General features: G+C 37.7%; 35 protein-coding genes and 3 long non-coding RNA genes across 99 annotated transcripts in view; 19 read left to right on the forward strand and 19 right to left on the reverse strand.

Moving 5' to 3' along the window:
- The first annotated feature begins 14,613 nt into the window (after positions 1-14,613).
- On the forward strand, positions 14,614-17,518 carry scxb (scleraxis bHLH transcription factor b). The gene is made up of 2 exons (XM_083553912.1): positions 14,614-15,570; positions 17,050-17,518. The coding sequence occupies exons 1-2, from the start codon at positions 15,016-15,018 to the stop codon at positions 17,086-17,088; spliced, it is 594 nt and encodes a 197-aa protein (XP_083410038.1). The 5' UTR covers positions 14,614-15,015; the 3' UTR covers positions 17,089-17,518.
- Positions 17,519-26,685: 9,167 nt separating this feature from the next.
- LOC310735260 (uncharacterized protein) lies at positions 26,686-30,402 on the reverse strand. The gene is made up of 12 exons (XM_083557867.1): positions 30,338-30,402; positions 30,059-30,091; positions 29,858-29,899; positions 29,167-29,211; positions 28,970-29,005; positions 28,835-28,858; positions 28,701-28,751; positions 28,492-28,536; positions 28,212-28,241; positions 28,029-28,106; positions 27,279-27,822; positions 26,686-27,145 (listed from the first exon to the last, which is right to left on the reverse strand). The coding sequence occupies exons 1-12, from the start codon at positions 30,378-30,380 to the stop codon at positions 27,124-27,126; spliced, it is 993 nt and encodes a 330-aa protein (XP_083413993.1). The 5' UTR covers positions 30,381-30,402; the 3' UTR covers positions 26,686-27,123.
- Positions 30,403-40,169: 9,767 nt separating this feature from the next.
- Positions 40,170-49,372, reverse strand: csnk2a1 (casein kinase 2, alpha 1 polypeptide). 3 transcript variants are annotated; one of them, XM_083555903.1, is made up of 15 exons: positions 49,222-49,372; positions 47,979-48,076; positions 47,559-47,637; positions 47,044-47,172; positions 44,782-44,893; positions 44,559-44,660; positions 44,348-44,398; positions 43,994-44,053; positions 43,770-43,853; positions 43,529-43,639; positions 43,321-43,422; positions 42,501-42,601; positions 42,234-42,382; positions 40,663-40,752; positions 40,170-40,353 (listed from the first exon to the last, which is right to left on the reverse strand). In XM_083555903.1, exons 4-15 carry the CDS (start codon positions 47,142-47,144, stop codon positions 40,232-40,234), a joined length of 1,185 nt encoding a protein of 394 aa, XP_083412029.1. In that variant the 5' UTR covers positions 47,145-47,172; positions 47,559-47,637; positions 47,979-48,076; positions 49,222-49,372; the 3' UTR covers positions 40,170-40,231. The 3 variants fall into 3 exon arrangements, with proteins under 3 accessions (XP_083412029.1, XP_083412031.1, XP_083412030.1); XM_083555905.1 differs by lacking the exon at positions 49,222-49,372 and adding an exon at positions 48,975-49,186; XM_083555904.1 differs by lacking the exon at positions 49,222-49,372 and adding an exon at positions 48,945-48,966.
- A 1,678-nt stretch (positions 49,373-51,050) lies between these two features.
- ptp4a3b (protein tyrosine phosphatase 4A3b) lies at positions 51,051-78,585 on the reverse strand. 6 transcript variants are annotated; one of them, XM_083555929.1, is made up of 7 exons: positions 60,903-61,344; positions 60,584-60,715; positions 59,647-60,190; positions 58,727-58,819; positions 53,988-54,118; positions 52,586-52,660; positions 51,051-52,474 (listed from the first exon to the last, which is right to left on the reverse strand). In XM_083555929.1, exons 3-7 carry the CDS (start codon positions 59,749-59,751, stop codon positions 52,357-52,359), a joined length of 522 nt encoding a protein of 173 aa, XP_083412055.1. In that variant the 5' UTR covers positions 59,752-60,190; positions 60,584-60,715; positions 60,903-61,344; the 3' UTR covers positions 51,051-52,356. The 6 variants fall into 6 exon arrangements, with proteins under 6 accessions (XP_083412055.1, XP_083412053.1, XP_083412054.1 ...); XM_083555927.1 differs by having other exon boundaries at positions 60,584-60,733; XM_083555928.1 differs by lacking the exons at positions 60,584-60,715; positions 60,903-61,344 and adding an exon at positions 78,466-78,585.
- On the forward strand, positions 54,820-56,044 carry LOC310734225. Its single transcript, XR_014535999.1, has 2 exons — positions 54,820-55,318; positions 55,392-56,044. It is a non-coding gene; the product is annotated as an uncharacterized lncRNA (long non-coding RNA).
- Positions 78,586-79,417: 832 nt separating the features above from the next.
- ndrg1b (N-myc downstream regulated 1b) lies at positions 79,418-87,165 on the forward strand. 4 transcript variants are annotated; one of them, XM_083556308.1, is made up of 14 exons: positions 79,418-79,516; positions 82,574-82,679; positions 82,807-82,927; positions 83,408-83,470; positions 83,570-83,630; positions 84,235-84,321; positions 84,497-84,553; positions 85,114-85,217; positions 85,321-85,383; positions 85,510-85,561; positions 85,658-85,705; positions 85,925-85,960; positions 86,051-86,102; positions 86,343-87,165. In XM_083556308.1, the coding sequence occupies exons 1-14, from the start codon at positions 79,439-79,441 to the stop codon at positions 86,549-86,551; spliced, it is 1,137 nt and encodes a 378-aa protein (XP_083412434.1). In that variant the 5' UTR covers positions 79,418-79,438; the 3' UTR covers positions 86,552-87,165. The 4 variants fall into 4 exon arrangements, with proteins under 4 accessions (XP_083412434.1, XP_083412436.1, XP_083412437.1 ...); XM_083556310.1 differs by lacking the exon at positions 79,418-79,516 and adding an exon at positions 79,840-80,003; XM_083556311.1 differs by lacking the exon at positions 79,418-79,516 and adding an exon at positions 80,450-80,948.
- A 1,331-nt stretch (positions 87,166-88,496) lies between these two features.
- ccn4b (cellular communication network factor 4b) lies at positions 88,497-93,076 on the reverse strand. The gene is made up of 5 exons (XM_083557935.1): positions 92,859-93,076; positions 90,789-91,065; positions 90,125-90,379; positions 89,741-89,934; positions 88,497-89,581 (listed from the first exon to the last, which is right to left on the reverse strand). The coding sequence occupies exons 1-5, from the start codon at positions 92,946-92,948 to the stop codon at positions 89,282-89,284; spliced, it is 1,116 nt and encodes a 371-aa protein (XP_083414061.1). The 5' UTR covers positions 92,949-93,076; the 3' UTR covers positions 88,497-89,281.
- A 3,287-nt stretch (positions 93,077-96,363) lies between these two features.
- tg (thyroglobulin) lies at positions 96,364-130,179 on the reverse strand (the record flags this gene model as incomplete). Its single annotated transcript, XM_083556501.1, is given in 48 exon segments — positions 96,364-96,645; positions 96,806-96,999; positions 97,091-97,231; positions 97,537-97,644; positions 99,790-99,977; positions 100,759-100,926; positions 101,026-101,190; positions 105,629-105,825; positions 106,135-106,273; positions 106,710-106,797; positions 107,580-107,784; positions 107,915-108,079; positions 108,225-108,359; positions 109,192-109,257; positions 109,973-110,110; positions 110,237-110,316; positions 110,511-110,622; positions 112,853-113,026; positions 113,364-113,501; positions 113,685-113,768; positions 113,910-113,996; positions 114,234-114,402; positions 115,813-116,015; positions 116,906-117,014; positions 117,614-117,729; positions 118,332-118,454; positions 118,555-118,719; positions 118,873-119,022; positions 119,255-119,410; positions 119,881-120,028; positions 120,118-120,263; positions 120,371-120,577; positions 120,698-120,898; positions 121,738-121,858; positions 122,071-122,171; positions 122,366-122,443; positions 122,756-122,893; positions 123,133-123,366; positions 123,460-124,056; positions 124,603-125,649; positions 126,104-126,286; positions 126,444-126,587; positions 126,749-126,855; positions 127,467-127,626; positions 128,791-128,979; positions 129,135-129,229; positions 129,349-129,457; positions 130,026-130,179. Coding segments are annotated over 48 exon segments (8,253 nt in total). The 3' UTR covers positions 96,364-96,514.
- Positions 101,482-106,112, forward strand: sla1b (Src like adaptor 1b). The gene is made up of 7 exons (XM_083556357.1): positions 101,482-101,774; positions 102,377-102,476; positions 103,889-103,975; positions 104,504-104,601; positions 104,691-104,822; positions 104,925-105,045; positions 105,288-106,112. Exons 1-7 carry the CDS (start codon positions 101,696-101,698, stop codon positions 105,508-105,510), a joined length of 840 nt encoding a protein of 279 aa, XP_083412483.1. The 5' UTR covers positions 101,482-101,695; the 3' UTR covers positions 105,511-106,112.
- Positions 130,180-133,289: 3,110 nt separating the features above from the next.
- phf20l1 (PHD finger protein 20 like 1) lies at positions 133,290-147,609 on the reverse strand. 17 transcript variants are annotated; one of them, XM_083554680.1, is made up of 24 exons: positions 147,449-147,609; positions 146,359-146,492; positions 146,095-146,266; positions 145,595-145,690; positions 143,917-144,007; positions 143,744-143,832; positions 142,428-142,590; positions 142,212-142,337; positions 142,015-142,067; positions 141,657-141,879; positions 141,205-141,339; positions 140,681-140,866; positions 140,445-140,504; positions 140,036-140,326; positions 139,568-139,780; positions 139,244-139,300; positions 139,026-139,127; positions 138,461-138,604; positions 138,176-138,360; positions 137,487-137,586; positions 137,116-137,311; positions 136,202-136,451; positions 135,775-135,940; positions 133,290-134,608 (listed from the first exon to the last, which is right to left on the reverse strand). In XM_083554680.1, exons 2-24 carry the CDS (start codon positions 146,439-146,441, stop codon positions 134,466-134,468), a joined length of 3,324 nt encoding a protein of 1,107 aa, XP_083410806.1. In that variant the 5' UTR covers positions 146,442-146,492; positions 147,449-147,609; the 3' UTR covers positions 133,290-134,465. The 17 variants fall into 17 exon arrangements, with proteins under 17 accessions (XP_083410806.1, XP_083410804.1, XP_083410805.1 ...); XM_083554678.1 differs by having other exon boundaries at positions 140,021-140,326; XM_083554679.1 differs by having other exon boundaries at positions 142,428-142,593.
- A 7,410-nt stretch (positions 147,610-155,019) lies between these two features.
- On the forward strand, positions 155,020-157,952 carry LOC310734459. The gene is made up of 2 exons (XR_014536043.1): positions 155,020-155,272; positions 156,364-157,952. It is a non-coding gene; the product is annotated as an uncharacterized lncRNA (long non-coding RNA).
- Positions 157,953-159,029: 1,077 nt separating this feature from the next.
- tmem79b (transmembrane protein 79b) lies at positions 159,030-167,059 on the forward strand. Of its 4 annotated transcripts, none has more exons than XM_083556281.1 (6): positions 159,030-159,210; positions 163,175-163,907; positions 164,142-164,336; positions 164,419-164,635; positions 165,279-165,479; positions 165,795-167,059. In XM_083556281.1, coding segments are annotated over exons 2-6 (1,242 nt in total). In that variant the 5' UTR covers positions 159,030-159,210; positions 163,175-163,279; the 3' UTR covers positions 165,796-167,059. The 4 variants fall into 4 exon arrangements, with proteins under 4 accessions (XP_083412407.1, XP_083412405.1, XP_083412406.1 ...); XM_083556280.1 differs by having other exon boundaries at positions 159,053-159,216; positions 163,180-163,907; XM_083556279.1 differs by having other exon boundaries at positions 165,279-167,059.
- A 1,630-nt stretch (positions 167,060-168,689) lies between these two features.
- On the reverse strand, positions 168,690-174,425 carry cct3 (chaperonin containing TCP1, subunit 3 (gamma)). The gene is made up of 14 exons (XM_083556216.1): positions 174,283-174,425; positions 173,252-173,313; positions 173,094-173,144; positions 172,667-172,729; positions 172,476-172,572; positions 172,206-172,323; positions 171,797-171,983; positions 171,108-171,257; positions 170,871-171,003; positions 170,672-170,753; positions 170,409-170,589; positions 169,879-170,124; positions 169,608-169,739; positions 168,690-168,979 (listed from the first exon to the last, which is right to left on the reverse strand). The coding sequence occupies exons 1-14, from the start codon at positions 174,308-174,310 to the stop codon at positions 168,887-168,889; spliced, it is 1,623 nt and encodes a 540-aa protein (XP_083412342.1). The 5' UTR covers positions 174,311-174,425; the 3' UTR covers positions 168,690-168,886.
- Positions 174,426-174,940: 515 nt separating this feature from the next.
- pdia7 (protein disulfide isomerase family A, member 7) lies at positions 174,941-181,893 on the reverse strand. Its single transcript, XM_083556228.1, has 13 exons — positions 181,569-181,893; positions 181,075-181,153; positions 178,773-178,890; positions 178,560-178,667; positions 178,016-178,145; positions 177,234-177,347; positions 176,994-177,119; positions 176,724-176,906; positions 176,289-176,397; positions 176,056-176,184; positions 175,895-175,974; positions 175,735-175,792; positions 174,941-175,619 (listed from the first exon to the last, which is right to left on the reverse strand). The coding sequence occupies exons 1-13, from the start codon at positions 181,721-181,723 to the stop codon at positions 175,530-175,532; spliced, it is 1,479 nt and encodes a 492-aa protein (XP_083412354.1). The 5' UTR covers positions 181,724-181,893; the 3' UTR covers positions 174,941-175,529.
- A 1,285-nt stretch (positions 181,894-183,178) lies between these two features.
- On the reverse strand, positions 183,179-201,444 carry gon4lb (gon-4 like b). 3 transcript variants are annotated; one of them, XM_083556000.1, is made up of 31 exons: positions 201,286-201,444; positions 199,735-199,946; positions 199,271-199,375; positions 197,530-197,756; positions 197,281-197,355; positions 197,115-197,165; positions 196,966-197,016; positions 195,968-196,066; positions 195,727-195,849; positions 195,469-195,636; positions 194,904-195,117; positions 194,583-194,684; positions 194,421-194,461; positions 194,225-194,337; positions 191,840-192,044; positions 191,526-191,612; positions 191,117-191,264; positions 190,158-190,308; positions 189,813-189,963; positions 189,520-189,636; positions 187,100-189,277; positions 186,662-186,938; positions 186,420-186,583; positions 186,084-186,281; positions 185,786-185,929; positions 185,290-185,586; positions 185,105-185,215; positions 184,625-184,799; positions 184,218-184,527; positions 183,899-184,001; positions 183,179-183,746 (listed from the first exon to the last, which is right to left on the reverse strand). In XM_083556000.1, exons 2-31 carry the CDS (start codon positions 199,937-199,939, stop codon positions 183,633-183,635), a joined length of 6,504 nt encoding a protein of 2,167 aa, XP_083412126.1. In that variant the 5' UTR covers positions 199,940-199,946; positions 201,286-201,444; the 3' UTR covers positions 183,179-183,632. The 3 variants fall into 3 exon arrangements, with proteins under 3 accessions (XP_083412126.1, XP_083412124.1, XP_083412125.1); XM_083555998.1 differs by having other exon boundaries at positions 185,105-185,218; XM_083555999.1 differs by having other exon boundaries at positions 185,105-185,218; positions 199,735-199,943; positions 201,286-201,390.
- A 15,920-nt stretch (positions 201,445-217,364) lies between these two features.
- Positions 217,365-258,639, reverse strand: npr1b (natriuretic peptide receptor 1b). 4 transcript variants are annotated; one of them, XM_083556051.1, is made up of 23 exons: positions 258,201-258,639; positions 257,841-257,933; positions 253,478-254,283; positions 244,745-244,932; positions 243,465-243,578; positions 240,530-240,665; positions 233,679-233,773; positions 231,920-232,055; positions 231,596-231,680; positions 231,347-231,467; positions 231,172-231,246; positions 230,875-230,952; positions 230,232-230,336; positions 228,295-228,366; positions 227,945-228,104; positions 226,938-227,093; positions 224,224-224,392; positions 221,860-222,006; positions 220,746-220,869; positions 220,438-220,506; positions 220,042-220,216; positions 219,737-219,835; positions 217,365-218,346 (listed from the first exon to the last, which is right to left on the reverse strand). In XM_083556051.1, the coding sequence occupies exons 3-23, from the start codon at positions 254,241-254,243 to the stop codon at positions 218,198-218,200; spliced, it is 3,219 nt and encodes a 1,072-aa protein (XP_083412177.1). In that variant the 5' UTR covers positions 254,244-254,283; positions 257,841-257,933; positions 258,201-258,639; the 3' UTR covers positions 217,365-218,197. The 4 variants fall into 4 exon arrangements, with proteins under 4 accessions (XP_083412177.1, XP_083412178.1, XP_083412179.1 ...); XM_083556052.1 differs by having other exon boundaries at positions 257,693-257,933; XM_083556053.1 differs by having other exon boundaries at positions 257,686-257,933.
- A 10,772-nt stretch (positions 258,640-269,411) lies between these two features.
- Positions 269,412-273,179, reverse strand: LOC310738581 (chromatin target of PRMT1 protein-like). The gene is made up of 6 exons (XM_083563657.1): positions 273,047-273,179; positions 272,372-272,448; positions 272,093-272,240; positions 271,613-271,757; positions 271,120-271,218; positions 269,412-270,857 (listed from the first exon to the last, which is right to left on the reverse strand). Exons 2-6 carry the CDS (start codon positions 272,431-272,433, stop codon positions 270,673-270,675), a joined length of 639 nt encoding a protein of 212 aa, XP_083419783.1. The 5' UTR covers positions 272,434-272,448; positions 273,047-273,179; the 3' UTR covers positions 269,412-270,672.
- A 1,838-nt stretch (positions 273,180-275,017) lies between these two features.
- On the forward strand, positions 275,018-284,001 carry smad10b (SMAD family member 10b). The gene is made up of 12 exons (XM_083556203.1): positions 275,018-275,146; positions 275,652-275,897; positions 277,486-277,660; positions 277,962-277,985; positions 278,174-278,368; positions 279,387-279,617; positions 279,817-279,921; positions 280,021-280,074; positions 280,165-280,348; positions 280,465-280,633; positions 282,357-282,495; positions 282,652-284,001. Exons 2-12 carry the CDS (start codon positions 275,661-275,663, stop codon positions 282,861-282,863), a joined length of 1,725 nt encoding a protein of 574 aa, XP_083412329.1. The 5' UTR covers positions 275,018-275,146; positions 275,652-275,660; the 3' UTR covers positions 282,864-284,001.
- A 641-nt stretch (positions 284,002-284,642) lies between these two features.
- Positions 284,643-295,717, forward strand: syt11b (synaptotagmin XIb). Its single transcript, XM_083556265.1, has 5 exons — positions 284,643-286,232; positions 286,317-286,698; positions 292,151-293,052; positions 293,426-293,546; positions 293,813-295,717. The coding sequence occupies exons 2-5, from the start codon at positions 286,665-286,667 to the stop codon at positions 294,121-294,123; spliced, it is 1,368 nt and encodes a 455-aa protein (XP_083412391.1). The 5' UTR covers positions 284,643-286,232; positions 286,317-286,664; the 3' UTR covers positions 294,124-295,717.
- Positions 295,718-306,099: 10,382 nt separating this feature from the next.
- On the reverse strand, positions 306,100-307,727 carry LOC310734432 (ras-related and estrogen-regulated growth inhibitor-like protein). Its single transcript, XM_083556451.1, has 4 exons — positions 307,550-307,727; positions 307,381-307,434; positions 307,190-307,266; positions 306,100-307,094 (listed from the first exon to the last, which is right to left on the reverse strand). The coding sequence occupies exons 1-4, from the start codon at positions 307,662-307,664 to the stop codon at positions 306,681-306,683; spliced, it is 660 nt and encodes a 219-aa protein (XP_083412577.1). The 5' UTR covers positions 307,665-307,727; the 3' UTR covers positions 306,100-306,680.
- Positions 307,728-308,006: 279 nt separating this feature from the next.
- On the reverse strand, positions 308,007-322,051 carry trim33l (tripartite motif containing 33, like). Of its 2 annotated transcripts, none has more exons than XM_083556033.1 (17): positions 321,566-322,051; positions 319,475-319,551; positions 318,217-318,355; positions 317,231-317,348; positions 314,679-314,795; positions 314,371-314,485; positions 313,745-313,888; positions 313,406-313,517; positions 311,571-313,165; positions 311,403-311,466; positions 311,232-311,262; positions 311,004-311,121; positions 310,628-310,806; positions 310,300-310,402; positions 310,126-310,194; positions 309,880-310,014; positions 308,007-308,573 (listed from the first exon to the last, which is right to left on the reverse strand). In XM_083556033.1, the coding sequence occupies exons 1-17, from the start codon at positions 321,720-321,722 to the stop codon at positions 308,418-308,420; spliced, it is 3,429 nt and encodes a 1,142-aa protein (XP_083412159.1). In that variant the 5' UTR covers positions 321,723-322,051; the 3' UTR covers positions 308,007-308,417. The 2 variants fall into 2 exon arrangements, with proteins under 2 accessions (XP_083412159.1, XP_083412158.1); XM_083556032.1 differs by having other exon boundaries at positions 311,403-311,469.
- Positions 322,052-330,111: 8,060 nt separating this feature from the next.
- On the reverse strand, positions 330,112-332,960 carry s100v1 (S100 calcium binding protein V1). Of its 2 annotated transcripts, none has more exons than XM_083556486.1 (3): positions 332,812-332,960; positions 330,965-331,090; positions 330,112-330,792 (listed from the first exon to the last, which is right to left on the reverse strand). In XM_083556486.1, the coding sequence occupies exons 1-3, from the start codon at positions 332,821-332,823 to the stop codon at positions 330,622-330,624; spliced, it is 309 nt and encodes a 102-aa protein (XP_083412612.1). In that variant the 5' UTR covers positions 332,824-332,960; the 3' UTR covers positions 330,112-330,621. The 2 variants fall into 2 exon arrangements, with proteins under 2 accessions (XP_083412612.1, XP_083412611.1); XM_083556485.1 differs by having other exon boundaries at positions 330,965-331,102; positions 332,812-332,959.
- A 140-nt stretch (positions 332,961-333,100) lies between these two features.
- dcst2 (DC-STAMP domain containing 2) lies at positions 333,101-346,954 on the reverse strand. 3 transcript variants are annotated; one of them, XM_083556159.1, is made up of 16 exons: positions 346,851-346,954; positions 346,501-346,757; positions 345,967-346,137; positions 345,679-345,780; positions 345,365-345,559; positions 341,286-341,351; positions 340,959-341,172; positions 340,466-340,623; positions 340,137-340,202; positions 338,004-338,171; positions 337,251-337,351; positions 335,572-335,705; positions 335,162-335,289; positions 334,838-334,931; positions 333,713-333,867; positions 333,101-333,624 (listed from the first exon to the last, which is right to left on the reverse strand). In XM_083556159.1, exons 1-15 carry the CDS (start codon positions 346,892-346,894, stop codon positions 333,744-333,746), a joined length of 2,022 nt encoding a protein of 673 aa, XP_083412285.1. In that variant the 5' UTR covers positions 346,895-346,954; the 3' UTR covers positions 333,101-333,624; positions 333,713-333,743. The 3 variants fall into 3 exon arrangements, with proteins under 3 accessions (XP_083412285.1, XP_083412284.1, XP_083412286.1); XM_083556158.1 differs by having other exon boundaries at positions 340,137-340,301; XM_083556160.1 differs by lacking the exons at positions 333,101-333,624; positions 335,162-335,289 and having other exon boundaries at positions 333,733-333,867; positions 340,137-340,301.
- Positions 346,955-347,019: 65 nt separating this feature from the next.
- dcst1 (DC-STAMP domain containing 1) lies at positions 347,020-355,902 on the forward strand. Of its 2 annotated transcripts, XM_083556178.1 has the most exons (16): positions 347,020-347,135; positions 347,227-347,352; positions 347,451-347,525; positions 347,639-347,767; positions 348,060-348,199; positions 348,439-348,613; positions 349,633-349,776; positions 349,957-350,078; positions 350,240-350,394; positions 350,665-350,764; positions 350,844-350,939; positions 351,181-351,307; positions 351,407-351,523; positions 353,542-353,684; positions 355,144-355,254; positions 355,488-355,902. In XM_083556178.1, the coding sequence occupies exons 1-16, from the start codon at positions 347,090-347,092 to the stop codon at positions 355,722-355,724; spliced, it is 2,043 nt and encodes a 680-aa protein (XP_083412304.1). In that variant the 5' UTR covers positions 347,020-347,089; the 3' UTR covers positions 355,725-355,902. The 2 variants fall into 2 exon arrangements, with proteins under 2 accessions (XP_083412304.1, XP_083412305.1); XM_083556179.1 differs by lacking the exon at positions 347,451-347,525.
- Positions 355,903-357,025: 1,123 nt separating this feature from the next.
- adam15 (ADAM metallopeptidase domain 15) lies at positions 357,026-389,311 on the forward strand. Of its 7 annotated transcripts, XM_083556092.1 has the most exons (25): positions 357,028-357,718; positions 360,886-360,980; positions 369,478-369,554; positions 369,678-369,756; positions 369,965-370,041; positions 371,338-371,542; positions 371,737-371,802; positions 372,051-372,122; positions 372,432-372,601; positions 372,707-372,791; positions 373,081-373,229; positions 374,522-374,699; positions 374,841-374,933; positions 375,061-375,256; positions 379,400-379,505; positions 379,707-379,902; positions 380,248-380,325; positions 380,736-380,847; positions 380,955-381,105; positions 381,660-381,768; positions 384,052-384,120; positions 384,428-384,508; positions 385,274-385,342; positions 385,453-385,622; positions 388,482-389,311. In XM_083556092.1, exons 1-25 carry the CDS (start codon positions 357,472-357,474, stop codon positions 388,549-388,551), a joined length of 3,000 nt encoding a protein of 999 aa, XP_083412218.1. In that variant the 5' UTR covers positions 357,028-357,471; the 3' UTR covers positions 388,552-389,311. The 7 variants fall into 7 exon arrangements, 6 of the variants coding, with proteins under 6 accessions (XP_083412220.1, XP_083412218.1, XP_083412222.1 ...); XR_014536003.1 differs by lacking the exon at positions 388,482-389,311 and having other exon boundaries at positions 384,052-384,143; positions 385,453-385,521; XM_083556093.1 differs by lacking the exons at positions 384,052-384,120; positions 384,428-384,508 and having other exon boundaries at positions 357,031-357,718.
- Positions 389,312-391,977: 2,666 nt separating this feature from the next.
- On the forward strand, positions 391,978-396,582 carry LOC310734420 (membrane-spanning 4-domains subfamily A member 4A). Its single transcript, XM_083556370.1, has 7 exons — positions 391,978-392,134; positions 392,763-392,941; positions 393,266-393,367; positions 395,178-395,234; positions 395,434-395,592; positions 395,690-395,809; positions 396,253-396,582. The coding sequence occupies exons 2-7, from the start codon at positions 392,765-392,767 to the stop codon at positions 396,337-396,339; spliced, it is 702 nt and encodes a 233-aa protein (XP_083412496.1). The 5' UTR covers positions 391,978-392,134; positions 392,763-392,764; the 3' UTR covers positions 396,340-396,582.
- Positions 396,583-396,669: 87 nt separating this feature from the next.
- LOC310734426 (uncharacterized protein) lies at positions 396,670-402,939 on the forward strand. Of its 6 annotated transcripts, none has more exons than XM_083556428.1 (8): positions 396,678-397,086; positions 397,288-397,411; positions 398,007-398,117; positions 398,651-398,707; positions 399,551-399,667; positions 400,253-400,321; positions 401,256-401,369; positions 401,674-402,939. In XM_083556428.1, the coding sequence occupies exons 2-8, from the start codon at positions 397,352-397,354 to the stop codon at positions 401,758-401,760; spliced, it is 615 nt and encodes a 204-aa protein (XP_083412554.1). In that variant the 5' UTR covers positions 396,678-397,086; positions 397,288-397,351; the 3' UTR covers positions 401,761-402,939. The 6 variants fall into 6 exon arrangements, with proteins under 6 accessions (XP_083412555.1, XP_083412554.1, XP_083412553.1 ...); XM_083556427.1 differs by having other exon boundaries at positions 397,346-397,411; XM_083556429.1 differs by lacking the exon at positions 400,253-400,321 and having other exon boundaries at positions 396,670-397,086; positions 397,346-397,411.
- Positions 402,940-404,326: 1,387 nt separating this feature from the next.
- Positions 404,327-407,664, forward strand: nudt17 (nudix (nucleoside diphosphate linked moiety X)-type motif 17). The gene is made up of 8 exons (XM_083556346.1): positions 404,327-404,556; positions 404,646-404,762; positions 404,994-405,177; positions 405,480-405,505; positions 406,279-406,374; positions 406,597-406,695; positions 406,805-406,941; positions 407,295-407,664. Exons 1-8 carry the CDS (start codon positions 404,479-404,481, stop codon positions 407,464-407,466), a joined length of 909 nt encoding a protein of 302 aa, XP_083412472.1. The 5' UTR covers positions 404,327-404,478; the 3' UTR covers positions 407,467-407,664.
- Positions 406,336-416,732, reverse strand: LOC310734336 (uncharacterized protein; the record flags this gene model as incomplete). Of its 3 annotated transcripts, none has more annotated exons than XM_083556240.1 (7): positions 406,336-406,395; positions 414,204-414,341; positions 414,636-415,393; positions 415,583-415,722; positions 415,850-415,914; positions 416,073-416,245; positions 416,690-416,732. In XM_083556240.1, 7 exons carry the CDS (start codon positions 416,730-416,732, stop codon positions 406,381-406,383), a joined length of 1,332 nt encoding a protein of 443 aa, XP_083412366.1. In that variant the 3' UTR covers positions 406,336-406,380. The 3 variants fall into 3 exon arrangements, with proteins under 3 accessions (XP_083412366.1, XP_083412365.1, XP_083412367.1); XM_083556239.1 differs by lacking the exon at positions 406,336-406,395 and adding an exon at positions 411,669-412,503; XM_083556241.1 differs by lacking the exon at positions 406,336-406,395 and adding an exon at positions 411,669-412,518.
- Positions 407,447-408,279, reverse strand: LOC310734463. Its single transcript, XR_014536045.1, has 2 exons — positions 408,170-408,279; positions 407,447-408,097 (listed from the first exon to the last, which is right to left on the reverse strand). It is a non-coding gene; the product is annotated as an uncharacterized lncRNA (long non-coding RNA).
- A 706-nt stretch (positions 416,733-417,438) lies between the features above and the next one.
- Positions 417,439-420,004, forward strand: LOC310734441 (uncharacterized protein). Its single transcript, XM_083556467.1, has 6 exons — positions 417,439-417,531; positions 417,641-417,943; positions 418,044-418,103; positions 418,380-418,478; positions 418,689-418,738; positions 418,993-420,004. Exons 1-6 carry the CDS (start codon positions 417,483-417,485, stop codon positions 419,062-419,064), a joined length of 633 nt encoding a protein of 210 aa, XP_083412593.1. The 5' UTR covers positions 417,439-417,482; the 3' UTR covers positions 419,065-420,004.
- A 988-nt stretch (positions 420,005-420,992) lies between these two features.
- Positions 420,993-437,561, forward strand: mtx1a (metaxin 1a). The gene is made up of 8 exons (XM_083558960.1): positions 420,993-421,131; positions 430,817-430,886; positions 431,310-431,389; positions 432,598-432,690; positions 433,208-433,390; positions 433,751-433,827; positions 436,526-436,683; positions 436,910-437,561. Exons 1-8 carry the CDS (start codon positions 421,051-421,053, stop codon positions 437,122-437,124), a joined length of 957 nt encoding a protein of 318 aa, XP_083415086.1. The 5' UTR covers positions 420,993-421,050; the 3' UTR covers positions 437,125-437,561.
- A 288-nt stretch (positions 437,562-437,849) lies between these two features.
- thbs3a (thrombospondin 3a) lies at positions 437,850-457,303 on the forward strand. Its single transcript, XM_083558959.1, has 24 exons — positions 437,850-440,925; positions 441,036-442,422; positions 444,244-444,450; positions 444,855-445,108; positions 445,324-445,426; positions 445,593-445,619; positions 445,706-445,788; positions 445,887-445,938; positions 446,019-446,167; positions 446,261-446,401; positions 448,628-448,702; positions 448,849-449,001; positions 449,120-449,230; positions 449,909-450,016; positions 450,157-450,316; positions 450,530-450,648; positions 451,947-451,999; positions 453,376-453,578; positions 453,905-454,083; positions 454,313-454,361; positions 454,529-454,725; positions 454,931-455,103; positions 456,634-456,773; positions 456,907-457,303. The coding sequence occupies exons 2-24, from the start codon at positions 442,338-442,340 to the stop codon at positions 456,966-456,968; spliced, it is 2,883 nt and encodes a 960-aa protein (XP_083415085.1). The 5' UTR covers positions 437,850-440,925; positions 441,036-442,337; the 3' UTR covers positions 456,969-457,303.
- An 11,309-nt stretch (positions 457,304-468,612) lies between these two features.
- On the forward strand, positions 468,613-473,760 carry hjv (hemojuvelin BMP co-receptor). Its single transcript, XM_083540873.1, has 5 exons — positions 468,613-468,836; positions 471,150-471,247; positions 471,507-471,680; positions 471,787-472,304; positions 472,567-473,760. Coding segments are annotated over exons 2-5 (1,284 nt in total). The 5' UTR covers positions 468,613-468,836; positions 471,150-471,246; the 3' UTR covers positions 473,158-473,760.
- A 3,697-nt stretch (positions 473,761-477,457) lies between these two features.
- txnipb (thioredoxin interacting protein b) lies at positions 477,458-480,136 on the forward strand. Its single transcript, XM_083553497.1, has 6 exons — positions 477,458-477,898; positions 478,086-478,161; positions 478,247-478,394; positions 478,517-478,876; positions 478,981-479,283; positions 479,386-480,136. The coding sequence occupies exons 1-6, from the start codon at positions 477,643-477,645 to the stop codon at positions 479,425-479,427; spliced, it is 1,185 nt and encodes a 394-aa protein (XP_083409623.1). The 5' UTR covers positions 477,458-477,642; the 3' UTR covers positions 479,428-480,136.
- A 13,829-nt stretch (positions 480,137-493,965) lies between these two features.
- polr3glb (RNA polymerase III subunit GL b) lies at positions 493,966-503,716 on the reverse strand. Its single transcript, XM_083554837.1, has 8 exons — positions 503,311-503,716; positions 501,899-502,053; positions 497,684-497,813; positions 497,283-497,351; positions 495,984-496,040; positions 495,092-495,159; positions 494,783-494,899; positions 493,966-494,684 (listed from the first exon to the last, which is right to left on the reverse strand). Exons 2-8 carry the CDS (start codon positions 502,016-502,018, stop codon positions 494,598-494,600), a joined length of 648 nt encoding a protein of 215 aa, XP_083410963.1. The 5' UTR covers positions 502,019-502,053; positions 503,311-503,716; the 3' UTR covers positions 493,966-494,597.
- Positions 503,717-506,306: 2,590 nt separating this feature from the next.
- ankrd34a (ankyrin repeat domain 34A) lies at positions 506,307-517,585 on the forward strand. 4 transcript variants are annotated; one of them, XM_083548137.1, is made up of 3 exons: positions 506,307-506,886; positions 513,413-513,466; positions 513,670-517,585. In XM_083548137.1, the coding sequence occupies exon 3, from the start codon at positions 513,735-513,737 to the stop codon at positions 515,295-515,297; it is 1,563 nt and encodes a 520-aa protein (XP_083404263.1). In that variant the 5' UTR covers positions 506,307-506,886; positions 513,413-513,466; positions 513,670-513,734; the 3' UTR covers positions 515,298-517,585. The 4 variants fall into 4 exon arrangements, with proteins under 4 accessions (XP_083404263.1, XP_083404264.1, XP_083404261.1 ...); XM_083548138.1 differs by having other exon boundaries at positions 506,307-506,719; XM_083548135.1 differs by lacking the exon at positions 513,413-513,466.
- A 4,146-nt stretch (positions 517,586-521,731) lies between these two features.
- The window catches only part of LOC310734573 (transcriptional repressor p66-beta-like), a 22,635-nt gene continuing 18,820 nt past the window's right edge, over positions 521,732-525,546 (reverse strand). For all 7 annotated transcript variants that reach the window (XM_083556718.1, XM_083556720.1, XM_083556715.1 and 4 more), the window contains 2 exons: positions 524,613-524,826; positions 521,732-523,981 (listed from right to left, as the gene is read on the reverse strand). In XM_083556718.1, the coding sequence (XP_083412844.1) occupies positions 523,845-523,981; positions 524,613-524,826 (351 nt within the window). In that variant the 3' untranslated portion in view covers positions 521,732-523,844. The remainder of the gene's footprint in view (positions 523,982-524,612; positions 524,827-525,546) is intronic.

The raw sequence follows: 525,546 nt of genomic DNA on the forward strand, positions 1-525,546 counted from the left end.
AAGAAATAAATCTCGACAGAGAGGGCCAGTAAAATATGTTTTACAGTTGCACTTTTCTGGCTGCAAGACATGTAAGAATCCCTGGTCTATATGACTCAATTTTATGGACATAATACAAAATTAGAGACATTTTAAAAGGTCTAAAAGTGTATTAAATAAATAAACAAGTGAGGTTTAAAAGCAATCGCCTTTAGATTTGTGCTTCACATATGGTTATTTGGAATGGAAATATTATACGACTCCATGAAATATGGAGGTGTGTTTGTTTTTTGCTCCGGCCAGGTTTGTGCTACTCCTTGCTACTTACTTTGGACAATTTGCTCTTATTTTCAAAGCACATTAAAATGTGCATAAATACTTACTGTATGACTCCTTTATTTAAAGCTGCAATAAGAAACTTGCTTTTTTTAAATGGAAATACCTATATTGAGCTATACTGTACTTTATCAGATCCTCTATGTGATATTCGAGACTAAAACCTTGTAAGAAATTTCATGATAAGAAAATTTCATCTGGAACCCCTGGAACAGATAAGAGAAATTTGATGTTCTAATACTGTATATCTACTACATAAAATGATTTTGGAGACATGCTGTTTGGACAATGCTAGAATTTCCCACCATGTTTTTTTACAAGGCAATAGAAACTTCACCTTCTGTATTGCTTGTGTTTTACACTCTGTCCAAGACATAAATTAAGGCTTAACTGCAAGACAAAAGCATTCCAGCTGTTTTAAACAAAGATGGAAGTCAGCAGCCTGTGCAGCACATCTTACATTTTTAATACAGAAACTCAACAATGTTAATACTATGTGCAGGCTTGTGTTTGCAATTGTATAAATGTGAAGGATTGGCAACCATAAAAGGCAGTCGGTTTGCAATGTTTTTGATGTGAATTTTCAACTGGAATCCCATTTTTAAAATGGACCAGTCAAACTGAAACTAAATAATTATGCCCCATAAAATGTAGTCACTCAGACAGTGAGTCAGTGGAAGCTTACAGACACTTGAATCTTTTTAATGGCATGACAAATCGCTAGCTCCAGCACAAACCTCAACCACATATAACAAAACACGTTCCGAGTTGAAGTCATAAAAAGCTACTGCCGAGCTGAAGGAAACAGGGAAAACAAGGGCCATATATACAAAATAGTCCAGTTTGGTATGTGGATCAATTTTGCTTAGCGTAACAAAGGCTAACACACATGGAGGGAGTTTCGGAGCCCAGATCAGCATCCAACCTGCAAATACAAGCTTGTGTCTGTTTGTACAGCTGAATGAGCTGAGACATTTTTCACATAGACACCTTGTCCCTGAGGACTAGCACAGCAGTCTGTGAGGTACAGCAGATATCTATAAGGAATTGTTCTGTTTGTTTTTGTTATATGTCTCGGGTGAGATCTCGAAAAGTATCATGTCACAAACTAGATTATTTTTTCTGTTTAAAAAATAAACGAGTGGAATTAAGTATTGATTACAAAAGACAAAGGATTATTTTATTTGTATCAGGTGGAAACCAGAGCATTGTAAATGTTATGAATGTACAATCTCTCAATGAGATTTAAACATCAAGGTGTGGTTAATTTGGAATGGTGAGTTAAACCTAAGCCATGAAAAAAAAACGTGTACAAGTGTTTATGACGACCACAAACAAAGGAAACTGAAATAAATTGTAGCAGCAGGCATTTTTGTTACTTCATTATTTTGCTGAGAATTTATGGTTTAAACCTATAACAAGATCTTGGTCCAAGAAACGATAAGCCGTAATGCCAAACTGAAAATATGACTATAGAGCTGCTTGTAATTTCCCACTATGTAATATTTCCAGTGGAATTTGTTTTCGTAGGGGAAAAAATTAGATCAGAAAGTGATTTATACTGAACAACACATGACTTAACCCCCACCCACCCCACCACCAACACCACACTCTCACTCTCTCTCTCTCTCTTCCTCTTCCTCTCTATCTCTCACTCCTTCTAAATATAGAAAACTATAGTTAACCTAGGGAGTCAGATGTTTGTATTCACAATCATAATTAATGCTGAACATTGTCTCGGACAGTCACAACTTCATTTAACCAATTTTAAAACATTTCATTTAACACAAAAGATTGATTTTTTCCACTTCTGAAAAACATGTTTACATTTTTTTTTTGTATTAAAAAGAAATCATTTAAAAAAATACATTTTGACAATGAAAACACTCTAAAGGAAATTCAATGCATTATAGGATTTTTTTTTCCTTACAATTTGTCTTTTTTTTTTTTTGTCCTATTTCATATTTAAGTAGAATTGTGACATTCAGAAAACTTACCAGATGTAATAAAGGTCCATAACTGACTTATTCGTCTGACATGTGGAAGTACATGTGACTGGTCACTTTGATTGATTATGTGGCAGTAGGAAACATGGTTAGAGCTAAAATAAACATTTGTGGAGTTTTTTTACCACATTCTCATAAACAAGCCCACTGTGCACTAATTTTTCTTCTTTAGTTTGACAGAAATCACTTCAAATGTAAAGGCATATGCTGGACGAATAACATGATATACAATATGCTACTGTTGTACAATAGAAAGTGTAATCACAGATGAATTATAGCTGCTATGGGGAGCCCTGTGGGCTTTTTGGTGCCTGGTGTGTGACAGCATGTACTTACTAAAGCTATGGTTAGCATGTAATACCCAGTAAATAGGGACTATAACAAAACAATACTACTTGTATATAAATCTGTATTGATCAAGTGCTCCAGTTATTCACATCTGAATTTGTATTCGGATTTAAACCTGAAGTAGGCATAGGAATGAGAATTTTGTATCTGACAATTCACCAAACTCATCTACCTCATTTATGTTCACTTGTGTGAGAAATGTTCATGAGATTCAATCATGATATGCAGTCGTACCTTGCCTTTAATTTTCTGACAATTTATTTTTTCTCTTTCCCAAATTAAAATGAAAAGCTTTTTTCTAATGTTAACCTCCACAACCCAGACTGGGCAGTTAATAGTGCACCATGCAGGGCCGCACATCCTGTCACATTATGTTTGGGCATTGATCTTCATATACTACAATTTTTTTAAAATTGCATGGTTTTACATGACTGACATGGTGTGCATCAGTATGCTTTTTTTTAAAGTTTATTTAAGGTATTAGTTTTTTTAGCATTTCTGCTTAAAAATCATCATATGGTGTCAGTTTATTTATTTTGATAGATTTAGCATTTTCGACATTGATCTATCAAAATATGATCTTGCTGCACATACAAGAACCACTGGTTTTTATTATAAGATGTTTTATGACCATTGTGACCCTATTCTTATTAACCACACTAAAATGGTTTTGTATTTGAACAGCTGTTCCCTACTACTATTAGACCTCTCCTGAGGACACTTAGCACTTGCAAAATATGAGCCCACCCCTTCTTTTACAGTTTCAAGCCAAATTTCTCAGTTAGTAAATTTCAAAAATATGCAATTTTCAAAAATTTTGTCCATGAGTGATCATCCACTGCTTGAACCTTGTCTAATTTCGCACTGCTATGCGATTTCTTTTGTATTCAAGGTTCTTTTGTTTCAGGTTATTGGTATCACCCTGTCATATGTATAGGCTCTACATATCACATTCATTGTACTTTATGTTGTTAGTTACACAGACATACATAAAATATAATCACTAATGCACTGCTATAAATTCCTTAAAAGTAGTACCATTTATACTCACTTCTCACTATCCCATGTAGTAATGAATAAGGGAATTGTAACCCAATTGAACCTTATAGAATATGTGGCTTTGCTTTATTGTTTTCTATAAGATATACAGTATATTTTCCTTCTGGAGTCACAATAACATGTGCACAATACAGGAAAACCTGGAGGAGGGATTGACTTTTCTCTGTCATCAAATGCTATTTACTGACATGTCATTCACAGGATAAGGTAAGAGCTGATGTACATGAGAGAAAGTGTGTTAGCATAAATCTCACCACATCTTCCCAAAGGCTACATTCGGTATAATGCGCAATAGTCATAAAATATGTGGGTTTACAACAGAACTCTGAGCAAAACCAGTAACAAAATTGGAAAGACTTGGTTCACATGGTCTCTTATCACATGGATCAAATCATAGGAAAGGAGAACGGTCCGTTAAAAAGCTATCCTCCATCAGGTGTTTGATGAAGTGTTTTATGGCTTTTGTGAGTGCATTGTTGGTTTATAAAACTGCCATAATTTACATTGCCACAGTTTTTATGAGAGTTTAAAGTCAACAAATGAAAGGACCTTATGGAAACACAGTACACCATATGATTCAGAATTCTGCTTTGATTACCGTGCACACCATATGATCCATACGACAGCTATTTCATCTTACTCATAATGTTACTCCAGAGCCCCAATTCATTGTTAACAATAGGTTGGAGCAGTATTGAAACCTCAGGGTTTTTGTTTTGATTATATGGACACATGTCTGCTTCTGGCTCTATAAATGCACCTGAAATTGATGCATTGTATTTAAAAGCCCTACACTTCTTTAAAGACCTGGCAGAAGAAAATGCACATGTGTCCCTATTCACCTCTAGGTACTCTCAATTCCAGTTCACCACTGTGCATGAATGTAGGAAAAAAACACTGCAATGGTAAATCTGTACTCTAGCATTCCAGCCAGCTTGCCCATTCTTTTCCCATGATTTTCTGACCTCTGTCATCAACAACTACTGCTCACTGGATGACTTTTCCCCAAAACATTAGAATTTATTGTGCATGAAAATCCCAAAAGATCAGCAGTATTTGTCAAACCAGCCTATTGGTTACCAAGAACCATGCCACAGATGCTGAAATCACATTTTACTTCCCAATTTTCTATTTATTATGATGCAATTGTTGCGAACCGTTTTCATAGTAGACACATTAGCTGTGATAGTTTTCTGGTAGCAGTCCAGTTACCAAACAGCTGGCCCATAAGGATTTTGAAGAAATAAATCAATGGATAATTGTGAAAGAAAGAAACCACAGAAGAGCTGAAGTGGATATCTTACCAGAATTGCAGCAACAAAAGTTCAGTGTGTCAGGAAAGTATTTTTCTGATCAGCATGTGGTGTCCATACAACAAAATGGTCACTTGCTGTTTTTAAGGATGTACTTATTGTGCCTTAACTTGTAATTATTACCATTGTAAATGATACATCTAGACTTTAGGAGTGTGGGCTATAATAAAAAGGAATTAAATATCCTTTTATAAATCACTGTGACTATATGTGGTGTCATTTAGATATTTTATGAGAAGACACTGCATACCAAATTATCTCAATTCGTGTGAGCAGGACTCACAAATCCCAAGAATTTATTAGATTGGCCTTTTTAGCTTTGTACATACATGAGCCACTAAAGGGGACCTCATACTCCATTGACAGTTTTGGCAGAGAGAGCCAACAGTATTTTATTTCATGGTTATAGGGCTCTACTAAACAATAAAGGTCATGGGTGAGTTGCACAAAAGTCCTTTGGAAAGCATTTAAAATAATATTTTTTTAGAATGTAGTACTCCATCTATAGCCTACGAAGCCGCTGATGTTAGGTGTGTTTTATCTGGAAAAATCGTGTCAATGCAAATGAATGCAAATTTAAACTCATTTGGACCTCAGCAACAAAAGGTAATAACTAGGAATAATTTCAATAATAAAATGTAAACTATTTTAACAGTAAATACAATTATTGTATGGGGATGCATTTGTGAACATAGAAAGCAAGTGTTTAGGTCTTATATTGTCTTCTTTTTACTTACTGCTATTTTAATACAATTGTTCTCAATTTGTTTTCATCCTATATTTCAACAGGATCAGCAGAAGAGCAAGAGTATGAATCTTATTTGGTAAAAACTGTCCTACATCAAGAATCTGTGTTTGGCTTTCTTGTCTTACATGTCTTCTTACGGCATACCAACCTATTAAAAGCATGCTTGAATCTAATCACATGGAAGGAAAAAGTACAAAATGATGCTACCATCAACATGCTTCAGTGTAGGGAGATTGTTCTCAAGGTGATGATTTTTGTTGGGTGTCCACCCTTGTTGCACTTTGGGCCACAAAATTCATTTCAGCTCAGTGGGATTTTAGCCTCTGAGGATTTTTATATGACTTGCCACTTTTCCATAAGTGCTGTTTCTTTCTCTGACGAATGTCCTTCTCAACTGCTCACTGACTTTTGTGTTCTTTTTATAAATTAAATAAATTAGGCTCCACATCATGTTAAATCTTTGGGATTTTTTCAAGTGAACCTTGATTGAGAAACTTGTTTTGTTAACTCCTGTGTCTTCATGATTGTTTGTTTAGACATGTCCTTTACTAAACTCTGGAGTCTTTCAGCGACGTGTATTTATGGTGTGATCGCATAACACTTTAATTGCGTACAGGTGGACTCCATTTACTAATCATGTGATTTCTGATGGCAACTGGCTGCACCAGAGCTAATTTAGGGATGTCACTACACAAATGTGCAAATATTTATACAGTCATAACTGTTAAGTTGCAGTTTATGATATAAAGTCCCATTTAAGTACCAGGTTGAAATACAAAATGTGGAAAGATTTAACATGGGTAAATACTTGTGCAAGCCATTGTAAGTTTTGTAACTGGTAAAAGAAAATAAGATCATTATTGATGATGCTAAAACCATGCACAAGAGGTTTGCCAGACAAGCACCATATCAAGTGGGTAGAAAAAGACCATATCGAGTTTTGAGACAGGGGAAAAGGTTAAACAAATTTCCAAAACCCCAAAGCATTATCATATGCCATAATACATTGTTGACACAACCCATGTAGAACTTAGTAAATGATGGATTTGCCATGAACAGAAGAATGGCTTCCAGACCCACTCATGGTTTTCTGTCTACTTATGTTTCCATTGGCAAGACTCTGTATGAACATCTTACTTTTCACAAGGAGCCTCATTGTCCATGCATGTGTGGTTGCGCTTTATGAGCACTGTAGACAAAAGAGGCAGTAGCACATTTCATGTGCTGGAGTGGACCCCCATCTCCTCCTACTTCACGGTGTACAAAACTAGGCATCCCTTCACACACATGCCAGATGCACTGAGGCTTGGAGACCACTTAGTTCATGACTCCTTAGTGATGCTGATTGTAGGAAATGAACACCAATCACTCAATCATCAAATGTTGCTCTTTTCACTTGAATGTGAATTATTATTTTTCATGTTAAAGTGGTATGATTAAGGAATGGTTCAGTAGCTGGACCTGTGTTTCTAGGAGCACATTTGCAAAACCCTAAAGCTGAACACACCCTACAGAGAATGTGTTATATGATTATATAGAATAATGATAGATAGATAGATAGATAGATAGATAGATAGATAGATAGATAGATAGATAGATAGATAGATAGATAGATAGATAGATAGATAGATAGATAGATAGATAGATAGATAGATGAAAATAAAGTAAAAATAAAATATGAAACATTCCTTATTCTGCCAAGTCCTTCCTTTGGGTAACATTTAAAAACTTGGATCTATATGAACACATCAATACAAATACAGATGGGAGGAAAAGTATCATAGTATCATACCACCTAGACATTATGAACCAAATATCTATAGGCTATTCGAGATGTTTTTTACTGTATCATAGAGTTCATATGGTCACTATATGTATGCCTTAAAGCTGTATCCCACTCCACTTAGAACTTGACAGCCACATAGCAGTGCGATATAAATCATGAGTCTCACCTCTGGAAAGAATAAAAATATTTCTCAAGTTCCAGTGAAGAAAAAAGAAAATCCAGGTTTTTGGGGAGTAATTTATTGCATTTCATCAAGCGTGCAAAGGATTTGAGCTGTAAACTGTTCATTCTGTGTGTTTATTTTCAGTTTTACAGCCATTACAAGCAGAATAGTATGATTTGTGAAGTCTGCAAGTTAACGTGAGGACGTTTCAGCCAAGATCGTTCTCAATCTACTTGGGAGACAGAATGAGAGCGAAGGTCAAAACAACATGATGTCACTGTATGTGTCATTTTGTATCAAGAAAAAAAACACTACTGATTAAGTAAAATGTCACTGCAGCAATTTCAGGTAAGACAGGGCAACCGTGAAACACACTGTCGAAGTCGCTGAATAGGTGTCTTAAAAATGGATGGATAGGATACGTTAGATGAATAGACTGCATTAGTAATTTGTTATTTCGTGTAGATAAAGCATAAGGTCCTTCTGGGTCAGGACTGTAAGACAACCCAGTGAGGCAATGCTTGTCAGTCTGGAAGCTATTCAGCAAATAAAGATAATCAGATGACAAGCATGAGGAGAGGAAATCATTGGCAAATAAACTCAGGACTTTAGGGGACTGTATGCAACCAGTCACAATAACTGTTTCAAATAGCAGTTTATATAGGCTCTGCCTGTTGGATTTCCTCCATGCTCACTCAAACATTTTGCTTTACTTTTAATGACAATCATATGCAGCCAATCTGTTCATTTAAACCTTACTGAAATACCTTCCCCACACCCACACTCATTTGCACACACACCACCACCCACCCACACACATGCATGCTCTCTATGTCTCTCTTTACACACACACACACACAAACATACAAATAAATTTTGCCTTATATGACAATTTGATCATTTACTGTTGACAATTCATTGTAATTCAAATTCACATCAAATTCTTATTTAAACCATTTGAATATTTTATAGTTTGCATCAAGGATTTTCTGATTATTTATAGGCCTGGCAACCGCACCATAACCTGTTTGCCAGAAACCATAAAGAAAATCAACTATAAAGCCAAAGTTTGAGCGGGACATTCACAACAGCACATTATATGACTGAATGGTGAAAAGTGCCAGCAAATATTTGCTCCAAAACTACATGTGCATGCACAACCCCCACACACAAAATGGATGACTGTTTTTTTGGGTCCTAATCTCTAGTAACAGCCTCACAGCCAAAAACATGAGCTCATAGTGCTTGCTGTGTGGATGATATAAGCCACGAGTTAGCTACTGCTTACATTACAAATGACCACAAGCATCAAACAGCAGAGCTTTAGTAGATGAATCAGCACTAGTAAGAGGGAAGGATGTAAGTCGTCATTTATATCTATTCACATTCTTCTATGATTTGACAGCCAATGCATTTTTAATGTTTGACTTGTGATAATACCTACAGCTTTTATTAGTGTTCTTTACTTAAGATAAAGTGCACTGTGAGCTTTGTGCAAAGTTTCTCTGGAGGATTAATATTAAATTTTATTCTTTTTTTAAAGCTCTACAAAGACTTGCTAAGGAATAGGTACATACTGTCAAGCAGTTTTATTAAACTTTATTAAACTTTATAAAACAGCCATGTGCCTTCCAGAGCATTGAATTAATCACAATGCATCACTCATCACAAAGCAGGAATTTTACTACCCTTAACTAATACATTCCAAACCATGAAGCTGAATGTAATAAGGAAAACGTATGTTACCCCCTGACCTCTCCCTTTTTGGCCTAAAGTGGAAACCGGCCAAGCCTGCACATATCTATTAATAAAAACAATCACTACAAATTTGAAATTTCCTGTTGCCCAGCAATACCACTGACAAGGAAATCTGACCCTAAATATGTCATTTCTTCTGGAAGTTTATTGAATTTAGTGCCCCTGTTTCTTTATACAACATCCCCAAATTGACAGCACCGAAACCTAAAGAAGTGCTGCTAACTAAAACATCCTATGAAGAAATAAGCACATTGTCCATATGTGTGAATGACAAATAAAATATCAGTGTAGTATTAAAAAGTAAATTAAAACCAGATGCTTTACTGAGAAGTGCTGTTCGAAATTTGACTGATATTCTGCAAAAAAATAAAAAATGTAAATTAAAAAAATATATTTTATAAGAAATTTGTGCTTGGAGTAGATTTATGTTTTAGGCAATCTTCAAAACTCGAGTTGATTTTAGTGGTTCTAACTCTTTGAGTGTAAGAGAAGTTTGTCTGGATTTGGTGTGATTATGCAGCATGGCACCTGGAACAGGAATAAATAAGGGAGAGCGGATAGAGAGGAGAATGCTTTGAATTTAAAGATCTGTTAAATTAGCAGAAAGGCATTGTTAGCAGAGCAGCGGGCTGGTCCCAAGGCTCTACTTGAGAAGGCTTGAAATGGACTTTACAAGGCCAGTCTGAAAGGCCCCATCCATTTTGCCCTCACAGCTGCCTCTTTTACAAGGCACACTTCAAAGATAAGGTCTTGACTTAGACCACACCTAGCACTGGTTAAGGATATTTAGCAAAGAAACAAGGTTCATGGGTCAGTACTGATGACTCCTTTTGTATGGTATGAGAACCCTCTAACCTTTATGTAAAAAAATAGAGAAAATATTTAAATTTAGACTTTTCAAGAATCATTCCGTGCTACTTAACCCTGTTTAGCCTTACCAATTCCTAAACCAATTTACATTTAAAGGTGTTACAGCCTTATTCCAAAATGGATTAAATTAATTATTTTCCACAAAATTCTATAGACAACACACAATAATGACAATGTGATGATTAATAAAAATAAAAAACAAAAACATAAGCATTCACAGCCTTTGCCATTACATTCAAAATTGAGCTCAGGTGCATTCTGTTTCCACTAAACATTCTTAAGATGTTTCTACAACTTGAATGAAGTCTACATATGGTAAATTAAGTTGATTGGACATGATTTGGAAAGGCACACACCTGTCTATTCATCTTTTAACAGGACAACGGCCCTAAGCACACAGCCAAGATAACAAAAGAGTGGTTACAGGACAACTCTGTGAATGTCCTTGAGTGGCCCAGCCAGAGCCCAGATTTAAACCTGAGAGACCTGATGGAGTACGAGAGGTTCTGCAAAAAAAAAAAAATGAGAGAAACTGCCATAAATAGGTGTGCCAAGCTTGTAACATCATACTCAAAAAGGCTTGAGGCTGTAATTTCTTTAGTTTTTTATTTTCAATATATTTGCAAAGATCTTAATCACAATGTATAATACAAATAGTATAGAATTGCCTGTAGCATTCACACTCTGCAACCATTTGTATTATCAACCCTTAAACTCTTAGTGTGCTACTCATCAAAAATCATATCACTTAGTAATTACTATGAATTATTTAGTAACTACAGTAAAACCATCTAGAAACAAATCTATTTTATGTTAGGAAATTCATTGAAAGCTCATAGGAGATTAAGAGATATCCAGAACTTTAGTGATTTCTGTTTATTTTAAATGTATGTCTTTAGGTGAAAAAGACTCAAGGGTAGTTGAAAATAAACATTTGTACAAAACATTTTGTAATACATTTTTTTAATCAGGCTTCAATTTCTATTTATGCTAAATAAGAAGACACTTTTTTTATTTTCAATATATTTGCAAAGATCTTAATCACACCTTTTTCACATTGTGTGTGTGTGTGTATATATATATATATATATATATATATATATATATATATATATATATATATATATATATATATATATATATATATATATATATATTTATATATATATATATATATATATATATATATTTATATATATATATATATATATATATATATATATATATATATATATATATATATATATATGTACAGTACAGACCAAAAGTATGGACACACCTTCTCAGTTTTCTTTATTTTCATGACTATGAAAATTGTAGAGTCACACTGAAGGCATCAAGGGCTATTTGACCAAGAAGGAGAGTGATGGGGTGCTGCGCCAGATGACCTGGCCTCCACAGTCACCGGACCTGAACCCAATCGAGATGGTTTAGGGGTGAGCTGGACCGCAGAGTGAAGGCAAAAGGGCCAACAAGTGCCAAGCATCTCTCGGGAAACTCCTTCAAGACTGTTGGAAGACCATTTCAGGTGACTACCTCTTGAAGCTCATCAAGAGAATGCCAAGAGTGTGCAAAGCAGTAATCAAAGCAAAAGGTGGCTACTTTGAAGAACCCAGAATATGACATATTTTCAGTTGTTTCACACTTTTTTGTTATGTATATAATTCCATATATAATTCCACATGTTAATTCATAGTTTTGATGCCTTCAGTGTGAATCTACAATTTTCATAGTCATGAAAATAAAGAAAACTCTTTGAATGAGAAGGTGTGTCCAAACTTTTGGTCTGTACTGTATATATACTGTATATATCATAGGAATGTTAAGTAGATACAAGAGTGGTTCACAATTCCTCCTGACTCATTTGCCCTCAGTAAGTAGCATATTTGTAAACTGGACTGTTCAGTTATGAGTTATGAGAGTTCCATAAAGCTAAAAACCTAAAGAACTAAAGAACCTGAGCATTTAAAAATGTGGTTCATCTGTTTTGCTTAATATATAATATAGTCAGTATAAAAAGTATATCCTAGCATTTGTAAAAACAAAGGGTAATCTAAACCTATGAGGACTGTCAGAGTGACTTTGATGGGCACTGGATTCAACAAGGTTCTGAGCAGTTAACTTTTTCCATCTCTCAGGCACACTGACCTGCTTACTGTCTGAATTCTTTGGCTTCTAAAGAACAGGACAATTACAGCATGGAATTTAAGGAAGGGTTGACTTCATTTGTGCTCCTGAAATAACGGAACTGGTAGTAAAAAAAAAATCAAGCCACAGTTATTATTATTATTATTATTATTATTATTATTATTATTATTATTATTATTATTATTATTATTATTATTAACAGAGGGCACCAAAGTTGTGAAGTTTGGTTTGCCAAATTATTCAAGCGAAAAAAAAGACCCTATAATTGCTTATTTCCCATTGCTATACTAAATCTGCTCTGTTCTAGACATATATCTAATAAGATATAACATTTATAAGTATTTATGCCACTTTTGTGACATGTACAATCATTCCCTTTTTCTCAGGCCCACTCTTTAAATGGGGCAGATTTAGAGATTGTGTCCCATTAGGGTCGGGTGCCTGTGAGCTTGGCATGTCCCCAGCATTCTGGCTGTACACCCGTCCATTCGGCTGACTCCATAATGAGCCAGTCGGTCTGTCTGCGGTGCTGTGCAAAGGATTAGTTCCGAGTTTTGACAGCTCCATAACCTATGCCAAAAGGGAGAGGGAGGGGAAGGTTCTTGGTGAATAGTTTTTAGATTTTAACAGTGGAAGGAAAAGAGGAAGTTGGAGCGTCAGCGGGAGTAATAGCAATCAGATGCTGACAGCATGGCTCTGCTACTGAACTCATTCAGAGATATTAAATATCACTTGTGACATTGAGAATGGATAATGAAGAAAATCGGGTTTAGAGTGACAAAGTCATGAGGGCAGGTGATGTCAGTTAAGCAGAAAAAAGTTTTTCTGAATTCCTAAAACGTTTAAAAATAAAGAACTGCACAGAACACTGTAGCGAAATGGAGAATTTAAAAGACTCTCTGATTATTAGCTAGATGCTTAGATGCTGCTAAGGCATTGTCATTCACTGAACAGCACCAAGTTGTCACTTCCTTCCACACCTTTATGCCTTTTTCTGATACTGATTTTATGTTGCATTAGTTTAAGCTCATTGGGCTCTGTTCCCTGTCACTTATCAGGACCTACCTGGGGCCTGAAGCAGTCTCTCGCATTCATTACCCACATATCATAATAATCACAGTTTAGCTGTTTGGAACACTAATAGTTAGGCAGGAATACATCTTGAATGGGATTCCAGTCCAGTCCACACACATAACACAATTTAGTAGGTGGGAGAAAACCAAAGGAACCAGAAGAATCGCAAATGGGCAGAAAGAGAACATGCTAAGAAATTCTACACAGAGAGTAACTTGAGCTCAGTACTAAACCAGAGACCCTGGAGCTTTGAAGCAAAACTAGCCACTGTACCACTGTGCCATACTGTCCTGAAGCACTTCCTTTTCAATCAGCGGTGGTAACCAGACTACACATTCAAGCCAATGTTTTAAATGTATAATACAAATAGTATAGAATTGCCTGTAGCATTCACACTCTGCAACCATTTGTTTATCAACCCTTAAACTCTTAGTGTGCTACTCATCAAAAATCATATCACTTAGTAATTACTATGAATTATTTAGTAACTACAGTAAAACCATCTAGAAACAAAACTATTTTATGTTAGGAAATTTCCTAAATTTCTGTTTATTTTAAATGTATGTCTTTAGGTGAAATGACTTAAGGGTAGTTGACAGAAAAATAAACATTTGTACAAAACATTTTGTAATTAATTTTTTTAATCAGGCTTCAATTTCTATTTATGCTAAATAAGAAGACACTTTTTAACCAATAAGTAAGTGTGTGTGTGTGTGTGTGTGTGTGTGTGTGTGTGTGTGTGTGTGTGTGTGTGTGTGTGTGTGTGAGAGAGAGAGAGAGAGAGAGAGAGAGAGAGAGAGAGAGAGAGAGAGAGAGAGAGAGAGAGAGAGAGAGAGCTCCACTGCATTCTCACACTGGATTTGCGTTTACAGTGAAAAAGGGGGAGCAGTCCCTAGCCACTCCCCCACCACTACTATACTCTCTCTTACACACACACACACACACACACACACACACACACACACACACACACACACACACACACACACACACACACACACACTATAAAGCCAAGGCATAAGGAAACACTCAGCCATAATAACGTGGAACTGTTGAGGGATGAATGCTAGTGCAAAACACTATATACTTTTCCACTTATTCACCCACTCAGGCTGGTGCTTGACATTCTGGTTCTTGAAAGAGCAATCTGCAGAAGGAATATGAACTTATAATGACTGAATCACCATGAAGCGACTGAGTCGATCATCACAGGATTGGTTTGATACACCGCTGGATTTTCGCAAACTGAGTGCTGCTGTTCACTAAGTGAAGGACTACGGTTTGTCTTGTGTGTGTGTTGGTAAATAGGACTAAAAGCAAAAAGTTGTGTTAAGGAGTTTCCTTGTGTCTGTGTAAAGACTGGGTAAAAACAGAGAGCCCAGTCCCTCCTGGTGAAAGGCTACAAGTGTGAGACAGAGCAGGTGAAGATGTCCTTTGCCATGGTTCACCCGTCTCCTGCCCGTTTCCTTTACTCTGACATTACCCCTCTGTCAGAGGATGATGAGAACGGCAGTGAAAGCTCAGGATCCGATGACAAATCCTTTCATCTTTCCACTCCTGGGTACAACGCTATCAAAGCAGACTCTCGCAAACGGAAGTTTGGCTGCAGGCCATCGGTTGAAACCACAGAGCTTCACTTGCCAATCTCGGAGACCCGACAGCGTAACTCAGCGAACGCTCGAGAGCGGGACCGAACAAATAGTGTGAACATGGCTTTCACTGCTCTGAGGACACTCATACCCACTGAACCAGCTGACAGGAAGCTGTCCAAGATTGAGACATTACGGCTGGCCTCTAGCTACATCTCTCACCTGGAAAACGTACTATTGGTGGGAGAAGCATGTGGAGACGGCCAGCCCTGCCACAAAAACACAGGGGCTCTGCATAACCATCTCCTTAAGACCATAGATGCAAGCCCAGACTCAGAGAACTCTCAGCCAAAACAGATCTGCACCTTTTGCCTCAGTAACCAGAGGAGACTGGTGAGTAACACACCGTACACCTGTGAAATCTACTGATCTTATCTTTTTTAATAAAATGTTCTATGTTTTGTAACTATCCATATCGCAGACTCTGTTTATATCACTTGCCTCATTTGCATGCTACAAATAGTCTTATACAGGATATGTTTATGTATAAAACATTTGCCTTTAATTAACATCAATTTCAATCCACCAAACGTGACTCTTTTAGCTTCTAAAACTTGTCACAAGTGAGACTGAACACAGCATCAGAGTTTTGTTCACTTGTGTGATTGATGTGTCACCAAATAATTTTTTCTAGTGCATTTCCTATGTAACAGAATTAGCCTGAGAAACAGCCAATAAAAGTGAGGAATATGGCAATGAGTGTGTGAAGTGATGTCATTGCACACAAAAAGCTGTAGACAAATTATTGTGCATCCCACATGCCTGTGTGCTGCTCTGGAAACATCTGGCTCGCAAAATTCCCAAAATTCCAAATAGATCACTGGTCTAAGATCAGTGGATGCCTCACAGACCCAAATGAATGCCAGCATCCCTGCTGAAGCTCTTAAATCATCACTTACCTGAAAAATCCAACCATATAACCAAAGTCTAGTGAAGCTTTTACAACTCTACAAGAAAGACATGCAGGGAAAATTGAAAATGGCTTAAAAAAATGCACTATAAATTAAGTTCTCTGACATCGTTTATATAATAATTAATGGGGTTTATATATATATATATATATATATATATATATATATATATATATATATATATATATATATATATATATATATATATATATATATATATAAAACACTATTCAATATAATATATATATATATATATAATATTACACACACATTCACACACAATAACCATACTGGTCCTTTTGCATTGAGCTTTAGTAAGTTTGGTAATTAAATAATTTTCTGCTCAAACACACGGATTTAATGATGTACATCATTATTATTCATATTCAACCATCAAGAGGAGTTTGTTTACTAGAGTAATCCACACTCATATATCATTAAGATATACATAATATAAATACCCATAATAATTTAGATATAAACGCATAGTTTGGGTGCACCAATAGCACTGACCTCAGGTCAACAAACAGTGTGAACATGATTAATTTGTGCCAGCTGCCTCTCACAGCACACGAGAGCGATTGGAAAAATTGAGGCATGCTGCCCCCTCAGCTGACGCTATGGCCAGGCACTCTGTACCTTAACGAGATTGGGTTCTCCAAAATTAATTGCTTTCAGATAAACCCCTAATTGATGCTCATGGCACTAAAGAAAAACTGGTGAGCTGGTGGCTCATTTATGGTTAGTTATGCAGTTCACAGTTTAAACGTATTGAAATGTCTGTATTTAATGTGTTTAGATCTATTAAAGTAAAATTCAAATGCCTGAGTTAACACTTGAAACTGATGATTTTACTTGTGCTACTTGTAAAACTGACATTGTTATTGCTCTGGTGTTTCAGAACAAAGAAAGAGAAAGAAAAACAGCTATAAGAAGATAATGATGAAGAAGAACATACCATTCAATTCACCTGAACTCTAACTCTATGTTTTTCCTAATGTATTGTAAGTATGCTACTGCAGAATCATACATGAACCTTTATTTATCCTGTAATTGTACATTTATTAGTGGACTGCATCACTGTGGATTGAAGCAATCACTCTGCTACAATGGCTTCATGCATCGGAGCTTTGAGGACTTTACTTTCAATCAACAGCACACAATGTTTGTGCTGAACATGGCACATTAAGACTCTATATAAATTTTAGCATCATGAAGACAAAGGACTACATGGACTATAGGTTTCATGATATCAGGCAGCACTGATTTGCTAAATGCTATACTATAATGGAGATGAATCAGTTCACTGGTTTTGACCTGCTCCAGCTTTAACAGCAAGAGTGGAATAAAGTTATTTTGGATTCGTAAAACATCAACCCCATACCTGTGTCTGCTTTGTTCAAATGTGCAAATGTCAGTTATAATGTGAAGTAAGACATCAGAATAACAAATTCCAAATATTAATGTGTGTGTGTGTGTGTGTGTGTGTGTGTGTGTGTGTGTGTGTGTGTGTGTGTGAGAGAGAGAGAGAGAGAGAGAGAGAGAGAGAGAGAGAGAGAGAGAGAGAGAGAGAGAGAGAGAGAGAGAGAGAGAGAGAAAAGAGAGACCACTGGAGTTTTGTGTGTTCATGGAGATGAGATCTGCAGGTTGAGATCTGGCAGACTGTCAGTCACAAACTGTCCTCTACTTTACCTTTAGATTCTACACACACACACACACACACACACACACACACACAAACATTTCCTTCTATTTATCCATCCAGTTTCATTCTTAATGCTGCATTTTTTTTTATCATTTCTGCCTGAAACTATTAATTTTAATTGTATTGCTTTTAATACTTCAAGTAGTTCAGCATGGCACAATAATCCTTTAGTCCCTAAAGTAATCATTTCAACCAGGCAGCCAGCCAACAAAATACAATAATGATCAATGATTTCTATATGCAGAAAAATATATTTTAACATGTATTTGATCTTGAAAACAAGCTAAAACTAAATGTGATGTATATATGTATAGTATATGGTATATATGGTATGCTGTAGTTATGCTGATTTTTGTACCCTTGTCAAAAGTTTACTTCCTGTGCATTAGGCTGATTGTAATTCAATTGCAATTTTGCCTAATTGCTCAGATCTGCCACCTCACAGCATCAAGGTCCACATATCAATCATGTGCTCAGGTTACTGCATGCACTTTTCTTGTGTGTCCATGTGGGATATTTCTGGTGTCTTCCCAAAAACATGTCAGGTGTTAGAATGACCCTAAATGTGTAAATACATTGGAGAGTGTGTGTATTCATGGTGCCTTGTGATGGACAAGCATCTCATCCAGGTTTTTTACTTTGGCGCTAACCAGATTGATGCAATTATTGATGACTGAATGAATGATTGAAGAATGAACGAATGAATACATAATTTATAACCACTTTACCATAGAAAACTCATATCGAACAGATATCTTACTGCTGTTTTCTTCAAGGGATCTCCACGGAGCTCCACAAGATAATTCAGCCAGCATTAATTTAACTCTAAGTTGCCAAGATGACACTCTGTGAACTCTGAACTCTGTGACAGTGTGGACATATAATTTACTCTACTTGATCCCTTTTCTCTGTCTCAGTCCATTATCCAACAGCAACACAACCCTATTCTCAGAGCTGCAGAGCCATCCAAATACTTTGCTGTGCAGACAGAAAGTCACTTAAGGCAGGAGATTTTTGCAGCATTTTTTTTATTTCAAAATATACTGCTCTGTTGTAGGGATATACTGTACACTGGTCTGTGCACTATGCACTCTGTCATCTTTGCATTATTTTAATCCTCCACCATTGCCCTGTGTGCTAGAAGAACCCTTTGTTAATATCAAGATGAGAAGCCATAAGTCACTCTCAACAGACAGTTGAAAAACGAAAAAAAAAAGAAAAACGTTTCACAGATTAACAGATATCTGAAGCAATCGGTTGGATGCAGGTGATTCTCTGCTTGTTGTTTTAGCAGATCTTCAAATATCTCTTGTAACATATATAAAGATTACAGTAACAATTAATAAAAAAAAAGTGTCTGATTATTATTTTGTATATTTTTGTATGTCGAATATATCAGTACTGCATGACTGTTTTCAAACTATGCACACCTTCACCTCTAAATGTGATCTAGAACTAAAACTTAGAACATGTTTACGTGTGCATAATTAACACCATTGGGTTAATGAACATTTCCCAGGGATCATTAATAAATAAAATGCCACAAAAAATCATATTTCCAATGATTAATTAACAGTCAATTTACTCAATAGCTACAATGGGTTATGATATACAGCCACAGGTTTTACGTTGCTATTAAGGAAATGTGTATTCAGTCCTGAAAATTATCAGTAGAAGATGAAAATATACTGAAAAAAAACTGAAAAATATATTCACAAAAAAAAGTATTAGACCCAAACCTCTTACAGCATTTAAACCTTCTCTAAGAAGATATGATTTACATGGGCTGGAGTGGAAAATTGAGTGGCCTTCTATAGAGCTCAGACCTCAACCATTTTTAACACCTTTGGGATAAATTGGAATGCTGACTGCACCTGGTACTACATCAGCACTACATTGGTACCTGACTTTACAAATGTCCTTACAGATGAATGATCATAAATATACACAACCACATTCTAAAATCTAGTGGAACTTCTTAGACTGTAAACTGTTTTATACCTGCAACACTGCCACAGTCTGAAATTCTGTCCTCAAAACAACGTAAATTGTATTGTTATGATTTTCATGGTACATTCATTAAGACTGCAGAATCCTTTTATGTAAAGGTAGTTCTTGCAAATCTTGCAAATACCCTCACTAAGCACTCTAATAGAAACATAATGCTAATAGGTTAAGCTCTCAAAGCAACTTCGGGTGTTCTGGATTCCCCAAGATGGACTGTTAATGCAAGGCAGGTTGAGTCGATGGATTCATGCTGTAGTCTGGACAGACTTCAGCTGCTGTAATACCATCTTCATTAATGGTCAACATACTATTCCACTAACCACAATTGTACAGAATGTTATCTGATTTTCTGTAGTCTTTCTGTTTGTTTGAAACTGTCTGAGTAAACTGTTGTATGTAAAAATTCATTAATAATAATAGAAATACCCCAAGTATGCGTTTACTGCCGCCAACAGTGATGCAACTATCAAAATAACTGGCATCCCATTTTTGCTGTGGTGGAGAGTAACGAAGTAAATGTAATTCTTTACTGTACTTAAGTAGTTTTTTCACGTATCTGTACTTTACTCAAGTATTTCAGTTTGGGGAGACTTTTTTTTTAACTCTACTACATTTTAAAGTGAAATATCTTCGTCATTCCTTTTGATTTACGAGTGAATAAAAACATAACTGGACTTAACTGCGCTCTGTTTTAAACTTGTTTTGATTGTCGAATTTAGGCGACATGGGCAGTCACCTAGGGCAGCATCTTGCCGGTTAGGCGGCACGGAGCGTTTTTTTTTTTTGGTTTGTTTTATATAACGCTCATTTGCACGGTCGCGTCCATTATTAAATCATGTCACGGTCGATTAACCTTTTTATCTATTTTTCGATAAAAATCATAAGACATTATCGCCTTAATTAATTATAATACTTGGATACTTAAGTACATTTGAAGACAGATACTTTTGTACTTGTACTTAGGTAAAAAATTAAAGGGATTACTTTTACTGAAGTAATAATTTACCTACTGTATCTCTACTTTTACTCAAGTACATGCTTTATGTACTTCGTCCACCACTGCATTTTTACTATTCTTATTGTTGATATAAACATAGCAAAATCCAGCAACAGCAGCTTTGTGTAGCCACACTATATGCTGATTAGATAACTGTATGTATTATAGGGTCCATGGTTGTTACTAATAAAGTGCTCGGTTAATGTAGAGTAATAACAGTGGCACTACAGGTGGCAAATTCACATTCTCTATAGCGTCTTCTCTTTCTCGTGAACACACATACATACACACACACACACACACACACACACACACACACACACACACACACACACACACACACACACACACTCAACTCCCTCTGGTTGCATGATCATTGTCTGGTGTTTGATTTGCTGCCAACTGACCCTGTCATCATCCCAGCAGTCAGAAAACAACTCTTCTCCATTTTTACTAGACTTTGGGGCTTTTGGACTAATTGTTTCCTGCTGGTACTGCAGTTCAGCAAAATCCCTGCTCAATAGCTAATCTGGCTATTTTCTCCCCTCTCCCATTTAAAAGATTAAAACTTGCAATATAACACTAAAATATATTATGCAATAATTTGCATAATGCAATACTTTATTAATTGTTTTGTTCAATTTGTGTGTAAACACAAACCTTAAATTGGGTTTAGCATTGCATTACATTTTATGTGGAAAAAAAATGAACGAATGAGATGACACGTGTCTTGGGAGGGATTATAATCCCGTTTAAAGTAAGAATCAGAAGAAGTTAAATGTGCCTGGGGAGTATTCCCCAGTTAGTCATCTTTTTAAAGTTTTTCCTACCATCAGGTTATGTCAGCAAAATGCTCTTCCAATTTATTCTAATTAAATCCAGCCCTGGCCGGTGTCTAACCTTTCCCATCACAGGCTTTATAGGTTTTAACTCTCACTGATCGTACACAGATCGTATTTTTTTATGAATAAAAGAATTATTGTATTATACTTAATCATTTTGTATGGCAATGCAGATAGAGTTAAGAAAACTGGCCCCAGTCTAGCAAGTCAATTCACTCTCAGTATTCTCAGTATTTGTTTTGTCAACAATGTGTATAGATATTTAAATAGCTAGTTTACAGTTATTATTGAATAACTCAATGGATCATAGTGGATCAAGTCTTAACAGGTGCTTAATTCTTCCTAAATTAGATTTAGGAAATGTTAATGCAATTCCAGCTTCACTGAGCCTTCAGAAGGATCACACTTGTCGGTCCAACTTATTTAAATATTAAATATAAATAGGCAGGGTTAACACATTTTGACTGTAAAAGAATTCTCAGAGTGCTATAGGGCAGACTGTCAGCTTTTAGTGTCTTACTGCAGGGAGAGAGAGAGAGAGAGAGAGAGAGAGAGAGAGAGAGAGAGAGAGAGAGAGAGAGAGAGAGAGAGAGAGAGAGAGAGAGAGTGAGATGCTACTGGAGAGCCAGGAGCAGCAGCTGAGAGCCAGATCCCAATGCACTATATTCCATCCAATTGGGCCTGGGTTTTAATACTGGAAAAATCTTCTTTAGCTGTCAATCACCTGCTTTAATAAAAACATAGTATAACATTGCGGTCTCGCTTGCTCTCCCTTTGCCTCTTGGAGAGGCCCGAATACAAGGGGTATCTGCAAGACTCCAGCCTTTTATTAGCCACAGCTTGCACTGGAAAATTAGGATTGTGGCAGCACTCATCTGGTGGACATTAACTAAGCACCTGGAGCTTTAGTCAATCATGAAATTAAACTTGGGAATTAAAGACAAATGAAAAAGCTCCATTCCCAGACAAATGTGGTCACCATATCTTTGACATGTGTTAATGAAATTTCCTACAGACTGGGGTAACACACAGGGTATCAACCAACACCCCTCTGGCAAGATGTGTTTGTTTTCTTTTGTGATAGGGGGCACAAGTGGGATTTTATACTTTTTATTTTTAGAACTGAAGTAGCTTTTAAAGAGGCTGTGCATCATTGCATTCTCCAGCAAGAACATATACACCTGAAAGATAGCAAATGAGTATTGTCCTTTTGTTTTATAAATTATTCTTTATTTGTTTAATATATAACTATTAGGTGGCAAACTTCCTGTCTGTGTTATTTAATAATATAATATTATATTATATTATATTCTTTTCTCATTGTTGCACTGGAAAATTACACTGGAAAAAGGAAGAATAGTTTTTTTTTTATTGTTAATCAACATAGACATGTTTTATTCCTTACATTGGCACTGGCGACTCCAAAGCTTCATAGCATATCAGTAACAAGGCAAACTATAAACCTGAGGGCTCATAAAATCACACAGTCCTAAGCAGTGACTTATAGTTATTAGGAAATGTTTTCATCCTTAGCCATGAGTGACAAAATGTAGCTGCCATTGCATCATGGTACAGAAATTGCTGGCAGAAAAGAAACGTGTTGGAATGAGCAACAAAATCATCAAGCTATGTTTGAAAAATATCGTCTGCACTTAGCACAGAGGGGAAAAAGGTGAGAAAAAGTGGAACAGCAAGATTCTGGCTTTAGGTTTCAACACATTATGGCTGTTTGCTCGCTGTCAAGGAGGAGGCCTGCACAGTGACTCAAATCTCAGATCACTCCATTACTGGGCCTCATCTAAATGCAGACACCTTTTAAATGCCAAGATGAAGTTCAGATGCTCAGTAGTTAAACTCACAAGCTTGGCCTGTGATTCATTATATCAGAAAAATTAATCATAAGCATGTCCACACACTCACCAGCTCCTGTTTTTAGGAGTGAAATTGACGTATGAGATGGCACATTGACGCAGGCCTCCATCAATGAGAGCGCACACATGCACAAACAACTATTCCTCCTGAATGAACCTCTTATAAGAAGTGGGTGGAGGCCTGTTCATGTTGAGGAAGCTGGTCCTCAACAGAAGCCAAAGCCACTTCACCCCTCATTCTCTCCATTAGATTTAACCCCACACATGGAAAAGCTATTGGGTTCTGAAATCTCCTTAGACAATGACTCGACAGAGTGGTCACAAGTGGTTGAACATTCTTGGTACACAGAGCTGGGAAAACTCTATTATCAGACACAGAAAGAAAAGTGGGCTGGTTTGGTGCATTGGCTGGATTGTTTTTCATTCATCAACAGGGCTTCCATATTCTAAATTATCCAATTTACATAATAATGCCAAGGCAAGACTAAATTCAATTCAATTCATTTTTATTTGTATAGTGCTTTTAACAATGAACATTGTCTCAAAGCAGCTTTACACAAATAATGTGGTGATAAAAAATTAATATGTTCTTTATAAGTACGTTTGTCCCTGATGAGCAAGCCGGTGGCGACTGTGGCAAGAAAAATTCCCAGAGATGGCAACTAAACTACTAAAATATTGAAGATCCGAGAGCCAAGATTTTTTGTGGATAAATCAACAACATGAGAATGCAGGACTGAGGTATAAGAAGGTGCAGTCCTAGTGAAGACTTTGACAAGGCTTGATTGGCATCGTACAGTTCGGTATGTTTTTTAAAGCTCTCTACAAATTTGCTTTTTGATCTTGATTATATTTAACAATGACTACAACTCGTATAATTTCATTGTATTTATATTAGGTCACTTTCTCCATTTAGACTTTGGGGGTTGGTCTTGGTTAAGTAACTGTATGAAAATAATATCATGTGAGAAAGAAGAAGAGAGAATAAGTACATTGTCTAGTATCACACAAATGAAATGGGAGTTTCTTGAGATATAGTAGACTATAAATTGCTCCAAATATCCTCAAGCTATAAGGGAAAATGAAGTGTGCCTGATGCTGGTCATGTTTCAGTGAAGCATAAAGGCAATCTTTTTTATACACATTGTTAAACAGCTAAATCTGAGGCTCCAATGCTATATCCATTTATGTAAGAATTTTTCTCAAGGATCAATTCTGCCTGTAGAGCATTAAATGTTTTAAATGTGTGCTTTTTAAACATTTTATATCACACAGATTGATATATTATCACCATAATGGTCTTGACATCACATTTAAACATAGTTTCCCAAATAAAATAAAAAGTTTTAAGAATCACTGCGATCATTGTCCAGACATTTGTCTTGATTTTTGTGTGAGAAGATTGTGTTTGGTGTGGAACAGTACGAAAAAACAGCCACACATTTACAGCATTTGGCAGATGCCCTTATCCAGAGCGACTATCCTATTTATACCACTTGAGTAGTTGAGGATTAAGGGCCTTGCCCTAGGGCCCAGCAGTTGCAGCTGTGTGGTGCTGGGATTTAAACTCACAACCTTCCAATCAGAAGTCCAACACTAACCACAATTCTACACCTTCCGTTACCACACCAGTAGATTAAATGATGACCAGAGGTATCAAATGATTAAAACTTATCACTTACCAGCACTTCCTACCCATCTCCTTTGTTTGAGTGGACATATTTTGCCTCTTGTGTTATTAAAAATTTAGTATCCATCCAGAATTTCAGAACAATATTAGTAAATAATATAAGTAAATACAGTAAGTATATAAGTAAATACAGTAAGTATAGTAAAGTATAGTAAAAATAGTAAACCACGTTTGCTGTGCTCTACCAATTAAAAGAGAAACAGTCTCGCGCTAAAGATAGCAAATAAATCAAAGTAAAAATACAAATAAGAGATTAAGATACACAATAAGACCCACAAGGTGGTTACGAGGTCAATTCTATTGTAATGTGACATAAATCTTCAGGTGCTGGTTATTGGAGTTATTAGAGGGTTTTTTAATTTTTGAATTTTTATAATGATTAACTTAAACTTAAAATTTATTGAATTGGAATTTGTATCTTATTTGCACATACTTTTCTTTACATATAAATGAGGTCAATGACTGTCTAAAAGCTGTTGCTTTATTTATTGAATTAATTTGCAGATGACATTGTTGAATTTGTACATTTAATGCATGCAGACTAATAAAATATTTATATGCCAGTTATTAACTGTTTATATTAATATTCTAATATATAAATTAGAATAAAATCTAATGTTTGTAAGCCAATATTATTTCATTACTGTACACTATATTTACATTAGAAACTGATTTGTGGACCTTTTAGCTCAGTTTCTCATTTGTAATGATGCTAAACTGATAATCTTTAATAATCTAAACAGCTGGCATGTATACCTTTTACAGAGGGTATTTGTTAGGTCAATACCAATTTCACTATGGCATCTAACGAAAAATGTATCAAAGCATGGCATTTAATACATGCCAGCAATTCAAACATCTTTTGGAAGACTAATCTTTTTGCACTTGTTGAACTGATTCCTCATTACCAAAACATGATTGCTGCAAAATGCTTAGGCAATGTCAACAAGTAAACAAAAGCATTTTTTGAGAATATCTAAAGTTTCTTCAGAAGCAGCTATACAGAAGGAATGACCTTTGTCCCCTGGTCAACAAGAATCAAGTTTTTTTTAAAAGAGTTCATCTTTACTCGGATATTCATGGTACTTGCAGTACTAACAAAGCTTTACAGGCTTGATAACAGTTGTATTGGTGGATCTGATGTAAGTTCATACCTTTCCCTTATAGGCTTTCTCTTAAATATAGAAAACATCAGTATCAAGGCAGCAAACAAATCCTGAATTGGATCATTAAATTGCAGAGAAACATGTTTGAGTGTTATTATTTGTTCATTTATTTTTGTACTTTTCATAGTGAGTTGAATGTTTATATATATATATATATATATATATATATATATATATATATATATATATATATATATATATATATATATATATATATATATATATATATATATGAATGTTTTATATATATATATTTTTTTTTTTTATCTCCAGTGGGTTATTTTGATTACGTCATGCAGTCCAGCCTGTTTAGGTGAGTTTCTTTTTTCCCCCGTAGTATCAGTGTGATAGGAATGATAACCATGCAGCCCAGCTGCGAGCACAAAGCACATTTCACAATCTCTATGAGTGTGAATCGGTTGTAAATCTTCTCTAACACGCTGACATCTCTGTCATGATTACGATATGCTGAAAGACTCTCTGAGGTCCATTAGAGCAGATGAAGCCTGCAGTAGACGAGATGAGCAAAGTAGTTTATGGTCCCAAGCTGACAAGTAGGAGCCAGCTGTACCTGGAAGGCCTGCATGATGCCGCTTTGCTGTTGGACGACCCAAAAGGCAACATCTGATGATGAAAAAGTGGCAGCCACTATGCAGGTTGTGTGACTAATAAGTTAGCAGGGGGTCTGGCTAAGTATTCAAACACAATCCTCATTATATCTGCAGAGAGAGTTGTCAAGGGGAGATGAAAGAATAAGACACAGTCATAGGAACAAAAGTTTGTACAGTAACAATTCACACATTGGAACATAATTATGAAAAATAAAGATGGTTATACAATGAAAATCCTCACATGGCTTGAACAAGCATTCTCTCGCTGCTGTTATCTCTATCTGTGTCTAGAAGCTCACTATTCACTCTTTCTTCACTATCTGTGTCCAGCTGCTCTCTCGGAGGTCTTTGTTTGTGCAATCTCTTTGTAGCAGAACACAGTTTTCTTGGCTGGTGCTCATCATTTGTGATTCCCTCTTCACTCTGTGGATCTATACCTTCACCACCTACACTTGTGTTTTCCCCATATGGATATCTCATCACCCAACTGGACACCTCCATACACTCCTGACTCTGATCAATGATATTCTGACTATCACTCAGTGGGGGAGAGTCACTGTTTTCTCTCATCTGCTTGATCTTGTCCTTTATTTTCCTCTCTTTAACCTGGGATTGGTCAGCTAAGTAACTGTTCATTTTATTAATGGCATCAGTCTGAGTGGTTGGAGTCTCTCTGCGTTCCTCCCCTCCTCTCTCATGGTCCATCCTCCTTTTCCTCTCTTGGTCTTTCACAGAATCCCAAGGTTCATACAACTCCTGGCTGCTCCTGTTCTCTGTACTTAGACCTTAAAATTGAAAGAAAAAATAAGATTAAAGTTATACAACCCCAATGTCAATAAATCCGGAATAGATATATTTACAATAGAACATATTAAATATTTAAACTGAGAAAATGTACAAGGCAATTTTGAACCCATGAACCCATGCATCTATTTACATTACAGAATCCTGCCTGTTTTTAATGCAGTGCCATAAGTAGAATGCATTGTACCTTGTGTTTTAACAGGTTGCTTCTTAATCTCTGTCTCAACATATTTGTCCATGTGTGTCCTTTCTGTGCTTTTACTCTCTGCAGCAATAGGAAGTCACAAATGTATTTTAAATTACAAAATGTGTCATAGTTATTTCTTAATTTTTCCATAATTAATAAATATATGTCAGCAGCATGCTTTACCAGTAGAATCGTTGTCTAATCCCAAGGTTTCTGTAAAATAACAGAGACAGTTTTTCATGTTAAACATTTATGAAATATGAACTAATATATATATATATATATATATATATATATATATATATATATATATATATATATATATTATATATATATATATATATATATATATATATATATATATATATATATATATATATATATATGTGTGTGTGTGTGTGTGTGTGTGTGTATAGCAGAAATATATATTTTTTTAGATTTTAATAGGAAAAAAATAGCATACCAGTTACTTTGTTTTTTTTATTTGAGCTTCGGTGGTCATAATCCTCTGTAATAATTGTGCATGCAATACATAACAAAACAATTATTTAATAATTGTCATGAATGTAAATTCAGCTTATGGATGATGGTGTCTTTAAGGACACTATCAACTGAATAGCGTAGAACAAATTCATAATTTAAGAAATACCCAGTGTAGCACAGTGTATTCACCTGTGCGATCAGCAGAGTTGCTGTTCTCTTTAGATTTTTCGTTAGCTGTGTCTGAGAGGACAGAGACATGGAGAAAGTATTTTTTTTTTAATACTTTAATTAATATTAATTGACTTCAATCTTCTATAACAGACCTGCATGCTCCACTGAATCAAGCTCTGGAATCACAATGAATAATTTTAATGAGAAAGTGCAATGGATGCTACATTAGTAGAAATGTGAGTTTAAAAAACAAAACAATATTTAGACTGAACACAATACAAACCCACCAGCAGTATTATGCCCTGGAGTGGAAGTTGAGCACACTGTAGAAAGGGAGAAAAGGAGGGCATTAAAAAACTGAAAATTCAGCAATTACAGAGCTCATTCAAACATCAGAACTAATCAAATATAACAACTCTGACTTTGGCTTGTATATTTTATTTCTTTGCACCGCTTCAACCCACTCCACTGCCTTGACACTCACCTGCTACTGAGTCTGGAACACCAGCAGGATTTGATGGATCTGAGACTAAACAACAGAAGCAGAACAACTCAATGTCAAACATTGCAAAATATCTGATCTGTAAACATTTCAGATATTCACTATATGTCAAAGACCTTCAGAACAAACATGTGTCTAAACCAGAGGTGTCTTGTAGGTCTGGACTGCCCCAATAAAGGTTGCAATCTAGCTGACCAAATGAAGTAACAATCCATGTTCTGGCTTGAAATCATTTTGTGGACTGTAATTAAATTGAAAAATTTAAAATAACTAAATACATTTTTGATATTTCTTTAGGGAACTTTTACATTTTGCATACATTTACATACAAACTCTATCCCCGCTTCAATGTTTTTTATGATTAATTTGTGTAGACTTATAACAATCTAGTTCAAAGTTGTTGAGCTACTAAATGTGTGAAAAAGTGTAATATAACTGTATAAATAGATAGACGTGTACTGGTCTATAATGTGGTTGGTTATGATAACTGTAAATATTTTTGTCATTTAGGTGGACAAGCCGGTCCAATAAATTTAACTTTATTGAGTTTGTCACCACAGTTGAAACAATCTAGCAGGAAAATTGTATGAGGGCCATTGTGGTGTCCTATGTATTATATATAACTTTTACACTCGGTTTTAATTTGGAGAACTTGTGCATTAGAGTTACATACCAGGTACAACTGCTGGCCCAGGGCTGGCCCTATTAAAGGCTTCTGGAAAAAGATAAGAATACTTTATCCATCCATCCATCCATCTATCACACTGATTATTGGAATTTTTTTTAATTAATATCTTTCTTTGTGTATAAACGCATGTCTAGATACAGACAATAATTGTTTTTAAAAAAAAGAGAGAAGGAAGGAGAGACCTACCATTTAAAAAGTTTACAAAGTCTTCATTCTGGCCTAGACAAAAACCAAAACAACCCACTGGCATGAGTACAACAGTAACAACAGTTACTGTTTTCTATATTTAAGAGAAACAACGATCGATCGATCGATCGATCGATCGATCGATCGATCGATCGATCGATCGATCGATCGATCGATCGATCGATAGATAGATAGATAGATAGATAGATAGATAGATAGATAGATAGATAGATAGATGAAATGTATTGAACCAAACACTACTGAAGACTGACTACTTACCTCTCATAGCTGCTGAATACACAACTGTTATAAACACCAGCATCGACAGAGCAGACCTGACACAAGAGCCAAATTTGAAATTGTATAGACGTAGATATTTTTAAAAAAGAGATTAAAGCACGAATTTAAAATAAGCATGATTCCACTAAGATGCTATAAACAGTAGTGTAACATAAACACACAAACACACACAACACAATGACACACAATGGTCATTTCCCAGCACTGTCAAGATGTTGTTTTTTGCAGTGAAAAACTATGAATGGATTAAAATAGCTGTTTGTTTTTGTTAGTTATTTATTATACTGATCTAGAATTCTGCCTGTGTGAAATAAGATTATGATAACTTGAATTTTAAGAAATATGAACACACAGAGAGAGAGAGATTGTTTGCTTGTGAATTAGGCATGACTGTGGTGCATCTGTTCTATTAATGAAGCTGTTGGTGTTAACTCCGTTTTTGTTATATATTTCACACTTTAATTATTATCGTCCCTAGTGCAACAAATTCTTCTTGTGCTTTATCCAATTTGCAGTTTTCAACAATGACACAATATTTATTTATTGCACTATTTTCCATCACATGACACAAATGTCAACAGTATGCAAGTATCATCAGTTAAATAAGGCCATTCAGAAATGCTGATAATATCTGCCTCATTCTGTATGCGCTGTTAATATAGAACAGTGATTTAACTGACCGGAAATAACTGCATTCAATGCTTTAAAGGCATGCCTACCAGTCAATCAAATGTGCATGTTTATAAATACATATACAGTATACACCATATTAAACACATATAAAGCTGATGGAAAAAAAAGTGGTCTTTACTCACTGTCTCATCTTGAACTGCAGGATCCACCAACAGCTAATCATCAGAACTCTTGCTTCCCATGTGCTTTTATACCTGCATACATCACTGGTTTCTAAACAGCACTGAATGGAACAATGTGGCCACAGGTGACCTGCTCTGCACTGAGGGCATTCATTTACCGGTAATTTACATTTTTTTGCTTAGACTAACAAAAAGAAGTTTGATCAATGAGCTAGTGTTAGCCACACTATGGAAAGGGCTCCATTGTATAGCCACACAGGAAAACAAGTCTACAGATTTGACGGGTAAAATTTGGTAGGCTGTTGAAATATTGTACTAAATATGATACTATTTGACTTACAGCTATTATTATGGGCAACTATTCAGTAGTAACTATTTACTACTTGTGCAAGGAAAATAATTTTAATCTAGGTACCAGAATACATATGAATAATATTAGTAATTTTGCACCCAATTACATAGCTGGGTGGGATTCTTCATTCTCCACAAAAATATTTATGACACCATGGTCCAAGACAGGAAACCAACTCATTCAGTTGGACTTATTAAATCTAACTTTAATTTAACTGCGTTTTTCTTTTCCTTTTTCAACACCTGGTGTAATAAAATACCACAGGAAAGGTTCGTTTGATCTCGAGCTAGATTCAGGAGATCCTCTGGGACAAAAGCCTGCATTCACTCTGGTTAAAATGCTATTGTATTAGCTGTGGGGACTGATGCATGGGAACACTTGCCCTGTAGCACTTCCTGCCTGGGTGGAAAATGCTATGCCTTTTTGTTGCAGGACTTAGAAACAAAGAAAGCACACAAGTAGAAACCAACAGTGGTGGATGAAGCATGTACTTAAATAAAAGTAGAGATGCACAAGGTAAAATATTACTCCATTAAAGGTCAAAGTGCTCCCTTAAAGCTTTTACTTGAGTAAAAGTACAATAATATTTGCCTTCAAATGTTCTTAAGTATCCGGGTATTATGATTTTTGTGGCTATAATATGCTATTATCATTTTTATCAAAAGACTCTTGCTCAATTAACTTAGTTTAGCACACCAATCTATTCATAGAATTATATCAATATTACTTATAAATTATTAATTAATATAAAATTATCATGAATCATCAAAATTATTCTTTTTGCATAAAATCAACCAGGAGTTTCTTTCATCATTTATTCCTCTCAAAAGGTTCTGCTTGATGTTGAGCTGATGCTGAACTGTATGTTCGTGCTAAGTAGATACCACCAACCAGCAATGGTGGTTTTTAGCTTGAATGACGCCCTGAGTAAACCATGCCATGACCCAACATCTCTTCATTGATTAGTTTTAGAATTACAAATCTCCTCTCTGCGTCAGCTACCGTCACTGGATAAGTAAAAACATATTCCAAGAGCAGTCCACAAATTTTGATACATTTCTGCGAGCTCACTTTCATGAGAAATATCACCTTAAATGTATTTATTGCACAATTATATACACGTCATTGTGCACAATTGATCATAGAACCAAGAACGATACAACTTTTTGGATAAATGCAGCCATAAGATACATACAACATCTATATCCTTATAATATACTATGTCTTTCAAATTACTCTTTTAAGCTGCACTGAAGCAGCAGTACAATCACAGAAAACCTTTCTGACATCACCTTAATTAAAGGTAACCAATCAATAAGTGCTGTTTAACTACGATCCAACAACTAGACTAGTTATGCTGTAAATGTTTTGTTGCTACACACATTGTGATAAACACCATACTTTAAATTATAATGTTATGCAGCTAAAAGAAATATTGTTGCTCCATGTGTAAAAGCATAGCAGACATCACAGCATAAGTGCTATACAGTTATTAATCTATTTCATTCAATGCATTTCACCTATCCTAATAACTAGATGAGAGATAGAGCTGCAAACACAACCTTAATCTTTTGCACGTTTCTCCCTATTTTTTTCTTTTTTTTTCTAAATTTAGCTCCTGTGTGTTTAGACCTTTTTTGTCATCCATAATTTTCATTTGGATTCACTTCACCTTACTGACGTGACGTCACTCCAGGTCTTGTCAGTTCTTTCACTGGAAACCCTGAAGACTGAGGTGACGTCACCCAGCCCCCCGCCTCTCCTTTGTGAGGGTATAAGGAACTTTTCCGGGCGGTGGACGCGCACTCCGAGTCCTGACTAGGTTCATTCACCGTGACATGATTTAATAATTGGTGCGACCGCGTAAAATAAACGTGTCGACGCCCCGTGTCGCCCCCCACCAGCCGCCCATGTCGCCTCTGCCTTAATCCGCCACTGATACAGACATGCGAAAAAAATACTAAAGTACAGTAACGAATTACATTTACTTCGTTACTTTCCACTGCTGGAAACAAAGTACTTGTGCAGATTAGTGCTTATTGAATATGTGTCTGTACTTTCCACAAGCAAATAAAAACAATGGTGTAGCAAAAAAAAGACTGAAAAGAAGAAAGACTGCATAACTTTTTATGTATCATTAAATGATCTAAATGCTTACTTTATGCTGTGATTGACAATGCTATTAAAAACTTGTAACTTCTACACTTTCAGTACACTAATCAGTTGTTAGTTTACATGAATTAATGGCTGACTACTGTTGAGTGTGAACATGTTCCCACCTTTAGAACTAAATGAAAACTATAGAGATGATTTTGTTGGGCTTCAATGAACTTTCCTTCTTATCAGAAGATGCAAATTATAAAAAAAAAGTGCACAGAAAATTATATCTATTGATGTGTATGCCCATTCCACCCCTTTTTTTTTGTACAGATCACCAACCACACTTATATTTTCCAAGCAGGACAGAATTTACTTCAGAGTGTAAAGTCTGGAATATTTATGGGGAAAAAACTATGACATCTTTCTTCTATTTTGTTTCTCAGTATTTCTCTGTGGAAAAATAATTTATTTTGCACTGTTGACCTCTGATCTTATGCCCTATATGAACTACAACCTAAAATCAACTTCACACTTAAACAGCAGGAAAGAAGTAAAAAAATAAATTATTAATTTTGCAGTCAGGCAACATAGACCATATGCAAAGAGCAACAATAAATCAGATTTCAATTAAAAAGAAAATGTGTGTTTAAACTAAAGGCATACATTTGCAGTTAATCAGAAAAACAAATTCTTATTGTATGAGAAGCCAAATCTTGAATATCCCCTTAAACTCACAGACCCACTAATGTAGAATCAGTTCTCTATCTTAAGTCCTTTTTTTCTAATGAAAAATGCCTCATGGACACCTCACATCACTTTCAGCTGAATGATGCTCCTCAAGGGAGAGATATTACTCAAGCATGTGCATTCTTGTTATCTTCGTCATATGTACTGCACATGACATATAAGGCGTGATACATACCATATACAAATGCAGACTACAAATGCTTTATTCTGCACCACTGAATTCAGCCCAGATTCACCATTTGTTGCTTGTTTAGACTATTGTTCATTTATGAATTTGAGAACAACTCACACTTGGTAAGCCACCACACTGCAAACTGATCCATAATACAGCTGCATGGCTTGTTCTTAAATCTCCCTGAACAATGATGAGGCATAATCTTTATTCCTGAGTCAATCTAAATCCTATTTAAAACAAATACCCTGCAATAATGAAATATCCTTATGAAACATGATTTATACAAATATATTCTACAAATTATACCCATGAAAAACAATCAATTGAAGGTTGCTTAATACTTTATTAACACTATCAATCTTTTGTACCTGTTCAATAAGTTTCTATGCATTTTGAACTCTGGTGTAAAGATTTCTCAACCCACATGACTTCTTATTTGAACAAACAAACATTCAGCAGCTCTCTTTATTGCAACCCTTTAACACATGAAATATATGCTTGTTAATATATATATATATATATATATATATATATATATATATATATATATATATAATAGCAATAATAATAATAATAACAGGCAATTATTGATTAGAAAATGAGAAACACTCCTGTGCCACCTGTGCCTTTTGGTGCATTGAACTGTTTGGGGAACAGCAAGAAACATTGTTGTTAAACATTATTATTGTAAACAAAGGTAAAATCATGAAATGCTTGATTCAAATTAAAAACACAAAACTGAACAAGTCTGGGGTACAGTATGTTTAAAACATCTTTTGGGATGTTTTTTTTTATTATTTATTCCTTGAAATATTTGTCATTTTTGGGTCATCTATAAGAAAGGCCTTACAGCAAGTTCATAAATAGAAAAGGATTGATAAAGCATTGATTTATCTACAGGATTTATTTCATTGTTTTTTGTTTACAAAAACAACCGGAAGACAATTAAAAACTGAATATTATCCCATTTCATATTTGGCCCGGAAGTGTAAATATATGGCTTAGAAACATTTTTATTAAACTTACCTAATTTTCACACATTTATAAATATAGAGTTGTGTCAATTTAGCCATTAGGTGGCAGTAGAGGACAATAAAGAACAGCTTGTTTTTAGACCAATGATAGTTTTCTCTTATAATTGGAGATTCCTATAGTTTTAGTTGTACAGATACATTTTAATCTCCTTTTCATATTTTTTTTCTAACACTTATTACATCTTAAGCACACGTAATATTTCTTATGATAAAAAAAAGAGATTTGTATTCTCCACCTGGTATCAAATTTACATGTAGTCAACTAAAACCATTCCCAGGAACAAGAGTGAAACAGATTTTTCTTACAGTTTGCAGTGATCCCCATTTTCCCATCTGCTGTAATATAATGAGGTTAGACTAATGAGCAGCCACCTCACTAATTAAATCAAGTAAATATGCAGCTGGTCTCTGCAAAACCAGAGACTACAGTCATGACAAATTGCACCTGATCAACAGAAACTGAGCCATGATCCCAGCAATGAGTCCGTCAACAACTGCTAAATTGCTTTGCTAATAGGTCATGAACCCCATGGTGCAGGACAAAGGGGTCTATTTGACTGCTGTGCAGCAAACTGCAAATTTCCATTTGGTTCTAGTTTTTCAAAACTCGATCACTTCATTATGTTTAAGTTGCTACAGAACTAGTTTTTTATTAATAAATCTGCACAATTCATATAAAGTTTATTTCTATAACACTTTGCACAACAGACATTGTCTCAAAGCAGCTTTACAGAATTTTAAGGTGAATGATGTGCATTTATCCCTGATGAGCAGCCGTGGCGACTGTGGCAAAGAAAAACCCTCCAGATGTTATGAGGAAGAAACCTTGAGGGGAACCAGACTCAAAAGGGGAACCCATCCTCATTTGGGTGACATCACGAGTTTGATCATAAATCTTTCAACAGTACAGAACACTGGAGAGAGAGAACTAACATGAGCACTGGAGTATAAGATTATAAGTAATGTTCTTTCTACAGTCAAATTAAAGATAAGGCTCCTTATCCAAGAAAACATTTTCACAATTCTTATTTCCATTTTCCCATCATGCTTTTGGAGTTTGTCATCCGAGTACATGCATTTCTATTAAATGCCCTGCCCTTTGTCATATCCCTGGCATTATGGTTGTTTTTGAGATGTATGCAGGCAGATACTGCCGTATTTGAATAACAAATAGATAAAGGTCGCTGTTTGCGGCATCAGTTCCTCCTGTGGATGCACGGATTGCTGAGCGCAGCCACAGTTGTAGTTTCTGTGACCCTGCTAGACTGAATGACGTTTTAGAATAGTGTAGGTTATCAGCCCACTACAAGCAGAGACATGGCCTCATATCAAAGAAAAGGTACACATTCTAGCTTAATAGCAGCACAATACCGCCCTAAAACGAAAGGTGTCCATGATAGCAGCAGTGCCCTATCTGAGAGACCATAGACACCTCACTCATGGTCTGCTGGCAGTGTGGCTCCTAAGTGTGAGAAGAAATTGAGCAGCTAGAATTTAGGGCAGTGAATATGGCCTTGAAATAGAATTTAGTTTTTCCAGTTCGGAGACATCAGCATTTGTTACTTTGTTTAGGTGACATTGAGACAGTAAGATGTAGGAATGATCACAATAGGAGATTCATGTGGCTCTTTTTTGCAGGTGGGCCCACCCAGGGTGTTAGACACTCAACACACCTCTCAGCATTGTATGAAGGTAAGTTTGGCAAGGTACCTGTACCTTTTCACGACTGCCAAGTCAATTCTCTGCAGAATGTGGTTAGTGAAGCTGGAGAACTCACTTGGTCTGGATTCTTTTGCCACAATGTCTTTCCATATTACACATTACTACTACAAGTCTACTAGACTGCCTTTACATGCAGTCCAAACACCTTGGTTGTTTCCTCACCTAAATGGGTCCGACAGTGCAAAAGAAAGATTTGGCACCTATAGCCAAGCTACCTGTAGATGGGGGGTTTTTTTCAGCCTGAGGATGAAGCAGAGACTGTGGGCTATGCGTTTCCAGTCCAGGAAATACTCTTGAACACAAAAGCCTATAGTATACAAGTCTTTAAAGCCCTTTTTGCACTAAAGGTGTGTCACTAGAAGCTCATAAAAACACTTAATACTAGATTTCTAAAAGAAGAAGGGCAATTCTGTGTGTATTTCACACAAGTCCAGTGTGGGGTCTCCCTTACACGCTGTACTAAAACTGGTTCTAAGAAGTCCCTTTATGATTCCAGGCAGTGAGATCATGAAACCATTCTGCAGTGTGCCCATTGCATCCACCGTATTACTACTAGACCAACTACTCTCAGTCATGGGGGGAAAACACAAGACCCCTTGTCTAAACAGAACTTGCATTCAGAAACAATGGTAGCAGGAAGGTTCCAAGAAAAGCTGGCTATATGATAGTATTTGCAAATACAGCACAGACACAATGTGTCCAGGTGATTTCTGTCCCCTGGAGATCCTGGAATTTTAATTAGAAACTTCACAGTGCATCATCGTTACAGTTCTTTTTACTAGGTATATCTCAATGCAGGACAAAATAATTAAAACGACAATTTTTTTAAAAAAACATTTAATGCAGTAATTAATCACTAATTATCCTACACTTTTACTTACCCCATCTAATAACATGCCTGGGCTTGTGCATCACACCTGCATGCAATGCAGCTCAAAGCCTGGCTTTGATCTCAGCTGTTACATCCCAACTCACTCAGTTTCTCACAAATATGAAAAAACAAAAACAACAGGCAGGTTTGTTACCTACTACATTTTATGCAATTTATCTATGTACAGGTCATTTAAGCCCTAAGGAAAGCCTTTTAAATGTGGTATGTGCCTCACAACACAGACCATCAGAGTATTATTATTAGCTCTATGCTCTGTGGCAGAATGTGCAGGCCGTGCTGTTTATAGCAAAATACATTTAAATGGAAATATCCCACACCCGTTATATTTGAAGGGTTTTAAGCTTCAAACTACAGAAAAGATGTGTGTGCACCTCCCCAGTGTAACTTTAACTGGTACCATTGAGGTCTGGTATAAATAGGCTTAAGCGGTGTTCCAGCTTAAACACCCTACAAAAGTTTGAATGTGCTGAAAAAACATGAGGTACTTAATTTTAAAAATTCACTTATCACATTTCATAATAAAGGGTCGGTAAAAAAAAAAAAAAAAGAAAAAGAAATAGAACCTGCCACCCGCACCGGTTTCTTTTCTGAACAATGCATATTCCATATATGAGCTTAAAAATAGCACAAAGCTTTGAGATTGTTTAATTTACAATACACAATGCTACTTTAATAGATTTGAACTATCCACACTTAATACAGACAGTGGATGTTTTCAGTCTCTTCACACCTTTAACATAAGTACGTCACTAAGGAACAAAGTCAGCCTGTCTAAGCAAACATTTCAGGGGGAAAATAGGAAGCGAACTAAAAACTTAAAGGTTTGTCTCTGCCGTCAAGCCATATCAGAGTAAAAAACAACATGCATTGCTAAAGAGATATTTAGCCTCTTTTAATCATTTTAATCATGGAGTTGAGACATTTCACTGGATAATTAATCAAGGAGGGAAAAAAAAAAAAAAAACTTACAAAATTCTTCATGGTATTAAACAAATGTGTCAGAAGCTTCATTTAAAATAAAAAAAAAAAAAAAAAGACAATTTCAGTTCTGTGAGTAACACACATTGGCATACTATGGAATCTGTGGTACTCAGCATTGGCCACTTGTCCTAAAAGTAACTATTAAGTATCTATCAAGTCCATGGCCAAATCCAATCAACCTGCTACCAAATTCCCAAGTAATCAATAAAGTAACATGTAACAATAGCATCTACATACTGATCAGTAAAATCTGTATACACACATTGAATACACACCGCCAGTCATGTTTGTTTTAGCAGATTTGATTGAATTTGGCTCCCGGTCCGAGAATATAAAAGTCCACATGAACAGCACAACTGAAGCTCCAGCACGGTACAGCAGAACGGGTGCAACCATGAACCCAGCAAACACCGAACACGAGTCTGCATTCTGCTCAAGTTTGTAATCAAGTTTCACAGTGTAAGAGCACCCAAAGGTGAAGGAAATTAAATGTGTTGTCCCCACCCCACAAAAGCACAACTGAATGGGAACATTGTCAAAGAACTGGTATTCAAAAACAAGAATACTTGAGGGACATATAAAATAAATTTTATTTTCCTTCTTCAGTTCTACATGTGTATTTGTGTTTCGAGACAGCCACGGTGAGAAGAGAGAAAAACGCACCCGCATGCCTAACTTAGCTTTCCCGGGCAGGTGCTAAAAGATAATGAGAGTCCATATCCCTACAGAACAGAACTGAAGAGGAGAGGAAAAGGTAACTGTGTATTAGTTCTGCGTTACTTTTCAACATAATGACAACAAAAAGTTGATGGCTGTCACTGTCCACACTGCCAAGAGAACAATTACAGGAGGGAGGAAATGAAGGGTAGGAAGGGAGGGGGGGGGGGGGGGGGGGAGAGAGAGAGAGAGAGAGAGAGAGAGAGAGAGAGAGAGAGAGAGAGAGAGAGAGAGAGAGAGAGAGAGAGAGAGAGAGAGAGAGAGAGAGAGAGAGAGAGAGAGAGAGAGAGAGAGAGAGAGAGAGAGAGAGAGAGAGAGAGAGAGAGAGAGAGATTGATTTAAGGTTGGGCTCCCGTGGCGGCGGGTACTTGTGTAGCCAGCGTGTTGGAGGCAGAGATGACAGGAGAACCAGCTGCAATGCTGCCTAAGGGCTGTGTGCTGGCTGTCAGGGAGGGGATCCCTGCAGGAAAACGACAGAGCTGTCACATGCATCAACGCCAACGTTGTCTCACAGTAGGCTTGGGCATTTCTCTAGCTTATTGTAGCACTTGCTGAGGCCAAACATATTCAGGGAACCATCTACCACCTTCATGATACTGACCACATCTGTATAGACATGCACTGCTTGTGCCTGTTATATGAAAATATTTTATTTATTTTAAATGGCCCAAATGTATAAAGTATACATCTTGAAATGTTCAATAAAGATTTCTCTTCCCAAAACCTTCGAATTAGCACTTCCAGAAATCCTGAATGCCAAGTATTTTACCTGCCATCATGCTAGAGGAGCTGACTGGAGTGGAGCTAGAAGCCATTCCAGTAGCAGTAGCTCCTCTACCCTGGTCCTTCACAATAGGGTCTGAAAGAACACACAAGCATGCACAATTGTAGTAACAGAAGAAAAGAAAATCTGTAATATTAGATAAGTAGGGATGCAAACAGAATTAATTTGCTAAAAAGTTAAAACATTTAGGATAATATTAAAGCCATTTGCATAAAATGGTATTGCCTTCATGTTGAATGAATACCATGTCACACCAATAAAATCTATTTTCTTGGGGAATCTCAACAGTCAAACATAAGTGACAAAAGATGCAACCGGAACTAAAGTGACTCATTACAAAAGCAAGGAATTTTTTTAAAAATTTAGAGCTGCACTGACGATGAGCACAATAAACAGTAAAGTATACGTCAGTGAGCAACACGTTCACAATTCCTCGTGTACGCATGAACTCTCATTCATTTATTACTCTTTAATAGTGCAGCTATTCTTATTTGCTCTTTTTTTTAAATATGCGTTTGAAATTGGATTTTGAAAGGGAATTTAGACAAAACATTGTCCTGTCCTGGTTTCCCAAAACACAAATTAACACAAAAATGCATTCAGGCATTTATGCAAACCAATATGCCTGAAACTTGAACACAAAATATCATCCAATTAAAGATGTAAACTTTTATCAAAGTATAATGTTACATAACCTGTATCAACAAAATGGGGCTGCTGGGGGCAAAGCTTCAGTCAGGCATGTCAATTTAAAACAAGATGTGAGAAGAACAGCCCACATCCGAAATGTTCAGTCCAGCAATAAAAGCACACAGTGAGCCTGGTCTTGGCACATTCAGTACACGCAAAGAACACAAGCGCACACGGTTCACATTAAAGAAGCAGATTATGATCCAATCTCACTAAAAGACAAACAAATACCTGACAAATGACCAATTCATAAGTTAACAAAAGCATAGTAAAATAGTCCAGGCCCGAATTATTATTCTACATAACTTTTTTTTAAATTATGAATTCCAGAAAAAGATTTTAGAGGACAAAAGTTTTTGTTTTTTTAAATCTCTAATGTTTAACATGGATTCTTTTTGAGAATTCATGTTAAAGAAACTGCAGAAAACGCAAGATATTTTTGCTAACAAGCAGCAATGTTTGAAAGTTTCCCAGTCAAAATTATTTCCTCCCACAAACATGAATCAATAAAGCACAATCTGTGTGTCCATCTATTTCATTTGACCTTGTGTTCATCAGCGCAAGACCAGTTCCTATTTAGTGTCTATCAGTTTCATTGCAGGTCAATGTGAGGAACCGGGACATCTAAATGCTAAATCACATGTTTAAGAAATTAAACAGACCACACATTCTGGATCACTATAGCATTCCTGAAGAAAGAGCCACAGATGTCCGAGTTGCCCTTTTTAAAAAACTCTTAGGGAAACTCAGTGTCCGCTTTATAGAACGCTTTACAGGCTTGAAAACTTGGAGTGGTTTAGAAATAAAAGGTTTATAACCAGTTCATTTGTTATTTTGAGCGATTAGTGAACGTGTTACATGCTTACAGAAGTAAGGGTGATCCATGGCCTCACGTGCAGTCAGACGGGCCTGGTGGTCATAACGCAGCAGCTTGTCCAGAAAGTCCAGAGCCTCGGTGCTCACAAGGTGCTGGTTCTCACTATGCACAAAGCGCTCCCATCGCTTACGCGAATGCCTGCTCGCACAAACACACAGCGCTCATTAATGTACTACACAAATAGCACCAACCACCATTTTGTTTATACAAAGAAACAAAGAAACATTTTTGTTACATTTTTTAAAATCACACTTACCTTCCCAAAATGTCATTAAAGCGTGGATCCAGTTCAATGTTGTACTTATCGATGTAATCATACAGGTCTTCTGTGCCAAGGACCTTTGCAATCCGTACAAGCTGGAAAGCGTAAATAGAACTTAAGTATAACCAGTACATAAAAACAACAACATACTGCAGTCCATGACATTTTACAGCGTACATTCTACATAAAAGAATAACACCAAAAGAGGAAAAAAAAAGCTCGAGTATAAACTACTAATACTCTTAAAACTGTTTATTTAACTGGCTTTAAAAGAAGAGATTAGTGAATTACAATACTCAAACTGCTTATATTCTCTCTGGTTACGACAATATGCACAATATTAACAGACAGAAATGTAGAATTAAATTATAAAGTCCTAAATGTATTAGTGGGCCTATCAGGCAACTGAGCTATAATGTTCTGTCCATTGCTAAAAGCAGAACCAAGTATGATATCCAGGTTTCCCTGGAAATGTACTTTCCTTAGATAACATACAACAGCAATTTATGGCATGCTATTAATATGAAATGCTTTCATACAGATTAAGGGAAACAAATAAGTGCATGACTTCCAAAGGTGAGGACAACTGCATATCAGTGGTGCTATCCTTCTGAAAGAATAAAGGATAAGTGACACAATATTGATGAAATGGGTTTCTTTTTTTTATCTTCTATATGCAATCCAGCATATTTTGTAATATCAGCATGATACTAATACCAGATATAAGATCAGTCCTCTCGCTAACATTGATACACTTATTTCCTTTTTGGTTTTATTTTTATTTTTTTAGTTTGTTTAAGTGTAGAACTATTACCTGGTCATAGTTGTCATGTCCATGGAAAAAAGGTTCCTTCCTGAAAATCATACTGGCCAGCATGCAACCCAAACTCCACATGTCCAAACTATAGTCATACATCTAGAAATTATAAAAAAAATAACCACTAAATCATTTGCTTAAACAGTCCACTGAAGTACAAGGCATTTATAACAGGATACTTAATAGATGTTAAAAATAAAAGTACCTGGTAGTCAACAAGCAGCTCAGGACCTTTGAAGTACCTGGAAGCAACTCGCACATTGTACTCCTGGTTAGGATGGTAAAACTCAGCCAAGCCCCAGTCTATCAGACGAAGCTGCATTGGAAAGAAGTTATTTGTTAAAACATTAAGAACAATTATCTAAAGAGATCTCAAATAAAAAGCAACTTATTTTAAAATAGTGTGTATACTAAAAGCTAACTGAGGCTGAGTGTCATTGGGTTACCTTTCTGTGCTCATGGTCAATCATGACATTATGTGGTTTGACATCCCTGTGCATAATTCCCATGCTGTGACAGTAGTCTAGAGCCTAGTAAAGAAGATAAAAAAATAAATACAAATTTAGAACTGAAGCAGATCCTTAGTTTAAAAGCAGGACAGCTACTGAAGCAGGACTTTAGGTACTTGGCTGCAAAAAAATAAAAAAAAATAAAAAAATAAAATTCTTACCCTCAAGATTTCATACATGTAGAAGCGAATGTCAAAATCCGATAATGTCTGATACAATTGCTGCATGAGAGACACAAATACCTCATTACTTAAGGATGAGCGCCAAGAATCGAATGTGTCTACAGTGATTTGTATTATTAAGTACAAGCTACAGTCATCAAATGATAATGTTGCTGACAATTACTTAGTTATATCAATCTTTTTAGCAACAATAAAGTCTACAAAAAAAAATCGAAAGAACCGCCTCAAAAAAAAAATACAAATAAAAATGGTCAACAATTTTACCGATTACACCCTGATGTATCTCTAACCAATGCATGTCAAAAAATTCCCCCTTTCCACTGCAAATCTTACCTTGAAATCTGTGTTGTTTACATGCTCAAAAACCAGTGCTGGTGTCCGAGACTGCAGGAAAACAAGATTAGACACGTTTTAATGTTTGAAATATGTAGTCGCTCTCTTTTTAAAAACACACTCAAATTTATGTAACAGTCATTACATTATACAGCAAATAAATAATCCTTACAGAATATGAAACATGATGAATTAGCATAGAAACACTCACCACAGGATCCTTGACGATGTCTAAAAGAGTTATGATGTTGGGGCCTCCCCTCAGGTTCTCAAGAATTTTAATTTCTCGCTTGATTTTCTTCTTTTTAACGGGCTGTTTTAAAACACGACACGCATTCAATGATCACGCGTTATCAGATAACGACCGATATTTCTACACGTCGTCACATCTTGCATTTGAACATAAAGTAAAATCGCAAACATAGGAAACGTACCTTCAGTATTTTCACCACGACTTTCTCGTTGTTTGTGATGTTTATGGCTTCAAACACTTCACTGTACTTTCCTCGACCCAGCTTTCGCACAAGCTGGTAGTCATCCTGATTTCTGAAGCACGAAAATAAAACCATTTACATTAATTTTTACAGATTTAAAGCACATGTTCACGTTTATGAGTATCTTTTCTAGTTAAAGAATTAAAAGTGTAAATATTACACTGGCCATAAGAATATTTGAACAATATTCATGAGCTACATGCCTTTGACTGTTGCAGTAAAGCATGCAATCAGTGAGGTGGTGTGTGGGTGTGTGTGTGTGTGGGTGTGTGTGTTTGCCTGCATGTTATGAGCATTTTGCTGTTTGCACTGAATCATTATGTGCTCATAATGGATTAACTGCATTTTGTTTGTTGTTCTGCTTGCACACATCACCATGTGGTATTATAACCCAGTGTCACGCGTAAAGAAGCGTAAATCAATCAGTGCTGCAAAACAAAGACTTTTTCCCATAATGCCTGTACAAACTGAAATGTTTCTGGCCTTATCTCATATATGTTTGTCTCTGTGGTTAAGCTATAAAAAAAAAATAAGCAGCAAACAAAGACCCTCAGGGTTTGACTGAATGTTAAATACAGCTGCACAGCATAAAATTCCAAAGCAGGACCGCACGATCCCTCCACATGAAAACCGTGGTCTTAGCCCGTAGCAAGCAAAGTGTATGCAGTCATTTTAGTAAGAAGATAGTTAACTTAGCCAAAATTGTTTATCATGTTGCAAGTCAAGTCATTAACTTGCAAAGATATTGTGAAATTGACATTATGCAATATTAATTTCTCCTTGCTCATGATTTACTATTAAAAAAAATCCTGATAAACAATTTCAACTGTACTATTGTTTAATGCAGTATATTTTAATATAATTCTATTGTAAATTGCTTTTTTAATTCCCTCGTGGACATTTTCCGTTGGTCCACTGCTTAAACACTTCCGCATGTTGACGGGCATTCATGAGTCCAAAAAGCTCGAACAGTCTCAATTTAGCTTGACTAAAGGCAAGTTTAGACAAGAGCCCATGAGATGAGATGAAGGGGAGGGGCTTCCTGTAGCATCCATTAATAAAAGTATTCTAAACACTTTAAAACTGTCAATCTGCCAGCTCCCAATTTACCGAGAGACACTTTGGGTATATTTATGAGCGATAAATAATACAACTCAGCTGTGCAAATTAAAATGTCAGGTCTGATAATATATTAGGAGTAAACACCACTGTAGATCAAGGCAGTGTGGAAGCATAGATTCACATTATGCCTGTACGATTAGGGCTGAAACAATTCCTTGAGTAACTTGAATACCAAAAAATAAACACGTGTGTTTATCATTAAACTACACAGAGAACTGTGTTTCTCCACAGACCATTATTGCTGCCCACCACTACGCACCACCCGCTAAACTCTGGACCGCTCCAGGGTCTCATTAATAAACGTGTCCACTTACTAGGCAAAGGCTTCCCCTTCTCACCCTTTGTGTTTCCATGTTGTGTGTACACGGGGATCAGAGTTTACTTACAGGTGCGCACTCTCTGCCGGCAAGCTTTTTTAATAACCACAACCTTTGTTTGGAAATGGTTTAGTGTGAAAATTGTTTAGTTTTCACAGATATTGTTGTCTGCAATTCCAGCAATAAAAATGTAAATCTTTCCAAAATAGGGAAAGAAAAAAAAAGACGTTCATTTTAAGACCCCCGTCTTATTTTCTCTCGTATATTTAGTATTGCTCTTTAACAAAAAAAAAAGTACTTATCCGATTACTCAATTATTCGATGGACTAATCAATAGAATACACAATTACTAAAATAATCAATAGCTGCAGCCCTATGTACAACACCGTTATATTAACTTAACCTTAATGTGACATACTGTATGCTGTAATGATTCGTTGGCATGCAGCAGTTCTCATATCTTGAAGCATCAAGCATATTGCACATAAACAGTGCAGTCAATAAAAGCTTGATGTTTTGTGCATGTTTGAAGGTGGAATATTTAAAATAATACCCTGATAAATTCAAGTAGTAATCGCCAAAAAATAAATAAAAATAGAAGCATACTGTAGATGACTGTACCGAGATAAATAACTGCAAAAGTATGTGCAAAGGAAAGTAAGTAATCAGCAAATTAAAATGTAATAAAAAATGTGTATTATATACATAAAACATTCACATTTAAATCCAGTTTAATGCTTACTGAGAGAAGACTTTCACTCACCCCCACTCTACCACATGGGACTCATAATCCCAGTACTCTCTGGGTCTCTGTGTGTTTACATCAGGGTAAACTCGAGAGCGGCTTGAAACAGGACCGGACATATTCTACTCGGGATATTCCCAGAAGCACCTGGGAAACAGGAAGAGGCAGATACAGGACAGCTGTTGTGCAATGTCAACCAAAACACTGGAAGCTGAATTCACATAGGATGGAAAAAAAATTTTTTTTCTTGAATACAAATAATTTAAGGACTGGACTTAATTGAAGTGGAACACTTCACACTGCATTAGCTGAAATAAGCACACGAAGAAATCTATTCAATAACATTATGATTTAAATAGTGCATTCTTCAAAATACAATAAAAATAAAAACTAACATGGTCTGGAGAATGCTTTTTCGGAGAACACTTCGTTTGCATTCCGTCCCTTTAGAGTGAATTAACTCCCTAAACACTGCAGAAAGCAAAATCTCTATGCAAAAGCTGCTAAGACTGTCCTATTTGATTCAATCTTACCTTGGAGGTTTCCTCCAAGCAGAAGATGAGAGGTGGAGCTGATGAAAGCAGGTGCGATTGCTTTATGGAGGAGCATATGCTGCAAGGAAATCAAGCCACATTAAGAAAAACAAGCAATGGTAAAAAAAACAAAAAAAAAAACAATAGTATTTGTACAACTTGTGAAATATTAGTCGTTTGAAAAGATTTGCTCTTTAAACTGGAAACTCGTGAAACTCAAGCTGATCGTATATCATTATTACAAACATTCTGAATCTGTTAAGGTGTAAAGCCATGCGAGTGTTAACTAAACGCTATAATTAACAACTTTATTAATGTGAACTTTACTCCTTCAGCCATATCAATAACCTAGTGCACTATTAGGGAAACTCTAGAGTGAGTGAGGGTTCTGGGAAGCTCAGAACAGCAGGATCCACTCACCTGGTTGTAAATGCTATGAGAGGACATCCAGCATTTTATTTAGGGGGCACGCCACACCAAAATGTCATTCCTGAAGGCTTTCTGGATACTGAAATGTCCTGAGAAAAAACAAGCAGGTGTTAAGCAACGCAGTGATGCCTGTAAGGAGCCTGGTTATCAACAAGTCAACAGATATTCCCCAGTGGAGCCTTTACTGCGTTTTATGCAATAATCACTGCCCGAACACAGCTAGTCACATTTAACTAGCCCTGGATCAGCTTTCACTAGCACTCCAATGGGAGGACAAGAGATTTACTTGTATACATTTTATAGCTTGGTATTGTGGTTCTCATTATATATATATATATATATATATATATATATATAGGGGAAGGGGGACTGAACTAGTGGACATCACCCCCCTAACTCACACACACAGGCCTAGTAGACCAGCCATGCTAGCTTCCAGGTTAGGACCTGAACCTTGCTTAAACCGAATTACCTCCCTATTTAAAACAAAATGTTACTTTAATAGACCCAACAACATATAGGACAAAAAAGAAACGCTTACAAAACATAACCAGTCGTCTGAATACACAAATAGACCGTGGACATGGTATACAGCTAGCGAGCTAACACCAGAACTATGTTGGCGTTAACATTTGCCACGCCTAAAATTATATAGGCTGCTAGCCGCCGTTCAATCCTTCTACCTTGGTTATTATACTATAGATTATCAAATGTCTATCTTTTTACAAAATGTATTTCCACAGCGTACGAGATGTGGGTACAGCCCGCCTGTAGCTAACATAAAACAGCTAGCGCTGGGTTAGTTATCTGTCGCTAGCTAGCGAGGCACGCCACATCAAAGCCGGGTGGGTGATGGAGGATAGTTAGCAAGCAAGCGGAGAATACGCTATCCAAAGACCGCAATGGGGTATTAAAAAACCGTCTCATTAATTATACATATATATATACACAAAATACCCGTTTGGTCCTCGACCCAATCATACGTACATGGCTGAAGGAACAATGCTGCACGGACCATTAGAAGGGCAGCAATAAACAACACTAGAAGGGGCAGCTAGTAAGCTAAAATAGATCACTTTGCCCTCGATAATTAGCAGCATTGGACCCTCTCGGAGATTGAACCGAATATATTTCCAAAATGCAAACGATTATAATGATGTGTGTACGCTACAATATGGGGGGGAAATTGGACGATTCACGGCTCGCTACCTGAAGCTTTTTTGTTTTATATTACCTCTCGGAGTCTCCTAGTGGAAAATATGGCGGCTTCAGCAAACCTAGAAATCGACGCTAGCAGTAGCAGCGGCAGCAGTCACGCTAGCTATAGCTAGACACAGAGAGGAGCGCCTCGCTCGGGGAGGGAGGGAGGGGGGGACACTTCCGGTGTGGTGCACAGCGCCGGGTACAGTCCGGGATCCCACAGCACCAATCACACTCACTCTCCCATTCATTTGTCTATAGATATTAACCCCCTCTTACATACACACACACAATTTATGTTCACAACTAAACTAAAAAAACAGAATATATACTTTATTTGAAGGTTTACGTGGGCAAACGTTATGAGGCAAAACGTGTTTCCTCTCATGAGGGCAAGGAACGATTTGCCCAAATAGCATTTCGCTGTCATCCAATCCGACTTGTGTGTAAGATGATCCCCACCCGTTCACGTTTGCTTTAATTAGACCTTTCTATTTCGGATGCTGATGTGATTTACATCTGATAACACCGGCCTTGGGAATTCACAATTTGATCGCTCACTAGTCCATAGCAGCGCCTTTGTAGATTTTCCCTTTTTTTGGAGGAAACCAGAGAACCCATAGAAAACCCACCTAATGTAAACAAATTTAGTATCAAAAGCCTGGAGCTGTGAGTCTGCGAAACTAGTCACTGCTACAACATGCCCACAGAGAAATTTAAATAGAAGTCTACAGCTGATGGATCTTGTGTAAATAGATTATTTCTTTAAATGGAAATAGTTTTATATTCATCTATGGGAACCTTTGTTTTTTTTATCCTGTTTAGGGTCATGGTGGATCTCGTGCTCAACCAAGATTGCAGGAAGTCACTTGCAGGGCACTGTGCACACACCCATACCTATATATGTTTTGGACAATAATAGTAACCCCACTGGAGATGGAGACAGAAAAAACATGTAAAACATCCATTTTAAGACCAAGAGCTGTGAGCCTGCACTGCTACCTGCTGCACCACTTTAGTTCTTTCTTTTCTAGAATTATTCTGCATTTTGTTTGCTTGATAAAGACAGAACTAAATGACCTTAATGTATACAGACTGTAAGCTATGCATGGTTATTCAGACATACTATAGATTATTTTGTTAATATGCACAACTCCCCCATTTTAGGAAAACAAAGGTTAATTGACAAATTGCTGCCGAGTTACTTCTTGGTCACCTGGGTTTTGCTGCATCACTTCATCATCATTAGGTTGCATCATACACAAGAGAGGTAACAACAGTTCAAGGTCTCATAGTTAATGTTCGATATGGCATTTGCATCTGGGGTGGTATTTGCATCTCAACAAGAAGACCAAAAATGTGCCAATCCTTGTTCACTATTTAGCTAAAAAGTAGTAGAAACATAAAGCATACAAACATAACATCAAATCAAGCAAATAAACAACTTGGTGCATTTTTAGAAATCAAGAACATGTGTCAACCTTTTTCCAAGTTTAATCATTACAAAGATTAGGGTATACTAATGCTCCCAACACAATGGGACATTAGTTATGGTGAGTCTGTGGCCATGATTGCATCGAACTCGAACAGTTACCTTACCGTTTTGGGCATGTTTTTCCTTCCTTTATCCTTCTTGCCAACTTAACCAATCTGGCAATTTTCTACCCAAGGTGTTTCTACCCACAAAAAAATAATTTATTGTTGTCTTGTACCATTCTGTGTACATACTTTAGACAAACATTGCCAGGAGATCAGCAAGGTCTAAAATAGTCAAACATGCGCACCTGGTACAACATTCCATGCCATGATCAAATTCACAAAAATTACCCTATCTCTGATGTTCTGATGCAAACAGACACACAATTCATGATTCTTAATTTTTTTATTTGCACTTTGTTGCCACATGAGTAGATATTTGCATGAATGTATGTGTTTTTTTTTTTTTATTAAAGTGGACAGTAGAGTGCACATTAAATGTGGCATCCTCGGCTTTGTCATTCTACTAAATATGCCTGTATGTAAAGCATATAAACACATTTCCTCCTTTCCAAACATGTAACACATTCAACATGAATGTCTACTTTAACTTCTTATTACGTGTGTTGATGTAGATCAAGATCCACAAATATTAACAAGCAGAATAAATCACAATTTTTTAAAAATTACTTTATTACTTCAATAGCAATGACCATGAACAAAATTGGATGTGCCTCTGATTTAGAAGGCAGAAAAATATTAAATCACATTTTTAACTCGTATTCCAGAATGTGAAGTACCTCAGTACTGAGATCATTAAGACCCAAAAGATTTTTGTCCTAATACACATTTCTGGTTTGACTTGTTTCCTATTTCCATGGTAGCACAATTTTTCAAACAGTGAGTTGCAAAGACACTTGCAGTACATCACCCTTACATAATAAACAAAATAGGAAGCCACAAGCAGGGCTGAAATTGAGCTTTTAACTGGTGTCCTATTGAAAACTAGCCAATAAAGTGTGCTTCTTACCATCTATCCAGCGTACTCTTATACAAAGTTCTAATGGTGCAGTGTTCTAATCCCAAAGTAGTTCACATCACAATGTAAAATATAGCTCTAGTAAAAAAAAAAAAAAAAAAAACACAGCCACTAGCCACCACAAATAAATCATTCTTTGCCAAAATCAGGTTCAGAAAAGTGGGACTAGAAACCCAAGTCTGGAAATAAAATTACATAAAAGAAAAGAAAAGAGAAATGCTGTGCTTTAATTCAACCTATACATGATTAATAAGATACAATATAAACAAGCAATTTTGGTAGCAGTCTTCCATAAATTAAATCATGTTTGTCCAAAGGAAGCAAAGATTATCTTTGGATTGTGTGCTGAAGATCTTGCTGGTTGTTTACATACTGCATGTATTTGTGTTTGCGTGTTTGTGTGTGTGTGTGTGCGCACGAATATACATGTAATACCGTCTGTGAGACACTTAGGATCAATATCAAAAGGCTTGTCTTTCACAGCCCTGAGTTCACGAAGCCCTTACACTTAGGGGTCTCACATAGATTAAAGCGGGGTCAAGTCCATCCAAATAGTAAAAGTGAAACAATTAAAATGCATGAGGTTTGTGGAATTAGTCCTGTTTCACCCACAAATTAATTCATTCCTTCAGTGGCAGATGGGCTGAGACTCGTTCACATGAGGCAGCACTTGTTCTTGTGGTTGTGTGGGTCTTTGAAGCGCAGTCTCTGCTTAGGCCTGTACTTCTCTAGGTAGGTCAGCTGCTTGCTGTTTATGGCACCCCGACGTTTTCTATTATAAAAAACAATCAATATGTAATAATTCTGTACTTGTATTTTAGGCTGTACTTCCAATGGCAAAGTAAATTACAATCCTGTCATGCAGTGTCTAGTGTGCACTCACTGTCTGATGAACTGAATGGCATCCTCATACTTCATTCCACACTCGATCAGTGCCAGGGCCACAAGAACTGGAGCTCTGGAACACAGAAATATATAAGAAAATGCTTGATGAACTGCTAAAGAGACACAAGACAATGAATGGTCTCAGGCGCAGCTATCACCTGGTGAATATGAGAAATGAGTTCTTCAGTCTGACACAACACTTAAGCAAGTGGACAGACTCCATCGTACAAAAGTCAAATTCACGTTTACAAGGAGACAAAGCCTGCTCACGAATTAAAGTAAGAAATCTGATAAATATGCTTAAAATAGCTTGGTCAGGGCCGGAGTAGTCTTACTAGGGCTAGGGTTTTTGTGAGAGGGTGCTAAAAATTACAGAGATTTCTTAGAAAACAAAGTCATTCTAGTCTGAGAAATCTACTTTTACCACTTGGCTCAAAGCTCTGACTTTCCAGTGTATCCAGTGAATACCAACCCAAACAGGCCTTCTACAGATCAACAGCATAACAAACTTGCCCAAGTAAAGCAAACATTGGCTCTATGTCAAGATGTGCAGAGGGCTCCCACAGGGCCATCAAACTACGTCAGAAAGCCTGGTGCCTCAGAGAGTCACAGTAAAGCAAGAGAGACCGACAAAGAGAGAGAGAGAGAGAGAGAGAGAGAGAGAGAGAGAGAGAGAGAGAGAGAAAGAGAGAGAGAAAGTGAGAGAGAGAGAGAGAGAGAGAGAGAGACATATAAAGGGGTAGACAGGTGCCATGAACTTGAGTTATTTTCATGGTTTAAGACGATTGTCACCTGTACTCATAGTTATATTATAGTTTTCTTGCTTCAAAATCATAATGACTTCACAATTTCCTTTCTGTAATTAAAAGAGGTACTTAACAACAAATTCCCATTTCATGATCAGATGTCAATCCCGGTGCCTCCAATAATAAATTGGAATTAGTATCAGTTGAGTGAATCTGAGCAAGCAGTTTATCTTGGCATGGTTTAATGAAGCACATTAAACGAACCTGAACTAATCCTTGGCAGGATGGCCACTATGCTCCTTAGACAGATGCTTTGGGGTATTTTGTTAGAAACAAAAAAATATTTTTTTCTGATAATTAGTCCCAGTATAAAAGTCAAAGAGTTTGACCTGGAACTCTGGATCTCCAAACACACCAGGCTTTCTTCTGAATAGAATGGCTTTTAGGGTTGACCCCTTTCAGGATGAGAATTTTGAGTTCCACCTATATGCTGCTGATATTTAAATTTAAAATTAGAATGAATCTCCTGTGCTAATGCTATAGTTACAATGATGTCTTAACAATACTTCCATCATCTCAACTCTCAAAATGCACAGTTCTGGCTTGTATTTACTTCCATGAAACAAAAGATTTTGTTCACCAGTTTTTACTAACCGGCCAAGTCCAGCCACACAGTGAACAGCCACACAGCTCCCGGGGTCCTCACAAAACTTATTCTTTAGCAGCGATAGCCAGTCATCCACAATCTTTGTGGGAGGAGGAGCTCCATCATCAAATGGCCAGTCCTGCACAGAGGGAAAAATTGCCCTGTCAAACAATCATTACTTACAATAAACAACTGACAAGATCTGGCTTTTGTTTTTAGTGAATGTAATGTAATAAGGCATTTAAGCAGATCAACAGGAAGAATGTTGAAAATAGGGGAGGGCTTGACAGCTATAACCATAGTCTGTGCTTTGGGAACATGTTATCTGCAGAAAGAGGTCTATCACAAACCTCTGAGTGAACAGACTCTCTACTGTATCTAAATCACACCAACCAGTGAAAAGTCTTTGATGAGTCCAGTGCGATTCTCACAAGCTGTGCCATGGCAAATATGGCATGTACTGTACCAAACACGCATGCTGCTGTCTCTCCCACTTCAGTCAGCACCAGCAGGAACAAGGACACCACAGTGTTTAGCAGCAAATCTGAGAACTGAATCAGATATGGCAGGATAATGCCATGCTAAAGAGAAAAATCTAACTCAATGAGATATGTGATTGTGAATATTATAATACCTGCATAAACCTATCAAATGAGCATAGATGAATTCTAATCACATTCTTTATGTAACCAACACACTTTCTTACAGGGGGTTTTTGATGTGGAAAGGGAATGAAAACACAACAGAACATTAGAATTATTGTGCATTTCTATGGCTGAGCCTTCCTTAGAATGTCAAGCTGCATTGCATCCCTATTTTCCTATTTATTCCTATTCATTTACCAGTTAAAACACTTTTGTCTGGTGTAATTTAACTAAATAATGAACAATATATTTTGTTAAAATTATAAAAACGTGATTATTACCCCGTCTTGGGGTAAAAGCACTTTTAATGTGATTTCTCAGAGTTGCCGTGAGTTGTACCGACAATCCTTTAGGTGCAAGCATACATCATATGCCAGTTTAGATAATCTAAAGATCATCATGCCCTGGCAGTCATAAAAGAGGTCAGGAAACACAGCCAACCAAGAGTGAGAAATTGACAAACAGGAGTAGAAGAGTAAAGGTGTCTTGTATTATAGTAATTTTGGATTGTATTTGCTTCATTAATTTGTTCTCTTATTTTGTGGGGAATTAAATGACTGAAAGGTGACAGTCTAGACAATTTCTTTTATTATTATCGATTTTAGCTACAGAATGTACAAATGTTTGCATTTAAAGCAGTATATATATTTATCCATATTTTTTATGTTATATTCAGTTATATTGAGCAAAGGTGAGTGATTCAAGTCATCTGCTTTTTGGCTTTCTAACCTACTTTCTGGCTTATGACAAACATCTGACAGGTTGGAGAACAAAATATACAAATGCAATTTAAAAAAGGGAAATAAACTGAAGTAGGACAAAATATTACTAAATAACATTCCTCAAAAGATTTTTATGTAATATGACAGGTACATCGTACATTGTCTGGGACACAGGATCGAATTTAATTCTTAATGTGTGCACTTGCATTTATGATATTAGTGAAAGTTGTTCTTCCACAAGTATTTTCTAAAGGCTCTTTTCTACCAGTAGAGAATAAAATGACAAAATGTGACAATGTAGTTTTGAACAAAGTCATATTTCAGACTTGTGGGAGAAAACCTCCTTATGTAATAAATGTAAACAGTTACCAGTAACTACCCACTCAGCTCTTGAGTTAAAAATAACAGTTAAATCCTGTAAGTGTTTAATATCTCCCCCTACTTGTCTGGTGTGTCACAGTAAGCTATTAATTCCAAGAGGCCATGTTGTGCTTGGTATATGCTCAGGGAAAGCAGGTCGGTCTCCAGTCCCAACCCTGCAGGCTAATTGTAGCAAATGCTTTGACATTTTCCCTGAATCACATACCTGCTATTTCTCCAGCAGCTGGACTCTCCTGTTACAAGAAAGGGAGAAGCCTTGGGCACCTGTTTCCCATCAGTAAACATTTCCATTTTCAAACATGCAGAGTCTCAGTGCTACACATCCCTTCAAAAAAAATCTTTTTTCAGACTGGAATACAAAGAAATGCTATCTAAAGATCTCAGGTAATAGTTAGTAATAGTTAACAGTACTGCCTATTGCAGTCATAATCATTACTTATAATTTAACTTGGGAAAGGTGAGATAGGCTAACGTGCTACCATGTAACAAACACTTCTACTCAACAACTAAATCTCAGGAACTATTTTTATCCCTACACTAAGAGATTAACTTTGACATATTTTCAAGGGTTCCTCTGTTTACTAAGACCTGCTGTAGTGTTTCCAGTCTCTAGTAACTGTGCGTAAATAGGAGCTGGCAGACAGTCAGACACAAACCCAAAGATCATAGGGCTATTCAGAGAACACTATGCCTCTTTTTAAACCAAGACAGTATGCCAACACGTGTGACCCAGGTAACCTCAGTTCAAACACAACTATAAAAACTATGATGAACTCAACAATACTACAACCCTAGTTCCAAAAAACTAAGACAATAAGTAAAATGTAAATAAAAATAGAATGCAATGATTTTTAAATGTCATAAATCCATATTTCATGCACAACCAAACATAGAAAACTTGTTGAATGTTTAAAAAAAAAGATATGTACCATTTTACAGAAAAAATAAGGTAATTTAGAATTTGATTGCAACATTGTATATAACTATATATATGTATATATACACACACACGTGTGTGTGTGTGTGTGTGTGTGTGTGTGTGTGTGTGTGTGTGTGTGTGTGTGTGTGTGTGAACTAAGGAGAGCAGGTGGTGAAGTTTTGGGAGAGGAATGTTTCATTCTCTGATACAGGAATCCCCCCTGCTCAACAATACAGGTCTTCTTTGTAGCATTGTTCATTTCATGATGCACCAAACTAACCCTAACCCAAGGCAAGCCAGTTCACCACCCAGACCACTCGAGGTATCCAATATAAATTTATGCTCATATATTTTGCTCTTGTTCCTTGTGCACAGAGGTTTTATCAGATTCTCGAAATCTTTTGGTGATATATAATGTAGATGATGAAATTTCTGCAATTTTATGTTATGAAGATTTGTTGCCAATTAACCCAATTAGTTGCTGTGAATAAGATATGAGTTTATGAGATTTGCAAATGAATGCATTCTGTTTTTATTTACATTTTACACAGCACACACATTTTTGGAAATGGGGTTGTAAATTAACAAAATTATAATATATACTGTATATATATATATATATATATATATATATATATATATATATATATATATATATATATATATATATATATATATATGTATAAAATTTTCAAAGGGACATGCTCAAAAGAATCTTTAAACCAAAGTTTTAAGCTATATAGCATTACAAAGTAATATCATGTGCTATGTCACATTGAACATACTAAATATTCTAAATAAATACAGTAAAATGTTTTTCTTACTGTATTAAAATTAACTTATTTATTTACTCTATTTAAGAAATACATTAAAACTTGTGCAATATTATATTATAAAATGATCACCTATAGGCTGCAACACGATGAACCTTTACTGATGGCACCAGCGTTAAGAGGACCAAAAATGAAACCCTACTCTTTTTTGTCATATTTATTTCTGTTTTGAATATTTATGACATTCAGTAACATGACAAACACCTAGTCTTCTACCTAAGCCATGATCAGTTGAGCATTTCTTAGTATATAAATATTCCAAGTGAATTTATCTTGATTTTGGTGTTCTCCTAACAGCACTGTGGAGTCGGTTTTATATAACGTTGCTCTGTTGTGTGCCTCACATGCACTGTTTTTTTTTTTTTTTTTTTTTTTTTTTACATAGTTACAGTAAAGCCTGGCGCATGACCAAACTGTAAAAATCCATCCAGACCGAAGTTAACTGCAGCTGTGTAATCCGCATCCAGGAATGGAAGGAATGGGTAGCAAGAGATTGTGAATAGATTGTGTAAGGTAGTAAAAAGCAAGGAGAGGAGGGTGTAAGAGACAGTTCTGACGTTAACAGGAAGAGCACAGAGGGAATCCCGCTTCTGAACAGCTGAGAGACATACTTTCTTCAGATAAAAGTTTATACTTTCTTTTAACATTGCGTATGCAAAATGGAAAGATGACTGCCATGTGTGTCCTGTGTTCATTAATCATATTGATTTTGCGTGTCAGAAAATGCTTAGTGTCTACATTGTATAGTACCCGAGTAAATAGTGGTTATCATAAACACACAGTGTCCACAACAAGCGGAATCCACTACAGCTTGAAATCTCCCCCCTGGTTATTATTATGGAACGATAATACTGAACGCTACGAATAAAAAATGAATAACTGATCTCCCTAGTTATTTCCCTAGTTATAATGCAGATCACTACTGAAGTTCTTCCACACCAACCATGTGCTGAAGCTTTGTTTACATGATTGGTCCTTGTAGTTTCAGCGATGGCAAATCTTAATGATTTAGTGAACAATAAAGACAGTTGGCTGCTTTAATATTTGTGGTAAAGGTTTTGAGAAGAAAATATGGGACTGATGGTCAGATATCCACAAACCACCATATATTTAGCTATATAATGTAGGTAGCAGTTTCAGCAGTGAGGTTAATGGAGTAGATACTTAGAACATGCATAGTGAATGGTGAAAATCAGAATGGAGCAGCTTTCTACAGCACAGAATTATACAGCACAGAATAGCACTCACCATGACCGTGATGCCATCCTTCTCCAGTGGTGTCTTGTCATATGTTACTTCACACACTCGCACCACTGTAGTTGCACCATACTTCTTTAGATCCTACAAAATTAAGAAGCAAACGAAGGTGAAAATACATACTAGAATAATCAAATCATAATTTCTTCATTCATTCATTTTCTCCCGCTTATCCGTAATTCGGGTCACGGGGGCAGCAGTCTAAGCAGGCCCCCGCCTTCGACTGCTGCCCAATCCTCACAGCACCGTCCCTTACGGCCCCTCCTGCAGGTGGTGAGCCCACAGGAAGGCGGCCCCACATCACTCCGACGTCACGGACCTTGATATTTCCCTCGTAAGGGACCCCCGGAGCATAGAGGGTTAAGGGCCTTGCTCAAGGGCCCAAGAGTGGCAGCTTGGCAATACCGGGGCTTGAACCCCAGACCTTCCGAGCGGCAACCCAGCGCCTTAACCGCTGGAGCCACCACTCCCCCTCATAATTTCTTCATAAGGAGTAATTTCATTAAAATAGTATTACAACTAACAATTGTTTGAATTTCATTAAAATAGTATTAGTTTTATTCAAACAAATGTTAGTTGTAATACGTTTGTTTAATATGGGTGATACAAAAATCATTATAAAAAATATATTACAACACACTTCTTTGAGGTCAACATTGTTTCGCTAAAGTTTTTTTTTATTATAAATTGAACTCTCTGAGGCAAGATTTGATGTTAGAATTTGAATTGTGTATACTTCATTCTATACTGTTCCTTGTCTTGTTTAGTTGGAAAATTGTTCACAAACCTATATATATCATAATAATTGTAGAAATGCTTTTGTGAATTATGTTATGATTTTTTTCATCTTATCACCCATCACTATATATTTCATCTTATCACCCATCACTATATACGTAACCATCTCTCACCTCTATAAAGGAGCTCAGAGTGGCATTGGTGGGGTTGTGTGTGATCAGAAAGCGCATGTTTTTGAAGCAGACTTCAACAGGGGCCGGTCGATTCATCCTGGCCATGTCTGAGATCAAGCCACACTGTGACCTGAGCCAGTGTCCTGTGGGTAACACACCCACTAGCAGCCCCACTCTATCAGTCTGATAGTGCAATGCTCGATCTTCTATCACAAAGGAACACCTCAGGCAGCTCCTGCTATCCAACAGTATGAATAAAAACAGTTGCCTGTTTCTCTGAAACGCTAGTAGGATGAGACATGGGCTGGAGCAGGGTGGAGCACTGTCCAGTAGCCCTGATTCACAGACTCCCTTAACCCATCTGGTGTTTGGTGCGATCAGGAGTCGATAGGGCCAGAGAGCGGCAGGCAGTGAAGGTGTTTCTGTTCGGCGGGTAGAGACAGGACAGTGTCACCTGGGTTCAGGCTTTACAATGTTGGGCGTGGCAGTAGTCACCGCTGCCCTGCAAGAACTCCATCAACATTCAAGTGGATGAGGAAAAGAGCTGCAGAAGACAGAAAAAAAAACAGAGGGCTCCTTGTCAGTTTTCATTTTATTCACTAGGAATCAGCATAAATAAGCAGCAAATTTCCTGCACACACACTAACCCCAAACAAACAGCACCCAAGAGTCTAGTCCAGCTACAACATCAAGCTTTTCATTTGCTTGGAGTTTTAAATGTTTTCTGCCATGCTCAGAGCAACACAAAATTCACTTCACTTTTTAAAAGGCATTTTAGTCGTTGTTTTTCTACACAAATGAAATGATAGAATAGTGCCAGCAGTTTAGACACTGGTTTCTTCCATCCAGAGGGGGTATGTTGTCTGAATGTATATGCACACTCCTGTTTGACCTCTGTCCTGTGTATTTACTGTACAAATGTCTGCACTTTTCTCACACTGCTGTGTATTTGCTCTTTCTGCAGTCTTCTTGTAGTCTTTCTGTGGTCCTTCTGCAGTCTTCCTGTAGTCTTTCTGTGATTTTTCTGACGTCCCGTGCGGTGTGCTGCTGCACTAAGAGTTACACCTTCCTGATGAAACATTCCCTTCTAATAAGATACAGAATATGCAGAATGACTTAGAAGACAAACCCCACTTGAAGTGACTTGGGTACAATTTCTTTGTATAATTTCTGAAAAAAAGGGTCATCAAAACTACCAAACAAAAGACACAAAACTTCACAACTTCTAGAGAAAGAAATTAACAGATCCCTCTCACCTGTATTAGCTTCCTGATACAAAAAAAACCCCAGAGAACAAGAACTCGCTCCAAACGACTCGCACTGCGCCGACACATGTGTCTGTATAAGGTATTAGCGCGTTAAAGCGAAGCAGTAAGCCGAAATGTCATCGAGAAATATCGGCTCGTGTTTCCCCTTCGGCGGCGGCGCGCACCTTCTTGCCAGCGTGCAGTGCGCAGAGCGATCGCGCGCGTCTGCCCTGAACCGGTCCGAGCTGCCCTGCTCGCGCGTGTGACGCTGACAGCACGCGCTGCTATAATGTCACCACCACCACCTGCGCTCTAATGCTCTTAGTCCGAGTGGCAGGTCTCCATCGCCCCCCTTCACCTCACTCCCCTTCACCTCTTCGCACTGACGCACAAGCTCCGGCTATGGTCGTCGAAATAAAGTTCTGTCAACAAACCACACTTTCGTTCTCTTCTCTTCCTCCTCCCCTGTGTCTCTCTCTCACACACTCACACACTTTGTTAAGGATCTAAAACATTTTAGTCAGGAACTGCCCTTTAACCTAACCCCTTTTTTTATTTTTAAGTATATCTAACAAACCAGCTAAAGAATGTCCACACATAAATCTGATGCTTTATTTCTGAACTTTTTAGTCATACAACCCATTTCCACCAGTGGAATAACAGAAAAAAATCACAGACCCCCTGGCTACGATTCACAGACCCCTGGGGACCCATCCAGCCCACTCTGAAAATTAAATCTCTATAAATAATAAGGAATAGAGAGACTGTATTTGAATATTTATCATGTTCAGATGCACCAGGTCTATTACTAATATCGTGTTAACTTGCTTTCAAATCTTTCTTCTCCAAAACCTTAGAAAATAGAAATAATGCAATACATAGAAGTAACGGATAGTGATCAATTAAATAGTTTAATAGTAATAACTGTATTTTCAACAGAAACACCTCCAATTAAAGCAAAACAAAACTAATGCTACATTTTTGTAACCTTAACCCTAGTCCTGATTCCAACTGTTATAAGTTTCACAAGGATGTTGGATTTGGGACAATTTGCAAGTAAGTAGAATGACAATGTGATTCGATTTCCCCTGACTTTCTTCAGTTCTGCACTTATTTAATGTTCTAAAAGAGTTTTTTTTTACTCTCATTCCATTACTATATTTATATATAAACAGTATATATAAAATCTTTATCTTAATCATATTCTGGAGCTCCTGTTCTTAACAGTAGGGAAGTAAAGGAAAAAAGCATTTGGTACAGAAGACCCAGAGGACACACCTGTGAATCATGAAAACCTTCTTTGTGAATCATTTCACATCGTTAAAGTGATCCTGCTGTGAAGCTCCTCTTGATGTAAACAAGTTAATATACAAGGTTACCTGCAACGCTTTTTCCCAGAAGCCACGGATGGGGTACAAGCAACAATATTTAAGTGGAAGCTTGCATGCCAGTGGCATTATGAAGGGTAAGCGGTTTATGTAACTTTGGCACAAGTGATAATATTTTGGTTTAACATCAACCATCTGCCTCAGAGAAGCAACGAAATGTGGCATTTTACAAGTGTGATACAATTCACTCTCACTCACTCACTCACTCACTCACTCACTCACTCACTCACTCACACACACTCACTCACTCTCACACACACTCACTCACTCTCTCTCACACAGTCTCTCACACACTCTCTCACTCACTCACACTCACTCACTCACTCATTTACTCACTCTCTCTCTCTCTCTCTCTCTCTCTCTCTCTCTCTCTCACACACACACACACACACACACACACACACACACACACACACACACACACTCACGCTCACTTACTCTCACTTACTCTCACTCACTCTCACTCACTCTCACTCACTCTCACTCTTACTCACTCACTCACTCACTCACTCACTCACTCACTCACTCACTCACTCACTCACTCACTCACTCACTCACTCACTCACTCACTCACTCACTCACTCTCTCTCTCTCTCTCTCTCTCTCTGTCTTACACACTCACTCTCGCGCTCTCTCTGTCTCACACACTCACTCACTCACACACACACACACACACACACACACTCAAACAGAGCATAACTTTACATTTATATGATTGCCAGGTGCAATTATCTAGAGACATATAAGTAAGGCACTATATAATTTAACTGTCTAACAACTGAAAGTTATCTTACATTTTAATTAATCTAACAATTAGAAAAAAAGTAACTATGCACAGGTAAACTGACACTAAAAACAAACCTACAGAAGCTATGTGAGACATGGCATTGAAGAGGCTTTCAGAGATAAGTGGGACAGAAGCATGGAGAAGGTCTTAATCAGGAACACGAGGCAGATAAGAAGCTTCCAGAGGCAGACTAACCATGTCAACCACACTTGAAGAGATGAAAAAAGGTTCTAAACATATATAAAATTACTTGTTTACAATAGAGGGTTCACACAAGACACACCAGCATATAAAACCAGCATTTTTTAAGTGTGAAAAGAGTTTTCTTTTTCACAATTTAGATCACATAACATTTATTTAAGTGTTCACTCATGCCATTTTTAATATCAAAGCCAGCACATGCCATCAAATCACACTTAATAAATAGCACATAATTGAAATGCATGCCAGCTCTTCCAAAAATACCAAAACCACACGCTTCATTATACACAGCATTAGAATACATAGCAGCTTCCAACAGCATTCACTGAAAGCAAAACAAAAGACTACAAACAACTGAAAGACACTCAAAGAAAGAGATCAAGCTGCTGGGCTGTAGGTGTGAACCTGTGTTTGACAGAAAAAGGGCTGAGGCCTAGGCCTGCATTGTTCGTTCATGTTTCTCCAGGCCTCTTGATTGTGGAGCTTGATCTACAGGCCACCATGGCTTTCATGGCCACCTGTGTTCTAAATTTAACCCCACCAGCTGCCACCTAATAAATTTAGCTAAGGCTGAAATGAAGAAAGCCACTATGTTTAAGATAACCCAGAGACATGGGGACGACTTGTTTTGAAATAGGAGTATCCTTTAACATGTAGAAGTTGCCCTGGATGACTGCCATTTTCATGACAGGATTAAATAATTGCCTGTGTGAAAATGTAGATGTAGTCTATGTCAGTGTAACTCAGTATGGTCTGGCATTTGAAAATTTATTCCCACAAAGTTCCCAGAGACTCCTTCTCCGAAAAGAGCGTCCTCATGTTTGAAAGGCCCCTTTATGCTTGGAGGCATTTCAAATAACTTGCAACTGTGTTTATTTAAATAAGTTTTTAACACATCTAAAAATGTGTATATTCAGTATATATATATATATATATATATATATATATATATATATATATATATATATATATATATATATATATATTCAGTATATATATATATATATATATATATATATATATATATATATATATATATATATATATATATATATATATATATATATGTGTGTGTGTGTGTGTGTGTGTGTGTGTGTGTACACCCACACCCACACATACATAAAAAACTTATGTCTGGAAAAACACACACATACACACAAGAAATCAAAGAGTTAACAGGCTTATCTGCTATAATGGTCCTGTGATAACTCTTACAGGCATGTCTAACTGCCATTTTCATGTTTCATGTGGCTACTGTTGTTGCTGAAAACCTGATTTTAATGATGATTGACAAGAATAACCTTTACATATTTGCATATTGCACAAGAACATGGTGGCATAAAATAAAAATTCCAGAGCACAAGATGTGAGAACATGATTCCAAATCTGTTGACTCACTGAAAATTGTTTGTATACATGCTGAGTTATGTACAGTTAAAAGTGAGTTAGATGAAGTTTGTTGACAAACTTCAAAATCAGTTTTAATTGTCTTCACATTTCTTAAAAGATTTTAGGGATTGTTACACACACACACACACACACACACACACACTCACTCACTCACTCACTCACTCACTCACTCACTCACTCACTCACTCACTCACTCACTCACTCACTCACTCACTCACTCACTCACTCACTCACTCACTCACTCAAACAAAATAGCACATGCAGTATAATGCAGGTAACCTGGGGATGATTTAGTATAGATTTAAATGGCTTTATTTTTTATCACTTTTGACCTGCTGTACCTGAGGGCGCACAAAGAACAGAAGTTTGACTAATGCAAACCACTTGGAAACAGTGAGATCATTCTGTCAGTCCTGTTATAATCTAACACAACTAAATGCCGAACGTCATGTTCAGCAGATTACAAAGCATGAACTTCCCGTACCAGTTGATATAAATCTAAGATGATCTGACATACAATCTCATCGTACAGGTGAGCAAGATTAAAACGGCTGTGTAAAAATTAGTTACAACCATATTTCAAATTTGTGTTCGCATATGCAAAATCTGTGTAGTAGCCTGGAAAAACCAGTCAGATGTCACTGAATTCTGCCAGATAGCCAAAGCAGAAAAACATTTTTTTCTCTAAAATATAAACCATGTAACTTAGGTTGCATTCCACTAAAGACTGCAACAGATACATTTGCTTGGTAATTTAAAATGCCAAGTACACTGTTTGTAAGAAACTTTAAGAAACAATACATGTATTTCACTGAAAGAACATAGTGTAGAGGTTTTGATTTGCTTTCTGATGTTGCCTAGGTTATGTTTCTGTAAACATCATGGTAAAAACAGTAGGTAAAAACAGTCTCCCTTACTGAACACATCTAAATCTTAGCAAATGTGATTTCTTTAAACAGTAAATGTCAGACTTTTATCAAGATGTTTAAATGACTTAACTAAATGGATATATGCTTAATCAATTCAGTATACTACACATCAGAAAGTTTCAATGAGGCCCCTGAATAAAAAAAGCAATTTTTTAGGGCAATTTTATCTCTTTATCTCTTTTTAATTTAAAAATGTTATACATTTATATACAAAATTATATATATATGATATAGTCCTCTACTTACAATGGAGATACAGTACGACGACCCCATCGTAAGTCAAAAGTATCGTAAGTCTGAGATGCTACTGTGACAGTTTTATTTTGCTTCATGCTAATTTATAATTTTCATTTTCTGTTCTAAACTCTTCAAGCAGGAGACAAACTTGGGCACTTGGAAGACATGCTTCTATTACTAAAATCGCTGTTTGAAACAGAAAAAAATACACATTGAAACAACTTTACTCCATACGCTCATCCCAGCTGCGCGTCAAACTATCGTAACTTTGGGATCCACTTGGGAATGACCCACATGAATACATAATAATGCCGTACATGGCCCAAGTTTAATGAGAGAAAGATGTAAAAGAAAGTGAAAAGGATACTGAAATTAAAATCAACATCATTTCTGTATTCTATTTCAAGTTGACAAAAAAGTAGACACTTTTCTCATTCATTTTTCAAAAAGACAGACACTGGAGAAAAAAGGCTATAATGTTTATCACAATGATTATTAACAGCCTACAAAAGTAATATGTTTAAAATGTAAAAATTAATGACCACCTGCTGCAACACTATAGATCATGAACTTCTCCTAGATTGCTTACAAAATTACATCGGCATTCAGGGACAGGAATTAAGGTGGTTTAAATCCTACCTGTCTGATCATTACCATTTTGTAGTCTTAAATGGAGAGCTACCCAGGTTAATCCAAGTAAATTACACGGTGCCACAAGGTTCAGTTCTAGGACCCCTGCTTTTCACAATATACATGCTTCCCTTGGGAAGTATTATTAGAAGGCATAGGATTAGCTTCCACTGTTATGCTGATGAAACCCAACTATATATCTCATCGAAACCAGACGATACAGCTCAACTGGCTCAGATAACTGAGTGTGTCAAAGAATTAAAAGATTGGATGACTCATAACTTTCTAATGTTAAATTCTGATAAGACAGAGATTTGGTCCAAAAACCAGTACACTGAAGCTCCAGCATTTTAACCTGCATTTAGAAGGATTTACTGTAACTACTAGTTCAACAGCAAAAGACCTGGGAGTTATTTTAAACCGCAACTTGTCTTTTGAATATCATATCAACCATATTACAAATACAGCCTTCTTCCACCTTAGAAATATTGCTAAGCTAAGAAACATATTGTCTATATCTGATGCAGAGAAGCTCGTCTATGCATTCATGACCTCCAGATTGGACTATTGTAATGCATTACTTGGTGGTTGTCCTGCACCATTAATAAACAAGCTACAGTTAGTCCAGAATGCAGCAGCCAGAGCTCTCACAAGGTTGAGAAAATATGACCATATAACCGAAATCATCCCTACACTGGCTACCTGTTAAGTTTCGAATTGACAACAAACTACTGCTACTTACTTACAAAACAAGAAATGGTTTGGCTCCCATGTATCTTTCCAGTCTTCTAACACGATACAATCCGTCATGCTCCCTGAGATCTCAAAACTCCAGACTTCTAGTAGTAGAACATTCTCACATTTAGCTCCTAAACTTTGGAATAGTCTTTCTGACAGTGTTCTCTCCCAGTTTAAGTGCAGTTTAAAAACGCATCTTTTTAGCAAGGCCTACACATAACACATATAACATATCATAACCTTGTGCTCCAGTACATCTGATCAAATGCACATTATCAACTTGTGCTGTTAATATCATGAATAGCAGCTACGCTAATTCCTCTCCACTGCATCTCTTTCTCTAACCATCCCGAGGCATCCTGAGGTTGCGCCAGCTCCAGTCACTTCAAACCTCATGAAGATTATGGACCTTTAAAAAAGTAGATGCCGACCCCGCAAACATCCCGAACCATCTAGAGACATACCAGAGCCATTTTGATCCCACTTCTTGTGGAGTTTTGACATTGGACCTCTTTGAGTGGCATGGAGAAACTGGTGTTGGATCTATGATGAACGAAAAAATGTAACTATTTTATGAATTGCTCCTGATTCTATAAGTTCAAATGACTGTACAAGACCGCAGTAACACTGGAACACTCTCCAGTGTTCTGTATTGTTTAAAGACTTCAATCCCACTCTTGATTTCACCCAAATGATGGGTTCCCGTTTTGAGTCTGGTTCCTCTGAAGGTTTCTTCCTCATTTCATCTAAGGGAGTTTTTCCTTGCCACAGTCGCCATGGCTGCTCATCAAGGATCAATACACATCGTTCACCTTAACTGTTAAATCCTGTAAAGCTGCTTTGAGACAATGTCTGTTGTGAAAAGCGCTATGCAAATAAACTTGACTTGACTCGACAAACGTCCCGGCACGTTTTGTGGCTTTTTTCCCCTCATAACGCAGAGACAAACAAGTATTTTATTATTATACAGATAAGAGCAATACATTGTTTAAATATGTAAAGAGTCTACTTTTATTTGTATACACTCATAATAACAAAATAACACTCATAATACCATTCACACACAAACAAATATTTTCTGATTATGCAATCCGTATGAAAGTTATGAGGTACAGTTTTTCCGGTATCACCTCATTAACTGTCCATGTGGAAACAGCAAAGGTTCAGTTTGGTGTCCTGATGATGATTTACGTAATTAATTACATTTGATAAATAATATTTTGTCTTTATGCTCTATGTTGAGTATTCGGTTTCATTAATAATAAACATACATTTGCATAAAGCATCAATATTTGTCCATGCCCATGTTGATTATAGTATTAAAAACTTGTGTTCATTTAAGGTACATTAAGAACAGATAAAAATGTGCAATTGAGATGAAAAGGTTAACTCATGACAATCATTTGCCTAATCACGATTAAATATTTTAATCGATTGACAGCCCTTTTATTGATATGTGGTGAGTTCCAGTTACCAGCGTGACACTAAAACAGGTAGTAGTAATGGCTCTTTACTTAAGTACTTGTCACAGCCCAAACTTCTTTACTTTAACTTGAGTAAAAAAGTATAGTCAGTACTTTAACTTTTACCAGAGTATTTTAGAACATGAGTATCTATACGTCTACTTAAATTAAGGATGTGCGTACTTTTGCCACCTCTCCACCATGCAGATACACATTCACACCTGTGGGCATTTCAGCTTATCCAGTCCAGCTATCTTCGTATTTTTGGGCAGCTAGAGGAAACCAGAGGACCCAAAATTTTATACAAAATGATCATTAAACTCAGCACATATTTCAAACATGAGCTTAAGAATAATACGGGGACCCTGAGGCCGTGAGGTGGCAGTGCTACTGGTTTGTGACATTGTGCCACCCATTAATTTGGCAGTTAAAGCTGTTTGTAAATTAAGCTAAAAGTCAGTATAATTCTTCTCTTTTAGAAACACTCTTCGTGTGTTTGTAAGTTGCCAGAACATCTCACAGTAAACCCAAATGCACTTCAAATACCATAAAGGTATGAAACTGCTACAGGTATAGTGGATAAATCTAAAACCGTTTCGAACAATCAATTATTCTGACAAAGCATCATTTAAACTTTACATAGCCTTGACTGAATGAAAATAAAAGTTTCTTTATTCTGTATTCATACACGACAAAATCATTTCCTATCTCAGAAATTCCTCTGATAAGTAAATTAAGCAGAATAACCTGTCAATCATGATTTTGTTATAAAATAATGCAATATATTAAAACAAAATAATCAACACTTTATCTGGTGTAGATAAAAACTGACCTATAAAAATAACCTATATGCATAATAATAAACTGAATATTCTTGTACATATGTTAAAGAATTGCTGTATCCAAATAAATAAACACCCTGCAAAACAATATGATCATGTAAAACATGCCCCTCGACCACAAAACCCAAGAAGACTTCTTTCCCACCCCCTGGCTGTCAATAGTGTTGCGCAGCACTCGGAGAACTCATATTAGCAGAGAGGAAATGGAATGACGCAGACGTCGCATATTACTGTGTACTCCTGACCAAATTTTCTTCGGATGTGACTTCTGCTAAAACTGCCTTCTACAAGGAAAAGCTTGAGGCCTCCCTCAAGATCCTCGTAAGCTTTACAACATCTTCTCTTCACTTCTCAACACCACTGCTCCACCTGCTCCATCCTCCCTGCCTGCTGAAGACTTTGCCTTCTTCTATGATAAGAAGATTAATGAAATATGCCAGACCTTCACTTCCTCCTCAACAATGACTACACAACACAGCCAGGAGTCCCTTACTCCTTCATTTTCAAGCTTCTTAAACGTAACAGAATATGAGCCCTGCCCTCTGGATCCAATCCCTTAAACTCTGCTTCAGACCATCTTACAAGACCTCCTGCCTTCATCTCCACGATCACCAATAGGTCCTTAACATCTGGCCAGGTGCCATCTACCTTCAAGTAAGCGAGGGTTATTACCAATTTGAAGAAACCTGCTCTGGATCCATCAGACATCAACAACTACAGACTGGTATCACTTCTCTCCTTTCTTTCTAAATCTCTGGAACGCACTGTTTTTAGCCAACTGTCTGTCTACCTCTCACAGAACAACCTTAATGATCCAAACCAGTCTGGCTTTAAACTGGTACATTCCACATGAGAGCCAAGCTGTCATCTTTACTCATCCTCCTTGACCTTTTAGCAGCATTCAACACAGTCACATTCAATCACAAGACTCTCTTGTCTATCCTCAGAAGCCTCAGTATCCGTGAAGCAGCATGGAAATGGTTTGCTTCTTACCTGAAAGGTCACTAATACCAGGTAACATGGAGTGGGTCCACATCTGCCCCACACAGACTTTCCACTGGTGTCCCACAAGGCTCAGTACTTGGTCCCCTCCTCTTCTCCCTCTATACCCACTCTATTGGTGAAGTCATATCCTCATATGGGTTTCCTTACCACTGCTATGCTGATGACACTCAACTCATATTTTCTTTCCCTCGCTCAGATACCACAGCTTCTGCTGGGATCTCAGCATGCTTGGCGGACATAGCTTCATAGTTGATAGTTGATGTGCTCATCAACTAAAGCTCAACTCTAGCAAAACAGAACTGCTGATCATCCCAGGTGTTTCTGATAGCTGCATGCTTCAGATTCAAAACACTGATGCTTGCCTACAAGGCCAAAAATGAACCAGCACCCTCTTACCTCAGAGACCTCATCACACCTCGCACTGCACCATGCTGTCTGAGATCCTGTAACACTGCTCGACTGCTCACACCTTCTCTTTGGGTCCAAGTTTGCTTTGTTAAAATAAAAAACCCTCAACAGAGTTGTAGGATAATTTATATTAAGTTTCTAATCTGCCAGTGTAGATTTACTCATTGCTAGAGACTCAACTTTTGTACATTGCTCTGGAGAAGGGTGTCTGCTAAATGCAGCAAAAGTAAAATGTAAATGTAAACCATGTTTTTTTTTTTTATATATATATTTTAAACTTTTTTCCGATTTGAATTCTTTATTAAACATTATCAATGTCTACAACTTCCCAGTCACCTGTATATTAGTATTACTATATCTATGACCATGACTACATTCTTCCTCTTAGCAACCCAAGAATTAGAAGCATCCCACACTCATTCATGGGAGATGTCTACGTGCATCTCCACACACTATCTGCATAAAAATAAACAGCCTTTTCAGGAGTCCCCCCCAGTGAGTCTTTTTGGACCCTCAATTTTGGTGCGCATTTGAAAGCTATTTGTTTTTACTTCAAACTGATTCATAAACTGTTTGTACATAAGGGCAGGCATGCAGAAATGGCAGTTGCTTTCTGCATATTAATCTGAAGTCAAGCCTTGCCCGTGAGGACAACCTTATCCTATCCCAGGGAGATGAAAAATAACAAGGAATAAAAACCACACACCTAATAAGACGTTTTAGTGGTTCCTATAAGTAGTAATAGATCTAATGTGAGCTGGGGCTTTGGGGCTTCTCATTGACCCCGTGAATCCCTGTGTTTATCTTTAGGACAGAGCTTGGAGTTCTACTCTAAGATAAATGCAAATGATGCTTAGAGAAAGCAATTCCCACAATAAGACTGGCCCGCTGGTGGCGGAACTTGGCAGAATCCCGACAGAAAGCATTTCCTTTCATTGTGTATCTGTGTGCTGGCCTGAGAGATCACTGAGGAGCGTGTTGACACCGCGATCACTCCACTTTCTATCACTCGCTCTCATGTAGCGGAACTACACAGAACTATCTTCTGTATCTATTACTTTGCTGTTCACAAAAAAAGACGTTTGGGCTTGTCATACCAACTGTAATTCCTTCTTATGAATATGGTGAACTGCTTCTTTTAGTGTGGTAGTGTGTTTACACTTTTGACAGACACGTACTCCCAGGCAAATAAATGCAAAAACAGCTTTTACTGCTGTAGAAACATTACCTGTTACCTAAATTACCACAAGACAGGTTTCTTCAATAAAGGATTGAAAACAATTCCCAAAAACAAAATATTCCAAATGTTACAAAGCTTTTAGTTTGCTATTAAAATTTCTACCTTGTTCTTCCAGCTTTGGAAGTAATGTGTTACAGGAAACTACAACCTTAACAAGAACAACACAGTAAACATATAATACTATGAGAAAGAACATTAATGTCCATTCTCCAAGCAATATAAATGTACCCAAGCTCAAACAAAAAAAACTGTAGCCTTACCCTGCATACGATCCATTAAACACTCTTTGCTAATTATTCTTTAAAAATGTCAGATGTTTCCTGAAGCAGACAAGCACTCGGTAAAGCAGATGCAGCTAAACAGAGGCAACTACCTCATCATACCCCAGTAATAAACCTCCTGTTCAAAACAATATGCTTCCTGCCTCTTGTGTGTGTGAAAATGTGTGTACGTGTGTGTGCACCAGCATGGGTATATTTATACTGTAGTTTATCTGCTGTCACAGACAATTTTACACTTCCAAACAGGGGGTGCAAGAACCAGGGAAAAAATGGCAGCCTGGGCTGCACACATAAGCATTTAAATTGAAAGGCATCAATAGCACTGATGACACATCACACAATAGACACATGCATTAAACATTTTATATTTATAGCGTAATTAAATTAATAATTTTGCACAATTATGGAATAATTTAAAGCCGAATCATTTTAACCCAGTAAAAAAAAACTATATAAAAAGCCTGCATTGTGGTAACTCACTAGGGAGCATCCAATAGAATAATCTGCACAATCTCAAACAAACACAGGAAAAAATTAAATCACACCTCTACACAATTTTTATATTATCACAGTAACAGGTTTTTGTGCACCTTGGCCATTGAATTGTGTGGAGACAGTTTTCTCAGAGCTTTTCAGACAGGTGCTGAGATACAAAGTGCAACAAAAAAGGTTTTAGGAAAGGTCAAATTAAAAGGTGGATAAGCGATGTGCCTAACATCCTGCAGCTCTGTGAATATTATGGCTCTGGTGAATTTCATGCCCAGGAGGATTAAAGCAGTGCTAAATAACAATAGTGCTCACACAAAATATTGACACTTTGGACACAGTTTTGATATGTTCACTTAGGATGTACTCACTTGTTGTTGCCAGCTATTTAGACAATAATGACTGTATGTTGAGTTATTTTTAGAGGACAGTAACCCTCTCCTGCTATACAGGCTGCACATTAACTAAAGTATATACAAGTTTCATTTTTAGTATTGTCCTTTGAGAAGTTCTACTGAAATGGTTGCTGAAATGTTAGGGTTGTACTCACTTTCGTGAGATACTGTACGGGTGGCGGTAATACGTTTGGCCATATAATGCATCACAGGCAGGTACAAACTAAATAAATATGGAATAGGCGAGGTTAGAAATTATAAAAACCATGTTGCACACCTCTACACCCTTCAAGTGTAATTGTGCAAGATGGCTGGATTGTGTGTTTTACTTGCATCAATTCTTTAAAAAATAGGAATTCAATATTTTAAGCAGTGATGGCAGTTCAGCAATTGAACAAGCTACAAAACTTACAACAATCTGTATTTCGAATTGAAGTACGGCTTTCAAACCCACTGGAAAGTCTGTTTCCTTTACCAAACTTCTGCATCATCCAAATTTGTAAGTACTTTTAGATGTCTGTCAATTTTATATTTGAAAATAGCACATCATGGAACGACCACAACATGGAATCCTGCCAGACAAAGACGTTTTGTCCCTGGTGTGCCATTTAGTGGATGCTGTTTTTAATTCTCCAGACGTACATAAGGTATGCAGGGGGTTTGTAAACAAGGTCACTTGTGTAGTCACTGCTCAGCACACTCACATAGTCACTGCCTTACGTGCACATTCTTCTCTTCTCTCCAAAGCAGTTCTACATTTTATACAAATAAAACAAACAGGACCTACCTGGCAAGTTGAAATCTACAGCGCAGTCTGACTGACAACTAGAATTATATGTTCTTACTCTTGCTTCTGGTATGAAGCACATGTTATTATTTGGTACATACTCACAGTGTTACACCCTCCAGCATGGCTTTGTTGCTACGAGTTACAATATTCAACTCTGATATTTAAAAAATATACCAATATACTACATAATCCTGATGAACCTTAAGGTTACAAAGTATGCAAAATATATTGAATTATGTAACATACACTGTCAAAAGGACAAGCAGGAAGTATTTTTTTATAAAATGCTTAAACAGTTCCTACTTGCTTTAAAAGACTTCAAACAGCATTTGTTATTGTTTTTTTATCTTTCTTGTAGCCTGTGACACAGCAAGAGTCTGTAATGGAAAAAGGTCCACAATAATATTGTGTGCCAGCATGCAATGCTACACCTCCTCCAATACATATTCTCTGTTTATGTCCAAATGTTCTAGCTGCCCTGCTCGTGTTTTCCTAATAAAGGTGGAGTTTTCTGCCTATCAATGGAGGAAGCCACCCCTTTTCCCATGGTGGCAGCTAACGTCATGGGTTATGCTTTTCCATCATGTGCCAAGAGTAACGCTTTCCAACATTCCAATGCTCGGGGACCACAAAACGCCAGTGGCAGGTAGGAGGAAACCTGTCCTTTTCCTGCTTGGCCTAAGCAGAAGCTGTGTGAGAAACCACACACCTTCCTGGCTCGAAGCTGAGAGCTAATCAGCTGGGGCACTGCCATTTAACAAAGGTGCTAGATGTTCCACGGGAGAAACGCTCATGAGCTAAATGCAGAATCACCATCAACAGATTAGCACTTGTGTCATGACATTGGCTGGACTTGCATGGCAAGTTTTTGCTTTTGAAAGGTGAACATGCTGGCATCATCTTATTACTGACATATCATGGCCTTACAAAACCCTTAAAAAGGGCAAATCATTCAGCAAATTGGGCCAGTCTATGCAACTGAGCACACAAAGGTATTTTATGGTCTTTTTACAAAGTGAATGAATATTACATGATAAACAGAAAATGATGAATGGATATTGGCTCAGAAATTTACAATCAAAGCTGTTGTGTTTAAACTAGACATTTGTGCCAGACTAAAAATACTACAGTGAGGGATATCAAAGAGGGATATATATATAAAGTTTTAATTAAAGAAGTGTTAACTTTATAGCACATTAACTCTAAATAATATTTGACTTAATATCTGGTATCAAAACCAACATTTTTATTTTATACATAAACATTATCATAACATTAAAAATTCATTATTTTACTCAAGAAATATTTTTCTAATTTAATTTCATACTAAAGTTTGCAACGTATCTCTTGGCTGCTAAACAAGAGTTATTCTATAAAACAGAAGAATGCCGACAAAACAAGTACCACGTACATAAATGTTGGTTGGTCTACCTTACCAGCCTCAGTGTATGGGTTTAATGGGTTAACACCATAATGTTCGTTGTAAACACACACCATATAATTTTTTTGTATTGTCTAACTAAATCTACTGTCTAAAACTATCACAATCACCAGTGTAAAGAAATTATCCTCTAATTAACCTGATCCGCATTCACAAGTCAAAGTAGATACACAATAGAAGATACAGACCAAAAAACAAAAGCTAACCTGTTGTGCTCAGCTCACAGGGATGGTGTTTACTGGAAAGTGACACAACATGAACTCGATAATCTAGCAATTATTGGAAAACCAGTTCAACACAATGCTTGAAACATCCAGGTGGTTGCCACCCTAAAATATTTACTCACACTCAGGTTACAAGAAAAATTAACACTAATTTGGCATCTAAACATTAACCAAATGCTTATATTAGTGACTATTTGTCCTGATACCACCACCCCAACTATTACTGCTGTTGACAGTTAATAGAAATCAGCGAGGCATTAGTTAAAACTCAGCCAAATAATACGAACTATAACTGACTACTATCTCTTCTTGTTTCAATGATATTTAAAAGCTTATATTATTGAATGGTGACAGAAATTCTCTTAAAAGCATTATCTATAAGATGAGATGTATTCGAATACTCCACTGTGATCGACTCAGGCATCACCGTGGGCAAAGAGTGCATATAAGCACAGCTCAAAATGAGCTAGAAGCTTTACCTGAGCTAAAACTAGCTGCTATTCATAAATGTATAGCAAGTAGAAGACCAAAGTAATTAGCATTAAATGGCTGCTAATACACTACATTTTCTTATTTAAACTTGTAATATAATCTTTATGAGACTTAAGTGGAATTAGATCATTCAGGTGATCATACAATTTCTTTTTAAATCTTTTTGAAGCCCAATTACTAACGACGGTTACGTTTTATCCCAATGATCAGGATATTCTGTGCTTGTTTACCGTTAACATGATAGCTATAAATGTGCACAAACACAACAGGATAGAGTTACTTCAGGAGCAGTAAACAGTCGACTTAATGACCCGAAATAAAACAGCATTATACAAAAATTCACAATGCCACCCAAATGCGAAGCAATACAGCAGTTACACGTTTAACAAAATTATTAGCACCCTGCAATGTAAGCGCACGCATTGGAGTTCATTTCGCAATCGAAAAATATAATTGTAATTTAATAAATGGATTTATTTGTAAATAATTCATACAAACATTTAGACAAGACATTCATGGAAATCCTAAATGCTCCTATCTTATGTCCTAAAGAGTGTGAAATAAAAATAAAAATAAAAAGTGAAAGTAATATCTCATCTGTGTGAATTGTTGCATTTTCATATCTGGAATATACTATTGAATTTAAATGGATTATTCTCTTCAATGTCACAATGTCTAACAGACGCCTTTATCAAGAGCAATCTATAGAAGTGTTTGTAATCTCTATCACATGTTTTCTGTAAAGCTGCTTTGAGACAATGTCTGTTGTGAAAAGCGCTATACAAATAAACTTGACTTGACATGTAGTCTCACATCCTAATCGTGGTTTTCCCGGTCGGAGACTAAGAATTCCATCGAGAGACTTTTGTCAAAATGTTTTATTTTATTGACATTAATTAAAGTGTATGATCACTTAAGTATTAACACATCACGTAAGAATATACAAGTAGTAATTCAACTGTGACAAAAAAAGAAATGCCAGAATGTAAACAGAGGGAAGACTGGTCGCTCTGTGCAGAGCTGACAAAAGCATATTATAAGTTGTATTAGTATTAGTGTTATTATTATATATTATAAAATATTTGGCATGGAAGTGGGTCAAAATACAATTCTTACGATTCTATTTTTAGGCTTTTCCCCTGATGAGTCATTTCTTGCTCCCAGCTATTTCTTGCACTTGAACTATGAGGGAGTTTTGTGGGCGTAACTGCGTGCAAATGAGGCGTGTCAGGAACACGCTTTGCATTTTGCGTGTGATCGACGTGTGCACACGAGTGCGTAGAAAATCAGCATTTCGCTAAAGTGCACGGGAAATAAAACCTTCGCTAAATATTCACATTAAAACTTTCATTTAAAAAAACGATCAATTTATTTAGACATAGAAGAAATTATTATTGCATAATTGGATATATGGCTTAGGACGTTCCTATTACCAGATAAAGGCAAATATGTAAAAAAAATAAATAAATAAATAAAAAAAAATAAAACTGATTATGATTATTATTTTTTTATTCGTCTATTATGTCCATGTAAAACAAATGATGCACATCTCATCTGGCTGCATAAATTAACAAATGCACTGCTTTTAGAAAGACAAAAATCACTTGTTTTTCTATTCCGTGGACACCGCGCCCTCAAAGTTATATATTCAAAACACTACGAAAATCCACGTGTGCGCGTGCGTGCGCGCGTACGTGGGTGTGCGCTTGCGTGCGTGCGTGCGCGCGTTAAAGCAGCAAGGATTTAAAGCAGCTCTCCTGCTCTGTGTGAACGCGGTGCTGACTTGGCGCGAGCTGCTTCGCCTGCTTTGTCTGCAAAAAACAAAAATGGCCCGAATATCCACACTGTGTAAAAACACACAGCGGACCCGCTCTGCCCTGTGCACCAAACCCTGCACATGTACAGGGTTTTATTACACTCTCCATACAGTCAGAGTCAGGATTTCATCCAACCGATTAGCGCTGACATTCAGCTCTATGTAAACTGTACTGAACTCCACACACACACACACACACACACACACACACACACACACACACACACACCACCGACCTCCGCCGGATTTACACAAAGCGCTGCTGCAAATAAATGCACGATTACCTCCCTTGCTATACACTGCATCATATTAACACTTTGCACAGTAGTAAGTTATAGTTGAAACACTTTTTTTCCGCCTCATACTCACATCTCCGCGTTACCGAACTCGCTCCATGTGATTCACAAGCGGTGTCATTTTCTCCCTCCTACTGTAACCATAGCGACGCAGCGTCACGCCGAGCCGCAGCTCGGACGTAAGAGTGGGAGGGGCCGACGTGCGCGTAACCCCACGGAGTAGAGAGGTTTGGGGAGAGGAGCGTTTCATTCAATATTTCTTTCACTATATATCATTTGAATGTTCGTTTTTTCTGAAGGTTTGAGCTGAAATTATATTTTTTGTAATTGACAACGTGTTGCATTCATTCCCTAGATTCAGGGATTCATGCTATGAACACACATCAATTCAATATAGCGTTCTGCTAACAGATAATTTCATATCTGTTATACTAATATTTTATTTATTTGAATCTATTTTAGAAAGGAAAAGAGATGAGTTTTTTGGGTTTTTTTTTAAAGAGCGAGCGAGAAAGAGAGTAAATACAAAAGTTGTAGTTTGGCGCCATCTAGTGTGGAAAAGTGGTATTGTTTTAAAACGCTGTGTTATTTTAATTGCAATTCAAAGCATTCTTGTCTGGATACAAATGTAATATTACATTACATATTCATTCACAAAGGATTTTTAATCTTTTAGAATTTTAAGTGACTTTTTAATGTAATCCCCAAATTAAAATAATAGATAATAATCTACTACCAACCTCAAATATATAATTGTTGATGTTTTTTTTTTCTTTTTTGGTCTGATCTTTCTTTGTTAAGTTTGAATATTCCAGTTAACAGTTGATTGTATCGTAAATCATGAATGTTGCTTAGTCTAGATCTAATACACCATAATTAATCACATTTTTAGCTTTGAAACAATTAGAAATTTATATATTTTAATAAAGAAATGCAGATTTATATTGGTATATGGCTCCGAAATGCAAGCCAGACAAACAAACAAACAAAAATTTCCAGTTCTTTGAATTTCTAACCGCACTCTTTTTGGGGGCTTCTGCAGAAGGATGACGTGTGAACTGGAGCTTCGCCATTTGCCTTTCCTGCTTCACCACATGCAGCACGTAGAGCTCGTTCTCCATCAGGTAAACCCCCATCCTGCTTATCAGTGATGGAATTAAGCTGATCACTATCGACCAACACAATACTGTCGGACTAGTGAATAGCTAAGATCTCACCTTTCCAGTCACGTGTGAAATGCACGTTTCCGTTTTGCAACAAAAGAAGGATCTCCAGAAGAGTATTCACGTCACAGAGATGGTTACAACAAATGACACATGTTGAGTACTGTAGCTACTTTTATGCATATTTTCTTTTCTTTTTGTTTACATCAGTTAATATTTTTCTTAAAAAGAAAGTCTATACATTTACAGCTTTGTCTTAGTACCTACCCTAAATTAAATAGATTTACATGAGAATTGCCCTAGTGTCTTTTGGTCAACATGCAAAGCATGCTGGGAGCAGGGACCACACTGTATACAAAGGGGATATAAAATCCAGCTCAGTACACATTCAACCAGAGCAGAGTGACTAATGCATGATTGATCTGATACTAGAGCAGAAGCAAGCATGGTGTGTATTCATTTTTTTTGTTGTAAAGAGAAATATATATATATACACACATATATATACACACACACACACACACACACACACTGTGTAGCATACCCATCTGAACAGATACACTTTACTCTCTTGAAACTGGTGCTTTATTCTGGACATTAAAATCCTTAAACATCAGTTTCAAGAGAGTAAAGTGTATCTGTTCAGCTGGGTATGCTACACAGTGGAACCCGGTTATGTCACCGGCCTAGGGGACGCCAAAAAACGTCGAGATAACCGATGATCGAGATAAACGTAAACCAATATGGCGGCAGTATATTACCGTGCTTGAAATTTCTTTATGTACATGATGTGCGTTATTAAATGAGAATGTACATGCACGTGTTTTTGGAGGTTTTTTACACAACAGCATTGCCAAAATTTGTTTGATTGGTCATGCGGATCGAGATAATCTTTAATGCGGATGAGGAGGCGGAGGCCGAAGTAAACGCAAACTAAGTTTATTGAGAATACTCAGGAGATAATCCACCAATACTTGTAGCGAAGCAGTAATATCCAGTGGTGCGCTCCGGGAGCGCGGGCCACGAAGTTCTGTGAAAGCAGAGACAGTTCGTGTAGAGAATCCACGGATCCGCGCTATGGAAAGTGCAGCGCTGGGCAGCAACGGATAAACATGGTGCAGACAGCGTGAACATGAAAAACAGCAGGATCGGGGTAATCCGGGGGGCCGTTGAGAGAATGCGGAGTCCGAGAAGAAGGGTACGTAGCGGGATACGTATACGCGATTACACAGACCGCCATGAACCAACATATACGATCATGCACAAACAATAACGGACCGCGAGTGTGTGGAGGTGAGGGGCTTAACTAGGAGATGGGATGAGTGAGTGAATGAGAGTCAGGTGTGTGTGATCAGCATGACTGCGACGAGCTCCGTGCGGGAGAAGAAGCAGGGTGCTTCGGGGAATGCCAGAAGGGGGCGTGGCAGGGGGATTCCGTAAATTTGTCCCCCTCACTTTTTAGTAGAGAGTGTGTGTTAACGACATGTTGAGGTTTTAATGGATCAATGTATACAAATGCAGAGTGATCCAAGTAAAATCCAAAGAGACAAGATGGTCTATACATGACGTTCACGTAGCCATGGCAATCAGTCACTCACTTGTCACGTCATCATCACGCGCAACAGTACTGTAGCTCGAGTCGCATCCGCGGTCTCGCGCGCGATCCAACATTCGGTTGCGATGAGCTCAAAGTGGCAAAAACCGCTTCAGTACTTTTTTACAAAAAAGTCACGCAGTGTAAGTTGCATATGGCATCCGAATTGTGTTGCACAATGTTTAGTAGCTCTGCCTGTTGCTCTTGTTGAATAATTAGCAAGTTTTAAAGGATTATAAGGAAAAATAGCTGCTTGAACAAACGTTCACTTTTTTCCTGTGTATTTTCCTTAAACTCTTTTATAACGTCTTTTGTTTTAACAAGCGTGTTATCAAAACCCTTCCAATAAGAATAAAGATAATGTTGAAATGAGATTTTACAGCATGTTTAACTCTGCCAATTCTACATAATATCAAGTATGTGTCACAGTATGTACACGTAAGGACGAGGACGACGAATGGTAACATTAAAGATGTAATTTTAATAATAAGGAGCAGGTAAATCACACATACATACAATGTAGTAAAGACGATAACCGACAATAAGTGAAGACAGTGGTGATGAGTATAAATAGAGTCCAGGTGAACAGACAGGTGAAGTCGGGAAACAAACATGGTGGATGACGGGGTGCAAAGGATGATGGGTAATGTAGTCCGGTGGAATGAGGGTGGCTCACAGGGGAAACGTTACAGTATGTTGATAGGAACTGATCTTTATTTTATGGGCTGCTCTTTCATTATTGCACTAATTTTACGTTTTGGCAGTTTTAAGTAGCTTTATATATTGAGATATATGTTCGCTTTAACACTGTGTGAAAAGCTACTACTTTTAAACAAACCAGCCAGGAAGCTTAAAAGAAATGTCACTAAATGTTTATTTCATCTCATTGTATAATTGATATCGTGTCTTGACATGTTTGTCAGTTGAGTTCAATACATATTTTCTTTTAATAGTTTGTTTTGAATGACTTGTTTTATTCCTGAAACATGGACTAGAAGAGAACAAAATGAAGTATTATTTGAATGTGCAAGTCTCCATTACTGTGTGCCATGTACTGTGCATACACACAATACTATTTGAAATATGTAAAAAAATATACTCTTATTACCATTATAAGGACATTTTTATACTTTATACTCAAAAAGGTACACATTACTACCTTAGAGTACCAATGTGAACCTTAATGTACCCATTTTTGGGGTAAATGGGGTACAAAGATATCCTTTTAAGGGCACTGTCCCAGTGGCAAGCTGTTGTATTTCTTTTTTTCTCTCTGTTTTATAATCATATATAATCATAAAGCATATAAAGCAAAAACATTATGATTAAAAATAAAACCTGTCAATTATGCAAGGGTTTTTAAAGAAGTTTTATAACAAACCTTAATATGAGAGTACTGATTATTACTAGCTTTACTCCAACAGGAAGCCAGTGTGGAGACCCCTTTTGGCATAGTGCACTGCAATATGAAAGGTGTTGCTACGGGCAACCGACCTGTCATCCTGACTTACCATGACATCGGACTAAACTGTAAGATTCTGCTCTTCTGCTTTCTCTTTCTTATCTGTTCATTTATGTTTTTTTTTTTTTTTTTTAGCATTGTGCAGATTTCCTAATATACTGTATAATGATGTATTGATTGTGTAAACCTGTGCAGATAAGACCTGCTTCAGCAATCTGTTCGAACATAAGGACATGCAGGAAATCACACGATATTTCTCTGTGTGCCACGTCAATGCGCCTGGGCAAGAGGAAGATGCTAGCACTATCCCCACAGGGTGACTAAACACAACCTTTAAACTTAAACCTAATTTATACCACTGACCTAAACTGCAGTAAAATGACTACAAGCAAAAATGTTTGAATTATAAAGTATTTTTTAGATATAAAGAAAATTTAAATTCAATTTCTAGACACCTGTCAGTTGTATGCATATTAAAAGCCCTCATATAAGGGAATCTACAAAGAAACAATCTATTAGCTTGCGATCATTTTCAGTACTTATTGGTAGCCAGTCTGAGCTTTATAGTCAAAGCACAACACAGTGATGTCTCTTCCCATAAAGAATTTCAAATTTACTGCTCATGTTAGAAGTTATTTAGGAAAAATTAACCTTTTGTGTCACCAGTGTATTTGCAATAAATGATTTACCTTCTTGAACAGGATAAGATCAGAGTTTGCTCTGATATAACATTCTGGTTATACCTTTGCTCTTGTGTCACTTCGTATTTTAAACCGGTACATTTCTCCTTTTGTAGATTCACCTATCCATCAATGGACCAGCTCTCTGAGACCATCCCTTTTGTACTTCAGCATTTTAAGTAAGTAAAAAAAAAACACAGATTTCAAGATATGGAATTCACTGTCTAATTAATAACATCGTCTGATGTTTTAAATTGAGCTGCATTTTCTCTCTTTAGCATTAAAAGCATTATTGGAATGGCGGTCGGGGCTGGAGCCTACATCCTTGCACAGTTTGCTGTAAGTTGTAGTTATTTTCTTTTTTTTTTCTTACAAAAATCTTACCACACAAGTCAAGTAAGCTTTTATAGTCATTCTCACCATATGCAATGCAGTACAAAGTGAAATGAAACAACATTCCCCCAGGACCAAGGTGCTACATAAGACAATATAAATTAGCAGTAAGTAAGACAGAACTATACAAAATCTGGAATCTATTTGAAGTGCAAGTTTGCTAAATTTAGTGGAAAAAAAAAAAAAAACACAAGACACTGAGGCAGTAGACACAGTGACACTGCAGCACCAACACATAAAAGAAGATTTTAAATAGTGCCATGATTAAACCAGAATTATAACCCAGTCAGGATTTTTTTCCCCCAGTCAAGTATGTTGATATAGGCAATATAATCCTATTGATAACAAGAGGCGTGCTGGGAAAAATCCACAAGAATGTTGCTCTTAGTACAAATACCTTAGTCATTTCAGACCCACTCATACAATCATACACTAAGTTTGTTAAGAGAAATAATCAAATGTTGAAAATCTTTGATTGAAAATGGCCCCTCTGAATATTTTAAATGATTAATAGATTGATTTCTGGGGTGTTGTTTACTATTTTTCACAGCTGATCCACCCTGAACTGGTCGAGGGTCTTGTTTTGATTAACATTAATGCTCAGGCAGAGGACTGGATGGACTGGGCATCTCATAAGGTACCACAGCTTTGCATGGAAAAATCAGTCATAAAACCAGTACCTAATCTTTTAAAACAGTCCAAAGTATATAAGCAATCATTGTTAATAATAGAAAACACACATTTAAAAAATAAAATGTTACTTTTTTAAATTCTACAAGTCTGATTTTAAAGCAAGCTGCTGCTTCCCACAGATCTCTGGCTGGACACATCATGTTCCTGATATGATCATCTCCCACCTGTTTGGAAATGTAAGACGGAACCCTAAATGTCATTAAAATGTCCATAACTCCTTTTTTTTTTAATAAATATGCTCTTCAAAGTAATCATGCAAACAATAGAAGAGCTGCAATTTTTCAGCATAATCACGTACATTATATGGACAAAAGTATTGGGACACCTGAACTTATCCTGCCATATGTGGTACTTCTTCAAACTGTCACCACAAAGCTGGAGGCACTTAATTGTATAGGACCTCTTTGAATGCGGAATAATCCAATTTTGCATTCACTTGAGTTTGGAAACCCAAACCTGTTCTAGCATGGCAATGCCTCTGTGCACAAAGCGAGCTTCTTTATTGAACTCAAATGTACACAAGCACACACCAAAATCTTGTGGAACATTTTTCCAGAAGAGAGGAAGGAATTATAAAAGCAAATTGGGGCTAAATGTGGAATGCTTTGTTAAAAAAGCGCATACCATGACCGGGTGTCTGCAAACTTTTGCCAATATAGTATATATATATATTGTAATTTGACATATTTACACTGATTATATTTATTTGATTGACTACTATATGGAAATATAACAGGAGGAGATTCACAAAAACCATGACCGGATTGCAGCTTTTCGACATCACATCCTGAAACGCATTAACCAGAGAAACCTTGAGTTGTTTGTCAAGTCCTACAACAGGTAAAACTATTTGCTATTTATATGCATGTCTGTTTTCTCTTCTCTGGGACCAGGGTACTGTATGAAAACAAAAGTTCTCAGTTTATTCTGATGTTCCCTTTAGTCGAAGGAATCTGCATGTTGAAAGACCACCTCCTGGTGCAAACCTCAATGTGAAGACCCTGAAGTAAGTCAAATGTTTAAAGTGTTTCTGTTTGATCTTTAATAAAATGCTATTTTTACTTTCTTTCTTTTCTTTTTTTTTTTTTTTTTTTGTTTGCTCCTTTCACTGAAAAATTCTTTGTTCCTCCAGGTGCCCGAGTCTTCTGGTGGTAGGAGACAGTTCTCCTGCAGTTGCGGCTGTGGTACATGTTCGCTTTCTCTTATATACACATTTTCTATTTCGATCAGAAATTTTTCATATCCATTTTTGTTTCTCATATTTTCATTTTTTGATGCAGGTTGACTTTAATTCAAGAATGAATCCTACAAAAACCACCCTACTTAAGGTTAGGAATTGTTTTCACATCTTCTTCATTTGCAAAAAAAAAAAAAAAGTGTATATATAAACTAAGCATTTAGTTCCTGTCTGACTCCTTTAGAATATAAACTGACCATTTCCTTACCTACTCTTTGGCATTGCAAACATATAGCATTAAATATTAGCATTAAAATCATATTTTGTATATATACTTTTTCTTCTTATATTTTCATACGTTCTCTTGTAGATGGCTGACTGTGGAGGCCTTCCTCAGGATGATCAGGTTTGTATCCCCTTATGGAAATGTTCTGTTTCCATTTAGATTGATGGATACCTGTATTTACTTTCCACACTGTTTCCTTTTTCCTTCTAGCCTGCCAAACTGGCAGAGGCCTTTAAGTACTTCATTCAAGGATTGGGATATAGTAAGTAAGGTTTGCTTCTATGAATAGACTTTTAAAAGTTTAAAGTTATTAATGAACCTTTACAGAATGTACTTTAATGTTGTCTAGTCCTGTTCTTATGCTTATTTGTAAGCATGTTATTTAAATGGCAGGACTTGAATGTCTGGATATAAACTATGTATGTGTGTTTAAATGGTTCATCTATGCAAGAACATTCAACAAACCATTTCATTACAGTGTCAAATTTTTATTCTGTCTCAGTGCCTGCAGTTAGCATGACCCGCCTTTCCCGCTCCCGCACTGTCTCTGGCAGCAGCAGCTTGTCTCAGGATGCTGTTCAGGGAAACAATTCCCCCGTAGAGAAGCAGCACAGACACTCTCACAGCAACGTCTCCATGGACAATCACTCTGACAGCAGCACAGAACTGAGCCTGTTGAGAACGACACACCCCGATCAGGTGTCCTGCTGAAGGCCCTGATTTTAGTGTTGTTATTTACACACATCATTAATGAAGAACCAGAAGCTGCCAGCTGCTTCATAGCTGATTCTATAGTCTTAGTTCTTTTCTGTGTTTTTTTTTTTTAAATGATGCTTCCAATTTTGTGTTGAAAGAAGAGTGTGTGTATAAACGGTTATGGATTATGACTGGGGAAAGTTAATGTTCAGTTATACAGAGGTACTCATTTCTTGTACAATTAAGTACAAGCAAACAATGTGGTGTTTTAGAAACGCAATTACATTTGTAACCAATTTATCAACATTGGCAATTAATGAGAATTGACATACACAGGCAACATAAAGCCCAGTAACATGTTTAAGTAAAGATGCTTTAGTGTTTTATGAAGATTTTTTCACTCAGCCTTTTAATTCAAATAATTGTTTTAATTTTAGTTAAAAGATTAGCTATAGGATGTACTGGGGGAAGCAATACATATATTTTTACACCTTGTTACAGCTGAGGTTGATGCTGTATTGCTCTTATTTAGTTTTTGTATACAGTTTAGCCTGACAATGACTTTCTACTTTGTATATTAGTGGTGTCTGTGAAAAAGGTTCCCCAGTAATAAAAGAGATAAGTACACACAGTACAGACCAAAAGTTTGGACACACCTTCTCATTCAAAGAGTTTTCTTTATTTTCATGACTATGAAAATTGTAGATTCACACTGAAGGCATCAAAACTATGAATTAACACATGTGGAATTATATACATAACAAAAAAGTGTGAAACAACTGAAAAATGTCATTCTAGGTCAGGGGTCGGCAACCCGCGGCTCTTTCATCCCTCTTCTGCGGCTCCCTGTGGCTTTGGAAAATAAATAATGAGTATTTAATTAAAATGTATTTTATTTTAGTTTGTTAGTTTTTAAAATGTAATTCTAAATTGGAAGATTTTGGTGATCTTGTAAAATCTAAATAAAACGTGTTAAGGTTTTTGTCGCTCTTCATATGCGTCACAACCGCTAATGTGCGACACCCACCGGCACGCGACTCCTTAAACTTTGGTTGACGGCACACAGAAGAGGACGGCATTTTTGGTTTGCTGCCGGTGGATAATTTATGGTCGGCGTTCTTTTCATAAATACAAGAAGGACTCAAATAGACATTGAGTATTTTACTTGAAAGTAACCTTCAACCCAATGTCTTTTTTTAAGGAGTTCAAAAATTTTTTGTTGCATGCAGAAATGTAATTTCATTCTCTCCGCAGTTCATTGATTTCATAAATGCAACACATTATGGTTTGATTATACATAGCATAAAGGCAAAAAAAAAAAAAAAACACGTTACATGTAGTGTTATTTCAATTTAAATGTCAAAAGGGTTTTGTGGCTCCCAGTGTTTTCTTTTCTGTGGGAAACAGGTCCAAATGGCTCTTTGTGTAGTGAAGGTTGCCGACCCCTGTTCTAGGTTCTTCAAAGTAGCCACCTTTTGCATTGATTACTGCTTTGCACACTCTTGGCATTCTCTTGATGAGCTTCAAGAGGTAGTCACCTGAAATGGTCTTCCAACAGTCTTGAAGGAGTTCCCAGAGAGATGCTTGACACTTGTTGGCCCTTTTGCCTTCACTCTGCGGTCCAGCTCACCCCTAAACCATCTCGATTGGGTTCAGGTCCGGTGACTGTGGAGGCCAGGTCATCTGGCGCAGCACCCCATCACTCTCCTTCTTGGTCAAATAGCCCTTGATGCCTTCAGTGTGACTCTACAATTTTCATAGTCATGAAAATAAAGAAAACTCTTTGAATGAGAAGGTGTGTCTAAACTTTTGGTCTGTACTGTACGTTTATACCAGTTAAAAAAATAATAAGATTCTCCACAATCTAATCTGTTTTACATCAGTATAATTTTTTTAAATATAACTATACCCGTATTGTCATGTAGTGGACAAGTCAAGTCAAGTCAAGTCAACTCAAATGTTTTTACTTTTCTGTCTCTTTATTCAGCGGATATTAAAACACATTTGTCGCACATAATTCCTGATTTAAATATAGTAAATAGCTGAGTTGCATATCTAGCTGTATAAATAACAATGTGATACAGCAAGAGGAAAAAAAATTATACTTGGCCTTGTTGAAAAACATACAAATATGAAAGACATTTTAGATCTAAACACTTTTAAATATCTTTCTTTAGAAAGTGCTACTAAATATAAACAATATAGTAAGCAAGGATAATTTGCCAATGTTGTAAAATGACAAAAAAAACTTTTATCATTACAAAAAGTGTTCTTAAATTCTGTGACTGGTAAAAAAAAAATTATATCATAATTTAAAGAATATAAAAATCTCACTTAAATTCATTTTAATATAGCATTTCCATGACATAAGCCCTTTGGCTCCTGTGTGACTCTGGAAAATGTCAAAGTGTTTTCCAACCAAACTACATTCCAAAAGAGTGGGATAAAATCCTCCTTTAGTGGAAACGAACCTCTTAAAATTTTGGAAATTTTAAATACCGCCTTATGATAGAATGTGGTTTTCTGACACAAAATCAAATATTGTGTGTACCAGGTGCTTATTTACTCCACCACAAATATATTTAATGCACAGTTATACCCACTTAAAATGTGGATTAACTCTCCATATGTACACATTGAACACACAAGTGAAAGATTTTGGCTTTGACATGTTCAACTAACATATCAGCAGTTATTCAAATTGAGCACATGGTTATTATAAAGTGGAAATGGCTCCTTTCAGTCTCAGTTCATGATCTCATTGTGCTTATAATAAGGCTGCAGGTCAGCAAATATATCATTGGGGTTTCTGCAGGAGAGGTTGCAGAAACATGCATTGATCCACATGTACTTCCAGGTGAACACTGCTCCACTGGGACACTCAAACTCCACTTCGATAGTCTTCGACTTGTATGGGATGCAGCATCGTTCATCTGAACACACTCCGCAGTATTTTGGCCAATAGGGCTTCTTACTGATGCAGCCAGAGATAGTGAAGTTTTGGAACTCGCGCTCACGATAGATGTTCAGACATTTCTTTCCTGGCTGTATGAGAAACATTGTTAAGCAAAGAAGTATGTGAGTGCTTTTTGATATTGTATAAAGTCATATCAATCAATGAAGTAATGTGAATAATAATATAAAGACTTAACTATTCTATTAGGCTAGAACTTGACATTAAAAATAACATGGATGGATGTATACCCGAAAATGTTTGGTTATGTCCACGTCACAGGGCCTGAGGTTACACAGCCTGCTTTCTGTCTCCATTGCGCACTGTGTGTTGTCATTGGAGAATCGCATGGATACGCCCCGCCCACAGGTCTTTGAGCATGGACTCCAAGGTGTAGTCTGGGTAATGCAGTTGTTGTGCCAGATCTCATTGGTGCTTAAAGCCTCTGGAAGCAATATGAAATGCTTTAGTTGTTTTAAGTCTGTAGACTTCTAAAGCAAGACAGCATTTACGGACAATAAACCAGAACATTTACAACCCCAATGCAGATGTCTAACAATTTCAACAACAAAGTGTTGTAATGCTTGAAATGATTTAAGTCTGGGCCTACTGTAGATCATTAGAGCAACCCTCACCCTCCACAGCATGTCTTGGGCTCGTCCTTCGTGTTTTTTGAGGCTCATTACAGATCCAATGCTCACAGCAACGGCCTGGAATTTTCACCAGCTTGGGTAACTGACACCATCCCCGAGGCGGCAGGGAGTCGGTGCACAAAGGCACACACCCGATTGCTCCATTCACACACAAACAGCGATACTTACAGCTAGGCTGAAAGCTCTGCCCATTACGGTAGATCACGCCATTATACTCACACCCTGTTCCGGCTAGATCTGAAGCACAAATACACAAATAACAGCACAGATTTATTTAACATGACCATTCGAAACAGCAAAAGTGGCCAGAATGTGGGTGTCTTAAGGAGCGATCTAATGTGCTTTGAATAAGCTACATATTTACATCTTACATTTAACTCTCAAAGCCACCAACTGGCTTTTTAACACCTGAACATTGACTTCAACAGTGAACAGAGATTAAAGTCTGATGCTCTACCAACTGAGCTCTTTTTTATTATGCAATTTTTAAATAAAATGTAGTTTATGTTTCATAAATTTTGAAATAGCTATGTAAATAAAAATATTTTGGTGTATATAATCTAATAAGACATCTGTTTGTTTGTTAATTTAACAAAAAAACATCTAAAGGAAAAATAAAAAAATATCAGTACTTGATGTCACTTACATGCACACACGCCTTTTTCGTACCTAGGCTTGTCAGCGCTGTAGTCGCAGTACAGCCCCTTATGATAGTCACACGTATCTCTCTCGTTACAGGTTTCTCCCAGTTGTTTAGCACAGGCCTTGCAGCAGTCACAGCCATCTGTGAGCAGACTGACCCCCACAGGGCATGTGGGGGCCACCTTAGGACATTTACAGGGCCACTTACAGTACTGGGTCCTGTTGTACAGGTCGAGGTCTGTGTTCACAACCGAAATGTCTGTTGGACTTTGGGATAAGACCTTTATATTAGAGAGAGAGAGAGAGAGAGAGAGAGAGAGAGAGAGAGAGAGAGAGAGAGAGAGAGAGAGAGAGAGAGAGAGAGAGAGAGAGAGAGAGAGAGAGAGAGAATCATGATTAATTTCACTCTGTTCCACTTGATGGCACTATTGGGCAGAACATTTAAATCTTCAGTTGTATACGTATTTTAGGCAGCCCGATTATTTAATTAATTGTACCTTGATTAATCCTTTATATCAGCAAAACTCAGGCAATTTTATCATCTGATAAACAGATTATTTACAGTTATTTACATTTTACAATAATGCATTATATTATCTACACATTCCTTTAGATTTAGTATAATTAGATCTTTATTTAAAATGCCATTAAACATCATTTAGCATTTCTTTTTACATTCAAGATATCACTTATTATGTTACATGTCAGTGCAATGTTCTAGACCTTGCAGAATTGTATATAAAGTAAATTCCTTTCCTTTTAAAATGTATAACACAGCCTTTCTGAACACTATGACTAACCCTAATGTGGGAACTTTTATAACTTCAGGAGTATGAACATTCACTTGTCAGGGTCCGATGCATGGTTTAAGGCATTACTGTAAGTGTATGTGGCATTGTAATAAAATAAAATACACTATCATTAAAACTGTTTCTTCTATTAGATTGGGGTTCTTAGCTTCCACATGATGTAATACATTTAGTAATAAAATGCAATAAGGTGTCGTATTAGTAATATATTACATATACTATATATCTAGTAAGGTGCTTTTTTGGTTGTTTCTTTGAATATTTGTTTTGCATAGCCATGGACATCAGTGAAATTTCAAGAGGAGAGAACCTGCCTTTGAAAACATAGATATCCAGATATCACCCTGGAGTCTTCCAATCGCCTTACCATAGAAACATTATCTCAACTTATACGTTAACACAAGCATTCAGACCCTGTGCAATTAAGCATAGCCAATCCGCCTACAAGTGGTTTCCTTTTTTGGTGGAATCCTGTAAAAAAAAAAAACACAAAGAGGGAGGGCAGATAAACCTCAGGATCAAATCCAGGACCCTAGAGCTGTGAGGTGGCAAAGTTACACACTGCACCACCATGTTACCCTAAAACCTTTAAAACAACTTCCTGTTTTTAATTTGCTTCTCCAGTAGCCACTGAATAACTCTTTCACTGCCAGCTAAGAAGAAAAGTCTGTCTTTTCTGACATGACAAGTTTCCAGGTACGATCCTGGACACATGGGCGACAGTGTACAGATGTAAGGTCTGTATAATAACCACGGGGTGCACACACTTTCCATTCAACATCTAGCAAAACGATTTGTTAGTTACTTATATTGTTTAATCTAGGCCACAGGCAATGCTGAAATAAACCAACAGCAAAAAAGATTCCACAGGCAAGAAACCCCAAGCTTGTTTTAGTCAAATTTATTACAAGTTAAATCTGCATGATTTAAACTAGGTTTTATGTTTAGTACAGTTTGTGGTCAATTCAGAAAAAAACAAACCAACCAACATTTCTTTAATAGGCTGCTCTCACTGTTTTGACTTCCACCCTAAATATTTGAAACATTTCCAGATTATAACATGTTCCCAGACATCACTGTGCCTTTATCAGAAACAGAGATTAATTTCACTGATGATCACCCAAATTCTTCATTGTACATTTAAACCAGGGTTCAGTATCAGGGTTAAGTTGTATACTATATAGTAGTGAAGCACATTTGTGCATTTAAATATTCGGTCTAAGCTGAAGCTGGCTGAGGAAGCATTTGCTAAACAAATTTCTCACCTGATGAAGTCCACCGGTTACCAACAGGATCCAGGACAGGAGCCACCTCATCACTGAAATATCCCGAGAGACGCATCGAGACAACAACATTCATTCTGTGCTGTAATTAAACTCCATGCTGCTCTGCGCACCGCACGGGTCTTTCGTTCTTCCATCAGCAGCGTGCCACACACACACACACACACACACACACACACACACACACAGAGAGAGAGCTGTGTCAGCGGTGCTGACGTGAGCTCTCAGACCTGGTCATCCATTTGGCTCAGTGTTTATGGCTTTTTTTATCCCCTGTAAAAAAGAGTGTAATGAATAAACTCCGCCTGTAACATTTGAAGGAAAAAACGTCAACAATTTGCATATTTAGTTTCATAAGTAACATGTGAAGGTTACTTTTTGTATCAAATGTTCACTTCAAAATAACTTACTATTATCACAATTATATCTTAATTAAGTAGGTAGGATGTGAAGGATGAACTTGTACAGTGTATTAGAGTACACCATTCGTGTACTTGAATAAAAATACAAATCCCCAATTTAGATAAGTAAAAGTACAACCCACCTTCTCCTTCAGTGTCTTTTCTTTATTTGTATTTTTTTTCTCAACATTGTATGTTAATACATCCAAACTAGGAAAGAACATGTATGGAATTATGTAGTAAAAACGATTCATATTTATGTTAAATGTAATATTTTGGAGGCCAGGTCTGATGCAGCACTCCATCACTTTCCTTCTTGTACAAATAGCTTTTACATAACCTAGAGGTGTGTTTGGAGTCATAGTCCTGTTGGGAAACGATGACGGTCCCAAGTGCAAACCGGATTGGATGGCATGTGTCTGCAAAATACAGTAGTGGCCAAGCTGGTTAAGTGTGCCCTCAATTGTTGATTAAATCACCAACAGTGTTATCAGCAAAGCACCCCTACATCATCACACCTGGGAACTTCACAGTGAAAACTACACATTCAGAAACCACCTGTTCACTCTGTGTGTCTAACAAAGACATGGTAGTTAAAAACAAAATAATAACTAATCAGACTAAAGGTTAGTTTTCCACTGATCTAATGTATATTCTGTGTGTTTCTTGGTCTCTTCTGCTTGTTGTTCTTACATTACAGAAAGTAATGGTTCCTTTGCCACAATTCAGCCATGAAGGCCAGACTCACACCGTTTCCTCAGAACAATGAATGTTGAAATATGTCTGCCACTTGACCTTGGAGAAACATTTATGTAAATTGCTGGTTAAAACTGGAAATTCTAATAAACTCATCCTCTGCAACAGAGGTAGCTCTTGGCCTTTCTTTCCTGGGATTTCCCTAATGTTTCGAGCTTGTTTTATCATAGTACTTGATAGTTTGAAATGAATTGAAATTAAATGTCTTTTCGCTTTATTTAAGTGAATGTTTATTGCTATAATATGGATTTGTTCAGTAGTTGTAGTAGCATAAATAGGGCTATTGACTCTGTACTCACCCTTTCCTCTGCACAAGACAACTGATGGTCTAAAGCACATTAAAAAGGCAAGAAATGTCTGAAATTAACTATTGGCAACACCCTCCTGTGAATTAAAAACCATTCCAGGAGACTACTTTGTGAATATGATGAGAGCCTTGGGTTTGCCAAGCTGCCATTAAAGCTAAATGTTGCTGCTTTGGACAGTCTAAAATATAAAACATATTCTAGGTTGTTTAACATTTTTTTGTTTACCACACAATTCCATGCATGTTATTTCATAGTTTGGATGTCTTTAGTATTAATGTACAAAGTTGACAATTATAAAAATAAAGAAAAACAACTAAACTTTTGACTGTTACTATAAAAGAATACTACATCTACATCTTTACTGTTTTTTTTAGCTAACAGCTAAATTGGATGGTTGTTACTTATTTTTAAGATAACACAAACCATATATAGTATTGCATCTGACCTAAATCTCAGAGCTGTTAAAACTAACTATATAAATACACACTATTAACTATAGGTAAAACTGTAACTAGCTTTTCTTTTGAATTTTATTCAGAAGGAGGGTTCCTTGTTTTTCTTAATTACTTTTCGTTCTTTTTTTTTTTTGTTGAAAAGAGAGTTTGTCCCTGTCAGGTTCATTTTGTTTATATGACAAAATGCTGACAAAGAATTTACCCCCAGGTAGACAAAATTTTATAGAATCTGGAAACAATTAACCCTTTGAAGACTATTCAGCTATTTGTTTTCCATAAGTTTACAGTAGGATTCTAATAACTTTATTGTTCCAATTAACATATACCAGGTTTTTAGTAAAAGGTAGGGGGCATATTTTTGGTATTTCTGCCACCAGTCTAGTACTTTTCAGTCCAGTGACATAAATGAGTGTGGGAAATCAGGATAAGCAGTGGTTAGAGAGGATCTACAATTTTATTACACCCAGGGGTTATAGAGTACCCCCTTAAAACAGACTACATTTTTGTTTGACTTCAGTTTTGTTTAACAAATAATGTAAAAAAAAAAAAAGCCTATTATATGTTGGAATCTGTATGCCCAAACCATCGCACACTGCCACTTTGCTATTCAATTTCAGAAAACTTAAATGATGTAATTTCTGGCAATTTATAAGCTACTGTTTTATATGCAAATAAGTAAAACCATGTAACATAGCTAAAAAAAAATATTAGCTACAATCTTGAATTCAGAATCATATTTAATTCATTTATCACAGCATACAAACCTCAAACATGTGTTGGAGGTATGTCTAGTAGCATGAATTGGTTGAGCACTGGCTGTGAATGGGAGGAGGAGTGGCAGAGATGGGCCCAGTGGGCACTTTATGAACACAGACACCTGTCTGTGATAAACAATGGCTTACGTCCTGTATATGCAACGTGTCATCGTGCTGCGCGAAAAGCCTGAACAAGAGCTTTGTCAATGAGAACTTCTTTGACGATTTTCTTGTCAGGTATATAAATGAAATTTAAAAAAAATAATAAAAAAAGACATTTCTTATGCCTACTTTCTCCTCAGTTGCCTGACATTTATAGGGTTATGACAGTGATATAGTCATATCTTTACAATCTAATTTTCATGACTGATTTGTGGGTAGTGTTTCTGAATCACTTTTGCAGGATAAAGCATTCTGCATGAAATCTGGTAGCTTAGACAACCTGTACTGGGAAACTCTATAAGCATTAATTTGCGGCATTAAACTGTCATATCCTAACATTTTATGATATAAAGAATTGCATGGTCTGGTTTCTACGTTAAAGGCAAATGATAGTGTGCAGATGGTTGAACCAGAAAACCCAGCAGACGAAGTTCTGAAGCAATAATGTATAGCTTGGAAAAGCTTTTGTTCATTTGCCATGGAATGGAAACTTTAATACCCCCCTGTACAAAGTGACAAAGTAATGAATACAATTGTTTGTATGTTTTTTAGCATCTTTTAATTAAATGTACTTTACAGCTACTCTTAATTGATAAAGCTGAGACTATGAATGCATCTGTAAGAGCAGTAAAAGGAAACAATGAGATCGATTTGTTTTTATAACGTATCTTTATTTTTTAAATCAATAATAATGGAACACTATGACATCACTCAAATATACACAGAACTCCAGAAAAAAATACGATTGTGGCTAAAAATGAAATAGTCTTGAACAAATGCTCAAATCAAATTTTAGACAGTTCAACTATAAGCATCCTTCTCAGACTTGGGTTTGGTTTGATTCACCAAAGAGCTAAAATCTGAAAAAGGCTCTGGCTTTGGAGCTTCAGATGGTTTATTCATTCCATCCAAATTCTTGGACAAGAGTCTTCCTGAAAGTGAAAGAGTCATAAAGGTGATGAAACACCATAAAAAATTTAAATCAAGATAATCTGACATTTGAATGCAACAAGGCTTTATGTGCCCTGCTGGTATTTAAGGTCAAGTGAAGACACCCTGTACAGCTCACCCACAGTACAGATTATCACTGACCTGTAGAGGAGCTCAGAACTGGCACGTATTGGGACCAGAAAGAGCACTGGAGTGCCTGAAGGCTCTTGTGGTTACTAAGGGTTGGAGACAGCTCCTTATAGTTCTGTCCATTCGGGTGGGGCAGGAACTGTGGCCAGGGAGGCAAAAGCTCACTGAAAGATACTCCAGACACGGAGAGAGGAACGTTGGGGTTTCTGCACAGAGAAAGAGAGGCACAAGTAATATAAATAGGCACAAGCCACATGGTCAAGAATAAGGCACATAAATAGAAGCAATGAAATGTACCCAGATTTAATAAAGTTAGCCATGTAGCTCATGATCTGCAGTGAAAGAGTTCTCTCTGTCGAAGTGAAGAGTTCTCGTGTTTCTGGAACATGTGGCAATCCAAACACATACTGCACATCCAGAGGAGATGAAATATCAACACTGTTTTAGAAGGAAAAGTGTAAAATAAGCCTGTGGGTTCACCAATACTGTAAACCTTGAGTCTGTGAACAAAATAACTGGCACAAAATCTTTAGTACATCTAGCATGAAAGATTTTAAATATTAGTGATATCTAATTGTCCATAAAATATCCCCATCTTTCCATTTCTCGCTTAAGCTTCTGCTTCCAGTCCCAAACACATCTTTCTTATACTACTTACTGATCATTGTTGTTCCTTTCCGAGAATAGTAAGCAATCTCTACTAAGATTTATAAAGGCCAATACCAGATGGTATTATACAGTACCTTGTGTGTGACATGTCTTGGGGCAGGTGGTACATGTAAACTGCAGAGCGAGTGCTGGAGGCCCAGAAGTTGGCCATCTCAACAGAAGGGCAGGTGATGAATAAATCTCTGTGGTAGAAAAACAATAGTCAAGAGCATACAAACATATTCAAGTCTCAGATTCCTATCCTTCCTGTGATAAACAGGCAACATACAAAATAAATCGTACATGGTAATGCTCAAATAAGACAACGCTGGTTGACTGAGGTTGTCATTTCAGTTTTTGGTTTTCTCCAGTCCTGGTGTCCTTGACGTGCATGAAAGTACACGAGTGGTGGTAACTATTTAGCATGAACATACAGTGTCAGCATCAGTTCAACAGCATGCAGAACATTTTTAGAGGAATAAATGATGGAGGAAACTTCTGACTCTAACTTGCCACAGCACCTGTAGCCTCATTTGTAGTTGAAAAGAAGTTTTTGGGCTAATGATAATTTTAATAGATATCAATCAGTCTTAAATATCACTCTAATAAGAGATTGGTGTGCTAAGAGTAACATTAGAGTCTTCTCACATAAACTGAGTTGATTCGATTTCTCACATAAACTGACCATCATGTATTTATGCTTGTCTCTGTTTTCCCATTCTGTCTGCCAGTGTGTGTTTGCGTGTGCACACAAATAAGACCAAAGAAGAATGTAGGGTGAGTGGAAAAGACATGATTTGTTGGTTAATGATATTAAGTTAGCATCCTGTTTGTGCAAGCACGCAAGGGAGAGGGACTAAAACAACTTAATAAAGATTCAGGTTCACAGCCTGTATCTGCTGTGTTTCTTAAAGCAAATTTGTGAGTGTAAAAAAAATATATATCTAATAGATTGCACTATATATATATATATATATATATATATATATATATATATATATATATATATATATATATATATATATATATATATTTTTTTTTTTATATACAGTACACTTCACTTATTTATTCCAGTGAACAGTGGCACTGGCTTATTTAACATGTAATAATGGCCAAAAAAGGGATCTAAAGGATTAAATAAGTGCTCAGTCTGATCTATATTTTGCACCACATTTGGTAAAAAAGGAATGATAAAATAGTGATTTTTAAAAACAGTTTTCAAAAGTTCAAAATTGTGTGTTCTGACTCAACAAAGAACAATGATCAAGAAAGAAGATATAAATATTTATTCGGTTCCGGTTTAAAATTAAGGTTCTGCCAAATATTTGACATAATCTGTGTCAAAGACATGGACACTCTTTACGTGAGTTAAAATACCACAGTTAACTAGAGTACAAATTATAATATCACCTCATAGCTATATGCAGTACCTGTTAGAATAACAAGAACAAACACTGTGGTGCTGCTGGTTGCTACACTGTGCACTTCAGTATGTGTGGTTCAGTCGTAGTTCATGCTACATCCAACACTAGTTATTATGTAGGCGGAATAGGGCAACAAAGTCACACCCTGACTTTCCATCTTTCACATAACAATAGCTTTCAGTTGACTGATTCAAAATAAAAAATGTAATGTATGAGCAGTTACTAAAATTCACAGGGTGTCCCAAAAGTCACACAGGCACACAGTCACGCAATAAAAAAACACAAAACCCAACTTTATAAACATATCTGTCTCTATTAATAGCTGAATAACCTCACAAATGATGAAGTCAAACTTCACTCACACTTAGTTTATTTCAGTCAGACTCAGCGTGGCAAGTTCCTTCCGTTAGACCAGAAAAATACACCCTTCTCACCAAAGTGTTGAAGTGTTGGCATCTCACAAGTATCACAAAAAGTTGTTTAGGGAGCTTCATGTTCTCCAGAAAGCCAACAACACACAGCTTTAACTGCATAGATTGTTTTGGATTATTTTTGGATGCATACTTCATGTCATCTGAGACACAATTTTAGTAATACTGGGGAAATGAATACATCTTTAGCTGATAACAACCCTTGTATGTGTCCCGAACCCCCAAACCAGATACTACTACTACTAGTACACCAGTGGCTTCACTGATATTTTGGGCATGTAATGCACATGACATGACTGTCAATCCTCTTGTGTCATCCTCTGAATGTGCATTGAATCTAATAGACACCAGCTTTAAAATAGAATAAGTAAGTCTCTGTTATAAGTATCTGTTATAAAGTCTATAATGTATATAATATTCACTGAACTTCCCCATTTCATGATACAACTGAATTCTATTCTGATATCACTGTGAGACTTGTCTGAATTCTCACCTCGTTGCATTCTCCAGAGCACGGGAGAAGACACTGTAGCCAGAGGGAGTTGGAAAGTGTTGCAGAGAATAGAACCAAGTAGCTGCTTCTTTCACAAACTTGTTGGCTTCATCTCCTCCCAGTGAATTGGACAATGCTTCATAGAAAGCAGTTTTACTGTCTGCTCTCCCCTGAAGCTGCTCAAAGTTCTAGTCATGCGATAGACAGAGGAAGGTATAGTTTTTCACAATATAATGTAAATACATAAAAGCATCACATGGTACTTTCAGTGGTATACAAAGTACATAATTTATGTACTTGAGTAAAATTACAAATCTCCCCTTAAATAATAAAACCAGCAAAGCCTTCTCTGGCCTAAACAATATCAGAAGCACTGACCTACATTTACAACCTAAATTCTAATATTTGTTCCATGAAAATGTATTAATTTATTCCCAACAGTTTATTCATTTTGTAGCGTTTCTCTTGGCAGATTTCATCCTCAATGTGCTGCCATGTCAATCTAATCTGCCCAGGGCCTTCAAAGTCTGTTCTGCTGGCCCATTTCCCATAGAGAATATTACCAATGGGTCTGTTTCTTTAACCAATCAGATTCATATTTGCCTCACAGAGATACCAAATGCACGGCCCGCCACTGATATATATATATATATATATATATATATATATATATATATATATATATATATATATATATATATATATATATATATATATATATATACAGTAAGAAACTGCAGCTTATTTAATTTCATGTATTTAGTCCTTAGTAAAAAGGAAGCATGCTTTTCTGAGCTCTTGTGAAGTAAACAGAAATTATGCATTCAAATGTAATAAAGTAAAAGTTTCCCAAAATGCAAATACTCTATAAATTACAGATGCTTTAAAGTACAGTAATGCAATAAAAATACTACATTCTGTACACCACTGGGTACTGCACTGATGTGATCAAATCCTGCTTGCTCTGACCTTGATGTTTTTAGCTCGGCTGATCAGACCATCCTCTACAGAAGAGCCCAGCATTAGTGGCACTCTATGGAAGCGTCCAGAGCTCAGGGCTGCTGATGGCTGTTCCCTAACCACCACACCATCCACCACTGGAGACCAGGCCTGCAGGGGTCCACTCACTGCCAATAACTACACACACACACAAATGTCAATTATTAAATTTAATTATTAGCTAGGACATTAAGATTAGTAAGTACTGTATTTAAAGTGTTAGAACAGGTAAGTGACCTTGGTCTGTGCTGCGTTGATGCTCTCAGCAGATTTTTGTCTCAAGCAGATTAGTAGTTGTGCAGGATCTAATGACAAGCAATCAAGCTCGAAACCCAGAGATACAGCCTGCTCCTGAGCTTTCTGCTTGCTCATAACTGTAGCTGGGGAAAATGCTGAGCCACCCTAAAAGAATACATACACAGAGATGCCATTTTACTACACCAAATTTCGATTATACATATGTTTTAAAGCAATGTTCGGAGGTTTGGATGGGTCATTTCATTATATATTAAAACATTTATCAAACCATTGATTTTATATTTATGCTAAATAAAGGCAGAAATGTTCACAGAAGGGTTTGGTTATTTCTAATTATTTTATCACCTATTTATAGTTATTTTTTTACCAGCAATGCATGTGTGAATTTGCATACTTCTGACAGCTTTATCAACACTTCCTATTTTGTACATTGCTAGAGTGGAAAATGTGGTGAGCAGCTTCCCCATTCTAATCGACTACAGTCACAGTCAACTCTTCTTTTAGCTGTACAAATAGCCAAGCAGCCGCACCGAGTGCTGGACTATAGACATGTTAGTAAAACCTATTTTCAAAGGTTGAATAAAAGATAGCAACTGCATGGATATTCTGAATCTTGGTTAACTGCCACATTTGGAAATCAGTTCGATTAATGGGTAATGTGCAGGCGATACTGAAGTCTAGAGAGGACTTCATACAAACTACAACTTCTGCCAATCTCCCATCAAGAGGTAAGATGATTATTGAGTGTTATAATGTTTATGAAAAAAGTTATTAAAAATAATATATAATAACTTTCATTTAATGCAATTTAATGAATTCAGTCTTTCAAACGTGAGAAAAACAGCATGTTTTCCTGAACTGCTGTGGAGTAAAAAGTTATATATTATGCATTCAAATGTAGTAAAGTAAATAAAAATACTTAAAAAAAAATACTTAATACTGTCTATTACTGTACTACACTTATGTCCATCACAAGGTTAGACAATTAGTAAATTATAATTAAAACTATAATACAAATGGAATTACGGACAGAAAATACATATACACATAAAAGTGTTTTGTATGACAAATTATATTTCTACAATAAATAAGGCCAAAATGTAATTATGTTTAACTTAAACAAACATACTGCATTCTGATACTACCCAATAAGTAATTAAACTATCAAATTACATTCAAAACAAAAAAAATGAAAACAAAATAACAGATCCCTCAACAAAGCATCATAACACAACACCTAACATAACAATGCATTCAACACACAAGTTTTTTATATAATTTAAAATGCTTTTCTCACTGATGTGCTTAAAGTATGTTTCTTGTCTAACAGTATGTGATAAGGAGCCAGCAGTGGTGTTGAATGACTATCCTCCCCCTACAATTTGCGAGCCCCTGTTCAGGACAGGAGACTGGCTAAGACTCGTATCAGAGTGAGTACTCTCACAACTATCTTTAGCATCTTTCACAACTGTTCATGTGTAAAAGAACGCTCTGAAAAATGGAGTGAATTTCTTTAACATGTTCTTATTAAAGTGCGATCATAACAAAATGGTCGTAACACAAATGCAGACTGATGATCTATTTTTTGTCATTTTATGCTTTTTTTTTTTAGATTTCCTGGCATCAAATAATAATTAAATAATATATATTACACAAATAATACAATATATATTTTCTTTAACATACTGCATATTGTTAAGATAAAGTAAGCCGCTACACTGATAGAGTCTGGATAAAATAATGTTTAGTTAATATGGTCTACTGACTCTTATTTGCATAATCTTTTCAGATTTAGATTTTCCATGCATAATGGGCCACCTTTTACGTCAGTCCATCCAAATCCATCCAAATATCTTTGACGCAGTCTGTTTTAGTTTTTTTCTTTCTTTATAAAAGTGTAAAAGCTGTTTTTTAACAAGCTGTTATCTCTAAAGCGCTTTTTAATTGAACACAAGTAGCATGAAATTGACCTGCTGATGGTTCAACTTATATTTTTTATTGCAGTCGATTTTAATTTGATGCGGCAGGCCAAGTGTTTGTACAATAGTCTACATCTCCTTTTATAATTAAAACAAAAATTAGTGACTAAATTTAGCAGTGTTTAAATTAGGCTAAATGATAAATATTTTTTATTGATTTTATTATTATTATTTCTTTTATATGATGTATTTTATATACTTTATTTACTTATTTTATTATTATTTATTTTAAGTATTATTTATTTTTTATTAATTAATAATTATACTAACCCATGGTAATACTAAACAATATTAAAGGCTTGTGTTATGTCGATTGCTCAGCTAAAGCTAAGGCTTAACACTGCTTACCACAACACTTTTGCAGGAAGTTTATGCAGCTCACGTGACAGCTGATTTCACTTCATTTTTATTTTTACTTTTGCACATGATTGTTTTCAGACCTTAAATTTGGCAATTTTATTCAGTTTTCCTTAATTTTTGCATTACTTTTCACCAGCCATTTAATTGTTGTATTTTTTATAACATTTACTTTATAACCCCATAAAGCCCTTCTGTGGATATATTATTTTAAATATTTCCCAATTTCCAAAGCTGAAATTTGTAGAAGCTGCTTTAAATGTGGCCTTTATTGTTTATTGTAGTAACCAGTCATCGGTGGGTTCTATAAGTGGTTATTACAATTGAGTTTTACAAAAACATGAAGCATTATAAGCCAACTCTTTGTTATTTTCATATGACCCTTTAGAGGACCCTTTTAAAGGTTTTTAGTATTTGTGTTGCCAAAAAGCCTTAAAATATACATTTTAAGTGTTTATTCCGAAGGCCATGACATTTATTCACCCTTTCTGTTCTTCTTCTCCCAGTGAGGGTTACTGGGTGAAGGTTTACTCTCTTCAGACTAAAGCGGAAAACTACATCCCACGCTGCCATGTAGCTAAGGTTTACCATGGGTGAGTGAAATTTAATGAATGGTGATGATGACTAATTAAGAAGTGAGTTTATGTTATAATATGTAAGATCACTGCATCCAGGAGCCATTTTACTATTAAACAAATTTCTATTAATAATATGAAAAATAAAATATAGAAAATGTGGAAACTTTAGTATGGTGCCAGTTAATCATTTAATTTACTCTCATATCATTTTTTTTGTTTACTTTGTTATTGCTCTCACTTTAGATTTTATGAGTTGGTTTTTTAACCATAACTTTTAAAATTTTTTATAGGAACCTAATTTTAAATTATTGGCTCTAGGATAATTTTGTTTCAATGTATATAAGCATTACACTATCTTTACAGCAATGCATTATTTTCCTTTTTAATGTTTCTGCTGCTATTTCTGTTTTCTTATCACACTTTCTATTCAGTATAAAGGACTATATATATATATATATATATATATATATATATATATATATATATATATATATATATATATATATATATAAAATACTAACACTTCCTCCCTATTGTATTCAGGTGGCTGTTTGAAGGTGTTGCAAGACAAAAAGCAGAGGAGCTGCTTCAGCTGCCTGGAAATCGTGTCGGGTCTTTCATGATTAGAGAGAGCCGAAGAGGTGAAACGATTTTATGTGGTAAAGTGTCTGCAGCTTGCTAATTTCGGCTTTAGAGCATGTAAAGTGAATACTTTGCCTTGGTCCTGCAGGTGTGTATAGCTTGTCTGTGCGCCACAGATCTATAATGCATTACCGGATTCTCCGTCTGCCAAACAACTGGTACTTCATCTCTCCACGTCTAACATTCCAATGCCTAGAGGACCTGGTCAACCACTATTCTGGTAATGCTGACAAAATGATACAATCATGAACAAAAACTAAAGTAAAAATCGTGTAGTTGCATTTCAATAAATGGATGTCTTTTTTTTCTTCCTCATACATAGACATAGCAGATGGTTTGTGTTGTATTCTTACTGGCCCTTGCCTGGTAGCCCCTGAACCAGTACGCATCTCTCAGTCTTCTATAGTGAGATCTCACAACGTTAACCAGACAGCAGTGCGCAGGTACAAGACTCTCTTAACTTGATCATTAGCTAAGATGGGCTGTTGTTGGAAAATTAGTCTATTACGTCTATTACTCATTTGAGCTTTAGACAATTTATTGTCTGAATTGTAGTGCAATCATCTACGAATCATTGTTTGGCCACTTGATTACTCAGTGAACCCATCGTATCACAACCAATCTTCAATTAAATACATGCCAGTGAGTTTATGCCAAATGTACAAATTTATTAATCTCTTTTAAGAATGGAGCTTGACCAGCAGAACATCACCACCTCCTCTGCACAACGGGAATCTTACTTCAGTGCCGGAGTGCAAGACAGTGTATCATCCTATCTCTCTCTGGCGGGAGTGCAAGAGAAAAAAAGGCATAGTTGGAGGGGGAAGAAGTGGAAATCCATCAATACATTTCCAAGGCAACAAGAGTACAGTATGGTTACAGAGGAAGATGAAGAGGAGGAATACTAAAAAAAAATTATAACTTAAAACCTATAAACCCAGAGGCACAGATGATAAGGAATAAGTTTATTTTCTATTTTCAAAGCTTTATCTTTATTCTTGTGCACTATCCTCTAATGACTCTTACCATAAGCAAAGCCTGGTGGAACAGAGATGAGGATAATGATGAAGACAGATGAAGGCTGGCAATGTCTGCACCGTTCCTATCTGCTCCCACTGTCACTCTGGAGGGGTCTCCTCCAAAGAGTGCAATGTTCGCCTGTACCCATCTTAGTACCGCTGCCTGGTCCTGCAGCCCATAGTTCTCAGGAAGACTACTGGAACCTGTAATCATGCAACCATGTTTTTATAATCCACAATCCTGTAATCTGTAACTAGATAGATACCATATTTAACGTTCATTCGTTAACATTCAGATTTGTTTATATATTGGTTATCATTATATTGTCAGTATTGTAGTATTACATAATAATCCACACTAAAATTTGCACTTAAAACATTGCATTCTTGAAAAGACAGAAAGTTAGTGTTGTCTGGAACAGACTAGCTTCTTACTATGTAATAAAACACAAATAATAAAAAATAAAGCTATATAATAAAAATAAAAAAAAGTGTTGCTGGAGTGTACAGTACCTGTGCTAAGGAATCCGAAAGCAGCCACTCTAAAGTTTGCCGTCACAACGATGATGTTTCCTACAGCAGCAAGATAAGAGCCATCTAGGAAAGTAGAGCCATCATTATGGAAGAACACTAGGACTGGAGCTGGCTGCTTCTGTAGCACACACATATATATACACACACACACACACACACACACACACACACACACACACACACACACACACACACACACACACAGATTTGTAGCTCAGTCAGATCGAAACTCCTTCAGGTTAACATCTTAATTCATCTGAGATTTTGTGCAAAATAAATGTATGAATAAATATCAGAAATGGATTGCAAGGTTTAGGGGACATATAAACAGTTCTTCAATTTGTATATATATTCGTTAAAATTGATGGAAACGGGTGCATGTAAATATACCTCTGTGTGTGTGTGTGTGTGTGTGTGTGTGTGTGTGTGTGTGTGTTTGTGTGTGTGTGTGTGTGTGTGTGTGTGTGTGTGTGTGTGTGTGTGTGTGTGTGTGTGTGTGTGTGTTGTGTGTGTCTGTGTGTGTGTGTAAAGGGGGGGGTGGCATCAGAACCTACCACACTGCTGGGTACAAATACATTGAGGTAGAGGCAGTCCTCACTGGAGCTGGATTTATCAGTGTCACCAGGCTGAAGGCAAGTGGGCCTGAAACATTTACAACAATTACACCCACATAAAAAGTGCAAACAAGAAACTGCAAAACAACACATCCAGGGCCATATACACAGTGCAGCAGCTTAAGTAAAAAAAGAGCTCAGAATGATTTTCAAGATGCACATTCAGATTATGCAAATCACATAGTTCATGCCTCAGAGACAGTCAGATTTTTCTTGAGGGAAGGAGAGACTGCCACACTTAAACATAAGCCTTTTTCTTGCCTTTAAGCATGAAAATTCGGGAAAAGAAAAGATTATGATGAAAAGAGCATTTTTACTTTTGCTGCCTAAAGGTATCTGATATATAAAAACAGGAAGGAATTCACAAAAAAAAACAAAAAAACAAAGATAACGATCTATCAATGAGGAGATGCAAAGTACTGCAGTCTAAAGAGAAGTCTGGCATATTGCTAGTTAAATATTTCTAGCTTCATTGTTTGAATAGTTTTTATATTGTTTGCTGACATTAATGAAATCAAATTATGCACATGGAATGTATCCTTTTTCACCCCATGCTTGTACACTATGCCGACAGTTTGCTTGTTAAATCTAACAAAGCTCTGATCTGTTATTGTCATAATTCACATTAAGTATAATATAGTCTTTGTGATGCACAGTGTCTCCTAAATGTGCGCAAGCTGATCCTCCTTTCACCTATTTGAATATTGCATAACTGTGGGGTTGCGTTTTTCAGTTTCAGTATTAAATTCCCACTATGTGAATGCAACTCAAATTAAAATACAGCATGAAGAAACAGGAGAAAACACACACCGAGCAAATGTGGCATTCCAGGTGACTGTCCAATCAGCTGGCTTTGGTGGCGTGAAACGCATTTCACCAGTTGGTGGACTCGCGTAAGGAACACCCAGAAAATAAGTCACGCTCTTGCTGTCAGTCCCAATCAACTTGATCTCATTTTTACCAAGGAGTGTTCCATGGCCAGGGATAGACACCGAGGTTAACTGTTTCCTTAGGACTTAAACATAACATTGTACTGTAAAGGATGTTTCTATAAAGATTTCTCAGAATATATCCATTCTTTGATATCTGTAGAGTTGTATATTGTCAACTGTTATTAGCCATATTTCCCAGAACATTATACTCACCAGTTCTAAAGTATACATACTGGGCAGGCTCCTTAGTGAGCAGGACACAGTGCTGACCACTGGAGGCTGGTAGACAGGTATGAGTGTCTGGGTACATCACACACCTCACTGCTGACTCTTTACTGGCCAAAGACACAGCTGAACAGGATTCTTTTTCCTCACATGCTGCAGAGATAACACACACACACACACACACACACACACACACACACACACACACACACACACACACACACACACACACATATTTGTGTTTGCTGATTACCGGAGTTGTTTGTATGTTTTTGTATTTAATTTAAGGAAGTCTCACCAGCCAGACACCAGTCACGGACTCTCTCCAGGTCATCAGCAATATCTCTGCTAAAATGAATGATGTCGAATGCAGACATCGACGGGTCCACCACAACATTCAAGTCATCCAGCAGTCTCCAGTTTTTCAAATTAACTGTGAATAATAATATACATTAACATATTTCCATACTATTTATAACATGGATTATAGTAGAATATCTGAATGTGCTACGAGTACACATGTATTTTAGTACAGATAGGCTATTGGTCATCATTTGCATAAATTGCTAGTTTACTATTGTATGAGAGTGTACGTAGTTATCTACATTATGAAGTTACTTTTACTGCAAAAAGGCAAAAAATTGTATAACTCAAAAGAAATGTCAAACATTCCATAATTTTTGAATACTGCAGACTATTTATTTAGAAAATGTACACTTATTTTAAAGGTAACTACAATATAATGTATAATACTTTGACAGTGAACAAAATGAGCTTAAATAACAGTGTTAAAATGAATGCAATATACTTGTAAATACCTACAATGTAATGGCACAGGTAATCATAATTCTTATGGACAGATCTTGTGAATGTTGAATAAGTACTATTAGTTATTTGATTACGTACTAAGATTGATTAATGTGTATATTTAAATAAGACATATTGTATATAAGCTACAAATACTCCAGTGATCTCTCTGCAATACTCATATTAACTGTAGTTATATTATAATTGCGTGTATAGTTTATGCGTAACATAAACTATGCACAGAAATTTTATATATATTGGGACTTTGTTGAGGGTCAAATGCAGCTGCAGTGTGTGATTGAGAAAGATGTTATATATAAAATCTCAAAACAAAAAATCGTCATAAAAATGCTGCTACTGGTGAGTAATACTGAAGTGAAACTAACACACAGTGCAATTCTGATTTGTACCAATCTCATGCTGTGCTTTTAAACTATTGAAAAAATGGCGATTCTTACCGACTTTTGAGGGAGAGTGAAGTTTAAAGGAAGGACAAATCCCAGGACTTTCTGTCCACTGATTGACTAAAAACACGGGAGTTTGAAAATATACACAGTGTTAGTAGAGTGCAGAATGACCTTGTCTGTACTACAGGTAAATGTCACAACAATAATAATATAAATGTTTTGAGGAAACATAACATTTCAAAAGCTTTTATATACTTGTCTACACATTCTCACTCCCAACTCATCACATATGAACACTATCATCAGGATCCCTTGGCGTCACTTTTTGACACACTGGGTACCCCTTTGGCGTAATTTTTCAACGTGCAGGGTTAGGTTTAGGATTATGGTTAGTGAGAACGGGTTAGGGTTAGGATTATTTGGGAGTGAGATTGTGTTGCTGAAAGCTGTTTCACAGACGGCACTTTGATATCAGACAGCAAGAGAATTTGAAAATCAAAAATCAGTTGGACAGCTAAATAAATATGACCTCAGGGCCGTCTGTTACCTAACAGGTCAAATTTTAACGCCACAGGCTCCGGTTCAGAGTTCTAGAGAAGCCTATGGGAACCCCTGCACGTTAAAAGATGACACCAAAGCAGTCAAAATCTGTGGGAATCCTCGCACGTTAAAAAATTACATCAACCATTACGTACCCAGTTTGTCAAAAAGTTACGCAAAGGGATCCTGAAGAACGTGTCTATATGTGACAAGATGGGAGTGAGATACTACTTGTATGAATAAATCAAACAAAAGCAAAAACACACAGTTTTGCCTGCATACATTCACATACCTGGCTTCTCATACCAACCAAAGGGGTGGACCTCAGTCTTAACTTTAGATGGAGAGCAATCCTGCACTCTCCATTTAGTTCTTCCATTTTCCCCACATGTCTGAATCCCCAAACTATTCAAAGTCAGACACTGAGCATCTAAACCAAGAAATAACGAGAGACAAAGAAAGAAAAAGAGTGATGTGCTTAATTGTATTCTGTCTATTCAAAACACACTGTATGCATTCATTAACTTAGACAAAACACTGAAAAATCTGCTTATACCAGATGCGCCAGTGTCTTGAACATAACCGATTCCTCTACAGCAAGGATCCTCATCACAACGCCTCTCACATTCAAAAAACCTGTTCATATCAGTGACATTAAAAATAAAACATTATTTATTAGAAATTGATTTTCATCACTGGTGTTGATTATAAGTAATGTAATGAAAATCTATTTTAGAATTATTAGACACGTGTGGTTTCGAGGGGACAATAATCCTGATTGTCATCTTCATAAACAGATTTGTAGTTATATCCATTTATCGCTTACTTACCCTTCAGTGATGGACTTGTTGATCATCTCAACGCGGTAACGGACAGAATAAGACACCATCTTTCTAAAAGGCACACGGCTGTAGAAGCTTTTCACACTGCCAGTTAGATTGACTAGAAAGAGAGGAAGCTAGAATCAGTTTCATGTGTATTTGTCAAAATCAACATAATAGTGTGATTAAAATATCAGCATGCAAGTTCTTTTACATACAATAGGCAATGTCTTCCGATTAATTCAATTCAATAAACAGTGCTTGTATAAATAAAATACTGTTCTTTCGAAAACCTTAGATAGAGTGAAGTTTAAAAAGGTTGCACATCAGAATGACACATACTGTAAAATATGTTATACAGTATTATGAGGTAAGTGTGTGTATGTATGTGAGCAGCATGAGAATGCTTGTACTGTTGATGGAATAGAGTTTAGGACTGGAAGCTATTTTAAGTAACATTTAAACTCAGTAAACTGAGGCTCCAGGGTTCTGTGTCAATAGAAACAAAAAAGAACACATATGACAAAATAATATCTCTATGTAATCTGTATTATTCCAATGGAAAAAAGACAACATCCCAACATGGCCCAATTAAAAATATATATATATAGCTTTCTGTCCTAGCAACTCTCAATCCTCTCCAAATCAAATCTTTAAACATAAAGTCCCATGTTCTAAAAAAAAAAAAAAAATGTCTATGTTTATATTCTTGATATTTAGACATAGCATGACATAGAGACTTTAGAGATACCAGACAGCACAGCCTAAAGAAGTCCAGTGCAGATGCCAGAAATCAGGTCTGCTACCACATGTCATCAATATGCTTGGTGTCCGAAAGAACTCAGCATGTTAAGGAAAACTCTACTATTGTGGGGCTGCCAGTAATACATTCCATAATATTACAGATTTTTCTCCTTGGAGACAAAATAAAGACATCCCACAAATGCAAAGGAAGAATTATTTACCCAGAAGAACATCTCATATTATGTAGTATATACAGTATATACAGTATATATATATATATATATATATATATATATATATATATATATATATATATATATATATATATATATATATATATATATACACAGTCAACATTATATCAGTACAACATTTAATATAATTATAAAACTAAACTTAAACCACAAACAAACCGAAACTACACAATACGCAACATTGAATATACTGGTAATGAATTACTGTATGCTTAAAAAATTCCTACAGAGAAGGATGGCCTTTACATTGTGATTTTGTTTATATAATTACATTCAAACAACCAAGGAATTTCTTTGCACTTTGGATTTTTTATTCAGTGTTTTGATGTCTGTAAATGACATACAGGAAATGAGGTCTACCATGACTTAGCTCCAAACTAAAAGCTAAAGGGGGGTGTTAATTTATCAGGTTAATAATTAATCATACTCTGATTTAAATTTTAAAAGGAACCAAACTTAACTTTTCAACATCCAACTTGCAGCATCAGTTCTTCAATTGGTGAAGTACTTTACAAGTTTACTTTTGAATGCTTTTCATGAGCACATCTGATCAATTTGTATTCATTTTATGAATTTGTATATACATTTTGAATTCTGTTCAATTTGATATGCAGGTTATATATCTAATGAGAAAAATATTGTGTGTGTAAAACAGGGTTATAACTAAGGAACTGAGGAATACATGTGGTGTGGTCTAAGTTTGTGTAAGTTAGTGATCTGGTTTTGCCAAGATAAAGTAGAACAGAAGATTTTTTTTCACATTTCACACAGAAACATAAGGACTTTTGTTTCTGTGTGAAATGTGAAAATTTTCTTCTGTTCTACTTTATCTTCGCAAAACCAAATTGAACCACATGTATACACTAGATTTCACCAGATTCTTTAGCTACTTGCATTCACTGGGGCTTATTAGTACAGACTGCCCATGCATTTATAACTCAAAAATTATATCACATGATCAGCTCTCTCAGTTTTATCACTCATTGCTGAGGCCAGGAGCAAAACAGACACAGCTGTATAAACTAAGGAGTATTTGAATGCTGGGACAGTTGCTAAAATTAACAGGCACCAAAACAAACTAATCAGTATACAGAAAAGAAAAAGACCTCCTATGACCTCTGCCAAAACAGAGTTGTGGGAAGAGCTTATTTTAGAACCATGTAAAATTATTACAATTCAGATTCTAAACTAAATCTAAACAGATTGGGAAAGGTTTTTTTTCAAAGGGCACAGTTAATATACCATACATCCGATTCTCTCTCTCATTTCTGCACAAAGGAGCAGCACTCATGAAATGTAGCTTACTGATAAAATGTGGCTCAGTGTAGCAGGTCAGAATATGTTTTAGCTCACCATTCTTTAGGTAGGCTGTCTGAGGGTCCTGTGGCAATATCAGACTGCAGGCCTGCCTCAGATGTTTATCATAAGCTCCACAGACTCTTGTGTCAGGATACAGCAGGCATGTAAAATACACAGTATCTTCATCTCGCAGATCTGTTACATGACAAAACTCCTCCTTCATACAGCCTGCAATGTATATGAACATTGAAAACACAACACACAGCACAATCTCAGAAACAAAGGTACCACATTCTTTCTTGTCACTGTAGTAGTAACACATTTTGTACCTTTAGTAATATCTTTCCTCTCTCAAACTGTTTAGTAAATTTGACATGTACTTATTTTACAATAAATAATTGAAAATTGTTTATTCCAAATATAATCTAAGGTACACCATATGCATATAAAATAGCTTGGATGGAACCACATCAATGGCAAGGAAATGTTTGGTTCTTTAATTTAAAAGTGTATCACATCACAGCTTTCAACAGTGTTTACGTGTTAAACAAGATTTCAAGCTTACGTTTAAGACACCAGAGCTGAGCCTCTTCAGCAGTGTACTGGTGTTTAAAGACCCAGTACCTTTGGCTTGGTGATTCTTTCATCGAGTCAGTCTTAATTTCATTGGTATTAAGCACCTCAAAACTCTCCTTCACTGAGTCTAGAAGGTCATAATGTGTTAATCAAAGACTAGAAAAAACAGCACATTGACAAATTCCTTTTTATAATACAACATTTATGCCCTCCAGAATGGGAGAAGCCGAAAGAAGAAGAAGAAGAGGAGACCCAGTCAGCCATCTAATCAACAGTTTAGCTAAAGTACAAATGTTAGAAAATTTCATACCAGACAGAGTGGGACTAAAAACCTCTAGAAGTGCTGATCCTCCACAGGCTTCATCAGTCTTTGGTCTTGTGCTCATATCTGACTCTGCAGACAAAAGTATGGCTGTTAAGGCAAATAAGACAGAAGTCTGTGGTGTTCAAGCTGTACATTATACTGTCAGCTCAATACTCTTTAGTAGGTACTTTGTGATATTGTAAGTATGCTGTAGGAAGGTTGGTTCTGTACCTGTCCAGAGGTAGACCCGCTGAAAGCTGATGATACTGGCTTGGTAATCAGTTTTGTTTTTGCTTGATGCTGGCAAAGCTGAATCAGCTGGAAGAAAGACAGCAATTCTACTCAACTAAATGCAACACAGGATTTTCCAACACAGGCACAATATCTATACCATTATAGCCTGTAAATGACAAACTGTAATATTAAAGAAGTGATAATAAATTAACCTATATTTTTGTATAAACTACACAATTAACCATGCAGAAAACTAAATGCTAAAAAGCACTCAAACCCAAAAGCTTGTACATAGATTCCACAGTGAACTTCATGTCTTACTGATTATAAAATTCTGTCCACCAAATTCAAAGGTAAACCGCTTCTGCTGTTTGTTATATTGGAGTCCAGCCCCACAGGTTCGGCTAGCTGAAGCTATGCTGCTTACGTCCCAGTCTTCATCATAGCACTGCAGCACACCAGGAAAACTCAGCAGACCGCACATCACTGATCCTGCCAATCCCAACACAGAACGACACACTCCTTCAACGCTTTACCTGTATTAGAGTGTTTCTACTTGTTTCAAATGACGGGCACATCTTTGTGCAAATTATAACAACTGCTGTCTGTATCAGCTAATGCATGTGTGTACAATGTGTCTAAGGCAGTGGCGGGCGGTCAGGCCAGCAAAGCCTTCTCTGCTGGCCTAAACACCATCAGAAGCACTGACCTACATTTACAACCTGAATTTTAATATTTGTTCTATTAAATTGTATTAATTAAATTCCAACAGTTTATTATCTTAATTTTGTGGTGTTTCTCTTGGCTGCACTGCTTCCAGTATGTGTATGTGGATGTTAGATTTTTTTTTTTTGTCCAATCAGATTTCAGCCTCTATGTGCTGCCATGTCAATCTAATCTGCCCAGAACCTTCAAAGTCAGTACTGCTGGCATTTTTTTTTTTTTTTTTTTTTTTTTTACCATAGTCTCCTTAAGGAATAGGTCTGTTTCTTTAACCAATCATATTTGCCTCACAGGGCCCATAATAGCGTCAGCATTTTTCCGTCCCCTGATTAGTTGGTCGGAGGGAAACTGTTATAGCCAAGTTCGACTGGCAAAACACATCTGTAGTGCTCTGCACACATTAACACATCTGAGTTAGACTTTTTTATGCCTATGGAGGAAGAGAAATTGATTTGGTCTCAGACATACCAAAAAATCCCCCAAAAAAAAGCTAGACGGCTAGGAGCGGTCGGCAAACCCCGAACATAGCTAGCTTGTCTTAGCCCCGGAAAGGGTTTGTTCACCACCTCCAGACCAGTGAATACGAGCGGTACCACTGGCTTACAGCCTCTGAGGAGCGGTTCAAATTATAAGTCTGCATCTCTGGTGAGTAGATTGTATTTTATTTAAATGTTTTGGTAATTTTATTAGACAAATATTGATTCTGAACTGCTCCAGATGATGTAGGTGGCACAGGTGCGGTGGTAGTGTAGAGGTTTGGAGTTGTCTTAACTGGGTTTCTTGCTTTAGTAAAATGATTTTCACCCTTCATATGTGAAATGCCTCTCTCTGTGTAATGCCACACGTTGTTATATTGCGTTTTTGTATTGTATTGATGGTTTCTATAATTGCAACGTGATAGTGGTGGGTTTAAGAGGTGGATTAAGTCGGGTAAGTCCCCACTGAAGGCCCAGGTACCAAATGCACAGCCCGCCACTGGTCTAAGCTGACTAGAAATAAGCAGATTAACATTTAGAACTTCTCAAATGTGAAATAATTTAACAAAATGTGAATTTGTAATATTTTTAAATAAAAATCTTCTCTGTAAACTGAAAACATTTTAAAAGACTTTGTTAAGAGTCTAATAGAGACTAGTATTAGTATTAGTATTTTTTTTAAAGTTACAGTTAAAATCACAACTGACCTCCACTGAGAACATTTTGGTTAAGACGAAGCCATCACAGCAGCTCTCCTCACTGCAAGTCTTTGCACAGAAGTAATGCACATCATCTATAGATGCTCTTGGTGCATCAAATACAAGAGTATGATATACACCAGAATTCACTTTGTGAAAACCCAGTCTCTTAAAGCTCTTCCTTCCGGTGGTGCTGAATTTATATCCTTTGGTATGGAAAAAAGTAGAAATAGGGCAAGCAAGAGAAAAAGAATATTCTTGATACACTTCACATTGTACATCAAGTTAATCAAGAAGAATGTACCTTTTTGTTTTATATTCAGAAATATGTTAGCATATAAATATGTGAGCTAGTGAATTCTCGAGATTTACTTTTGCAAGTGTTTAAATTTCAAAGAATAAACAGTACACTGAGAATGACAAAGCAAACTTAATATAACTGTAAGCAATGTTACAAAGCACAGAGCATAGATATGTTCTTATACTGCCTCATGCCATAAAGAATATGCTCTATATATAAAGTTTGAGGCAATTGACTTTTCCATATACATGTGATCCAAATGTGGTTCTTCCCCAAACTGTTACCACAAAATTGGAGGCACACAACTGTATAGAATGTCTTTGAATGCAGTAGCATAACATTTTCCATTCACTTTAAGTTGAAGACTCAAACCTGTTTCAGCATGACAATGCCCCTGTGTACAAAACCAAATCAATAAAGATATGGTTTACATTGGTTGCATTGAAAGTTGTTGAGTGGCCTGCAATAGAGCTCTGACCTTGCCCCTATTGAATATCTCACCCTGTATCAGTACCCTACTTTACTAACTCTTTACTAGTGCTTATATAATGAGCACAAATTTCCCCAACCACATTACAAAATCTAGTAGAACATCTTCCCAGAGGAGTGGCCATTATTATAAATGCAAATGAAGACTAAATGTGGAATGGGATGTTCAAAAAGCATGTACGAATCTTATGGTGTGTCACAAAACCTTTGTCCTTATAGTGTATAGGTTATCTTATTATATTTATTAAGCAAATAATAAGAATAAGAATAATTATCTAGAACAATTATCCATGTACAATATCATACCTTTCTTTCTAAGCACTATGAGATTGGGATTCTCCCCAACTTTGACTTTCAACATGCAGCTCAGGGCTTGGAATGTATCAGATGCTTCATTTCCCAGAAAGCCTTTTCTCTGCAATGCCAAATACAACAAAGTCAATGTGGATTACAGAACTTGCATTTGATGTTGTCCATCACAGTTATAGAATCACCATTTAAGAAAGAACAAAGAAAGAACGTTATATATATATATATATATATATATATATATATATATATATATATATATATATATATATATATATATATATATATATATATAAATTTGACCATTTCTTTGTGAATATTCGCTACATGATTAGCCATTTTATTTGTTTCAATATGTTTCCTTTAAAGCTGCTTAAAGTAACTATTTGGTTAAAAATAAACAAGTAGCATGGAATACTTTTAAACATAACAACCTGAAAGCTTAGAGAAATGTTTCCTAAAAAAAGACTTAAGAGGAAAATGTCCTGACCATGAAATTAGGAAAGATCCATTTGGCTTTAATAGTTTTTCCAGTGGAAGCAGTTAAAATACAGGCACTGAAAATATTTAAGTTGAAGTGCAGAGTAAATGCTTTCTGTGTGCTCAGTGTGGAGATATGTTTGACTCGAGTGCCCTTGTGTAAAATAGCTTGATATTATACTGAAAAATGCAGTGCTGTTAGTGAGAAAAATGTGAACGTATTACTTCCTGAGAGATCTTGCATTCAACATTAGTTGTGTGTGTGCTGTAGAGGTCACAGTAGGTTTGAGTTCCTTCGTCGTAAACAGCAACGTACTGGCACGAGTCATCTTTAGCACAGTCTAAAAAGAGGAAAGTAAAAAATAATAATAATAAAATTGGAGTTGCCTTGATAGATATAAATTGTTAAGAATGTTAGTGGGTGGAATTAAGAGTTAGAGTTTCTGGAATTAATTAAAATGGCAATACACAGGCAGTTAGAGTGTGTAATTGGGCTTATAATAACAGAACTTGAACATTCCACTGTTGTAATAAAAAAAAAATAATAATAATAATAAAATTGTTATGATTGAAAAACTTATGTATTTGTATGTATTACCTTTTCTCTCTCTCTCTCTCTCTCTCTCTCTCTCTCTCTCTCTCTCTCTCTCTCTCTCTCTCTCTCATTCTCTCTCTCTCTCTTTCTCTCTTTCTCTCTCTCTCTCTCTCTCTCTCTCTCTCTCTCTCTCTCTTTCTCTCTCTCTCTCTCTCTCTCTCTCTCTCTCTCTCTCTCTCTTTCTGGCTGTCTGTCTCTCTTTCTCTCTCTCTTTCTCTCTCTCTCTCTCTCTCTTTCTCTCTCTCTCTCTCTCTCTCTCTCTCTCTCTCTCTCTCTCTCTCTCTCTCTCTCTCAATCTCTCATTCTTACTGTCTCAGTCTCACTCACACGCACAAGACACACACTTACCAAGCACACATTTTCTAATCTGAGTTTCCAGTGGCTGTGAGGAGGGAATAGATTGCAGCACCACAGCATCCACAGAATCCAGCAACACCGATGATATTGTAACAACCTTGAATTTCTCCAAAACTGTTCATTAACACAGACACACACATATACACATGCAATTTATTTAATGATATTTCCAAATTCAAGGAAATGCATCATTATCCAAGCTTCGGTATATTACCTTTGCATTGCTCTGCACTGATTGGCTCATCTGCCGATGTCCAGGACAGTTCCTTCCCTTCTACAGTGACACAAAGCCACTTGCCAGACATGAAATCCTTTTGGGCTGGAAGGAAGTCCCCCTTTTCAGTACAGTTAAGCTTACTCTGCTGACATTCTGAAACACCTTGACACCAAAGATAAAAAATAAATAAATGCAATGTCTGAACATTTATATACAATCAAATGTATATCACTAAGAGAAATGTTTGAATTATTGACTGAGTTTAATCAAATACACTTTACCTGGTCACAATGAATATGTCTAACTTTTACTTACAATGTGAGGGGCTGAAGGCTCCCAGTGTTGCTGTGGTGGTTCCTAAAGTACAGGAAATGCATAGGTCCTTTCCTTCTTTGGGCTGATATGAGCCCTGTGGACATGCAATACATCGACCTCCACTGGAGAACGAACCAACAGGACATACCACTACAAAAAGACAGGGGTTGTGTACAATTTTAAAAGGACACACTAAAAAGTAGTAAGCATGGACTGCATTATAAATCCAGCTAGAAAGGACTTTCAGGGCATTTACACCACCATACAAAAATACCCAGATAAATATAAGAACTGGCAGTTTTGGACCAGATCACTCATTTCCCATTCATTATCCAGAGTAGGCCTATGATTAGCAAAAAAACTGGCAGAAAAGTCAACTTACCACACCCAGAGTCTGGGAGCAGCTGAAAGCCTGCAGAGCAGCTGAATGTGGCAGGCGAGGAGATGGCTGTAGTATGCTCCAAGATGAAGAGTGACTGGTATGACTTATCTCTGATCAATGCCAAAAATCCATCCATCTGACTGCTGAGCACAGAGTCTAAACAGAAACACACATTAATGGTAGCCTAATGGTTTTATAAGGGCTTAAAATATGTATAGGTTTAATTTTACTCTTTAATTCGTTGAACAGGAACAGGGGTGCCAATGAGATGCATTACAATTGTACTGAAAACAGTTTGAAATCCCTTTACCCCAAAACTGACCCCATTACCTCTGTTAAAGGTACATATGCCTGATGGATTCAACTTTTGAGTAACATAAGCAGAGTTAAGCTGTGTCTGGGATAAAGAGTTTAGCTAACCATGTTTGAATAATGCAATGTAATCTAGAGACTATCTAAAAATCTATATATCTATATAACAAGAAAATAACTGCCATCATTTACTAAATGTAAAGATTTTTGAAATATATTATTACAAAATGGAATATTCACATCTAAATTTTAAAATCTCCATTTGAAATATAAAAAGATATATATTAATGATACATATGTATCATTGTTTTTACCAATGTCATGGAGATCAGGCAGGATGCTGACTGGCAGATCAGAGATGCGAGCTTTAAAAGTGATGTAAGCAGTGAGGTTTTGCGGGCTCAAACACTCCAAGGAGACAGATGACTCATCACAAATTGAGATGTATAGATCGGAAGATAACTAAACCACAATCAAACACAAAAAATATATATATTTTAAAAGCTGAACAATTGCAGCAGAGCCTAAAGTGTGTGAAGAGAAGTGAGCACCTGTAAGCTGCAGAGTCCTGCTGCTCTCATGTTAAACAGAAGGGATGCTTGGAGCAGAGAACTCTGAACACTGCAGCTTTGCTGATCCTCTGCCAGAGACAACTGCAACACTGTGGATACCTCTACAGTCTGCAGAGGCTGAGCTCCTAAAAAACAACATGCAAGTTTTTGAAGCAATGCATTCTGGGTAAAAAAAAATGTGGCAATCGAATCTTTACAATAATTATGTTTTATGACTGTGTGCAAATTTTACTTTGGCAGGAGTAGGCCAGAGGAGCTTCATATAACCAGGACTTGGTTACAGGATCACAAAAGAATGTTTTGGCAGGGAGGGCATTTATATAACCTTGGTCACAGAAAACTTCACAGCGCTGCCTCTGTTTCTCAGCCACACTGTCATTACCACAGAGAATAGCTCCATGGGATATAAAGACCCTGAAGATAAGAGGGCACTGAGGAGCTAACACAAAACAAAAGAAAAGGGCCATTTTACAGATTCCTTTAAATAGCAACTGTGATGTAAATGCTTTGCTAATATTTAAAGTAGAACTTAAAAAAAAGAGAAGTGGAAACTGCATACTGTCGCAAGAAGGTGTTTTCACTAAGCGAGGACTGCGTGTGAAGGGGAACTCCCGGCCACTTTCAGAAACACACCAGCAATAATCCTCATCGCACTGCTGAGGGGTGAACATCTTATCATCTTCCACACACTCTGGTTTATAGCCAATACCTGTCTCACGTTCAGATGACAGCTTCCCCTGAAGAGAACACCAACTGGGGCCTGTATTGCACAACAAATAGCCCAAAAATAGACCTTGTAAAAATGTAATATGTCATACTTTAATTCAATTAAATTCCTTTTTTTTTTATAGCACTTTTAACAATGGACATTGTCTCATAGCAGCTTAAAACAGATAAAGCAGTAGCAAAAGAATGTATACGTTTACTGTCTATAAGTTTGTTCCCGTATAATTGTAAGTTTGGCCCTAATGAGCGATCCCATCCTCATCTGGGAGGCACAGAATGTCTATTAATTATTGTTAATCATTGTTAATGTGGGTCATGATTTGTGATATTAATTACAGTCCAACTACAGTATAAACGTTTTAGCAGTAAATAACAAAAAACACAGACATACATAATTTGACGAGCCTGAATTAATCCTGACTCAACCCCCCCACCACCACCATCCCCCCTCCTACTCTGACATTTACAGTGTTGGGCAGACATCCGGAAGTACAGTGGTTGAAATGTTCTGTAGCTTGTTTTTCTTTCATTATAAAGTTTTTTTGTCTTTCACAATCACCTATTAGCTTTATGATATTATGAGCACGGACTTGCTGTCCTTTTACTAACTGTCAGCTCACCAGGCTTCATTTGTGTCTAAAGCTAGAGCATGATAACATCCAACTTATAGCTAGAATATGAATCATATTTCTTTTTTTTCCTTTTTTTTTGTCTGCACAGGAACTTTATATTTCAGTGTGTTTATTTTAAATCTAAAATTCATTTTAAAAAAGATATTTAATGTAGCTTTGATTATTAGCAGAACATATATTTAGTGTTTATCAATTCAGCAGTAAACTAAAAAATGTGTTAAGAACAACTAAATGATGTTACATTGCAGCTCTCCTGTAGGGCTAAGTGTGGCTGGTTGGATGGCCTCTCCAGTAGCAGGACTGACACATAAGGCAACACTGCTGCTGGGGTCATACTTCTGGAGCACAGAAAAATCACCGTCCTACACACAAACACACAAACACACACACACACACACACACACACACACACACACACACACACACACACACACACACCCACACACACACACACACACACACACACACACACACACACACACACACACACACACAGGTGTAACCCTGAATTATAATAATAACTGGATGACTTTTACATGTTGGAATAAACATGTCTGGGTAAAAATAAACACACCTCCTCACAAGATGGGCTGTAGGAAACAGACATGTTGGAGGATGCCTTACTCCAGACAGACATACTGAACTGAGCTTGTGCTCTCTGGCATGTACTTTGGCCTAAAAACACATATGACATAATAACATCCATTGTTGTGATTTTAACACCCCTATGGATTAATGGTATCTATAAACATTGCTCATGTGCAATGGCAAGTCAAACCAAGTAAGTTTACAGCTGTACATCCGCAGCACAAAATAGTACAGAAAACTGTAGCTTTAAACACAAAGGAAATAATATGTATATTACTTACATTGTGGGGGCTGTATGGACCGACTTGTAAGAGATCCAATAATGTAACCTCCGTCATCATCCACACACCAACAATGACCTGCAGAGAAACGATGACAATGTAGATGACTTTTAAACATATGTCTATATCTGATACAAACAAAATATCCAGCCAGAAATATTATAGGAATTTGAAACATTTATAACTCTGGCCTATTTATTTTGGTATGTTTTTTTTTTTTTTTAGTATCACATGCTCTATGCATCTTAATAGCAGGTGATAAGAACACTGTATTCTCATTAAAAGAAGATTACAAATGACATAAAAGAACCAAACCAATAAATATAATTTTGTAAACAATAACAGCTTTTACATGGATAATAACTGCTAGAGATTAGAAACTTGTCTTACCAGTGCTTGGATGACATTGACTAGGCAGCCACTGGCCAAATGCATCACACTGTGGGATATATGGCTGGTAACCAAACTGCAGACTTTGACTGTCTTTTCCACTGGCCAATTGGATGCTCTGCCAGTAAAACTGAAGGGCTGGAGCAAAGAGAAATCATTCAAAACTACCATATGTCATGGACATTATTTTTTATCTTGATTCAGTTCAAACAGTGTTATGATTCAGTGTTATGAAGTTAACTATTAAATAGTTCTGGAGAAAAAATGAGCAAATTCACATATATTTTATTTTTATATAATAGAAAGCCATACAGTATCATCAGTAAAAATAGATGTAAAGGTAAAATATAAATGGAATCAAACCAAAAGTTACATACTAGAGTATGCTGCAAGGTGCAGGGCAGAGTTTGTATTACTTAAGAGAGTGTCTGAAATCTGAAAGCCATGACTGGCTGCCTGCTGCAGCTCATCATAGCTCAGATTTACACTCTTTGCCAGGAGGAAGCTATAACCCACAGGTATATGAGAGCTATTGGATAAAGAGATCAGTCTCTCTGCATCTGCCAAGAACCTATTGCTCTGATCCCACGACAGAGTGCATGGCCCTGGACCTGCAAAACCGTGGACACATAGAAATTGTAGTTATACTTGTAAAAACTTAGTGAATTTATATTTGGTTGAACGTACCTATGGTTGATACTCACATTTTGGGATTTGGTTGACTGGAGCCTTGGAGCTAAGTATCATGGCTCCGTTCTGGTCACCACACCAGCAATGGCGCAAGTCAAAGTGACCTAGAGGAGCGCTGAAATCTGACAGTGGACCTGGATACTGGTTGGTGTCCCCTCTGAGAAGTCTCCATAGGGACAGTGGGTTCAGGAAAACAGATGGTCCAAAAACATTTTCAGCATTGCCTTCTAGGACTTCAGATGGAACTTCTGAAAATGTGTCAAACCTGGCCAAAGAAGGAAACACTTTCTGATGTCTTGCCTGGAATAATGCAAGGATGAAGCCCTCGAATGATTTCATTGCTTCTGAATTTCTTTTGTATTCTTGCAGAATTTTAATGAGTTCAGATACAGGCATCTGCTTCCCAGCATTGTTGACTTGGCTCCACTCATGATGGAACATAAAGACTTGTTCGGGAGGGCCATCACACTGGATCTGGTGCCAGCTGCCATCCGGAGTACAGCGAGGGATGTAGACATCAGATATATTTGCTACTGAAGCAGGACTGGACAGAATGGAAGTGACTGTGTTTAGAAAATACTGGGCTGCAGTAACCTGGCAATCCGTTGGACCTGAAAAAAATAAAAATAATAATTAGCTTACAGCAGTTCTAACAATACACTGAGTATCTTTAGGATCTTGCTACTTAAAAGAGCATCTACATAGTATATGCAAACCTTTCTGGTTGAAAAACACTTTTAGAGGGTTTAAATAGGATTTGCAAAGAAAGACAAACTAAAGCTATGTATAGTTACATATCCAGAAGGACAAACCAAAAAAAACTATGGGTGTTATTAATTGTCTAAATGATCCTGACAAATCAAATAATCTTTTCTTTAAGCATCATTATCTTTAGCACATCACTATTTAAGTAGCTGTTTAGTAATAGTTTCATTTGAGCAAGAGTGCTATTTGACGTTAATAATAATTTTACCACCTAATAGCAGTCTGTGAAAAGAGTTCCTTTGTGCACACCTTTGTGCACAGATGTCTACAATGTCCATGGAAGCTTCTCTTAGGGGTTTACCCTCCATGTTACCTCACATGAACTGCCCTGTTCTGTTATGCCTGCCCTATAATCAAACATGTCATGGCCTTTATTCAGAGTAACTACTCACACTGCAGAGAGATGCCAGAGCTCAGTGTGTTGTGTCTAGCTCCAGTGTGGTCCATGCAAAAGCAGTTCTTTCCAAGGCACTGCAAGGGCACGTATTCTCCGTCTTGTTCACATTTAGGAATGAACACCTCAGAGCCTGCTGACCGGCTGGATTTTACTCCTATGGCCATCCTGCGCTCCTTTTCACACTTGGATGGGCATCTTGGTCTGGAACCAGTAGACCGTGACTCCATAACCTCCAGGCCATTACCATCAACACACCAGCATTCAGAGCCCTGGCACTGAATCTCTTGATACTGGCCATCTTCAGTGCACTGGGGCACATACAGAGATGTAGGGGTAGCAGCTGAATTGCAAATGTCATTTTGAAACACTGCCCGGAAAATTGGTTCTAGCTGGGTGTTATCTTCTGCTTTGAGCAAGGTAATCGTCTGTTGTAGTGTAATAAAGAATTGCTCATTTTCTAGGATGGTCCCAATAAGCTTGATCAAGTCTCTGTTGCGCTTAAGGTTTACGGAGCGTCCATAAGAATCTGAGATTTCTTGATCGAGGTTTAATCGTTCAGAGTCATCTGAAAAGAACATGGCTAGCTGCAGAAGGTCCTCACCATTTTGGATCAAACCAACCTGACTAAAAATCTGACTAAATCTCAAAGTCCCTCTAGCACCAACAGTACCAGTAAAGTTAAAACTGCCTGCATTCTTCAAGATCTTGCCCCCAAAAAGGTTCTCCTGGAGTCTCTTAGGGTTAGTAGTGAGGGTCAGGGCCTTTAATGCAAGAGCTCCTGTGGGGAACAATCCATGGATAATCTCAGCAAGGATGTCCCCAACATCCAACTGCTCTGACTCAGGCAAAGATCTGGATAGACCTGATTTGGCCAAAAGCTCTTGGAATTCTAGGCTGCATGGCAAAAGAGGAGAGAAGGTTTTCTGTGTGTTGGCCAGAAAGGCTGAAAATACATTATTCTGGCTGAGGAATTTAGATGGACCATAAAAAAGCCTGGAGAGTGCTTGTCTCCTTTCAGAGAGGCAGTCTTTTGCTCCTGCGCCTAAATAAACAAGAAAGAAAACAGCTCAGATCCAAAAGACACCATGTGGGAAGAATAAAGCTTTTTGGACATACTATGATCACAAGAGTTTTGGCAAGCAAAAACTCCTGGGGCATCCTAATGTGAGTACAATTGTTGTTTCTTGATCAATAACCCGGCCTATAATTTGAACATCTGTGCCATGGCTAAAAACCAAAAGAAATAAGTATTTTTGCTGGCCAAGTTTTTACTGCTCCATTTAGCACCATGGTTATCAAATTCTACAATTCATAACCACTATTACAATTTCATGATGCCTTTAAAGAGAGAGATCTGAAAAACATCAACATGAAACACTGCCAATGATTTAACAACAAGTAAAGTCTGAATTATTTATGCCTTGCTACAGGTAAAAATCAACAACTCCAAAAATATCTGTGTTGTCATAACTGGCTATGTTTTATTTAAAACTCACGACAGTTGGAAAGTCCATGCTGTCGAGTCCCAAAGATCTCTTTGCCATCTGAGTCCACACACCAGCACTGTCCATTAGTCTGGCATTGGGTTGGTAAGTAGTTTCCACGAGCATCACATGAAGGCACAAAGACATTAGCAGCCTGCAAGCTTGAAGAGCGCTCAGTCTCACAGGGGGTTGGACCTACAATATAAGACATAATGGTTATTCAATAACTTTTCAACAGATATTGTAATTTATTTAGCAGATACACCAAAATTGCTTTGTTACAATCTCCAGAGTCCAGCCACACTTTGTAATTTTGATTGACTTATATACTGATTAATTTATTTAAACTCACATCTAAAGTGCCCGGTCAAGGCCAGCTGGACAGCAAGGTATCTCCTCTGTAGGACTCGATAGATGTTTGATTGAGAGAAGGAGCGTCCTACATCCTGGCCTGAGAAAGCTGTATCATATACATCACTCAAGAGCAGCTCGAGTCCTGCAGTAAATAGATAAGAATTAGGAAACTATACGAAATGCTTGATAAAACGAAATAACCAAATACTGGGAAATATGTCACATTTGCATAAAAGTACAGTGGCAAATTTTCAGCTAAATTAGATTTGTGTTACTGAGTTAATATAAACTGTTTCGTCTCACCAGAGCTGGGAAGTTCTCTTCCTCGAGTGTCAACGCAGTAACAGTAGCTTGACAGTTCAGGGAAAGCCTTTCTAAAACCACTAAATGTCTGGAAGATCTCTGGAAATCTAAGACATGCAGGTACCACATTAATGCTCAGTGGAAATAAAATGTTAAAGAATTCACACCAACACTACAGTACAAGGAGGTACTGATGTTTCATTGACATATATTTACAGTTGTTTATGATGAATAATATGGAAATATTAAATGTGGTTTTCTTTTCTCTTAAGTGGCTCTGTATTTTTTATTTACTTGATAGTGGGAGCAAACTGTGTTAATACTGAGTCCATAATTGAAGGTTGAATTTATGAATAGAATTTTTTGTTTAACACCACAGGTGTCATTTGATAGCCTGCTGCAATATTCTACTCAAATGCAATTCATTGTATTGGAGCTTTATGCTAATATTTTGGTGAATTGCTTTTTTTATAATGTGGTTACATTTTGGTTTATCCTGGTCACTTTGGGAAACTGTTTGGACACCCTGTTCTTCACAGTCTCAAACAAATAGGTCTTCTTTTTAAGAAGATGTGTCTAGACACTGCACTATGCTTGGAATACCTGAGTAAAAAAATGCTTAATTGAACTGGACTGTACTTCAGACAGCTCTTAGGAAGAAAACTTTCTGATATGCTCTATCACTGCTGACACATTCCAGTGCATCACAGTGTCGCACCTGTTGAAGGTATGTAACAGATCAAAAACCATCATGGTGGTGGTGTTAATCAACTTGCACTGCACAGGAAGGAAAGACCCATCATCCGAGCACTGTGGAGGAGATGGCTCTCCAACACCATGAATAATACGACGCTCCCTCACCTGGCACGCACCTGGGCCTGAGAGTAAAGGTCAAACACAATATTATACTAATGTAGTGTAGTGAATAGATCACCAGTGCAGGAAGGGGCACCAGGACCTTCCTAGTGGTGCCTGCATATGAAATATGAATAATTTTAATCATTTAATTTAAATGGTACATATATCAGTAAAATAAATTAAGGAAATGTATAATTAGAACAATAGAAACAGAATACAGCCCTATGAAAGAGGGAAGATCAAACAGGAGTCTCCATGGGCTATGATGTTTGCGGGTGATATTGTTATTTGTGGTGAGAGTAGGGAGCAGGTGTAGAAGAGCCTGGAGAGGTGGAGGTACTTGCTGAGTAATAGGAGTACTAATAGTAGGAGTAATAACAGAGTACATGTGTGTAAATGAGAGGGAGGGCAGTGAAGTGGTGCGGTTGCAGGAGAAAGAGGTGGAGAAGGTGGAGAAGATCAGGTACCTGGGGTCAACAATGCAAAGTAATGGAGAGTGTGTTAGAGAAGTGAAGAAAAGAGTGCAGGCAGGGTGGAGTGGGTGAAGAAGAGTGATAGCAGGAGTGATTTGTAATAGAAGGGTATCTGCAAGAGTTTATAGGACTGTGGTGAGACCTGCGATGTTGTACGGATTAGAGACAGTGGCATTGAGTAAAAGACAGGAGGTGGAGCTGGAGGTAGCAGAGCTGAAGATGTTGAGGTTTTCGTTGGGAGTGACGAGGATGGACAAGATTAGAAATGAGTTTATTAGAGGGACAGCGTATGTAGGTCAATTTGGAGACAAGGTGAGGGAGGGGAGATTGAGATGGCTTGGACATGTGCAGAGGAGGGACATGGGGTATATCGGTAGGAGAATGCTGAGGATGGAGCTACCAGAAAGGAGGAAAAAAGGAAGGCCAAGGAGAAGGTTTATAGCTGTGATGAGGGAAGACATGCAGGTAGTTGGGTTGAAAGAGGCAGATGTAGAGGACAGGGGGGGTATGAAGACAAATGATCCGCTGTGGCGACCCCTAATGGGAGAAGCCGAAAGAAGAAGAAGAAGAAGAAGAAGAAGAAGAAGAAGAAGAAGAAGAAGAAGAAGAAGTCTGCAAATGCATCTTGTACATTCTTTTCAGTTAGGGCAGTCACACTGTGAAATGCAGCTGCATACAAATAAACTGTAACTGAATTAACAATCCACTCACACTGTGATGGCCTGCCATTCTGCCGAGTGCCATAGATCTCCATGCCCTCCAGGTCCACACACCAGCACTGGCCAAGAGCGCCATCACACTGAACAGGCTGGTACTCACCAGATTTTGTGCACTGAGGTGTCAGGACAGTGTATTTGTTCAGCAATGCACTCTGTCTCTGTAGCTGGCATGAAGTCAGACCTGAGGCACAATTTTATTGTGTGGTTATGTTCATGTGTAAACAATGCCAGTGTGCAATGAAAATCAGGAATAGCAAAGCCTAGATGATGATCCACATTTTATTTGAGGTTTAATAAGGGTTAGATTTAAGCACATTTATGACGTTGACCACTTACAATGCACCACGGATGAGTTCTGTCGACTCCCAGGAATTTCACTTCCATCTCCATTAACACACCAACACTCTCCAAGACGATTACACTGCACATGTCTAGAGAACACATATGTTCTTCAGGTCATGTCTAATACACCGCATTTCTAATCGGTTTTCATCACTGATAAGCATTGGTTTTAATAAATAAATAAATAAGTCCAATTCATTTAGTGCACCTGTAGCGACCATCCTCTGAGCACTGGGGAACGTCGTCCTGCTGCTGTGCCCCTCCAACTGCTCTCAGCTGTTCACACTGACTCCGAAGCTCTGACTCCAACTGGTACTCTAGAGCAAAGATATTCACAGTGTTCATCCAAGAATCAACTTATACCACTACTAATGTCCTGATATACAATATATGGAGAGAACATTTCATCATCACACTTGTATGTCTTCCCTAAACTATTGGCACAAAGTCAGCAGCATACAAGTGTAAAGAATGTCATTGTACTTGTTAGAATTTGCCTTCATTGGAACCAAGGTGGTCTTCAGCACAAAATTGCCAAGGTTAATATGGAAGAAAACAAGTGTCCTGCACAGACCCCTGATCTCACGAATGCTCTTGAGACTAACAAGTTTTCACAAATTCTTAAAGGCATGTTACAAAATCTAATGAAAAGCCTGCCCAAAAGAGTAGAGGCTACGGCAAAAAGGGACTCAATCTGGAATGGGAGGTTCAGCAAGCACATGACTGATGCAGGTTCCCAAAAACAGAATATTGATACAGAATAACAGGCATAGTGGAGTCCATCATTAAACACTTTCTTTCAGCATTATGCCATAGCTCAGGGTTTCCGAGTCACTGAAAATCCTAGAAACGATCAAAGAATAGGTAAGTAGGTATATGGTTTACCTGAGATTTTGCAGTGAATAAAACAAAAGCTGCTAAGCAAAACCAAAAAGCAATTGAGGTACATCTTGCAACTGCTCCTTTTCCAATGCAAATACATACCTGCTGAGAGCAGCCACATCATAGCTTTATATACAGTGTGGATCTGCACTGTCATCGCTGAATAGCACTTCAGAAGTCTCTGACCTGTTCACTCTTTAAACATAAAGCTCGCTTGGCTGCTTTAAGCACTTTAGGATCATACACCATGATAAAGTAAGAAGTCAAGTTTGAAATTTAGAGTGTTTACTTTCTTTACTTTTTTTTTTTTTTTAATGAAAGTAGACACTTCAGAACAAGGGTTTAGTCAGGTAGATGTTCTCATATACCACCAGGTATGTTCATCTTCATGCAGTTTATCCATGTGTCAATTTTTATTCATGCATGTTGTGCTATTTCTCACCTCAAAAGAATTTCATATTAACTGTGTGTGCTGTGTGACTTTATTTTTTCCACCTAAATCTATTTATCTGTATCTAAATGTTTTTTTTTTCTTTTTTTGGGATGATTAACATTTTATCAGATGCGTTTTCATTTTGTTTATATTTTCCCTCTTTTTTTTTATTCATTACATTTATTTCATGATTTTTTTCCCCCTATCACCTAATATTTTGCAGTATATTTGCTCTAAGTCATGGACCCAGGCTGTTTTCACATCAGTATAATCACTAGACATCACATTTGATAGTCTCTTCTTTATTTGTATTTGTGTGTGTTACTCTAAGAATTTTAGGATGTTTTACTTTGTAATTATTTAAATTATGTAAGGTCTACTCATTCATTTTTTACCACATTTTTATGTTAGATGCACAAAAAGCACCACATACCAGTGGTGGACAGTAACGAAGTAAAAGTAATTTGTTACTGTATTTAAATAGTTTTTTCTGTACATTCTGTACATTACTCAAATATTTTCGTTTTGGGAGACTTTTACTTCACTACATTTCAAAGTCAGATATCTTACTATATTTTGTGAAATAAGTCATAATTAATAGTGTAGGGAGTGAAGTTTTAAGTCATCGTGGTTGTACTGCGGCAAAGCCTGGGAAAGGAGAGTCGGGGCGGTGGGAGATTGTTTGTGTGTGTGTGTGTGTGTGTGTGTGTGTGTGTGTGTGTGTGTGTGTGTGTGTGTGAGAGAGAGAGAGAGAGAGAGAGAGAGAGAGAGAGAGAGAGAGAGAGAGAGAGAGATTGAAATGTGGGGTGAGACGGGGCTGCTGTTCAAGTCCCACACTCTTCAAAACCTACATTAACGAATTGGCCTCCATGTTAGCGCAGTCTGCAGGACCCGGTCTCACTCTACACCAATCAGAATTTAAACTCCTGCTGTATGCAGATGACCTGGTCTTACTGTCCCCCACTGCTCAGGGTTTACAGTAGAACCTGGACCTGCTGCAGCAGCGCTGTCAGACCTGGGCCAAAAAAGATCCAGCTCTCAGGGAACTAAACACACATTTAGGTTAGGAACTCATGAGATAAAGCGTGCCAAAATCTACACCTACCTCAGACTAAACATGAGTTCATCTGGAAAGTTCAACCTGGCAGTGAATGAACTGAGAGTAAAAGCACACTGTCTACACCATAAAATTACAGTTAGAATCGGGCTCAAAATATTCGAATCAGTGATCAAACCGATTGCCCTGTGTGGCAGTGAAGTGTGGGGATCGCTTGCACGACAATAATTTGACAAATGGGACAAACATCCAATTGAGGTCCTGCATGCGGAGTTCTGCGAAATGAAAATGCTGAAGGTGCACAGAAACACCAGTAACAACGCATGCAGGGCAGAATTAGACCGATGTCTGCTTCTCCTAAACATCATAAAAAGGGCTATCAAATTCTGGAAATGTCTAAAAGAGAGCAACCCGCAATCATATCATTATAAAGCTCTGCAATACCAAGAGATGAGCAACAGCAAGTCCCCTCATCCAACTAGTCTTAAGCCACTGCTCTACTACCACACCAGCACACACAATACCAACACACACTCACCTACCACCAGCACACACTACCCACAGTTCGAATAAACCAAATGACACAAACCCTGAGAGTGAAGTATCTGAGCTACTGGGAAACTCAAACCCAACTCCAGAGGATTATCTGGCTCTAAACAGACACTACATTGTGACAGAGAAGCTGAGCACAGTAACTGATCCAAAACTAGGGTTACAGACGCAGTGGACACGGTCTGGCCATGGAGACAAGGCAACACAGACAGTCCTGTCTGCCCCGCAAGCAAAGAATGTGCCAGCAGTGTTTACTGTATACAGTAGAGACAAAGCTGCAGTTCCTCACTGAATGCACCCAATATAAACACATTCAAACCCAATTTTTTACCAAAATGAATCAAATTGTTCCTAATTTTAACTCCATCTTAGCCCCCGATAAACTGCGCCATCTACTGGGGGGAGCACAGCGAGAGCTGCACACTTGCAGCCCAATACATACACACCTGCCACCAGGTGAGGGACAGTGTGTGACCAGGTCATCTTGTATATGCAGCGCGCACACACACACACACACACACACACACACACACACACACACACACACACATTATGTACATCTTTTTTCTTTAATTGTTTTATTCTTATTTATTCTAACTATTCATTTTTTTAACTCTATATATTTTATATTTTATTCTAGTTATATCATGGCATATTGTACATTTTATTCTATATTATATACAGTATTATTATAGTATATTGTTATTCCTGAGTTATATGTCTGTATGTTCTATGCTTTGGCAACACGAATGTCTAAATTTGTCATGACAATAAAGCAACCTTTGAATCATGTGTGTGTGTGTGTGTGTGTGTGTGTGTGTGTGTGTGTGAGCCATAATAAATCATAGTAATTAGAAAATTTAAGTACATTTAAAGGCAAATACTTTTGTACTTTTATTCAAGAGAAAGTTTAAATGGAGCACTTTAATGGGAGTAGTGTTTTTACCTAGTGTACCTCTACTTTTACTCAAGTGCACGCCTTGTCCATCCCTGAGATATTCTTCGTATGTGGCAAAGAATAATAGTTAACCAAATAAAAATAAAAAAATAATTTATTTATATATATTACAGAATATGCCCTTTCTGAATGTGCATTTGTATGCATGGTCTGGGTAATATAGGATAAGAATCATCACAAAATACAAAATATACAAGGGCGATTCAAAGGCAGTCCATAAAACTAGAGCACATAAAATGCAAATAATAATGATGTCATAACAGCAAATAGTCAGAATATCTTTTATTGAAGTACATAAAGTTAGTTGCATCAAGATTTTAAATAAACTCTAATGTACAGCTGGTATCTCATCAAAATCAACTTCAGATCCAAACACATTTTATACAGATGAATACAAATGTTGAATAAACAGACATGTTCAAGTATATATTGTCCTACTATGCCTTGTATTATTTCCTCCTCTTTACAGTACATAGAAGCAATTATATACATGTCAAACTAAAGCCGCACAAACATCCTTGTTAAATGCATCTACCTTCAGCTTTACACTAGCTTACTGCACTGAGGACAATCAAAATGACACTTGAAGCTTTTCAGAAGCAAATAGTTGGATAACAAGATTAACGGAGAACATGGGGGGGAGTATATTTGCATTCTGGACTAGTAGCCTGGACAAACTGACTCGTTGAAAAGGATTGTTCTGTATCGCATCATCCAGGCTCAAAATAAACTGGTGGTGGTTTAATTTGTGTGGGTCTTAAAACTTTGGCTCAAAGAAAAAGTCTCTGTATTTTTTTTATAAGTAACAATTTTATTCCTCAAGTGTTACAAATAAGAGCTGCGAAATATTACGTCCTCCCAAATACATTTCAGTAACTCAAACACACACAGTACTTAAGAACTACTCTTTTCTTTTTTTTTTACTTCTTCTTAGAAACCAATGGTTTGATAAATCACTCCTAATTATTTTTGCTTCAGTACAAGCTGTTATTCTGAGAAGCATTTCTGATAAAAGATTTCAAAAATAATAATAAAAAAAAAATAGAAAGGAAAACACCACTTTGCTTATGTATTTTTTATTCTCATACATATTTTCAATTATCTGCTGAATGCAAGTGGTGCAAGAAAACATACTAGGTTGAGTTGAGTAAGCTGATAACGTGAACATTGTCCTCATCGTCATGCGTTGTTGAGACAGTAAGCACTTGAACGCTGCATTGGTTTATACCTTTATTAGAAGCAACGGTGTTGCTTGTCACACAATTCTCTTACTGGAAAAAACATCCATTGCACAGGATCATAGTCTACATGTTCTTTAACTGTGTTTAACAGTATGCATTGTGCATTAGGTTCTGCAGGTATGTGCTGTTGTGCCCTAAAAGTCCTCCCAAATACACAAACACACACAGCCCTTAAGAGTTTGTCTCCAACCTGTGAGCATGCTCACACAGAGCACATTGTGCTCATCTGCTGCACTTTCCCCAAGTCCATCAGCAGCTGTTTGATTCGCCATTTAAGCTGAGGAAGTCTGGCCAAAGGGTCTGGAGGCTCCAATTCTCCAGTGAAATCCAACCAGCTCTCCAACACTGAACCCACAGCAGAAGTCAAACACAACAAAATAAGCAGTTAACAGTTGACAAGATAAAAAATAAATATGCAGAATTAATTGTGCTTGGTAAATGTGCTTGGTATAGCAGGTCCTGCAAATGCCTTGTAACTCCAGGCTGTGGGGGCTGAATCTGATTTCTTGTTACTGCCTGTGCAGGGTTTAACATGTTTCCCTTGTTTTTTGCATGGGGACATGCTAGCATTTGGATTGCAACTCAAATTTTCAAAACAGAAATAAACACAGGTTAAAGAACTTTATTCTAATAAGACTGCTTGTGCAAGAATTGAGTCAGGTGGGTTAACCATATAGTTCAGTGGTCCCCAACGTCCGGAGCGCGGAACAGCACCGGTCCATGGGTCTATTGGTACCGCCCCGCACAGAAAGAATTAATAACTTGCATTATTTCCCTTTTATTTCTTATCTGATTCTGAACGCTGTTTTATTTTAGAAAATTACCGGATTCTCTCCACCACATCTGTCTATGACTCACTCTTGTCATGATGCCTCGGTCACATGTCTTACCTCCATCCGCTACCTTCTTAAAGGGGCTCCGGCCGCTAACACATAATACATTACCGCGAAATTCAAAACCCCAAGATAGCAAAATAAACAAAAAACAACACCGTGGATTCACGCTTATTATTATATTTAGAAAATACCATTTTTTTGTCGGACGTATCATTTTAGTTTGTTGTATTTATCTGCCACACCTTAAAGGCCGGTCCATGAAAATATTGTCCGGAATTAAACCGGTCCGTGGCGCAAAAAAGTTTGGGGACCGCTGATACAGTTGGCCAGAATGATTACTGCACAAAAACACACCACTATTATTATTTATTCTTACATTTATGCTAGTCAAGAACACTGGATTCTTAGGAACAGTGGCTCCAAGGCAGAAATACATCCTGGAGTCAACCTCAACAAACATTTGTGCAATCTTTCATATCTAGGATAAATTTGAGTTGCAATCCAAATGCTAGCATGTCTCCATGCAAACACGGAGGAAACATGTTAAACCCTGCACAGGCAGTAACAAGAAATCAGGTTCAGCCCCCACAGCCTGGAGTTATTTGCAGGACCTGATATACCAAGCACATTTATGACTATTATCGAAGGTATACTTTACTATATCGACAAACTCACCATCTAGCTCTTTCTCAATGAGATCCATGCGGCCAGCCACCTGGTTCTGAACATCTTCAATGTGTGTAAGGAGGTTCATCTGCCACTGCAGACAGTTTCTGGCTGGCTCCACGAGCCCTGAGCTGCTCTCACTCACACAGCCAGTCAATGAGATAGCACTGCTAACCTGCACCCAAAAAACCCAGAACATCTGAATTTACACCCAGAGTGGGATCCATTTTTGTTCAATTCAGTTAAGTTTTAAAGGCATAATCCCTATATAATATCTAGCTGATTACAGAGTTAGGTTATGAACTGAAAAAGCAGAGGTAATGTTTTATGCATGGAGACTGGTCAAAGTTATCACATCAGCACTAAACTAAAACATCTTCTACCCCCAAGACTCACTTATATTGATTTGCAGCCCACTTGTGACCATCAAACTAACCTCCTCTTCCTTTGGTATAAATGAGAGTGTCTGCGAGGAAGTCTGGAAGCCCTGCTCATGTTTATGTTGGTGGCCCATGCTAGAAGGCTTTTGGTAGCTGTGCTCACTGGTGATATAGGTGTCAGGGTTTAAGTTCTGGTTGACGTGCTGCTGAAACATGATGCAGTCTGGAACTCCGCCCATAGGCTGGTCTTCGTCAGAGTTTACCCAGGAACGGGCCCACAAGTGCAAACTGGGATTGTGTTTATTCCTTTTGGAGTAAAACAACAAAATGTAAGAAAAATTTAAAAACTACATTATTCAAAAGTAAGAAGCATTAAGCATTTTCAGGAAAGTAAGCAAAAAAAAAAAAAAAAAAACACAAATTTCACTTTAAATGTTTTTAAAAACAGATTTTTACTTCTATCAAACACTGAAAGTGTGTCTCAGAGGTTAAGGCATGGGATCCAAAGGTCATGAGTTCAAATCCCAGCCACACTAAGCTGCCACTCATGGGCCCCTGAGCAAGGCCCTTAACGTCATAGCTGCTTAGTTGTATGAATGAGATAAATGTAAGTCTCTTCTGAGACAAGTAAGGGCTTCTGAAAAATATAAATGTGTCTGTTACCCTTAGGTTTCTTAACACTAGTCAGAAGAGCAATAATCCAAAATGCGAAGCCTAATTGGTGCTCTATTACATACACACTTTCCTCTCTAAATTCTATTTATTAACATGAGATACTGCCCCCTAATGCACATGTTCACATTACATAAAAGTCAGCAGACATCTCTGCAAACATCTACACATGATGACCACACATGCCTGCAGAAATACCTAAAAAACTATAGATTAGCCCATGTAGTAAACCAGCTGTTCTTTCATAGTTTTATATGTCCTCGCTCATTCACACTGACTCAGCAATAAATCCTCTTACTGTAAGATGTCCATCTTGAGCTGAAGACCATGAAGCACCTTTTTAACACTGTACACATCAGCCAGTAACTGATGGGTAGACACAATCTTCTTAGCGTTCTGATGCGAGTAGTTCTCAGTCAGTAAAGATAAGCCGTACATGTGGCCCTTGTATAGCCAGTCTTTTTCATGACGATATTTGGCATTACATCTCTGTCCTGTTGCACAAAAATAAGTTCAGAAAATGTAATACATTTTTGAAAATTATGAAATCCACAAGCAGGACATGTTGTAAAACGTACTAACTCAAAGGTAAACTCGCCTTTAGACCGACACATCTACATTTAGAAAGTCTTCTATATAATGTATTTACTGTGTGCACTAATTAATTACCTGGTGGGTCTCTACAGATGTAGCAAATATACTGGTCAGGTATGCTGTCCTCAAGTAGTCCCATACACACACTATGCTGCCAGCACATACACTCCTCACACTGAACAGGAAAAAAAAAAGAAATTGTATTGCATAACTCGTTCCCCTCCAAGTCAAAAGCACCACATTGTACTCAGAATGAAAAATAATGAAAACAAGTGGTACCAAAAAATGGACATCATGTGGACTGGGTATGTGCCCATATTTCACATGTAGCTGCTCCCCAAAGTTTAAGATCCCATTTCAAAGTCATTATTATTCAACAAGTATAAAAAGAAAAATTCAGGATGGATCTCCAGGACCAGGACCTTCCTCTAGTAAATCTCCTAAATGAGAAACAATCATTTTAATAAGTTGTTTATAAAGACTAACTGCCGCTTCTGTGACATTTACAGTTAAACCCGTCCTCTTCCTGTTTCTGTGACACCGATTGAATTAGACTTGTTAACGACTGGTTTAAAACTCAGTCAGGGGGTAAATCGATAACACAAACAAATTATTTTCCAAACAGAGTTTTTCTTGTATATTATTAAAATAGTTTAAATAGAACATAAGAAGGCACATAAAAGTGCTCTTGGTTATTTAGATTTGACCTTTTTTTTTGTTTTTTGTTACAATGTGTTCCCACCCAAACCCTGACACAAGCCCACCTGAATCATGAAGCCATTCTCTTCATCCATTTCACAGATACAACGGACAATCTCATTTGCAGAGTCATCCTCTTCATCCTGGAAATCCTCCATTGTGAGAGAGTCCAGATCTTGGTTGTATTCATCACCACTAAATAGCAGAGACTCTGTGGTGGAGTCCTCTAAGAAGTCAATGTCTGATAGGTCTGGAAGGACATAAGCATTGAGAAAAAACCCCAAAAAGATTTGTTAACAACCAGAAAACTTTCTTGTTTTGCATTAACATTAGCAAATCTAAATACTCACTCTCTCCTGTGAGATCGACGGACAGTATGGCACGAGGAAACTGGAAGGCTGAGTGTTTAGAAAAGGAGCTAGAGGCAGAGTGATGAAGGAGATACGCTGATCTCTCCAAGTAGGACATGGAGACATCTTCCATATCAGAGTAGCCTAAGTAAAAATGAGCAGAATTAAACCTCTGCACAAATGCTAATGCGGTAGGATTGATGTCGCTTTTCCTAATCCTAGATAAGCTTATGAACTGCTTAATGAGGTGACAGAGAGCCCGTTCAGTGTAGGGCATGTCGACAAAGCCTGAAAGTCCTTCAAATTAAGAGCTGTTTTGTCTCGAAGGCAAACAGAATGACGAATCAAAATATAATGGATTTTGCAAACCTTTGCTCACCTCAGCTGAAAAGATTTATCAGGTTGAATTGACAAGATTTAAACCGACTTATTGCACTGCTATTGTAAAAGCACTTATCTTATTCAATCTTTACCAATAAAATATGACAAACATTTAGCACTATTAAAACTGGTCAATCAAAATCTAGAATTCATTCAAATCCTAGAGAAATATACACTGTCTTACAGTACTGCTTGGATTTCTTCTTCTTCTTTTTCTTTTTCTTCTGTTTGAGTTTGAAAGGGTCTTTTTCTTTTCTATCTCTGCGTTCTTTATCCCTCTTTTTCCCTGGGGGGAGGGGGGGAAGTCGGGGGAGACAAGGAAGCAAGATTTAGTTAAATGATCAAAAATGTGCGAGACGGTAGGTTTTCTCACGACACACACAACAGCCCAGAAGAGCTTACCGATGAGCTGGCATTTGTCTTCAATTTTATATTTCCTTTCAGACTTCAAACACAGTCCTAGGGGGGAAAAAAAACATTTGCACAAAACACTTAAGTGCGGTCTTGAGCTTGAGCTTATGTCTGCTGCAAACCGTGACAGCCAGATAATGGTAAGAAACAGACTGTTATTATAGTGAAGGGAGTGAGATTCCAATAAGCATCATAGTGTTCTTCAAGCAGTACACTTTAAAAGTAATTAAACACACTGTGTATAGGATAAATTAATCATTAATAATGACATAATGGTTTTATTTAGCTTGATCTGAGTCTATCCATAATACACACCTTGATCCAGGTGTTTGTCCTTCTCACCGACCCTCTTCAGAATCCTGTCATTAAAATTCTCAAAAGTCTTGTCTCTGGGTAAAGTTGGCAGTGAGACTTCAGTGCTGTCTGAGCTGACAGAGGCAGAGGAGTGTTTCTTCCTACAAAACTTTGGAGGCTTCAAACAAGAGCCAGCACAGTCCAGCTGTAGCATGTGGCCCTGAGAAGACAGAGCTGAAAAAGAAAATGGAAAGCGATGTTAAAACCAGTGGGCTGCTCAAGCTCATACCCCTCATTCACCAACAACTCAAAAGCAATACAATAACCACTCGGAGAAGTAAGAATCAGAATACATGTTTTGTTTGTGACAAAAGGCAGCTGATGAAGTCATATGAGGACAAAAGTAAAAAGATTATTTATTAGATATTTAGCTAACTAAACTGACAATGGAGTTCAAACATATATTCACCCAACTATTTTTGCACATACAGGAGGAAGTGGACACTGTCCTTCGCCTTTTGCTGTCTGGCATCTCCACTAGGCTGCTTGTGGGTACAGAAGTAGATGTGGCTCTGGCATGACCTCCTCTTTCAGGTGAGCATAATTCACTCTCCAGCTCTTTATCATTATTGTGGTAATACTTCAGATGGTAATCCAGCAGCTTAGCTTTCCGAAAGGCTTTAGAGCAGCCTGGAATTTGACACTTGAACTTATTGTGGTCGAGGTCAACCAGAGACTCGTTAGGAGACATGGGGTCATCAGATCGCTTGGTATTTATTACTGAAAGTGAAAGAGTGAAGAATGAAAATGTATTCTCTTTTATCCCTAACATTCTGGATGACAGAGAAATGATCACATTGACTACTTAGTTTTCATAAATGTAAATCTTTTTACATACTGGGCTCTCTGGCGTGCTTGTTGGGTTTTTGGGTCCTTGAAGCGGTTTTTGGACCAGTAGCTTAAGAGACAACACAAGGGATGAGGTAGTATAAATAAAAATTATAATCGTCTGATATTTTAATAACATAACAGAAATTGAAGTCATTATTTACTATTATCTTAATAATTATAATAATTCTAAACTGAGAAACTGAAAATTATTACAGCCATTCTGTGGTATCAGCACAATCTTACCTGCTACAACATTTGGCAATCTCTCTGCCACTAACGTATGATTGACGAGCAACATGGCTGTCATTCCTTCTTTCTCAGTCAAGACAGATTGAGCAGTTGCAGGAGCAGGAACAGAAGGCGGAGGAGTACTAGTTACGGGTTTGCTTAAAGAGGGTTCAGCTTTTATCACGCAACTGTTGCCAGCTTCTGAAGAAAAAAAAAAAAGAAGAAGAATTAACTAAGAAAACGGCATAGATTAAAAAAAAAAACTAAAAAAAAATTAGACCCAAACATTTGAGACAAGAAATCCAGTTTTCCTTGTCCATGCAGCATAGGTAGTTGATACCTATTCTTTCTCTTGAATTTCACACCCCTTTTTATCAGTTTCACAAAAACCTCATTTTAAAAAGTTTTTTTTTTTTTTTTTTTTTTATAATTTAAAGGGGAAGGTTCTGATATCTATAATATTAATGAAAATTGTTTGACCTGATGACTACTTCCTGTGAACCCCTACTTTTTGTGTGCCATTATGTTGAATGCTGTACCTGTTCTCTGACTACTATCAGGTTGTGGTGTGTTGGGATTGGAATCCCGGCTGGGTGGTGAGGGTGGGCAGGTTGAATCTAAGGAAGTCGCGAGGCGCTGAGATCTTCTACGCTTCTGAGGAGAGTTTGAAGTGGCTACGCTCATGCAGAAAAAAAAAAAAAAAGCACAATTGAATGTGATTGTCAGATGTCCAGAAACTTTTGGCCATATAGTGTCCATGTATCTCTTTCACACAAATAATCTTTTTTTTTAATTATGGTTTCTATAACTTGATGTTTTTTATAACTATTTCTGTAATGTTTCTGATTTCAATCTCCTGCACACTTTTACATTCCAATACTTACTCCAGTATATCTTACAATGGCTACTTGTGTTTTTATTTTTTTTTATTTTATTTTTTTATTTGTAAGGAAGTTAACTGCGGTTTGACGTTTATAATTAGTTCACCCACCTGTGTGTCCATCTGAGAGGGTATGAATGGAACTAGGTGAGGGTTTAGACTCTGCTGCTGTGCTTGTGCTTAAGCTGCTGATGCTCGACTCTCCAGAATCATGCTTTAGTCTACAAGAGCGAGAGGGTCCTGGGGGTGTGCTGGGGACACATGCAGGATGTCTTTGGGTTACAGCAGACTGTAATGGCTCCTCACCAAGGCACGTTTCATCTGCTGGACCGGCCTGAGAAAAAAGCAAATACAAACAAAGATAAATAATTAAAAAGCTGAGGCAGTACTGATTGTATAAATTTAGCCTAGCAGGAAGAAGAAACTTTGGTGTCTATGCTACAGAGATAACAACAGTTGAACATCACACCTGTGATGCCATGGGAAGCTCTTCTCTGCAGTCACTCTCATTTTTGGCACAACCTACAATGAAAAGTGATCCACAGCATTAATAAAATAACTTTTTTACTTAACAGAAACACATTGGCTTAAACAGAATTTACATTAAAATTGATATCATTAAAGTGGAAAAGGCCACTGTAACATAATTAAGTAGAGAAATTGTACCTGCTGTTTTGTTGATGCGAGCTCTTTTCACATTGCTGCAACTGCCTTGTCTGCTGCTTCTCCTTTTTCTTTTAGCCATTTCAAGCTCCTCAGAAGATGGCTTACAGTCTTCCTCATCAGAAGAGCCTTAACAGGGCCATGAGATAGATGCATGATTTAGACAATAAGAAAGATTATATCACAATCATTTTTTGGTAAATTACGAAACGTTAATACCAAGCCTGTCAGAGTCGGCATTGTTGTCCTCATCGTTGAGTTCATCGAGCCTGGGCTCTGCTCGGTCATCTCTGTCTTTGTTACTGTTGGCACTGGTGCGAGGTCGACAGCCTCCTTTGCTTTTGGCAGCAGCTGTGGCTGCCTTCACAAGGGCAATCCAATCCTGCTTCATACATAACATGTCGCTGGTCATGGCAAAGATTAACAGGTGGATGAAAGACTTGAGTGGTGGGTGTTTATTTCTCTAGGGTGGGCGTTAGGACAAATCCATTATCATGATACAAGTGCAATCAGAACACTAATAACCCACACATTAATAGTTCACTTTCGGAAAAAATATTACGCTTACTGAGCACATATCATTATTACCTAATCAGTAAAATGACTGCTGAATTATGGTGCCAGGCGAGCTGTTTTGAGGATTTTTTGTGCTGATCTCTTGGGATTTTCACACACACCACTCATCAGAACCAGAAAACTTAAAAAAAAAAAAAAAAAAATGGGGAATGTTTTCCTGGCACACTTCGAGCCTATTAATACCAGGCAATCATTTGAATGTCACAGCTTATTTGAGAATTGTTGCTGACCATGTGCATCCTTTCATGGCCACAATTAATTATCTTCTAATTACTAGTTCCAGCACGATAACGCACCATGTCACAAAGCGTATTCATCTCAAAAACATGAAAATGAGTTCGATGACCTTCCCAGTTACCTTTGGAACGCAATAGAACGAGAGATTCAGAGCATGAGAGTGCACCTCGAAAATCTGCATGGATTGTATGATGCAATCACATCAACATGGACCAGAATCTCAAAAAAATGTCTCCCAATATCTTTTGGAATCCATGCCATGGAGAATTTAGGTTGTTTTGAGATAAAATTGAGATGCTTTCCCAGTATTAGTATTAAATTCGTAATAAAGGATTCAGTGAGTGTATGCCAGCAAGATCTCAGGCGAGTGTAATATACCATAATGTATCAGAGTATAAAAATTATATCATATTGATTATAAGGAATAATAGAATAATGACAAGTGGACAAAAAAGAAATGACAAAAATGTAAGTAAGCATAATTTGAAAAATGTCAAGCAAGTCAATCATCTAAATTTGTTTGTGAAAGGAATGTAAATTTTTTTTTGACAGATTTCTAATAAGAGAAAAATCTGTATTATTGATCAGTTCTAGCATTTTGAGAATTGTACGTAAAGGCAATCCTTCCAATTATTTTAAGATATTGAGTAAAGGTGTTGTCATTAACACAGAAAAGATTCTAGAGAACCAGTATAATGTGGACACCTCAAAAAGTCACTTACTTGTCCTTTGGCATCATCTGGCATAGATTTAATATGGATTCGCTTCACACAGCGAATCACCCCATCATAAAACTGAACCGTGTAGGTACCTGTGAATAAAAAGCATTTTTAGGCAGGCTCTAGTGGATCTATTTGATGAAGCTAATATGAAATGACATGAAAGGGACACTTGCCCTCTTTGTTGACACTTTCGATCTTGGCAGGATAATACCGGCAGTCTGTCCATCGAGCAAGAACTTCTTCGCCATCTTTCAGGTCCTGTAACTGAAGCAGACATGCATGAGTATTTACAGAGAGCTTCATATTAAGTTGCTTATCATAGATTTTAAACAATCACAAGTTTTCAACAAGACCAGCATTTATACATTTTTGTGCAGAAAGATAGTATGTGTAATGAAGTTCTATATTAAAAAAAGCAGAAAAAGATCTGAAGATGCAAATTCTAGTTCATTATCACAACACAACACTAAACCGCACCCATATTAATGTCCAGCAATGAGACATTGGTTAGAAATCTGTGTGATTATAGGTGCAGAACAATCTTACTCTAAATAACTACAGTTCATTTAATTGCAATCGGCAATAGAAAAACCTAAACAAGAAAAAAATCCCAAATTATACAAATACATCAGACATGACTGACTGATCTTGCTGATCTTGTAGAATATGAAATAACTTGTGGCCTGTACATAGAGAAGTCCTACAGAATACATATATACACAGTCAGGTCCATAAGCATTTGGACAGTGACAATTTTCATAGGTTTGAAATAAAGTAGTCAAGATGTGATCGAGTGGATTTCTGGCTTTATATAAAAACACTTTTGCATTAACTGTTTAAGTAATTACAGCTTTTCGCACAAGCTCCAAAGTAATTGAACTAAATTGAATTAAAAGGTAAATTTAGGTCATTGTAAAAATTTAAGGAGTATTTTTGATATCTGGCTGCAAATCCTTGAATCATTGACTGCCTGAAGCATGGAACCCGTTTTACATCACCAACTGCTGAGTTTCCGAAATAGAGATTCTTTGCCATTATGAGCTTCGGATGCTTTGGATCATCAGCCCTTCCATTCCATCTCCATACCCTTAACATATTCTGGTACAAGTTTATCTGGGTTTCCTGTGTCCAAAAATGTTTTGGTTCTCTTATTAAATGTAGTGCTACCAGTGGCGTACATCTTGATGAAAACCCTCTGTATTTACATTCATGAAGTCGACTCTTTATTGTAGATTTGACGATATGCCTACACCGTGTATAGTGTGTCAAGGGTTTAAATTTCCTCCAAGGAAAAAAATCCTTTAGTTATACTTTAGAATATTTTAGCTATAGTTAGTCTTCCAGATGTTTTGGTGTCACCAGAACTTTCTTTTTAAGAATGTAGCCAATCGTTTCTGCTATCTCCCATAATGATTCCCTCTTTCCCTTAAATGGACACCACTTTGGACTGTCCTTAACGTGTTATGAAACAAGATGCACTTTAACCATGAAACTGCTTGTCAGTCAAGTGTCCACATACGTTTAAGCCTATGAAAATAGAGGTTCTATGTTTTGGAAAAAAATTGGAATTCCAAGCAAAACTACAAAAATTGTGCTGCTTTTCACATATGTATGGACTCAACTGTATATCATTATGAACGAGCATGTCCATGCAATTTCAAAGTACCACTTTTTTTGTACCACTATGATTCAATGTAATGACAATAAATGGGATATTAAAACAAATAATCTCAGCCTCAGTATATACTTTTACAATTATATGGTTAATGGAGGGGGAAAAAAATCCAAACAGTGATGAGACAAGCAGTTATTAAAAAGCCAGATCTGAACAGATTGGCAATTGATGTGTACTTGTCTCTGTTGTGGCAAGTCTTTATGGTCCTCTGTGTTCTCTGTACATCCAGGAAGCTCACGCAGGCGAGATGATCTCATCTCACCGTGTCTCTCCTGGCAGAAATGTTTGCATGCAAGAAAACAAAAAAAAACAAACAAAACAAAAAAAAACAACATTTTAATAAACTATCTCGAATAAATAGTTAATGGGATCAAAGAACGCATTTTCATTTGCATAACCTTTTGACTCATCCAATTATTGCCCAAATTCCTACACATCCAGCTTCTAAAGGACTTTTTGTGGGGGCCCTGCACATTTTGGTTAACAGAAACTAATATCCACTGGCAGGCCACAGTCAGAAACAAAAACACTAATGCAGAGAGGAGCCATCAACACAGGGTTAGTTACTCCTGTATGATTTTACTAAACTATCAGCATGGTCATCGAAAATAATCTATTATGCCTTTCTCTAATGTGGGCTGCGTGCATACACACGATTTACATTATGCGGACATACAGCCATGTCTTCCTCTTCTTTCAGTCCCTCTTTACGCAGTGTGGGTCGGTCTAGCGGACGTAGTCTGTTGCTGTCCCATAAAATCCACTCGTCATATCGATGGCTCCAACGGTCAAAATGGACAAGCATTTTCCCTTCATCGTAGTCAATCTTCTCTATACGTGAAGGATACCTTCAAAGTTGGAGAATTTAGAAAGGTTTTTTTTTTTTATGTAACCTATACATCAAACAAAACATGCATTTTGTTTTTTTTTTTCACTGTACCATTTTTGCAAATAGTCCTGAGCTTCCACTCGGGCTCCAACTTCAAATGTAATGCCAGGCCTGTTAGGGGGTTTCTTACTCATGTTAAAGGTGATCTGCTCAATTCTTTCCCAGGACACACACGCTCTCGCCTTCTGTACGTGAACAAGAGGATCACAGTTTCTGGACATTCCATATACAACAAAGAGCAATCAGACACAGTTGTAATGGATTTTTTGACTAGATAGCAAGCTTCGTGACGTTTGTGTTGAAACACTTTCTACAAATCTTGCAATGAATTATTGAAAAGCTCCTGGTTCGGTTTCAGCTGAGCAAACTGAACCATCTTACAGCCTTAATGTCCATAAAGTTCATCCTGCCACTTAACATTAGTCTACACATTAATTTCACGGGTTGTAGGTGCAGAATTACATATCGCTACATGACAACAACTAGTTTCTAATCAAATGACCTATAATCCAGTAGTGTTTTTAAAACAGTAAGTATTATGTTTGCTAATTTACGCACCTAACCGGTCTGCTCCCACTACTTAGCAAGCTAAGCTATGCTGTATATTTTATAGCGTATGCAGATTCAGCTATAGCCTTCTTTTTTATAAATATATATACATATTAATATTCACACGCATACAGTAAAGGTCGTGTGTTTTATAATCGGTTTAATTGTGTAGAGTTGGTAAAAACAAATACAAATCCGTCCTGGCTCAGTGCGCTAGTCAGGAGTATTCGACTTAGCAGCTAGCTAGCTAACCAACGCTAGCACTACCGATATACTGTATATGTTCACTTCTTACAGTCTGCATTAGTGACTGCAGGTCAGTTAAGGGATTATTTGACGAGTCTAGCCATAGTTAGAGATCTTTATATTTATTAAAAACAAGTGAAAAACGCCAATGTCCGTCCATATGGTTGATCAGCTGATCGGATCAGTGTTCGGGCTTTACAGTAACATTCTGTGCTAAAATGACAGGCCAGGATTGTTGTTGTTTTTTTGTCATTCATTATAAAGTAACGCTACTGAAAATCATTAGTCTTTCTGGCGTGCTAGGTAGAGATGAATGAGAGAGAAAGAAAAATGCACAAGGCTTTACCTTTGTAACTTCATTAAAGGTTTTGCTATGAGTTCTGTCTCTTCATTCTTCTGTTGAGAGACATTTTTAAACCCAGCTAGCTAACCCAAACAGGGGGCGTCTGCACGTACGGCAACCTCTGGAATGACGCAATACGCACAGGTCACGTGACACAAGCGCACGGCCGTATTTATTTATTTATTTATATCATTCTTTGTTATATTTGTTCTATCTATCTATCTATCTATCTATCTATCTATCTATCTATCTATCTATCTATCTATCTATCTATCTTTTGTTTTTTTCTTATTTCCTCTTCTCTTTACTGTTTAATATTGTTTATTGTTTAATATCTGCGTTTTTCTCGTTACTTTAAAATGCTAACATTAGTAGGTCTAAGATTATAATTTAATTATAAATAACTCACATAAACAATGTTTTTTATTGACAAACTTTTACTTTTTCTTTAGTATTTTTAAAGTCGCTGATTTGAACTCTGGAATAAACTGGATGCAATTAATAATGCATCTTTAAAATGCGTTGATGCAAATGCTCAGTTTATTTCACTAAAACTTTATGATCAAAAATACATGATGACAGTTCACATAGCTGCATCACAAGCTGTGCTTTCCTTGCACGCGGTTTAGCTTCTCGCTTAGCAACCTCCGAGGGATGATTTAGTTTCGGCACCACCGAAATGCATTCACATGGTGGGAGCTTACATTAAACAATGATATTCACTGGTTCCACTTTAGTGACAGTTGTTTATATCCAATGGATAAAGAGCCTTGTCTTACGCTGCCATGTCTTGATTGGTGAACTAGTGTATAGGTTTGTTACAGTAATGGAGGCCCCCTTCCAAGCCCCAAGCCCTAGGCTGCTCTGCCTATAGCTAGCGCCGGCCCTGTTCAAATGTATTTATTTATTTATTTATTTATTTATTTATTTATTTATTTATTTATTTATTTATTTATTATTTTCACTATAAATTTATTTAAATTATTATTATTTATTTTTCAACCTTGTTTAATTGTTAGTTTGTTTATCGGTTTCTTTATTAAAATTTGTACTGTTCATTATCATGGATTTATTCATTTATTTATAATAATAAAATTATATTTCTAACCATGCCTACCACAAAACAACTCTGAATTAAATTCACAGCAACTCCAAAAGAAATCTTCAGCTTGAACCTACTAAATGTGCTCATAATAAACTCCAATATGAAAAACTTTGAAATATTTGTGATGACTTGAGTAATTCTTGTGCATATTTGTACAGACTTTGTAGTTTGTATTTTTATTATTCCCATGTGAAGCGAGTGGTTCTGTGTGATACTGAGGGAATCACTGTACTCAAACATAAGGGTTAATATTATGAATAGTTTCATTGTTATTGCCTTACAATAAAAAAGCATGGGCTCAGTTTCTTAGTTGCCATTATTTCATGACACTTAATGTTATATTAATGAGAAATCTGACCTAAAACTAGCAGAAACAGCAAGCATCATGGCAAAGACGGCTTTTCTAGATAACAATAAAAGAGATGACAAGCACTGTGGTGTTGCAATGAATGCTGGAGCTTTGGAAGCTTATCTGAGCGGAGGATACAGATGAGGAGGCGGACAGACGAGTTGAGAAAACCAGAAAGGATTACAATGTTGCTGCATTGGTTTCTTTATATAAAGACTAACCCCTGCTGCCATTACTATCAGAAGGTTTTTCGAACAAAATTTAATGTAATATAACAGTCTGTTAAGCAAATGGGCCTTATAATAACATTGTAGTCATTGCATTGTATGTACTGTTTTTCAGGTGAGTATGAATGTCACTGCAGACTGAATGGGAAATTATAGTAGTATGCCACAAAAACCTCCATTGCAAAGATGAATGTCATTTAAATGTTCAGTAGTGTAGAAGCCACACACACACACACACACACACACACACACACACACACACACACACACACACACACACACACACACACACACACTCTCTCTTATGCAGAGATGTGAAGAAAAAAATATATTGTCAGATGAGTCATTCCTCACCATATTCTTAAACAGTGAGTAAGTACATGTAAATTATGTACCAATGGAACTATAAAATGCCTGAAGGTTTAACTCCTGTAAAGAATGGGTACAGTAATCCTTATGTTCTAGTGGGCAGTTTTAGATTGATGTGTTAGACAATGCTTTCTAGCAGCATCATTAAAACACTAACTGAGGTAATTTATTTTAAAAGAATGGTGTTTATCCCTCCAGCTATTCCAGATACTTGTACCTATGATGAAGCACTGTAAAGTTGTTCTGTCGCCTTCCTGTACTCCATACATCAATGAACAAGGTTACATGTGCTCCAATTCGTCCATAGGGTGTTGAAAATCTTGGAGATTTTGTGCCCTCCAAACAAAGCTTCAGCTTTCTCAATGTCAGTTCCAATGGTTGTTGCAGCAACAAACCCCCCTTTCTGCAGTCCTAAAATTGACAGTCATATTTCAAGTTCAGTCAACAGTTCCACCATGCTGTGAGGAGTGTCACATGTTTTAGTATTGTCATATGCACAGTATGAATCCAACTTGATGATGTTGAAATCATACTGTGCAACAGATCTGGGCTTAATGATGATGTTAAATGCCTCAAGTCAATGAACATCGTTTTTTTTTTTTTTATTGCAGTACCCAATTTGGAATGAGTCCAGTAATTCCAGCATGATGCCCTAGATGTGTGCCATGGCAAGCCCCTTAAAGCAATTAATGATATATTGAATATAGTTGCTGCTTAATTTCACTTCTTCTAACTTTACTTCACTTCTACTGATTGGAGCTCAACTGTATTTAATTCCATAGTTCTTCAGAATCACCAAGTTTACAAACATGAAAAACAGCAACACATGTTAAGTTAATTCATAGACATGCCATTACAGATTGTTAATGCCTCCCTTGTTTCTTACCTCACAATATCCAGAACTCTTAAATATCCTCTCATTTAAGTTACTGTTACCTGCTTTTATTATGCTATCAACAAGATGTCTGTTGATAACCTACAATTATTACCAAATTTAGACTGAAAAATTAGTATCATGGCATCCTTGAACTGCTTTCATGTCCTCTACAGGAACCAGTTTTACTGAATGTTTTTAAAACTCTTAATGGTTTACCTTTCACCTACAGTATAGCTCTGATCTGCTGAACTAATCCTTCTCTTATATCATTAAAACAGTTGCTATTGGTTGTTCCATGATCTTGATTGAAGGCTCAGGGGGATTGTGCCTTAGCAGTGGCTGGACATCAGATGTGCTCCTGCTCTTATAGTTTTTGAATCAAAAGTTCAAATTGAATTGTAAAATTCAAAATTTTAACTTTTTAAAAATTAGCATTTTACCCCTATTCTTTGTTTATACACTATTGTCTTTTTCCATCTTTTCTTATATTTCTTTCTTTTATAGTTGTCTTTATGTATTTATAGTTGTCCATACCTATCCTTTTGTTTCTCACTGTGATCTTTACAAATAGCTAGGAGCAAATATCTTGGTCAACTTCGGTTGTATTAAATGTGTTTATAAATTACGTAATTACTTACCAACTTAATTATTCACAAGTTATACTTAATGTTCATCCTGGTTCTATCTGCATAAAAGTGTGTGACTACAGACTTACAGGTTACCTGTCCACCAAATCATGCAATAACTATTATCTTCTATCTAACCCAGCAGACTAGGAGACAGTCAGATTAAATGCAAGCGTTCCTCACACACACAATCCTTGTATGCTTTGGAGTGGAATTTGATCAATGAATCTTATACACTTCATCATCTGGATCTTGGCTCCTTTAAGAGCTCTATGTGGGATCTCACCATTCTACTGGAGCCCAAATGAGATCATGTATGATGCCAAATTGAAATTCATCTCTAGAAAGACTGCCTTTTTCTCAGCAATAACTTCAGCATACATGGTGGGAGAACTGCATGTTTTATCAATAAGATCACTTTGCAAATATTGTTAGCCAGACAACTGTGGACTGATCCTGTGGCGGAACCCAGGATTTCTGCTCAATGTTACCTACTTTTTTTTAAATAACTAATTAATCACTCATTATTTTATGATTGGGAACTTGCTGTGTTCCTTGTTATGGCCAGTATGTGGCCTACAAAGTGTGCCTACTTGCTCATCAAACCATTCATTTGTGTTCATTTACACCAGAGGAAAGACACAAGGAGCTCCTATGTCTAAACAGAGACGGGTTTACTGGATTATTGATGTAATCAATTTGGACTACAGGCAGACCTCCAGCATGACATGCCACACTACCCTAACCCTAGGGGTGTCTCCAGTTTATGAGTATTATTTATAGATATGCTGCTTTAGGAATTCTGTATTTCTGCTGGCTGGGCACCTTCCCCATGTTCAACAGGGTTAACATTGCCCCTCCCCATGGCGTGAGTGTTGCTGTCATTTCTCATTACATATTGCATATGCTTTCCAGTTAATTAAAACATAAGGATGACCTCAGTGTTCCCTCTGATTTGGAACCAGGACTAAGCAGATGGGTAGCCTGCAAAAAAGCTCCAGGAACTCAATAAATGTATGTATGCTAATGATATTTATATCACATATTTTCCCAAAGACTTGGCATGCATGTGCATTCAAGCAAGAAGGTATCCTGGTGATTCTGACCATCCCTGGGGGGTTATCTGCTGTTAATAGAACAGCAGTAACATACATAATTCGCAGTTTTGATTGACCTTGACAATAGTTGCAGTCTTCAAGCAGGTCGGGACAACGGTTGGTTGGCTCAACACTGGTGGCTTTACCTGTGTTGCTTGTCATGTGCAATATAGTTTTGTTTTGTAGCTAGAATTGTTTCCTATATTTAGTTTGATTTTGGACATTTAACACCAGACTGTTATTGTTTCTGTCTTCCCTATTGCTACCTTATTAAGATTTATAAAACAACTAAACTTGGTTTTGGTTTGTAGTGTACATACATTATTTAGCTACACTCACATACTTTATGATGTACTGCAGGTGACATTCCACATTTAGACAAGATGTCCCAGACAGGGCATTGACACAGTCTTGTTTTACTGATTTAGTACCTTTAGCTATAAAACACACAGATTTGTTTTATTCCCAGCACAGTCGTCTTGAATATTTGTCTACACTTCATTTAGCTTCTTTTTTTCCAGCTAGCTTGGCAAATGTCATGCTGATGAAACTTAGGAAAACTTGAAAAATTAAACAGTGTCTGTCGGCGCTCATTGCATCATAGTGTCAGGCTGAAGCATCCTTTGTGTATATGCTATATTACTGACACCAAAAATGAAAATTTTTCCGTTTTGCCCACACAGTGCCAAGAGTTACATATGAAAGCAATCCATGATCAGATTACATTCTGTTATTTGAGAATACACATTTTTTTAAGTGTTACTTTAGGGATGACCAACCATTTCATTGACTCAGACTTTAAGTCCTGATTGTTTTATACTAGCAGAACCTGTCTTGCTAAGATTCACACACTGTTGATCTTAAATTAATTGTAACATAATTTCTACATTAATTGTAACATAATTTAATTTACTATCAACAGGAAATATTCAAGATTCAGGCTACACTTGGCACTTAATGAAAATCATAATTTTAGCAATATAATAATTTAATAAAAAGCAATTGTATGCAATTTTGTTATTATTTGTAGGATATTCGTATAAAGATAAAGCTTTTTCTGTGGCATACGGTAGATTGGCCTTGCACCCAGGTGTGTAGTCAGGGCATGTGCTGGTCAACTGGCACAGGTTTGACCGACATTTTCAATCTGTCACTGACCCAGGCCATGGTTCCAATATGCCTGAAGACTACGACCATCATACCAGAAATTAAGCATTTAGCGGCAGAGAGGAGAAACTGCTTCTGGGTCACCTTAGAGTGGGCCTTCCACCCACACTGAACCCACACCAGTTTGCCTACTGTTTGAACAGGTCAACAGAGGATTTTCCAAAGGCCATTTCCACTGCTCTTCATTCAGCCTTCATTTATCCAGATAGCAAAACCACATACAAAGGATACTGTTCATTGTCTTTAGCTCTGCATTTAGCATAGTGATTCCCACAAAACTGACAATTAAACATAGACCTGGGTATCTGCACCTGTATATGCACGTGGATTCTTGACTTTCCCACCAGTAGACCTCAGTTTGTAAGGTTGGTCAATCACATGTCCTCAGCCCTCATCCTCAACACTGTGCTGAGCTCACTGCTCACCCATGACTAAATTCCTCTGCATAACTCCTTCATTAATAACATCTTTATGAAGTATGCAGATGACACCTCAGTGATCGGTCAGAAATGCAACAACAATGGATCTGGGGTTCCATTATTAGGCTCACCCTCAATTCCATGAAGAGTGAAGGGTTCGTTGTAGACCAGAAATCGACCATCAACAAACACTCCCCTGTCTACATCAACAGGACTAAAGCTTTAAGTTTCTGGGTGTTCTCATCTCTAAAGATCTGTCCTGGCACCAGAACACTTCAACTCTGGTGAGGAAAGCACAATAGCGCCTATACTTTGTGAGGAGACTTAAGAAAGTTGATTAGATTTCACCACTGAATCACTGAGAACATCCTGACCAACTCTATCACAATGTAGTAAGGAAGCTCCACAGTGTGTGAACAGAAAGCCCTGTTGAGCAAAAAGTGCAGCATTAAAACCCAAAGTCCTGCCATTAAGCATTTGCACTAAAGTATATGTCTGCACAGAGAACAAAATTTCATCAGGGACCGTGTTTCAACCTGCATATGAAATTGATGATTAGCACCTGCTTGGTATAACTGGTTTATCATACACCTGACTCTGATCCTACAAAATCCCTGATATTGTGCAAGTTTACAAAATTTAGAAATTAAAAGCCAGAGGATAGTCACACCAAATATTGATTTGAATTAGATAGTTCTTCTGTTCACCCAGTTTGCATTTGCTTTGCATTATGCAATCGTACTTCCCAGCATTTCTTCAGCCCCACCTAAAACACAGTTCTGTACATGTCAGTTTGGCTTTAGTTTATGCTACTTCAAAGATATCAAGTAAGATTTTGGATCATAGCTGATGTTAGGGAAGTGCTCTAATCCTAAAATTTGAAACATTTGTCAGTAGAGGAAATTTCACTCTGGATTCTCAGATTATATTCCTCTAAATGTATTTAAAATTAGTTGGCATTCAAAGAAAAATCACAGAAAAGTTAATGGGATATTAATAGAATATACATATTTTTTTTATATAATTATAATTATATATACATATATATATATATATATATATATATATATATATATATATATATATATATATATATATATATATATATATATATGGGAGATTATTCTTTATATTATTATTCTGTTCATGACCCAAGTCAGAAATGATGTCTAGGATTTGTTGATATGACACGTTCCCAAGCCCTTATTGAATCTTCATGCTTCACTGAAACAGTGATTTGCAGCGAGCCTCGGTTGGATCACACGTCTCTCTCACTCGCCTAGCATTCAGTGAACACACTTTGAGGAATTGCTATGGCAACTGGTTGCTATGGGTGATATGACACCACCACACACTCAATCTGTTAGGGGGGGTTGAGGGAGTTGCACAACAAAAGCCAGGAATGCAAGCAAGGACCAGAAGCTATTATTTTGATTTCTGATCGAATTGAGGGAAGGCGTTCCAAAAAAAGTTGAGAAAACGTACGGCTTTAGGGAAGGTATCATAATGGACGTAGAGACTTTCTCAGTTTATTTTTGCTGTCCATCTGCTTGTCTCTGATGGATCTTTTTTAGCTGCTCTTCCACAACAGGTAAGTGAGTGATTGCATTGCATTCCAAACTGCTAGTGACATGGACCACGAAGCTTCCACTTTCATCACAACTCCTTAGATATATGACCCAGAGACATAGTAAAAATTGTAAGATGTTATACATTATATAATAAAATGCACAATTTTAGGATGTATCAATATTAAAAATATACAAGGTAGGACATTCCCCATACTGCTGCATGAACAACATAATTCTGTTACCAGAGATATGAAGACATGCATGTGAGTTTTACTGGATTTATGTTTCTGCCGTGTAAACATGTGTAATCATGTTAGTATGTTGAATTGGAATTCAGTGCCGTTACAGTGCAATAGATATGATAAGATGACTTATATACGAGTAGTTAAAGAGTTACAGGTACGGCACATGCAAAATGCTCGTACATTATGAAATCGTGAAATTTCGCAGGGAGTGCCAGGTCTATTATTGGGTACTGACATCAAAGAAGTGTAGCGTTGTAGGGTCACAGCCTTCAGTGGAGCCGGTTATTTTAACACATTCGATTATGAAAAAGCCAGCTCACCTTTTTCTAATATTCCACTCATTTTCATGCCATGTATTAAAAAAGGTTTGAAGTGTTTTCTGATTTTATATATAAACATTTTTTGTGGATCTTTTATAATATATATATATATATATATATATATATATATATATATATATATATATATATATATGTGTGTGTGTACCTTGTTAGTTGCAGTGTGGAGCTTTATGATAATGTTTGATATGGTTCACAATACAAACCATCTAAATTCATAGCAGTACATGCAAAATATAACCAGGCATATGGCATTAGAAAGCCTTTTAAAGCCTTGCGATTTCACTTAAAAGCAGATATTTATGTAACAACATCTCTCCTATGTTATTTTTAATACGTGTTTTCGTAACGAACACGGAGTACAGCGGTAAGGAGGATGGGACTGAAGCATGGAACATTCTGTTTTTAGTTACACTTCCTTTTTATTTATTTATTTTTTTTCTAGAACCTTCTCCAAAATTAAACTCTGACCATGTTTTTATAGATAAAAAATTTATGAACCTGATGGTATTACAATGCTTTTGGCAGGAAACTTGTTGAATCTGAGGCTGGTCGTGATGGCTACATGCCACTGAGGCCGTGGTGATAGAGACTTGTGAGTTACAGAGAAGCTGAGGATGGCAGAGCACCTCCACAGCAGCACGCTGTCTGCGTCAGGGGCCACTCAGCCCATCCCTTTCCTCACCCTTGAGCAAAAGGCTGCCTTTGTGTTTGTGCTGCTCCTCTTCATTTTCCTGGGCCTGCTGATCGTGCGCTGTTTCCGCATTCTGCTGGACCCTTACAGCAGCATGCCTTCTTCCACATGGACAGACTACATGGAAAAAGACACATTTGACTATCGCATCGCCTGAGGGACTGCTTGGGCTTGGCCGGTCATGACGCCACATGATGGCTACCTCTCAGTCTCCAAAACAGAGTCGAATAACACCTCTATGCTGGTGGTGTGGTGGCATGATGTCTGATTTTTGAAAAAAACAAAACACGTGTTCTACTATACATTTCTTCCATTTGCACTTATGGAATAATTTGCTGCCAGCACAATACCTCACCTCACCTCAATTTCACCACACCTGATAAGTGATGTCACATCCAGGTTTCCTGAGAAGTATTAGCGATGACATACCCGAAGCTAAAACTAGCCAATTACCTATCATAAACAGTTTATCTTATGTTGATGCAGTGTTTATTATTCATTTTTACAATGAGGGTAAATCCTTTACTAAACTTATCACTCCACTACCTTTATAGAACTTAAAGTGCTTTGGTTTAGAGATTGTAAAAATCTTCTGAGCTCTTGGTTGAGAAAGTCCTGAGCTTTTGGCCTTATGATTCAGTGTGTTTACAGAGCTGCCGGGAAAAGAAAATCCTGGCCTCATTGTTATTAAGCTAAATGTCAATCAATGTAATGACCAAGCAGCCTTCTTAGGCATCTGGATGAGAGCTTTGACAAGTTCCTCCTTTCTCTCTTACTCTCTTTCTGTCTTTTTCTCTCTGCAGTGTGCTTTAATTGGGTGTGTCTGATGTGGTGCATATTGTTCAACGGTATTTTCCTAATCACAGAAATGAACTGTTCATTCAAATGGTGTGAATTCACTGTTGTGCACAAGCATCAGTGCATTATTGATTTCGCAAATGCTCTGGTGCAAAGCTGTGATTAGCTTAACTACATGTTTTTAAAAGAGATCCAGCTCACATAAACAAAAAAATGTGTCTACGATGTGCAAACGATATGAATTGCCATTTCAGTGCCTGTTTTTATTTAATTTTACTACCTGCTATTGATTTATAGTCTGTATAGTTGAGACTGCTCTGTTTGAAACTGTCACTGGAGGCAGTTATTGCCACAGCACATTAAGCTCTAGTGTCAGGAATTACAGTAGTCATTACAATGCACATTGAGAGTGTGTGTGCATGTGCGAGTGTGTGTGTGGGTGTGTGTGTGTGTGTGTGTGTGTGTGTGTGTGTGTGTGTGTGTGTGTTTGATATATTAGGTACTTGATACTAAGACTCTTCAGAAAGACCATGTGCCATGTGGTTTACAAGTAGGTCTTGCATTTGATGTGCTTTTTATATTTGTTTCCAAATAAAAATAAATGTATTTCTCCCAAGTTTCCCAATGATAGAATTCTGTCAAATTATTTGATATACTATATGACTTACAAGCAGATAAAGAGATTTCTTTCTTTTTAGAGCACGATGCTTTTAGAATTTACTTTTTGAGATGACAAACATTCTTACATTTTGTTACACAAGGTGTGTTTTATAGGAAGGTAATAAGAATAAATAGGAATAGGAATTAGAAATAGGAAATATAAATTCCTTAAAAAATAATTGTCATAGCCAATCACCAATAATACCAATAATAAACCAAAATGAATTGGTTTTACTGTGAGACTAAAATACCATTTGGTAGAAATGCTTTAATCATATAAATTAATAATTCACTGTTGACACTTAACCTCTATGATCGGCAATAATAATCATTTAAGGTTACTAATATTAAAACATAGCAAGAAACTCAAATCAAGGAGATTGTCTTCATTTCCCTACATTAGTATGTAATGATGAATCTCCACTTTGGACTGAAAAGAGCAATATTTTACAGTAGGCTGATGTGCGATTTGGCACCACATTAGCAGTATGGACCATTTACATTTACGGCATTTGGCGGATGCGCTTTTGCAAAGCGACTTACATTTATCTCATTTATACAACTGTGCAGTTGCGTTTTGAGTGAACTCACAACCTTCTAATCAGAAGTCCAATATCTTAACTACCACTTCCCCCAGTCTATTAAGCCATAATGGGATAAAGAAGGCCTACTAACACAGAACTCAATTTGTGAAAATGTATAGCAACCAAAACGCAATATTTGGATTAATTATTAAAGTCTTTAATATCACCATCATCATTAACATCATCATCATCATCATCACCACAGAGTTCACTGTCAATGTGAAAATAATACAATTAAAATGAAACCAATTGAGTTCTGTGTGCTAATGAGGTTTAAAAAACTTCTTTAGAAGAAGAAGAAGGAGAAAACATTGTTGGACTTGATCTCTCACACACAGTGGCTTTAGGTGTTTATGTGTGTATAATACTTTAAATGAAAAAATGTGTTTACACTGTAAATGTTAGAAAAGCTCCCTATTGTGGCCTGTGCTCATTCTAACCTACAACAAGCAGGACACCACCAGTAGACGGCGCATGCAGACAGAGGGGGGAAAAGGAAAGTTAAAAACACACTTACACACTCCGAGTCACCTGGACACACCTGCAAACTTCCACTTCCGGAAATTTCAACAAGAGCTGGAGCTCGCTCCGCTGGGAAATCTGACCAAACCTCCTGGATATCTAGGCTACAGAATTTGGGTACGTGTACTGGAAATATAATTTGCCTTACACCTGATCTTTAACTGGTGTCTGTATAACTCGAGTTTTTGGGGACTTCCGGGTTGCTCTGTCGCGATTCACCTGTCAGTGTCATGCGGCTACAAATACACGGGCCTGGGACTGGTGACTCTGAACCTTTTAACACATACCGTATTCTATTCTAATAAAGACGTCACTGGCCTTTTCTACTTTATAATAGTTAATGTTAAAAATGCTGACATTTGTTTTTTACAGCTTTATAGTGTTTGTTTCAGTGTGGGAAATAAAAATGCGTGGCGCGTTGAGCTCAGTGTCGCCATCCCACACCGAGAGTTCCTCATTCCCTCGATACCAGACATCCGTCTACCATTTCAATACAGATACTGTCATTTCATGCGTTTTTAGTTCCTAGTTAATACATTTTTCACATTTGTTACTCAGGCGTGCACTCTCGGCCAAACAAGTTTCAGATAATAACTAAAAGTAATTTTCTTGAACTAATTGATGTGGTTCAAAATCCATATGTTTGAGATTCCATACAAACATTTTGATAATTCCTGTAGAGTTTCTGCTGGGGTATGTAGATTTTTTTGTAGAGGTCTGTAAAGGTTTGCTGGTGGCTGTAAAGGTTTGCTGGTGGCTGTAAAGGTTTGCTGGGGGCTGTAAAGGTTTGCTGAGGTCTGTAAAGCTTTGCTGGGGTCTGTAGAGGTTGGTCGAAGTCTGTAAAGGTTTGCTGGGGTCTGTAGAGGTCTGTAAAGGTTTGTAGAGATCCATAAAAGTTTGCTGGGGTCTGTAGAGGTTTGTTGGGGTCTGTAGACGTTGGTCGAAGTCCGTAAAGGTTTCCTGGGTTCTGTAGAGGTCTGTATAGATTTGTAGAGATCCGTAAAGGTTTGCTGGGGTCTGTAGAGGTTTGTAGAGATCCGTAAAGGTTTGCTGGGGTCTGTAGAGGTTTGTAGAGATCCGTAAAGGTTTGCTGGGGTCTGTAGAGGTTTCTAGAGGTCCGTAAAGGTTTACTTGGGTCTGAAGAGCTCTATGGAGGGATGTAGAGGTTTGCTGAAGCCTGTAGATGTTTGCTGAGGTCTTTTGAAGGCATATGTGTTGAGGTCTTTAAGTCTTGCTGAGGTATGAGGCGGTGTGCTGGAGTCTGTAGACATGTCACTATCAATATATCAATATAACTTACAAACCCGATTCCAAAAAAGGTTGGACACTGTACAAATTGTCAATAAAAAATGAATGCAATAATTTACATAAGCTTATATTTTATTCACAATAGAAAATAGATAACATATCAAATGTTGAAGGTGAGACATTTTGAAATGTCATGCCAAATATTGGCTCATTTTGGATTTCATGGGAGCTACACATTCCAAAAAAGTTGGGACAGGTAGCAATAAGAGGCCGGAAAAGTTAAATGTTCATATAAGGAACAGCTGGAGGACCAATTTGCAATTTATTAGGTCAATTGGCAACATGATTGGGTATAAAAAGAGCCTCTGAGTGTGGCCGTGTCTCTCAGAAGTCAAGATGGGCAGAGGATCACCAATTCCCCCAATGCTGCAGCGAAAAATAGTGAAGCAATATCAGAAAGGAGTTTCTTAGAGAAAAATTGCAAAGAGTTTGAAGTTATCATCTACAGTGCATAATATCATCCAAAGATTCAGAGAATATGGAACAATCTCTGTGCGTAAGGGTCAAGGCCGGAAAACCATACTGGATGACTGTGGTCTTTGGGCCCTTAGACGGCACTGCATCACATACAGGATTGCTACTGTAATGGAAATCACAACATGGGCTCACAATCCACCGTGCAATTCGCCGTTGCCGGCTAAAACTCTATAGGTCAAAAAAGAAGCCATATCTAAACATGATCCAGAAGTGCAGACCACATACTGCATCAATTACAACATCATGGCTGCGTAGAAGAAGGATCCGGGTACTGAAATGGCCAGCTTGCAGTCCAGATCTTTCACCCATAGAAAACATTTGGCGATCATAAAGAGGAAGATGCGATAAAGAAGACCTAAGACAGTTGAGCAACTAGAAGTCTGTATTAGACACGAATGGGACAACATTCCTATTCCTAAACTTGAGCAACTTGTCTCCTCAGTCCCTATGCAGACTGTTAAAAAAAAGACAAGGGGATGCCACACAGTGGTAAACATGGCCTTGTCCCAACTTTTTTGAGATTTGTTGATGCCATGAAATTTAAAAACAACTTATTTTTCCCTTAAAATGACTGTTATTTCCGGCTATAAGCCGCTACTTTTTTCCCCACGTTTTGAACCCTGCTGCTTAAACAACGAGCGGCTAATTTATGGATTTTTTTTTCTGGGTTTTTCCCGGTTTCACAAACTTCAAGCCAAAAAACTGAGCGACATAACATTAGACCAATGAAATTTCCAAACGGAAACGAAAAAACGCACCTCACCTGTGTTCTGAGCTGCACGGCATCGGGAGAAAAACCTTCCACCGGTGTTGATTTTTAAACGCACGACGATGACAAAAGATAAACTCCTGAGAGAAATACAGTGGTACCTTGACCTACGAGTTTAATTCGTTCCGTGGATGAGCTCGTATCTCAATTTGCTCGCACATCAAATCAGTTTTCCATATTGAAAATACTTAAAATGGCATTAATCCGTTCCAACCCTCAAAATGACACCCCGTTTTTATGTTTCATGTTATTAAATTGGAAAATACATTTCTAAATAACAAATCTTGTATAAAACCATAATAGGAAGAGTATGTAAAGATATAATTAGCTAATAACTTGAGCTAACAAAAACGCCGGTGGTGTGTGTGGGTGTGGGTGGGTGTGGGTGTGGAGGGGGGGCAGAGGCGATAAGCGGAGGCGGAGGGAAAACTTGTTTTTTTACTATCACTCCTGTACACTACGTATCCCTAAACTTAAAAATTTTTACTTTTTCTTCTTTTCTTATCTTAATTTTCGTCACAATCTTCGCTTTCTGGCTTCGCTTCGCCATCTAGCAGCGGCGCCTCGAGCTCGTACCTCTTTTTGCTCGCATAACGAAGCAAAAAAATCGACGAGTGACCGCTCGTACCTCGGGAAACTCATACATTAATGCACTCGTAGGTCAAGGTACCACTGTAGTTGTGAAAGGAAGGAGGAAGACAGTGAACAATGACTTTCTTGGTAGGCTACTGTTTAGATACAAGCTGTTGTAGCGCGTTGAGTCTGGGTGAAGGGAGAGCTCGCTAACTCCAGTTGCAACAGAAATCATTTGAGCACCGACAGGTTTCCAAAACTCATGCTTTTTTATTTTTCTTGGCAACAGCGTTACGGGTTAGTCAAAGAAACTTAGAAATGAGCATCAGAAAATAATAAGGACATATTCCTCGGCCTTGCACACATGCAGTAATACCAGAAGAATGCAGTGGCATGCTTTATTCCCAAAATACTGCTATGCTCCTAATAGAAGCGCAACATATTGCATTTAGTGTCTTTCGACAAAGCCTGTGTAAAGTTCATTAGTTTCAGTGTAGGCTTATATAAGGGTGCGCTTTATAGTCCGGAAATTACGGTATACATTTTCTCAGTTTAAACATTTGATTTGTCATCTATGTTGTATTCTGAATAAAATATTGAAATTTGAAACTTCCACATCATTGTACAAATTGTGAATAAAACCAAAATGCAGTGTCCCAACTTTTTTGGAATCGGGTTTGTGCTTTAACTCAAAACATATGCTTGCCAAACATTTGACATAACTGTTTAAATTGAGTATAATGAAAAAATGTTGGCAAATTTCAGTGTAATTTTCTTTATTAAATACGATTTCTTGGTTATGCAGCACAGATGCAAGAGAGATGATACTGACTGACCTTTTGTCACAGACTTAGAAGTTTTGTGGAAAAGAAAAGTAGATTTTCTTAACAGTGTAAATTATTGAAGTATGATATGGACTTATTGCGTATTGATCTACTACTTTTTATTTCCCAGAAAAGAGAAACGCAAATGTGATCCCTGTTCTGAGAGATGGCCTTTGATGAACACTTGGATCATATTTAATGCACCACAGCATAAGTTTTAATATTGCAGTTCAAGATGTCTGAGGAACTTACTACGGATTCTGTTATAGTACTCAAAGCTCATCCAGTTCTGCCTCCAGAACCTTCTGTTCCTGACTGCGAAATTGAGACCAAGATAAACACAGACATGAAAAGAACAGAAGAAAAGATCAGTGGTGCTGAAACAGAGCCAAGCACATTGCCCTGGCCTGGAGACAAGTCTGATCAACTTGGCAAGATAGAAAAAGAAGCATCTGATTTGAAACTAGAGCAGAGCAAAATGGATCTTGTAGGAGAGAAGTTGAGTAAGAGGTCAGATAGCGGGTCTATTCGTGGGGGAGTAAGCAGGACGGAGAGCGAGAGAGAGTTTGGTGGGCAAGAAAAGCAGGCAGCCTGCAAAGACTGTGTGGAAGAAAAGCAGAATGAGCTAATGGAGAAGGTTCCACACTTGGAGATTAAGGTGGATGAGGTGAACAGTATGCCAGAGAAAGCAGCCGGGGTCTTCAGTCCGAATGTCCTGCGTTCTGTCAGCATGCCTGATCCACCCAGGTGCAGGTCAGAAATGTGGGACGAGGAGGAGGAGAAACATCCCTTCATTGGGCAAGAAGACACATTTCAAAATGGATACTACGATAACTATTCCAGACACAACAAGCTGCAAATCTGTAAGCAACAAACCTATGTTTTTTTGTTGTTTTTTTTGTGTTACTCTAAATATTTATGTTTGATTTTTTTCTTAATGTTCTAAATTAAATCAGGCCTCTAATATATGTTTCGGGGGGAAAAAATGCATATTTAAATTTTTGTCTTCACTAAGGACAAAAATAGTGATTATAAAGCATTCAAGTGTCTCATGGGGTCATTATTATTTATATATATATATATTTATTTTGTTCAAGGTTCATGTGCTGGACCATACCGTGATGTGCTGAAAATAGGTGTATCTATATTCATGTCAGCTCTGATCTTTCCTGTCCTGGTTTGGGGTGGTCACACTTTCTTACCCTTTGATGCCCCTCTACTGGATAGCGCCCCATTAAGGCTGGTTTACACACTGCGTTGTTCAGTCTTTGCGGTCATACCGATTGTCCTGGGTAAGAAAAAAAACAAGATATTTTCTCATATTTGCAATATTTCTTCCACAACCTTGACTTCAGGTGACTTCTACTCATTCAGGTGTGTTGGTGCTGGGTGTGTCCCGTGTGCGCTACCATTCTCTGAAACCCCATTGTGACGGAGAGGTTGAAGAGGTGAATATTCACCGCCGATACGTTGACGACTCCGTCTCACTCTTTCTCCTGCACTTCCTTCAACTTGGTGTTTTGGCTGTTTATCTGAACCAGAACCTTCTCAAACTGGTGCCTCTTCTCACCATCATCTTTGCCATTGGCAGGTATGTCAGCTTTTATTCAAATAGATGTATCCGTTGCTTAGGATGCTCGGAAATGTGGGTGTGGTTATACCTATAACTTTCAGCATAAATTATATTTTATATTATATATTATTATTATTAAATAATATGAGCGATAAATAAACAAACTAAGACCCAGCTCCCATATTGGGAAACTACAAGGTGCTACAATTCAAAATAAAGATGTCTTTCTTAAATGTGTGTAAATCTCTCAACAGAAAAAAAAAAAAAATACAAATTAATAATAATTATATAAACAATGATTATGCTATATCTTTATCATTTTTATCTTCTGTGTCTGCCTGTGAATGAGTGACAACATATTTGAGTGTGGTAATTAGTTACATGTGATGCCACATGTATCCTGTTAAATACTGTCGCAACCCCAAGGTATAACTACTTCCTGTTTCCTGTAACAATTCCCAAAGGCAGAATATGCTCAAATGTAAAAATCCAGTGTATCAGGGAGTATTATAGAGGCACTAGAGGTTTATAACTAGATGCACATCCATTTGTTTGCCTTTCACACACTTGTGTGTGTGTGTGTGTGTGTGTGTTTGCAACATTTATTCGGCACTCACATACAAACAATGGTGGCCTTCAACAGTGTTTGTGTTACCCACAGGGTGGTGTACTGGATTGCAGCAGCATGGGGCAGCAGCCTGAGGGGTTTTGGGTTCGGGTTCTCCTTTTTGCCTATGCTGACCATGTTGGTGGCCAACCTGTACTTCATCTTCATGGCTGATTCTGCTGGTTCAATCTTTATTCAGGATGACCAGGAAACACCCGACCCTCCTCAGGAGTACAGGCAGAGGTTCTGGGGATAGTGAGAGAGTATTTCTTCATCTGTGCTTTCATTTGTGTTTATTATCTTTTCATTTTTGGTAGTTTTATAAAACATGGATTAAAAGTCTACATGGAAGTGGTAGTAAAAAGGTGCGCGTGTGTGCGCGTGTGTGCACGTGCGTGTGTGTGGTTTGGGGTGCTCGAGCCATGTGAACAATAGTGCTACTGAGCAAAATTCCATATAAACACTTTCATGACAGCAGGTTACTTCAATTAAATTGCTTATTAATGCAACACGAGCAGATGTGGAAAGATTTTTTTCATAGTCCTAATTGTCCCTTTCTAATGCCTACAGAACACACTGATGGATTTCTTGCTGAATGAAGTTTTAAAATATGGATTTTGTGTGTGCAATATACCTGAAAGATGGTCTTTTATTCTTAATTGAAAATGAGAGTACAAAGGAGCAAAACAATTGTCCTCCATTTTGTAGTACTTTCAATTTAGATTTTCTCCTGCACATTACATTGGGTATGAATTATTTACATTTGTTCAAAAAAGAGAAGCAATTTCACATTTGGCAGATAAAGACAGAACAAATGTGTTAAGAACATTTGAATTGTCTTTTAATTTTTTCTTCATGCTTTTGTAAAAACTCTCGTAAATAAGATACAACTTATTTTCTTTTGTTCTAATAAATCATGCAATTCTACTGTAAAATGGTGATAACGGACGACAGTGGTCTCTTTCAGAACTAGTGAAGTTTTCCTGTTTTGTGTGTTTATTATCACTTTACTAATAGCAGAATGATATCTAATATAAAATAGCCTATTTAAGGTTCTACTTTTTATCACACTTCTCTGGCCATTCTCACCACCCTGAGAGACCCAGTGGTATGATGTAGAGGGTGATTTTCTCCAGATGTAGTGGAGGCCGTTTATCAAAGTCACTACAAGGGTTTATAATACATTCAAATAGTGCACCCTGCCAGAAAATAATAGACAGGATTGATAAATAGTGCAAACACCAAACTGAGAGGTGCATCATGAACTGCCCAATCTGCACGTGTCATTGATCTTCTTGTAAATGACTTTCATTTCTAAAGCTCCTAAATGTCGTATCTGGAACTTTCTTTGGCCTGTCAAGGACTGTCCACACTTTGACTAGTGTTGCAGGGTCTTTAGTCCAATTATTACCCATTTTATTATCATACTTTAGAGGCTTGATCATACTCTCTTGATACAAAACTGCCTGTGTATCCCCCACCCCAAGCTTTCTATGGGCTTATAGGCTGCACATGGGACGTCACATTGGGCACATAGAAACGTTATTACCTTTTAGTACTTGGCAAAAAAATTATCAAATGAAAAGTGTCAAGATAATTATTTTTTTATTTTGATTTTTTGTCTTTATACCCGCTGTTTTTGCATTGAATCTTTATATTTATCATTATCTATGATGAAAAATAAAATGAGAATGTACTCTTATAAATTACCTGATAAATTCAGTATAATTCTGTATAAACACCAAATTCAAAGAAAGTTTGCATGTATAAAAATGTCTAATCTATATAGTTTTTTTGCACTTACCTTAATAAACTAGAAATAATATTTTTTTTTAGCTTGGCCTATGTTCTTGTAGATTTTTATGATACTCTCACTGTTTCCAACACATTCCAGATTGAGCAAAGAATATTGCAGTTATGACTGTGAAACCATTGTATCTTTTATCCTGTAAAACACGTTGTCAGAGCACAAGCTAAGATTTATGTTGAAACCGTACAAACCAAACACAGGAAGAGTCCATTTTATTTTATAAAACTGCTATTAGATAGTTGAATTTGAGCTCTGCAATTTGTACACAAAGTATTTTAACACCTGTATTTTCATGTTTAAACTATTATCAAATCAAATTATCCAGTATTACTGTATATACATCCAGGTAGATATACTCAGATTCATCTTCTGCCAGCCAGGAAAGGAAAGACAAGGCTGCACCCTGCACATTCTCACCAGAACTGAACACCGAAGACTGAAAAATCATAGCCAGATTGGACAAATCGAGATTTCTTCTGAGGCACAAAGATGGTAGGGTCAGAATTTGCTACCAACAGCATAAATCCATGAACCCAATCAGCCTTGTTTCAAAAGTCCAGACTGGAGAAGGGGGTGTAATGGTGTGTGTTTTTTAATGGTATACTTTTGGCCAGTTAATATCAATAACTCAAAATGTGCCATTCAACTAAGTATTGTTGCTGACCATGTGTATCCTTTCATGTCTTCAAGTTATTATCTACTAATGGCTAGATCCAGAATAATAATGTTCCATGTCAAAGCAAAAGTCCTCTTGATCTAATTTCATAAACATGACACTGTTCTTTAGTGTCCTTCCAAGTCATTGGATCTAAATCCAAAAGGACACCTTTGGGATGGCGTTGAAAGGGAGAGTCACGGCATAAAAGTGCTCCTGAAAAATCAACCATCTTGTGGAATGCAAGAATTTAAGAGTAAATTGTAACCAAAATTAATACAGATGTTCCTCATAAAACTGGTTAACGTACATAAAGCAGAAACACAACCACTGAAGAAGCTAGAACATTCAGTTGCTTAAAAAGTCAATAGAACACCTCCTTGCCAAACGATGCACCAAAAAGTAGTTTATATCGTTTAATCATACTTGGAGAGTTGGGCAAAGGGAACTTAAAATGAAGCAATCACAAAGTAAAAGTCGAGAGAGTAAAATCAATAAAAGATCATGAACACTAGTTCCTGCTGATGGGTTTAAATCAGGGATGGTTGATCATGCACATCAGGATGTGTGTGAGGGCCGGGCTACAGTTGGATTCATAAATTCACACCCTGCACCTGTTCTGCTGATTTTAGAGCCACTACATTTTAGATCATGCACTAGAATAAACAACGACTTTTTTTAAGAAAAAAAATGTAGACTTTCTGAGGTGCTTATTAAATAACGTTAAATATGACATCTTGCAGTAAATGTGTACAATAATAGTTCTTTGAGACATATACCTGATATGAAGTGTACAGTTCTGGACAGCAGGTGCACACATTTGAAAATGTTTTTAATCAGAATCGTGGGAGGTAGTGAGTGTGAAATTTTGAGGGAAAAAAAAAAAGGCTATTGGAAAAAACTGATTTATCACCAAGAGCAAATCACAAGTAACAACCCAAGCAGGTTACTATGGAGTGAAGCATCAGAGTGCATACACACATTGACAAATGTAAACACGTATCTAAAGGTCTGTTTAATTATTCTTCATACAGAGCTTGAAAACAAAGAGCAGAGTAAATCTTTAAATAAGCAAGGCCTAATGGTAGAATAAAAGCCAGAGAATGTTTTATAAGGTCAAGTCAATTGGAAATCACGGTTAACTATTTTAGAACGATCTGGCTGAACTCATGACACTTTTGCTTTCTTAACTTCCTTTTACTCAGCTCCCTGTCCTCCCCCTGTTTTCTCCTCTCCCTTCTTCTTGTGCCCAGACACTATGGCATCGATGCGCAGGAGTAGGATGGCCGCCTGAAAAGAGAGAATACAGCTAAATAAAGGTGAAGATAACTGGGGAATTGGGGGGTCGTCGTCAGGAATTTGGATGAAAACATAGGCTGTGAAGTGAGTGTATTACTATATTTGAAAAAGTATTTCAACAGTAAATAGTTAAATATATAATACTAAACTATTAATATAAATGCAAATAAATATATTTTTTTTTACAAATCCCACAAATCATTTAATACCATTTTCCTGAAATGAGTTTCCGAAATCTTTTGTCCCTGGTGTCACTTGGTCTAAGAAAAAATGGGCTCTGAATAAAATGTCATTAAGATTTATTAAACAATGTGCCCTTAAAGTGACATTAAATGTATGCCTTTTATGTCCAACACACACTTAAGTAGTTTTCAAATAGTTTTTATCTAAGCATGTCATCTGTAGGTACCAGTCAACTGCTTTGTTTTACTTTAGCCATCTAGGATTTGGCCTCAGTCTGTATTATTACTGTGGGGAAAATTGGGTTTTATACGCCCAAGAGATACAAGTAGAAAATAATTTTATGAATCAGTGCTGAATTCCGCAAAAGGCGCAATAACGTAAAATTCATTACCTCATGGCAAAACAAACAGAAAAAACTTGTACTTTGAGCATATACCTCTACTGCTGTCTTGTATGTCTGAGCTTTTACAGCCAGTGGCTCGCAGACTCCCAACTCAGCCATGTCTGCCAGAGTGCCAGTCTCTCCATTAACTCCCCATGAGGCGTTGCCCTCCTGAGTGTGCTTTGCCTGAAGTAAAGAGTTTTGTTTTCACATTTAAAACGTGGAAACCAGCCAGCATGCTCGACAGATCGTTTAAAAAAAAAAAAAAACTCCATATTTTTACATAAAGTTAAAGAAACTAGAATGCACATAATCACACACTTACCCTAAGGGAGGTGAGCACACGGATGGTGGAGGCTCCACAGTTCTGGATGAGGGTGCGGGGGATGACCTCAAGGGCCTGGGCCACGGCGCGGTATGGCCACTGCTCGACGACAGTGAGGGCTCGGGATTTCTCCATCAGCCTGTGAGAGACAGCCATCTCTACAGCACCACCACCAGGCAGCAGACTTGGCTCCAGCAGCACGTTACGGCACACCTGCATTGCGTCCTGCAGATTACGCTCCACTTCCTGGGACACAAAGCGCACACATTTTAGGATCAAATTTCATGCACCACCATTTTACTAATTCTTCAAATTCTAGGTCTGCTTTGTGGACTGAAGAATTTGTGATTATGCGACACCAACATAAAACATCCTTAGAACATGTGGTACATACTAATAACCACCAACTGCACTGTTTTACTGTCTGGGAAAAGTTTCGATGCAACCGAAGCTCCCACAGGGAATCTCTGACCAACAGCTCAACGGTGTGTATAGAGAAGCATACAAATGCCTGGTCTAGTGTCTCTCACCGCCAGGATCTCCTTGCAGGGTCCTCTCAGCAGGATGGTGCAAGCTTTAGGGTCTTTGCACTCAGTAACAAAGGTGAAATACTCATCACCAATTTTCTTCACTTCAAACAGGCCTGCCCCTGTTCCCACATCTTCCTCACGCAACTCATCTGTCCTGCTGGCAATGCGTGCTCCACAGGCTCTGAGGAACATTTATATTGTGTATATAAATATTTATATTGTGAAAAATAAAACAAAAACACTCTTGAATACTTTAATTTTACCTGGCAATGCGGTTGTTGTCTGTTTTACGGACACGACGAATTGCAGTGATGTTGGCTTTTATCAGATAGTGCTGAGCCAGATCTACACCGAAAAAGGAAAATCTAATTATAAAAGTGCTAGTGGTGTGGATCACAGCATGTAACGTGTGCACAGAATATATATGTGCACTGCAGAACATGCGTTAATGCTTGTACATACCAGAGATTCCCTTCTCGGTAAAGACCAGGTCAGGTTTGAGACGGATAATATCTTCACAGAGCTGCTGGATGTACTCTTCCTCCATCTTCAGGATTCTGCTAAAGTCTTCCTCTCTAGAAATTTCTATGTCCGTCTGTAAAAAAAGAAAAAGGTCAACAATGGTCAAGTTTGCAGAAGTTGTGTGTGGCTGCAAATGCGAGTATGCGTGTGTGTTATTTCTTTGGTCCTTTGCCTTACCTGGCTCTCACCCTTCTTGTACTCTAAGGAGCCGTCAAGGAGCACAATACGAGGGTTTTTGATGAGACGGCGCATACTTGGATGTGTTACGTCTTTGTTTAGCATCACTCCCTTCAGCACACAGGAGTCTTCAATGACTCCACCAGGCACCTACCCACAGCCAAACAAGACTTTAAATAAACTTTCCTTTAGTTTTTGCTGAATCACTGTACTGGCCTAAAGTATCAAGTATGTTTACAGAAGTCATACACAACTGTACAATTTATACATTTTTGCCTTAAAATTAAGAATAATTCTTACTCGTAAATATGTCGAATTACATTACTGTAACATGTGCTCCTGCTGGACTGTTGTGAATAAAAAGCTTGGAGTTGATTTGCATTTTGAACTACTGGTTAAATAAAAAAAAAATAAAAAAACCTCCCATTTATTACAAAATTCTAATCACATTAGAAAGCAAAGAGCACAGTGTGTTCTCAAAAAATAAAATGCATATGCCATGTCACTTAATGTTATAGACGTGTAATTATATATATATATATATATATATATATATATATACATATAAAAAAAAAATACCATTGAACACAACCCAAGCACCTACACAGACACATTTTGGCTCTAATTCTCATTGGTTATTTTGGTTTTTCATCCTCTGACGTGAAAAGAAAATCCTGTGTGACACCTACCTTTTCAACCTTAGCATACTTTTTAATATCAATTTCCTTGCGCCCGTTCTCCTCCAGCTCCACGGTGCGCACTGCGTCCAGCGCAATGTTACAAGCCATACTTGACCAGTGACTCAGTGCCTTGGTGTTGATGGCTGACTTAATAATCTTAAGCATCATGTCCCGATCATTTGGGTCGACTGGAGTGCTGTGGGGCAAAAAGATCCAGATTACAGTATCTAATCTAAGCACAAGGAGTAGTCTTATCATCCCAAGTCTGGGTGTGAGTGCCAATCATGTGGCATGACATTCGTAATACCATGCAGGCAAAACCTTCAAAACGCACTGAGTACTGCTCATAAAAATGATTAATCCCTCAAACACTTTCCTCAGCCTAAGCGAATTGAGCAGGTGTGGAAAGAGACATTACCTGATCTCATCGAGTATGTTGAGCATGTCATCCAGAGCCTGCCTGTAAGCACTGATTACCACAGTGGGGTGTATCTGCTGCTCCAGAAAATGCTCTGCCACTGACAGCATCTCTCCAGCTACACAAACAAAGATTCTTATAATACTGTGACGATTGGTTTCATTCCAGAGATGACAATTTAAAGCATTTTATTTTTATATAAACAAAATATTAAACTTTTTTTTTTTTTTTTTTTTTCTTGATACAGAATTAAAAAAAAATCCCACTCACCCAAGATAATGACAGAGGTGGTGCCATCTCCCACCTCCTCATCCTGAGTGCGGCTGATCTCAATCATGGTCTTAGCGGCAGGGTGCTGCACTTGAATCTGCAGGGAAGAGTCAGTTATAAATAAAGCTGTCCCCCTATGAGCTTAAATGCCCCATGAGCTGTCTTGTAGGCTTCTAGAAATGGTTTATTACCTCTCTCAGAATGGCATTGCCATCATTGGTCATGACAATTCCTCCCATAGGGTCCAGTAGCATCTGGAGAAAAGGGAAAAAAATTTTTTTATTAAAACCGGATAACACTAATTATTGACAAACATCTCCAGTGCTGCGATCATAGGACAGACGGGATTAATTTTTGATAACTCGATCCTTTGATGCTGAGATCAGATCAGCATAAATGGATGATAAAGATAGACACCACATAAAGCCTTCGCAATGGGTGTGGCAGGGGTGATGTGTTGTTTTTGATAGAAAATTACTATTTGTATTAATCTGGGAATGAAGTGATGTAATGATGAAGGGCGTGGCTCCTGACTACAATTTTACACCAAGATCCACAACAACTGGTCAGCGAGCAGCTGATGCCGAAGCCAAGTGAAAAGCATTGATCATTACGCACCTTCATCATAGCTCTTGGTCCCAGACATGTCCTGATTATATCTGCTATGTTCTGCAAAAGAAAAGAAAAAAGAAAAGAAAGTAGTCCTCGTTAACACATTATAGATACAGAACTGTAGTGCAGGAGTTTCTTAGCAAATTTAAAAAAAAAACCTTTACCTTCGCAGCATTAATATTGCTTATCTGGACCTTCCTGCCAGACTCTCTTTTCGTATTCTGACCTAAAAAAAAACCCAAAAATAAATATTAAGTTTAACACAGAAACATGTTCATGGTTTTTTTTTTCACACCTGGGTGTGAAACTCATAATTGTTTTTGATTGACCTTAATGGGTAAAATCACCACATCTTTGCGCATCTATTTTTTATTTATCCGGTGTTCAGACACCGTGTGACATCTGTTGTTCGGTCTGTAAAAATATTAATTTTTTTCTACCCCCCCCCCCCCCCCCCGCAAATCTGTCTATCAACCTCCGTTCTGATCAAAATTATTGTTTTTTTTTAATCCAGGGTTTTTATTGCCGATTTAGTGACGTCACAGATATGGGGGAAAATAACACGCCCAAAATGACTGAAATTTAACGTAAAAAGTAATTGTGTACTGGATTATTTTTGACCATTTATCACAGTCTTGAATGTGTCAGAGATTAGAAACAATCTGTATAATTTGTATATCTGTAGAACAGTAAAAACCGCAAAAAAAATTTACAATCATTTTTTTCCAAAAATAAATGTCAAACTAAGTTTTCACAGTTTTTCGGCGAAAGAAATCATTAGGTGGCTGAAAAAAGCCAGAAATCTGGATGAGGTTTAACACAATATAATGCAAAGTAATGGTGCATCTGCGAACTAGGAAATAATTGCAAGCTACAAATGACAACTTTAGCTATTATTTTGCAGGTAACCACAAAACTGGAATGCACTGGCATCTTCCTCACATTTCCCATTCACAGATATAAGGATTAATATATCTATATAGCTACAGACTGACAAGCAAGCTAAGCTAAGAGACGAATAAGATACCCAGCCGGTGACTAAGCTAGGCCCATGCCATGCCCGTTAGCCTGTTAGCCTCCCATCAGTTACACAGAGAACAGCCTTAAAAACGGCCCATTTTGAGCGGACTGGTTTATCGCTAATTTGGCGGCCATTGTGGACACATTTAAAGAGATAAAAAGTATAAATCCTCACTAAGCACGAGAACCGGTCTCCCCATCATGTTTGCAGCGTGGTTCGTTAGCCGGCACACAGATCAGCACGCAGCGTAGAGAAGAAAGGAAGAGCGAGGCGTGGCCGGAAACTCACTGCTGCCGTCCGCCAATGAACGCTCAAGAAATTATGATAGACATTATTCTAAGCCAATAAGGGTGCCAGTTTTGCCGTTATGGACGGGACATCGGAGTAGCCGGGGGATGAGTGGTGTTGGGGAGGGCTTTAGCGGAACATGCCAGAAATTTCCTACTAGTCAACTTGCAGAGACCGTCTAACCGCCCATATAAAGAAATTAGTGATGGGAGTTGAATAATGAGATAACTAATAAGATTTACAACGATTATAACACAAAAACCTGATACAACAAATTTAATTGAAACTGAAGACTTAGAACCCTAATGTGATGTTTTTTATCTGACCAGTGTAATCCATCAAGTGATTTCTCACAGATTCTTACAATGAATTGTAAATGCTTGTAGATGTAAATGCTTGTAATCTTTCACAGTCTGTTTTTTTGACCAGAGTGCTACAACAGTGTTGAATATAAACACAAAAGATATAAATATCTAAACCTATGTTCAAGATTTAAACTACACATTATTAAGTTAAACACAATCAAAATCATTGAGATTTATGTTGGTATAATAATTTATTTAGTAAAGGGCAAAAAAAAAAAAAAATGTAGTTTGACATTGACTTCAACAGTGACCTTTGCAATTTCACCGAACGCACACAAAGTGCAAATGAGTTGTCTTAGAAAGCACAGTTTTCTGTGATTTTTACAATCTTAGAATAAAACATCGGCATTTTGATAAATGCAAAAGACCAAAATAAATAAATAAATAAAAGCTCCCCCCTAAAATGTACCTAATGAATGCAGGAACATATTTACCCATCACATGTTCCATATGCTGGCATTTTCATTATTATATATGATTTCATTATTATTTTACATAGCAAGTAGTCACAATATGCTGGTTGTGGCTATACAAAAAAAAACAACATAAAAAATAAAGGAGAAATAGAAACAAAAGATTTTATATAAAATGCACTTATTTCTTTTGAAACATCTTCATGTAACACTTACTAATTTAAACAGATATATTTATTATCTGATTTTTAAAAAATCAGTGCTTAATAGATGATTCTAAATTATTCTAATTGTTGTCTCTTTGTCTACAATGTCAGCAGATATCTTTTGGAACTTTCTCACTGTCAGGTCAAATTCACAGGTCATCCCTTAGATTGCCAAAGACCAGTGGATTTGTAGCTTCCTTCTTCAGGTAGCTGATGAAGTCATTGACCTCACGTCCACCCTAAAAGAAAAAGATAATCACGCATAAAATACAAATTCAACTCATGTGAAAATTCTCCTGCTGTTGGTTTATTATACCATGAATTTGCACTGTACAGAAATGTTCACAGGCATACCTCGTAACGCCTTGGTTGGTCTTTTTGTCTGGCAGGAGCAAAATAAATTGTTGGGAAACTGAAACATAAATTATATCTACATTCAGTACAATGTAATAAACAACAAAGCAAAGTTTAAGAACTTGTTCTTAAAGCTTAAGCACAAGGATTTTAGCTTTACCCATGTACGTCATAATTTGGAGGAATATCATTGACAGTGGCATCCATCTTAGCGATGACTATGTGGGAATCACCAGATAGCTGAAACATTGGATGATGATTTATGATTATATGCTGAACAGTGAGCAAATGATGCACAGTCCCTCTCGAAATCTCCCTTACCTTTTCTCCAAGCTCAGTATATACAGGCTCCAGATTTTTACAATGACCACACCATGGGGCATAAAACTCCACAAGTACATCTTTCTCAGAATCGTTCACAATTTCGTCAAAAGTGTCAGCCACCACAACCTGTGTTTAAAGAAACCCAAATGATTTGACTGGAAAAACTAAATATTTTAATCATGAGCAACAGAACGTTACTAAATAAATGCCCATGAGCTCCGTGTACGCACCTTGACAGGCCCTTCATTTGTTTTAGGCACAGGCTCAGATTTAATGTACCTCTTCAACTGATTGGCAAAATAATCCTCCAGGAAACTCACCAAGGATTTACCATCTCTCCTGTGAGGAAAAAAAAAGCAGGAAGAAATGCAAGTTACACTGTAAATGCAAAGGTATTTGACAAGCTCAACAATTCCTTCCAGTGGCTAATGTGCAAAACAGCACACTTATTTTCATTAGTTCTCAACTCCTGTCTTGGGTAACAAACTGAATAAGCTCATAAAAACCTTGAAGGTTTGCTGATTGAGGCATCTCTTGTTAAAGCCATAGAATCTGTAATATGTGCAATACATTTCTCTATTAAAGCTATTACAATGATCAAGAGTAAAGTAATCGCTATACAAATTTTTTGATCGGGTTCTGTAATGGTAACTTAGCATACTCACGTGAACTCTTCCTGCATGATGTACTTGTGTCCTGCTCTGGTCTTGATAGTGATAATGGGTGTTTCTCCTCCATCAGACAACTGTAGTCCAAACTCCTCCTCCAACTCCTCATGAAATTCTTCCCGATCAGCCACAGCAAAACTCAGTCCACGCGACAGGAACTGAGTCGCCACCTTCATAACCCTGGAGAAAAAAATTCATTGTATGAGTAATAGCAGACATCTTACACGACTTTAAAAACATGCTAGATCACAAACCAGCGCACTTCACCTGTTTCTCCAGTAATTGGTGCCCTTTGGATTCCGCACATAATCAACATTGTAATAGGCTGTGAGCAGATCTTTCGAACTTAAACTGTCTTTGTTCTCAGTGGTCAGATGAGGACAAAGGCCAAATCTGAGGGAAGAAAAGGAGACCATAAATTGCGATACCGCATAGGCAAATGTTCGCTTAGGCTTTGATTATGAAAAAACAAACTAAGAAACAAAAACAAGGGAAAGGCAAACAGACATGTTGTCCCTGAGGAATGTGTGTAATGTAGAGGTTGAGAGAGATCCAGCAAATTTCAGCACTCTATCCTCGAATACGTTCTTCATGTGTGGAGGCCGAAAAAGCAAGATGCACCTTGAGAGATTTAAAAAACAAACCAAACAGCATAAATCACCATTAAAATTAATTTCCATTTTTGCAGTCTATGTGTTTAGTGCCTGCAGGAAGTTTGAAAACAGTCTTTTGTTTTCATAAAAAATAAAAAATTAATAAAAACATGAATGCTGCTTTCGTTAATATTCCAATTTCCAATCATTTAGCTGAAATACTTTTCCATGCCTCTTGTTAAACCTGCCAAAGGTGTTCTGGAGATTTCCTTCTGACCTTGCAATCCAGTTAATCCCACAACAATTTAGGACTGCAGACCAGTGACTTTGTGACAGGGATTTTCATTTAACCAATCAAGGGCAATAATAGTCATTGATAGTCATTGAAAATAAAAACTGTAGATTTGAACAGGTAGAAACTGGTGTGGAGTTGCTTGGTTGGAATGAAAACCGGCACCCACAAAAGTCAGCAGTCTGCTTACACCTTCCATCCAAGTTTTTCGATTAGACTCATCTGTCCACAGAACTTTCTTTTAGTCATTTACTGTCCAATTCTTGTGTGTTTTGCCTGTTAGCTAGTTTGTTACGGATAAACAAAAGCAACATATCTGTGTCTCAAAATCAATAAAAGACTAGGTATTTCCATACTTTTTAATGTGCCCTGTATGTTCCTTTTTGAACATATATTCAACATACTCTGTGTCCACACCATATTTGAATCCTATTCTCAAGTCTGTGACATGGGCAAATCGATAGCTGTCCCTCAAAGCACTGGAGGCTGTCAGAAACTCAGCAAGCCCCAGAACGTCACTTCCTGAGAAAAAGCCTAGAACACAAAGCAAAATCATAAGTGGCAGAGTCTAAATTCTCCTCTAAGAAGTTAACGTTTTAAATGGCTGTTATGACAGGTAGAAGGGAAATCAGTAAAGTGTGCTGGTTCCTTCCACTCAAATAAAGATATTACAATAAGAACGTAAAAAATTTAGCAGAACTGTATTCCCAGGAATAACTTCTGTACTTTGTAATACAAAATGCCAAATTCATTTAGTGATAAAATATGATCAAATGATACAGATCACTAATCAAATCGATTAATTATGCTGATTCTAGTGTCCCCTGACATGTCAATGTTCTGACTAATCAACTGCTTTCCACACTTGAAATGTATGATTTATTTTTCCAATGATCACAACATGGATAATAACACAACTCTCCCACAACACTCGACATAACAACTCACCCACAATACTGTAATCAAAACTATTTACGAAAGCATCCAACTCAGCTTCAGTGTGCAGAGCTACAGAGCTTGGGCCAGCCTGCTTCTTCATATAGCTCACAATGCCATCTATGGATATCATCAAAGACAGAACGTCAAAAGAATACATAAACATAAAAGGGTACAAGAAGCACGTTCTAGTGATTCATATTCACATCAAAGCCAAACACCCACCTGCTGTCCGAGGACCATCGTACATAGAGGATTCCTCGCCATTTCGAAAGATTTTCAGAGTGGGATACCCATTCACTCCAAACTTCCTGCAAGTCTCAGAGTTTGCAGTGCAGTCAACCTGATCAGAAAAAAAAGAGGATCTAGCTATACAGACAAATTCACCACAGAATGAGTTGGACTACTCGAGATATTGCACACAAGATCTCCAAATGTTCACAACTGCCTGAGATGGTGTAGATCAGGGGTCACCAACCTTTTTGAAACTAAGAGCTACTTCTTGGGTACCAATTAATGTGAAGGGCTACCAGTTTGATACACACTTCTGAAATAACAAATGTGCTCAATTTTCCTTCAATTATATGGTATTATTAATAATTAATGATATTCATCTATGTAAAGACACTGATCATGTTAATGATTTCTCACAATAATTATCAACAATGATTTAACAAGTTAGGAAACAGTTATTTTTAGAAAAGGCCTGCGGTCCACTCATGTGGTCCTTGTGGGCTACCTGGTGCCTGCGGGCACCATGTTGGTGACCCCCTGGTGTAGACTCGAGGCTCTCACTGAAATTTTTATCATTTATACATAAAAAAAACCAAACTCCTCAACCATTAAAAGGAAGATGATCTGAATCAGTACAAAGGATCATGATCAAATCTAAACTGTATGTGCTTTATAGAGATTATTGCTGTTGAAAATGATATGTACAGTGAGGAAAATAGGTATCTCCCACTTAGAAATCATGGAGGGGTCTGAAATTATCATCGTAGGTGCATGTCCACTGTGAGAGACATAATCTAAAAAAATAAAAAATCCTGAAATCACAATGTATGATTTTTTAAAACTATTTATTTGTATGATACAGCTGCAAAAAAGTATTTGAACACCTGAGAAAGTCAATGTTAATATTTGGTACAGTAGCCTTTGTTTGCAATTACAGAGGTCAAACGTTTCCTGTAGTTTTTCAGCAGGTTTGCACACACTGCAGGAGGGATTTTGGCCCACTCCTCCACACAGATCTTCTCTAGATCAGTCAGGTTTCTGGCTTTCTGAGTTTGAGCTCCCTCCAAAGATTCTCTATTGGGTTTAGGTCTGGAGACTGGCTAGGCCACGCCAGAACCTTGATATGCTTCTTACAGAGCCACTCCTTGGTTATCCTGGCTGTGTGCTTCAGGTCATTGTCATGTTGGAATGCCCAGCCTCAACCCATCTTCAATGCTCTAACTGAGGGAAGGAGGTTGTTCCCCAAAATCTCACAATACATGGCCCCGGGCATCCTCTCCTTAATACAGTGCAGTCGCCCTGTCCCATGTGCAGAAAAACACCCCCAAAGCATGATGCTACCACCCCCATGCTTCACAGTAGGGATGGTGTTCTTGAGATGGTACTTATCATTCTTTTTCCTCCAAACACATTTAGTAGAATTATAACCCAAAAGTTCTATTTTGGTCTCATCTGACCACATGACTTTCTCCCATGACTCCTCTGGATCATCCAAATGGTCACTGGCAAACTTAAGACGTGCCTGGACATGTGCTGGTTTAAGCAGGGGAACCTTCCGTGCCATGCATGATTTCAAACCATGACGTCTTAGTGTATTACCAACAGTAACCTTGGAAACGGTGGTCCCAGCCCTTTTCAGGTCATTGACCAGCTCCTCCCGTGTAGTTCTGGGCTGATTTCTCACCTTCCTTAGGATCATTGAGACCCCACGAGGTGAGATCTTGCATGGAGCCCCAGTCCAAGGGAGATTGACAGTCATGTTTAGCTTCTTCCATTTTCTAATGATTGCTCCAACAGTGGACCTTTTTTCACCAAGCTGCTTGGCAATTTCCCTGTAGCCCTTTCCAGCCTTGTGGAGGTGTACAATTTTGTCTCTAGTGTCTTTGGACAGCTCTTTGGTCTTGGCCATGTTAGTAGTTGGATTCTTACTGATTGTATGGGGTGGACAGGTGTCATTATGCAGCTAACGACCTCAAACAGGTGCATCTAATTTAGGATAATAAATGTAGTGGAGGTGGACATTTTAAAGGCAAACTAAAAGGTCTTTGAGGGTCAGAATTCTAGCTGATAGACAAGTGTTCAAATACTTATTTGCAGCTGTATCATACAAATAAATAGTTTAAAAATCATATATTGTAATTTCTGAATTTTTTTCTGAATTTTTTCTCTCACAGTGGACATGCACCTACGATGACAATTTCAGACCCCTCCATGATTTCTTAGTGGGAGAACTTGCAAAATAGCAGGGTGTTCAAATACTTATTTTCCTCACTGTATATCCAGGTGTACTTACCTTTGCTAGGGGCACTGTGCCCTTTAGTCTGGTAGCGGCAGCTTCATATTCAGGAGCTAACCTCTTACAGTGCCCACACCTGGGAGTGCAACAATAAGAAAAGATACACTTTTAGCTTTATAGGTTACAAGAGGAAGCAACACTATGAAATCCATGGAATCAAGCATTAATAGTGTGTCAAGAGCCTGAAAACAAGCTTATAAATGGAACCAGGATTGTTAGAGCAGATAGAGCTTCTCACTAATGACTGATTTGTTTGTTATGCACAAACCTTTTTGCATTTTTATTTATTTATTTTTTGCTCAGGAATGAATTAGTCCTAAGGTTCTTATACAAATTCTCCCCGATCTTCTACTTCAACCACATTCCCAAACACGTTTAAAATAGAGTTTCCATACCAAGGCTACTGAGCAATACAAAAGCATGCATGCACTATTAGAAACAGTGTCTCGTACTTGGTGAATGTTCAGATCATGCACAAAGCTAACGTGTACCACGGAGCGAAGAACTCCACGAGCAGGAGCTCGTGCTCGGCTACACGCCGCTCGAAATCCGCGTCTCCGAGCTCGAGCACGTCGCCGCTCCCCTCCGCGAACCACACACTGTGTAGGACACCGAGGCAAAGAAAAGCTATATTAGAAAAAAGCATTTTGATTAAAAAGCAAACCGGTTTCTCGGTTATACAAAACTTTCTAACAGACTACAGAAGCTGAGAGTGACAGCGCGGAGAGAAGGCCGCTGATTGGCTGAGAGACGAGAGCGCGTGAAGACCGTGTTTGGGAAGAAGCGTCCTGGTCTCTGTTTGAGGAGCTTCACAAGGGGGGGGGGGGGGGGGGGAGACAGCTGTTCACCCTGCACTTTCACTTGTTGATATGTAGGAAAGCGACGTATCAAGTGTATGACACCTACAGTTCAGTAATTCAGTTGTTACTAAATATTATCGAATTGAAAAAGAAACCCTGTTATAACTTTCCTAGGCCTTCAGCGGGGTCCTGCCATGACTAGAGAAACCTTCAATAATATACAGAAGTGCAGTATAACAGACTGCTGTGTCTCATACAGCAAGAATTAATTCAATTACTAAAGCAAGAAACCCAATAAACACATTTCAACAAATCTCCTTCCACTGCAGCCTCAGCTGCACCACCTGCATACATCATCTCCAGCAGAAGCTCCAATATTAACCTCATAAAATGACAAAAATACAGTTTTTGTTTCAGTACATTTTTGTAGTACTTAGGAGTTACCTGAGCATGGAAAAAAATTAGGGGAAAACCTTAGTGTTCAAAATCAACAGGAAAGAAAATGCAAAAGTATAAATGCTTCTTGAAAAGGTTTAACACTTGGTTTGAAATATTTCACCCAAGCTTTCCTTAAGATGTCCAGCTTTTTTTCATGAAAAGTCTGCCTTGAAAATGGACCTGTAACTATATGTGACCAAATCAGTTTATCCTCGTCTGTCAGCCATTGCCCACAAAGTCCACAAAAATATGTTGAGCTACAGATGGTGGTTTGCATGCTCTGACTAGTGCACTCTCTGTCAATCTAATTAAAAGGGGTGTAAATAACATCTTAAATCTAAACTACGGGCACCTGCACTGTTGATTCTAAATGGCCGAAAGGCAGATTTCCTAGCAGCATGTGATGAAATATGATTGGATTGAAACTAACAAACATACAATATTGGAGCAGTGCAACCAAAAGGAAAACTATGAAATTATAAATATAGACTATTGGGAATAATTTAATATGTATTCATGGGAAAAAAAGAAATGTAATTCAGTGATTCTGATCACTTGTGTGTTGGCCAGCAGAGAAGGCCTTGCTGGCACTGATGTAGTTATTTAGGAACTATTGATTTATAACTTTGAATGTCTGCAGTTTGGATTAAAAGACTTAACAGTGATAAAAATGTATCCTTGGGCTATTAACAATGTTCACTAGAGTGCTACAGACTATTTAACTATTGTTGCTGAGCATTGCTTCTTGGCCACAGTTTTTTGTCTTAAGATGATCTTCACTGCTAAAAAAAAAATCACTGGTAACAGTACAAAGCACACCCACCCAAATGTCTTTAAATATATATTCTGTGTTGACACTGAAGTGATCTTTTTCTCTTATACAGAGAAGTATTTTAATTTAATACTTTATAGACAATGGGTTTTTAAACTTTTTTCTCATCAAAAATTTAAACATACAGGAAAGACATTTCAACTTGTGTAAAAAATACTGTACATATTTAGGACTTGCCCAAATGCATTTATAATATATACATCTACTGTGAAGCAAATGGTAAAAAAAAACAAAAAAAACAATAATATTCCAATGTGAGGAAACAAGTAGCTGCCATTCTCAGTTCATAAGCTGGTGATAAATTAGGACTGCCCTGATAGCAGTTTGTTTAATAAATTCCGTTTTTATCGTTTTATCCATCGTTCATTGTGTTCCCATGGTTATTGTAGTCACGCTGTTTATAATTGTGGCTTAAGGGTGTTTCGCTGGTCTGGTAAAGCTGTATGCCCATTCTCAGTAGTGCATCAGTCTTGTAGTAGTGCCAGTCAATCTTGCTCCTCATCAGTAGCAGACTGCTGTTCGGTGGCCTCCTCATCTGAGCTAGCCTGATGAGCTGAGGTATGAAACAGGCGCATCAGGTCCCGAAATCTCTTAGAAACCTACAGAATGTTGTAGAAGTTACAAAAATACACATGCTGAAAATGCAGACGTTTATAATGTGGTATGGCTTTTAATCATGGATGCAATTTAAACACATCTAATGATCTTTAAAAAAAAAATTATTATTACGTTAAAAAAAAGTGACAAATACCTCACTGGGAGTTTTGTTGCCAAGCTGTGTGGACACCGACTCGAAGGTATTCTGACTGGCCCCTTGTTGCTGACAGGCTGTTAAAATGACCCGATCTGCCTCCCTGATAGCAGGGGCAAAAATCATTTAAAAAATGTAACTGTAAACAGTGGAATAATGTGCTGCCAATTTCCTACTTATTATATTCAGATATATAGAGAACAAAATGTATTACTAATATACTGCACAACTTATGCAAAACAACATGAGCCACAGAAAGTTGAAATGGTATAGGATTATTGAACGTAGTTGTAAAAACACTGATTATGTTGGTGCTGACCTGGTCCAGAGGACAACTTTCTCTCCACTGGGAGTAAGGGAGATGTTCTTGGCACAAACAGGTGTTTCAGATGAAGGACTCTGCCAGCTCTGCTGTGACGTCTCCCTTTCTCCTGACTGAGCATGCAGACAGGTGTCTGAGGGTTCAGCAGCTGGAACCTGTTCTCCTCCTATAGACTTACTGGGAGAAGAGCACTGCTCCTTCTCTCCCTCCTTCAACTCCTCGTCTTCTTCCTCCTCATCATCATCCTTTCCCTCAGGGATGGCTAAAGGGTCTGAGTCAATGCACTCCCATGCTTCACCTTCTCGCTCTGTTAGGATAATAAACTGGTTGGTCTTTCTTAGTAAAAAGAATACAGTTGACTATTACTTTAATGGACAAACAAAATGACTGGTGGATGCATAGACCTTGATGTGGACTGTTTGCCCCACTTCCAGACTCATCTTTAACTTCTGTCTCTATCTCTTTCCCTTCCTGTACTCCTTTTTCAGATTCGTCCCTTTCTTCCTGCTTCTCAGGTAAAGGGTCCACTGTGGGGAACGAGTGATCACCAGTCTTCTGAGACTTGGAACTATCAGTACCCTAAAGTAGAAAGAAACACACAGACACACATTCATCTTAAATGGAGGAAATGACAATATGATATTGAGATCACATGATGAAGTATATCACAAGGGTTTATAAGACCAACCAACACGATTATTACTACATCTGCTTAAAAATGCATTTTTATGTCCAAAATGCTTCTGATTTTTCTGTGTTTAATACAATCACATATTTGAAGCACCTAGCTGGCTATTAAATAAATTGCAAGCCATAACAAATATCAAATATTTTAGATTTATTTCTAAATACATAAAATAACTTATTGGTAAAACAAGACACACCTTAATTCCATGGCATAGAGGGCATGCTTTTCTCTTGTGTCGGCGATGCTTGGCATCATGGTTAGCGAAATGACAATGGCAGGGGCAGTGTTTCTCTGGCCACTCACAAGCCTGCTAAAGAGAACACAATAACAATTCTGCCTCTCCTTATTAATTATAAAGTGAATATAAAAACGCTTGCTCACCTTGTAGTTCCTTTGTGTACCTAGTTCTTTTCTTTTTCTGCTCTTTCCTGTTATCTGGGGAATTTTGGCTGTTTCTTCTTCCTCCTCCAAATCAGGGAGTGTGACCTCCTCAAATCCACCACTTCCCAGACACACTCCTTCTCCTCCTTCCGTTATGTTTCCTCCATCCTCAGGCCAGATTGCTTCCTCAAACTGCCCTGGACGTGCCGGGAATGGACGGAGCTCATCAAAAAATAAAGAGAATTCTCCCTGCAGATGTGTGTGACCTTTAAGGAGGGTGGCCATCTGTGTTTTGAGCTAAGACACCAACAGGGAATAGTATTATTCAGAATACAAATGTACTGAATGCTATTATGGTACATGTAAATATTTTGACGCTTCTGGTCTGGGCACAGTAATAGATGGATGGTTTGTCCTTATTCAAATGTGTTTAAAAAGTAGGTTTAGCCTAAGAATAAAATGGCATTTTTGTGTCCACTCTTATACTGTTGTTCACCTCTTCTAATCCTGCAGGAGTGGGGATAGATGCAGCCTGAAGAGCTTTCACAATCTTCTGGTAGTGAGAAGGATTTTCCCCAAAACTGATCTCCAGCTGCCTTAGAAACTTCCTGCTACGCTCAAAAGCTTGCTGCTCCTCAAACTAAGTATCAAAACATAAAAATCAGAAGTTACTTGTGTTGGGCTTCAATTCACTTCATTTCCCACATCAAAAATTATGAAATAATTGAATGAAACAGAATGCTATGTTGAATAAAAACATCTGTCAATAACTGAGTAAAGAATGAATGTTTTACCAGGCCACACTCCAGAGCCTGCTCTGGAAGAAGAAAAGCAGCAAAGTCCCTCAGTAAATCGGGCCAGTCTTTGAGCAAAGGTTTAAGCTGGCAGAAAAGCTCAACAGCACTACGACTCTCGCTTCCCTGCTCAAACTCGTACAGCAAACTCAAGAATTCCTCAACCTTGCCTGGAGTGTCCTGAAAGGCCTCCCTTACCTAAGAAATTAAAACAGGGTGGAAAACAATAAGAACAGGCGCTGACAATGTAGTCAAACAACATTATGTGTATCTAATTATGTTTTCATCCTGCAGATTTTAAAAAGTTTCTTTTTAAAAGGTTAAAAGTCCACAGACCCTGTTAAGGTAGGACTGGGCATAAGCAATGTCCTTGCTCTCCCTCATCGGATCGTTTTCCAGGATGTGGTCATCACAGAGCAGGAGGAGTTTTGAAGTGTCCTTGCTACCCCGTTCCTGTCTCCGGCTTTTTCTAAGACTGCGAGGTGGGGGACGACCACGACCTACCAAAAGTATGACTGGGAATGATGCAGCAGCACTTTCAAGTTATAGAGAAATATAAAATCATTTGCTGGACGGACCTCTACCACGTCCTGCTCCTTTCCCTGTGTTCTGTGGAGGGTCATCCTCTTGAGGTACATCTCCTTCAGGTATTTTTTCACCCACTTCCTCTGTAGGCTCCAGCTCTTCACCCTTCATTGCTACGTCCTCCTCATCTTCAGAATTTTCCTCCTGTGAGTTTTGAGAAATTGGTGAGGTTGGTGAAGTGGGTGAGTTTGGAGAGTTGTCCTCTTCTGAATCACCTTCCCCACATAACCTCTGCTCTGATGCTAGCCACGTCAGCTTCTCCATCGTCTCCTGCAGGATAAAACCAAACAGAAAAATAAGACAAATTTGTTGTCCTGAATACTACACAAGCCCTTTCATTTACCCACAACCTTTAGTGAAAGCTTATATTCACACATCCACCAGTTATCCTTAACACAAAATGAATCCTTTAAAAGCAGTGCACTACAAACCTGCAGTTCAGGGACTGAGAGAACAGATTCCTCTGATGCTGATGACATCACTTCCTCCTCATCTTCATCTTGTGTGAGCTCATCAAAGTCCTCCTCTTCCTCTTCACGTTCTCCATCTCCATCCTTCTCGTCATCATTTCCTTCCCTTCCTCCATTCCCCTGCCTTTCTCTGCCACTATCTCCATCTCCTTTCTTCTCACCTTCATCATTTGCATCCCTCTCTCCACCTCCTCCACTTTCTTTATTCTGTTGCCCTTCTCCATTTCCTTTGCTTAACCCCTCTCCTCCAGCAGGGGTTTCCTGGTTTTCAGCACCAGAGGTATAAGTGATCAACTCTGGTAAATCTTTTATGCTTTGTCTTTGACCGCTATTTAAGTTAGCAAATGTGGTCATACCACCTCCCAAGTGGCTGCTAAAGTGTTCTCTAGTGTTTGGGCTGTCCTCAATCATATTCACTGTCTCTGTACTGCTCAGATTGGATTTCGGGCTACAAGACGACTCAGACAGTGTAAGTAGGGGGCTTGCAAATAGAGCACTTGCCATATCTTCTCCGCCCATCTCTGCTCCTTTTTCCATATCATCTTTCCACAACTCATCATCACTCATTTCTGTATGTGGCAGAGCTGGGGTTTGACTTATAGCACCTCCCAAAGGCAGTCCAACAGTAATAAGTGATAAATGATCTTCTCTGAAACTTGGCGTGTTGGATGTAGAAAACATCTTCAAGCATTTTTGCTGAGGCACTTTGATGTCTCCTTTAGCAGAATGAACTTGAAGCTGATTTGGAATCGGACTGGTGATCGGCATTATAAAGGATTGTGTCGTGCTTACCTGTGAAACTGTCTGAATTGGCATATACTGACAATTACCTTTGGGTAGGTTAGAGTGCGCAAAGACGCCTTGAGGGCCAGTGGAGGATGGTGTAACTCGAATATTTCCACTTGTGGGTGCTAATGGACCACAGTCGGGGTTTGCAGCGCTTATGTTATTAACTACGGTATCTGGTAAAGGTTTGCTTTGGTGTTTTGACACTAATATATCACATTCAAATTCATCCTTTACTGTGGGCCTAGACTGTTCCCGATCGTTCAAAATTTGCATGCCAGGGCTTGATTTGAGGCTTTCAATCATCTGAAGTGAAGGAGAAGGAGAGTGTAAAAAAAACACAGGACTAGACTTCAGTTTAACCTCACTGTCCATTGGCATCTTCTTAGTGTCTAAGCTTAACATTTTGACACTGTTACTAGGCAACTGTGGTCTAGACAGTGTTTCTGGGCAAGGTAGACTACTGACTGATTCAGTAAATAAATCCTGAGGAGGTGGAGTTTTAGAGGACTTGACTAATCCTTGTGAGTCTCCTGGTGCATGAAGTGGAGGAATCCCCAGTGAAGAGGAAGGCTGAATAATGAGCATAGGTTGAGCAGTGTTTAAAGTGTTTTTCATAATGTTACCGGATGTGCCAATAGGCGTTGTGCTGTCCAGAGTTACAGTAACATGAGGAAGTAGCTGGGTTGGATTAAACGGGGCAGGCTGAATGGGAAGCAGATTAGGCATTGTTAGCTTCCTAGGTACTTCTGCTTTCTTCTGCAAAAGCTTCATGCGTTTACCCACGCCATTAGTGGGGGCAGGTCTATTAGAGGCTACAGGTAGAGTTGAAGGTATCTGAACCGTAGCTGGTGGCAAACTAGCAGGAGGCTCTGTAGGGTTAACACAGCCCAACTGTGGAACAATATACTGGAAATTGACAGGACCAGCAGAGTTTAGTGGAACTGTTCCATGAGCAGGGATTGTGGTTACCTGGGTCACTGGAAGAGCCTCATTCACTGGAATTAAGGAGCTCTGAGTCAATAGTATTACACCTTGTGAGGGGAGGGCTGCTGAAACTGGGGACAATAAATTAACTGCACCAATAGAGCATAAAGGGGCCTTTGCTAATGGTGTGGAAGCAGGACGTGTAAAACCGTGCAGAGGACGGGGTTTGAAGGGTCGAGCAGAACTGTAACGCTTGGCTGAAGGATGTAATGGCAGAGATAAACCTTTAGGAAGAGACAGCGGGTACTTTGTTCCCTCTGGAAAGGTGGGAAGAGGTGGTGAACCAGGAGTTTTCCTCATATTGGATAAGGTCCTCTCTTCCGTTTTTGTCTTAAACACTGCTTTATGTATGGATGGCATACTTTTCTGTTGGAAGTAAATATAAGATTATGTCAGCTCACTTTATTGATAGTAATTTATATATTTAATGGAAGTTTATTATAATATATTATTTATTATCACAATATAATTGATTTATAATAATGTGTAAAAATCACAGATTTCTGTCTTGCAAAAAACTCAAAATAAATTCATGCAATACTTCTGATTCATTGTTATGAGAATTTGTGCCAAAATGATAGTTTTCATCTTTCTAAAGAGAACTGTACCAAAAGCCAGTTTGGCATGACATTCTTCTCTCTCTCCACAGGTGGGCGCTCTTCTCCTGGGATAACTGGACAACAGGCAACAGGCAGTTCGGGGACCACATGGTGTTGACAGTAAAACTGAAGAAGAGACAGTCAACACTGTAATCTCTGCTAAAGAAATATTGCCACCCATTTCATGTGAATGCAAAGAAAAATCTCTCAGTTTAGCAAATAACATGAAGTCTACACAATGGAAAATTGTGCAAAAATCATATTCTCCTGCAGGTATAGTGAAATCATTAAGGGTTAGGCACCTTGATGACGTTGTCTGCAGCCCTGTTCGAGCACTGCTCTTTCACACGTGCACGCAGCTGCTCTACCCTCTTAGGCTGAATAAGATACTGACTTATTAAATGGTAGGGGAATTCCGTCTCACTGAAATGCTTTAGCCCCAGAACAATCAGACTAAAGACAGGAATAAATGAAACACACAAAAAAAAAAGGGTTAAGTGATGGACAGATGGGGAAAAAAGAGAAAATTACACTTTACTCTGTGGAACACACCTGATGGTATGCCTTTAATTAGCTTCATTTTTTAAATGCTTTTTAGGCATTCAATAATACAATACACCCTTGAAAATTATGAATGATTGCCATACCCATCTTCTCCTTTTGTGTACATAGTCTTGCTGCGTGGGCGTTGCGAAGTGGGATCCAGGCTGCAGTGGGGCAGTAACTCAGGGTACAAGAACACTGACCTGGTGGCAAACAGCCAGGCCAGGTTAGTGGAGAGTAACGGGTAGCGATGCACTGCAGAGACAGAAACACAAAGACTGTTTTGACACCACTGTCCTAAAGGTACTGACATTTACATTTTAAGAACACATATTTCCCCATAATAAGGTATAATTGTTTTATTCAAGTGGTGGCTTCATATAATGAAGTAAAGAGGTGCATATGGAAGGTGAACAATCATTTTCAAAATTGCAAACTTATAATTCCTCTTGCAGTAATGTTTTTAACAAGAAAGACAAAATGAACGAGTGTCTCAGTTCTGGTTAATTTGAATCCAATATCAAATCCAAATGAGATGAACCAGAGATGACAAAAGATTTTTAGGGGCTCTTCAAAGACTCATTATACCAAATTGCGATTTCTCATGGAAATATTAAAATCAATGTCTCCTGAATAATCTGTCTAAATTTAGGTGAGAATAAAGGCTACTATAAAGATAGAAATATTTTTCGTTGCCTCATTGGCGGATTTCTTAGAAATTGAGACGGAATTTTAAACTGTATTCTGACTCTTGAAGACAACCAGAAAACAATTCTTGTGGGGAAAAAACTTGTGACTCAGATATGTGCAAATTCATTTTATCAGTTTTTTTTATGCATGTACTGTATGTATTATAAAAATCATCAGTAAACATAAATAATTCATGTGAAGGGTCTTTCTAGTGCACCAGACGTAGAGTTATTTAAATACAAATAACAACTTATGAAAAACATACACAGAACTTAAAAATAATATTAATAAAAATAATAATAATAATGATATTGTAAAATACAGGAAATCATGACTACCCTTCAAACAATTTTACCAGCATAAAATTACATACTTTTGCCCGGAGGAAAGGGTATTTTCTCCAGCTCTTCCAGCAGCTCCAAAGACGGCTGCAGGTTATACACCCGAAACACACTTTTGAACTGAGGATAAACTAAAGCTCTCATCTGCTCTGCTCGCTCTGCAAATGACATCAACTCCATCTAAAATCCAACACAGAAAACCAATCCAGCATGAATACTGTTCATCACAGATGAGATTTACTTAGATCAGTTATGATACATCTCAATTCAATTACATCAAAAATCAGTTAGGATACATTACTTACCTATTAGGAGTAATGAGATAAAATCTACAATAAATCGGTTTTAGTGAAACACCTGATCATCTTCTCCCCAAAAATTAAAGTGAACTGCCTTTAATCCTACTCTTAATCAGTAGAGAGAATTGTTGGAGATATTTACCAAAAAGAGTTTGGTGGTGGTAGCCTGGCTTTGTAGTGCTGCAACAGAGCTGCTCAGCATGTTCATCTGAGTCAACAACTGAACGTGCTGTAAGAGAAACACATACAGTAAACCCCTACAAGGATTATGAGAAGTAATAAAGGGTACTGTTAGATCAGAAAAAAGCAGGATGAATTCATTTAATAATTCATTGTGTAAGGTGATAATAGCATATGTCTGTAGTTACCAAATGATTCAGATCACCTGCGGAAAATACATTTGTATGTGTTCTGCATGTTTTCTGTATATCTAATGCCAAGTTTCTATTCACTTACCTGCTGGACTTGCTGTCTCAGCTGTCGTTTCTGATCAGGCATCACCATCAAGGTACAAGGAGGAGGGATGAGAATCATGGTAGGCCCTGGTACACTCTGGTGAGATCTGCTCTGGGGTTCTTGCTGCTGCTGCTGGAGTGCATCCAGCTGCTCACGGACTGTATGCCTGCACATAGTCAGCATGTGGGCCAGTGGCTCCTCAAATCTGGGCACAGACAAGGAACAAATAAGAGCTTCTGTTCATAAAGATTGCTACTATAGTATTGCCTGCTTTTCCCAATCTTCATGACTTTCCTGTTCCTGAAATACATGCACTGTATTTACCAAAAATGGGTCAGCTGATTAAGTGAGCCACTTCAAACAGGAAGCGAACAATTATCTAGTACGTCTCTGCACCATTCCAATTTGCCTTCACTGTAACTAAGAGGCCCAAAGACCTCCGGGATGAACTGACTGCACTCCAGGCCTCCTCACCCACCATCAGTGTCTGACCTCATTAATGCTTTTATGGCTGTATGAGCGAAGGTTATTAAAACACTAAAGAGAAACTAAACAAATGGGATGTGCTACAAACATATGTATGCAATGGTATTTTAACCATACTGTTTATCTAAATAAGAAATTCAGCATTTGATTTTAATCATTATTAATAATTGAGTTCTGGCTTTGAGAAGGTTGATGGAGAAGTGAGGGAGGGCAGTGAAGTGGACCATTATTTAGGGATCAAAGCCAGTCATTGTGAAGTTAAACAGAAAACAGATTTTCTTAAAATCAGACAAACCCCAACACGCACGCACACACACGGCTTAATGTCAACATGGAAATGATAAACACAGACGTCACTACCGCTCGTTAACATTTTGAGCTTCGAGCCAGGCAGGGGCTGAGTGCATGTTCCCAGAGCTGAATGAAGCACAAACACACTCAATTACTGGTCACTTGCTCTTTCTAATGGTGCATGACCACCTGAATAGCACTTATTATAGACAGACCAGGGTGCAGGTCTTTCAGGCTAAATAAGACTACTCCTGGAGAATCATATTTTTGAGTAACGGCATGTTATGTTTTAGACAAGGAGTGAGGAATTGTGTGTTTGTGTGTGTGTGTGTGTGTGTGTGTGTGTGTGTGTGTGCGCTTGTGTGTCAAGTGCACAGCTGCAATTTTATTTAGTACTTGAGCTCTATTCCTGTCTGCTTTGCCTGTATTACCCCAAAATGAAAAACACCCACAACTCTTTCAGAGAACAAATCAAAAAGAGGAAACAAGGAAAGAGGTTAACAGCTGCCCTCTACTCCAGTAACTAATGTCTACTAAAACCCTATAAGTGTTCAGATTACACTCGGGGCCCAAGCAGTTTGAGAAATTAAGCATTTAACCGAGAGCTTTGTTTCCAGTTTAACACTTAACACTACATACTCACCAGCTGTCAACAGATAACAGAATTAAAAATATTCCCTATAATAAACAATTTCAAAAACACATGTTAGACAACCAAGAGTTCCTTGATAGCTGAGCTATCCCTGGCTCTTTCAACAGGAAACACTATAATAATAATATATAATATAATAATATAATAATATATATAATAAGATATAATAATCACTATAACACACCTGTAGGCGATCACCAGAGGATAAACAACATCAGGGCTTATGTGAGTTTCAGCACGTATGCACTGTAGCTCAACAGTGTTCACACCTGGCTCTTGTTCTGCTACAAAGCAGGTGACACATTGAGCACTTTTCTCTGCCTCCCTACCCAAACAGACACAGCACTTCTCCGCTGCTCTGTCCCAAAGGGAGCACTGGGTGTGTATGGGCGAAAATTATATTAGGAACAGGTTTTAACAACAACTGCTCTTGCTGTAGATTCTTTTAAAAATGGGGGAACAAAACTCACGACAGACAAAGTTATAAGATCGTACAGGCAGCAGTAAAACTACATGCTGAAAAAAACACACCATAAGATGTTTGGACAGGTTGCTAATAATAAAAAGAGCCCCCTGGCATATGCTGAGATTATGTTTTGGTTAAATAGGGTTCACTGATTAAACTTGAGTAGATTGAGAAAAGCAATCTAGCGACATTTATGTCCCTGAAAACAGTAAAGATTTTGGTATAATATGGGATTGGTGAATCACTTCATTTTGAATGACAGACAGCTTCTGTTATAGTACCATAATTTGCTCTACTGATTACGTGCCCCGAGGTACCCTCACTGATTCACAGATGCAGCAGCAGATGCTAAATAAAACCGTGTGTAAACAGAAAGTAAGAGAGATGACAGATGACAGTGTGTGTGTGTGTGTGTGTGTGTGTGTGTGTGTGTGTGTGTGTGTGTGTGTGTGTGTGTGTGTGTGTGGTGTACAGATAAGATGCAGTGTACCGAATGGCTTGGGGAACATTGAATTTGGCAGCGCTTTGCGAGGACACTTTTTCCCGCTCCTCATCTTCCTCATTGGCGTCTTCATCCTCGTTTACTCCCATATCTTCCTGGAACTAAGAATAAAACCAACGAAAGTTAGCAAAGAAAGATGGAAAATGAATAAGTATTTTTACGAGTGCCTTTACAATAATTTTACCGTTTCAAATAGCTCCTCCATGAGCTCATTAACTTCTTTCTCTATAGAAGTGAGAAAGAAAATATTCATATATTAAAAGAAGCCGGTTGTTCTGTCTACATTACAGAAATATGCAATCTCAAACTTATAAAGAAATGAAAGTGAAGACCTGATGTAACTCACTGGTAATGCGAACTGCACGATCGTTGCGATAGTCCTCCAAATCAGGCTCATCAAGATCATCAAGAAAGTTATATTCAGGATCATCATCCTCATCATCGCCCTCTTTTAAAATGAAACCATAAAAAGTGAAAGGGAAGAAAGTAATTTTTAGTGCCATTTGAAGCATCACTGTATTTCACTTAGCGTTGAAGAAAAGAAACAGCTCCTTATGATGTGCGTAGAAAGTGAAAAGTAAAGTCTTATATAACACAAAGCTTTCTATGCTAGATGCTTAGTTAATATAAAGTAAAGTGCAGCTCCATCTGTGGTTGCAGCTCTGACCTTCATTGTCTAGGTGTGAGGTCATAAGGCCCTGCAGCCAATGGCTCCACTCTTTATCCTCTGGTGCAGTGAGGCAGTTGTACATGTCTGGTGTGATGTCAGGAGCCTTAAGCTCGGCCTCCAGCTGGTCTAATGGGACATCCCTCAATGGACGCTTGGATCGTGTTCGGCATGCCATCAAGCTTTTTTCTGCATTTTCACCACTACTCAAAGCCTAATACAGAGAGAGAGAGAGAGAGAGAGAGAGAGAGAGAGAGAGAGAGAGAGAGAGAGAGAGAGAGAGAGAGAGAGAGAGAGAAAAAGAGAGAGAAAAAGAGAGAGAAAAAGAGAGAGAAAAAGAGAGAGAGAGAGAGAGAGAATCCAAATAATTGGATAATTGTTGTCTACCAAAAGAAGTTCAATGTGAACTATGCTGCAATGTGTCTAACAATGTAAGATGACGCTGTAGAGCCTCAGCTAATGTTCTTGGCCTAACATTGAACCTCTGTTGTAACTTGAACACTGCAGATTGAAGATTTCATAGAAGAAAGGTTTAGGAAAATCCATTTTCCAACAATCTCTATACCTGGTAAGGCTCTATGCAGAGGGGGTTGAGCTCCAGCTCTTCATCCACAGCATGCAGTTTCTCTATAAACGAAACAGTAGCTTTTGATGTACGGGAATGGACACCAGACTGGGACGGTGGAGCAGGTGGGCCCATAGGCACTGCTTCCACTCTTAAGTGTCTCTGTTTCTTAAAAAGAGAAAGAAAAAGAAAATGTGATGACTACTTAGATAAAGGTAATTTAAAGCATAGGAGTAATGCAAATCTGTGACATTATACCACTAGTGGGCTGTTGCTTTTTTCTTCATCGCACTCTGAGAGCTCTCCGGGTGTGGAAGTCCGAGCTCGTCTACTGATACTCGGTGATGAGGCTATGCTATCCAGGTCACTCTCAAAGATGGTCTGTGTGTCACAAATATACAATCAATTGCATTAAAGGCTGCTTGCTGGAATAACACCTTTTAATCAACTGAAAGTTTCTTCAGAAGATGAAATATAATGAACAAGTGAGAGGTCACACCTCTTCTGCAGTCTCATCATCTTCATCCTCATCTGGATAATACTCCTCATCTGAAGAGTCCTCCTCATCCTCAAGAGGAATGTCCACAAACTGAGGAGGCTAAAAAGAAAGAATTTACAATGTTTTTATTTTGTTTAAGATCTAGAAGTTATGGCAGGCATTCAATCAGAACTGATTTCCAGACAATTTTGCTAGCTAATGATATCTGAGGTTTAAGTCGAGCCAGTTCACGCACTGCTTCTTCGACAAGAAAAGGCTGAGAAAATAAACAGCTTATGACTGTGGGGCCTGATTTTGCTTCTGCATTAAGATGTTTTCTTGTGCAGCACAGTTTGTATCGTGTGCACGGTCCTTCTTTTCCATGCATGTGCATTTATTTTTCATCTCACAGTTGTCTTTTACAGTGTGTGAGCTTCAATTACATTCATGCACGCCAAAACAGTTCTGACCTGTTGAGCATTAACAGCAATTTGAGCTACAGGAGCACGTCTGTTGGCCACCAGCTTTCGCTCTTCACGTGCATCAGTGAGCATTGGCCACCCATGACCCTGTCGCTGGGTTCACCACTATTCCTTCCTTGGACCACTTTTGATAGATACTGACCACTGCAGACCGGGAACATCACACAAGAGCTGCAGTTTTAGAGATGCTCTGACCCAGTCATCACAATTTGGCCCATGTCAAACTCACTCAAATCCTTACGCTTGCCCATTTTTTCCTGCTTCTAACACATCGACTTTGAGAAAAAAAAATAATTGCACTTGCTACCTAATATATTCCATCCGCTAACAAGTCCCAGGATGAAGAGATAATCAGTGTTATTCACTCACCAGTCATAATGTTAAAATGTCAAAATGTTATGCCTTGTTTGGTGTGTGTGTGTGTGTGTGTGTGTGTGTGTGTGTGTGTGTGTGTGTATGTATATATGTGTGTATGTATATATGTGTGTGTGTGTGTGTGTGTGTGTGTGTGTGTGTGTGTATATATGAAAACAATACCATTTTTTCTTTTGATTTCTTGATAGGTGAGATATTCCAGTTGGGAATCCCCTAAAAAAAAGTGCCAAACAGATATGTCAAATAATATCCATTGGTTCTATACAAAGAATGGCATCAAATGGACAATAAAATAAACAGACCAAACTCACCACCCCTTTCTCAACAACCTCTTTGAGCTTTGATCGTGTCATTTTGGGCTCCTGTGTTGACCACATAAATACCAAATAAAGCAGATATTAGGCACATGACTTACAATAGGAAACACAAAAATAGGAATTTGTCAGACTTATTGATAAACAATGAAATGACACCTACAAACATGGGCATGTCCTGAGTCTCTCTGATAGCAGCTTTCATCATGGCTACTACATGTTCATTAGTGATCACCTCCTAAAATATAAGCGCGCACACACACACGCACACACACACACACACACACACACACACACACACACACACACAGGTGATAACAGATTGATGATTTCCTCATTAATGAATCCTCAATGAATCCTCATTACAACACAAAACTATTCAGAATGCGCACGTCAAGTCACCAAAACCTACATGAATGATACTGCGCACGTGACCTGATGTCAGGTTGTGCTGTTGAGACTTGATGGCTAGGTTTCGATCAAGTTTTCTAAACTCTGCCTCGCTGTCCTCATCCTGCTCAGATTCCACAGCATCTTTCTCATCTGCCGTTGCTCTACAATCATGTTTTAATGATTGTGTCATTGATTTTCCTCCACTCTTTCTCTTCAGCTGTTCAGGTTCACTGCTTCCCTCTTCATCTACAAGCAAAAAAAATAAAAAATGCATCACATTAGTATGCAACACATACATACATTCTAGGGCTGCAACAACTAATCGATAAAATCAATAATAATCGATAATGAAATTCGTTGTCAACGAATGCCGTTATTGATTAGTTGGGTTTCTCAAGTTAGTGGTTTTGGCGTGACGGGAAGAAAACACAGCCGCTTGCTAAATGGAGTCAACAGAGTCAAAAAGACTCGACCGGCAGGAGAAATTGTGCGTCCCGAAGCACAGATGAAGGCAAAACATCAACATGTTAAGCAGAAACTGTATAATCTTCATCATGTGAAAATGGTATAGTTTAATGAAGTGCTGTTGTGTAAACTATTTGTAACTTCTGGACGGTCTCACTGTATCTGTTCTGTCGTGACCCGCGAGCATCAGGTTGCGCAATCAGCTCGCTCTCGACATAGTGATAGATTCAACTAAAACGGTGCGAACAACAGCAGCAAAAAACAATTACATTTTAGTCACTGTTGCGGTTTTCAGCAAATGACAATGCATTTGTACACCAATGCATATTATTTCCTTTATTTTTAAATCAAGCCTGTGAATTTACTGCGTTTCTCCGTTTCATTCTCTTTTTACAGCATTTGTCTACTACAACAGTAACTTATCACGTTTTCAAACGTGATTTACTGCAACTTTACTACGTTCAAATGCTTGTTTTCAATGTTTGTATATTTAATTTATGCATATATCATTTAGTATTATACAAAATTTTATTAATTATATATTCTAGATGCTTATACTTCACAACCGAACAAAATTGTTTGTTTACATAAATTGTCAAAACAATGTTGCCTTATATTTTATATTGATTATTTTAAACATAGTTGTCATCTGCAATTATCATTAAAAACAATACAAATGTTGATTTTCACAAATTGCTTCACCTTGCCTACTCAAATGCAGTTTTTGTTTTTTTTTACAGAAAAAACCCAGCATGAGTGAATTTGTTCAAGGAGAAATCCCCCCATGCGCTTCTCAAAAGGCGGCCACTAGAAGCTTTAAAATGGCAAGATTAAACATAATTAAACCCAATATGTGGCTTTTGCATTTTTTAGGTACACTTTCTATACACAAATACCCTGAATTAGGGTTTTATATAGTTATAATACGCAAAACATTACCGTATTTTCCGGACTAAACAGTCCCGATGCCGTGCAGCTCAGAACAGAGATGAAGTGCGTTTTTTCGTTTCCATTCGGAAATTTCACTGGTCTAATGTTATGGGGTTCAGTTTTTTGGCTTGAAGTTTGTGAAACCGAGAAAAACCCAGGAAAAATTCATAAATAAGCTGTTTCGTTGTTTAAGCCACAGGGTTCAAAAAGTGGGAAAAAAAAGTAGCGGCTTATAATCTGAAAAATACGGTAATTAAGTTATGGAGAAAAAAAAACAAACAAAAGGTCAGATTAATTGATTATTAAAAAAAAAATTCGCTAGTTGCAGCCCAAACACATACTACATGCATACATATTTTACTGACCCAGTGTGATGACCAGTCCCAGCTCTGTGTCCACCTCTGATTGAAGTGGGCATGACTCTGGACTGCTGGAAGACTGTACCATGTCAAGCTCACTTTCAACATTACCTGAAAGAAAGAAAGAAAGAAAGAAAGAAAGAAAGAAAGAAAGAAAGAAAGAAAGAAAGAAAGAAAGAAAGGACATTTTTGACTTTTTTAGTATCAAAAACCTATAGAAGGTTTAAGACTAATTAGAAAGTTCAGGTAGATAGTTCTCTATACTTCTCTATATCTATCAACTAGACAGTTCTCTTTACAACCAGCATGAAAACAGAATTGGAAAGAATATAATTTGCTAACTGGTTTGACATGATTTTAGATTTGCTGGCCTCTCACATGTGTGAATTATAATCCCTGCACTGGGAGTAGAGTCAAAATGAATAGATCAGAACATATACAATCATGTCTGCAATTTCTATATACTGCACCTGTTTCTTGGCCATGACAGCGAATTCTAAAAGAATGCCTTTTGGGAGAAGATGTATTTGGAACGTATCTCTTGCTGGGAGAAAAACTCCTCTTCTCTGGGCTGAAGGTCTGTCTGTGTTCAGCATAAGCTCGTGGCTCCCTCCTGGCACTCATTGCATGTATAGGATCTGAAGAGCTGGATTTTCGTTTCCGGCCTGTTTTCATCTCGCTTCTAAAGATAATGAAGATAAGTAATCACAGAAAATCAGCTTGTCCAATTTAATATTCTAGACGGTTATTCTTCATGTGATTTCACCCGGAGCCTGAAGGCACCTTAACAAAAAATAATTTTACATTACAAGGATAATCGACTGACAGTGGTGGCTCATCCAAAGGGGATTTTACAGTAGTTTATTCCACAAACCCTAAGTTATGTCTTTATATATGTTACATTCTGTTTTAATACTAAATGCATCTTTTGATTGGTGAATGATTTGAAAAAACAAACATGGATACAAACTGATCTTCAATCAATTTGCTTATCCTTCTAAACGTTGCACAATCATGTGGCAGTAAAACCATTGCCCCACTTTCTGTAGAATTAATATTCTGATCAAAGGTAAAAAATGGAAACAAGTGTTACATGGGTTAGGTTGACGTGTCTCCTTGACGTGTCAATGACGTGTCTCCTTGCTTAAAGAAGTCTGTTAACAACAGGGTTGCCAGATTGGGATCGTTTATCCAAATATTTTAATGTCTAGTTTTATAGCAAATAATAATTAAAAAGGTTAAGTTTATTATGTTTCTCACATATATGTAGGAATATGCATAAGATTTATGACATATAATGTAATGCCTGGAAATGGGGAAAGGGATTATACATTTCTTTATGTCATGTACGTTACAGCTTCAGGTCCTTTGTATGGTTGAGATGTATTTGAAAGAGGGTTTACTGAAACCTGGTAACCCTGATTAATGATCTGGCTCTGAACACAGTTACACAAAGGTAGATTGAAAACTGCTCAGAGCTGTTAGTATCTTGTCCACTGTCACTGGATAGTAGAAGATTACTAAAGCAGAAGATAAGTGGGATAGTGACTGATCTTGACCGTTTGTGTCGTCCTTCTTCCCAAAATCTATAGCCAGGAGCTGCTCTGGGGTTATAAGAGAGTTCTAACTTAGTGTCCATTGTTAACTTCCTACAAAGACTGTTTAGGCAGATCAACTCTTCTGGTGTTTTATTTAACTATAGTTAGTTAGTTAGTTAGTTAGTTAGTTAGTTAGTTAGTTAGTTAGTTAAACAGCTAGCGAGGTGTTTGGGCAGGTGATGAGTTGTGCGATAAACACAGTCACATCAACTACATATTGCTCCTGGTGCTACAAACCTCTGCTTCATCTGTTTGCATCAGGATGCAGCTCAGTTAGTAAACAACATGCACAAAGAGAGTCAAGCTTCCCTTCTGCGGTAAATTTCTACCTGAAAGTATTTTTCTTACACAAGACTAAACAGTCTCTCTCTGTTATATATAGCTGTTTTTCTTTTATTCCTTGTGAAACAATACATTACTTACCCTAACGCTGATATTAGTAGCCATCAGTAGTTAGCAAACCGGGCCACAACAAAATGACGCTTGGCGGGTGTTACAAACATTTTCTTCCGCCAAGACTAGAGGCTGAAATAATCAGTACCGCCCCCTGCAGGACAACCTCCATGTACCCGCAGAGCGCGCGCAGGACCTGGAGCTGCAGCTGATTCACAGTCAGGACTGAAATGCTCATGGAGCGCTATCACTGTGATCTGAGTTTTTAATTCAATTTTCATTTAAGTGTGCTTTTAAGGCATGAATTTTTTTTTTATTTATTAATAAAGTAAGTGAGATAATAAAAAAGATGCATTTAGTAGATAATTAAATAAAAGTAAAATGGCAAATCTTCTCCTTTCGGCTGCTCCCATTAGGGGTCGCCACAGCAGACCTTCCTGGTGTCTCCATCCTCAGCATTCTCCTACCAATGTACCCCATGTCTCTCCTCTGCACATGTCCAAACCATCTCAATCTCGCCTCCCTCACCTTGTCCCCAAAACGTCCAACATGGGCTGTCCCTCAAATAAACTTGTTTCTAATCTTGTCCATCCTCGTCACTCCCAACAAAAACCTCAACATCTTCAGCTCTGCTACCTCCAGCTCCACCTCCTGTCTTTTAAATCACTCCTGCTATCACTCTTCTCCACCCACTCCACCCTGCCTGCACTCTTTTCTTCACTTCTCTAACACACTCTCCATAACTTTGCACTGTTAAACCCAGGTACCTGAACTCCTCCACCTTCACCACCTCTTCTCCCTGCAACCGCACCACTTCACTGCCCTCCCTCTCATTCACACACATGTACTTTGTCTTACTTCTACTGACTTTCATTCCCCTTCTCCCCAGTGCATACCTCCACCAATCCAGGTTCATCTGAACCTGCTCCCTACTCTCACCACAAATCACAATATCATCTGCAAACACCATAATCCATGGAGACTCCTGTCTGACCTCGTCCGTCAACCTGTCCATCACCAATGCGAACATGAAAGGGCTTAGAGCCGATCCTCGATGCAGTCCAACCTCCACCTTAAACCAGTCTGTCGTTCCTACTGCACACTTCACTGCTGTTACACTGTCCTCATACATGTCCTGCACCACCCTCACATACTTCTCCAATCCCACCCACATCCTGCTTTACCATCTCCACATCATATAACATTCTCTCTCATTATTCTCATCCATAAGCTGCTCAAAATACTCCCTCCATCTTCTCAGCACACTCTCCTCACTAGTTAACACATTTCCATCTCCATCCTTTATTGCTCTAACTTGCAGCACATCCTTCCCACCTCGGTCCCTCTGCCTGGCCAATCGGTGCAAATCCATTTCTTCTTCCTTAGTGTCCAACTTTTCATACAGCTCCTCATATGCCTTTTCCTTGGCTTTTGCCACATCCCTCTTTACCTGCTGCTGCATCTCCTTGTACTCCTGCCTACTTTTCTCATCACTCTGTCTATCCCACTTCTGTTTCTCCAACCTCTTTCTCCTTATGCTTTCCTGCATGTCCTCATTCCACCACCACGTCTCTTTGTCTTCCTTTCTATTTCCAGATGTAACACCAAGTACCTTTAAGAGGGATGTGGAAAACGAGCAGGAAAGAGACCACCGATCTCTTTTTCTGATATCTTTATGTTGTTGTAAAAGGTACGAAGAGCTAATTTTATCTTCCACAAGGGCAAGGCATTTAGGCTATGTTTGCGCGCTGCCAGAGAAAGCCAAACTAAAATCACCCGTGCGTGTGAAACGCACTTTACAAATGAACTTGAAAAATCAATATAATTAAAATAATCGAAATAATTAAATTCAAATCCAAAATACACTTAATAGCCTACGTGTGTCAAAATCATTTCCTAAAATATCTCTCGCCAATAGGGGGTGCTGCAGCACCCACACTTCCTGCGGCCATGATAAGCACTGATGACATTTATCATCACCCCTTCAACTTGCAGCTTCATGTTCATCACCCTTTTATAAACTCTCTTTACCTCCACTACACTCTTACTGTACTCTTCCTTCAGAATCACCCCTACACCATTTGGGTGGTGGTGGTGGTGGGGGTGGTGTTTGGGTTGGGGGGTTGTGGGCGGAGTTTGTGTCCCAAAAGCCGCTATATTTATTTGTGCTTCACTGTGATTGTATTCGCCTCTGATCGGTTCAGTGCAGTTGGATGAAGGTGAGACTGATTTTACTCTACAACTTTATTTAAATACGCGAACGACATACATGTAAACAGCGATTAAGAGTAAAATCGGGATTATTTAGAAATTACGGCACAAAAGACTTCACAGAACAAAATTATAAAAAAATCTTATAGACATGTACAGAAACATGTCTCCTGGTTGTCCTGCAAAGTCTTTCACGGCAGTTTTCCGAGACAATCAGCCTCTAAGGAGACACGTTACATTCCGGGAGATGGCGCTGACTCCGGACAGTGTTCCCCCGTTCACTATCCCCCCGCGGTGTGCGCTCGCGGCTCCTCGGGTTTCTGCTGCTCCTGCTCGGGAGAGAGGACTTTCCCGTCTCCGCCACACGACCACAGCCGAACCGCAGTCAGTGTGCACTCCAGCAGACCCGGCGGCCATGGCTTTACTACACCTCGCAAAAGTCACCACTCCGTATGGCTTCGTTACTTTGGCAGAGAGGCCCCGAGTGCGCAGACGGGAATCGCTATTTTTCGACCACACACGTGCTCTTTTACCGGGAAGGAACGACCACACAAACCAGCTGAAGCTTTAACACTTCTTATTTCTCATCGGTTTGCACCGGAAACGACTCTTTCCAGGATTGTCATAGGATTGTTGCGGTTTATGTTTCTACATGTGAGAGTTTGAATGGTTATTAGATATCAATTCCAGCATTTGCAATAAATCCATTTGATTTATTCATGAAGAAACACAACAGTCCTACGGAGATTTGAAGTCGGATTGTTAGATCCAGACTCTAACAGAGTAATAACTATTCCACCATGAGTACAGAAGAATTCGGATTTAAACCGGTCTTTTTTAGCCACCAGACAAAGCAAACAACAAACGTAAACATTGGTGTTGATGTATTGACTTGAAATTGTAAATAAGTCGCAATATAATGCATGTAAAGATGAAGGAAACAGGAATAGGTTTTACAAATGTGGAGTATTATACATCACATTTAATTGTTAGGTTATTTATTTTTCTACAAGATACTTGTTAGATACATTATGTTGTGGAATAAATATTGGTTGCAAATATTAGCAATAGTCATCAAATAAAGCTAAATAATGTATTTTATTGATGTGGACGGTTTATTATTCTACTTGGGTTTTAAATTTTATTATATTATTAATTCTCCAGAAGTCTTTTTTTTCCCCCAGAATGACTGTGGAGTTCTGACCAAACACAGTAGACTCAGGCATATGCATTTAGCTTTTTGACATTATTAAAACATTAAAAACAATACGAATTTGCCAGATTGCACTGGGTTTAATTGTTTTTGCCGTGTGTGTGCATCATGGCGGATTGTGGTGCTTGATTTGAGACTTGGCGCATCAGTAAAACAACTGTTTATTGATTACAAAATATTTTTTGGTATTATTATTATTATTATTATTATTTTATTTTTTTACCTGAGTAAAGAAAGGACGTTTTAATTTTGCCTCTTTTATATGTATTTTTTTTTGTTTGTTTGTTTTTTGTTTTAATAAATAGGGGCAAACATAATTTTTTAATTGCGTTTTAATATAATTAGTGCCGATAAAAATAATTTGCGTTTTATGTATTATTAACGTGTTACAGCCCTAATATTATATATATGATAACATTTTGATTCAACTGTACCTTGCACACTAACAATATAGTTGAATCTAATCAAAATTAAATAAAATTTTATTTCACATACATACATCTAATATATATATATATATTCAGAATGACTGCGGGGCAAGAGACCTGACCAAACAATACCAAACTCAAGCTTACATTTTCTATGTATTTGACTCTGATAATCTGCACGCATAAAGATACACTCAGGTCCCACCGAGATTTGAACTCGGATCGCTGGATTCAGAGTCCAGAGTGCTAACCATTACACCATGGAACCACATGGAGGCAGCGCAGCGCCGACAGTCATGCAGTATGAGAAATATAATAAACAAGGGTCGTGATAAAATAAAAAACCCTCTCTCTTTGTTCAGCAGACATTTTTAGGGATTATTATATTCAAATTTTTGAGATGCACCTGACCTATATTTACAATGCTTTTGTGTGTGTGTGTGTATATATATATATATATATATATATATATATATATATATATATATATATATATACACATACATACACACACACACACACACACACACACACACACACACACTATATTGGCAACAGTATTTGCTTGTCTGCACACACAAGCAAATTAACTTCCGATTCTTAATCAATGGGGTTTAATAATATGATGTTGGCCCTTTGCAGCTATAACAGCTTAAACTCTTCTGGGAAGATTTTCTCTTATTCATCCCAAAGGTGTTCTATAGGGTTGAGGTCAGGACTTCTTCCACACCAAACTCACTTATCCATGTCTTTATGGGCCGTGCTTTGTGCATTGGTGCACAGTCATATTGGAACAGGAACGGGCCATTACCAAACTCTTCCCACAAAGAGCACGAAATTGTCCAAAATGTCCTGGTATGCTGAAGCATTTAGAGGTTCTTTCACAGGAACTAAGGGGCCGAGCCCAACTCCTGAAAAACAAGCCCACATCATAATCCCCCTCCACCAAACTTAACACTTGGCACAATGCAGTCAGACAAGTACTGTTCTCCTGGCAGCCGCCAAACCCAGACTCGTCCATCAGATTCAGATCACTTCAGAGAACACGTTTCCACTGCTCTATAGTCCAGTGGCGAAATGCTTTACACCACTACATCCGATGCTTTGCATTGTACTTGGTGATGTAAGGTTTGTATACAGCTGCTCGACCATGGAAACCCATTCAATGAACCTCTTTACGCACTGTTCTTGAGCTAATCTGTAGGCCATATGAAGTCTAGAGGTCTGTAGCTATTGACTCTGCAGAAAGTGGGTGACCTCTGTGCACTATGCATCTCAGCATCAGCTGACCTGCTCTGATTTTACATTGCCTACCACTTTGTGGCTGAGTTGCTGTCATTCCCAATCGCTTCCACTTTGTTATAATACCCAATAAAAGTTGACTGTGAAATATTTAGTAGCAAGGAAATTTCATGACTGGACTTGGATTGCACAGGTGGCACCCTTTCACAGTACCACGATAGAATTCACTGAGCTCCTGAGAGGGACCAATTATTTCACAAATGTTTGTAGATGCAGTCTGAATGCCCAGGTGCTTGATTTTATACACGTGTAACCATGAAAGTGATTGGAACACCAGAATTTGATAATTTGATGATGAACTACAGAGCCTATAAAGATTGGGTTTTAATGAATAACACTTAATCACATAAGGTACTATAAATTTTCCAAAAATGTGTCTGAAAGTCTTTTCCAGAATGAGTCCTGATCAAACAATGCCAATCTTAAGCATATATTTTGCTATTTGACTAATTTGCACTAAAACTTTATATAACTTGCACGCATAAAGATACTCTCAGGTCCCACCGAGATTTGAACTCGGATCGCTGGATTCAGAGTCCAGAGTGCTAACCATTACACCATGGAACCACATGCATTGAGCCATAGATCCATCCATCCTGCAGCAGTCACCCGGTATCTAGTTTAAAAACAGGGACCAAATTAAACTGTGAAAACTTTGCCTTTTTTTTTTTTTTTTTAGCCTAAAACCAGTGAATCGACATTAGTTACAACTTTAAAATACACTCGCAAAAATACTCAGTATTTACATTTACACTTCGTTTCAAAATAAGTCAGAGGGTTTGCTAAGAGTGAGGGTGTGTGTGTGCTTGTGTGTGAAGTGTACACCCAGTGAACGCTGTTGGAAGGAGATTCGGCGCTGAAAATTTCGGATTTAAAAACGTCGCATGGACCAACGAATACATTTGTTTGTGAATAAGACTTGTGGTAAAAGCTGTCAACAAACGTTAATATGTTTATGCGGGTTTTTTTTAGTGTTGATGTATTGACAGGAAATTGTATATAAGTCGCTCGGAATGCGTGTAGAGATGAAGCTCTTTTGGCCTTCACAAACATGAGAAGTGTTACAAATGTGGATTAGTGAAAATTAATTGTTAGGTTATTCATTTTTCTTTAAGTGGCACATGATTTGCCATGTTAGTGTCGGCTAGAACAGAGAACTATATGAGATTGCATATTTCTGTAATGTAGACAGAACAACTAGCTTGAAAAAGAAATCCGCGCTGCATTAATTGCATTAATAAGGGCCAGCGAAGCTTTCTCTGCTGGCCTAAACACTATCAGAAGCACTGACCGAAATTTACAACCTGCTTCTTCTGCTTCCTCTTCTTCTTCTTCTTTTTTCGGTTTCCCCCATTAGGGGTCGCTACAGCAGATCATCCTTCTCCATACTCCCCTTGTCTTCTACATCTGCCTCTTTCACCTCAACTACTTGCATGTCTTCCCTCACCACATCCATAAACCTGCTCTTTGGCCTTCTTCCTTTCCTCCTTCCTGGTGTCTCCATCCTCAGCATTCTCCTACCGATATTCCCCATGTCCCTCCTTTGCACATGTCCAAACCATCGCAATCTCACCTCCCTCACCTTGTCTCCATAATGTCTTACATGCGATGTCCCTCTAATAAACTCATTTGTAATCCTGTCCATCCTCGTCACTCCCAACGAAAATCTCAACATCTTCATCTCTGCTACCTCCAGCTCCACCTCCTGTCTTTTACTCAATGCCACTGTCTCTAAACCATACAACATTGCAGGTCTCACCACAGTCCTATAAACTTTCCCTTTCACTCGCACAGATACCCTTCTATCACAAATCACTCCTGCTGTCCTCCTGTCCTCCTTCCCATTCACACACATGTACTTCACCTTACTCCTGCTGTTTTTCATTCCCCTTCTCTCCATGAAATTGTATTAATTTATTCCCAACAGTTTATTCTCTTCGTTTCATAGCATTTCACTTGGCTGCACTGCTTTCAGTACTTGTATGTAGATTTTAGGTTTTTTGTCCAATCAGATTATATCGTCTATGTGCTGCCATGTCAATCTAATCTGCCCAGGGCCTTCAAAGTCTGTTCTGCTGGCCTTTTTTTTTACCATAGTCTCCTTAAGAAGTAGCTTTGTTTCTTTAACCAATCAGAGGAATTGGTTATTTGGTCTCGGACTGTAATGCCACACGTTGTTATATTGCGTTTTTGTATAGTATTGATGGTTTTTATTATTGCGACGTGATAGTGGTGGTATTAAGAGGTGGATTAAGTTGGGAAAGTCCCCAAATCCCCAGTGAAGGCCCAGGTACCAAATGCACGGCCCATCACTGATATATACATAAGCTTATCTACAGAGCCTTTAAAGTTACGTGGGTCACATATGGTATTACAGTACTATACATTTTCCAAAAATGTGTCTGAAAGTCTTTTTCAGAATGACTGTGGTGTAAGAGTCCTGACCAAACAATATCAAACCAAGCATACATGTTTCTCTTTTGATTTATTCGCGCTAAAACTCCATATAACCTGCACGCATAAAGATACACTCAGGTCCCACCGAGATTTGAACTCGGATCGCTGGATTCAGAGTCCAGAGTGCTAACCATTACACCATGGAACCACATGGAGGCAGCGCAGCGCCGACAGTCATGCAGTATCTACATCAGAAACGGGGAATAAATCGGTACATTTGAGAAACATCATAAAAAAGAGTTATGATAAAAGCAAAAATAAAATAAAAACCTCTCTCTTTGTGCAGCAAGCATTTTTAGGATTCCTGTAAATGTTTGAAAGTAATTATGGTGTTTTAAATTGAGTAAATCATCAGGACAGCATACAAAACTTTTGTTATGATTCAACAACGACGGTTGTAATTGTTTGTGTGCATCATGGCGATTTTGGTGTTTGATTAGAGACTTGGCACATCTGAAAAACTTGTTTAATTATTAAATAATATTTTTAGTGTGGTTTATTTCTTTTTCATATATTTATGAAAATTTATTTATTTATTTTTATTTTGATTTTTTTTTCATTCATTATTTATTTTGATTTTTTTATGAAAATGGTCAAACAGAAATGCATCATTGATTGCGCATTAATTTTGACAGCACTAATACACACACACACACACACACACACACACACACACCAGAATGTAATGATTTGGATGGTGAATAACTTTGCCAATATATTATATTAACAAACGGACCTACTGATCATTTAAAGCTACTTGGGTTTTAATGAATTAAAATTAATCACATAGGGTATAACAGTACAGTAATAACCCGTTTATCGCGGTGGTTACGTTCCATAAACCGCGATAAACGGACACCACCCTAAAAATGCTTTTTTTTTGTTTATTGTTTAAGCCGTAAATCATCCTCACACACAGTTTATACACACACAGAATTTTTTTTTGCCAGAATATAGCGAGATGAATTTTGTGTAAATTTGTAGAAACACAGCACACTGTATCACATTTATAGAGTACATGTACTGTACAGTATACAGTTCTGTAGTAGCATTGCCTATGTGTAGTTTCTCTGCTTGTTTATTGGTTGAAGTGTCACTATGTGTATATTTTCAGCATCACCGCACCACACTTTCGCAAACACTGCGTGTTCCTTGTCTCTTATGTGAATATATGATAAACTCTGTACAGTATTTTATGTATAAATACCGTAATGTATGTAAACATTTTACTTAATTTTATTATTCATAATTAGATTTTGATTAAGAAATTTCATTATTTCAACTTAAAGCTCCATAAAAACAATTCCCTATAAGTTGTTTTGGTCTATCTTGAAAAACAGCGAAACAAATTAGTTATGTGGCAAATGCGTTTCCGAGATAAAGTGGGGGCACTAGATTTGGAGCGCGTTAAAGCAGGGGATTACTGTACTATTCATCTTCCAAAACTGTGTCTAAAAGTCTTTTCCAGAAGAGTCCTTCTATGTATTTGACTCTGATAATCTGCACGCATAAAGATACACTTAGGTCCCACCGAGATTTGAACTCGGATCGCTGGATTCAGAGTCCAGAGTGCTAACCATTACACCATGGAACCACATGGAGGCAACAAAGCGCAACAGAGCACAACCCCAGTTTATGCGTTTCCGCTTTAAACTGGGGGCACGAGATTTGGAGTGCGGTAAAGCAGGGTATTACTGTACTATCAATCTTCCCAAACTATGTCTGGAAGTCTTTTTTAGAAAAATCAATGGTCAAACCTGGTCAAACCTGGTCAAACAATACCAAACTCAAGCATAGATTTCTATGTATTTGATTTAATATAATCAGCACGCAAAAAGATACACTCAGGTCCCACCGAGATTTGAACTCGGATCGCTGGATTCAGAGTCCAGAGTGCTAACCATTACACCATGGAACCACATGGAGGCGGCACTCCTCCGACAGTCACCCAGTATCTACATCAGAAACGGGGAATGAATCAGCACATTTGAGAAACATCATAAACAAGAGTTGGGATAAAAGCAAAAATAAAAACTCTCTCTCTTTGTGCCAGCAGACATTTTTAGGGTTTATTTATAAATGTTTCTATTGAACTCTTATTTCCTGCTGCTTATTGTGTGTTGTTAAACCATACCCAACATAGACCATGGGGACAATATATTCTTGTAAATTTAAATTAAGTAAATCATCTGGGTTTCTTGCTTTAGTAACATGGTATTCACCCTGCATATGTGAAATGCCTCTCTTTGTAATGCCACACGTTGTTATATTGCGTTTTTGTATAGTATTGATGGTTTTTATAATCGCAACACGATAGTGGTGGTATTAAGAGGTGGATTAAGTTGAGTAACTCCTCACTGAAGGACCAGGTAAAAAAAATGGCCCGCCACTGGGTATGATAAACGCTGTACAGTATTTTATGTATACACACCATACTGTATAAACATTTTACTTAATTTTATAATTAATAATTATATTTTTATTAAGAAATGTCATAATTTCATCTTAAAACTCCATAAAAACAATTCCCTATACGTTTTTTAGTCTATCATGCTATCTGTGAGAGAAAATCAGCGAATCAAATTAGTTATGTGACAAATGCATTTCCGCGATAAACTGGGGGCACGAGATTTGGAGTGCGGTAAAGCAGGGGATTACTGTACTATCAATCTTCCAAAACTGTGTCTAAAAGTGTTTTTCAGAATGACTGCGGGGCAAGAGACCTGACCAAACAATACCAAACTCAAGCTTACATTTTCTATGTATTTGACTCTGATAATCTGCACGCATAAAGATACACTCAGGTCCCACCGAGATTTGAACTCGGATCGCTGGATTCAGAGTCCAGAGTGCTAACCATTACACCATGGAACCACATGGAGGCAACAAAGTGCAACAGAGCACAACCCCAGTTTATGCGTTTCCGCTTTAAACTGGGGGCACGAGATTTGGAGTGCGGTAAAGCAGGGTATTACTGTACTATCAATCTTCCAAAACTATGTCTGGAAGTCTTTTTTAGAAAAATCAATGGTCAAACCTGGTCAAACCTGGTCAAACAATACCAAACTCAAGCATAGATTTCTATGTATTTGATTTAATATAATCAGCACGCAAAAAGATACACTCAGGTCCTCAGCTCATTTACGCACCTGCTGCCTTTGGGTGGTGGGATGTACAGACTAAACAAAAACAAGGTAAGTGGAATTAGACATTTGCATGCCATCCTGCTGCTCATTTAGCAATGAAAAGAGCAGCAAGCAACATGAAGAAAGCCTTCACTACTGAAGAGGTTTTGGATTAAATTATGCAGCCTGACCCCAGCGAGCTGCAGAATTCTGATCTCCTTCAGACACCACTGTCTCAAAAGAGTCAGATCCAGATTTTGTAACGGCATCCTAATCCTCAAATTCAACAACAACCCAACCTACTGCAGGTTAGAGGAAGACTCCTCTGTCTTTTACCAGCAACAGTTGGCTGTTAATTACATTCCCAAATGGGGAGGAATTTGATTCTTTTGCGTACAAGCCACCATGAGGCAGCAGTGACAGTGGGACCTAAGAGCAAACATGAAATCGTCACTGACTACAACCGCTGCAAGAGAAGTGTCAACAAACTAGACAAGATAATTTTTTACTGAAGCTTTAGCTTAGCAGTTCAAAAGGGAACATGGAAGTGCTGCAATAAAACAATGATAAATCTGCACTTGTGGTGGATTTACTTGTAAAGATCACCAAGTGATTTGCTGCAAGGGATGCTGGCAAAACTAGACACACACACAAAAGAGAAATGTGTCTAAATATAATTTAGTTCTTCATCTATCCTCTCAATCTATCCATTTACAGTTTTGTTCTTTTTATTTTTTATTTTGAAGATTGTTGTTGCATTTTGTTGTTGTTGCAATAAATTATGTTCATAAATCTAAACTGGAGTAGATTTTTTACAGTAAAAATAATAAAGAATATCAATAAATGATACATCAAGGTCAGTGAGAAAAGGTCACCCTCACTCACTCTCTCACGCACGCACACACACACACACACACACACAACACACACACACACACACACACACACACACACACACACACACACACACACACACACACACAAAACATACTATAATACTCCATAGAAAACTCCATAGGAAAGCCAGAAACTAAGCTTTCTATCCACAGCTCTATTTCATGGTCTCGTGGCGCCATTTGGTAGTCAACAGCTAAAAACGCAAATTTAACCTTTTCCCAATTATTGGGCACTACTAACTTTCAAAAATGCATGCATATAAAATATCATGGTGGCTTAATTCAAAATTTTAGGTATAATGAGAGTCAATGGGAAAAAAACCAGACACTAGCAACAAATGAGAATGAGAATAATTGAAGCTGATGAGGCAAAAAACTAACAATGATTTGCCAAAGATTTGAAGCAGTTATGTTCTAATAATGGGTTAATTCTGTCTAGCAGAGTGCATTTACTTGTCAATAGCTATGCATATAGTGGTGTGAAAAAGTGTTTGTCCTGATTTCCTAATTTTTTGCATGTTTGTCACACTTTAATGTTTCAGATCATCAAACTAATTTAAATATTAGTCAAAGATAACACAAACGAACACAACATGTAGTTTTTAAATTAAGGTTTTTATTATTGAGAGAAAACAAAGTCCAAAACTACATGGCCTTGTTTGAAAAAGTGTTTGCCCCCTCTTATAACTGTGGTTTATCACACCTGAGTTAAATTTCTCTTGCCACACCCAGGCCTGATTATTGCCACACCTGTTCGCAATCAAGAAATCTCTTAAATAGGACCTGCCTGACAAAGGGAAGTAGACCAAAAGATCCCCAAAAGCTAGACAGCATGCTGAGATCCAAAGAAATGCAAAAACAAATGAGAAAAAAAGTAATTGAGAGCTATCAGTCTGAAAAAGATTATAAAGCCGTTTCTAAAGCTTTGGGACTCCAGCGAACCACAAATGGCAAAAACATGAACAGTGGAAACCATTCCCTGGAGTGGCCGACCGACCAAAAATACCCCAAGAGCACAGCGACGACTCATTCAAGAGCTCACAAAAGACCCAACAACAACATCCAAAGAACCGCAGGTCTCACTTGCTCAGTTAAGGTCAGTGTTTATGACTCCACCATAAGAAAGAGACTGGGCAAAAATGATCTGAGTTCCAAGACAAAAACCGCTGCTAAGCAAAAAGAACATAAAGGCTCATCTCAGTTTTGCCAGAAAACATCTTGATGATCCCCAAGACTTTTGGGAAAATACTCCGTGGACTGACGAGACAAAAGTTTAACCTTTTGGAAGGTTTATGTCTGGTGTAAAAGTAACACCGCATTTCAGAAAAAGAAAATAATACCAACAGTAAAATATGGTAGATGGTCTGGGGCTGTTTTGCTGCTCCAGGACCTGGAAGACTTGCTGTGATAAATGGAACCATGAATTCTGCTGTTAACCAAAAAATCCTGAAGGAGAATGTCTGGCCATCTGCTATGCTGAAGCGAACTTGGGATCTGCAGCAGGACAATGATCCAAAACACACCAGCAAGTCCACCTCTGAATGGCTGAAGAAAAACAAAATGAAGACTTTGGAGTGGCCTAGTCAAAGTCCTGACCTGAATCACATTGAGATGCTGTGGCATGACTTTAAAAAGGTGGTTCATGCTCGAAAACCCTCCAATGTGGCTGAATTACAAAATTCTGCATAAATGAGTGAACCATAATTCCTCCACAGCGCTGTAACAGACTCAATGCAAGTTATCACAAACACTTGATTGCAGTTGTAGCTGCTAAGGGCGGCCCAACCAGTTATGAGGTTTAGGGGCAAACACTTTTTCACACAGGGCCATGTAGTTTTGGATTTTGAGGAAGAACAAAATCCAAAACTACATGGCCCTGTGTGAAAACGTGTTTAGTGATTTGAAACATTAAAGTGTGACAAACATGCAAAAAAATAAGAAATCATGAAGGGGCTAACATTTTTTCACACCACTGTATATTAGCGAGGCGTAGCATACAACTTTATGGTTAAACGACTGCATTTGTACAGCTGATGCACATGATTCCTTTGGAAGCCATGAGGATTAATTATGAATTTGCCACAACTGCTCATGTGTCTTTTACAATAACTATACATTTGGATCATTTACCTACTCTCCTGTCAGGGAGTAACAACATTAGTGAGAATAGAGAGGTCTTATGTGACTGAGGAGGATCTTGGAGTATATTGTGCAGAGACAGACACGTTGTTGAGAATTATCAATTTACCAAAAGATGCATGGTTTAGAGTTATGTTTCTTTCTATGTTTATGATAATATTGTGGAATGCCTTTTTGCCTCAAGCAGTCCCTTGCACAAGACCAGGGGGTTTAAAGCTAGGCCACTTTGGATTATGTTGAAGAGCTCTATGCTAAGGCTAAACAGTCTTTTAAAGTTTGGGCTTAGTCTGGTAGACATAAATATGGTCCTTTATTTGAATAAAAGAAAAGAGCAAATGCTAACTTTAAATATGCTCTTCATTATATTAAGAGGAATGAAAACACAATGAGGGCTGAATCACTTGCAAGGAAACTGCAAAATAACAATTCAAATGATTTTTAGAAATAAATAAATAATAATAAAATTAAAAATTTGCCAACAAATATTAATGGGGTATGTGGAGCAGAGAACATTAATCAGCTGTGGAAAAAATCATTACTATGAGCTCTTTAATTGTGTTAAAAGTACCCCCTTAGTAGTGGGAAATATTTAAAATAATGATGTGTTTGTTTTACCACAAGAGATTTGTGATGCAATCATAAGGTTAAAAAACAATAAGGCATGTGGTATGGATAAGTTATCTGCTGAGCATTTAAAATTTGCAAGCAGAAAAAATTTTTTTTATTTATTTTACTGAGTTTTTAGTTCATGGCATTTTACCTGATTCTATCTGATGTTATGTTAGTGCCTATTATAAAAGATAAAGCTGGGAAAATAATAGTATAGATAATTATCGGCCTATAGCCTCGGCCAGTATTGTATCCAAAGTTTTTAAGAGAATTTTAATAAACAAGTTGGCACAGTTTGTTTTGACTTCTGATAATAAGTTCGGTTTTCAATCTAAACATAATACGGATATGTGTATTTTTGCTCTAAAGGAGATTTGTATATTAGGAGAAATTCCACAATTTTTATGTTTTATTGATTCATCTAAAGCCGTTGATCGTGTAAATCATGAAAAATTATTCTGTAAGCTACACGACAGAGGTTTTCCTAAGTGTTTAGTGAGAATTCTGGCTTTATATTATGATCATCAGTTAATGTATGTAAAATTGGTAATCATGTGTCTGCTCCATTTAAAGTAGGTAATAGAAAAAATGTAAAAAAAAAAATTATATTATGATTATCAGGAGTAGGGAGGATAGGGAACTTTGATTTCCTGACTTTTCTGTCTCTGGTATTGTCCTTAAAGTATGTGACAAGGTTAAATACTTTGGACATTATATAACTGATAACTTGTCTGATGACCAGGACATCTTCAGACAATGTTATGTGATGATAAGCAAATATGTTGGTTAGGAAATTTAGTAGGTGTTCAAAATCTGTGAAGATTGTACTGTATAGAGCATACTGTACACCTATACCTATACACCTGTACTCAGTTTAACTTACTGAACAACAAATGTGGCTCTAATTCTGAAAACTGGGTGAGGATTCAGTTGCTGTCTTTTTACGTATGTATAAAAAAAAAAAGCCATGCAGACCGCAAAATTAGATAACATGGTAATAAAATTTTATCCCAAATGTTTTTATTCTTTCAAATGAGTCACGGCCTGGTACCGATCCACGGCCCCTTCTTAAGACTCAATCTAATTTAAACTCATAATCTAGTCCTCTTACATCCAACAGATGGAGTTGTATCACATAAATACTCCCTCATCACATATTATAGACAATTTTAGCCTCTTACTAATTAGTGGAAATGTGTAATTGAAAAAACACAGACATTAAATCAAGTGCACTAGGATGGAGTTAGCAACAACATAGTGTGCTATTATTGCAATGTTATCCAGCACAGAGTATAATACATAATATGTTGTTATGACTTTGCACTTGGTGTTACAGAGATGTGTAAAGTTTCATTATAAAACCATAAACAATAATTACTACCTAAAAACACAGGATATCACTGCAGATTACTGACTGGATAAAAATGTAAAGCTCCAACAACTTCCCCATGAACTTAGAGCATGCAAGGCCATCCTAATATTCTAAAAAAGTAGTAAATAATGTAAATGCAGTGAAAATGTCTGTTTTTTGAGCAAAGTTTTCCTATTTCTGAAGAGGGAGGTTTTGCAAATAACAACAACAACAACAATGATAATAATAATAAAATAATAATAATCAAGTGATATTCTGGGATTATAACCAGGGTCTGTAGAGTTCCATCTAAAACAGTATCACATTTGTGATTTCTTTTTTATTATCTAAAAGAGATAACACTTTGAAACATCAATATCAAAAACATATATTGCTCAGCATTAAATATTTTTTTAGAAAACAAATGACATTTGTTAAAACATTGCAATAGTGTATCATGCATTTCAGTTGTAAATATAATCTAAATATAGTTTAACTGTTATCCCACAGAATAGTTACAGCTGTGATTAACAGTGTGTATTTTAAAAGAAACTGAAAGACAAATGTCTTTTCTGCTCACTGTGCGATACACTGTGTGAGCATTGTCAAATGATTCTCTTACACTTAACAAAAATAAAATCAGCTGCACTGTTTACAATTTCACCTTGACTACCTTTTCTCTTCTGCGCATGAAGCTGGTATATTTTATTGGATACAATGCTGACAAAAAAAACTGAGATATGGAGAATTAATTCAGATCTACTGTCAAAAATGGCTGAACAAGAGCAAAGAAAATAACCACTGCATGTTCTATAAGAAAATACAGATATCAAACATTTGAAATCAATTGATCATTAATTTTGCAGTACAAAAGTTTATTTAATCCCAATAAAAGTAAAAAGACTTTGTATCCTGTAAGTTATGGTAATATCAATCAACAGACTCATAACATTGAGATACATATACTGTACATTACCAGATTTACATGACTACGCAAGATTTTAATGGTTTTACAAGTTTATTTTATAAAAGCAAAATACTAATGAGGGTGGTCACAGTGTACAAAATATCTGTTTTTTCATTGGTAGAAAAGAGTTAAATTCCAACAATGCTGTATACTGGAATGTGATGGATTGTGCAAAAGGAGAGTGGGAATTTGGGCTGGGGGATTTAGGTGCACTGTCTGGGTCCTGTTCAGCACCAGACTCCATTCACTCACTGCTCTTTGTCTCTCCCAGCAGCCAGTAGGTCCTCATCTTCCCCTTGCCCTTCATTTCCACATCTCCTCTTAGCTCCAGCTGGAAGCAGTTAAATTCCTGGAGCACATCATGTGTGGCTGATGACACATGGATCCTCAAGGCTGCAAAAATATGCCATTTTATATATATATATATATATATATATATATAACAAGCCAAACAAGCAATTGTTTTCTAACATTAATTATTTTATTGTTTATCATAAATAAACTAATATATTATGTGTCAGGCAGTCATTCATGCAGTGGTATGCAAAATGATTATCCTACTAAACATCTACTTCAATGAGGGTACATTATTCTGCAATCAAATATTAATTTATCATTGGACACCTATTTTAAAGCTGGCAGCCTGCACATTTCTAACCTTGACCACTTTCTTTCATATGAATCAATTTTCTGTTCTGATCTCAACGAGTTTGGGCTAAGTACTGAGTAGGCATCAATTAGTGGCCCCATTTTTTATGGTCATCATCTTACAAAGTATTTAACAATATTTAAAAACTACAAAAATACAAATCACTACATATAAAGCCATTTTCATCCACCCTATCAAATACAAATTACAAAATTCTATTTTATATTTGAAATACGTATTTAAAATCAATGCAATGATTTTATGCAATGAAATTGTCTACAGTTAAAGTAGCACTGACTTTTATTTTTTAGAGATTCAGGCAGCTTATTAAGAGTTTGATTCAAATGCTATTGCAGACTCATATATGACATACTTCTATGACACACATGCTTTAAGCAATTATGCAAAACTGGCTTTAAAATGATAAGGGAATTTATATTCCCTTATTATGCCATTTCCCCTATTTAATAAACTATACAAAATCACATTAATAAAAGCACGATGATACAAAGAAAAAAATTGATTCATAAAAATAAAAGGAAATCAAGAGTTGATGATACTAAAGATATCCATGGATTAAAGCTAAGGGACCAAAAAGGGCTATGCACTCGGTTCGGGGTGGGGTTGCATACTTAATCACAAAGCTCATTCTTGGGCATATGTGAGCTCACATATGTAAAAGCAACTAGATAAAGCTTTTTTCTGAGTTTGTAATGCTGCCCTCTGACATAGCATGAGCAGTAGTTTGAAAGGATGTGGATAGCTGGCTTTGCACATCTTTAGAGGAAGTAGCCCTAGCCTTCAAACCCAACCTAGTCAGTAGCTATTGTTTGATAATGGAGAGCTGATTAGTGCTGGAAATTCTCACATGACCTAATTAGGGAGAAACATTACTCTTTGATATCACAGGCTACCAACTGTCATTTAGCCAATCAAAGAGAGGCTTTTATATTGAAATAAAAATATTTATAAGGTGTCAATGTCTCAAATAAGCATGCAAATAATATGCATAAAAACAAAATCAATTGTAAATATTTAGTACATGGTTAAGAACGTTTGGTACTCTTCTACTTAAACAAAATCTACGTACATTTTAAGTGGAAATTTGGAAGCTCACAGTATTACATAACTTACGCTCGCCGGTGGACTCCATACGTGATGATGTGTTTACTGTGTCTCCAAATAAACAGTACCGGGGCATCTTTAGTCCTACTACACCAGCACATACAGGGCCTGAAAACACACAAACACACACACACACACACACACACACACACACACACACACACACACACACACACAGACACACAGACACACACAGACACACACACACAAACAAACACACACAAAGAGATTTTAAATAGTAAAAGGCAGTTTGTTGGCAGTTTTCTTGACAGTTAAGTACATAAAAAAAGCTTTTGGTTTTGTCTTTTGCTCACCGCTGTGGATGCCGATGCGCAGTTTGAGCTGCTGATCCGGTCGATAACTAATCTTAAATGTTTTGACAGCCTCGAGCAGAGCAAGGGACATGCGTGCAATCTCACATGCATGCATCTTTCCATTACGGACTGGCAGACCAGAGACAACCATGTAGGCATCACCAATTGTCTCCACCTTCAGGACAACCCGCATATGCATGGAGTCAAGAAATTAGACAGCAGTACAATACATTTTTTTTCTAAATAAGTAAATCATCATTACATAACACACTAATATACAATCTACAATGCTGCAGTTTGCCTATATTTTGATGTAGTTGTTTGCAGAAGAATAAGTTAGCAATTTGCTTGATTGAATGCTTGATTGAAGAAAGGAGAGTGGTGCATAAGAAATACCTTGTAAACATCAAAGTTGTCAATAATAGCATCAAAACAAGTGTAGAGATCATTTAAAAGAGTCACCACCTAAATATGAGAAAGAAACAGCAAATCATTATATTAATGATTTTTTACACCTTTTTTAAGGCGGTTGATAAAATACAAGCTGCATAGCGTATTTTATACATTATTCCTAACTATATAGACATTCACCATGTGGATCGAAAAAACTAACAATATTCTACATAAGAAAATAAAAATATTAACAGTACAATGGTGACAAGGAGGTCAATAATAATATAGTAGCTTTAGTTTAAGTTGTATACCTGCAGTGGTGTGCTTTCCGCAGACAGGGCAGTAAAACCTACAACGTCACTGAAGTAGATGGTGACTGAGTCGAAAGCCTCAGCCTGCACTGTCTCCCCTCTCTTCAGCTGCTCTGCCACTGAGCTGCATAGAAAAAAATAGCTTTGATTTAATACACAAGAATAATTTAACACAAATATTAGTACCACAGCATGTAATTCAACATCACACCCACTCATCCTCTTATTGTGTGCAAGGTGTAAATTGGGATTGGGGCCAACGGTTCTTTGTATAGATGCCAACCATGTAGAAAATTATGGTTTATGTTATTTTAAGGAGTTTTCAAAACTAATTTGGAAATGCAAAAAAAATAAAAAATTCATTTGACATCCTAATGGCTTGATTTACTGAGACCTTGGGGCAGGAGTTTACCTTGGGGCAGGAGTTACTAGTTTACTATATATATATATATATATATATATATATATATATATATATATATATATATATATATATATATATATATATATATATATATATATATATATATACACAAATTATTCCAACCTAATAAAATATGCTTATACTTTGGCTTCCTTTATAACACATGGAACACATTAGGATTATGATTGAGCTAACCTTTATTTATTGATAAATTTATTGTTTTTTTGTTTGTTTGCGATTAAACACATAAATGTTTACATTTTTGATTAACCTTTGCTTTTTTGTTGCTTCTTTCAACTTATACTACCAGAAAAGTAGTCTGACTACTAGTAGAGTAGTAGTAAAGATCATGAATAAACTTTAGTAAGTTCCATTGGGAAGGAGGCAGGATTATCCCCTTAAAAGGCGGACACATATTTGTACATGCATTCATTTTGGGGCAAGTAAATGTATAGTCACCAAGCACCTACACCATTGTGGAACCTTAGTAAAATGTATTTCTGACATTTTATGATAAAGGGAGTTGATACTATTCAACTTGTATTTGTTCAATTAGGTTTGTTGTTAGGTAGAGCAATATTATTATGTTTATATATGTCTAATCAATAATAGTAATTATCTGATAACTCAGGTTATGTAGTTTCCTGCTGTGGTTAAGCATCTATAGTGATATCCATGGTAATGACTAACTGGGGCAGTATCTGGTAGAGTAGTGCTTCTGCCTTGCGCTTCTCTTCCAGGTACGCCTGAGTCCTCTCTTCCACCAGCTCTTCAAGATTATTAGCATACTGCTCCATCCGAGAGAGCAGGTTATCCAGGATATCCCTGCTGTGCTCCCTGAGACAAAAAAGAAAACAAGAGGGAAGAAGGTGAACAGCAGAGTAATGTTATGTGTGTTGGCAAAGATGGTAAATTTTGAGTTTAAAAACACTTTTTAAGATGTGTTATGATGAAAAACACAATATCTGACATGCACCTGGAATTCAATTTAATTTAATACAATTCATTTTTATTTGTATAGCCCTTTAACAATGGCAAGAAGTGAACCATACACAGTGGTGGTGAGTAATTAAGTCAATGTAATTAGTTACTGTATTTAAGTAGTTTTTTCACGTGTCTGTACTTTCTTCCTTCTTCTTCTTCTTCTTACTGCTGCTCCCTTTAGGGGATCATCCGTCTCCATACCCCCCTGCCCTCAACATCTGCCTCTTTCAACCCAACTACCTGCATGTCTTCTCTCACCACATCCTTGGTCTTCCTCTTCCTCATCACTCACAATGTAAACCTCAACATCTTCAGCTCTGCTACCTCCAGCTGCACTTCCTGTCTTTTACTCAATGAAAACAAATCTGTACTTTATTGAAGTATTTCCATTTGGGAAGACTTTTACTTTTACTTCACTACATTTCAAAGTCTAATATCTTACTTTTTACTCACCTACATTTTGCGAAATCAGTCGTTTCTTTTTATTTATAAGCGGATAAAAACTTAACTGGTAGAGCACCCACTCTGTTTTAAACAGAGTGATTGCCATTTGGTGGTTTTTACTAAGCACACACACACAGTTCAGCATCAGTTTAAAAGCAAGCAGAACATTGTGGAAGTTATAAATGATGGAAGAAATTCCTTGCCAAAGCACCCATGGCCTTATTTATGCATTTTTGTTTTGGGCTCATAATAATTTTACATGAATCAGTTTTTGACTCATTAATATGATTCTATTAATAGATTAATGTGCTATGATTAAAATGAGAGTATTTTCACATAACTTAAGTTAATTAAGCAAAGAGTACTTTGGATACTTAGGTACATCTAAAGGCTAATACCGTAATTTTCGGACTATAAAGCGCACCAATATATAAGCCGCTGAAAACTGAATTTTACAAATATTTTTAAAAACGTAGGAAAAAAGTAGCGGCTTATAGTCCGAAAAATACGGTACTTTTTATTACTTTTACTCAAATGAAAGTTTAAATGGAGTACTTTCACTTTTACTGAAGTAATATTTTACCTAGTGTATCTCTACTTTAACTCAAGTACATAGTTTGTGTACAGTGAGGGAAAAAATATTTGATCCCCTGCTGATATTGTACGTTTGCTCACTGACAGAAACAATTATAATTTTATAATTCTAATGGTAGGTTTATTTCAACAGTGAGAGACAGAATAACAACAAAAAATCCAGAAAAACGCATTTGATTTGCATTTTAATAGGTGAAATAAGTATTCGGGGTCATAGGCAGCATTTCTCCGAGTTGAGTTGATGCCAAAGAGTTCGATCTGACCACAACACTTTCACCCAGTTGTCCTCTGAATCATTCAGATGCTCATTGGCAAACTTCAGACAGTCCTGTGCATGTGCTTTTTTGAGCGGGGGGACCATGTGGGCGCTGCAGGATTTCAGTCCATGGCATAGTGTGTTACCAATTGTTTTCTTGGTAACTATGGTCCCAGCTGCCTTGAGATCATTGACAAGATCCTCCCATGTAGTTCTTCGCTGATTCCCTACCGTTCTCATGATCATTGAAACTCCACAAGGTGAGATCTTGCATGGATTCCCAGACTGAGGGAGACTGACAGTTAGTTTGTGTTTCTTTCATTTGCAAGTAATCAAGTAATCAATAAGAAGTCAAGTAATCGCACCAACTGTTGTCACCTTCTCACCAAGCTGCTTGGTGATGGTCTTGTAGCTCATTCCAGCCTTGTGTATGTCCACAATCTTGTCCATGACATCTTGGCAATGGTGGAGAGCTTGGAATCTGATTGATTGATTGCTTCTGTGGACAGGTGTCTTTTATACAGGTAACGAGCTGAGATTAGGAGCACATTCCCATTAAGATTTTTCAAATAAACCTACCATTAAAATTATTGACTGATCATTTCTTTTGTCAGTGAGCAAACGTATAAAATCAGCAGGGAAACAAATACTTTTTTTTCCTTTACTGTACTTTGTCCACCGCAGACTATACAATAGTATTACTGGAAGATGCAGAGATAATCTGGAGATCATGTAAATTAAGAAATATTGTTTTTGTGTAAAAATGAGGCCAATACCTGTTCTGTTTGCGCAGAAGTACTTTAATGTGGCTGAACTCTGGTCTTTCTGCAGGCTCTTCTGCCCAGCAGCGCTGCATCAGGAGTCCCAACTCCTCACTATGGGCCTGGGTGTTAATAGCTGGCCGCAGGTATGGACATTCACCCAGAGCAACACGGTCTACTATCTCTATACATGTGTGACAGAGAGAGAGAGAGAGAGAGAGAGAGAGAGAGAGAGAGAGAGAGAGAGAGAGAGAGAGAGAGAGAGAGAGGGCGGAATCCAAGAAAACTTATTTCTATTTTCCTGAAATATTATCATGTAATGACAAGTTAAAGAACGTCTAAAGACTTTCTTTCACAGCCAAGAATCAGATGAAAAGTTTGAATTCAATAGAATATCTGAAAAGGTGTGGAGTAACAGTCTTTTTTTTTTTTTTACATTTTATTTTAAACCAAGATTTGACATTCTCATCTGTTTCCTTATTAACAGGCTAATATAATTTTTCATTCAATCTTCTGCCCTCTAAACCTTTGCAAACTATTTTCGATAGCATTTACAGCTTGCCATTGAGTCATGATGAAAAAATGCCTAAATGATGTCATAATACATTTAGCCCAAATTCTTATTGTAAATGATTTTCATGTGAAAGTTTCATCTGTATCCAGTCAGACTGCAGTGAGATCTTCTCCTCACCAATCTTTTTTTCCCATATATTTAGATTATCACTCTCCTCACATTCTGTGAGCATCTCCAACCTTAATTCCATTATGATAAGAGCCATATGCTGTTGCTGTCAGCTTCATGAATGAAATGGGTATGACAAAATCAGGTGTGAATAATGAGGAGCACTTGAGTAAACAATTGCCTCAATCCCCCTTATTATCTTTGCTCATTCGCTCGATCAGTAATAGCACCTTACTTAAGATTTAATGTCTGTGTAATAAATGTGTAAATTTGCATATCTGAGTGTCAAAATGAGTGTGTTTGATGTGTGTGTGTGTTTGATGTGTGTGTGTGTTACAATGGTAAATTACAAGCCTCACTGCCTGATACCATCAGTGAAGTGTCAATGTCAGGTAGGGCACATAACTGAAAGCCTGATTTAGCACAGGCAGCTGAACCTAATACTCTGTTTTCTTGCAGTAACAAGGAACTTGACCTTTGCGCTTCACCGTGACATTTTTAGAATCAAAGACATTTTCATGAATGGCTTTAACATGTAATGTTATCTCCAAGATGACCTTAATCCCTGTATCTCCCACTGAGCATAATATTAAACAGTAAAAACACCAATTAATCCATATGAAAAACATCAATATAATACTGATTTGCCAGTTTATGGAATATGCTACATTTTCAGCAGACTTTGCATAACAACTTGGCATAATAACTACATACAGTACAGCTTGTGATTTCCTCCTAAAAACATTTCAGTACGTAAAATGGCTACTTAGAATTGCCCCTAGATATAAATTAGTGTGTGCTTTTCCATGTCCTGCATTTGTCCAAAATACTATGCAAAGACCATTCCTGCCTTGTTCACAGACTTCTCGGGTTCTGGGTCCATCACAACACTGAAAACCTTAATGGAAAGGTAAACAAATAGAAGGATATCTTATGCCCTAACAGATGTTTAATCAAAAGCACACAAAAGATGTTGCAATTTCTGCATCACTTTGGTTTATATTGTACATATTAAACCTTTTTTTCAAAGACAAAAAGATAATAGCCTAAACTGAACTTTCTATACTCTGGAAATCTAAAACCGAGCAGCTTCAATTACAAAAAATGTCCCTACTGGTCCAGTACAAACTGATGTGTCATAGTTCCACACCTTATAACATAGCTAAATTTGATCTATTGATTTAGTTATGTACTGTAATTATAGCCACAGTACTGTAACTAAATCATGAAATAAGAATTTGTTAATTAAGTTTTACATAATATGTACAATAATGCAGCAAAGGAGTAAACTCACATCCTCCCTATTTAGATGACTAAGAGGATGTTTCAATGTAGATACATAACCATTAGATGGTAGTAGGGTTGTGGTGAAGTAGTAAATTGAGGCTAATTGCTTTGTGTGTGTGTGTGTGTGTGTGTGTGTGTGTGTGTGTGTGTGTGTGTGTGTGTGTGTGTGTGTGTGTGTGTTTGAGTGAGTGAATCATGACCTCCTCTTATGGACAGGAAGAAGAAAAAGCTTTTCCCCATTAATGCTCATTCAAAGCATCTTTAAGTGTAATTGGCAGAAGAAACAGAGACATACAGACTGAGAGACAGAAGATCGAAGAGACTGGAATAAAGCCTATAATCTGAGTTGAAGATGGAGTCAACTGTCACAAAGGTGCCATGTAACAAGTTCATAGATCAGCACTATTTCCGTGCATTTAAAATCTACCCAGCTCAACATTGAACCCACTCCAATTGCAATGAAATGTGATCCCTGGAAAGACAAGCATGTCACTCAGTAGGTCCATAATCACTAGTCTCTTGATATCTGATCTACTTTTATAGAAAATGTTCAACCTAAAAGAGCATTAGCATCACCATTAGATATTGCTAACAACAAAACAAATCCAGGTAGAATACTTAATAGGTATCTGTTAACACAAGTCTTAAAGAGTAGATTCCTATCTAGCTCAAACTAGAGGTCTTCTCATCTTGTCTTAGTGGCTGTAGATTTAAAAGCAAATGTTTAAAGTTAAGGGTCTTCATAGCTGCTCTGACTGACCTTTAGGACTGAGTGTCTCTTCCTCTAAGTAGAAAGCACCCTTGCGGTGTGCCACCTCCTGCAGAATTATGCCAAAGCTGTAGACATCTCCTTTCTGTGTGCCGGCTGCAGGAGGGCTGCTCATCCTCAACAATTCTGGAGCTGTCCACAACCTCCCTACACCAAAACGGGGAACAAACAGATCACACAGTGGCTGCTATAATCTACTGCTCTAAGTATGATATGACAACACATCTGGTAATTCTTAAATGAGTTTTATACAGTGCAGCTCTGATTTTCCTGCTATAGTAAATACGATGATATAATGCTTGTGCATGATTATTTCAATAACAAGAATTAATTGAACGGAGTGTTATATAGCAAATGCTTCCTGTTATCTATGACTAACAATGTATTTTTTTTGTTATTTAACATAGAGTAAAATATTATCGCTGTATAAAGTAATCTAATAATTACTCATTAGATTGCGTCAAACTACACCAACAATAATTGCTTTTGTGTCCTTTTGTTTTTTTTCCCCCTTCTTATTTAACTAATAATGAAAAATTAATAATGACTTTTTCAATCAGTATAAATGAATTGGTACATGTTCAAAAGTCTATTGTAAGATTAGACCCTGGATGGACCTTGTACAGTACAGTAAATTACTGTGCTCTACTGTCACAATGAAATGGTAACATTTAAACCTATTAAGCTAGGTAAAAAAAAACCTTAATTTTCCTCAAGTCCTAAGAGTTTAAGACTTTGAATGAGCCATTAAACACTAATGTGGAGTGTGACATTACAAGTAACTTGAGTCAAAGATGTTTAAATGTTATCTTGCTTATGACTCATTACTATTTCTTTTCTGAGCAACAGATTAAAGTGTAAAAAGGAATATTAATTATACATTATTTAGCTACTTAGCAAAAGTTAAATTATATTCTGTTGTTCAGTGTTCATTTTACATGACATAGAATGCTCCAAAAAGAATTGCTGACATCATGTATAAACACTCGCAGACATACGTGCATAGTAGGAATGAGCGTCTTCGATGTTGGAGTCAGACTTGAAGCTTGATAGCCCATAGTCTGTGATTTTCAGCACAAAGCGGTTATCCACTACACAGTTCGAGGACTTCAAATTACCATGGGACACAATCACGCTGTTATGAAGAAAGGCCATTCCCTATAAAGAGAAAAAAAATAGAAACACTTTCTTTTCAAAAACCTACTAAGCATGACAGAAGAATATTGCTTGTAATTCGACATTAGGTTACCTGTACATCTAAACTACTTGCTGCCATTAGTAAATCATATGTGTTAATCTTAAACAAAAAAAAAGGGAAAAATGGAACAACAACAAAAACATTTTTCACCTTGACAATGTCATTGATCATAGAATATTTAAACATCCAGTCGAGTGTGATGCTCTCATTCTCCAGAATGTCCTAAACACAAACAAAAAGATGGTAGGGATGACCATTCATTGTTATTTCGCCTTTTCATTTAATTAAAGTTCTAGAATATTTCACAAGAGATTTAATTGTATCTGTAATGTTAATAGAGGTCATTCAGTGCAGCAGATCTGTGCTGTATTTATCTGGACAAAGAGATCAGTTTAGAAATCTTCAGGAAGAACAGTACAGAACATCCTGTCCTTATAGTCCATCCTTTCCTTTGGTAAGCAATTCAATATAGATGCTATAAATTACTGAACACCACAGGAGACTATGGAATAAGCCTCTTTTAAAGGTTTTATTTTATGCTTTGCAATCACTGTGATTTCCAGATTGCTGTTTATAAAAGAAATACATATACAGTATATTTATATACAGACACATATACAGTATAGTTGACTGAATTAATAAATAGATGTAGCTATACATAAAATGTTGTATGTGATGTCCTGTACTGGCATAATTATTGATGTCCAGTTATAATGACAAGCATTATGAGTTACATCAGGTGTCATCATGTGTTCTAGTGGCAAAAGATGACAATGTAATTAGATATTAATGATCCTAATCCTTTGCAAATTTTAATATCATAGAAATCAGTTAAATAGCTTATTCAAATTAAATATTCAGAATAATCAGGTTACTGTTACAGGCTTCATATAAACTAGAAAATCCTAGCTATAACCTCCTGAGTGCTCAGATCAAATAAGGGCATTTCATTACTACAAACTATATAACTTCTGAATTATACAATTACAAGATCTATTGTAATGTTAAATAAATTAAGTCAACTGTGTACTTCAGTGTCTTTCTTTATATATTTTCTCTGCACTCTGCTCTGGCCAATGTGAAGGATGAGAATGGGAGTGGGGTAGATAAAAATAGGAAACAAACACCACTAGTGATTAAAATGTTACCATGACGACTCTGCAGAAAACAGACTCGGACATGGGGTGGGGGTAATTTTCTATTGATTATAATAATTTTCAGATATCACCCATCCCCGGTTTGAACAAAGTAGCACCTTTAATATGGAATACAGAATCATATTAATTCATGAATTTTTCAGTATAATTAGTGACCATTTTTATTATTTGCCCTGCACGTTTCCTTCAATCTCCCTAAAACATTAGGTAAACTGACTACTCTAAATTTGGCCTTATAGATTGGAATGAGTTTGTGAACGTGTGTGTGTACATGGTAACTGGCTGGCTTGTTCTGCATTCATTCCTGCCTTGTGGCCAATGTTCAGGGATTAAAGAGCTGGTTGACTAATTGCATTTGTTGCTTAAATAATGCATGTGATCATTTCTAGTTTGCTTTTGTGAAGATTATTTATATGTAAGCACTCTGGGAGTTTTCTTTTGAATATTTATATTCGCTAACTCCTCATCTCTAGACTGACACTAAATTTGGCACCTTTTTTATTAGTTAAGTCAAACAGGCACGGATTGCACAAAAAAACCCAAACTCTTATACCAGGTTCCTATTACTTCTGTTCGTGAGGAGTCATTGTAAAAAATAATACCATTACTGTATGTAATGATTATTGCTCATGCAGACATTTTTCCATTTACTGCAGACAACATCGCAACCATTAAACTGACAAACAGCATTATGAGGCTTGTGGCGAAAGATGAAGCACTCAGATCTGGACATTTGTTTTTATTTCCTGTGTTGTGAAGAGGGAAGGCTGGATCTAAGGGAGTTTTTCCTTGCCACAGTCACCATGGCTTGCTCATCAGGGATAAATGCACACCATTCACCTTAACGCTTAAAATTCTGTAAAGCTGCTTTGAGACAATGTCTGCTGTGAAAAGCGCTATAGAAATGAACTTGACTTGACTTGATTGTACCTGCAGACTGCCGCGTAGGCAGTATTCTGTGACGATGCAGATGTTGGGAGGGTCGATGCATGCCCCAATAAAGCGAGTTACATGATCGTTCTGCACATCACGTATCTGAATAACAAAGAAAGAAAGTAAATGTAACAAGCTTTGAGTAAAAGGTATAGTAGTAATAATAATAATAATAATAACAACAATAATAATACCAATAATAATAACAATAATAATACCAATAATATTCCCTTTTGTGTAAGTGTAAGAATTGAAAGCCAACGGGTAGTCCCACCAAATAATAAAGTGATTTAAATTTTTCTTAGTTTTGTAAATTTTTGCTGTTAGAAAATCGATAAAAATGACCAATTGAAATATATATTTTTTAAAGCATTTTTACATTACAGCATTTATTTACACCTGCCCAAAACAGTTCCCTATGCATGGAGAATATAGGGACAACATTTATTACACTCTTAGTAACAAAATTTCCAGCTAACACTCTAAGGTTCATTTTAACCCTCAGAAACCTCAAGATTTTTTTTAAACCTGAGATTTCTCTTCATGGATAGACAGCCCATTAATAAAGCAGGACATATCTACAGAAACAATTGAAAAACATTTTCTCTCCCCATAAGCAAAATGTCACATTTTGACTCACATGCTTTAGTTCAAACAGCACTTTTCTGGTCAGTTCGATGCGTTTCTTGTTGACAAACTTAATAGCCACAATGTTTCCCTGGAGATGTAATAAACATGTTAAAGATGAGCAGTGGAGTGTATCAAAACTTGAATGTATCAAAGGTTAACCCCAGAAGAATAGTGGAACAATAATTAATTAGAGCTTGTGAGTCGAGTGTGTGTGTGTGTGTGTGTGTGTGTGTGTGTGTGTGTGTGTGTGTGTGTGTGTGTGTGCGTGCGTGCGTGAGTGCGTGAGTGCGTGTGTGTGTGTGTATACCTTAAAGTAGGCAGTTTTAGCAAACATATGGAAGTTGTCGTCTGCAGTTGGAAGAGAGCCGTAGTTTGATCCTCGCTTTGGGGAGAGACAGAGAGATGGAAAGCGAGAGAGAGAGAATGATGAGCCTTAATGACAATCTTACAAACTTTTAAAAAAGGACCACCTAATCACTCACCAGAGAAAGGGTCAGTTTGCTGCCTGCACTGCGCAACACCTTCTCCAGATTGCTCATGTGCAAATCCTCCCAGAAGATCCGCCAAAGCTGAGCAGCCAGCTCCTTCTCCAGCTTCAGCTTCCTGAATGGGAAATAGAGAAAAAGTGAAAAAGAAAAATACATAAATGGATATGCTTAAAAAAACTGACAAGATCTTATGCAGAGTTTATAGTGTAATGCCAATATCAGTTATCTCCACATTGCACTCACCTGTATATGAAGATGGTGACAGTAAAGATGATGACAAGTATGAAGAACACGACAATTGACACCATTTGGTGCATTGTGATGGTCCCTAAAATAAAATTCACGCGTGTGAGAAAAATTAATTGAATTCATAATGAATGAAAAAGAACACTAAAATAATGGAGAGGTAAAATGTGCTTATTGCAGCTAAGAATACATATAAACATGCTATGAAGAAGCATACTAAGGAGGAAAAGACATTGACTGAATGCTAACAATTTAGTGATAAGACTGTCACCATCAGTACAGGCAGCATATAAGTGTGGAAAAGTAAAGTGCATTACTCACGTGCTATACACGCAGGGTTATCATTCTTGAAACCGCAGACAGGCATGTCAAGAGGAACATTGCCTCCTGGCCAGTAAAAGGCCATGCCAGGCAATGTCTCCATCTGTTTCTTTGTACCATTATACACAGCTACAATCTGGACAAGAGACAGCAGTCATTAACTGACAGAAGGAGAGTTGGTGCCACAACACCAGCAACTGAATTATTGAGGCTCAAGATTATATTTCTGCTGTAAGCAGTAAAACATAATAATGTGGATATACAGTAAGTGCTGATATATAATTGTAAAATCACTTTTTTATTTTCATATATTAAACATATTCTAATAGATGTAAATGTATCTTTGCTACATATATTTGTCTTACTTTTAGCATTAACTGATAAAGCCAGATAACAGTAATCAGACTACAACACAAAAAATGTAAATAGTTAATTTATTTAATTTATTGTGTTTTGATATCAATGAAGCCCAGTCTGTAAAATTTGATCATTAATAGATATTTTCGACATACATGCACATATTTGTAGTGTCTATTAAACACATGGAAAAATGAACATAGAAAGCCACAGGTTCCCATTACTTGGCGCTAAGCCAGTTGCTCAAACAGACAAGTTTTAAATTATTGTTAACACATTTTCTGATGACAGAGCAGCTTGTAAAAATATTCTTGTGAATGTATTCAAGTAATTATGGTGTTTACGTAAATCATCAGGGCACCAAACGGAACTTTTGCTGTGATTAGGCACAGATGGTTTTAATTGCAAATGTTACAGTAAAAACACAAACAAAATAAAGTAACAGTTTCTCTAATGGGAGGGATAAATGAAAATATCTACTTGTTACATTGTTATTGGGATAATTAATCTAAATAATTGACTTGAGCTCATCTGATGTGAACTTCATATGGTTAATTCCCTATAGGTACAAACTTTACCAAGCACTATAATATCTGTATTTAATGTAAAAATAACTGGGGCATTACTCATAAGGACTTTTGTGCTTAAAGTCAGAAAACTATAAATCGAGTATATGAAAAAATGCAAAATAAAAATTGAATATATATGAAAACAATATGGGTACAAAAGGCAGAAAAGTCTGCATGTAACCAAAATAGCAACATTGGCACCAATCAGCAAACGACCCTTGATCAGGCAATCAGGCATAATTTCTGTCTAATTCTATTATATTAAATATGAGTGCTTTAAATATGTAATGCAATGCTGAATTACCTCAGAAATCTACCCAACACTTTTCAATCACACTCTCCCTCTCTCTCTCTCTCTCTCTCTCTCTCTCTCTCTCTCTCTCTCTCTCTCTCTCTCTCACACACACACACACACACACACAGAAAGCAGAGAGCAATTAAGAGAAAGAGAGAGAGAGAGAGAGAGAGAGAGAGAGAGAGAGAGAGAGAGAGAGAGAGAGAGAGAGAGAGAGAGAGAGAGAGCAAGAAAAAGATTGAGCACACGTGAGTGCACCAGGAGGTACAAGCTGTAATTAACCTTCTAACTGGTGGACATGGGAGAGAGAGCTGGATTGTTGGATTGGATGCTGTGGTAATTACCTTGTATTTGGTTAATGGCAGCTTTTTCCTGAGAATACATTGTTGTTGTGTCCCTGAGTACTAGCAGCTACTAGTGTGAATATGTTAGATTAAAATAACATTGCTTTGTGTGTGTGTGTGTGTGTGTGTGTGTGTGTGTGTGTGTGTGTGTGTGTGTGTGTGTGTGTGTGGTGAGAGGGGTGATCAGTCCCTACCTGAAAGATACCGGTGTTGGTATCAGCCATGTCCCAAATAGCAAAGTCAGTCTCTCTGTCTCCTTTATCATCTATCTGCACAACTCCGGTTACACCTGAACATCGCAGAGTGTAAGGACATTTATTAGCTTATAACATATAAAAATGCATTAACATTGCTCAGAATCAAACTGGCTTTGAGTGGTGACTAATTGTTATTTTATTTACACTTGATTTGCATTTGTCTCAGCTTAAAGCAATCAAGACATAATTTTGGTTTAATAAATGATACAAATTTGCAAAGTCACAAATTATGTTTATACAGCCCTGGACCACTAAACATCAAATGTCCAAAAAAAACCCCAAAATGCTTTAGCCAAAAACCTGTGCTAGCTGTCTGATGTGCTAGTTAATAATTTACAACAAAGATACTGCTAGCTATCTGAAAAACAAAGATATTAGTAATACAATTCATATAATATATTTTTTTATGACTTTTATTTTGACAGGCTTAACATATATACACTTGAAAACAAAAATTATTTCTTATCTCTCTACCAGTACTACCACAAATGTTAGTATAATGAAACAGGTTCATTTTCAGTATATCATAGAATATAACAGTAAATTTATGTATATAAATCCCTTCTTATCTGCGAATCAGATATTATTATTATTATTATTATTATTATTATTATTATTATTATTATTATTATTATTATACAGATCAGTATTCCATACATATTTATTTACATACATTATTTACCCTCTCTTATTAACTGTAAAAAGTTGAATAAAAACAAAGGGATTTCAAGCATGTTAGGATTAGAAATGTTTTACTGAAACAAGTCCACTGTTTGTGGGGTTTTTTTTTTGCATGTGTGTTTGTATATACATCATAGCTATTGCATGTAACTACTGTATTCGTAATACTGTATTAATAATTGTGTGGTGTTTGCCTGCTGCAGGTGAAACATTGGGCCACAGGGCAGAGTTCTCATTTCCTGCTTGAATGGCTTTCGGCACTATTAAGGTGTGAGAGGAGCAGTTAGAAAACAGATGCTCAGGGGAAACCAGCACTGACATTTAAACAGATATGAAGAGCTTAGCCATTATCGGCTTGCAAATGTCAAAGCCATAGAGGAATGGGGGAAAAAAGGACTTACAGAAAGAAAGAAAGCAAGCATGAATAAGAGACACATACACTTGAATAAGGTAGCGGATATGAACTGTGATACTGTTATTAGGGGCTGTGGGTGCAAATGTACTCACTCTCTTATACATGCTTTTCTGGTGAATGGTGAACATTGCATGCAGCTGAGTAAGAAACAGATGAGTGATATAAAGGAGGAGTAATGGTTAAAAGGGGACACTTAGTGTTAAAGTAGGGCTTTATTGCTATGCCTGTGCATGTATAATCTGGTTGTTAGTGCAGGTTTTAAAAGCATTGTGACATTCAAAATGTCATTTCAAAAGCCATTTGGTAGGAAAAACCCTTCTAGTACACACAAAGGTAAAATGGTAGTGTCCTGATTTCCTTGCTAAAAAACGTTTTTGCATAAAAACGTTCAAACTATGATTCCAACATTCAATCATTATACGAAGCATGAATTTTATATTTATTTTGTATACATCATAAATCATACATAATTTTGTCATTTGTGTCATTCTAATTAAATCATTTTGTTGTTTATGTTATTCAGTCTTGGTATTAGCCCCATATCTCAGTAACAACAACAACAACATAATAATAATAATAATAATAATAATAATAATAATAATAATAATAATAATAATAATAATAATAATGATAAATGTGTTCTTCAATCCAGTGTTTAATGAATGTGACATAAAAAAAATCATTGTATAATCTAGTGACTATCTAGTAGATATGAATAAGAAAATATATTCACTGTATATTCTATTTACTACCATTAAAGAATCTCAGGAAATCACATCAGCTATTCTCTCTGCATGTAAGGGAATCTATACTCTCTCTCCCCTGACAATCACAAAACCATGAGACAATCACAGCACTCTGCGAGCTCATGTAGGTGGAAGAGGACAAATCATGCTCTCCTCTGAGTGTTACATTGTCTTGTGACAACAGTTTAAAAAGATGCAGTTGCCTGACTGCACATGTCTCAGAGGAAACATGTACCAGCATTCACCTTCCTCATTTCTAACTTGTATAAAAATGGAGAGCTGTCTGGTGGTTCAAAGTTAGTAGATGACAAAAAAAAGTGTATGTAAAGAGTGCATTCATTCAAACCAAAACTCTCTAATGGAGGTGTGTCCTTCTGTGTCCTGTTACCATGTGGACTGGCCACAAAAACATCTTCTGCCTAGAGTAAATGTGTATTGAGTGGATACTAAGTGCCATACTGGAGTTACAGCAAATACTGAACAGCGATCAAAGCAGACTTAAAACTGCACTTGAGATTGATATCCTATTGAGCTGAACAGAGAACTGGTCTAACAATAACATCACTTAAAATAACCCAAAATCTATTTACCAGATCTCTCTACCTGTTTCTATTTATGAAAGGAAAAATGCCATGAACAACACTGTTAGGATCAAATAAGGATAAGAGATTTATTAGCATGTTTTAAAATATGTGTGATAAATATTCTATATTTCATTGGCTTTATCTATGTCTAACCACTTCTGAACAGGTTTGGGGAACTCTCTGCTGTAAACTCAATCCTTTTCCAGTTGATTTTGTTTTCCAATGTGAATTGCTGACTAGCTGTTGAGTATAAGCCACATTTCTGTTGTAAAGATCTTGGAATTCTTTTTCATTGTAGATAAATTGTCATTTTTCCAGCCAGGAAATTAATGTTTTTTGCTGAAATACAGCATTGGCAAAGGCAACAGTCAAACAATTACCAGAAATAGTACTCAGACATAACACGGAAGTAAGGCACTGTTGATAAAAAAAGTGGTTGTACAACTAGCCTTTTCCATTTCTAAACTTTTAAAGTGAAAAACAGTGGTCAGATTAGTCTTCCTGCTGATGGTGAATGCCATACACAAAGGTCAGTAAATTATTTTTAAGATCAACATCTGTTTCAATACCTGGATCTGACGGAACAAACATTGGCATATGACAGGGCACACACTCAAACAATTTATTTATATCAACTCAGCAAAGTGGTAATACATTCATTCATTCATTCATTTTCTCCCGCATATCCGTAATTCGGGTCGCGGGGGCAGCAGTCTAAGCAGGCCCCCGCCCTCGACTGCTGCCCAATCCTCACAGCACCGTCCCTTACGGTCCCTCCTGCAGGTGGTGAGCCCACAGGAAGGTGGTAATACATAATATAAATAATATATATGCAGAATACCGAAAAATATATGCATCTCAAGCTAAATTTGGGCTGAATCAAGAGCACGATTTAGTATTTTGCGGCTGCATTAAATTGAAAACCGTTTCTTATTTCAATGTGATCTCCTATAAAAAAAACATTTGTATGAAGGTTTGAAGGTTAAACTGACCAACCACTAATCTGCTACCTTATTACTAACTTTCATTTATTTCATCATTTTTTCCATAAAACTGATTTAGTCCTCATGAAAAGCAATGTCTCTGAAAGGACATTGTCTCTACTGATCTGATTTTGTTTTAAACTGAGGATAATATTTATGTATGTAATATTGATCTGAAGCTACATATGACATGAACTTTAGTGTGATAGATTGTGGTAACATTAAATTGTCAGGCGGTAGTGCTGAACTTAAATCAACTCAACCTTGAATACTGGCCATAAATTTCTGTCACTGCAAAATTATATTTGCTGTAGGTTCTGTCAGCCACCTGTTTATTTTTTACCACCAAAAAAAGCATAGCAAATTCGAATGCCTCTAATTAGGCCAGAACAAAAAAATATGCGCAAACACACACAAACACACACACACACAGACATGTATGCTTCTCTTAAAGAGAAGGAGAGGACTTTATTTATTGTTATATCATGACAACACATCCAATCACTCCTAATGTATTTATTTACACCCAACTGTTTTTTTTGCATGTAATCCACTCGGGGCTATGCTCACAAACATACCAAACTTACTCTGTCCTTATCTTATGAAAGTAAAGCTCCCAGTTGTACTCTCCCATTGTCTTTTTAATTTGCATGTACACTTTGTTTACCAAAAACAATTAGTATGCATTAACATATTGTTGGCACTTTTTTTTTTTTTTATCCTACTGAACATGCAAGTAAGCACTTGGTCTAAGTTAAATAGTAGCTCATGGACTCAAACTGGCAAACAAACAGAGATCTGCTGTTCTTCACTGTGACCTGCATGCTTTCCTGCTTTCCTGATAATTTACAGAGTCTCATTCAAAACACAGATGAGAATCAAAAACAATAAGTAGCAATAAAGCTATCTAGTTCATCTCTTTTCTATGTAACACACAGAAGGTGTAATTTCCCCCTCTGTTTTCAATAAGAACATGTCTGAATAGAAAGCATGAACCGAATTCTGCCGAGCACAGATATACAGCTCTGATGGAGATATATGGATACGATTGCTGTTATCTAAATTACTTGGCTTGTCTTTTGCAACAAGGGAAAAAAAGGGTGAGAAGATAGATAAAGGTGATGTGTCGGTTGCCACAGAGCAAAATAAATCTTAGTGTCTTTAGCTTTGTTGTATTATTTGTGTAATTTCATGAGAATTATGTATGAAAATGGTGGATCTCTCAACTTAAAATGTAAATACAGCTCTATAAGAATATAAGCTAATTCTGTATATTAAGCTGTATGTAAAATACCTGCTTCATTTTGAGATTTTTTCTATCATACCTGTAGAACAGCTAGTACAACAATGTTAGAGCTCAGCTCTATGATTAAAATCTAAAGTTTTACATAAGCATAATAGTAAGATTATGGTTTAAGAATATTATTGAATATAGACCGTAGAATATACATATGACAATAATAATGTCAGTGTGGCAAGAATGGTAGTAGTAAATAAAGGGCAGTGACTGTGATTCTGCAACTTTCTGGCTTCAGTCAACCATCACCAAGTACAACTCTCCTCTAATCAAGTCCATCGAGAGCAGGATTCACAAAGATACAATGAAGAAGCGAACATAAAATGAAGAAATAAGAGTGAGCCTGACAAAGTGATTGATGTAGGGAAGACAGAGCGGTAGGAGCAGATGCATGGACAAAGATAAGTAGCAGACAGAAAGCAATGTATCAAGGAGAGGGTGCCCAAGCTGAGACACACCGACTGAACCAATTAGAGTCACTGCCAGTGGAGAGATTCATGCATGATTCATGCAATATGCTCTATGGTCTGTAATATCCTTCAATCAAAGAAAGATAGTAAATTTGTGAATACAGCAATGTTTTATACAAAACAAAATGCTTTCTGGTGTGTGAACAGAATACATTTTTTTAGAGGTAGTTCAATATCTTGTCCATAGTCTGCAAAAAACATCTATTCTTGTTTGTCTTCTTTTGCATTCTATACTAACTCCAACAGGTTGCTGGTCTTCGCAGTCTTCTCATGGTGAACTAGCATGAGGGTAGGTTTCTTATATTTTAAGGTGGTACATTTTGCATAATTACTTTTCTAACTAGCTTAATTTAGAAATCTTATATTTGACTAAACATCAAAAGTGGGAAAAAAAAATTTTTAACTGCCAATTTGCAAAGCAGTCTTGTGTGGGTGATGGTGCTAATCAGAAGGCTGGTGAAGTTGACAGCATGACGCAGGTGCAAAATAGCCACTGACCACACAATAATTCATTCAGCTCTGTAGGGAGAGCACTGCTTGGAACACAAAACAAAATCAATAAGGAAAAAAAAAGAAATCCATTTAAAGAGAATACAAAAGACATCTGGTGTGTCAGTGGTATTTTATACCTTAAAATAAGCTAAAAGAAGCACCTGACAGTGACAATGAGAGAGGCAAGACAGACACAAGGATATAGAGTGGCTCAAAGATTTTGAAAAATAGCTTGAAAGTCTAAAAGTTAACATATATGTCATGCAGTTTGTTAAATAGATGTATTTATAAATAAAGTAATACCTTGTTATCCTTACAAATCATGACCACTGGCTGGGCTTCTCATATCACACACAGATTCTCATATATGGTCAATCTCATATCATAGGAAAGTACATATGACTCTCAATACGATCACTACATTATACAACCACTGGAACCCTACTAACAGACAAGTTAAAACATTCTGACCTAATTTGGGTCAAGTGCTGACAAAGCACCAACATTGAGTGGAATGCTGGCCTAATTTGGAAGCAGCGAATGGTCATGATTATATGAGTTTTCACTTTATTTTCTACCATCTTGTATTTTTTTTAGAAATATTTTATCTAAAGTATTTTAAATGATCTAAATGTTTGCCCATACAACACATCTGACAGATAAGCAGAATATAAGCCCGTATACAAGCAATAACTTTGCACACTGACACAAATGGTAGGCATTCTCAGGACCATGATCGGAGACTATACCAATCTCGTTACAGTGAGATTGCAAATCTCTCTTAAATACTTTTAGCTAAAATTAAAGCTCTGCTGTCTTTAAGAGTGCAGCTCCCAGAATCTGGGGCTTGTTACCTCAAAATTGCTGCTTGCAACATTAATTATTATTATTATTTTATTATAATTTTTTTATTACTACTACTTGTTTCTTTTATTTGCATTTATCTATTCACTGAGGAACAAAAAAGTATAAAGCCTGTATTCGAAGGTAAGTAGCCTATACAGAATTTACTAGATATTTTTTCCTGACAAAAATTAGCCAATACTGCAATTGGGTAAAATTGCACGTGTGTTCTAAAAGCTTTCAGCATGAATTATGCCGCTATGATGGAATGACTCACCATAGTAGGTTCGGTTCCACATCCTTTTGGTGACACTTTCTCTGGACAGTCTGCCCTGACTCTCTGTTAAACTCTCATTCAGTGCATGAGCATACAACATTAGGCCATCGTAGAAGCCTCCTGGTATGATGTTCATCTGCAAAGCACATTCACAAATCAATGTCATGCGTCTCAAAATCCTAATTAATAAATGGACATTGAGCTGATTATACCATAATGAACTATTATTAGAATATAATAAATGTAACCCTTTGATATAATATGTAGAAACAGATATAGATATAGGAAATAAAGAACACAGTCGGCCATGATTGGCAAAGCCCATCCTATAATACAGGAAAACTAGAAAATGTCCCCAATATACTCACTTGGTGCTAGTCAGGACTATAATATGCTTTTTTGAGTGAATAAATTCTCACCTTCCAGAGTACAGTATCTGGAATTGTGAAATTTTACAGTGTGGGGGAAAAAATGATAGTCTGTAATTAAACATGTAAGCATATCCGCAATAAATAATATGAAACCCACTTTATAAATGCAATTGTATTATTAAATCATTAATTTAATAAACAAATGTTGGTATGCTGAACCGACTAAATATATAGTCTACCCGCTATTCAGTTGTATGCTAATATGTGCATGAAATACCACTAATAAAGAGATGTTCCAAATAGGCACTAAATTAACCTATTTGCATGAATGCTATCCTATATTTTGCACCAAATTGCATATTTATTAAGACAAACCTGCAAAACCTTGACACGTCAAGGACACAGTCATTTGTAAACTGTGTACATTAGTTTATACATTTGGTAAATCAGGGCTTAAGTATCAAAGCCTTCTCCGCTGGCCTAAACACTATCAGAAGCACTGACCTACCTTTACAACCTAAATTCTATTATTTATTCCACGAAATTTTATTAATTTATTCCCAATTTTTCATAGCGTTTCTCTTGGCTGAACTGCTTCAGTACTTGTATGTGGATGTTAGATTTTTTGTCTAATCAGATTTCAGCCTCTATGTGTTGCCATATCAATCTAATCTGCACAGGGCCTTCAAAGTCTGTACTGCTGGCCTTTTTACCTTAGAGAATATTAGCAATGTATCTGTTTCTTTAACCAATCAGATTTCAAGCTAGCTGGCCCAGAATAGCATCAGCATTTTGTCCGTCCTCTGATTAATTGGTCAGAGGGAAACTGTTACAACCAAGTTCGACTGGCAAAACACGTCTGTAGCGTGCTGCACACTTAAAATATCTGAGTTAGACTATTTTATGCCTACAGAGAAAGAGAAATTGATTTGGTCTCTGACCTTCTTAAAAATACATTTTCAAGAAAAGCTAGACCAACCCCGAACCTAGCTAGCTTGTCTCAGCCCGGAGAAGGGTTTGTTTGCCACTTCCAGACCAGTGCCTACGAGCGGTACCACTGGTTTACAGCCTCTGAGGAGCGGTGCAAATTATGAGTATGCATCTCTGGTGAGTAGGTTGTACTTTATTTACATTTTTATGTTTTTGTCATGTTATTAGACAAATATTGATTCTGAACTGCTCCAGATGATGTAGGTGGCACAGGTGCGGTGGTAGTGTAGAGGTTTGGAGCTTACTTTAGTAAATAGTATTCACCCTCTATATAGGCAAAATGCCTCTCTGTAATACCATGTGTTGTTATATTGCTTTTTTGTAGAGTATAGATAGTTTCTATAAGTTCGATGTTATAGTGGTGGTATTAAGAGGTGGATTAAGTTGGGTAGGTCCCCACTGAAGGCCCAGGTACCAAATGCATTGCCCGCCACTGCTGAGTATACATATCTAAATACAATAACATTCCAGAAGAAATAATTACAGAAATGAATAAAATAATTGTAGCAACAGTACCATCTGGCTTAATAAATAAATATAAAAGAGCAAACTACTAGGTTGCAATAAAGTACTGGTAACACTGCTGCCTGTGTAAGCAGTGAATGGCGCACGTTTCCTATGAGTCCTAACCTGTCTGCACTAATGAGGATGAGGTGGAGTCATAGAATGCAAAGTGTGTGTGTGTATGTGTGTTTGTGTCTGCTGTAGAAGGCAGTTAATACAAATACGTAGATAAACTAGGAATGGATACCAACCCAGAAGCCAACACAAACTTACAGGAAGTTGCCAGTGAGACATGTTTTTTTATCCAGGGGCTAGGTTCATGACATCTGAGAGATGTTGTTTAGGTTTACTCATAACTAAAATTAATTTTAGTGTGTGAAATATGTATATTATTTTAATTTGATCATCTACATGTCAAGAGTAAACTAAATTATGCATCCAGTCAAACTTTGATTAACCAAGTCCAAGTGTGCCTTCAAACCGCAATGTAAATACCCGGAAAAAGTGTGTACTCAAGGCCCATGCTTTTTCTTTGTCAAAATCACTATCAGACACAAAGCATAACCACTGAGAACTATGGTTAAAGGATACATTCTCAGAGCATGGGTTGAGGCAATCATGTGACAAAAAGCATAGAAGGTGTATGGAGTGACATTGCATGATTCTCTGTGTTTTACATGCTCAAACATTTTTAAGGAAAATAATACATTATAGTCATATAGAATTAGGACATTTTCAAGGTCACAGTCATTCTTATAATACCCAGGATGCTGAGTTATATTGGGTTACACTCATTCACTTCCAACAAGCACTTAATCTTGGTCAAGGTAATGGAGGACCTAGAGTTTATCCGGAAAACACTAGGCATAAAGTGGAAATATTCCTGAGATTGGATGCTGACGATGCCCTGTGCACACACATTTACATTTTGGGGCAATTTAGCACGGTCAGACATCTACTGGGATGTTTTTTGGGGAGTTGGAAAGGAAACAGAAAACCTGGAGGAAACCCACACAGACAGAAAGTTCAAATTCTATCATATTAATATCTTGACAGCTGAGGTAACCTACCAGTGAGTCCTCAACGGTGAAGTTAAACATCTTCTTGGCATTTCGTTTCAGATCAGTCACAAATGCTTTATACTCTGGATTCTGTGGCTCTCTATACGTCAAGATTTTCACGCTCTGAGAAAGAAACAGTGACATGTTAGAACCAAAATTTGTTCCATCATGTCTGATTTTCACGAAGATTGCAATGAACGATGTCAATAATGTCATGATTTCACCATAATGCATCTTTTGTAAGAACTTTGGCGCCAGGAATTCCGCAGAAACGCAAACACACAACAGCAATGCAGGAGAAGAAAGGTGGAGAATATTAATCTTAAACAATGTCTAGTGTGGGAGTCTAGAGTTGATGAATAACTGTAAAGTAAACTGACATCACAACAAAAAAAAAAAAAAATCAGGGAGCTTCCTGGGTTGCTTTGCCACTTTTTCTCTAGAACTCCTCCACTGTAACACCAGAAGCGCTCAAGCAGAATCCAATCTGCTGAAACAGCTAATATTAGACCTCAGCCTACAAGCCTTTCTTGGAACCTTACACAAACTGGGATCTCAAATATGAGGACCCTGTCTTCCTTAAAGTTTGCTTAAAAACTGTTTCATACTACTCTGTGTTCTGTATTTCTTGTTGAGAAACAAAAGGGAAATACTATAATTGGCACTGTCCAGTCACATTTAGCATTAGGTGTGACGCAGCAGAGAACAATTGCCTGAATTCTAGTATAATCCACAAAGGAGAATAATCACAATGGGAAAATACACAGTGCATAACAAAAAAATCTAAATGGACTTCAATCTGAGGGCAAATTCATTATGAAAACATAATTTGTGCTTTTCATCATCCACTCATTATCCTTAATGGGGAAATAATAACACAGCTGAATGAAAATCTTCTGGAACAAAAAAAACAAAAAGCAATGATAAAAACAAAAGAAAATCAGTCTTATTGTGATGAGAATTTTTTATTTAGGTGCTGCTAAAATTTAAACGGAGATAGAGTTTTATATTTTACAAAGTTTTCTGTCTGTATGTCTGTGGTCATTTTGTTTTCATTGACTGGCTGATGTTTTAGATGCGGTTAATTGCTCATAATTACTGCAACCAATGCAAATCCTGGATGTCAATCCTGCTTGCTGCAGCTCTGTAGCTGTCTGTAGCTTTTTTCCCCCTTATTTCATTCTATCTTGCCCTACTCTACATATTCTGTAGCTTTTTTTCCTACTTAGATTTTAAAATAAGTTTTGATTCAGTGCAGACACATTATGTAGTCTCTCCACAAAGATCACCTGGTATGCTTCCTTTGCGAGGTCATCATCAGCATCTCCTCTGACCCAAGGCTGGGCAGGTAATGATGCCACAGTGCGGCCAAAGACATCAATGTAGATGAAAACAAACTCCTCCTGAGGAAAATTTGCCTTACGAAAGTTCACCATTAGCTCACGAAAGTTATCCGGAGCACAGCATACAAACACCACTACAAAAAAAACCCAAGAGAGGCATAAAATCAAGTTATTATACAGAAAATATAGACATCCATTTTGTGACACCCAGTTGTGTGTATGTCAGACATAATATCTTTAGCTTAACCTGTTTCCATCACTAGTCTAAATATAAATGATATCCATTAGGCCCCATTTCCTAGCACTGTCTGGCTGTTCAATAGACTAATGAGATTACCTCAGCATACAGCAAGAGCAAAAGGGTATCTTAACACTATTAGGAATGTAGGTCTATGTGTCTGCATGCATATGTATGAATGCCCAAAAGTAACATGTGAGCACTGTGTCAGTCAAAGAGAAAATAACTAATAATTAGCTGCTTATCTATTTAATATAATACTGTTGTTCTATAAGCATGATCTATTTGCACAGAGATGTTTAAAACTATGAAAAGAGGAGTACACCCAACACAAAAAGAATAAGTGTATGGTGTAATTTACCTGGTCTTGAATAGAAAGAAATTAAATAAAAAAAAAAAAGCTAATAAAATGACTTTATGTGCTTCAGCAGAGTTACACTATTATGTTCAGAGCAGAAAGAGTACACTAAAGGCCAAAGACAGGCAGATGCACACAAACTCACACACTCGACAGCAAACGATAAAACTGACTCTATAATCTATGAAGCCTGGTCTGTAGCTGTCAAATCACAAGGAAGTACAGAGATATGTAGAAGCATAATAACATCATAAATCATGTTTAAAAATGGTTAGGAGTGGAACACATGCATCTCATAGTGTTATTTTTATTTTATAACTGGATTGTGTTTATAAAACAAATATACACTGATAGGATCTCTGGAATTTTTATTCTCTTTATTTTTTTACTTAAAGAGATCCCTGGATGACTTTAAATGTAGTAGACAACACACACACACACACACACACACACACACACACACACACACACACACACACACACACACACACACACACACACACACACACACACACACAAAACACTTGACAGTTGGCGTTATTGTTCTGGAACAGATTGATAAGAAATACATAATGTCCATTTTATACCTAATCAAAAGCAATGTGTAATAGTAAAGTAATGTGAGCTAGGGGCAAGTTCAACCTATTTCCTCTAAATGCAGTCATCTATCAAAGATTTCCTGGAAACTAAGAGTCCATTAGAGTGCTAAAGCTCTTACAAAACAAACTAAAATGCACACACAGCGAGTAATGTGCAATGCTGTGTAATTTTTAAAGCTCTAACCATAGGGTGAACAATAAAAAAGACAAATTAGGACATGTGTTAGCAGTAGATAGACAAGAACAGAGAAGGAATATGCTATCAACACATAATCAGAACACACAGTCCTGCAGCCAGTTGCTAGGATTTGTCATTGTGATTTTTATCTTACTGTAGTAAAAACTCATGCATCCAGCAAATTTTAAATATTTAATGTAAAGTGAAAAAAATATTTCCTCATTGTATTCCAGTGTTAGATTTGCAAACCACATGATGCAGAAATGGCTGTATCAAATACACTGCTGCAATAAAAATCTCAAATTACACAGCCAATAAATACAGTTGCTGATAATGCTTCGACTCACATAGCCTAACCCTAGAACCAGTACTAAGCATTTTTTGCTTTAAATCTAGGCAAATGAATTTTGGACATTTAATTACTTTAAAACAAGTCAAACTCGGTGCCAATAGAGCTGACAATGCTTTGAATTGCTCATTTACATACCATTAATCAGTAACATGGCATGGCTTTACCCACAGGATGATCCGTTGTTCATGTTGAAACTTGTCATTAAATTTGTTTAAATCATTTGTCTGAATGTGCAGCATGATAATGCCAGTATCTGATCCTGTGTTCACACTCACATTAGCAAATAATTTGGATTCTGACATGGCCATTGTCAATAAACTATTCTGTAATATTATGCACATATGTTACTGCTGCTTAGTAAAATATCAGTCAGTGTTTCACATAAACCCAGAAAGACCTGCAAATTAAGTATGATACAGTAAACTGTCTGTCCTAAATGTACATTTAGGTTGGTAGTAAAGTTGTGAGAGAAGGGGTATTAGGGTCTGTAGTGGTAAATCAAGAAACTGGAGCCAGAAAATGTATTGTATTATACCTAATTTGCATTTCAAATCAATTGCCATTTGTCTCTTTCAAAGGAATTAGAACTCTTCAATCAGCTGTTTATTTTTGTTACTCGCTAGTGTAAACACAAGGTGAAACCAACAAACCTTAATATTTTATAATCATTGCAAATTTATGGTTTAATTACATGCTCCTACATCTGTGTTTAAAATTTAAAACATTTCACTCAGAGCCCAACATAAAACTAAAATGCTTGAAATCTTCCGCTCAAACCAAATGAGCTTAAAGGGGATTCCCCTGAACCTGCCTCAACTGATCCACGGAATAGTAGAAGAGTGAATCACTGGCATGACTGGAAGATTTGCTGGTACTGACCAGTGGACCATGAGAGAGTGGTCCTGCCTGAACAATTTGTGTATTTAAGCACAGAGAGGAGGGAGCAATTTCGATCATGATATATGAGGGAAGTAACTGTTTCACCAGCTGTTTTGAAGAGTAAAGGCAGTTCTTCAGCAGATCTACTTTCATCAGCACATTCCATCTCTAGCAAAGACATATATGTGCAATGTGCATGGCTATTCATGCACATCCATTCCCTCCTCCATTCTATCTCTGTGTAATTAGAGCAACGTATGTTGCTCACCTTTCTGTCTACATGGATTTCAGTCCAGCTTAATCTTTAACTAAAGCCAGATGGATTGGACACATGCAAGTAGAGCTCAGTGGAACGCTTAGCTCAGTGCTGTGGACGGTTTAGTTCAGCATGGGTGCTCCTCTGTCTGGAAACCATGGTGATGTCAGGGAATGAAACTATACACAGAGTGTGGCATCTGCAGTGGCATAATTTCCAAGAAGACCACATTAAGACATTTTTAAAGTCTGAGGGGTTTTTGTGACAGTCTAGAATGCTATCTGGAATGCGAATTGGTAGACTCATTCAAGATTTAATGAGCTTTCACAGATTATAAATAATATTGATATATTTCATTATTTAAAAACTATGGTTTATCCCAAGACTTATTTAACCTTTACCAGCAGATTATGTACACAAAGTTATAAATTGGCAAAAGAAATCTGTAAAAGCTTATGAAAAGAACACACTTAGAATATATACTTAAGTCCTAGTTTAGAACGCAGCACAGAGTTCCAATTCTAAGTTGGAATGGAAGCCTTTTTGGATGGATGCAAATCTGTGGAACAAAAAAACACCCCTGCTGCAGCAGCGCACAACTAAGTAAGAATAAAGTGTTCTGAAACAAAGCAAGCTTAAATCTTAGAAGCATGATGCATTCTCATCAACAGTGCATGTGCGCATAAGATGTATTGATGTTGAAGCTCCTGCTGATTCTTGGATATTAGCACCCCGGAAAGGAGCTCTTTGAAAATGAAAGGAGCTCTGCTAAAAACAGGCCTAAATTGGGACCACAGCAGCAGGGTCTGTCAATTAGTGTATTCTGTGTGCTCTTTAAAACAAAGACAGGAGAAATGAGAACATCAGACCTTCTGAGAGGATTATTATTTTTTTAGTATAATAAAATTACATTTTTTTTAAATAATTTTTTTAAATAATTGTAAGTAAATAAGTAGATATTACTACAGTAAAAGTAAAAGTAAGCCAGCCTATGAACCTGACGAAAAGTTCAAGGACTCAAAATCGACCCAAAATGCAGTGGCCAGAGTCATACAGAGGTTTTTTAAGATGGGTTCCACTCGGAACAGACCTCTTTAGGGTCGATTTTGAGTCCTTGAACTTTTCGTCAGGTTCATAGGCTGGCTTACTTTTACTTTAAAAAAAAAAAAAAAAAAAAAAAAAAAAAAGTTTTTTTTAAAAGTAAAAGTAAGCCAGCCTATCGACCCTATCGACAAAATCGACCCTAAAGAGGTCTGTTCCGAGTGGAACCCATCTTAAAAAACCTCTGTATGACTCTGGCCACTGCATTTTAGGGTGTTACGGATCTTTTTATAGTCTAGGCCAGTGGTCACCAACCTTTTTTGCTCCACAGACCGGTTTAATGTCAGACAATATTTTCATGGACCGGCCTTTAAGGTGTAGTGGAGAGATACAACAAGATAAAATGATATGGCATAAAAACTGGTATTTTCTTAATATAATAATAAACGTGAATCCACTGTGTATGCAACTTCATTAGTAGCGTCCTCGTAACAATGCGACAACATCACAATTTAGCGGTAATGTATTATGTGTTAGCGGCCTGAGCCCCTTTAAGAAAGTAGCGGATGGAGGTAAGACATGACCAAGGCAAGCATCTTGACATGCATCAAGAGTGAGTCATAGACAGATGTGGCGGAGAGAATTCGGTAATTTTCCAAAATAAAACATCGTTGAGAATCAGATAATAAATGAAATGAAAATAATGTAAGTTATGTATTCTTTCTGTGCGGCCCAGTAACAATTGAACTCATGATCAATCGCAACTAAATTGCACATTTTTATCTGTTCCAAATGTACCTTAAATTAATACTTTTCAAATTTTTTATACTTTTATAAATATGGGCATGGTCAAATATAGATGCTTTATGCAAATGTATTTTTATTATTAGTGAAACCCAATAATAAACATTGAGCATTAAGACAAAATATACTTGTAAATGTTTTAAAGTAATTATGGTGATTTGAATTACATAAAACATCAGGACACCAAACAGAACTTTTGCTATGTTTTCACACGGACGGTTTTAATTGCCAGATGTGTGCACCATGGCGGATTTTGGTGCTTGATTTGAGAGTTGGCACATCAGTAAAACAAATGTTTATTGATAAAAAAAAATAATACATTCTGTGGTTTTTTTTTTTTATATCTCAGTAAAGAAGGACATCGTGAACGAATGTGTGTGTTGGGTTGAAGGTTTTAATTTTGTCTCTTTTTATCTATTTATTTAAACTTTAAAACAGAAATGTGCACTGCATTAATTGAGCGTTAATAAAATTTGTGCCAGTAAAATGAATTCGTGTTTGAGAGCCCTAATATATATAGTAGGGCTATGAAAATTAACTAGTTAATAATAATATTATTAATAATAATGGTACATTCTCAATTACTTAAAACTTCACTCGCTACACTATTAATATAATTATACAATTAATAATAATAATCAAAATTGGATCCATTTGTAAATAAAAAGGAATGACTGATTTCTCAAAATGTAGTTTAGTAAAAAGTAAGATATTTGACTTTGAAATATGAGGAAGTTAAAGTATCAGTCTGCCCAAATGAAAATACTGCTCAAACAGAGTAAAGTACAGATGCACAAACAAGCTTCTTAAGCACAGCAATGGATTACATTTACTTCATTACTGTTCACCACTGCTGACATTTTTATACAGGCATTTCATTTAAAAACTAAAAGTGGACAAAAGGTTTCACTTTTGTTGCTATGGATAAAGTCATTCCTTTTGTGAATGTAATAATTTAGATACAATCATGCATACTTTATCATTATCTTGATCGGGTGATAGATTGTCATAGATTTATGTGTATATGAAAATAATTTGAGTGTCCAGACATTCATAATCACAAACAAATTATATTCTTATAGAACCATCTCTTTCAGACATGCCATTGTTTCCCAGAATGATTACACTCAGTCTGATATAAATAAAACTCGGACTCTATTCATTCATACATTACAAAATAAAAAATATATTGTCACATGAAATTATGGGCTATTTATTTATTAAGTTTTTAATTACTTATTGGAATAAAAAAAATTGAGAGAGAGAGAAATTCATATCTATCCGGAGACAAACTACTAATGCATGCATTAAAAAGCTGAAAATTTGTAGCTCAACCAGAATGAGAATGAAGCACTTGAAAGGAAAAGAACAAATCATTCATCAAGCATGTCTGAAAAACCCTGATCAATTCAGGAAATGAAGAACAAATTATGGCAGATTTAATGATAATACACTTTTTTCATAATAATTTAATTTGTCAGAAATCTGTGATAATAAATGTCACAAATTTGTCAAAGAATTTGTGTCATAAAGTAGCCCAAATTTATGAGAAAAACTTCGACTCATTTGTATAGTTCATAATGTTTAGCTGTGGGTCTGCCAATGGAATCTTATGACAATTCATAGTGAGAAAGGTATTTAAAAAATTGGTTCTTATAAATCATAGTACACCTTTATATAATGTAAAAAAAATGTTGGGGAGTTTGTTAAATCCCTTGCTGCTTTACAAAGGAATAATTTACAAAAATAATTCATAGGTTCCAGTGTGTGTGTGTGTGTGTGTGTGTGTGTGTGTGTGTGTGTGTGTGTGTGTGTGTGTGTCTGTGTGTGTGTGTGTGTGTGTGTGTGTGTGTGTGTGTGTGTGTGTGTGTGTGTGCTAAACATAATAATAAGGATAACAGGGAAATCCACAGTGGATTTCAGACTGAATACCATACAGAACTGAGAGAAAAACATGGAACATTTAGGAGTAAAAAGGCAGGGCATTGCTCCTGCTGATGTGAATAAAGTATGCATTTCTTATGCCGTATTGAGAAGTATTTCTACTAAGCTGAGACCTGGGAAAAGTTCACAGCTCCCCAAGTGAGCACAGCTTTATTTTTTAAGATGTCCTTTTTAATTTTCACATTAGTGCTCCAAAGCAATACAACTTTGCAATACAAATCTTTATTTATTTGCAAAGTAGACAACCAGATATCTCAGTTAAAGGACATGGGAATAAACTATATGTAAACACAAGCACAGGTATATGATTTACCTGTGGTAAATTTTAAAGGGACTTCACTAAACCATATATACTTATATATATAAAAACTATATATATTACTCAGAAACCGCTGTCTAAAAATGGAGCTGAATGACATAATGCAGAGCTTTGCTTTTACACCAAGATGTAGCTTGCCATAAAAGTGGGATAAAGTTGGCAGATGACGAAGTCTGTTTTCACAGGAAATGCCGATGTATCAGATACAATGTTCTACACTTCCTTATACGGTGACCTCTCATTATGAAGGTTGAGTGGACAATTTTATATTCTTTAGAGAACGAACCAAAGGTTACAAAAAAGTTCAATCATCTTCTTTGGATATAAATCTATCACAACATAACAGCACAGGAGTGAAATGTTAATGTTCAGCCTTTTGCAATAGCTTTACTAAAACTGCCCTAGAAGCTACAATTAGTCTGTCAACATCATCAGCAAGAGAACAGTACGTTCAGCTGATGTGTTTGAAACAGAAAAAAAGGTCTGCTGTGAGGATCTGAGCAACGTTAACCAAATTGAGAGGGCTAGATGGGAGGTTTGTGGGGGTGTTCCTGGTATGCAGTGGTTAGTACAACACCTAGTAAAAGTCTAAAAGACAATTATTAAACTGGCCACAGGATCATGGGATCCCAAAAATTACTGATTCAGGTGAGGAGCGAATTCAAGACCACCTGGTCGAATCTCAAAGAAGAGCTACTGCAGCACAAATTGTAGAAAAAAGTTAATGCTGGCAAGGGTAGAACGTCGTCAAAACACACAACGCATCATAGCCTGCTGTGTATGGGGATGTGTATCTGCAGGCAGGTCAGAGTCAGAGTCCACTAAATAAATGGACGCATGGACATCAGAACTGGACCTTGGGGCAATGGAAAAAGGTGTCCTGGTCAGATGAATCACATTTTCTTTTGCATCATGTAGACAGCCAGGTGTGTGTATTGTGGAGAAAACATAGCATCAGGATGCACTAATTGAAAAGGAGGCAGTGTGATGCTCTGAACAATGTGCTGCTGGAAGTTTATTTGGATATTACTTTTGCAAGAACAGCTATTTTCAACATTGTTGCAGACTAAGTAGACCTCTACATGACAATGTATTCTGTATTGGCAGTGACCTTTTCAGCAGATTATGTCCCCTGCCACACTGCAATTATTTCTATAGAATGGTTTGAGAAACATAAAGAGCTCAAGGTGTTGATATCCAGCATGATTCATGGAGGCCCCACCTCTCTCTCTCTCTCTCTCTCTCTCTCTCTCTCTCTCTCTCTCTCTCTCTCTCTCTCTCTCTCTTCCTCTCTTTCTCCAGAGGTAAAGTTTGTTTATGACGTATATTAACTTCGTGTTCTGGGACCATACCAAATCTCACTATAAAACAATCAACTCTGTTTTGTAGTTTACAGTCTGGGAAATACAAAGCAAGTCAGTAATTATAGATAACAGACTATGAGGGAAATGTTCTAAAGAAATTGAATGGACAACGCAAACTAAAAGATTTATGTAAATGGCGTACACCAAATATTTTTCCCAATGAAATTTGAAAGAAGCAATTAGATTGACTGGCAAAATATTTGAGTTATACAAACATAAAGAACAATATCATATATCACTAGTAGGAAAAACTGTGACTCGGTACTAGGTTAGTACATTACAGACAATTCACTTGAAATTGTTTCCATCTATTAAGAGCAAGAACAAGACAAATCAAAGCTACTCACCTCTACCTTCTTCCTTTATCTTGTTTAGGTGCTCAGAGTAATTGATGGGCCCGCTGTCCTCCTCAAACACAAGTTCTGCTGTGGTGATGTTGACATCTTGCAACTCCATGTAAAGACCCTCAATGGTAAAATAGCACTCACGCTCACTCATTTTGCTGTCTCCGAACATCAACAGGGCATGCTGCTCCCAACCAAAGTGTCTACATACATGAAGTACAAACTCACCCAGTTTTTTGTGTGTAGGACCTGTGTTAGTAATGGAGGTGTAGACTGCGGCCCGAAGAAGGAAGCCTAATGCTGGTGCCCCTGCTGTGATCATGGGTAGACCCCAGTGTGTAGTGAAGAGACCAACTGGAGAGGCTGGGTAGTTGCAGCCTGGACCAATGAAAGCCCATGGCTCATGAGTGAACTTCAGATCCACAGCCATTAGTGGGGCAACAAAATCAGAGCAAATACCATCAGCATTCTCACTGTTATTAAAAATGTGGCACAATTTGTACCCAGGCAGGAGTAAAGAGTCAGCATTGATGAGCGCTATTGCACGCAGTAGGGCAGGCCCAACACGTGGCCAGGCCCATGGGTATGAGGTATTGTCCTTGGGTAGAATAATAGCCAGTATAATGTTTTCCTGTTTGTGCGTGTGTTTGTGAGGCTCGTGGGAATGAGGGGATCTGGGATGGATAGAAACAGAAGGACAGCAGAACAGGAGCAGCAGCAGTGGGGCTACAAACGGTCTGCCACCATCTAACCAGTACAGCAGCCACATGGCTCCACACTTCACTCACCTAAAAGTCTGAAACACAACACTACACACACACACACACACACACACACACACACACACACACACACACACACACAGAAATCTTTATGCCAGCACAGGGGGTAATCATTACATCTTCAATGTATAAATGTTTAAGATATTGTGAAAGTATGTGATTTGAGAATTAGATTTTCCTTTAATTTACATAGTGTTCTCAATCCTCATCTTACAATTATTCTAAGAAATGATAATAGCATGACATAAGAATAGATCGAATAAATGCAACTGCTTTACTGTGAATTCAAAATGTGTAAATAATAATAATAATAATAATAATAATAACAAAAGTAATAAAAGCTAAAAAGAAATGGGGAAATATAATTCAACAACGTGCAATGCGTTTGAGTGATCAGCCTAGTAGATTTCTCTTTAACTGACCAGCCTGATTACTAGACATTTATTACCTGTACAATACATTCAGAAAGTATTCATTTACATTTTACTTTTTAAAATTTTGCTAGGTTGCAGCCTGATTCTACATTTGGTCAAATCAATGTTTTTTCCTATTAATCTACACTCAGTACCTCATAATGACAAAGTAAATACAGATTTCTAAAAATCTCTAATTTCTTTTATTAAAAAACTGTACATACAGTGGTGTGAAAAAATGTTCCTTTCTGATTTCTTATTTTTTTGCATGTTTGTCACACTTAAATGTTTTAGATCATCAAACATTAAAATTTTAGTGAAAGATAACACAAGTAAACACAACATGCAGTTTTTAAATGAAGGATTTTATTATAGAGGAAAAACAAAATCCAAAACTACATGGCCCTGTGTGAAAAAGTGTTTGCCTCTAAACCTAATAACTGGTTGGGCCGCCCTTAGCAGCAACAACTGCAATCAAGTGTTTGTGATAACTTGCATTGAGTCTGTTACAGCGCTGTGGAGGAATTTTGGTTCGCTCATTTATGAAGAATTGTTGTAATTCAGCCACATTGGAGGGGTTTCGAGCATGAACCGACTTCATGCCAACAACATCTCAATGGGATTCAGGTCAGTCTTCATTTTTTCTTCAGCCATTCAGAGGTGGACTTGCAGGTGTATTTTGTATCATTGTCCAGCTGCAGAACCCAAGTTCGCTTCAGCTTGAGGTCACGAACAGATGGCCGGACATTCTCCTTTAGGATTCTTTTGGTAAACCACAGACTTCATGGTTCCATTTATTACAGCAAGTCTACCAGGTCCTGAAGCAGCAAAACAGCCCCAGACCTTCACACTACCACCACCATATTTTACTGTTGGTATGATGTTTGTTTGTTTTTTTAAATGGGGTGTTACTTTTACGCCAGATGTAATGGGACACACACCTTTCAAACAGTTCAACTTTAGTCTCATCAGTCCACAGTATTTTTTTTCCAAAATTCTTTGGATCTTCAAGATGTTTATTGGCAAAAGTTAAACGAGCCTTTATGTTCTTTTTGCTCAGCAGCGGTTTTTGTCTTGGAACTTTGCCATGCAGACCATTTTTGGCCAGTCTCTCTCTTATGGTGGATCTTAACTGAGTCAAGTGAGGCCTGCAGTTTTTTTTATGTTGTTGTTGGGGCTATTTGTGAATAATGGCTTTCACTGTGGTTCTCTGGAGTCCCAACGCTTTAGAAATAGCTTTATAACCTTTTCCAGACTGACAGATCTTAATTACTTTCTTTCTCATTTGTTTCTAAATTTCATTGGATCTTTTGGTCTACTTCACTTTGTCAGGCAGGTCCTATTTAAGAGATTTCTTGATTTTGAACAGGTATGGCAGTAATCAGGCGTGGGTGTGGTGAGAGAAATTCAACTCAGGTGTGATAAACCAAAGTTTTAACAGGGGGGCAAACACTTTTTCCACAAAGGGCCATGTAGTTTTGATTTTGTTTTCCTTTATATAATAAAAACCTTTATTTAAAAACATGTTGTGTTCACTTGTGTTATCTTTTACTAATATTTAAATTAGTTTGATGATCTGAAACATTAAAGTGTGACAAACATGCATAAAAAAAAAAGAAATCAGGAAGGGGTCAAACACTTTTTCACACCACTGTACGTATTTAGACCCTTACCCAGTACAGCCTCGATTCTATTTAAGTATGACGCAACAAGGATTGGCCGATATTTTGGCATCCTCTTAAGATTGGTTAGGTAGAATAGGGACCTTCTGTGTACAGCCACATTCAGGTCTCTCCAGAGATGTTCAATAGAGTCCAACTCAGGGCTCTGGCTGAGCCACTCTAGGACATTCACAGAGTTGTCCCTAAGCTTCTGTGTTGTCTTGGCTGTGTGTGATTAGGGTTGATGTCATGTAGAAAGGTGAACCTTCATCCCAGTCTGAGGTCATAAACACTGTGAAACAGGTTTTGATTTAGGATATCTCGTTACTTTGCTCCATTCAGCTTTCCCTCAACCCTGGCTAGTTTCCCAGTCCCTGTTGCAGTAAAACACCTCCACAGCACGATGCTGCCACCACTATGCTTCAGTGTTGAGTTTTGGGCAGGTGACCAGCTCATGGAAGAGCCCTGGGTGTGCTCCATTTGAGAATTAAGAAGGCCACATGGAAGCTTTCACCAGATCTGTGCCTTGCTACAATCCTATCTCTGATCTCTGCTGGCAGTTCCTTTGACCTCAGCTTGGTTTTTGCTCTGATATGCATTGTCATCTGTGAGGCTTTATATAGAGAGGTCCAATCAATAAACTTTTAAACAGGTACACTTCAATCAAGGTGTAGAAACATCTCAGCAACAAGGAAGAGAAAAGGGAGGCAGCCGAGCTAAATTTTAAGTGTTGCAAAGTGTCTGAATATTTATGTGTGAAATTTCAGGTTTTTTTTCTTTACAAATATTTACAGAGATTTCTAGACTTCTGTTTTCACTTTGTCATTATTGAGAACTGAGAGCAGATTAATTAAACAAAAAAAATAGTATAAAATAAAAAAACCAGGAACAATAACATTTATAAAATTAATTTACCATAGCTAACAATATATAGTGGGAAGAACTAAGCATGTATAATATAATATAATATAATATAATATAATATAATATAATATAATAATATAATATTTTGCAATATATAATATGCAATATTTCCATATGTTTATACTTCACTAATCTCAATTTGCAGATGTTCATTAATTCATAATCAAAGATTTGCTAGGTAAACATACAAGTAAATTTAGACAATGTCAAAGTAACATTTCTGATACAAAAAAAAAATCTTCCAAAGCTAAAACATGCATGTGTAAACACTAATCAAACGCATGTAAACACCAGCAAATACTGCAGTTATACATTGAAATGTTCAGTGGTAATAGTGTAGAAGTATATCCAAAAGCACTTCCCTATCACTGTTTCCACCATCTTAGCTATTTTATCCATCAGCCAGTTCAATCCAATTATATTGTACTCACCACTTACCCGCATGGGCAGGTCTGATGACAGTGTACACAGCACATTATAGCTTCTTACTAACTTTCAGACTGCTCTAATGCTGTATGAATGTGTGTGTGTTTCCTGCCCAGGCAAACCCTTTTAGAGAAGGGCTGATTTCTTAAAATTACATTACCTAAAATAAAACATAGATTATCTCCATGTCAGATTGTGTGCTCTGTGCAGCAGCTGGGTTGGTTATGGCTCTCCACTGCTGCTGTCATTACAACTGGTGAAGAGAGAGAGATAACGAGAGAGAGACCGAGACAGAGAGAGAGAGATGGAGAGAGAGAGAGAGAGAGAGAGAGAGAGAGAGAGAGAGAGAGAGAGAGAGAGAGAGAGAGAGAGAGAAAGAGAGAGAGAGAGCGAGAGAGAGGATCAGATGAATCAGTGAATCACAGTGGGGGAGTGGTCCCACATTTCAGAAGTGTACACAGTTGTAGAGAGAATTAGTGGGCACATAAGAGACTGAAAAATCAAGTTAATGAGGTTTCACCTGTAGATTTAAAGGAGGAGCAGAATTAACTGAGTGTGTTCCTTCGGTAGTAAATCAACCTGCTGACTCACACAATAACAAACACCTCCAAATAGTGTGAGAATAAGCTTCAAAATTATCCACACAAGACGATAAATCCATACATCCACGCGATGCAAGACACCTTGAGCCAGAGAGTCATTGAATCATTATGACCATGTAAAATTTGGATTTAATGCGCTCTCATGCTGATAGGACTCCTGTAGCTCCAGAGTTGAAGTAGCAGCATTGAAATCTCTTCGTCACCTGCAGAAAAGAGCTGGGGCAAATTTCCTCAATATGTCCATATACTGTAGTGATGCTGTGAAAATTTGGCTCTGTTGCAAGCTATCCTGACTGAACAGCAGCCCGGTGTCAGACTGAGCAAGAGACGCCTGAGTAATATTGTAGGACTGTGGAAATGTGTGTATGTGTGTGTGTATGTGTGTGTGTGTGTATTCACCTAAGTCCACATATCTTTCCCTCTAATGTCCTCTCTCTCTTTCCACAAGAGGGAGGGAGAGGAAAAAGGAGAGGTTGTGAAAGAGAATGATAAATGAACATTCTCTATGCTTCTGCTCTGTATCTTTCACATCAGTAAAACAATACAGTAAAAAAATGACTACTTTTTTTCTCACTGTGGTTGTATTTTCTTTAATCTTTAGTATGTATGTATCTGAATAGTCCCATCAACTTCTAGCCTGCTAGTCAGTATACATGCCATTTACAAATCAATCATTTGTGGGCTACAGTGGATAGAGTTCAGAGCCATATATCAGCCATATGTCATAGGTCATATCCCTTAACTCTAAATCTCCCTGAATTCTACACTGGGTTTGACCTCAACTCATATCTTTCTCTAGACTAAAAGGCACACAAACAACACTTGGAAAACTTCCTTATTTACTGTAACTGAACTTGACTCAGTTACCAAAAGATATGTTGTGTTCTCTAGTAGAAAATGCTTAATGCATTTGCTCTACTATCAAATGATATGAATGAACAAGCTCCTCCTCTCCTTCATGAACATAAGTTAGAGAAAGACTACTTTCAATATGTAGTTGAAAAGTAAAAATGGTACATGGTATACAAAAACCCTGTCTACTTCTCCCTTAAACCCAATATACCTTTGTAACACCTATTTTCAAGTAACAATGCAAAATTTCTATTTCAAAATGATGTTTTTAATTATTATTATTTTCTTATCACCATTGTTTAATCAGTCATAAATTTTCTGCTTAAAATCATGAGGGGAAAAAATCTAATATTAATTTGTATTGTTATTCATAGCATAGTATAAAAATATCACCCAAAATTCTGTATTCTGCATCAATAATCAAAAGCACCCTTGTGGGTTGTGTATAGTATGCACTAGATCAGTTCTGTTGATTGTGGAGAGAGAGAAAGAAGTCTGATGGATAGGGTTACCAAAACAGGATGCAACACAATAGTGCCTCCCTCCCCTACTCTTTCAATTTGTCTTATCTTACTCTATGTCCTTACTTTAGACACTCAACAGTGAATGTCCTTTTTTTAACAATATCACAACTACTTCAGTTAAATAAAATAAAGTCTAAAAAAGACTAGAGACAAACAAATGTGTCTTGTTTGACATGTCAGACATGGCATTTGTGTTTTCTTATTAGTAAACAGCATTTTTTTCCTTAATATAAAATTGCATAAAATTCAGGCTCTAACAGGAATATCCTCCTTAATAGGGAGCACTAGAGCATAATCTCTGGAGACATTCAGAATGGGAGGCAAGATCAGCAATGCCATGAAGCAATCTGCTAAAGCAGGTTTATAGAAGCATGAACATGCATCAGATATGGTACGATTATTTTGCTTTCTTTAATAAATAATTCTTAAGAAAAAAACTGGTGAAACAGTTTTCCTTTTTCTTATCTATAACATTTAAGACTGTGTATATTTGTGTCTGTAGTTCCATTTGCAGTCTCAGTTGAGGAAAAAAGAAAAATCCACCCTGGACAACTTAATCTTTATAATTATCTTGAGATCTTTATAATTTGAATTCAGAATTTTTTAGTTTAAATAGTGATTAAGTGAAAAAAAAAAACTAATGCTCTTTTGTTTCTTTAAAAAAAAAAAACTAACTCAGCAGTTACGTTAGAGATCTTTTAACTTCTTCTCTTTTAGACATAATTGAGATAGAACTTGCAATGTTGCTAACAATTGTTAACTACTCGTGAAATGCCAAAACACCAACCAACAAATTCACCACCAAAATCACTAGGCACATTTACTCACTAAGAAAAAGGCTTCAAATGCGCCATTCAACCACCAGCCTGTTGTGCCTGTTCTCAACATACTCTCTCTTTGAACTATATTTAGACACATACGCAAAAATTAGTAATGGAGTGAATTGAAAGCCAAAAATTACATTGTAGTTCCTGTAACATAAACTTGAGCATTTGGTGGCAGACAGAAAAAGATTTTTTTGTGCCAGCCACCATGTCCACTGACCATCTCATCTCATTACCTCCCAGAATTTTCAGCTGAAATACATATTCACTTCCCATCCCAGTCCCACTTCCTTGTTTACTGGTTGTATTCAAATAAACAGCTTATTCTATAGTTTACTTCTGTATATACAAGCTATACTCCTCTGTGTGTATATTCAATACAAATCCTTGACAGTTATCACCTGTTCCATTTACCTAAAGTCTATTGGATGTTTAAAAAACTCCTAGCAAGTTTATTTGGTGCACAATGGTGCAGTGATAAGCATTGTCACCTATTCATGTTGACATTCTCTAGGTTCTGGCACTTTCCAAAATCTATGTTAGAATTGGTGATTCTAAACTGTGTGAATACTCTGTAACTGTGTGTCTGTGAAGGATGACCTGTGATAGATAGGCATCCCATACATGGTTTGCTGCAGACATAATGTTTACAGCGAGGGTTAAACTTATCAGCACAGGGCCAGTTTTTCTTCCAACCCAGCAGGAGCTACACCTGGTTCCACTTGTTTAATCAATTCATTTTGGTCTTCAATCAGCTAGGAAGAGTGCCTCCTATTTGGCTGCAGTGAAAAGCTGCATCTACAGCGGACCCTTCCTGGGTAAGATTGAAGACTGGTTTACAATTTTGCCAAGCTCAAGCTCTACCTTCACTCTGAGCATGATAAAGAAGTTACTGAAGACTGATGAAAGATTGGTTGCAGCAAAATTACAAGCATTTCACAATAATATAAACTGAAATGCAATATTAGTCATACATTTACAATCAAATGCTGGACTTTTTTTTTTTTTTTACTCGTTTTACAGGAATTTCATTGCAACTAACTGTTAGCTAGAAAATTTAACTTAAATATTGAACATTTACAATACTTTTTATGCAATAGTGATTTTATACATACTGTATAATAACTAACTAACTGAGGATGTAACGTGGATTTGCTATAACCAATCATAAGATGTTATACAAACATTATAACTATTATGCTTTAAAGGCATTTTTTGTAGTAGCATGATGAAATATTCAGCATTTAATTGGTTATTTCTTTCTTCATAAAATTGTTGGTGTATTTATATATATATATATATATATATATATATATATATATATATATATATATATATATATATATAATAAACTAAAAGGCTCACACAGGTAACCCTAAACAAGCACTGAGCTTCCTCTCATCTCCAGACTCACATTTGTTTCACATTATTTAAAGTGGTGTGAAAGTGTTTACTAATTTATTTATTTATTTTTTCAAAAAAGCTTTGAAGCAGCAAAACAGCCCCAGACCATCACACTACCATCACCATATTTTACTGTTGGAACAATTTTCTTTTTCTGAAATGAGGTGTTACTTTTACACCAGACGTAACGGGACACACCTTCCAAAAAGTTCAACTTTTGTCTCGTCAGTCCACAGAGTATTTTCCCAAAAGTCTTGGGGATCATCAAGATGTTTTCTGGCAAAACTGAGATGAGTCTTTATGTTCTTTTTGCTCAGCAGCGGTTTTCATCTTAAAACTCTGCCATGCAGATCATTTTTGCCCAGTCTCTTTCTTATGGTGGAGTCATAAACACTGACCTTAACTATGGCAAGTAAGGCCTGCAGTTCTTTGGATGTTGTTGTCGGGTCTTTTGTGAGCTCTTGGATGAGCGTCGCTGTGCTCTTGGGGTAATTTTGGTCAGCTGGCCACTCCTGGGAAGGGTCTCCACTGTGCATGTTTTTTCCATTTGTGAATAATAGCTCTCATTGTGATTTACTGGAGTCCCAAAGCTTTAGAAACGGCTTTATAACCTTTTCCAGACTGATAGATCTTAATTACTTTCTTTCTCCTTTGTTTCTGAATTTCTTTGGATCTCAGCATGATATCTAGCTTTTGAGGATCTTTTGGTCTACTTCACTCTGTCAGGCAGGTCCTATTTAAAAGATTCTTGATTGCGAACAGGTGTGGCAGTAATCAGGGATGAGTGTGGCTAAAGAAAGTGGGCAAACACTTTTTCACACAGGGCCATGTGGTTTTGGATTTTGTTTGCCCTCAATAATAAAAACCTTCATTTTAAAACTGCATGTTGGGTTCACTTGTGTTATCTTTTACTAATGTTTTAATTAGTTTGATGATCTGAAACATTAACGTGTGACAAACATGCCAAAAAATAAGAAATCAGGATGGGGGCAAACACTTTTTCACAGCACTGTAATTCCCATGCTGTGGATGCTTCTCTGCAGCTTTCAGTAGGTACAGCTAAAATTATACGAAGGCTGCAGAACAACAAATAGCAGGCAGCAGAAAAGTTATATGGTGTTCAGTACACAAAATGAACAAATTTCTGCCAAATGGTTGGATAGCTTATCTCTTTGCTTTTTGATATATACACAACCACACATATTTCTCATGTTTTGTTTATAATCATGGTTTTTAAATTGATAATACTGTTTAATTTAGTGCCAAGCAGCTAAAGTAATGTTATAAACAACTCGAATTGCAAAGGATTTTTTTGTGACTGGAAACATTGTGCAGAAACTCATACGCAATATGTAATATATTCAGATATTTACATCTGGTGAATAAAATCATTTGATATAATTTTCTGTTCAGTTCTGTTCAGTGAAAATTTTAATTCACAACCAAACGGTTGCAAACAACTATTATTGTAATCCCAATACATAACATTCGTAAATCTATCTTTAACATTTCCCTTTATCCTAAGAGATTACAGCAGGGCTTCCTGGCATGATGCATGATTTGTGATACTCTAAAGAAATCTAAAGAAAAAACAAATACAGATATTAACAGTTTTTCAAACTATTCATTAAATTTTCCAGGCTATAATGCGAAAGTTAAAATAAATAGATAAAACACATGCCATGCTTTTGATTCTTCAAACTTGACATAATAATTGTAATTTATGCTGCTATATTTATGTATGAATTAAAACGTGTTACTGAATGGTTATTAAGTCCCTCAACTAATATGATTTAACATATCAAAATGTTGATACAATAAATATATATCAACTATCAAGAAACCCACACTCATAAACTCAGCTTGCATGTGCAGTCCTCAGCATGTACTTGTGGACAGTGTGTGCTTAGACCATTTACTTTAATTTCTTCTCCAACGCATTTAAGGGAGAAAAAAGAACAATAGAATTTCACATTCACCTTCTCAATCACGTGTTATTGAAGCAGGCCCAGCTGAAGACCCAGGGATCATATCAATCGTAGTACTCAGTTGAGATTAAGGTCACTGAGATGATGTCTAAATTAACAGCCTGGGCAGAAATCAGCCACTTGTCTATTTTTCTCATGGCTATTATTATGCACTTGTTCTTACTAAACTCTAAAATCAACCATATTAATGCCTTTTTATTTCTTAAAGGGGAAGGCATGCTGGGGTTTGTCCTTGCTGGCAGATTTAAACCAGCTGGTTGTGGTTCTTCTCAATCATAGGGTTTAGCCAGTAAAAATCAAACAGTTCTATATTTTATATAGAAAAGATGTATAAAGATTTATACATTATAATTTAGGACTAAAGAGTTATAAATTATACTTTATAATTGTCACGCTCGGTATAAGAGTCGGAGACCAAAATACAGTCAGTATGTTTTATTTGTCATAGTGCACACACAGAAGCTCAGGTAGAAGCACGAACCGGAAACCGGGTATAATCCGAATCAGGGAAAGTCCAGGGATGATCGCTAGTATGAACTATAGAGCGGACAGTGAGTGCGTGAGAACGAGGGCTTATAAAGGAGAGCATAGATTGGAGACAGGTGCTGGTGATTAGTTTAAAGGTGAGGCTAAGTGCCGAGGGGGGGCGTGTCTGGTGGTTCCCTGACAATAATGAACCACAGTCAGAGGAAACGATATTAGCAATAAGGTTTAGTGATTAATGTGTATAGAGTAAATAAGTAAAGTAAACGGGTATATTTGGAATATGGAACGCTAATGACTGAGGTTAGAAATCATATAAATTTAAAGATTGAGTTAAATACTAATTTCCAAATAGTGATTGCTACTTTATAACCATATTTGTCATTGCAATATATATATATATATATATATATATATATATATATATATATATATATATATATATATATATATATTAGCAAGGAACTGCTGTCAGAGCTGTAATGTAATACAACTAAATAATATAAAACATTTATGTTATTCATCATGATTTAACGTTAAGTAATTTGATTTTATTTAAATATATTTATAATATTGAATTTATAACTACTATTAATTATATTAATAGCATATAACCCACAAAAAAAAAACCACAATATGTAGTTAGTTATATACATATTGAGTATCGTTTTCTGCCCTCTAGAGGCTTAATTTAGTAGTACACTGTATTATCTTTTTCAGCACGATCTCCACCATGATACTGGCGATACAAGACAGGAGAGATCTATTCTCAGAGAACGGTTAATCCCAAATGTCAGAAAATCCGCTTTGCTCTTTCCAGCACAATTAACTTTAACAATTAACAGCATCCTGTACTGACACAGAAACAGTTGACAAACAGCAGAAAATCCTCCAGAAAGGTAATTTATCTAACTGTGGGGGACTCTTAGTCTCCCAGTCTTTGAACATCCAAAAAAAAAAAAAAAAATCATTAACAAATAGTAACTTCACTGTACATACATTAATTTCTTTTAATTTTGATGATTATATCTTACAGCTAATGAAAACCCAAAAGTGAGTATTTGGGTAAGTAAAGTAAACATTTGTAAAGTAAGTAAAGTAAAAGTAAGTAAAGTAAAAATTTGAATATTAAAAATAATAAAAGTTCAATATTAGGGACTCGCTGTGTCACACTCTAATCAGCAAATTAAATCCAAAACACCTGCAAAGGTTTCCTGAGCCTTTAAATAGTGTCTCAGTCTGGTTCAGGCTACACAATCATTGGGGAAGACTGCTGACTTGACAGTTGTCCAGAAGACGATTATTGACGAATTGAAGCCCATTGAAGAGTCAAGGGGAGAGTCACAAAGAGTGGACTGCAGCTGGAGTCAGTGCTTCAAGAGCCACCACGCACAGACATATTCATAGGCTACAACTGACGCATTCCTTGTGTCAAGCCACTCCACAACCAGAGGCAACGTCAGAGGTGTCTTACCTGGGCAAAGGACACAAAGGACTGGACTGTTGCTCAGTCAGCCAAAGTTGTCTTTTCAGATAAAAGGAAAGAAAATTTTGCATTTCATTTGGAAATCAAGGTCCCAGAGTCTGGAAGAAGAGAGGGGAGGTACAGGATCCAAGTTGCTTGAGGTCCAGAGTAAAGTTTGCACAGTCAGTGGTAATTTGGGGAGTCATGTCATCTGCTGGTGTTGGTCCACTGTGTTTTATCAAGTCCAAGGTCAGCACAGCCATCTACCAGAAAGTTTTAGAGCACTTCATGCTTCTCTCTGCTGACCAGCTTTATGGAGATGCTGATTTAATTTTCCAGCAGGATTTGGCACCTGCCCACACTGCCAAAAGCACCAAAAGTTGGTTAAATGACTATGATGTTGGTGTGCTTGACTGGCCAGCAAACTCACCAGACCTGAACCCCAGAGAGAATCTATGTGGTATTGAGGAAAATGAGAAACAAGAGAACAAAAAATGCAAATGAGCTGTGGAGGCCACTGTGAAAGAAACGTCTCTAGGTTTCTTATGTAACCCTAATTCCATGAGTGAACAAGACACTGTGTCGAAACGCTTTGGGAACGCCTCGCATTGTCTATGCTCTGAATCACGTGTGAAATCCGCCAATAGGCAAGTTGTTACATCATCGGCGGCTGACGTTGTGAAAACCAGGAAGCTACAAAATTCATGAGGGATGGTAGTGACATTAGCTTCTGTAAAAAGAGATGGTAAGCGCCGCAGGGATGCAGGGAGTGTGGCCTGTTAACGCAGCGTCTCATTCCCATAGGGAACTAGGGTTACATATGTAACCTAGAGACGTTCTCTTTCAGGAACTCGAGCTGCGTTGAAACGCTTTGGGAACGAGTGTCCAATCATGCTATACCGACCAGTCCCTGCCTAGTGTGTCTGAGAACCACCAACATGCAGGACAGAGGAGCTGGGAGTGGCTCTGATGTCAAGGTCATAGAACTTGACGAAGGTCAAATCGGTGGATCAGACCGCAGCGATGCATATGTCCTGAAGAAAAACTCCAGTACAACCTCCAGTATAATAGGTTGTGAGGGAGCTGTAGGCACCTTAGGCACATACACAGATTTAGGCTAGAGAAAAGCACTGGCCATGCCAGGGGCAAACTCTAGGAGAGACGGGGCCACGGAAAGATCCTGTAGGTCCCTGACCCTCTTAAGGGAGGATATTGCCAGAAGAAAGGTGGTCTTTACCGACAGGTAGCTAAGGACCACCTCGGCCAAAGGCTTAAAAGGGGGCTCAGATAGGGCCGCCAACACAACTGCCAAGTCCCACACAGGCACTCTGGGTCATATCCCGGGCCTCAGCTTCCGGGTGCCGTGTAGGAAACGTGTCATGAGAGGGTGTTTCCCCAGCGACTGTGGGGTACAATAAGCCACAATAGCGGACACGTAAACCTTTATGTAAACCTCTCCAGGGCCGCTTCACCACTGCTCATTTGTTTGATGTTCGCGTACAGCGAGGTCTGCAGGGAAAAGGCATGGGCCGCATATGGAGTCTTCCAGGACCTGGACACCTCGTTGTTGCACTAGCTTCCAAAAATTCTCTCTCCTCAAAGGAAGAAATATGGAGAAGAAAGTGAGGAAGGGGGTGCGCCCCCCCGGGGAACAGGTGCACGGCCCAGCACGGGGAGGCTGGAGGGGACTCATCCGTCTCCATGCCTTCTGCTAGGTTGGCCTGTGAGCCCCACGACCTTCGGTGCCACGTCGCCTCGGCGAGTGTGGGACCTGAGCCGTGAGAAAGAGCACTCTCCTCGAAGAGCGCTCTCCGGGAGCGGAGCATGTGTATAGCCATACGGCTACTGCGTGAACAATCGTCTCCCTCGAGAGCTGATTGAGCATGCTCCACTTCCAAGCAAACAATGCATAGCTCGTGGAAATTTTGTTTGCTCTGAGCCATTGCTTGCACAGACTCACACACAAAGCGCTTACCTGAACATAGAGAAGCTAATGTCGCTACCATCGCTCACCCATTTTGTAGCTTCCTGGTTTTCGCGACGTCGCCCACCAATGACATCACGACTTGCCTATTGGCCGGATTTCACGCGTGATTCAGAGCGTGGACAACGCGAGGCATTCCCAAAGCGTTTCGACACAGCTCGAGTTCCTTAAAGGGAACCTGGGCTTCCATACCACCTTAGCAGTGCCACAGACTGATCACCTCCATGCCACGCCGCATTGAGGCAGGATTTAAAGCAAAAGGAGCACCTGCCAAATATTGAGTACATATACAGTAAATGAACATACTTTCCAGAAGGCCAACAATTCACTGAACTTTATTTTTTGGGCTTATGAAGTATTCAAATTTTTATAGATGAATGAATCTATATAATATACAAGTATATATCTCATCATATATAATGTAATGAATCTATATATTATACGAGTTTCACTTTTTGTATTAAATTACTAAAATAAATCAACTGTTAATTGATATTCAGTTTATTAAGATGCACCTGTATATACCTTCACACACTTTCATAAGTGCCAGTGTATATAAAACCCAAAAATAAGAGTATTCTGTGTGCAGTTACACTGACCATGAGCTAATTCACCACTACTATGTCTTAGCATACAGCAGATCAGGCTATTAACTGTATTTGGCCGCATCATACAGGGTGGAATGATGACTGACTTACTGCACTCAACAGAGTCCAGTTAATGATCTTGACCTTGATGTAGAATCCCTGCTGATTTCCATTTCAAAATTGGATTTCAGCCCTGTGTGAGCAGAACATTTCTAATGTAAGAAGCTTAATAACTCTTCTAATTTGCTGCTGTACTTTACATTTACAGGTAATTATAGGGGCAAATATGTACTGACATTGCAGAACCCACACTTCAATTTGCTACAGTAAGGTCAAGTACAAGTTGTGAAACAGAACGCAAAAATCATGTATCAAGTTTCCCTGTTGAAGAAATCTAATCAAATACATCATAGTGGATCAGATTATAGCACCTACAGTAAGTGCAAATGCTGGTAATATTTTTCATATAAAATACATATAGAACACTTTTATAAGAAAAAATAAAACATGATGAACAAAAATGTTCACAGAAAAATGTACCTTTAAAAACCACATAAGAAGAAACACAACATATCTGACAAAATGGCAATGGTGTTTACACATAAACTGTTTAAACCTGCAAATATGATGCAATTTTACTTCAAAACGGAATGAAGCTACTAGTTTATAGATGGGAATGTCTGCCTTTTAAAAAGCCCATGCAATCACATTTTCTTACATGCCATATTTTCTGTGCATCGTTTTGTACATCTGGTGCATGTAGATAAAAAACCTGATCTATTCATCTCAGAAACTTATCAGTGATTCCTTGGGAAAAAAAATGCAGTGCACCTGTACTATAAAAAATGTGTGTACTTATAGAACAAAGCTTTATTAAAGATTTTGACAAAAGTGCACATAAACTAGATTTTTTAAACAGTTAAGAAAATATGAAAAATCAGGTCTTTAAACTAGGTCTTTTGAACAATATTAATCTTGAAATGAAAGCAGTACAATTTATCTTGAGTAAACATAAGTAATGAAATGGAATTTTATTTAATATGTGAAAGCCAAAATGTTTCTCAAGCAAACAACAAAGAATTTGGGAACAGGCTGTTTTGTGGCTGTACTGCAACAGCAAAAAAGAAAAAAAAAAAAAATAATAAACAAACAAAAAAAACCCCAAGGGTAAACATGCAATAAAATGTTAAAGCAATATTAACAGATGATTGCAAACTGAATAACATAGTCAGGGTGCTTGGTTCTAATGCTGTACAAGGTTTCCCAAAAGCCTCCAATTTACACTTTTTGCCTTCCAAAATGTATCTCATATTTTATATTTATAATTAACATTTTATATGAATATATTTTATATTTATTTGTCACATAGCAGGACATGGTAAATACAACACTGTTGCCAAACTTAACACATTGATAAAGACATTTCTGGGACCCACTGAGAAGAGGACGTTCACCAACTTACACTGGTAAGACAACAAGTGAGGAGACTTTCGTGGAATGCACAGTGCTTAACAATAAATGTTTAAATATTTAATTGTATTTAAAGTATACATCTAAATTCAGCATGCAACACTTAAGCAAAACATTAACTGGACAAAAGTAGGCAGCCTTCACAACAAAAACAATATGAATCCTAGACTCAAATTTAACCACCCCTTTAAATGTAAATAAAGGAATAAAATCTGGCAGCCTAGCAGCATTAGTGACCGAGGAATCTAATCAAATATGTAAGGAATACAATAAATGTAACTGTTTTATCATGAACACTAAAAAAATGTTTTATGGACATGAATACTTAATTTTTAAACATCCAGAAACAGCGCTGTAAAAGCTTCAAACTGTGGACCTGAGCTGTATATACTTATTATAACACTGTTCTGTATTTGTTTTTTTATAAGAACATTCTTCCCCTTTCAGTACAAATAATGAAAGAAGCAAAATTTTGCTGTCAAAAATCCAAAACAAAAAAAAATTAAGATGTGGACTTTCTACAGGAATTACACATAAGCTTCCGTAACTCTTCAGTAACTGAGGTTTCCGTTTTCCCCCATTTTCAGTCAACAAATCATGTAAAGACAAGATATAAATAGATAAACTTGAACAATGCACTGCAGTCACTTCTAACAGTGTTAACTCAACAATATTAAACCTCTAGGTGACCTGGGTCTAAGGATAGTTAAATGTTTGGGGATAATCAGTGCTTTTAACATAGGCTTAAGTCTGTATGAGCTGGCTATTAAACACACCATAAGTACAAAATAACTTTTTGGGGTAAAGCTTCATTGCAGTAGGTCTTCATTGTCAACTTCTGCCATGTATGCATCCAACTGGGCATCAAGTTTACGCTTTGTCAGGGACATGTAGTCATCCAGCTGTGCATCCAGCTCCTCGCGAGTGGGGACAGGGCGACTAGCTGGTCTAGAACTTCTTCCAGCTGAGCCACAGCCTACAAACAGCGAGCCTGCTGAGAGAACAGAGAGTTTCCTCATATAAGTATAAGAAAAACTCCAGCTGAAGAGTTGTTAAAAGTAATTATTAGGAAGATAAAAGCTTCATAAATTGTGAATAGCAAGTTTGTAATGAAACCAGGAAAAAAAATTTTTAATATTTGAACATAAAATATATATTTTTTATTTTTTTATAAAAAGAAAAAAAAAAAAAAAAAAAATCACAGGAGTGAATAGTGAATAGTTTTGCCATTTTGTAGTGTTATTAGATCTTTTTACCTTTGCCTCGGAGAGCTCCTCTTAATCCTCTACTCAGTCTAGGTCCACCTCTGCTTACAAAAGGTTTAGGCTGTTGTTCACTCAGGCTCCCATTTATCACTAGAATTTTGTAGAATTTATATATTAATTACAAGGCCATGTTTTTTCCCCACAATAGTTTCCCGAACTGAGAAATTAGTATACTGCAAGCAAGCTGATGCAGTGTTCAACCCCTTGTGGTGAAAAGAAGGTCTAGATTAAAAATACTTTTTTTCAAATACCCTAAACAATATTTTAGTTTTGCCATCCATGATAAACTGCTGAATAAAAGCTTGTGTTCGGTTCATGTTCACAACCAAATTACAACAATGTTATTTGTTAGACAAACACACAATATTTCAATAAACGCTGGAGGGCATTGTGGCAAAGACATTACAAACAATACATGTGTACAGACAATGTGTACAGACATTACAATAAATGTAAATATACGTGAGCTTTCGGTGTCACTCACATATTTTTGACAAAACTTGCTTCATCAGTGTCCCTCTTCCTCTCTGTCTTTCCCAGGATCTGGGCATCCTAGACAGGCCTCTCATCATCATGGGCCTCCCTAGCCTTGACTTGACACTGGACTTAAACTGATACCGCTTCACATTCTGGAAATAAATCAATAAAAGGTGTATTATTAACTAGAAGCATGAAATTCAAGATTAAAGAGAGTTCTTTCAGAATATACTAGCATATGCTGTAATGTTGTGCTACTAAGCTCAAACTCATCATGTCTGATTACTGTATTTGTGCACAGAACATACAAAGATACTCCACACAAACACTAACCTAAAACTCAGGATCGAATCTGGGACCCTGAAGCTGTGAGGCAGTGGTATTAACACTATGCCCTATTTCCTAACTCAGCTGAACCTCACCAATGTTCTATTACATTTGGCATTGTCTTGTTTGCTTTATGTGTTGTAAAACAAGTGAGATTCACCAAGTGGCTCTGAAGAGCAGCCACAACTGAAGGGCGGTTGGGCATTTGCTGAGCCAGAAGTTGGTTCTTTACAGAAGAAGTCAGCTGTTCAGGAACAGTTCTCCTGTGAGTCAGAGGCATCTGCTGATTCTTCAATATCATGGTAAAGCTACAGGAGTGCAGGACAGAAAGAAAAGAAGAGAGAACAACACTAAAACCCGTCTAATACAGGTTTTGGAGGTTACCTTCTGTTCACCTGAAATTGATTTGCTATAACTTTTGCACATGTAGTGTTCTCACCGCTCATCCAATGACATGGAAGAGGTGTTCTTCAGCATAATCTTGGAGGAGGATGAATTCATCTTTAACAACCAACTCTGTAATGGGCAGAAAACGATATGCAACACAAGTTATTATAAACTCGAATAAAACAGTGCCAAATGAAAGACTTATCATTCACAGTAGTGTCTTACTAGGAAACTGTGGAAATCCCAAATAGCAAGTCAACATGGCATTTTTATCTCATATTTGATCAGTTAAAAAAAGAATAAAAAAAATGATTTAATACCACAATATAAAACACTGAACTTGATTTATAAATATCAGGTCAGATACAGTATGTGAGTGAACAATGTTTCAAATTAGCAACCAGATTTGGTTTGCAGTGAACATTTAGGATTAGCGTTTGGAAATGAACACAAAATGAACTCTGTTTCTTGAAACAGCGCACAGTAAATACTACTAAAGTTTACTTTTGAGAAAAGTAATAGCAGGTGATATATCCAACATCAATTTCACTGATATTCGTTGTGAAAGTATCTGTTTAAATCTGTACCGAGTGAATCAGCTAATTCAAGTCCTGCTGCAAACACTCCCTAAATGTCTTCCTACTAGTTACTAAATGTTAACGCTGTGTGATATTATAGACGACGGAAAATAATTTTTTTTTATAAAGAATATATGTATATTAGTTACCAAATATTTAGCTGCAAAACCCGTATAAAGCTCTGAGAGGTGAAGCAGGTGGGGGATTCGCCCACACTTCCCAACAAACTTCCCCACTGCAACCCACTCAAACACCTGAGGACCAAAGAAGCCTGCATTAAATAACTAGTTTACTAATATTTTTGAATTCACTCACTTACAAACTTTGCAGGTGGGTCTTTCTAGGCTTTACGAGTCAGTGGCAGAATAATACGGTCCCATAGAGTAAACAGGTGAGGGATTAAACGACACATAACACCACCAGGACGCGCTATATTCCAGTGAACTTTTCAGTTCAGACCAATTCTATGTCGCCCTCTAGTGTTTGCTTCGTGTCTTGAAGTGCAACACTTCATTTCTTTTCTTTTTTTTTGTTGTTGTTGCTGTTTTTCATCCTTCCCAAGAAAATATTGTGGTGCAACAATACTTCTGATTTTTTCTAGTATGCCACTGCAAAGCATTAAAACCAGATCGTCCCATACAACACCACACAGAACTTTATTTAAAAAAATGTTTATTACAAATACCATTAAAAGCCATCAGCTGTTACATAACATAGGGTGTTTGTGAACATCCATTTGTATACACTTTTTGGAATATAAATGCTGAATAATGTCCTAAAGGTCTCCATTGGTGTCCAGTATGACCCATAAGTTGCCCAAAGTGTTAACAAAGAAGGCAATATATTGCCTATAGAGAACCCCAGTGTCCATTAGAGTTTCCATTAAAGCCATTATAACCTTTACACTTTTGATGAATACTTCTATTGTTATATTTTTTTTACCATTTCATTCAACAATATATGTGTGATTTTGCAAATGTAATGATTTATTCATACATTTTTTCTTTTTAATGTGCTCACTTTCTTCTCAATGTAAAATTCTGTCCTACTACATGTTAAACCAATGCAATGAATTCTGGTTGCTCCTTCACCCAATATATAGAACATTTAATTTATGCATTACATTACTACATCACACTTTCATTATTAGTATATGTGAAGCCTTTGTGTTTTTGCAGTATGCAATTCAATCTTAGGTTCTTTCTTCCTTTTGTCCTTACCACAAAAAGTCTATCTATTTAACAAGTCCAGCGTCAACCGCCAGTAGTGAGAGCACATGGTCATAGAGTTGTTTTAGGGAAAAATATAATATTCTCTTTCCTTGTTGAGTTAAAAATACTCATTGACCTGACTGACTGCCCACACACCAGTCATATTTCTGTACTGATTTCTGTACATGCACATTCACTGTTCTGTGTATGGCTGTTGTTCCTAATCATTCTTTTGTGGACGGATTATTAGGATTATTTATTATTTTTATTTTTTGGAATGGCATTTATGTCATTAGAAGTTAGAATATGAATTTTGAAAACTAAATATTATTTTGTGAATTTGTATCATACAGTTTTAAGTTGAAAAAGAGCAGGTGATAGTACAAACTTTAATGTCAATTGGGTCTCAGGCAATAAATACTACTACTTCCACCAGGTATACTCGTTTGGCTACCAGACAATTTTCAATGTACTTATTTATTATTTTACTTTTTTATAATTTTATTTTCATGCATGAGTAAATCCCCAAATGAATTAATCTACTACTGAAGCATTGAGCATGAACTTTTCAGTGATAAGTAAAGTTACAGAAAGGCTTTATCTGAAAGTTGCTGGCTGTAAACTGTTTCCAGTAGCCTACACTGGGATTGTGTGCTATAGGATCTTGACACAGAGAACCACTAGACGACGTCTGGAAAAATGTATATATTATTAGACTTTTGCGTCGGTGATGCACTCGATCCTAATGAAATTGTGAGCGAGACAGACAGACACAACGTCACTGTTCCGCTGTGATTCTGTCTAGTCTGTCTGTCTGAGAAGAGTGCAGCGATTGGCTAAATTGTGCATAAGCCCCTCCCCTCTCTCTCTCTCTCTCTCTCTCTCTCTCTCTCTCTCTCTCTCTCTCTCTCTCTCTCTCTCTCTCTCTCTCTCTCTCTCTCTGGGAGCGGCAGGATGTGCGAATGAGGGCGCGAGACAGATAAACAGAGAGACACGCAGAACTTCAGGGAAGGTACAGAAGCAGGACACAGCAAATCTGTAAGCGCGATTTTCTATTCCACTTAATCTTATACTTATTTTACTTATACTTTTACTTCTTTTGAATGCTGCATTACGGTCCTGTATTTGAGAACTTCACATAAGGCTTGCATGTCAAAAGCCTAATGGTGAGATTAGTTGTCCTGCATATGATTGTAGTTTGCTGGTAGCTGGGAGATTTCTTATATTCGCAGCTCAAAGCATGTGGAAAAAAAAGTTAAAAAGTGATGTGAAGTTGATCACATGTCATAGGGATATGAACTAGTATCATTCCTGTTTACATTGCCTGAGACATATCAATCATGATCTTTACACTAGTACATCTGATGAGTTCATCATCCTAATCTTCATCATTAGAGGACCAGTCAGGCTACCTGAAGTTAGGTCAGATACGATCTGCTTTGGTTTGTGTATTTATTCAGATTTTTAAACTATAGAATTGCACTTTGTAAAATTAGTTTCCTCTATTCCTTCCTCTGTTTCTCTTCCTTCCTCATTTACCTAGGGCACAAGTATGTCTGTAAACTCTCCCAGTAGCAGCGATGCATGCTTGAGCATCGTTCACAGCCTGATGTGCCACCGGCAAGGTGGAGAGAACGAGGGCTTCGCCAAGCGTGCCATCGAAAGCCTGGTGAAGAAGCTGAAAGAGAAGAAGGACGAGCTGGATTCGCTTATAACTGCCATCACCACTAACGGTGTCCACCCCAGCAAATGTGTCACCATCCAGAGGACGCTGGATGGCAGGCTGCAGGTCTGAGCACTAACGTTAATGAAATGACACTTTCTAAATGAGCCCTGAATAATATGTACTATATATGCTGTCTCATATGTTATAGATAGGACTTCCATAAACACTATTCTGTGATCTTAATTCACACAAGAGCAGATTGCTCTTTCATCTAGTCCAGTGGAGAGCATTGTGAAAGGCCACAGTGATGTAATCCTTTGATGTATGCCTGATATTCCCACTCTCCCTGAGTTATGGCTAGACTCAGTCTGATCAGCAGTGTCAATGATAACAGAGCAGTTGCTGCTGTGAACTTAATGGAGCTCTCATAAAGCTTTATAAACTTCACACTTATTAGCTTGGCTCTTGCTAGTGGACTCAGTGTGTGCCAGTATTTTTCCAAAAGTCAACACACTCTCAAGTGGGAATTTTTGACAGACAAGAGAGAACAGCAGTTCTGGTCAGATTAACTGTTGTGGCATGTTTCAGTCAGCAACTTATCATTTTGATATCTTGACATATATAAGGTTGTTTTGTACTCTTGGCTGATGAAGAAACAACTACAGAGGAGAGACTGAGAGTTCCCTTCCCCTCCCCCAGTCACAGACAGAGCGAGGGAATGAGAAAGAGCAGGAGAAGGAGGGGTGGAGGGAGAGAGGGTTGTTTTGTCTGAGACACAGGAAAGGGGCAGGGTTAAGTTAAGGCCTGTCTGTCTCGGAGTGTTAGTTTGTGTGTGTGTGTGTGTGTGTGTGTGTGTGTGTGTGTGTGTGTGTGTGTGTGTGTGTGTGAGAGATGGGGGCAGTGTGTCTAAGAGTGTCAGTATTTGAAGTATGCACCAATCTACACAAGTTTGAGGCATGCGTTCGCAGTATTTTTGCACTATATTTCAGGCAGTGTGTTTATTCACGTTGTGTCAGTTCTAAACTTACTCTGGGGTGGGTGTGTGTGTATGTGTGTGTGTGTGTGATTAGAAAGAATGCATTTGTCTTTGTGTGAGTTAAGTAAACATTATCTAACAATATTTTTTAATAAATTCCGAGACTAACAATGTTTAGAAGTTTAGAATCTCACTGACTGAGAAGCAAATGGTTAGAAGTGCAAATTAGTTTCCATTTAGCTTTTACAATATGGGACAGATTCTAATATTCTACGTTTACCCTTATCATTCTTTAAAATACGTACCATGCGTTATCTCTTGTAGCTTGTCCTTCACAAGCGAAGAAAAGGCTGTAGGAAAGGGTGAATCAGGCTGAATCATACAAGGCTGTGTATGAACGCAGTGTGAGCTGTAAATATGTTCACAAATCTGGTTTTAACTTTGTATTTTGCTGATTTATAGCAGTCCTTTTATCTTTTTCTTCTTTTTCTTTCAGAGAGTCAGGATGTTCAGAATATGATGGGAAATGTTCTATTATAACACGTTCCTTTTTGCTGCTCTTCTTTTCTGCCCTCGGTTTACTTTTCATACACTTTACCCCATTACTCTTGTAGGATTTTTTGTTGTAGTTGGTTTTCCTCCACATGCACATTGTCAAAACTGTAACACCCCCCTCAATACAACCTTCCCCCCCACCCCACCCCATATACACACCCCGTCTGTACATCCGAGCAGGTAGCAGGGCGAAAAGGCTTTCCTCATGTCATCTACGCTCGGCTGTGGCGTTGGCCAGACCTCCACAAAAACGAGCTCAAACATGTCAAGTTCTGCCAGTATGCCTTCGATCTCAAGTACGACAATGTATGTGTCAACCCCTATCACTATGAACGAGTGGTGTCTCCAGGCATCGGTATGTGTGTGGTCCTCATTACAGAAACTTAGCAACAGGAAAATATGACTATTACACGTAGAGAAGAAAGGCAAATGCAAAACTAATGCATGACAAGACTTAAATGGAATTTGCTCAATTTTGTGCTTAGTAGTTTATTATTGCAAAACAGTAGTACCAGATTTTCAGAGCAGAATACAGCTACAGTGTTCAGCATACAAAATGCAGCCAGCATGTTAGTGTCACTATATTAATATTTGCACATGACCTTTCTACAGCTAAAGGATTTTTTTGCTTTTCTTGTTTCTGCTTTTTTATGCAGTTGGACTAAGCTTGCCAACCACAGGTAAGACGACCAAACAAGAAAAAAATTATGTGATCTGTGTCTGTTCACTATCACATATCTGCTGCAGAATGTTTGTGTGTACAAAAGGCAGTTTTCTTATCAAACTTCTGTTAAATTATTCTGTTAAATTATGGAAATCAAAAAGATTTCCATAATGTTTACTTACTGTCACCTGTTGTTCTCCACAGCAAGACCAATAAAGGAAGAGTATATCCATGACTGTATCCAGATGGACGGTCCATCAAGAATGTCCTCACAGCAGGACCATCATGCCCCAGAACACTATAGCCAACAGCTGCCTCCACTCCAGCTGCCCTCAGAGCCCCATCGTCACGCCCCTCCATCAGTAACCCTCTACCCCAGTCTGCCTCTCTCACCACCTTGTAAGTTCCGCTAATAATACTATGGCCTTGTAATTGTAATAACATTACTAGTGTAAATACGGTTGGACATAGTCAGCAAAAGTTAATAACATCAAATTAATTATCTTGAGCTGTCATCACAGAAGTTAATAATGTTAATTGTTTTATTCTGAATCTTTATTTATTTCTTCCCCAGGAAGAACTATTTAGTTACATTTCATTAAAATGAGCCCTCCTGATCTTAAATGTATTTTAAAATATCTTCAGTAAGTTAAAAAAACAAATGTGTGCCCTTGTTGAAGAGTGACCTTGGTCAGCTTTTCTGAGCCCTTTATTAAGCTGAACTGATTTGTGTAATGGGACCTGTCAATTTGGTAGAAAGTCGCTAAAATAAGTTGCAGTGTGTGTGTGTGTGTGTATATCTTCTTTTTCTTCTTCTTCTTTTGGTTGCTCCCATTAGGGGTCGCACAGCGGATCATCTGTCTTCATATCCCCCTGTCTTCTACATCTGCCTCTTCCCTCAGAACATCCATGAACTTTTTCATTGGTCTTCCTCTTTTCCTTCTTCCTGGTGTCTCCATCCTCAGCATTCTCCTACTGATATCCCCCATGCCCCTCCTCTGCACATGTCCAAACCATCTCAATCACCTTGTCTCCAAAATGTCCAACATACGCTGTCCCTCTAATAAACTAATTTCTAATCCTGTCCATCCTCGTCACTCCCAACGAAAATCTCAACATCTTCAGCTCTGCTACCTCCAGCTCCACCTCCTGTCTTTTACTCAATGCCACTGTCTCTAAAACATACAACATCGCAGGTCTCACCACAGTCCTATAAACTCTTGCAGATACCCTTCTATCACAGTGTGTCTGTGTATGTATGTGTGTGTGTGTGTGTATGTATGTATGTGTATATGTATATGTGTGTATATGTATGTATGTATGTATATATATATATATGTATGTATGTATGTATGTATGTATATATATATATATATATATATATAGTTATGCTAATTTTAATGCTTATCCTTTGTAGCGAGCAGCTCCAGAATGTCCCTGCAGGGTAGCCACCCGGAGGGCCTATTGCAGATCGCCTCTGCTCAAAGTAGGGCTTTGGTGTCCTGTTCTCCCCCCACCACCCCTACACACGCATCAACAAACACAACAACACACAGCCAGACTGCATCCCAGCAACCTGAGTCGGATCGCTGCAGTCAGGGTGATTATAGCACCCCCAAACAGACCCAAGCACAGACCTCCTACCACAGTAAGTAATAGCAATCTTTATTTTAGGAAATTAATTGACTCTAAACTCTGGTTTTTTTTTGTTGTTGTTGTTGTTGTTGTTGTTGTTGTTGTTTAGCATATGTGCAAAGATCGTTCTAGACCTTTGTCCATATCTGGCCTGTTATAGAAAAAATATATAAAATTCTTGGGTAAATTGCTAGTTTTCTCCAACATCACAGCAACAACTTGGACAGGCTCGAGCACTGCCTCCTACACACCAATGGGGTCCCAGCAGAATGGGCGGAGTCACCAGCAGGGTCCTCCTCACCACACTGGTCATTTCTGTATGTCACAAAATAGTTTCATTTAATCCTTCTGTAATCAAAACTGTTTTACATTTTATTTAATTCTATTCTAATTTGCTTTCTATACATCCTTTCCAGGGTCTCAACATCACACTCCCACCTCATACCCACAGCCAGTCTCCAACCATCCAGGTACATTAACCTGTGCACCCTTGGCATAATACATTCTTATGTACTTTAATCTATTTTTTTTAGAATGTTTTTCCTTGTGTATACCTTAAGGTCCAGAGTTCTGGTGCTCAGTCTCATACTTTGAGATGGATATCCAGGTGGGGGAGATGTTTAAGGTCTTGGCTAACTGCCCGTTGGTAACTATAGACGGTTATGTGGATCCATCCGGAGGAGACCGCTTCTGTCTGGGGCAACTGAGCAATGTGCATCGCACAGATGCCAGCGAGAGAGCACGGTGAGAGTGTCACTACATACATGTGCATAGGCAGAGCTTGTGTCTTTAACACATACATCATAGCTAACATTATTTTCTTCTCTTTCTGCCCATGCTGGGTCTCTGTCCTGTCCCAGGCTCCACATTGGTAAAGGTGTGCAACTAGAGTGCCGTGGGGAGGGAGACGTGTGGATGCGATGTCTCAGTGACCATGCTGTCTTTGTGCAGAGCTACTACCTGGACAGGGAAGCAGGAAGAGCACCAGGGGATGCAGTGCACAAAATCTACCCAGGAGCTTATGTCAAAGTAAACAAACTACTGCATCAAACACAAATACTGCATGCAAAATACATAACATTATGACCGGTGAAGGGAATAACACTTCATCTTCATTATGGCACCTGTTAGTGGACGGGAAATATTAGGCAGCAAGTCAACATTTTGTCCTTGATGTTAATGTGTTAGAAGCAGGAAAAATGGGCAAGCATAAGGATTAGAGTGAGTTTGACAAGAACCAAATTGTGATGTCTAGATGACTGGGTCAGAGCTTCTCCAAAAATGCAGCTCTTGTGGTGTGTTCCTGGTCTGCAGTGGTCAGTATCTGGGTCCAAAGAAGGAACAGTGGTGAACCGGCAACAGGTTCATGGGCATACACGCTCATTGATGCATGTGGGGAGTGAAGGCTGGCCCATCCAACAGATGAGCTTCTGTAGCTCAAATTGCTGAAGAAGTTAATGCTGTTTATACCCAAAGGGTCAGGACTGATTTGGCAGCAAAAGGGGCAACAACACAATATTAAGCAGGTAGTCATAATTATGCCTGATTGATGGCCATATATTTATGAATAATTGGTGTATTTCCTTTAATAGTAGCTAAATCAAAATGCTGTCATTCATGTACAAGGTTTAGTTTAAGGTTTTTGTCATGGAATTATTGGCATATTGTTGGTCAATTATAAGAATGGATGCACTTAGCAGTGGTGCTTACATTTAAGCATTCTGATAAGACAGTGGCTGCAGTAGCGGTTTACTCTCTCTGCTGTAAGATTAAATCAGCAATACATCAGGGAAACCTAAATATGTTTGGTCAATTTGTCATGCACTGTTGTACTATTGGAAGAATTTTCTTTCAAGTAGTGAGACCATTCAAAAGCAATGAAAATATCGATATGTTTTTGCATTGCTAGTTGTTGTTATAGGACCACTGAAGTGAGGAACTAAAGGAAGTAGGCCATTGCTGAATTGGGTCTGTGTCTGTAAAAGAGCAGTCAGGTCTTGTCTTTTCTCAGTGCTATTTTTTTTAATAAGATATAAAGTTTTACATCTGAAACAAAACAGTTTGAGTTTGGATTACTGTCATGAGATTCAAATGTTCTCTTTGTGGGTTTTGTGTGGATTCTCTGGTATCATCAATCTCCCAAAAACATTTCTGTAGCTTGGGTTGTTAATACTAAAATGTCCCTAGGTGGTAATGAATTTGTAAAGGGGTCCTGGAATGGACTGGAATCCCAAATTGGATGTATTTCGGCCTCACACCCAGTATCGCTCGCGATCGGCTCCAGATCTGTTACAACCCTGACAGATTACTGATAATGAATGATTTCATTATCAGCCAGTTTGAATATTAGTTGGTTTCACCTACTACAGCCTCAAAAGAACATTGCTTGCTTTAGAATTTTAGAAATGGAGAGATAAACACCATTCCTTCAAAACTTATTCCATCAACTGCTGTTTTGAAAGGTTGTAGTAGAGGCGTTATTGACTAGCACATACCTTCAATATCCCATTGTAGGTCTTCACAGATCTGTTGATTGTAAAGCTTATGGTCCATATTTAGGTTGTATGGTTCGATTAGATATGGTGCAATGTGCCTAGGTACAGTGTGTTAATGATAAAATTAGTCAGTTGTGAGTAATTTACAGTAGTTTGCTTAGGAAATCTGTAACACAAATGTACCACGTCACACTTTTAATTCCATTTCTATTTTTTCTATCCTCTTATCTTTATTTCCCATGTTTCTCTCTATCTAGGTATTTGACCTGCGTCAGTGCCATAGACAGATGCAGCAGCAAGCAGCGACTGCACAGGCAGCTGCAGCTGCACAAGCTGCAGCGGTGGCAGGAAATATTCCAGGACCTGGCAATGTGGGGGGCATCGCCCCTGCCATCAGTGAGTTTTTGCCTTTGTGTTTAAATTGCCAAGAAAATTGTAAGACATTCACTGTTTAATAATTACTGTTAGCTTAAATATTACATTAGCTTACACAATACATTTTTCTGATACAATGTATTAATTATCTGTCTAAATTTTTCCGTCTCTACTTAGGTTTCTCTGCTGCAGCGGGCATAGGAGTTGATGATTTGCGTCGACTGTGTATATTGCGCCTGAGCTTTGTAAAGGGTTGGGGGCCGGATTACCCACGCCAGAGCATCAAACAAACCCCTTGCTGGATAGAGGTGCATCTCCACCGGGCATTGCAGCTGCTGGATGAGGTGCTACACACCATGCCCCTTGCTGAGCCCAGTCCTGCCAACTGACATGGTAACAGAGCTTAATCAATTCCAGAATCTCTCAAGAATCCTCAACAGAGAATGATGGAGGAGAGATGGAGAGATGATATGCTCCATAACTTCTCCCACATACACAGCATGCCCACGTGAACAGACAGTGACTCATGGAAGGAGGCAGACACTTACGCAAGCTTTCCATGGCAATGGCCAGGAGACTGAGTGGACCTCTGCGCTGACCAGTGTATAGTCCAATCATAAGACTGTTGACTCGCATGGAAATAAAGACCAGAGTAAGATGTTCTTAAGGCACAGGTGAACAGGAGGCACAGGAATTGGTGAAAAGTTGAATAGTGTCTGCTTTAAGAAAAATCTGTGGTTTGTCCTAACAAGAAATAATGAGTCATGGTATTCGTGGCTGAAGATATGATTTGAAATACCAGGATGTTCTGTTACAGCCACAATCATCATAGGTAATGCACAGACAATCGCTGTTAACTTTTGTTATATTGTGATTTTGTCAAAGCAGATCTTATTTTAGTCGAATGTTTTCGTAATACCAAACAACAGTCAAAATATCCTGAATAAATAGAACAAAAATATTTCATTGTTTATTATGCCAAAAATAGATTTACTGCATTTTAGATGCTCCAAAACCAAAAAGGCAGTTTCTTTAGAATGAACAAAAAATGGTACCCTGAGTTTACAAAGCACAAGCGTTTCTTTATGTTTAATGCATAATGTTCAATAGGTGTGAGATCTTAGATTGGTTCTGAGAGTAGAGTATGCTGCACTTCATTTCATTCTGCAACCCTTTCTCATCAGAAAAACTGTTTGATTTTCAAGAACTAATCAGTGTTTTTTTCTGTTCTACCAATTGTTTGTGCCTTATTTACCAAAGAATACACTCTGTACCATTTTATATATAACTCTATGCAAAATAATATTTAAAGTTTATTTAAAAGCCTGTTTTATTTTTCATGTCCAGACAACTAGTCTGTGACTTAGTTTTAGAAGTTTCGGACCGGCTGAAGAGTTTTAGTAGAGAGTAGTTCATTTTTTTCCATTTGTACTGTTAACTGCTTTAATTTCTCTTTCTAGATGTCATTCAGATGTGCCTGCTATATGAATTAAATGTTTCCTGATGAGCAATTTTCATTTATTTAAACATTTAGAGGCCTCGTGGTGGTTCTTGGGCTTGTGGTTGTTCTTGGTACTTTAGACCAGATTCATAAAATTACTATAATCCTTTAAAGTTGAAACTAATTTTGTGTCTGAGCAAACATTAACCATACAGTTGTTAATATTTTATAATAGTGATGACGATATGGAATAATTTTCAACCGATTTATATTGTAGATGTAGATATGGATAATTATAAACACATACAATGCATAGAAAAAAGTCTACAAACTCCTGTTAAAACAGCAGGTTTTTTATTAACAAACAAAAAACGGATTAAAATGCAATCCGATTTTTTTTTTTTTTTTTTTTTTTAAATAAGGAATCGTACAATCAATACTTACAATAACCTAGTTGCACACTCTCATTTTGATACTTTGTTGAATAATTTGATTTTACTACACCTTCTACATATTCTACTTACAGAGTTAATCCGTTTTTTCATATTTTTTGACTGGCCAATATTTCCCATTTTTTTAATCAAATATTTTAGATAATTGAAATTTGGCGCAGTCTTTCAAAAACATTGCTCTTTTTTCCGTCCCTTTGTTCATATGGATGCGTTATGCTTTGAGTCATTGGTTTGTTATGAATATGAAATATGAAATAAGAATATGAATAAGAATATGAAATACTTTATGAGAAATTGAAGCAGAGGTTTTGCACTAAATTTGACTGCAGCTTTTCATAATTCCTCACTACCTTGATAGAAGCCACTGTTGGTTGAGTTTTATTTTGATAATGTCGCAACAACCATACCTGTTGGAATTATGGAATTCCTGTACTTTTTGTAACTGGTCTCATGTGAGACCATAACACATTTTGCTACATGGTTTATGGTGATTTTTATTTTATTTAATGATCTCACAGGAAAATGTATTTCTACACATATCCCAGTGATGTAGGCAGCTGGGTTCAGAGCGCAGGTCATCTTACAGCGCCTCTGAAGCATAGAGGATTAAGAGCCTTGCTCAAGGGTCCTCAGAGTGGCAGCTTGGTGAACCCAGGGCTATAACCCCCAACTTTTCCATCAGTAACCCAGAGCCTTAACCACTAAGTGATCAACTCCCTGATCAGAGCTGTAGTTGAGCCCAGACAAAAAATATCTTAAGAAATCCTATAGAAGCAGCTAATGTTTATTTGGAGGTAATGCAAAATATTTCACTGATTATTTTACTTTTGAAAATAAGATTAAATGTTTTTATTGTGTTCTGAACACAGCTTTATCACCATTCATAAAGGGACATGAGCACATATGCAGCCAGGTTATTGTGCCTTGTTTATTTTTCCACTTCTCTCATTTCACACTGAATTATATAAATTTTTGATCATTTAACACTCTAGCTGTTTCTTGAACTCTGTTTTTATTTACAATTTTATTTAATTGTGTAAATGTGAAATTTATGAATGAAATCTTTGTGAAAGATTTACTTACATGTGTCAAGTACAACAAAAGGTTTTCTTCATGTTGTACTTTTTTTCTATTATTTTTCTTTAGAATTCGCTAGAAAGCAGTGCCAAAGCACAGGTTTAGCCATAATTGAGACATTACAACTCTGAAATAAGTATAGGCTGTCTCGCATGCTAAGTGATGCTCTTCCACACACATTTGATGTCAGATTAACTGATCTTTTCTTTGTAACCTTTATGTTAGAGTACTTCCAGTGACATTTACAGTATATGTTAATACCAACCCTTATCATAAAAAACCCAAAACAAATTAAAACAATAAGGCAACGCAGCCAGCTATGTTTATGAGGAGATGTTGTGTGTAGAACGATACTGATTTTCAGTAAGCATCTGTTGGAGCAGATAGATGGCAAGTTCGTTTCCATCTTCTGTGGAAGAAATTACATAGAGGAAATTGATCAATAAAATAAAAATAGATCTCCTCAGTGCTGTAGCTTTTAGATACGGCTTCCTTTCTACACAGTCTTACTGGCAAAATCTATCTATCAGCTTCACCATCTCAAAAAGTATTTTGGCAGTTGTTGATAGCAGGGTGAGAGACAGAAAGAGAACTGGGGGTTTTCAGTAATGTGTCGGTGTTGCAATAGAACATTGGTATATAGTATATAATAAACATATAGTAATAATAATCAAATACATAATGCTTGTAAAAACACTTTTCCAGGGGTAAATATATAACGTGGTGTCTAACAATAAAAACATCACTGTCCTCCTTATGGCTGATTCATCACTGTCAGTGTGGAGAAGGTAGGTGTTTTGTTGTGCTTGTAGGGAAAGAGGAAGCGGATGTGGTGTTAATTTAACACTAGTTAAATAAGAACTGAATTGAAGCTCTGTAGGATGCTGTAGGTGTCAGTGATGATGATGGTGATGATGGTAGTGGTGATGGAGGTGCAGGTGGGCGGGGCTTCGTCCGAGGGCAGCGCAGCCGCAGCATCTTAAAGCCGAGCAGCATCTCCCAGCACTGCGCAGCATCCCGGGGCTGAGCGACACCGACACTCCAAACCTCACCGGCCACCACGCAGCATGGATTCACATTCGTAGAAACCATGAACGATCGAGGTCGTGAGAATTAATTCAACGACTCGTCGTCTACGGTTTTCTCGTCTGGTATACTCTAATCTTTTTTTCCTCCTTCGTCCCCCCGGACCGCACACGACGCGCCCCAAAGTCCTCAAAATGGCCGAGATCACCGACATACGAGCTGCGTACGGTGAGTAAACTCCAGCTTGGGTTTTCTATACAAAAGATTTTTATGAGCCAATAAATGTACAGTTCAGATAACGCAAGATTTGTTTTAATTAATTTTTATTCGGTAGGCCTGTGTGTGACTTAGAGAAGCGTCCTGGCATCTATGTCTGTAGACTGATAAAGCTCTTTATTCACATATGTCCATGTTTTAATACTAATATAAGGCATTTTTATTATTGTGAATGAGTTTATTTATTTGTTCATTTTAACCCCAAAAGAAGACTTTCCCCTGTCTTGGCTTTTTACGACAGTTTGCTTTGCATGTACGGCATTCGGCAGACGCCCTTATGCAGCTCCTGTTACAGTACATTTATTTCTTGTATACATCTGAGCACTTGGGGTTAAGGGCCTGGATCAAGAAAAGGGATTTGAATTTACAACCTTCCAGTCAGTAGTCCGTCTTATCCCCTGATCTTAAACTGGGATTAATTTAATATAATGTTTTAAATCAACCCTCTCTCTCACCTTTTTCATAGATAGATAGATAGATAGATAGATAGATAGATAGATAGATAGATAGATAGATAGACAGACAGACAGACAGACAGACAGACAGACAGACAGACAGACAGACAGACAGACAGACAGACAGACAGACAGATAGATAGATAGATAGATAGATAGATAGACATTCCTAGAGGTGTTAATAAGAACCTTTGCATGATGCAAAGATAATCGCATAAGATAAATGTAATAATAGGGCCAGTTTCTTAAACAGTCTGGTGTAGTTACTCTAAACCACTCGCTACACATGCTAAAACTCAACTCATAACATGATGTCTCAGAAATTATTTTCCTGTTTAACTTAATTTGTGTTTAGTAAACTATTTCTATTCTCAGTGCATTACAGGTCTGTGAATTGATGTGAGTAACATGCACTCTCTAACAATAGATACTGATCATCCATGTGGCATGATGTCACACTGCACTGGTCTTGCTGTGTGTGTATCAGGCTGGTCAGTGTAACCAGATGCAACTTAAGATGGAGATATTGTTGCCCAAAAAGGTTTATTAAGTAATTAAGCAACATGCCCAGATGTGAACAGATAGATGTGAGGTGAGTAGATGGAGTTTGTGAGTCAGGATCCAGTATTTTAAGTATAGAAATATTGAACGTGTTTAGTTAAGAAAGGACTTTTTTTTCTAGGATTAGAATCAATTAATTGAGCTTGTGTCTCTGGAACAGGTTTAATTTCTGAAAGCTTTTAGTGGGTATGACTATCTAAAACAATTTTGTGCCAGGTTTACTTACTATTGTCAGTAAATGCCAGCAGACACAAACAAGCTTATTTTATCAGCCTTTTATAGCTGATAGAATTATACACAATAAGTGACTCATTATGGTCATGTTGTGACGATTCAGATGATGTAGCTCTGTGTAGGCTCTTTTGAAGGACTATGTGACGTGTAATGTGGGCTACTGTATGCAGTGCCAGCTGGAGCTGGCAGTGGGAGTAACATATGTCTTCCTGAGTCATGCTACTGAGGAGGAGGGAAAGAAAACAGTGTCTGATCACACAGTATGGGTCAGAGCTTGATGGATGGCATGTGCCTAATACAGAGTATCTCCATTATGCTGTAAGACTGTTCAGTTATTTGAGGACTGTGTTACTGCACATCGTAAATCCTAAAGCCAGCATCCTAAAATAAATCCTGTATGTATTTCTGGAATGAACACCCACACAGAATAATTATGGGTGCATGCATCTAATCAAGTCTACAGAATACAAATAGATATCTGACTTCATGACAACCAGCTAACATAACATGAACAGTAAGAACTAATATAGCCAGAGGGGCAGTGTTTAAATACACTGCTGTGCCATGTCACATTTCTGAAAAATACCTAACAAACTGTCTATATTTGGAAAGTGGGAAGGACAATACAATCACTGATGACTGGATGAAAGTAGAAATCTACATGATCCTCTATATTCTGACCTTTAATCAGTAGAGTCATCTGTTAAAAAGATGTGAGAATAAGCATGAGCACATCATGTCTCCAGTTGCAGGCTTTACACAGCGGTCCAGATACGACCAGCTGCTCCGCCTTTTGCTGCATCATCCTACTGCTAGCTTGCTTCCTGACTGTTTTATCTGCTCATAGCCAATGCTGCCTTTAGAGCCAGCAGTAACACACCTCAGCTAGTGACTGCCTCAATGAGATGAATTCATTTACTTTGAACTATGAAAATGTACATATGGTTAAAATTTAAGGCAGAAATGTGCACCATATGAGTTTACTTGATAATGAGTAGGAAGTTAGGTGGACGGACGGACGGACGGACGGACGGACGGACGGACGGACGGACGGACGGACGGACGGACGGACGGACGGACGGACGGACGGACGGACGGACGGACGGACGGACGGACGGACGGACGGACGGACGGACGGACGGACGGACGGACGGACGGACAGACAGACAGACAGACAGACAGACAGACAGATAGATAGATAGATAGATAGATAGATAGATAGATAGAGAACATCTGTAAAGCAAATGTAGGCCTTTTATGTTTCAAACATGATTGGGTATGAAGCTCTAGGCCACTTTCATCTGTGTTACTGTGCTTTGTGATTTATAGAAAATACATACAGTTCAAATACACCAAGGGATATAATATAATTATATATTATAATGGGCTATATCTTGTTATATACTCAGTTCTGATATGATTACAATTAAAACCACTTGATACTGTTAAAGAATATTTTGTCCTTTGCATGGTTAACAGTACTCTGTCCGATGAGTAATGTTGGTTCCACTTGAGCAATGCTAAGAATTAAAGCTGCTGGCTTTTGTTCTAGTCTTTGTTCTATATGATTTTTGGAAAACACTTTTGTGAGTGTGTCCTTTGTATTAAGTTTTTTTTCCCCTTTTTTCTCAAAATCTTTGGGAAAATTACTAACAATCATACAGAGATGTAGAGTTCAAACCAGGCCAGGCTATGCACAGGATGTGAGAGTTGGCTCACACCACAGCTTGTGTCAAATTGTGACTGCAACATTTTGTGTGTGTGTGTGTGTGTGTGTGTGTGTGTGCGTGTGTGCGTGTGTGCGTGTGTGCGTGTGTGTGTTTGTGTGAGCGCACTGTTCCCTGGGGTCGTTTCCAGGCGACTGGAGCAGCTGTCTTTGACACTGTTCCAAAATCTGACATCATCGTGTTGGAATCCCTGCAGTGCCCAATGGCAGGGAGCAGCCCGGGCTTTGTCTGTAGATGCATTAGTTGTGATAGCAAAGTGGTTCTTAGACCTTTTCTTTAGAGAGCTATAGAGTAGTGAGAACACATGGGACTACACTTCTACACCAAAGGGAGGTATCACACGAGACAAGATGACTTAGAATTACTCAAGTAATCTTTTTAATAATACAGTGCTGTTGGCTACAATTCTTTATTTGCTACAGGACATTGTAGTGTTCGGATGTGCAGTAGGGCATAAAATATTGCATTTAGTCTGTCATAATTAATAACCCCTACCCATGATGTAGTAAAAAGATATCTCTGTTAAAAGGTATCTCTGAATATAGAAATGCATGCCTTCGCTGCTTGTGCACTTCTCAGAATTGCTAATGTTACTACCCTATTGTGTCATAAATATGCAGTCACATTTCATGACATTATCAACAGCATGTACTTCCTCAGGTGCCATTTTAAAGCACAAACAGGTACACACCTACCCATTCTCTGCAGCGCCTGTCTCGTCTAGTCTCAGAGGTCTCATTAGGACACACACACGCGCACACACACACACACACACACACGCACATGCACACACACATGCACACACCCAGAGTAGCTCTCTGGCAGCTCTGAAACAAAGCACTGCAGCTCCTCAAGCTCAAAGGCCATCAGCGCAGAGAGAAGCTCATTGCCTCTGGGGATTGTCTGTATTTTACGCTTATCAAACACCACCCGATAATTCATCCCCATCCCCATTTTATTTCCTTGTTTTGTTTCCTTCATTTTTTGTCTTGAAAAGACCAAACATTAAAAGCTGTATGCTTGCTATATTGATTTTTTTTTCTGTATTGCCTTGTTAAAAATGCTTGCATTAGGTCCAGGTAATAAAAAATAAAGGAAAAAGAATTAGATGGGCCTTTAAAGCAATTCTAGAGGTTGACAAATTCTACCGTGTTGTACTAAAGTCAGATATCAGAACAAATTCTCTTTTCATGTACATATACATATTGCCAAGCCAGTTTTTACAATTTGAGTCAGTATTCTGTTATAAAAAGCATTGTTTGACAGAGGGATTCTGGTCATTTTAATAGCATAGTAATATTGTGAAAAAGCATCACACACACACACACACATGCCCTGTGAACAGCAAGGCCAGAATTACATGACAGCAAGCCATCAGTAATACAAGAGTCAATTGCTGGTGTGTTTTGGATGTAATTTGTTTTTCTATTTATTATTATTTCTGTCTGCTGGTGCCCTTTGCCACAGCATTGCAGTGTGTGGATTCCTGCTGTGTTTCTTTTAGGCTCAATAGCATTCTGCCCTCCTGCATCCCACATTAATAGCTAACAGACTGACTTTGTATACTACACATAGCCAAGCTAAATTATTGTATTTTAGTTCTGTGAGACTGTTGGAACAAGTCAGCTGATGCCACATTGGCAAAGCCTTGGCACAAAACACCGGACACCGGAGAGAGACATAAACAAGACTGTGGGCCTCCTCCCCTCCCTCGTCCTCTCCTGTCACTACACCACCTCTCACGTCTCCATAACACTTCAGTCCAGTCCTCCTCCGCCATCTTCCTACCTAACCTGTCACAGCTTCCTGCTCAAATTTTGAATAGCATTATTTGTTCTTTTCATGCTTGGATATTGCATAACGTTCAAACACACCAGAATACTTTCTGACGCAGATGCATCTTTTTATTTTTCATGACTTCACTCAGTTCATGTCTAGATTTTTTTTCTGTGTGTGTTTTGGTTGCTATGTCTCCCTGAATCATCTCATCCTCCCACACTCCCTCTGTTTCTCTGTGTCTGTGTGATTTATTTCTCGCTCACTTTGCTCATGTCCGTGGCGTCAGAGCCTCTCAGCTGCCATTTAAACACTTCTTTAAGGAACCAAACTCTGGAAATTATTAAACAAACAGATTGTACTGCTACAAACCTGAGACTTTTTAGACTTTTTATAGCTCAAATGAATCAATAATATGTATTAGAATACTAAATACTCTCTCTCTCTCTCTCTCTCTCTCTCTATATATATATATATATACTGTATATATGAATGCTAAAATGCCTCACTTATTATTTAGGATGTAAATGCTCATATAAAATGAACACACATATAGCCCTCACTTTGTTTAATGTAGTGTTTCATTTCTTAGTCTTCATGTTTATATGTAAAAATGTAGCCCTTAAAAACCCTATTTACATATTTTTTCAGATATGTCCCCAGTACTTGCGGGCTTCATCGGCGCCGGCGTACTGGTGGTTGCAGTGGTGGCCTTAATCTTTGTGTGGACATGCTGCCAAAAACGTTACAACCGGATGAGCCAAAAGCTCCACAGTGTCCATTCAGAGTGCGGTGACCCATTGACAGACCCACCTTACAAGTTCATCCACATGCTGAAGGGCATGAGCATCTACCCCGAGGCACTTACTAGCAGCAAGCGAATTGTGCGACTTGTACGTCGAGTTGGCGGAAATAACAGTGATGTTGAGCGAGAAGGCAAGGGCTGTCCTGTTGTGCTGGTGGACGTGGGTGCAGAGAAAAGTCCAATGGTGACACCTCAGTTTGAGGTAGGTGCTTTAGATGAGAGCGCTCAGCCAATTCCGCGACTGGAGAAGGAGCTTCCTGTTCGAGCGGACTACTGCTGCCTGGAGAACAGCTCAAGCAGTGGCAGCTCAAGCACCACTGCCTCCAACAGTGCCACACCTTTCACCGATGAGGCCGATCGCGGGACCCTCAGCCTCAACCTCGACTACAATTTCCCCAAGAAGGCTCTGGTGGTGACTGTACTGGAGGCACGAGGGTTACGTGCTGTAGATGGCCAAGCTGGCAGTGCGGACCCTTACATCAAGATGACCATCTTGCCTGAGAAGAAGCACAGAGTAAAGACCCGCGTCCTGCGCAAGACACTCGAGCCCGCCTTTGACGAGACCTTCACGTTTTATGGTGTGCCGTACAGCTCGCTGTCGGAGCTCACTCTGCACTTCCTCGTGCTAAGCTTCGACCGCTTTGCTCGCGATGATGTGATCGGCGAGGCGCTGGTGCCACTTACTGGTGTGGACCTCAGCACAGGCAAAGTGCAAATCACACAACCAATCAGCAAGAGGAGCATGCAGGTGAGACCAGTATCCTCCATTCACCTCATACACAGCTAAAAATAGAATTAGATTAAATTTGCCTTTTTTTTTTTAAATGTATAACATATATGAGGATCAGGTCAACAGCAGCTTGTAAGAATGTATAGCAGATGCCTGTAGGAAAGGTGTAGGCTGAAGGTTTTCAGACTATTCAGCACATTTACAAAGGAGGATATTTTTAGGTTTTCATAATGAAATGTACAGATATATTTTTAGCAAATGCTGCACCTGCTATTACAGATCTATGCCCAGTACCTAACAGTAAATTAGGGAAGATTAAATATAAATAAATAAATGAATAATTGGTTTAAAGGAATCAATGAACTGAATAATGTTGTGTGGGTTTTTGCAGTGTGTGAGCCGTGGTGAGCTGCTGGTGTCTCTTTCGTATCAGCCTGTCTCCCATAGACTCAGTGTGGTAGTGCTGAAAGCTAGACACCTTCCTAAACTGGACATTACTGGCCTAGCTGGAAGTGAGTACACACACACACACACACACACACACACATAGATTTAATGTCATATTTTTTCATATTGCAATTATATGGGGTTTTTTTACACAATGTTGACATATATGGATGCTTCAGTGAACATGGCTTCTATGTATATCTATTTTTTACATTTATATTTGAGAATATAAATATTATAGAAATAATAGAAATATTAAAAGATGTTAAAAGACTGCTATGTGTATTAAGCTAAATACTGATGTCCTGAATAAACTTACTTGTTCATTCAGACCCGTATGTGAAAGTGAACGTGTTCTACAACCGCAAGCGCATCGCCAAGAAGAAGACTCACGTGAAGAAGTGCACGCAGAATCCTGTTTTTAACGAGTCCTTCATCTACGATGTCCCTGCTGATCTGCTGCCCGACATCTCCATCGAGTTTCTGGTTATGGACTTTGACCGCACCACTAAGAACCAGGCCGTGGGGCGTCTGGTGCTGGGAACACACAGTCCCTGCCCCTCTGGTGCCACCCACTGGCAAGAGGTCTGCCAAAACCCACGCCGACAAATCTCCAAATGGCACGGCCTTGCTGAGTATTGAGGTTCCTCCAGTCTGCTCTGCACACACGTGAAAACAAAAAACATACACATATATACAGTACACACAATAATGATAGACACAAACACGAGGGACACCTCAAGGCCCTAAGAGAGACAGCTCGCCATATCATGTCTTTACAAAAAAATAAGACAAAAGGAAGACAATGATTTAGAGCACTTCATATGGACTTAAAAAACACAATGAACTTCTGCAACAGCTACGTAGTGATAGTTATCAAATAGTCTTTTCTAAAGAGTGCTGTTTTAGCCATCAGTGACACATACTCTGCTACTTAAATGTGCATATACACACACACACACAAACACACACACACACACACACACACACACACACACACACACACACACTAACAGACCAATAGAAACTTAAGAGACCAAAATATTGCTATGTAAACACTTTTGAGACTGTTACAAGTACACACTTCTGAACTTAGCATTGATTGTATGTATGTTTAAATTCAAGTGTAACGTCTGCGTCCACAGAACTCACTACATTGCAGTAGTTCACTGTACCGCATGTCTGATTAAAACAAGATTTACTGTAGAAATTCAAGCAACCAAGTGAACTGCAGTCAGTTCTGAGTAGTCACAAGATGTATCATGACATTTCAATTCACTTCACAAAAAAAAATCATGCTGCCCTTTTTCTTAGCATGTGAGTGATGATGGTGATTAGGATGAAGCTGAGCCCTTGTGAAAATGTGCTGAATTTGAGGAAAATGAATTTTTCCTTACAGTCCATGCACCATACTGTTAATGGACACTTCACTGTCACAACATCTCTAAAATCACACATGCTCCATGTAGCCACTTTTATAATTTTCTGTCTTTCGATACTATCTCTTAATGTCTCTGTAAATACTGTACAAAATGTAAAAGGGCACTGGTGTGTATTTCATAGGTATTGTATTATATGCACTGAATGCCAGTGGCATGATCTTTTTTTTTATATGGTGTGGCATTATTCCTAAAAAGCCTGGAGTCTGTAACAGGTTTGTTAGATCTAAATGTACACTGTAAAGACGACGGTCTGCTTTCTTACAGTGAGTTGTTCAAGGTACTGAACATTTAGTCTATTTCTGATCCTCACACAGCTGTCAAAGCATACACCATACAGCATACAGTCCCTCCATTACTCTCCATCAAAGCTCATAATTATATTCAAAGTCCTCTTTAGATAGCTCCTGCACTGGCTACATTGACTGATCTTTATGTGGTCATATAATGAATGTGAAAGCAACTAGTTGAATACTGACTGGAAACTTTTGATTGTTAATGATTTGTGGCATCTCATTACACAAATTGAACACGTCCTCTGCTGTGGTCTCAGCGACAATTTTAAATGCAACAGTAATGAAAAAAGTGCTGTTTAATATTACATAAAAAATATTAAGGTAGTCAGGGTTAGTTGGAGGGACTTTTGTGCTGACATAATAAAACAGATAATAAGAATAACTTGACTTACATTGCGAACAAATGTTCAGTGACTTTTAATATAACATATGACAATGTATGTTGGTGTTCTTAAACACGCTGAATAAACACACTGAAATTAAATGTGGTACAAAATGAAATTTGCCTCATGTCTTAAATCCTAACCTTCATGAACTATTTCAAAAATGGGATAACAAATCCAGAATGGAGGAAGTATAATGTACTGTCTGTGTATTGACAATCTCAGTTTGCAGGCAATGCATTTACAGTTAATTGGCATTGTAGCACATCATTCAGACATTTAGAAAACTGTTTTATCTGCATAAAGGTCTTTGTCACTGTTCTCATTTTCATTCCTCTGAAAATAAATAATATTACAAAATACACTATAAAGTCAAAGGTTTGTGGACACATTACCATAAGATTTGAACATTCCATTCCCCACTTAGTTGCTGCAGTAACTAACTCTTCTGTTAAGATATCAAGTTATATTTTAAAGTGTGCTTATGGAATTTTGTGCACATTTTACCATATTAATGTTAGTAAAGTCAGGCACTGATGTAGGGTGAGGAGTCCTATTTTGCAGTCAGCATTCCAATTTTTCCCAAAGATGTTCAGGTGGGATAAGGTCATAGCTATATAGCAGGTCACTCAAGATCTTCCACTCTAATCTCTGTAAACTATATCTTCATAGAGCTGGCTTTGTGCACATGGGCATTGGAATGCTGGAACAGGTTTGGGTCTCCTAGTTCAAGTGAAGGAAAATAAAGGATATACTACTGCATCCAAATGCCTCCTACACAGTTGTGTGCCTCCAACATAGGGGTAACAGTTTGGAGATATATATCATATATAGATTTCATATATATATATATATATATATATATATATATATATATATATATATATATATATATATATATATATATATATATATACACACACATATGAAAGCAGCAAACAAATTGAGAGTCAAAGCAATGCTACATTTGTACATGTGATTTTCGATGATAAGTCACTTTTTCAAGTTGTAACTTGAATTAGTAACTCATTAGTATCAGGTTTAGTCATGTGCTAGGGTGCTATATATACATTGCTGGGATCCTCTTTGTGGCATCACGGAGCTGCTGGAGGTTAGACACATGGCACTTCTCCACCTTCTGCTTGAGGATGCCCCACAGGTGGCCACTCCACCACCTTCACCATCAGCTTCCTCAGCAAGGCAGTTGTCATCTTAGCGGTGTGTTTGAAATTATAATTTCAATTATATGTTTGTATGTAAATTTCCGTTCGGCCCAGTTTATAAAGGGAGGGCATTATGTTCTGCTTCAATATGTGACAGTACATATTTAGAATTCATGTTTCCCTTAATGAACCCCAGCTCCCCACCATGCTTGACTGTAGGCAAGATCCAATTTTCTTGGTACTCCTCACCAGGGCATCGCCATGCATGCTGGACATCATCTGAGCCAAACAAGCCCCAGGACATTGTTCCAGTAAATCATGCTCTTTGACAGGTCGTCTTTAGCAAACCGTTTGCTGGCTTTCTTGTGAGCCAGTTTTAGAAGAGGCTTCCTTCTGGGATGATGACCATGCAAACTGACTTGTTGCAGTGTGTGTGGTATGGTCTGAGCACTGAAAAACAGACCTTCCACTTTTGCAACTTATAAATTAAGGCTGGCAGCACTCATGCATCTGTTTTTTAGAAGCAGCTTCTGCACCTGAAGCACAGCATGAGGACTCAACTTTTTTGATCGACCCTTGACGGATTCTGAATGGAACACATCTTGAAAAATCTCTGTATGGCCCTGGCCACTGTACTGTAACTCAGAGTGTTTCAGAGTGTTACTGAACTTCTTATAGCCCTGGCCATCTTTGTGGAGAGCAACAATTCCAATTCTCAAATTCTCAGAGTCTCAGAGGGTCTTTGCCATGCCATCCAGTGGTCAGTATGAGAGAATTGTACTCAAAGCACAAAATTTAAACTTCTCTGATAAAGGATACACACGTATGTACTGTACTGTCAAGTACATACAATCAGTATATATATATATATATATATATATATATATATATATATATATATATATATATATATATATATATATATATATATATACTATTTAATTGTAATTTTGGCTTCCATTATCCAGTTTTTTGTAATGTACACTTAAGGTGAATTACACACAGGTTTTCAAACAGGTTTGCTGCGCAGTGTCATTTGCTTTATCAAATTTATGTCCTTTTACTGGACATATAATATCATACTAAGATACAGTACTCACTTGTCCTCACATAAATCTAATACTACACGGTATACAGTATAGGCATAGAGTTAATGGTATTTGATCTTTTTCAACCAGAAGAGGGAGCAAATGCTCTTTGCTTAGCTGCTCTCAGTAGAAAATAACGTTCTGTTATTTCTTTCATGGTTCTTAAAACCACACTGGGTTAGAGTTTAGAGCTTTTCTGAATCGTTTACAGATGTCAGTGAACAGTGTCTCTGCACTTAACGATTGGGTCATGTGACTTCAAACAATGTGGGCTTAAAATAAAATAAAAAGTTGGGACACTGTACAAATTGTGAATAAAAACAGAATGCAATGATGTGGAAGTTTCAAGTTTCAATATTTTATTTAGAATACAACATAGATGACACATCAAATGTTTAAACTGAGAAAATGTATTATTTTAAGGGAAAAATAAGTTGATTTTAAATTTCCTGGCATCAACACATCTAAAAAAAACTGGGACAAGGCCATGTTTACCACTGTGTGGCATATTCTCTTCTTTTTATAACAGTCTGCAAACGTCTGGGGACTGAGGAGACAAGTTGTTTAAGTTTAGGAATAGAAATGTTGTCCCATTTTTGTCTAATACAGACTTCTAGTTGCTTAACTGTCTTAGGTCTTCTTTGTCGCATCTTCCTCTTTATGATGCTCCAAATGTTTTCTATGGGTGAAAGATCTGGACTGCAAGCTGGCCATTTCAGTACCCGGATCCGTCTTCTACGCAGCCATGATGTTGTAATTGATGCAGAATGTGGTCTGGCATTATCATGTTGGAAAATGCAAGGTCTTCCCTGAAAGAGACAATGTCTGGATGGGAGCGTATGTTATTGTAGAACTTGGATATACCTATCAGCATTGATGGTGCCTTTCCAGATGTGTAAGCTGCCCATGCCACATGCACTCATGCAACCCCATACCATCAAAGATGCAGGCTTCTGAACTGAGCGCTGATAACAACTTGTTCTTGTCCTGATCCTCTTTAGTCGGAATGACATGGTGTCCCAGTTTTCCAAAAACAACTTCAAATTTTGATTCGTCTGACCACAGAACAGTTTTCCACTTTGCAACAGTCCATTTTAAATGAGACTTGGTCCAGAGAAAATGCCTGCGCTTCTGGAGAATGTTTAGATATGGCTTCTTTTTTGATCTATAGAGTTTTAGCCGGCAACGGCGAATGGCATCGTAGATTGTGTTCACCGACAATGTTTTCTGGAAGTATTCCTGAGCCCATGTTGTGATTTCCATTACAGTAGCATTCCTGTATGTGCTGCAGTGCCGTCTAAGGGCATCCAGTATGGTTTTCCGGCCTTGACCCTTAATCACAGAGATTGTTCCAGATTCCCTGAATCTTTGGATGATATTATGCACTGTAGATGATGGTAAATTTAAACTCTTTGCAATTTTTCTCTGAGAAACTCCTTTCTGATATTGCTTCACTATTTTTTGCATTGGGGGAATTGTTAATCCTCTGCCCATCTTGACTTCTGAGAGACACTGCCACACTGAGTGGCTATTTTTATATCCAATCATGTCTCCAGTTGACCTAATAAGTTGCAAATTTGGTCCTCCAGCTGTTCCTTATATGTACATTTAACTTTTCCAGCCTCTTATTGCTACCTGTCCCAACTTTTTTGGAATGTGTAGCTCTAATAAAATCCAAAATGAGCCAATATTTGGCATGACATTTCAAAATGTCTCACTTTTAACATTTGATATGTTATCTATTTTCTATTGTGAATAAACTATAAGTTTATAAGATTTGTAAATTATTGCATTCCTTTTTTGTTTCACAATTTGTACAGTGTCCCAACATTTTTGGAATCGGGTTTGTAGTTAAAAAAAAAGGGCCATTGACAGATAAGAACTCTTGCTTGAACTTATTTCTCAAGAGACTTTATTATCACATTTTGCCAATGTTCATACACTATATGTCTAAAAGCATGTTGTTCTTGCCCATACTTTTCCAATTGAATAAGGTGCCTTTGTTTGCAGTAAGAGTCTTCACTGCATCTAAAAAGCACAAACCTGTTCCAGTATGACAATTCCCCTGTCCAGGCAAACATTTCGGCAAGGTTGGTGTGGAAAAACACAATTTACTTGCACAGATATCTGACCTCAACCCTGCTTAACATCTTTGCGATGAAGTGGAATGATTGTAATTGTAATTGTAATTGATTGTGATTGAGTTGTCCCTAACCTAATGCTCTTGTGGTTAGTGGGCAGAATCCCATCCGATAGACTCCGAAATTTAGTGGAAGCCTTCTCACCATTAATATTGATTTATTTTTCCTTTGCTAAAGAAAGCATTTTCAAGGCTGTAGTAGTAAGGGACAAACAACTTACTATTAACACGCATGGTTTTGAAATTTGATGTACTCAGGAATTCACATACTTCTGGCCACATGATGTATACTGTATTAGGAGCATAATAAATTGTTGAACACTAATAATTTACAATAATACTTGATATATAATAAAACACAAAACATTTGATATATTAATTATAACCATATAATGAAATAGAATTGAACAAAAAGGAATAAAACAATTCATAAAGGCAAAGGCAGTAAAAGGCACAAAAGGCACAAAAGGCACAAAAAACTATAAATATTTATTTAATGAAATTAAATATACAACATGCTGTGAAAATAAACAAATCTTTAAACTGAATGAACAAAATAGTGTTCCCTCCTCAAACACGGGATATTTATTTAGCACACACAAATTAGAGCTTGTTTGGATCAACCACTATGTAGTCAAAGAAGAGATGATGAAGAGACGATGATTAAGAGAGGCTGCTGACAGCAGGCTCTTTTCTCTGCAGCAGTTTCATACTAGACAAACATTGTGTACCACACTGTAATGCAATTTTTTTAACCTCCGCATTTGAGATTGGGAATAAAAATAGAACGTGCTACGTGCCCTCCACCATTCTCAAGCTGTCCAAAGTGCTCCCAGGCATCTGTTTGTCTTCCTATCTTGTAGACAGCATTAAGAGCTCATGCTGGCCAAGCACGACTCCCTGTAATTATGTGTTCTTGTCCAGGCCTCCTGAGACTCTCTCAGGAAGAGCAAAATAATGCAATGTAAGTCCATAGACATTGCAAATTGGATAGACTCGGTGATTACATCTTTCCCTGTTAGGACAAGCCTGGCACCATTCTCTGTGTGGGTTCTATTATTAAACATGTCAAATTAAACCAAAGGGGCAAATAAGACAAAAATCTTCCATCGGTTGAGCTACAACTTCAGGAGCAACTGAGCTAATTGTTATGGATGAGCCACATTGTTTGACAAGACTAGTTTTTCAATTGCATGCCCAAACAGCGGGGTGTAAAGGGAGACTAAAATTGTGGCCTAAAACAGACCATTATACAACACCATAATAAAGACTCAAAAGAATTCAGAAATGTATGCTATTTATGTTACCAACAGTGACAATCTTTTAAATAAGAAAGCAAGAACTTGTCCAGCCTAACTGCAGGTTAATGTTTTTGTAAAAAAGCATAAATGTAAGTTTATTTGACTTTAAACTACATAGAAAAAAACTCATCATTCGAAACATGATCCCTTCTTCCACTGGTGACAGAGAACTTATAATATTTAGAGTCTGAATCCTGCTCAGAAAAAAAGCTTCACGGCTAATTATGGGAAGGGAGACATTGCACTTTCGAATCACATTTTCAAGCTGTGAAACTGTAGAAATTACCTTAGAAATTCCAGTCTGCTTCCACTAATGTCAAAATTGTTTTATTATCTTTCAAAACATTGGCAACATCAGGAATCAGGGATGCAGCAAGAAGCCAATGTTTCCCTCAGATTTAAATCTGTGGTTAGATTGTATTTATGGTTGGTGTATAGGTCGTTTCGCTGCATTCACACCCTGCTTAAATGAAACACATTTGATATAGATTAATGTCTTTTGTGCCCTAGATAATGCTCAAGGTGAAAGATGTGGGTAATTTTGTCCTAAGTGTACCTAAAAGCACCACCTGTCACACAGACACACACGTTCCCACCCTCACACACATACACAGAATCCAGACTGTGCCATGTGTTTTGAAGATTGTTTGCGCTTAAAAGGGCTGTGATTGAACTGGAAACCCATGGGACATGGTGCTACGTGCAGTTCCAAGCTTTCTGCCCTCACTCTCTCAGACACACAGACCACAAAGAACACAGAGATATAGAGATAGCACATGGAAAAGTAAACATTTGGTTGTCTTCAAGAGAAAGACACCCTGACTTACACTGTAAGTGAAATGCAGGGAGGTGTGTGATATAAGATCAGAAAGGTGGGTATTAGGTTATAAGGTTCATCCATAAAATTCTAGTAAAATGTATAATGGAAAACTAATATCTTATATACTGTACAACAACAACAATTGAAGTGTCATGTCTTTCTGTGATTATAAGGTTATAGACTGTGACAAAAAAACATTATCTTTGTTTATTGTTGCACAAGTGAGGCTGTTAGTAACTACACAATAGAGTGCTTGATTACGCTTTTTAGCGAGAGCCTCTATTTCTGATTATCAGATTCAAATGAGCAGTAGGTAGAAACATTTTGATATAACAGAGGACCACTGCCACTTGATTAATGAACAGCAGTTTATTTTATCATGAGAGTCATAGTAATCTTTCTTGTCAGCTGTTGTTTAGTATTACTAGCTGTAGTAATCAATCATGTGGTAATCAATCCTGAATTGTTTGATGATAAGCTTTATCTGAAGCTGTGGATAATGTTGATAAAGAACATCATCAGTATATCATTACACACTTCCCTCAAACACATTTGCTAGGATTAATTTTGTCAATCATTTATTAAAAAATAAATCATATTCTTCATAGTTTTGTATAACCCTACATAAGCGTCTGACCTAGTTGAAAAATGAAGATGAATTGTAGGATAGAAAGATTTGTATGGATGCCTTCACTTAATGTAACCACTTAAAGACAAAAGTCTTCTCAGCAGAAAGAGTCTGCTCTTTTCTTTCTTGTAAGTTGGACAGTTAATACTGAGGCAATTTATAAGAAAGGACAGAGCTGACTCTTGTTGCTGAGAAGACTAAGGTTTTTTGGAGTGCAGGGAGAGCTACTAAAGACCTTTTTTTGACTCTGTGGTGGCCTCAGTCATCTTCTATGGTGTGGTCTGCTGGGGCAGCAGCATCTCTACTGCAGACAGGAAGAGACTGGACAAGCGGATCAGGAAGGCCAGCTCAGTCCTGGGGTTACCTCTGGACACTGTACAGGAGGTGGGAGAAAGGAGGGTGGTAGCTAAACTATAATCATTACTGCAGAACGACTCTTATCCCTGTATAAAAATTTTTTTATCCCTGTTATTAGACTTTACAATCAGAGCTGCTCCCAGTGAACCAGTTAACAAAATATACACTGTTAATGTGTTTTTACTGTGCAATTATAACAATAACAGAGATATTATACACTAAATGTACAATAACAATAATTTAAAACCATGCAATATTACCTATGTGCAATATGTTTGAAAGTGTAACTACTTATTGGTGGTCTATTTTTCCTTTTTTATTTATACAAAGGAAATTCTTTAATATATATATATTTTTTTATGTCTCTACTTTTTTTTTATGTTTGTCCATTTTCTTTGCTGCTGTAACAGACATTTTACCACTGTGAGAAGAATGAAGGGATATCTTATCTTCTTATCTTAAAGTTCTAGAATCTTATATCCAGTGCATACTACATTTTACTTAATGATGTCAGCAATAAGTGGGTCCGATCTTGTGTGCAAAGCTGTGGAAGTTTAGGAAGATCACATCCAGGTTTGTATGACCACATTAGTGAGATGGTGTTGCAAGAGTTCATTTTTTTTGTTCATTTTTAGCTTGTCAATAAAACAGACAATATTTATCTAAATCTGACCCCTCAAGATAATATTGCATGTGATCTGTTGTATCTGCCTTCCCATGATTCATTTCTCTCTTTATTTAAAACATCAGCCGTCTTTGTCCATTTCTCACTTCCAATTCCACAGAAATTCCTGTACCTGCTCTATTTACCTCACCCATTGATTATTGTAACTCTCTTCTGTTTTGTTTACCCCACAAACTCCTTCCTAAACATAAGATGGTAATTTCAGGAAGTGATTACTGCTCTTGTTGTTTTTTCCCCCCACTGTTGAATTCACTCATTAGCAAATACAGCAGACAACCTTCTTGGCAGGTACATAAACCAAATAGCAGAAAGTTTTCATGCATTCATCAACTTTATTTTGTCTAAATAATTATGACAGAGCTCCCTATGAGGTAGAGAACTGGCTAAGCAAAAGAGAAAACTGTAGCTCCCCTATTTCTGAATTTGGCCAACCTACTTTCCAGTTTAATACTAATGAGAATTAGAAAGGGGACATGATGTGCATTAAGCAATGAGGGCTGTTACATTGCAGACTCACGTTGTTGGCTCCAGTTTGAACTGGGCTTCCTCCAAGGCCACGATGAAGTCTCTTTTGGTTTTTGTATATAGATTTCGGTCATAGAAAATGCCTCAAACTTTTAATCTGGGATTTAAGAAAATAAGTACACAGGCATTCACATTCATTGTATCCCTGCAAAAACCCAATGATGCTTTTTGACAGTAACTGTCAGGACTCATTATAGCATGTTCATAACAACGTGTCTGAGTGAGATCCAGGCTCTGAGAAAAGCGTCATTCATCGAAGTGTTTATCTGGTTATCGGCCATGTGAAGAAAGAAGCATATGGTACAGTATGACTATGAGCAGAGAGAATATTTGGAGCAGCACATCCATTAATGTAGCAGGTTATTTTAGATGTACGATATTGAAACACATCGGCGTTCACAGTGCAGTCGAATAGAAAAGCACTTATCTAATTTATTGTTGAAGGTGCTGCCTCAGTTCTGCACACAGAGCACGTAGTTTATCTCTTTGAATTACCACCTCAGAGAACCAATGACTGTGGTGACTCACTGATGGTGGAACAGATTCTTATCCAACTCATCAACATTAGACTAATGTATGCCATTATGTACACATACACAAGCTAGTCTGCAGAGCAGTAAATATAGACTATATAGACAGTAGACAGTAAATTTAAGTTATATGGCAATTGTTCTGGTAGATGTTAAAAAAAATAATTGGCAAAAAAGGAACATGTAGATATATTTTTGAAAAGTTGTGGGGGAATATTTGCATATTTAAAAACCATTTAATAGTTTTTATTCATGCTGGTGAATTTAACAGACATAAACAGATGACCATATTCCTAAATGTAATGATCAAATATATACAGTATGTACCCTCATAATCACAAGATTTGTACTTTCTTTTAATTTACGGCTTTTCTTTTTTTCACTATTTGTCAAATAAAAGAACACACTTCTAATCAGCAAACAAAAAAAAATAAATTAAGCTATTTGGAATTCTACAGGAGAAAAGCTGGAGTTTTCCAAGAATCCTGGAGAAATCTTCTAGAAGATTATCAGAAAATTGAGCATTCCACTTGAGGTTTTTCAGTTAGTTAATACCTCTATGAGACTGGAGCCGTAATTAATACAAGAATGTAATGTATGCAATGAATTTGAAGAGTTCAAACAGAGAAGCTTGGATGGGTTGGCATGGCAATAATTAGCAGATACAGATATAAAATCTCACAAAAATAAAGGATGACAGTGAGTGTGAACGTGTGGGTAGTGGGTATGTGCCCTTAACTGGGCCACAGAAGGAATCAACTCACTTCTATGCTGATCAGTGTGCACACTGAACATATGTTCAGTTATTTATCTAACCCTGAAGACCCTCCACTCACACGCTATTTTTTGTTTTTTGCACCATTCTGTGTAAACTCTGGAATCTGCTTTGTTTAAATCCCTAATGATCAGCCCTTTTATTCCACGAACAATGGATAAAAACACAAATCAATTTTTTTTTCTTCTTGTTTAATGTGAATATTAACAGAAGCTTGCGACATGTATCTGCATTATATTTTGTGCTGTACATGATTGTATAACTGCATAATTAAACAAGCACACAATATTAAATGTTCTATTAAAGCAAAACAATGGATGTATATAGGTTTCATGCTTAGTTTATTGCAGTTATTAATCAGTTATTATAATTTATTCCTTGTCATAATCCCAAAACAGATTAAAATTGTATTATTGTTGGAATAAAAATGTAAATAAACTTAAATGATTACTGTCTCTGCAGCCGCAATTGAAATTAAACAAAGACAATTGATTTTTATAGCATTTTTATTTTGCAGAATCTATAAAACTGATCACATAGAACATTCCATGTATAATCAAGATTAGTACTGTAGTTAATGCAAACGGGTTCTTCAGCATTGGTACATATGAAACCAACAATTAAAAGTTTTTTCAGTAGGCTATATACACAAGCTGTATGAACACAATTTTTTATCAGAAGGTCACAATTCATTTAACCCTCTAATGCATTCGCATGCCTCTCAGATTCTCCTGAATCTCGTCAAGCAACTCTGAGCCCCCTTTACTTGGCTTGTATCACTCCATGATCAGAAAGTCACTGGCTGTACACTATCCAGAAGCGAACACCTGCTCAGATACACGAAGAAACCATCTTCCCATCTCAGCAAACTTTTTTTTGATCTTCATTTCAGCTTTCAACTTACAAAACGACAACCTGGCTCTTGCACTTATTCCTCTTTAATAGGATCCATGGTTATCCATATCACTCTTGCCCACTCTGGCTATTAATTATGCTGTCTGGGCATGGGGACTTGACATATCAGTCATCGATCAACTTTCATAAAAAAAATAAATAAAAAAAATAGGCCCTACTCTCGTTTCTTGCTGAATACAGCAGACACAGTCCTCATAATGCCCATAATACCAGCCGTTCCTTTCTTGACACCTTTGGTTCCCTTTATGAGCTCATGCAGTCCATGAAAGACAGGCAGAACACCATGATATGCCTCGGCAGCTGAAACCTCGAAGAAGCCACAACCTGCTGATTGCGCAAGTAGTCTCCCTTCCTCGCTTGAGACAGCTCGACGATGCTGCAGGTCCCGCTTGTTGCCGACCACCACCTTGGGCACTGGGGAACTGGTAGAAGAGGACAGCTTCTGTATAAGTGCGACCTGCTGCTGCACCACTTCGAAGCTGGCACGGTCACAGATGCTGTAGACAAGCACGATGCCATCTGCCCAGCGGAGCTGCTCCTCACTCACTGACTCGGAGCTTTCACAGCTCTAAAGAAAATATCATTCATAAAGAGGTCAGACAAATCACTCTGGTTTTGCAGGAGGCTACGAACACGATAATGTTATAGATGGCCATGCCTCACCTGTGGATACAGGGAGTCCCAGATGTTGAAAGAGATCTCCCGTCCATCAATTTTGTCAATGTGACTGTATATTGACTCTGGATAATCAGAAATATAAACATTTTTATTTAATGCAAGTTAACAAAAATATATGAAAACATAAAACACATGTAAAGATGTCTACATAAATATTTTAGGATTGTCCAACTTACCAATATCACCATATTCACCAATAAATCTTTTGGTAAGAAACCGCACAGTAAGAGCTGCAGGATCAAAAAAAGAAAAAAGGAAAAAAAGGTTAATATCATAAACACGAACTGACATAGCTATCTACAGGACTCAAGACATACTTTTATATTAGTATTCATCGCTACATACCCGATTTCCCGACATTTTCGGCACCAAGAAGCAGGATGTTTGTTTCCACTTTATTTTGGTTTCCATCCATTGCTTTGCTGTACTGGGGTAAGTTCGTTTTGACTTGAACAACCATGCTGGTAGTGAAGAGCACTAGGATCCGAAAGGTTTCATGGACGGAATGGAATGAGTTCTGAGCACAGCACACCGCCTTTAAATACTACAGGTGGGCGTTGCTTCCAACCAAGCAACACTGTGTACCATGAGAAAATCACTCCCATTATGTCGCTTGTTTATTTCAGTCAGTGGAAAAGGACAGGACAGCATGGTAAGTAGCCCACTATGAAGCCTCTTTGCTCATTAAAATAAAGTAATAGGTTATAACACTCATCTGTTTATTGTAGAGCAATGCAACTCTGCATTGATGTTAAGAGCACTGAGAACAATAACCAATAATACAGACCAGCTTCACAACCAGTTGGCAGGAAATGTTTTATTTTGTGTTATATTTTTACTACCTCTGACCAAAAAAAAAAAAAAAAAAGGATAAATATACCAGCATTCATGGCCCACATTAAATGTCAGATACTGCTTTGAATCTCTGCTCACATAAAAACAAGTTTGTCTCCAGCAAGGAAAAGAAAATGTAGAACTCAAATGTTCACACATGGCAATAAGGCCATTGTATAAAAAATAAAGCACAATTATTGCATGAGTTACAGAACAAATACATTTGAAAAACAGAAAATACAAAAATGTACAGATGTCTTTGTAAACAACTAATCTACTTCACCGTGCAAAAACAATGCTGCAGGTCTTTTAAGTGTTCTCGGTGTTGGCTTTCTTTGCCACTATAGGAGAGTTTGCAGCTAAATACTCTTTCATTCTCCTAAGAGTTCTTTTCTTGTTCAGACTTGGTCTTTGGTGCCACCGTCTGGTCTGTGCCACTCAGAGGTCTCAGGAGTGACGCATGGAGTCTTTCCCCAAATAACACATTGAGTCGACACTGGAATGAGCTTTGGAGCTTGACAACCAGGTCTTTCTTCTGCAGATAAATATTTGGAATATATTATTGGCATGACATTGAACAGTGTACATTTGAATAAAACAAATTAGTTAAAATTAGTATCCAGCGGCATGATTCACTCTAACATCATATAAATATAAATAAAGCTTACACCACAGCGTTGTTCGATGTTCAAACTACTATTGATGTTGATTAGTTTTCATTAACAGAATAACTTTGACAACAGTTGCAATGTTTTTACTTGTCTAATAAAGTTCAAAAGAAAAGAAAAGGTTAGTGAAACTGAATGACTGTTTATTACAAAATAAGCCTGAGCATGATCCAACATTGTACAAATGTTTCACAACATCTAACAATTAAGTATCCTGTCATACTTTTAATAACTATAAATTGCAATTAGAAATTGTTACGCTACAAAGGAAATAAACACATGCTACTCGCACATATACATAATATATACATATATATATATATATATATATATATATACACATAATATATACATATATATATATATATATACACACACACACATACATACATACACACACACACACTGTATATATATACACATACTGTATATACATATCTATCTATCTATCTATCTATCTATCTATCTATCTATCTATCTATCTATCTATCTATCTATCTATCTAAAAAATAGTATACGGTATTTTCCGGACTATAAGCTGCTACTTTTTTCCTATGCTTTGAACCCCGCGGCTTAAACAATGAAGCATTTAATTTATGGATTTTTTTCTGGGTTTTTCCGGGGTCACGCGCTTCATGCTGCCAAAAAACTGAGCCCCATAACATTAGACCAATGAAAGTGCCGAACGGGTTCAGGTGAACCAATAAAACTCTTTATTTTAAATCAGACTGCACCACATCATAAATATGGATGATGTTCCTCTGACGTTTGACCTGTCGCTCACTCGGACTGTCTACAGGAAATGCGAATCATTCATCACGCTGAAAACAACCGGGCATGAAAAAACACTTCACCTGTGTTCTGAGCTGCACGGCTTCGGGAGAAAAAATTCACCGATGGTGATTTTTAAACGCACGACGATGCCAAAAGATAAACTCCAGAGAGAAATTGTTGTGAAAGGAAGGAGGAAGACAGTGAACAATGACTTTCTTGGTAGGCTACTGTTTAGATACAAGCCGTGTAACAGGCACTGTCTTTCATTAAATCCTGTGTAAAGTTCATTAGTTTCAATGTAGACAATTCAGCGGGTGCGGCTTATATTTGGGTGCGCCTAATAGTCTGGAAATTAGGGTAATTGTTTTTTTTCCTACATTCTCATAAATAATTTTTTACCTTTGATTTTGAGGACAAGTTGTCCAGAAGAGCCCAGAGGTCGGACACCAATTCAGCTGCAGAGCGGTATGGAGGGCTTCGTTTCCCCAACAGCCGTCCAACAATCAAGTTAAATCCCACACACCCTGCAGTATGCTTTATAAATAGACAAATGATTATATTTAAAATGTGCCAGAAAATATGTAACTGAGGCAAACAAGCTCCTCTCTGTGTGAACCATGTGATTGTTGTGAGCTTAAATAATACCTTTGAAGTTTTGTAGAGCATATAGCTGTGATTCTCACACATCAGAGTGAGCAAAAGTTGTTCACACCTCTGGAAAACAGAGAAAACAAAAAAAGGCGTAATTAATGTATGATTTCTTTTTAAGACTAATGTTTGAGTGTTTGCATCTGAGTTTATATAAAGTGTATGTTTTACCCTCTGGTCTGATAGACTTAGGTATGGCACCTTCAGTCTGTTGGAACTGAATGGATCAGTATCATCCATAAAATCCTGGCACAGGGAGCATACCCATGTTGCACTAAAAGGAACACAAATTTTATTTTATTATTTTTATTTTTTCTCAGTAATTAACTGTTTAGAATTTCCAAAACGCATAGTGCGATAAATGCCACTCTGCTCTTGACGTGTCTCTCATTAGCATTCACAGTTACAAACTATGACTAAAGACCTCTACGGATATACTGTTAATCTATTAGAGTATAATATAATTTTATGGATGTAGAGGAAAAAAAGAAAATCTTACACAGGACTGAAAATGATTGGTGGCACATGGCAGCTTGTATGAAAGCTTCTAGTACATTTTGCACACTGCAGTGAGGCTCCAGCAGAGAGGCACACAGCACAGTCCAGTACATCAGCCTGCGGGGAACACTCAGAACTGCAGGACTGGGAGGGTGAGGGTGCAGTGATCCTGAAATATCTCTGGATTGACAAGAAGAGCAACATTACAAGCTAGTTTTACTGGAATATGGTGCAAAATCAACATAGAAGTGCAACCGATCCACAAACTGCATAGCTTACACTGTAGCAGGTATTTGACTTTTATGCCTTAAGGTGGAAAATGTGTGCCTGAAATATGCTCAAATATTCCCAAACAAATAGCTGAGTGCAGGGCATACCTGATTTTCTTCAATCTCTTGTAGCAAAATTTCAGTCTTTCGGCTACTGGGAACTATTCGAAATGAAGATGTGGAAGATCCTGAGATGGGTAACCGGAGCAGAGATACACGCAGAGTCCTAGAAAACAAAACAAAACAAAACAAAAAAAGTCATCAGTGGCAAGGTGGACACGCTTGTGCTTTGAGAAACGATTCTTGTATACGAGTGCAGAACATAAGCAGACATACTTATGGCTGTCCTGTTTTAATTTGGGCTCCTCTGAAAAAAAATCGAAAAAAAAAAAAGAGATAAAATAATACAATTGTGATGCAAAATACACAGTGATAAGTCCAAAAACAAATAGTTTTTATTTATAATGAAATTAATAATAAAAGAAAATTGTGGAAAAATAGGCTTACTTTTTGATTCATCCATCCCTTCCACCAATTCAGAATCACTATCATCAGTCTTCTCATCATTGTCCTGCTTGAAGCATAAAAAAAAAAAAAAAATGACTTTATTAAATAAACAATCGTATACAATGATACTAAAATGTAACTTTCATACTGCCTTAAAAATTTCATTACATCTATCTCCTTAGGGCTCATCGCATTAGGGAGAGAGGCATGTTCCACTTTCTTTTCATTGCAAAGAATCTCTCTGAAGGACGATGGCAGGCCTACGATCCAACTCTTACTTGAGGGGTCTTCTGTGGAGGACAGAGTCAAATTGCATTTCCTTGATGATTCAGACTCCTCGAGGTAGTTCTGGTTAGAAAAACAGTCCTTGATTGAGGTAGTAGATAGAAGATCCCCTGGCTGATGCACTTCTGAGAGTTCTTCAGCTTTTGTGTCTTTTTCTGGCATGGTGGAAGTAGGCAGGTTACTGTCTTCCTCTTTCTCCTCAGCATCTGGAGAAGCACTGCTGCAAACATTCGTATCTCGCTCACAAACAGAATCAGCTGGAGCCTTTACTGGGGGCTCACTTATTGGCAACTGGATCATCTGAGTGGCACACTCTGTTTGACCTGTGTTACTAGACACACTGGAAATAGGAGCAGCAGGGAGTGAAAGCGTGCTAGACAATGGAAGGTTCAATTCTATATTCCTGCCGACTGGTAGAATGGTGGGCCTGGGTGCCTGGGGGCAAGACACTTTTTTTGATGAGTCATCATCTCCCATCTTTGCAGGCTGTGGTACACAGGCCATTGTAACACCCTTATTTAGGTTCAAGAGAGGAGTGTAATGGTAGAATTTCCAAACTGTGTCAGATTTTAAAGCAGGCATATTCTTTGGGATGTTAGGTAAAATGAGCTGTACCGGATTGGACAGAGTGCCGACAGACTGAGAAGGCTGCAGATTGACAGCCTGAGTGTTTGAGACAGCCTGAGAGTAAGGCAGGGACTTTTTATTGTGAATTAATTGAGATGGAAAAGACTGACTATTAACTGCCTGAGATTGAGGAACGCTTTTCTGTGTGTGGTTAGATGAAAATTTCTGAATAGATGGGTGAGGGTAAGGCAGGGCCTGACTTGACTGACATAAGGCAGCTAAGGAACAAAGAGTAGAAACAGGTCGATTACTGTTGAGTGAGTAAGAATTACTGGTATGTCCACGAGAAGATGCTGCAGCAACACCAGATTGAGACTGTGGTGGCACAACCTGATGAAGATGTTGAGGAAGATGTGAGGGACTTATATTTAAAGATGTATGGCTAGAAAGAGAAGAGCTAGACTGAGGGAGATATGGAGACTGAAAAGGTAAAGGCTGACTTCTGGAGAACTCCTGTGGCTTTGAAGGTTGATGTGAGACAGGGTGAGGCAAATGCTGGCCCACCTGAACAACTGGACACTGAACTGTGCTGCTCCAAGTGGTCTTAGGAGAAGCAAAGTTGTGAGAGCTAGAGGAGGAACTAATATGGCTAATAGTGTCGGTTAAGCCTTGAGTGAGTTGCACTGGTTTTGAAGAGGAGGACTCATACTGCTGATTTTGAGGAAAATCAGAAGCATCCTGGGACATCAAATTGACCGTAGGCTGAAAGGATTTACCATCAGGCGCTAATCGAGTTGCACCAGAGTCTGAATTTAGTCCTGAGAAGCGTTTGTCTGGAATATTTTTAGGTTTATTGCCAATGTTATATTGTCTTTTCATAGAACATGGAACTCGGGTCACCTTAAAAGAGCCTGGAGAGAGACAAAAACAAAACAAAACAAAAAAAACAATGGTTAAACAAATGACTACAATTTTGATTTTAACACAATCTCTAATCCATGTAACGGAAAAGGCTGAGGTTATACACAAATGCTAATTGAAACAAATCAGGCCATTTTAGAAATGTAAGGTTGTCATAAAAAAAAAAAAAAAATCACATTAATTATGTTTTAACAAAGATGACAAATATATATAACAGTTTAACAGCTTACCAAGGTTTTTAATACTATGGTGGATGTTTTCATTGAATGATAGGGAAAACTGAATCACAGTGTGAGGAAGAACTTTCTTCTGTGCCTGGATCTTCTGTGCCCATTTCTCAATCTAATGAGGAAAATAGAGATACATTTTGCCTAAACATCAGACAATAAAGACACAGTAACAGGTTTATCAGTGCATTTCCTTTAGCCAGTTATCAACTCTATCAGCCATTTTAATTTAACTAGAACATGCAGGCAATGACAAACTGAATGCTTTCTCATATAAAGCAGCATGCAACAAACAAATTCAAAGTAATCTGTAAAAAAAAAAAAAAAAAAAAACAGCCTTACTTGCATCTTGTGCTGCAGGACACAATACCCTTCAGTGCTCAGTATTTTACGAGCAAAGGCAGCGATATACTCTTCCCTGTCTTCCAGTTTTTTAAGGCTGGTCTTCATCACTGTCAAGCTCTTCTCCTCCTCATCACACAAACTCTTAAGTATAAAATGATTTATATGAGCTGTAGATTAGTGTCTCTCCCTCTCTCTCTCTCTCTCTCTCTCTCTCTCTCTCTCTCTCTCTCTCTCTCACACACACACACACACAGACACACACACAGACACACACACACAGACACACACACACAGACACACACACACAGACACACACACACAGACACACACACACAGACACACACACACAGACACACACACACAGACACACACACACAGACACACACACAGACACACACACAAATCCTTAAGTACACTGTATGTGCCACAAGGGACATTTATTCCTGTGCTTCCTATGAATTGAGTTAGTAAACTGGTAATTCCCAGATTGACAAGATAATGATTAGGAACATTTTATAAATTTAAATGACAAGTAGTAAAAGTAACCTAAAAAACTTCAAAACTTAAACTTAAAGAGGTTAACTTAAAAACAAGGCCTATAAAAATTAAAGCAGTGCAATTACCTCTAATTCCTTAGACAGCTGACGGCCTCGTAACATCAGAGAGACGTACAGGGAGCGCAGTGCATTATGCAGTTGCTTCTTAGAAGATGCTTTTAATTCCTTTAGCTCATTCAATCTACCTCAGAAAAACACACACAATTAAATAGAAATCATTTTTGTATTTAGATATGTTGAACAATTCCCAATTTAATTTTTTTTTGTCTTGAGGCAAGGCACATAATATTAACAATGCATACATTTTTAAATTAGGATGACCTGCAACGGCTTTGCAAATCAATAGCCTTATTGACTCAAAATGTATGTATTACCTTGCATCCAGATCATGAAGCCTGGCCCTCACATTGTTTGTCTGCTCACTGATGCTGTTTACCAGCTTAATAAGCTGGTCTTTCTGAGAAACCACAGCTTCCTCCAGTAAAAGGAAACTGACAACAAACAAACAAACAAAAAGTTTTTTTTGGGTTTTTTTTGTTTTGAGATGGAGAACCCTCAAAACAATTTCTAACCTTTCACAATGTGCAGCCCACAAAAGCGTCAGCAAAACACAAATTCTCCTCTATATTATTATTAATATTCTATTTTAATTTTATAGAAAACAGATTAGTAAAATCTCAAAAAAAATTAAAAACAAACTGTACAACTCAAATCAATCACCACAAACACAGATTTTAAGCAAATCTGGCTAAAGTCAGTCCCAAAAGAGTGACTCACTGTGCACTTTTTAGTGGAAATTCACACTAAATGTCCGAAATTTATGCATTAATCTCTTTTAGTGGCTGAAACTACGGTTTTCGTAGCTATGGGAAAAGTTGTGTCAGTATTGCTGCCTATCTGCATTCATTGCTGGTGAAAAGGATAAATGGATACTGGTTTTTATTAACGTTTTTGCCCTTTGCCAACTTAAAGAGACCGTTTTTGACCCCCTATTCATTTAGAGTGGTCTGTATCCAAGTATTCTTCCAACAGAGGATTGGTTTTAATTTAATTTAACTTGATTAATGACCAGGGGATTTTGTAGTAATTGTGTGAGTACTTAGAGGAGGTGTATGTAACGAGTGCATAGGGTGCCTACAAGATGTTTATTTCCTGAACTTTACAACCGAAGAACATGGGTATAAAGAGGTGTCCCAATTTTCCCCAGATGATCCCCGTTCCTCTTTTCTCCGCCCACCAAAAGAACAAAAGAACAATTCCTCCCCCTTCCCCACCCCTTTCCCCCTGCGCCTCTGCCTTAACCCCCCAAAATAATAATAATGAACACATTAATGTCAGGGAGCCAACGGTCTGAGTGGCAAAATATCATATACTTTATAATGTGTGCATACAATTCCTTCATAAGACAGAACAGTTAACAGAAACAGTTAAGCCAGTGTATGTCTTTATAAAAGTTTTTTTAATCAAGTATTATCATTTTATTATTTTTACATTTTATGACTTCCTACAATCTACCACAACCAATCAAGCTTTGAAAATAAATAAATTTTAAAAATTAAAATGTATAATTTTAAATGTTACTTTATGTTGAATATTTTATAAAACAGTTGTTACTATTTTGCTGCCTCATAACTCCAGGGTCCATCAGTGTTACATGAGAAAGTTTGTTGGTCCTCATTCTCCCTGTGTGATAGTTGCAATTTGGTTATATACAGGTGCATCTCAATAAATTAGAATATCATTGAAAAAAAGTTGATTTATTTTAGTATTCAATACAAAAAGTAAAACTCCTTATATAGATTCATCACACACACAGACTGATATATTTTAAGTGTTAATTTCCTTTCATTTTGATGATTTTGGCTCACATTTAACAAAAACCCACCAATTCACTCTCTCAAAAAATGTAAATACTTCATAAGACCTTTCTTTCGGCTTCTCCCATTAGGGGTCGCCACAGCGGATCATCCGTATTCGTAATCTGCATGTTCGATTTGGCACGTTTTTACACTGGATGCCCTTCCTGACGCAACCTTCCCCATTTATCCGGGCTTGGGACTGGCACTAAGAGTGCACTGGCTTGTGCAGCCCTTATGGCTGGGTTCGGTTCCCTGACCGGGAATCGAACCTGGGATGCGGCGGTTCAGAGCACGAAGCCTAACCACTGGACCACCAGGGGACCTGAATACTTTATTATTATTATTGTTGTTATAATAATAATAATAATAATAATAATAATAATAATAATAATAATAAAAAAAAAAAGTGTGTGTGAATTTTTGGGCTTCTGGAAAATGATAATTTACTGTATATGTACTCAATATTTGGTAGGGGCTCTTTTTGCTTTAATTACTACTTTAATGCAGCGTGGCATGGAGGTGATCAGTCTGTGGCACTGCTGAGGTGGTATGGAAGCCCAGGTTTCTTTCACATTGGGCTTCAGCTCATTTGCATTTTTTGGTCTCTTGTTTCTCATTTTCCTCTTGACAATACCACATAGAATGTCTATAGGGTTCAGGTCTGGTGAGTTTGCTGGCCACTCAAGCACACAAACTCCATGGTCATTTAACCAACTTTTGGTGTTTTTGGGCAGATGCCGAATCCTGCTGGAAAATTACATCAGCATCTCCATAAAGCTGGTCAGCGGTAAGAATGAATTGCTCTATATCCTCCTGGTAGATGTGTGTGTGTGTGTGTGTGTATATATACATACATACATACATACATACATACATACATATATATACACACACACACACACACACACACACACACACACATATATATATATATTCTACTTTATTTCAAAATGTTTATATATTCGAATACCTTTTATATATTTTATTTATGTATTTGTATGTACTATGGATACTTCAATTCGATGGGTTTCACATGACAAATATGACATGATGAAATACCATAGTACCTGTGGTTTCTGTGGTCAATCAGCTGACAGTCTCTACAGGTTAGCCGGTCACAGGTGACACAGAAGAACTTCAAACGCTCCTGTATGTGTAAAGCACAGCGCATACTTGTACTCAAACCTGAAGAAGAAAAATATATTAGTGTATTATAGTGTCAGAGATGCTCATTTGGAAAACCATACTGTTTCTACCATAATGTTTCTTAATTATTTCTGCAAGTACATAAAAGTATATTTAAATGATTTTTGTTTGGTTTATTCGTCTTCAAAACACCGTTCTGACCTCTGTACTTTTTTACTTCATGATCATCCAGCACACATGTTAATGTGTGAGCAAAACTTCAGAGGTTTTGTTTGGAAGTGAGTGTTAAGGTGCCAAACAGCTGCCACCACCACCCCCACAGCCAGAAAAACGAAACCATGTAAACCCGGTTGAAATTCAAGATGCCCTTCCTAATGTGTGCACCTCAAAAACCTGGATTTAAAGCTATTAAATATATGGTGTTCTGTATATTGTTTGGAATCTAACCATGAAAAAAAAAGTATTTTAAGTCTAATAAAATCTAAACAATATGGGTGCAAAGAAATAAGCCTCTAATGACGTCTGATTTTCTTAACCTCATAATGACTGCTTCTTATTTCTAATCAAAAGGTGGTGAATTACACAGCGAGAACAGCTACATTTCCTTCACTGGCTGGAGCCCTAATGTGCAGCACTGTGATAGTGTTTACCAAATCAGTCAATTAATTAAAGTAATTAATCAGTCACCTTTTGATTTAACAGTGGTATAAGTGTATAAATTACTTGTCATTTAAACCGTTCTAATTCTTATAACTTTAGACATAATACAAAACATTTTAAGAGATACCACACCATGGCCATGTCACAGACCTCAGATCACTTTATCAACATCTCATAGAACATTCAGTGCTTGTTTTTCCTTCAATGAACAAAGATCTCTACATGAGCGCTTTTTATACGGGCAGACCTGACTGGGGTTCCTGTGGTACGACTGTATGGTTGCGCGTCATCTTTACGCGCTGATGAGCCGACACACAATCTGGACACAGAGCTTCATCACACTCCTTGCACCATCCACTCAGGGCAGAATCATCACATCCCCCACACTAGACATACAGATTACATTCAACTCAGACTTACAGACATTCGATCGACAGATTTAATTAGACACCGGGATCTACTACACCGCAGGCCAAAAGAGTGTCGGGGTGTTGAATATTTCGTAATTACATTTACTTTTCGATAATGAAAAGTACTGTTTATTGACAACATTTACCGATTCTATTCAAAATATTGCAAATGCCATTAAATATGGTGGTTAACAAAAATCTTAGTGAAAGTCCCATTAAGTGATACGTTTTAATTATTTGCAAGCTGTTGAAAGTAGCGCTGCTTCCAATTCTTTTGGCCTGTAATGTACAAACAGCAGGAAAAAATCTGATCCTTAAATCAGATTTTACCAAGTGTGCTGCATGCAGCCCAGTAATGTCAGTAATATTTGATACTAATGTTATCTTATGTTAGACACAATATTTGCTTTGTGCTGTGTTTCTAACGTGTCAGAAAGTTTATACTGTACATCAAACAAGGAGTACCAGGAACCTGTACTTACTTTTTATTACTGTCTAGACTACATGTAGAACATGTTCATCTTAAAAAGTTACTTGCTCCACCATGTAAGTGTATTTTTGTGAGAGTGTAATAAGAATGTGATTAATGATTGCAACCAGTGTTGCGTTCATTCTGGATGATGAATGGCTGGCAAACAAAACCTTGTAAAAACCAAGTAAATTTGGAGATTCCTTTTTTGATGTACCAAAAGCTTGTACATAATGATAAGACAAAAACAACAATTATAATAACAATAATTATAATACTACTGCTTCCCGTGGGCTCACCACCTGCAGGAGGGACCGTTCGGGACCGGTGCCGAGAGGATTGGGCAGCAGTCTAAGGCGGGGGCCTTGACAGCCCGATCCCTGGACACGGAGAAGTGTCTGGGGAATCTGCTTAGACTGCTGCCCCCGCGACCCGCATACGGATAAGCGGGAGAAGATGAATGAATGAATGAATAATACTACTGCAGATAAAGGAAGCAGCACGAGAGATAGCGCTTTTATGTTTAAATCATTGTGGAGAAAAATGCCATATAATATCGAGGCTAAGAAATATTTCCAGAAGACAACATGGATACAGATACACTGTATAAATATAAATAAGGTTACCTTAGGGGCAGAGTCCTCGAAAATGTAGCAATCTGTAACTTCAGACAGCTTGAAAGACTGGTGACACACTGGGCATTCTAAAGTAAGAAAAAATCTAATAAATAACACTATTCTACAAAGCACCCAATTATAAAAGCCTTGTGCAAACTAGTCAAACATATTACTGTCAGCCAAACTGATACTCAATAGTACAACACTCTTGCTTGTGCATTACTGCTTAAATTATATATCACACAAGTTTGTCCATAGGGTTCTTTAAAAAGCATCAACATTAGCAGGATGTTTGTCCCATAACCATGGTGTCATAGTAACTAAGCAGAGAATAAAAATTGGTTTACTTTGTTGTAAAAAAAAAATTAAAATAAAAAAATACATGTAACGCCAACATATTCCTCATTGTTTTCAAAATTAAAAAAAATTTGCATGTAATTCATGTATTGCCACTTCATACACTTATTACTTTTACATTTATTACTTTAAAAAAAAACATCAGTCAACAAGAAAACAAGTTGTGTTCAAGTGTGCTGATTCTAATCACCCGTTAGGTGCTGCTTTGATTATACTGACTTGGCTGTGTACCAGGAAAAAATACATTTCCTGCATGACAGGAACACATGATATTAGAAGGTTTAAAAAGTTACTGAGCTTATCATGTTAACCATTTTTTTCCTACAGTTCAATGCTACAACTATTGTGTGTTAATGCCCCAGCTGTCAGTTACATGATTCCACTTCACAAATGTGGGAATGAAAACAACCATGAAAAGGATTAAGGCAATAAAGAAGTTACACTTCTCCTGGTCAAGTAATGAAAGTTGAGTAAATGCTACAATTTTAAACAACTACTGTAATTTCCGGACTATAAAGAGCACCCATATATAGGTGAATTTACAAAATTTTTAACATGAATAAGCCGCACCTGTCTATAAGCCGTCTACACTAATGTACTTTACACAGGCTTTAACGAAAGACACGTTACACACGGTGTACAGGGTGAAATATGTTGCGCTTCCTTTAGGAGCATAGCAGTATTTTGGGAATAGCCTGCCAGAAGCGAGCTCTCCCTTCACCCTGACTCAATGTGTTACAAAGGCTTGTATCTAAACAGTAGCCGACCAAGTAAGTCATTGTTCACTGTCTTCCTCCTTCCTTTCACAACTATTTCTCTCAGGAGTTTATCTTTTGGCATCGTAGTGCGTTTAAAAAAAAAAAAAAATCACCCGATGGAAGTTTTTTCTCCCGATGCCGTGCAGCTCAGAACACAGGTGAGGTGCGTTTTTTCGTTTCCGTTTGGAAATTTCATTGTTCTAATGTTATGGGGTTCAGTTTTTTCGCTTGAAGTTTGTGAAACCAGGAAAAACCCAGGAAAAATTCATAAATAAGCCGCTTCGTTGTTTAAGCCGCGGGGTTCAAAACATGGGGGAAAAAGTAGCGGCTTATAGTCCGAAAAATACAGTATACTTAGAATTGAACTGCGTTGTACATTGGATTCAGCAAACTTCAGGGGCATAGTCATAAACGGGAAAATGCAAAAGAAAACATTTTGGTTAAATGATTCTTTAATTTCATCCTTTTACCATCAGTGCTGGCTTTCCTTATCAGACTTAAAAAGGTATTCTGTCTTGATATTTCCTTTTCTGTTTGACCTCTACCTTCACTCCTGAGAAGATCCTCGGTTCCTGATATGGCAAAGCATCACTATTTAACTACTAGGATGGGTATTAAAAACAACTGGTGTAAATAGATGCACAGGGAAATCCCAAATGGTACTTTAAACAAAATGAATCTTTTATCTACAAGGATAAAACTGCTTTATTTTCCTTAAATGTTGCTTAACGCTTGATAGAATGGTATTAAGGGCAAACTTTTTAAAAAGCAATTTTAAAAAGCAAATTTGTAAACAGCATTAAATAAAATAAAACAATTATTATTAGTAGTAGTAAGTGAAGTTAGACACAACTCTGCCATTCCTAGCACTTTCATCTATTAATCTCCAAAGCTGCTGCTGCTGTCAGGTTCAGATTGAACTAAAATGATTAATAACAGAGTTAAGCACTATTAGTTATGATATGATATATATCATTATGTTTACCTTTGGCGTGTTTGTTCACAGTGCACGCTTTACACATCAGGTGCAGACAAGGGAGAAGTTTGGGTTCAGCGCTGCTGCTCAGCTTCGTTGTACAAGTTACACACGAGTCGAGATCGGGCATTTTCCTAACAGTATCTGCTTCTCTATCTTCCATCATGTCTTCATAAACCGAAAAACAACACCTTCTAGTAATAAACCACTGCCAACGCGTTATTCTTCCTAAACCTGATCCTTCTCACACACTTGCTTCACCTCTGACTGCTGCGCAGACATGGCTTCATTTCCCCTTTCCACCCCCAAATCCTCATATTAAAGGTAGATGAAACAACTTTAATTGCTAATAGTAATTATACAAATCCAGTCGTCCATCAGCCTGTTGGGCTACAAAGTTTAAGTTTACTATAAACAATAAACTCCCTAGCTACATAAACCGTTTCCGGCGGATATGTTGCAGCGCGCATGCGCCTTATCTCTGCGCGTGCGCACATCTGATATCTAAAAAAGCACTGAGCATGCAGTGGGCGGGAGCATAGGTGAGGAACATGCCAGATTTCAATCCAACAACAAAGCATTTAGCTCGTCTGCATTTCCACGTCACACATCTGCATTTAATATCAATCAAACATTGACACAACCTGATTACTGAATATGATCAATATCAATATGAGATGAATATGATCTCTCCCCAACCAGAGGCATCCTGAGGTTGCTCCAGTCAAGTCCCACCTCATGAAGTTAATGGACCTTTAAAGAAGTAGATGCCAAACTCGCAAACATCCCCTACCATCTAGAACCGTACCAGTGCCAATTGGATCCCACTACATGTTTTGACATTGGACCTCCTGGGGTGTTTAAAGGCTCTGGCATGGAGAAGCTGGTGCTGGATCTGTGATGATCACAAATGTTGAGCTCAGTAGCTCCTAGTTTTATAACCAAAAAGACTGTATACGACTGCAGAAAGAACATTAGTTATAATCTTATACTCCAGTACTCATGTTAGTTCTCTCTCTCTCTCCAGTGTTCTGTATTGTTGAAAATTTAGGATCAAACTCTTGATGTCACCCAAATGAGGATGGGTTCCCCTTTTGAGTCTGGTTCCTCTCAAGGTTTCTTTCTCATAACATCTAAGGGAGTTTTTCCTTGCCACAGTCTGCTCATCAGAGATAAATGCACACCATTCACCTTGACTGTTGATTTCTGTAAAGATGCTTTGAGACAATGTCTGTTGTGAAAAGCGCTATACAAATAAACTTGACTTGATTTAGTACCACTGGCTGATGCATTAAATGATTAGTACATTACTAGTACACATTCATTGATTTGCCAAAGCCATTTTTAAATCATATCATGTTCTTAAATAGGCAGCTAATAATTTACTGTTTGTATACTTATGCAGTCTCTTCCAACCCAGTGTGTTTAAATTAAAGTACAGTCATTAATTTGTATGAATATTAAATACATTTCCACACAGCTCTAGGTTCCAGGGAAAGAATCCCTGAACCCCAGGGTTAAGGTGCTTTTCTGTGTTTTCCATGTTCTCTCCTTGTCAAGTCAAGTCAAGTCAAGTTTATTTGTATAGCGCTTTTCACAACAGACATTGTCTCAAAGCAGCTTTACAGAAAACAACAGTGAAGGTGAATGGTGTGCGTTTGTCCCTGATGAGCAGCCGTGGCGACAGTGGCAAGGAAAAACTCCCTTAGATGATATGAGGAAGAAACCTTGAGAGGAACCAGACTCAAAGGGGAACCCATCCTCATATGGGTGACATCAAAAGTTTGGTCATAAATCTTTCAACAATACAGAACAATTTGTGATCATCATAGATCCAGCATCAGCTTCTCCATGCCAGGGCCTTTAAACACTCGGCATCTACTTCTCCATGATCATCCATAGGTCCATAATCTTCACGAGGTGGGACGTGACTGGAGCTGGCCAAACCTCAGGAAGCCTCGGGATGGGGAGAGAAAGAGAAGCAGTGGAGAGGAATTAGCGTAGCTGCTGTTCATGATATTAACAGCACAAGTTGATAATGTGCATGTGATCAGATGTTCTGGAGCACAAGGTTGTGATGTGATGTGTGTGATGTGTGTTATGTGTAGGCTTTGCTAAAAAGATATGTTTTTAATCTGCACTTAAACTGGGAGAGTGTATCTGAACCCCGAACACTGTCAGGAAGACTATTCCAGAGTTTAGGAGCTAAATGTGAAAATGCTCTACCGCCTTTAGTGGACTTTGCTATTCTAGGAACTACTAGAAGCCCAGAGTTTTGAGATCTCAGGGAGCGTGACGGATTGTAGCGTGTTAAGAGACTGGATAGATACATGGGAGCCAAACCATTTAGTGCTTTATAAGTGAGTAGCAGTAGTTTGTAGTCTATTCGAAACTTAATAGGAAGCCAATGTAGGGACGATAAGATTGGGGTTATATGATCGTATTTTCTTGACCTAGTAAGAACTCTTGCTGCGGCATTCTGAACTAACTGAAGCTTGTTTATTAATGATGCAGGACATCCACCTAGTAATGCATTACAGTAGTCTATTCTAGAGGTCATAAACGCATGGACGAGCTTCTCTGCATCAGATATAGATAACATATTTCTTAGCTTAGAAATATTTTTAAGGTGAAAGAAGGCTGTTTTTGTAACTTGATTGATGTGATTTTTAAAAGATAAGTTGCTGTCTAAAATAACTCCCAGGTCTTTTACCGTTGAACTAGTAGTTACAGAACAACCGTCTAAATGCAGGCTGAGATGCTGGAGCTTCTGTGTACTATTTTTTGGGCCGATGAGCAAAATCTCCGTTTTATCAGGATTTAATAGCAGAAAGTTATGGGTCATCCAATCTCTTATTTCTTCAACACACTCAGTTATGCGAGCTAATTGAGCTGTATCGCCTGGTTTGGATGAAATATATAGCTGGGTATCATCAGCATAACAATGGAAGCTAATTCCATGCCTTCTAATAATATTTCCTAATGGAAGCATGTATATTGTAAAAAGCAGGGGTCCCAGAACTGACCCTTGTGGCACGCCATAATTTACTAGCATTATCCTGGATAGCTCTCCATTTAAATCTACGAAATGGTAACGATTGGACAGGTAGGATTTAAACCAGCTTAATGCCTGTCCCTGAATACCGATGTAATTCTGTAAGCGATCGAGGAGAAGATCATGATCTATAGTGTCGAACGCAGCACTAAGATCTAGTAAAACTAATAGGGAGATGTAGCCTTGGTCTGAAGCTAAAAACAGGTCGTTAGTGATTTTAACTAGAGCAGTTTCTGTGCTATGATGGGGCCTAAAACCTGACTGAAACTCTTCAAAGATATTGTTCTCCTGCAAGTGGTTACATAACTGGGCAGCGACAATCTTTTCTAAAATCTTAGACATAAATGGGAGATTTGAAATTGGTCTGTAATTCGATAGCGTGTTTGGATCCAGATTAGGTTTTTTAATGAGGGGCTTAATAACTGCTAACTTGAGGGATTTAGGGACATGACCTAACGATAGTGAGGAGTTAATAATATTTAAAAGAGGCTCACCAGCTGTATATAACACTTCCTTCAGTAGTTTAGTGGGAATTGGATCTAACTGACATGTTGTTGATTTAGCTTTCATAATAGCATCATACAGCTCTTCCTGTCCTATACATGTAAAACAGTGTAGTTGTGGGGTTGTAAGTACGATTGTGTCGGGAGATGCTGTCAAGTCAAGTCAAGTCAAGTTTATTTGTATAGCGCTTTTCACAACAGACATTGTCTCAAAGCAGCTTTACAGAAAACAACAGTGAAGGTGAATGGTGTGCGTTTGTCCCTGATGAGCAGCCGTGGCGACAGTGGCAAGGAAAAACTCCCTTAGATGATATGAGGAAGAAACCTTGAGAGGAACCAGACTCAAAGGGGAACCCATCCTCATATGGGTGACATCAAAAGTTTGGTCATAAATCTTTCAACAATACAGAACAATTTGTGATCATCATAGATCCAGCATCAGCTTCTCCATGCCAGGGCCTTTAAACACTCGGCATCTACTTCTCCATGATCATCCATAGGTCCATAATCTTCACGAGGTGGGACGTGACTGGAGCTGGCCAAACCTCAGGAAGCCTCGGGATGGGGAGAGAAAGAGAAGCAGTGGAGAGGAATTAGCGTAGCTGCTGTTCATGATATTAACAGCACAAGTTGATAATGTGCATGTGATCATATATTCTGGAGCACAAGGTTGTGATGTGATGTGTGTGATGTGTGTTATGTGTAGGCTTTGCTAAAAAGATATGTTTTTAATCTGCACTTAAACTGGGAGAGTGTATCTGAACCCCGAACACTGTCAGGAAGACTATTCCAGAGTTTAGGAGCTAAATGTGAAAATGCTCTACCGCCTTTAGTGGACTTTGCTATTCTAGGAACTACTAGAAGCCCAGAGTTTTGAGATCTCAGGGAGCGTGACGGATTGTAGCGTGTTAAGAGACTGGATAGATACATGGGAGCCAAACCATTTAGTGCTTTAAAAGTGAGTAGCAGTAGTTTGTAGTCTATTCGAAACTTAATAGGAAGCCAATGTAGGGACGATAAGATTGGGGTTATATGATCGTATTTTCTTGACCTAGTAAGAACTCTTGCTGCTGCATTCTGAACTAACTGAAGCTTGTTTATTAATGATGCAGGACATCCACCTAGTAATGCATTACAGTAGTCTATTCTAGAGGTCATAAACGCATGGACGAGCTTCTCTGCATCAGATATAGATAACATATTTCTTAGCTTAGAAATATTTCTAAGGTGAAAGAAGGCTGTTTTTGTAACTTGAGTGATGTGATTTTTAAAAGATAAGTTGCTGTCTAAAATAACTCCCAGGTCTTTTACCGTTGAACTAGTAGTTACAGAACAACCGTCTAAATGCAGGCTGAGATGCTGGAGCTTCTGTGTACTATTTTTTGGGCCGATGAGCAAAATCTCCGTTTTATCAGGATTTAATAGCAGAAAGTTATGGGTCATCCAATCTCTTATTTCTTCAACACACTCAGTTATGCGAGCTAATTGAGCTGTATCGCCTGGTTTGGATGAAATATATAGCTGGGTATCATCAGCATAACAATGGAAGCTAATTCCATGCCTTCTAATAATATTTCCTAATGGAAGCATGTATATTGTAAAAAGCAGGGGTCCCAGAACTGACCCTTGTGGCACGCCATAATTTACTAGCATTATCCTGGATAGCTCTCCATTTAAATCTACGAAATGGTAACGATTGGACAGGTAGGATTTAAACCAGCTTAATGCCTGTCCCTGAATACCGATGTAATTCTGTAAGCGATCGAGGAGAAGATCATGATCTATAGTGTCGAACGCAGCACTAAGATCTAGTAAAACTAATAGGGAGATGTAGCCTTGGTCTGAAGCTAAAAACAGGTCGTTAGTGATTTTAACTAGAGCAGTTTCTGTGCTATGATGGGGCCTAAAACCTGACTGAAACTCTTCAAAGATATTGTTCTCCTGCAAGTGGTTACATAACTGGGCAGCGACAATCTTTTCTAAAATCTTAGACATAAATGGGAGATTTGAAATTGGTCTGTAATTCGATAGCGTGTTTGGATCCAGATTAGGTTTTTTAATGAGGGGCTTAATAACTGCTAACTTGAGGGATTTAGGGACATGACCTAACGATAGTGAGGAGTTAATAATATTTAAAAGAGGCTCACCAGCTGTATATAACACTTCCTTCAGTAGTTTAGTGGGAATTGGATCTAACTGACATGTTGTTGATTTAGCTTTCATAATAGCATCATACAGCTCTTCCTGTCCTATACATGTAAAACAGTGTAGTTGTGGGGTTGTAAGTACGATTGTGTCGGGAGATGCTGTCAGAGGTTGAACTGCCACAATTGTTTTTCGAATGTTATCTATTTTTTCAGTGAAGAAATTCATAAAGTCTTCACTACTAAACTGTGATGGAACACATTTTTCAGATCCCTGATTTGTTGTTAATTTAGCGACTGTACTGAAAAGGAACCTGGGATTGTTTTTGTTATTTTCTATGAGTTTGCTCAGGTGTTTAGCTCTAGCAGCTTTTAGCGCCTGTCTGTAGCTAAGCATACTGTCTTTATACGCAATTCTAAATACCTCCAATTTAGTTTTCCTCCATTTTCTCTCCAGATTACGTGTTGTTCTCTTTAGGGCATGCGTATGACTATTATACCAAGGTGCAGGTGCTTGTTCTCGAACCTTTTTTAACCGGATGGGGGCAACAGTGTCTAAAGTGCTAGTGAGGATAAGGTCTATGTTGTTCGCCATCTCATCAAGATGATCAGCATTTATGGGTTTAATGTGAAACTGAGATAAATCAGGCAGGTTATTTATGAATCTGTCCTTAGTGGTTGGAATAATAGTCCTACCAGGTCGATAACGTGGTGAAACACGGTTAATCTGCTCTACCGGTAGTGTGTACAGTAGGAGATAATGGTCTGTGATGTCATCACTCTGGGGTAAAATATCTATATCAGTGACGTCTGCTCCGTGGGATATTATTAAGTCTAGTGTGTGGTTAAAACGGTGGGTTGGTCTGGTGACGTTTTGTTTAACTCCAAAAGAGTTTAGTAAATCGACAAATGATAATCCTAGGGCATCGTTTTCATCATCTACATGAATATTAAAATCTCCTACAAGCAGCACTTTATCAAAGCTGATCAGGAGGTCTGAGAGAAAACAAGCAAACTCATGAAGAAAATCAGCGTAGGGTCCTGGGGGTCTGTACACGGTGACCAGAGCGAGTTTTCTATGCATCTCTGAAAGTGCAATTTTAAGAACGAGCACTTCAAATGATTTAAAGCTGAATCCTAATCTCTGACTAACATTAAGAGAAGCACTATAAATGGTTCCTACACCCCCCCCACGACCAGTCTGACGGGGCTCATGCTTATAAACATATCCTGACGGTGTCGACTCGTTTAGACCCATATAATCACCTGGTTTAATCCAGGTCTCAGTGAGACAGAGTGCATCGAGATTATTCTCTGTGATCATCTCATTTACAATCAGTGCTTTGGGTGCAAGTGATCTAATGTTTAAAAGACCGAACTTTAGAACTTTGTTGTGTTTGTTTATCTGGCATTTTTCAGTTTTAACTGCAATAAGATTATTTCTGGATCTTGTGTATGTAATTCTTGGTTTTACTACACGAGGAATAGATACGGTTTCTATAAACTGAGCTGTGTGTGAACTTGTAACTATTTGGTCTGTAGTATGCGTGTTCTTATAGTTGAAGATTTCTTGATGTCTTACCAGTCAGATGGTGTGTAGTATCCTAGAGATGTTATCTGATAGCACTGCTGCTCCAACTCTGCTGGGGTGCAGGCCATCAGGGCGGAAGAACCTAGGACGCTCCCAGAAACAGTTCCAGTTATTAACAAAGAGAAGTTTATGTTCTCGACACCATGACTGTAACCATTCATTTAGAGCTAAATGTCCTTGTCCATCTAGGCTTTTTGCAGGACCTCCCACTTCACAAAAACAAGCCTGCAAAAGGGGATTAAGATAAATTGTGTGTGTGTGTGTGTGTGTGTGTGTGTGTGTGTGTTATGCAAGATGCCTGGCAAGTGACTTGGCCATACTGTATACCCACCTTACTAGCCCAGGGTAGGCTCCGGATCCATTATAACCCTGCCAGGAATATTAAAAAAGTTTGCAAGAGAGATTTAAGCATCATTACTTTTTATTTATTTTTTGCTTTTGTATGCAAATTTAAAGTAGAGCATGTGAATGTGAAAATATAGCTGAAGGCTAAAGTGATGTAGGGCTTGTCACTATAGACATCAATGTAGACATGCTTGTAATCAGATATTGGAATCATTATTTAAATGTGTCACAACAGTAACTTTAATACATACTATTATTATGAATTGGTCTATCATTAGTCTGGTTGAGATTCAGATTTAACATTCAGGTTTAAAATGTATTTAACATTTGTCAAACAAAGAGGTCAGTGTGGTGGGACAAAATAAACTTTATTAAAATGAACAGCAGAAAATCATAAAAAATTCTGGAACATGTAGGACAGCTAAAGGACAGCTGGAGCAATAGATGGGGCAGCTTTCTGAAGATGACTGGCTGTCTTAGGGAAAATGAGCATAACCAACTAGATTTATGTAGATTGTGTCACAAAAGCCAAAGAAATTGTCAAAAAGAATACAAAAATGCAAAGCCAACTTTTGTATATTGCTGAATATTTATATGTAAAGTAGGAAAACTGTTGCACAAGAATAGTTGTTGGAGACTACATAAGGGCTACACTGACCCCTGCAGGAAATGTAGGCTTACTGCTGCTGGGACAAATATCCTCTGAAGATATTTTGAGAACAAAACCATATGGTCAGCTTAACTATTGTGGTCTCATGACCATGGAACTTTCTAAACAGAGTACTGCCAATTTTTGCACAAAGTATGACACCCTAGCAGACATGTAAGAAAGAGATCATAAAAAATGAGGATAACAAATTTAACCCAGAACTGCATGCAAGAAAATATACAGCAAGAAAATATACTCACTCACCAAATGCATCTGCATTTATTTTAATATATCTTTTTATTGATATATATTTAACTAGATGCCAACATATATCTTTTGTATAATTTTACATACTTATTTATATTTACCATTGTACAAAATTGTAGTATGTATAAAAGAGACACTTTTTAAAAAACTGCGTCATACAACACAATAATTCGTGCAGATATCATCATTGTACAAGAATATCATGATGAGAAGGTTAAATCAGAAACGTTTAACCATCAATCGTGCAGCACCAAAGCATATTAGTAAATATAAAAGCTGCTTCTTCACATATTGGTAACAAATATCATGTGTATGTGACACTAACAATGTTGGCAATGTTTAGCCATTCAGGTTACAGGTGTGGCTGAATTTTTGTCTAAAGAATCTGATAACATGTTGATGATAAGGCAAAGGAAGTTGGAACAGGAGCCTGCTGGAACAGCATTGCACCCACATGAACCGGGAGGGGCTGGTGGGAGCAGTATGCTTTGCTTATTCACTTGCCTAAGTTTCAGAGTAACAGGCAATTGCATTTAACACTTTTGTCTTTCTGAAGCAGCCCAAACTGAGAGGTGGCATAGGAATTCACCAGGTTCCAAAAGTTCTCAAAGGTCACTTCCTGCCCCTCTGCCACATCCATCTCACTCAGAATCTTGTTAAGACCTTCCTGGTCCTTGGGAGTCTGTTAAAGAAGCAAATAAATCTTTATTATGGTCATATTTATATAATGGTTTCAGTGTATTATACTGATCAAATTTTTTTCCAGAAGGCTGAGGGAATTCGGAATATAGTAAAGTTTTAAATCAGAGCTTCCTTTAGGTTAATGTGAGTTTACAGTGCTAAATGATACCTACCACTGAAGGCAGTTCTTTGGATAGCATGCCCTGGAACTCGTTTACTGTCAGAGCTGAAGCTTCATTAGCTGAGGCTGCATGGAACTGGGTTACTATGGTGTTGATGGCCAGTTCTAGATCTGTGTACTGAAGGAATGTCTTAAATTACACAAAATTTGGAACAGCAACAAACAATATCTTAGCCAAAAGAAATAAATTTAATATAGGCAAATTAAAGTGTATCTTCATTAGATTGTCGTAAGATATATGCTCATTTTCAAAAAAGTTTCTTATTTTGCTTATTTCAAGCAATTTCTATAGAAATAAACAAAATGATCTGCCAACAGAAGTCGTCCATTTTAGCTTGAAATCAGTAAATATGTCTAGGAATAAAATAAAATGTTCTACATATTTGTTAGACTTTTCCTTTATTTAAGATATATTCAGTTGCTAAAGTATCATTTGTTCATTGTAGTGAACAATGATAACAAAATATTACACTTTTCTAATATTTTCATACGAACAGGTAAAACTAAATAAAAATTTTGGTTTTACTTGTTAAATTGACTGTTACTTTCATTTCCAAAAAAGTGTACAGTAACTAACAATAAGAAGATTTCAAACCAGTGTTGGAACATAGCAAAACAATAGCACCATGTAATGTATATACATTATAGTGTTTCAGTATTATAGGGATTCCACATAATTCTCTCTCTCTCTCTCTCTCTCTCTCTCTCTCTCTCTCTCTCTCTCTCTCTCTCACTCACTCACTCACACACAGACACAGTTGATCCTACATTCTGCATTAAAACTAGAACAAAATCTTCTTTAGATTTGTGACTGGTTTAGGCTGCAGTCTGATCCCATTAGATTGCATATCTTAAAGCGCTGAGATGCTACTTTTAATCTTAGCCACAATCACTTTTGTAGCTTGCTCTGAAGAATGCCTAAAAGATTAACAGCTGTTCTCCAGTCATACCCCAAATTCTTTTGTACTTGGATAAGCTCTCTGTGCTATAATCTTTTAATGTGTGCCTCAAAACAGCCTAAAACAGATTGAAATACTACTGAGACAGCAATGTTTTAGCAGACTGCTGAAAACAATGTTTAAACTTGATTTTAAGCTGATCCTGACCTTTTCCTCAATAGTCAAAACTTGGTTTTTATGTACTGATGTAAAACAGGATTCATAGCCATGTTACTCACAGCATGTGTGTGTGTGTGTGTGTGTGTGTGTGTGTGTGTGTGGTTGGGGGGGGGGGGGGGGGAATCCTCTTTACCTAAACAGGTAACTGAGCCTAGACAATGAAACTCAGGAAGCAGTTACACCAGGTTGGACTAGAGCGTTCGCAACAATGCAGTACTATTTGCTTTATGGGCGTTGGCCTGCAACCAATTTTAACTCTGGTATGGCCATAGTAGTAGAAATCTGCCCTAAGGATATTGAGATCACAGATTTCATAAGAATATTATTATGTAGGATCACCTATTGCATGAAAAGTAAACTTTCTGATAACAATATCCATATCATAGAAAAAATTATTTTTAAATAGTTAAGAATTTAAAACCTGTAGGGGGTTAATTATGGATTATAAGTAAGTCTAAAGCAAAGAAGCAGGCTTATATAGTGTTTTATGGTCCAAAAATGCATTATAGGTGACCATCATTGTAAAAGTTAGTGTATTAAAAACTGTTTCAAACTGTACATACATACAATTGCAACAATTTTTACTGATGAAATCCAACCAGATCAGACGAATAAACAGTACATTTCAAACAACTGTACACACTAATATGATGAAACAGTTATAAAGCATGCAAATGCAAACCATATGAAATCAGGGGGGGAGGAAATAGTAGGCATTTACCTTTGGTGCCATTGCGTCCGTTTAGTCTCCTGATGTCGAGAGAGAGAACTAGGTGAGTGAAGCTCAGTGACGGTGTTTTCTCACCGCCCTGCGTGCGGACAGTCCCCTTATCTTCCTCCCTTTTCCACGTCAGTCCTTCTGCCTTGAATGACGCGAGTCACTTAAAAGAGTCGACTCTTTTGAACCACCGCACTCGAACGATACTCAGTGCGGTGTCGTCCGAATTGTGATTCTTTTGATTTAAAACCGAGTGCGGCAGAAAACTATAATTCAGTGACCGTTCTTAATATAACTTGAAATTCAGATTTTATTTGAGTTCTGCTTTACAACAATCTTGGAGAAAACATCACCATCAACAAAGTGCAGTGGGTTCAAATAAAAGAGAGAGTACATCGGTGTAAAATAGGAAATAAGAAGATTTGTATGCCAGCAGGAATTGTTTGCTCAGTATTTTTGTCATGTCATAAAACAAGTTAAAGATCCTAAGATAGATTTGGAAATCCTGAAATATTTGTTTCAGTGTTAAAGCGCCCATACCGGGAATTCCTAAAAGCCAAAGGCCATGAAAAACTCAAGCAATAACTCAACATCCAACCAGCCAGACCACATTATCATAGGACGTCTGAAAAACAAAAGCTTTTCTAAAGTTTTGCAATGGAAAACACTAACCCTAGACTGAGAAGTTTCATACAATTATTGAGTTAATGCTGTTAACAAATCTGGTCTTGTAGAGTAGCCTCTGTCTTGCACAAGTCTCAAACTATGTTTTCCAACTTTGGTATGTGTAAGCCATGGCACTGGTCTTCACTGTCTCTGTCAACGAAATGCAAACACACAAGAAAAACATAAATGTCTTGCGATATGGTGTATCTTCTGTGTAGACTGATAAAGTGACTACTACCTGGGTTTAAAAGTGCAGGTGTCTGAATCACTCAGGGTTCCGTTTCCATGGACACGTCCCTTCTCATCAGACTCATACTATCAGGGTTCTGATCAATGCGTGTTGATGTCTCAGCTGCCCCACATGCATTTGCTTGCTCCTCATCACTGGAGTCTCTGTGATACCATACCATGTATTACCTTTAAATGTTAACATGTGTTTGCTCCTAACACAGTTTAATGGTTGCCTTTTATTGACCAAATTCACTCATTCACTCACTATTTCATTCAGCTTTAGGAAGGACTTTATCCTGATCAGGGTTATGGGTCTAGAGCCCATTTAGTACTGACCACAAAGTAAGGAGACACTTCAAATGCAATGCTAGTCCATTGCACAGCACAGTGCACTTGTATTTATGCACATTGGTCATTTATTTTTAGGGGCAATTTAGCATAAACAGTTAAGTAAGTTTGTTTTTGTTTTGTTTGTTTTTTGAGTGGGGGTGAAACCAGAGAACATAGTGAAAAAAAACATGAGGACACTAGGAGACTTTTCACATAAACGCTACACAGACAATAACCTGGCCTTAGGATTGAACCTAGGACCCTGAAGCTGTGCCACCATGTCACCTTGAATAAACTCAAATAGCACAAACAATACAATACTTTTGCTACTGATAATGCTGAGAAATTAAACAATGTTATTGTGGTATGCAATATAATAATAGGGAATCATACAAAAGCCATTGTACATGAACATGAACTTGTTTTATATATGTATATACATATGAACCCAACAAAAACTTTCATGCTCATGTACAATGGCTTTTGTATGACTTATATATATATATATATATATATATATATATATATATATATATATATATATATATATATATATATATATATATATATATATAATATTTTGTGTGTGTGTGTGTGAAAGGCATCACAATAAGGTACAATTATTAAATAAATATATCTGACCAAATCACTGTCAGTTTGTTCATAACTGGATAAATTAAAAAACTGTCAATTACATTCAAAATATGATCGTAAAATGTTATTTTTGATTTGTCTTTTTCTCTGTAAACTTCAGCTTTCAATAAGTGTTTGCTTGTGCTAAGTTCAAAAACAGTTGACTCACAGCTCATACTCAAAGTCTTCCTGGAATGTCTGGGGCCTCGTACAGACAGCACAGATGTTCCCCATTACCCTGAAGCACTGCATGCAGAAAGACCCTGAAAACAAAGTTTGGAGAGCTTATACAAATAGCTCTGAGAGAGTTTTGAAAGCTTATATCTACCGCCTCCTGCAGATATCGGCGTTTATGTTTCTTACACAAAACATGTAGCTATTCAAGGCCTTTTCTCCCAAATACGAAAGCACAATGTCTTAAAACTGCATAAGATTGAGGTCTGGGATACATGCACTATGATATTATAGGCAAGATTTGCTTTAACCTGAATACCTGTGCAGTTCTGAGCAGAACAGGTGTACATATTAGAGCTGTTTTTGACCTTCACAACTTTCCCACAGATTAGGCATGACTTATTATACAATCCCAGGAATCTGGCTATGGTGACTCCACCTGGAAGACTGCAAACATACACAAATATAAATATTCTGGCTCATACATTGTGCTTATACACTGCACACAGGAAAGACCATTAGCAGATCTGGCAGTGCCCTCTCATACCTATGCTCTATGAACAATTGTCATGTAAGTTACCATTATATGCCTGCAAAATTCCCTTAACAATCCATCATTAAGCCGTTTATATAGTATGTTTTCCGCCAGAACAGTATTTCCTTATTACAGTATTTAGTCTGACTAATCATTAGCTAATTCCTCTTTGAATGGTATTGGGTGTGACTCACCGTAGTACCAAAGTTCGCAGTAGACTTTCCCCATTTCCCTGGTTCTCCTTTTCCCTGGCCACCACCTGTAGCAAAGCTTTCCGCAGTGAGCCACGCTGAGAGAGGATACGACTGCGGAGTCGCAGAATCCTCACCTGCAAAATGTAAAAAAAAAAAAAAAAAAAAAAAAAAAAGGATATACAGTCATATTCAATGTGGCCTTGAAATTAACAAATTTGTCAAACCAAATAGATATTTATTAGGAAAAATACAACACTCTGGTAGCATATGCACAACATTTTATAATAGGTGCTGTAACTGAGTTTAGAGTTAACCATTCATTGAAAATATGTCGAAGGGTATAACATTTTATCCAAAGTAAGAAAGTTTCCATAGTACCAAACATTATAAAGTGATTCTGAGAAAAACTGAATAAATAGAAAACTATTTTTTGCAGGATTTCCTGAAAGCCATCATATACACATAGCCAAGATTTCAATAAGAAGCTGACAAGATATCAACAGAATCTTGTTTTTTAAAAGTTACGCTTCAAATTTTTAAAGGTGAAAATGTCTGACAGGATTTATCTTGATTTTTGGCACCTCAAAAGGCTGCAGTAAGGAGCAGACATTTTTCCTTTATATTTAAATAATACCAAATAGCACTAAATGTACCAAAGAATTTAGTTTGCATGCCTAATGTTTTTATTTATACTTATTTTTTACAAAGGCTTGGGCTTGTGGCATTCTAACTTTTTGGAAATCATTCTGAAGGACATCAGCAGCAGATTCCTGAGGCAAAAGTGACCGTAATGCAATAAAATAAACAAGTAAAGTATTTGTTTGGCCTAATATAAAGTTGATTAACATTGTATGATACTGACAAGTTGCTTACTGAACCATAGCATGTCTAGGTGTATAGAAAGGAATCTGCTTCTATGTGAAGCAATCTTAAAATATTTGAAATGCCATTTGCTCTCCTCCTTCACTGAGGTCAAAAATTAATTGCAGCTGGATGCAAACAATGTCAACATTATCACACACCAATATTTATAACCCCCAAAATTTAAAGTTCACAATAAATAATACCGTCCCAATAGCCTGGTGTAAAATATTTTTTTAATATAACAGAAGTGAAAAATAATAAATGTGAATGTACTGCAAATAGCTGTTAGTGAATGATTTTAACTGAAATATTATATATCGCTAAAAGTATCTTAACCATCACATGGTTATGCTTCTCCACCAAACTGTTGCCACAAAGTTGAAAGCACACAATTGTCTAAAATGTCTTTGTATGCTGTAAATTAAAGATTTTGAAACTGAAACAAAGTGGCCTGAATATGGAGGCTGTTCCACCAGTAAAAAGGGAGCAACTTTGTGATATGTGAAACAAGCACATAAGAGTGTGATAGCCGGGTGTCCCGATACTTTTGACCATGAAATGCATCATGAATGCAGAAGTTTTGCTTTGTCTTCAAAACTGTGATGGTCATACTATTATCCACAACTGGTTTGTTTGGAGATGTTGCAGAAACTTCCAGCTCTATGCTAAGAAATCACTGGGTCCATTATAATGCCTGTTCACCCAAATGATTTTTCTTTGAGAACAGATATATTTTGCTTTTTTTTTTAATAATGAAGGGGATGGACGAGAAACTTCAAACGAAAAAATCTATGGTTGATGAGTGTAGGTCTTACTTTTTCCCATCGGGGATGGTAATGTGCGCACACAAACCTCTGCAGTCGTTTTGCATAACTTCCTGCAACCACCAGGAAAAAGGCAAAACCATAAAGAAAGCCTGTAAATGAGCATAAAGTGTGTCATAAGCCAAATGCAAGTTAGCATGAAGACAGCAAATAGAGAAGATATGTGATAAAGGGCCAAGCCAAGCAGTTCACTTCAAGCTAGGGTAGAAATAATTTCTGGGTTGAATAATGACAACCAAAGGCTAAAAAAAAAAGACCTAGGCAAATGCATTGCATGACTTAATATAAGATTGTACAGTTTGTGAGTTCTGCCAAAAAAAACTAATCACCTCATATAAAACATTTACAAATAAAACTATCTGGACCACAGTTAAATGCATGTTTCCTATACTTTTGTTTACACCCAGCATTTTATTTTGATAAATAAAGACTATGCTTAAGAAAACTCCCATCAAAAGAATTATGAGGATTATGGTACATCAAAAAATAAATAGTTACACAAATATTTTTGCAAATGTCACTGCAAGTTTACTTCCTGTTAATCAGTTTTGGCATGCCTGATTCTATTGTTATAAAAATTCATCAGGTGAATAAGTTCCTCTCTTCATTTCTTTTTTATTTATTATTTTTGAACTACTGCCAACCTTGATACAAAAGGATAACATGAGTAATGCTCTTCATAACCACTAGATGTCCTTAGATATCTGCTGGCCATTCACAAAGCATTTATATTGTATCATGTACCTATGAATAGGTAGATCGAGTAATCTGGCTCCAGGGGTTCCATCAGACACTTTTTGCTCAGAATTGTAATGTTTTCTTTCTGCAGAATGTCAAAGGAGGCCAGAATGTCCTTAAAGATGTCCGCGGCATAGCCTGAGCCATTCACTTGTATGTCCACAAACACGGGAGCTGGAGGAAAAAAACGTATTGCATATAAAACAATATTATATATTTATAGATAAATAACAGCAGTGGTGGAGAGTAACGAAGTAAATGTAATATGTCACTGTAGTTAAGTAGTTTTTTTTTTTCAAGTATCTGTACTTTACTCAAGTATTTCCGTTTGGACAGACTTTTACTTTAACTTCACTATATTTCAAAGTAAATTATCTTACATTTTACTCAACTACATTTCGCAAAATCAGTCAGAAGTTCCTCACTCATACCCTCAGAAAGAAGAGGCGGGGTGTCAGTAAATAGAAGTGAATCCAAATTAAAAATATGGATGACAAAAAAGTCCAAACCCTCAGGAGCCCAATTTTAAAAAACAATAGGGAGAAACGTGCAAAAGATAAATGTGTGTATGCAGCTCTATCGCTCATCTAGTTATGAGGATAGTGAAGGCTAAATGCATTGAATGAAATAGATTAATAACTGTATAGCACTTATGCTGTGATGTCTGCTATGCTTTTACACATGGAGCAACAATATTTCTTTTAGCTGCATGACATTATAATTTAAAGTACGGTGTTTATCAGAATGTGTGTAGCAACAAAACATTTACAGCATAACTAGTCTAGTTGGATTGTGGTTAAACAGCACTTATTGATTGGTTACCTTTAATTAAGGTGATGTCAGAAAGGTTTTCTGTGATTGTACTGCTGCTTCAGTGCAGCTTAAAAGAGTAATTTGAAAGACATAGTATATTATAAGGATATAGATGTTGTATGTATCTTATGGCTGCATTTATCCAAAAAGTTGTATCGTTCTTGGTTCTATGATCAATTGTGCACAATGACGTGTATATAATTGTGCAATAAATACATTTAAGGTGATATTTCTCATGAAAGTGAGCTCGCAGAAATGTATCTAAATTTGTGGACTGCTCTTGGAATATGTTCTTACTTATCCAGTGACGGTAGCTGAAGCAGAGAGGAGATTTGTAATTCTGAAACTAATCAATGAAGAGATGTTGGGTCATGGCATGGTTTACTCAGGGCATCATTCAAGCTAAAAACCACCATTGCTGGTTGGTGGTATCTACTTAGCACGAACATACAGTTCAGCATCAGCTCAACATCAAGCAGAACCTTTTGAGAGGAATAAACTCCTGACTCTAACTTGCCACAGCACCCGTAGCCTTATTTACATGTTTTTTTTGAAGTCGTTGAAAATTAGGTTTTGAGCTCATGATACTTTATTAGATAATAACATTAAAGTCTTTTACATAAATGAGTTGATTGAGTTTAAAGGGAGCACTTAAAGTTTTACTGAAGTAATATTTTACCTATTCTATCTATATTTTAACTCAGGTACATGCTTTGTGTACTTCGTCCACCATTGATTAAAAGATAATGTTATTAAAATCTTAAAGGCCAAGTCAAGCAGTTCTATTCAGGTTGTAGCTCATCTATATTCTGGAAAAACCTATACATGTAGATTTAAGCCTTAACTAAAGCAACCAGTGACTGTAAATGCATTGCATGGCTAATTTTGTACACAATGTTTAAAGGTATCTAAAAACTACTTCATTTGTAATAATCTGATTGTTATTATAATGCTTCTTTAAAATTAAATTAGATAATTAGATCTGCCACTATTAAACAATGATGAAAATGAGTTTTGAGCAGGCTATTGTCTAATGGAACTATGGTAGACCACAAAATGTTTGTTGAATTAGGCCCAATCCTGAGCCATACATCATCACATATTTGCATTTAGGTTTCTAAATTGAAACAAATTGACAAAAACAATGTATGAGAATATATATATATATATATATATATATATATATATATATATATATATATATATATATATATATATACATATATATATATATATATATATATATATATATATATATATATATATATATATATATATATATATATATATATATATATATATATATGGAAAAGCAAAGACTTTTACCTTTAGCCACTATCTCTTCTTTAGCATGATAATGCAGAATGTCAAACACCCAGTACACCATGAGGTCTACAACAATCATAACACAGCCCATTATCAGGTGCTTAAGCATAGACATCATGCCGGTCATGATTCCCCGCTTCTCTCGAGCTGTCAACCGCAAGCAGTCTTATGGGGTGAGACACAGTGAACACAAGTGATTATATAAATTGTATAAATCTGTAGGTTTACAGTTTTGGCTTTTCATTAACAATTATTGACTCCACCATTCTTTTTTAACTTAAATAAAAAAATCATTAAACATACACACAAATACACAAACATATTCTTACAGGGTGTGATGTAGGTCAGAGCCTCTTTCTCAGTGAGGGGCAGGACTGCTGGTTTTCCTTGTCTAGAGAACTTGCAATCCATCTTGACAAATTCATCTGTTATGTAGAAGTTGTCAAAATCGTCCACATGAAGGTAATGTCTTTTGTACAGAACTGCCCTGTTCACAAAAATATATAAAGTATACAATGACAACACAATCAGATTACGCTGCATTGTATTAATACTCATTTAATTTTTGAAAAGTTTACAAACAGTTAAAAAAAAAAAGTAATAAATACAAAAACTTCATGGATTCTGCTTAACTGTTTTCATACTAAGTAATTGAATAAATCTCAGCATGCTACTCTCATACGAAACAAATCATATTGCCTGATGCAATGATTTTAAACTCAACAATGCTTTTTTCACTAAATTTTCTGGACTGTTGTGACTACAGAATAAAATAAAGTCATAATAGTTAACAGTTTTTGTTGACTACTATTGTGGACTCACTGTAGGTACATGAACAGCAGCAGAACCAGGCCCACATAGGTCAGTAGAGCCATGAGGTCCAGGATACGTTCTTGGTCCTGTGACACCTCCTCCATGATTTTCTGAACCATATGATGCACAGAATGACTGCTGTTCACATTCATGTCAAAGTGCAGAGAGGCTGACATGTTGAACTCAAACTCTCTCTTCATTTGATTAAATGCTGCAATAATAGCTAAAAGGATAACAAAAAAACAGCTGTAACAAACATCTCTCTCTCTGTGTATATATATACACTGTATGTTATCCTATAAGAACTGGGTAAAATAATAAGAAGATGTAACTTACGGAAAGCAAGTTTTGTCTTTAGATGGTGGGCAACATATGAGGGTATGACACAGAACAACTCACCAACTGTTGGGAATAGGAAATTTTACATAATCTTTCATTTAAAACTGTGAAAAATATTATGAAGTCAGTATTATCCAAAAGAAACAAGGTAAAAACACATAGTAATATTATTATTTTATATGTTTATTCCATTACTTGCCCATCAACCTGTCAGTCCCTAATAGTATTAAAGTTGTAGAGCTCTGTTTGTATGAGGCTTTGTGTTTGTGTGTGTGTGTGTGTGTGTGTGTGTGTGTGTGTGTGTGTGTGTGTGTGTGTGTGTGTGTGTGTGTGTGTGTGTGTGTGTGTGCACTCTGAGGTCATGTTTGGATTTGGAGGCAGCAGTGTCACTAATGTTGTCTTGGCACTAAGGTGGATTTATAACAATAATTTATTCAAAATGAGAGCATGCTGGCAAAAAAAGGAAATGAATGAGTCATGGACAGCCAGATGGGAAATGAGAAAACCATAGTGCAGCCCCAGCATTCAGATCAGCTCTTATGCTCAAACACTAATCTCTTAATGGTACAACAATTTTAAAGCACTTATAGTGGCTGACATGTAGCACTAACAGCTGCACAAATATACTACATATACAATAGCCACTGATCTAGAAAGCATTTCTGCACACACATAAGATGTAAAAAAGTACTCTTAAGCTTGGTACTATGTGAAATAACATTGTATGCTGTGTATGTAAACACTTCTTCTTCTTCTTCTTCTTCTTCTTCTTTCGGCTGCTCCCATTAGGGGTCGCCACAGCGGATCATCCGTCTCCATACCACCCTGTCCTCTATATCTGCCTCTTTTACACCAACTACCTGCATGTCTTCCCTCACCACATCCATGAACCTCCTCCTTGGCCTTCCTCTTTTCCTCCTACCTGGTGGCTCCATCTTCAGCATTTTTCTACCAATATAATTCATGTCCCTCCTCTGCACATGTCCAAACCATCTCAATCTCGCCTCCCTCACCTTGTCACCAAAACATCCTACATGTGCTGTCCCTCTAATAAACTCATTTCTAATCTTGTCCATCCTCGTCACTCCCAACGAAAACCTCAACATCTTCAGCTCTGCTACCTCCAGCTCCACCTCCTGTTTTTTACTCAATGCCACTGTCTCTAATCCATACAACATCGCAGGTCTCACCACAGTCCTATAAACTTTCCCTTTCATTCTTGCAGATACTCTTCTATCACAAATCACTCCTGTCACTCTTCTCCACCCACTCCACCCTGCCTGCACTCTTTTCTTTACTTCCCTAACACACTCTCCATTACTTTGCACTGTTGACCCCAGGTACCTGAACTCCTCCACCTTCTCCACCTCTTCTCCCTGCAACCGCATCACTCCACTGCCCTCCCTCTCATTCACACACATGTACTCTGTCTTACTCCTACTGACTTTCATTCCCCTTCTCTCCAGCGCATATCTCCACCTCTCCAGGCTCTTCTCAACCTGCTCTCTACTCTCACCACAAATCACAATATCATCTGCAAACATCATAGTCCAGGGAGACTCCTGTCTGACCTCGTCCGTCAACCTGTCCATCACCACTGCAAACAGGAAAGGGCTCAGGGCCGATCCTTGATGCAGTCCAACCTTCACCCTGAACCAGTCTGTCGTACCTACTGCACACTTTACTGCCGTCACACTGTCCTCATACATGTCCTGCACCACCCTCACATACTTCTCTGACACACCTGACTTCCTCATACAATACCACAACTCCTCTCTCGGCACCCTGTCGTACGCTTTCTCTAAATCCACAAATACACAATGCAGCTCCTTCTGTCCTTCTCTATACTTCTCCATCAACATCCTCAAAGCAAATAAGGCATCTGTGGTGCTCTTCCTCGGCATGAAACCATACTGTTGCTCACAGATGGTCACCTCTTCTCTCAGCCTGGCTTCCACTACTCTTTCCCATAACTTCATGGTGTGACTGATCAACTTAATTCCCCTGTAGTTACTGCAGGTCTGCACATCTCCCTTATGCTTAAAGATCGGTACCAGCACACTCCTTCTCCATTCCTCAGGCATCCTCTCCCCTTCCAGAATCCTGTTAAACAATCTGGTTAAAAACTCCACTGCCATCTCTCCTAAACATCTCCACGCTTCTACCGGTATGTCATCTGGTCCAACCGACTTTCCATTCTTCATCCTCTTAATCGCTGCTCTCACTTCCTCCTTACTAATCCTATCTACATCCTGCTTCACCAACTCCACATCCTCCAACCTTCTCTCTCTCTGATTTTCCTCATTCATCAGCTGCTCAAAATACTCCCTCCATCTTCTCAACACACTCTCTTCACTAGTCAACACATTTCCCTCTCCATCCTTTATTGCTCTAACTTGCAGTACATCCTTCCCAGCTCGGTCCCTCTGCCTGACCAATCGGTATAAATCCTTTTCTCCTTCCTTAGTGTCCAACCTCTTATACAGCTCCTCATATGCCTTTTCCTTGGCTTTCGCCACATCCCTTTTAACCTGCTGCCGCATCTCCTTGTACTCCTGCCTACTCTTCTCATCACTCTGTCGATCCCACTTCTGTTTTGCCAATCTCTTTCCCCTAATGCTCTCCTGCACTTCCTCATTCCACCACCACGTCTCCTTGTCTTGCTTTCTATTTCCAGATGTCACACCAAGTACTTTTCTAGCTGCCTCCCTCATCACTCCTGCAGTAGTTGCCCAATCATCCGGCACCTCTTCACCACCACCAAGCCCCTGTCTGACCTCTTCCCTGAACCTCACACTACACTCTTCCTCCTTCAGTTTCCACCATCTTATTCTTCTTTCAAACCTTACTTTCCTCCTCTTCTTCTTCGCCTCCAAAACCATCCTACAGACCACCATCCGATGCTGTCTAGCTACACTGTCCCCCGCCAACACCTTACAGTCTCCAATCTCCTTCAGGTTGCATCTCCTACACAGAACATAATCCACCTGTGTGCACCTTCCTCCACTCTTATACGTCACCCTATGATCCTCCTTCTTCTTAAAATACGTGTTCACCACTGCCATTTCCATCCTTTTAGCAAAATCTACCACCATCTGCCCTTCCACATTCCTCTCCTTAAAACCATACCTACCCATCACCTCCTCATCACCTCTGTTCCCTTCACCTACATGCCCATTAAAGTCTGCCCCAATCACCAATCGTTCTTTCCTAGGTACACCATCTACCACTTCATCTAATTCACTCCAGAATCTTTCTTTCTCCTCCATCTCACAGCCAACTTGTGGAGCATAGGCACTGATGACATTTATCATCATCCCTTCAACTTCCACCTTCACGATCATCACCCTATCAGAAACTCTCTTCACCTCAACTACACTCTTACTGTATGCTTCTTTCAGAATCACCCCTACACCATTTCTCTTCCCATCCACACCATGGTAAAACAGTTTAAACCCACCTCCAATGTTCCTGGCCTTACTCCCTTTCCACTTGGTCTCCTGAACACACAACACATCTACCTTTCTCCTCTCCATCATATCAGCTATCTCTCTCCCTTTACCCGTCATAGTACCAACATTTAAAGTACCAACCCGAACCTCTACTCTCCTACACTGCTCCTTTTCCTGCCGTCTCTGTAGACGCCTTCCTCCTCTCCTTCTTCTCCTTCGGCCAACAGTAGCCCAATTTCCACCGGTACCCTGTCGGCTAACGATACCTGTGGCGGTCGTTGTTAACCCGGGCCTCGACCGATCCGGTATGAAATTCTCATTTGTGATCCGCATATTTGATTTGGCACATGTTTTACGCTGGATGCCCTTCCTAACGCAACCCTCCCCATTTACCCGGGCTTGGGACCGGCACTAAGAGTACACTGGCTTGTGCCCCCCTAATGGCTGGGTTCTGTGTATGTAAACACAGTAACCATAAATAGCATATACCAAAACCAAGTTGAATAAGAAAAACAAACTTCACCACAGTAATGAGTAAGAAGACCTGAATGATCTCAAGCTTCCTGTATATATGTTAATTACACACTGCGAAAGTCACAATAAAACATCTGTAGAAAGACTGACCACGTGTGACGCCACAGAGAGGCCTGAAACCATCCACGATGTGGCAGAGGAAAGAAAACACTGAGAGCAGCTCCATACAGTCAGCACGGCCCTCATCAAACACCGAGTTACATTTTTTGTATGGTGTTCCCATCTTCACATTACAGATGTCGCCGATGCTCGCCAAGAAGTGCAGCACATTTCTCAGAGAACGAGCTGAAAAAGATCAGTATAGGAGAGGATGAAGTGGTTACTATGGGATACTAAGAGTCATTCCAGGAGTCAAGGTTCTCCACTTCGTTCATTTTTCACTAAATACTAATAAATTCACTCACAAACATGGCGTACAGACTCTGTAAGGGCTCCAATAAAGTTCTGCACTCTGCCTGCCAGTGAGTAGGCGTTCCTGCTGACCTCCCTTACCTTCTCCAGCACAGCTATGTTCATAAATCAGAAATAAAAACATACTAGTGTTAGTCAGCTTTTAATGATGTAAATATGCTTGCCTTTGAGACAACGTAAATAAAGTCAGATCTATCACAAATTAAAGAAACAGAAAGCACTATGCTCACTTGCTCTTTGGAACATATTGTAAATTATAGTATACTTATTGTATGACTTACGGAGCAGAGGTGTGGCAGCTCTCTGCATGAGTTGCTGGGTTTGGTTCATAGCTAACTCAGATCTGCACAATATGCTGGCTGCTGCTCGGTCAAAGTTCTCCAGAGTGTTGTTCAACGGGCCTTGAACCACAAGGGTGATAATGAGGAAGAGCAGGATTTTTTTACCCTGTCCTTCAGAAATAAAATAAACACAAAAAGAGAGCATCAGAAATATTCATTTGGTTCAATCGGTGAAAGTAATCACACAAAAAGGGATTTGTCATTGAGCATATACACTATGTGGACAAAGGTTTGTAGAGGACTATGTCCCTAAGATTCATAAAATCTTAGGATTGGAACAATTTTGCCTTTTCTGGTTGAAGTGAAGGGAAAATATAATGCCACTGCATCCAAAGGCATATTTATGTTTACCAATTTTGTGCCTGCAATTTTGTGATAACAGTTTGGAGAAGAAACCACATATGGCTAGAAAAGGTCAAGTGTCCCAATACTTTTGTCTATATATTCTATATAAACGATGAAAAGGATTCTTACTGGAGCACAACATGGGAAGCATGAGAGTGATGTTGGCACGCACACTAACGGAGAGTCCCATTCCAAACGCTGTGAAGGCAGCTATGGTTACCGTGGTGATGATGCAGTACCAGAGCGCATGTTTCTGTATGTACAATGCTATTGCACCATAAATGAATGCAAGCAGCAAACCGAAAAAAAAGGCTAAAAGACTGCGCCAGGCACGACTCCATGCTGAACTGCGAAAGAGCCTTAACACCTGGCTGTGCAGTTTCATCCTGTCAAAACAAATCGAAATGAAATGTATTAAGGGTAATCTTTCAAGCAGCTAGTTTTACTTCTTCTATACGGTTTTTGCCTTTTTTTTGTACCTTCTCGTCAAACGTCCAGCTGATCTTGCCCTTTGGGGACGCATTGCCAAACCTTTATGTATAATCCCTTTCTTTCTTAGCTGATAAAACACACCCAATGTCAGGAAACTGCAGGTAGTATATAAATTGCTGGTTTTGAAAGAATACTTTCAAATGTAAACAAAAACAGTCTTACATCACTTTTCAACTGACATTTTTTGGAAGGTGCTGATTTTTCCAGTAGACAGAGGAATCGAGAAATGAAGGAAGCACGAAGGAAAGATAGAAAAAAAGCACCACATTCAAGTATATACCTTAAACATTGTTATTTTGTAATATTTTTGATATTGATATTAATGTTAAATTTGACAATGTATTTTTTTATTTACCTATAAAGCATTAGAGAAAGTCAGTAAGTGTATCCTGCCTGACGTGGCTCACAGATTCCTGTTCGGACCAACATCTGATTTCCCCTTGGCCAGGCTTTTAATAGGAGCTGCATTTGGAGCCATCGGTGGGACTGGTGAGAGCGTACTGTGCTGTTGTAAAGATTTATGAATGTAAATTTGAAAGTAAATACACAGTATAAATGTTCCCCCCCCCCCATTTTCTTTATTATAGCTTTGTTTCTTGGACTCATGCACAACATTTCAATGAGTAACTTTCACAAATTCATATTTGGATATGTTTTTATAGGTATGTAAAAACCTTCCACAACTTTCATACACTTGGTTTGCTGATGCGAACTTTGACCTAAAATAGGGCGTGGGTGCGTACTTAATGTATGTGTTGTATGTGTGCTTTTAAAGCACTGTGTGTCCTAGGTGGGATGCTGTCCTCATATTTTCGTTGCTCAGTTCTACTGATGTTTCCCAGCATTCTTGGCTCTCGTGGTCAGGCTTATGTGATCTTGTTCATAATACAGTGTCTCTATCAAGGTAAAAAAAAAAAAAGAACTGGTTTGAAATGGTTCCTGTTGTGCATTATGCAATCTGGTATTTAGTGAAATATTTTTTCCTGGTTAAATAGTGCTATTAGCATAAAATAGCTTTCTCACCAGAATAAAAATGTATTTTGTTCATTTTTATTACACTGACAAGCTTTACAAATATACCATTTTCTTCCTTAACAAATCAAACACTACATTTAGCTCTACAGTGGAAGAGAGAGTAATTAAAAATACACATTTTCATTTCAGAGTTCATTTCACTTATTAAAGTATTTTCTCAGGTCCAATCTACAATATCCACCATAATGTCCAAGATGTGGTCCTCTCTATGGGCTGTAATATTGACCTGCAAATAGGACACAGTAAGATTTTGTGGAGGACGGTGTCTGAACCATTTTTTGAGGTGTTACAGGAGATAGTGGTGAGTTCACAAGTAAAATGATGTTACTAGCCTGGACTTCATTTTCTGCATCCCCACTGGACTAAATAATATTTCATTTGCATCATATAAATTAAAACAAACCACACAAGGAAATGAAATATTGAAAGTTGAAAGATATAACTGAATAAAACTGAATAAAACCAAATGGAGTTAGAAACTAGTAAAAAGTTCTTTATATGCATTGTTCTAACAAGCACATTCTTCTCTCCCTGCACCAGGCTGACAGTGTGCAACTTCAGAGAGAGGCTCAAAATGTGAGTAGACAGTTCCAGGGCATTAGGAATGAAGTGATGGGCCAGTATGGCTACGATTCTTTTGGTCAGAATATTACAGCTACAGGCAACAGCACCACCCAGGAGCAGTACACTGCAAAGACCATAATGCGCTGTGAATGTAAGTGACATATGAATTGTAGAACTCCATTATATAATTTAATGGCAACATTCAAAACTATTTTGTGTGAGATATATATATATATATATATATATATATATATATATATATATATATATATATATATATATATATATATATATATATTAGGGCTGTTAAAATTAATAACATTCGTTTTAACGGCACAAATATTATTATTAATGTAAGATTAATGTGGCACGCATTTGTTTGACCATTTTAATTAAGAATATAAATAACAAATACATAAAAAAGAGGCAAAATTTCAATTGTTAACTCAACACACTCAACATAACTCAATATATATATATATATATATATATATATATATATATATATATATATATATATATATATATATATATATAAACTCCACTGAAAAATTCATTTTAATCACTAAACATTTGTTTTACTGATGCTCTAAGTTTTAAATCAAGCACCAATATCCGCCACGATGCACACATCCAGCAATTAAAACTATCCGTGTGGAAACATAGCAAAGGTTCCTTTTCGTGTCCTCATGATTTTTGCAATATAAAACTCCATGATTACTTCAAACATTTACAAGAAGATTTTGTCTTAATGCTAATATGGTTTTACTAATAATGAACATACATTTTCATAAAGCATTCATATTTTATACATGCCCTAATACTCTAATAGCATTAGAGTATTAAAAACTTGAAAATAATTAATTTGAGGTACATTCAAAACAGATTTAAATGTGCGATTAAGTTGCGATTACATATTTGAATTGATTAACAGCTGTAATATATATATATATATATATATATATATATATATATATATATATATATATATATATATATATATATATATATATATATATATATATATATACACACACAAGTATATAACGTGTATATAACGTGTATATATATATATATATATATATATATATATATATATATATATATATATATATATATATATATATATATATATATATATATACACCATGCCATGGATGCTGTGCACAGATGTGGTAAAGAAGGGCATCGATCGCTGCAAAGAGTGGTTCAGTGATACCTGGCTGAAGTGCATGGACACTATTAAATCCCCTGTCATCAACCATTTCCTTTGTGTACCTATGAAGTTTGATTTTCTCTGCAATATTATGAGAGGTAAATAGTTACATTAACCACTGTATAGTCATTGTATATCTAAATCATGAGGATTATTGCATTTAGTTAGCTAGACCTGATTTGTATAGCCTTCTTCTCAAGACTTTCAGTTTCTATTAACCAGGTTTTGCACATTCCTTTACTATGGTATTTATTGGTTCAACTATGTATTCACTACAGTAATGACTCCATGGTGTGAAGAACAGATTCCAGTCGAAGGAAATTTTGGACAGACCTTTGACAAACTCGATTCCTCCATCAGTAAACTCGGGAAACAGTTTAGCACCAATGTGGTCTTTGAGGTACCGTGGTTTGGCAGAATTTAATCTATGCTACAATTCTTTAATATTTGTATTCTTTCTTCTAATTACAAAGATTACAAATGCTCCTTCAATCACATATTATTTCGCCAACAATATCTTAACCATAGTTTTCGATGCATTGTTGATCTTGATATGTGCAGAAAATCGAGGATGAGATGTTCGGAGAGACTGTTTTTCAGGATGAATTTCGCAAGGATCTGATAAGGACATTTAAGGAGAGGGGGAACACTGTTGAACAAATTTCCAGGATCGTGCAGATCCTCCTCTCTTTCACATTTATAACTGTGTTCATTTCGTAAGTATACACTTTTTCCACCCCCATCTGTTATTACACATTCAAATTAAGCATAAACAATTAAATACAAAATAAATTTTAAAAAGACTTTTACCTGTGTTCGAACTATTTTTTTTTTTTTTTACCAATTCAATGTGTTAAAATGATCTAGAATATTTAAAATCTCAAATTGACATCTAATAAAAAAAACTTTTGATTAAATTCAAATAAATTGTCTTGAACAAAAGCTTTCTCTTTTTTTTTTTATATGTATGTCTATTTAAATATAAGGGCTTTTGGATATGCACGACAATACACCAGAGATATCTGCTTTGACAACGTCCATATTACAACCTACTTTAGACAGATTGATGAAAGGAGAAAGAAAGGGGTAAGATGCCTTTTCCTCATTAAACCACTATCCTACTTAATTTCCAAGCTAAAACTCAAGACTGAAACTAATTTTACAGGGTAAGAGGTATTTATTGCCCTTGAAGAAATCAGAAAAGAGCAGACTGATTAATCCCTGGACCCTAAAAATCCATTCCAATGAGCTACAACCTGTGGTACAATCAAAATATAATATAATATAATATAATATAATATAATATAATATAATATAATATAATATAATATAATATAATATAATATAATATAATATAATATAATATAATATAATATAATATAATATAATATAATGTAAATTCAGTAAATACAATAATTTTTGCTTTTGGAAATGAAAATGGTTTGAAAATGTAAAAATGTTTCTATGTAAAAAAAATAACAACTCTACTCTCAACTCAACAGACAGCGAGCCTGGTCCGCTTTGTATCTCTGGCCCTGTTTGTATTTGTTCTGCTGGCCACAGATAGACTCCTTTACCACATTTTTGACATCATCCGTAGACATACCTTTACAGAATACTCAATTACAAGTGAGTATAACACATGCATGAAGATGTTTATTATAATTTTATCAACTTATTTATAAATGTTCTGAAATGTTGTGTCTACTATTCTCTCTTGTTTTACAGGTATTCATGACATTCACATTGACATTAGAGGAGAATCCATGTTAGCTAAGCTCCTGCGTAAAACTATCGGTGCCTTCAACACCTCCTCAAACCTTGATGTGCAGTCCAGTAACTGGCGTAGGTGTCTCTCTAGTTTTGTATATGACTCATTCTTGTTTATGACTCTTTCTTCTGTACTTTCTATAATTCTGTGCACATTATTTTGTGCATTGCCCTGTAGGTCACATGGTCATTAGGTGTATTTTTGTCCTTTTGTATAAGTAAAAAAATCAATGGCATCCAACATTTATCTGACCCCTGGCTGACCTTAGCAGTGTTTTTTTGATACAAACCAGACAGTGACTTCAATCTAGAAACAAAAACATAGGCAAAGTCTCAGGACATTTATAACAGGGTTTTTGATTCTCAAGCATCAGAACATCCACTGATCTGGATTTAGTTCATTTAGTTCATCATTAGTTTGGCTCTAAAAGGTGGAACATTATCCATTTAGGGTCCATTCACAATACGGCTTACTGTAAGTCTGTCTACCACTTCCTGTATTGCTCATTGATTTAATATTCTGTGATTTGATACAGTTTATGATGTAAGTGCTCTACAGCATACTGGCCTTAGATGTCAGCTATGTCTGCATGTGGTTAAATCAATATCACATGCATTTGCAAGTCACAGGATGTGCTAAAATGTCTGTGATTTTAAAATGATCGGAGTTTTCCTGGTTCAGGCAGTTTAAACATAAGCTCAGAGCTTGGATTGGCCTCTCTCTATTTAGGGCTGTTCTTTAACTTGTTGGTAAGCAAAGCTGCACACACCTGTGTAAATTTCTACTGGTTATTTTATATAGAAATATGCTCATGCATAACCACAAAAATGCAACAAAATATACAGATAGAGAGGTTCTAAAATAAAGGAAAAGTTAGCTGATATTTTTCATTATGAAAAGACTAACAGATAAAAGACATAAAAAAAGAAATTTAGTCATTCCAATCTTATAATAATCTTATTCTAATAACAAAATAATGTTTTTCTCTACTCCACTAAGGTTTTTTGTAATGTTGTAGGTTGCACTTATAAATAGCAGGCTTTGGTTAGGTTCAGCATTAGAATAGGGTTAGGGTTAGTGGTAGTCAAGTCAAGTCAAGTTTATTTGTATAGCGCTTTTCACAACAGACATTGTCTCAAAGCAGCTTTACAGAAAACAACAGTGAAGGTGAATGGTGTGCGTTTGTCCCTGATGAGCAAGCCGTGGCGACAGTGGCAAGGAAAAACTCCCTTAGATGATATGAGGAAGAAACCTTGAGAGGAACCAGACTCAAAGGGGAACCCATCCTCATATGGGTGACATCAAAAGTTTGGTCATAAATTTTTCAACAATACAGAACAATTTGTGATCATCATAGATCCAGCATCAGCTTCTCCATGCCAGGGCCTTTAAACACTCGGCATCTACTTCTCCATGATCATCCATAGGTCCATAATCTTCACGAGGTGGGACGTGACTGGAGCTGGCCAAACCTCAGGAAGCCTCGGGATGGGGAGAGAAAGAGAAGCAGTGGAGAGGAATTAGCGTAGCTGCTGTTCATGATATTAACAGCACAAGTTGATAATGTGCATGTGATCAGATGTTCTGGAGCACAAGGTTGTGATGTGATGTGCGTGATGTGTGTTATGTGTAGGCTTTGCTAAAAAGATATGTTTTTAATCTGCACTTAAACTGGGAGAGTGTATCTGAACCCCGAACACTGTCAGGAAGACTATTCCAGAGTTTAGGAGCTAAATGTGAAAATGCTCTACCGCCTTTAGTGGACTTTGCTATTCTAGGAACTACTAGAAGCCCAGAGTTTTGAGATCTCAGGGAGCGTGACGGATTGTAGCGTGTTAAGAGACTAGATAGATACATGGGAGCCAAACCATTTAGTGCTTTAAGGGCAGGATTAATTTAGGGTAGGGTAAGGGCAGGATTAATTTAGGGGTTGGATTAAGGTTATGGTTGGGGTAAGGTTAGAAGAGTGGGTCAAAATATTTACTACCTTTTCTGAGATGCAAACTAGAGCACATTTTGTGTGTGTGTGTGTGTGTGTGTGTGTGTGTGTGTGTGTGTGTGTGTGTGTGTGTGTGTGTGTGTACATGTACAGAGTGTCTCCCACAGCCTCGTGCCCTGAGCCAGGCGGACTACCTGTGGAGTACCATCCCAGTGTTATTGATGGGGCTCATGTGCTGCCTGCAGGTTTATACAAACCGCCTACGCAGAGTCATCACCTCTTTCTACTTCCCCAAGGTAACACTGATAATTTAGTGCAATACATATTTTAATATGCACCGTTAGTTCTGAAGATTAATATATTTAATATGTATACAGTAATTAGATAATGGCATAATTGTTACTATGTGCTTTGGTCATATGTTCAAGAATAGAGCAGCACACATAATCAATTTTGCTGCATAGGTAAACTCTCAATGCTCAGTGTTACATAACTTACTGTAGCAGATAAATTTTATTTAATCTAGCCTTGTATCAGAAACAACACACTTAGTGCTTCTTATATAATGCCCCATTATAAGCCTGTATATAATCTTTCCAATTTCAAAAAGAAATATGAGCATCTAAACAAAATCTATCTACACAGACTCTGATCTGTCATCTGTTTAAGATGAAAAATAGATTTTGCCTATGTTCATATTATTTCTGCTACACAGGAATTAAACTGTACTTTTAATGATCTTTGAGCAGCTGACAAAATATGATGACATCCGCTCAAACCTGCATGTGATATGAGAACAGGGATGGGCCAACAAGGAAAGATAGTTAGAGTAGCTATATATATATATATATATATATATATATATATATATATATATATATATATATATATATATATATATATATATTGATTACAGTCAAGACAAATAAGAAATAAACATTCCAGAGTTACCTATTATCACTAGTTAAAAGAACAAATCTAATTTTGTTATATTCGATTAGTTCTCCAGAACCTTAAAAGATGCAGTTGAATATGTTCATTATAAATGTAAATTATATATATATATATATATATATATATATATATATATATATATATATATATATATATATATATATATATATATATATATATATATATATAGTATACTAACTGTTCTTTTTGATGAAAGTATTTTACTTTTTTTTTTACCTTTTCTTTAACCTGCAGAACTTGCATTTGGTACTTATTGTTATTAACTTCTAAATAATTAATAAGATACACTTTGATACACTTGCAAAATGGTTGAACGCTCTTACATATAATTACAGGACTTGGCTTGGAGTATTATTCACAAGTTGCAGTGCATTTCACAGAGTTCATTACAATAAATAGAAAATGCAGCATGGCTGCAGCATAATCCATATTGTTGTATTATCACTTATAGTCGTCATTCAACTTATGTGGGCTTTGTTGTGTAAAGAGGAATATGTATGTGCATAAGCGGGGAGTTGATAGCTTTAGACACAGTGTGTTTTGTGGACCCATGTGTCTATAAGAAGGATTAGAGGCTCCATCAGGCTTGAAACAGCTGCATCATCAATAACCCTATTATACAGAAAATATCACTGCTTATATCACTGTGTCTCCCTCTATTTTCTAACTTTAAAGAATGTTTGAGTTTTATTAGGTTCCTTCTTTATATTCTGCTTCATGGTCACCTCATGTAAGAATTTCGATCTTTAATATAATTTTTGTCTTCTTGGTCCTGGGCAGAGAGAGAAGAAACGGATTCTTTTCCTCTACAATCTTCAGATGCAGAGACGCATTACTTTTGTCAACCACTTGATCAAACAGCTCAGGCATCGGAGACAAGCACCAAAGCCGGTCTGTATGCATTAACACTTCAATTACTTTAGAAAAGGACAAAAAACATGCTCACAGTTTTAACATACGGTTTGAAGTTTAATCTGTCTACTTTATGTAAATTTATATCCAGAATTTTATATTAAATAATCAGTGAGTCATGCATATAGAACCTAGGTGATTTTATATTTATATATAATTTAAAATAAAATGACATATTCTCACTAACATGGTCCTCGTTCTGTCTTTCTTAGGTGTTGTCCATGCTGCTGTCTCCACTGGAAAGGTTGGGCTGGGGTGTGTGTTGGTGTTGGGTATGTGTGGAGTTTATGAGGCAGCAGAGGGCTAAGCATTGTTCTGTTGAGAGCTGTAATATATTCTATTGTGAACAGTGCTGGGGGGATTTGGGGAACCGCTGTATCTGCTCTTTCCCCAAGGATATGGAGCAAGACTTTGACTCTGACACCGACACAGTATATTACGTTCATTAATCCTATACTTTTAATTGAGACAAATGTTCTAACTAAATATCCTCATTTATAAAGAAAGTTTTCTTTTTTAATTGTATGTGGTTACTATTTTCACACATTACCACACCTTTAAGATAGTTTTGGTTCTGTATTTGTATGATCAGAGCAATTATAGGAAATAAAACACTTTGCATTCTGAGGTTAATGAGTGATGTCACACAAAAGCTAATTGTTTTCCTTTGCAGCACAGCTAAAATGTTATTTTTTTTCTTTTACACCACAGTATTTTCTACATTTCAATTGTCATTTATTAACGAAACATCACATCATGCTTTTTAACTGGTTGTAGTTGCATTTAGTATGTGGAACGTCCATGACAACATTTAAAAAAAAAATTTCTTTCTTGAAGTTTGCAGTGGTGGACCTGTTTCCTGTCCCTGAGTTAAAAAATACTGCCGTAAAAGGAATCTTTAAATTTCTAATTGAGTAAAAGTACAAAAAGCACTTGCTAGTGGAGAACAAAAATACTGATCTATAAGAACTATATCTGAATCATGTATGCACTTCAATGGGACATTCTCCTGCACATCAGAGCTTTTTATAGAGAGAGGTTTGTATTGTTAAAGGCAAACACTGAGAGAACCTTTACTACACATGAAATCTCGCGAGAACTCTGCGGTTACTGATATCATCTCGCGACAGGTTATTGTTCAACACAAATTATGCATTCACTCCAAAAGTTACAAGGAACTGCATTTGTTTCTGGAAAATATCGGCGTAAAAACTTAGTCATTACTCATTAAAATAAATGTAATGACATAAAAGTAAAAGATTACCAAAATGGGAATACTCTGAAAAAGTACATACCTAAAAAAGAAAAAAAAAAAAAAACTTTTTTACTGTCATCACTATACTTCAAAAAAAAAAAAAAAAAAACCCCGACACTGGAAACTATTTCAAGTAAAGCTGAAACAATATGTCACTACAGAGAGCTTGACCATTTCTAATGTATATGTATTTTATATATTTTTTATCTATATAATAATATCCTATGAGAAGGAGTTTTTAATGCTCTATTTTTGATTGCAGAAAAGTTCCTCTTTAAAGGAGCGCATTAATATGACCCCATTAGATCCCAGTGTCCCAGCAGTGCTGTTTAAATGAAATGAATTTTCTGGCTAGGCTGTCCCCAGACTGTCCCCAGACTTCTGCAGAGCTGTGCTACAATTTATTACAAAGATTAAGAACATTAAAACATCCCCCTTTACTCGACCCAATGTGAAAAAGGCTCAGAGGTCTGGTCTGGACAGAGTGGGTTTGTGTCAGTGCTCAGCTATGAAAGGGTTAAGCAAGCAGGAGGAAATCCCGCCTTGCTGACGAGCTCTACAGCGACCTTGTAAACATTTAGTTGAGCCCAAGCTGAAGAGACACACCACGGAGACACGTTGAGATGTAGCACAGCTTACAAGCACAGAGTCCTTTCCTTTCTCCCAGTACTGAATCTGACCGATCGGAGACATTATTGCATGGCACATGGGAGACCATTGCGTGTGAAGACGCGTGTACTGGGCCGATCAATTGGGAACGCAGGTGAAAGGTGTCCATATTCAATGTTTCTTTCAACCCCCCCTTTTATTTGCCTGCCTTGATTTACGCATAGTGTGTCCCCTAAATACGTAGCACACACTCCGAGCCTTGGATGTAGTCGTCGAGGGAACATCTGGCAGCTTTTCATTTTGTTTGTATCACACTGGATGGAATATAGACAATGAGCCACGGGTTTCTGCTTGTGTTTCGGACCTTTGTGACTCTGCTGCTTTTTGAGAGCACCCCTGTTTCAGCATTAAGTGATGCACTTGCAAAAAGTGCTAACACCAGATTGAGTATTCAACAGAAGAAGCCGTGGACTTCAGCTTTACCTGTCGGAGTCTTCAGCACTGACAGCAGGACAGAGACCCACAGACAAGATGATGTGCACAAGAGCACACCAACAATAACCCATTTTGCCCACTCAGGTAGGAATCATTATACCAAATCTTTACAATTTCAGGAAAAACTAAACAAATTAACCTCAGAGGGTATACTTCTTCAACCAATGAGCAAGGCATATAAATTAATGGAATTCTTTTTTTTTATAGAAAAATGCACTACATTCACATTTCTAGATGAAAGATACATACTAAAGAACAAGTGCAATTTGTCAACTTAAACCATGTATCGAAATGTTAAGAACCCCCTAATTACTGTGAAGCATGTTACTTCCAGCACCATGCTACAGTATGCACATTTCTATATTAACAATACACACTAAAGACACCAGAGTGCGTATCATTTTGTAATGGAGTAATGCGTATGCTTGGAATTAACACACAACTATCAAACTTGTGTTAAAAAGTAATCATATGCATTATATCAAATCATGCATTGTAGTGTTTTACAATATAACCTCTTCAAAGCATGGTGGTGGAAGTATCCTGCTGTGGGGCTGCTTCTCTTTGGCTGTGGGGCTCTGTTCAAGATAGAGAGGGGAAAAAAGAGTCTATTTTGGCACATAAAAGGCAGGCCTACGTTTAGCAAATAAAGACAACACCTAACACTAATGCCTTCCAGAATGATAGCAACCCAAAGCCCTATTTTAACATTTCGTATAGTCTTGTCAGAGTCCAGATATAAAGCATACTGAAAACCTGTGAATTAACTTTAAGAATGTTAAAAATAAATATCTTTAAAATTCGGAAATTTTTTTGAAGCGTTTTTGCAAGAAAAAAGTCTGAGGAAAAAGTGGAAAAAGACGGTAGACATCTAACCAAAAAGACAGGGGTTTTTTTTAGAAGCTAAAGGTGACTCTATGAGGTTGTAGTTAATGGGTGTATACTCTTAACCAGGATTCATTTGTTCTTTTTCACTGTTTTTTTTTTTTCTATTCTCTATTTAATATTTTATTCCGTTAAAAGGTGGGAAAATTGAATTGTGTACACCACCAAAAAAAAACATACTTGTTGTTTTTATATCCACTGTACATTAACCACTATATACTGTATCCATTGGATTAACAGCTGTAGTAGTTTGTTTTTCATTTCTTTAACGCATAATCTACATTGTGATTTGGCCACAGCATCATTAATGTAACTATTGTCCATACTGGTTTGGATAAAAACAAGAACAAAAATTAAGACAATTTAAGTAAAGCATTGTCTAAACCATCTTATAAGCATTTTACTGTCCACAGTAAAAAATGTATAAGTTCAGTAACAGATTTGATAATGTTGCAAACCCAGTCCAGAGAAATACATTTGTTTTTTTGTCCTCACTACACTTTACAGGAATTGGATATGGTGGTTCACAAAACAAAATACTCAGTCTGATTCAGTCTGCTCAGATGCATTTTCTATCAGGATTATTATATCATCGGCTGTCGTCATATTGTCTAAAATATTAAGTTACCCTCCAGTATGTGCTTTATACAAAACCCACTGGAAATGCAGAAGTCAGGTCATAGAGAGTTTGTTGAAGTCCTTAAGAACATAAGCGTATTTAACCCAATACAGTATCTTACACTGAAATAGGTTATTTTTCAGTCCTTGATTATTGTCAAGCAAAAGGAAATATATAGTACTGTATAGTTGTACACATTGAATGTATACAGATCATTTAATATCATGTATGGCCAGTTCAAACCATAGTATTTAAATCTTTTTTTAGTTTAGAAAGTCTCCAAAGTGAGCAAAGAGCCATGACTTAGCACTTCAAGAGAATGAAAGACAAAGCATTGGATTAGCTAAAGACAAGAAATCATGGGCAACAGCAAAGCTCCTCATTGTATATATATATATAAATGTCTTTGCTGGTGTGAAGATGGTATTATGAGCCCAGCATTAACCTTCAGTGACAAACAAAATTTGTTGGCCACAGATGGTCACTGTTACTCACCCATTCACACACACAGCTGCAGACAGTGAACATATGTGTCTATTAGTTTCACAGAACAATGTATAATAGCTGTCACTGTAAATGTATCAATAGCTCAACATCGCAAATGATATATAATACATTATTATAAATAAATAAATTAATGTTTTATGTAGCGCCTTGCTCCTGGAGGTACTTTGTTTTGGTTCACTGTGTACTTTAAACTGAATTACATTACTAAATACAGTAAAAACAGATAAGCCAATGTACTTTAACAATCTAAAATACCATGTGGAAACGTGAAAAATCATATCTGTCCACTTTTAAAATGTATATTTTTTATTATTATGTTCTCTGTTGTTAGAAACTTTAGGCACAGACTTGATAGTGTTAGCAAGCTAGCTAAAGCACAAAGCAATAAATATATACATGAATAACTCTTTTTTTACTCTAAATATAACTAAATTTAGACACAGAGCATACAGAGACATGTAAAAGCACTTCTCCTTGTTTATCACTTGCCAGATATTTCAGAGTACTCTAGTTCAACAACTGGGTAACAATACAAATTGTAGGACAAATCATTCATAATTGTTCATAAAACTGTACACAGAACCGATTTCCTTCTGTAGTATCTTATGGACTAATAATTTATTTACACTTTTTACCCACCTCAGATTGGCTTCTGTCTGGCACTCTATATTCAGACTACTTTTGTGCTTGAATTTGGGGTTTAACGACATTTAATTATTTGTGAATGACATACAAATATCCCACCTAATCTAACCCATTATCCATCACACACAGGGTTGTTGGGGCAGCTTTGGAATGTATTATAAATTTTTTTTTTATTAAATTTTGACATCTTAATGTTTTTTAAAAAAAATTCTATGTGCTGTATTTTAAATGAATGTACTGTAATATTTAGAGTTACTAATATTGACAGAAAAACATTCTTGCTTACATGTAAAATAGTACATCCTGTTTTTTAAATTCTGTACCCAGTCAAAATGTGAACTCCCTGAAAATTGTTACAATTGTGCAATGGATAAATACACATTGCTAAGAGGTGGCAGGCGGGTTAAGACTGTTTGGATAGCAGCAACGATGATGTCATCATGGAGACTGGCTGGATATTGGTGTCTGGAATGTGTCCTTGTGTTTGATGCAGAATGAGAAATTCCTATGAATAGCTCACCAATAATCAATGTAGTGTACATACAGGATTATGTTATACATTATGCATGCTAGTTTCTTTTCTGTGTCCCTGCAGTGACTGGTCGTAGTAGAGGGGTTAAGCCACTGGGGAAGACAAGACCTTTTGTCATTGTGGACGGACAAAGGAGGAGCCTGAGTCACATTTTACAGGTGAGGAAAGCAAATCTTTACCCTCTGTGGGCATTATCAGCTTGTTCAGAAAGAAACAAGATGGCTTGTATATCACACCACAGCTTTGGAGGGTGAAGGCTAGCACATGTTACATGAAGTTAGCCATGTAACATGTAATAGCCTGCATTTCCTTTTTAAAAGTGCTCAAGTGGCATCACAGGGCAGCTGAACACATGAAATGTTCTAACTGCACTCCTCTATATACATGAGCTCACATACATTTACAATTGACATGCCACTCTAACTAACAGGGGAGTGAGTAATGATAATTTCTCCCACGCAGAGAGCATGTCCAATTTCTTTCGCTCTTTTGCTCTCAAGGACTTTCGGCCATGTATGACTGAGGCCTGTTCTGGTTTCAATATTGCCAATGATATGGAGAATGCGTTTCAGCTTTCTGTCTGATAAACATTTTTTTTCTGGAGGGGATTTAATTGTTTTTCTAGAACATCGAAAGAGACAGAGTAGAAAATTAGTTTAGAGCGGCTGTGTATGTCGCCACTGAGGCTGGGTAACTGGGGCTCTGGGTGGATCATTATAGACAGATTTAATCACAGATGCAATGTCTGTACGCTGATTTCTGTCAATAGGCAGAGCCAGGATTCTGGTCTGATAGGCTTTTTCAGAAAGCTACATTCACTGACAGCTGTCATATACTAAAGTGTCAATTTGTACAATAGGGAAACCAGCAGTGTTATCCAACAGATAATTACCAATTACAGTAAACCAAAATATTTTATAATGTACCGTCATATTTGATTTTTCTGCAACTATTATTATATGCCTGAATTATATTTACAGAATGTGCTACAAATCACATGTTTCATAATCTGCACATATTGTGTGAGGCATTAGGCTAATTATATATCAAGCACAGATTTATCATCACATTACAGAATGCTGTTCTCTGCTAGTTTGGCAGTGGTCATATACAAAAACCACTCGTTTTACAAATACTTTTGTATTAACATATTGATCATGAAATAACCTTTTGATTAATCTAACATTGGGCATTGGCACAAAGCTGCTTTTGCAGAAATCTGGACAGAAATTTAAGATTTAAGATCCCTAATGAGCACGGAAACTCCCTAAGACGATAATAATGAACTGCAACTGTGTGGTGCTGTGGCCGAACTTGACCCTATACAACTGAAAGATATTTAGTAATTCCATATCATAATTTTTTTTCTATCTTCCTATAAATGTTATAAAATATATGTAATTACACAGCACTCTAGACCTAAACACCGCTGTCATTTGTGATCAGTTTTACAGTATCTCACAAAAATTAGGACACCCCTAAAATTTAATCAACCATTTTAGTATGTCTTCTTAAGGGAAAACACTATAGAAATAAAACTTGGATATCTTTTAGAGTAGTCAATTTGCAGCTTGTATAACAGTACAGATTTACTGTCCTCTAAAAATAACTCAACATACAGCCCTTAATGTCAATATAGCTGGCAACACAAGTAAGTACACCCTAAGTGAAAACAGCTGTACGACATGTAACCATACAAAGTCACATGTCCTACTCATGATGTTCATGTTTCTGTCTGCTTGTCAGGACCATACAAATTTGTGTATGTTATATTAGAGCGGTTAAGTCTGGTTCTTTGAGTACAATTCTCTCATATTGAACACTTGATGTTCAACATGGCACCTCATGGCAAAGACTCTCTGAGGATTTGAGAATTTTAATTGTTTCTCTCCACATACATGGCCAGGGCTATAAAAATATCAGTAACACCCTTAAACTGAGTTACTGTACAGTGGCCAGAGTCATACAGAGGTTTTCCAAGACGAGTTGCACTTGGAACAGGCCTCTCAAGGGTCCATCAAAGAAATTGAGTCTGCCAGCATTGCTTTAGAGGTTGCAGAAGCAGAAGGTCCGCTTGTCAGTGCTCAGACCATACCACACACAGTGCAACAAGTCGGTTTGCGTGACTGCCATCCAAGTAGGAAACCCTCGCTAGTTCACAAGAAAAGTTCACAAGAAAAGCCCACAAACAGTTTGCTGAAGACAACCTGTCGGAGCATGAATTACTGGAACCATGTCCTGTGGTCTGATGAGACTAAGGTAAACTTGTTTTTCTCAGATAGTGTCCAGCATGTGTGGCAGTGCCCTGGTTAAAAGTACCAAGAAAATTGTGTCTTGCCTACAGTAAAGCATGGTGGTGGTAGCATCGTGGTCTGGGGCTGCATGAGTGCTGCTGGTACTGCAATTGCTTAAAGGTCAATTGCTTATACATTTATAAAAACTGTATTTACCTTAATCCATGTAGAGTATGAACTGTCTTCGACTTGCTGTGTGAGCATCATAATGTCCTCCACATTATCACTGACAAGCTCCATTGTTCAAAACAGTCAGCAAAATTGTCTATTACTGCCATTTCCCCTTTTGGCCATAGACTGTGAGTGATGTCACCTACCAATACAAACACCCAATAATATAGTCCCACCCCTGACACGTGACTTTTAGTTTTTTTATTGCAAGCTTTTAGTCCAAGGCATCAGAATTGCAAATGCAAACTGAGCAAGGCTTTGGAAATTCAAATGCAAAAGGAATTGTGATTCCATTTGAGTTTTGGCAGGTTACATACGTGACACAGAGAATGTGAAAAAAAGCAAACGTGGTAATATCGCTATTTAAATGACATGGTCATAACTCGTAAAACTCAGGAAATACAGTTGCAAATGGGCTTTGCTTTTGCATTTGAAATTTGACAGTCACTGTTAGAGGTCAACCAATATGAGTTTTTCTCTGGCTGATGCCGATATTTAGAAATCAGGGCAGTGTTCACTGTTTGTTCGCGAAAGCGAAAACGCAAACAGTAATGCAAAAATCTGCAGTTGCGTTTGGATTATGTCACAATTTATGCGCTTACATATGGAAAATCCTTTTGAATATTGTCTGGAATATCCTTCCATATGTGTGTGTTGAGGGGGATATCACAGGATATGATATCAGGGGTCTTCTTAGCTGCACAGGACATAGCCATCCCCTTAATGTTGCCTCCACTTCCTCTCTTCTCAGATCATACGTTTTTCAGGAAGTCTCCAGTAAAAAATAAATGCCAGCTTTTGCACCTACATCCTTCCTGCACTGCAAGAGGGAAGAAAAAAAGGAAACTAGCCAGCAAATCCACCTCTCATCACTTCTTGTTCTCTCATTTAAAAAAAGCACAGACTGAAGACATGACTGAGCAATCTCTCTGTGCCTTCACGAACTGGACCAAACTCTGACATTCACTTTATTTTCAGCTTAGCTTCAGAGCTTTGTGGAGAGGCAGCCATACACACACAAACACACAACACACAAACGAACCATGTAGCCATATGTAGACTTATCTCTAAGCATTTTTACATCTTTAAAAAAAAAGTTTTTCTACAATACTGTAGCCTATCAAGACACAATATAGTACCAAGTGAGTGTCATATATTATAGTGAATGTAGTCCTGCTCATCACATATGAGCTATTATAAAATTATCGTAAACCATGAATATGTTTCTTCTTCTTCTTTCGGTTTCTCCCATTAGGGGTCGCAACAGTGGATCATCTGTCTCCATACCCCCCTGTTCTCTACATCTGCCTCTTTCAACCCAACTACCTGCATGTCTTCCCCCACCACATCCATAAACCTCTTCTTTGGCCTTCCTTTTTCCTTTCCAGCATTCTCCTACTGATATCCCCCATGTCCCTCCTCTGCACATGTCCAAACCATCTCAATCTCACCTCCCTCACCTTATCTCCAAAACATCCTACATACGCTGTCCCTCTAATAAACTCGTTTCTAATCTTGTCCATCCTCGTCACTCCCAACGAAAACCTCAACATCTTCAGCTCTGCTACCTCCAGCTCCACCTCCTGTCTTTTACTCAATGCCATTGTCTCTAATCTATACAACATCGCAGGTTTTACCACAGTCCTATAAACTTTCCCTTTCACTCTCACAGATACTCTTCTATAACAAATCACTCCTGCCACTCTTTTCCACCCACTCCACCCTGCCTGCACTCTTTTCTTAAACCTATTTCAAGACTTTGAAGCTTAAATTTGTCTATGTAACAATATTAAGGGTATCTTTACAGGGTAAGATGGCAGGTTTTGTAAAGCTTTTTTGTGTGTGAGTAATAAGAAATACACACATGGTTGTAACTCATCTGGTTCTTTATTGTTGTAAATATCATTAGCTAGAAGTCTCTTTCTGAGATGCATAGGGTGTGGGTGTGTGTGTGTGTGTGTGTGTGTGTCAGTGAATCAGGCAGCTTTTGCAACCATGGCAACTGCATTCTGTTTTTAGATTGTTTTTTCCAAAAATGAGGAAAGGTGGGGAGCAGTGTGTCTGTTCAAAGAAAGAGGAAAGGTGGGGTGATGCCATGGGTGTGGGTGTCGGTATGTGTGTATGGGTGTATGTGCATGTGTAATTTATTAGCCTTTTTCTGTTCCTCTCTAACTGACACCCATTCACGAACAAAGGTTTCTTCTTTGGTCCACCCTGTGCCTTTAACTATTATTTGCTTCCAAATGCCAAGTCTGACCTCAGACGATGTGGAATTAGTCAAACCCCTTAAACTCACAACACTAAACATAGAGTCTACATTTCTCAATTTGGTCACTGTGTACCTTTCCAGTTACATTTTACTGTACAGCCTGAAAAAATCAGTGGATTTACTTAATATAAAATATCTCCACACATAATCTTAATTCCAAAATACATTTGTGTGTATTAACTATCAGGTAACAATAACATGTACAGGTCAGCCCATTTACACTATATACACATATACTGTGTCCAATTTCATCTACTATTTGTCGTAAATAGCATCTGAGATTAGAATTAATGTGTCCCAGATTGTAGTATGTGAAAATAAATGTCCTAATGGTCTACTATTAGACTGGGGCTCAAATGTATCAAAGGTAAAATATGGCATACTATTACAGAAAAAAAAGAATCAATGCCAGGGTGATGTAAAATGGCCTGAGGCAAACCGGATGCTTTTTTAACATCATGAAGTATTAGTATAATGTTTAATGTTAGCACGTCCAAGAGACAAGTTAGTTTGTGTGATCACTTAAATTATTAAATAGAAACTCTTCTACCACAGAGGAAGCCCTAATGCATGTTTCGAAGCACTAACACCCATGAATCCTTCCATAAATGTTAAATTATATTCTTACAAAATGCTCTACCATTTGAATGTTTTTACATTTTTCTTTTTTAAATGCAGCAATTTTATTGCCTTAGGTAACATACACTGTAATAGCATTAAAACATTAATATATACATCTATCAACTATATTACATTCAGCACTAATGTCATAGCTGTGCTGCTCTAGAAAATTAATTAAAATTATATTTCAACTCTGAAAAGGCTTATGCTGGTTTGAACTCATATTCCTGTTTGTCTCTGCCTTGGCCACACTAAACAGCACTGCGTTGTTAAGTGAGTTCATGGCATCACCTAGTCAGACTTACATTTCTACATACTGAGGGTCTCTGCGATATTCCAATGTGAGGCTGTGCTGCTGTATTTTTTTAAGTCTATGATTAATCTGCAAATGTGTGAGTATCTGAATGTGTAGTCACACTGTTTTGCTTATCAGCATGACAACACATCAAAACATTAATTCATTGACCTATTAAGTGTGCTACACAAGAAATTGATAAAAAAGGCAGCTACTGAAATGTACCAAAGAATGAAAAGTAAGTGGCTCTGTATGATAGGGTGTTGCTTTAATCATACACACAAGGGATTTGAGAACACAAGGTTTTATGGGGGTCTCTTGCTTGTAAAGTTCTTGAAATGTTTTGTAAAAGCAAAGAGACCATCAGAGGGAGTTCAACAGTATCTGGCAGAAGTCATTTTGTAAAAGAGACACTGTAGTAATACTGTGTCTTAATACTAGCATTACTATCTCCATACCTTACTCATAACCACAAGACTAGTGTTATTGTAATATAAAAAAAACAGTAAGTGTAAATCTTCTGTTATGAGTCACTGAAAGGAAGATGGACTTTGCTCGCCCAGCATCCGTCCGCTAATCTTACCCACTCCCTCTTTTTATTCTCGCTGAGCCTTGCTTAGGAACCACACCCAGCATTCATTCACTGCTGAGGTAATCCCACCAGCTGGAACATGTGTGTAGGGACATTGCATCATGGACAGGAGGTGGGGTGTATGGTGGGGTGATAGAGAGACAGCGCAGAAAAGGGTGGTGCAGACATCAAGTGCTTGAAGTCAGAGAATGGTTGAAAGGCTCCAGAGAGTCAGGAGATAACAGCATGAAGATGGACAATAAAAGGGATGCAGAGAAGGCAATGAGTGAAAAGATCAGAAAGAAACTGCAGGAAGGAGATAGAGGAGGAGGAAGGAAAAGGAGGAGGAGGAAAATGAAGTAACTGGTGTGTAGGAGGTGTTATCTGCATAGTGTAGATGTGAGTGCCATTAGTACTGCCTCTTGACACCACTGTTTGTCTTGTGATGACTTCTGAGAGAAGCCAAGTCGCACATCTTTTACTTACATCTTTTTTTTATCAAAGTGCTTTTCTCTTTCCATCTACTATTCCTCCTCATCTTCGCTTTGCTTTCCTCATTCTCTGTTTTCTCTTCTTTGTTTATTTTTTAATGCATTACCTTGTCCCAAGATAATGGTCTTGTTTGTCCCACGACTTCTTTTTGCCATTCTTTGGTTTATACTGCAGTTATATTTCCACCCCTTCATATTATTTGCATAGAAACAGTAGCTGGCTCTTTGTCCACATTGCTCAAAAGTGTCTTGAATATTTGTGCCTGAATTCTTCCCTGTGAAATCTCCAAATAGCTGGTTGTGAGTGTTTGACATTTGTATCATTAGGGCTCCTACAGTTTTACTTATGTAAAAAAAACACTGTATCAAGTCAGCATCACTCAGAGCAGTTAGGGATAACATAATAGTTAGATAAAAACTTAGATATTATGCAAGAGGAGCATATTTTTATACATTTGGATCAAGTGAAGGCATTTTTTCCCCTTGCTGTCTTATACTGAAATATAGTAAGAAGAAAACTTTTAACCAATGACTAATAAATGTTAATATTGATCAGAAACCAAGCCATAGCCTTTTGTAGCATAATTATCAGCATTGGACAAGTTTCAAATAAAATAAAAAATACAATCAAATAAGATGACCATCACTTAAGGTAAATGGAAAATTACTAAATCTTGAGCTCAGTAATAAGTCTACTGGTGCCTGTCAGCCTGGAAAATGTGATAATGCTGGTTTTCTTTTGAGATGGCGTCTGTGCGAAGTCTCTGTTCCCGCATGAAGGGAGAGAAAAAAGACAGGAAGCTGTGGCAGCAGTGCAGAAGGAAGCTGACCGAGTTTTCACTTTTGCACTAGTCCTTTTGGGTGTGGGCGGTGGATATCATTTATCTGTGTGCAACTGTGCTAGTACATGTACATGTGTGTTGAAATCACTTAATCTGGCAGTTTTCCTGCTCTGGCTCCTCTGAGCAGGAAGGAGGCTCATAAGTATAGAAGGGAAGTGTGATTTGTGCAAGACTAAGGTAACAGGATGTTAGATGAATGTTAAGAGCGCAAAAAGGAAAAGAACTGTGTTTATAGTGCAGAACTGCCTGCCTCACTTAACTATGTCAGCAGCAAGATCAGCAGATATTTTGTTCTTAATGGTGATATGCGTGTGTGTCTGTGTGTGTGTGTGTGTGTGTGTGTGTGTGTGTGTGTGTGTGTGTGTGTGTGTGTGTGTGTGTGTGTGTGTGTGTGTGGAGGGGGAATTAGACATCTCACCAGAGTGCACAAGGTTTCATCAATAAGTTTAAATCTGCCAAGCTGCAGAAACTGAACTTGGTCCATTAAAGAGATAGCATTCCTGTATGTTAACATAAATACAGAGGATTGCATTGATGAGCAATTTATATGTGCAGTATATCAGCTTTTACTTTATATTCTTTTATAGAGATATGGTCATTCTAATACAAATATTTGTCCTAATTGTAAAAACCTTTATTATAAAGAATGTAATGTAACCTAAGTTATATTATTTTCGGATCTAATCACATCAGATTGAATTAGCTAATGAATTATGCATACAATCCTTATGCAGAACTTTATTCTTTTGCATAATATAGTATCGCTGTCTCCGAGTATTCCCAGTAATTCAGTATGTCATTAACTTTGATGTATACATCATCACAACAAAAATGTGCCCTTGTAGGCTTTTGCAGTTGCAGTAACGAGGCAGACTCTGCTTTCACAAGGAAAACGATAATATGAGTAATTTCCTGTCTGCTACTTTATATTACGAAATATTTAAAGTTGTGACTGGAATTATATGTATTGTTTATATTTATGTATATACATTCAATGTGTATAATATAAATAGTTTCAGTTATTTTACATCCTGTGATTCTGGCTGTGTTACAAAAATAATTGAATGCTGCATATCAATCATGATTATTCTTCTTCTACAGGATGGCCACCCAGACAGACTGGTGTGTGGGCTGCAAGTGGGAGACAGCCTTCTTCTGCTGGACCTGGAAAAGAACAAGTGAGTGTGCAATCACAGATTTGCAGCATATGAGGTCAACGTATTATTATGTCTATCGTATGCTTATTTTTGTTTATCTGCGTTCCTGCCACCTTAGTCATGTTTTTCTTTTAAATTTTGCAGAGAACTATTACCCAAGCCACCTAATGTCTTCTACTACCTTCCAAATGGAATAGGGGTGTCCATGAAGGAGAGCCAGTTGGTAGGTTAATTTAATAGGGTTACTAGTTTAAATAAATACTTTTAGCAAATGTAAAGCTAGTATCCTGCTTTCACAGCATTGTTTCGTAAATGCTGTGCCGCTTGCCCATGGGTCCTGTGAGATTGACTGTGCGTTGGGTAGTTACCGAGTGGAAAGGGGAAAATGGCAGAGAAGAGTGATATATTTAACTTTACCTGTTCTCTTTTAGACTCATTGTTGCTACCATGGTTCTGTGAGAGGGTTCCCCCAGTCCCGCGTAGCCATTAGCACCTGTGATGGTTTACGGTAAGACTTTTATTTGTTAGTCTTCTGTTTCTTTAAGCCCATTCAGCCGACGTTTATTTGGATTACATCAGGGGTCTTCAACCTTTTTCAGGTCCAGGACCCCTTAGGCGATAGAGACATGGGCAGGGACACCCTGATACAAAATGTGTCAAGCATAGCCACTGATATTAATAGAAACCAATCATATTAAGGTAGTTATATTATGTTAAAACAACTATGTAGTTGTTGTACATGCATCATTGTCTGTATATTTTTATATATTTTTAAATTCTACAAAAAATGCATCATATATCAATAAACATATATTTCACAGTTAAAATCACAATTTATTAAGTTGTTCAAGTTCTTATTTTAATAGACTTGCAGTTTTGTACATTTTACTATCAGGTGAACAATTATACATCTACATGAACATCAGCTTTAACCCCCCGGTTGAAGACCCATTAATTAGATGATTGCGTTACTCCAGTCATGTTGTTCATATAATTTAAACGATAGCTAATATTGGTTGTGCTTCTTCTGTAGCAGAATAGGTATAAATAAAATTGCACTGCTGAGTTTATGATTATGAATCTTAGAGATAGTGATGGCGGTTGAATATGAACAACCTGTTAGAAGTGAACACAGTCAATAGGTAAATAATGAGAGAAATATGAAGTTTGAATAACAAAGCATTATTACAAATAGAAATGCATAAGTACAGAATTGCTCCTGGTTGTGGGTTATGAAAGTGTACTGTTTTGTGCAGAATTTATTCATCCTCAGTAATCAAATTTATACTGATCAGGGTGGCTTAAATGCAAAACCAGTTCCAGGGACACTGGCCATGATTTGTCCCTCAATCAAAGCGTGCCCATTCAGAGCTAACATAGCCAATCCATCTATTTACTCAACATAAAGAGCATAGGATCGAACCGTCAATTCCGTAAAGCAGAAACACTGCCCACTGAACCTGCTTGAATTCTACACAGAGACATAAATACTTGTGTTTCTTTGTTGTTTACCATGTCTGGTCACTGCATGGCCTGCACATCAAGAGACAAGTGTAGCTCAGAGCCAGGACAGACATTTCTTTCCATGAAATGTAGATAGTTAAGACAATATTATAAATGTGATTTATAATTTTGCAGACAATATGAATATAAGGAGGTTTGAGAATATTTAAAATGTAAAAAGTGTCATTTATACACGAGTACTGCGTTTAAGCACGTATGCATGGACAGTAATACAAACTGATGTATAGTGGGGAGGAGGAAATCAATATTAGTAAAGTAACTCTGCTGTTTATCTTTGCAGGGGAGTGATTGTAATCAATTCGAGTTTGAGCTTTGAAGTGCAGCCAGACGAATTTGACAAAGGCGTAAGGAGAAATAGTAGTTCAGAAGAAGAGATGGAATTGCACACGCTTTACCCAACGTACCAGCTGAGCTCTGAATCTGGGGGATGTGGTGTTTCTCACACTTACATTCCACCCATTCAGAATATTCCACAAATGCACAGGGTGAGAACTGTGTGTGTGTGTGTGTGTGTGTGTGTGTGTGTGTGTGTGTGTGTGTGTGTCTGTGTGTCTGTGTGTCTGTGTGTCTGTGTGTCTGTGTCTGTGTGTGCGCCCGTGTCTATAGCTGTTTACTTCTGCCCTATAATGTCTCACATCAGTCTACTGCACGTATTTATATGTCTATGTTTGTTTCATAGATTAAAAGAGATATTCTCTTAGAGACCAAATACATTGAGCTTGTGTTGGTGGTTGATCACAAAGAGGTAAGCATATGTTTGTTTTGTTTGTTTTGTTAGTTGTTACAATTTTTCTTTTGAATAAGTCAAGTTATTAATAAAATAAAATAAAAAATACATTTTGCAGCTCAGTAATCCACATTGAATACTCCAGCACCATCTATTGGTATTTTACTGCTCTAAAAAAGCATAGAATTTTCAGGAACTTTTTTTTTTTTTTTATTAAATATTGTGGTTTAATGTATGTTTTTTCCCCATAAATGTCTTTGCCACAGTACCTCAATTATCAGAAGAACAAAAAGACTGTTATTTATCGCATGCTAGATGTGGCCAACCAGGTCGACTGGGTGAGTTCATTTAAGGAATTTGTTTTGATATCTTTTCATTTGTGACCTTAGGGTACAATATTTGTTTATGTGCCCAACTAATAAAACAAATAGACAAAAAGCTAATTAAACATGTATATCTTGAATCCTGTAACTGAATATGCAGTGTTATCACCTAAGTCTAATGCATCCAAAGTTTATTTAAGTGTTAGTGTGAAATCAGATGAAAAGAACAGGTCTTAAGCTGTGCTACTTTATATTATATGCTTTAACTTTTTTAAAGTTGGTCTGATGTATTGTTCTCCGTGTCCCACCTTGTATGCATCTCAGTTCTATCGGCCACTGAATGTGCGAGTGGCCCTGGTGGGGCTGGAGATCTGGAGTGATAACAATAAGATCCTAATAGATAAGAGCCCTAGTGACACACTCAGACGCTTTTTGGAATGGAGGAACAGAGAACTGCTGCCACGACTACGCCATGACAACGCACAACTGGTCATGTAAGGTTTAATCACTATGGCTGTTGAAGTCACTGTTAATTTACATTATTGGTGTAACAGTGTAAAATATTGCAGCACATATATGTTATTTGTACTTTTTTTAAGGGGCGAGTCATTTGATGGCACTACGGTAGGCATGGCCTCTCAGTCTTCTATGTGCACCAAGGACAGATCTGGAGGAGTTAATGTGGTGAGACTCTGGATTATTATATGACATTCAGACCTATTGAGTGATTTTCACTGGTTTATAGATTCTATAAGAGGCTGGAGAGCTTACTTCTCTTCTCACACGGTTATACAGAAACTGCTGAGATGTTGGTAGACAACATTGTAGTCTTGTATTCTTATAGTCATCTGTGCCATCTACTCATAACTTACCACTGTTAATCAGTGAAGCGTGTGCAATGCTGAAAAAAAACATGATTGATATGCGATAGCACACACCAGAACAAGCTCCTCACCCATTTTATGTGCTGTAGGATCATCTGGTAAGTGTGCTGGGGGTTGCATCTACAGTGGCACATGAGCTTGGCCATAACCTGGGCATGAACCATGACACAGCTGACCGCAGTTGTCACTGCCAGAATGAACCACGTCTGGGGGGCTGCATCATGGAGCCGTCCACAGGGTAAGTACATTAGTGCAGGAGTCTAAACATAACAATCACATTATATGATGACAAACTAAATAGCTGCTTACAGCGTTACAGTTTATAGTTACAGAAAATTGAATGACATTCCACTTTATGGGTAGTTGAAGTGTCCAAATGTGGTTATATTTGAAAACTGCTTTAGTATTTTGTTTAAACTATCTAGTTAAGTTGAAGGGTTCCTGTAAGCACTGGATAGCACATAGCACAACTCGTCAAATATATACCAATTGCAGTGGCATTAATGCAAACTTGATCAAGCTTTGATACACAGTCCAAAGTAGAGGTTGATCAATTGATCGGGGCGATTTCTGGCATTTTTTTTTAAACAATCGTGATCAGCCAAATGTGCTGCAAATTAGGCAGGCGCATCTGAAACACCAAACTGTGCGTGTACAATTTGCACTTGCGTGAGAGAACATAACTCTCTCATACCAGCAGGTGGCAGTAGTCTGTATTCCACATCGAAAAAAAAAACCCAAAACAGTTAAAACTGAATATATATATAAAGCAGGCAGCGTTTACACCTGCCCTGATCGTGGATTCCTGTAGCTTTTTTTTTTTTCCAATCATGTCTGCTAAGTTGCAATGACAAGGGCAAGAATGACAAGTCTGTTCCCTTCGTGTGCTTATTCGTTAAGCTAATTTTTAACATGCCATAAAGCCGAAAAACAGCTGATGTCGTCCAACCAGAGTCAACGATGCAGAATAAACTAAAGCTGACTGACACTCAAAACCCACTCCACAATCCCCGACCGTCAGCCTGGCGTGTCCCGGGCTTATCATTCGTTCCTAATCTAGCCTTATATATTTCATTGGTTAAATATTATACTGCTTTTGGAGAAAGAATGAGATTAATATTTGGAGGGAGAATGAGATTAACATTTGGAGAGAGAATGAGAGTAATTTTTTGGAACTGTATTGTTAGCAAATCGGCTGGCAAAAACCCCATAGTGGTCGACCTCTAGTCCAAAGTATGTTTATACTTTACACTCACACCCTTATGAGTTAAAAGTCATACACTGGATTTTAAAGGCCCAAACATTTTCCAGCATGACGATGCTCCAGTGCTCCAATTAAGGTTTGCTAAAGTTTGAATGGAAGAACTCAAGTGGCCTGCACACAACCCAGCTATTAAGTCTGCTGTACACCTACTGGTAAAAGGAATGTTGAATATGTGCCAGGCCTGCTTGCCCAACACCTTACTAATGTTCATGTGATGAATAAGCAAATGATCAAATGATGGTTATTTCAATGTGTCTCATTTACAGGTTTATGCCAGGTCAGCTGTTTAGTAGCTGCAGTGAGAAAGATCTCTCTGTAAGCCTAATGCATGGGGGAGGCATGTGCCTTTTTAACGTGCCACAGCCAGAGAAGATGCTGGGAGGTCCACGCTGTGGCAACCTGTACGTGGAGAAGGGAGAAGAGTGTGATTGTGGCCTACTTGATGTAAGAAGTAGTACTGAATTTGTGAACACTTAACTTAATATTCTTGAAGAAGATCATGTTCTCTAGGTTTCTAAAGTGTGTGTGTGTGTGTGTGTGTGTGTGTGTGTATGTGTGTGTGTGTGTGTGTGTGTGTGTGTGCAGGAATGTACTGACCCTTGTTGTAATGCCAGCACCTGTAAGCTAGTTCCAGGTTCCCAGTGTTCCTCTGATGGCATTTGCTGTGAGAACTGCCAAGTATGTATGATGTTTTCCCTCGTATGCTTCAATTCATACATTATTCATGTTCATAACTATTAATGTAATAATAGCTATCTCATATCTTTTTTTTGCTTGCTTGCTTCATTTTGCTTTCTCTGGGCAGCTGCGTACTGCTGGCTTATTGTGTCGAGAGGCTCTGGGAGAATGTGATCTACCAGAGTACTGCAACGGTTCCTCGCCACACTGCCCACCCAATGTGTTCTTACAGAATGGCGAGACGTGTGAGGATGGCACCTCCTACTGTTATAGTGGAGTGTGTTCCATTATGGATCAGCAGTGTCGTATGCTGTGGGGAGCAAGTAAGTGAATCCTGTTTTTTTCTTAGATTTATAATTAAATAAATAAATAATTTTTTGTAGATTTGTTGGTAAGAAACAAAGACTCCATTATATGTTACTATTTTGTATCAATATGGCCTTAGTGTACCAAATGTATCACTAATATAGTACAGTGAAACCTTGACACCTGCAACCTCGATAGTTCGCAACTTTTCATTTGGAACTAAGAGTAACTCGTGAATTATCAGATTTGGTTTGGAGTTTGTACTAATAAATTACATAAAAATGTTTGAAAAACTATTTTATTATTGTATTATTCATTTCAAGTAGTAAATAAATATTAATAAAAAATTTTATAAAATGATTTTAATAAAAAAAAGTTATGAGAAGTCATTCACAATTTTTGTTGAGTTTACAGTAGAGAACATGTACAATTCCCCTTGAGAAAGGAACCACCAAAAGGAGAGAGTCAAAACCTCACGATTTTTTTGTCACTCGCGAGTGGTCATAGAACGTAAGCCCTGTGAGTATCGAGGTTGCACTGTACTTTATAGTACTGCAGAAGTCTTATGCACATTCAAAAAAATGATGTAAAGCAAAAATGCTTTCAAAACTAATTTTACAAAGAGATTTTTGAAAAAAGGAAAATCTATTTATACAGTTTTGCATGAAAATTAGTTGGTATAATTTCCTGATCAATTTGCAGTATTTTTCCTGTTTTAGACTGTCTCACTTTCTTCTTTTTATTGCATTCTTTACTGACATAAAAGACACTTATTTAAGCAATATAATAGTTTTTCTTTTTTTTTTTTTTTTTTGGACTGCCTTAATAATTCTTTTTTGTTCATTACTGTATATAACACAAATAACCCAGCCATTAGGGGGGCACAAGCCAGTGTACTCTTAGTGCCGGTCCCAAGCCCGGGTAAATGGGGAGGGTTGCGTTAGGAAGGGCATCCAGCGTAAAACGTGCCAAATCAAATATGCGGATCAGAAATGAGAATTTCATACCGGATCGGTCGAGGCCCGGGTTAACAACGACCGCCACAGGTTTTGTTAGCCGACAGGGTACCGGTGGAAATTGGGCTACTGTTGGCCGAAGGAGGAGGAGGAGAGAAGGAAGAAGTCTACGGAGACGGCAGGGAAAGGAGCAGTGTAGGAGAGTGGAGGTTCGGGTTGGTACTTTAAATGTTGGTACTATGACGGGTAAAGGGAGAGAGATAGCTGATATGATGGAGAGGAGAAAGGTAGATGTGTTGTGTGTTCAGGAGACCAAGTGGAAAGGGAGTAAGGCCAGGAACATTGGAGGTGGGTTTAAACTGTTTTATCATGGTGTGGATGGGAAGAGAAATGGTGTAGGGGTGATTCTGAAAGAAGCATACAGTAAGAGTGTAGTGGAGGTGAAGAGAGTTTCTGATAGGGTGATGATCGTGAAGGTGGAAGTTGAAGGGATGATGATAAATGTCATCAGTGCCTATGCTCCACAAGTTGGCTGTGAGATGGAGGAGAAAGAAAGATTCTGGAGTGAATTAGATGAAGTGGTAGATGGTGTACCTAGGAAAGAACGATTGGTGATTGGGGCAGACTTTAATGGGCATGTAGGTGAAGGGAACAGAGGTGATGAGGAGGTGATGGGTAGGTATGGTTTTAAGGAGAGGAATGTGGAAGGGCAGATGGTGGTAGATTTTGCTAAAAGGATGGAAATGGCAGTGGTGAACACGTATTTTAAGAAGAAGGAGGATCATAGGGTGACGTATAAGAGTGGAGGAAGGAGCACACAGGTGGATTATCTTCTGTGTAGGAGATGCAACCTGAAGGAGATTGGAGACTGTAAGGTGTTGGCAGGGGACAGTGTAGCTAGACAGCATCGGATGGTGGTCTGTAGGATGGTTTTGGAGGCGAAGAAGAAGAGGAGGAAAGTAAGGTTTGAAAGAAGAATAAGATGGTGGAAACTGAAGGAGGAAGAGTGTAGTGTGAGGTTCAGGGAAGAGGTCAGACAGGGGCTTGGTGGTGGTGAAGAGGTGCCGGATGATTGGGCAACTACTGCAGGAGTGATGAGGGAGGCAGCTAGAAAAGTACTTGGTGTGACATCTGGAAATAGAAAGCAAGACAAGGAGACGTGGTGGTGGAATGAGGAAGTGCAGGAGAGCATTAGGGGAAAGAGATTGGCAAAACAGAAGTGGGATCGACAGAGTGATGAGAAGAGTAGGCAGGAGTACAAGGAGATGCGGCAGCAGGTTAAAAGGGATGTGGCGAAAGCCAAGGAAAAGGCATATGAGGAGCTGTATAAGAGGTTGGACACTAAGGAAGGAGAAAAGGATTTATACCGATTGGCCAGGCAGAGAGACCGAGCTGGGAAGGATGTACTGCAAGTTAGAGCAATAAAGGATGGAGAGGGAAATGTGTTGACTAGTGAGGAGAGTGTGTTGAGAAGATGGAGGGAGTATTTTGAGCAGCTGATGAATGAGGAAAATCAGAGAGAGAGAAGGTTGGAGGATGTGGAGTTGGTGAAGCAGGATGTAGATAGGATTAGTAAGGAGGAAGTGAGAGCAGCGATTAAGAGGATGAAGAATGGAAAGTCGGTTGGACCAGATGACATACCAGTAGAAGCGTGGAGATGTTTAGGAGAGATGGCAGTGGAGTTTTTAACCAGATTGTTTAACAGGATTCTGGAAGGGGAGAGGATGCCTGAGGAATGGAGAAGGAGTGTGCTGGTACCGATCTTTAAGCATAAGGGAGATGTGCAGACCTGCAGTAACTACAGGGGAATTAAGTTGATCAGTCACACCATGAAGTTATGGGAAAGAGTAGTGGAAGCCAGGCTGAGAGAAGAGGTGACCATCTGTGAGCAACAGTATGGTTTCATGCCGAGGAAGAGCACCACAGATGCCTTATTTGCTTTGAGGATGTTGATGGAGAAGTATAGAGAAGGACAGAAGGAGCTGCATTGTGTATTTGTGGATTTAGAGAAAGCGTACGACAGGGTGCCGAGAGAGGAGTTGTGGTATTGTATGAGGAAGTCAGGTGTGTCAGAGAAGTATGTGAGGGTGGTGCAGGACATGTATGAGGACAGTGTGACGGCAGTAAAGTGTGCAGTAGGTACGACAGACTGGTTCAGGGTGAAGGTTAGACTGCATCAAGGATCGGCCCTGAGCCCTTTCCTGTTTGCAGTGGTGATGGACAGGTTGACGGACGAGGTCAGACAGGAGTCTCCCTGGACTATGATGTTTGCAGATGATATTGTGATTTGTGGTGAGAGTAGAGAGCAGGTTGAGAAGAGCCTGGAGAGGTGGAGATATGCGCTGGAGAGAAGGGGAATGAAAGTCAGTAGGAGTAAGACAGAGTACATGTGTGTGAATGAGAGGGAGGGCAGTGGAGTGATGCGGTTGCAGGGAGAAGAGGTGGAGAAGGTGGAGGAGTTCAGGTTCCTGGGGTCAACAGTGCAAAGTAATGGAGAGTGTGTTAGGGAAGTAAAGAAAAGAGTGCAGGCAGGGTGGAGTGGGTGGAGAAGAGTGACAGGAGTGATTTGTGATAGAAGAGTATCTGCAAGAATGAAAGGGAAAGTTTATAGGACTGTGGTGAGACCTGCGATGTTGTATGGATTAGAGACAGTGGCATTGAGTAAAAAACAGGAGGTGGAGCTGGAGGTAGCAGAGCTGAAGATGTTGAGGTTTCGTTGGGAGTGACGAGGATGGACAAGATTAGAAATGAGTTTATTAGAGGGACAGCACATGTAGGATGTTTTGGTGACAAGGTGAGGGAGGCGAGATTGAGATGGTTTGGACATGTGCAGAGGAGGGACATGAATTATATTGGTAGAAAAATGCTGAAGATGGAGCCACCAGGTAGGAGGAAAAGAGGAAGGCCAAGGAGGAGGTTCATGGATGTGGTGAGGGAAGACATGCAGGTAGTTGGTGTGAAAGAGGCAGATGTAGAGGACAGGGTGGTATGGAGACGGATGATCCGCTGTGGCGACCCCTAATGGGAGCAGCCGAAAGAAGAAGAAGAAGACTGTATATAACACATCAGTTTGTTAATCTCATATGAATAATATAATTAGATTTAATTAACATATTACTTATAAGATAAGTATTTTAAAGGGGTATTATCTAGTTCCTGTCTAAATTACTCCTGTCTGCTAATCTGTGTTTTTGGTTCTTTCAGACTCCACCCGTGCTTCTTCAGGCTGCTTCTCCATTAACAAACAGGGCAACATGTTCGGCAACTGTGGCCAGAGGCCCAATGGCACCTATATTCCTTGCTCAAATGAGTATGTGTCCTCAATTTAAATCTGCTAGAATAGTCTCTAAAATCAGATGGTCACTACAAACATTATACATTTGGTGCACAAATTGAAAATAAAATAAATGACATTCAATTATGGTTGAAAAATGATTATTAAATTAGCAGTATTCTTACAAGTGATGTTTAAAGAGATGACGTTTTGTTCATGTTTTGTTTTGTTTTCTAGTCATGTGCAGTGTGGTAGAATCCAGTGTCAGGGTGGCAGTGATCGCCCACTGATAGACTCAGATGCAAAGATTCTGACAAGCAAGGTGAAACTGAACCAGAGTGAATTAACCTGTCGAGGTGTATATTTCCGCATGGGTGATGATGTTTCTGATCCAGCCATGGTAGCCCAAGGAACTGCATGTGCTCCTGGCAAGGTCAGTTTTCACATTGCAGCTGCACATATTACATATTGTATATATTAATGTATATGTGCATATACAACATGTGCTCTTGGGTGCTTGTATTTAATTACCTTTAACTAATTGGTAGTGAAATTCTTTTTGACTGTAAAGGCATTATGGTGAAAAATTGTAAATGTAACTGTGGCTTACTAAATTATTTTAGCTTAATAAAGCTGTGATGGATTGGCAGTGATAGATTGATGCTTTTCCCCTTGCACTTAGTTAAATATGAACAGTGGCTACAGTGGCAGTGCAGTAATACTCTATGTTGCAGTTATAATTATTTTGTGTTTATATACTATGTAATTCTTTCTCTAGATGTGTTTAGACCAGCGCTGTCAGGATGTGTCTGTCCTTGGTATTGAGGAGTGTCGTAGTAAATGCAACAGCCATGGGGTGAGATGTTCACACTTGCAGCACTGCTTTCTTTTTTCTGTATTTCTCTCTTTGGAAAATTTTCCAGTGCTTTCAAAAAAAAAAAAAAAGCTTTCGTAATTACTTGTTCGGCTTTGAAGTGGCAATATTTCATAAATGCTGTTGTACATCCAATTAACATTTGGCACAGTTAAAAGGGTTTGTACCTTTTAGAGTCCTTGATGCCTGCAATCTAAATCCCACTTGCAATGAAATTTATTACATACTATTCTCTTTTTTTTTTTCTTTAAAACTGCACTGTCCTCTGTAAACAAAATCTTAAAACAAAGAACCTTGCAAAATGCATTTCAGATATTACACCTGATATAACAAGCAGGTACCAACAGGCAATACCAATTCATCTCCTATTACTTTTTTCTCTCTATGTGCAGGTGTGTAACAGCAATAAGAACTGTCACTGTGATGTAGGCTGGGCTCCACCAGACTGTAAATACTCAGGAACAGGAGGCAGTGTGGACAGCGGCCCTGCACGTCAACCCAGAGGTGCCAACAAGCAATTCTTACTTGTTTGGTAAACATATACATTTTGGCATATCTCTTTTCATCTAACTCTTGTGTATTAATGTATCTATGTACATGTTTGTTCGCAGATTCCAATCCTATGCGTGTAGCTCTGCTAGTGATTTTTTTATTTGTGCTGCCGGTGACACTATTGTTCCTGGCACTCCGCTTCTCTCCCTGCCGCCGAAGGTTTTTATGTTTCAACAGCACCCCCTTCAGCAAAGCCAGACAGCCCAGCCGGTGAGAGAGAGAGAGAGAGAGAGAGAGAGAGAGAGAGAGAGAGAGAGAGAATGAAAGAAATGCTGCCTTGTTATGCTGAATGTTTCTAAACAAACTGATCATTTCATATGTGCTTTTAACTAATAAGGAGACCTTTTGACTTCCACCTTTCTTTCTTGTACCCATAACACAGTAATGTCTCTGTGGCTCATATTGCATTATTCATGAATCTACCAGAGGAACACTCTGAGAGGTATTTGATAAATATGTGCAGTAATGTTAATTATATTAAACATTACTGCACATATGTATATGTAGTGTAGTTCATTACAGGTAGATATTGTATGCTTTATATGAAATTACTCTGAAAAAAGCAATGAGCAGGATAGTGCAGTAGGTATTAGACTAATGATGTGTTGCAGAAGAGAATTGTGTTGAGACATACTATATGTCATTTTGTTTCAGCTACATGCCTTGTAAGAGTACAGTGACCTTAGCTAGGGTGCTCGTTTTTACTTCTAGTTTCTCTTCTAGTTCTAGTTGAATAGTTCTGACTGAGCATGTGTTGTGCACAGAACCCCTGCCAATGAGCGAGCGAACGCGTATAATGGAGAGCAAATCCTGCCGCTGAGGTACCAGTGGACTCCGCAGAACAACATACCACTCACACGAGCCATTAGCAAGGTACCAGGTGTCTCTTTTCTCCTCATTTCTGATTGAAATAAATAAAAACAACCCAATGTGTCCATTATGAGCCTTGAAAAGAAAACAAAATCTGCTTTCTTGTTGATAGAGAAAAAAACATTGGTCCATGACTGAATCAATATTCATTTTTCTGAGAGAATAGTGATATAGAGAGTTATAGACTGTAAGCTAAATTTTGTTTTTGTGCATTTAAAGCTTGTGTATTTATGCCTAAGCAAGTCTGCAGAATTCATTGAGTCTCTGCAGGTTCCATTGTAATTTTTTTCCTTTTTGGCTAATACTATTACATCATTCTTTGAACTGAATTGTTACTGGAATAACTAAACAAAGATTGGTTTTGCAGAGCATCTTAAGAAGGAAATATCTAACGTGCTTTTACAGTTTTAAAGCTCACACTTGTTCAGTCGACACTGATTATAAGACAACAGACTGTTGTGTTACAGTCCGTGACTACTACAGCACTACAGTGCGTGTCATTGGCATGCTGTTTATTATACTAAGGCTTTGGCAACACCTACATCACCTGTTTCCTGCCTGTATTTGCTTTCATTTTTAGGGCTACATGGAGCATCTGACACCATTGACTGTGCATGACAGCTTTATAGGAGTTGTAAACACCTCATATCTCACATCCCACAGCTGTAGTAGAATGGAAATGAAGTAGCATACACAGTCAGTTATTTCTACAGCAAATCTGGTTTTATCTAAAAACCTTCTTTTAATTAACTTGCTTTTAACTGAAATGTATCGGCACTCACTGTTTAAACATAATTTGTGCATGTACTGTCTACCTTTCATCTACTGTGCATCCAGAAAATATTCACAGCGCTTCTAGTTTTCCACATTTTATGTTACAGCCTTATTCCAAAATGGATTAAATTCATTATTTTCCTCAAATGTCTACAAACAGTACCCCATAATGAAAGAAATGTGTTTAAAATCTTTGCAAATTGTTTACAAATAAAAAAAATGTGCTCAATACTTGTTGAAGCACCTTTGGCACAAATTACAGCCTCAATTCTTTTTGAGAATGATGCTACAAGCTTCCTTCAAACTATTTTTGGGCAGGTTCTCCCATTCTTCTTTGCAGAACCTCTCAAGCGCCATCAGTTTGGATAGAGCCACTCCTTTGTTATCTTGGCTGTGTGCTTAGGGTCATTGTCCTGTTGGAAGACCCCAGTCTGAGGTCCAGAGCACTCTGGAGCAGGTTTTCATCAAGGGTGTCTCTGTAGATTGCTGCATTCATCTTTCCCTCGAATCTGACTAGTCTCCCAGTTCCTGCTGCTAAAAAACATCCCAACAGCATGAAGCCGCCACCACCATGCTCCACTGTAGGGATGGAATTGGCCAGGTGATGAGTGGCATGACGCTTGGCATTCAGGCCAAAGTGTTCAACCTTTGTTTCTCATGGTCTGAGAGTCCTTCAGGTGCTTTTGGAAAATACTCCAGGCAGGTTGTCATATTTCTTTTACTAAGGAGTGGCTTCTGTCAGTTCTTCTTGGTGGAGTGCTGCAGAGATGGTTGTTCTTCTGGAAGGTTCTCCTCTCTCCACAGAGAAACACTGGAGCTCTTTTACAGTGGCCATGGGATTCTTGTTCACCTCCCTGACTAAGGCCCATCTCCTCGGTTGCTCATTTTGGTCGGGCTGTCCGCTCTAGGAAGAGTCCTGGTGGTTGCAAACTTATTTAATCTACGGATGATTGAGGTCACTGTGCTCATCAGGACCTTCAATACTGCAGAAGTTTTTTCTGTACCCTTCTCCAGATCTGTGCCTCGTTACAATCTCGTCTCAGAGGTCTACAGACAATTCCTTGGACTTTATGGCTTGGTTTGTGCTCTGAAATGCACTGTTAACCTCATATAAACAGGTGTGTGCTTTCCAAATCATGTCCAACCAACTGAATTTACCACAGGTGGACTCCAGTCAAGTTGTAGAAACATCTTAAGGATGATCAGTGGAAGTGGGATGCACCTGAGCTCAATTCTGAGTGTCATGGCAAAAGCTGTGAATGATTTTATTGTTTTTTATTTTTAATACACTTGCGAAGATTTCAAACAAACCTTTTTCCCGTTGTCATTATATGGTTTTGTTTGTAGAAATGTAAGGACAATAATGAATTTAATCTATTTTAAAATAAGGCTGTAACATAAAATATAGAAATGTGAATACTTTCTGGATTTTCAGTACTACTCCCTCAATCCCCTGCCCCTTCGCTGTCTTTTTTTCTATCTGTCTGTCTATCTCTGTCTCTCTATGGTTAGGCTCAAACCAGACCTGCTGCTCCTACTAAACCTCTTCCACCTGATCCTGTCTCTAAACAGCCTGTCCAGGTAACCTGTCCTCATCTAGAAAGGTAGCTTGAGACAGAGTGGACATTGTATATCTTACACTTAATTATAGTCTAAGGCATACATACTGTGCAATGATCATTTTCTTAGATAAACAAATGCTTTATTAAACTGTATACTATTATACAACATTTTTACCTTCAGAATTTTTTTTTCATTCATTGTTTACTTTTTAATTTAATTTTAATGTATTTTCTCATATTTCTGGATTCTGTTCATATAAACTAATCCATATTATAGTTACTTACTAATAATAGCACATCTGCTTATTCTTTCTTTGCTGCCACAGTCGGCAGTGCAACGGCCTGCCCCTCCCAACAAGCCCCTCCCTCCTGACCCCGCCCCCTCAGAGAGCAAGGCACAGCAAAAGGTATAGGCGGGTTACAGCTGCGCATGACCACCTGGACCCGTACTTTATGTGGCACAGCAGAGAATCCTCACCTCTTACTTTGCAATATCAATCATGTCACCTGCTTTCTGTCTCCAGTGTTGTGTAGCTTGTGCCTGAGCTGTGTATGCCAGTGCATGTGTTTATGTACATCGGTTTCTGGGTGCTGGGTGTGAATCAGATTAATTAAGGCTGGGTTTCTGAGCAGTATCCGAATAAGACAGCTGTCTACTGTCTACTTTAAAAAAAATTAATAATAATAACCTATTTAGCACAATGGTGATTTTTAAAATTTTTAAACTAAAGGTGGGAAACCCTGCTTTAAGTGAGTTTTAATTTGCTGCAGGTCTTGTTAGTGGTCTTCAATGTGATTAATTGTTTTTGTTGATTGTAAAGGGAGACCGAGTAAGTAGGAAAAGAAAAAGGATGCCATGCAGGCATAATTGTCTTGTGTCATCTACATTAGGTCCTTAGGATTACCTGCTTAAACCCTCAAACTTACTCTGTCCCCCTTTACAGGTCATGTGGTTGACAAATAATGTAAGTGAGCTTACATGCTTAAGTTAATCAAGGGGATGTATTGTTTTCCTGGAGTGCCGGATAATGCATGGCCTGTGATTCTCTCTGACTGATTCAGGATGGATTAGTGTTGTGACATGAGAATAAACTGGTGGTCGTGATTGTAGGTATTAGTTTCATCCGTTTTTTTTCTCTGTTAAACCCCTGCGTCTTTCAATGGATCTCCAGTTGAAGGTGACTCGACCGGTTGCACCAAGCAAGCCTCTTCCCCCTGACCCTGTCCTGTCTGACAGACAGGTACCAGCACCTGCAGACCTAAGAGAGATGGTCCTCAGGCTATGCGCTAATCTTCTTCATATTGTGCGTGAACAGCATATTGGATTCTTATTATGACTCTCCTCTTTCAGAGCCAAAAGCAGATCCCCCCCAGACCTCCAGTTCCCAGGAAGCCTTTGCCTGCAGACCCCTCTGGTTATTCTGATCCTTTGCCCCGGCTGCCCCCATCTGAGCCATTAGGACACCACACAGCTGCTGCTTCTGTCAGTTTTAGCCCTTCTGCTGCTGCTGGTCCTGCAAGGTACATATCCTAGTTGGGAGTTGTCTGTTTGTAACTCATTATCGGTTTTGATTAACAGAACCTCCAAGCATTCAGAATGGCTTGTATGACTGAAAATATTTGGAGATAATGTGTATGTTTGTTCTGTCAGAATGAATTGCTCAGTTTTTTTAATGCAGCATAAACAGAATTTGAATAGAATAATGTTTAATATTGTACACATTTCAAATTGTAAGATTTTCCCTTTGACAACAATTTTTAATGGTAGTTAAATGCTGCTTGATGAAGGCTCCCAATGCCAATAATGGGATTTTTGCATATTTTTAGTTAGGTTCCATATACAGTGGGTACGGAAAGTATTCAGACCCCCTTACATTTTTCACTCTTTTTTATTTTGCAGCCATTTGCTAAAATCATTTAAGTTCATTTCTTTTCCTCATGAATGTACACATAGCACCCTATATTGACAGAAAAACACAGAATTGTTGACATTGTTGCAGATTTATTAAAAAAGAAAAACTGAAATATCACATGGTCCTAAGTATTCAGACCCTTTGCTCAGTATTTAGTAGAAGCCCCCTTTTGATCTAATACAGCCAGAAGTCTTTTTGGGAAAGATGCAACAAGTCTTTCACACCTGGATTCAGGGATCCTCTGCCATTCCTCCTTGCAGATCCTCTCCAGTTCTGTCAGGTTGGACGGTAAACGTTGGTGGGCAGCTATTTTTAGGTCTCTCCAGAGATGCTCAATTGGGTTTAAGTCAGGGCTCTGGCTGGGCCATTCAAGAACAGTCACGGAGTTGTTGTGAAGCCACTCCATCGTTATTTTAGCTGTGTGCTTAGGGTCATTGTCTTGTTGGAAGGTAAACCTTCAGCCCAGTCTGAGGTCCAAAGCACTCTGGAGAAGGTTTTCATCCAGGATATCCCTGTGCTTGGCCGCATTAATCTTTCCCTTGATTGCAACCAGTCGTCCTGTCCCTGCAGCTGAAAAACACCCCCACAGCATGATGCTGCCACCACCATGCTTCATTGTTGAGACTGTACTGGACAGGTGATGAGCAGTGCCTGGTTTTCTCCACACATACCGCTTAGAATTAAGGCCAAAAAGTTCTATCTTGGTCTCATCAGACCAGAGAATCTTATTTCTCACCATCTTCGAGAACTCCATGCAGGCTTTCATGTGTCTTACACTGAGGAGAGGCTTCCGTCGGGCCACTCTGCCATAAAGCCCCGACTGGTGGAGGGCTGCAGTGATGGTTGACTTTCTACAACTTTCTCCCATCTCCCGACTGCATCTCTGGAGCTCAGCCACAGTGATCTTTGGGTTCTTCTTTACCTCTCTCACCAAGGCTCTTCTCCCCCGATAGCTCAGTTTGGCCGGTCGGCCAGCTCTAGGAATGGTTCTCGTCGTCCCAAACGTCTTCCATCTGAGGATTATGGGGGCCACTGTGCTCTTAGGAACCTTAAGTGCAGCAGAAATCTTTTTGTAACCTTGGCCAGATCTGTGCCTTGCCACAATTCTGTCTCTGAGCTCTTCAGGCAGTTCCTTTGACCTCATGATTCTCATTTGCTCTGACATGCATTATGATCTGGAAGGTCTTATATAAACAGGTGTGTGGCTTTCCTAATCAAGTCCAATCAGTATAATCAAAAATTTCTGTACTCAAATGAAGGTGTAGAACCATCTCAAGGATGATCAGAAGAAATGGAGAGCACCTGAGTTAAATATATGAGTGTCACAGCAAAGGGTCTGAATACTTAGGACCATGTGATATTTCAGTTTTTCTTTTTTAATAAATCTGCAAAAAGGTCAACAATTCTGTGTTTTTCTGTCAGTATGGGGAGCTGTGTGTACATTCATGAGGAAGAAGAATGAACTTAAATGATTTTAGCAAATGGCTGCAATATAACAAAAAGTGACATTTAAGGGGGTCTGAATACTTTCCGTACCCACTGTATATATATATATATATATATATATATATATATATATATATATATATATATATATATATATATATATAAAAGGATGAAATAAACAAAGTATGCCTTTTTTTTTTTCCAGAAAAAGTGTGATGTATGATATACAGTCACTGTCCACTTATTGGGAACACCTGTACATTCATACAATTATCTAATCATCCACATCATTGATGCTAAATTTAATGCAAAGAGAAAAAAACATGAAAATACAGGTCAAGCGCTTCACTTTATGTTTCCATTAGACATCAGAATAAAGTGTGTATGCCATGGAATGGATGTTGATTCTACAAGAGCTGATTTGAGAATTTCACAAACTGCTGATTTTTACCATCAACAGTCTGTAGACTTTCAGAGTTTAAACGGAAACCAAAAAACACTAACCAAGTGACAGTTCTCTGGGTAGAAACACCTTGTAGATAAGACAGGCGAAACAGGCAAAAGGAAAATGGCCAAATTGCTTTAAGCTGTCACGAAGGATATAGTAATATATATAGTAACTCTTTACAATTTTGATGAATTAAAAGCATCCTAGCATTCACACAGAAATGTTAAACCCTTGAGGCGGATGAGCTACAACAGCAGGTGACCACTTTGTGTTCCATTTCTGTCAACTTAGAACAAGAATCTGGCTATAATGTGCAAAGACTCAACCAAACTGCAGAACACTAACTGAACTCTTCAGCTGCATAAACAAGCTTATTTTCATTGTGCTGCTGATATGTGATTTGCTGATTGAATAACAGAATAAATGTACATGTGTACAGGTATTATTATTAAAGTAGACTGTAAGTGTATATTGAGCATATAATGAACAGGAGGCCATTTTAATAGATCAGAACAGTGAATGTGTAAAGTGCAGCAAAAATAAAACAAGATTTTGTTCTCTCTCTTTACTCAGACGTCCCCTGGTGCCCCCACTCAGGGCAGTACACCAACCCAGGAAGTTCCATGCACCTCCCCAGGTGTAAGCAGTGGCCGCTGCAGTGGCCTGGTATTGTACTGAGGACTGATGCACTTCTAATTGCACTGGCCATGAAGGACTCAGCACAGCTGAGCCAAAGTCATGCAAGATTTATCTAAACAAATGTATCTAAAAGGAGAGAGCAAGTTTATTTTAACACATGGACAAACACAAAATGATTATCTAGTCAACATGCTGATCATGAAGAAAGGCTCAGCCATTTGAGCTGTTAAATCCTCTTTAATGTGCTAAGAAGAGTTCTATATTTCTATGTGCCATCCCCAGCTACATTGCTAATGTCTATCTATACGTTAAGACACAGTGTTCTAAAGTTAAAGGGCTAGTAATCTACCCTGAACTTCCAGACAGTAACTAAAGATTTGGCAGTAGCTAAATTCAGAAACTATCTAAAAGATTTCTTGTTACTCTATTAAAGCACCTTGACTGCCTTGAGCAAGCTACTGAAATATGTATTTGTATTAGAAATTTTAAATTCTGTTTATTTAGTCATTTTAAAGCAGGAGATATAAAGAGGATTACACTGTAAAGTCCCACCTGTTCTACGTGGCACTTATTTCTGTGTAAAAACCTCACACGTCTATAGCCTGAGAGATGGTCATTAATTGTGAAAACAGAAAAAGATATTGATGCTGCTGGTCTGGACTCTTTGCCTTTTGTACATAGTAAAAGTATGAGAGGGGATGTTATTGTTTATTTTGCAAAATACATTATTTTTATGCAATAAACTTGGAATGTGTTTTTAAAAATGGATTCTTTTGCATTATTTGCAATCATACCAACAGTTTTTATCGAGCAATTGAAAGCTATACAAAATGCTATTTTTAAGCATCGTTTAAGTTCTAAGGTCTGTAATGAAATTACGGTGCACTATTCCAGTAATGAACAGGTCTCACTTGGCAGATTAAAATTATAAAAAAATTAGAAATTTCTGTTCTTCTGAGCGTTTAACGACACTATTTGCTATCCTCTGTTGTGCATTTAATGAGATGTACATTTCTACCACATTACACAGATATTGCCATGCCTTCAATCTTAGCCACACCCACAATTTTGAATTGGGGAGTGTTAACTGGAGGATTTTTAAAATTGAGGCAGCACAGGTGCCTGTTTTTTTGTTGGTCTGGCCTTGTGAATAATTCTCAGGTCTTTTGGGTAATAATGAATATCCACTGCCCTGTCCCATTCATATTGACAATTTAATATGCCTGATTTCTTTCCACTTGGGCTACTAAGGTGTTTGTTCAGTCCATTGCAATTTAAAAACTGGGCTACTACAACTTGTTCAAAGAAGGTCTAATTCTCAACCTGATCCAGATTACAGCTGTACAACTTTTCAACCTTTCTAATATCTCCAACTACTCCATTGATATGTAGTCTAAATTGGCTTCCATTAGGTAGCTGTATCATAATTAAAACACTGATGATTGCCTACAAATACCTCACCTACATTAAAGAATTTATTGCACCCTGCTCTGCACAACACTCCCTCCAATATCGGGCCCACCATCTTTTATGGTACATGGAAGACATGCTTCACGATTTTTCACTGTTCCAGCACCTCAGTGATGGAATAAACATTCCCTAGATGCCCTAGATTAAAAGCACTTAATTTAAAAAACATTGTGTCATCCCTGTGCGCTTTTTTACTCACCTTCCTGAGTTTTTAGACCGATACGGTTCTTTTTCTATGACCTACTTAACCAGTATCAGGATGTATTTATTAATAGATACTTCAAAGCAGTTTGGTAAGTCTGCCTATGCATCCATTCACTACCAGTGATCTCAAAATCAGTCTGGGGTCCCATGGCATTAAAATATCTCATGATTATTAATCTTTTCTCCCATTAAAATCAGTGTTGCTCCCATTAAAATCAGTGGATGTCTATTGGAAGGGCATCTTTAGCCTTCTTTGCAGTTTTTAACATTGGTATTTAAAAAAAATTATTTTGATCATTTGATTTGATATTGAATTTCTCCTTGGTTGGGCTTCCCATGTAATTTTAAAGACAATGCTAAACACTAAAAAACATCCAGGATATGTAGTACTCCATCAATCCCCAAAAAAGTTGAAAGAGAAGAAAAAGTAGTTGTACCTCAGGACATTGTGTCTCAATCAGCTCCCTAGTTCAGTAGTCAGGGCACTGATTAGAGATTCGGCCAATTTTAAAAGGTTTTAATGTAAATTAAATTTTGTTTTTACATGATATACAGAGTTTGTTAGAATCTTATGACTTGTAACTGTTTAATTATTTTAAGAAACACACTAACTAGGCTATGATCTTGCTGGAAGCAGAAAAAAAGTTTTTTTAAATATTTTTTTTATAACATTAAACTTATTTTCTATCTCATTAGAGATACTGGCTGTAAAATATTTATATATTTGGGTTTTTACAGCGACTGATTGGGAAATTAGAAGGTTCATCCTGCCAGTTGTTGATAAATAGAATACCTGTGGTAATGTTTTACTGGAAACTATATATACAGTACAGACCAAAAGTTTAGACACACCTTCTCATTCAAAGAGTTTTCTTTATTTTCATGACTATGAAAATTGTAGAGTCACACTGAAGGCATCAAGGGCTATTTGACCAAGAAGGAGAGTGATTGGGTGCTGCGCCAGATGACCTGGCCTCCACAGTCACCGGACCTGAACCCAATCGAGATGGTTTAGGGGTGAGCTGGACCGCAGAGTGAAGGCAAAAGGGCCAACAAGTGTCAAGCATCTTTCGGGGAACTCCTTCAAGACTGTTGGAAGACCATTTCAGGTGACTACCTCTTGAAGCTCATCAAGAGAATGCCAAGAGTGTGCAAAGCAGTAATCAAAGCAAAAGGTGTCTACTTTGAAGAACCTAGAATATGACATTTTTCAGTTGTTTCACACTTTTTTGTTATGTATATAATTCCATATATAATTCCACATGTGTTAATTTATAGTTTTGATGCCTTCAGTGTGAATATACAATTTTCATAGTCATGAAACTAAAGAAAACTCTTTGAATGAGAAGGTGTGTCCAAACTTTTGGTCTGTACTGTATATATAACGTGTAGGGAGCCAGAGTCCTTACCAGTAAACTCATATACACGCACCCAGTGTTGCCAGATCCAGTTTTTGCGTGTATTTCTCCTAAAACATAGAATCGTGACAAAAATTGTTTAGAGTAAATTTGATTAATATAATTTAAGTTTTCAAAATACACGGTAAAGCCAACCTCACATTTTTGTTTGCGTGTCTAATCGTGCACTTTAAAAATACTTAATTGTCTTTTTTAGGGGGTGAATGACATTTATTGGAGTAATATGCTTTGGGTCACCGTGAACAGCCATCAACTAAAAAAATAAATATTAAAAAAGTATATAATTAACGCCGTTATAGAGTCTTTACATTCATTTATGAACGCGCCAGCACTAATACCGTAAGTGCACGAATTGTCGAGCAAAACAAATTAAATCCTTCTGCTGGCTTGACCGCATTGTAAGGCATGTAAGGCAACCCGGAGATGTGAAAACGAAACTAATCGGTTCACAAACACGTTCACGCTTAGCTCGGGATTGAACACTCGACGAGATTGGTAAATTTTTGTATGTAAACATTTACATTTACATTCCTGAATGACTGCGATTTTGTTAGATATGAGTGGCGTAATGGCTATTAAAACGTTTACAAACATGCAAAGTTGTAGTAGTGTGCAGTGTTTAAATTATACAAGTTTGAAATGGACATGACATGAACAAGAAGAAGAAAACAAGGAAAAAACGCAATTTGTAGGTCATAAAACGGCGTCAAATAGTAGTGACGTAGTTTTTGTGGCATTTTTGTAGCCTTGGGCCTAAGATTCCTTCAATTTCCGCTTGTTTTTACTGTTACGGTCTTATACACTGGAATTACACATACTCACTTGAACACATGCAAATATGTTTGGCTACAATATCAAACATTAGATACTAAAATAATCTCTACATTGTGCATGCTTTAGGCTATATTACCACATTTAATACTTTTAATTAAATATGTTTAATATAGCACTTGTATTGGTCAAACCTAAATCAAATATATAATTTGTGGATAAGTACATGTATAATAAAATCTAATACAACTCAGTCAGTATATACTGGAAGCATGCTTTAGGAATATCCATGTTTTACAGAAACTGTTTATTTAATGAAATAATGAATTGCTTGTGGAAAATCTTTTTTGAGAAATGGCCTCCTCAGTAAACATAGATGCCCATGGAGTCAGGGTGATGACCCAAACCATTCCTCTGAAAAATCCAGAGCCTGCCCAGTGTCCCAGTGAAAAGAAGGACAACAAGACTAAACTATCTGAAGTACCATACATGACCAGGATGTTCCTGAAGGGAGAGCCTGTAGCATTAGGGGTAAGAAGACCCATCTCACTCAATGAAATAGTCACAAATTATTATTTTAGGGGAAGATCTTGTCTGTGTGATCACATACAACCATTAATGGTTGTAATCAAGTGTGTTTTACACAATAAATATTGACTAAAAGAATATTGACTTTCCCACCTTCAACATTTTTCTGTTTAATTGTTTTATATAGATTATTCATTCTACCATAATAAACTTTACTCAAAAGTTCATGCTGTTAGCTGCAGATTGTGACTGTGATAATTAGAACATGAGTATTCTGTCCAATCTCCTGACTGAGATGATTGATTTGGGGTTTTTGGCCTTTCTTAGACTGTACAGATCATGGTTGGGATTGTAATGATAGTTATGGGAGCAATTTCTTGGTTCACACAAACACTGTATGGTGAAATCCCTGTGGGCCTTGGACTATCAGTAAGTATAAAGTACTTTAATTATTATTATTATTATTATGAATATTATTATTATTAATTACGGATTGTAATGCTGGCAGTCCAGTTACTAATATGTCACTTCTTCGTCTGTTTAACTTTAAGCTACAATTGCAACACTTTGTGAAATGTTGTCAGTCACATTACTTACAGTGGGTACGGAAAGTATTCAGACCCCCTTAAATTTTTCACCCTTTGTTATATTGCAGCCATTTGCTAAAATCATTTAGGTTCATTCTTCTTCCTCATGAATGTACACATAGCACCCCATACTGACAGAAAAACACAGAATTGTTGACATTGTTGCAGATTTATTAAAAAAGAAAAACTGAAATATCACATGGTCCTAAGTATTCAGACCCTCAGTATTTAGTAGAAGCCCCCTTTTAATCTAATACAGCCAGGAGTCTTTTTGGGAAAGATGCAACAAGTCTTTCACACCTGGATTTGGGGATCCTCTGCCATTCCTCCTTGCAGATCCTCTCCAGTTCTGTCAGGTTGGATGGTAAACGTTGGTGGACAGCCATTTTTAGGTCTCTCCAGAGATGCTCAATTGGGTTTAAGTCAGGGCTCTGGCTGGGCCATTCAAGAACAGTCACGGAGTTGTTGTGAAGCCACTCCTTCGTTATTTTAGCTGTGTGCTTAGGGTCATTGTCTTGTTGGAAGGTAAACCTTCGGCCCAGTCTGAGGTCCAGAGCACTCTGGAGAAGGTTTTTGTGCAGGATATCCCTGTACTTGGCCGCATTCATCTTTCCCTCGATTGCAACCAGTTGTCCTGTCTCTGCAGCTGAAAAACACCCCCACAGCACGATGCTGCCACCACCATGCTTCACTGTTGGGACTGTATTGGACAGGTGATGAGCAGTGCCTGGTTTTCTCCACACATACCGCTTAGAATTAAGGCCAAAAAGTTCTATTTTGGTCTCATCAGACCAGAGAATCTAATTTCTCACCATCTTGGAGTCCTTCAGGTGTTTTTTAGCAAACTCCATGCGGGCTTTCATGTGTCTTACACTGAGGAGAGGCTTCCGTCGGGCCACTCTGCCATAAAGCCCCGACTGGTGGAGGGCTGCAGTGATGGTTGACTTTCTACAACTTTCTCCCATCTCCTGACTGCATCTCTGGAGCTCAGCCACAGTGATCTTTGGGTTCTTCTTTACCTCTCTCACCAAGGCTCTTCTCCCCCGATAGCTCAGTTTGGCCCGGACGGCCAGCTCTAGGAAGGGTTCTGGTCGTCCCAAACGTCTTCGATTTGAGGATTATGGAGGCCACTGTGCTCTTAGGAACCTTAAGTGCAGCAGAAATCTTTTTGTAACCTTGGCCAGATCTGTGCCTTGCCACAATTCTGTCTCTGAGCTCTTCAGGCAGTTCCTTTGACCTCATGATTCTCATTTGCTCTGACATGCATTGTGATCTGGAAGGTCTTATATAGACAGGTGTGTGGCTTTCCTAATCAAGTCCAATCAGTATAATCAAACACAGCTGGACTCAAATGAAGGTGTAGAACCATCTCAAGGATGATTAGAAGAAATGGAAAGCACCTGAGTTAAATATGAGTGTCACAGCAAAGGGTCTGAATACTTAGGACCATGTGATATTTCAGTTTTTCTTTTTTAATAAATCTGCAACAATGTCAACAATTCTGTGTTTTTCTGTCAATATGGGGAGCTGTGTGTACATTCATGAGGAAGAAGAATGAACTTAAATGATTTTAGCAAATGGCTGCAATATAACAAAGAGTGAAAAATGTAAGGGGGTCTGAATACTTTCCGTACCCACTGTATATTTTCTAGTTTATCATCTCTGGTTCTTTAACCCTGGGTGCACACAAGGGAACCTCTTCTCAAATTGTAAGTAATCCAGAATTCAACAAGTGTCCTTGCAGTGCTTCAAATTGCTTTGTATCTTGTGACATTTTATTGTTGTGTAAATTGACATTTGTTTATTTGAAATCCAATTATCACTTTAAAATGTTTTGTTGTTTATTTAGTATTAAATAAAAGATGTTGTGGGCTGCAGTCTGTCTTGCTTTTTTCCCCCTTTGGTTAGATCAAAAGCGTAATTGCCCTAAACATCATCAGTGCTCTCCTGGCCATATCTGCCGTCTGCTACTTCTGCTTTGCATTTACCATTGAGCCAAAGTTGAGTGCCTGTCAGCAAGGAGAGATTAGCTACTATGACTGCCAATATGTAACTATTAGGCTGATGGTAAGTGTTCTCACTGGTATATGCACCAATTCCTTGCAAAGTAATTTTAACCTGTGCAAAGTTGATTTATCATTTTTATTTTTGTGATATGCTTCAGAATTTGCTGATTGCAATAAAGGGAATACTTTTGGGTTTGTCTGTGTTTGGGGCCTGTGTGTGTACGACGACTGTTGTCTTTTCGTGCAAGGCCAGCAAACCACTATGTGCAACCAAATGGGTAAGACTTCCATAAGGCTAGCTGATGGTTTATATTTCTTCTTCAGTCACTCAGCACTCTATGCAAAAACTAGCAGTTGTTGTACATGTTGCTTGGTAATCACAGAGATTACTTATCTGACAGGGGAAAAGTTTGGTTTGTATAAAGAGACTTAATAAAAGTGAAAAGCAATGTGGTGGATAGGTTTTACATTTCTGAATATTGGCAGACATCTTAAATCTTAACAATTTATACTTATCAAATTTTTACAGCTGAGTTGTTGTATAAAAAAATGAACTGGTTTGCTTAGTGGGCAAGGAGCCTGTTTATTTGGTCCTTATTTTCATATAATAGTGGTATTTAAATCTTTCAATTTTTCATTTACACTGTTCGTGTCAGTAAAATGTTAATCTGGTCAATAATCAGTTGACGTGCATACCAATTTACTGTTGTTTTAAATGCAGCAGGTGGTGGGGGTACAGAGCAACAGCAGCAGCAAGGAAGCTCTGCTAAAAAGTAAAGTGGCTTCACCTCCACTCTGTGATCCTTAAGCAAGTATTGTAGCACTGTATTGAATCACTACGCTTTCAAGTATAGTATGGCTTATTCTAGAGTCCTTGTTATTTTTTGGCCACAATCGAGGTGTCACGTACACAATAAAACTGATCTACACGAAAACTGACATGTATTCCGCTTTTGATATTGCACCTATGCACAAATTGATATACTCTATGATATACTCCTGTAATTATTATATGCCTGTATTCCTTAATAAAATCCCCCAATGTGCATTACTCTGTGTTTCTCTTGTCATTGTATGATGTATTGACAGTGCCATAGATTGATCTTTACATCATAGTAAAGGGTTGAGATAATAGCTTTGCTTTGCTCACTCCTCGTTCATGTCCTTTACACACACACATACACACACACACAGAATGAACTAGTGTTTCTCTTTAACATAATTTTCTGCTTCTCCTCCCACATCAACCACGTAGCACACTAGTGTAAATACTCAGCAGCAGTGGACCAACACTACTTGCTGCAGTCAGTTCGCCACACCAGCCCCCCAAATGCGTTTACATAATTCATAACCCAGCCTCAGAATACCATACTGTAGCTCTTGCTGTGAAGATTGCTCTAGAAATAAGGAGTAAATCTGAGTTGGCCAATATTCGTCCTCATTTGGCTGTGTCTGGATTTTGCCTCGCCTCATTACATTAAGAGTGCTGCAGCGGTTCTGACCCCTCCTCGGCTTTCATCAGTACCGTCTCTGCACAACTCTGCACAACAAAAAGGTACGGCTTGTTTAAATCCCATGCATGCACATGCAAAGGTTGCGTTGATTCAGTTTCTTTGTGTGTGTGTGTGTGTGTGTGTGTGTGAGAGAGAGAGAGAGAGAGAGAGAGAGAGAGAGAAAGAACGTATTTGCGGTTGTTTTAACTTGAGGATATAACGGGAGCGTGCGTGCGCGCGCTCACGTGTCTGATGCGGTTCAGTCCCACACCGGGATGCTGTGATGCTGCCGTGCTGATTGATGCCGTGTCTCACACGCAGAGCACCATGGCGCTGTACCCGTCTCAGATTAAGGCGTTTAAGAGAAGCGAGCCCAAAACACTAGGGGTGAGTTATTATTTTATATAGAATTCTTATTATTTCTAATAATAGATAAAGGTTATGGACAACAGATAAAATATCATCAGTGGCCTAAATAATAGTTTATACTAATATTTTAAGATCCATCCTTAAATGATTATATTGCCACTGACTGTAAAAGGAAACGCCCATATCAAAACTCTCTCTCTCTCTCTCTCTCTCTCTCTCTCTCTCTCTCTCTCTCTCTCTCTCTCTCTATCGATCTATCTCTATCTCTCTCACATAAACATACACGCAAGCAAATAGATGCAGCAGTGCTTTGGGGCAGGTCCATTAGCCAGACTTAATTCTTTTGCACATTGAGACGAGATGGAGTGCACTATACTCTACTGTTATTTTTATTTGAAAGAAGTCCTGGGTCAATTGGATTATCTGACAAATGCATTCCTCGGAAACAGAATTGATAATATAATATGTGAGCTTAAATGTGTAATTTGGTATATATTTGTTTTGCTGCAGTTGATCTAACTCATTATGAAAGAATAACACAGTGATGTATATGTATATGGCAATATTTAATATGTATACGGCAATATGTAAAAGCGGCTTATCTGTTTAAAAGGCAGTACAGATCATCATTGGCTTGCTGACGGTCACGCTGAGTACGATTGTGTATAAACTGCACTTTCACATCCAGCGGGAGGTCATCATCCTCATTCTGAATGGAGCGCAAGTAAGACCTGGCTCTTGTCAATGTAGAAAATGTTGTGACAATACAGTGACAATGTCAAAATAGCTTGAGCAATACTTGGATCAACCTATCCCTGGAGTAAGGTGTGAAATAATTAATGGTCAGTTGGTCAGTTGTACAGTAATATTTCCTTGAAGCAAATAGTAAAGGGGGTCCTATAGCATCTTAAAAGTTAACCCTTTCTGGTTGGGGAACATGATACTGTTTAGGGTTCTGCACAATCTGCCAGATGCACAAGTCAATAGACCCTATAGAGATAAAGACCCTAGATTTAAGAGTGCAGAGTGATTTGCAACTGAGCAGGAGAATTAAATTTATTGTCTGCTGAGTAAAGGTTTATAAGTTTATGTCCAGAATAAACACATTACTTAAGAATGACAGAAGTAACAATTATAAATAACTGCAATATTTAATCTTTGTCAGGTAAGAACATATTTAGGGTTATTAAACAGGTCAGTTTGTCATAGTTTGATTTACTGAACTGATGCAGTGTTTTGTATTGCGCTTTCCTGCAGCTTCTTATCACTGGAATTGTCTTGGTTCATGCTGGTAGAAGACCATCCAAATGCCTGGTATGATATTTTGTACCCCACAATGTAAATTAAATTCTGCATTTAATGAATTTATTAAAGGTATAAAAAATCGGTTAAGCACTTAGATTTTTGAAAATGCTGTGCAAGTGCAATCTAGCCCTTTGGACAGCACCCAGTGCTGACTGATAGAATGTAGCTTCTTCAGCAGCCATTGCATTTATTATTTTAATCATTTTTACTGACGTTAAATACACAAATTATTATTGTTTAAATCTTTTTTTGTATAAGAAGGATGATGAGGAAGAGGAGGAGGAGGAGGATGACAGCAATGTTAGCACAGAGACTGAAATGTCAGTTGTTCACGTAAATGCTTTCTGCTCAAAGGTTCATCTTTCACTGTGCTTTCATTGATGCACTAGGACATAACAATTCAGCTGAAAGATTGATTTATTGTTTAATGTTTGCTCTTAAAGCTTTATAGCAGTCACATGTGAAACATCTGCAGTGTCTTGAATTGCTTTATTTTCTCTATTATTTTTACTTTTTACTTCTGTTATATATTATTGTTATGTGATCCTTCCGGCTCCTGCCAGTATCAATACTATGTGTGTACAACGCATTTGTCACTTTGCTGCTCAGTCAGTTTCTCTTCTGGGAATGTGTCCAGTTTCATTCACTCTGGAAATTGGACTCTAAGTAGATTTTGGTTGAACACATCACTGCAGTATACAGTATGCCTAACATTTACAAGCAGATCTGTATATTTTTTAAATACAGAGATTTGACTTTTATGTTTTAATGTTTTTCATTTATTTATTTATTTATTTAATTATTTATTTATTTATTTATTTATTTATTTATTTATGTTTACTATTTTCACAGGTGGGTACAACTATTGTTTTGCAGCTGCTAACTGCAGCATTTGATATTGTCGGATTTGGTCTCATAGCCCGACATGTACCCTTTCGTGGGGAATCCTACTATTACAGAGACACTGAGGTAAACATCACAGCATTTGCACACCTTACACTGTTCCCATTATTTAACATGCCAATGCCAAGAAAACATCTGCAACATAATTTTAGAAGTCAGTGTCCTGAAAAAGAATAACTGGGTTGCAAATACATTCATTTGTTGCTTGAATTTGCATTATATTCACAAATGTGATGCTCGAATTGGAAAATGTTATACTTCTTGACATTTACTCATGTAATGTCACTTGCATACCAAAATAATTAACCAATAGTATTTTTGGTTTGTTCTTCTTTGTCAGCGATTACCTGGGAAGCAATAATGTTCTTTATTTTATTGCGAAAGTGGAATCTGCATTTTAATGATCATTTTAAGTCTAGTACAGGAATATATGTTCCAATTAATCTCACTATGGTAACTTAGATTGAGGCACCTGGTTTGTTCATGTAATATTTGAAACATTAGAGTATTTTTCAATTGAATAAATCACATTACAAACTGAATAAATATATCAGGATAAAAAAATATAGAGAGATAGATCAAGGCTAACTAGAAAGGTGTGTATCACCTCTGAGAAAGGTGTGACTTCAGGCTCTGCCCTGCTCGTTTCAGTGGTGTTGTGACCCACTCCATTCGGTGTGGGCTTGCTGTGGAGAAGGGGATAAAGAGGGACAGAAGGAGGTGAGTTTTATTCTGTGCTTTGTTTTATGCACTATTGGCCAAATTGTTTAATGCAGTAACAATTCTGCAACTCTGAAACAATATTTTTTTTTAATTTTAACATTTCAGCCTCATTTAAATACAAAATTTTAAGATAATACTGAAAAAACAAAAGTATAACATTTTCCAATGTGGCTCTTGAGCATCCAATACTGTATTTTTTTTATACACTTACAAAACACTTTATTAGGAACACATGTTTGTCCGCAGTGCAATACATAAACTCAGATACATGTGCCATCCAAAGGGTAAAATGTGATCTTGGTGATTTTAACTGCGGCATGATTGTTGGTGCCAGACAGGCTGGTTTGAGTATTTCTATAACATAGACCTCTATGGCATTTCAAAAGTCCTTATCCATCAACTTACAATTATGTAATTTACACACCTTAACATTTGAGCTTTAAGGGCCTTGCTCAAGCACTTCTCTGCAGGCCAGACTTGTGCAGGTGGTACAATGGTGTGGGGAATGCACACCATTGTGCACTTAGTACACTTTGACCATTAATACCAATCAATATTCACTTGAATGCCGCATCAAACTGAGCTCAATGTTATTTAGTGGCCTTCGCAGTCACTGTATCCAAATTAAATGGAATACCTTTGGGATATGGCAGAACAAAAGTTTTGTAGATTAAAAGTGCACCTGAAAAACTTACAGATATTGCTTAATGCAATCATGTTTATATGGACAAGAATCTCCAGAATTCCATGAAGAATTGAGTTGGTTTGGAATGTAAAGGGAGCCTCAACTCACTATTAGTATAGTGTTCCTAATAAAGTGCTCAGTGAGTGTATGTGTCTTAACTTGGAAGTAAAATCTTATTTACTTTGCTTACATGTGTGCATTGACCTATGGATATTTTTTTGTTGCTATTTCTGAACTTTTTTGCAGTTTTTGGTGAATGGAATTTTAGGCACCTTGATTGGCTCTTTGGTGTTGGTGTGTATTATCGGACTGGTTGTGGCACTTTTCGGAGTATATGCCCTATCTGTTAGTGCTATTAAGGTAAGATTGCTGCTATAAATATGTAATTTCATGTACACAGAAGTACACATGACTACTTTTAACACAATATTAGGCATATATTCATTTAAAATCTATAACTATAACTATAACTTATATATATATATATATATATATATATATATATATATATATATATATATATATATATATATATATATATATATATATATATATAATAAACCCTTGGTTTAAATGGGCTATTGTAAAAAGTGATATGATATACCTTGTTTAAAGATTTAAAATGCATTTCATGTTTACATTTCTTCTCACCATTTGCCTCCAGGAGATGACACCAATTCCTAACTCTACTTCAAACACACAGTATGGTGCTGGAGGACAGGCCAGGACTAATGTGCGTAATGGAAACTGAAATCTCTCACAGGATAAGGTCAACGATTTTAGCACAGTTTCATATCAATCAAAAGAAACAACTGCTTCACCTCTAAACCCCCCCCCCCCCCCCCCCACACACACACACACAAAAAAGTTTCGTGACAGTGTAAATAATTTGTAACAATGTTAGCACCTGGTATGTGGCTGTTTTCTCACTCTGCAATCAATTTTGATGTATAAATAGTTGCTAGGACTTTATTCCTTTTGCACTGATAAGCAAGTTTGTTTGCATGAAAATGCTTATATAGTATCAGTAATGAGCAGGCCATAGACATGAATGCTGTAAGATTGTATAGAAACAGAAATGTTTATAAAATCTAGAATTTTTTTTTTTTTGTAGAAAAAACTTATACTAACATATCCAAATAGACAAATTATTATTTGCAAAATCCATGTTTGTACTGGAATACAATATATAATGTAGAAAATAGTGTATTATTAATGCAAGTCTGTGCTGGGGTGCTGTAGAACATCATTTGCATGAAACATCAGTCAAATTCTGTGATGTGATGAGAGAAAATATTGAACAACATTTATTAAGCTACTCTAAAAGAATCTACCAAGGAATATGGTAAACCCAAAGAAAAACTTAAAGATTACACACTAACAATATGCTAAGTACACAAGTCAGTATCTTTGTAAAGATATTTACATTTACATTTTAAATCACCCAGCCTTGACAAACCTTTAAAAAAAAATGTAAAGCTTGATAAATATTGCCCAGTATGTACATGAGGGTGACGATGTTTTAATGAGAGAGAATTGTCAAGTGTTAACAAATGACTGGCATTGCTTGGCTTTTTTGTCATCCTGTTTTATATTTACTGATACTTCAGGAAAGCTATGATGACTGCCAACTCTGTAAGTGCCACCACTTGTGACCAAAATCAATGGACACTAACAACAAAAAGTAAGAGGTTGAAGCCTCACTCAAGGGCTCAGCCGGTGTAATCTCCTCTTGTGGTAGCATGTTATCAGTTCACAGTACTGTTTGTGTCAGTGTGTCATTGCCTTTACAACAGCATGTCATGTCAACAGATTTACATTTTGCCTGTATTCTTTGATGTCTTTATATGTAGTGATTGAAAATCATAGATAACTTCATGCGTGTTTATGGATGATTGATGTTTAAAATAAACATGATTTGTTAGAAAAACAGCAATGGTATATTTTCTGCATTTAAAAAAAAATTTAAGAAAGAAAACTGTCGCATTTGAAGTAAATATTCAGTATAGATCAAATGTAGTAACCCAGCAAGGTCTTAAAGTGACATAGTTATTGATTTGTTTTTAAATAGCTAAATTGTCTTGCTGTATGTGTTTCAGCTTGTAGTTGCAGCATGTAAATCGTTGTAAAAATAAACATGGTTTTCTCCTTTCCACAAATGTACATAATCAGCAAATGAAAATTTGCTGTTACAATGTGGGCATGTGATTTACATAAAGCTAAACTGGCAAACAAATGAGCTACAATATCGGTCACGTTCTATCTTTGAGAGATGTAATGCATAAATTAGTTAATTAATGCATCACTAATTATTTTTTTGGCTGATGTGTTCAAATAAAGTATGCAGTATGATGGCAAATACTCCAATGTCTCTACCTGCCTCATCAACGTCACAAGCTGTGCCTGAAACTATAACCTATTCACTCATCACCTAGTGCACAATTTTTAGGTTCTGCTATTTTGTAGTTTGAAAAAATATTGTGGTTCTTTAGAGTTAAATTGTGCCTCCAACTTCCCATCCTAGTTGCTTAAGATCACTGGTTCAGGCATTAAAGAAAGGATGCAAGAAAAGGTGGTTCATTGATACTGTAGGCTTATGTCATGCGGTACAACAAAATACTTGTGCTTAGAAAACCTGTGTATTTACACTCCCAAAACCTCCTTTCTCCTCTCTCCAAATGCATTTTAAGAACTTATACTTCTTTAAACATGACAGGCTTTGATTGATTTCCTAGATGAAGGGAGCTAAAGGAGGTAGGATTGAGGATTTAATCAGTAAGAGGTTTCTAGAAACACCAGTAATTAAGAATATCCAGAGCACATGTAACCCCATAAGGTGTAAATGTAAAACAAAGTTTACACAAGTTTTAAAGGCACCTTTATTCCACAATTCTCAGAAATTGTATAAATGTAAGGAGTAGATTAAGTGTTTGGTATAGTCACATATGCTTGGTTTAATCCTGGTTACATAGGTTTACATTTGATACATGACAAGTGTCACAGGGTGATGATGGCTATATAATAATTTTCTTTAATAATTATATAATCAGAACAATTTCATTCAGGCCATTTGGGCCCAATCTAGAGTGATTTACTATTATCTCATTTATACAACTTGAGCAGTTAGGGGTTAAGGGCCTTACCCAAAATCCTAGCAGTAGCAGTTTGGTGTTGCTGGGATTTAAACTCACGATTAGAAGTCCAACACTAACCACTAAGCTACCACTTCCTAAAATTATTACTAGAACTAGAACACTTATGTGGTGGTGAGAGGGATGCCATTTTAAACACAGTGATGTGTTGATGTGCTGTTCGTAACTTTTATTTTGAAAAAATGGCCGCCATTTTGGAGTAAAATGATAGTCGCTACTGCGACATTGGATTTAAGCATAGTTTAGTTTGGCAGCCAATTTACATTGACATTATTTTTGCCAGGTTTGTGACTTAATGTTACTGATTCTTTATATTGATGATGGAGAAAGTACGAAGAATATTGGTGCATTTATCTAAAGAGAGCGCAGCTCCACACTGTGCCCAGTTTATTCAGGTCAGTTAAATAAAAGCTGCTGCCTCTGTACACTTAAACATTTATACAATCGGTTTGACTGTTTTGATTGGTTTATTTAATTTTTCTAGAGTATTACTGGACATTTTGTGGGACATGCTGACGACCACACTATTGTGAACTGCTCCCTGGAAAACAACCGATTTATCCTGTGCGAGGGAACACAGGAGAGGGGAGTGCCTCTTAAGGTCAGACGTCATCAGGGGTTACGTCATCATTGACGATAACACAATAGTCATCGTTCATTCATTGAATCACCGCTTTAAAAGTGTGCCGGGCTGCATGTTAAATTGTTCAAAAATAAAGTTTTGCAAAACTATAGCTAACGATATGTTGAATAATATTTAGACATGCGGATTATAAGGCCTCTGTGCCAGCTTTCGTTATGCTTGTGGATAAAACTCACTTTTTGCCTCTAGAGGGCGCCGTTCTGCCCAATCAAATTGCTCTCTCCCTCAGAGGCGGAGTCGATTCCTCAAGACACGCTCCGGAGAGGGGTGGATGTGGGCGTGGCCATTCTGCTCCAGTCAGCCAATCAGAGGCTGTTGCTGACCAGGCGAGCTCATGCCCTGAGGATTTTTCCCAATGTGTGGGTCCCACCTGGTGAGGATGTTGTTGCTGAAACTGCAGACTATTGTTTTTGTTCCTTTTTTTTTTTAATTCCTAAGAGTATTACTAAACTGCAGTTTTAGGACATAAAAAATGAAATGCCCTGTTTGTGCATGCTCAAGCTTTATCAACTTTGTGAGCTAAACTGTAAAATAAAAATCTGCTGACTGTTGAGCCATTTTCAGATGCTTCTTAAAAAAGGAGCCTTGGTGATTTCACCACGTATGGATTTCAGATTGTTGACAAAGCTAAAGCAGTCATGATTGTAGACTTAATGCTGTTCTTGTGTTCTGCAGGTGGTCATGTGGAACTGAACGAAAAGGTACAATTTCAGCTACAGTCAACTCAACATATAAATATTTGAATAAAGTTACAAGTAGCGTAGCAAAGACTGAAACAAATGTTATAGTTTAAGCCAACCACTTAAACATTAAACGATTTACATAAAAGAAGCCCCAGAAAGTTCAGCACTCAGAGAAATCTGAATCATTGAACAGGTTCTCTTTAAAGGCGAAACAAAACTGTACTGCTGGAAAAATTGTGTATTGTGATACATGTCAAAGAAGTAATGAGAGAAGTCAGGGAAATTCCTCAGAGAATTGTGAAATATTTGTTCTACTACTCACCACTCTTTAAATACACTGACCTCAAGGTTCCATTCAAATCAACAGTCAATATAAAGAGTCTTAAAATGTTCTACTTAGAAAAGTGGACCATGATCCATCTACATGTGGCTCTAACTTTATTAGCAAGGATTTTGCTAAATACTTTTTGTAAGAATGTGGATCATTTTGGAACCAGTGTTTTTCATAATTTAATATTTATGTTTGAAAATAAAAGATTCAGATTGAACTTACACATGCCCATGGGTGTAAATACATGTGTTAATCATTGCATTTCCATGATGAGTGCCAACAATTCTGAAGTGGACAACATGTTTTTGGTTACTTATATTTACTTTAATCAACCTTTGCTAATGTATTACTTGTGCAGACCAACCAGAGGCTCATTAATAAAAATAAAAAAGAAGGTCAGATCACAGGGTGCATCTTGTAGACATTAAGAACAATCTTCTTTTCAATTGTTTTCCATTAGTTGTTGGATGCAGGCCTTCGGGAGCTGAAGGAGGAAACCGGACTTAAACTGGACCCTGAGGACATCTCCTCCTCTCAACTGCTCGGCCTCTGGGAGGTGAGCTCATGTGTGGATACACTGGGTTAAAAAAAGCAAACATCACTAAATAAAAAACGGCTTTCTAAAATACTAATGTAAAATGCAATGTTTCTGTCAAACTGTATCTTTTTATCTATATTGTTTGCTTTTCTAACCTAGGATTTATCATTCAGTAGATGATGTCCAAAGTGGTCATTTTCAGTTGGGGTTTTGCCTATAACTGTGGACTTTTTTCCCCAGTCTGTTTACCCACCAATGCTGTCCAGAGGACTGCCCCAGAGACATCACATTGTCACTTACATGCTGCTTTGCAGTAACTATACACACCTGCAGCTACAGGTAATGCAGCCCTTGCCATCAAGGCTCAGCTATATGCAGCAAAAAAAAGTAATTACATCGGTTATAGAAGAATCATATAACCTGAACCTATTCCTTCTTTTCTTATTAGTCCTCCATAAGACCAGAGCCTGCTGAGGTGAGTGCGTGTGTGTGGGTTGATGCAGAACTGGTCAGGGCGATCGTATCTGCTGTGGATGGGGAGGAAACATCTTTGCATATTCCTGCTGATCTTCCTCAGTCTGTCAGGTATTTAGATGTTCTGTTTCTAATTTAAAGTGTGCTTTCCAAGTACATACCTTACAAATACAGTTATTTCAGTTTGCACAGTATTAATATTACAGAAACCTGCAGTACACAGGTGAACAGTTCAACACTTGTTTTTGTGTGAAAATTCTGATCATTCATATGCATAGATTTGTCAACCCGATCAGTGTTTGACGGCCTGATTAGTGCCTCATAGTCTCCAGTCACTCTGGACACAGGGTTATTTTAGGGTCTGTCTCAGCCATCCAACTTTAGTTTTAATAACAAGAGAACCATTTTTTTTATTATCAGGGACACTGCTAATGCTTGTGATGCTGTGGTGTTGTATGTGGCAGTGTTACTGAGGTGTCTTCTGAAGGCGAGCTGATTGAGACGGCACTCCCTGTGTCGGTGTTCTGTAACCGGGCTTCGGCTGATGGTGAGGATGTCGAGCGGGTCAGCACTGGAACCAAGTATGCCTTAGAGCTTTGGCTGAGTACTTTGGGAGCCAGCTGTGAGAGGGGCTAACTACAAGAGTCTTGCTTTCCCAATCTCGGGCCAAACCAACACCCAATACTTACCTTCATAATTCACTGAGGATATTTATTTTTTATGAAGTGCTATCAAAAAGTTGTTGATTGTATTCGATATGCATCTTTGTTATCGTTCTTGTTTTTTTAAGAGTTTTCTTCATTTAAATAAACTTGAAATGTTTGCCAGCCACAAGGGGGCACTAAAGACTCTTTATACATCTGCCTGAAATGTGAGGTTTTTACTCAGTTAGACACACAGGCTGATGACATTTATTAAGTTATTTTTATGTTAAAAATATTCTTCTATTGTTTTTTACATTACATTATGAAACTCATTACACTCGTAAACTCATTCTAACGCACAGTGCATCCTGAGCATGTCACAGCGAGTCTTACGTAAGCCATCGTCACAAGTTGTCTTATTAGGTGTGGTCTTTTTCTTGTAGAACAATAACAGTGCTGATTTGTTCTGATCTTATAAATCACACTTAAATCACACTTGAGCAGTGTTTCATTTAGAATGTGAAACTCTAATATTTGCTAAAACAATCATTGGTAGATTAATTCTATTCATTTGTATGTAGCAGCATTTATACAAAAAAAACATTGCCTCAGAAAAAAAGACTCTCTCTTTCTACACACACATACATACACACGCATATATCTCAAATTAAAGAAGTATGAGCTCTGACATGTACTTAGGTAAAAAGTCATTACTACTACCCGTTTTAGTGTCACACTGTTAACTGGACCTCGCATCATATTAATATTAGGGCCGTCAATCTATTAAAATATTTAATCACGATTAAACGCAACTTAATCGCACATTTTCATCTGTTCTAAATGTACCCTAAATTAATACTTTTTAGGTTTTTAAAACTGAAATCAGCATGGGCATAAACAAATATGGATCCTTTATGGAAATGTATGTTCATTATTAGTGAAACTCAAAACTCAACATAGAGCATGAAGAGAAAATTATCTTGTCAATGTTTTAAAGTAATTATGGTGCTTTAAATTAAGTAAATCATCAGGACACCAAACAGAACCTTTGCTGTTTCCACACGGACGATTAATGAGGTGATACCGGAGAAACTACCTCTTTAACTCTCATACGGATTACATAATCAAAAAATATGTTTATTTTTTCGATTTGAATTGGTTTAAAAGTAGACATTTCAAAGTTTCTATCCACAATTTATTATGTCTTTGAGGCAAGTAGTTACTGAGATACAGGTTGTTTTATATATGTGTTTGTGAAGAAAGGACACGGCAGAAAGCGTTTGTTTTCGTTGTTTCATAAAAGCACAGCATTTTGTTGTTATTATGAGTGAATACAAATGAAAGCAGACCCTTTACAGATTCGAATGATGTATTGCTCTTATCTGTACTATTAAGGAATCTGTAATATAAGGAGGGAAAAAAACCCACAAAAGACGATGGTGCGTAATTAGTAATTAAGTAATTAGTAATGAAAATATTTTTTACCTAATGAATGTATCATGTTTACATCACTGACTCTCTCTGTCTCATCCACATTTACCCCAGACTTCTTGTTACCTTCTGCCGTTGCATTGTTCGCTTAAAAAACTAATCTACATCTGTGGTGTGTGATAACCAGGAAAAAATACACCAGTGGTAGATAAAAAATATTAGTTTGATGGGCTAAAAATGGCACGCAGTAAGAAGAAAAAAAATATTGCCATTTCACCGAATAGATTAAAACTGAAGTAACGAGCTTGTTTTGAAAATGTAAGAAGTAGAACGTAAAGATGTTTTGTGTAAAAATGTAATGAGTGAAAGTAAAAAGTAAAAATAAATAGTGCTGTAAAAGTACTGATATCAGAAAAAAAATCTACTTAAGTATATATATATATATATATATATATATATATATATATATATATATATATATATATATATATATATATATATATATATATATATACAGTGAGGAAAATAAGTATTTATACACCCTGCTATTTTGCAAGTTCTCCCACTTAGAAATGATGGAGGGGTCTGAAATTGTCATCGTAGGTGCATGTCCACTGTGAGAGACATAATCTAAAAAAAAATTATACAGCTGCAAATAAATATTTGAACACCTGAGAAAGTCAATGTTAATATTTGGTACAGTAGCCTTTGTTTGCAATTACAGAGGTCAAACGTTTCCTGTAGTTTTTCACCAGGTTTGCACACACTGCAAGAGGGATTTTGGCCCACTCCTCCACACAGATCTTCTCTAGATCACTCAAGTTTCTGGCCTGTCGCTGAGAAACACGGAGTTTGAGCTCCCTCCAAAGATTCTCTATTGGGTTTAGGTCTGGAGACTGGCTAGTCCACGCCAGAACCTTGATATACTTCTTACAGAGCCACTCCTTGGTTATCCTGGCTGTGTGCTTCGGGTCATTGTCATGTTGGAAGACCCAGCCTCGACCCATCTTCAATGCTCTAACTGAGGGAAGGAGGTTGTTCCCCAAAATCTCGCAATACATGGCCCTGGTCATCCTCTCCTTAATACAGTGCAGTCGCCCTGTCCCATGTGCAGAAAAACACCCCCAAAGCATGATGCTACCACCCCCATGCTTCACAGTAGGGATGGTGTTCTTGGGATGGTACTCATCATTCTTCTTCCTCCAAACACGTTTAGTGGAATTATGACCCAAAAGTTCTATTTTGGTCTCATCTGACCACATGACTTTCTCCCATGACTCTATTGGATCATCCAAATGGTCATTGGCAAACTTAAGACGTGCCTGGACATGTGCTGGTTTAAGCAGGGGAACCTTCCGTGCAATGCATGATTTCAAACCATGACGTCTTAGTGTATTACCAACAGTAACCTTGGAAACGGTGGTCCCAGCTCTTTTCAGGTCATTGACAAGCTCCTCTCATGTAGTTCTGGGCTGATTTCTTACCTTCCTTAGGTTCATTGAGACCCCAAGAGGTGAGATCTTGCATGGAGCCCCAGTCCGAGGGAGATTGACAGTCATGTTTAGCTTCTTTTATTTTCTAATGATTGCTCCAACAGTGGACCTTTTTTCACCAAGCTGCTTGGCAATTTCCCTGTAGCCCTTTTCAGCCTTGTGGAGGTGTACAATTTTGTCTCTAGTGTCTTTGAACAGCTCTTTGGTTTTGGCCATGTTAGTAGTTGGATTCTTACTGATTGTATGGGGTGGACAGGTGTCTTTATGCAGCTAACGACCTCAAACAGGTGCATCTAATTTAGGATAATAAATGTAGTGGAGGTGGACATTTTAAAGGCAGACTAACAGGTCTTTGAGGGTCAGAATTCTAGCTGATAGACAGGTGTTCAAATACTTATTTGCAGCTGTATTATACAAATAAATAGTTAAAAAATCATACATTGTGATTTCTGGATTTTTTTTTTTAGATTTTGTCTATCACAGTGGACATGCACCTATGATGACAATTTCAGACCCCTCCATGATTTCTAAGTGGGAGAACTTGCAAAATAGCAGGGTGTTCAAATACTTATTTTCCTCACTGTATATATATATAAGTATTTGCCGAGCTCAACTCCTGAAAAACGAGCCCACATCATAAGCCCCCCTCCACCAAACTTTACACTTGGCACAATGCAGTCAGACAAGTACTGTTCTCCTGGCAGCCGCCAAACCCAGACTCGTCCATCAAATTGCCAGAAGCGTGATTCGTCACTCCAGAGAACACGTTTCCACTGCTTTAGAGTCCAGTGGCGGCGTGCTTTACACCACAGCATCCGATGCTTTGCATTGCACTTGGTTATGTATGACTTGGATGCAGTTGCTTGACTATGGAAACCCATTCAATGAAGCTCTTTACACACTGTTCTTGAGCTAATCTAAAGGCCACATGAAGTTTGGAGGTCTGTAGCTATTGACTCTGCAGAACATTGGTGACCTCTGTGCACTATGCATACAACCAATGAGTAATGCCTGAAATGACTTTTAAATTGTTTCAATATCATACAAGTGTGTTCAATCATTTTGTTGTTGGTGAATGTTTATCAGTTTCAGCCCCGCCTGGCTCGAATATTTTTGGGTGTAAGCAGAGATATGGAATAAGTCACCAAATTCATTTTGACTGTACAAAACTTAGAAGACTGGGTTTCCTCTTAGATGTCACTTTACCTGATTCACTTCGTGTTTTTTATTTATTTATTTTTTATTAAGAACAGCTACAGTATTTCAGAGACCAGTTCCACTGGACTAAGAGTACTGAAGGTCCATCTATCACCATTCTCTTTCTTTTTCCTTCTTCTTTCCTTTGAGACTTGCAGGGGAATCTGTGAGCTGCTCCGATTCATACAAAGAAACCTTTTTATTAGCACAATAGCCCCAGGAAGCAATGACCCTGGGGGGCTGAGGTGATCTGGACACTAGCACAGCTTATTATCTCTAAACCTGCCACCATTCAACCCTGTTTAACTGAACACATCTCTTATTAAATTAGCGAAATAAATGTATTTATATATTTAAATTAAATGTACTTAAATAAAATGACAGTTTCTTTTCTTTTTTCTCCAAAAGAAAATATATTGTAATAGATCCTTATTGGTTATAAAGCCTCATAGACATGGAGAAATACAATTTTGCGATATATAACAATGATAGCCAGTTGAAAGCAGTCCTGTTTATTTTATTTTAAAATTCATTTGTTCTTACTGTCAGTAAACAATTTCAAAGTAAATATATCATTTTAAACATTACAGTTATCCAATCACAATGTTGTAGCTGGGAAAATTGCTGGGATCAGCACATAATATTCTGAATATTGTATCCATATCCATGCTGGTTATTTGGTACTACAGACTGTACAGCTTTTCCGTAGTGCCTCTTTGATAGCTGGACTGTCAGCCAGGTGGAAGTTCCAGCTGGAGAGCCAGACAGCACCTGAATGTTGCTGAGTCGTGGTGGGTTAATTATGACATGGCATCCATTGTTTGAAAAGTTTGACTTTCAGCCCTGCGTGTTCACTTATTCACCGTCATCGTTCCAGTCTGGTTCTTAGGTCTCTCTGAGTTTAAATCCTGTCAATTAAGATTCTGTTAGAGTATTAGTGTTGTTTGTCTTACTAAAATGACAAAATTATTGCAATAATTTCACTGACATTATAAAATCACTTAAATTTTTTATTTTAATTTTTTATAAAAGTGGGTCAAACACCTTCTCCAGGAGCTCCTGTGAGTTTGTTGTAGTGTGGACAGCATGCAGGCTTATTGATGCCTATCAATGGCCTCTTTGTGTGAGGGAAATGGAGCAACAGTCTACACTGACTTCAAACAAAGTCCTAGCACAATCATTTAGACATTGTCATATCATGTGTATAATGGAGGGTAAATAAACATTCTGTAATTAATTTCTTGAAAGGGTACATAACTTGTACTTAAAGGGGTACATGGGACTCATGTATAAACCAAATCACGGTGTATCACATCACTGTGTTTAACACCCCCTTACTCTCTTAATGAGTTCAGTTACTAATCTCTTTGGGCAAAAGGTCTTGATACATTAGGATCAAGCATTTTAAGAAATCAGGCTACAGAAAGAATCATGGAATTGTATTATTCACAATGATGAATTGTATTAAGTGATAAAAGTGTGTGTGTGCGTGTGTGCGTGTGTGTGTGTGCGGGTGCGTGCGTGCGTGCGTGTGTGTGTGTGTGTGTGTGTGTGTGTGTGTGTCTAAAGCCAGTGTTTTTTTTTCTATGTGTAGATGAAGACAGTGCAGTGTGAGGTCTGATAAAGCGCTAGGTCTGGGGCAGTTGCTGGAAAGAGAAACACAGGGCAGGAGTAGAGTTTCCCACGCTTCAGGTTTCCCTGTCAAAGCTGGCTGGGCACAAAGAGAGCCCTATACAGGTGGGAGGGAAGTGGGACTAGGGGGCTGTTTAGTAACTGCAGTCAGTTTTGCCTGGATGAACATGGAGATGGGGGATGCATGGGGAGTCCATGCAAAGGGTCTATTGTTACATTCACAGTTCTGTGTCTGATCGGGAAAGGATACGTATGTAGGATATGTAATCATGTATATATGATGCAAGTGTAACTACTTGTGAGTGAAAGAGGTGCTGGATAATCTAGATTACAAAATCAGATCTAAAAGTAAAATACAAGAAATCAGAGCTGCATTAATTTAGAAGCATAAATGCTGCCTGAGTTACTGTTTCCTGAAGTTCCTGATTCTATTTTTTACATCAATTAATTTGATCATTTTTTGAATTATGTGAGTCGATTGAGTGTGGTCATAAATAATTATGATCACATGAGTTCTAACTATTTTACTTCTATAGAATCGGTTTTGGCTTCCTACTGCATCAATAGCCCAAATATTATTCTGTATTCTAAAAGAAGTGGTCCCTAATCCATGGGTTGTTTTATTGTTGTTTTATTGTTTTTAAGTTGTCTAAAGAGATTTCATTACTAAATACACATTTATTTGTAATTAGTGCCAGAATACATTCACTCAGGACCCAGGACTTTTAGAAGGATCTTTGTCAGTTATTTATTTATTTATTTTTTTGCCAGCACTCTATGTAAAAATGTCACTAAGTGATCACCTTAAGTACATAATAATACAATAACGGTTCTTCCTTCACTTAACTGCAACCTATCAGAATATATAGAGGTTCTGGAAGGTGTGAATGCTCCTTTAAGTTTGTGTTCTGCAAAGGGTTTAAAGCCAGAAATTAGATGGAGGTATAGATGGAGGTGTAGATGGAGATTCACTCACCAGTGACTTGCCGTTGTGTGACTCATACGTGCTGTGAGTGGAGTACATGGGAATGTCAGGGTTATAATAGCCAGTTGGGTCAGGATCAGACACTTTCATGAAGCCACGCTGTCTCCACCAACAGCACCAAAACAGCAGCTGTGAGGAGGAGCATGCTTTATTTTACATTACAGCAGAACAATAGTGACACAACAGCCGTGTCTCATTTCCAATACGAGTACACCGGTGTGAACAATACAATTATGCATTACATACAAGTAAAACAATTAAATAAAAACAAAAAGGTTTTGTATAGATATAAAGAGAAATCACCAAAGCTTCCCTATGTAACAAAGAGAATAAGATGAAACATAGTCTAATGTTACAGTATTTTACAGTAAAAAAAAGAAAAAAAAATTCAATGTTTTGATTTTTAGTCTATCTGAGGCTCACCAGCAGTATGAGGAGGATAAGCATGAAGAAAAGTATGATGGCTGCTAGCACCAGGATGGCAATGCCCCAACCTGGCACACCCTGCTCTGTTGCCACTGTGTTGGACTCTGCAGGTCCTGTGGGCTTTTGGGTTACGGTTTTCCCTGGATTGACTGAAGAACTGAGAGCAGGCATTGCTGAAATGTTGCTAGTTTCATGTACTGTTGTGGTTGAAGAACTGGAAGCAGTTGTGCCAGAAATGCTGCCTGGGTTTTTTGTCCTGGATGAAGAACTGGAAGCAGATATGGTGAAAATGCTGCTTGGATGATTGGTCCTGGCTGAAGAACTGGAAGCAGATATTGTGGAAATGCTGCTTGGATGTAATGTTGTGGTTGAAGGACTGGAAGTAAGCATGACTGATGGGCTTTCATCTACTGTTATGTTTGAAGGACCAGAAGAAGAATTTGTGCTATTTGGAATGAATGAATGATTGAAAGCTGTCATGGTTGAGGTGACGGTTCTCGGAGACAGTGTTATACTGCTGTTGTTTGAGGTAATATTCGGAGTAGTCTGAGAAGCAGAAACGCTGTTGGAAGAGGTTGAATGAGATTGTGGGGTTGTAATGGTGTCAATACTATCTGTTACGTGGTCTAGTCTATTGGTAGTTGAGGCCACAGTTGAAGAAACCAAATGTTGAATGGGGTTAGGGCTGGTGGAGAATTCAGTCGTAGTAGATATAGGATGAGACATATTTGGCAAGACAAAATGAGGTTCTTGATCTGCAAGGGGAAGACAGTAACATACTTAAAGTTAACGTTACACTAATGCATGACATTCTACTGAGGATGTATTAGTGTTAAAGCATGTAATGACTTTATACTGCCCTAAAGTTTCAATCACTTACTGGTTAATCTGATTGGTCTAAAAACACTAATTCTTATAAGCAACTATATTGTGGCTGCTGTTACCTGCTGTATAGTTGATGTTTAGAGTCAGCAATGGTGAGTGGAGCTTTTTGTAATTGTCAATAAAGGTGATTTTCACATACTGTCCACTTGTTTGATTAGTTTGAAATATCACTGTGGAATTTGCAATCACAGATCCTTCGCTGAAAAAAATAAAATTAGACATTGTGAAAGACAGTACATATCGGACTCCAGACTATGTCCATGATTTTTCAGTGTTATGTAATGTATTTAAACTTGTAATTATATGGATTTTTTGTTTTTTTTTACCTGAAAGTCATGTCTGTAATCTTTTGATACCCAGCTGATGAAGTGGAGTTATACACCTCATAAAACTAAAAAAAAAAAAAAAAAAAGTAAAAAGCATTAGTTTAAGGCAATTACATAAGACATACATTTTTTTTCTTTGAGTGTATGTTACTCATAAATTAATTATTATTCTTTAAACTCTTGTCTTTTTATTTTTTTTTGGAAAGAAAATAAGACATCTTACCAAATCCTCAACATCCTGCCGTAGTGTTTTGTAGTAATGAGAATCAGTGTCCTCAAGTGATTTGTTGTAAATGCGGTTAGTTATTTTGATGCCCATGTTAAAGGCAGAGGTTTCATTTGAAGTTGTTGTGCCAACTCCAGGAGCTGCTGTGACATTACTGGCTGTGATAACACCTGCCCAAACATAGATACAAGGAAAATATTTACTTGAGATAATCAGCTTTCTGCCAAATGGTGAAAAAATAAAGACTTAAATGTTATGGTGCAACAGATTAAAAATTAGTTCACATTGGGACAAATGGATTATAGGAAAAAAAGCAACTACTACTACTACTACTACTACTACTACTACTATTCTAATAATAATAACACAAACAATAATAATAAAAAGAAGGAGAAGAAGAAGAAGTACATTTCATGCTAGAAGTTTTACTAGTGGAATTTACTAGAGGAAAATAAAACAATATAATTTTAATATAAAGAACATTTTTCTTTAATGTAATTCATAGTTTTCACTGGTCATTGCTCATAAATTTCAATATTGCAAATTGATAGCTCTCCATCTGCTATCTTGTTCAACCTTGTACATAAAAAAATATATATATATTAATGCCTTACCTGACCAAAGCACTAGGAGCCCAATAATCCAATAAAAACACATTTTTTAATAATGAAGCACACTAGTGCTAATCCTTTATCTTATAAACTGTTCTGCTCAGCTTTTGTCTCAATGAAACAGTGCTTCAGATGCAGTGCCTCAGAGAGAGTGAACAGTCCTTTTATTGTTCAAGCACCTGAGCAGGCACTGGGGTGGGACCCATCTGCTTAATCAGTGGGCCACATCCACCCGGAAACTTTATTTAACACGGGAAGATAAATGTGACTGTGTTTCTGTATGAAAAAGATAAAAATACATAGATTGGTTTTGAGTGAAGGAATTTTTTGTATAAGATTCCTTGATTGTTTGAAGAGGTCATAAATAGGATAAGGTAAACTTCCTAAACCTCGAGTTTGTCCTGATATGATGCTCGGTACTGCCCACTAGTGATTCATATAAGTTTTATTGATGATCAAATGGCTCTTAATTTAGAATTAAAGGTCAAATTCTGCAATAGATTTTCTTTTTATGATGTGCAAGCTTAGGCTGTTTAAGGAGAAAAGTCTCCCACCTAGGGCTTTATACATAAAAAATGTGTAGCACAAGCAAGATGCATGTGTGTGATATAATTAACAATCAAAGACAACTACGGAAAACTCAAAAGTAGGTAGCGCCTTTGTGGTTTTGAATTGAGGCCACAAAACATGAGAAGCTTTTTTGAAGGACTGTAGAAGGGTAACATGCCAATGTTAGCAGTTTTTGTATCTCAGTATTAGTATCAGTAGAAGTAGGAGTAGATGTCAAGATAACAAGATGCTCTACAGTTTCTTACTGGTTTTTCTCTTTCAGCTTATGTATACTGGTAAGGCAGTTTATTTTTTCTAATATATTTTATTATTATAAATTACATTTTCTGTACTAAATCAATCCAAAATATATTTTTTTGTACCTTTTCATGATGTGTGTTAAAGGTGGAAAGCTAATTATTCAGTCCTCCAGTTTTACTGCGGATGTTGGTAAAAATGTCACATTAATATGTGATATCGCAAATGCATTTGGTCGGTGCGTCTCTGTTAGATGGCTTTTGCACCAAGAAGAAAATGGCCTTACACTTTACCTCCCAGGCATCAGGAACATGACCAGAAAAGCTCAGCAAGACATACTGTGTTTACTGACAATTCAAACAAGTCTTTCAGATAATGGCACATTTTACTGTTTACTGCTGAATGAGGGTATGGATTATATAGGTAATGGAACAATGCTGACAGTCATGGGTAAATATCTTTAATAAATCTATCCTCATTTACAATTTCTATTTACATTTTTCACATAATAAGGTGTCATTGTTTTTTTTTTTTATTTGTTTGTTTTTAGCTCCAGATATAACCAGCAGGCAGAAAGTGAACACTTATGACCACATAGATTTACAACAAGGTATTTCTTTTCACCATTATTACCTTGATGAGTTAATTATATTTTCTAATCAAGTTTTATATATTTTCTATTAATATTAGTAGAACTATTTTTTTGGGCTAAAAGGATTTCTAATAACTTAAGTAACATTTAGAATCACTCTTTCTCACCCAGCAAGGAGAATAATACAGAATTACCTTTTTTTTTTTTGTATTGTTGTTTTTAAAGGAACAGTGTTGATAAAAGTTGATATAACTATAAACCTGTTTAATAAAGTATTTTAATGATTTGTTACAGTTAAGGAACATCAGTGTTTGATCCCCTTGGCTGTTTTAGGAGGGATCTTACTTCTGATCATCATGGGAATCCTATCCATATGTGCCTTCTACAAAAGACGTATGTCATGAACATAGTATTTTTTAATAAACAAATGATTATATATTATATAGATTATAGGTAGCCTGAAACCAACAGGGTATACAGTATATATCATTCTAAAATATCTTTAAATTCTTCAGGTATGAAATCTGGAAAATATAAGTGTTTATAATATATAGTGTTCTTGTCCTTGTAATATTTTTACTGTGAAGTGTTCATTTTCTTCAGCTACTTTGATGCACCAGAGAGACAGTAATGTATCAGAGCAACATCAACAAGTAAGAAAATGTTATATATTAAAATACAGGCAAAATATTATTATTATTATTATTATTATTATTATTATTATTATTATTATTATTATTATTGTATGTATTTATTTTTTGTACATAACCAGTAAAGTACTTGTGTTCATTAGCTGAACAACATGTTTTGTATAAATTATGTTTTAATAATTTTTGCTAAACCTTATTTTACTGTAAAAATAAACCCTTTTATTTTATACAATTTTATCTGCAATCATTCTCCACAGTCTTCCAGTGAGACCCAATATGCTACTCTGAAGTTCATAACCGGCAGACATGAGCATGTTTTAAAATCTTGAATTTTGTATTGGTAAACATTATTTTGGTTAAATTTAATTTTAAGTTTGAATTCATTTGAATAGTCATATACATTATATGTTTTGTGCACCATAATTTACTTAAAAAAAAAATGTTATTTTATGAACTTAGAGTTTTGCGAATTTGTATTAATATCAGCACTGCAACTAAAAAGTTATTCATTCTCATTACTCAGTGCCAGAAGCCCCCTGCTCTGGAATGTTTCTTGCTTTCTTCATCCACCAAATTTGTATTTAATCAGCAGTAGTTCACTTAGTGGGTAATTATAAATCTCTTTATAACTTGACTGAGATAGAACAAACCTTTTATCAGAAGTAAAAAATAACAGTCTAGACTCTAGAGGGTATGGAGTCTCTGAGTCTTGGAGCACAGCTAGTGCAGCCTGTTCATTTAAAGAATATGATATACATTTGATATAGTTTAGTGATTTACTGTAAACTGTAAAACAAAAGAAAAAAAGAATTATGCACTTTGGAAGTATTTTTATCCTGTGACCTACAACATACACACACTGATACAGCATATACCAAGAATTTTCAAATTTAATAGTATAATAGTATCATAGTATAAATTAATATATAAATATAATTGTTATTTAAAACAACAGGTAGGCTTAATATTTTAACATTTTGCCTATTAATTAACCCAGAAAGTTTTTTTTTATATTTCTGAATGCATTCAAATAAACCTATTTAAGTTGAGAAGTAAATGTGTTTAATAACTGCAAGAACTTTATAATAACTGTAAATACATTTGATAATTCTGGTTTGTATTATCAAAAAATCAGATAAATCATTTCTGGATAAGTGTCACTCACTCCTACCAGTCCCTTGATACCAATTTGTGAACTATTGGCATATACAATATGAGTTAAGTCAACTAATTTGAACCATTTGGTTTTGGGAAGGAAATCAAGAACTGTGCTGGGTTTTAGCCATATATATATATATATATATATATATATATATATATATATATATATATATATATATATATATATATATATATATATATATATATATATATTTTTTTTTTTTGTTTGTTTGTTTGTTTGTTTGTTTGTTTTGTTTTGTTTTTTTAGATGTGGCCTATCAGCCAGTTTCCCACTAGAAGGCAGCAGATTTTGCTTCATACATTTGTCACTAAAGTACACTGTCTTGATTTTTTTGTAATTGTTCCCATTTTAGGAACAATTACAAAATCTTGAAACTGAAAGAAGGAAAAGTGTTTGTGAATGCGTGTGCTTTTAAATTAATGAACCATAGTAATAAATTCAAAAAAAGACATTAACATCATTTCAGGTCACATTTCAGATGTGTTTTGCAAGAGTAATTGAGGAAACAGAAAAGAACACACAGAACTCCCCCTTATCTCTAAACACAGCATGTGATGTCATGTCTTGAAAATGTCCTGGCAGTGTTGAGCTGTTGCAACACAGATGCAAATTAATGTCCAGTTTGGAGCATCTGCCTCTATAAAACAAAATCCAAATGTATGACCATAATATGTCAAAATTATATGTCAGAAAGAAAACACCATACATCTACATACATATTGCTTAGAGAATTCAAAGATGTTTTGATTACTGGCTGTTGGGCAAAAGTGTGTTATTGATAAATATATTTTACATTTAAAAAAACTATTAAAATTACTGTATAAACCATGGCATGTTTTAGTGTATGATTCTATTTTTAAATAAACTTCTTTGTGATTTATTATTTCAACGTTTCTGTGTTCTTTTATGTATATTAGACTTTTTGTCTACAGACATGAATGATTTAATAATGACTTAAAATAATGAGGATCATAAAAAAATATGGATACATGATGCTACGCTGTGACTTTTTATAAATGTATACAAAAAATAGCCTTAACTGTACAAAAAATTTGTATTGCTTTTTTTGTTGTTGTTTTTGCTGCGCAGTAAAAGATTACTTCCGAGTCAAAGGTTATTTGTGTTAAACAAGATGGCGGCCCCCTCGGAGTTGTTTTGCTGGAAAGGGAGTTGGGGTTTACCGTCTGTTGATACTGACAGTCTAATTGTATTGGTAAGTCTTGCTGTTGTTTCATTCTGTAACACAACCGGATTTATTTAAAACAACGTTGGTTTCCCTTTTTGAGGGATAATTTTATCGGATAGTTTGTCACCAAACAATGACACGGTGTTAATCATCCCAATTCCATTGCATTAAAGTTGCATATAAACAGGATGATTTTAATAATGCGACTGTCATTGATTCAGACATGTTTAAACTGCAGAGACTAGACTTCGTGTGTTAAACTTGTTTGTGTACATGTGTAATATCATGCAATGCTTGTACAGTAGGTGCTGAGATTGATGAGATCAGAGCTGCTCTTTCCTGATTTCACAGACTTTTTGCAAGCCCAAATTATTTATCTCTCAAATCTGAGAGATTCAGCGAGGTGATTAGTGTGTAATGGAGCAGACACACTGGTATTAATATTTTCCAGGTGGGGGGGTTGAAGTTATGGTTCATAATTATTATATTACCTATTAGGGAGAAATACTGGTTGTTCATTTTGTTGTATGGCAAAATGGAACAAACAACGTCAGACTGCTTCTGCACACCCCATTGTTTATTAGGTAAGGAGAAACATTAAAACAGTATTTAATATTGCACTTCTCTTTTGCAGGACTAACAATTATGTAAGATCTGGGTGTTAAACGTTTATGACACATATTTGTGTTTTTCTTTAAATCACACTTTCTTACATTTAGTAATCATTTTAGCTCTAGTTGTTGTTGATCTTGAGTCATTTCTAGGAACACTGGGCACAAGGCAGGAACACACTCCAAATGGGTATGCTGGTCCACCGCAGGCCGCCATACACACATTTGCACACTCATTCACATGTAGGGCCAATTTATTGTTGCCGAACAAGCTGCTGAAGTGTGTTTGGGATTGGGTCCAAAACACACAGACATGACCAGAACTCGGGATTAAACCAGGGACACTGGAGCGCTGAGAGATCAGAATACCCACTGTGCCACTGTAAAATCTGGTTTTGAAACAAAACAAAATAAAATGTAAATCTTATTTTGAAGAACTGACTTGCTTTAAGCATTAGAATATTAAAAGAGGACATCAGGGCAGGAGACACAAAAACCTATAGGAGTTACCCAATGTGGTTCTGAGTTCTGAGAGTCACATAGATTTGGCTCTGTGCCTTTCATCATGTCTTAGTTTTGAGCTCTGCTTGAGCATGAAGTACAATTAAGCAACTTCACAGTGTGGCCAACAATTGACTTGTGTTAGATTATGTTCATACATTTTAATGTGTTAAGCAATTTTGTTTCTCAGCTAAATGCAATCGTCCACAAAAGGAACAAAAGTATTGTGAACGCCTGACTTTCACAGCAATATGTGGTTCTTTGCCAGACTGTTACCATAAAGTTGAAGGCAGGCAATTGTATAGGATTTCTTTGGATGCTGTAGCATCCAATATTGTTCCATGATGCAATGTGCATGTGCACAAAGCCAGCTCCAGATCTTGAGTGGCCTGCTATAGCGCTCTGTCCTAAACCTCATTGAACAACTTTTGGATGAATTGGAATGCTGAATGCACCCCAGGCCTCCTCACCCTTCATCAGTACTTAAATTTACTAACACCTTCACTGTTGAATGAGCATAAATCTCCACAAGCACATTGCAAAATCTTGAGGAACATCTTCAAAGAAGAGTGCACATTATTATAACAGCAAATGTGGACTAAATGTGGAATGGGCATATACAAACCTTATGATCAGGTGTCCACAAACTTTTGTCCATATAGTGTATCTATATGACTTATTTCACTCCAACTAAAGCAACAGCTTTCACACTTTCAATTTTGCACTGCAGGACACATGGGGGTGTGTTTTGTATATATTAATTTTGTTTAGGGTTTTTTTTTTTTTTTTTTTTTTCCTCTCTCTCTCTCGAACAGCTGGTCTGAGTTTAAACACTGCTTAAAATAAAAGTTTAACTGTTGCGTTAAATCAGGTTGTAAGAGCTGCTTTGATGGTTGCGCTCGAAATCCGAAAAATACCTTCTTATTCTGTCTTCTGTGCCAAGAGGGGATTCAGGAGTTATGCTGCTCTGGTGAATTTTGAATATAACACAAACTTTATGCAGCTCTTTTTCTTTTTTTTTTTCTTTTTTTTGTCTTCATGCACCCAGTCAAAATGGTATCAATATAAAGCATTAAATAGACCCTTGTACTTGCTCATAAATGGAGTGGACTATTTTTTTATCTTACAAGTTTTTACAAGGCTCCAGTTGTTCTTTGGTTTAAGATAGTTAAAGTATATACATTTTTTGGAAGTTTACAAGTACTGATACATAATGTTCACGTGTTGATTCTGACACTTGATATAACTGTATCAGTTAAATAAGCAGTATATTTGTTGTTGTTTCTCTTAATTGTACTCTTTTTGTTCTGCCAATTCCGATCTAGAAACAAGGTCTTGTGATTTAGCTAGCAATAAGCCATTTACATGGATCCAGGTGTGATGTATTTCTGAAGGGAAAGAAAGTTAATTAGACAGCTAATTTGACTGTTGTTTGTGAGGAAGTGACAATATTCCTATTTTTATAAATAGGTTCACCAAAGGTAGGTCGTGTTGGTTTTGTTGGACACATTTTTGTAGGTACAGTGTGTACATTATAGGTGTAACAAAACAATTTAGACATGATGCATCACGTCTTTAAACAACACAAGTACTGTAATCTATGATGCATAAGAAAAATTGATGGCAATGCTACAGGGCCCATTATGTTTTAATTGAGGTCAGAACTCTTGTTTATTTATTTATATATATATATATATATATATATATATATATATATATATATATATATATATATATTATATATATATATATATATATATATATATGCATTCAGAATTATATATGGGGGAGTGGTGGCTCCAGCGGTTAAGGCGCTGGGCTGCCGATCGGAAGGTCTGGGGTTCAAGCCCCGGTATCGCCAGGCTGCCACTCTTGGGCCCTTGAGCAAGGCCCTTAACCCTCTATGCTCCGGGGGTCCCTTACGAGGGAAATATCAAGGTCCGTGACGTCGGCGTGACGTGGGGCCGCCTTCCCGTGGGCTCACCACCTGCAGGAGGGACCGTCAGGGACGGTGCTGTGAGGATTGGGCAGCAGTCGAAGGCGGGGGCCTGCTTAGACTGCTGCCCCCGCGACCCGAATTACGGATAAGCGGGAGAAAATGAATGAATGAATGAATGAATGAATATATACAGTGAGGAAAATAAGTATTTGAACACCCTGCTATTTTGCAAGTTCTCCCACTTAGAAATCATGGAGGGGTCTGAAATTGTCATCCTAGGTGCATGTCCACTGTGAGAGACATAATCTGAAAAAAAAAATTCAGAAATCACAATATATGATTTTTAAACTATTTATTTGTATGATACAGCTGCAAATAAGTATTTGAACACCTGTCTATCAGCTAGAATTCTGACCCTCAAAGACCTTTTAGTCTGCCTTTAAAATGTCCACCTCCACTACATTTATTATCCTAAATTAAATGCACCTTTTTGAGGTCGTTAGCTGCATAAAGACACCTGTCCACCCCATACAATCAGTAAGAATCCAACTACTAACATGGCCAAGAACAAAGAGCTGTCCAAAGACACTAGAGACAAAATTGTACACCTCCACAAGGCTGGAAAGGGCTACCGGGAAATTGCCAAGCAGCTTGGTGAAAAAAGGTCCACTGTTGGAGCAATCATTAGAAAATGGAAGAAGCTAAACATGACTGTCAATCTCCCTCGGACTGGGGCTCCATGCAAGATCTCACCTGGTGGGGTCTCAATGATCCTAAGGAAGGTGAGAAATCAGCCCAGAACTACACGGGAGGAGCTGGTCAATGACCTGAAAAGAGCTGGGACCACTGTTTCCAAGGTTACTGTTGGTAATACACTAAGACGTCATCGTTTGAAATCATGCATGGCACGGAAGGTTCCCCTGCTTAAACCAGCACATGTCCAGGCACGTCTTAAGTTTGCCAATGACCATTTGGATGATCCAGAGGAGTCATGGGAGAAAGTCATGTGGTCAGATGAGACCAAAATAGATTTTTTGGGTCATAATTCCACTAAACGTGTTTGGAAGAAGAAGAATGATGAGTACCATCCCAAGAACACCATCCCTACTGTGAAGCATAGGGGTGGTAGCATCATGCTTTGGGGGTGTTTTTCTGCACATGGGACAGGGCGACTGCACTGTATTAAGGAGAGGATGACCGGGGCCATGTATTGCGAGATTTTGGGGAACAACCTCCTTCCCTCAGTTAGAGCATTGAAGATGGGTCGAGGCTTAGTCTTCCAACATGACAATGACTCGAAGCACACAGCCAGGATAACCAAGGAGTGGCTCTTTAAGAAGCATATCAAGGTTCTGGCATGGCCTAGCCAGTCTCCAGACCTAAACCCAATAGAGAATCTTTAGAGGGAGCTCAAACGCCGTGTTTCTCAGCGACAGGCCAGAAACCTGACTGATCTAGAGAAGATCTGTGTGGAGGAGTGGGCCAAAATCCCTCCTGCAGTGTGTGCAATCCTGGTGAAAAACTACAGGAAACTTTTGACCTCTGTAATTGCAAACAAAGGCTACTGTACCAAATATTAACATTGACTTTCTCAGGTGTTCAAATACTTAATTGCAGCTGTATCATTCCAATAAATCGTTTAAAAATCATATATTGTGATTTCTGGATTTTTTATTTTAGATTATGTCTCTCACAGTGGACATGCACCTACGATAACAATTTCAGACCCCTCCATGATTTCTAAGTGGGAGAACTTGCAAAATAGCAGGGTGTTCAAATACTTATTTTCCTCACTGTATATATATATATATATATATATATATATATATATATATATATATATATATATATATATATATATATTAGGGATGCACCGAAATGAAAATTCTTGGCCGAAAACGAAAACCCGAAAAAGAGGAAAGCAAGGCCGAAAACCGAAACACCGAAAGAAATTATGGCAATTATAATTACCATTGCATTTATGGCTATGACTGTGTACTAACCTTACTAAAATCAAGGCATTTCAATTGCATAAATTATTATTAATGTTTCAAAGAATAAATCAATTACAAATTATGAATATATTTATTTATAGCACAATGCAATAATGCACAGGATAAAATCAATTAAAATTCAAACTTAAATGTTTAACTTAAATGCACTCATGTGTACATTAAATAATAATGTACAGGCCCTCTGGCCTGCTGAAAGGTTGTACAATTAAATATGTTCTTTCACAAAAACAAAGTGCATTCAGAACAAGTGCAACTGCTTAAAGATACAATACAACAATATCACTGGTAAACTTCCTGCCTTTTCAAAAACGTCCGCCACAGACGGAGTGCGCATGCTCGGAGGGGTTTTGCTTTTCTGTGCCGCGTTTCTCTCATATTCAGCATAGCGATCGGATGTTTGGATTTCAGGTGATAAATTATACCCGACGTGGAGAAAGTCTTTGCAGACGTCTTTTGCAAATCGCTATCCGTGGGTCTTTTTCAGATATACTAAAACACGTCCACACCGCAGACATGTTGTTTTAGACAGGCACGTGCAGGGCGCAGTTTCTGTTTGCGTCATCACAACATACTGTTTCGGCCGTGTTGTTTCGGTGATCAAAGTCTGTCGGCCGAAAACCGAAAATGCACTTTTGGTCCATTTTCGGTGGCCGAATATTCGGTGCATATATATATATATATATATATATATATATATATATATATATATATATTACAGTGGAACCTCGGAGCTCGCGAGGGTTAGGGACCAAGACCGGTCGCGAGTTCCGAATTTTCGCGACCTTTTGATACGCCCCTGTGAGATAAACCTTGATTAGAAATGTTAAAACTAGGGTTTTGAGCAGCTCGCGGTTGCTCACGAGCCGATCTGAATGAGAGTCGCGAGCGCTGAGGCCGCGAGCTCCGAGGTTCCAGTGTGTGTGTGTGTGTGTGTGTGTGTGTGTGTGTGTATGTGTGTGTATATATATATAATCCTGTATATTTCTATTTAAATAATCAAGAGCTCTGGCCTCAATTAAAACATAAAAATAGCATCATGAATCTAATTGATTTATGACCAATATATAGAGAAAATGCATCTGTTATTGTAAACCGGGTGTCCTGAAAAATTAATCACCTCTTCTTCCTGCATCTGCCAAAAAGCCATGACTTCTAGCCATGCATTCTTTGTCTTTTGGCCTTTTTAAGCTTCTTTTGGGTTTTATTGTTGTAGATTCCCTCAGTGAACATTTTGTGATGATGTTTAACCTGGAACATTCAGATCTATTCCCTGGATATTTGTGATTCATAATTAGTTTGTTCCACATAGTGTTGTGTTTGCTGTAATTGTTCAGAAAGAGATGTCCAGTTAAATCAAATGTGAAATTGAAAGAAAAGTTAATTAACTGGAATTAATTACAGCTAATAAAAGCAGTTTTTTAAAAACTCTTAAGTAGAACCATGAACATCATGAGGTCTTTTCTAAAACTCTGGGGATCCTTCTGTTCCAGTGAAGAACTCATCATGGAAATAGTTTCTTCACTTTTTTACTTTTCCACTCTGTCTCAGCCTCACCAGGAAATCCCTGTCTGTATCTGTGTAACACCATAGTATCCACATGGAATTAATTTCCGTTAGTTCAGGATCCCCCAACTTTTAAATGAGGTGGCTTATTTGTAGGAGGTTTATTCAGAAGAACTTTCCTCTTCTCAGTGGTCGGGAAAATGCCTGTGGCCATTTTTCCCCACTGTAGTATGGTCTGTAACTACAGGCTGATTCCTGACACAGCAAGCAGTTAGTGACACATCATTGTACTCACACAGACTGTCTGGAAAATTATAGCCCAAGTTTCATTCAGTTTTCCACATGATTTCTGGGTTGGTCTTGCAGTGAATAAAATGTTTGAGGGAGGCAGCAGAAAAGCAAATGCTTATTTGCAATGTAGACTTTTTCTTTTTTCTTTAAAAAAAAATACAAATGTTATGTGTTGCATAAATATACCATAAACAAAATGACATGCAGTGAAATGTTATATTATGACTGGACGCTGACAAGAAATGGCGAAAATAGAATAAAAACATAGAAAAGGGTTAATAAAATCAGAAATAGAATATGTTGTATATACCTATGCAACAACATTTTCATTCAGGTAATTAACCAAACTACAAAGAATTATAAAAAATAATTACATTTTTAAAACTTTGTTACATTTTAGTTGCTGATCTGCTGAATTTAATAAGGGTTAGAGGACTTCTCCTAAACTAGGCAGCAGGCTATATTAGTGTTATTATTAAAAATGATCATAAATGTACATAAATGCATGTTGAACAAGTTTCACTGCTATTCAGTTTTAATTTCAACATTTCACAGACACCTCTTAATTATATTTAAAGAAATTGCACACAACACCCATCACAAAATCATACACTCATTTAATGTGTGTAATTTATTTTCAGTTAAATCTCATGGTGAAATTGCACAGCTTAGCATGGTTTATAGGGGAAAGTCTGTTTGGAACGATGCTTATGGCATTTCTTATTTTCTTTTTTTTTATACGAACTGGTGATGTGCTGTAAAGTAAACTGTCAGCAGAAGCAGTTTGGCCTGCAGCAACTTTCTGTTCGTGTTTCTGTTGGACAGCACATGAGCATTCACGTCTCTGGTTTTACAACACACAGTTTTAAAATTGTGTGAGGAATTCTCCAATAATCCAAAGGCATGATGTCAGCCTTTGATGGTAATCGTCGCTGCTCCAACTGGCTGCTTCTCTTCGGGTCTGTTTCCACTGTTTTGATCGTTTAGGCAGTGATGCTGAACCGCACAGTGACACTAAAGGCACTTCAATTTCATTTGACTTCTCCTTTCTAAATAATAAAACTGCAAAAAAAGATGGAAAGCTCCAGAACGTTGGTGTAGAATATATACAGTCAGTCTCAACTTACCTGAAACTTGAAACTTCTTTTAGTGGTTATTCAAAACTATTCTTATCTTTTTTTATGTATATTTATTCATCAAGCACTTTTCTGTGTGTTCTGTAATTAAACAAAATTATAATTTTTTTTTTTAATATTTATAAGATTTTAGTACTTAAACTAAATGATTTTTATATTCTGTTTGTGGTTGCACAAAACCTCTTTTTGCTTTTTGGCATGATGCATTTTCCTCAGTCCACTTCTTTTTGTAACCCCTCAAACAGCCTTGAAAAAAAATCTCAAGACCTGCAGACATTGTGGAAGAAATTTAGCAGTGTTTTCCATGACGTTCTTCTAACACACTCTCACTCTCTCTCTCTCTCTCTCTCTCTCTCTCTCTCTCTCTCTCTCTCTCTCTCTCTCTCTCTCTCTCTCTCTCTCTCTCTCTCTCTCATATCCACCCACTCTTTATGCTAGAGAGACTACGTGACTCTCGTGGCCACATAAAAAAAGAAATTAGGTTTGCAGCAAAATGTCACATAGATGCATGGAGTGTTCATGGTTCCACTCTAAATGTATATGACACACAAACTATTTTCAAGCTATAAAGAATACAACCCTTGTCTCTGTCTTAATAGATTTAATCTGAGAGGACTGTTTATACCCTTTTAACTTAATTATGGCCAATTTGGAAATAATCAAGCAAAAATGTCTTTTAGCCCAGCTGGGAAATGCATAATTGAAAGTTTAATTTGCCTGATGCTTTTCACATCAAATTAGTGATGTAGAAATGTTTGGCATTGGGGAGTTATTAGGACGGGTCTGTGGCAGGAAAGTCAAGAGTCAAAGTCAGCAGGAATAAAAACTGCAGCATGTCATTGAGTTGAAGTTTTGTCCGCATGCAGGGATGTGTCGAGTTTCTGTTTTCTTGTCTGCCAGAGAAACTGTGAACTGCTTCCTTTCTTGAGATAAATTAAGCAGAGCATGCCTTGCTATATTCTGTTTCCAAGCCAACCAAAATCATAATTTCACATCACAACCCCACTCTCTGTCTGCTATTAAGGATATCTAAATTCTAAAATCTGGTTTAAAAATGTATTTTCCTTGTATTGTCCCTTAATTCTAAAGCTCAATCTGTCATGTATAAGAAATAGGTAGACCAATGAACACCACTCTGGAAAAGTGCACATTTTCTCCACTGCTAACATAACTGAAAGTGAGGCTCAGTACATTCAGGTTCATGGGCTGAACTATTGAACTGCTTCACATCCTGTTCTAAATTTCCTACGCTCAAAATAAGGAGGCTGGAAGAAAAGAGGTTTTGAACTGTCTATTCATCTGTGTTTGTGTCTGTCTTGCATGAGAACAGGCTATTATTGTTTATGGTTTATGATAATTATTAGGTTTTGAAGCTTCTTACCTTGCTGTTCAACTCATGACAATGACACCAAGGGTCTGTTTCTGGGTTGATTTGTACGTCTAGGCTATTTTTCTTATTTACAGATGTCCTGTAGAGAGTGTTAATGCTTTCTATGTTAGCAGGTTCATTGGTGGTGTTCCAGACTTGGTTAATTTGATCAAATTTGCAATTTAATTGCATGGATGGCATGGATGGGTGGGTGGGTGCTTGTTTTGGTGGCTTAATTTTTTTTTAATACAACACATTCTACAAATAACGTCCTAACTAGTGGAACTCAGGCCAAGTCTTGCTCATGGCATTGCTGACTTAATTTAAGTGATCTTTTACACTTCCAGGCATATGCTCGATTTGCTGGAACCCCACTGAAAGTACACAAGATCTCCAACCCCTGGAGGAGTCCCACAGGTAAGCATTAGTTTTTAATAGATTTTAAATCTCCTTTTCTGGGCAAACATGTATCATTAATGTAAGCATAGTGCTTTTAGGCTGATCAGGTTAACTGCAGTGGCAGAAATGCATGTTGGATTAGAGCTTTTCAAATGTGCTAAAGAAATTAGGAATTTTACTGCCCACAAAAAATGCTTTATTTAATTGTCCAATCCTCCCATGATAAGATTTTCCTGTAGATGCATTAGTATTAGTATGTACAATTGTTATGCTTGTTATGCTATAAGAGTAGCTGTTCTTCTGCTAATAATAATGGTATTAATAATACAATCCAACATGTTTATTATGAGAATTATACACAGCAGTAATACAGTACAGTGAGAAGAATATAGTAGCAGATGTATACACAGACTGAGATGTGTTGTGCCTGCATGCTCCAAGGTTCACTCCCTGCTCTGAAGACCAAAGAAGATGGGAGCTTCTCTCAACCCAGTAAGATTATCATCCAGCTCCGGAAACAGGTATTTAATTCAAATTCAAAATTGTATTTGTCACATACACATTTATACAGAGTAGGACATATAGTGAAATGCTTTTTTCGTCCAACTAGTAAATGTGAAAAAGTAATACAATATAAAGCTAAAATATAAATAAATATAAAAAATATAAATAAAGTATGAAAAGGTTGTAATAATAATAATAATAATAAAAATAAAATATATATAAACTTTTCATACTTTATAGTCAGATTATATTTTAATATACATTCATACTTTAGTTTATTTATTTTCATTACACACACACACACACACACACACACACACACACACACACACACACACACATTTATAACAAACGCTCCAAATTGTAAAAATTGTTTTTCAACATGCTGGTTGCCAAGTATTCTGCTTTTCCCATCTGTTTGGAACAAACTGTGCACATATCTGGATTCTACTTAGTAGCTCTACCACAAAAGGACTTCCAGTTAAATTTGCTAATGGCTCATTTGTTTTAATTTATGGCATTTGAAGCTTATGAGTTTCGTATCACATTGCCATGAACAGTTTCTATATAATGTTGACAAATTAAATAAAAAATTATAAAATGAGAAAGAAGTCACTAAGTTGTCACTAAGTTTTTAAGAATGTTCAGCAGGTGGTTACTATTTTTTATTTTATTATTATTATAGTTGCACAGCTCAGACAGTAGTTTTGGATGTAAACTAAGCCAACGTTTTCCATTAATTTACTTGTTTCAATACATTACCCTTTCTATATTTTCAACCCATTTAATAATTAAAAAGGTCATAAAATAACTTGTTATTTAACAAATAAAGAAGCATTGATATGGTAAAGTTTTTCAGCATAGGAAAGTCTTTCTTTGGGCTTAATTAGATAATTGGCATTTTTTTCTTGGTAGCTTACTAAGAGTGAGGAGGCAAAAATAAGTGTTGGAACAACAGTTCATATATATGATGATGATAATGGAAACAGGAACTGAAATGGCTTCGTGGACATTAAATATAACAAAAAATTGTTTAAAAAATATGATGTCATTCAGTAATAAGTAATGAATTGTAATTGTTGACAATTCTCTGGGGCATATTTTATTTCTCAAAGAGCCAAAGCATTTTTGCTTTCTTTTGAATTAAGACAACACAAGCATGGTTCTCATATTTTAAAATCGTAATGACTGCAAATGGGGGAGATGATTGTCTTGTTTATTTCAGAAATACAATGCAGACTACGATCTGTCCGCAAAAGAAGGCGCTGACACACTCGCTTTTATCTCTCTGCTGGAGGAAAAGCTCATGCCTGCTCTGGTGAGCTTCACACAAAGAGCACAGAAGCTAGTTTTTTGAGATACATGATCCATCCTGTTGTTAATGCAAATTATAAGAAAATTGGACTGAAGCAAAGAGGCCCAGTGTTCCCTCAAAGTAGAAATGGGGCCAATATCTTCATTACATCTCATTATATGTAGTTTATCCTAACAAGCTCTCCTGCTATGCTCTTTCCTATGCTTCATTAGCAGATAAATGGTAACTGGGTTATTATCTCTGGTATTTAATAGCTGATGTATAACAATTCCTGACAGTTTGCTCTCAGTTGGAGGCAGTGAGGCTGGAATAGGACCATTTTTAACTCTTCCATCACTTGAACAGCTGTTATGAACGGAAATCCACACAAGCTTGTACTGTTAGCTATGTAGATAATGCAATTAGAATGCTATGAATATTAATTTTTTATTTTTAGAATGAAAACGTATTCACTCATCGTTGCCTGTATGTCCTTCTCTCCGTTCTCCTCCCCTGTTGTCTGTTCTACATACTTTTGCAGATTTATGCTCTATGGATTGATCCGAAGAACTATGCTGAGGTGACACGTCACTGGCATGCAGAGAATATATGCTTTCCATTGAACTTTTTCCTGCCAAGCCGCATGCAGGCCCAGCAGCTGGACAGAGTGCGACTTATGCGGGGAAACAGCACTCTGGAGGCTGGCGAGGAGGCTGAGAAAGAGGTATGGAAATTTGAGTTGGAAGGGGAGAATTTCGCTGCTCAGGCTTTGAGAATGGGAATGTGTAATCTACTGTAGCAATCTAAATCCCAGGTGTCTATACATGCAGCTGGGAATCAACCTTTGCGGCCAAGTTTGTTTCCACGGCTAATATTATTGCATAATCCAACCAAACAAGGTCTTGATGATCGTCGGAATATTACAGGCGAAAGTGTTGAAAGAAATACTGCTGTTCTGCGTACCACACATTTTTTTCAGCGCACACACCTGCAAGTTTGATTTATTTTTTCATGATGTCACAGACATGGTTATTGTTTTTTCCTCTACATAGAAGGATAAACCTCATTTTTTTTCTCTTTGTAGCTATACAGTGATGCCCTGGAGTGCATGAATCTTCTCTCTCAACGCCTCGGCTCAAACAGATTTTTCTTCGGGGACTCGTAAGTTCATCAAAGCGCAAAAGCCTACGTTAGGGCTTTTGAAAATTAATTTTAAGGAGCTTCCCTCTTTTTTTGTCACATCACTAGTGATGACTACTTAATGTATAAGCCAGTAAATCTGTTTAATAGGGAGTCTGCACAGATTTACAACCAGCTTGATCTTAGACCCCATTTGTCAAGCAGTCAATGAAGTAAATTTTCCTCCAGACCTAATTTAATGAAAAATGTATATGACTTCTAACTTAGCAAACCTCATTAGTAGGAATGGCTTATGGAAGATCCAACAGTTAAGATATGATGTCAAGATATCAAGTTGTTTATATATATATATATATATATATATATATATATATATATATATATATATATAAAACATTTAGAAATGGGAATGTGGGCATTTAAACTAAAATGTTATAATCTTTTTGGTTCGTATAAATTGCATTTCTTTGTCTTCATTTTGTATAAAAACGTTTACACATACGTCCATTTTGTTTATATATCGCACATGTAATTTTAAGAAATCAAAGCCATCTTGCACACATTTCTATATTTTGTCGAATTCCATCATCACTTATTTAAAGTGCGAATGTATACAGTCACAGAGCACTTTATTACGAACACTAATACTAATACTATGGGTGTAACGCTACACATATTACTGATATTTTTCGGTACAGGGCTTTTTACATGCAGAACATAGTTACATTTTAAATTCCCTCAGGAACATATAAAGTGGCAGACCGCAATTTAGTTTAGTCTCCGCCTGGCACTTTGAGTGCATGTTTTTATTATTATTAAACTTGAAAACATACACAATGCCAGAGGTATGAAAAAGAATCTAGAGTTAGCGCAGTGTCACTGTGGCTCCCACTCCATACTGGAAATAAGATTTGTTCTGCGCATGCATGAAATAAGGAATCCATAGCGCTAGCGTTAGCTGGGTTCTTTAGTGTTTTATGTTTAGCTTCAAGAATTTATTTAAAAAAAGAAAAAAATCCTGTCAATTCTGCATATCGATGGAGCGAATAAAAGAAGGATGTACGGAATGGACATTTGTTAAAGTATCCTTAAATAAGTAGAACAGTTAAGTTTTAGCCCCAAATGGAGTCTAACAAATGTAAACTCTTTAATTTAATTATTAAATGTATGAAATTTAATTTAATCAATTTAACGTGTGCCAAGATAGTTGATTACTCAATTTCATCTACATAATAAGTATTGAATTAATTGACTTAATTAAATTTATTTATTATAAAATATAATTGTATATATTATTTAACTTAGCAGGCATTTTATTTTAAATTGTTTAGAAAAAAAAAAAGTAAACTCTGAAAATGTGGATGTTCACAAATTTTAATCATAATAAACTGCGTTATAAAAAAAAAAAACAGAAGCATGTTTTACATTTCTTCCCCCTAACTATACCGAAAGTGTACAGAACCGTGACTTAGAAACAGAGGTACATACCGAACCGTGAATTTTCTGTACCGTTACACCCTTAACAATTACTGTTTGCGGCCTCCCGTTGCTCTAAAATCAGCCTCAATACTTCATGGCAGGAATTCAGCTAATTACTGGAAACATTCTTTCCTACAGCTTTTATGCTGAGTGTCCCGTTGTACCACATCCCAAAGACGTTCTAATGGATTCGGGTCGGGTGACTGAGAAGACCACTGAAGAACATTTACAATTTTAAAACCATTTTGAGACGACTTTTGCTTTGCGATATGGTACATTTCCTGCTGGAAATAGCCATAAGAAGTTTGTACATTGTGGCCTTGCATATGATCATCATAAATATGATAAACAGCATCACTCATATAAACTGTGGCACATAAAAAGGTCATAAAAGTGGTGATTGATTAGTATAAACGGACCAAAAATGTGCCAAGAAAAACATTCTCCAGACCACCATTACACCACGCCAGCCTGGACTGTTGACAGAAGGAAGTTTGGGTCCATGGACTCATGCTGTTACGGCCAAATTCTGACACTTCCATGTGTTTGACACGTCATTGTACCTTAGCAGAAATTAAGTATTAACAGACGACTATGTTTTTCAGTCTTCGACTGTTCAGTTTTGGTAAATCTGTGCTTACTTCAGCTTTTTTTTTTTTTTTTTTTTGCTTGACTGACAGAAGAACTACTCAACATGGTCTTTTGCTGATGTAGCCCATCCACCTCAAGGTTTAACATGTTTATTCTGAGATGCTTTTCAGTTTAACACAGTTGTACAGTGTGTTTAGCTAGATTTCAATCAGCTCAAACCGGTCTGAAAATATTCTTTTGACTTCTCTCATAAACAAGGCGTTACCTTCTGCAGACGTGCAGGTAACTAAACTATTCTGAGTGGAGAATGTTTTGAGAAAATCCCATAAATACTCAAACCAGCCTGTTTGGCACCAGACAGTCATGCCACGTTCGAAATCACTAATCACTGAGATCACATTTTTCCCCCATTCTGATGGTTGTTGTGATTATTTCCAGAAGCTTCTGGCCTGATTGTATGCATTGCACTGATGCAACATGATTGACTTATTGGATAATTGCATGAATGAGTGGGTGTACATGTGTCCCTAATAAAGTGCTTAGTCACATGAGATTATAGAATAGCTTCGGTTATTGCTAAAGCTTTATAAATTCCTCCTGTTTATGAAGAGCAGACTATAGAGAGCTCATTTTGAAACTTACTCTCCAGGCCCTCCTCCCTTGATGCCTATGTGTTTGGCTACTTGGCACCACTACTGAAGATCAGGCTGCCCAGCAGTAAACTACAGCAGCACCTGACGGCTCTGGAAAACCTGACAACCTTCTGCTCTAATATCCTATCCCTGTACTTCCCTGATGAGAATCAAGGTGATGTACCATTTACTATTAGGAGTAGTAGTATTTGTTGTAAACTATTATTTTTTTGTTTGGGATTCAGATAAAATAAATTGTATACTGTTATCATGTTTGGTTTGGTGCTTGGCCTTATGCTTAGTGTTATTGTAATTAGTCCTCGAATTGCATGACTCCACTCAGGATAAAGTGTATACATAAGATACATATATGTTTAATAATTGATTTTGTTTACTTACAGAAAGAATTGGTCATCCAGCATCTAATGTCCAAGAAGGGAGCAACTTTGACCGTGAGCCTTATAAGAGACGCAAACAGCTGCTTTCAGTCCTGGTAGCTGTAGCAGCCATGTTGGGCTACGCTTTTCTCACAGGCATTGTTGCTATTGAGCATGTGAAGGAGGAGGGACTAACAGGAAACACTACCTCCACTGATCTTCATGATGAGGAGGAGTGATGGAAGGTGCAGTGGGAAATAACTTCATTTGGACAGAAATCTTCACTGGAGATTTACACTATGGGGAATATTATAATTATGATTTTTGTTTTTATAATAGGATGCCATTGAGGTTTCTAGTGTCTTCATTCACGCTTCAGAAGCTTTTCATTGTACCGTTTTAAAAGGTACTATAAAAGGTATTATGTTCTAAAATCAGACTTGAAATTGATAATCTGATATGGCCTGGGCTTCAAGTTTATTATTCAACTATAAATATATAAACTATGTGATGATAATACCTGTATTTTAATTGCCTTTTTTTCCCCTGTTTATATTTAGTCAGATTACATTGATGGACCAGCATCTCGACTTGCTCAGTAGTCTCTCTTCATAGTACTTTAGCTTTTTTGCCTTGTTGCATTGACCACTGAGAGACACATTCCTGCTTATCTTTGCGATGTTCAAGCGAGTCATGATGTCCAGCGCTTAGATCAGATTTATTTATTTTTTATTAATATTGTTGTTTGTTCCAAAGCCTTCAAAACATGTTGTATATAAACATTAAACCAAGAGCTTTAATAAAGTTTGCCTAGTTAAAAAAAAAAAAAAAAAAAAGACTAGTGGTTTATTACATTTTTTTTTTTTTGCTGCATCTTAAAAAAAAAAGAAAAAGAAAAATTCGGATAAATTATACACATATTGTGATTGTTCAAGTTTCTTTTCCCCCATATCTGCCACTAGAGTTTTTTTCTGTGGCTATACATCATTTTTCATGTCTGGATAAGTGTTTGGGGTTCAAAAGCTTTCCTCCCTTCAACAGTAATAATCTGTCTGTCTTATTTTCCTTCCATCTATCACAGTTTTATGTCTTCACTTCTGGGACCTTGCTACATTTCTTATATATTGCAATTGCACCTACATTTCTTTACCCGCATGCCATTCTACATCAGATTCAGGCATAAATGTGTCTTTATTTGTGTGACTTTTGTCTTATCTGTCTAATTTGCGTAGGTGTCTATATACAGTAAAGGGGGTCATCCTTTATAAAATGTTATGAACAGTTGGTGGCTGATGAACTCTAGTGACTTAAATTTAACTCGAGTTGTGTGCCATCTAATTTCTGCTGCATTTCCTGTGCCTGGTTTAAACCATCGAAAATAGAACAAATATTTGTGATTTTGCTATTAAATGAACAGTACTGGATATTTGACATTTGATGAGGTTTGATGTGTGAACAGGTTACTGATTTTTTATTTTTCCTTTAATGGCCAGGTTGCTCAAATCAATTAGTATAATCCATTAAGTACCAAAGATTACATAATTTCATCAGCACAGAAAGATATTTTATTTAATCTGAATTTAAAATATGAGTCTGATATGAGCATTTTTATGCTATTTGGCAGACACCCTTGTCTACAAAAGGGCTTTGAAGTCTCTATCAATACATTCTTGGAGTAAGTTATTTAAGGATTTATTATTGTTAAAACAAGCCAATCTTGGTTTTACAGCTGGGTAGAGTCACCTGGATACTTTACTGTGTGCTAGCATTTGTATACTATGACCTTCCAACAGTCATAAAGTGATGTATGACCTCGTATTAAATATAACTGGGGTACAGTTATCGGTTCTGTACACCTAGACCAGATGTACCTTACCTGCCCTACACAATTTGTGATAGACGTCTCTCATCTGTTCTACCATGGTGGGTGTATTTTGTTATTTATTAAAAATAATTTTCTAGTGATACAATACTTCCCTTGTTAGCAGTCATGTTCACTGTATGTGTTATTACTTAAAAGTGCCATTTATCTCTCAGTCTCTGTTAATTAATGCCCTAAGACAAGTCCAGAGATGCCAACTAATAGGCTCTACGTTTTGATATCTATGGCATATTTGGTGGCAGGACTAAAGAGTGACTCTCATTGGATAGGAGTGAATAGGATAGGATTGGAACTATCTATGTGCCACTGCAAGTTACTGAAACACTGTGCCCCAGCATACAAAGGACCATCTGTTTAATGCAAGTCACACTATTAAAAGGCATCAAGTGCCCTCATCTACAAACAGATTTGTCCAGGTCACCATGTGCGATACCTGCTGCTTCTGAGGATGGTTGATAACAGCAGCCGTAGCACAAACCCAAAAGCTATTTGCCTTTAGTCAGACTATAATTGGACTCAGAACACCACAAACACAAGTGTTTATCTTAATGAAAGAGACTCGGGCTCTAGCTTGCTAGTGTCTTAACAAAAGTAGCCCAGTTAGTGACTGCTGTCCCAATGAAATAAAAGATCAGAACTCATCGCCTAGCTGTAGGCTGATGTTGCCAATGATCAGTTGTCAACGAATCAGGTGTAAAACGTGTGAGGAATGTTTTTTAAAAACATGTTTAGTTCTTCATTTTGTCTTAGTGTTTTGTGCAATACTTACTGGGGCTGACAAACTGATGTCTGTCTCCTCATTGCATCCTATGGACTCAGCTGTGTATTAAAGCACAGCTCAGGAATCTCACTGTGGCTCCTGTTCCAGGTTTTTTTTTTTTGTTTGTTTTGGGTTAATTTGGTGTGGTGGTGGGGGGTGGTTGAGGAGAAATGTAATATGGGTGTGGGTATGTGTGTGCACATGCACGTGTACTAATGTGCTTATGTGCTCTCTTCAATGGGAGATGAAGTTTAATGAAAGAAATGGAAAATGTACTTTATAGCAAAACTGTGTGGCTTTGTTCTGTATGAGATTCCAATTCAGTCAGAATAGAAAAAAGATGGAGTGTGATGCCTGAACATGAATGTCATGATTGTGTCTGCTTTTAGTTTAGTTCAGGAGCTAAAAAAAGTGTGAGTCATCCCTTTAGACTCACTAGTGCTAAGCATTCTAACATTTTTCTGAAAACTCCAGATTTTTTCCTCTGTGAAAGAGAATGATTTTAACAAGCCACTCATTCCGTACAGGCACGTTACTTCATGTTTGCGTGCCTTTTTTTTTTTTTTTTTTTTTAGCAATTCTTTCGAATTGTGTAATGATGTTTGAAAAGGGCAAGAACCAACCATTTATTTCCAAATCTCCTGCTTTCAAGGTCCAGCAATAATGAAGTATGAGTGGAAATATTTCCTTGGCATGGGCTGCTAAAATTGGTTACTGAGGCAACACAGTAGCAATCAAAAATAAACAGTTTCTCCTAGCAGGGGAGGGAAATGTCAAGCCTGCCGTCACCAAAACCTAAAATGTTTTTGAGCTTTTATTAAACACATCTTGAAATTATTATTATAAACTGCTGATTTTATAAATCCAAGAACATAATTTAATTTGAAATGCATACAGTGAATTGAAGCGAAGAGGTTTTAAAGCTTTGTGTTTAAAAAGGCTCTTGAGGGTTGCTGAGGTCATATTAGGGGTCATGTGTTTCCCTGTAGGGGTCAAATGCTGGGTCTCAGAAATAGCAGTGTACTTGTTCATTTTAACAGTGTCTTTATTTTCTTTACACAATGATTTTCTGAGGTTTGCGACTGGACTATAGAATTGTAAATATCACAAATCATCACAGGAGTGATTTACTGGATTTACTAGTGATGAGTGAAAAGAACACTGGGGTTTCAGAACATGTGCATGGTCATTATCTGCAAACCCTGACATTTGTCCCTCTCTTTTTGCATTTAAATAATTCATTTGAATAATTTTCATATTACTTTAGTCAGATTCTTGATACAAAAATTACTTTAAAACTTATTAGTTAAATAAAATTGCTTTGCTTCCACATTACCAAAAACAACAGTGATATACAATTATATAGTCTTATTTTTGCCTTTTATTCTACATTTGACTGTCACATTTGTGAGCATATCAACAAGTATTAAACATTTAAACCTAAACTAAACATAATTACTCATCAGCTCAAATACTAAATTAACTTTATGTACAGCTTCTATTAAAAGTGTGAATTCATGAGCTACCGCACTTTTCAGATCGTTCAGGTTCCTTTTCCAGTGACAGACTCTAATTTGGAAATGATTTCTTCTCTCAGTTCTTAATGCAGGAATGTTTAATCTGTGGATTCATTATTACAAAAAACTCATATTTTAACTTCAGATTCTGTCTTGTATCTTCCTCTAATGGAACACAGCCTAGAATATTCAGACAGTGTATTTCTTTGTATTCTCTTCGACATTCTCATTTAAATAGCTTCTTTAACTTCTTCATACCCATATCATGTCCAGTATTAACTCCTTTAACCTGCTAAAAGTCAAACATTATTCCTGATATATTGGGAGAGTTGGACATTTCCACATGGTCTAGGCTTGTCATTATTAAAATAACATCTTAAGGATATTGGAAAGATAATGTGTTCAGGATGCTGACTTTTATTTTGTGTATTGGGGCAATGTTTGGTAAATTGGGATACATACAGATACATACATCCCAAATGTGTTCAGCATTCCAAATGTGTTAGGGTCAGGGCTCTGTGCAAGGTCACTCAAGTTCTACTTGAAAAACCATGTCTTCATAGACCTCACTTTGTGCACATGGGAATTGTCATGTTGGTACAAGTTTGGACAGTTGTGTGATGTCCTCTTTAGGGTAAAAGTTTGGGGAAGAACTACATATGGCTGCTCTTGAGCAAACTCCTTAACCCCTTTGTTCTCCAGGGGTGATGTATTATGGCTGACACAGCACTTTGGCCTTAACAAACTGGCATATGTGAAGAGAAGAATGTAGGAGTTGTAATGTTTATGTGACCAAAAAAAAGGATTCTTCTAGATCACATGTGGGTTTAATGGTCACATATAGTGTACCTTATACTGTTAGCACACAGATGGGAGCACTTTGGTATGCAAATACGTGCATATTCCGCTATTCCGTTTGTATAGGTTGAGGAATCACTCAGAATTTCTGGATGTTAAAATAAACGGGTAACGTGCATGAACCGAATCAGTGAAGCAAAAAGTAATAAAAAGTCCACCGCTGTTAATTGATTGACGCGCACCCACCGCCGCGCGCGCGCTTAATTGCTCTCTCTCTCTTTCTCTCTCTCCCTCTTCCTTTCTCTCTCTCTCTCTCTTCCTCTCTCTCCCTCTCTCAGTGCACGAGCCAGTTGGTCGGAAGGAGCGCTCTGAACGCGACAGCCGCAACTTCGCCGCGCTTGTTTGATAAGAAAACCTTCTCAGTTTTCTAAACTTTTCCTCCACTGAAGATCAACCTGCTCTTCCTGCTTTGCTTTATCCAAGAACTTGGGTGCAATGCGATCTGTGCCAGTTTGGATTGTATTGACCATGATGCAGATCTCCTGCTGGTGTGAACCTCTGGAAAAACAAGACAAACAAGGTATCATTATGCCCCAGTCTGTCTCATGTTGTTTTATTGCACATGTAAAAAATTTAAATCTAAACCGCCCTTTTCTATAGTTTTTTTTTTATTGGTTAAAAAAAAAAAACCAAAAAAAAAAAAAACCGGTATATAATAAGCACCTGAAATAGGACTTTAGATTGAGCTCTTTATATGATTATAAAAAATAAGAAGTGATTCACACTTTTAAAACGTTTGTTCAAACACCAAATTTCTTCATATATCGAAGTACGTGTTTTTGTATGTGTGTGTGTGTGTGTGTGTGTGTGTGTATATATATATATATATATATATATATATATATGTATGTATATATATATATATATATATATATATATATATATATATATATATATATATATATACATACATACATACAGTATATACATATACCTTTTTTCAAACCCATACTTTTGCTTTTGGTGCTCTAGTCATCTGCAGCAATTTTGTTGTTGTTCAAATGAATCATGCCATTCTTAAAAAAAAATCATAAAAAAATACAAACAGTATTCTGTTTTATGTACATGCCTTACTAGTGTAAAAGGTTATTGTACGTTATTACTTACAGCAGGGCTTCCCTTTCTGGAATGTTTCCAAAAAAGACACCTTGAGAAAGCTAGAGCATTTTAAGGCATGAATTTAAGAGTTCTTGAAAAGTATAACATGAGTAAAAAAGTGTTGTGTTGTTTCTTACTAGTAGTATTAGTATTACACACATACCATGCCATGCATTTCAGTAAGATTTTATGCATCTCAGCACGTGTCTTTGACGTATTCTGGAAATCTTAGCTCATCTACCATTGAACCACTTTGCATCTTTCTCGAAAGATGTAGAACAGGGTGGGCTTTCCTTTGATTTGTCATGCATGGGTATGTGAACACAATGAGACAACACCTGAGGCTTAGGGATTTCCCACTATACCCTGGATCTGTGTACTGTCTCATTGATTCATTCTTTCCTTCTGTCTTTACCTCAGACACACACACACACACACACACACACACACACACACACACACACACACACACACACACACACACACACACACACACACACACACACACAGCCTTGTCCTGGCTGCAGTACTGCTGGCCTGCCACAAGCCATTGCATAAACATTTTCATAGTAAGTGAGTCAATATGTGAGAACTGGAGAAAGCAATTGGAAGGCAACAGGGGTCTTTAATCTGCTGCTTAAGACTTCACAGTGTAAATGGTGTAAATGTGCCATTGGTCAGAGATATTTACTCAGGGTACTGCTTATACAGCTCATAATGTTTTTGTCAAAGTAGAGGCATTTTTTAAAACACTTACAAATACTAAATATTGCTGTGTATAAAATGAAAAAAGGAGGGCTTTCCCAGGAGGGCTGTCTAGGCACTAGATAAAAAAAAAACTTTCAACAGCAGGTAAATTGCATTCAAAGAAATGAAGGGAGTGGTAGATCACACTATATGTATATACAATATGTATATATAGTGTGTGTATAGTGTATGAATAACACAAACTAAGCAAACATAGCTAATGTTTTAATAGGATGCATAGCTGTTTAAAGCTGGACAAAATGCATTTCAATATATGCAAGAGAAAATATTAATAATTTCACTCTAGAATTGTGACTATATGGGGCTCAAAAGTAGCAAAATGGAGCAAAAACAAATAAATAAATACAATCCCTGGAACACAAACAAATATAAATCCTGTAAATCCTTTAACTGTATTTAATTGTATTACTACATTTGTGTATTAGGTTTAATTGCCTGCTTAAACACTAAAATATCCATTCTTTCTGTATTTCAGTGATAGACATGTTGGCTCTACAGGATGTCAAGCAGAACGTGGCTGCAGTTGAAAAGCTGTCTGGAGCACTGAAAACTCTCAGTGACCTCTACATCGTCTCCACCTTCCGCCTGCCACCCAAACTTGGAGGAGTGCTACTCGGTTTCTACAATAAGCAGGACAATAAAAAGTACCTTGAGCTTGCCATCATGGGCAAAATCAACAAAGGTACTTTTAGACATAAGAGTAAATCTAAGTGTAATGTGAAGGCAGTATTGAGCTTGGTGCTGCTGTCTGTATAGTGCTGCGAGAAGGCAATACATTTTCTAAGACTGCCAGACTATGTGAACAATACTCTAACTGTTCGGCTGGGAAAAAAAAAGACCCAATACAGAGGTCACCAGAGGGTAGTCTTAATATTCTGTTACTATACACATGCAAACACAAACACTGGTGTTCTTTTATGTTCCACAAATGCCCCTATTGCATTGCATAAATCACACTTAATAAGCTAATAATTGTATTGTACTGACTACACTTTTATCTTTAATTGTTACTACTTCATAATTGGTAATATCAAATGTTTGTCATTGAAGGTAAAGTTTGTAATAATGACACGACTATTCTGACAGCTCTTGTGCGGTATGTTCGTGAGGATGGCAAGCTGCATACAGTAAATTTGCAAAGCTCTGCCTTGGGAGATGGGCGATCCCAGTCCATCATCCTCCGCATAGGAGGTCTGCAAAGAGAAAACCTCAGTCTTGAGCTTTATGTCAACTGTCGCCTGGCTGATTCCGCCCAGCGCCTGCCTCAATTGGTTGCCCTGCCTGCGGAGGCGGAGTTGGTGGACATAAGAAATGGTTACAAGGCATATGCTCGGCTCCAGGTAGACAAGCTTTGCTCAGACATTGTTTTTCTTTTTCAGTTCTTTCATAGCAAATACTCTATGTAAACATTATCATTAGCAGAATTGTTGTTGTCATGCACAGCAGAGATTTTTAACAAATTGTATTAAAGTTATTTAATTTGGGCAAAATTTAATTTAACTTTTGGGGAAAGGGCACCTTGAGTGAGATGAGAATGTTTGTTTTTGGTTTACAGGGATCAGTGGAAAGCCTGAAACTAGCTCTCGGGGGTACTGTAGCTAGTGCAGGTGCTCTCACTGACTGCCCCTTTCAAGGTGACGCCTCCTCATACAATATAGGTAACACACCTCAGATACTCACCTGGGCAATACAATAATATTGCTTGTAATCTCCCAAGATAGTCAAATGAGTATTAATAAATGTCTGCATTTCATTCCATTGGTATTCTTTTATTTGAAACAGTTTATATACATTTGCATCACTGTTTTATGTTTCTATTCACAGTTAATGGGGAAGTGAACTCAATTCTTGGTGAGTGCTATAATTAAAAAATAGAATATTTGTATTTTTTTGGTGCATATGATAACAAATTCTGTTTCTAATTATGTTGGACACAGGTGATCACACCAAAGCTCTGATTGGACAACTCATTATTTTTAATCAGATCCTGGGTGAGCTTCGACAAGATATCAGAGAACAGGTGTGTGTTTGTTGTGACTCGATAAATATGTCATAATAAAAGTTTATTTTTCTGTTTATGGCCATGTGTGGATTTACATATCTCTCTGCCTACTGTAGGTAAAGGAGATGTCTCTCATTAGGAATACAATACTGGAGTGCCAAGTGTGCGGTAAGTGTTGTCTGTAATGATGATAAATTATAATACATTTATTATTTTTTAAATTACAAAGTTAATCATTCAATCAATAGGGTTCCATGAGCCTCGCTCCCGCTGTCAGCCCAACCCCTGCTTTAAGGGAGTCCCCTGCATGGAGACTTTTTCTTTCCCAGGATACCACTGTGGGCCTTGTCCTGAAGGGATGACTGGTAATGGCACCCACTGTCAAGACCTTGACGAAGTGAGTTTGTTGCTAAATATTAACAAACACTAAATATATAAATATACAAATGTAAGGCATGCATTTATTGTTATTTTTCTGTATTTCTCCTAGTGTTCACTGGCTCAGCCCTGCTACTCTTCAAGCGCATGTGTCAACACACTAAAGGGCTTCAAATGTGAATCCTGCCCACCAGGATATTGGGGAAATCCTATTTTAGGTGTTGGTCTAGAATACGCCAGGAACCACAAACAGGTGCTCACTGGAACACACAATCACACTTCGGACACCCTTGCAGTTTTTAGGCTATGCCCTCATGTCCAGTAGAAAAAATAAATCATATTGGTTAAACAATAACAAACAGTTATACTGAAAGCCACAAAGCCTGTGCAGAATATTTCCGAATATAGACAAATAAGAAGTCCCAAAAAATGAAAACGAAAAGAAAAAAATATCAGAGACTTGTAACAGATGAAATCAGAATTTTATTTACTTTGGATTTTCATGTGCTGAATTCCATGAGCTTGTTTTGAAGAATAAGAGACTGTTAAGGTGGCATGGTAGAAACATTAGGGGTGTGTGTCTAACAAAATGTTGAATCAGAGTGTTAGGATAAAGAGTGTCTTTGGTTTAACATATTGAAATATTGGCAATCCTACTCATATAATACGTAACTAGAGTGCCTATCAAAAGTTTGGAAATACCTTTTTTAGGTTTGAGACACATGTATGTTCTTTTTGTTTAAATGCAACAAACTATGTAAAAGGGAAAAACGCACAAAAAAATAGACTTGACTGGAAAAAGTTCTGTAGACAGATGATTCCAAATTTGACATTTTTGTCCTTAACAGAAATACATATATAAGATGGAGAACAGGAGGGAAGATGTTAGCATACTGCCTCACATTTAGAGTCAAACATGGAAGTAAAAGCTTAATGGTTTGAGTTTGTTTTGAGGCAGGGAATGTTGAAGACTTTTTTTTTGGGTGAAAGGAATCAAATGAACCAACATGGCTACTATTACATACTTCAACACAATGCAATACTGTCTGGACTGCAGCTAATTGGAACCAACTTCACTATACAATAAGACTTTTTCTTCTGTTTTTAGATGCTCCCGTTAGGGGTCACCACAGCGGATTATCCATCTCCATACACCCCTGTCCTCTACATCTGCCTCTTTCAAACCAACTACCTTTATGTCTTCCCTCACCACATCCATAAACCTCCTCCTTCACCTTCCTCTTTTATACCTTCCTGGTGGCTTCATCCTCAGCATTCTTCTACCAATATACCAAATGTCCCCTCTCTGCACATGTCCAAACCACATCAATCACGCCTCCCTCACCTTGTCTCCAAAACATCCTACATGCGCTCACCACAGTCCTATAAACTTTCCTAAACGTTTCTAGCACACTCTCCATTACTTTGCACTGTTGACCCCAGGTACCTGAACTCCTCCACTTTCACCACCTCTTCTCCCTGCAACCGCACCACTCCACTGCCCTCCCTCTCAATCACACCCGTACTCTGTTTTACTCCTACTGACTTTTATTCCCCTTCTCTTCAGCGCATTCCTCCACCTCTCCAGGCTCTTCTCAACCTGCTCCCTACTCTCACCACAAATCACAATATCATCTGCAAACATCATAGTCCACAGAGACTCCTGTCTGACCTCATCCGTCAACCTGTCTATTACCACTGCAAACAGGAAAGGGCTCAGAGCCGATCCTTGATGCAGTCCAACCTCCATCTTAAACCAGTCTGTCGTTCCTACTGCACATTTCACTGCTGTCACAATGTCCTCATACATGTCCTGCACCACCTTAACATACGTCTCTGACACACCTTCCTCATTTACTTTACAATAAGACAAAGAGCCAAATCATATGTCTAAGCACTGTAATTAGTAGTTAAAGAGCAAAAAGTCGGCTTGACTGTTTTGTATAATGGATAACTGGATCACAAGGTCAGAAAGGAAAACCTTTTTGCACGTTTTACAAGAGACTTGCCAAATTATTTCAGTTAAATGTTTAAATCGCCATACCATTAAACTACATAGTTTGTAGCTTATAAAACAAAAGAAACATGCATGTCTTATTCAAAAACTATAAAAGATTAGTAGTTTCCAACCTTTTTACAGGCACTGTACATAATTACATAAACTGTTTTGGGCTCCAGAGATTGTCATTCAATCCTGTTGATGCTACAGTACAACCATTAATAGCTGGTGGTCCAAGAAAGCATTATTTGCTTTCTAGGAGGAAAAAATTTAATTACTTCCACCCCGTCACTCAGTACTACACTAAGTAATCATAGTCTTCTCCTCCCAGGAGCTTTCATGTTCATGTGTGAACTGAGACAATAAATAGAAATGTGGGAAATGGATTAAAATAAGAACAAAACCCTGTTATTTAGATATACATAGAGGGTATTGTTCATGTTGTGATTTTTTTCTCTTTAATGCATCTTTCCTTGACAGGAATGTCTAGACATAGATGAATGTGTGGAAGTTGCCAATGCCTGCACAGCCAATTCAGTCTGCATAAACACTATTGTAAGTATTAGCGGTTTTATTTAAAGCACCAATTTCATAACACATAGGAAGCCTTATTAAGATCAGGTGAATTACAGTTTAGTGTACAAAGTGTACAGGGATGTAACATCTAAATTACTTTCAAACACTTCCTGGTTTTCTCTTAGGGGTCATTTAAATGTGGGCAGTGCAAAGCTGGCTATGTGGGAAATCAGACGGCAGGCTGTTATCCACGAAAGACCTGCGCTACCCTTGACTTTAATCCATGTCACTCCCATGCTCACTGTATTATTGAGAGGAACGGGGACGTGACCTGTGCGGTATGTGAGCAGATAACATCACTAAAACCTTGAAAAAGAGCAAAAGAATTATGCTTAACTTAAAACAAGGATGTGTGTGTGCTATTCTTCTGGCTTATGTCTCGTCTGTGTTTTTCAGTGTAATGTTGGCTGGGCTGGTAATGGGAACACATGTGGTGTAGACACCGATATTGATGGCTACCCTGACCGTGCTTTGCCCTGCATGGACAATAACAAGCACTGCAAACAGGTATGAAGTCATCACAAAGACTGTATTATTGCTCTTCATATAATCAACATTTTCACATTTGCACCTTAAAGTAATAGTGAGTGAAAATAAAAAAAATTTAGGTGAGGTATAAATACAAGTGGCCAGTATAATTCCTTTCTTGCTTTGCAAAGTCATTATGTTTAATTCCTAAAAATGGCCACAACATCCATTCTTCTAATTAGATATATTTAACAACATAAACAAGTATTTGGGAAGTGGATGAATTTGCTCTTGTGTGTGACTTGGGGGAGGCATGTGTTGACCTTCAAGTTGTAATGTAGATTTGATAGCATGTAGATAGTGGCAATTGTGAAAAAAATAATAATATCAAGAAACACTAAAACTACAATTTTGTGGTGTACATACTGTAGGTCTATCAAACTGTTGTGTTCTCATGTTTATGGAATTTGTAGTATATTAAAACATTAGATTATGAAATCTAATTTTGTATAGCATTGATTGGTACCCATTTGCATTACTCTCAGTACTCAATTATTATGTATGATTTAACCCACCAACAAACCTACAGCTCTGTTTTAAACAATTTGCTTTTATATGTTTAGCAACTCTGAACAACTATGATTTATTTATCTATTTTACCTATTTTTGTCTATTCTTCTTATATTTATTACAATTATTATTATTATTATTGTACAGGATAACTGTGTACACACACCAAACTCGGGCCAGGAAGATGCAGATAATGATGGCATAGGTGACCAGTGTGATGAGGACGCTGATGGGGATGGTATTAAAAATGTTGAGGTATAACTATGAAGCTCATTATATGACTATTTTTTCATTAAAACACCTACGTATTTCAATTTTTATGAATGTCTGTGTGAAATACAGTGCAATAAGTTCATGCATAGGTTGTGCATAAGTGCTTTTTTCTGCTGTTTTAGGACAACTGCCGACTGGTACCTAATAAAGATCAACAGAACTCAGACACAGATTCCTTTGGTGATGCATGTGACAACTGCCCCAATGTGCCCAATATTGACCAGAAAGACACAGACAACAACGGAGAGGGTGATGCTTGTGACCAAGACATTGATGGAGATGGTCAGTACAATTATTTTTATAATGATATTTTGTCCTCATTTTGAACCAAATATTTTGGCCCGGGTTCGATCCCCGGTCAGGGAACCAACCCCAGCCACTCTTAGTGCTGGTCCCAAGCCCGGATAAATGGGGAGGGTTGCGTTAGGAAGGGCATCCAGCGTAAAAACATGTGCCAAATCAAACATGCGGATGATCCACTTGCATGCATTACAGGTGTTCAGAATGTTCTGGACAACTGTCCGAGAGTGCCGAACCCCATGCAGACAGACCGGGATCATGATGGTGTGGGAGATGCCTGTGACAGCTGCCCTGAGATGAACAACCCCATGCAGGTTCTCACTTTTTACAAAGCACCATACTAAGGTCTTATAGGTCTAATATCTTTGTTTAAGCTAATACAAACGTTATTCAAGTCGAATCAAGTCAAGTCAAGTTTCTTTGTATAGCGCTTTTCACAACAGACATTGTCTCAAAGCAGCTTTACAGAAATCAACAGTCAAGGTGAATGGTGTGTATTTATCAATGATGAGCAGCCGTGGCGACTGTGGCAAGGAAAAACTCCCTTAGATGTTATGAGGAAGAAACCTTGAGAGGAACCAGACTCAAAAGGGGAACCCATCCTCATTTGGGTGACATCAAGAGTTTGATCATAAATCTTTCAACAATACAGAACACCGGAGAGAGAGAGAGAACTAACATGAGTACTGGAGTATAAGATTATAAGTAATGTTCTTTCAACAGTCTTTGGTATAAAAGTAGGAGCTACTGAGCTCAACATTTGTGATCATCACAGATCCAGCATCAGCTTCTTCATGCCAGAGCCTTTAAACACTCCAGGAGGTCCAATGTCAAACTCCACATATGCAGTGGGATCTAATTGGCACTGGTACGTCTCTAGATGGTTCAGGGTGTTTGCGAGTTTGGCATCTACTTCTTTAAAGTCCATAATCTTCATGAGGTGGGACGTGACTGGAGCTGGCCAAACCTCAGGAAGCCTCGGGATGGGGAGAGAAAGAGAAGCAGTGGAGAGAAATTAGCGTAGCTGCTGTTCATTATATTAACAGCACAAGTTGATAATGTGCATGTGATCAGATGTTCTGGAGCACAAGGTTATGATGTGATGTGTGTTATGTGTAGGCTTTGCTAAAAAGATATGTTTTTAATCTGCACTTAAACTGGGTGATTGTGTCTGAGCCCCGAAAACTGTCAGGAAGACTATTCCAGAGTTTAGGAGCTAAATGTGAAAATGCTCTACCACCTTTAGTGGACTTTGCTATTCTAGGAACTACTAGAAGTCCAGAGTTTTGAGATCTCAGGGAGCGTGATGGATTGTAGCATGTTAAAAGACTGGAGAGATACATGGGAGCCAAACCATTTAGTGCTTTATAAGTGAGTAGCAGTAGTTTGTAGTCTATTCGAAACTTAACCGGAAGCCAATGTAGGGACGATAAGATTGGGGTTATGTCGGTTATTGCAGAACAAATAGCAATGGAAGTTGTCCAGATGCACCTGGTGGGTAATGCATGCTTTGTTTGTGCCAGCAGACTGAATTGTGATCATAACTTGCTTCATTTTTTTGTCGAATTTAAGTACTAAGGAAATGCTGACATATCGTTGCATATCCTTGCAGACTGACATAGACAATGACCTGGTAGGAGATGTGTGTGACACCAATCAAGACAAGTAAGCTTAAACACACACACACACACACACACACACACACACACACACACACACACACACACACACACACACACACATTATGTATTACTCTGGCGCCATCTAGACCTCAGCCTTTTTGCCTGCAATACAGTCTGTGACATTTCTTTAATGTGCTTTGTTGGTAATATTTTACAACAGGCAGCTTTTTCTAGTCACATACACTTGTGTTACACATTTCCCAACTTGTATTAAAGTTGGGGTGAGTGCACCGTGTCAGCCATAAAATGGTACCCCTGGAATAGACAAAGTTAGGGGCCTTGTACAAGGACCAAAAATGATCAGTTTGGCAGAATTTGCACTTAAAATCCTGACCTTCTGATCAGTAAACCAGAGCCACTGTTGAGCCACCACTCTACAGCATGTTTGCATATATGCCTTGAGCATACAAAAGAAGACTAGATCAATGAAAGAAAGATTAGATTAGATTAGATTAGTATCAACTTTATTGTCATTGTGCAAAGTACAAGTACAGGGCCAATGAAATGCATTTAGGTGCAATGGTGCAATGTGAAAAAAAATTCCAGTGAGTGGCAGCCCCACAGATGAAGATGCCTTGTTGGTGAGAGAGATCAAAACAAAATGGTCAGACTAGTTTATGCTGACAAAAAGGTGATAGCAACTCAGATAACCACTCTGTACAATCATGATAAATACAAAATCAAACCTTGAGATGTAATTGTTTAAGAATTATTTTCCATGCAGACTTTGGGTTGTTAATACCAATCAATCGTCACTTTAATGCCACTTACACTGAATGCCTCATTACATTCCACATGACTACGAGTATTGTTGCTGACCATATGCATCCCTTCATGGCCACAATTCCCATTCAGTAATCTGAATCTTGGAGAACACAACTCACTTCTGAAGTGAAATGAAGTGCAAGTGAAGTGAAATCTCAAAGGAATGCTTCCAACATCTTGTGAAATCTGTGGCATGAAGGCTGTTTTGAGAGCAAAGGGGGAGGCACTACCTAGTATTACTACACTGTTCCTAATAACCCAGTATTCCTGTTGCATTTTGCTAGAGGATGAGGTCATTTCAAAGTTTTTTTTTCTGTTGATGTTGACCTGCATGTTACATATTTATAATTAATTAATAAATTATTTAAATGATTGTTTTTAGTAATGTTAATTAATTTGGTCTTTCTTTGTCCTTTAAGCATCATGTCTGACCTCTAACCTACATGGAAGTCAAAACTTATTGTGTGACATTTGTTTTGCTTTCGTCAGGATCACAGTACAGATACAAACCTCTAATCTCCAAATGTCATATGAACCTTTTAACATTCCTGATGTATATGTAATTTACATATGTATGGTTGTTTGTCTGGTCAGTGATGGGGATGGGCACCAGGACACACGAGACAACTGCCCCGACATCCCCAACAGCTCTCAGCTTGATTCAGATAATGATGGTATTGGAGACGACTGTGATGATGATGATGACAATGATGGAATTCCTGACACTGAGACTGCAGGAGGTCTTGGTCCTGATAACTGCCGTCTTATTCCAAATCCCAACCAGAAAGACTCAGATGGTAATTGAATAATTTGCACCATTATGGTCATGGTCATCACAGGATAATTTTCCGGATGGATCTAAATGATTTTCTGTGCTGATGTTATGTCTTCTACCTTGCAACAATTTGTGATTCAATTATTTTCCAGAACATAAAGAAATGTTTGGTGCAATATGCATCACATATTCTGTGGCATGTGTATAACATTAAATGAATTTTTTTTAAATGGTTTAAAATTTTGCACTTTTTAAAATTATTAGGATACATATCCATGTATGTTCATCTCTTTAACTCAATCAAAATTGTGTTGTTTTTTTTTAACTACATTTTCCCCCTTTCCCCAGGTAATGGTGTTGGAGATGTGTGTGAGAATGACTTTGACAATGATGCAGTACTAGATTTGATGGACGTGTGTCCAGAGAGTTCTGAAGTCACACTTACAGACTTCAGAGCCTATCAGACTGTCATTCTGGACCCCGAGGGTGATGCACAAATTGATCCTAACTGGGTGGTTCTTAACCAGGTCAGGCTGACAAATACATTTCTTTAGAACCCATAGTGCTGATCTAATTTAACAAAGTTTATTACATTTATAACCATTTGACAGGCAAAGTACATTTTTAGTTCAATCAAATCCTGTCAAAACTTGAATGCAAAATTTAGCATAAGCATTTATCTATAACCTGTATGAATTTCACTTTAATATACAATACATTCATAATGATTAATTTCTTATTATTTTGACATTTTAGGGTATGGAGATTATTCAGACAATGAACAGTGATCCTGGTTTAGCAATTGGTAGGTCATTTTCAAAACTCAGAACTTAGACACCAGTTGATTGACATAATTTGTTGTTTTAGTGCTGCTGGAACTACCGCCAGTCATGCATTGAACTATGTTGACACTTTAGTGCTCTCTTATCTTCTGTCTGTTTTCCTCTATTCCCCTCTCCTTTTCATTTGCAGGCTATACAGCATTTAACGGTGTGGACTTTGAGGGCACTTTTCATGTAAATACAGTGACTGATGATGACTATGCTGGCTTCATCTTTGGCTACCAGGATTCATCCAGCTTCTATGTAGTGATGTGGAAGCAGACAGAGCAGACTTACTGGCAATCTGTGCCATTTAGAGCAATGGCTGAGCCTGGCCTACAGCTCAAGGTGGACATACAATAAATTCAATTCAGCTAAGCACATCTGTATTTGTTTGGAAATGTTTAACTGAAAAGTTAACATAGGTAGATATTACTATAACGCTTTTTCTGTATTTTGTGTTGTACTTTCTAGCTTAGAGACCCCATTATACAGATACATGTACCCTCATCTAGGACAGCACTTATGTTTGGCTTTCTGGCTCCCTCTGTAGGCAGTTAAGTCCCATACAGGGCCAGGAGAATTTCTCCGTAATGCTTTGTGGCACACTGGAGACACAGATGGTGAGGTCAAGTTATTGTGGAAAGATCCACGCAATGTCGGCTGGAAAGACAAAACCTCTTATCGCTGGCAACTCAGTCACCGGCCCCAGGTTGGCTACATCAGGTGAGTGTATGTAAAGCTGGCAGGGGTAAAGACCAGCACCCCATATAAAAAACTTCACCTTAAGTTCCATTACAGGTTCTCCATGTTTTAAAACTGCTGATATTAACTATTATCTATTGATCCTATTGCTTCTATTTGATTCTTGTTTAGTCTACAGAAATATTTTGTCATTACCCCACATACTGTGAAATATTTTAAATCGTTAGAGGGCGCCCTTCTGTATGCAAATGGATGGATTGATCCCAACATGAGGTGAACAGAATTCTCACTAGTGGACACGAAGCTGGGGGTCTGGATGCTTGTCTTTGTATTATTTTTTTTTTGTTCTGCTCCCCCCTTTTCCTAAAGCCCTTGCTCTCCAAAAACCTCTGTGACTTTAGTGAGTGGTTGGGCCTCATGGCCTTCCATTGTTGTGGTTGCCATGCCAATGAAATCCTTGGCAAGAATTTTCTTGGTTCCTGTTCATATGCAGATCTAACGGAAACTACTGTAGTTGACAAGTTGAAGAGACAGTAAGGAAAAGGGAATATACAGAACAAGAAATGTGATTTAATGCATTATTTACATATAAAATATACTCGTGTAATACGTTTTCCAATCGAGCACACAAATTATAAACAACTACTATTTCTAAAGTGTTACAGAACTAACGCAGGAAATTAATACATAAGCTATATATTAAACTATATAGTACCAACATCAAATTATTTAAATACATTCAAAGCGAAAGACATGCAAGAGTTGGGGTTTAGATTCATATTTTAAAGAAATCGTCACTCTTTTATGCACATTACTACTTACAGCAGATGGGGGAACAGGGAGTTGGGGGGGCACTCTGTCAGACTTCTGTGTGTATATAGCCAGTTCCCTGTGAAATTCCAGGGTCTTTCAGGCACACAGAGAAACACCTGCTTTGTATTCAGTTAGAGTGGTGAATAGAACTAAACACACACACACACACACACACACACACACCCTATACTGCACTTCAGTCCAGCGTCTCTAATACATAACGTCATCCTCCAAACTCCAAAGGGACTCCTCTCTCCTGTCCTCACGAACCAACAACTTTACTCTCGCCCAACTCTAACATAAATATGCCATGTTGCAATAACTGTCAGGCACTTTGCTTTGAGTTATTCTCATACTACCTGTACACAGACACTGTCTAATACCACTAGTATGTAGTATTATCTAAATTAATTGCTAATTCATTAATTGCAATTTTTGAATATTGCTGTGTGTAATATTGCAGAATTGATTTTTCAAAAGAAAAACGCTCATATTTGGCCCACAGAGTCTTTTACAGGTCACAATAAGTTCAGAGTTCATTTTATTTTATTATTTTATAGGTTTTTTTTTTTTTTTTTTTGTAAAATGTCAAAGAATTAGTTTGTAGTTTGCAATGATTTGCTTTTTGCAGTAACAAAGCACTGTCAAACCCAGCTGTCAAATCTGGATCAAGTCCATACTTTATTTGTAAAAATAATTTATATTAAGACTTCAGTAACTTAAGTATGTGTTTGACAGAGTCAGACTGTATGAGGGAATGGAATTGGTGGCAGACTCTGATGTAGTGGTTGACATGACTATGAGAGGAGGACGACTTGGTGTTTTCTGCTTTTCACAAGAAAATATCATCTGGTCCAACCTACACTACCGATGCAATGGTAACCCATCTATAACACACTCTTAGAAAAGCATTCAGTGTAATGTCAGTTTTTTAATATAAAAAGATGCAGAATCAGAAAAAAAATCTTTACTGAAAACTGTGGCTGAAATATATATATTTCTTTTTTACAGACACTGTCCCAGAGGACTTTGAATCACACCATAAACAAGTACTAATGCACATTCAGGTGTGAGGTATGGGAAAATGGCCACCCTGATCTACACTGCCTCTTCATTCAGAAACACTCACAAAGTCTCTACATTTGCTCTGGGTCTGCAAACCAGCAACTGTGCACAAATCAGACTCTTGGGCTCTTGTGTGAAAGGAAACACAAGGAAAAAAATAAAGAGAAAAAAAATGACACTATGTCCCTCTAAATCTGAAGAGGCCAAATCAAAGTAGAGAAATCAACAATTGACTTTTATTATATGAATGAGACTGTTGTAGCAGAGAGGTGCCTCAGGTCAATGTATAAAGCAAAAAACTGTGTGTGTGTGTGTGTGTGTGTGTGTGTGTGTGTGTGTGTGTGTGTGTGTGTGTGTGTGTGTGTGTGTGTGTGTGTGTGTGAGAGAGAGAGAGAGAGAGAGAGAGAGAGAGAGAGAGAGAGAGAGAGAGCATGTAGTGATGTGTAAAGGAACAAGTGAAAGGGAAAATGTGTAAAGATGGCCAGGTGTTAATGATCACTGACTTTTATATCCAGGACAGATTTCCCTAGAAAAGGCAAATCTGTCATCCCATTATTGTAAATATAAAGTTGAACCAACTTTAAAAACAACACTTAAGGTGCCATCCTGTGTAATATCTGTGCGTATTGTAAAATGAAAGATGTGCAGGTTTAATTGACCACCATTAAATATACATGTAATTAAAAGTGAATAGTCTGAGATGCGAAACAATACCAGAAGTCTTTTCATTCATTGTGATAATTACAGTGTGGATTATAGACCACAGTGACAACCATGTGATTCTAACACATTATAACTATGCTATATTTATATAACCGTGACATTTAAATGGCAGGACTAAGACTGAAATAAGACTAGCAGGCTATGTAACATTTTTATTTTCGTTTCTGCTAAATGCCAGAAATGTTTTCTCAGAAATGTTATTGCCTAATGTCAGGGTGCCAAGGAATCATTTTTACAAACGTCTCCTGACTTGACTATGGAACAATGTTTATTTACTAATTTTTGAGGATGGGGTTGAAAATAGTCAGAACTACTGACTAAAAAAAATCACACACATTATATATATATATATATATATATATATATATATATATATATATATATATATATATATATATATATATAAAATGTATTTAATATTAATATTGCTGCTATTATTATTATTTTAATAAGACTATTACAAACACTTAGAACCCCTGACTTCTGCCAGTCTTCGGCCCCTCTGAAGTGAATCACACGTCCCCAGTCATCATTTGTGAATCCGGCCATTGCTAGTTCAGACCGGCTCGGGGTGTCCACGCGCTCCAGGAGGCCGGGACGAGTGCAATATTGGCGGGAAAATCTAACAACAATGCACCGCATCCCGCACCTGCCGGCCGGCGGGAAATAGAGCGATTTTCGCGCATGCGCAGTCCACCACCCCGTGGCCGTCCAACCGCACTGCAGCGCTAAACACAACAAAAACACACGGGTTGGAGGAGGTTCTTCAACTTTTCATTATTTACATACATATATTATATTGGACATGAAATTAAAATATTAATAATACATCTGGCGCAATGTTTAAAAAAGTGTAATGAACTAAAGTTGGTTGTTTTCTCCACTTTTTTTGAACAGAGAACGAGCAATAAGAAGGGAGCATCAGACTACATCTGGCACAGATGGTTCTAATAGGGTGATATATTGTGATTTTTTTGTAGGTTTGTGATTTTGCATGGCGTGTGTTTTCCCCCCTTTGCCGAGTCCTCCGTTCAAAACTACAGCGAGCACGTGCGCTCAAATGAAGCGCCAGTGAGGAACGCCGCGCGAGCGTTTCCTAGACAACAGGTTGCCTAGGAACGCTGGAGTTCGATCACAGCCTGCTAAACAACGTGACAAAATGTCGTCGTGTAGAAGTGAACTTTTGCAAAAGAAACTTACACAAATAACCCCAGAAATAACACACGGAACCCTACATTCGAGCAAAAGTTTAAACAAATAAATTGTATCTTACCCCCTCTTCACAACAGAACGGCCATTGTTGCCTCAGCCTTCCCTATTAGTTTCACAGAAAGTTACACAGAAGGGTTCTTTATTAAATACGACATGCAACTTCTATTCCATTCCGCCATACTCCGTTTCCTCGTCCTTTCCCCACGCTTCCTCGGTGTCGGGGTTTTCCTCTCTATGGCTTCTTTTCGTCAAAATCTCGGCGCACAATGTGAGAGTCCCGTCATGCGGAGCGTCACCTCAGAGTCGAGCTCCGCCTCCACACGGCCAACAAAGCGCAGTGCCACTGCTCAGTGAAGCGGACACACAGAGGGACACACACGCAGAGAGAGAGAGAGAGAGAGAGACACAGGGGGACACACACGCAGAGAGAGAGAGAGGGGCACACAGGGGTACACACACGCAGAGAGAGAGAGAGAGAGAGAGAGAGAGAGAGAGAGAGAGAGAGGGACACACAGGGGGACACGCAGGGAGGGAGAGAGAGAGTGAGAGGGGGGCACACGCAGAGAGAGAGAGGGACACACGCAGGGAGGGAGAGAGAGAGAGAGAGACACACACAGAGAGAGAAAGAGAGAGAGAGGGACACAGGGGGACACACGCAGAGAGAGAGAGAGAGAGAGAGAGAGAGAGAGAGAGAGAGAGAGAGACACACGCAGAAAGAGAGAGAGAGAGAGAGAGAGGGACACACAGGGGGGACACGCAAAGAGAGAGAGAAAGAGGGACACACAGGGGGACAGAGAGACACACGGGGGACAGAGACACACAGGGGGACACACGCAGGGAGGGAGAGAGTCAGAGGGGGGCACACACGCAGAGAGAGAGAGAGAGAGACACAGGGGGACACACGCAGGGAGGTAGAGAGAGAGAGAGACACACACACGTGCAGAGAGAGAAAGAGAGAGAGAGAGGGACACAGGGGGACACACGCAGAGAGAGAGAGAGAGAGAGAGAGAGAGAGAGAGAGAGAGAGATACACAGGGGGGGACACGCAGGGAGGGAGAGAGAGAGAGAGAGAAAGAGAGAGAGAGGGGGGATACACAGGGGGGACACACGCAGTGAGAGAGAGGGAGAAAGAGGGACACACAGGGGGACAGAGAGACTTCTCAGTGCTCTCAGGGTGGGTAATTAAATGAAAAATTATCATTTTCATCATCATCCACCAGGAGGTGACTGATCCACCCTAATTGCTCGGGTCTAACCTTTTTCACTTCTGACAGGCGTTACATCCCAAAACAAAATAAATGTAACGAAATGTGTATATACTGACAGAAAAACACAGAATTGTTGACCTTTTTGCAGATTAATTAAAAAAGAAAAACTGAAATATCACATGGTCCTAAGTATTCAGACCCTTTGCTGTGACACTCATATTTAACTCAGGTGCTCTTCATTTCTTCTGATCATCCATCTACACCTTCATTTGAGTCCAGAAATTTTTGATTATACTGATTGGACTTGATTAGGAAAGCCACACACCTGTTTATATAAGACCTTACAGATCACAATGCATGTCAGAGCAAATGAGAATCATTAAGGTCAAAGGAACTGCCTGAAGAGCTCAGAGACAGAATTGTGGCAAGGGACAGATCTGGCCAAGGTTCCAAAAAATTTTTTGCTGCACTTAAGGTTCCTAAGAGCACAGTGGCCTCCATAATCCTCAAATGGAAGACGTTTGGGACGACCAGAACCATTCCTAGAGCTGGCCGACCGGTCAAACTGAGCTAACGGGGGAGAAGAGCCTTGGTGAAAGAGGTAAAGAAGAACCCAAAGATCACTGTGGCTGAGCTCCAGAGATGCAGTCGGGAGATGGGAGAAAGTTGTAGAAAGTCAACCATCACTGCAGCCTTTCACCAGTGGGGCTTTATAGCAGAGTGGCCCGACGGAAGCCTCTCCTCAGTGCAGGACACATGAAAACCCGCATGGAGTTCTCCAAGATGGTGAGAAATAAGATTCTCTGGTCTGATGAGACCAAAATAGAACTTTTTGGCCTTAATTCTAAGCGGTATGTGTGGAGAAAACCAGGCACTGCTCATCACCTGTCCAGTACAGTCTCAACAATGAAGCATGGTGGTGGCAGCATCATGCTGTGGGGGTGTTTTTCAGCTGCAGGGACAGGACCAGGACGACTGGTTGCAATCAAGGGAAAAATGACTTAAACCCAATTGAGCATCTCTGGAGAGACCTAAAAATAGCTGTCCACCAACGTTTACCGTCCAACCTGACAGAACTGGAGAGGATCTGCAAGGAGGAATGGCAGAGGATCCCTGAATCCAGGTGTGAAAAACTTGTTGCATCCTTCCCAAAAAGACTCCTGGCTGTATTAGATTAAAAGGGTGCTTCTACTAAATACTGAGCAAAGGGTCTGAATACTTAGGACCATGTGATATTTTAGTTTTTCTTTTTTAATAAATCTGCAACAGTGTCAACAATTCTGTGTTTTTCTGTCAATATAGCGTGCTATGTGTACATTAATGAGGAAAAGAAATGAACTTAAATGATTTTAGCAAATGGCTGCAAAATAAAAAAGAGTGAAAAATTTAAGGGGGTCTGAATACTTTCCGTACCCACTGTATATATATATATATATATATATATATATATATATATATATATATATATATATATATATATATATATATATATATATATATATATAAATTTTCTATCGGCTTTAGATCGTTTTAGTTGACAAAATCGTCAAGTTCGGCTGAAATTGGCAAAATAAAGTTCAATTTAGTAAATTTTGTATTTGTTGAGCACTTTTCACAATAGACATTGTCCAAAAGCAGCTTTACAGAGATAACAAGGTTATGAAGTTGGAATGTATAAGTTTAGTGCCTATAAGTTTGTTCCACTAGTAGCAAATGTGGCATGGAAAAACTGATAAAAAAAAACTTGATAAAAGTGATCTCTGAGTGAAGAGAACACTCCATCCAGAGGTAGGGTGTTGGGATAAATCGAAGAAATGAATAGGATCACTGGCCACTGGTATCTCAGGAGCATGTTTAACTCGACAGAGAGAGGCAGAGTAGGAGAGTAGAGAGGCAATCAGTGCGATCAGGGTGTAAGTAGAACAGTAGCTGAGAGCTTTACATCACCTTGGATTGTGCAAACCTATTTACACGTACACTGACCTGAGCATGTGCAGTAAGCACATGCCTATGACTATTTGTCTAAATATCACCAATACACTGTATTAGACTGGTCTTAGTCATTTAGTTTACATTTCTGTGTTAAAGATACATGAAAAGCAGCCATTACCCCTTCTGCTGCCTCTCCTATTCCTTCTACTGGCAACTAACACTAACAAAATATCACAGTAGGTGAAAAGGAAATAGCACACACATATTTGCACTAAAGTTACAACTCCTAAATCTACAACACATTAGCAAATGTCCTTGTGCAGAAGGAAAGCCGTGTGGATTACATGTATAAATAAAGGTTGCAATGTATTTTTATTTTGTGATGAACAAGTGATTATCTGAACTGTTTTGGCAACAAGAGCCATCCGAAAATTGAAAGAGTTCTTCCTTGGTTCATCCTATACCTCCTATATCTTTTCACCAAGTGATAATGAACCTCAGGCTTACGTCCTAGTTACAGACTGCACCAAAAATGCAACATAATTAAAATAGGCTACGTGTATGAGTTATTCGGAATGTAATAATTTAATATATATATAGATGTAAATCTGTCTCTGTCAGTCCAGTGCTTCACTTACCCTTGAACTCACTGCATGTTACTAACATGTATACCAGGTTGACAAAGTGTTCAACCTGTTAATTTACATCAGTCTGGACAATTCAGTTCAGTTTAAATGTGGTACACTTGTCCACCTGTTCCTACAGCCTTTCCCAGTACTCGAATTGAGGGGGGGTGGCAATCCGGGACCCCCCAGAAGGGATTAGGGATCCATTTATGACAAGTAAAAAAAAAAAGACTTAGGGGGGGTCCCCAAGATTATTTTAGTAAAAAATATATGAATTACACAACAACTGAGGATCCAAATAAGACTTGACTCAATTCAAGCACTGGCCTTTCCTCCCAGATTCATCAGAAAGAAGGCTGTGGCTACAGCATACTGTCATGCTAAAAATATGCCAAAATATAGTATAGTAACACTAACAACAACAACAAACAATACTTAAAAGAAATGTGATGAAACACAGTGATGTTTATAATAAATAAGTAGCATTTTTGTACTCAGAGTGTATTTTGATTTGATCTGAAATTAAATGTAATCTGTTTTGCATAATTTTCTAGGACAATCCTCTTGGGATATACAGGAAGGCAACAACTTACGACATAGATAGATACCGAAAACGCAGACATAAAGATGCACTGTAAACACACTACAGTTTTTTTTTACAAATTTTATTTATATACTGTTTGTGTATAAATATATATATATATATATATATATATATATATATATATATATATATATATATATATATATATATATATATATATATATATATAATTTTTCGTCGGAGGTGACCGTCGTATCGCTGAAGTGTTGTAAGGCAAGTGGTCGTAGGTCGGGGTCTGACTGTATAAGATGCTTGAGATGTAAAATCATATTGCAATTTTTAAATGACAGATGATGAAAATCATCAAATGAAAATCAAACCATTTTAGTACACATGATACCATTATGAATACATGGATACCAAAGCACTGAGGATACCAATTCCTTGTATATGAAAACGTCATTTTAATATTAATTATAAGTTTTTTAGTTGTTGAGTTTATGTGACCAGAGCAATATTTTAAATAGTATTATTTTCTCCAGGGGCTCTCTCATTCTTACAAGTCTGGTATGGAGGATTAAAAACATTTGATAGAGTTGTAATCTGATGTAATTTAGAAGATTTTTTCCATGACATGGTTGTTGGTGCTAGATGACCTGGTATTGCATATTTTATATTTTTTATAGTCTCCTGGGATTTTCCTTGTTGATTAGAGGTTAGAGGAGAATGGCCCAAATCGATCAAGCTAACAGAGAGATTACTTCATCTTCTTCTTTCGGCTGCTCCCATTAGGGGTCGCCACAGCGGATCATCCGTCTCCATACCACCCTGTCCTCTACATCTGCCTCTTTCACACCAACTACCTGCATGTCTTCCCTCACCACATCCATGAACCTCCTCCTTGGCCTTCCTCTTTTCCTCCTACCTGGTGGCTCCATCCTCAGCATTCTTCTACCAATATAATTCATGTCCCTCCTTTGCACATGTCCAAACCATCTCAATCTCGCCTCCCTCACCTTGTCACCAAAACATCCTACATGCGTTGTCCCTCTAATAAACTCATTTCTAGTCCTGTCCATCCTCAACAAACCTCAACATCTTCAGCTCTGCCACCTCCAGCTCCATCTCCTGTCTTTTACTCAATGCCACTGTCTCTAATCCATACAACATCGCAGGTCTCACCAAAGTCCTATAAACTTTCCCTTTCATTCTTGCAGATACCCTACTATCACAAATCACTCCTGTCTTTCTTCTCCACCCACTCCACCCTGCCTGCACTCTTTTCTTTACTTCTCTAACACACTCTCCATTACTTTGCACTGTTGACCCCAGATACCTGAACTCCTCCACATTTTTCCAGCTCTTCTCCCTGCAACCGCATCACTCCACTGCCCTCCCTCTCATTCACACACATGTACTCTGTCTTACTCCTACTGACTCTCATTGCCCTTCTCTCCAACGCATATTCCACCTCTCCAGGCTCTTCTCAACCTGCTCTCTACTCTCACCACAAATGACAATATCACCCGCAAACATCATCGTCCAGGGAGACTCCTGTCTGACCTCGTCCGTCAACCTGTCCATCACCACTGCAAACAGGAAAGGGCTCAGGGCCGATCCTTGATGCAGTCCAACCTTCACCCTGAACCAGTCTGTCGTACCTACTGCACACTTCACTACCGTCACACTGTCCTCATACATGTCCTGCACCACCCTCACATACTTCTCTGACACACCTGACTTCCTCATACAATACCACAACTCCTCTCTTGGCACTCTGTCGTACGCTTTCTCTAAATCCACAAATACACAATGCAATTCCTTCTGTCCTTCTCTATACTTCTTCATTAACATCCTCAAAGCAAATAAGGCATCTGTGGTGCTCTTCCTTGGCATGAAACCATACTGTTGCTCAGAGATTGTCACCTCTTCTCTCAGCCTGGCTTCCACTACTCTTTCCCATAACTTCATTGTGTGACTGATCAACTTAATTCCCCTGTAGTTACTGCAAGACTGCACATCTTCTTTATGCTTAAAGATCGGTACCAGCACACTTCTTCTCCATTCCTCAGGCATCTTCTCACCTTCCAAAATCCTGGTAAACAACCTGGTCAAAAACTCCGCTGCCATCTCTCCTAAACATCTCTGCATAGAGGAGAAGAAAAAAAAAAAAAAAAAAGAATATTTATTCACTTAAAGATCATTAAGACTTTAAGATCTATAAGCAAAAAGCAGAGGAAGAGCGAAAAAAATTAAGAAAATAATGGCACCGACAAAGCCAAGCAGCTCTGAATATCACAAGAAAATCACAATAAAACACAACTTTTAAGAACGGTGGGCAAGGAAGGGGTTGTTGGGGTATAAATGCAATCAATAAAATGCCAGGGCAGCAGAAGATAGAAACATGAGTAAGTATATATCAGTATCATTTGGAAACATTATACCTTGTTTTAGGTATAATGGAAATTCACCCCACACGCAAGATACGAATAAATGTGTGGTGTGAATTTCAGTCACATGCAAGGTCTGGCAGTGAACAAGAAAAAGCATATTAATGCACAAAAGCATATCAACACTAGACTTCATTTCCTTAATGAACCCCCTAAGCTTGCCTGACGATTACTTTCAAACACAACTCAATACCTCTGTCGCTTAAAGGTAGCACAAGAATCGAGATCATATGTCATCTGGTCCAACCGACTTTCCACTCTTTATCCTCTTAATCGCTGCTCTCACTTCCTCCTTACTAATCCTATCTACATCCTGCTTCACCAACTCCACATCCTCCAACCTTCTCTCTCTCTGATTTTCCTCATTCATCAGCTGCTCAAAATACTCCCTCCATCTTCTCAACACACTCTCCTCACTAGTCAACACATTTTCCTGTCCATCCTTTACTGCTCTAACTTGCAGTACATCCTTCCCAGCTCGGTCCCTCTGCCTGGCCAATCGGTATAAATCCTTTTCTCCTTCCTTAGTGTCCAACCTCTCATACAGCTCCTCATATGCCTTTTCCTTGGCTTTCGCCACATCCCTCTTTACCTGCTGCCACATCTCCTTGTACTCCTGCCTACTTTGCTCATCACTCTGTCGATCCCAATTCTGTTTTGCCAATCTCTTTCTCGTTATGCTCTCCTGCACTTCCTCATTCCACCACCACGTCTCCTTGTCTTGCTTTTTATTTTCAGATGTCACACCAAGTACTTTTCTAGCTGCCTCCCTCATCACTCCTGCAGTAGTTGCCCAATCATCCAACACCTCTTCAACACCACCAAGCCTCTGTCTGACCTCTTCCCTGAACCTCACACTACACTCTTCCTCCTTAGGTTTTCACCATCTTATTCTTATTTCAGTCCTCACTCTCCTCCTCTTCTTCTTCGCCTCCAAAACCATCCTACAGACCACCATCCGATGCTGTCTAGCTACACTGTCCCCTGCCAACACCTTACAGTCTCCAATCTCCTTCAGGTTGCATCTCCTGCATAGCACATAGTCCACCTGTGTGCACTTTCCTCCACTCTTATACGTCACCCTATGATCCTCCTTCTTCTTAAAATAAGTGTTCAACACTGCCATTTCCATCCTTTTATCAAAATCTACCACCATTTGCCCTTCCACATTCCTCTCCTTAAAACCATACCTACCCATCACCTCCTCATCACCTCTGTTCCCTTCACCTACATGCCCATTAAAGTCTGCCCCAATCACCAATCGTTCTTTCCTAGGTACACCATCTACCACTTCATCTAACTTACTCCAGAATCTTTTCTTCTCCTCCATCTTACAGCCTACTTGTAGAGCATAGGCACTGATGACATTTATCATCATTCCTTCAACTTCCACCTTCACGATCATCACCCTATCAGAAACTCTCTTCACCTCCACTACACTCTTACTGTACTCTTCCTTCAGAATCACCCCTACATCATTTCTCTTTCCATCCACACCATGATAAAACAGTTTAAAACCACCTCCAATGTTCCTAACCTTACTCCCTTTCCACTTGGTCTCCTGAACACACAACATATCTACCTTTCTCCTCTCCATCATGTCAGCTACCTCTCTCCCTTTACCCGTCATAGTACCAACATTTAAAGTACCAACCCGAACCTCCACTCTCCTACACTGCTCCTTTCCCTGCCGTCTCCGTAGACTTCTTCCTTCTCTCCTCCTCCTCCTTCGGCCAACAGTAGCCCAATTTCCACCGGTACCCTGTCGGCTAACAAAACCTGTGGCGGTCGTTGTTAACCCGGGCCTCGACCGATCCGGTATGAAATTCTCATTTCTGATCCGCATATTTGATTTGGCACATGTTTTACGCTGGATGCCCTTCCTAATGCAACCCTCCCCATTTACCCGGGCTTGGGACCGGCACTAAGAGTGCACTGGCTTGTGCATCCATAATGGCTGGGTTAACAGAAAGATTACAATTAATAAAATAAAATTTTACAGCCATGGTGAGCAGAAAAGCATCTTAAAGCATGCTCAATGAACACAAAGGCAGACTACAACAGCAAAGGACCATGTTATGTTTCACTCCTGTCTGCCAAGATCAGGAATCTGAGGACACCATGGGTACAGGCTTATAGACACAATTAGAAAATTGGAAAAAAATTTCACATCCTCGTAAATATAATTTTCTGCTGTAAAATGCAGATGGCAGAGGCAGAATTTGGTACCAACAGCATAAATCCATAGACCCAGTCTGCCAGTTATGAACAGTTCAGGTGGGTGTGGTGTAATAGTGTGCAGAAAGCTTTCTACATATCAACATCACATCCATGCAAATTTGATCCCATTGTTTCATTACTACAACTTATTATCCAATAGCAATGACTTGAAGGGAGAAATCTAGACAAAAAAAAGCTGTGTGTTAATGATAAAAGCTCTGAGATGCAGATTGTAAGGCTGGGGGTTTAAACCCCAGGACCATCAAGCTGCCTTTATTAGGCTCTTGAGAAAAGGTACTTAAACTCCCCTTTTCTAATCACTTTGCTGTAATGTACATGTACAAAAAGTAAAAGCCTTTTTGTTTTTTGTTTTTCTGGAAAATTTAGCATTTTCTATATTGTGTAGATGATGGTACTAGACATTCCTAAGCCTTAAAGACAAATCTGGTAGTACACACGCTTACACAATCACAGCTCACACCAAAGTGACACTTTCCTCGTGTACAGATAAGCACACGCACGTGTTGCCCAGAAGGTAGTTTGATAGCACATTTTTAAATAATATATATCTTTATAGTAACTTTAAAATAACACGTTTTGCTTAGTATGTGGTTCACTTATCCAGAATGAGTTTTAACAACTCTTATTTAAAAAAAAAAAAGGTTTGTTGTTAAACGCCGCCCCGCTGAAGTACATTTACAGAGGGTCGTTATATGGCGTGGGCACTGTCTAAAATAGCCTCCCTGCGCTCCGGGTCGTGTTGAGCGGCGCAGTTGTTGCGCAGAGCGGCAGGTGTGCGCTGCGGGTGCTTTACGCAATCAACCGAGGAGCTCTCCCACTCATTCAGCACTGACCAGCACAGCTTGGCACAATTAAGCACTACTGCTCCGGGCGCCCTTTTTTTCAACCTTTATGGTGGCAATGCTGTAATTACACGTCTCGTTTAACGGAGCTGACAGAGGTAAGTCATCCTCCTAAAGCCCCTCTTTCACAACAATTAAAGCCTAAAGCTTGCTGGATGGATTGTCACGTGACACCTTACATTCTTCTCTAACCAGGAGAATAAGTTAATATAGAGGAGACCTTGTGTGCTTTTGTGGGGTTTTACTGCACTGTCAAACAATTCAGACTAAATGATTACTGTGTTCTTTGGACAAACTAAAACTTTGAGGCTGCAACTGGTTACTGGTGATTGTTCTGGAAAAGTGTCAATGTTTTATGTATGTTGTTTTTTTTTTTAACATACGGTCTAAAGAGTTTTTGAAGAGAGCCTCTAATACCTCCTCTCTGACAGGAGCATTTTGTGTCAATTCTATTTGAAAGAATACCCTTTTCCTCATCAGCAAAAAAACCTAGAGGTAAACAGAAATCTCCCAAATACCATCAAGACATATTTCTTAAGCTTCCTTTAAATTTTCAGTAGTGGCATTTTGCAGATATTATCCAGAGCTACTTTCAAAGTCGCTTCATGTTAGACTGTCAGTTAGACTGTAATGTAAATGATGGGGCTTTATGGGCTTTTATGGGGCTTATATGTAAATTGTGGTCTTTAAAGGACCAAATTTATTTATTCTATTTGTATTAAACATTCCAAAAGCAATACATATTTCATGTTAAAGTCCATCTGACAGGAGAAGTGCATAAAAATACATTGTTTATTGTCTATTAGTTAAATAATTTATTTTTATCAAACAATGTAGAGATATTTAAAAAACAAAAAACGGAGGTATATTATTAATCAAGCTTACAGCATAATCTTTAAAAATTTGTGTGTGTGTGTGTGTGTGTGTGTGTGTGTGTGTGTGTGTGTGTGTGTGTGTGTGAGTAAGTGTGGTGATGACTACAATTTACTGTTATTTCTGATTAAGAGATCAGTTTATAGCAGTCGTTTGTGTATGTGTGTGTATGTGTATGTGTGTGTATGTGTGTGTGCGCGCACCTGTAAATTGGAGGTTCCTGTAAATGGTGGGGGAGGAAACCCAGTGTTCTCCAGGGAATTTTAAATAAACAGTGTTTTAGCGCATTCAAGTGTTGAATCTATGTTCAGAAACGCATCTGAATCCAAACCAGGAACATTCTATCGACACAGACTTGCACAACAAATGGCCAACCAAACAGGACAAATGCATGGGGTGCATGGTCTTTCCTAGCACAGAGGCCCTCTGCATTGGCAGATGTCAGAAATAGCTCAGCTATTCTGCTCATTGAGACACCAGATGAAATTAGATTGCTGAGGGAAGAAGATAGCCCATATGGGCTGAATGCTGGAAGCTCGACTGTGTTTCCAACACCTGCCATCCTCACCCAGTGTTTCTGCCCATGCTTTTTCAGTTGGGACAGGGGTGGGGTGTTGTGTGCAGTCGGCTACCATCACAGGGTTTATTTAGCACCCTGTATTTCTGTCTTGCAACTGCTCCTGTTTTTACTGCCCTATTTAGGATTCCATCAACTGGAATGTCATGGCTGACTCTTCCAAAAGCATTCTGTAAACAATCTACTGAAAAAGATTATGGACAGTAGTGAAAAGAATTAACTGAAATTGTATTTACCCATAAACCCAAACCTAAATGTCACCATGCAGTCAATACAATTTACCAACCAGGATCAATGGAAATGCACAAGAATAAACATTTTGGCTGAAATATTATCTTTATTATTATTGCGCACCTCTATGTTTCATTATTATAAGATGATTATATTCAGATTGGCTTGATTTGCTTACAGTGATTTGGACAACCACTTAACATTAGAGCTCAGTGCAAATACACACAACTGTCCATGAGTTTGCTTGCTTTCTTTTAGTGTTTGCTCTCCACACTGCAAATAACAGAACTGTAGCCAAGGTCCAAACTGCAGGATTTCTATATTGATAGGAAAGGCTAATCATGACCACAGAGAACAACAGAATATATTTTTTTTTATTGCAGCTAACAGTTTCCAATACTGTATATGCTAATCAATCATCTAGCTTGTAATAGACACAGTTCTACCAATTCCTCTGTTTGTGAGAGGGCAGTTGTCTGGGTATTTGCATAGTATACAGAGTTTAGGGGTGTTGGGGAGGAGGTAGGATCACCACAACCTCACTGTGTATTGCACTTATAACACTAATCTGGGATATTGGAATTAAATGTATTTATTTTAACTGGAGATCTGTATTCTCATTATCCTGTTGTACTTTATAATTTTTAGTTGTGTATTGATTGATTAGATTTAGTTGTGTGTTTGTACCTTTTAAATTTAATGTCTTTTTATATGTTTTATTCTTTCCCAGGTTGGACAATGCGCTAATGATGCCGGCATTCAATGGATGGGTTTTGCAAATTGTTTATTACATTGTTCCAGAGCAGGATCGTCGGTATGATACTTAAAGTAAGATTTGTTAAAAAAAAAAAATTCTATGGCACATATTTACTTTTGAATTAATAATTCAAAACTGTTTATACACAAATATATCATAAATATAACAATATAATTTATTGCCTAAAATTACATAAAAAAATACAATAAAATTCACATTAAAATTGCAGCTTTTGTAATGGATCAATTGGCAAATAAGTAACAACTGACAGATACACATTTATGTTATTTGTGTTTGCACGTGTCTCCATCATGTGGCTGTTGTGTGCAGTGAACCTCCTGTGTCCTTCAAGCCAAAGTCGTAGTGCAAAGCTCCAGTCTACTGTGGCTGTATCTGTATGGATGGGAATGGGAACACCGGCTGCCTGCAATAACCATGTACAAATTACATGGAAACCTCAAGTTTTCATCATACTGCTACTTGTTCTCCTTTTAGCTTCGCATGGTATTACTTTTTATCTGCACCAAATTTCAGTAATATCAAAGCAAAGATAACGTGAAACATTTAGGAGACATTGGTTATTGTTTATTTACATTATTGTTTTTTGCAGCTTGGGCCCAGTGTAAAATCCTGAAGTGCAACTCAGAATTTGTGGCCGCAACATTAGATATGGGAGGCAGTAGTGGTGGTGGTGGTGGTGTTGGGAAAGAAGCAGGCAATGTGGGTTACTGCAGCGCACTGCGCTACTACGCCACCTGCACCCGGCGCACTGCCCGTGCTTGCCGCGGTGACCTGGCTTACCACTCTGCTGTACAAGGCATCGAGGACTTGCTTATCCAACACCGCTGTCCTAAATCAGGTCCAACAGCTCAACCCCGGCCTCCACCCCAGGCCCCGGTATCTGGGGATGCCTGCTTTTATGAGAAAAGCTATGTGCAGCGTGAAGGCCGTGCACCAGAGTACCTGCACTGTGGTGTGTTTGGAGACCCTCATATCCGCACTTTCAACAATGAGTTCCAGACGTGTGCTGTACCTGGAGCCTGGCCCCTCATCGACAACCAGTTTCTTTATATACAGGCCACCAGCTCACAGACCACAGACAGCTCTTATGGCACTACACTAACCAAGGTTAGAACAGACAAGTACACTACTTATATTTAAACAAGTCATGGACTTCATTGGGGCATTGTCTTACTTAAACATGTACCAAACTCTTAGTTCTATGAAACTAAAATTGATATTCTATATAATTTATGCTCACATATGTGTGTTATTGTCAGGAGTCAACATACTTTTGTGTATATTGTGTATTTCATGGCCATAATAAAAAAGATGTGCAATTTTTTATATATACAGTAACCCTCTCCGAATTTCCATTCTCTCTTCCCAGATCACTATCATTTTTAAAAACTGGCGGGAGTGTGCTGAGCAGCAGATTTACCAGGCGGAGGTGGACAATGTTCCTGCAGCATTTGTAGATGGTTCTACAAGCAGTGGTGAGCGGCGAGGCAAGCACAGCCTGCAGGTGCGTTCACAGGCCCTGGGACGGCATGCTGAGATCTGGGCAGTGCACATCGGCACCACAGTGGTGGTACGTCAGAGTGGCCACTCACTTGGGCTGGCTGTGCGCTCTCCACGTGCCATTATTGAGTCATATACACCTGAGCAGGACCTGCAACTGTGCCTGTGGGGATGCCCAGCCTCGCAGCGCATACAGACGCCGCCTGTTTGGCCCACCACGCTTGCATACACACACTGCTCATCTCTCCTGCCAGCCCAGGACGTCTACTTCCAGGCATGTCTTTTTGATCTTCTGGCCACTGGGGACATGAACTCCAGTTCATCTGCACTCGAGGCTTTGGAGGATGCCCGAGCCATGATTGCTGATCCAGAAAAGGTGCATCTAACTGCTGCTGCAGCAAGCAAGCAACAATCGTGGCTCATAGTAGTATTCATGACTCTGTTTACATTAAGACATTAAGATATCATATTGTGAATGTGATCATGCTGATATCTTTCAAATGGCAGCTATTTTCTATTTCAAGATTTTGTAAAAGGAAAAAAAATCGTTTTTCTCTTATAGATTTTCCATGTAATATTTTCTCGGTAACTTGGTGATTGAACAATCAAACAGATTTTTTATATCAAAATCTCTCATAAACGGGTAAATGTGACTTCATGATTACAATTACAGGACCTCAACATGGAATGTTATTTGTATTTTCAGATCTAAGTGAAAGTGACAAAATATCTCAATACTCTAATTTAATGTATGAATCCTTATTATTATAACTAGATATATATATCGGATGACTGTCCAATGGGATCTTCATTAGAAGACAGTCTGGAACTGTCTTTTGGGAAATTTCAGTATTTTATTTAAAATATATTTGCGATATTTTGGTAAAATATTTTTGTTTTTTTTAGTTTATGTCAAAAACACCATGTATTCAAATGTGGGCCTTCTGTTAACAGGCATAATGAACCTTCAAAACCAGCTACTTTCTCCACACAGTCAAATGTAGTTTTAAAATGTGCACATGGATGAATACAAATACATGAGTAAAAGTGTTATACAATTTCAGAGTTGTATTAGATTTTTGTTATATATTAGATTATTATTATTATTATTATTATAATTATTATTTTAAAAGTTGCCTTTGGTTACTGTTTGGAGTTTCTGTGCAATTTTCCCCAGGTCCACAGTGGTCTTCTCTGAACCCAAAAACATGCCTGTAGGTAGAACTAAATTGCTTAGGTGGGAATGAGTGTGCCCATAGTGCCCTGTGATTGGCTGTTTTCCCTTCCAAAGCTTATTTCCATCTTGTGCCCAGTATTTCCAGGATCGACCCCAGACCCAGCACCCAGTGTTTGCATTAAATAAAATTAATCCACAGGATCTCTGAAAGACATTCTTTAAAAAATGTAGTTTTTGTTATGTACTGTGACGACGTGCCTCCACCTCAGGTACCAAAAGGGGTATGCGCTCCGAACTCAACCGTCAGCAGGGTGCAGAAGGACAGTGCTGAGGTAGGTTTGAGTGAGAAATTTTGAGTGGCCAATTATTACTTTATACAGTATATTATACCCCCCCAACACACACACACACTGGTATGTAGACTTTCTACTGCAAGTAGTGTGAATGAGTGTTTGAAAGGTACCCTATGATGGACTGGTGTATCATCCATGGTTTAATTCCATAAAAAGAATAGTCCAAATACAGCCTGCAAAGTCAAGTAATAATAATAGTAAATATGATAGCAAACTGCTGTTTGTATACTTAATATATCATTCATTCATTCATTTTCTCCCGCTTATCCGTAATTGGGGTCGCGGGGGCAGCAGTCTAAGCAGGCCCCCGCCTTCGACTGCTGCCCAATCCTCACAGCACCGTCCCTTACGGTCCCTCCTGCAGGTGGTGAGCCCACGGGAAGTACTTAATATATTTTAATGTTTATTCTTGCACATTAAGTAATTTGTCTCAGTTTAAAAACAGGAAAGGGTAAATCTAAATTTCAATGCAGCTTTTCCTTCTTTTTGTACTTTCATTGTACTTTCTGTTAATTTTAGGAAGGTTGGTTCTTCAAAGTTAAATTGACTCTTGGTGGTATCTACTAAGTGTGAAGATACAGTTCAGAATCAGTTCAACAGTAAGCATATTTTCAGAGTAATGAATGATGGGAAAAAAATCTCCTGACTCTAACTTTATAAGTAATCTTATTTATACAATGTTTCTAAAGTAGTTGAAAAGAAGGATTTGGGGTCATAATCATTTAAATAAATATCAATCAGTGTTTGACTGATTAATATAATTCTGTTAATAGATTGGTGTGCTAAGACTAACATTAAAGTATTTTCACATAAATTAATTGATTAAGCAAGTGACAAAAATTATAACAGGACATTATAGCCATAATAAACCATAGTACTGTGGATACTTCAGTTCATTTGAAGGCAAATACTGTTGTACTTTTAATCAAGTGAAATTTTAAAGAGAGCATTTTAACTTTTACTGGAGTTATTTTTTTCCCCCAGTGTATCTCTAATTTAACTAAAGTACTGCATCCACTACTGTAAGAAATTGTCTTCCAGTATAATATGTTAAACCTGCCTGCTGTATAAAAAATTGATTCTGGAACAAGGCACTTATAAGCAGGTTGCAAGGATCATCCGGTAGATGGCAGTACAGCTACCACCAGCAGACAGTGGGAGATAAAAGTGCTCAGTCATCTGATATGAGTGACTCTGTGCCAGCATTTGATCACTGCCCACATTATTCTGGCTGAGGAAGACATATACTCTGGCTTGAGTATGCCATCTCCAGTGCACACTTTGCAAAAAGATCAAAGCTCTTCAAGACTTCTCACATCTCACTGAAGTAGATATCTCACTAAAAAATTTGAGCTCAAAGTATCAACCTCAGCTTTTACCCTGCTTCCAAAAACTGACAAATACTGACCCAAACAATTTAGAATCAAAAGAATTGGCTCAGGCAAAAAAAAAAAACTATTAAAATCTATTACAGATTTCAGGTATGAAATTGTATGATATTATGCATATTTGTTGGTATCACAATGAAAGGCATTCTGTCTTCATAATTGGGTTGGGACCGTGTGACTATAAAGGTCATAGCATATGATTTACATAATTTAATCCTCATCAAACCATTTAGTAAACCCTGGTGTACTCTGTACAGAGACATTGTACAGGGACAGTGATGACCACTGTCATCAGAATTATGAATATTTTTATTTATAGGATAGATAGAATGCCTCCACAACATTTAAAATATATATATTTTTATTCGAAATTAAATATTTACTGAATTCCAAATGTACTTTTTTTTTTTACTTAAATAAAAAAAAAAAAACTAGACCAAAGCTAAAAGGAAATGGCAAAAAACTTTAGTACCATACCAAATATTTGCTGAATGATTTCCACTTAATACTAGCACTAAAGTCCTGCATCTTGAAGGACATACAAGTTTCTTAATGCTTACAACTTATTAATATCCAACCTGGGCCAAAACAATGCTTATATTTCAGTTTCTGTGACTTTGCACACTGATACAAATCTTAGTGAGCATCTTCAGGACCATGCCCTGTGACAATGCATGAGCAGAAGCAATCATGACCATGGGTCAAAGTATCAACAGACAACACTGCATGTCATAGCAGTGTGGCAGCTGCTGCAGCAATACCATTTTGCTGCCCATTGTATTCATCTAGAGCAGGGGTCACCAACGTGGTGCCCGCAAGGACCACATAAGTCGCCCGCGGGCCTTTTCTAAAAAAATATCTCACCATAGTGCCACTTACCAGTGAGCTGCATCTATCTGTTTCCCACCCTGTTAAATCATTGTTGATAATTATTGTGAGAAATCATTAACATGATCAGTGTCTTCACGTAGATGAATATCATTAATTTTTAATAATAACTAATAATTAAAGGTAAATTGAGCACATGTATTATTTCAGAAGTGTGTAACAAAATGGTAGCCCTTCACATTAATCGGTACCCAAGAAGTAGCTCTCAGTTATAAAAAGTTTGGTGACCCCTGATCTAGAGACTCCTATCCTACAATGTATTGCACCACTCTTCATGGTCAAAACATATGCAGATCATTAGAGAAATCACTCCTGAATCATATTGCCTAATTTTAAGTCTCTGCTTGTATATTTGAAGCACATCACAGAGTCTGGGTGCTTGGCTCCTGAAAATGCAAATGTTTGCAGCTTTAATTTCAATCTGGGATCTGTCTTGGTTAAAAAATAAATAAAGACAGAATCGTATATACTAAGATTCACTAGAGTAGATAAACAGTGATTCGTCATATAATACGGCTCAAAAGTAAAAATGAGCCTCCGTGATCTATATTTCGAGAAAGAGCAATTATTGTATAGTATATTGTGTAGTGTATTTATTGGCCTCCTGAGTACAATACCCGACTTGTGAGGAATTAACAGTGTCTGATAGGGTGTCCATATAGGGTTTCCCTTATACGCCCCACCTACTTCGTACAGTACCTTCCAAGTGTCCACGCCTCCCTTTCCCACTATGTGCTGATGTCCACGCGGTGTTCACGCGCCGCGGCTGTACGTCCATTGGCTAAACGACACCCAAACAACACGCCTGGCCAATCAGAGCTCGGTGCGAGAAGTAATTCATAGCAGGCACGCGTTGTTCACGTGTAGTCATGTCAGGTAACCACCTCATGTTGAAAGGAGGCGAATGGCTTCACATGTTGGTAAATATAAAACAGTTGAGCCCATTCGGTGTTCACAACACTTCCACGGAACTGACAAGAGACCAACACAAGCAAATATTACAAAACAATAACTCAGACCTGGTTGAAGGGTAAAAAGAAGTGCACACCGGAGTGTGTATGAACTAAACACTCGCGCCGACGCATTGAAACCGAGCGACTTCTGTGTTTTCACTCGTGACTTTTTAAACGTAAAAAAAAATGGTTGTTATATCAAAAAAAATAAAGACTTTCCAGATTGAGTTCCGCGATTCCACCAAGGCCTTTTATTCGAGTGGGGATAAAGTGGCTGGGAGAGTGGTGGTGGAGGTGTCGGAGACCACCCGAGTAAGCGCCATGAGGCTGTACGGGATCGGCTGTGCCAAAGTAGAGTACAGCAAAGGAAAGCAGCGCTGTAAGGATGCCATAGAGTACCTGAGATACGAGGATGTGCTTCACCTGGACCAGCAGCATACAGGTAAACAGCTATGGCATAATCTATCTATCTGTCTGTCTGTCTGTCTATCTATCTATCTATCTATCTATCTATCTATCTATCTATCTATCTATCTATCTATCTATCTATCTATCTATCTATCTATCTATTAATCTAATCTAATCTAATCTAAATCATATCATGACACTCTGTATTTTTATTTTTTAAGACTCGGATGGCTCTGTTACCCTAAGACCTGGAAATAGATATGAGTACACGTTTGGGTTCGAACTTCCCCAGTCAGGGTAAGTAACTCTATATGCATGCTTATGGTCATTAATAAGTCTGCTTGATGTTCAGCTCTCTAAAAGCACGTTTCCATTTCCACAGGCAGCTGGTGTCCTCATATAAAGGCAAACTTGGCTATGTTGAGTACTACGTGAGAGCAGTGATGGAGAGGGCCTGCCAGTCAGAAGTAGAGTGCAAAAAGTATTTTGAGGTGGAGGAACCGATTGATGTCAACACTTCGGATCTTACGGTGAGTCAGCCTGAACCACTCAGCTCGTGTTAAAGAAATTTCCCTGCACTGACCGACACTGTACTCATAAGGATTAATGAAAGAACTAACATTTTAATATTCCCCTTTCGTCTTTTCTCCAGGCTCCTGCAGCTGGGGTGAAGGAGAAAAAGCTGACCTGCATGTTCATTCCTGATGGCAAAGTGTCAGTGACAGCAAAGATTAATCGTAAGGGCTACTGTGAAGGAGAGAACATCTGCATCGATGCCAAGTTTGTGAACACCTGCTCTCGCATCATCGTCCCCAAAGCTGCCATTATTGTCACACACACCTATCGGGCCAATGGCCGCTTGAAGGTGCTCCGTGAGAAGATCTCATCTGTCAGGGGCAATCATATCATCTCTGGCATGTGTGACATATGGCAGGGCAAAACCTTTCGAGTGCCAAAACTGAAACCCACCATCTTGGGCTGCAACATCATCCACATGGACTACAGTCTGATGGTGAGCTCAGCACGCAGCAATAAAAGCCATATTTGTATCATCTTGTAATTGACTCCAATTGCACCTGCATAGATCTTAATCTAAATTATTTGTATGTATTTTAGATTTATGTGCATATCCCTGGAAGTGAGAAGCTGACCCTAGAGCTTCCTTTGGTCATTGGGACAATCCCGTTTACTGGCTTTGCCAGTCGAACCAGCAGCATGAGCAGTCAGCAAGAAAGCTCAACAGCCTCCAGCAGCCTCGTGTCCATGCCTTCTGCTCCACCTAGCTACAGTGAAATACCTCTGCATGGCTGCATGGACCCATTCATCACACCATTGCTAGATGACTACAGTGAAGATGACTGTCCTATTTTTATTCATGCCAGAGAGTACCATCAGACACCCCCTCCAGCCTATACCGAGGTATGCATACATGCACATGTCTTTAATGCAAGTATGGACAGTTCCTTAAGTAAACTGGCAAAAGGTGAAGCATAACGCTTTCCCTTTCCTCTTGTGTTGCAGGTGCAAGAGGGATGCAGAACCAGTGGCACCACTCTTATGTAAAGGTGCACAGCTATAGCTGCAAAAAAACCTTTGGATGAGATTAGTTTCCTTAAAAAAAATAAATTTCTGTTAATTTGTGCAAAGGGTGTTGCAGTTTGAGAAACATACGTAAACAACGTTTTTAAGAAAGGATGCTTCTTAAGAACAGCATTAGGCTTAGTGCCTGCTTTGTGCTTCTTGATTATTTCTGGGGTATCCTCAGTATTTAGACCTAAAAGGTTATTTCTTTTTTAGATGGAAGTTGAGCATTGCCATATTGGCGTAATAATAAGGCTTCCTTTAAAATCATTCCAGATAATAAGGAATTTAGGACTGGTAAAGAAAAAGAAATCTGTGCAACGTTGAGAATGCCGTGCCTTTTTGCTGTATTATGTCAAATAAAAGTTCAGAGGGCATGATTTTAGAATGCACTTTTAAAGATAGTATACAACTTTGTATCAGAGTTAATGGTTTGTTTATATTTTAACTTCATATTAAATTATTAACACAAAGCAGTTATTATTACCAGTATGGTCTAACGGTTTATGTACATTTATAATAGAAATTATACTCAATCATATTAAAACTTCAGAGTGCCTGTATTTAATTTGGAGAGTTTTGTCATTAATGTGCATTTTCTATATACATATTTTATACATATAGCTATATTTGTACATATATGCATTATGCCCTAGGGGTAAATCTGCAAATAAAACTATAATGAAAAATGTTTTGTCTGTATGTCCTCCATAAACAAAATGACTTTTTATGCATAATTTCTCTGCAACTAAAATATTCAGGGACATACTAACTGGTGAAGAAAGAAAGAAAGAAAGAAAGAAAGAAAGAAAGAAAGAAAGAAAGAAAAAAAAAAAATTTTATTCCAGTTATTTTCAGTGCTAGTTATATCTGATTTACGTGTAGTCATGCTTGTTATGTACGCACACAATATTATAGGAGCATGATGTCAGATTCTAGCTGATGGGTGCACGTATCATGCCAAGCTTGAGCTCTTGGATTCCTGCAGTGTAGGGGAAAGGTTGGCAGCAGGGTATTAATAAGAACCAATGGCATAAAGCCAGGGGAACACAATATTATTAATACCACCTGCTGTGTATCAGAGGAGGTATTATTTACAGTATACGTTCAGCTGGGAACTATTCAGGAACTGCCTAGTGACTGACAAGCTTATCATCCTCGGAATACAGAGGGATGGCATGTGCCATGATGCCAGAGAGTGGTGCATTCAATCCAGCTGGGCACAAAGTCTGTAACAACAATTGAACATATAAAGCAATACCTGTCATTGAAGAAAAAAAATATATCAGTCAAATCACATAGATAACAGGAAAATTATGCGTTTCTTTACTTGTAATAAAGTGTATTTCATAGTATCAATTATTAAAAGAAACGTCAATCTTGCTTAATTGATAATTGGTATAATACCTAATATTGCTCTACTTTTAGTAATATAAACAGCTGAGAGATGGTACTCTCACTCGACAATATCATTGTTATTAAATGAAAATATACATTGCTCTGTGGCAATATTTCATTGTAATCCTGGTGCATCCTAACATAGCATACTGGTTGAAATCCACTAATTAACTTTGCTGATTGGTGAATAACTAATAAAGAGAAGGGATGGCAACTTGTCTCCAGCGAATGTGCAGCGCACCACGTTGCATAACAGGCTTCAGAAAGCATACGTGCAGGAGGGAATGTATGCATTACAGCATGTGTGAATCATGTCAAGGACGAGCTCAGCATGTCTGCAGCCATCAAAGCAGAAATCTGATGCTGTTGTTTACTTCCCCTGCAGCTGTCCCTATACAGTGAACCTTCTGAAAAAGGAGCAGGATCTCTTTCTGTCCACGTTCCCTTCCTCGTGTTCTCCTTTTCTAGCTGTCCTCAACCTGCAGCAGCCTCCCTCCAACTTGAGTAGGAGCCATGAACCGAGCCAAGTAGGATTCGGTCAACTTCTAAAATCACGGTGTTGCTTCATGGCTTTTCAGTTCAGCACAAATGTGTTATTCTTCTACATGCTGCCAGTTAATACTTTTAAGTCCCAGCATATTATTCAGTAAGCAATAGGAAATGATATGGCATTTGGCTGATATTCACTTTCTTTCCTCCTGAACATTTGGGTGTTTTGCTGCTTTAACACAGAAGCTTTAACTCTGGTACTGCCTGTATGTTTAGTAGATTAATTCGGGGACGCTGAAATGTATAGAATAGGGGTTTTCCATGACCAAGTTTTAGATCCTAGGCCGTAAAGAGATGGCAATTACACTGCATGATTATAGTTATTCTGCTGATTACTGTGACCAAACATTTCCATCTTAATAGTGGTGTTCTTTACCAGGAAGACAGAACCCCCATCCACAAGGCAAGAGGGCTCACTGAATGGTTTGATGCGGATGAGAATGACGTGCATCATGAACCTCGTAGCCATCAGCTCTCAACCTAATTAACCCCACATCAGAAATCTAATTGAGGGAATAATGTTTGGAAGAACAGTACAGTACTCCTTGTAGTACAGATTCAGAAACAGAGAATCTAGGCTCGGTTGCTGTTTGGCTTATTGTGGTCTTATCGTTTAATAAGACTATTTACATGTCTTTGCAGGAAATACAAATGGACCAGCTGAAGGAGTTAAAAAGAAACAAGTGCTGGGCCTGTCTAGGCCCTTGTGCATGCTTGGAAGCAGCTCTGAATTTGTAGTGACATTTGATGCACTGAGGCAACTATGTTTGCTGAACCATTCAAGCCAAAATGTCAAACAGGCACCCTGTATGCTGAAGCACACTCCACACACATTCTGCAGACACATGTACGCAAACACGCACACACTCACACGCACACACAAAAAACACGTGCGCAACAAACACCTGCAGAAGCATGCACACTTGTGCCCAAATATTGCTGAAATCAGGTAGTGACTACAAAATGTTTAATCTAGTTGTAAAAAAGATAGATACTGATAATTTCTCAAGATAAATTATAAGATAAATAACAAGTTATAAATGTCTACAAATAAAATAAAAATGTTGCACTGTTTCATATTTGACATTATCAAGTCTTTTTATTTAGCACATGGGGTTATCCTTGCATGTGATTGGCTCAGAGCTAGCTATCACGCAACAGGGTTAGATAATGATTGGTTCATGTCTTGTTTCATGTGCTCAGTGCATGATTTAATGCATAAGCATCTAGGTCGTTGCAGAAAAAGGAAGCTTGGTGAAATTGCAGACTATTGCCAAGTAAGTACATAAAGACTTCTTAATGTGGCTTAATTTAATTATAGATATCTTTTTCACATCTGTTATTCATCTGAATCTAGGATATGTTAGAGACTATTCCACTTTTGGTTTTATTTTCATACGTTTATAATCTTTTTAGAAAGTAGCAGTCCTGAATTCCAGCCTCAGAGTTTCAGGGTTTCCTAATTCTAAACATGCATCATTCACCATCTAATGATTAGATTTTTCACAAGTTGCCTTAGGAGATATGGGAGAAAGAACATCACAGCTGGCCAGGGCAGAATGTACCTTGATAAGTCCCGACATAAAAAAGGTTTTTAAGTCATTTGTTCTTCACTTTACTCTCCTTTGATCACTATGGACAGAATAAGGGGTTGTTGATCTAAAAACAACATACTGGTAAACACTTTGAATTATCCAGGTTACCATAACCCTAACCCTAGATTCAATTTATTATTTTCTTGAGCATGTTTTTTCTTGTAAGTTAAGATTTAATAAAGCATTGTTCATAATTTTGATGACTCTTTCTGTCTGTTGTGGTCAGGAAAGATGTGCTTGACAGATATGGCTAACAGCTGAGGGCTGGTGCTGAAAACTAATCCAGGCTTGTTGTGCATCTGGACTAGTCTCCTACAATGTCAGGCATGGGAACAAACTGTTCTTGCAAGCAACTGTGTCTTGAAATACCATGAGCTTCAATTTGAGCAGAAGGCCAAAAATCAATCAATCAATCAATCAATCAATCAATCAATCTATCTATCTATCTATCTATCTATCTATCTATCTATCTATCTATCTATCTATCTTTCTGTCTGTCTGTCTGTCTATCTGTCTGTCTGTCTGTCTGTCTGTCTGTCTGTCTGTGGATGAATATGTATGAAATTATTCACAAAAGTCTATTCTTGTCATTTCTTAGCTTATCTTTTGGGTGACGAGTGTAACTTTAGGTTAAAGTTTCTATATATACACAGTATATATACAAAGGTACATATATATATATATATATATATATATATATATATATATATATATATATATATATATATATATATATATATATATATATATATACAGTGAGGAAAATAAGTATTTGAACACCCTGCTATTTTGCAAGTTCTCCCACTTAAAAATCATGGAGGGGTCTGAAATTGTCATCGTAGGTGCATGTCCACTGTGAGAGACATAATCTAAAAAAAAAAAATCCAGAAATCACAATATATGATTTTTAAACTATTTATTTGTATGATACAGCTGCAAATAAGTATTTGAACACCTGTCTATCAGCTAGAATTCTGACCCTCAAAGACCTGTTAGTCTGCCTTTAAAATGTCCACCTCCACTACATTTATTATCCTAAATTAGATGCACCTGTTTGAGGTCGTTAGCTGCATAAAGACACCTGTCCACCCCATACAATCAGTAAGAATCCAACTACTAACATGGCCAAAACCAAAGAGCTGTCCAAAGACACTAGAGACAAAATTGTACACCTCCACAAGGCTGGAAAGGGCTACGGGGAAATTGCCAAGCAGCTTGGTGAAAAAAGGTCCACTGTTGGAGCAATCATTAGAAAATGGAAGAAACTAAACATGACTGTCAATCTCCCTCAGACTGGGGCTCCATGCAAGATCTCACCTCGTGGGGTCTCAATGATCCTAAGGAAGGTGAGAAATCAGCCCAGAACTACACGGGAGGAGCTGGTCAATGACCTGAAAAGAGCTGGGACCACCGTTTCCAAGGTTACTGTTGGTAATACACTAAGACGTCATGGTTTGAAATCATGCATGGCACGGAAGGTTTCCCTGCTTAAACCAGCACATGTCCAGGCACGTCTTAAGTTTGCCAGTGACCATTTGGATGATCCAGAGAAGTCATGGGAGAAAGTCATGTGGTCAGATGAGACCAAAATATATCTTTTGGGTCATAATTCCATTAAACGTGTTTGGAGGAAGAAGAATGATGAGCACCATCCCAAGAACACCATTCCTTCTGTGAAGCATGGGGGTGGTAGCATCATGCTTTGGGGGTGTTTTCTGCACATGGGACAGGGCGACTGCACTGTATTAAGGAGAGAATTAATGCGAGATTTTGGGGACCAAACCTCCTTCCCTCAGTTAGAGCATTGAAGATGGGTCGAGGCTGGGTCTTCCAACATGACAATGACCCGAAGCACACATCCAGGATAACCAAGGAGTGGCTCTGTAAGAAGCATATCAAGGTTCTGGCATGGCCTAGCCAGTCTCCAGACCTAAACCCAATAGAGAATCTTTGGAGGGAGCTCAAACTCAGTGTTTCTCAGCGACAGGCCAGAAACCTGACTGATCTAGAGAAGATCTGTGTGGAGGAGTGGGCCAAAATCCCTCCTGCAGTGTATGCAAACCTGGTGAAAAACTACAGGAAACGTTTGACCTCTGTAATTGCAAACAAAGGCTCCTGTACCAAATATTAACATTGACTTTCTCAGGTGTTCAAATACTTATTTGCAGCTGTATCATACAAATAAATAGTTAAAAAATCATACATTGTGATTTCTGTGTTATTTTTTTTTTTAGATTATGTCTCTCACAGTGGACATGCACCTACGATGACAATTTCAGACCCCTCCATGATTTCTAAGTGGGAGAACTTGCAAAATAGCAGGGTGTTCAAATACTTATTTTCCTCACTGTATATATATATATATATATATATATATATATATATATATATATATATATATATATATATATATATATATATATATATATATATATATATATGTATACCTGAACAATAGATTCTATGTGATTTTTTTTATATCCCATTACATCTATTTGCTGTTATAGTAATCTCCACTCTTCTGAGAAGATGTTCCACTAGATTTTAAAGTGTTCTTGTGGAGATTGACGTTCATTTCTTCACAAGGCATTGATAAAGTCAGATACTGATGTAGCTTAAAGAGGGCTGGGGTGCAATCAGCATTCCAATTCATACTAAAGGTGTTCACTAGAGTTGAAGTCAGAGTTGTATAAGTTATGCACAGAAGGTTTGTATACTGTGAAGCTTGCAGATTGAGTTTTGCTGGGTTGTCATTAATTGTGTTAAACAAATAAACAAACAAACAAACAAACAAACAAACACTAATTGTAATATGATCCTGTATTTAGAGCTGAACAACCCAATAACAAGGATGTTGGATTCACAGACCCTTGCCAAATGAGACTCTTTAACCTTCAAGGCTCAGTGCTGTCAGCTTTTGGGTTTTTTTATTTCTTGCTGGAACCAGGCAAGAATGCAATTAGTCATAAAATGGCACATCTACATTTGCATATCACAGAAAAGAAATCTATGTGCAAAGTCTTAAGTAGGAAAATAAATGATGTCCCTGCATATAGGTGTGTGTGTGTGTGTGTGTGTGTGTGTGTGTGTGTGTGTGTGTGTGTGTGTGTGTGTGTGTACAGAAGTACAGGAGTTATAAACAGTGTTCAAGAACAAACATCAATTACTGGAAAAAAAAAATGTTGCTTGAGGGGAACAAATGGAGTGGAGTGGAGAGTGTCATGAAGGACTGCTTTTGTTTTCAGCACACGACCAGTGTTCCTCTCACAGACATGCCAAGAGCTGAATCTTAATTAAAGAGGATGAAAGACAGAGCCACACTTTCTCTCCTCAGCTGGAATGAGCAAACTGCTTGGCGTGCATGTGTGTTTGCTTATTTACCTCAGTCCTACAAGAAGCAGCATGTCAATCAACAAATGCTGTATGTCTGTGTGGATTTAACACACATAGATCGTGGTTTCAGTGTCATGGTGGTAGTATATTTAATACTGCCTTTGTAGTATATTTAATAATTGCAAACTGAATGTCAGTTACACTACATTTAACAATGAAAAGCAGATAGTGGTGATCTTTTAAACACTTTAGCAAAATTTACAGGAGTTAAAGTCATAGCAGAAGACCTGCTCTGAGACACTTTTAGATTTCTACATGCTTCATTTGAGCTTAGCACTTGCTGTACCAATCACAGGCTCATGTATCAGTATTTAGGATGGAGATTTAGACCAGACGCTAAAAAAGCACTATCACCAAATGACTACTCTGTCCCAGGATTTATTTTGTGCTTTCATATAAAACACTAAAAAGAAACTAAAAAAATTTGCATAACACTCAGATACTCTGGGACTTATATAAAAACAATAATATGTATTTGAAATGAAAAAAGTTCAGAAAAAAAACCATACTGGGTCAGTATTTCTATGTTAGTCATTATCCTACACTATCTAGGTACTGGAAACACTGTTCACTGTAGTAGAACAAGCTAGAGCTAGTGAGGTTTCATAGAAAAATATGATAAGCTAAAGTGCTTCCTCAATATTAGAGCACTTGGTGTCCAGTTAGGCCTCTAATAATTCTGTCAGGTTGTAATGAGTAAGCTTGAGAGATTCTGCAGACGTGCACGGCTTCATACCTCATCCTCCTTCTCTGACCTGACCTGTCCTAGCTAAAGTTTCACTTTGGGAATCTTTCACTAAATACATTTCAGTAGTTCCCCGAATAGAAGCCTCTAGCCCATTCTTGGAAGGGCTTCAAGTGTTCAACTGTTGAGGATTTAAACTTATGTTCACTGGGGGGCCTTTCCCAGATATTACATGGTAGATTTTAATTTATAGACCTGCTTTGTTCAAGGATTTACTGAAATTTAAGCATTTGAAAAACAAGCATGTTAATTTTCCTGTATGTTTGTGAGGGAAATTGGATTTGATAACCTTACAAACAAATCCATGAGAAAAAGTTTATACTTTTGTCCATTTTTAACTCTAAACACAAGTTGTTTTATATTGATTTTAGAACTTTTCATATAAGTTGAGTAATTATTCATTCTTAAATATAAAAATAATATATATACCCAATTCCCAAAAATTGGGACGCATTGTAAAATACAATGATTTTAAAAAATGCAACGATTTGCAATCTCATAAACCCATATTTTACTCAACAAAAGAACAAAGAAAATATATCAAACATTTAAACTGATAAAATGTCTGTCAGGGAACCACCTGTCACGCCCCCCTTTGGTGGCTCTCTATGCCTCTGCTCTCCCTAGAGCTCCAGGTTTAATCACGCACACCTGGAGCTCATCATCACTCATGCCTCCACTCTCTCTGAAGCTCCAGGTTTAACGAGGCACACCTGAAGCTTATCATCACTCCACCCCGCTCCTATATAAACCCCTCACTCACAATCACTCCCCGTACGTTATTGTTTATGTTGGACTTCCCGTACTGTATGTTTTCGCGTTCCGGTTTTCATGTTCCGGTTTTCATACAGGACTCCTCTCATCCGTTTCATTCGGACTCCAGAATCCCGTACCGGCTGCGCTTCCCCTCCCTGTGCATCTCGGGTCAGCTACGCTTCTCCCAATGCGCAACTCGGACTATCTCTCTCAACCAAAGGACTGCTGTGTGCGTATGTGCGCGTGTGTGTGTGTGTATCTCTCTCTCACGCATGCCATTAAAACCCAAGCGAGCTATACTCCGGCTTCTGCCTTTTGTTTCGCTCACACCCTGATGGAATAATGAACCCCTGAAAAGGAATATACAAAAAAAAAAAAAAAAAGATTTTGGGAGGGAAAATGATCGGATTACCGCCGTGGTCCCGGCGCGAACCGAACCTCACAGGTAGGATCCGCTCTGCCGCGAAAAAGCGGCAGCCAAGCTCCGCCTCGGGGAAAACTCGGAAGTCCGCTGCCGTTTCACGCGGATCATGTTCGGCAGCGCCACGCCCCCGTGATGACGTCATGGATTTCCCAGCTCGCTTCTCTGGCGACAGGGCTGAGTGGGGCGGGTTTATACGGAGCGTCGGTGATCACATGGATCTTTATTCCTCCTTTTATCCCACTGAAGTAGGTAAAATCGCGCTCCACATTTCTCTACTGTCTGGAGAATCTCTCTCTCTGGCCCGTAAGTTGTGGAGCGCGTCTGGAGGCGAATTCGGTTCGTGCGCCCGGTTTATCCAGCTTCTCACCAGGGAACTAGGGATGGTCACTGTGGATCTCTACCACCTCTCTCCGGCTCCCGAGAGCACGGATCCACCCCAGTGTTTTCCGGAGAGCTCGGTTCTGCACCAGATTATCCCGGAGAGCTCCGCTCCGTCCCAGGACCTCCAGGGGATCACCACCCTGCTCCAGGCCCTGCTTCAGGCCCTCCAGGACGGCACCGCTTCGCCCTAGGACCTACGGGAGATCTCCGCCCTGCTCCAGGACCTCCGGGAGGGCTCAGCTCCGCTCCAGAACCTCCAGGAGGGCTCAGCTCCGCTCCAGGACCTCCAGGAGGGCTCAGCTCCGCTCCAGGACCGCCGGGAGAGCTCAGCTCCGCTCCAGGACCGCCGGGAGAGCTCAGCTCCGCTCCAGGACCGCCGGGAGAGCTCAGCTCCGCTCCAGGACCGCCGGGAGAGCTCCTCTCCGCTCCAGAGAGTCCACGAGAGCTCCTCTTCGCTCCAGAGAGTCCACGAGAGCTCCTCTCCGCTCCAGAGAGTCCACGAGAGCTCCTCTCCGCTCCAGAGAGTCCACGAAAGCTCCTCTCCGCTCCAGAGAGTCCACGAGAGCTCCTCTCCGCTCCAGAGAGTCCACGAGAGCTCCTCTCCGCTCCAGAGAGTCCACGAGAGCTCCTCTCCGCTCCAGAGAGTCCACGAGAGCTCCTCTCCGCTCCAGAGAGTCCACGAGAGCTCCTCTCCGCTCCAGAGAGTCCACGAGAGCTCCTCTCCGCTCCAGAGAGTCCACGAGAGCTCCTCTCCGCTCCAGAGAGTCCACGAGAGCTCCTCTCCGCTCCAGAGAGTCCACGAGAGCTCCTCTCCGCTCCAGAGAGTCCACGAGAGCTCCTCTCCGCTCCAGAGAGTCCACGAGAGCTCCTCTCCGCTCCAGAGAGTCCACGAGAGCTCCTCTCCGCTCCAGAGAGTCCACGAGAGCTCCTCTCCGCTCCAGAGAGTCCACGAGAGCTCCTCTCCGCTCCAGAGAGTCCACGAGAGCTCCTCTCCGCTCCAGAGAGTCCACGAGAGCTCCTCTCCGCTCCAGAGAGTCCACGAGAGCTCCTCTCCGCTCCAGAGAGTCCACGAGAGCTCCTCTCCGCTCCAAGGTCTCCAGGCGAGCTCAGTTCCACGCCAAGGTCTCCAGGCGAGCAGCTTCCCAGTGCACTCAGCTCAGCCCCAAGGCTGCAAAAGGGACGTCGTGCCGATGTCTGGCCGCTCCAGCACGTCTCGGCCTCCGAGCTCCTCCGATGGCGACGTCTCGGCCTCCGAGCTCCTCCGATGGCGACGTCTCGGCCTCCGAGCTCCTCCGATGGCGACGTCTCGGCCTCCGAGCTCCTCCGATGGCGACGTCTCGGCCTCCGAGCTCCTCCGATGGCGACGTCTCGGCCTCCGAGCTCCTCCGATGGCGACGTCTCGGCCTCCGAGCTCCTCCGATGGCGACGTCTCGGCCTCCGAGCTCCTCCGATGGCGACGTCTCGGCCTCCGAGCTCCTCCGATGGCGACGTCTCGGCCTCCGAGCTCCTCCGATGGCGACGTCTCGGCCTCCGAGCTCCTCCGATGGCGACGTCTCGGCCTCCGAGCTCCTCCGATGGCGACGTCTCGGCCTCCGAGCTCCTCCGATGGCGACGTCTCGGCCTCCGAGCTCCTCCGATGGCGACGTCTCGGCCTCCGAGCTCCTCCGATGGCGACGTCTCGGCCTCCGAGCTCCTCCGATGGCGACGTCTCGGCCTCCGAGCTCCTCCGATGGCGACGTCTCGGCCTCCGAGCTCCTCCGATGGCGACGTCTCGGCCTCCGAGCTCCTCCGATGGCGACGTCTCGGCCTCCGAGCTCCTCCGATGGCGACGTCTCGGCCTCCGAGCTCCTCCGATGGCGACGTCTCGGCCTCCGAGCTCCTCCGATGGCGACGTCTCGGCCTCCGAGCTCCTCCGATGGCGACGTCTCGGCCTCCGAGCTCCTCCGATGGCGACGTCTCGGCCTCCGAGCTCCTCCGATGGCGACGTCTCGGCCTCCGAGCTCCTCCGATGGCGACGTCTCGGCCTCCGAGCTCCTCCGATGGCGACGTCTCGCCCCCGAGCTCCTCCATCCGCGACGTCTCGCCCCCGAGCTCCTCCATCCGCGACGTCTCGCCCCCGAGCTCCTCCATCCGCGACGTCTCGCCCCCCGAGCTCCTCCATCCGCGACGTCTCGCTCTTGGGCACACCTGCAGGTGACGTCTCGCCCCCGAACTCCTCCGGCGGCGACGTCTCGCCCCCGAACTCCTCCGGCGGCGACGTCTCATCTCAAGGCTCCTTTAATGGCGGCGTCTCGCCTCTGAACCCCTCCGGAGGAGACGTCTCGCTCCTAAGCTCCTCCGACGAAAACGTCTCAGCCCCAAGTCTCCCGAAAGGCGAAACCACATTTCCTGGACAGTCTGAAGGTGAAGTCACGCCTCAGCGTCCCTCTCCAGGAGACGTCTCACCTCTGGGCTCCTCTCCGGGCGAAGCCACACCTCCGAATCCCTCTGAAGGGGTCATCATGGCTCACAGACCCGCCAAAGGTGTCACTGCGTCCCTCATCTCCGCTGTGGTCGTCGCACGGCCTCTGGACTCTGCCGTGGGTGACGCGCGGCCTCTGGACTCCGCCGTGGGCATTGCTCGGCCTCTGGACACCGCTGTGGACGTTCTTCTGCTCCCAGTCTCCACCGAGTGCGTCCCTCGGCCTCTGATCTTCATGCTGGACATTACTCTGCTCCAGACCTCCCTGGTGGGCGTTAATCCGCCCATGATCACCGCTGAGGGCATCACTCGGTTTCTGGTCTCCACTGTGACGGCTGCTCAGCCTCTGGATTCTGCTGCGGGCACAGCTTGTTCCCTGTCCTACACCGGAGACATCTTTCCGCCTCCGACCTCCGCGATGAGCTACGCGCCGTTTCAGACCTCCGCTGGGAGCATGGTTCCATCCCGTGTCTTCGAGTGGGGCATCGTCCGGTTCCTGCGTTTCGCCTGGGCTGTCGCCCCGCCTCAGGTCCTTCCCGGGCTTCTCTGGTTCCGCAGCGGTTCTGACCAGGTCCCTTTCGACCCTGGACAGAAACCAGGATCCTCCTCCGAGTGCCCTGGCCCTCCAAACGTCTGTGGGTTTGGGGCGTCGGGGGGGGGGTGTTAGTAATGTCAGGGAACCACCTGGACGCCCCCTTTGGTGGCTCTCTATGCCTCTGCTCTCCCTAGAGCTCCAGGTTTAACGAGGCACACCTGAAGCTTATCAACGCTCCACCCCGCTCCTGTATAAACCCCTCACTCACATTCACTCCCCGTTCGTTATTGTTTATGTTGGACTTCCCGTACTGCATGTTTTCGCGTTCCGGTTTTCATACAGGACTCCTCTCATCCGTTTCATTCGGACTCCAGAATCCCGTACCGGCTGCGCTTCCCCTCCCTGTGCATCTCGGGTCAGCTACGCTTCTCCCAATGCGCAACTCGGACTATCTCTCTCAACCGAAGGACTGCCGTGCGCGTATGTGCTTGTGTTTGTATCTCTCTCACGCATGCCATTAAAACCCAAGCGAGCTGTACTCCGGCTTCTGCCTTTTGTTTCGCTTACACCCTGACAATGTCACAATTAAAGGAAAAATAAGATCATTCTGAATTAGATGTTTTCTATGTTCTATTTAATAAAGTATGGCTCTAAACTATTGTGGAATGGGGTTGTACTCTATTGCATGAAGTCCGAGGAAACCTTACCATTCGATGCACAGTAGCAGTCAAATGTTTGGGTCCACCTTCTCCTTCAGTGTTTTTTACCTATTTTTTTTTATTTGTAACATTGTACAGTATTACTGAAGTCATCCAAATGATAAAGAAACAAATATGAAATTATGTAAGTAAACAAAAAAGTGTTCAACAAACCAGAAAGTTTTAGATTTTCCAAAGTAGCTGCATTTAGCTTTGATGACAGGTTGGCAAACTCGTAAAATTCTCTTATCAGATTCACATACTCTCTTGTAGTCCTTAACAATGTTCAGTTAAATGTTGAATTGTAATTTTCTGAAAAAATATATTTCATTTTTATCCTTTGCTAATTTTGAAATGTGTGTTTTGAACTTCCCATTCCAAATGTATTCTTCCTGCACTCCCCTGGAAAGGCTTCTCGTTGCATTTTGGAGTGTAGCCACAAAGATTTACTCGTTTAGCCACAAGAACATTAGTTAGATCAGACAGTGACTTTGAGAGAGGAGGCCTGGGGCACAGTCGGTTTAACACAAGGTGTTGTTTGTTTAAACTCCGGGTTAGCACTTGCTGTACCAATCACAGGCTCATGTATCAGTATTTAGGATGGAGATTTAGACCAGATGCTAAAAAAAGCACTATCACCAAATGACTACTCTGTCCCAGGATCCATTTTGTGCTTTCATAGTAAACACCAATAACACTCAGATACACTGGGACTTATATAAAAACATGAATATGTATTTGAAATGAAAGTTCAGAAAAAAAAATACTGGGTCAGTATTTCTAAGTAAGTCATTATCCTACACTATAGTCCGAGTACTGGAAATACTTTTCACCGTAGTAGAACAAGCTAGAGCTATTGAGGTTTCATAAAAAATATGATAAGCTAAAGTGCTTACTCAATATTAGAGCACTTGGTGTCCAGTTGGGCATTCCAGTTTAACACAAGGTGGTGTTTACTTGATTTCTTCTATACCAAACTCTTGCTTCCATTTAAGGGAAATTAAAAAGCATTCAAAAAGGTGCGATATTGTTCTGTGCTTCCAACAGTGTGGGAAAGAACCACATATGGGTGTGATGGTCTAGTGTCTCTTATAGTTTAAAGTATTATGCAAAACATAATGAATAATTAAGGTAAATAATATTTATATTAAATGTAACAAAATATAATGCATTATTTTGGTGTGAGTCAATGTTCAGCAGATCCGTGAACCAAATAATTATTTGATGTGCCATAAAATGAAAGTTTAAAAGTTTAACTACTGTATTGTTTGTTTCTGTTTCTTTTGTATTTATACACTGTGATGTATATATTTGTACAATGTCTCTACTTTATATATCTGCAGATTTCCCTTTCTTTGCCTCTGTAACATAGAAATATCCCCACTGTGGGACGAATAAAGGTATATCTTATCTTATCTTATCTTAACTTATCTTGTGTTATCTTATCTTAATTTATCTTATCTTAAAATAGCTTGAAGGCACTTTTTGGAAAAGCACATAAACCTACTTATAATAAGTGTTGAATTGGAATGTATTATATATGTATGTATTGCTATGTATTATACTCAGTAATCAGTCCAGATGGTTCAAAAATACTACATTTAATATTCAGTTAACTGTATAAAACTTTAAAATGTATACAAAATGTGCTGCTTGTTAACTATGTAACAATTTGAAAATTATAGTAAAAATGTTAAAACTATCTAGTTTAAATTGTAACTAATAATGAAAAAACAAAATATACAGATATCAGCCTGCCCAACACATCAGTACATCAGTAATACACTGTGTGTATTTTTATACACTGTAGAATTACCATTTTCTAATCTCAAATACTACTTGTAAAATCTCCTGTGCTGAATAAACTGTTTTCTTACCGTATATTAACAGCTTCAAGTCGACCAATTTAGTTTAACAAGGTAACGATTTTTTTTATCCCACTGGGCATTTAAGTAGAAATCAAATACAGTAAGTAAAGTTGAAAATCTTTTACAGTGCGTTAGGATTGATGACCTCCACCCTAAAGTTAAGATTGATTTATAAAAGTAGTCTCATGGATATATAATCCATATGTCCAACCACACGGTTAAGTGAATTCCATGTGTTCCTGTATAAGAAAATCAGCTGCCCAAAGAAATCATCAGCCATCCAGGCAGTCCTTTTTGCATGGATGATTCAGATTTGCTCATCTTATCATCTGTGGATTGCAGTCCACCATCAGTAAACAGCTTCATCCATATTGTCATCACTGTCTGCCCCGAAATCCTCCCCGTTGTCAAAGTATGACATGATGTAGTCTGTCTCCTGTTTGAATGCACATAAAAACCACACATACACTACGCTGGAGCAGGAACACATCGCATACATGATCATTATCCTGTCTGAAGCTGTGGAAACCTTACCTCTTCAAACTCTTCCTCATCATACTCCTCCTCTACCTCTGCTTCTTCCTCCTCTGTTTTTTTCTTCTCGCCCTCTTCTTCGCCAGAACTCACCTCCTCCTCTTTTTTCTCCAGTGTCTGAAGGATTGCATGTGACAGAGAATTAGTGAAACTAATTGGTGATTCAATAACTAACTGCCATTTAGTGGTGACAATGAAAGACCATTTAAAATGATTTCTCTCTGATGTGAGGACAGATTTAATGCGATCTATCCATTAAATAACAAGTAATGTTTAAGGTAGTTGCATGATGGGAAAACAGGACACTACCTCCAGTTTGCGGATGATTTCCTTATCCACTTGTGGCTGTTTGCTGCTTTTAGAAATGGCTAAACTTCCTGAAATGCACAATTCAAAAAGAAATATGACCATCAGCAGAAAGAAATGGGAGTGGCATTCACTCAGACACTTCTAATAACCGCTGTGTAAACATCTTGGCAGTTGTATGCTACCGTTTTCAATCGCATGTAAACAGACGGCACGTTATATTGTATGTTTATGTTTATAAAGGTTTATATGTGGTTTATCAAAATGTTATAAAGGAATATAGCAAATAGCAAAGGCAGATAATAAATGGGTGAAATGCATACTCTTCTCTCCCTGTTCCAAGAAAACATTGTTCTCTACATCTCTTGTTTTCTGCATCGTTCATCGCTCTGTCTGCAGCCTTTTATTTTGGAGGTGTGTGTAATGGCACAGAGTGCTGTCTTCTTGATTTCCCCTGAGACGGCAATGAGTCAGAGCCTACCTTCCACACTTAAAGAGAAGAAGACAAGGCCACCTCTTTCATGTGCTCTAATTTATGCCATTTACCCTCTTTTAAGATGCGTGGCTGCAGAACGGCCTGAGTGCTGCGAAAGGACACGCATCTACAACGGAAAGCAACTTATAAATTCACACTACTAACAAGCAGAGGCGCCACACTTTTTAAAGGAAATGTATTTAAAGACATCGTTTCTCTCTAAAAGCTCAGTGTGTGTTATGTCCTCTGTGGCCTGTGAGACTGAAGCTGAGGTTTAGCGTTTTCACGCATTCAGCGTACGGTGCTACTGGGCTGCGGCTATAGATTAGGAATTCTTTCTCTAAAGAGCAGAAAGTAGAGCTGCTAATCAGCCTGATTCTGCATGGGTGGAAGTGTTTATATAGGATGCAGCTCACTAACTCTCGCTAGGAGGCCTTTTCACCCTCACACGCAGCTCCTTCGGTAAGCGTTTCCAATCTGAGAGAGAACAAAAAACAACAACATCTGGGTTATTGAAAAAACAAAGCAAATGAAATTAGCATGAAATATACCTTTTTTTATTTTGATATACTTATGCGAGCAAAAAGAATACAGAACAGTGTCTGGGCTGTTCTCCAATGTTTATATGATCTGTGATCTTAACATGTTTAAGCTTGCCTAAGACCCTTTTACAAAGCAAATCAAAAATAACTTTGGGAATAAATATATAATGTATAAAGAGGCTACAGCTGAGCCCACATCTGAGTTAACACACACAATTTTCCCTTCACTTGAATTAGCAGACCCAAAACTGTTCCAGATTAACAATGTCTCCCCGTGTACAAAGTCAGCTAGATATGGTTTCTATGGGTTGCAATGGGGAATAGATTCATCTTGACCTCTGACCTCAACATTATTAAATACTGTTTGGGATGAATTGGAACGCTCTTCTCTACATCAGTATCTAAATTTACTAACACTCTTGTGCGTGAATAAACACAAATCTCTTATCTTCAATATCTAGTGAAACATCTTCCCAGAAGAGTGAAGGTTTTTATAACAGCAAATGGGGATTAAATGTGGAATGAGATTAAAAAGCACATACGAATTGTATGGTCAACTGTCCACAAACTTTTGTTCATATAGTGTTTTATTACTGTCATTTAACATAAAGAATGACATAATAATGTGAATATGAATAGTTTGTATATAAGACAATTTAAGCAGTTTATATTTTTTCAGAAGAAACAATATATTATTTGTTTTGTGAAATCTATAGCACAAGATTAGGGCTTATTGTATTTATTACAATCCTCCTGTTTGTCACTGTTTAATGTTAAGCCTTCCGTTATTCTTAATATTACATCTCACTATAATGAGAGGAATCTAAATAAAGCCGTGACTTCACTTGAACAGTAAATAAACAAATGTGGATCTGACTGTGCCTGTATTGCGGTGCATGTCCCAGCAGCCACAGCTTTGTTGAAGATAAGGCTTTTAATTAGTGTGCTGAAAACCAATCCTCGCTTCATGGTAATTTGTCATTCAATTAACACTGTCAATTCAGGCTCCATGGGAGTGATGATCTAATGGAACAAACCTCAGTGACACTGCTTAATAACACAGACTAAGTTCCAGCTGAACATCCTGCCTTATCATATTTATGGTAAAAAGCATTCTAAAATTAATAAATAATTATAAAATTAATTCTATAAAATTTATAAAATAATATTCATGTACCTGGGCTCCATTCAATGGTGTTGTCAGATGGTTCCATATTCTGGTATTTGTCAGAGTAGCGCTCCACATCTACAATAAACAAAAAACACAAAAATCGATGTATTTCTAATTGTCTCTGTGTAAAATAAATGTGACTGTGTGTAAAATAAATCTACAAACAGTAAACAGAGCTCTCCAATAAATTAATGTGTCCTTATTAAACAAAACTTTTTACTGCAGCAAAGAAAAAACCCTTAATTAACTGAAAGATTGTCCACACCACTGGCAGCTTTATAATGAAACTGCACCAAAGAATTAAAAGACTTCAAACATAAGAACATTTATACCCCTAAAAGCAGCCTAATGTCTGCCTAATACGCAAATGACAAAATGGATATATTGCTGAGTGGGGAAATAATGACCTTTCTTGGGTGCTGCTGGTCGTATGAAGAAAGGCAGACTCTTCATGGCTCCTCTGAATTCCTGCTTCAGAGCTAGCATATATTCTGCTTCTTCTCCTGTCTGCAGTGGTACTGGCTTGTGCTCCAAGGGCTTTACATTCAAAACAGACAGAAAAAAAACTGTTCTTTAAAGTCATGCAGTTAAGCTTTACTGTGATTGCAGCTACAAATAGCAATATTCATACACACTCTTAAAATAGCAGCGTTGTCTGAGCATTACTGATGCTCTGCAGGTTGTCACAAAAATTCACTAGAAAATGTCATTTATTGGTGAGTATACAGTACATGCCATGTATTTGTTATAATATTATAGCCAGAATGTTAAATGTTACCGTAATAATAGAAATAAATGACAGTGTTTTTTAGGGATTATACCAGAAATTAAAACAAATTAGGGAGTAAGTAAACATTTTACTTAATAAACACTAAACTGCAGGCAACCATCAGACCTTGAAACAAGCTGCAAATGTTGTATGGTTTAGAGACAGTGGCATTGAGTAAAAGACAGGAAGTGGAGCTGGAGGTAGCAGAGCTGAAGATGTTGAGGTTTTCGTTGGGAGTGACGAGGATGGACAGGATTAGAAATGAGTTTATTAGAGGGACAGCGCATGTAGGACGTTTTGGAGACAAGGTGAGGGAGGTGAGATTGAGATGGTTTGGACATGTGCAGAGGAGGGACATGGGGGATATCGGTAGGAGAATGCTGAGGATGAAGCCACTAGGAAGGATGAAAAGAGGAAGATCAAGGAGGAGGTTTATGAATGTGGTGAAGGAAGACATGCAAGTAGTTGGGTTGAAAAAGGCAGATGTAGAGGACAGGGGGAGGATAGAGACGGATGATCCACTGTGGCGACCCCTAATGGGAGAAGCTGAAAGAAGGAGAAGAAGATGATCTTATCTTTTACACTTGACCAGATCATGGAGGGCTATAAAAAACAACATCTTAAGGATTGGAAATAGTAAGAAAAAAAAAATAATGCTGCAGTTCAAATGTAGAAAAAAAGCATTTGTCCCTGTTCTTCTGTTGGTAAATCTCAAATGGCATGCCCTACATATAGTGCACTACTTACAATACCAGAAGAACTGAATAAGAAGTGATCTTCTATTTGGCTTAACTAAATGTGTCGCTGCGGCATAAACGAAAGGTAAACTATTTATCCAGTCAGACTGTTGATGAGGAACGTGTCTGAATTCTGATGCTTTTGATACTGTGTATAATAGTCATATAAGATAATAAATACTGGGATGATTGTTAAATATTGAGAAATAAACCTTACATAGAAAAAGCATTCAATTTCTGGTTCTCTATCACATTTATAGCATCTTATAACACATTTTTCACACACTGTTTTTATCCCTATTGTGCAGCCCTGGAGTTCAGCATGCATTACAGCCTCATTTTCCTTGGTTCCTTTTGAATTCACTGTACTGGAGGACTGAAACAAACCAGAAATTGTGTCACTGTGTAACTATTTATAGACTTATACCAGACACTAAATCATATAATTTATAGGCCATGAGTCAGAGTTACACAGGTACATGAGACCAGTATCTGGTAAAAATACATACAGCACTGTACAAAAGTCTTATATACTATATATATTTTTATATATTCCGTATTACCTTTCTATTTTATGCCTTTCTGGGGAAAAGAATAGACCGCAATAATAAATCAAAAATAGACCACAATAAAAAAAAAAAAAAAACATCATCCATTCAAACTGTGTTTACATGCAAACAGTAGAAACTAAGAACAATCTACAAGGAAACGTTTTGGGCAAACTGTACAAAAGTCGGAGCTCTTTGGTTCATTTTGCTGAGACATTTTATATTATGTTTAAGCTAATTGTCGCGTAATCAAAACCCAGAGTTTGGGTTCATTCCGCTAGACCATGATATTAATCCATCATTTGGGGTCAACATTTTCTGCTGCAAAGTCACTGGAGACAACACAAAGAAGTTATGCATTGTCAGGTGAACAAGTACTACACATTTTATCTTGTGTTTGTTCAATGTGTGTTGTATTTGGGCCCAAATTTTTCTAGGCAAATGTTGTGTTTAGTGAGCTTAACTAATATTAGTCAGCCTTGCTTTATAATTGCACTGTTTACTTGCGGGAGAAAATGAATGAAAAGGATGAATGTTTACTTGTTTTCTGACTCCGTATAGCATTTTATTTATTTTTAGATAGCAATGTCACTTAAATTTACAGGAGTTTGATTATGCTAGCTTGCCTGCAGCAAACATGTAGAGAGATATGCTCAGACCTGTTTTTAACCCTCCTCAGCTGTTCCCAAAGGAATTCTGACTTCCCGTATTATTCGTTTTGTTTGTACCTGCCTGCAAAGTGTACTAATTAAGTTAATTGGTTCTATTTCCTAAAATATAAGCAAATAAGTAATGTAAACCACAGAGACCCTGAACAGGAGAAAGAACCAATTACTAAAGTTGAATGACATCTCTAGACCCTGGGGTCATGTCGCTCTCATGATGCCACAGATCTGAGTCATGTAGTGATTAAATGGTGAGAATATTCCCATCATCAGGTAGAAGTCAGGAAGCCTCTCATCAGGGGTGAAATGTCTTCATGACAGAATAACAGATCCAATCACCAAGACTCCCTACCAAGAGAAATGCACCGCCTTCTTTTTTTTTGGTTAGTAGTTTATGCATCCTGTTATTGTCAGTGGTATTTCTTACTCTGTGGTGTTTACGGGATCATTTATTAATGTATTTATAAAATATTTGTTTTTTGTTTTTAAGATTTGCAATATGTTCAATATGTAATATTTCATCATTTGTATTAATTATTTTCTTTTTAATACTAACATCTATTTTATAAGCATAGCGCAAGTCCAACTTTTAAATGATATATGTGAAATCACATCATATTTAAGTGTGTCCTGCTTAATGCAATTCACAATAAATAGATATGCATTTTTAAAGGAAATAAAAATGCACATAAAAAAAAAACACAAGTTTTATCAAAGCAATTAGTATTTTGGCACAAACTACATCTTTATTTCATTAATTCTTATGTGCTCCATAATTATATTATAGACTATATTATGTCACATGTTGAGTCACAGCTGCACTATTATATATCACATAATCTATTTCCAGTGTATATAAAACTATTTAATTGCCTTTAACCAGTTGAGATATAATCCTCACTATCATTCCTAGAAAGTCAAATGTTTTTTTTTACTTAACTCATAACCCTAAATAAAATTATAGGGAAATGTGATGCTGGTGTTCATTAGACACACATACTTGCAGCCTGCAATAAAGCAAGACATATAATCTTTGTCCAATTTCTATTAGGAACATCTTTACATGAGGACATGTTGTGGTGTCCGATAGGTAGGCTTGAGTAAGTACAAAAACTGCTAATCTCCTGGGATTTTCACACACACAAAAGTCTCTCAAATTTACACAGAATGGTGCAAAAACAATAAAACGTGAATGAAGGATCTGCAGAATGAAACATTGCTGATGAGAGAGATCAAAGGAAAATGACCAAACTAGTCTGAGTTTACAGGACGTCTATAGCACTGTATCTTCAATGAACACTATTCACAACCACAGTGAGCAACAATGCAATAAACCACACCAGGATCCAATGCAGTCAGCCAGGGAGAACATGAGGCTATCGTGAAAGCAAACTCACCCAAACTGAACAGCTGAAGATAAGGGGGGAAATATATCCTGGTCTTTTTCCAGTCTTAGTCTTTTTAACTGTCCAGTTTCAATATGTTGTGTATGCTGTGATGCTTTTCTTCTCACCATGGTTGTAGTGGGTCATAATATTCATCACTGTTTCCTTCCTTCACAGAACGGTCACTCACTTAATGTTATTTGACACTCTAAACCACTCTATAGAGTCGCCATGGCTTGCTCATCAGGGATAAATGCACACCATTCAGTTCAACTCTTAAAATTCTGTATAGCTGCTTTGAGACAATGTCTGTTGTATAGAAATAAACTTGACTTAACTATAGACTGTTGTGTGTAAAAATTCCACATTCCACCTTTTATATGTGAACAATAAATGGAGTTCTTGATTTGTATCTGCATAGTTTTATGCACTGTGCAGGTGTACAGGTATTCCTAATACAGTGGATGAGAGCAGATGTATGCATGTATATACAGCATTGTGGATTTCATGCAACTCACAGGGAACAGTGGTGTAGGCTGGACAGTGGAAGGGGGAAGGATCTCTCCTTTGCCTATTCCCACGGCCTCCACAGGAAAACTGAGCTGAGCCCGTCCTCTTCCTCGCCCTCGTCCTGCCATCCTCAGCTCATACTCAGCCAATGTTTGTGCAGTTTCTAAAAATGATGCATAAGAGTATAACTCAATTATAACAAAAAGTCAAAAACATTAGAAAACGACAGACATTTATTTTTGAATTTATTCTGTATCTACTTGTTTAAGAATTCTTATTATATACAGGTAAAAAATTTCATTAATGTTGAATGAAAGAGTTGTAATATTATTATTGTCATTAGTTCCTGACTTTTCGGACACCCTGTAGTGAAGTATTCAAAATAATGGGCAAAAGGATTATGTATCTTTACTTATAATTATTCCAATTCTCCACTTATTGAACAAGAGAAACTTTTTTATCTTACAAAACTCTTACAAATGTACTGGTACACATAATAATATTGTTTTAGTAAACTGACAAATGAATCTATTTTGAAATAAACTGTCACCATGTGAACGTATAAAACATGAGGTTGCACACAGAAATACACTTTTTGAGGAAAACGCAAAAAAAAAAAAAACCCTTTCAGAATTGTAGTTTAGCAGATTCTTAATGGTTGTTTTATTAGACAAACATTAAAGGCCACTTCTTTAACAGGAAACTGTTTCTTTACAAAAAGAGAAGTTGTTTTTGAGATTAAGTGGTCCTAGAAGAACAAATCAAGCTTTTTTCTCATGCACTCCACTGGAATATTAACCAGAGAAAATAGATTTACATACATGAAGAAGCACTTTACACCTCCCTGTTAAATGTGCTAGATCACTGACACTTGTTTTGCAACTAGTGAACCCTGAAGGTTCTTCTAAAGACATCTTGATGATTTTCGGGATATTGTGCCCCAAACTCTGGTTTTGTTGAGTTCAAGAGTTTGGGTGCTTTTATTCCGTCTGCTGAACCACTGCAGAGAATCATTGGTACATCTTTGGAACATCATTAGAGAAAATACTTATTGAATTCATATTTAATGGATGATTCCAGGGGAAAACAAAAAGTAACAAACAAAAGAAAAACTTATTTAGGTACAGCCACATGTTTATTACCTTCCCTTTAGTCATTAAAGAGTTGGAGGAAGAGGCCCAAGATGTTTCTATAGGTGCCTACAGTCATGTTTAACAGTAAGGGAAGAGGTTGGTGCTTTTATTCTCTCAGTAGAAGCCCTCAGCATATACGTAATGTTCCAATTCATATACACGTTTTAATTGCCTTGTGCATATAGTTTCCTTGTCTTGACGAAGGGTGCCAATACTTCTGTATTGTAGGTAACGTTTGTATTTGCGGTGTAATGAAAGAAGCACAATATATGTATGTCTGGACTTACAGTTAATTTCAGTGCCTGGTGTTCCTCAAGTCTGACTTGTGCAGGCTTTTAACGAAAAAAGAATAAAAGAAAAAGGAAATGCATGAAGAACTATATAAAAAGAGATAGCCGGTTAGCTAAGAATGCTAACTGTAGTGTAACGGTCCTGCTGCAGCACCACATTATCTAGTGGTGTTAATAATGAACGCAAATACACATATGTTAATTACATAGTAATTACATAACTAATGTCTCCGCGAACACCCGAGGAACGAATATATCGCACGGACACGTCCGGTACGAAGTTCCGCGGCATACAACACAAACAAACTGTAGACAGGAAGTGGAGCGCGAGGCCGATCTGTCGGTCAGGCTGAGTCCCGCCCCCGAACCGCGCAGCCAATCAGGAGCCGCAGGAAACTGCTCTTCTTTCGAGCAGTGTGCGCGCGCTGAAGTGTCAGTTTCAATGCAGTAGTTTTCTGTCCTCACCTGTGTAAAGTACATAATCAACTTCTCCGTGCATGAAAATATCTAACGTTTGCTGCTCTATTTCCAAACATGATACTAAAATATAGACAATACAAAAGAAACAATACAAAGAAAATCATTGGAACATCTTTGGAACCATTCGGGAAAATACTTATTCCTATTATACATATTTACTTAATTACTCCAAGAGCAAAACGAGACAAAGAAAAAAACCTTAATGAGGTATCGCCTCCCCTTTATTCAATACATTATGCATTAATATGTAGTGTATACATTATTATTGTTATTATTATTGTTATTATTATTATTATTATTATTATTATTATTATTATTATTATTATTATTATTACATTTATGAATTTTCTCAATAATGGATGTCACCAATGGAATTTTAAATGATGCAAATGTACATCTGCAATCACATACCTGTATCATTAGTTTCTTTGCATAATTATTTGGATAAAGTAACTAATAATAATATACGCTTATAGGATGTTATATATTATATTTTATACATTATAATAATAATATATATTAAACGTTATATATATATATATATTATATACTTATAAACTTATAAACTTATGTATATATCATGCCATTTGTATCAGTATCATAACTGTTAATTGTTGTTTAAGTAAATGATCACATTCGAAATCCCAAGCAAACATGTGTTAAAGGGGTTTCTTGTCTGATGAGAACAAAGATTACATTCTGTTTGTCAAAACCCATTCATTCTAATCAGCGGAAACAAAGCACGGGGTGGTAGCATCGTGTTATGGGAATGCCTTTTATCAGCAACGAGAAACTGCTGAACAATGTAAATACACACTGGATGGTCAGAATTATCAAGTCATCTACCAGCATATTGAAAAGGTGCAAGAAAATGACAGAACTTGGAGGAATATATAAACCTTTTTTTGGTTATGTTGTTAAACCTATAGCAACTGATTAAACAGCCCAGCATTACAAGTTCCATTGTAGCAATTATATAGTTCACAGTATTACTAAAATATTATGTACTAAATTGAATAATGAAATAAAAATAATATAATGTAAGTGTTTAATGATGGTGATATGTGTTCCTAAGCATCAAGAGTGCTCTGATTCAGTGTATGTTTGTACATCACTTTTGCAGCCTCCTTGTTGTGCAGAAATATAGAAAATAGACATTTTATCTTAGCCAAGTCTTCTGCTTTAAGACCTCCATACAATTATGTCAAAAATAAATGTATGTGTACATTGCTTCCAGGGTCTGCTATAAAAAGCACAGATTTGGCTTCTTTTTTCTGCTGGTAGATCAGTGGTGTCTCTCTCTCTCTCTCTCTCTCTCTCTCTCTCTCTCTCTCTCTCTCTCTCTCTCTCTCTCTCTCTCTATGTTTCTTCCCCCTCTCTACCTCTTCCGTTCTCTCTCTCTCTCTCTCTCTCTCTCTCTCTCTCTCTCTCTCTCTCTCTCTGGTTCTTCCCCCTCTCTACCTCTTCCGTTGTCTCTCTCTCTCTCTCTCTCTCTCTCACTCTCTCTCTATGTTTCTTCCCCCTCTCTACCTCTTCTGTTCTCTCTCTTTCTCTCTCTTTCTCTCTCTCTCTCTCTCTCTCTCTCTCTCTCTCTCTCTCTCTCTCTCTCTCTCTCTCTCTCTTCCTCTCTCAATATACCCCCCTCTAAATACTCTCTCCTCTCTCTCTCTTCTCTCTCTCTCTCTCTCTCTCTCTCTCTCTCTCTCTCTCTCTCTCTCTCTCTCTCTCTCTCTCTCTCTCTCAAAATACCCCCCTCTCTTTAAATACTCTCTCTCTCTCTCTCTCTTTCTCTCTCTCTCTCTCTCTCTCTCTCTCTCTCTCTCTCTCTCTCTCTCTCTCTCTCTCTCTCTCTCTCTCTCTCTCTCTCTTTCATTTCTCGGCATGTGCATGTCACCGTGGGAACGCTTCTGTCGGAATCCACAGAATCTGTTACCATAGAAACTGTGTTCTATAATAGCTACAGTCACTGAGTTAGTATTTATGCAGTCTGGGAATTTTATCACACCCTTACTTTCGTTAAAGGCCACCTCAATACTCATCTAGACCACAAATAATAAATAAATGTTTACCATTTATGTTGGGTGAAGACTTGCACCTCGGCAAAATGTGGCAGAAGTGACAGCAAAACATTGCAACAATGCTGCATTTTCTGCGCATCCCCAAACTCGCATAAACACCTAAACCTCGGAGGAAAGTGACAGGACTGAGTCTATATGACATTGCATTGTGAGCATGTGTGTGATTGGGACTGCAACTGAAATTAAAAAGAAGAAAATATGATTATGCATGTTTGCATTCCCATGTTTACATAAGGAGGAGAGAAGACACGTAAAATCTTTGTCTCATAATGTTTTCAGGATATAAGAATTCAAGGGTTGCACAGATAAAGGAATAAAGAGCCACATGAAGTAAGGTATGAACGAGGGGGTGTTATTTAAATAAATAAATAAATAAATAAATAAATAAATAAATAAGCACCCCAGAAGTAAAAACGCGCAGAGGCGCATCTGCACCACAGGAGGAAGTCCGTCGTGTGAAGTCCGCGGCAGCATTAGATAGACTGTGATGATGATGATGATGATGATGAAGGTGATGATGGTGATGGTGATGATGATGATGATGGTGATGATGATGAGAATGGAGAAGTGTCTCGCCCCCTCCGCATAGGGCTGTGTCCGTGCGGTCGCCGTTCTGCTCGGAAATCACTCGGAGCTCCGCTGCCCACCGGCCGCCCCCGCAGCCGCACAGCACACACCGGGAGAAATGTGGGTAAACGGGGCGCCCTTTTAAAACGCCCAGCGCACAGGAGGATTGTGATCGGTCGCAGCGCACAAGATCGGGCGGATTCGGGAGGAAAAGTCGGCGCGCTGATGGAACTCGTTTAGAGCCAACGCAACGCAACGCAACACAACGCAACGCAGCCGCGGTAAGAACCGCAAAACCGCACACCGTCCACCCGCACAACTGCAGGGAAGAGGGAACAAAAAGTGCCGCTGCGACGCGGATCCTGCTTTATTTGCACGCTTTCCTTCGTAAAGCTTTTAGTGCGCAAAATGACTTAAAGCGATGCTGTTGAAATGAATACCCATTGTGGTACGTATAGTCCTTAAATTCACATTATAATTACGTGATGGTGTCGTTTAATAGTGTTCTGCTTTACAGTTCCTTTATTCTATATGACTTTAAAACACTTTCCACACCAGCCGATGCATGGCTCAAAGAGATATCGAGATCATCTAATTCTTGACCAAATTCCTCTCCTGATTCAATCAGGTGTATATAATCGATTATGAGCGCTTCTCCTACAGGCAGAGGTTCTTATTTTGGAAGTTAGAGAATAGGGATGTTTTTAGAGCCAGGACTTTTCAGCAGAGCAGGATAAGAGTGCTCCTTTATTTTCAGGTGTCCTATATTTAGACCTCCTATTTTATTGCTGTTCATGTGCATCCGGATACCGGGTCCACACTGAGCCTGAATAGCCAGTGCGGCTGAGGAGACAATTCACTGCTAGTGTGGTTCTCTGGATCAGGGCTGTTGCACATGAGATACGAGATGGAATCATGCAAGTGATGGAATGTGGCTAAGTTTACACAAGATCTTTAATCGAAAAACAACAACAAACAGAAAGGCAATACAAATTAAAATAGATTATGCAAATTAGTACATTTAACCTGACAATGTAGGGGATAAGTCTGTATCTGGAATAGACTAGTGTCTGTTTGCGTTGTAAAAATATATCTTCGATCAGGAGAATTTGTTATTTTGTTTGGCTGTTAATAGGAAAGAAGCTTACGTCAGAGAGACAAGCTGACGTAGCAATTATTACGACAGCAGATTTGACAGTTTATGGCTATAAATAGCAGTGGAGCCCTAGTTATTTTTCTGTTTTTTATACATATTTTAAGAAATTATAAAGCGATTTTATCGTCGCGTACAGCTTGAACTTGAACTGTGTTGTTCAGGACCGTGGATAGCGACGCACATGTCAGGGAATTGATGAAAAAAGAATGTCTACTTAGTATATCTTTCTCACAACTCACCACAAAACACCTACTTGACTAATGATAAAATAGACAAAAGTAAAATTGCCCTACAGAACAGTGTTTGGTATAAACTTAAAACATTTGGGTTTGAGATCAAAAGGTACATACGAGACCATATATCGGATTTCAACTTTTTCCCCCCTGGTATCTAAATAAAAATTGATCAAAACAACCTATGTAACGTATTAATATGTAGTGTTCAAATATGTTTAAACACCGTCATTTATATTTCAAAATATTGTAAGAAGTGTCTGATATGTTTTTTGTTTCCCAGGTGTGCCATGTTAGAATGAATTTTAAACAATTAATACCTCTCAATGTCTAATCTTGGTTTGGCCTGAAAAAACTGCATTTGCTGTTTAAAAGAGAAAACTAACATGAAGACTCGAGAGTTGTATATGGAAAAAAAGCAAGTCATTTTGTGGCTTGAAAAAGAGAAAACTAAATTATCAATTATTAATGTGTCATGAAAAAGAAAGAAACCTCTGGTGTATTAACAGCCAGACATCAAACATTTTGGATAAGAAAAAAAAAAGCACTTAATGGCAGCTTTGTGAGTGCTATGAAGAAAAAGCTAAAAAAAAAAAAACAAACAAACATAGTGTGACATCACTAAAAACCTCTACAGGTTAGGGATAAAGGTATCACAATCCACTTTGAGATATATATATCAGAAATATAAAGGCCTTTCTACAAATGGCAAACCACTGATCAGCAGGAAAAACCACTACAAAAGTGAAGGAAAGTCCAACATGCAAACAAAGAAAGGAATCTGTTAATGTTTCAAAAACTACCACTTCATGGGTCAAATAAATGGAGGTGGTGTCATAGTTTGGATTAGCATTATTGGTTCTGGAAGTCACCAATCTTCATTAACAATGTAATTCACTTTGAAAGAAACAGAAGATTAAAAATATTCTGCATAAATACTCTGTTGTCAGTTTACAAAGAAATATATATAAGTATAATACAGTTCGGGGGAACTTAATCATGCAGCAAAGAATTGAAAAAAAACAACATACTATCAGCAAAACAAAACCTACACCCTGGGAAAAGAAATGCAATTTTGTAGTTATTTGTCTGCCAGCTACCTACCAGTTATTGCAAGCAAAATGAAACATACAACCAAATAATGTGTTACTTTAATGCTTAATTATCTATTCCTATACTTTTGCTTAATTAAAAATGTTGTATTCTGCTTAGTTTTTCATTTTTATGCAAATATTAGGAAATAAAAACTACAATTCATATTTTTTTTATTTCATCTAAATCTTTTTTTTTTATAGATCTTAAACCCAAATGTCTCAAATTCAATAAGGGCATTTATTGATTTGTTTATTAGGTGGTTGACCAACCCAAAAAATGTGCATTCAGAGCAGCCCTGTCTCTTAAAGCCTGTCTCTGGGTATAGCAGAGATCACACCTCACACTTTTACTGAAGTGTTTCAAGTGACTAGGTTGTTTGACCTAGAAAATCTATTTATAGACACTACAGTATTTTGTCAGTATTATGGTTTAGGGCATAGTTTTCTGGTGTGGCTTACTGCAAATTCAAGGAAAAATGTAAGGAACTATTAGGCACAAGATGTATAAATTACTATCAATAATTACGTTGCTGCAATATGGTATATGCTATTCATAGAGCTGGTGTGAAATGATATTTCATTGTGAATTTGCAGAATTGCAGAATAAATTGCAGAAATCCTAAAATGACCACAATCCACTGATTATAACAAAAGGTGAATACATTCTATTGGCAAAAAAATATTAACTGCATTTAATAGTTTTCAGCAGGTCAAGATTCAGCAGATTCAGCAAATGTTTTGGACAGGAAAACCTAAAACATGCTCTAGTAAAACCATAATTTAAGTCAGAGTAAAAGAAAAATGAAAAAAAAAAAAGATACTTGATTTTAAAGGGTGCTCTCATAATACAAAACATTAATTACAAATATACAAATAACATTATACACAATAAAGATGAAAGTTTCCCTTATGATTACATAGTTCACATAATTTCAAGATGCAACTGATTGCATTACTGCAAGCTAATTCTTTAAGACATGCTTTGAGGAATAGGAAAACATGTGTGTATATCCATGATTATGGTCTTTTTTCCATATAGCCCTAATTTTTTTTTTGCCGGTGGCAACATAACATGAGATCCACAGCCGCTACATGCTTAACCTCAATGCATGAGAATGCTGCACTGTTCAGCACAACGATCAGCATCAGCACCTGTGCTCCCTTTTAACACAGCTCTATGACTGATGAAAGGATTCATCAGATATGACTGGGTCAGAATGCCAGAAGGCACCAGACCAGGTTGGATACACCTACACCAGTCCCATTAGCCCCTCATGCCCTTTTATATTGTTGTAGAATAGAACAGTAGAAGCAGCTGAAGCAGTGGGAGCACATGGAAGAGCTCTAGTAATGGACACTGCTCTTAGGGCTGGACCATGGTGCCTTTGAAGAGCAATGCATATGCATAGAGCAGCAAGATTTAATGAGCTGAATAGCGGGCAGGAGATGGCCTCTGTACTCCGTGGTAATTTCTAACAATACATCCACCCACACAAACACACCATCACCACCCCAACCCCCAGCCGTAACTGCAGCGGGGAGAGTCTTCATTGGACTGAGAGTCACATGCACTCAGTGGAAAGCATTGCTGAGTGGATAGGGTGTTATAAGTGTGTTGGTGAAAAGACGTACAAATCAATTCCATTCTCTGTTGTTGGGAGACCCAGGAGAATTAGAGAGGACTCTGGAGCCTTGCCAGGATGTTCAGCTTGTCATTTACATCTCCCAGTGCAATAGTGAGGATTTCAATTAAAATAAGAAATCCCTCTGCAGGAAAACTGCACTTCAACTGGTATGAAATGACTAGCTGTGTATGTTCCTGATTGATGTCAAACATCTCACTGCCTCCCACTGAAATAAATGTATATACACACACACACACACACACACACACACACACACACACACACACACACACACACACACACACACACACACACACAGGTCAGACAGGGACCGATGGAGTCTGAAGAACTGACTGTAAAACAGGAATAATGAAAGTGAGACACTGAGAGAGGTGGAGACTGCGTGAGATGACAGTACAGAGTGTCGCCTGACTGCAGTTTGATTCATTTTGTTCGAACAAGCCCACACAGACAAGCATCAGAAAAATAAGATGGATTCGTTCACCCTTATCTTGTAACATAACTGTGATACTACAGTGTGTGAGTTTTACCAAAGTGAAGCGGTAGAAGGTCTACTGGACAAAGTTATTGCTGCTAAGAGCATGTCTTCCTGATTGCAGCCTCTCTGTCATCATTGAGACAAGCTCAGAGAGAGAAATAACTCAGCACCACAGTAAATAAAAGACAACAGCAGGTATAAATAGAATAACAGAGATTGCTGGATGAAATTGAATTTGTACAGCGTGGAAGGTTCTCTAAAAGAGCTCTTGATTCACAGTCCTGATTTAAGTAAAATTTTTTTAGATGACTCACGCAAGTGTCTGCAACCAGATAGAGACTCTCTAATCTCCGTTTCTAAGAAGGAAGGGAGTCTGCTGTTTTAGTTCATTTTGTGCATTAAAGATGCACGGTTGTTTCTCCTGCTCTCTGGCTTGCTCTCTCGTTCACACACTCAGTCACTCACTTATTTTCTTGCTTGCGACAGCTTGCGTAAAAAGGTGCTTATTTGCTCATTAAGCATGCTAGGGTTGAGACTGGTGTGGAATCACAAGGAATGGACACCAAGTGCAGCACAGTGTGCAAAGCACGGGTCTTGTGCTGCATCTGCTGAATTAGTATGAGCATGTGAGAAAACAAGCTGTCGATATAGTTATAGCGCAGCAGCTAGTACACATGGGCACACACATACTCGATCTTCTTTTATTTTCCAAACGATGGCTGCCATGTTAAGGTAGCAGAGAAATGGAAGCTCTAGATAAACACTGTTGGATAACAAATAGAATATATATTCTATATACAGTATAGAATATGGAGTCATTTTAACATAGAATGCTAAAAGTTAACTACATAGTTCAAATTCATTTTGAAAAATGCATACTGTATAAGCCAAGAAAAAAAAAGTTATTTCTCTATGCAGTCTGCGTTCAGGGCTGCAGTGGACAGGCGTCAGATCAATAGATCCCTTTATCCACTCCCTCTGCCAGTGCCAGGAGTAGAACTATATATCTGTACCAGCACACAGTGACAAGGCACAGTGAAATGACATACAGACCCACCAATTTTCCACTTCCTCTCTCCCATGCCTGTCATCTCTACCAAGCCGCTATCCCATTAATTGATTTCTCTGTGACAGGAGGTTGTACTTTCTCCACATGTTGTCTGTATAAATCTACCAGGCTTACTTTGGTCACATTGAATTTTAAATCAGCCTGAATATATCCAAGCCACTGGAACACCCTGTATCTATCTCTCTCTCTTACATGCAGTCCCTCTCAGTCTGTTTACCCCCGTGCACGCTCGCCCCCCCCTCACTTTCCACCCTGCAGTGCTGTTGTAGTAATGCCCTTCTAATTACCACATCAAACTTGTCTGTGTGCAATAAGCATCCCGCTCTGCTTTCTTTTACGCAAACGCAGAGTGATGCGAGACCCTCAGAGCTGCGCACAATTTGTGAATGCTGCCTTTATTGCTTTGATCATCATAATCAGCGCTTTGACTCACCCCACAGCCACAGACAGCTGTTGGTTCATTGTCAGCTAATGCAGTGTATTAATGTAGCCACAGTAGAGGGGATATGGATAATGAGTATATAACCACAATCGCTACAAATATGTCTCCCAGCAGACTCTGCAGGTGGGAAATGACTGCTTTTGTCTCTGTTTAAACACCTATTTTACAATGCATTCTTTTGAATTACAAATTCAATATGAAATCTGATATTGCCTACATTATAAATTGTCTATTGAAAAATATTTTTGTTGTATAGGAAATGTCAAAATCTAGATATTTTCTGTAATAAGATACATGACAATCAGGAAAAGGCATATGATGCAAAACCTAAATCATTTTTATTATATTCTTGTTATCTATTTGAGTCATGTATTGAGCATTACAATTCCAGGACATAAATTAATGCATCTGACAGAGCACATGACACTGCAACATGAATATGAACTTGAATGAATGTTTGCAAAAATCTGCTTAAAAGTGTTGGAAATAAATCCTGTAAGCAGACTTTAAAGTTGTCTTAAAGGCTGTATTTTATTTAAGTTTTTTTGTAAGGGTGATTTCTTATTCAAGCATGGGGCCGGAGATATTTAACCATGCATGATTACCTTTTCCAGTAAATGAATTACAGTTTAATAAGTGCCATTTATGCTATATAGTAATTCACAGTTCTTGAAAAGCATAGAATGAAGTCACATTGTTGCAGGCATCAGAAAGGAGAAGTACTTTTAATCTCCAAGGTTAATACTTAGGCCAGGTTTAAATTCTGTTAAAAAATAATTTCTTGTCATTTCATGCTGTTTGTGGTGATTTAAGGAAAAAGGGTGTCTAAATGATGAGGTCTGTGATTTTTCCTCAGGTATTTTTCCACTGCAAGAATTGTAGTGTGGAGGATTCACTGCACTGAAACAATGTAAGCAGTGGTAATAATAGAGAACTATAGTCCTCTTTTTTATCACACTCTGCAGTGTGCAAATCTGTTATTTTATAAATCAGTTTATAAGGACTAAAAATCACATTATTCTCTCCTACAGTGAAATGCTACAAGCAATTCAGAAAGCACAGTGCACAAATAAACTGTCCTTATAAGACCTTGTGCATTTGTTCATATTACAGGTTGTTCAGGATTATGCTGAAGATGTGCTGGCTGTGTTAACAGGAAAGGAAGACACTGTGGCACCATGGGTGATGGAGGAGCTCTGCGGACAGAGGGAAATGCCCTGCTGAAAGCTGTGTTCCAGGGCAAACTTCGTCTTGCCCGTTTGCTACTGGAGGGAGGTGCATACATCAATGAAGGCAATGAGCGAGGGGAAACACCCATCATGGCTGCCTGCATGGCTGGATATGATGACCCACAGACACGCCAGAAAATGGTGCGCTATCTTCTTGAGAAAGGTGCTGACCTGAATATCCCTGATAAATCAGGCCGGACTGCTTTGATGCACGCATGCTCTGAGCGTGCCGGCAAAGATGTTGTGTCGCTGCTCCTGGAGAATGGAGCAGACCCAAGTCTCAAAGACTACTCTGGGTCCTCAGCTTTAATGCATGCTATCAACAGAGGTGATCGAGAAACCTTGCAGATACTTTTAGATGCCTGTAAGGCCAAAGGAAAAGAGGTGATCATTATAACCACAGATACCTCACCATCGGGCACTAAGAAGACAAAGCAGTACCTGAATTCTCCACCTTCACCCGGTGTGGTCGACAAACTCTCACCAGCCTGCATGTCTCCATCAGAGGTGGAGATCCGAACCTCAAACTCACCTGCTGGAGAAGAAGAAGAAGGCATCTTTAGCTTTGCTCTTACTTCTGCCCTCCCATTGCCCACCAACAGGCCGCCAGGTGAAAGGAGACCACCACCACGCAAGCTTCTCAAAAGACTAAACTCAGAGCCCTGGGGTCTAGTGGCACCAAGTGTACTGGCTGAGAGAGGTGAAATGTTAGAAAACAGCCTAGCAGAGGAAGACAAGGTGGTGTCAGAGATGAATGGCATGTCAATCTCTGGCCCAGGCAGACCACTGCTCTCACGCAGACACAGCATTGAAACTCATGACCCCTGCTCACCAAAGCTGATTGATCGCTCCTGCTCTGAAGATTGTTCGGCCCTCTGTGGTTCCTCTTGGGCTGATAAGGTGCAGCAGCATCAGTCACTGTACCGGAGAAATACAGCTCCGGAGTCGCAAGAGAATGCCGTTCATAATCGTACTCTGGCTCACCCCAAACTTACACGCATGGAGCATTATGAGTCAGATACACACCTGTGTCCTGAATCCATTCCTGGATCTCCAGATTCTGGTCGTGTGTCTGTGGAGCGCCGCAAGTACAATGCTTCACCATTATCATTAGTTGCCAGTTCCTCACGGGAGTCCCTGGAGAGCATCCCGAACTCAGTATCCCCCATCACTATGAGGAGGAGACCCCCAGGCTTGTTAGAACGCAGAGGCTCTGGCACACTCTTGCTAGACCATATTTCACACACTCGACCTGGATTTCTTCCCCCACTCAATGTCAACCCCCAGCGACCCATCCCGGACATCCGGACCAATGGCAAGCCCTCTTCACCTGTGCACTCTGTAAACAAGATACTGCTGCCTGTAGCACCCACATCACCAAAGCGTGTTCTGGATTTCAAGATGAAGAAGAAATTGATGAGAAGGCACTCCATGCAGACAGAACAAATGAAGCAGCTCTCCACTTTTCAGGAGCTAATAGCAGAGAAGGTCATGGAGGTGAATGGAGACTAAACGATATGAGAGAATGTATCTATCTTTTTCTCTTTCGCTATCTTTGTCACTCACTTACTCACTCACTTACTCACTCACCACTCACTCATACACACATGCAGAAATACGCTTGCAACTGAATATTAAAACCATGACTAGTTTAAAATTCATGAACCATATTTTTAAAGACTGATTATATTGACAGTAAATGATAGTGAATAGTCACTAAATATGACAGCTGGTGGTTACTGGCTTACTGATTACTGGCCATGTTAGCACATTTAGCCAAGCTGTTCCTTAATCATTTTATTTCTTTTTGATTTCTTATATTTACTGTCATTTTTGACAAAAAAGGTCCTATGATTTAAAACGTTTACATTTACATAAAAAATTGTTTAAGAAATGTCAACAAGGATCAAGTTGCTGGTAAAATGATGCGCTGTCCTTTTAAAAGCATATCAAAGGGAAAGATAAAAACTATCATGTAAACCAGGGTAAGTGTAAACCATATGGCAGCATTTTCTTTGCTTCCCTAAAATCATTACGATTACTGAAAACCCTTCAGTTTACTGCACACAAATCTCTATTATTTAAGATGCCTTTTTACTAAAGACTGATCAATTTAATAAGGTTGAATTGGTTGTAGCATTAAGAACAAGAATCAAAACCTTTTTTTCATTGCTGAAAATGAAAACAAAAATTTACACCTATGGTGAAATGGTGTGCAATGGGCACTATATGTATGATCTCAAATTTTATTTAAGTGCAATTCTGAATCAAGAATCCCAAAGAGGTTGTTTAATACCCTTTCACACTCACATTTACTAAAATGGGGGAAGATATAAAAAATCTCAAGATGAAGTACACGGATGTTGTGTCATGTGTGCACAAGAGGCAGAGCGCACATGTAGATATTGTACAGATTTTACAGGCAGTTAAAATTATCATTAGTATTTTAAGTATTTCTGTGTGCAATATTTTGTGCTGCAAGATCTCTGGTTTTATATTATTGTGGTGAACATTCGATAATCAGTTCCATTTGCAGCACGAAGAGAAATTTGCACTTCTGCAGAAAAAAAAAAAATGTAGTGTGGAACCATGGACACAACAAACTATGTTAACCCTCACAAAAAATGTATACACACATTTGAAATGAAATTATTTTCAGTGTAGTATTTGTCAGTGTAGAGAGAGAAATATCTATATATAAAAATAAATAAATAAATAAAAATATTACAAATAAACAAGAATTAGTTAAACAAAGCTTAAAAAAGTGTTTAATAGTCTTGCTTTTGTTTTGTTGATGCTATATTTAAGTGATTTTATTTAAAATAATATTCATTTATTTATGTGGATTCAACTACATGTACTTTAAAATGAGAACAACAAAGTAGAGTAATATTTTTCTATACCTCTGTGATAGCCCATTTTTCATCTATTGTCCATCTTTTAAATCAAAATAATATTATTGCTATAGTTCTTTGGGTGGAAAAATCATCTTTACTTTCAGTGTTTTTTTTCCCCACAAGCAAACATTTTTTGGACATTTCTGAATAAAAAAAAAAAACAAGCATTATTGGTTGTTATTTGATTATGGATTTATATATTTTTTTTTAATAAAAACCATTTGAAACCACCTTTATATCAGGTAACAATATATTTTAAATAGCAAGTAATCTGGTTGCTAACTTATTATCCTTGTGTGTTGTCTCATCGTCATTCCAAAATCTCTCTATGCTCGAGAGAGCTGTGAGTAGTTGCACTGAGTTTTCCCTGTTTCTGAATATCATTGTGGAAGTTCACAAAATTCTCTGTTGTACAAAACTCCCTGTGACCTTGTTGAACTTGTGCTCAGGTATGTCTAATCAGACCTAAAAAAAACAAAACAACAACAAATAAATAAAAACAAAAATGACAAGGGTCTTAAGTTGTGTTAGGCTGTGTACACAAAGGACATTTCATGACGTGCTGCTAAGTCTTGTTGGTTAACAGGAAAATAACAACTGCATATCCGAGTGTTTTAATTCACATTGTGTTAAAGGGATAGCAGTTACACTATCAACATCTACTTCAATGGATTTACTATTTATTGTAATTTTGTATGTTTGATGTGGTACACTGATTAAAACTTTACTGAACTGAATCATTACTTGCTAAAAACGTAGATGACTCTTGTGTTAGCAGTAAGCCTTAGGGACGACAGGCATTAGGCTAGTGTCCGCGTAACAGTCTGCACAACACCACGATGGGAACTAGTCTCATATTCATGTGAGACATTTATGGTGCTTTGAATAAAGGCATGACTAAACCAAAAAACCTGCATCTCGTGAAGTTATTTATCTCCATTTTATCTTAGTGATACCATTATAATATGCTATCAAGACAGACTGAGAGTGAATATGAAATTGAGTAAGACCTATAATTATTATGTACAAACAGTCATATCAATAGAGCTGAACAACCTTTACAGTTTACCCAAAAAGAAATGGTAAAATATGCAAATACAAATGTTATTACAGGGCCTGAGCTCACTAATGTTATGTGGCTGAGTGGACAAACTCCCAAAGCGTTGCCCCAAAATCTAGCAAAACTCCTACCATGAAGTGTGGATGTTTCCTGTAGCAAAGTCTAAATCTGGAAATGCCATGTTTAACAAACAAATATGAGTGGGATTGTCAGTTGTCCAAAGAAGTATAGTCATATCATGTATGTTGCAAATAAATATGCACATAAAGCTTAGTAATGCACTGTAGATCAGTGACATAGCTAAATTATCTTGCTACATATTTTCCCATCATCTGTCATATCTAAAATATATACAGGCACCTCTAAGGTTTTGGAACAGCATGGGCAATTCTTTTGTTTTCGTTATGCACTGAAGGCATTTAGACATGAGCTTGAAGGATGAACATGAGATCAAAAATGTAGCATTTATTTTCTGATATTTTGTGTCTAGATGTGTTAACTCAAAATGTGGCAGAATTCTTGGTTTCAGACCAGTCACTATTTGGTGAGCAAAAGTAAGGCAGCTGGTAGATATATTGTACATGAAAATTAAACAACATTTTATATAATGCAGCTGCTTTTTTTGCTGTAGTTTGTTTTGGGGGTTTCTCTCTTTAGTCTTCAGCGTTCTTTTGACTTACTATCTTGCCCCTTCCAATTAGGTGGGATGCATTTCTATGTAAATTGGCAGGATGGATATTTTGGGAGACTTATGAATTAATTATGTTTCTACCTTCATTACAACATTAATAAAGATTAGTGTCAGAGTCTGTTCCAGAATCTGCCATACAAGCTCAACCTATGACAAATACCTCTACGACCTGCTCAATCAATGTGCTTTAATGTTTCAGATCATGAGCAGATCCTTTCTTTCTCCAAACTTTGGCCTTGCCATCACTTTGGAAGGAAAAATATTGATTGCAGAACTTAAGAGGTTCTATGTTTCTTTGCAAATTCCAACTTGGCCTTCTGATTCTTTTTGTTGCTGAATAGTTATTGGCTTGTGGTAGGGTATTTATATTTCTGATCTCAAAGTTCTCTTCAAATTGTCGATATAACTTCATACCTGCCCAGTGGAGGTGTTTAGTGGTGTCACTGCTTGTTTTTGAGTTATTTTCCAAGCTCTCACAATATTTTCTTTTGCACACATGTCCCATGTTATTATGTTGTTAGTACACCAGTGGTTTCTTTCTTTTTCAGGACTGTGTTGGCAATGTGAAATGGCTCTGATCAAATTTCTCTCTGTTTCAAATTGGCTTGTGTTTCACACATAAATTGCTCTCTAGTAATCATGTTGATACATTTTTTGTTTAACAGAAAATCCAGACGTCCCAGTCAAAACCCAGGGTTCAGAGCAAGAAAATTAAAACCCACTAAGGTAGAGTGACATACAGGTGTTCCCACTCATCTGTGAAACAGCTGCAATACCAACAGTTAGTTAATTACACATTGCTCCCTTTTCCATGTTTAACCCAGCATAAGATCCAGGAATCAGCAAGTGGAACTGAGAACATTTTTCCACTTCATAAATGCTTCAAAATAAATGTGCACATGGGACAAAAGGTAAAAAGTATGATTGTTGTCTTAAGTGCTTAATCTGGTTACTTAGGACAGAACCATTACAAAAGAGTAAATTTTCTGTCTCTGTAATCTTACATCCTTTAGATTAAAGCAAGCCATCTTCGAAGAAATTCATTTTTGAAATCAACACGAAATGGAATCTTGTAGATATTGTCATTTATCTTACATGATACACTTGTAACATGTACAGCATGTAAACCCATCGATCAAAGCTGGGGGTGGGCTCCTATATTTTCCCAACTATTGTGTCTATTTACTAGGATGTGTTGACAATGCAAATAGCAGAGGCTGCTGGTGACACTTGAATCGTGTCACTGGTCCTCTCACTGGATAAAGATCTATGTCTAGACTAACGCTGCCCAAGAACTAAATAGAGACACTCCTACTGATCTCTTACTTGTTCTTACTTATGACACATGCAGGCTTGTACTGGAATAGTCAGCCCAATCTACATTCCTCAACCCCTCTGTGAAAGATGTATGGCAGCTGTCTGCCAATCTGGTTTATGTTTGGTGCCAAGTATGGTTTGTATCTTCCCTGATTTTTCCAAGAGAAAAGCCTTTCCAGCAGTTACCACTAGTCTTTCTACACACCATGCATCCCAGCACAATGGAGGGAGTCACATTAGGGGACACAAAACCTTTCTGCTCTAAGAGCCTAATCTTCCCTTTATGGTATAATGTCATGGTCGATCATGGGGTTTCAGCCCATAGTCCTTTCACCTAAATTTTTTTAACCAATTGATTGACCTGCCAGCTTTTCACATGGGTGAACCTGCTTAACCAGCTTTCTTGCTATGATCAAAATTGTTATATATCAAATATCACACACTACTATTGTTACTTCATGACTTTTTAAGAAAAACTTCTCTAGGTTATATTTAAACAACAGAAACAGAGGTAATGCCTATTAGAATGGGTAAACCTTTTCCAATATGTAAAATGGGAATGGTATGATTTTTATGGCATTCTTGTGGGGACATTTTGATGTTGATAAAATTAATGTTAAAAAATCTGGTGCAAAATGTAATGACTACTTTGGGGAAAAAAAACTTCTAAATCTAGCCAAAGAAGAGATGTGTAGAGAGAGCGAGAGAGAGAGAGAGAGAGAGAGAGAGAGAGAGAGAGAGAGAGAGAGAGAGAGAGAGAGAGAGAGAGAGAGAGAGAAGTATGTACACATGCACTAATAGTTTTTTGTGTAACGGGGCAACATAGCTGTGAGACCAGTCATCATTGGGTGTACTAGATTGAAAATAACTTCAGTGACTCTAGCTCCTTTTTAATAATACATTTGAGATCAGTACTTCTTGTTTATTTACTTTTTATCGATCCTTCTTTCAAAGTGGAGAGCTAAGAAGTGAGAAAGGGAAGAAAATACCATTGATGGTGAAAACGCATTTACAGAAATTAGATAACTGCCTTTTGTTACACAAGTCCCTGAGATTCATTTGGTGCTCTTCTGTACCCTCTGCTGGACTCACTGTGTATTGCACATACTGTGAAAAAAAAACAACCAATAATTAGCTTACTCAGCTCAATAATCTATTTGAAAAGTAACACAGTAAATTTAAATGAAATCTAATTTAGTACCACACCAAAGTAAAATATTATATCAAGGAGACTAAACTCAGTGCATAATATTAATGAGAGCTTATCAACGTTATTTGCATAGATAATAGTTCTAGCTTTCTGAAGAAGATACAATATTAACATTCTAAAAGAAAAGAAAAAGGGGAAAAAAAGGTGGGTAAATTGTTTTAAATGTTCTACATAAAACATTACGTGAAAAAGACTTAATAGTGCTAGCCAGACCTTTCTGTTTTATCCAAGTGCAACAAGGCCAGTGTTATTCCAACTATAGAAACATCTGTACTTAAAAAAGCCATGAAAATAAATAATTTAGTTAAATAATTAAAAAGATCCTTATATGGTTGGATCCTTATATGACTACAGTACGATTTGTGACATACTAATTAGTAATCTCAAATTCGTATGTGGCCTTCCACACTAAACACCGTAGGAAAACTCAATAATAAATATTATATCTCTGACAAGGAGTTGTGATTTCCAACCGTGTAACAAAATGGAGGAATAGAATGGACTAAAGAAGAAAAGAGAAAAAACAAATGTCTGCTCATTAGAGGTGCTGCAACAATGGAGAAAGTGTAGATGATAACAAGGGCTCTGAGCAGACAGGGGGCCTCTAGGGAAAGAAAAGCATCTAGGAGAAGGAAGATCTCACCAGTACATTAAAACATTCAGAATTCCCCAAATTCCTTCTGGCAGCCTTGATGCCAAAACAGAAACATTGAAAGTAAAAAAAAAAAATAGATAAAAAAAAAAAAAATACACTGTAAAATAATTTCTTAATTTTTTTTATTGTAAGCTTATTTACTGAAATTATATGGAGCAACATTTGGCCTGCAAGAAAACATTTTTTTTTTTTTCTTCCTTCTGTTCAGTTTCCACATTCGGCTTAGCATTCAATAGCAAATACAGCATGTTGCGCTTATACCAACAAATAACAGCAAAGAAAGAGAAGAGCAAAAGCAGCCCTGGGATCATAAATGGCCATTTTCAGAGGACCGACATTAAAGAAGTGATTGCCAAAGGCAACAACATTTCACTGAGTTGTCTGAGCTTTCTCAAATCTAGCACTAATGTACAAAGTGTTGTGTGTTAATTTCTAACTTTAACACAGACAATTAAGTGAAATACTGTGGCCAAGTAAGTCTCCTAATAGTAGGTTTTAGACGGATGAAGCACAGAGCACAACTGATACAGAGGGGACAAAAACATATTTAAGAATGAACTGAAAGAAAATTGTAATTTCATACATTTTGTGTAGCACTACACAGGGAACACATGACAAAATGACACTCACAATATCAATGGCTTTTGTTTTTGTCCTATACAATATACAAATGCATTGTTTCATGTTTTCAGCCTCCAAAAGCTAAAGGCATATTTACAATACATTATTAAGAATACATCTCCTCATGCAAATAATTATTTGTAATACTTGTTATAAGCTTAATATTCATAAAACCTTGACCAGCTTTCAAGTAAAGTAAGAGAAAGGAAGCAAATGAAACAAGGAGGGAAAATGGCTTAAATTTCTAAAAGAATTTTTACAGGTATTTCATAAGAAATTCTTTTTTAAAAATCAGCTTTACAGATATGAAGATTTTTTTTTTAAACAACAGACACACATTGGGGCACATGGTATAATGAAATAAAAAAAGGGAACATACTATACTGTACATATTTTACAAAAGATGAATAAACAAAGATACATGTTTAATAGAGAAATGCGGAACAGATATTATCCATTGTGGTGCAGGACCTTTCATTTTCAGTCACTTCATTACAAAAAAAAAGAAAAAAAAAAAGAAAAAAGAAAGGAAAAAACACTTTTTGCCCAATATTGCACTGTTCACTTAAAGGGGCAGTGTATGAGAAGTTCTTCAGCTCAGTATGATGAACAGAAGAAAATCCGACAAACAGCACCTTTAAACTTCAATACTTCGCACTATAAGTACCTTATATGTTTAAAGTCAAAAGTGGACTGTCATAAAAGACATTCTGATCATTTCCCATTTGATGAGAAAAAAAAAAAAAAAAAGACTAATTCAGGTAGAGCACCAAAAAATAAATGATACACCACCACGTGATCTTTTGCAAAGCACAAGCATGTATGGGATTCGAAAAGCGGTTAGTAAATGTGACTTCACAGGGCTGAATGCTAATGTGATATAGCTCACCCACAGGCTTGTCTTAGTTGGGGAAAGAACCAAACAACAAAAAACCTAAAAAGCCACTGAAGGATGTTTGCACAGAAAAACCTCACAGAAAAGGTATTTAGGAAATGGGGAGTAATGGGGAGTAGGTATTGCAATCAGTTAAATGCAGCCAAAATCAAAGCTCTCCACATAGTCATATAATTCTTCATTTAAATCCGATCTTCTTAAAAACACAGTTGCTTTCAGACGAAGAAAAAAAAAACCTGTCCATTTTAACTCAATTCCTTCATCCAACCGAGAGCTTCTCTCTCTCGCTCTATGGTGCCACTACCCTCGACAAATTAGAGATTTTAACAGCAAAATGAAAAACACATTCTCACCGGAAAGTGCATTAATGTACAAAACGTCCACACATATTCTGAGTGATGAAGACTGTAGGGGTTAAGCATTGTTGAGAAGGAATTGCATACTTGCAGAAAGTGACTGCAGTTTATTGGTGAATTCACCACATACAGTCACTGATTGTGTTACACAGAAAGAGTAGCTGGTAAGCAGACTGACAGGCACTGCATGCAACAAGGACGAGGAGACGTGGCAGGATATGTGAATGTGTGTGTGCTCGTCTGAGAAAAAGAGGGAGACAGAAAGAGAGAGATGGAGCATATGTAAGTGAGCTTGTCATGAGTTGGTTTTTTGTGTGCATGTATTGGGGTTAGGGGGTTAAGTGTGAGAGTGAAGGCCTATTTCTGTCCAGTAATGGACTGGGATATGGAGCGTGGAGGAATCATGTCCAGCAGGTACTCTCGCTGTCTGTCTGCTAAACTAGACGATTTATGACCTCCAACATTACCAGAGCTCAGGTAAGCAATGTTGACTCCTGCAGAAAGAAATTGACAGTGAGGAGGGGGGTAAAAAGCTTATGATATCAGATCAATAAATGATCATAGATAATATAGTATCTATTTTATGATATAAATTGACAAAATTGGGATCGCAAAACAAAAATATTTAAAGGGTTGAATCAAATGCTGGGTCATGGGTTTTTAAACATATTGCATATCTCATGTTATTCTAATGCATCAGCTACAAGAACCACAATATTTCATTCTAAAATAAACAGGGCCACAACTATTTATTATCTAATTATTAAAACCCAAGCTGCTGATGCATTATATTGCAAGTAATCATAAGCAACAAGTTTTGAAAGTATATTTCGAACGGCACCTCAAACAAGCACATCATTTAGATTCTGCAGCTTTAATCTTAAATAAAAACATACAATATTTTAAAGATTTATTTCTATTCAATTCTGCACACTCAAAAGCATGCTACTTATTAATGTAGTCTATTTAGTATCATATCGTTTTTTTCCCCAAAAATTTGAAGCCTATTTTGTGCTTTCCAGTATAACATTTAGTAACATCCCCATTACATGGCATGGGATCTAGAAGGGATCTAAGTAAACTACCGTTCAACGCGTATGTAAACCGTGTGCCAAGGCTACTTACCAGGAATGCCATACAACTGATGTCGGCTATCATGCTGTGACCGGCTGCTGGAGGTAGAGCAGTGTTTGCTGGACATGCCCATTATAGTGCCAGGTAAAGCGAGCTGAGACGCTTGTGCGAAGTTGGATAGAACACCTCGTGCTGACCCAGAGCCTGCAGCTGACACACTGCGCTGCACCGACACCTGGGACTGAGCAACTTGTGCAGAGGATGCCTGCAAGTCAAAAGGCGCACACACCTGGGTCGGCATACTGGTGTAGAAATGCGTTATAATTTTTTTGTTACTTGAATTACACCCATAATGGAAAATGTTTAGTAAGAAATTCTTTATTTTGGGTTCCACAGGGTATATTTTCAGGTGAACTTTTGCACACACAGTCTTTGGTACACTTTCACTGTTCTTATTCTGATTGGCCATTTGAAGTACAGTAAAACCCTACAGTAAAGTACAATAAAACACTGGTGTACGAGCAACCTATAGTACGATCAAAAGGAGATACGAGCGACCTTGCTCGCAAAATTGTACCCTATTTCACGAGCAAATTTCGAAGGCACGAGCAAACCCACGCTGCCGGTTCCCTGCTTTCGGCCGAGGGTAGCATCAGTCGCTTAGTTGATGACTTATCACTCGGTCGCTCTCGTTGTTCGGTGCAGCAAAAACATAACTTTTTTTTTTAGTGTTATATTTTTATTTCACTAGAAATCTTGAAAAATTTCTCCCAAGAAAATCAGTGATGGTGCTGTGAAAACGAAAGTAAACAGAATTACCATGGAAACCGAGGAGGTTACGAGCGTGGTGTGTCTCACACTCGCAATCAACCACCATCACATGAGTGTTAAATTATGTTTACATTACAGTAATTTGCGGTGTATTTGTTTGTTAAAATAGGCTAAAAATACGTTTTTAAGTGCAGAAATAAGCGATCAAATGAGG

Source organism: Silurus aristotelis, assembly GCF_946808225.1.
Source record: "Silurus aristotelis genome assembly, chromosome: 1".
Classification (NCBI taxonomy): Eukaryota; Metazoa; Chordata; class Actinopteri; order Siluriformes; family Siluridae; genus Silurus; species Silurus aristotelis.

Coding starts and splice junctions, on each gene's coding strand:
- LOC310734432 (XM_083556451.1), bottom strand. CDS start 307,664: ATGGTTGTTCAAGTCAAAACGAACTTACCCCAGTACAGCAAAGCAATG. Junction 307,267..307,380: donor TGGTGAATATGGTGATATTG/GTAAGTTGGACA, acceptor CTGATTATCCAG/AGTCAATATACAGTCACATT. Junction 307,095..307,189: donor GGGACTCCCTGTATCCACAG/GTGAGGCATGGC, acceptor TATTTTCTTTAG/AGCTGTGAAAGCTCCGAGTC.
- polr3glb (XM_083554837.1), bottom strand. CDS start 502,018: ATGGCAGGACGAGGGCGAGGAAGAGGACGGGCTCAGCTCAGTTTTCCT. Junction 497,352..497,683: donor ACCAGCAGCACCCAAGAAAG/GTCATTATTTCC, acceptor TGTTTATTGTAG/ATGTGGAGCGCTACTCTGAC. Junction 495,160..495,983: donor GAAAAGGCCTCCTAGCGAGA/GTTAGTGAGCTG, acceptor TGTGCATTTCAG/GAAGTTTAGCCATTTCTAAA.
- dcst1 (XM_083556178.1), top strand. CDS start 347,090: ATGAAGGAAGCACGAAGGAAAGATAGAAAAAAAGCACCACATTCAA. Junction 347,353..347,450: donor TGGAGCCATCGGTGGGACTG/GTGAGAGCGTAC, acceptor TCTTTATTATAG/CTTTGTTTCTTGGACTCATG. Junction 348,200..348,438: donor AGGTGTTACAGGAGATAGTG/GTGAGTTCACAA, acceptor TCCCTGCACCAG/GCTGACAGTGTGCAACTTCA.
- ccn4b (XM_083557935.1), bottom strand. CDS start 92,948: ATGTTGTTGTCTCGATGCGTCTCTCGGGATATTTCAGTGATGAGGTGG. Junction 90,380..90,788: donor CGAAAAAGGCGTGTGTGCAT/GTAAGTGACATC, acceptor TTTGTGCTTCAG/ATCTAGCCGGAACAGGGTGT. Junction 89,935..90,124: donor CCCAAGACATGCTGTGGAGG/GTGAGGGTTGCT, acceptor TATTGCTTCCAG/AGGCTTTAAGCACCAATGAG.
- ndrg1b (XM_083556308.1), top strand. CDS start 79,439: ATGACGTGTGAACTGGAGCTTCGCCATTTGCCTTTCCTGCTTCACCAC. Junction 84,554..85,113: donor TCTCCCACCTGTTTGGAAAT/GTAAGACGGAAC, acceptor GAAATATAACAG/GAGGAGATTCACAAAAACCA. Junction 85,961..86,050: donor GCCTTCCTCAGGATGATCAG/GTTTGTATCCCC, acceptor TTTTCCTTCTAG/CCTGCCAAACTGGCAGAGGC.
- scxb (XM_083553912.1), top strand. CDS start 15,016: ATGTCCTTTGCCATGGTTCACCCGTCTCCTGCCCGTTTCCTTTACTCT. Junction 15,571..17,049: donor TCAGTAACCAGAGGAGACTG/GTGAGTAACACA, acceptor CTGGTGTTTCAG/AACAAAGAAAGAGAAAGAAA.
- sla1b (XM_083556357.1), top strand. CDS start 101,696: ATGGGTAATGTGCAGGCGATACTGAAGTCTAGAGAGGACTTCATACAA. Junction 101,775..102,376: donor TGCCAATCTCCCATCAAGAG/GTAAGATGATTA, acceptor CTTGTCTAACAG/TATGTGATAAGGAGCCAGCA. Junction 104,823..104,924: donor CCTGGTCAACCACTATTCTG/GTAATGCTGACA, acceptor CCTCATACATAG/ACATAGCAGATGGTTTGTGT.
- LOC310738581 (XM_083563657.1), bottom strand. CDS start 272,433: ATGAATTCATCCTCCTCCAAGATTATGCTGAAGAACACCTCTTCCATG. Junction 271,758..272,092: donor CTGCTCTTCAGAGCCACTTG/GTGAATCTCACT, acceptor ATTTATTTCCAG/AATGTGAAGCGGTATCAGTT. Junction 270,858..271,119: donor AGGAGCTCTCCGAGGCAAAG/GTAAAAAGATCT, acceptor CTGTTCTCTCAG/CAGGCTCGCTGTTTGTAGGC.
- nudt17 (XM_083556346.1), top strand. CDS start 404,479: ATGATGGAGAAAGTACGAAGAATATTGGTGCATTTATCTAAAGAGAGC. Junction 404,763..404,993: donor AGAGGGGAGTGCCTCTTAAG/GTCAGACGTCAT, acceptor TTTTGCCTCTAG/AGGGCGCCGTTCTGCCCAAT. Junction 405,178..405,479: donor CAATGTGTGGGTCCCACCTG/GTGAGGATGTTG, acceptor TGTGTTCTGCAG/GTGGTCATGTGGAACTGAAC.
- cct3 (XM_083556216.1), bottom strand. CDS start 174,310: ATGATGGGGAGACCGGTTCTCGTGCTTA. Junction 172,573..172,666: donor GCAATGCCATTCTGAGAGAG/GTAATAAACCAT, acceptor TCTTCCCTGCAG/ATTCAAGTGCAGCACCCTGC. Junction 171,258..171,796: donor AGTATGCTAAGGTTGAAAAG/GTAGGTGTCACA, acceptor GGCTGTGGGTAG/GTGCCTGGTGGAGTCATTGA.
- adam15 (XM_083556092.1), top strand. CDS start 357,472: ATGAGCCACGGGTTTCTGCTTGTGTTTCGGACCTTTGTGACTCTGCTG. Junction 369,757..369,964: donor CCATGAAGGAGAGCCAGTTG/GTAGGTTAATTT, acceptor GTTCTCTTTTAG/ACTCATTGTTGCTACCATGG. Junction 379,506..379,706: donor TATATTCCTTGCTCAAATGA/GTATGTGTCCTC, acceptor TTTGTTTTCTAG/TCATGTGCAGTGTGGTAGAA.
- dcst2 (XM_083556158.1), bottom strand. CDS start 346,894: ATGCGTCCCCAAAGGGCAAGATCAGCTGGACGTTTGACGAGAAG. Junction 341,352..345,364: donor TCTCTGTGGCGTCACACGTG/GTCAGTCTTTCT, acceptor TATTCCCAACAG/TTGGTGAGTTGTTCTGTGTC. Junction 340,302..340,465: donor TCTGACCTACATCACACCCT/GTAAGAATATGT, acceptor TCACCCCATAAG/ACTGCTTGCGGTTGACAGCT.
- txnipb (XM_083553497.1), top strand. CDS start 477,643: ATGGTTGTTATATCAAAAAAAATAAAGACTTTCCAGATTGAGTTCCGC. Junction 478,395..478,516: donor TCAACACTTCGGATCTTACG/GTGAGTCAGCCT, acceptor TCTTTTCTCCAG/GCTCCTGCAGCTGGGGTGAA. Junction 478,877..478,980: donor ACATGGACTACAGTCTGATG/GTGAGCTCAGCA, acceptor TATGTATTTTAG/ATTTATGTGCATATCCCTGG.
- LOC310735260 (XM_083557867.1), bottom strand. CDS start 30,380: ATGCTGGTGTTTATAACAGTTGTGTATTCAGCAGCTATGAGAG. Junction 29,006..29,166: donor TGTTCCAGACTCAGTAGCAG/GTGAGTGTCAAG, acceptor CCCTTTCTACAG/TGTGCTCAACTTCCACTCCA. Junction 28,242..28,491: donor TAAAAAAAACAAAGTAACTG/GTATGCTATTTT, acceptor GTTATTTTACAG/AAACCTTGGGATTAGACAAC.
- syt11b (XM_083556265.1), top strand. CDS start 286,665: ATGGCCGAGATCACCGACATACGAGCTGCGTACG. Junction 286,699..292,150: donor CGACATACGAGCTGCGTACG/GTGAGTAAACTC, acceptor ATATTTTTTCAG/ATATGTCCCCAGTACTTGCG. Junction 293,053..293,425: donor TCAGCAAGAGGAGCATGCAG/GTGAGACCAGTA, acceptor GGGTTTTTGCAG/TGTGTGAGCCGTGGTGAGCT.
- LOC310734420 (XM_083556370.1), top strand. CDS start 392,765: ATGGCCTCCTCAGTAAACATAGATGCCCATGGAGTCAGGGTGATGACC. Junction 392,942..393,265: donor GAGAGCCTGTAGCATTAGGG/GTAAGAAGACCC, acceptor GGCCTTTCTTAG/ACTGTACAGATCATGGTTGG. Junction 395,593..395,689: donor ATGTAACTATTAGGCTGATG/GTAAGTGTTCTC, acceptor GATATGCTTCAG/AATTTGCTGATTGCAATAAA.
- mtx1a (XM_083558960.1), top strand. CDS start 421,051: ATGGCGGCCCCCTCGGAGTTGTTTTGCTGGAAAGGGAGTTGGGGTTTA. Junction 421,132..430,816: donor CTGACAGTCTAATTGTATTG/GTAAGTCTTGCT, acceptor TTACACTTCCAG/GCATATGCTCGATTTGCTGG. Junction 433,391..433,750: donor GCGAGGAGGCTGAGAAAGAG/GTATGGAAATTT, acceptor TTCTCTTTGTAG/CTATACAGTGATGCCCTGGA.
- smad10b (XM_083556203.1), top strand. CDS start 275,661: ATGTCTGTAAACTCTCCCAGTAGCAGCGATGCATGCTTGAGCATCGTT. Junction 279,618..279,816: donor AGCACAGACCTCCTACCACA/GTAAGTAATAGC, acceptor CCAACATCACAG/CAACAACTTGGACAGGCTCG. Junction 279,922..280,020: donor TCACCACACTGGTCATTTCT/GTATGTCACAAA, acceptor CATCCTTTCCAG/GGTCTCAACATCACACTCCC.
- ptp4a3b (XM_083555928.1), bottom strand. CDS start 59,751: ATGGCCAGGATGAATCGACCGGCCCCTGTTGAAGTCTGCTTCAAAAAC. Junction 58,820..59,646: donor CTCTGAGCTCCTTTATAGAG/GTGAGAGATGGT, acceptor TTAATTTTGTAG/GATCTAAAGAAGTATGGTGC. Junction 52,475..52,585: donor GCCATTCAGTTCATCAGACA/GTGAGTGCACAC, acceptor TTTTTATAATAG/AAAACGTCGGGGTGCCATAA.
- trim33l (XM_083556032.1), bottom strand. CDS start 321,722: ATGATGGAAGATAGAGAAGCAGATACTGTTAGGAAAATGCCCGATCTC. Junction 313,889..314,370: donor AGCTGTCTAAGGAATTAGAG/GTAATTGCACTG, acceptor TTTATACTTAAG/AGTTTGTGTGATGAGGAGGA. Junction 310,015..310,125: donor TGCTCTACAAAACTTCAAAG/GTATTATTTAAG, acceptor CTATTTATAAAG/CATACTGCAGGGTGTGTGGG.
- npr1b (XM_083556054.1), bottom strand. CDS start 254,243: ATGTGGCTGCTGTACTGGTTAGATGGTGGCAGACCGTTTGTAGCCCCA. Junction 240,666..243,464: donor TCACCGTTGAGGACTCACTG/GTAGGTTACCTC, acceptor TGTGCTTTGCAG/ATGAACATCATACCAGGAGG. Junction 227,094..227,944: donor CGCTCATTCCTACTATGCAC/GTATGTCTGCGA, acceptor GTTTTGGTGTAG/GGAGGTTGTGGACAGCTCCA.
- ankrd34a (XM_083548137.1), top strand. CDS start 513,735: ATGGGTGATGGAGGAGCTCTGCGGACAGAGGGAAATGCCCTGCTGAAA.
- LOC310734441 (XM_083556467.1), top strand. CDS start 417,483: ATGCTCTACAGTTTCTTACTGGTTTTTCTCTTTCAGCTTATGTATACT. Junction 417,532..417,640: donor CTTTCAGCTTATGTATACTG/GTAAGGCAGTTT, acceptor TGTGTGTTAAAG/GTGGAAAGCTAATTATTCAG. Junction 417,944..418,043: donor AACAATGCTGACAGTCATGG/GTAAATATCTTT, acceptor GTTTGTTTTTAG/CTCCAGATATAACCAGCAGG.
- phf20l1 (XM_083554665.1), bottom strand. CDS start 146,441: ATGAGTAAGAAACCCCCTAACAGGCCTGGCATTACATTTGAAGTTGGA. Junction 142,068..142,211: donor TCGCATCAACAAAACAGCAG/GTACAATTTCTC, acceptor TTTTCATTGTAG/GTTGTGCCAAAAATGAGAGT. Junction 140,867..141,204: donor TGATAGTAGTCAGAGAACAG/GTACAGCATTCA, acceptor TTTTTTCTTCAG/AAGCTGGCAACAGTTGCGTG.
- LOC310734426 (XM_083556425.1), top strand. CDS start 397,277: ATGCGGTTCAGTCCCACACCGGGATGCTGTGATGCTGCCGTGCTGATT. Junction 398,118..398,650: donor TCATTCTGAATGGAGCGCAA/GTAAGACCTGGC, acceptor GCTTTCCTGCAG/CTTCTTATCACTGGAATTGT. Junction 398,708..399,550: donor GAAGACCATCCAAATGCCTG/GTATGATATTTT, acceptor CTATTTTCACAG/GTGGGTACAACTATTGTTTT.
- pdia7 (XM_083556228.1), bottom strand. CDS start 181,723: ATGCTTTTTTCTAATATAGCTTTTCTTTGCCTCGGTGTCCTACACAGT. Junction 176,185..176,288: donor CAAATGAAGGGCCTGTCAAG/GTGCGTACACGG, acceptor CTTTAAACACAG/GTTGTGGTGGCTGACACTTT. Junction 175,620..175,734: donor ACCAACCAAGGCGTTACGAG/GTATGCCTGTGA, acceptor TTTTTCTTTTAG/GGTGGACGTGAGGTCAATGA.
- csnk2a1 (XM_083555903.1), bottom strand. CDS start 47,144: ATGTCCGGTCCTGTTTCAAGCCGCTCTCGAGTTTACCCTGATGTAAAC. Junction 44,054..44,347: donor TAAACAACACAGATTTCAAG/GTAAGATTTGCA, acceptor TCTCTCATGCAG/CAATTGTATCAGACATTATC. Junction 43,423..43,528: donor AGCTGCTTGTTGACTACCAG/GTACTTTTATTT, acceptor TATAATTTCTAG/ATGTATGACTATAGTTTGGA.
- hjv (XM_083540873.1), top strand. Junction 471,681..471,786: donor TCTCCTTTTAGCTTCGCATG/GTATTACTTTTT, acceptor TGTTTTTTGCAG/CTTGGGCCCAGTGTAAAATC. Junction 472,305..472,566: donor ATGGCACTACACTAACCAAG/GTTAGAACAGAC, acceptor CTCTCTTCCCAG/ATCACTATCATTTTTAAAAA.
- tmem79b (XM_083556279.1), top strand. CDS start 163,280: ATGTCTGAGGAACTTACTACGGATTCTGTTATAGTACTCAAAGCTCAT. Junction 164,337..164,418: donor GGTCATACCGATTGTCCTGG/GTAAGAAAAAAA, acceptor CTACTCATTCAG/GTGTGTTGGTGCTGGGTGTG. Junction 164,636..165,278: donor ATCATCTTTGCCATTGGCAG/GTATGTCAGCTT, acceptor TGTTACCCACAG/GGTGGTGTACTGGATTGCAG.
- thbs3a (XM_083558959.1), top strand. CDS start 442,338: ATGCGATCTGTGCCAGTTTGGATTGTATTGACCATGATGCAGATCTCC. Junction 445,620..445,705: donor GGAAGTGAACTCAATTCTTG/GTGAGTGCTATA, acceptor TGTTGGACACAG/GTGATCACACCAAAGCTCTG. Junction 450,317..450,529: donor CCAAGACATTGATGGAGATG/GTCAGTACAATT, acceptor CATGCATTACAG/GTGTTCAGAATGTTCTGGAC.
- gon4lb (XM_083555998.1), bottom strand. CDS start 199,939: ATGAAAACAGGCCGGAAACGAAAATCCAGCTCTTCAGATCCTATACAT. Junction 196,067..196,965: donor AGAAATCAAAAGAAAAAATG/GTATTGTTTTCA, acceptor CTTTCTTTTTAG/CCTCCTCAGTTTGTGGACAT. Junction 186,282..186,419: donor CCCAGTCCTACCTTAACAGG/GTCTGTGGACTT, acceptor TTAATTTCTTAG/GTAAGGGAGGCCTTTCAGGA.
- s100v1 (XM_083556485.1), bottom strand. Junction 330,793..330,964: donor CCAAAGAACTGCCTTCAGTG/GTAGGTATCATT, acceptor CTTCTTTAACAG/ACTCCCAAGGACCAGGAAGG.